At 45.3% G+C, this 576,716-nt stretch overlaps 4 protein-coding genes across 7 annotated transcripts; 3 read left to right on the top strand and 1 right to left on the bottom strand.

The window, feature by feature from the left end:
* The first annotated feature begins 102,719 nt into the window (after positions 1–102,719).
* On the top strand, positions 102,720–530,977 carry LOC141085602 (galactoside alpha-(1,2)-fucosyltransferase 2-like). 4 transcript variants are annotated; one of them, XM_073571119.1, is made up of 4 exons: positions 102,720–102,891; positions 110,549–110,623; positions 381,549–381,708; positions 527,269–530,977. In XM_073571119.1, the coding sequence occupies exon 4, from the start codon at positions 527,334–527,336 to the stop codon at positions 528,402–528,404; it is 1,071 nt and encodes a 356-aa protein (XP_073427220.1). In that variant the 5' UTR covers positions 102,720–102,891; positions 110,549–110,623; positions 381,549–381,708; positions 527,269–527,333; the 3' UTR covers positions 528,405–530,977. The 4 variants fall into 4 exon arrangements, with proteins under 4 accessions (XP_073427220.1, XP_073427223.1, XP_073427222.1 ...); XM_073571122.1 differs by lacking the exon at positions 381,549–381,708; XM_073571121.1 differs by lacking the exons at positions 102,720–102,891; positions 110,549–110,623 and adding an exon at positions 191,054–197,074.
* LOC141085020 (histone H3) lies at positions 264,114–264,524 on the top strand. The gene has a single exon (XM_073569944.1). The coding sequence runs from the start codon at positions 264,114–264,116 to the stop codon at positions 264,522–264,524; it is 411 nt and encodes a 136-aa protein (XP_073426045.1).
* On the bottom strand, positions 277,609–278,816 carry LOC141085019 (uncharacterized). Its single transcript, XM_073569943.1, has 2 exons — positions 278,565–278,816; positions 277,609–278,452 (listed from the first exon to the last, which is right to left on the bottom strand). The coding sequence occupies exons 1-2, from the start codon at positions 278,780–278,782 to the stop codon at positions 277,609–277,611; spliced, it is 1,062 nt and encodes a 353-aa protein (XP_073426044.1). The 5' UTR covers positions 278,783–278,816.
* LOC141085601 (uncharacterized) lies at positions 279,950–284,722 on the top strand. The gene is made up of 3 exons (XM_073571118.1): positions 279,950–282,499; positions 282,944–283,103; positions 283,214–284,722. The coding sequence occupies exons 1-3, from the start codon at positions 282,454–282,456 to the stop codon at positions 284,592–284,594; spliced, it is 1,587 nt and encodes a 528-aa protein (XP_073427219.1). The 5' UTR covers positions 279,950–282,453; the 3' UTR covers positions 284,595–284,722.
* Positions 530,978–576,716: the final 45,739 nt, after the last annotated feature.

Here is a 576,716-nt window from a genome sequence, read left to right as displayed (position 1 = left end):
AAGAGCAAGTATAAGCGCCAGATTTGGCACATCCTATGAATGCGCCATTTCTGGGAGTCGCTGAGGGCTGATGTTAGTAGCCTGGGAGGGGGCCAATAACACTGGCCCCTTCCCAGGCTAATAATATCAGCCCACAACTGTCTGTTTAGACTTTGCTGATTAGAACTTATAGGGAGACCCTACATCATATTTTTTCTGGGGTCCCACATAAACTAACCAGTAAAGGCTAAGAAAACAGCTGTAAGCTGTTATTAATATCCCGTGAACCTTTTGGGATATTGTCACCTTTCCCAGATTATTAACATCAACCCCCACCCTTGGGCTTTCCCTCTGCTGGTTATCAAAATGATACATGAGCCCACGCCAATGTTTTAATTCAATTTTTTATATCACACATTACTCAATACAACTTCCATCATGGTTGCCTGGACGGGCTGATCGCAGGGAGAACAGGAGACAATGATGAGAGTTGCCTTCACCACCTAGCGCCTGGGCAAAGCGAGAACTGTATGGTTTTTCTCAGTCTCCAGTATGTGTCAAGCTGATGACGTGTGCAGCACACATTTTGTCTGTGGTGCGTGTAAAAAATTTAAATGTCTGTGGGTTTTTTATATGGACACATAGTCCTTGTGGAAAACCTGACATGTGCGCATTGAATACAATGGGTATGCGTGTGTCTGTATTTGCGATTCTTAAAAAATTTACCGCAAACTGACACAAAAAATGGATGTGTGAAGGGGGCCTAAGGCTATAATTCAATGCCAATGACTAGTGTGTCAATGGACTGATGAGAAGTGCTCACCGGCCAAACAACTGAAATACATGTAATAAAATTTTGTGAAATATCATTACTAACCATACATTAATATATATATATATATATATATATATATATATTTGTGTTTAATGAATATATTGTGAACAATTATTAAGCCATGTTTATGGAAAGGGTTTATATTTATTACAAAATAATAATAATAATTCAATCTATATTTTATTAGAAAATAATTCCATTAAAATTAAATAAAATCAAAATTCTATTTATTCAAACATTTGATTTTATTTAATTTTAATGGAATTACTTTCTAATCAAATATAGTCTTGTCCTTGAATGTCTCCTCCTGTTACAAGTTGCTTTTAGATTTATATCTGTGGCCTGTAACATTACTTATAGAGCAGCTCCTTGTATTCCCTCCATGTGGTATTGCAAGCATTTTGTGGCGTCATGCTCCGCTGTATTCACCGCTATCTCATCGCTTTCTCTGTTGGTTTAGATGATTGTTACTGGATTTAGTAATGGATTATACTTTCATTCACTGTTTGAAAATGTGTTGTGCTGCAAATACAAACTTCATGTACCAGCCAGGGCAGATTCAAGCTTTTCTGCTGCCTTAAGGGAAAATCGAAATAACGCCCATCCATTGAAAAAAAACAAAACAAAACAAAAAGCAAACATCTGAAGCCGTCAGTTGAAGATTGCATCATTGATTGTTTTTCCGATGATGCGCTGTTCAAACCACCTGACCGCTGCATTCAATCACAGGCTGCAGTGGTCTTGTGGTTGGTAAAGAGTGATGGTATCGTATCTAGTGTTGGCTGAATCCAGGCTGTGACAGCAGGTTTGATTGTTATAGATGGCAAATCCAAACCCCCAGGCAATATTACATTTAGTCTGGTATCCCCCTTTATATTAGCCCATACAAAGATCAGAACAGAACGTGGCAGGAGAGGCTGATATAACATCTGTGCATGCAGGTAACATGTCATGGCTAATTTGACCTCTGTAGACCCACGTGATGTCTGAAGGCCGAGGCATCTACAAAAAATCATATCTTCTTCCCTGGTCTTCAGTGGTGAAAATAAGTATTTGATACACTGACGATTTTGCGAGTTTTCCCGTCTACAAAGAATGGAGATGTCTGTAATTTTTATCGTAGGTACATTTCATCTGTGAGAGACAGAATCTAAAGATAGAAAACAGAAAATCATATTGTATGCTTTTTACATAATTAAGTATTGCATGAAATAAGTATTTGATTCAATAGAAAAACAGAAGTTAATATTTGGTACAGAAACCTTTGTTTGCAATTACAGAGGTCAGACGTTTCCTGTCATTCTTGACCAAGTTAGCACACACTAGCAGGGATTTTGGTCCACTCCTCTGGATCATCCAGATGGTTATTGAAGCTAGCCAAACGGACCTGGTCATGTGCTGGCGCGAGTAGGTGTACCTTGCGGCGTGCTATGCAGGATTTTAATCCATGACGGCATAGTGTGTTATGTAATGTTTGAGACTGTGGTCCCAACTCTCTTCAGGTCATTGACCAGGTCCTCACGTGTAGGTCTGTGCTGATTTCTTACCTTTCTCAGAATCATCCTTTTTCCACAAGGTGAGATCTTGCAGGAGCCCCAGACCAAGGAAGTTGGACAGTCATGTTCTGTTTCTTCCATTTTTTAATAATTGCCTCAACAGTTTTTGCCTCCTCACAAAGCTGCTTGCCTATTGTTCTGAAGCCCATGCCAGCAATGTGCAGGTCTACAATTTTGCCACTGGTGTCCTTAGACAGCTCTTTGGTCTTGGCCATGGTGGAGAGGATGGAGTGCGATTGATTGTGTGGACAGGTGTCTTTTATACAGGTAACGAGTTCAAACAGGTGCAATTCATACAGGTAATGAATGCAGAGTAGGAGGGTTTTTTAACCCCTTTCCAATGTGGTCCGTAATAATACATCCCTGCGCCCTGGTACTTATGGACGAGGGATGGATTATTACATAATTTATTTTAATGCAACGCTGTGAGCGAAGTCACTGTGATCGCATTAAAGTTTCGACGCCATCTTACCTCAGGCTAGATGGCGTTGTCTGGGAGTTTTGCCACTCCCCCGCTACTATGATTGGCTGTTCAATTCTGGACAGCCAATTGCAGCATTTCTCAGTGTTTCAGGCAATCAGACTGCCTGAATCACTGATATCCCAGCCTATGATTGGTGCTCTCAAAGCACCAATCATAGGCTGGTGCCTGGCAGCACCAGGCATCGCCTGAACTCGCTTTGATTGGTTGCGATTGATGATTACATTGATCACACCAATCACAGGGCACAGACGCTGTGTGGCCATGCTGTGACCACCTTGTGACCTGCCTAGGATCAGAGTCACCTCAGCCAGCTCTGATTGGTGCGATGACGATGACATTGATCACACCAATCACAGCACACAGATGCAGTGTGATCGCTTTGTGACCCGTCTGTGACCACCCTGCACTTCCTCATAATAGCTGAGGATTTGTACAGGTCGGTCACGCTGTCCGGGCTTGCTGCTCCTGCTGCTAGAGAAGATAGAGGAAAGAAGAGAGAAGAAAGAAGACAGAAGGCATCTGTAAGAAGATCCCTGCCTGATCTCTCCTCATCCACCCCAATTCCTCTCCCCACTCTTTTTACCCCCCTCCTTAACCCTACTTTCTGCAATCAAGCTGTCCAATCTGGTCTGTGCTGGGCATTGTTGTGCCACAGAAGCCTGTGACACCACTATCACTGCTCCTGAACAACACAGAAGAAGGAAGAGAGATGAAAAAAGAGAGAATGAAAGAACAGAGAAGACAACCGTAAGTTTTTTGTTCCCTGCTCCCTGACTGATTTCTCCTCATGTACCCCAATGCCCCTCTCCCCCCTTACCCTCTCTGTCACCACTTTGCACTACCTCCATGCACACATCTAGCAATCGCCGAGCATTGATTAGTGTTAGGCGTCGGATTCCTGGCACTGCACAGCGGGAATCCAGAGCCAGACATCCTGCGGTCTCTTATTCTCCTCCAACCGCTCAGACTCCTGCTCAGCAATCACGGCGAGCCAGGCATTTCCCTCAGACTCGTTCTGTGAGCCTGGATGTTGCTGCCACCTCTGGTGCAGCAATGGTAGCGCAACCTGCTTTGCAGGGAACTGCTCCAGAGGCTAAGTCCTCGTGCCGTGCTACTGGGCATGCCCGCAACTTCTGCTCTCAGTGGAGAGCAGGGGTCACATGTGCAGGTCCTTTGTCGGATCTGATTGGTTCTTCCTAAAGTACTGGAAGGTCCCGGAAGCGCATGGCTATAAAAAGCCCGCATGGCGGCTCGGCCATGCGCTAGTGTAGCATATTATTCTGTGTGTGTATGGTGATGGATGTATGGACTGGTGTCTGACTCATTATGAAACCCCTACCCTCTGATATTACAAGTGGTGACCGAGTGTGAATAGTCAGCTCCAGGGTGGTGGCAAGCTACACGTCACTTGCTCCACACCTACACTAGCGTCCGTCGGTGCCCGGTCCTCGGCGCCGACGCTTGCGGCTTTTCTCTGCCGCTGCGCTGTAGCAACAGCAACTATTGGTGTTCGCGGCTGCGACGCCCCACGCAGGCCTCTGTGACGCTAACAGGGCCTGTGCCTTTGCCTTAGCGTTCGGGTGACGTTAACCCGAGCGCAGTCCTGCACCTATTAGGTGCATCTGCCATTGTTCAGCAGCGGTCTTGTCACCTACCGCACGGTGGACCCCGGGTGGCGAACGCACCTACTATTATTTATATTTGGTGCGTTCCGCCGACCTTAACAATTAGTGACACAGTTCACTGATCAGCATTCGTGATTAGTGTTTTACACTTTTTTTTCATTGACTTTTTTTTCTCCCCGGTTGCTGCTTTTTTTCTTTTATTTTTTTATTTAAAAAAAAAAAAAGTTTACATCAAGCATTCTTTCACACATATAACTGAATAAAGTACTGACACAAACACAACATACATAAAAAAAATGTTGTCCCGCTCGTCCCAAAAACGCTATTCAGTGGAGGAGGCATACACTTTACTTGCCTCCGACACTGACAGTGAGGGAGAGGATCCCACCTTTCTTTATTTTTCAGACTCCTCCTCCTCTTCATCCTTGTCATCCTCCACCTCTTCCTCCTCAAGTGCCGCTGAACCACCACAAAGACACCCCAAGACAGAAGGTAAACCAGCTCCCCCGTTACTGACCCAATATGGACCTCGCCCCCCGAAAATTATGAGCCACTGTTCCTAATTTTGTGGCGCAATTAGGAATCAAGTTTGAGACCTCGGCCTCAAAGAAATAGACTTTTTCAAAGTCTTTTTCACTGAGGATTTTGTTAACCTCTTGGTGGGTCAAACTAATTTGTATGCTCATCATTTTTTGGCACAAAACCCTGATTCATTATTTTTTAACTGGACTCATGTAGACGCAGTTGAAATTATGACGTTTTGGGGTCTGGTCCTTCACAAGGGGATCCTGAATAAGCCAGAACTTTGGCAATATTGGAGTGTTGATGTTTTATACAACACTCCAGTGTTCCAAATGGTCATGGCCCGAACACGTTGTGAGGACATCCACAAATTCCTGCATTATAATGATAATGCATGATGTCCTCCCTGAGATGACCCAACTTTAACCATCTGTTCAAAGTTTGGCTAGTCATCGCACTTCAACAAAAAGTTTGCTGAAGTGTACGTACCCTAAAGGGACATCTGCATGGCTAAGTCCCTAATCCATTTCAAAGCGAGGTTCAAATTCCAGCAGTTCCTGCCTAGAAAGAGCAGAGAGAGAGAAAGAAACAGAGAGAAAGAAAGATTCTATAAAGATACTATTATAATAAAACTGGGAAACAAAAGAGCGCAATAGGGTCTTATCTGGTGATAAATGAAATAGATGTGAATAACGTCTACTCACCCTTTCCAGGAGAGATATAAGCATATAAACTCGCCGTCAGCTTGCTGCACGCCCGAAGGTCCACTCCGTGACCTCCAATGCAAATCCTTAAGGATAAAGTTATTCTCGGGCTTTCTGTGCGCTGCTTGACCGGAATAAAATCACCACAATATGAACAATTTGTCCATTTATTTCCCAACGCGTTTCGAAATGTGTACCATTTCATCTTCAGGGGATGACATATATGATCAAACAGAACTGTCACTGATTATATAGAACAGAAATTCAAAAAACGGCGCCAAAGGGTCACATGTCATCTGGTGCAAATGTCAGAGTTCAAAGTGCCACAGATGAACTAATGTGTTAGTTAATCTAAATTCATTAAAAACATATTATTTTTATTATTATTTCATAGATGAAGAAGATGAGAAGAAGAGAAAGAAGATAAAAAGACGAAAAGATGGAATATGTATAAAAAGAAAAATATGTATGAGAGAGAGGGATATATATAAAAACGAACTCTGGACATCTAAGGGTAAAAATAGCACTATACTGAGGTCAGGTCATGCCTGACAAGAACAAAGAAAAAAATGATTTATATGACAATAAAGGAAACTTTCCCTTTTTATTGATTAAAAAATGTGTGTGAATCATCATTAGTTGGTAAAAACATGATTGTGGCTAGTTAAAAGATTTTTTATTTGAATTAAAAAATTGTGGTTGAAAAATTCAATCAGTAGAATTGGATTGGGTGTGAGTTCTTTATAATCAATTCTACTGATTGAATTTTTCAACCACAATTTTTTAATTCAAATAAAAAATCTTTTAATTAGCCACAATCATGTTTTTACCAACTAATGATGATTCACACACATTTTTTAATCAATAAAAAGGGAAAGTTTCCTTTATTGTCATATAAATCATTTTTAATTTTTTTAAAAAAGTCTTTTTCTTTGTTCTTGTCAGGCATGACCTGACCTCAGTATAGTGCTATTTTTACCCTTAGATGTCCAGAGTTCGTTTTTATATATATCCCTCTCTCTCATACATATTTTTCTTTTTATACATATTCCATCTTTTCGTCTTTTTATCTTCTTTCTCTTCTTCTCATCTTCTTCATCTATGAAATAATAATAAAAATAATATGTTTTTAATGAATTTAGATTAACTAACACATTAGTTCATCTGTGGCACTTTGAACTCTGACATTTGCACCAGATGACATGTGACCCTTTGGCGCCGTTTTTTGAATTTCTGTTCTATATAATCAGTGACAGTTCTGTTTGATCATATATGTCATCCCCTGAAGAAGAAATGGTACACATTTCGAAACGCGTTGGGAATTTAAATGGACAAATTGTTCATATTGTGGTGATTTTATTCCGGTCAAGCAGCGCACAGAAAGCCCGAGAATAACTTTATCCTTAAGGATTTATAAAGATACTATAGCAGCCCAGCTCCCATTGTAATGCCCACTTGAACCTCCTGATGCAGGACATATCATGATCTGCCCACATGGCCGGCATCCTCGATTCCAAGGCAATCCCACTGTCCACGCTGTCGGAGGAGGACATGGTGATGGATCTGAAGCATTCCCTGAAGTGCCTCCATGGTTCCGTCACAATCTCCTCCCAAAATTACCTAATTTCCGGTCAGCTTCCAGCATGTCACTTCAGATGGAACGTCACGTGCAAGTTTTAAAGTGCTCCTTGGGGCTCCGCCATGTACTACTGTGTCCGCGGGAAAAGTAAGCTCTGGGCCGGGGCAGTGGGGCAGACTCTCAAAATCGGGACTGTCCCGCTGGATCCGAGACAGTGGGGAGTTATGAATGCTCCCCACCATACACCTTGTACATGCACAGCTCCGCACACCTCATACACGGTTACACTTTGTATGCCTCGTACACACACGGCTCTGCTCCGTACACCTTGCACACAAACGGCTCTGCTCCGTACAACTTGTACACACATGGCTCCACTCGTAAACCTCGTACACACATGGCTCTGCTCTGCTCCGTACACACACGGCTCAGTTACGTACACTTCGTAAACACAGGGCTCCATTTCGTACACTCCATACACTCACATGGCTCCGTACACTTCGTACACATGTGACTCCACTCCGTACACCTCACACACACACACGGCTTTACTCAGTACATACATGGCTCCACTCGTAAACCTCGCGCACACATGGCTCTGCTCCACTCTGTACGCACACGGCTCAGTTCCGTACACTTCGTACACACAAGGCTCCGTTTTGTACACCCCATACACTCACACGGCTCTGTACACTTCCTACACACGCGGCTCTGCTCCGTACACCTCGTACACACGCAGCTCTGCCCCATACACCTCCTACACACATGGCTCCGCCCCGTACACCTCATACACACGCAGCTCCGCCCCGTACACCTCCTACACACGTGGCTCCGCTCCGTACATCTCGTACACACACGGCTCCGCTCCAAACACCTCATACACACACAGTTCTGCTACATCCACCCTGTAAACTCCTGACCCCACACATAAACTTCCCTTCATCCAGCATCATGACAACCAGCACAGCAGATTCCTGCATACACCGAGGCCCCTGATCATGTGCGCACAGAAGAGAACAGTCTAGCGACATCACTGCAGGCTATGAGGGGCTGCGGTGGGTCTCTGCGGGAGGGCAAGGATGGGGTGCATGGGGGTGCATGGGGGTGCATGGGGGGGCGTGTGGCTTTTCTTAGTGCAGTGCGGGAAAAATAGACTCCCAGGCGGGAAAGTGGGTGTGAAGGGTTAAAATCGGAACACACTATTGACATGCAGGGCAGGGACTAATGAAGGAATCAGGAGCTGGGGCTGCGAGAGGGGCCTACTGGAGGATGCTCCGGTATCCCGGTGCCTCAGTCTGAGGCTGGTGAAGCACCTGAAGGGTTAATAAGCTTCTTGAATGTGGTTTTGAGCACCTTTAGCAGTGCAGTTTTTAGAATGGTGTCACTTTGGGCTATTTCCTGTCAAATAGACCCCTCAAAGTCACTTCAAATGCGAGGTGGTTCCTGAAAAAAAATTTTTTTGTAAATTTTCCTGTAAAAATTAAAAATCGCTGGTCAACTTTTGACCCTTTTAACTTCCTAAGGCTGGTTTTACATTACCGTTTTTGTGCGCAGCGCATCGTGTGCTATCGGTCGCATGCGCCATGCACCCCTATGTTTAACATGGCGGGCGCATGGTCTAGCGCTTGTACGCGTTCATCAGCGTTTTTGTGCTCATGCGCTTTTTCCAGGTATGCGCCCAGATGCGCTAGACGCTACATGTTGCATTTTTTGTTCCGCCCAACCCCGTCAAAAAAACGCATGCGATCGTGTGCACATGGAATGCGCAAAAATAACACATTACAGTCTATGGGAGCGCAGGCGTGCGCTTGGTCATGCGCACGCCTGCGCTTTTGAGTGCATGCGATTTTTCAGTAACCAATGTCTAGACACTGGTTTAAACCACCTCCTACACAAAGCAACATTGTTTGGGGGGTTGTGTAGATAAAAGAAGGTGTTTGCACTGGCATAACAATACTCTACAGACAGCCTGCAAGAGACCAGAGCCCTTTCTGCATTTTGAGCAAAGCTGCAACTTCAAGAATGTGAGTATTCTAAAACCTAATGTCTGCCTGTCCTTTTAAATGTATTATGTACTAATGCCTTTTATTTTTTTTTAATTGCAGCATGTCTTCTGGGGATGAATATCGTCCGTCCCATGGTGAACTGGCCCAAGCAGAGTGTGATGAGAGTATCTTCCTGCCCTACAAGTATCTGCTTCAACATGTACACATGTTTAAAATTAATTTTTGTTCTTTTTCAGACTTCATCGGACACATTTTCAGAGTCCAAAGTGCAGGAGCAGCCAAGTCAAGTTCCGGCGGTGAGACAGGCTGTAAGTATAGACTATATATACAATATACCAATGGCGCTAGTGTGCAGGGTTGATTCAGCAGTGAGTAAGGAACCCCCACACCACCAGGGGTGAAAATAAACAATTTAAACAAAATGATACTCGCGCTATGAATCAATGGAGAATAAAAATATATATATATATATATATATAGTTACCTGTAGGATCAAGGCAATAAACTCATAAGCATTAGATGTTAGAGGGTACTGAGTATTGATGGATCAAACTGCAAAAAGACAAAACAAAGCATAAGTTTTAAATCTGAAAATGCAAAGTCATAAAAAAAAAAAAAAGTGAAGTGTCCGGGTTAGACTCTAGTGACTAAGAGCATGGTCGTTATTGCGTTCTAATAGTTAATTAAAAACACCTATCATATAACTGTACAGACATAAATAAAAACAGAAACAAACACACTGGGGGAACCATAAAGTGCTATATATGTACCTTGCACATACCCCCACTGTGACTATTACCTCTGAATAGGAGTGCAGTGGGAAACGCCCGGTGGTTCACTAATGTGAACAGACTTTTAAGCAGTAGATTCACCGCTGTGAGCGGACTTTTAAGCAATAGAAGCCAGTGGCATGTACTTGCTAATCATTTAGGAAGTCTCTCAATTAGTAGATAAAAACTAACTATGCAGACATAAATAAAAACAGAAACAAACACACTGGGGGAACCATAAAGTGCTATAAATGTACCTTGCACATACCCCCACTGTGACTATTACCTCTGAATAGGAGTGCAGTGGCATATACTTGGCTCAAGCAGCACTCTTGTTATCAGACATCACGTGATTGCGCGCCTCTCGTGATCTGGATTATCATCGCAGGTCCTGCCAGATTCACACCACGCTGACCGCGGGTGTCTATAATCTATAATGCAGCTGGTATGCTGACCGCCGTTGGACTGTGTCTACTTTGGTGAGCGATCATTTATGCTCTTTTTCCTGCTCTCACGCCATTCACGTGGGATCTATCACCATCGGAGAATTATCGGACGTTTGCCAGCACCTGGAGTCTGTTACCGGCCGGAAGAGCTCGGTGTTTTATTTATTTTATTTTTTTTTTCTACTGATTGAGAGACTTCCTAAACGATTAGCAAGTATATGCCGCTGGCTTCTACCGCTCAAAAGCAAAAGTCTGCTCACAGCGGTGAATCTGCTGTTTAAAAGTCTGTTCACATTAGTGAACCATCGGGCGTTTCCCACTGCACTCCTATTCAGAGGTAATAGTCACAGTGGGGGTATGTGCCACCACTGACTGCTGCCCATACTGACTCTGCTGCATAGCCTGCAAGAAAGCATTGTTGCAGGCCTGCATCACAGTCAGCTGGAGATCTAGACTAAGGTGTTCCGCCATGTCCCGTTCAATTTTGCTGAAAAAATGGTGCGCTGGTCTGTTGAGGTCGGCTTCCAGACGGTCAAGGCGCTGGCAGACAGAGTGGAAAGTAGTTTTGCCCTCATGGAACGCAATTTTAACCACATGGACCACCGCTTCCACTCTGTCAACAGTCGCCTTGACCATCTGGAAGCCGACCTCAACAGACCAGCGCACCATTTTTTCAGCAAAATTGAACGGGACATGGCAGAACACCTTAGTCTAGATCTCCAGCTGACTGTGATGCAGGCCTGCAACAATGCTTTCTTGCAGGCTATGCAGCAGAGTCAGTATGGGCAGCAGTCAGTGGTGGCATTTCCTCCTGTGTCACCACTGACTTGCTTCATGTCACTACCGACTTCTGCTGCATACCACTGCACGGCCACCTGCATTCCAAGCCAAGCCGGACACCACTACACCACCCCAAGTCCGAGTGCTGCTGGATACTCCACCGCCACCACCATGGCAAGCGCTGCTCCTGTCTGGACCACCACCGCCACCACCACGTCTGCTTGGAGAACTGCCACCGGCACCACTCCTCCAGCTTGGCACTCTGGCGCAGAAAACACTCCTCCTGTTTGGAGCACCTCCGCCAAAACAAATCCTCCTGCTTGGAGCACCGCCACCACTCCGCCTGTTAGGAGCACCGCCACCGCTCATCCTCCTAGGTTAACCACCACCGCTCCTCCTGATAGAACCGCCACCGCTCCTCCTGTTAGGTGCACCGCCACTGCTCCTCCTGATAGGAGCACCATCACCCCTCCTCCTGATTGGAGCACTGCCACCGCTCCTCATGATAGGAGATCTGCCACCGCTCATCCTCCTAGAAGAACCGCCACCATTCCTCCTGATAGGAGCACTGCCACCACTCCGCCTGCTATGAGCACCACCACCGCTCCCCCTGATAGGAGCACCGCCACCACTCCTCCTGCTATGAGCACCACCACTGCCACAGATACTCCTGCTTTGAGCACCACCACCACCGCTCCTCCTGCCTGGACCAGCACTGCCACTGTCACCACCAAGCATCAGCAGCAGAGGGGTGACCTGCATTCTCTATTTGCATAAACCAGGCCCAGGTCCACCAGCTCCAGGCGGTCACCCAGCACAATGAGGTCCACAAGTAGCAGGCGCTCCAGGCAGGACCCACAAGGCAACAGGAGACAAAAAAAGAGAAAGAATCTTACCCTCCCTCCCCCATCACCTCCCTGTGTGTCTCAACCTGCCTCCAGTTCCATCCCTGAGCTCCCTTCCCCCTCTACTTTTGTCGCCCCTTCCCCTAGAACCCCTTCACCCCCCTTTAAGCCATTCCTCATCTCTCTGGGTCGCCCTCCCAGGGATGTGGGATACTCGGTACCGGGCCGGTCTCTCAGAGGGAGGTGTCACAGCAGTGGTGACCCGGTCCGTGGCCCTGGGCGCCCATGTAAAAGGGGTTGAGTGATGGAATAAAGTTTATGAGTGATTCGTGATGCCACCTGTGGTGTTCAGCAAGGGAGGTGTTGAGCCGACGCTGCAGACAGATCTTCTGGGACAGATGGTGGGGTGCAGCAGTGATGTTGTAGCCCTCCACAGGTAGGGCTTTAGTCCCAGGGCAGAGTAGATGAAGAGGATAGGTGTTGAGGAAGAGGGTGTAGTGTCTGGCACAGAGATGTAGCAGTGCTGAAGAAGTTGCAGGAAGAAGGCAAGGACACAGCAGAGTGTAATTTCTTTACCTTTACTTTGTAAGTGCAGTCCAGGGTCCAGATTACAGATGGCACAGGAGCTGATTAGCCTGGAAGCAACTTAGGAATCTCTCTATCAGATGGGTTGTGTAGTCTCCTCTCTAGCGCTTATTTTAGGCACTTGCAGTACTGTGTTACACTGAAGTTCCACTTGATTGTTCTCTTTAGAACTCCCTCGTATGGCAGACAGCTGTAGCCTTCTATCTCCTCTGACTCACACGTTGCTGTTGTGCCTCCGAGTCTTATATGGGAACAGAGCATTTACAGCTTCCTATTCCTCCGGTTTCTGTTGCAGGATCCTTAGTGTCTGTACAGCCTTGGAGACCGGGCTCCAGATCATGCACTATAGCTGGGGATGAGCCTGAACTCTCTGCTCAATCTCCCAGCTCCTCTCCTCACTTCCACACACTTCGCCCTCCTCACACGAACTGACTAATTTCCCCTTCCTTGCCCCCAGAGAGCAGCTCTTCCCCTGGTTTTGGTTCAGAGCTCCCTCTGCTAGCCTGGAGTGTGTTGTATGTAGTGATTAACTGCTAGAGAGACCCTTCATTGCTTCCAAGCATGACATCACACTTCCTAGGTGGAAGGTAATGCCACTGTGGTGACCATAGTCCTGGGGGTGCCACATTTCCACACCCCAAAATTGCCTCCATCTTCCCCAAAAAGTCAGTCCAAATAAAATGTTTCTTTTTTTTTTAAATAAATGTGAATTTATGGTTTACCATAATAATGTTTGATTAATGTGTCTTTCGCCGGCTACACACACTGCGCCGTACACACACTGCGCCGTACAATATGTGTTTTTGCAACCACATAGCTCCATTACCTGACACATGTTTCTTGTGTCATTCATGGAGATATGTGTAGTCAAAAACACAAATATATGACTTTGCACTTTTCATTCAGGGTGTAGTTGGGCCCATTTGGTCTTTTAAACTGCGGTGTCTGTTCACATGGCATGCATTTTGATAGCGCTGGGCCAGCCCGCCTGAGCTAATAGAAAGGTGTCACTACTAGGCTGGCCTGGATGCTGTGCATGGCCATAGTGTGAACAGCGCTGCTTACAAGTGTTTTGTTGTGCATTAACATACCAGGCAACCGCCCCCTCCATATATTTGTAGGCCGCGAGCGGTTGTTTTATCGGTATTCTTGCACCTGTGTTGTCATCTTAATTATATGGGTCCACTGCATCCTGATAGTGCATTTGTCTGGAGGCCTGTACGGGTAAACCTTTTTGCTGTGTTATATTATTGGTGGACTTTCAAGTCCTCTTTCTGTGCTGTATCAGTCTTAGGATTTAGTGTTAGGTACCCGTAAACATGGAGATCTTTGACGCAGGTTACGGGCTCACGTATTTTGGCCAAAATATCAGCTAATACTCCACATTTTTTTAATGTGTTTTTTTGCACTTTTTATTCAGGGTGAAGTTGGGACCATTTGGTCTTGTAAACTGCGGTGTCTGTTCACATGGCATGCATTTTGATAGCGCTGGGCCAGCCCGCCTGAGCTAATAGAAAGGTGTCACTACTAGGCTGGCCTGGATGCTGTGCATGGCCATAGTGTGAACAGCGCCGCATACAAGTGTTTTGTTGTGCATTAACATACCAGGCAACCGCCCCCTCCATATATTGGTAGGCTGCGAGCGGTTGTTTTTATCGGTATTCTTGCACCTGTCTTGTCATCTTAATTATATGGGTCCACTGCATCCTGATAGTGCATTTGTCTGGAGGCCTGTACGGGTAAACCTTTTTGCTGTGTTATATTATTGGTGGACTTTTAAGTCCTCTTTCTGTGCTGTATGGAGCTTAGACTGCACAAGAGAGCGGGAGAATATTAGGAAAAGGGTCAGTCTGTGAGAGGAGATCCCCTGAGAGGGATGGAGTGAAGGAAGTGCTGCAGCAGACTCCTGTGACCTGGAGCTGCTGGCACAGGAAAGAGCCATAGAAAGCCTGATTCTTCAGAAGGAAGATAGTTTAGTACGGAACGTAAGGAGAAGAAGAGAACTAAGGACTAGGGTCAGAGCAGAGCCCTTCCTCAAGTTCGAAGCGCATGCCCGGGGTCCGGTCCCCGAGGCTGTATGGATACTGATGTTCCTGCAGCAGACACTGGAGGAATAGAAGTTGTCACCACTTTATTCTCACCTAAGACTTGGGGGCACAACAGCAATCTGGGTGAGACGGGACTTGATAGCAAGGAGTCCCCGAAGCAGGCTACAACTGTCTGCCGTACAAGTAGAGTTCTAAGTAACATCAAGAAGGAGAAACTTGAGTTTAATACGCAACTACAAGTACTTCAGATTAGGCGCTAGTGTGGAGACATTCAGAGAAGGCACATGTTGGAGGAGTGCTGGAAAGGTGTACTTTACCTTGCCTGGGAGTTGGCTGAGCCCCTGACCTGGAGGACACGGCACCAAAGTGGGCACCTGTATGCGCAACAGACTGTGAGTAAAGCCTTGGATCTACATGCCCTTGTGTCTTCCACTTATTCTTGCGCCTTACACCTGGCTCTGCTACATGTACTTCTTTACACCATCTTCCCAATTGCCAACCTCATCTACACTGCCCTGGGACTACAGCTCCACCTGTAGGGAGCTTCAACATCATTGCTGCATCACACCATCTGTCCCAGAGAAGCAACCCTGCAGCGCTGGTCAAACTGACCAGAAACCAAAGGTGGCGTCACAAACCATCTCAACAACTTTATCCCCATCACGCTACCCCTTTTACATTGACTGCCTGAGGCCACGGACCGGGTCACTGCCACTGTGACATCCCCCACTGAAGTCAATGGGCCCGACACCGAGTACCCCACTGCCTCTGGGGGTGAGTCAGTTACTTGTTCAAGTTAGGAGAAAATTCAATTTCTTGGTCCAGCAGAAAACAAGTGTCATTCACATTATCCTCTACAGAAGCAGAATATATGTCTGCTACTTATGCAAGTCAAGAAGTAATTTGGTTGAAACAACTTTTGGAAGATTTCGGCATGCCACTAGCTCCACCAACAGTTATCTATGAGGACAACCAAGGATGCTTTAAACTTGCAAGCAGTGTGAAGATTAGTGCAAGGACTAAGAACATTGTTGTAAAACATCACCACTTACGTGACTTAGTGGAACGTGATGTACTCGAGTTTGTTTATTGCGAGTCAAGATGATAGTCGATGGTATGACAAAGCCATTATCAAGAGCCAAGTTTGTGGACTTCAGAACCCCAATGGGACTAACTAGATAAGTAGTTGTTGAGTGGGGGTGTTGGAATATGTTTGTTGCAACAACTCCATTCCTGTCTATGAGTGTTTAGTTGCTAGATTTGTATGCTTCTCATAAAGTTAGTACAAAAAAACTCCCAGAGGCTCACACAGGGAGAGCATGTGACTTTATTTCCTGTTTTCCTTTGTGTAGGAGAGAAGCAGTCTGGTGTAGATTATCAGTGGAGTTTTAGTCTTCCAATTAGAAATCGTCCAGACATAAGATTTCCTTTATTTGATCATGCCGGCATGGAGAGAGAAGAATGACAGCCACTCTAGAAGTGGGCAGTCCTCTGTCTGACTACATACATATTCTTAGAGTTTAAATAGTAAAAGAGGAGGGCGTTGAAACAGACTTCGTTTGCAAAATAGTACATACAATATGCTTAGCTGTTAGTAATCCTTATCTATGTTACCAGAGAAGTAAAGGTATGACTTTTTATTTTTGTACGTTAGATAAGGATAGCAACCTAAGCATTACACCCATGTATTACATCAGCTGAAAAGACTTTCAGTCTAAGCATAATAATGGCATATATGCAATCATGTATATATACTCATACACGTATGTATGTATACATATACAGTTATGGCCAAAAGTATTGACACCCCTGCAATTCTGTCAGATAATACTCAGTTTCTTCCTGAAAATGATTGCAAACACAAATTCTTTGGTATTATTATCTTCATTTAATTTGTCTTAGATGAGAAGACACAAAAGAGAATGAAGCAAAAAGCAAAACATTGATCATTTCACACAAAACTCCAAAAATGGGCCAGACAAAAGTATTGGCACCCTCAGCCTAATACTTGGTTGCACAACCTTTAGCCAAAATAACTGCAACCAACCGCTTCCGGTAACCATCAATGAGTTTCTTACAATGCTCTGCTGGGATTTTAGACCATTCTTCTTTGGCAAACTGCTCCAGGTCCCTGATATTTGAAGGGTGCCTTCTCCAAACTGCCATTTTTAGATCTCTCCACAGGTGTTCTATGGGATTCAGGTCTGGACTCATTACTGGCCACCTTAGAAGTCTCCAGTGCTTTCTCTCAAACCATTTTCTAGTGCTTTTTGAAGTGTGTTTTGGGTTATTGTCCTGCTGGAAGACCCATGACCTCTGAGGGAGACCCAGCTTTCTCACACTGGGCCCTACATTATGCTGCAAAATTTGTTGGTAGTCTTCAGACTTCATAATGCCATGCACATGGCCAAGCAGTCCAGTGCCAGAGGCAGCAAAGCAACCCCAAAACATCAGGGAACCTCTGCCATGTTTGACTGTAGGGACCGTGTTCTTTTCTTTGAATGCCTCTTTTTTTCTCCTGTAAACTCTATGTTGATGCCTTTGCCCAAAAAGCTCTACTTTTGTCTCATCTGACAAGAGAACATTCTTCCAAAACGTTTTAGGCTTTTTCAGGTAAGTTTTGGCAAACTCCAGCCTGGCTTTTTTATGTCTCGGGGTAAGAAGTGGGGTCTTCCTGGGTCTCCTACCCTACAGACCCTTTTCATTCAGACACCGACGGATAATACGGGTTGACACTGTTGTACCCTCAGACTGCAGGGCAGCTTGAACTTGTTTGGATGTTAGTCGAGGTTCTTTATCCAACATCCGCACAATCTTGCGCTGAAATCTCTTGTCAATTTTTCTTTTCCGTCCACATCTAGGGAGGTTAGCCACAGTGCCATGGGCTTTAAACTTCTTGATGTCACTGCGCACGGTAGACACAGGAACATTCAGGTCTTTGGAGATGGACTTGTAGCCTTGAGATTGCTCATGCTTCCTCACAATTTGGTTTCTCAAGTCCTCAGACAGTTCTTTGGTCTTCTTTCTTTTCTCCATGCTCAATGTGGTACACACAAGGACACAGGACAGAGGTTGAGTTAACTTTAATCCATGTCAACTGGCTGCAAGTGTGATTTAGTTATTGCCAACACCTGTTAGGTGCCACAGGTAAGTTACAGGTGCTGTTAATTACACAAATTAGAGAAGCATCACATGATTTTTCGAGCAGTGCCAATACTTTTGTCCACCCTCTTTTTTTATGTTTGGTGTGGAATTATATCCAATTTGGCTTTAGGACAATTATTTTTGTGTTTTTTCATCTAAGACAAATTAAATGAAGATAATAATACCAAAGAATTTGTGTTTGCAATCATTTTCAGGAAGAAACTGAGTATTATCTGACAGAATTGCAGGGGTGTCAATACTTTTGGCCACAACTGTATACATATACACGCACATAAAAGAAAGGACTTTAGTACAATTATTATAACATTCCCTCATCTTGTAATAAAATCATTTATCTGTACACGTTGGAGACAGAATTATTTTTGTCAGATTTCACAGAAGATCTCCATATAATCTGAGGAAGAGTAATATGTTCAGTATATTTATCATTAAGTCCCAAAATGTTCATTCTTTCATTGGATTCCAAGGTCTCCATTCCTTGATACATAGTTGTTGTTATGGCAGAGTCAATCAGTCTTTGAACAAGTCCTCTAATGCATAGAATAGCACAGCATCCACAAACAATCAGCACTCCGGCCACGATGGTAAGAGATGTCAATGCAGAAATGAATAATCTAGACCATTTCCCAAACCATCCTTTAGTCCAGGAAGTAAATATGTCGTCATATCCAGAGTTCTCTGCTAATTCATTAGACAGGGCAGTCAGTCCATCAAGAGCTTTGGAGATACTTCCATCAGGATCTGTATTAGGGATAAAGGGATAAATCCTCCAAACATTTTATATACACCTCCCTTTTCTGCTAAGAACTTGTCTAATGCCATCCTATTCTACCAAGCCATGAGAGAAGTTGGTCCTAATTGCTCAGCTATCCATTTAACTGCATCTTGGGTATAATTAACAAATCTCTGCTGGTTATAGTATAAGTAGTTTATCCAATCCACATTCATTTTTATAGTCACCCACCAAATTATGGATTCCCACCCGGCTGCTACCTGGTTCCTAGCCTTGTACTCATTGGTCACTCCCCTGGGAACTCCAATGTCATCTCTGTAGATTCTAGAATGGAAGGATCCTCGCAGAGTTTCACGCTTATGTCTCTTCCCACTACGTACCTTTGGCCATATCTCTGTTGACAACAGGTGGAACAGCATGATTAGCTGGACCACCGCACAATCCCCTCGGGAACCATGTGGTAGTCTGGCTCTTATGCTTTTATCACCACATAACCACCATATATCCGCTCTCAGGGTAGTGTGGTTTGACCATATGGCTGAGTATTTGGCCCTGTGGGAGAGAATGATCCGTTCTCTACAAGTCACCTTGGAGCTCTCCGAAGTCGTGCCCATGCCCTGGAAGACTAAAACAAGTATAGTTACCAGGATTAGCAATCACCTTTGATGGGATATCCGCTTTCTCAAGAGTGGGATATAAAAATGAAAACATTTTACATTTTCCTTCCCTTTCTGAGCAGACATACATTTTACTATATAACTTAATTTTTTAAGCTTTTTACAATGTATTTAAGCCATTCTAACCATTCATTCTCCTCACAGACTCTCTCTAGAGCTAGTTTATCTTCATAAGTTAGGTTAGACAATCCAACTATGAGCCCTATGGACTCTGTTATGGTTCTCTCTAGCATACCTTCTTTGGGTCTATGTATGCTAATATTCTGAACTTCTATGTAGAAATGTCCTATTGTGGCTGTTCCTGACATCAGCTCCTATAACCTCTGATCCCTCATCTTAGGGTTTTTTTTAAAGTTCTCAGTAGCTGATTACAATTATTTTTATTTGTGTAAGGGGATCTCCTTTTTCCTAATGGAGAATCAGGCTTTAAAATCTATGTAGCCATAAGGCTTATACCTATAGTCTCAGGCTACAATTGCCCATGCTGCTTTACTCCAGTCACACACATTCGTCCCCTCTGTTATTAGAGCTAATAACACAAACATACTTATCAAACTCTGCTAGTTTCACAGCTTGTAACTCTGCTAGTTTCACAGCTTGTTCCCTGTCTCTGTATCAGACAGAAATCCACTAATATGGCAGCCTCCTGCCCGATTTCAAAAGTAGGATTTAAAGTCTTAAATCTAAAACCATTCTACCACCCTGGACTTTCCTCTCCTGCTGGGTCTATTACCCTCTAATCTCCCATCACCATGATCATGAAGAATATACATGTGACTAACCCTGATGTACACATCCTAGATCTGACCGTCTTGTCTGGGTAGGGGGATGAATGGGAGACTTCACCAGTTTGAGACAAGCTTTCCCTTATGGAAAACCTCCCTTTGTAGCTGGACTTTGACAAGCAAGTCAGATCCTACTCTGTCCCTACCTGTCTGACAAGTTTACAGTATGGACCCAAGAATCTTGACCGCAGTAGGAGAAGTCAACAGGACTTGGTAAGGACTTTCCCTCTTAGGATGGTGCTGGTGTCTCTTCTTTATGACCTTCACAAGGACCCAGTCTGCAGGTTTCACAATCTCAGGTTTTGTAAGTGGGTTTTCCTGGAACAAAACTACGAGTAGAAACTTCTTTGTGAGTTAATATCTTAGCCATATATTCTGCTAATGTACAATCAACTTCCTCATCTATCCTTCTAAAGGATTTTTGCTGAGGTAACAGAAAAGGTCTCCCATATATGATTTCAAAGTCTGTCAGCACTACCGATGTCCATGTGACATACATATTTAGTACAACCAATAGGAGACAGTCCAACCAATTTTTCCTGCATGGTCTTTGTCAACCTATTTTTCAAGATCCCACTGTGTCTCCCAACCAGTCCGGCTGACTGAAGATGATGGGCACAGTGGTTTCCCAACTCAATTGACAATGTTTTAGGTAATAATAACATTACTTAGTTTACTCTATATTTTCTGGAACCCCAAATCTGGGTATGATTTCCTTTAGAAGGGCCTTCGGTACCATTAATGCATCAGGGTGGACAGCTTCAATCCACCTGCTGAAAGCATCCATAATAACAAGGCCGTACTTTTTCCCTCACACTTGTTCAATAAAATCCATACAAATGTGTTGGAATAAGTATTCAGGGTGAGGACATAGTCCTCTCTCTAGTCTCAGATTCCTTTAGGAATTATTTATGCACAAGTAATGCAGATTTAACAAAAATTTTCAATAGTTAGTAAAGCCATACATCATAAATACGTAAGATATGATCTCTACCATCCCTCCTGTTGAGACATAGCGTATGCCATGGCTCAATACTGTGACATATCTTAGGAGGTTAATTGGTAGTTTATACTGTACATATATAGGTCATCTTTAAAGATAACCCCTTTTGTTACCATTTTTTTTTTTAAATGCCAATAGCATGTTATCCACATATAAGAGCATCTGGCTACCTTCTGGTGACTCAAATTGAGCTAGGTTAGCCGATTTTACCTGGAAACAATAGTAGGTGATTCACAGTACCCTTGTGGGATTCCGGTGAATGTATACCTGCTCCCCTTATATGTGAATACAAACCAAACCTGGCTATCTGGATGTACCAGGATGCTGAAGGAGACATTAATGATATCACTGTAAAGACCTTATTTTCCGGCCTCCAGTCATTCAGCAGAGTATGGGGGTCTGGCACTGTGGGGGCTCTTGGAATCACAGCATCGTTTACAGATGGGGGCGCCCTCCCTACTGGAAACAAGGATGTGTTACAAGGTGAGCTGGACAGGATATAATCACCTCTTTTATCAATCCCACATCTGCAGGTCATATGGACCACAAAGATTCTGGGTATGTGGTCAATTCTTCCTCTAATTCTATGAAAAGATCAGCATTTCTCACTCGTTCCCCTGCCTCGCTGCAGGTGGACACTGGGTTTAGATTTGGTGTTCCACTTTAGTACTTGTGAATATGCCTGCAGTCTGGCATTGCAAAATAAGCCATCACCCAAATCCTCCCATTGTTACATTCCTTACACTCTTCAACAAAATCACCAAGGAATTTCCATGATCTACCTTTACATCTGGAGAGGGAAACATGTGGCACAGTGCCTCTAAAAAGCAAAAAACAACAATTTAATTTGTTCTGACAGTTTACAACTGGCAACACAGTTCCCTTTATCATACCAGTATATGGTGTGCAAGAACAATCTAGAGCATGAAAATTCTCATATTTTACATCAGGACCCTTAAATACCTGTAGTACATGGTGCAGTGTAGTTCTTCAGGTGTGTGAATATCTACATTTGTATACCTTTATCTATTGCTTCCTTGATAAAGGACTCAGTAATAAAGGATGATCCTGAAGTTATTAGATCTAGACTGTAATAATATCTAGATTACCCATACCCCTTGAGCACCATTGTCTCAGCCATGGATTTTACCTATAGTCCTGCAGCAGTAGGAATTATTCCCAGGCTCAGGGCTTGCATCATATCCCTCCCACACAGTTGATAATATAATTTGTGTAATTGCACTTTTACTTGTGCTGAGGGCCTGGTGTCTCCACAGGCGTAGACAATGGTTCAGTGTGTCTTACCACTTGCTCCTTTCTGCCATTATGCAGGCAGCAGACAGTCCAATAGTAGGTATCTCTTCTGGATGTACTAAGGTTCTAGTGGCTCCTGAATCAACAAGAAAAGTGACCTCATGGCTTTCCATAAGGAGAGTTCCTTCTGGAAATACAGTGTTTTATAAATGTATTTCTACTTTAGCCAAATTAAATATTTCCTCTCATTACACATTTCTTGTGCAAATTTTTCACATTTTATGAAACTAAAGGCCCTTTTACATTTAGCGATGCACCAGCGATCCAACCAGCGATCCGACCCGGTCAGGATCGCTGGTGCATCGCTAAATGATCGCTAGTGAGCTTTCATACAGAAAGATCTCACAGCGATGCAGCAGCGACGCAGCGCACGATACTCACCTTTCACACACAGCGATCCTGCGTCCTCCCGCCCGCCTCCACGCGTCGCTGGACGTCACAGCAGGAAGTCTCAGCAGGAAGCGCCCGACGAGAAATGGAGCCGGACATTCTCGTGCGATCAGCGATGGACAGCGGGGGAGCCGGTCGCTGGTAAGTATCACACATAGCGATATCGCTAGCAATATCGCTATAACGTCACAAAACCAGTGACATTTTAGCGATATTGCTAGCGATATTGCTTAGTGTAAAACCCCCTTAAGTTTATCATCAAATGCAACCCATCTGTCAAGGGACAGACTCAGCTCCTTTAGTGGCCCCTTCTTATCTCAAAACCACAAACACATTCCACAACAATCCTCATGTTAACAGCTTATCTCCCCACCTCAGGACTGTTTGCTCTTGGTGGTGCCTACTCCTAGTTTTTCAAGATTAAAAAGACATTGTCAGGGATCTACAATTTTTACTTTCTATTTGTTATAATATATATGAGTTAGGCCTATAAGTTACCAATAAGGACACATTGCACATTTGATCTGAAGACTGTTTTCTCTGGGTACCCGATGAAAAAGGACCATATCCAGTTTCATTCCAGGGATACCTTCTTGGTACAATCTTAATAACTTTCCAGCCTTCAGATGAAATGGTCATTAACAATACTGCCTTACAATGAGGACAAGATCTTAAAATATATCTGTGGGCCTACGTCCTGTAAGGATGTTACGTAAAATTCTTATACACAAGAAAAAGACAAAAAACAAAATAAGGACTATACACAATATAAACCCTGGAGCACAATGGATTTCTACCCACTTATATGAAGTTTGACAAATATCAGTGAAATTCATAAGTCAACAAGAAGATAAAAAAAAAACCAATAGCAACAATTCAATTACCGTTACTAATATCCAGGATCGAAATAATCCTCACTGATTACACTATGCCCTAGGTATTTACCAGCTTGTATCTCTATAATCTGCCACCTCCATCCAATTAAGGCCTGTAAGGGGCAAATGTGACACAGTGTAGCAATCATGAAAGGTCCCCAAGGAATGGGGTCATGAAGATAAATGTGGTCACTGATGTGAACGAGATAAATATGCTCACATGGACTTCTAACTAACGTCACAGTGCAAACACACAAGGTACAACAACTTCCACAGTTAGGGACTGGACATACACACGTACACAGACACATAAGACAAGAGATTATTAAAGTTCCCTCGTACTCCTAGACCTGAAGTGCTGAGATAAAGTCCAATGACACCGCCTCTTTATATACAGAGACGGTCCCGTTCTTAATCTCAGGTATTCAGAGCACCACAGGTGCAGACTCTCCTCAGTGAAACGAGGAGGGTTCAGTCACTCTGTGCCACTAAAAGAAAAACATATAACATAACAACATAGAATATTCTCTATGGGGATCAGGTGACGTGTACCTAGGTGATTTATACCACTATAATAACCTATGATTTGTCTCCAGCCTATATATGACTGTCAACCACGCCTACTGGACTCCCTTATTTACATTCAGGATTTTATATTTAAATCCTCATACATTCACGCAAGATAACATTCAAGGAGTCTCATGTGTAACATAAAACATATATTTATGGCATTTTAGTTCTATATAATTTTAAAAGACAGACAAAAACAGCACACTTAACAGAAAACAACATTCAACAAAGTACAGAAGACAACAGAATACCGGCAAAAATTCATCTCATACTGGATTCTATTTTAGGTTAATCCAGCGGATTCCTTAATCCGATGAAAATCTCCCTCGATTCTCCCATCTAGATCAATTTAACGTGCACACGGAGTTTTTTATTCCACAGTAGCCTTCTCACACTGGCTTTGTACCCATTCTACAGAATATCTTACAAGAACTAACAAACCCCATTCCTATGGAGCTTAGCAACTTACAGGAGTTTTATAACCTCAATTGCATGTAAACTTCCAACTTACAGGAGCCTCTCACAAACCCCAATTGGAAAAGTCCACAATCACAGTTCCCATTCAATTCCTAAAATAACATTCATACTGGATTAACAAGGTTACCGAATATAATAAAAAATTATTAAATGTTCTTACCTGTATTCAGATACAGACGATTCCCAGAGATCCTTAGACTATACGAAATCCGTCACTTTCCCTCAGTCCGGGATTACTGATAATGCCCCTGTTGACGCCTGATGTCAAGGCGGAGGACTTACTTAAGGAGTTCTAGACTCCCCCGTGCACGGTTTACAGTACTCACCGGTGAGGGAAAGGTGTTGGATTTCCTGACCAATGCACCAAATGTCAGTGGAGTTTTAGTCTTCCAATTAGAAATCTGATAACACATAATAACCGTAGAAAAATGCTTTATTGGAAAACACAACACACGTTTTAAAAACAATTAAAAAGGACAAAGGAAGTCCATGTAACACCCCTGCATTTAATAATCACATACAGCCATAATAGGTATAGAGCCCTTTTTGTATCATTAAGAGTACAGACAATGAAAAGCCATCACAATACACCATGTGTGCAGAGTTTTTTCTGAGACATATGTAGTTTCCAAATTGATTCCTATATACCAGCCCAATGTACAAACTTTCCAGGACCACAATTCAGGAGCCTGCAAACAAATAAGGCTGTTAAAATGTAAGAGAAGTTGTAGCTACATACTCACTGAACCACCTAATGAGCAAAAACCCTGAAAGCCAGCTCAATATTGCCAGATGATGTGCTGGTGGATGGCCAGGCACCCATGAAGTCTGTGGATAGCCAAGGGAATAATGCCCATAGGCATCCAAAATAAAGCTAACACAGGGCTGAAGACATGGAGCAGGGGTGTGAGGAGCAAGCCCACGCGTATCGCTTGCTTAAAGCAGCTTCATCAGGGGTGTGTGCTTGCTGGCCCAAACTCAGTATTTAAATGGCATGTAGATAATACCTTAAACATCATCTGGTGTGTGAAAACTCCCCAGCGGTCATGGCCCTGCAGATGTCCCGTGCAGCCCGGTGTTCACACCAAAATCTCGCGAGAGGACCGCTGGATTGTCCCATCTCGCCGAAATGTCGCGGGAAGACCGCGAGATCATTCCATATACCGCTGTATTGGTTTGTTTGCGCCTGCACAGTGTATTCAATTTATTCAGACCGGTCTGATACAGCAACTAGTGTTGCTGTGTATAAAGGGATGCAAACCAGAGGCTGCAAAGCCTTCAGCACAAATAAAAAGTATCCTTTGCCTTCGTATAATCACTAACCTGGCACTGTCTATGCATCACATGGTAGGAAAAAATGTATATAATCCATCAAAATCATGCAAAAACACAGTACCTCCCACATCTAAAGAGAAAAAAAAAAAATAGAGCAAATCAGCCAAAATGTATTTTTATGCGCTCCAACCAATAAGTGCGCAAAAAAGGTAATCACTATGCACACATGAAGTGTGTATATACACATACACCGAAAATAACATACATATATATATATATACACAAAACGGTTATTTTGGACACTTCCTTCTGATGGTTTTTCTTCACATTGGAAATCAATTTGCTCCTATTTGGATACATTACACCACCAGCCTCATTATCAGGACTTGTCGTTTGTCTGCATTGGAAATGAATCATCCCCTATTTGGATACATCACTCTATGTGCTCTATGATCAGGACCTGTCGTTTGGTTTTTATAAGATTAATATTTTGTACTGTTTCATAACTGTTCCCTTTGATACTATATAGTTAAAAATGATTTGTTATCTCTTTACCTAATACTTGTATATTCCTTCACAGGATTTTCTTTGTCAATTGCCTCATTTTTTCATATTTGTATATGGTGGACACTGTCTATTTATACATTATACTCTCCTAACCTTCCCATTTTTAATGAGGGCGCTTTTTACACATACATGACCATTTGGATATAATGTTCAATTCCCAGATGTACAAATATGTGACCTTGGCCGTTTTGAGTACGGTCAAGGTTTTTTGCTATTTTATAATATCAAAGCCATGGAGGTCTATATATATTGTTAACTATCTATTGTACATTCATTATTGTGCATACATATGTATACATGTGTGTGTATATATATGTATTTTATTTTCGATGTATGTGTATATACACACTTCATGTGTGCATAGTGATTACCTTTTTTGCGCACTTATTGGTTGGAGCGCATAAAAATACATTTTGGCTGATTTGCTCTATTTTTTTTTTTTTCTCTTTAGATGTGGGAGGTACTGTGTTTTTGCATGATTTTGATGGATTATATACATTTTTTCCTACCATGTGATGCATAGACAGTGCCAGGTTAGTGATTATACGAAGGCAAAGGATACTTTTTATTTGTGCTGAAGGCTTTGCAGCCTCTGGTTTGCATCCCTTTATACACAGCAACACTAGTTGCTGTATCAGACCGGTCTGAATAAACTGAATACACTGCGCAGGCGCAAACAAACCAATACAGCGGTATATGGAATGATCTCGCTGTCTTCCCGCGAGATTTCGGCGAGATGGGACAATCCAGCGGTCCTCTCGTGAGATTTTGGTGTGAACACCGGGCTGCACGAGACATCTGCAGGGCAATGACCGCTGGGGAGTTTTCACACACCAGATGACGTTTAAGGTATTATCTACATGCTATTTAAATGCTGAGTTTGGGCCAGCAAGCACACTTCCCCAGGTGGTTCAGTGAGTATGTAGCTACAACTTCTCTTACATTTTAACAGCCTTATTTGTTTGCAGGCTCCTGAATTGTGGTCCTGGAAAGTTTGTACATTGGGCTGGTATATAGGAATCAATTTGGAAACTACATATGTCTCAGAAAAAACTCTGCACACATGGTGTATTGTGATAGCTTTTCATTGTCTGTGCTCTTAATGATACAAAAGGGGCTCTATACCTATTATGGCTGTATGTGATTATTAAATGCAGGGGTGTTACATGGACTTCCTTTGTCCTTTTTAATTGTTTTTAACCCGTGTGTTGTGTTTTCCAATAAAGCATTTTTCTACAGTTATTAAGTGTTATCAGATTTAATTGGTGTGCAGGCCATTCTTTGCTTGGTCTTTTTTCTCTTACATTTCATGGTTCTCTCCATGCAAGGCTTTTGCACCCTCATATATAGAACCCATTGATTGTTTGGTGCACCCCACACCTTTTTATTCCAATTAGAAATCGTCCAGACCCGAATAAGTAAGATTTCCTTTATTTGATCATGCCGGCATGGAGAGCGAGAATGACAGCCACTCTAGAAGTGGGCAGTCCTCTGTCTGACTACATACATATTCTTAGAGTTTAAATAGTAAAAGAGGAGGGCGTTGAAACAGACTTCGTTTGCAAAATAGTACATACAATATGCTTAGCTGTTAGCAATCCTTATCTACGTTACCAGAGAAGTAAAGGTATGACTTTTTATTTTTGTACGTTAGATAAGGATAGCAACCTAAGCATTACACCCATGTATTACATCAGCTGAAAAGAGTTTTAGTCTAAGCATAATAATGGCATATATGCAATCATGTATGTATATATATATATATATATATATATATATATACTCACACACATACACGTATGTATATATATATACACGCACATAAAAGAAAGGACTTTATTACAATTATTATAACATAGATGCTGCACAGATAGAGACACACAAATGATTTATTCCTGAACTATTAAACATATTGTTCCTGAATAAAGAAGCTCTGTTGTCACACGCTTGGAGAGCATCCTGAATAATTCACTGCCAACACTTTCAGAACAAGTCAATGACAAATCTAAGTGTATCACATTGGCAGCATAAGCTCAGCAGAAGAATAGTAACCAAACCTGTCACTCAAGGGGTTATGCCTGCCCCACAGCAACAATAAAGTGAAGAAACTGGAGAGCTGCTGAAGTCACATGTTGGAAATATCCTTTTAACTTTAGGCTTATCCTAGCACTTCTCAATATGCTCACTAGCTATTACAAATGTTGATAATTTTTTAATATCTACCAACCTTTGTATATTTTATATTTTTTAACCCCTTAAGCCCCAAGGGTGGTTTGCACGTTAATGACCAGGCCAATTTTTACAATTCTGACCACTGTCCCTTATTGAGGTAATAACTCTGAAACGCTTCCATGAATCCCGGTGATTCTGACATTGTTTTCTCGTGACATATTGTACTTCATGTTAGTGGTAAAATTTCATTCAAATAACTTGCGGTTATTTGTGAAAAAATGGAAATTTGGCGAAAATTTTGAAAATTTTGCAATTTTCCAACTTTGAATTTTTATGCCCTTAAATCACAGAGATACGGCACACAAAAAACTTGATAAGTAACATTTCCCACATGTTTACTTTACATCAGCACAATTTTGGAACCAAAATTGTTTTTCTGTTAGGAAGTTATAAGGGTTAAAAATTGACCAGCGATTTCTCATTTTTGCAACACCATTTTATTTTTACGGACCACATCACATTTGAAGCCACCTTGAGGGGTCTATATGATAGAAAATACCCAAAAGTGACACCATTCTAAAAACTGCACCCCTTAAGGTGCTCAATACCACATTCAAGAAGTTTATTAACCCTTTAGGTGCGTCATAGGAATTTTTTGAATATTTAAAAAAAAAAAAAATGAACATTTAACTTTTTTTCGCTAAAAAAATAATTCAGGTTCAATTTTTTTATTTTACCAAGGGTAACAGGAGAAATTGGACTACAAAAGTTATTGTGCAATTTGTCCTGAGTACGCTGATACCTGATATTTGGGGGGGAACCACTGTTTCGGCGCATGGCAGACCTCAGCAGGGAAGGAGCGCCGTTTGGCTTTTTCAATGCAAAATTGTCTGGAATTCAGATCGGACGCCATGTCGCGTTTGGAGAGCCCCTGATGTACCTAAACAGTGGAAACCCCCCAAGTGACCCCATTTTGGAAACTAGACCCCCCTAGGAACTTATCTAGATATGTGGTGAGAACTTTGAACCCACAAGGGCTTCACAGAAGTTTATAACATACAGCCGTACAATTAAAAAATCATATTTTTTCCACAAAAAATGATCTTTTCACCCTTAATTCTTATTTTTCCAAGGGTAACAGGACCCTAAAAGATATTGTGCAATTTGTCCTGAGTGCGCTGATACCCCACATGTGGGGGTAAACCACTATTTGGGTGCATGGCAGAGCTCGGAAGGGAAGCAGCGCCATTTGACGTTTTTGGCTGGAATTGAGATCGGACACCATGTCGCGTTTGGAAAGCCTCTGATGTACCAAAACAGTAGAAACCCCCACAAATGACACCATTTTGGAAACTAGACCCCCTAAGGAACTTATCTAGAAGTGTGGTGAGCTCTTTGAACCCCCCAGTGCTTCACAGAAGTTTATAACGCCCGGGCGTGAAAATAAAAAAATCGTATTTTTTCCACAAACATGATCTTTTAATCACCAATTTTTTCACTTTTCCAAAGGGAAAAAGGAGAAATTGGACCCCAAAAGTTGTTGTCCAATTTGTCCTGAGTACGCTGATACCTCATATGTGGGAGAAAACTACTGTATGGGCACACGTCAGGGCTCGGAAGGGAAGTAGATACGTTTCGGAATGCAGACTTTGATGGAATGGTCTGTGGGTGTCATGTTGCTTTTGGAGAGCCCCTAATGTACCTAAACAGTGGAAACCCCCAACAAATGACCCCAATTTGGAAACTAAACCCCCTAAGGAACTTATCTAGATGTGTGGTGAGCACTTTGAACCCCCAAGGGCTTAACAGAAGTTTATAATGCCCAGGCATGAAAATAAAAAAATCGTATTTTTTCCACAAACATGATCAATTAGTCTCCAATTTTTTTATTTTCCCAAGGGTAACAGAAGAAATTGGACCCCAAAAGTTGTTGTCCAATTTGTCCTGAGTACGCTGATGCCTCATATGTGGGAGAAAACTACTGTATGGGCACACGTCGGGGCTCGGAAGGGAAGTATTGACGTTTTGGAATGCAGACTTTGATGGATTGGTCTGCGGGTGTCATGTGCGTTTGGAGAGCCCCCTAAACTATTGAAACTCTCCACAAGTGACCCCATTTTGGAAAATAGACCCCCCACGGAACTTATCTAGATGTGTGGTGAGCACTTTGAACCCCCAAGTGCTTCACAGAAGTTTATAACGCCTGGGTGTGAAAATAAAAAAATCATTTTTTTCCACAAAAATGATATTTTTGCCCCCAATTTTTTATTTTCCTAAGGGTAACAGGAGAAATTGGACCCCAAAAGTTGTTTTGCAATTTGTCCTGAGTATGCTGATACCCTATATGTGGGGGTAAAACACTGTTTGTGCGCATGGCAGAGCTTTTAAGGGAAGGAGCACCATTTGACTTCTTCAACGCAGAATTGGCTGGAATTGAGATCAGACGCCAGGTTGCATTTGGAGAGCCCCTGATGTGCCCAAACAGTGGAAACCCCCCAATTATAACTCTAACCCTAACCCCAACACACCCCTAGCCCTAACCCTAGCCCTAACCCTAATGGGAAAATGGAAATAAATACATTTTCTTTTAGTTTTAATATTTTCCCTAACTAAGGGGGTGATAACGGGGGGTTTGATTTACTATTTATGGCAGTTTTTATGTTTGGCGGCTGTCGCACGCTAAAAGACGCTTTGTATTGTAAAAATAGTTTTTGCATCACCAAATATTGAGAGCTATAATTTTTCCGTATTTTGACCCACCGAGTCATGTGAGGTCTTATTCTTTGCGGGACGAGTTGACGTTTTTATTGATACCATTTTCGGGCACGTGACATTTTTTGATCGCTTTTTATTCCGATTTTTTTTTTTTTGGACGCAGAATGAACAAAAACCAGTGTTTCATGAATTTCTTTTGGGGAGGTGCGTTTACACCGTTCCGCGTACAGTAAAATTGATAAAGCAGTTTTATTCTTCGGGTCGGTACGGTTACAGCGATACCTCATTTAGGTCTTTTTTTTATGTTTTGTCGGTTTTTTGCAATGAAAACAATTTTATATAAAAAATAATTAATTTTGCATCGCTTTATTCTGCGAGCTATAACTTTTTTACTTTTTTGCAGATGATGCTGTATTGTGGCTCATTTTTTGCGGGACAAGATGACATTTTCAGCGGTACCATGGATATTGATATGCGTCTTTTTGATCGCGCGTTATTGCACTCTTTGTTCGGTGGTATGATAATAAATCATTATTTTTTGCTTCGTTTTTTATTTTTATTTTTTAAGGGGTTCGCTAAAGGGGTTAACTAATGGGACAGTTTTATAGGGCGGGTCGCTACGGACGCGGCAATACCAAATATGTGTACTTTTATTGTTTTTTTATTTTCAAAAAATGAATTTATTGGGGAATTTTTTTTTTTTACTAATTTAGCGATTGTTTTAAAATTATTTTTACACTTTTTTTTTTTTTTTTTTTTTTTACTTTATTACATAGTCCCAGGTGGGACATCACTGTCCTGTGACAGATCGCTGATCTGTCACATCACAGATCACTGTGACAGATCAGCAATCTGTCACAGGCAGTTCTGCAGACTTCCTCATGCCTGCGCTTTGCAGGCAGTGAGGAAGTCAGCTCCCTACAGGCCCCCGAAGGCCCCCGTCGCTATCTTGGATCCGGGGGCCTGTAGGGAAGGAGTCCCCCGCAGCAGCGCTGCACATTGCGCTGCCGTGGGGGGCTCAGGGAAGCACGGAGGGAGCCCCCTCCCTGCCGATGCTTCCCTTTAACCCCCGGTACACTGTGATCGTGTTTGATCGTGGTGTACAAGGGGTTAATGTGTCGGGGGCGGTCCGTGACCGCCCCTGACACATTGTGCCGGGTGTCAGCTGTGATAATCAGCTGACACCCGGCCGCGATCAGCGGCGCTCACCACGTGGGCGCCGCTGATCGCATTAGACGTACTATCCCGTCCCTGGGAATTAAGTCCCAGGGCACATGGACGGGATAGTACGTCTAATGGCAGAAAGGGGTTAAATGTTCAATAATGTATTGATAGTTCTAAAAGATAACAAATAGAAATTATGCATCCAGGAAAAGTACACATGACAGAGCAGAAAAAGAGAAAACGATCATCTAGTCCAAAAAGTATTAAAAATATAAAGATGGCGCATGCGTGGAGTTTGATGAGGACAGACGCGTGACTCTGAGCTGCGGGCTATTTTTAGGACGTGACGGGCGAGAGGTCAGCACAGCAGGCACATACCAGAGATCACCGGAGCGTGATGCCAAAGAAGGGCAGCCCTGCACAAGAGGTGAATAGATCAATCACTGACCTCTTTGCTGGAAACAATGTTCCAAAGATGGCCGCCACTACTGCTGTGGCGTCTCCTGCCCTGTCTGCCCCCCCCATGTCAGCAAACAATACAGATGGCCCAGACGGTCTCTCCCCTCAGGGGGACACCACGATCCACACAGCAGAGCTGATAAAAGCTCTGCAAGACACTTTTAAGGCTGAGCTCGCCTCAGTTATGCAGAAGGTCTCTGCACAATTACAGGACATTGCACAAAGAACATCAGCACTAGAAGAAAAAATGGATGCTGTGGCTGATTCATTAGAAGAGGACCAGGGAGAGCTTAGGCAGCATATGGACCATATAACTGACCTTGAATTAAAGTGTGAGGACATGGAAAACAGATCCTGTAGAATTTATGTGTCAGGGGACTACCTGAGGAGATTTCAGCACTCAAAGACACGGCAGCTACACTTTTTGCTGCATTACTCCCACAAACAGACCCTGCTCTGCTTCATATTACCAGAATACACAGAGCCCTGGGAAAGCCCCGCTTGGATAAGAACCCTAGAGATGTTATTCTTAAACTAGTACATGAGGAGACCTGATACTCTCGGCGATGAGAGGACCGTCTACGCTGCCTGGCCTCCCGGATACAGTACATATTTTTGCAGATATAGCCTCACACGAAGGAGAAACTTGAGACCGGTGACTGCTGCACTACAAGCCGCACAAATCAAATATAGATGGGGTTTCCCTTTTGCTCTACTTTTTTCAACAAACATCAAATCCTATATGTGCAAAACTTTAGAAGAAGGCCAGTTAGCCTTTAACCAAGCTGGCATACCAGAGCTAGAAATCCCTCAGCCATTACCACCTCGAAAATCAAGACTCACGAGAGAATGGACAGAAGTCGGAAGATCGAGCCGACAACAACCAAAAGTTACCTGAATTGTGACATTTGATATTGGCTTTACATTGAAGTGTAATTTTTGATTTTGCCTCCTCCCTTGTGTGCCTGAGAGTCCCTTATAGGAACCTGCTCGGGTTACAGCAAATGTGGAGGTCTGGGGTGAACTTTTAATTAGAGTTTGTACCCGGTTGATCTTTTTCATCCGTTAGCTTTTGCTGTTCCGTTTTGTAGACAGCTTTACCTTCCAGGCTGTCTAGGAGTTTGCTAAGCCTGTTTGGGTTAGATTAAATCGACATGGAAATTTAATATAAGCAGGAGCGTTGCCTCCAGGAATGATTCATGTTGCCTATCTTTAGTGATTGTTGGTTTGCTCCAACTATTGAGGAGCTCCAGATCACTATGCAAACTGAACTGATAGTCCATCTAAGGTTAATTGATTATTATTTGTTATGTGTCCTTGTCTACCCTCCCTCTTGTTTTTTTCCATTTGTCCCCCCCACAGGAGTAGCTATACTTTTCATCTTGATTGCTGTAAAGGCCTTCTACACACACTGATTTCGGTCTGCAACTCCACCCTTGTGGTGGGAAGGTTTGGGGAGAGTTATTATTTAGCATTAAAAAGTTAATTTACTATGTGTAAGATTTTGTTGCATAATGTAAGGGGTTTTAACTCCCCATTAAAGCAAAAAAAGGCCTTTCAAGACTACCGGAAAATTAGCCCTGACATTATTTGTCTCCAGGAGACCCATTTTTCTAATTCCTCTCACACAAGGTATTTTGACTCTGCTTATTCCTGCTTTTTCCTGTCCACCTGGGAGCATAAGACGATGGGTGTGGCCATTTTTGTTAAGAATAGTTTCCCATTGCAACCGGTCCAATCATATGCAGATAATGAGGGTAGATTCCTTATCTTACAAGGAACACTACAAGGACAAAATATTTGTATTGTAAACAGTTACCTCCTTGCCTCAGCTGAATTCTCATGCTTTAAGTTGATTCTGTCAAGGCTTGCTGCGCTCTCATACCATCACCTGATTTGGTGTGGAGATTTCAATTTTACTATCAACCCTTCTTTGGATAGCAGTGCGGCGAGGCGATCTGATGTCTCTAAGGTGGAGAGGAAAAGAATTCTTAGTCTTATGAAAGAGTATCATTTAGCAGATCTCTGGAGGAAGCTGCATGGGTTGTCGAAAGGTTTTACCTATTTTTCTCCAGCACACAAAACGTACTCTAGGATTGATATGCATCTGATAACAGCAACCACTCTTCCTTCAGTTCTATGATGCGGTCCTTTCTGTTTTCAAATTTAACATCACCACGTCCAGGTTATATAGATGGCGATTGAACAAATCTCTTTTGGTAGACCCCGTTAACGTTACATTAATTAAGGAGGATCTAGCAAAACTGGAGATCCCTCCCCTGGAATATTATGGCTAGCACATAGTAACATAGTAACATAGTTTTGAAGGCTGAAGGAAGACCTTATGTCCATCTAGTTCAGCCTATTTTTTGGTGCAGCTGTTCTGCATTGTTGATCCTGGGGAAGGCAAAAAACCCACAGAGTAGAAGCCAATTTTCTCCATAGGGAAAAAAATTCCTTCCCCTAAGCTGGGTCAACTATCTACCTATAATATTCTGTTATTCGTAACCTTCTACACTGTTACTCACAAGAAAAGCATCCATTCCTTTCTTAAATTCATTCAGTGAGTTGGCCATCACCACTTCCTCAGGAAGAGAATTCCAGAGCCTCACTGCTCTTACCGTGAAGAACCCTCTTTTATGCTGGTGCAGAAATTGTCTTTCCTCCAAACGAAGAGAATGCCCCCTTGTTCTTGTCACAGTCCTTGGTACAAACAGTTCATTGGAGAGATCTCTGTATTGCCCTATGATATACTTGTATATTAAGTCTCCCCTAAGTCTTCTCTTTTCTAGAGTAAATAGACCTAATTTTGATAACCTTTCTGGGTATTGTAGTGAACCAACTCCATTTATCATTTTAGTAGCCCGCCTTTGAACCCTTTCAAGTTCTGTAATGTCTTTCTTGAGCACCGGCATCCAAAATTGCATAAAAAATACATAAAAAATATATCACTGGCTCCTTAATTAAAATTGCAACTACTAAAGAAAAGGAAAGGTCGGAACTCCAGACTAGTTTAGAAAATAAGTTGTTTAAATTAGAATTGGCTAACCAGCTTTCTCCATCTATATATTTAACTAAACAAATTTATGATGCTAAATTACAGCTAGATGCTATCCTCACCACTAAAACGGAGAGGGCCCTGACCTGGACTAAGGCTACATTTTACAGATATGCTAACAAACCTAATAGAATGTTAGAACGGAAGCTTAGGGCACTCAATATCATCTCGGCTATAAAAAAAAAAACCTAATGGACAAATTTCGGCCCACCCTGATTCAATTTATGATACCTTTCATGCCTATTACCAAAGCCTGTATTCTGCCCCACAGCCTCCCCCTCCGTTGCTACTAGAGTCCTTCCTCAATAACCTCAACCTCCCTAAAATCACTGACTCTACAGCTCAACATCTTCATTGTGATATCTCAGAGGAAGAAATTGCCGCAGTAATTAAAAAACTAAAGAACGGTAAAGCACCCGGACCGGATGGCCTTATGGCAATTTATTATAAAAAATTTAGTGAGAAACTTACACCTTTTATAAAAAGTTTCTGTAATTCACTTTTACATGGTGTACAAATGCCCCCAGAGGTTTATACAGCACACGTAACTGTAATCCCGAAACCCAAAAGAGATCACCTTCTAACTAAAAACTATACACCCATATCACTTTTAACCCCTTTACCCCCAGGGTGGTTTGCACGTTCATGACCGGGCCAATTTTTACAATTTTGACCAATGTCCCTTTATGAGGTAATAACTCTGAAACGCTTCCATGGATCCCAGTGATTCTGACATTGTTTTCTCGTGACATATTGTACTTCATGTTAGTTGTAAAATTTCATTGATATAACTTGCGTTTATTTGTGAAAAAAATGGAAAATTGGCGAAAATTTCGTAATTTTCCAACTTTGAATTTGTATTCCCTTAAATCACAGAGATATGGCACACAAAAAGCTTAATAAATAACATTTCCCATATGTTTACTTTACATGAGCACAATTTTTGATACAAAATTTTTTTTGTTTGGAAGTTATAAGGGTTAAAAGTTGACCAGCTATTTCTCATTTTTGCAACACCATTTTATTTTTACGGACCACCTCACATTTGAAGTCACTATGAGGGGTCTATATGATAGAAAATACCCAAAAGTGATACCATTCTAAAAACTGCACCCCCCCAAGGTGCTCAAAACCACATTCAAGAAGTTTATTAACCCTTCAGGTGCGTCACAGGAATTTTTTGAATGTTTCACCTCGCCAAACAGACCTACTTCACCACCCTGATCTCCTCACTAGCCAACAACCCCAAGAAACTTTTTGACACTTTTCACTCCCTCCTCAGGCCAAAAGCACAAGCCCCTATCACAGACATTTGTGCTGATGACCTGGCCTCCCACTTTACAGAAAAAACAGATAATATCCATCAGGAAATCTGCTCCCAACACCCAAGTGCTGTGACTCCCATCCCTTCCTGCATTTTCCCTGGCTCACTTTCCACATTTGATCCCATCACAGAAGAAGTAGTCTCCAGACTCCTCTCTTCCTCTCATCCGACCACATACACTACCGACCCCATTCCCTCACATCTCCTCCAGTCTCTCCAGTCATCACAGCTCACCTAACTACAATCTTTAATCTCTCCCTCTCCTCAGGCATTTTCCCATCCTCCTTCAAACACGCCATCGTTACTCCATTACTAAAGAAACCCACTCTTGACCCATCCTGCACAAACAACTACAGACCAGTCTCCAACCTCCCCTTCATCTCTAAACTTTTGGAGCACCTAGTTTACTCCCGCCTTACCCGTTACCTCTCCACTCACTCCCTCCTAGACCCTTCACAGTCCGGCTTCCGCCCTCTACATTCGACTGAAACTGCCCTCATCAAAGTGACCAATGACCTTCTGACAGCAAAACGTAACGGTGACCACTCTCTGCTCATTCTTCTTGACCTATCTGCAGCTTTCGACACTGTTGACCACCATTTCCTACTCTCTAGGCTCCAGTCACTAGGCATTAAGGACACTGCTCTCCTGGTTCTCTTCCTATTTTTCTGACCGCTCCTTCAGTGTTTTGTTCTCTGGCTCCACGTCATCTCCTCTTCCTCTCGCTGTCGGAGTACCTCAGGGCTCAGTCCTTGGCCCCCTTCTCTTCTCTCTCTACACGACCCCAGTTGGACAGACTAACAGCAGATTTATCTTTCAGTACCATCTTTATGCTGATGACACACAACTATATATGTAATTCGCCAACTTTACCCCCGCTGTACTACAGAACGCCAGTGACTGTCTGTCCGCAGTCTCCAACATCATGTCCGCTCTCCATCTGAAACTCAACCTCTCCAAAACTGAACTTCTTCTGCTCCCGCCGTCTACTAACCTCCCTAAATCTGACATTTCCCTCTCCGTGGGTGGCACCACAATAACACCCCGGCAGCAGGCGCGCTGTCTGGGTGTTATGTTTGACACCAATCTCTCCTTCACATCCCATATACAATCTCTTGCCCGCTCTTGCCGCTTACACCTAAAGAACATCTCTAGAATCCGCCCTTTTCCCACCATGGAAACAGAAAACCCCCCTCACTGTAGCACTGATCCACTCCCACCTGGATTACTGCAACGCTCTATTAATTGGCCTCCCCATTACTCGACTATTCCCTCTCCAGTCCATACTTAATGCAGCAGCCAGGGTCATCTATCTGGCTAATCGGTACTCAGACGCGTCTGTTCTTCGCCAGTCCTTACATTGGCTGCCCAATCACTATAGGATCCAATTCAAAGTACTTGTTCTCACCCACAAAGCTCTCCACAGTGCAGCACCCCCCTACATCTCCTCCCTCATTTCTGTCTATCGACCTAACCGTCCGCTGCGCTCTGCAAACGACTTTCAACTAACCTCTGCACTAATCCGTACCTCCCACTCCCGACTCCAAGACTTCTCCCGCGCTGCGCCAATCCTCTGGAATGCTCTACCCCAAGAAATTAGGACTATCCACAATTTGCATAGTTTTAGGCGCTCCCTCAAAACACATTTGTTCAGAGCGGCCTATCACGTTCACTAATCAAAATCATTCTATGTGTAAGTGTGCATGAGTAGCCCATTCACTATCTCCATCCATCCCTCACTCCCTCAAGACGGCTGGACCATCACTGTAAATACATCACTGTAAATACACACCTGCACTTTGTATCTCGCCCACCTCATTGTAGATTGTAAGCTCTCACGAGCAGGGTCGTCTTATTTTGCTTTAATTATTGTATTGTTAACGTTGTTACTTTTGACTTGTGTTTTGAAACTGTAAAGCGCTGCGGAATATGTAGGCGCTATATAAAGATTATTATTATTAATGTTTTTTAAAAAAACATTTAACTTTTTTTCACAAAAAAATTACTTCAGGTCCAATTTTTTTATTTTACCAAAAGTAACAGGAGAAATTGGATGCAAAAGTTATTGTGCAATTTGTCCTGAGTACGCTGATACCTGATATGTGGGGGGAAACCACTGTTTTGGCGCATGGCAGAGCTCAGAAGGGAAGGAGCGCCGTTTGACTTTTTCAATGCAAAATTGGCTGGAATTCAGATCGTTTGGAGAGCCCCTGATGTGCCTAAACAGTGGAAACCCCCCACAAATGACCCCATTATGGAAACTAGACCCCCGAAGGAACTTATCTAGATATGTGGTGAGAGCAATCATATTTTTTTCCACAAAAATGATCTTATCACCCCCAATTTTTATTTTCCCAAGGGTAACAGGACCCCAAAAGTTATTGAGCAATTTGTCCTGAGGACGCTAATACCCCATATGTGGGGGTAAACTACTATTTGGGTGCATGACAGAGCTCAGAAGGGAAGCAGCGCCATTTGACTTTTTTGGCTGGAATTGAGATCGGACACCATGTCGCGTTTGGAAATCCCCTGATGTACCAAAACAGTGGAAACCCCCCACAAATGACACCATTTTGGAAACTAGACCCCCCAAGGAACTTATCTAGATGTGTGGAGAGCACTTTGAACCCCCAAGGACTTCACAGAAGTTTATATCGCCCGGGTGTGAAAATAAAAAAATCATATTTTTTCCACAAACATGATCTTTTAGTCTCCAATTTTTTATTTTGCCAAGGGTAAAAGGAGAACTGGACCCCACAAGTTGTTGTCCAATTTGTTCTGAGTACGCTGATGCCCCATATTTGGGAGAAAACTACTGTATGGGCACACGTCGGGGATGGAAGGGATGTAGTGACGTTTTGGAATGCAGACTTTGATGGAATGGTCTGCAGGTGTCATGTCGCGTTTGGAGACCCTATGATGTGCCTAAACTGTTGAAACTCCCCACAAGTGACCCCATTATGGAAACTAGACCCCCCAAGGAACTTATCTAGATGTGTGGAGAGCACTTTGAACCCCCAAATGCTTCACAGAAGTTTATAACGCCTGAGCGTGAAAAGAACAAAATCATATTTTTTCCACAAACATGATATTTTTGCCCCCAATTTTTTATTTTCCAAAGGGTAACAGGAGAAATTGGACCCAAAAAGTTGTTTTGCAATTTGTCCTGAGTAGGCTGAATTTTTGGATGCAGAATGATCAAAAACCAGCATTTCATGAATTTCTTTTGGGGTGTGTGTTTACACCGTTCCGCGTGTGATAAAATTGATAAAGATGTTTTATTTTTTGGGTCAATATGATTACAGGGATACCTCATCTATGTCGGTTTTTATGTTTTGGCGGTTTTATGCAATGAAAACAATTTTATATAAAAAATCATCATTTTTGCATCGCTTTATTCTGCGAGCTATAACTTTTTAATTTTTTTTCACTGATGCGCTGTATCATGGCTCGTTATTTGCGGAACAAGATGACGTTTTCAGTGGTACCATGTTTATTTATATCTGTCTTTTTGATCGTGCGTTATTGCACTTTTTGTTCGGCGGCATGATAATAAAGCATAGTTTTTTGATTTGTTTTTTATTTTTATTTTTTAAGGGGTTCGCTAAAGTGGTTCACTAATGGGACAGTTTTATAGGGCGGGTCGTTATGGACGCGGCGATACTAAATATGTGTACTTTTATTGTTTTTGTTTCTTTTATTTACAAAAAATGAATTTATTAGGGAATATTTTTTTTTTAATTTATTTAGCGATTTTTATAAATTATTTTTACACTTTTTTTTTTACTTTATTACATTGTCCCAGGGGGGAAATCACTGTCATGTGTCAGATCGCTGATCTGACACATCACACAGTGCTGTGACAGATCAGCGATCTGACAGGCGCTGCACAAGGCTTCCTCATACCATATTGGATCCGGGGACCTGCAGGGAAGGAGGCCCCCAGAGCAGAGCAGCACATCGCGCTGTGCTGGGGGTCTCAGAGAAGCACGGAGGGAGCCCCCTCCCTGCTGATGCTTCCCTAATCCCCCGGTACACTGCGATCATGTTTGATCGCAGTGTGCCAGGGGTTAACATGCCGGTGGCAGTCCGTGACCACCTCTGACACATAGTGCCAGGTGTCAGATGTGATAATCAGCTGACACCCGGCCGCGAACAGCGGCTCTCCCCCATGAGCGCCGCTGATCGCTATGATGTACTATCCCATCCATGGGCATAGAGGCCCCTGTCCCGTGGACGGGATAGTACTTCAGATGTCAGGAAGGCGTTAAATATAGATTTAAAAATTTTCACATCTATTGTAACGGAAAGGATTAATAGCATTCTTCCACATCTCATTCATCGAGACCAGGTAGGTTTTATACCTATGAGACATGCACTGGATAACATAAGGAGGGCGCTAAATATCATACACACAACAAATATCCACCGAAAACAACTTCTACTGCTTGCCCTCGATATCAAAAAAGCTTTTGACAGTCTCGTGGACATACCTTTTAGGTATTATCTAAATTTGGGTTTTCCTCTAAATTAATTGGGTGCCTCAAGTTATTATATGATAAACCTATAGCCTATATAAAGCTTCCTGCGATGCATTTTTCCCCAATAAGCATTCAAAGAGGCACCAGGCAAGGCTGCCCATTGTCTCCTGCCCTCTTTGCCCTCGCAATGGAAACTATAGCAGAGGCTATAAGGAAAAACCAAAACTTACTGGGCCCTGAGGATTTGGGAGAGCAATATAAAGTCAGTCTATATGCAGACGACCTTCTTCTAAGATTAAATAGCCCTCATACCTCGCTCCTCCATCTATTTCCACTTCTGCATGAATTTGAAAACATTTCTGGACTCAAAATAAATGTAGATAAGTCCGAAGCGTTATTTGTCAACTTCCGAAAAGTGGAGCAAAATAATATAACATCTTGATTTGGATTTATATGTAATGAACATTTCCTATCTTACCTGGATATTAAATCTAACGGCCTAATAGGACAAGACTATTTAAATGGAATTATGCCCCAATAATCCAGAGTTTCCAAGCAGACTTAAATAGATGGTCTTCGGCGAATTTGTGTTGGCTGGGTAGGATACACACAATTAAGATGGTCTCCCTTCCCCGTTTCTTATATCTTTTCAGATCCCTCCCGATATTGGTACCAACCAGAACGTTCACCCATTTACATTCTATGATATCTAAATTTCTTTGGTTGGGGAAAAGGCCTAGAATTGCGCAGAAGACCACGTTCCTCCATAGGAAATTGGGAGGATTGTCCTTACCTAATTTCACACGTTACTATAGATCAAACAAGATTGCCCAATTAGTCAACACCTGTCCACACGGGAATATACCTAGATGGGTTCTCCTGGAATCCTTTCTATCCAGACTGTACTCATTTTCAGGCTTAATGTGGTCCACAGAGCGTTTGCCACAGAATCTAATAAATATGGCCCCTTACATGCTCCATTCACTAATGCTCTGGAGGAAAGTTAGGTTTAAATATGAGATGCAATCCAACCCTTCACCACTGATCAATAATTTTCATAACCCTATGTTCCGACCAGAGTTGGAACCACAACTTTTTTCGTGGTGGTTGACTAAGGGGATCTACAAACTCAAGGACCTCTGCTCTCCATTTAATGTATTGTGGGACAGACAAGAATTTATTCAAAAATTCACACTTCCTGCAAGGGAAATAATGTGTATAAACCAGGTATTTCATTTTGCTAAGCAAATTCTCCCAGGAAAAACTCCTCTCCGGATAACGGGTTTTGAGAACAAATGCTTGCAAGATCTATTGGGGAAAGGAATGATTTCTTTGATTTACTCTACTATTAGTCCACCTTGTGATGAAAGAAAATTAGATTATATGTTACAATGGGAGGAAGATTTAGGATTCGTCATGTCGATTGATGACTGGTACCGTAGTAGTGAGACATTATCTAAAGGTAGTTATCAAACTTCATTGGTAGAGACTTCTTTGAAGGTTCTACATAGATCCTACTATGTACCAGAGAGAATTCATAATATGTTCCCTAGTCTCTCGGGTGATTGTTTCAGGGGATGTGGGGTTTCAGGGGACATGAAACACATCTGGCGGTCTTGTACAGTGGTCCCGGAGCTCTGGAAGAAAGTGAAATGTCTGGTAGAACAAATGATCTGGGAACAAATCGATTTAGCGCCCTCTGCCTTTTTATTGGGTACTAAGCCACCGAGGTTCTCTAAAAGTTTTCATAAATTGGTGAATTATTTGTGTATGGCAACAAAGATTCATATAGCTGCAAGATGGAAAACCCCTTCACTGTCAATATCTTTGGTAAAAGAAAGAATGAATACCATCATGTTATATCAGCAGATAGAATCTACTAGATCTGATACGTGGAACTTATTTCTCAAGGTCTGGAATCCTTGGATAGAATTACATCCAAATACACAACTAGACTTGGCTTTGCGGCTTTCCCCTTAACCGTTTATGACTTATAGAAAAGGCCTTACCAGAACTCATAACAAACATTGGGTGTTTACTTGAGACGGAGGTTTCAAATTGGTTCTTCATTTTAATATTAAGCATTGTATGGCTTAACTCCTGCTGTCTATCATTCCCCTACCCGTCTTGTCCTTTTTCTTGTATGTCTAATTTGTTATTATAAATATAATAATGTATGCTCCCTTGCATGGGAGATTGGTTATTGTTTTTGTGTTTTCATATGATGTTTCAAATAAAACTTATTGAAACTAAAAATATAAAGATACTTTATTAAATACAGATAAGGAAAAAGGTTTAAAAAGACAGGAAAAACCACAGTGCATATGTGCAGTTACAAACACGGGACGTAGGTGTGTTGGCGTAGCTGTTATAAGGCATCATATCAAATCATAATGGTAAAAAACCATATAAACTATACAACTGCTACAATATATTCTCCCCAGAGAAATCAATCATTAATAGTAAATAGATAAAGTAAAATATTAGTGGCGCATTAATACCCCCTAGAAGACGCAGCAAAAATTAGGGTCTGAACCAACAAGACCAGAAAACAGAATAATCAGATTAAATACGAATCTCTGCTCAAGTTTTTGGTAGAATAACCACAGAAAGTCATACTGTATGTTAAATAATTCAGCCAGATACACTGACTCTACTCAAGCAAAAAATGTAATTATAAAACCATTGGAAAATAGGCATAAATATAAATAATTATAATATATTGCGTTAAGGATTACCTTAAATAAATGATAACAGATGCCTTCATGTAAAGTGCTGTTGTGCTTAGGGGTTGGGATGATTATTTCCAGTTAGGGATACTTGTCAAAATTCCAGGACAGATAGGGAACGCTGGTGATTTATAGAGCATATAAATAATTACTTATATATGTGCAACATATTTGATAATTAGATTATTTTCTTCAGCATATAATTACTTGTGTGATTTAAATAAATAGTCGATAATATGGTTCCTACAAATTACCTAAAATCCTAAGTAGCTTGTGCTTATAATGGAAATCAGTGGTTCCTTTAAGGGAGATTTTATTAAAAAAAATGTCAAAAGCAGAGAGCCAATGGATCTTTGAATTGGATACACTAAAACCAAAAGGATTAAATAACGAAATTGAATTTTTTGCATTTGAATAAATTGTAGCACTATAAAAACGCAACTCCAGGAGATTGGGACCATCCCTGAGGAAGGAACACGACATTTTCCGAAACGCGTAGGAAATGATCCTAATTACCTATCGTTGAGAAGTGTACACCATCTGACTGCAAAAGAGTCACGTGACTGAAGACATCACGTAGGTCCTACAGGTCCTGAATCCGAATATACGCGCTACACGCGCAACGCGCGGTGTATTGCGGGACGCCGCCATTCAGCGTTGTCACCTGCCGGGACAACTCTGCAATTCATCGCCTAGTATTAGGCAATCTTCTATTCTGGACATACATCCACATTTGGACAGAATTATCTAAAGAAGTATGGCAACTCAGTATCCGCAGATCAATCCTCACGTTAAGGAATTAAGGTAACTGAGTAATTACTCTGCTGCCGTTTTAATATATACAGGAATGCTCGGCACAGGAGCAATGAAAAGTGTCCCATAAGGTCTTTTTACAATTAATTGCAATACGTTTTAATAGATAAATGGATTCCTCTCTCTCTGGCTATCTTGGATAAGCATCTTAAAGGAACCGCTGATTTCCATTATAAGCCCAAGCTACTTTATGTGGACATCTAATCCTTAGGATTTTAGGTAATTTATAGAAACCATGTTATCGACTATTTATTTAAATGACACAAGTACCGTAATTATACGCTGAAGAAAATAATCTAATTATCAAATATTTTGCACATATATAAGTAACTAGCTAAAGAGCCCGGCGTTGCCTGGGCATAGTAACCAACTGTGGTTAGTTATAACAAATTATAATTATTATATTGCACATAAAAACATTTCACATCATATATTCAACACTACAGGTTTGCAACACAAATTAACTAAACGATTACCCAAGTATCCTCTCCTGTGTGATACACGGCTGAGCAGTCAGTAACACACATGATAGGATTAGATACACTGCTCAGCAGTCAGTATCACACAGGATATTTTTAGATACACGGCTGAGCAGTCAGTAACACATGATAGGATTAGATACACAGCTCAGCAGAAAGTATCTAAACCTATCCTGTGTGATACTGACTGCTGAGCAGTGTATCTAATCCTATCCTGTGTGATACTGACTGCTGAACCGTGTATCTAATCCTCTCCTGTGTGATACTGACTGCTGATCCGTGTATCTAATCCTATCCTGTGTGATACTGACTGCTGAGCAGTGTATCTAATCCTATCATGTGTGTTACAGACTGCTCAGCCGTGTATCTAATCCTCTCCTGTGTGATACTGACTGCTGATCCGTGTATCTAATCCTATCCTGCGTGATACTGTCTGCTGAGCCGTGTATCTAATCCTATCCTGTGTGATACTGTCTGCTGAGCCGTGTATCTAATCCTATCCTGTGTGATACTGTCTGCTGAGCCGTGTATCTAATCCTATCCTGTGTGATACTGACTGCTGAGCCGTGTATCTAATCCTATTCTGTGTGATACTGTCTGCTGAGCCGTGTATCTAATAGACGATAACACCATAGAAATGATAAGAATAATAGGCCTCAGTTACCACAACTGTCTACAAAGAAAACTGTTGCTGATAGCAACCAATCACAGCTCATTTTTCATCTTTTAAACAGCTCTGGGACAGAGTGGCGAGTTTTGAGTGGCAACTTTTGTGTTTCGACTTTTAAGTGGTGAGGTTGGTTTATGTGTGGTGAAATGTGTGCTGAGGGTGGTATATGTGTTGAAGCACATGGTAGTGTGTGGCGCATTTTGTGTGTGTGTTCATATCCCCGTGTGTGGTGAGTATCCCATGTCAGGGCCCCACCTTAGCAACTGTACGGTATATACTCTTTGGCGCCATCGCTCTCATTCTTTCAGTCCCCCTTGTTCACATCTGGCAGCTGTCAATTTGCCTCCAACACTTTTCCATTCACTTTTTCCCCATTATGTAGATGGGGGCAAAATTGTTTGACGAATTGGAACGTGCGGGGTTAAAATTTCGCCTCACAACATAGCCTATGACGCTCTCGGGGTCCAGACGTGTGACTGTGCTAAATTTTGTGGCTGTAGCTACGACGGTGCAGATGCCAATACACACATACACTTTTTCCCCATTATGTAGATAGGGGTAAAATGTTTGGTGAATTGGAACGCGCGGGGTTAAAATGTCGCCTCACAACATAGCCTATGACGCTCTCGGGGTCCAGACGTGTGACTGTGCTAAATTTTGTAGCTGTAGCTGCGACGGTGCGGATGCCAATCTCGGACATACACACACACATACATATTGAGCTTTATATATTAGCTTATTTATATGCTCTATAAATCACCAGCGTTCCCTATCTGTCCTGGAATTTTGACAAGTATCCTTAACTGGAAATAATCATCCCAACCCCTAAGCACAACATCACTTTACATGAAAGCATCTGTTATCATTTTTTTAAGGTAATCCTTAACGCAATATATTATAATTATTTATATTAATGCCTATTTTCCAATGGTTTTATAATTACAATTTTTGCTTGAGTAGAGTCAGTGTATCTGGCTGAATTATTTAACATATGACTTTCTGCGGTTATTCTACCAGAAACTTGCGCAAAGATTCATATTTAATCTGAATAATCATTAATAGTATATTAAAGTAGTATACATAGATCGCTATAGAACATTCCCCAAGCAATATATCATAATAGGTATAGATGGACAAAGCAATCACATAGTAATTATACATATGCAAATTAAGGTACTGATGAACATACCAATGAATATCCTGCAGACCACCAGGGAGGTAAAGGGGGGAGATGAAAACGTCAGCTCACCCTCGTCACCCTGACGCGCGTTTCTATTATTCACTAATGATGATAACTTTATATTTGTTGAGCTATTTTCTCATCCAGTAAAAGTAATACATCTTTCAGATTAATCAAAGAGGTTGGCTAAATTAAAAAAAAGAATATTATGTTCCCAATATAAAAAAAATATAATTTACTAATGAATTTGAAGCGAGAGATGAAGTTATCAGGATCAAATAAGACACTGATGTGTCAAACAAGTATATCAATAAGTTCTTTATAATGGTTTTGATAAGAACACAGTTTTTATCTTGACAGCCCCTTTAATCTCTGTTTTTACTGAATATGTATAGTGTACAAAGGACATTCACTTGAAGTTTATTTTCTCAGAGATAGAGCTGATGATAACTAAAAAATATTTTGCACATTAGCAGCAATAAAATATGAATGAGGTTTTTTTCATTTTACAGCTGATCTCTGCTCAATAAGCATCTGAGCTATGCTGCAACATATATTCCCATTGCTGTTGGCTGCACCACCCCGGAAAGCAGCTACTGCAAGAAATACGTATGAGCTCCGTTCTACACTACCGGTACTGTAGTTTGTACAATGGGTCCTGGTTGTAGGCTCAGGATTGATTCAGTGATGCTTTAAGCCCATATCACATGTTACATGGACTAAAAGAAGGTAGGAAAATAAAATGAATTTGCATTCCGCTACAAAATTTACATCCTAATCTAAAATTGTGGGTTGATTGCATTCAACTGGATTGGGAGAATTTCATAGGATACAGGGGATCTGTCACAAAGAGATTTCACAATACAAAGTTTACATTTTACATTATTAAATAGTTCTTAGACCTAATGAATAAGGTGCATTTGCTTTGAAATCCATGTCAGAATAGATGTATAATCAGGAAGTTAAATTGAGAATTTTATGACTTCTGGTTAAAAGTTGGAGAACTCATGAGTCCAAGTGTATTCAGTCTCTACCTACCTGTACTGAATGACAGCTGCAGCTTGTACTGAGCAGTGTGAGATTTCATCGACAGGAAGGAGGGATATGATTTACATCATATGTTATGTCCCTGACTCTGATGCAGGCTCAAGTACTGAGCCCTCATCTTTCTCCACACATGACAGCTGATTTATTCAGCTGTCAGTTGCCTTTACCAGCTGCAATTGGATCAGCGCTCCACCCACGATCTGAACCAGTTAAATTCCGCTGTCAATCTCTGACAGCATGATGCAAGCAGAGCCAGACTGAAATGTGTCGTTACGGCCACCCATCGGTGCCCCTGTCATGTGATTGTAAGGGGTGTACAAGGGCTAGTTGGTGTCCATTTCCCTGCCTGTGTTTAAGCTGGTGTGTTTAATCTCTAATACTCTGAAATATAGATGAAGCTGCTATAGTACGTATGTTAGATTTATCTTATGTGTATTATAATAATATTACTATGCTGTGTAACACAATGTAAATATGTTATGTGTAGGAAAAGTGTAGTAATTAGATTAACCCACTAGAAGGGGGCACAATAGTATAAAATAGCAATAAGATAGGAACTAGTTAATTAGGAGGGGCCAACTGCTGTAAGTTATAGAGAGTTTCCTACATTGGATCAGTAGGGCCTGGGAGCACGTTCAGGGCAGCTGTGCCACACAACGTTTAAGTAAAGGAGCCCAGCTCATCCAGGGCCTAGGAGCAATGCTCACTTGGGAGGAGAAGGAATACAGGGCATCTTCAACATGGTTGCCGTAAACTATGTTGGAAGAAACCTAAATGTCTAGGGCAAACAGACAGGGAACTTCTGAAGGTAGTTAGGCTGGCCAGACAGAATGCTGCAGTACCGGAGATGACGGTAAGACCCTGCGATATTATGGGAGGAGTAAAGAGACAGCACAGGGAAAGGAAAGGCTATGATGTATGAAGGATCCTGTGTTGTACCTTTGACTAATCTGGACAAACTGAGACAAGAACTGAGTAAAGTTGTTTATTTAAAACTGGATCTGGACTCTGCCTGTCTTTGCATGGTATTTAGGAAAGGAAACCCTCAGCAGACTGGAAAGGACTCTGATGTGCAAGTAAGTGAACCAACAAATGCACAACCAAAGGGAAGATGTATTTATCTGACGGAGGGCCAAGGTGTGCCAATATTGCCACCCTCTGCCACGACTATCCCCCTGGTCTCCGTTACATGATCATGGATAGGTTGTCATGACAGTAAGAGGTCTGCAGAAGACCCCCATGTCATTATCATAATTCTGTGAATGTTGGCTCATGGCCGCAATTCATAGGAGATTGTTATTTTAGCTACATGCTGAAACACTAATATGTATAGCAGGACTATCACAGCTTCAAATCTTCTAAGGAGGGTAGTAAATAAAGTAAAAGAGAAAAAAAAAGTTTTTAAAAATATTAAAAAAAACACAAACGTTCAAATCACCCCCCATTTTCCCATTGAAAAGAAAACAAGTAGAAAAAACCCAAGACACATATTTGGCATTGCAGCATTCATGCATTCATAAATGTCCGATGCATCAAAATATATAGTCAATTAATCAGATTGGTAAACTGCGTAATTAGAAAATAAATCAGTGCCTCAGAAGGCTGATTATTTAAATCCTAGACCACACCCTGGGGTGGAGATATGATGAACAACCTTCTACCCGCTCTATGGTTGTTCACATAAACACAGCCCTTTAAAATGACTGCTTAACCCCTCTCAACACATAGTGTGCTGCAGCAAAACATCTGGGTTTCAAATCACTGAAGCTAATAGCCTCAGTAAAATATATCTCCCCTCCAGTACTTTGCAGGGGACTTTGTCACAACAGTCAAATCCTTCAACACATTTCGAAGACTTGTTCAATGCCTTTTCTCAGCTCTCAGCTCCAACATCCACAAGACACTGCCAACTGGATTCAAATGAACATCATCACACCTCAAATGTTCCCACAAAAGCATCTCTAAATGTCTGTGCCAAATCATATTCACCCCATTCCTGGCCACAAAACTAGCCCCTTCCACGTTCACTTTAATGCTCTCCTTACTCAGCCTTCCACTGACATCACTTGCCGCCAAGTTTGCTAGCTTCAATGTCTGACCACATCCTCATTAAAGAAAACTTAATATATTGCCTATTAACTCCCTAGAAGATGTTACACCAATATGATTACCCCAACACATGTAATACTAATACATCAAGTGATTTATTGACACTGCGATAATAGGAAAACTCAGGCAACACTCTGCTCATATCACTGCTGAAGAAAAAAATCAGCTAACTCAGCAAAACCTGAACTGTCATCAATTGCACCTTCATAGCACATTTAAAAGTAGCCATGCCTGCCTTTAAACCAGGCAGCTTCTCCTGAGGCAGCCTACATACCATCACAATGGAATCAATCTCTATACCCTTTAAACACATTACCATAGCTGGTCCTTCTTTCTTATTCGGAGCTAATGGAATTCCAAATGCATATGTGGCACCCCTGAGGCTTCAGTCGCCACAGAAGTACTGCACCTTCTCCTAAGGTGTAGTGTCCCACCATCCAGGTAGGCTGGGAACTCCTTTCCGCATTCCAACACCTGCACCCCACACACAGGATAGTTCAGCAGGGACCCATCCATGCTTTATGCTGGAAAGGTCATAGGGTGCCTTTTGTGGTCCCTGGCTTCGTAACACAAGAGGTGCTGGGGAGGCGGGTGGAGTTAGATATAAAAGAGAGGGAAGAGTGAAAGTTATTGGTTAGTTGGTTAGAGGAGAGAGAAGATGGGTGTCTGAGGGACGTGCTGCAGCAGGTCTCAGTGATCTGGGCTGCTGGCACGAGAAAGACCAGAGAAAGAGACTGATAAGATTGATAACCTAACCTTCCATAAGAGAGAGAACAGATCGGAACGAAGGAGAAGAGAAGGATGGTGGGAAGCAGGTTGAGAAAGAGAGAGAACCCTTCCAGTCCAGAGAGCGCAAAGGTCGGGGCCCGGTCCCCGAGGTTGATTGGAACTTTATGTCCGGCAACAGACACCGGAGGAGTAGTGAGCCGCTAACGCCTTGCTCCCATCATAGACTTGGGACACAACAGCAACTGAATAGAGAGCCAGGACGTATTGAGGAGTCCCCGAGCAGGCTACAGCTGTCTGTCATACAAGTAAAGACTAGGAACACCTAGAGAGAGGCATTCCAGGGTAACTAAGTACTGGAGTGCTTCGCCCCTAAAGGTGCATTGGAGGAGTCGTTCAGTAAAGTACGTGTTGGCGGAGTGTGGAAGGGAGAATCCTATCGTGCCTGGAGGTTGGCTGGAGCCCTGACCTGGAGAACACAGTACGAAGGCAGGCAGTTGTGTGAACTGCAAACAGTGAGTAAAGCTTTGGAACCGCATACTCTGGTGTCCTCCAGTTATTGCCGCACCACTACACCTGGGTACCAGCCTCCATACCATTCTACGCCTCTCCTCATCCATTGCACCTACACTGCCCTGGGACTACAGCTCCACCTGTGGGGAGCTATACCATCTCTGCTGCACCACACCATCAGTCCCAGCGGATCTGCACGCAGCGTTGGCTAACACTTCACGTGCCAAATACCACGGGTGGCGTCACAAACTATTCATATAAACTTTAACACCATTAACATGACCGCCATTGATATTGGGCGCCCAGGGCCACGGACCGGGTCACCGCTGCTGTGACACATCATTCCCACCTTGACCCCGGCCCGGTACCGAGTACCCCGCTGCCCTGGGTGAAGCGAGTGAGACCCACATACGCCACCCTCTTCACTGTATACAACAGAAAACATACAGTAGATTTAGGAGGACCCACACAAAAAAGTAATTCACATAATAAATTACAGAAGTTATACCCAAATCTCTCGCACCACCCACTCGACAAAGGAGCTAAAGGTTTCAAAATATAAGCAAGGAATAGAGCACCCAATGGCAAACAATCTGAATCCGACCATCTGGTGTATCCCACGCTGAAATCTGTGTGACAGTTTGAGAAACACCGTCTCTTATTGGCAGTAACCTTTCAAGTTACCGCCGGTCAGAGCGCTGCAGTTCCCACGCTGTCATTCTGAAGACATTGTGTGAGCCAGTAGCTGTGACCGGCGGTAAAGAGGTTACCGCCGGTCACAGGCGTCTGCTGATGAGAGAATTTACCAGTCAGCGCTTGTGCAATAAATACATAAATTGAAAAAAAAATGGAGTGGTTCCCCTTTAATTTTGAAAACCAGCACAGGCAAAACCAACAGCTGCAGGCTGCAGCCCTGAGTTGTCAGCGTTATCTTGTCTGGTTATCAAAAATGCTCTTGTATCACCATTCAGCTCTTTGCATCCTTATCCTCTCCGGAGAGAAATGCTCCATCAGCTATGACTGCCAAGCTTCTTGGGTTGTGTGGTGGAAGCTACCAATGCATCCAGAGGATAGGAGTACACCAAGCGCAGCTGCTCCTGTGCCCTGTGAATCACCAAGGTCAAATGAACCTGCTCCAAAAGGGATGCAAAACCTGCCATAATTGATGTTTGGTGTTCCCATGTGGATGCTGCCATCCTAAAAGTCAAAAGAAAAGGACCGTTTAAATCCCCTCACTATCATTCCCACTTCATCCCAATCTCTTAAACATCAAAGGTCCTTCATGTACACCACTCTCCCACACCTCATTTTAGGCTAACCCTTTCAGCTCCCTACCCCTTCCTTTGTCATGTTGCCCGTATGCCCATTTCAAGCTTCCCAACTCTTCTTTGCAAGTACAGTGATTGTAGTTAAAAGAAACTAAAAATAAAATCCCATATATTCCCATATAGAGAATTTAATATTGATGATTATATAACTTTACCATACATGAATATTATCATTGTAAATCAGATATGAAAATGTGTAACATAAGCTTTAATCCGTGAAAGATTAGTCCAGAAAGTATGCGGTATTACGTGGCACCCATACCATTGAATCGGCTATCTCCTAGCATGTGGTCATGCTGAGTTCTTCAGAACAGTAGCAACTCTTTGCAGTGACTTTTTACTTTGGCTGAGAGGGGGAAAGTAAAGAGGGAACACCCCATCTCATCTATATCACCTTATATGCATTTATGACAGAGGTTGTCATAATTTTGAGAACCCCTTTTGAATACATGTAGAGGTATTAAACAGGGCCCATATGCTTGAGGGGGCTCAAAGTCCCCCCTGCCATTTAAGAAGACACCCGTATTATAAAAGGCAAATTGTAGTCGTAGAGCGCAGGAACTACCAAGTTGCACCTCTACATTATAATTTAGGTAATACAGCAAAAATGTAGCAAAAATATATTTACTCTAAACTTAATTCTCTTAAAAAGTCTTTCAAATAATGGTGACAGGTACATCATATTTTCCAGGCTATTTTTGGACTTAGTGGAACACTGTCTAAACGTAGGTTTCTATTTCTGAATATTCTTCTTGCCAATTCTAACCCATGATCCAGTGATAATATCTCGTGTAGGTGGTGGTATGTGAAATTATGTCTTATCCTCCATGTCGGTCTGAATATATCATCCAAAAATATTATAGCTATATCTATCACGTGTTGACTATGTGTAAAAACGCTGTTCATAACAAAACGCACTTTTCTTTATTCACATATCCTTGACTGACTAGGGTAGAGAATGGATTTATTGCTAGAATAATATGGCTTTCTGGAGTTGAAAAGGGTTTAATAGCAGCAGCAGCAGCAGCAGCAGTTATGAGGATGTAATGGCAGCATTGCTGGTCAGCAAAGGGGTTATTAAAAATCCAAATAACTAGGCATTCAGATTTGAGATAGGAAATTTATTTGCAATCCAACACTCACTTGGATTTCAAATAAATTTCCTATCACGTGTCTGAGTGCCTAATTCTTTGGATTTACAGTATACAAAGGCTGAGACCCTACTGGCGCATAATACTGTCTGCAGTGCCATGGGTTAAACCAAAGTAGGAGAAGGGTTTATTTCAGGCTCTTCGGTGGTTTACCTAAGTCAGGGGTGGGGAACCTTTTTTCTGCCGAGGGCCATTTGGAATTTTATAATAGCGTTCGGGGGCTGTATAAAATTATTAATAATGATGAGCGAATATACTCGTTGCTCGGGTTTTCCTGAGCATGCTCGGGTGTCCTCCGAGTATTTTGGCGTGCTCGGAGATTTAGTTTATGTCGATGCATTTGCATGATTTATGGCTGATAGACAGCCGGAATACATGTGTGGATTCCTTAACAAACAGCCATTGTCATGTCCCATGATTTTGAATCATCAGACAGTACTGCATTTTACCATATTGTTGTTTTCATTGGTTTTCTCCTCCCCCCTTGCATGTGACTCTCATTTCTGTAACCCCTCCCTTCTTGTCCATTTTTGAGTCTTCTCCATCTTGGAGACACACGTTTATACAGCTCTGTACAAGGAAAATCTTTTTACCTACTGTAACGTGCATTATGCAAGGATTCAGCTGGGAATAAACCTTCTACTGGACTCTTCAACCGTGCTCTTTTCAGTCGAGTTTAAACTATCTGCGGACATCACTAAACGTGAGTAACGGTCAACAGACTCCATGGGTTGGCAGTCTGAGCGCCCACACACTTACAGTTTGGCCATGAGGCAGAATAGTAAAAAGAGACTCCTGCAGTTACATCTGTAAAATCGTCTCCAGCTTCTACAAGTCAGAGCAGACATTAGAAGATCTGCTTACATCATATAGATCCCATCAGCCTGTGTGCAGCACAGCCCCTCCCCAGCCTTCACCCTGCAGAGACTGTAGCAGATCATATTACACAGATCTCATCTGCCTGTGAGTTACAATGGCTGAAGGAAAGTCTGCAAAATCTGAATATGAGGACTCGGCCACTAGCAGACCCAGGCGCTCTGCTAAGCCGTCACTGAAAGCTATAGAGAACCTTGAAGTCATTAACCCCTTCACCCCCAAGGGTGGTTTGCACGTTCATGACCGGGCCAATTTTTACAATTCTGACCACTGTACCTTTATGAGGTCATAACTCTCGAACGCTTCCATGGATCCCGGTGATTCTGACATTGTTTTCTCGTGACATATTGTACTTCATGTTAGTGGTAAAATTTCATTCAAATAACTTGCGTTTATTTGTGAGAAAAACGGAAATTTGGCGAAAATTTTGAAAATTTCGCAATTTTCCAACTTTGAATTTTTATGCCCTTAAATCACAGAGATAAGGCACACAAAAAACTTGATAACTAACATTTCCCACATGTTTACTTTACATCAGCACAATTTTGGAACCAAAATTTTTTTTTGTTAGGAAGTTATAAGGGTTAAAAGTTGACCAGCGATTTCTCATTTTTACAACACCATTTTATTTTTAGGACCGCATCACATTTGAAGCCACTTTGAGGGGTCTATATGATAGAAAATACACAAAAGTGACACCATTCTAAAAACTGCACCCCTTAAGGTGCTCAAAACCACATTCAAGAAGTTTATTAACCCTTTAGGTGCGTCACAGGAATTTTTTTGAATATTTAAAAAAAAATGAACATCTAACTTTTTTTCATAAAAAAAATACTTCAGGTTCAATTTTTTTTATTTTACCAAGGGTAACAGGAGAAATTGAACTGCAAAAGTTATTGTGCAATTTGTCCTGAGTACGCAGATACCTGATATGTGGGGGGGAACGACTGTTTCGGCGCATGGCAGAGCTCAGAATGGAAGGAGCGCCGTTTGACTTTTTCAATGCAAAATTGGCTGGAATTCAGATTGGACGCCATGTCACGTTTGGAGAGTCCCTGATGTACCTAAACAGTGGAAACCCCCTACAAGTGACCCCATTTTGGAAACTAGACCCCCCAAGGAACTTATCTAGATATGTGGTGAGAACTTTGAACCCACAAGGGCTTTACAGAAGTTTATAACGTACAGCGGTACAATTAAAAAATCATATTTTTTCCACAAAAATGATCTTTTCACCCCAATTTTTATTTTCCCAAGGGTAACAGGACCCTAAAAGTTATTGTGCAATTTGTCCTGAGTACGCTGATACCCCACATGTGGGGGTAAACCACTATTTGGGCGCATGGCAGAGCTCGGAAGGGAAGCAGCGCCATTTGACGTTTTTGGCTGGAATTGAGATCGGACACCATGTCGCGTTTGGAAAACCCCTGATGTACCAAAACAGTGGAAACCCCCCACAAATGACACCATTTTGGAAACTAGACCCCCTAAGGAACTTATCTAGATGTGTGGTGAGAACTTTGAACCCCCATGGGCTTCACAGAAGTTTATAACATAAAGCCATACAATTAAAAAATCATATTTTTTAAACAAAAATGATCTTTTCACCCTCAATTCTTATTTTTCCAAGGGTAACAGGACCCTAAAAGTTATTGTGCAATTTGTCCTGAGTACGCTGATACCCCACATGTGGGGGTAAACCACTATTTGGGCGCATGGCAGAGCTCGGAAGGGAAGCAGCGCCATTTGACGTTTTTGGCTGGAATTGAGATCGGACACCATGTCGCGTTTGGAAAACTCCTGATGTACCAAAACAGTGGAAACCCCCCACAAATGACACCATTTTGGAAACTAGACACCCTAAGGAACTTATCTAGATGTGTGGTGAGAACTTTGAACCCCCATGGGCTTCACAGAAGTTTATAACATAAAGCCATACAATTAAAAAATCATATTTTTTCCACAAAAATGATCTTTTCACCCTCAATTCTTATTTTTCCAAGGGTAACAGGACCCTAAAAGTTATTGTGCAATTTGTCCTGAGTACGCTGATACCCCACATGTGGGGGTAAACCACTATTTGGGGGCATGGCAGAGCTCGGAAGGGAAGCAGCGCCATTTGACGTTTTTGGCTGGAATTGAGATCGGACACCATGTCGCGTTTGGAAAACTCCTGATGTACCAAAACAGTGGAACCCCCCACAAATGACACCATTTTGGAAACTAGACCCCCTAAGGAACTTATCTAGATGTGTGGTGAGCACTTTGACCCCCCCAGTGCTTCACAGAAGTTTACAACGCCCGGGCGTGAAAATAAAAAATTCGTATTTTTTCCACAAACATGATCTTTTAGTCACCATTTTTTTATTTTCCCAAGGGTACCAGGAGAAATTGGACCCCAAAAGTTGTTGTCCAATTTGTCCTGAGTATGCTGATACCCCATATGTGGGAGAAAACTACTGTATGGGCACACGTCGGGGCTCGGAAGGGAAGTAGTGACGTTTTGGAATGCAGACTTTGATGGAATGGTCTGCGGGTGTGATATTGCCTTTGGAGAGCCCCTAATGTACCTAAACAGTGGAAACCCCCCACAAATGACACCATTTTGTAAACTAGACCCCCCAAGGAACTTATCTAGATGTGTGGTGAGCACTTTGACCCCCCCAGTGCTTCACAGAAGTTTACAACGCCCGGGCGTGAAAATAAAAAATTCGTATTTTTTCCACAAACATGATCTTTTAGTCACCATTTTTTTATTTTCCCAAGGGTACCAGGAGAAATTGGACCCCAAAAGTTGTTTTCCAATTTGTCCTGAGTACGCTGCTACCCCATATGTGGGAGAAAACTACTGTATGGGCACACGTCAGGGCTCGGAAGGGAAGTAGTGACGTTTTGGAATGCAGACTTTGATGGAATGGTCTGCGGGTGTCATGTTGCCTTTGGAGAGCCCCTAATGTACCTAAACAGTGGAAACCCCCCACAAATGACACCATTTTGTAAACTAGACCCCCCAAGGAACTTATCTAGATGTGTGGTGAGCACTTTGACCCCCCCAGTGCTTCACAGAAGTTTACAACGCCCGGGCGTGAAAATAAAAAATTCGTATTTTTTCCACAAACATGATCTTTTAGTCACCATTTTTTTTATTTTCCCAAGGGTACCAGGAGAAATTGGACCCCAAAAGTTGTTTTCCAATTTGTCCTGAGTACGCTGCTACCCCATATGTGGGAGAAAACTACTGTATGGGCACACGTCAGGGCTCGGAAGGGAAGTAGTGACGTTTTGGAATGCAGACTTTGATGGAATGGTCTGCGGGTGTCATGTTGCCTTTGGAGAGCCCCTAATGTACCTAAACAGTGGAAACCCCCCACAAATGACACCATTTTGTAAACTAGACCCCCCAAGGAACTTATCTAGATGTGTGGTGAGCACTTTGACCCCCCCAGTGCTTCACAGAAGTTTACAACGCCCGGGCGTGAAAATAAAAAATTCGTATTTTTTCCACAAACATGATCTTTTAGTCACCATTTTTTTATTTTCCCAAGGGTACCAGGAGAAATTGGACCCCAAAAGTTGTTGTCCAATTTGTCCTGAGTACGCTGACACCCCATATGTGGGAGAAAACTACTGTATGGACACACGTCGGGGCTCGGAAGGGAAGCAGTGACGTTTTGGAACGCAGACTTTGATGGAATGGTCTGCGGTTGTCATGTGCGTTTGGAGAGCCCCTGATGTACCTAAACTATTGAAACTCCCCACAAGTGACCCCATTTTGGACACTAGACCCCCCACGGAACTTATCTAGATGTGTGGTGAGCACTTTGAACCCCCAAGTGCTTCACAGAAGTTTATAACACTCGGACGTGAAAATAAAAAAATCATTTTTTTTCCACAAAAATGATATTTTTGCCCCCAATTTTTTATTTTCCTAAGGGTAACAGGAGAAATTGGACCCCAAAAATTGTTTTGCAATTTGTCCTGAGTAGGCTGATACCCTACATGAGGGGGTAAAACACTGTTTGGGCGCATAGCAGAGCTTGGAAGGGAAGGAGCACCATTTGACTTTTTCAACTCAGAATTGGCTGGAATTGAGATCAGACGCCATGTTGCATTTGGAGAGCCCCTGATGTGCCCAAACAGTGGAAACCCCCAATTCTAACTCCAACCCGAACCCCAACACGCCCCTAACCCTAGCCCTAACCCTAGCCCTAACCCTAGCCCTAGCCCTAACCCTAACCCTAGCCCTAACCCTAACCCTAACCTAACCCCACCCCAACACACCCCTAGCCCTAACCCTAGCCCTAACCCTAATGGAAAAATGGAAATAAATACATTTTTTTTATTTTATTATTTTTCCCTAACTAAAGGGGTGATAACGGGGGGTTTGATTTACTATTTATGGCGGTTTTTATTTTTGGCGGCTGTCGCACGCTAAAAGACGCTTTTTATTGTAAAAATAGTTTTTGCATCACCACATATTGAGAGCTATAATTTTTCCGTATTTTGACCCACCGAGTCATGTGAGGTCTTATTTTTTGCGGGACGAGTTGACGTTTTTATTGGTACCATTTTCGGGCACGTGAAATTTTTTGATCGCTTTTTATTCTGATTTTTGGGACGCAGAATGAACAAAAACCAGCGTTTCATGAATTTCTTTTGGGGGGGGTGCGTTTACACCGTTCCGCGTACGGTAAAATTGATAAAGCGCTTTTATTCTTCGGGTCAGTACGGTTACAGCGATACCTCATTTAGGTCTTTTTTTATGTTTTTGTCGGTTTTATGCAATGAAAACTATTTTATATAAAAAATAATTATTTTTGCATCGCTTTATTCTGCGAGTTATAACTTTTTTATTTTTTTGCTGATGATGCTGTGTGCGGCTTGTTTTTTGCGGGACAAGATGACGTTTTCAGCGGTACCATGGATATTTATATGCGTCTTTTTGATCTCGCGTTATTGCACTTTTTGTTTGGCGGTATGATAATAAATCATTATTTTTTGCTTCGTTTTTTATTTTTATTTTTTAAGGGGTTCGCTAAAGGGGTTAACTAATGGGACAGTTTTATAGGGCAGGTCGTTACGGACGCGGCGATACCTAATATGTGTACATTTATTGTTTTTTTTTTTTATTATTTTAAAAAAATGAATTTATTGGGGAATATTTTTTTTTTTTTTTACTAATTTATTTGGCGATTTTTTTAAATTTATTTTTACACTTTTTTTTTAATTTTTTTTTACTTTATTACATAGTCCCAGGTGGGACATCACTGTCCTGTGACAGATCGCTGATCTGTCACATCACAGATCACTGTGACAGATCAGCAATCTGTCACAGGCAGTGCACAAGGCTTCCTCATGCCTGCGCTTTGCAGGCACTGAGGAAGCCAGCTTCCCCAGGCCCCCGAAGGCCCCCGTCGCCATCTTGGATTCGGGGGCCTGGAGGATAGGAGTCCCCCGCAGCAGCGCTGCACATTGCGCTGCCGTGGGGGGCTCAGGGAAGCACGGAGGGAGCCCCCTCCCTCCCGATGCTTCCCTTTAACTCCCGGTACACCGCGATCGCGTTTGATCGCGGTGTGCAAGGGGTTAATGTGTCGGGGGCGGTCCGTGACCGCCCCTGACACATTGTGCCGGGTGTCAGCTGTGATAATCAGCTGACACCCGGCCGCGATCAGCGGCGCTCACCACGTGGGCGCCGCTGATCGCGGTAGACGTACTATCCCGTCCCCGGTCATACGGGCCCGGGTACCGTGGACGGGATAGTACGTCTCATGTCAGGAAGGGGTTAAACATGAACTTTCTTGTAATATATCCGTCTTATGGCAAAGACTGCAGAGTCACATTAACAGCATCTCCCAGTATGCCTCTCATGAGTTACCAGCAGATGGAGCCCTTGAACAATTGTACTCTGCATACCAGGCTTACAAAGACACTTGCAGAAAATACATCTCAACGCTATGGAAATTAAATACGCCAGAATCACTAAAAGAAAGCGAGGTCTTCCAACAGCTCAATGCCGAACGAGATAGCACCGTGCGCGACATTGTGAACAAAACAGAAGCAAAAATCCCACAAATGTCAGAAGTGACATCGCACAGATCCAGGTCTGCTAGGAGCTCAAAGCACTTAATCAAGTCAAGCTCATCAAGGTACTCAACCCTCAGTGAGCAGCTCATAAAAGCGCGTGCCGAAGCAGAATCTTTGAAAGTGCAAGCCATTTTCCCCCAAAAGAAAGCAGAGATGGAAGCTGAATCCGCACGCAAGAAAGCAGAGATGGAAGCTGAATCCGCACGCAAGAAAGCAGAGATGGAAGCTGAATCCGCACGCAAGAAAGCAGAGATGGAAGCTGAATCCGCATGCAAGAAAGCAGAGATGGAAGCCGAATATGCACGCGAGAAGGCGGAAAAAGAAGTCCTGCAGAAGGAATACGAACATGCAGCAGCCGTGGCAAAGCTAAAGGTCTTCGAGCAGGCTCTAGGTGGGAGCCAAGGAGGCAGCATCAATTCGTACGAACTCGACATGGAAGACCCACTTAAGCGCACAAGAAATTACATGCTGATCCAAACCAACGAACCCCTGACCACCACCAACATTCCCGTCAGCACCCATCTCTCTCTAGAGCATCAGGACGTCGATCCGCCTGCAGATTCTAGCTTTCACGGTCAGTCAAATGAGCCACAAACATTCAAACCCGAACCTTCTTTATGTGTCAGTACACAGCCTGACCCTACACCTCAGCCAGTGCCATACGCCAATGTCTACATGCAACCTAACATGCCGACAAGGCACTGCGCTCCTGATAACTGTGTGGTTCCAGTCCCGCATACTACAGAGATCATATGCCACAAACCAGTTGCTGGTCTAAACGCCTACGCCACTCCGTATCTTCCCATGTTCTTGAACCAAGAAGCTAAGACCCACGCTAACAGCATCACTCAGCCGGCAAATGTTACTCCAAAGTCAGAAAGAACAGGCATGGCCTATTTTACGAGGCTAATGATACGCCGAGAACTCACCCACACCGGTCTCACAAGGATCGACGACCAGCCTGAGAATTACAGAGGTTGGAAACATACCTTTAAAGCCGCAATTAGTGACCTTGGCATCACTGCTGCTGAAGAGCTGGATCTGCTAATCAGGTGGCTCGGACCTCAATCCACGGAGCGGGTTAAGAGGCTCAGATCCGTCCACATCAGTAATTCAGCAGCTGGTCTCATGGCTGCATGGGAAAGACTAGAACGTAGCTTTGGCAGTCCTGAAGCCATAGAAAATGCACTGTTTAAGCATCTACAGGATTTCCCCAAAATATCTGGCAAGGACAGTTCAAAATTCCTAGAGCTCAGTGACCTACTCCTAGAGCTCCAGTTAGCCAAGGCAGACATGCACCTACCTGGTCTTAGCTACCTGGATACCGCTCGGGGCGTTAACTCAATAGTTTCAAAGCTGCCATACAATATACAAGAGAAGTGGGCCGCTATTTGATCAAAGTACAAAAAAGCCCATCAAGTCTCCTTTCCTCCATTTTCCTACTTCTGTGAATTTATTAAGGATATCGCAGAGCGTAAGACCGACCCGAGTTTTTCCTATGTAGAACCCAGCGGACCCGGTCCAACTCCTCCTAATTATGAGGGTCAACGTACTAACCTGAAAAGCCAAGGAGGCCCAGTGTCAGCGAAAAAGACCGACATCCTTCCCACCCCTACATCAGCTCCAAACCAGAGCAACACAGGGGACAAGGTTGAAGATCCTAATCGTATGTGTCCCATTCATAAGAAGCCACATCCCTTAAAGAAGTGCAATGGCTTCAGAAAGAAGCCGCTCCACGAGCGCAAGGAACTTCTAAAGACGTTTGGTGTATGTTACAGATGTTGTGCTTCTACTGAACACTTTGCTAATGACTGTAAAATTCCTATTAAGTGTTTGGAGTGTGACATTGAGGACCACGTGCAAGCACTCCATACATCCCAGCCTACCTCTGCTCAGCTCACACCTTCCATTCCCACCACAAGCTATGGCGGGGAGGAAACAGAGCAAGCAAGTACTACCAAGGTATCATCTTCATGCACAGAAGTTTATGGAGAAGACCTCTGGGACAAGTCATGTGCAAAGATATGCCTGGTGAACATATATCCTAAGGGTTAGCCCGAAAAGAGCACAAGGGTGTACGCCATCCTGGACGATCAAAGCAACCGATCACTTGCAAGGTCAGAGCTCTTTGATTTGATTGGGTACTTGCAGTGGTGTCACAGAGGTCTCTGGGAGAAGAGCCAATGGACTTATAGTATCTTCACTTGAGAACAACGTAGAGATACCTCTGCCTACACTCGTCGAGTGCAACCAGATACCATCCAATAGAGAGGAGATTCCAACGCCAGAGGTTGCTCTTCATCACCCTCATCTAATGACGATAGCCAACAAGATACCAGCTCTTGACAACAGTGCAGATATCCTGATCCTGCTCGGTAGAGACATTCTCCAACTGCATAAGGTACGTCAGCAGATCAATGGACCACATGATGCTCCATTTGCTCAACGCTTTGATCTAGGCTGGGTTCTCATAGGCAACATCTGTATAGACAAGATGAAGAGGCCTACAAAGATTTACTCATGCAAGACTCATGTCTTGCCAAATGGTTGCAGTACATACTGTCAACCATGCCCACATCACTACTGGGTGAAAGAAACACTGAGTGACTGTAAGCGGCAGCTAGAAACCTATGACAACATGAATATATTCTGGTCCTGTGACGAAAACCTCAGGTCAATGGTGTTTGATTCTACAAATGAAAATAACAAGTTGGCACCAGCAAGAGTGAACAAAGAATTCATTAAGGTCATGAACAAGAAATTCACCCAGGATGACTCCAACAACTGGACAGCACCCTTACCCTTTCGTTCTCCAAGGACAAGTTTGCCAAACAATCTGCAGCAAGCAACTGCAAGACTTGCATCTTTAAAACGAACTTTAAAAAAGAAACCAGAGATGGAAAAACATTTCCTCGACTTCATGCAGAATATCTTTGATAGAGATCATGCAGAGCCTGCTCCACAACTAAAGGAAGGAGAAGAATGCTGGTACCTTCCATTCTTTGGTGTCTACCATCCTAGCAAACCCAATCAAATCAGAGTTGTGTTTGACTCCAGTGCCCAGTATGAAGGTATTTCTCTCAATAACCTGCTCCTCACCGGACTTAACCTGAACAATAGTCTCATAGGAGCCTGCAAAGAACTTCAGCTTGATCATTTCTTAACCGACAATGGGTGCGCTTGGGTGTTCAACCCTCCACATTCATCGCATATGGGAGGATCCTGGGAGCGCATGATTGGAATTGCATGAAGAATTCTTGATTCAATGCTGCTGGACCACAAGCTGCCATTCACCCATGAAGTCTTGGTCACCTTCCTCGCGGAAGTGTCTGCAATAATAAATGCCAGACCGCTGGTGCCGGTATCATCGGACCCTGATGCCCCAATGATCCTTACACCAGCAACTCTTCTTACACAGAAAATTGGAACCGCCACAATTCCTCCTGGAAGTTTCAACCACAAAGACATGTACAGACGTCAGTGGAAGCAGGTACAACACCTGTCTAATGTCTTTTGGCACCGTTGGAAGACGGAATACCTGCATCTGCTCCAGAGCCGTCACAAATGGCAGACAGCAAAACCTAACCTCCAAGAAGGAGACCTCATCCTCTTAAAAGACAAGCTCATCGCAACGACTGGCCAATGGGTCTTATCAACAAGGCTATGCCCAATGAGGATGGAAAGACCCGAAACGTGGAAGTCAAGGTAACAAAAGGTGGTTCATCACGACTTCTCCTTCGCCCAGTCACCGAACTTGTACTGCTTCTACCAAAGAAGGACATCACATAAAAGATGTTTCTACTGGACATAGCTCACAATGGAGCATACTGACATACACCCTTAACTGTCAAGAACTTGAACTTCATCTTTGGATTGTTTGGGTTGGTGGAAGTGTTGGCACGTTGCGGCTTCCCCAGTCTGAAGATAGGTTCTCCTATGGACTTGGACTATCCATCCGTTGAGGACTTCACGTCATCAACCAAGAATTGGACTTACAACTGTTATAGTTTATTTGCATGTTGTGTTTCTTCTTTTTTTGTCTTCCAGGCTTCTAGGACACCATTGATCATCATCGTAACACGTCATGTCAAGTTGAATCATCATGAAATCTAAAGATTTCAGATGGGGAGTGTCATGTCCCATGATTTTGAATCATCAGACAGTACTGCATTTTACCATATTGTTGTTTCCATTGCTGTATATAGATCTGTTCCTTTTAGAGGTTTTCTCCTCCCCCCTTGCATGTGACTCTCATTTCTGTAACCCCTCCCTTCTTGTCCATTTTTGAGTCTTCTCCATCTTGGAGACATACGTTTATACAGCTCTATACATGGAAAATCTCTTTTTACCTACTGTAACGTGCATTATGCAAGGATTCAGCTGGGAATAAACCTTCTACTGGACTCTTCAAACGTGCTCTTTTCAGTCGAGTTTAAACTATCTGCGGCCATCACTAAACATGAGTAACGGTCAACAGACTCCATGGGTGGGCAGTCTGAGCGCCCACACACTTAAGGCCCTTTTACATTTAGCGATGCACCAGCGATCCAACCAGCGATCCGACCCGGTCAGGATCGCTGGTGCATCGCTAAATGATCGCTAGTGAGCTTTCATACAGAAAGATCTCACAGCGATGCAGCAGCGACGCAGTGCACGATACTTACCATTCACACACAGCGATCCTGCGTCCTCCCGCCCGCGTCCAGCGTCGCTCGTCGTCACAGCAGGAAGCCCAGCAGGAAGCAGACGACGAGAAATGGAGCCGGACATTCTCGCGCGATCAGCGATGGACAGCGGGGGAGCCGGTCGCTGGTAAGTATCACACATAGCGATATCGCTAGCAATATCGCTATAACGTCACAAAACCGGTGACGTTTTAGCGATATTGCTAGCGATATCGCTTAGTGTAAAACCCCCTTTACAGTTTGGCCATGAGGCAGAATAGGCATTCCTCACATGTATTCAGGCTGTCCAGCAGCCATAAATCATGCAGCTGAGGCGACGAAAACTAAATCTTCGAGCACGCCAAAATACTTGGAGGACACCTGAGCATGCTCAGGAAAGCCTGAGCAACGAGTATACTCGCTCATCACTAATTAATAATTTAAACAATAGCCAACTATATTTATTCAAACATTTAAATAACTCCTACCTAATGTGATGGCTGGAATGACTTCTCTTTGGTGAGGCGTTTGATATTGGGAGGTATTGATGATGTTGCGATTCCAAACTCCATCGAAGAGCATTGATTTTTATCCAGGCGCAGTTGGCCTTTCAATTCATTGAGCTTTGCATGTTTTGTGCTGTAATGATGCTCCAGATTGGCTTTTTTCATTACTGCTAATGCATCAGCACAAATCAGGCACACTGGTTTGCCTTTGACTTCAACAAAAAAATAATCATTTGTCCATTTATCTTGAAAACCTCGAAACTGCATCAACTTTTCTTTTCTTTACACTGGCCATTTTGTCTTGGTGACCGGACTGCAGGATCCCCTGACCATCAAGCTTTGCGGGAGCGAGTACGGGTGAACCCACATTTGACCTGCTCTGAGAGAGGGAGTGAGCACTGAAGCCTTCGTGAGCACTATTAGTGAACCTCAGTGGGTGGAGGAAATGCGCCAAGAGTTGGGGAGCATCAGAGGCGAATTGGCTGAGGTGAAGAAAAAGGCCGAAGCTGCGAGTAGATGGCCAAGGCCCTGTGCGGCCACCTGGAACCCTCATAACCCCCGGGGCGGCCGGCCTCCGAGATCTCTCGCTTGCTTTGATTCTGGCGAATTGGGCCACTTCACTCAAGAGTGCTCTCGGCGTGGGAACTAGAGGGCTCTGAGCTGGGGGGATGCCGCTCAGAGCCAGAACCCACAACACGGGGTAGTGGAAGTCCTGAAGATCTAGTTGCGAAGTGTCCACTAATTTGGGCAGAGTTCGAAGGCCGCGCGGTACGTTGCTTGGTGGATACGTGGTCGCAAGTTACCACCATGCCAGAAACCTACTACCGGCAGCACTTCCCCGAAGCCACAAGGCTCCAGTGGGGGTCTGCGATAAAGCTGGTGGCTGCCAACCACCTGCCGATTCCCGTCGTCGGAGTAGCCTGTATGCAGATCTCACTGGGAGGCAAGCAATTAGACCGACGAGGGGTGGTCCTGATGTAGGATCGTGTGCAGACTGGGGGGTGGTCCCTTTCGGCTGCGAGACGGAGTGATGACAGATGCAGAAACTCGTTTAACCAGGTCCAACTTTATTGGGTGTCCTCTTGACATCCACAGCAAACACGACAGCTTCTTCCCCTAAGCCCGGGTACCTGTCACCTCCTCCTACTCCTGTTTGGCGAAGACCCCTGGGTTCTTCCACCATGGCTGCAGTTAGGCCCACGGCCACAGCATATCCCCCCGACTGAGTCTGCCTGCTGCGACACTTACTGCTCCTTCAGTGCCCAGCCGTCCAGTGCCCCAGGCGTCCTTTGTCCTGTATCCTTCGTTCTGCAGCTGTCCTGTCAGGGCCACCCCCTGACTATCTGTCTCTCTCCTCTGTCTCTTCCTGGGCTCTGCTTTCTTTTATCTTCTTCTGAGCTCTTCTCTGTCACCTCCTGAGAGAGATCTATCTCACCCTGGGACTCTCTTTCCTTTTATCTCCTTATTCTGGAAATCCCCTTCCCAGTCCTATAACTACGCCCACCATGACTCTGAGTTTCCCTAGCCTAAAGCTGCTGTTAAGCCCTTTTCTCACTACCCTATGTCTCCATCTAGTGGCCAAAACCCAGTACTACACATCTTTTCCCAATTCTAGCTGTTGTCCCACACGTACAGTTGTGGCCAAAAGTATTGACACCCCTGCAATTCTGTCAGATAATACTCAGTTTCTTCCTGAAAATGATTGCAAACACAAATTTTTTGGTATTATTATCGTCATTTAATATGTCTTAAATGAAAAAACACAAAAGGGAATGAAGCACAAAGCAAAACATTGATCATTTCACACAAAACTCCAAAAATGGGCCAGGCAAAAGTATTGGCACCCTCAGCCTAATACTTGGTTGCACAACCTTTAGCCAAAATAACTGCGACCAACTGCTTCCGGTAACCATCAATGAGTTTCTTACAATGCTCTGCTGGAATTTTAGACCACTCTTCTTTGGAAAACTGCTCCAGGTCCCTGATATTTGAAGGGTGCCTTCTCCAAACTGCCATTTTTAGATCTCTCCACAGGTGTTCTATGGGATTCAGGTCTGGACTCATTGCTGGCCACCTTAGAAGTCTCCAGTGCTTTCTCTCAAACCATTTTCTAGTGCTTTTTGAAGTGTGCTTTGGGTCATTGTCCTGCTGGAAGACCCATGACCTCTGAGGGAGACCCAGCTTTCTCACACTGGGCCCTACATTATGCTGCAAAATTTGTTGGTAGTCTTCAGACTTCAATATGCCATGCACACGGTCAAGCAGTCCAATGCCAGAGGCAGCAAATCAACCCCAAAACATCAGGGAACCTCTGCCATGTTTGACTGTAGGGACCATGTTCTTTTCTTTGAATGCCTCTTTTTTTCTCCTGTAAACTCTATGTTGATGCCTTTGCCCAAAAAGCTCTACTTTTGTCTCATCTGACAAGAGAACATTCTTCCAAAACGTTTTAGGCTTTTTCAGGTAAGTTTTGGCAAACTCCAGCCTGGCTTTTTTATGTCTCAGGGTAAGAAGTGGGGTCTTCCTGGGTCTCCTACCATACAGTCCCTTTTCATTCAGACGCCGGCGGATAGTATGGGTTGACACTGTTGTACCCTCGGACTGCAGGGCAGCTTGAACTTGTTTGGATGTTAGTCGAGGTTCTTTATCCAACATCCGCACAATCTTGCGTTGAAATTTCTTGTAAATTTTTCTTTTCCGTCCACATCTAGGGAGGTTAGCCACAGTGCCATGGGCTTTAAACTTCTTGATGACACGGCACACGGTAGACACAGGAACATTCAGGTCTTTGGAGATGGAATTGTAGCCTTGAGATTGCTCATGCTTCCTCACAATTTGGTTTCTCAAGTCCTCAGACAGTTCTTTGGTCTTCTTTCTTTTCTCCATGCTCAATATGGTACACACAAGGACACAGGACAGAGGTTGAGTCAACTTTAATCCATATCAACTGGCTGCAAGTGTGATTTAGTTATTGCCAACACCTGTTAGGTGCCACAGGTAAGTTACAGGTGCTGTTAATTACACAAATTAGAGAAGCATCACATGATTTTTCGAACAGTGCCAATACTTTTGTCCACCCTCTTTTTTATGTTTGGTGTGGAATTATATCCAATTTGGCTTTAGGACAATTCTTTTTGTGTTTTTTCATTTAAGACAAATTAAATGAAGATAATAATACCAAAGAATTTGTGTTTGCAATCATTTTCAGGAAGAAACTGAGTATTATCTGACAGAAATGCAGGGGTGTCAATACTTTTGGCCGCAACTGTATACATTCAAATCAGAATAAAGCATTGTACACATCACCTTTTACATTTTCCTTCTTCATCAGACAGGTCCATAGGTCAGTCCACCCTCCTACATTGACTCAGGGAGATGCAGGTGAGAAACGCGCTGTCACCCTGGGCATGAATATACTAAAGGAGTTCGGCAGCCTTCTCCTCAATGAGTCTGCCCAAGAGACGTTGAAACAGTGGAGCCCCCGCAAATGTCAGGGGCAAATCTTTCAGCAGCTGGTGTGGGAGGCACGAGTCCAAGAGGCCTGCCATGAAGGGGAGGTGCTGGGAAGAATGGTTGCGCCTGCGGCTCCCCAGCTCATGCTACCACCAGGACAGACAGTTATTGCTCTGCCAGTCCGGGCCCATGTACCACTGGAAGGAGTAGAGGTGCAGGTGGAGCCTCCCGGGCTCCTGGTGTCTTGCGCCCTGGCCACCGTGCGGAAGGGGATGGCCCTCGTATGCTGTGTCAACCTGGAGGATCAAGACATCGTTCTAAAACCCCGCAATGAACTGGTGAAACCACTGGAAGAGGTGCTCCCGACCTCGGCGTTGCAGCTGGGAGTGAGAGTGAGAGACCCCTGGGCCGTAACCGAATATTTTATACAGACCACAGGGTCCTCGCCTGAGCGGGAAGGGCGTGCAATCTTGGAGAAAATGCGAGCGGAATTCTCTGGACTAGGGCCGGCCCAAATACTGTACACCAGGTAGAAGCCCTCCTGGGCCATTACCAAGAGGTATTCGCTAGTCATGAAGATGACTTCGGGTGCAGCACAGCTATCACGCATGGCATCCCCACCGAAGGAACAGCCCCCATCAAGGAACGATACTGGCAGATCTCTCCGCAGCTACACCAAGAAGTGAAGACACTGCTGAGCCAGATGCTGCGAAAGGGGGTTATCCAGGAAAGCCAAAGTCCCTGGGCAACCCCCATCGTGCTGGTACGGAAAAAAGATGGTACGCTGCGATTCTGCGTGGACTACCAGAAACTGAACGCCTGCACCATCAAAGACTCGTATCCACTTCCTTGTATAGAGGAGTCCCTGTCGGCCCTGGGAAAGGCAAAATATTTCTGTACCTTGGACTTGGCCAGCGGATACTGGCAGGTACCAATGTCAGAGGAAGACCGTGCAAAAACCGCCTTCATCTTGCCCATGGGACTGTTGGAATTCAATCGTATGCCGTTCAGACTGGACAACGCCCCCGGAACCTTCCAGCGACTGATGGAGCGGTGTCTGGGTGACCTTAACTTTGAGGCCACTCTAATATACTTGGACGACATCATCATCCACGTTTGAGGATCACTTGCAACGTCTGGGCCAGGTGCTCGGCCGGCTACGGTGAAGCCCCAAAAATGCCATCTGTTCCACAAACAAATCGAGTATTTGGGGCACGTCGCCTCAGCCGAGGGCATGAGAAGTGGCCTACCCCTGAGATGGTAAACGATGTGCGGGCCTTTTTGGGGCTGGCTGGATATTACCATCACATCGTGAAACACTTCGCCTGCCGAGCCCGAGCCCTGCAAGACCTATTGAGAGAAATCCCGGCCAGCACCAACAGCTGGAAGATCCAGTGGCGTGAACCACAAGAGGAAGTCTTCCGAGACCTCAAGACAGCACTCTCGGAAGCCCCAGTGTTGGCCTACGCGGATTTCTTGCAACCATTCATTCTGCACACCGACGGGAGCTTGCACGGGCTGGGGCCTGTGTTGTCGCAGATGCAGGATGGGCGGTTTGAAGGTGACCGCGGCTAAGGCCTATACATCCAGGCCCGCGGCTGCCACTTCTGGGGCCTGTTGTGCCCCTTCTACACCTAGGCGTCGGAATGCCAGATGCCGCTTGGGCCCAGTGGCTGAGACGCCGAACGGACACCTCCCGGACAACAACTCTGCAGGACATCAGAGAAGGATAAATGATACTCCGTTGATAGTTAATAATAATTCCAGGACTCGTAGTTGGCCTTATCGTGGTCATATAGTTGCCGGCTCCGACCGGGTAGTTGATATCGGGTTGTTTATGTGTATTATTGTCTAACTCCCTGCGAGGAAAACTATTGTCAGCTTGCCAGTTATTCCTATAACTCATATATTAAGGTTGAATTTAAGCTTGCTCCGCCTCCGTCTCGTCACTGCATCCTGCGTACCTGCGAGTACCACATTTGCATGGTACTAATCATCCAGTTATTATGAATTACTATCTGCAATCTGCCTTAGACATTGATTAGCTGTTTTCCAGACAATAACATTATGTACATTTTTGCTCAAAAGTTTACATACCCTGGCAGAATTTTTGCCTTCTTGGCCTTTTTTCCAGAGAATATGAATGATAACACAAAACTTTTTCTCCACTCATGGTTAATGGTTGGGCGAAGCCATTTATTGTCAAACTACATTACAGTGTTTTCTCTTTTTAAATCATAATGACAACCCAAAACATCCAAATGACCCTGATCAAAAGTTCACATAACCCATTTCTTAATACTGTGTATTATGTAAAATATTCCCAATAAAAGCTGCAAATCAATCCACAAAAAAAAGCAAGTCCACACTCAGGTCTGTCATCCGATGACTGAAATATTGGGACTTCCACGTTTGTCATCTGTTAACGAAAATATAAGGGGCTTCTAAGTTACTGGTATACAATGGCTCTGGAAAAGCAAAATAGCTTCTCACCCCTCAAAAGAATTTCAACAAATTTTGCGCTCCCAAATCCAAATGCTTCTGAGGCCCACAGTGTACCTAAACCACATATAGCGTCCACATGTTTGGGATTTCTGAAGTGATGAGAGCCCGCCTAACTTACGTGTGCATGTATCCAGAAGAATGAGCTGAGCATAATGTACTGGTCACCACAATGTACTTTACAACGGCAGTTTATTTTCACTCTGCAACATTCGTTGCTGCTTGTTTCTGGAAAACATCCATGGAGTAAAAATTATCTCTAATTTTGACTCAATGGATTCCGCTCCTCTAGGAATTAGGGGTTCTGTATATGGAGTCCGCAAACTATTCTAGGGAAATCTGCGCTCCAGGAGGCAAAACGTGACATGGCGTCCACTAATGATTCCAGGAAATTTTACATTCAAAAAGTCATATGACGCTCCTTCCCTTCCGAGCCCTGCCAAGCGCCCAAACAATAGTTTTTTCCTTCATATGGGATATCGGTGTACTCAGGAGAAATTGCGCAACCAATTTTATGGTGCAATTTCTCCTGTTAACCTTATGAAAATGCAAAATTTGGGGTTAAAAATATATTTGTGGGGAAAATGTGATTTTTTTTATTTTCATGGCTCAACCTTATAAACTTCTGTGAAGCACCTGAGGGTTCAATGTGCTCACCAAACATCTAGATCACTTCCCCGAGGGGTACAGTTTCCAAAATAGTGTTACTTTTGGGAGATTTTCACTGTTTAGGCACATCAGTAGCTCGCCAAACGCGACATGGCATCTGCTAATTGTTTCAGCAAATTTTGCATTTAAAAAGTCAAATGGCGCTCCTTCCCTTAAGAACTTGGCCGTGTGCCCAAACAGTGGTTTTCTCCCACACTTGGAGTATCTGCATGCTCAGGAGAAATTGCACAACAAATTTTGGAGATCCATTTTTCCTGTTATCCTTGCGAAAATAAAAAATTGGGGTCTAAAGTAAATTTTGTGTGAAAAAAAGTTAAATGTTAATTTTTTTTCCACATTCTAAAAATTCTTGTGAAGCACCTGAAGGGTTAATAAACTTCTTGACTGTGGCTTTCAGTACCTTGAGGGGTGCAGTTTTTAGAATGGTGTCACTTTTTGGTATTTTCTATCATATAGACCCCTTAAAGTCACTTCAAATGTGAGGTGGTCTCTAAAAAAAAATGGTTTTGTAAATTTTGTTGGAAAAAGGAGAAATCGCTGCTCAACTTTTAACCCTTTTAACTTCCTAACAAAAAAATTTGTTTCAAAAATTGTGCTGTTGTAAAGTAGACATGTGGGAAATGTTTTTAAATATTTTGTATGACACATCTCTCTGACTTAAGAGCATAAGAATTCAAAATTTGAAAATTGCTAAATTTGCTGCAAAACTCTGGAAGCAGGAAGTTGAAAGTCAGAGATTTTTCCCGGGGAGATAGAGAGCAGGAGCCCTGTCAGAGAGACTCAGAAGAATCCAGAACCTGAAGTGATCCGAATTGAAAAAGAGTGATCCAGAGGAAGTGGCTCCTGTGAGTAAACTGAGTAGTGTGACCAGTCACCAACTATTTAGTTAGTTAGGGAGAGTTAGATAGGAAACAGCATTTTCAAGAACACTCCTGTTACTAAGATTGCATATGGACTGATAGAGACTGTGTGAATTCCTGTATATCAAGATTCTGGCCGTGGAATATTGAAATATTACTGGGACTGATTGGAACTTCATCTGTATTGGTATCAGATGACTTGGTGACCTAGAAAGCTGATTGAATTCGGCGGCTGGACGTCAGGATAACAAGTTCAGTTGTTTACTGATAAGTATATTCTGTCAGAGCATCCTCTCTGAGCACTCACAAATAAGACAGTGCACTGTGCACATGTTGTGCTGGTCTAATTGTTTTCTCAGGTAAAAATATATATATTTTAAGGGAAAACTGGGTACCCGTAATCTATTGTGATTAAGGCGGGAGGCGGATGTAAGATTATATACCTGAGAGGACCACATGTCACAGTCGCGGTAGAACCCCGTATAGGCCCAGTACCGGGTAAGGGAGGGAGTGGCATAATCTTGGGCTAGTCTTTCTCCTGTCTGTGAAGCTGTCACTTGGGATCTCTCAGCTTGCATAATTTGTATTGTGTGGTTTGTGGCTGTTGTGGCCCATATTTTGTTGAGAATCCTGTTATCCTTTGCACAAGTTATAAAGAAAAGTTGGTTTAATATCATATTGTGCTCTGAGTAATTCATAGCAGTGCCACATTCCGTTCTCGAGCAGCGACCGGCATACCGGTCGTTACAAAGTACAATATGTCCAAAAAAACAGTCTCAGAATCAATGTGATCCGTTGAAGCGTTCCAGAGCTATTACCTCATAAAGTGACACTGGTCAGAATTGTGAAAACTGGCCTGGTCATTAACGTGCAAACCATCTTGGGGGCATGTAAAGGGGGTAATTGAACTACATTGGACATGATAGTCATAAAAGAGAAACAACAACATGACTGAATATAAATGATGTGAATAAATCAGATATGTAGTTGTGACAGGCCTTCTAATACATAAAAACTGGAGTATGAGATGACATAGATCACCGAAAAGGTAAGTGAAAAACAGGCAAAAAAACACCTACAGTATTTAGAATAACAGACACAGGTTTGTGACACATTAGTATATGGGAGGGGCAAAACTTTTCAAGATGGGTGGTGACTCTGGCGGCCATTTTGAAGTCGGCCATTTTTTATTCCAACTTTATAAATGGCCCCCCCCGGGTGTTTCCATATAAATTTCCTGTACACATGTTTAATTTTCTCTGGACCAGTTCTGGGGTTTAGTGTGAAATTATTTCCAATTTTTCTTTTTTTCTCTGTTTTTTTTTTTTTTTTTTTGCTCCAATACACACAAAGGAAATAAACGTCTATAACAAAACATGTGTAATTGCAATGAATAGAATTATATGAGTGCAGCCCACAAGGACAGATGCCCCACTTCACCCAACAAACAAAAAGGGACTGGCTGTATCCTGAAAAAAATGGTAAGCTGGACACTGTTCATCACACGTACCCATGGGACTGGCGTTCTATCCATTGCAATTACACATTGTTAGGGTATGTTCCTGTAAGGAGGTGGCAGGTCCCCTCAGTTGTGCTTTCTTCTCCTTCCGTGTGACCACCCATGCACTTTATATAAATATGTTATGTGTTCATTATTATAATATATGCGGTACCTGGATGGAGTACCTATGGGTTAATACCTTAATGTAAAATATCCATGTGTTCTTAGTGGGCTATGTTTACAATGTGTGATGACACCAATGGCATCACTGGCGCAGCCTAGTGGGCGCTATCAGGGGGTACGTGAACAAGTGCAGGGAGTGAAGGAGCCAGACACGCCACGCAATGTGCAAGGACCTGAGCCTAAGCAGTGAGCACAGGAGCTGGAACTAGACATTCACATGACCAGGGGGCAGAGTCATCGTGCGTGAGGACAGGGAAGGCAACTGAGCGCGTAGAGTACAGGGCACAGAAAGTAAACGTAGTCAAAGGAGAGCCGAGGGTCAAAAGCCAGACGAGAGCGTGGTACCTAGAAATTAGACAGAGAGTGGACGGGGAGAAAAGAAACGAGGTCAGATAACCAGGAGGGACAGGGCAGTACAAAGCAGGATACAGAGGCAAAAAGTCAAGGGACAAACCGGGTCATACACAGCAAGACACACAAGCACAGAGGCACAACGATTACAGACGAGAAACCTGGGTGAGCAACCACAAACCGAGTATATGGAAGTATCACCGACACCAAATCCAGGAACTGCCAACATTAAGTAGCTGCCCCAGAACCAAAGAGAGGCGAAATAAAGTGAACCCTGATCTGACCAGGATGGAGGCGGAACCAGCTTGTCCAGAGTCATGACAGAATGTTTGTATGTGTATTAATGTGTAATGTATGTGATGTACTCTGTGTTATGTCTTATTATTCCTGTAATGTGGGAAGTCCTTTATCTACTGTTGGTAATATGTACATGCTAAATGTATATGCTTATGTGTTAGAGTTAGAGAAAGAGCTAGTTAATTTGGTGGGCTGGGCCAGCAGCAGAGAGTGTACAGGAAGCTGCTTCTCCTAGTCAGGAGCTCGGTACACTAGCCCAGAGCAGACATACTGAATAGATGGGGCACTGCCAGACTCCCGGAGGGGAGAGATCTGTTGCCCCTGATTGAGGATTAAAAAGGGCCCCAGGGACTAAAAAGGCTCTAATGACTAAAGGAAGATTAAGGACTGCAACACGGGCCCAAGGACTCTGGAAGGGCCCCCACTGAAGGGCTCTCAGGCACCTAGATTCCAGCATGTGGACTACTGTAGATCTTTGGCTGCTGCAGCTGCTATTGGTGCGGTTGTAGAGAGTGCAGGGAGAGATCAGGAAATCCAGTGTTGTATTCTTTTCATTCTGTTCCATCCCTGTTCATTAAAGGTTATTCCCTGTTGGACAGCAGATGCCTTAGTGGACTCTATTTCATTTGGACTACCATGGCCAGAGAGACAACAAGGTAAACTGTAGGAAAAGTTGTGTCGGTCTCATCTATTTATGTACATGGGACTGGGTGTGCTTGTTGACTGTTTGCTTAGTGGACTCTGTCTGTGAACAGGCCTTTAAGCCCTTTCTGACATCTGACGTACTATCCCATCCATGGGACCCGGGCTCCTATGCCAATGGACGGGATAGTACGTCATAGCGATCAGAGGCGCCCCCCCGTGGGGAGCGCCACTGATCGCGGCCGGGTGTCATCTGATTATCACAGCTGACACCTGGCACTATGTGTCAGGGGCGGTCACGGACCACCCCCGACACATTAACCCCTGGCACACTGCGATCAAACACGATCGCAGTGTACCGGGGCTTAGGGAAGCATCAGCAGGGAGGGGGCTCCCTCCGTGCTTCCCTGAGACCCCCGCAGCAGCGCAATGTGCAGCGCTGCTGGGGGGACCTCCTTCCCTGCAGGTCCCCGGATCCAAAATGGGGGCGGGGACCTTCGGGGACCTGCAGGGAGGCGGCTTCCTCATGCCTGCAAAGTGCCGATGTCATGATCCAGTTTGGATATGACAGGTTTTTGAATAAGTAACCTTTTTTTTCCTTTGAGCTGGTTGCTTAGAGTTGGTTTTGCCCCCGGTGGCCATTAGGGTTATTGCACAGTGGTGTCTTTTGTTCTAGTTTGCCCCCGTTGGTGGTGAGTGTTATTGCACATGATAATGAAGCAGGTGTGATTCCTTGGGTCCTGCCTATAAAGGTGTAGCAGGTGGTTTCACTCACTGTTGGTGTTATTGGTCTTTCCCAACCATCCTTGGTGAAGGAAGGAACTTGAGAAGAGTCCCAGGCAGCTATGGTGTCAGTGAGGAGTTCTTGCAAAGCTTGGTGGAGTGGCAGCTAAGGTGTCAGTGAGGAGTTCTTGCAAAGCTTGGTGGAGTGGCAGCTATGGTGAAAGCTGCACTCAGATGCTGGACTCTGTTGCTGGAAGAGAGCTGCACTCAGATGCTGGACTCTGTTGCTGGAAAGCTGCACTCCGATGCTCGACTCTGTTGCTGGAAAGCTGCACTCAGATGCGAGACTCTGTTGCTGGGAAGCTGCACTCAGGTGTTGGATTCAGTTGGAGGAAAAGATGCAATCAGGTGTCGGACTCTGTTGCTGGGAGCATTAGCAACAGAGCAAAGCTAAGTGGTGTTTCCCTGTTTGTCACTTTTCCTTGTGTGTGTTTAAGTGCAGTGGTGGGATTAGTTTCTGCACCGTCCACTTCACTAGAAAGGGCTAGGTGCAGGGCGAGCTAGGGATATTAGGTATCCTGCTCGCCGCCCGGTGTGGAACCGGCCTAGGGATCGTTAGGAGTGTAGAGACACTGACTCAGGGGAGTACAGGAGGTCTCCACGTCCCCGTTCCCTATCGCAGGGCCACCATTGTATTTGCTTCCCTGGTTTTCCCCTTTATTCTGCAATTCGCCCTCCTGGAGGCGGTGTATCCAGACATACGTGTACTACCGAAATTCGCCTGCTGGAGGCGGTGTATCCAGCTGCATGTTCTATTATTTAAATTCGCCCTGCTGGAGGCGGTGTATCCAGGATCACGCGTGTCATATAAGCTCGGCCTGCTGGAGGCGGTGTGTCCAGTCACACGTGACCATGACATTATCACCAACCCTACATTTTTTTTTTCTGGTAGGCCTTTGGCCAAGTTCAGGCCCGTGAGTAATTGCTGCTGGGCCTCACTGAGGTGAGTGAGGAGCTGCATGGTGTGTTGAAGCAGTTCCAGCAGCAGTTATCAGGGTCTGGGGCCTTCCCTCTGGGTCAACCAGAAAATCAAATTGCGGCTCTGGCAAAGAAGCCCCCAGAGTTCCTGCTGGTGAGCGGGACTTGCTCATGCATGTGGACGCACCCAGGCAGGTGGGAGGAGTGGGTGTCCCCATGGTGCTGCATGGTATTCCCCAAGGTGAAGGGGTACGTCCCTGTGGTGGGCGGATTTGTGTTATAGTCCACGGGGCTCACGACAAACCTTCCATACCACCGAAGAAGCCGCCCCCTCCTGGTCGTGTGGAGGAAGGCAACCAGGGAGTGTATATTTCCTCCATATCCCCGTCCCCTTCTCCTCCAATTGTGGCTGCAGGGGTGCTGCCAGGGAGTAGGGGCAAGTCGCAACCCTCACCATTAGCCAACCCAGAGAGGCGCAGGCCTCGTAGTAGGAGGGGTTGGAGGGTGGTGTTTCCCTTGGTGAATAGCGGGGGTGTGAGTGTGGTGACACAGGGGGACGCCTCTGTCAGTTCCAGTAAAAGTTCACAGTATTTGACAAAGTAATGAGTGGCAATAAACATTCTGGTCCGGACCAGTGTGTGAACGAGCGTGTATGGGTGCCCACGAAATAACCTCCAGTGGAAGTGCGTGCGGAGTCTTGTCTGCTTATTTTACCACCAAACATGCTCATACACAACTCGCTCCCCAGGACGGTGCTCTGGGGATGTGCATCGCCACCAGAACATACATTGCCAATACCAGCGGTGCCCATTTGTCATTAACCTGAGGTACAGGTAGTTGCAGAGGTGAACTCTGGATCTGGGTGTCCCCTCTGTAGGTGGTTCCCTGATGAGGAGCGGTCTTGAGGGTCCAGAGGCCCCTCATTGAGGGAGAGTACTGTCAAGATCCAGGTTGGATATGACAGGTTTTTGAATAAGTAACCTTTTTTTTTCCTTTGAGCTGGTTGCTTAGAGTTGGTTTTGCCCCCCGGTGGCCATTAGGGTTATTGCACAGTGGTGTCTTTTGTTCTAGTTTGCCCCCGTTGGTGGTGAGTGTTATTGCACATGATAATGAAACAGGTGTGATTCCTTGGGTCCTGCCTATAAAGATGTAGCAGGTATTTTCACTCACTGCTGGTGTTATTGGTCTTTTCCAACCATCCTTGGTGAAGGAAGGAACTTGAGAAGAATCCCGGGCAGCTATGGTGTCAGCGAGGAGTTCTTGCAAAGCTTGGAGGAGTGGCAGCTATGGTGTCAGTGTGGAGTTCTTGCAAAGCTTGGTGGAGTGTCATCTTTGGTGTCAGCGAGGAGTTCTTGCAAAGCTTGGTGGAGTGGCAGCTCTGGTGAAAGTTGCACTCAGATGCTGGACTCTGTTGCTGGAAGAGAGCTGCACTCAGATGCTGGACTCCGTTGCTGGAAGAGAGCTGGACTCTGTTGCTGGAAAGCTGCACTCAGATGCTGGACTCTGTTGCTGGAAAGCTGCACTCAGATGCGGGACTCTGTTGCTGGAAAGCTGCACTCAGGTTTTGGATTCGGTTGGAGGAAAAGATGCACTCAGGTGTCGGACTCTGTTCCTGGGAGCATTAGCAACAGAGCAAAGCTAAGTGGTGTTTCCCTGTTTGTCACTTTCCTCAATGTGTGTTATAGTGCAGTGGTGGGATTAGTCTCTGCACTGTCCACTTCACTAGTAAGGGATTGGTTCAGGGCGAGCTAGGGATTTCAGGTATCCTGATCGGCACCCAGTGCGGAACCGGCCTAGGGATCATTAGGAGTGTAGAGACACTGACTCAGGGGAGTGCAGGAGGTCTCCACGTCCCCGTTCCCTATCGCAGGGCCACCATTGTAATTGTTTTCCTGGTTTTCCCTTTATTCTGAAATTCGCCTTCCTGAAGGCGGTGTATCCAGAGATACGTGTACTAGTGAAATTCGCCTGCTGGAGGCGGTGCATCTGGCTGCACGTTCTATTATTTAAATTCGCCCTGCTGGAGGCAGTGTATTCAGGGTCACGAGTGTCATATAAATTCGGCCTGCTGGAGGCGGTGTGTCCAGTCACACGTGACCATGACAGCCGGCATGAGGAAGCCTGCAGCACTGCCTGTGACAGATCGCGTTGAAAAAGTCAAATAGTGCTCCTTCCCTTCCAAGCTCTGCCATGTGCCCAAACAGTGTTTTACCCCCACATATAGGGTATCAGCGTACTCAGGACAAATTGCAAAACAACTTTTGGGGTCCAATTTCTCCTGTTACCCTTAGGAAAATAAAAAATTGGGGGCAAAAATATCATTTTTGTGGAAAATAATGTTTTTTTTATTTTCACGCCCGGGCAGCTGCCAAACATAAAAACCCGCTAAAAATAGTAAATCATACCCCCCTTTATCACGCCCTTAGTTAGGGAAAATAAAAATTAAAAAAATGTATTTATTTCCATTTTCCCATTAGGGTTAGGGCTAGGGCTAGGGTTAGGGCTAGGGTTAGGGTTAGGGTTAGGGCTGAGATTAGGGTTAGGGGTGTGTTGGGGTTAGGGTTTGAGTTAGAATTGGGGGGTTTCCACTGTTTGCGCACAGGTTCTCTCCAAACGCAACATGCGTCTGATCTCAATTTAAGCCAAGTATGCGTTGAAAAGTCAAACGGTGCTCCTTCCCTTCCAAGCTCTGCTATGCGCCCAAACAGTGTTTTACCCCCACATATGGGGTATCAGCCTACTCAGGACAAATTGCAAAACAACTTTTGGGGTCTAATTTCTCCTGTTACCCTTAGGATAATAAAAAATTGGGGGCAAAAACATCATTTTTGTGGGAAAAAATATGATTTTTTTATTTTCACGCCCGGGCGTTATTAACTTCTATGAAGCACTTGGGGGTTCAAAGTGTTCACCACACATCTAGATAAGCTCTGTGGGGGGTCTAGATTCCAAAATGGGGTCACTTGTGGGGAGTTTCAACAGTATAGGCACATCAGAGGCTCTCCAAACGCGACATGACACCCGCAGACCATTCCCTCAAAGTCTGCATTCCAAAACGTCACTACTTCCCTTCTGAAACCCGACGTGTGCCCATACGGTAGTTTTCTCCCACATATGGGGTATCAGCGTACTCAGGACAAATTGATCAACAACTTTTGGGGTCCAATTTCTCCTGTTACCCTTGGGAAAATAAAAAAATTGGGGACTAAAAGATCATGTTTGTGGAAAAAATATGATTTTTTTATTTTCACGCCCGGGCGTTATAAACTTCTGTGAAGCCCTTGGGGGTTCAAAGTGCTCAGCACACATCTAGATAAGTTCCTTGGGGGGTCATGGAACATGGTGTCCGATCTCAATTCCAGCCAAAAAAGGCAAATAGCACTGCTTCCCTTCCGAGCTCTGCCATGCGCCCAAATAGTCGTTTACACCCACATAATGGGGTATCAGCGTACTCAGGACAAATTGCACAATAACTTTTAGGGTCCTGTTACCCTTGGGAAAATAAAAATTGGTGGTGAAAAGATCATTTTTGTGGAAAAAATATGATTTTTTAATTGTACAGCTGTACGTTATAAACATCTGTGAAGACCTTGTGGATTCAAAGTTCTCACCACATATCTAGATAAGTTCCTTGGGGGGTCTAGTTTCCAAAATGGGGTCACTGTTTATGCACATCAGGGGCTCTCCAAACGTGACATGGCCTCCAATCTGAATTCCAGCCAATTTAGCATTGAAAAAGTCAAACGGCGCTCCTTCCTTTCTGAGGTCTGCCATGCGCCGAAACAGTGGTTCCCCTCCACATTTCAGGTATTATTGCACAATAATTTTTGCAGTCCAATTTTTCCTGTTACCCTTGGTAAAATAAAATAAATTGGACCTGAAGTAATTTTTTTGTGAAAAAAAGTTAAATGTTAATTTTTTTTTAAACATTCACAAAATTCCTGTGAAGCACCTTAAGGGTTAATAAACTTCTTGAATGTGGTTTTGAGCACCTTGAGGGGTGCAGTTTTTAGAATGGTGTCACTTTTGGGTATTTTCTATCATATAGACCCCTCAAAGTGACTTCAAATGTGATGTGGTTCGTAAAAATAAAATGGTGTTGTAAAAATGAGAAATCACTGGTCAACTTTTAACTCTTATAACTTCCCAACAAAAAAAAATTTTGGTTCCAAAATTGTGCTAATGTAAAGTAAACATATGTGAAATGTTACTTATTACATTTTTTGTGTGCCATATCTCTGTGAATTAAGGGCATAAGAATTCAAATTTGGAAAATTGCGAAATTTTCAAAATTGTTGCCAAATTTCCATTTTTTTTTCACAAATAAACGCAAGTTATTTGAATGAAATCGTACCACTAACATGAAGTACAATATGTCATGAGAAAACAGTGTCAGAATCATCAGGATCCATGGAAGTGTTTCAGAGTTATTACCTCATAAAGGGACAGTTATCAGAATTGTAAAAATTGGCCCGGTCATGAACGTGCAAACCACCCTTGGGGGTTAAGGGGTTAAATAACTCGGCCACAACTACCCCCCCGGTCGCCCTTGTTACATTCCCACAGTCAGTAAACACTGGGGGTTGGACGCTGCGTAAATTCACAGCATCCAACCCGCAGCGGCCAAATGTTACAGCATAGTGGATGGGATTTCAAGAAATCCCATCTCCACTATGCAAGCATCGGCACCCACGGCTTGCCTGCTGTTATGAATGGGTCACCGAGGAGGAACAACAAAAAGCTAAGTCCCAGAAAACCAGAGAGGTTGGTAACTATGCAGATTCCTGATCTTAACCACACAACTAACAGTAGCAGTGGAGCGTTCCTACGTTGTTCCTAGACGCCTCGTCACCGCCGGGGGACTACATAAACCTAAAGCAAGAAAAGGGAAAACTAACTGCCCCAGAGCAGACCCCAAAGGAAAAGACAGCCCCTACACATGTATTGACGGTGAAGCAAGATGAAAACACAAACACAGGCAGGAAAATAGGCTGAGCAAATGATGGGGCCCTACTAACTAGAAAAGACAGGAAAGGAAAGCCACTATCTGCAATCTGCCAAAAAACCCTACCAAAATAATGTCCAACATGTCTGATAGCAAAATTAACCCTGAAGTCAAAAGACTTCTCCCACTATATCAGCACTCTGAAATATTCTGAAACAGAGCAAAAAGAGGCCAATCTAATAAGGGACAAAAAGGCAAATTGGCAAATACAGATAAATAGGAGTGGAAGTTTAGCATAGCCCCAGCAGGGGCAAGCTGACCACACAAGAAACTGAATTGACCAACAAGCGCAAGTGTGAACATTAGGAAAAAACAAACCTTAAGAAGACTGGAAGAGAGCTGAAGTCCAAGACCTGAGAAGCAGACTGAATCACCAGCAACAGGATAGGGCGTCGGCTGTCTTATATCCAGTCTGATACTCCAGAGATCCAATCGTTATCTTCCTCATCAGGTGGCAGATCACTACCACTTAAACCAACCTCACTACCTCCTGTCACCACCAGAGGGAGAATGGAAGGAGAACTCTCAACGTGGAGCAGAAAATGAGCTCATAACAGGATGGGACTTGTAGTCCCATCGGACGATGCTTGTATACACACACACAGCCCCGCAGACCCCCGCACAGCCCCGGCAGACCCCTGCATAGCCCCGGCACAGCCCTGGCAGACCCACAGACTCCGCACAGCCTGCAGACCCCCACACATCCCCGGCAGACCCCCCCACACAGCCCCAGCAGACCCGCAGACCCCGGCACAGCCCGCACCCCCCCCGCACAGCCCGCAGACCCCCCGCACAGTCCCGCAGACCCCCCGCACAGCCCCGGCAGATCCCCACACAGCCCCGGCAGACCCGCAGACCCCAAACAGCCCTGGCAGACATCCGCACAGCCCCGTAGACCCCCACACAGCCCACAGACCCCTGCACACACACTATACCCCCGCACTGCCGCATATGCACACACATATAGCCCGCAGACACCATACACGCACACAGTCACCGCCCACACACTATACACGCACACAGTCACCGCCCACGCTCCGCTCACACACTTCCCTCCTCCCGATTTGCAGCATTTCATCTGCAGCAAAACCACAGATCTTTTTTAGACCTGCGGTTTTTATGCGGAAGTGCCCGACTCAAGTGCAAGTCAATGGGTGCGGAAACGCTGCAGATCCGCACAAAGAATTGACATGCTGCGGAAAATAAAACGCTGCGAATCCGCGTGTTTTTTCCGCAGCGTGTGCACAGCATTTTTGGATTTTCCATTGATTTACATTGTGCGCACTCTGCACTGCGGATCTGATGAAGTTCTGCGCATCCAAAAACACTGCGGAAACGTATAAAAAACCGCAACGTGTTCACATACCCTTACTCTGAACTCCATCTGGCCTCTGTTTAGCGATGTCCTTCTTTTCAGACTGCCCTGTATCTCAGCCGTGCCTGCCTGCCAGTGTCTGAGCCGTGCCTGCCTGCCAGTGTCTCAGCCGTGCCTGCCTGCCCTGTGTCTCAGCTATGCCCGCCTGCCAGTGTCTCAGCCATGCCTGCCTGCCAGTGTCTCAGCTGTGTCCATCTGCTACTCGTGCCTGTCGCCCGTACCGTCTCCCCAAGTGGGATAATAATAATAATCTTTATTTTTATATAGCGATAGCATATTCCGCAGCGCTTTACAGTTTGCACACATTATCATCACTGTCCCTGATGGGGCTCACAATCTAAATTCCCTATCAGTATGCCTTTGGAATGAGGAGGAAACCCACGCAAACACGGGGAGAACATACAAACTCCTTGCAGATGTTGTCCTTGGTGGGATTTGAAGCCAGTGCTGCAAAGCATCAGTGCTATCCACTGAGCCACCGTGCTGCCCACTGTTTAGGCACATCAGGGACTTTCCAAACACAACATAGTGTTCACTAATTATTCTAGCAAATTTTGAATTCAAAAAGCCAAATGGCACTCCTTTCCTTCCGAACTCTGCCATGCACCCAAACAGTGGTTTTACCCCCCGCATATGAAGTATCTTTGTATTCAAGAGAAACTGCACGACAAATTTTGGGATCAATTTTTCTTGTTACCCTTGCGAAAATAAAGTATTTGAGTCTGAAGTAAAATGTTTGTGAAAAAAGTTAACTGTTCATTTTTTGGAGTATTTTGAATGGTCTCTCTTCTGGATATTTTCTGTCATATAGAACCCTCAAAGTCACTAGAATTTGCTGGTCAACTTTTAACCCTTATAACTTCCTAACAAAAAAGTTATGTTTCAAACATTGTGCTGGTGTAAAGTAGACATGTAAATGTTATTTATTAACTATTTTGTGTGACAAATCTCTCTGATATAAGAGCATAAGAATTTCTGCTTTTTTTTTTTTTTTTTTACAAATAAACACAAGTCTTACGGAATAAATGTTACCACTGTCATGAAGTACAATATGTTATGAAAAAATAATCTCAATCACTGGGATCTATGGAAGCGTTCCAGAGTTATTACCTCATAAAGTGACAGTGGTCAGAATTGTAAAAGATTGGCCTGGTCATTAACATGCAAACCACCTTGGTGGTTAAAGGGGGGTTAATGTTTTAATTTTTTTTATTTTATAAATATTATCATTTGTTTTTAATGAAGTAAATAATTTTAAAAGTTTAGGTATTTCCTCTTTTAAGCAGAAGGGGGAGCAGCTGCTGAAAGTTGCCATGAAAACAAAGCATACAACTAGCTCATATTACTACTGCAGTAAATGTGGGCTCACACGTATGTGACATCACTCCTCTCCTCCCGTTCTGGATGTTTGTAAAAATATAAGAAAGGATGAAGCTGAGGATCACAGTGAGGAGCCATTCTGTTGGTGACTGAAAGTGATACTGACAAGCACAATGTCAAGGAAGATGGCAGGCAACACTGATTCTGTTTAGTTAGTACTGCTCGCTGTATCATAAGCTGGTGTTAGATACGTGGCGTGTATCACATGCGCTATTAGATTCACTTAGAGAAACTCATGCTGAGATTATATACAGGGCTAGGTGCTTTATACTCTAGAGAGGCCTAAAGGTAGTGCATTATAATATATGGATGCCTGTAGGGAGTGCATTATACGGTATAGAGGCCTATGGGGATGCATTATACCATATGGAGGCCTATGGGGATCAGCAGTCACAGCCAGACACCACCCTGGAGCGGCACCTGGCAGCTGCCTGCCGCACAAAAACCTGACCTCACCATCAGAGGCTCCAGTGAAAACCAAGGCAGCTGTCTTAGTCATGCCCCTTCCAGGGTAGTCTGGTTTGTGGCACAGTGGGGCCACAACCCCCTGGCTCACGCCCACCAGTCAGGGCGTAAGCGTGACACAAAAGCACTGACTAATGATGATCAAACCCAGGACCATAAAGCATAAAATAGCACTTAAAATATTCACAGTACACACTGATTAATAATATTCAGGTCACAGAAAAATAACAAATATACTACTGGCATATAGAAGTAAACCCATAAAGAAAGGATAACACAGAATAGCAAATGTTGTCCTAAACAAATAGCTGCTGCAGGAGCATAAATTCCAAAAAAGGAGTGGTATGTAAACAACAATAAGTGCAGCTCATACACAAAACCTAAATCATGCAAGAGATAAATATAATCATTTTACCACGCAAGCATCATTAGTTACCCATGAATCATGGCCAGTAAATGTGAGCCTGAGGGTATGTGCACACGGTGCGGATTCTGCTGCGGATCTGTAGTGTTTCTGCAGCTGCGGGTCTGCAGCAGATTTAGGTGCGTTGTACAGTACCATTGTTTTCAATGGTAAACTAGAAAATGTAGTGCACATGCTGTTTTGCTGCAGTTTACAATCCGCAGCATGTCAATTCTTTTGTGCAGAAACGCTGCAGTTTCACGCCTCATCCATTATGAGGTGTAAAACCGCAGGGCAAAACCGCAGATTTATCTGCGGTTTTTACTACAAAATCCGCATAGCCAAAAAACTCCGTGTGCACATAGCCTCAGATGTCCAAGTGGTCAAAAGGGCATAAGAGTAGAAAAAAGTGCTAAATGCGGTCCATGGGGAGGTCGGCCTGACCTCCCCATGGACTGCACTTAGCATTTTTTTCTACTCTTATGTCCTTTTGACCACTTGGACATCTCAGAAATAAAAAGAGGAACCAGGCGCACCAACATGTGTAATCAATTAGCAAAAATAGGGAGGTGCAGCAACAGTAGTCAAGTATACATGAACAAAGGAAAGGAAAAAGCACTACTGCAAAATGTACACACTAGACCCAAAATGCTTTGATAAATATAAATAGATTTTATTAGCACACATAAGATCAATACATTTAAAACATAAGTAAAAAGACATGGCTGAAACCACCCATAATCATCTGCATAATGACATGATACAAAAACATAATAGTTGTAATTAGTGTTGAGCGATACCTTCCAATATCGTGAAATATCAGATCGGATTGGATCGGACCGATACCCAAAAAGTATCGGATGTCGCCGATTCCGATACAGGAAACCAATGCAAGTCAATGGGACAGAAATATCGGAATTAAAATAAACCCTTTTTTTCCTTGTTGGTTAATTCTACATGAAGAAAAACAACTAATAATAATGTAGAAAGTATTGGGGGAGGTGGAGGAGACATTAAAGGCATAGAGGTTTAGCCCAATCAAATGGAATAGCAGGAATTATTTTTTTTTCAAGACGTTCGGAGTTACAAAGATATTGACTATGTTAACCTTTGTTATATTTTGTCAGATATGTATGTTTCCCTACTTCCATGCTCTTCACCTTCTTTTTTACTTCTCCCACACTTTCTCCTTCATGATCCTCAGCAGCAGCAGAAGCATCTTTTTCATCAACTTCTTCTTCACCTTCTTCCTATTATTCTTTTTTTTTACATTCTTCATATTCTTCTTATTCAGCTGTTATTTTTCTTCATATTCTACTTCTTCATCTTCTTCATATTCTTCTTCTTCATCATATTCTTATTTGTGACAGGCTTTCCTGTAATTGTTATCTATAAAAGTGTGAAGATTACACCTTCCGTTCTGCCTGTCACAAAAGATTTACAACAGGATTTGTCCGCATTCAGTTTGGCCTGCAGCAGCAGGCCTTTTCCAGGGGCACCACGAGGAGGAGCGGACTCACCCCCATACACTGCTTTGTCTTCTTCTGCTTATAATTTAGATAATATCTTTTGCTCTGATTTTTAGTCTTATGCTTAATGTTCTTCTGCTTTTTGTTCTTCTGTTTCTTGGTCTTCTGTCTCTTGTTGTTCTGTATCTTGGTGGTTGTCTTCATGTTCTTTGTCCGCTTGGTCATCTTCTTCAGGGTCATCTTTTTGGTCTTCCTTGGGGTGGTCTTCAGGGTTGTCGTCAGGGAGATCCAGAGTGATTATAAAAAACCATTTCAAAAAGTGTGAACTTGGAAATGTAGCAGAAGGTACAAGAAGGCTGAGGAACTGCCGAGAACCAGCTAACAGTACTGGAACCCGGATGGGTAGCAGAAGGAACAAGAGCCAATGGCACTACCGAGGACCAGCTGACGGTACTGGAACTCAGTTACTAAGCAGGAGGTACCTGTGCTAGAAAGCACTACCATGGACCAGCAGACGTTGCTGAAACTCGGATACCGAGAAGGAGGCACCTAAGCCAAAGGCACTGCCGAGAACAAGCTGACGGTGCTGGAACCCAGATGGGCAGCAGAAGGTACCCATGAAAAACAAAGTTGCAAGGCCGCGAGCCGGCCGCAGTTACCGAAACCCACAGTCCTACAGGGGGTGCTTGTACTATTGGCACTACGGAACCAGCCTTTATTGCCAGAACCCGCAGCCCACATAGGAAGCACCTAAACTGCAGGCACCATAGAGTCGGCTAACCCGACCGCAACACAACAGGACAATGTATTGGTGACAAAGTGACGATGACACTTCCCGGAAACAGCTGGCGCGCTGGACCCAGGCTGGGCAGGAGGGAATACCTGTGCCAAAGACACTTCTGAGCAACAACTGGCATTGTTGGAGCCCAGGGATTACAGTACAAACAGAGTGGAGGCAGAGTCCTAATTGGAGCAAGTTCAAAATCTGTAGTAGTGTGAATGTGGACAGAGCAGGCGAAATTGCCGGACACACATCAGGGGATCAGCTGACGTTACTGAACCCCACTAACACAGGAGCTAGTGTTTTTCTCTGTGCAGACGGCACTTCTGAGCAACAACTGGCGGTTTTGGAGCCCAGGGTCAATCATGGAGAAGGCAGAGGACTAATTGTAGAAAGTTTAATATCTGATGTTGGGATGAATGTGGAGGCAGCAGGAGATATTGCCGGACACACAGCAGGGGAGCAGCTGGTGTTACTGAACCCCACTAACACAGGAGCTAGTGTTTTTCTCTGTGCAGACGGCACTTCTGAGCAACAACTTGCGGTTTTGGAGCCCAGGGTCAATCTTGGAGAAGGCAGAGGACTAATTGTAGAAAGTTTAATATCTGATGTTGGGATGAATGTGGAGGCAGCAGGAGATATTGCCGGACACACAGCAGGGGAGCAGCTGGCGTTACTGAACCCCACTAACACAGGAGGTAGTGTTTTTCTCTGTGCAGATGGCACTTCTGAACAGCAACTGGCGGTGTTGAAGCCCAGGGTCAATCGTGGAGTAGGCTGAGGCGGAGTCAATGGAGGAGGAAGACATATCTCCTGAAGAGAGAGGTACACATTGCTCTAGTAGTCAGTATGTAGAGCGAGGGTGGGGTGATGCAGAGCAGGCAGAGATGACACCTCAAGCAGGGGACAGCATTTCTTGGCCAGTTGGGAGTCTGCAGCATATGGTTGATTTCATGCTGCAGTGCCTGAGAAACGACCGCCGCATCGCCCACATTCTCAACACAGCTGATTATTGGGTGTACACCCTCCTAGATCCTCGCTACCGGAACAACTTACAAAGCCTCATAACACCGTTGAACCGGGAGCGTAAAATGCGGGAGTACCAAGACACACTGGTGCATTCCATCATGTTCTCCATTCCACCCGAGAGCAGTGCTGCTAGTGCTTTACAAAGCAGCTCTGTGCGTCGAGGCAGTGGAGGAAGCTCTGCACAAAGAGGGAGCAGAGGCAGCGCCTCAGCACATGGCAAGACCAGTATGGCCCAAATGTGGCAAAGTTTTGTGTGCCCGCCACAAATGTCTACACCATCACAGACGGCTCCAGTCAACAGGAGGCAACGTTTTCGTCAAATGGTGACAGACTACATGTCTTGCCCTCTCAGTGTACTCCCAGACAGCTCTTCCCCCTCCAAGTTTTGGGTATCTAAGCTGGATACATGGCCAGAGCTTAGCCAGTATGCATTGGAGGTGCTGGCTTGCCCTGCTGCAAGTGTATTATCAGAACGCGTCTATAGTGCCGCAGGTGGTGTACTAACAGACCGTCGCATGCGACTATCGTCCGATAACGTTGACCGGCTTACTTTTCTGAAAATGAACAAGGCCTGGATCTCGCCGGAATTTGCCAGTCCTCTTCCAGATTAAATAATTGGTTGGCAACAGTATCCAGGTCTCCTGTTGTGTTCATGTTTCTACCACCTGAACTGTAATCCCTGGGCTCCAACACTGCCAGTTGCTGCTCAGAAGTGCCGTCTGCACAGTCAACACTTGCTCCTGTGTTATTGGGGTTCAGTAACGTCAGCTGATCCCCTGCTGTGTGTCCGGCAATGTCTCATTCATGTCTTTGTGAATGCTAAAGCACCCTATAACAAATAGGCTCATGAGGACATGATCAATGTACATGGAACTATCATGAGGCACAGTAGCGTAGCTACCGGGGGGGAAGAGAGGGCAGTGGCCCCAGGCCCCATGCTCTGAGGGGACCTTCCCGGAGCTACGCTACTGTAACTGTATTGGTATGCACAGCGCCCCGATACAGTTACATTCTGCGGCAGAGCAGGGAGAATCAATCTCCCTGCTCTGCCGCCTGGCCACTACGGGGCCCCTGAGCAGGCGGGGGGGGCCCGGTGCCAGCAGTGGGCCCCCCGCCCGTCATCACAGGGTCAGCTGTATCGGCATCTAGCCGATACAGCTGACCGCAGTGATTAGACAAGGAGCGAGCTCTCCTTCTCCCATCATCCCCCTCTCAGCATCTGACAGCGGGCGTGCTGACGTCACTGCCCGGCGCTTGCAGTCAGGGTATGAGCAGGAGCAGTGAGCAGCGCATGTGAGGTGAGTATTTTTTGTGGGGGTGTATTATTTTACAGTCTGCCTTTGGGGGGTTGCTGCCTTACCTATCAGTCTGCCTATGGGGGGTGCTGCCTTACTTATCAGTCTGCCTATGGTGGGGTGTTGCCTTACCTAACACTAACAAGAAAGTCCAAAGCGACAGGCGGATGGGAGACATCCTGGACACCTCCGGACATGCAGCAGAGGTCCTAGAAGACAACTCCAGAGTAGCTAGCAAGTTTGAAAACCATGGAAGCCACATGCAGTGGGGAAACATGTATGAGAATCAACCAGTTAGCAGTGGCACTGAAATTTTCAGACATGTAACTCAGGGACTAAAAACCACAAGCGTCTTGGAGACTCTGGTTGATAATTGTGCACAGACAAACAGGCCTAGGAATTATACACATGGGGGCGCGCCAGCCTACTCTCAAAGCCCATTGTGGTGCACAAGAGAGTGAGGGAATCAAAGCATGGATCCAAGACAGACGTGTAACAGTGCTCTCAATTAATATCCCTATACAGTACAAGCATAAAATGGTGTTCCTTGGCTGCCCCATATTTTATACTGCCAGTAAAAGTCCCCTTGATTGACTGTGCGACACAATGTGATCAGATTGTGGCAGGACATTTTGAGGAAGCTCATGTTGCAGTATGCATCATTTGTGATATGGTGGCGGGTATTTTCCGATCCTTGTGGATCGAATTGCCTGGAACCTCGCCGTTGGGGAGATTTGATTTGAATTCAATGCTCCGCAGATTGATCCTCTCATCTCTAGCGTCAGTAATACAACTCTCCATTGCGTTATAGTATCTGATTCTAGTCTCCACTTTCCTCAGCTTTTTCTCTACACTTGCAGTCTCTTGATCCTCCTTCTCTTTTATTTTTTGTTCTCTATATTAAACTACTCTGTTTTCTCCAGTTCATTCTCCTTCTGGCTGTTCCCAATCGCTGCTCACTTTGAGACGATAGCATCAGAACATAGTGTGTGGTATTGTGCCCAACTTCCTGGTGTCGGTTGAACTGATGAGTTAGTGCGTCAGCAGCTGGAAGATAAGGGCATGTACCGTGAGTTTGGTTTGTGGTCTGTAGCACTCATACCTATGTTATTCTATACACGAGAAGAAAAAAAGAATAGCAGCATGCACAATTTTCCTCCAAGAATGAGATGGCACTCACCCAATCATGTATATAGGTCTGTAAAATAAAATAAAATGATGCAAAAATAATTATTTTTTATATAAAATCATTTTTATTGTGTAAAAGCAACAAAACATAAAATAAATTTATGAATGGGGTATCGCTGTATTCATACTGACCCGAAGAATAAAGCTACATTATCAATTTTTTTCACACTCAGAACAGCATTAAAAGACCCAAAAAACAATTACTGAATTGCTGTTTTTTGTTCATTCTGCCTCCCAAAAATAGAAAGCGATCAAAAAAGTCATATGCTGGAAAATGGTATTAATAAAAACATCAACTCGTCCCATATAAAAGAAGCTGTCACATGACTCTGTTGGCAGAAATATGGAAAAATTATAGCTGTCTAAATATGGGTATACGCAATAAAAAGCGTCTTTTAGTGTGTGACAGCAGCCAAACATAAAAACACAATGTAAATCCGGTATAGCTGTAATCGCACCGACCCAAAGAATAAAGTCGCTGAATCACCAATTCTTCACTTTTCTTTCACTGTTGATTTGTTCATTCTGCCTCCAAAAGATCGCAGTAAGGCTCTGCTCACATTTATCCTGTGCTCTGCACTGAAAACTTGTAAACTAAAAAGAGAAAAATGATATACACAATTTTTTGGGTTCAACCTGAGCAAATATTTATTTCAAAAATACAATATTAATTCACACACAGGCATAGAAAAAACTAATATAAAAACAGTTAAAAAGCCACATAAACAAAGAGATAAACTGTAACAACCCTGCTGGCATTACTGCATGGCCTCCCATCCCCCGCACACCAACATAATCACTGCTCCAGGTCATGCTGTGATTTCTGTCTGCTGCCAGCCCCATGCTCTGTGTCTCTTGCTTCCTGTCTGCTCTCTGCATGCAACTTTGGGGGTTTTATTTCTCCTGTTACCCTTGCAAAAAATAAAAATTTGGGGCGAAAATATCATTTTTGTGGAAAAAAATGATTTTTTTATTTTCACGGCTCTACGTTATAAACTTCTGTGAAGCACTTGGAGGTTCAAAGTGCTCACCACACATCTAGATAAGTTCCTTAAGGGGTCTAGTTTCCAAAATGGGGTCCCTTGTTGGGGGTTTCCACTGTTTAGGCACATCAGGGGCTTTCCAAATGCAACATGGCATCCGATCTCAATTCCAGCCAATTCTGCATTGAAAAAGTCAAACAGCGCTCCTTCCATTCCAAGCCCTGCCGTGCATTCAAACAGTGGTTTACCCCCACATATGGGGTATTGGCGTATTCAGGAGAAAATGCACGACAAATTTTGTGGTTCATTGTCTCTTTTTACACTTGTGAATATAAAAAATTGGTTCTGAAGTAAAATGTTTGTAAATAAAGTTAAATGTTGATTTTTTCCTTACATATTTTTTCAGTTCCTGTGAAGCACATAAAGGGTTAATAAACTTCTTGAATTTGGTTTTGAGCACCTTGAGGGGTGCAGTTTTTAGAAAGGTGTCACTTTTGGGTATTTCCTGTCATATTGACCTCTCAAAGTGACTTCAAATGTCATGTGGTCCCTAAAAAAAATGGTTTTGTAAATTTTGCTGTAAAAATGAGAAATCGCTGGTCAACTTTTAACCCTAATAACTTCCTAACGAAAAAAAATTTTGGTTCCAAAATTGTGCTGATGTAAAGCAGAAATGTGGGAAATGTTGTTTATTAAGTATTTTTTGTGACATATCTCTGTGATTTAAGGGCATAAAAATTAAAAGTTTGAAAATTGCAAAATTTTAAATATTTTCGCCATATTTCCATTTTTTTTCATAAATAAACGCAAGTCATATCGAAGAAATTTTACCACTAACATGAAGTAAAATATGTAATGAAAAAACATTCTCAGAATCAGCAGGATCTGTTAAAGCGTTCCAGAGTTATAACCTCATAAAGTGACAGTGGTCAGAATTGTAAAAATTCGCCTGGTCATTAAGCTGCAAATTGGCTCCGTCACTAAGGGGTTAAGGGGTCTAGTTTAAGAAATGGGGTAACTTATGGGGGTTCTTTACTGTTTAGGCACATTAGGGGCTCTACAAAGCATGACATGGCATCCTCTAATTATTCCAGCAAATTTTGCATTCGAAAGGTCATATGGAGCTCCTACCTTTCCCAGCCCTGCCATGCGCCCAACAGTAGTTTTCCTTCTCAGGAGAAATTGTACAACAAAATGTATGGTGCAATGTCTCTTTTTAACCTCATAAAATTGTGAAATATGGGGCTAAAAACATTTTTGTGGGGCAATTGTGATTTTTTTTATTTCCACGGCTCAACGTTATAAACTTCTGTGAAGCACCTAGGGGTTCAAGGTGCTCACCCCACATCTAGATAAATTCCCTAAGGGGTCTAGTTTCCAAAATGGTGGAACTTGTGGATGGTTTTCACTGTTTAGGCACATCAGGCGCTCTTCAAACACAACATGGCGTCCGCTAATTATGCCAGCAAGTTTTGCATTCCAAAAGTCAAATGGTGCTCTTTCCCTTCCAAGCCCTGCCATGCACACAAACAGTAGTTATCCTTCACATACTGAGTGTCAGCATACTCACAAGAAATTGCGCAACAAATTGTATGGTGCTATTTTTTTCCTGTTATCCTTGTGAAAATGCAGTATTTATGGCCCAAAAAATTTTTGTGGGAAAAATTGGATTTTTTTAATTTTTGCAGCTCAACGTTCTAAACTTCTGTGAAGCACCTGGGAGTTCAAGTTGCTCAATACACATCTAGATAAGTTCCCTGAGGGGTCTAGTTTCCAAAATGGTGTCAGTTGTGGGGGGTTTCCACTGTTTAGGTACATCAGGCACTCTTCAAATACAACATGGTGTCTGCTAATTATGCCTGAAAATTTTACATTCAAAAAGTCAAATGGCGCTTCTTTCCTTCTGAGCCCTACATGCACCAAACAGTATTTTTCCTTCACTTATGGGGTATCGTTGTGCTAAAGAAAAATTGCACAACAAATTATATGGTCCATTTTCTCCTGTTACCCTTGTGAAAATAAAAAAAATTGGGTTTAAAGGAAAGTTTTTGTGAAAAAAAAGTTAATCTTATTTTTCCTTCCACATTCCATTAATTCCTGTGAAGCACCTGAAAAATGGTTTTGTAAATTTTGTTGTAAAAATAAGAAATCGTCGGTCAACTTTTAACCCTTCTAACCCCCTATCAAAAACAAATATGATTCAAAAATTGTACTGATGTAAAGAAGACATGTGGGAAATGTTATTTATTAACTTTTTGTGAGATGTCTTATTTAAGGGCATAAAAATTAAAAGTTTAACATTTTCAAAATTTTCCCCAAATTTCTAGATTTTTTTTTTACAAATAAACATAAGTCATAGCAAAGAAATTTTACCACTATCATGAAGTACCATATGTCAAGAAAAAAATTCTCAGAATCAGTGGGATCCGTTGAAGCGTTCCAGAGTTATTACTACATTAAGTGACAGTGGTCAGAACTGAAAAAATTGTCTTCGGGGTGAAGGTGTTGATATTACTGGAATGGGAATAAAATGAATTATTTTAACCCATTTGGAGATCTTACAAAAAAATCTCTGGCTGTATACCATTTTTAAAGTGTTCTCCTACTATGTCACAGCATATCACTAGGGAAGCCGACTGATTGGAAACCCACAGATTTCTAGAATTAGAGCTGCGGTTGCTCTCAGTGCTATTTTAGAGCATAGGCTAAAAAACAATCCTAAGGCTGGAGTCACAGTAGAGAGGAATACGGATGAGTGCTATGCGATAAAAAATCGCATAGCACTCGGACCAATGTTAATCTATGGGGCAGCTCACATCATGCGTTTTTTTTTCCGCTTGTATTATACACATGCAGGTGAAATCGCAGCATGCTGCGATTTGCACCGTATTACGCCCAAGACTCGCCAATGCAAGTCTATGGGTGCGTGAAAGAAACGGATTACACAGGGACCATGCGTGTGACTTGCGAGAAATATGCAAGAGTTCTTCAGGTGGCAGGAAATTGAAGCAGCCATTATCAGGAAGCTAGGGCATGCTAGTTAGCTTGGCAAGTACTACAAAAAACCAGGAACGCCTCCACGGAGTCCACCATCTTGTCCACATACATAAACGTGGAGATGCTCATAGTTCTGGTCCAAGAGAGGCCAGAACTATGGGATCAGAGGGACACGCATTATGCTGACCGGACAAGAAAGGAGGCAGCATGGAGGAGGATATGTGTATATAATTATAAACTTAATAATTATCATGCCACATTATAGTGTAAAGTACTTTTTAGATCTCCAAAGCAGATTTTAAATATTAAATATTTTTGTGTATGTTTGTTTGCAGTGAATGATGTCTTGAGACGCTGGCGCAGCGTGAGGGACCAATACCGACGTGAACGACAGCAGCGTGCCAGGAGTGGGGATGCAGCACAGACAAAAAGAAAGTATATATATGGAGTGCCCAGGCGCGTGAGAGCGCGGCGCTGGGCCGTGGGATACTCGGTACCGGGCCCGTCGACTTCAACGGGGGATGTTGTCACGGCGGCGGTGACCCGGTCCGTGGCCCTGGGGCGTCCATTAAATAATAAATTAGGGGAGAAAAAGGGGAAAAGTTGTTGGTGATGTGGTAAAAATGAAGATAAAGTTTATAGATAATTAAATACGTGACGCCACCTGTGGTATTCTGGTCAGAGGTGACCAGCGCTGCGGTGTTGTTCCCCTGAGACTGTTGATGTGGCGCAGCTGAGGTGAAAATAGCTTTCCACAGGTAGAGCAATAGTCCCAGAGCAAAGATGTTAGATTAATAATAAAAATGGTTGTGAACGTTGTGGAGAGAAATGAGAGGAGGACACAGAGAGGTGCAGTTTCTTTACCTTTTACTGGTAATTGGTTGCAATCCGGAGTACCACATACAGGTGATGGAATGAGTCCGGCTCGCCTGGAGGCATTCAGGGGATCCACCTTGCGAGGTGGGGATTTTGGACCTTTCCTTCTGCGCTTTGTGTGTGGGTCTCCACTGTTTATAACTAAGCTGTGACCCTCAATTGCGTGCTTATTTCACTATCCTGTACGGCTGTCAGCATGAGCCTATTCCACGTGTACCATCCTTTTCACTGTCAGCCCCGGACTCCTTATCTGCTGCCGTGCCCTCAGGTGTGCAATGTCGCACAGGAATTTACAATCCCCTGTACTTTCAGATTTGGCTATCAGGACATACAGCTCCTGTCAGCCTAGGACTCTGGTGTCCTCATTCTCTCTATTAGCGCTTTGCTCTGGGGTCTGCTATATGCAGTTGTTTAGCTTCCCCAGAGCCTCTCCGTCTCCCCCATCGTCCTTCCCCTCCTGTCAGATCAGCTCTCCCTCCTGAACTGACAGGATCTTCCAGAAAGATCTTTTTACCTCACATTTTAACTGACTTGTCATTTTCCTCACAGCTTACAGTTGCTCTCGTTTCCATGACAACTCCCTCTGCTCATTTCTAGCTGACTCACCAACCCCCTCTGCTGGCCAGAATTTATAAGGCAGCTCCCTTTTCTGACCTGCAGCCGGAATTGTGATTTAATCTATGTTACCTGGCATTGGGGTCCCTTTCTGCCTCCAAGCATGACTTCACCTCTTAGAGGGAGGCAATGTCACTGTGACAACCGGTCTCTGAGGTGTCACATATACTTTGACAGGCTTTCTTTTCTGGCTCCCGTTCTGGATCTGAGACCGTAAGTGCATGCATCACACCACATTTTAAACATGCTGATTTTAGATTCACATGTAATATATTTTTCCAATCCCATTAAAACAGTACTCAGTCCAACCTAACTGAGAGGGGGACAGCCTCTGACTCAGAGGCTCCTATAGATCCAGTGGGGGAAGGTGAAGAGGTGGCTGGCCCATCATCTGCAGCTTCCAGCTGCATCCTCACATAGCCACCATCACCACCACCAGCACTGGCATCAGAGGAACAGGAGGAACATCCAGAGGTGGACAAGGGAAACAGAAGCAGCCCTACCATGCCTCTGGAGACCTCTCCCCAGGCTGCTGTCATCCCACGCCGTGGCCGACGCAGGAGAGACATTACAGTCTCTAGCACCAGGAGGTAGGTGGATACTGGTGTATTAAATTATTTGGCCAGGGCAGCACACGATGATGGTGAGGAAGCATATGCCCGTTACCTCCGTCCAATACCCCAGGAGGTCAGACTGCGTGCCCGTGAAGCAATTCAAATACTAATTGATGCCTGCACACCCCCCAATTATTCCAACCCGGTTTTTGAATATTTGGAACATTGGCAACTCTCAACCAGAAATCAGCTTCAAATGCCAGGAATTTCCTAAGTTCATGCTCAATCAGTATCTGAGTCACATCCTCCCCGTGTGCCAACACCACAGCCACATCACCCCCAAACACTACATTGGCCTACACACGGCTAAATGTCAGGCTATAATGCACCTGCCCAATATGGCCACTTGATCAGACCCTCTGATGGAGGCTGGTCCCAACATGCGTATGGTTGACATGGCCATATTGGGGGGTATGAACCACGTGGATACTCCAATCCCCAGGAGTATCCTCTCTAGTATCCAACCTCACATTTATTGAAGCCACCACAGGATCCTGCCCAGATCCACCATCCGGGGACATCATATGTTAATAGGGGTATCACTAGGGGGAGTGAGGTTCAAGTTTCACCTCCAACGCAGCAAACAGGGCAAGCTGCCCTTCCGCCATCACCACCCCCAACGTAGCATAATTTATCATTTATGTTTATTATATTGTTTTTTCTTTTAAACTCAACTTTCTTGTTTTTATTCTGCTAAGTTTTTTTGTTGTTAGTCATCCCATTTGTATTGGGAAAAGAAACAATATGCTGCTAATATCGTTTTGTCTTATGACTAACGCTAGTTTTTGAGTAAAAACAGTTTGGACAAACTGACTAATGTGTAATGTTCTGGCTAAATGGTTAATCTTTGCATTTAAACATTTGCAACATTATAAGGGAAATACTACACACACTTGAAACCAAAAAATTAGTTTACTTAAACTACATAATTCAAAGTTACAACACTGAAATAGCATTGTGTTGCCGTGGAGTAGCTCCCTCTAGTGTAACAAAATAGTTAGTAAAAACATCCCACACTTTTAATCCAGAGGGCTGATGACTGAGAGGTATCCCATGTGTAATAGGCCTCACAACATTTGACAACACAACTTCATCACCTTTAGATGAGGAGCAGTCATGTATTCCTGTAAAGTTATGAAGGATCACACACGCTTTAATCACCTCATTTACATTAGATTCACCAAGCTGAATGGCTGACTGCAGGACAAGCCATTTGGCACAAAGAATGCCAAAGGCACACTCAACCAGTCGTCTTGTGCGGGATAGGCGTAAGTTAAAAATTCTGCGCAGGTAGTCCCGGCCTCTGCGGGGATAGGGTCTCATGATGTGACATGTTAATTGAAAGGCCTCATCAGAAACCAAAACATATGGCACAGCATCCATAGTGGACCCTGGTAGGTGACATGGGGGTGGTAGGTCCAACTCATTATTGTGCAGTTGCCGACCCATAATGGAAGAATTGAAGACTCTGGAGTCTCCAATTCTTTCATAGGACCCAATATCTACAGTTATAAACCTGTAGCGACTGTCGACCAGGGCCAACAAGACTACAGAAAAATATTGTTTATAATTATAATATTGTGACCCTGAGTTTGGCGGCTTACGCACACGGATGTGCTTCCCATCCAGTGCGTCAATACAGTTTGGAACCTGGCAGGTCTCCTCAAAATCACGGGCTATCCGCAACCAGTCTTCCATTTTTGGCTTAGGCATGACCACTTGATGAAGTCGAGACCATATTTCCGAACACGTAGACCAGACTATGCCTGAGATTGTTGATTTTCCTATTAAAAATTCATGATGCAGTGCCACATAGGAAAGGCCAGTTGTAAGGAAGCTAAAAGTAAATGGGGAAAAAAAAATAGATAACATTCACCATAACAAACCATTTTCACATTCAGCAAAGTTATAGTCTGTACATAACAAGCCAAACCATAACATTAAAAACAATGGCTTTTGGGTTGCAAAAATATTCAAATATTATGATTAATCACATGTTGTATTTTGACAATAAAAAACAAACTGAACAAAAAGTAAGGTGTAAGGGAAGAAAAAAAAACAAGGCTGATTGAAACATCATCAACACAGAGGAGGAATACATGCAGTAACGTAAGGATAAGGCGATCCTCAGCAGAAATACACTTGCGCATCCTGGTGTCCTTAAAGGTGATCCCTGGGTGCACTATCTCCAACAAAATATCAAAGGTGTCATGGCTCATCCAACAATATTGGAAGAACTTGTCAGGATGGGTCCGCAGAGATGCATAGAGACAGTGGAAATGGCCTTTAGTGAGGCGTTGCCTCAGAAGCGGATGGACCCACATTCGTCTCCGCCTCCTCGGATCCACAATCACTGGGTATGGCTGCCCAAAGTGGCGTGACAAAGCCCAGTTGTAAAGCACCCGCTCAGTTGGGGTGAAAGTAAGCCTGTCTGACATGTTTGACACAAAGCAGAAATACCCCAACACAAGCATGGCGTGAAAATGCAAAGACTGGAGTGTGCCACCTGTTGTTGAGGCAATAAATAGGGTTGTTGATTAGGATTTAAATTATTTTCAGGCCGAAAAACCATTAAGGCCGGAGTCACACTGGCGATTTAAACGGCCGAGTTTCGCATGGTAATACACGGCGCTGCCGCCGGGACTCAGGAGCGGGGCGTGCGGCCGCATAGCAATACATGGAGCTGCACTCCCCGCTCCTGAGTCCCGGCGGCAGCGCCGTGTATTACCATGCGAAACTCGGCCGTTTAAATCGCCAGTGTGATCCCGGCCTAAATGTCCATTTTGCAAAGCTGCGAGAAAAAGTCCTTATACAGATGTCATACGGATGCTTAAATGCGAGAAAATCACATCCTCGCATTGCACACAGATGACATGCGGATAATTGTTCAAGGAACATTTCTGCGATCCTTGTCCGCGTAAAACGGACTGTATTTTTACAGGATAAGTGTGACTCCAGCCTAAATGTCAAGAATGGAGATATGCAGAGAATCACGAGCCTAAAATTTCATGGTAATTTCACTTTTTATACTACCCACATACAAGACAAACTCATGTCTGCCACTACTTTGCTGTCAATGCGTATCGTATTCTGAAATCTGCATAGCATGTGGGGTGAGAGCCCCGGTCTATCTGACAGAGGGAGCTGTTTACACACGTTATGCCAAAATTAAACTCGCAGCATAGACCAAAACATAACTGTCCTCTGAAACAGTTTCACAGCTCTGGGTGTGGATTCTCAGTGGGGAGGAACAAGAGGTTTGCTTCTAGAAAAGGCATTTAATGCATGAACAGGCAAAACATCTAGAAGGTCATCATCACCATGTGCCACGAATGGACCTGCTGCCTTCTGCTGGACTATTTCTTCTGAAAAAAAAAAACATGTCTTTACCCCAAGTCCATGAGAAACATTTCTGTAAGTATCTTTCTAAATGAGTAGCGAGCAGGGTGAGGTCTCCTGAGGCCACAAATAATGGGCGTTCATGGGGAACTAATGTTGCACATCATCATTATACATGTTGATTCTAGTAATACAATTGTACTCACATATTTTTCGGACAGATGACAACATGCTCCTTTCATAGATATCTAAAATGTGTCTCATTGTGATCATCAGATTATTTGACCAGGCACTAAAACTTTACAGACAATAGCTTGGATAAAATGTGCAGAAAAAAAATCAGCATGGGAAACCGTACAGATTGCTGTATCCTGTAACATGCACTCTTTATATCCTGCTACTTGTCTCATCGGATATTTTAATTTGTTTCTTTTATTGTATGTATTGAATGTGATCACGTTTACTTTATGTCGGTGCCAATCAAAATATGGGCAAATAAAGTTTAGACGTGAAATCCACAGCAAAAACGCCAAGCTTCAATGCTGATTGCAAACGTATAATGGTCTCACTGCCGATTAACAGAATAACCTACCGTACGTAAAAGATACAGTGTGAAATGGATCATCTGCGGAATTTTGCTTTTGGCAAATTTATCAAAATGTTCTTGAGATTGCCACATTTGTGACATCAATAAAATGTTGAGAGATGTTTTCACAAATGTTATGCCACCCACCTACTGATGTGAGACTGCACAAAAATTTTGTGATTTTTTTTTTTTTTTCAAATTGCACCCATGAGTTTAAATCCCGGCCGAGCGCTTTTTACTTGATTTGGTTAATACAGGTGGGGCAGAATAAATTAGATATTGGTGCTAATTTACTAAAGCTATCTAGCTTTTAGACAGTGCAGATTTAGAGCAGGTTTTGTTTGAGGGCGATCTGACAAAACATCGGGTCACACTCAGATGTTACAATACTGGCCCATGCACATGTCCGATATTTTTCATCGAACTGAGACGAAAAAAAGTAGCAACCCAAATTTGATCTGACGTTTGGCTCAAAGAGTCTGTGGAATCATCGGACTGCACTCGGAACACATCTGAGTGCAGTCCGACTAACACAATGGAGAAGATGGAGAAATTTTACTTTCCATTGCCTCCTCATCTGAGAATCGGATCATACAGTGCTCACACTTTAATCATACGCTGAACAAGAGTTTCATGTACATAATTGATCAGATTCTTTCAGATGGAATCTATGGTCATCTGGACCAGCCCTTAAGAGGGAATTTATCATCCCTTTGAAGCCAAGAAACAGGAGTCAAAAAGTTTCAAAACTTTCAAAAATTGGAGATGCCATGTCCCCTTCTGCTAAACCCTATCTCTGCACAAGAAAGATGTATATCTTTGTACCGTGTTAGCCAGTGGATAGAAAAATATTCAGGATTGAGAGTCCTCAGTAGTTGATACCTTTTAATGGCTAACTGAAAAGATGGTAATACATTGCAAGCTTTCGAGACTACTCAGGTCTCTTCATCAGGCATAGACTAATACAAAATCTGAAGTCACATATTTATGCACAATACAGCCTAGAAAAAATGCAATAGATAAGACAAGTGACGTGAAGCAGAACTATCAGTATGGGAGAGGGAGAAACATAAATATAAACATTGGACCAGTTCATAGATAAGGAGTCTGGATGTTTTATGGTCCTCTGATTGGGGTCTAGTTCTGTGTTGCCCCGCAAGGTTTTAAAAGGAAATTCCTTAATTGATGTAAAAAGACATAAATCCATGCGACACATTCATTCCAGCACTGAGAGTGTCAAAGGTCGTCATAAATTTGTACTCCCAAACTCGTCTCTCTCTGAGAATTGAAGTTACCTTTCAATACCAGTAATTTCATATCCACGCTGCTGTGATCAGGGATACAGAAATGTTTTGCCACAGGTAGATCCATTCTTTTTTCTCTTATTGTGTGACGATGAGCATTCATCCTTGTTCTAAGCTTTTGCCCTGTCTCCCCCACATACAGACCCCCAGTTGGACATTTAGTACAAATAATTAAGTACACCACATTAGATGTAATGCAGGTGAAAGTACCTGGGATCTTGTACCTTTCCTTGCAACCAGAAAAAATGTAAAACCTGTCCATTTATAATGACCACGGACAAGATAAAGATTCCCAACTCACATCAGGACTACTTGCATTTTTTCTAGGCTGTATTGTGCATAAATATGTGACTTCAGATTTTGTATTAGTCTAGCCTGATGAAGAGACCTGAGTAGTCTTGAAAGCTTGCAATGTGTTACCATCTTTTCAGTTAGCCATTAAAAGGTATCAACTACTGAGGACTCTCAATCCTGAATATTTTTCTATCTCTGCACAACAAATGTACTACATTGTAGTTGAACTCTACTCCAGTCTTGATAATTTAGTTTGTTGGAGTTAAGTCTGCCAAATTTATTAAGAGGCATACTACCTGTTACTATCTTTGGTGCATGTTTAGCCTAATAATGTGCCAGAAAATATGATCTTAGGGTCCAATCAGCCCATTTTCATCTTTTCATTTCTGTTTTTCCTCCCCTTCTTCCCACAGCCATAACTCTTATTTTTATGTCCACATACACGAGTTGCACTTTTGAAAGACACCATTCATTTTACCCACATAGTGTACCCAAAAACAGGGAAAAAATTCCAAGTGCTGTGAAGTTGTGAAAAAGTTGTGAAAAAAAACACAATTTGTTTTTCGGGAATAATTTTCACGATGTACATTTTGTAGAAAAAGTTACCTTGCAGTAAGATTCTCCACATCAATACGATCATCGATTACGGTGACACCAAACATGTCAAGTTTTTACATTATTTTATTGGTGAAAAAAAATCTGAAATTTGCATAAAAAATGTTGGGAGTTGTGCCGGCATTTTCCGAGACTCATAACATTTTTATTTTTTGTCTGATGGAGCTGTATGATAGCTTATTTTTTTGTTAAACGAGACAGTGTTTTTAATACTATCATTTTGGGATAGATGCGACTTTCATCGCTTGTTACAGCATTTTTTGTGAAATTGTGGAGATAAAAAAAAACTTAATTTTGGCATTCTTGAATTTTTTACATTTACAATGTTTATCGATCAGGTTAATTGTTTTTATATTTTTATAGATCGGACTTTTCTGAACACGACAATACCACATGTGTATTTTTTAAATGTTTTTAATATCTTTATTTTCACTGGGGGACATTTGAATTTCATTTATTTTCCTATTTTTTTTTTATTTTTACTTTCTACTGATTTTGTTATCCCCCTTAGGGGGCTTGAAGATGAGATCATCCGATCGCTTGTGCTATATGCAGCGATGCTTCAGCAGAAATCACAGTCTCCCTTGAAGCCTCGCCACAGGCAGGGTTTCAAAGGAGCTGCGTAATGACAGTCAGAGGTGTCATCAGCTGACCCCCGGCTGTCACGGCAACCCAATGGCGACCCGCAATCACTTCACAGGCACGCCGATGGGCGGAAGTAGAGACGCGACTGCTTGTCATCACAAGTTAGATTGTCAATGATATTTAACAAGTTAACAATCATGGGTGGAGCACTGCTCCACCCTTGATTGCTAGCAGCAGGTCCTGGCTGTAATACTCAGCCATCGCCTGCCAGGTATGGGGCAGGCTCATTGCGTGAGACGGCTATATACACCTGCTCCCGACTTGCACCATATACATACGGCGCATGTCATGAACAGGCTAATCAAGACTGGCATTTTGTATGTCCGTGTTTGCAGTACGTGTGGCATCCTGTTTTTTCATGGATACCACATATGCCCATTGTATCCTATGGTGATCTTCACATGTCCATATTTTCACACAAACTGAGTCCATGTGAATCACACAGAGACATGGGCCCATACAAGTATGCTGTATTAGAAGCTTTGTAATTTCATCCTTTCTTTATCCATATTCCAAAAACACAAATGGCCCACTGATCCAAAACACTGATAACACCGGTACTGTTTTTACTGGTACCAGTTGTATATGGACTTGTGTTGGAGGACTTAATGAAGGGTTTCATGGAGCAAGATGTGTCAAATTCAATAAAAGGAGTCTGCCATTTAACGAAAATGGTTCATCTTTCAGCTGCTGTGCACAAATATAAGAAACGTTCTTCGGTCAGTACATTTGCTTTGTAATTTAGTTTTGCATCACTTTTGTACAATAAATTACAATGAATCTGTCAGTGGGAATTTACCTTGATGGGATTATTTTGTGGAGCAAATTTACTTTTTTCATGAGATCTTTTTAAAATGTTGCAAATGCAAAATCGAATAAAACCAGTCCAATAAAATCACACCCCTTCAATAAGGCATAAGACATGAATTCAAACTGACAAAACCGATCATGAAAACTAATTGAAAAAAAAGCTCATGCAATGAAAAAAATAAAATAAAATAAAGAACATCCCAAAAGTCACTAAACACTCAAAAACAGCAGCAAACAATTACAGCTTGACCATCAAATTTATACCAGTTGTTAGTTGGCTTAATTTTGTCCGCAGAGTTATAGCAATTGTGTTTTCAAATAATTTTATTGTTTTTTTAGAAATAAACAGGGTAGGGAAAGGAAGGTAGGAAGGGAGGGAAGGGAGGGAGTGGGGAATAAACAACCTTGTACAGGTACAGAAAAAAAATTTAAAAACTAGAGAATCCACAAATAGGCATAGAATAACATATATCGAATAACAACATAAAAGAAAAAAAAAATCGACAATCCTTATTATGGGGTAACATTCTTGGAAGGAGATGCAGCATCCCAGTACTAAAGTGCCCAGGTTTAAACTTCAAAATATAGTGCCTCTTGTTAAGTCTATTTGATATGAAATTTGTTGTTCCAGATCTTCCATTTTTTTGAGTATTTGTGAATGTGATTGTTGTTAATCGCAAATCTGCGTTCTAAATCGCTGTGTTGGCCTATCTTCTCAAGTATGTCTGAAAACTTGGGAACCTCTGCTTTCTTCCACCATTGTGCTAACATGGTCTTGGTCACTAAGAGGATGTGTATGATAATGTGTCTTACCGAATCATCAAATTGTTCCATGTCTAATGAAAGAAGTGCTCTTTCGGGTGTAATTGTGAAGTCCTTAGCAATGAGGTTAATGTGCTGGGTGACTTGAAGCCAGAGGTTTTTGATTTTTGAACAACCCCAGAAAATATGGTAGAGGTTCCCTTGGTGTCCACAATCTCTCCAGCACAAGGAAGATAGCTCTGTGTTAAAATGCGATAACCTCGTCGGGGTATAGTACCACCTATTTAACAATTTGAAATAACTCTCATGAAGACCCATTGATATGTTGGAATTGTAAGTGTTTTTGATGGCATCGTTCCAGTTCTCGAGACGGATATCAGCACCAAAATCGGACTCCCATCTCTTCATGTATATGTTTTTGTGGCTCGTTAGGTCTTTGACGACAGATCTATACAAACTACGCAGACTCCAGAGGTTTTTATTTTTAAGGTTGCACAACAGTGAAGTTAGCATTTCATAATTCAAAGTCTTCCCTTTATGAATTTCCAAATTCTATGATTCAACATGGTGTAAAAGACTAGCTCAGATGACGGTAAATTATATTTAACCCTGATCTCACCGAATTTCAGGAACTCCACTCCACTAAAAACATCCCCCACCCTTTTAATTCCAGATTTCCCCCAAACCTCCGGTATCGGGAGATCATCCATCAGTGCCAATGAAGAAAGAGGCAACTTTAAGATTTGCTCTGCTTTTTTGATATTTTTAGTCGGCTTAATGAGATCCCTCCAGGCTGAGATTATCGGCCAGAATATAGGATGAGATGAGTTCGCACTGGGCTTTTGCAGAAGGAAGTTAAAGAAAAGCTTTTGCAATGAACCTCTATCACTAGCATCTCTTTCCAAGCCATACCAAGCTGGATGCGTCATGTTTTCAGTAAACCAGTGCCAGCTCTGTTTAAAGGCCTGATAATAAGCGTATATGTTGGGCTGTCCTGCGCCCCCATGTTTTTTATTTTTGTACATCAAGTCTGCAGATATTCTTGCTTTTTTACCTTTCCAAATAGTCGGATGAGCTCTTGAGCTTTATCAATGGTTTGGCGCAGAAAGCTAACTGTTAAAGTCCTAAATATGTATAAAATTTTGGGAAGGATAAAAGTTTTGACTGCCAGAATCTTCCCAAAGATGGAATGGAAGTCTCTAGCTGAGCCAAAAAGGATAGATCGCCTGTAATAGTCTTTATAATGCTGTCTAAATTGGCCCTAACTGTGGCTTGGATTGATCCAGCTATTCTAATCCCTAGATAGACAATCTCTTTCTCCTCCCAAATGAACTGGGTTTGGGCCTTTATTTTGTTAATTTCAGATTGTTTCATGTTTAGAGTTATAAATTTTGATTTGTTTGGGTTTATCTTAAAATAAGATGCTCTAGAGAATTTTTCTAGTTCAACTGAAAGGGCTCTAATGGAGTTTGCAGGATCCAGTAGCATGAGGAATAGATCATCTGCGAATAATCCAATTTTAAAATTTCGTGATGGCAGTTCAAAGCCTTTAATATCAATGTTTATTCTTATTTTTTCGGCTAGGGGCTCTATGGCAAGCACAAATAGAAGGGGGGACAGGGGGCACCCCTGTCTCGTGCCATTGGTAATGTCGAATGGGTCGGAGAGGAAATTGTTTGCATAAATCCTGGCACTAGGACCCGAGTACAAGGCGAAGACTGTTGATAGAAACTTCTCGTCAAAGCCAAATCTAGCGAGAGTTGCTTTTAAGTAAAGCCAGTTTAGCCTATCAAATGCCTTCTCGGCGTCCAGTGCCAGAAAAGCAGTTTGGGTTCTCAGGTTGTTCGCTAAATTTATCAGATTCAACACCCTTCTAGTTCCGTCTGAGGACTGGCGGCCCTCTGTAAAGCCTATTTGATCATCTGCCAACAGACGTGGAAGGATGTTTTTTAATCGGTTTGCAATGATCTTTGAGTAGATTTTAATATCGCTATTTATGAGCGATATTGGCCTATAGCTCTGTATCCTCTCGGGGTCCCCCCCTCCTTTGGAATCATGATAATTGTTGCCTCTAACATCTCCTTTGGGAAGGAACCCCGAGAGGACGCCAGATCAAAGACGGAAGCCAGCTGTGGAGCCAGAACTTTTGAAAAAGATTTATAGTAGTCTCCAGAGAAGCCATCCTGCCCTGGTGATTTTTGGGACTGCAGTTTCTTGATAACGTCAACAATTTCTCTCTCTGTAAAGGGGATATTGACATAATTCAAGTCCAGCTCATCGACTCTTGGTAAATCGATACTCTGTAGAAAAGAATCCACAAAATTCGAGTTAACCACCAGTGTTTGGGGGTCATCTTTCAGGTTATAGAGATTTTTAAAGAATTCTGCAAACGAGTTGACAATGTCCCTAGGGTGAGTTTTGGGGTCACCCGAGGGAGATACTATCTTATTTATTCTCCTTTTAATTCTTTCTCTTTTTAATTTCCTCATCATAAACCTGGTAGGCTTGTTAAGAGACGCATACGATTTGTACCTAGATGCTTTGATGACTGCATCATATTCCTGGTAGATTTCAGTTCTCAAACTCTGTCTAAGTCTCAAAATCTCAGCCTGGACGGTCTGGGAAGGAACTTTTAAGTTTGTTTGTTTTTTCTCTAGATCATTAATTTGGGCCTGTAGGTTTGTAATATTTTCCCTATCTCTCTTCTTATGTTTAGAAAGAATTTGCATAAGACACCCCCTCAGGACCGCTTTATGGGCGTTCCAGACCGTGAACTGATCTACTTCACCAGGTACGTTTTCCTTGAAGTAGTTTAAGAGAGCGTTTTCTATCTCTTGTTTGTACTCTGGTATATATAGCAAAGCTGAGTTAAGCTTCCAGCGGAATGGTTTGTCAGGGGGAGGACCCACAAGGAAGTCAATGAGAACCGGGGTATGATCCGAGATGGACTTCTGCATGAAGAGAATGTCCTTAATTTTGGACAGAGTGAATATGTTAGTAAGTAGAAGATCTATCCTGGAAGCTGTCTTATGTACATCTGAAAAGTGGGAATACTCACGAGACGATGTATTCAAGCAGCGGAAAGCATCATAAAGCTCATTTTGAATTAACCAGTTTTTTAAAGCTGGGACCTTGTGGCGAACTAAAGAGGATGAATCAATGCTGCTATCTGGGACAATATTAGATGAGTTCACCTGTTTTAACTTTGTCGATTTTTTTGATAAGCTTGTTCAAGAAACGAATGTGTCCCTTGTTGGGTGCGTATACATTCACTATTGTGCATGGCCTTTCATGGAGTAAGCATATGAGTATATGAAACCTGCCCAAGGAGTCTGGTATTTCTTTGATGAGCTGAAAAGGAACGGTGCCACCTACCAATGTGATGACCCCAGCCTTTTTCTTTGTGGAGAGTGACTTGTACATGTGTGGGAAGTTCTTGTGCTGGAAGACCGAGTGTCAATCGGAAGCCAGTTTAACCTCCTGAATGCATACCAATTCGGCCCGGGTTGGTTGATCTCCTTCCATACCGCATACCTCTTATTCGGACTGTTGAGCCCCCTAACATTGTACGATAACATTTTCATCATTAGAATGCAATATCAAAACAAGAAAGGGAAACAAATAGAACAATGAAATACAGAAAAAAAAAATTAAGAACTTGAGAGTTCTCCTGGAGGACTCCAAACTGGTTGGTGTCTCACCTTAGATCGGGGGAAAAACGAGAAAAAAATTAAGTGGCAAGTTCCCACAGTGACAACGATAAACTGTAATTACGGGTAATAATATTCATGTTCAGGAAAAGGAAATAATAGTGACCCCCCAAATAAATTCAAACATATGACAAAGATCAATCCTAATCCCTATCTCTAAAGGATGGCTCATCCATCAGGAATTTAAGAAACCTCTGACCCTCGTGTGGAGTATAGATGGGGTAGTGTTTATCTTTATACCAGACTAAAAGCTTGGTAGGGAAACCCCATCTATATGACACTCTAAGTTCTCTAAGTTTAGAGGTCAGATCTCTGAAGGAGCTTCTTGCGTCCATAGTCTCTTTGGAAAAGTCTTGGAAAATCTTAAGATCCTTATAAGGCTCAGGGGGTGAACCTCTCTCTCGCAAAGATTTTAAAACCTTCTCCTTGGTTTCAAAGAAATGGACCCTGAGGATAGTGTCCCTGGGATTTTCCTGTGGGACCCCTTTGGGACGTGGGAGGCGGTGTATACGATCAATATTGACTTCTAATTCTGTCAATTTTGGCGATAATTTTTTAAACAAATTTTTGGTGTAATTAGAGAGATCTGCCTGGGAGACCGACTCAGGGATACCTCGTATCTTTAAGTTATTTCTCCTGCTTCAGTCTTCCAGATCCGTCAATTTGTTTTTAAGGGAAATAACCTCCTTTTTGAGGAGTGAATTCTCCTTTGAGAGGTAAACTATATCCCTCTCTGCCTGTACCATCTTTACCTCATATTTCTCAACCTTTTGGCTAAGATTTCTGCAAGTTTCCTGTAGGGCCTTGGCCTGAGTCTCAAACCCTATTTTTAGGGCATCACTGAAGGACTGGAAGAGATCCGCCATGAATCCTTCAGTGGCTTGTTTGTTGGACCCCTTGTATTACCCCAGGTTAATAGATGGAGGAGGAACCTCAAACGAAGGGAATGGACCTCCATTATCCCTCCTAGGCTTCTGCCTTTCAGGGCTTGGGTTTGGAGTATAGTCAGCTGAGACACTGTCGGAGTCCTCAGATGAGAGACTCCCAGTCTTTCCCTGATCGCCTGGTCCCTTCCTTTTGTTTGATTTGGAAGTGTCCATTTCCTCCGTAAGAGTCTCAATTGGAGGGGGGGTTTATTGTTGCCCCCTAAATTTTTATTTTTTTGAGGTGTTTCAGGTTGTGTTTTAGATAGGGTTTTGGTCAATGAGCTATTAGTACCTGATCCCCCTTTTGCAACTTTGACAGATGCAGGGTTCTGAGATTTTTCTAGATAAGGCATTTTTGGCTCGTCTCCTTTCAGGGGTGACCTAGATTTTATTGGGCTTAACAAATTAGAGATATCGTTGTATGATTTAGAGTGTGCCCCAAAATTGTGCCTCGTGACCCTGTGTGGGCTATTGGAAGCTCTGACCCTACCTGACTGCATCTTGGTTTGCCACAAACCCTTCCCAGACATCAGATCTATGACCCCTTTATATTATTCAAACAAGTTAAGAAAAATGGTCAAAAAGCAAGTTTCCCAAAGGAGTTAACTGAGAGACCCTTAGTGAGAGCGAGTAAAGTCACACAATTCTGCAGTATCAATATCAGCAGCCCACTGTATCTCTGATCCTCAGTTGAAATAAAGGTAATCTTCTGTTATAATTCACTGGTCAGATGGATAGCAGGCACCGGGACCACCAGCCATGAACTGCAGACTCTGTTATATTGTATGCCTGTGCTGCTGATATGCTGAAAGCAGCCAGTGAACAATCCCTTGGGACGCTATATGGGGATAAAGAGTGCCTCCCAGATGCCTGTGTCCTTTCCCCAGTACCCCTGTGGTTAAGTCTCTGCTGTGTTGTACAGTTCGTGGGAGTATCTGTGCCTGTCACAGGGGAGACCGCTGACTGAACGCTGCAGGGCCTGTGACATCAGGTCTGCTCAGTGCTGACAGGCTGGAAGCTGGGAGCGGTCGGATCTACTTTGAAGTCTATTGTGGCTGTGAGCACTAATCAGCAGCCGGATCTAGTGGCCCAAACTCGGATGTGCCTCACCTCTGCTGTCTTCAGAGGCTCCCCCTGTGCTTGTTGCCCCCTGTCCGGTCCTCAATGTGGCTGTGGAACGCTGTTCTTAGCCGTTCTGATGTCTGTTCAATGGGTCCAGTGGTATCCCTCCGCCTCTCTGCTCTGTGACAAGAAAGTAGTCCCTGCCGATGTCCTCTGCTTATATCCTTGGTGTGTCAGTCCAGAAAGGGTCCAGATCAGCTTCTCTGCCCCCGCTCTCCTCACCCTGGCCGTGAAACTTCCTGATTTCGGCGGCACTCAGTCAGAAATCCAGAGGGGAGATTGTACATAGTTCCGTATCCCTCCGCCGCAGCAGTGCCATTATCCTCTACACCCCGCAGGCAGAAAACATTGCAGTCAGTTAGAATCAAGTTGTGCCTTATCGGGAGGATTCCAAATAAAGTCCTTATTGTCCTTATTACTGGCGATGAGCCTCCAGATCAGTCCTGGCTTATAAACAGCCCACAGTAGCACTCCAGTCACTTCCAGGAAGGCAAATGGTGGGAGGGTGATGTCCCTCTGTTTCTCCTACACCACCACTGTCCCAAACTTTTAAAAGTTCATATCTTTGGTCTCCTTTGGACCAGAGTCCTAGTTTTAGGCTCAGAATGTGCTCCTGAGTTTCAGGAATAGAATAGGGTCCAGTATGGGTTTTTTTGTTAACCCTTTGCACGCTTTTTTGTTGCTTTAGTGTGTGACTGTGGGAGCTTACAGCTCTTGCCTCCTACATGCTTAAAGCCCAGGCCACACCCCAAGTTATAGCAATTGTGGAGCAATGGATTGCAATTTAGGAAATAGACTTTATTATTCTGCCTTCTTATAGGTCCCACCTACTCATATGTCAAAAATGCCTCTAGAATGTGTCTACGGTAGGATTCACACATCCGTGATGGCAGTTCAATCATGAACCAGGAAAAATTGCAACACTTTTGTATTTCATTTTACAAGCTTTGCTAGAAAAATGAAAAAAAAGAAAACAGCAGAGAGAAAAATCTTGCAGTTTTCACTCTGACCACTGAGGGCGCAATTTAGACTCAGGAAGGGTTTTCAGTGGTTTCCTTACCATCAGAGACTGTATTGCAATGACAGATAATACATCTAGAAACAGCTGATAAGATAGGATATAATCACAATAGGTCGACGTCACAGCTGACTCCACTCCCCCTCGCTTCAAAATGACCTTTGCTTAAATAAAAAAGATAGACAATTGTGGCTATGTACATGTGTTGTTTCCTGAAACAGGAAATTAAGAGTCTAAAAAATTCACCAATGACCAGTACGAAATTTGTAAGATTTATATTTTTCTATGTAAAACATTGCTAAAATGTTTTATGAGATACATATCACAAATATAATAATTAAATCAATAGGTCATTTTCTGATGATAGCTTGACATTAAGTCAGATTTTTTTTCACATTTAGCTAAATATATTAGACCCATTACTTTCATGTAGAATGCACTAAAGAAAAAGCAAATACATTGATTAATGTGGACCATATTAGCTAAACCATTATGTACTTAATTAGTTCCTAATGGGAGAATATAAAATAACCCAGTATTGAAGTAGTTAAAGTCATTTCTTACCAAAGGAATGGATTTATATGTGCAATAAGTGGATATGGTATGATATATATATTATTCTTAATTTTTACTCTAATGAATAAAGAATAATGCTTTTGTGTGAGGAATACACTATCACCCTGTAATGCTGATAACCAGGCTGTGACATCCCCGAGCCGTGACAGTCATTTACAATGAAACAGTGTTTCACACTAGCAAAAACAGTATAGCTGTTGCGTGAGAAAGCTCAATCTCTAATATGAAGGCTAAATCCCCATCACGTTGAGGCTTACATTGTGCAACTTTTCACAAAATAATATCCTTTTTAGCTAATTTATGTTAATGAACCTTATTTTCAACGATGTTCAAGTATGTATTTTTGCACTATAAAAGTTAATGTCAAATATGTGTAATCGTGTTTAGCAGCACTGTCCAAGGGTTTATGCCAAGAACAGAGCCCAAATTAGGTGTGAATTTGGCTGAATCTGTGACTCACCAGAAAGTCCCATCATGTTATGAAATTCTGTATGGATAACCCCTTCCTGTCCTGTGATATACTAATATGCCATGGTGGGCAGTTAATTAACATAAATTATCATACAATTGTAAGGGACCCGCGATAATCTGTAGACAACCTGTTGCAAATATTGGCATGTTTTATATTGCGTAGGTTACTTCAGGATGTGTCTACTAATAATATAGTGCATTCTCACCAGTCTTTAGGAGCCTATCTCCAACTATCCAGGATCTAGAGGGACATTCCTAAATTTGGTGAGCTGTCCTGCTGTTCCAACAGGTTGGTGTCATGTCCCGGCCTAAACTGTACGTGTGACTTAAAGATGCAGACACAGTTACAGGGGTTGTCCACTATTTATATAGTGATGTCCTTTCTTTTGGATAGGTCATCAATATAAATTGATGGGGGGTGCGACACCCGGCACCACCATCAATCATCTGTTCCTGGTGATGACGGGATGCGATCAGTTAAGGAGCTTCACAGCTCCAGCAACTGTAAAATGGCTGATGAAAAACAGGAGAAAAATGGAGTCCAGAACTATTTAGATGAAAATAAACGTTAATTAGTGCAAAAAAGGACACACATGAGAAACAGGACAAGTGTAATGTATCAATAGATGAGACACTCTATAGGTAAGTAGCCCAGAACAATGTCCTTTTTTTCACTAATTAAAGTTTATTTTCATCCAAATAGTTCTGGACTCTGTTTTCTCCTGTTTGTCATTACTCTCTTGGGAGTCGTCTCTATTGATTAATTTTTGAGGCATAATTTATGTATTTATGTATTATGGATTGAAAATGTCTTTTTGGAGTATATTCTTCATAACTGTAAAATGGCTGTAGCAGTGAACTGCAGATCCTCTCCCATTCACCTGGATAGGGGCAGATGTGCAGCATTTATTCTAAGGATAGCTGTAACGCACAGTGAAGGGAGACTAAGTGCAACACGAAGGGATAAGGGAAAGGGAACCAAACACTAGGGAAGGGGGAAGTGGTGACCCCTAGACAAATCTAATGTCACCCTGTCTGCCCTATCATCCCTATATAGGTCCCGCACCTATTGCTGAGCAGGATATCTAATCCCTGCCTGACCCTGACAATAAGCCCTGCACTGGGAAGGACAGGATGACGCTAGTCAATCCCCAAACAATAAAATAATGATCTTCGCACTCAAAAAAATTCAGATTCTTTTTATTGCGTGCATCCAGCCACAAACGAAATTAAACATTTTCGGTCCAGCATAGGACCTTCATCAGAATTTCTTGATGCTAAAGTACATATACAAAACAGAAAGTGGAAAACAACGAGTTAAATGCTGTCTGCATTATCACAAGAATTTATACAATTTATACAATCCCCACTACCACTAAAGACAGATGGGATACACAAACAAGGGGGAACACTTAGACTCAGAAAGAAATACAGACGTATTTCAGCAACACCAAGGAGGAAGATTGACGACTGCAATAGCTCCAAACTGCAACAGGGAACTGGAAATAGAAATATCAACTGCAACTCCTAGCATAATTTGAAAAATAAATCTTGCCAAATCAGACAAGCTGATTTTCTGGATTTGTTTTCTCATTTTGACTCTCATAGTTGTGGTCTACCTATGATGTCAATTACAGACCTCTCTCATCTTTTTGAGTGGGAGAATTTGCACAATTGGTGGCTGACTAAATACTTTTTTTCCCTCACTGTATACTCACCCTTCTGTGTCTTCACCATTTTGTGGCGCTGCTCTGGTGCTGCCATGCCATCTTGTGAGCGCAACATCTGGCTGGCCGAAGTCAGAAGCTACGTTACAATCTCTCAAAGCAAGTCTATGAGCGCCAGAATGAGGCCATAATGAGGATCTCATAGAGATGTAATGAAAAGTGACCACCATGAAACACTGGAGCTGCCGACTGGTCACTTTTAGCCAGAGATTGACTGGAGCACCACTGGAAAATGATGTATGCGGCAGCAGGGGAGAGTGAGACAGGTGCAGGAGAATTACATTTAAAACACAACTCCAGCGATGCAATAAAAATAACCCGTTGGAGTGGTGTTTTAAGGTTGAAGGTAGACATAAGTCTATCGAGTAGAGTTGAGCGAAACGGGTCGGTCATATTCAAAAGTCGCCGACTTTCGCTGAAGTCGGGTTTCATGAAACGAAACCCGACCATAGCGTGAGGTCGGCCACGAGGTCGGCGACCAGAGCGCCAAAGTCGCGTTTCAAAAGATGCTTCCAGCCCCCTTTTTCAGGCAATGATGGAGGACGCACACTGTGGGCAACGCGATGACATAGGCATCGGTCACCACCATCTTTGAGAAGGGCATGCAAGTGATTGGCTGGCTTTGTGTGGCGTCACAGGGGCTATAAAAGGGTGTGAATGCCGACTGCCATCTTACTTATGGCGATCTTAGCATAGGGAGAGCTGCTGCTGCTGCTGATTCTGTAGGGAGAGCGTTAGGCAGGGAAGAAGAACCAAAAAACTGCTTCTGCTGTTAGCGATTTCCACTTACAACACAACACTTTGTGTGCAGTGACAGGGGAGGCTCTATTTTTTTGCATCAGTTCTGTTGGTTATTAGGCTGCCTTATAAGGCTCCCTGATAGCTGCATTGCTGTTTTCACACTGCTGTGCAAACTGCTTTATTAAAAGCAAAAATACTTTTCTTCCTCTTTTCTGCACAGTTACCAAGGGTTCATTTTTCCACCCTTTTGTGTGTGCACTGTGCAGAAGTCCTGCTTATTGGGCTGCCTGCGTTCATACTTGGACTGAGAGCATCATTGACAGTGTCCTCAAATCTCTAGTGAGATCCAAAATCTCACCAATCCTATAGACACCCTCCACCTTGTCATACATCATCCAATTTCAGCCTGTTACATTGAGGTGTAATCTCTACTGGGCCAGAGACAATATTTCTTTATCCTCAAATCTATAGTGAGATTCAAAATCTCACCAATCCTATAGACACCTTCCACCTTGTCATACACCATGCAATTTCATCCTCTTACTTTGAGGTGTAATCTCTACTGGGCCAGAGACAATAGTTCTGCGTCCCCAAATCTATAGTGAGATTCAAAATCTCACCAATCCTATAGACTTCCTCCACCTTGTCATTCACCATCCAATTTCAGCCTGTTACATTGAGGTGTAATCTCTAGTGGGCCAGAGACAATAGTTCTGCGTCCTCAAATCTATAGTGAGATTCAAAATCTCACGAATCCTATAGACACCCTTCACCTTGTCATACATCATCCAATTTCAGCCTGTTACATTGAGGTGTAATCTCTACTGGGCCAGAGACAATATTTCTTTATCCTCAAATCTATAGTGAGATTCAAAATCTCACCAATCCTATAGACACCCTCCACCTTGTCATACACCATGCAATTTCATCCTCTTACTTTGAGGTGTAATCTCTACTGTGCCAGAGACAATAGTTCAGCGTCCTAAAATCTATAGTGAGATTCAAATTCTCACCAATCCTATAGACACCCTCCACCTTGTCATTCACCATCCAATTTCAGCCTGTTACATTGAGGTGTAGTCTCTACTGGGCCAGAGACAATAGTTCTGTGTTCTCAAATCTATAGTGAGATTCAAATTCTCACCAATAGTAGATACACCTTCTACCTTGTTTTACAGTACCATATAGCTGGTGTTATTTTGGGTACATTTTCACAAAAATGAGCAAGTATGGTGGAAGACGACATAGAAGTGGGCGGGGGTGGCCAACTGGTCCCGATGGTGGTGGTGGTGTTGCATCTGTTGGTAGTGGCAAAAGCACAATAGCACCTAAGGCAGGAGGAGTTGAGCCTGCGTCATCGTCTCTTTTCTGGGAGTAGGGAAACCACTTTTAAAGCGGGAGCTTCAGGAACAAGTTTTGGCTTACATTGCTGACACAGCCTCCAGCTCTCTCACCTCCTCTTCTGAAGTTTCAAAAAATAAAAGCACTGAGTCGTCATTGGAGGCTCCTGGTCAGGAACAACACCTTTCCTTGTGTCCTTCACCCCTACCAAAAATGAAGGATGTGGCAGGCCTCACTACCGATTACTGCATGGATCTCTTTTCACATACCATGACTGGGTTAGCAAGTCAAATCGTGAATTCCCCAGTCCAAGAAGAATCTGACATGGAGTGCACTGATGCACAGCCACTGCTAGACTTTTCTGCTGGTACATTCACTCAGATCACTACATTGTCCTCGCAGTGTACTGAGCCAGAATCTGACCCTGATGAAACACAGGTGCCCCTTCCCGCATACTATACCACCTTCCACAGTGACACAGAGGAAGGTGCACATGAATTTGAAGAGGAGGTGATGGATGACCCAGTTGTTGACCCAGATTGGCATCCATTGGGGGAAGAGGGTGCCGCTGCCAATAGCTCAGAAAAGGAGGAGGAGGATCCGCAGCAGGCAACAACATCGCAATAGCTGTTATCTGGCATGACCGTAGCAGTCCAAAAACATGTTACAAAAACAAAAAGAGTTGCAGGACAGCTTGGCCAGACGGTCAAATTAGCACAGCGTGCAAGGTCTCAAAATGTCTTCCATAGTAGGAAGAGTGCAGTGTGGCACTTTTTTTTAACAAAATCTTAATGATCAGGCAAAAGTTATCGGTAAGAAGTGCGCAAAGACCTTTAGCCGAGGGAAAAATCTGAGAAATTTGAATGCCAGTTGCATGCTTAGACATTTAACCACCATGCACTTGCAAGCGTGGACGGACTACCGAACCTCACGTACCACATGTGCACCTGCTCCGAATGAAGGTAGTCAGCAACGCTACATCGCTTCCCCCATTGTAAGCCCACCGGTTAGCACACCACCAGCAGCAAATGTCGAGGTGTCGTCGCAAGGGCAAAGCAGTCATGGAATCACAATGTTATTGCTACGAAAGACTGAATCTAGGCCATCAGCAACACCACCAACACCATCACCATCACCAACCCTCTCTCAGTCCGCCATGTCCACCACTAGTTCCACCATATGCAGCTCTCTCTCGTTAGAGATGATGCCCTACTGGTTGGTTGAAAGCAAAGCTTTCCACGAGCTCGTGGCCTACGCAGTACCACACTATGACCTACCCAGTCGGCACTTCTTTTCATGAAAAGCCATCCCAGCCCTCCACGTGCATGTGAAAGACCACATTGTCCATGCACTCAAGCATTCAGTGAGTGGAAAGGTGCACCTCATAACAGATGCATGGTCCAGTAGGCATGGCCAGGGCCGTTACGTGTCCATCACTGCGCACTGGGTTAATGTGGTGGATGCAGGGTCCACAGGGGACAGCGGCGGTGGGACAGTGCTGCCTAGCCCACGGTATAGGAAACAGTTGGCTGTAGGCGTTCGACCCTCCTCCTCTAGAAGCGAAAGCTCGTCCACAGAGCGCAGTCGCACGAGCACTCCATCCGCAGCTGCCAGTGTTGCACACGAGGTGTCCCACTATCGAACAGCTAGTGGTAACTGTCAGCAGGCTGTGTTGAAGATGATGTGTTTGGGCGACAACAGACACACCGTGGAGGTACTGGCCGACTACTTGTAGCGACAAACTGAGTCATGGCTGGGCAGTCTACATCTTGAGGCAGGCAAGGTAGTTAGTGATAACGGCCAGAATTTTGTGGCAGCCATAGCCCATTCAAAACTCAGACACATACCTTGCCTGGCTCACACCTTGAACCTGGTGGTGCAGTGCTTCCTCAATAATTATCCGGAGTTAACACCCCTGCTCCATAAGGTGCAAAGACTGTGCTCGCACATCCGCCGGTCGCCCGTACACTCCAGTCGTATGCAGAAGCTGCAGCGATTGCTCCACCTTCCCAAGCACTGCATAACTATCGACGTTGCAACAAGGTGGAACTCCACCCTGCACATGGTTCAGAGGCTGTGCGAACAGAGGCAGGCTGTAATTCATTTGTGGGAGGATACACGGGCAGGCAGTTTGCAGGCAGATATGGAGTTGTCTGATGTGCAGTGGTCGAAGCTGAAAGACCTCTGTAAAGTCCTTCAGTGTTTTGAGGAATGCACACGGCTGGTAAGCGCAGACGACGCCATCATAAGCATGAGCATCACACTTATGCGTCTGCTCATGCAAACTTTGACACACATTAAGGAGCAGGCGTCTGCAGCCGAGGAGGAAGAGGAGGAGGGAAGCCTTGATGATAGTCAGCCATTTTCTGGTCAGGGAAGTCTCGTGGACGAGGTGGAGGAAGAAGAGGAAGAGGAGGAGGATGATGGGGATGATTATTTTGGGGAGGAGGATGCTTCTCAGGGGGCAAGAAAAAATGTTGGCGTGGCAAGGTCAGGTACAGGGTTTGTGCGTGACTGGAGGGATGTGGATTTGCCAGAAAGTGCTCCTCCACCCAGCACTCGCAGTGCATCATTGACACCTGGAACATTGGCCCACATGTCTGATTATGCCTTGCAGATCCTAAAAAGGGACCCCCACATTGCCAAAATGATGAACGATAACGACTACTGGTTGGCCAGCATCCTGGATCCACGCTATAAAGGCAAATTCCAAAACATCATGCCACAGGAGAACCTAGAGCTAATATTGGCTAACAAACAAGCAACCCTGGTAAACCGTTTGAAGCATTCCCAGCACACAGCGGCGGCGATGTTTTTCCAACAAGCCGTAGGTGGCAACATGAAAGAGGTGTTCGTGGTGCACACAGCCGAAGTGGCGTTGGACACAGGGGTTTCATGACAATGTTGTGGAATGATTTTTCAAGTACCGCTCACACGACTGGTAATACTACATCGATCGAAAGTGACAGGAGACAGCAGTTGTCAACTATGGTAACAAACTACTTCTCCCATATCGATGTTCTCCCTCACCGGTCATTCCTCTTTGACTATTGGGCCAGTAAACTTGACACCTGGCCTGAATTGGCACAATATGCCTTACAGGAGCTCGCTTGCCCTGCTGCTAGTGTGTTATCTGAATGAGTCTTCAGTGCTGCTGTTTCAATCCTGACAGTAAAAAGGACCCGTCTGTCGACCCAAAATGTTGATGATCTAGCCTTCAATAAAATGAACCATGCATGGGTTTCAAAGGATTTTGTCCCACCCTCCCCTGCTGACACGTAGGTTGCCAGAAAAATGGCTTGCTTTTGTCCTCCTCTTCCGCAGACTTCTCCAATTACTCCATTTGCAGCTGCTGAATGTCCAACATCAACATATGCCATTTTTCCACCTCCCTAACTGGGCTGCCTCCCCCCACAGGGCCGGGGTCACCACCTGGCGCACGCACCCGTGCGAGTGCCGTTGCCCTGGACAGGTGGGTGGGCACACTGTTTGGCAACGGCACTGGCACAAGGTCCCTCATAGTAGAATCAAGTATCTCTGACGGTGGGGGTGCACACCTGCCGTCAGACACACCGGCGTACTATGAGGGGCCCTGTGCCAGTGCCGTTGCCAACGAGTGGGCCCCCTGCTTGCTCAGGATCACAGCACTTGCAAAGTTGAAATACTTACCTCTCCCTGCTCCACCGCCATGACGTCTTCCACGTTTCCTGACAGTGACATTCTGGTCAGAGAGCGCGATGACATCACGCCTGTACGCCCTTCTGCCTAAACAGTCCAAGTGCAGTGAGATGGAAGATGGGGATGACGAGGAGTCCAGACTAGTACAGGGATTCCCTAGCGAGGAGACTTATTTAATTGTTTTCAATGTTGGGACAGCTATTTTTGGGGAGCACTATACTCTGGAGAATGATATATGAGGCCCACCATACACTGGAGCATTCCAAAGGTGGACATCAGACACTGGAGCAGCATTTACAGGACCCATTATGCACTGAAGCATTTGAAATGGGGCTCATTATATATGAAGCATTATTTGGGCCCATAACACAGTGGAGCTTCATCCATGGGGACCAACATATACTGTAGCATTATGTGGAGCTCATAATATACTGTTTCAAACATTATATGGGACCAGTGATTCTGTATGGGCCTCATTACTCTGTATAGCGCACTATGCGGTGGCCGTAATACTGTATGGAGTAATATACTGTCCGTTTTTGGAGCTATTGGAGAATTTAAAATGGATATCAGTCATGAGATGTAAGAAGTGAAGTATTTTTCATTGTACTAAACCGGTATTTCTCTGCCGTATCAGAGGATCATGAATTGTGGCATGTGTTAAAGGAGCCCATTGACACTCTTTGGCCCTGGGCCCAGGAAAATCTGGAGCCAGTCCTACCCCCCCACAACTTTAGCCAAATAACCCCCAGTTGCCTAACTATTATTATAAAGTAAATTAAGGTTGACAAGCTTAAGTAATAAGAATTGATGTTTTTGGCATTAAAATGGGCACTGTAGGTGTGTTTCCTGTCCTCCAATCACTGCCGACTTTTCTTCCCCATTGACTTGCATTGGGTTTCGTGTTTCAGTCGGCCTTCGACTTTTCACGATAATCGGCCGATTTCGTTCGACCCGACTTTTGAGAAAGTCGGGTTTCATGAAACCCGACTCGACCCGAAAAAAGGCAAAGTCGCTCATCTCTACTATCGAGTTCAACTTTTACCCTATCATGCTAGTTTTTTTAGGGGAACAAACAGATAAATCTAGGAAAAGCTGATATAGAAAACTCCTCTAATGTTAGACAAGTTAATCTATACAGTTTGTCTATAGACCACTTAAATAAATATCTGCAATAAAGGCATACCCTAAAGCTTCTGGGCCACAGTTCAGTTTAAGGATTTATAGGTTTTTGCATTGGTGAACAGGGGTCTGTAAGTGCACACTGGCTCAAAGCTCCAGATGCAAGGCTAGCATCATCACCTAGACAGAGCGGCTCCCTTAGGCCTGTTTCACACATCAGTTTATTAGCGTCAGTCAAAATCTGCCAATTTCTGAAAAAAACGGATCCGCCAAAAATGGGGCGGATCCGTTTTTTTCCCCCATAGGCTTACATTAGTGGCGGATCTTGACTGACGGTCGTCCGTGACACCCGTTTTTTGACGGATCCGCCAATATTTTAGCGTCTCCCGGGCGGATGAGACGGACTCTGCAACGTTTTTTTTGTTGACGGTCCGCTATTTTCAACTGCGCAGGCCCGGCAGCTTTTCTCCGGGAACATTTTTAACCCTAAATGCTGTTCCAGGATCGTGAAAAATTCTCTCTCTCTCGTCAAAACAACGGTCCGGAGGCACACGTTGATGTGAGAACGGAGACGGATCCGTTTTCCGCCATTTTCGCGGATTGCAACTGACATCAAAAACGTATGTGTGAAACAGGCCTTAAGTCCTGCGTAGTTTACATAGGAAAGGAAAAGAATCGACCATGTTTTATATCCTCTTTAAATGCAAATTGCAGCCCTTTTCTTTCATCAAGTCTCTGTGAGGGTGTCAAAATGTAGTAAGGCCACAGTTTAACCTATATCTCAAACTAAGGCCATGCAATAGAGGTAGAAATACTGACAGTGAGTCACAGGCTGCACTGCTGTCTATGGAGGGAGTTGGTTTGTTTTTTTCTTTGCAATTAATCCACAATAAAATTTAATATAAATGTAGAACTGCTATATATATTATGTGATGGCTTGAGTCACTTGGCTGCTTGCAAAGGTAGACTCTGGAACGTCTCTTGAGGTAAATCACCCGCTAGTTTATTAAAACACAGCATAAACCTTAGCGGGGTTGAATAAAATCAACATGGCCTTTCTAGCCTAATGGAAAAAAAAACAAAGATAAAATGCAAAAGAGTCCTTTCCCTGCAGGATTAACCCACAGATACCACACAATGTCCTCAGCTCCTCCTGGAACCACGTTGGCGTGCCTCCTCCTAACTCTCTAGACAAGCTATTTAAGCCAGACCATGTGATGATCACCTGACCGTGACATCATCCCAGATCCAGTCAGTATACACATGCCAATGTCGGCTCTGCAGGTGGAGATATGTTGAGCACCCTCCCATCCACTCTATGGGTGCCCACATAAAACCAGCCCATGTATGCAACTTTAACCCCTTTTCTACATTGGACGTACTATTCCGTCCGTGTGACCTGGGACCTAAGTCCCAAGGATGGAATAGTACGTCCAACACGATCAGCGGCACTCACGGGGGGAGCGCCGCTGATCGCGGCCGGGTGTCAGCTGATTATCACAGCAGACACCCGGCACTATGTGTCAGGGACATTCACGGACTGCCCCCGGCACATTAACCCCTGGCACACTGCGATCAAACATGATCGCAGTGTACCGGGGACACAGGGAAAAATCGCGCAGGGAGGGGGCTCCCTGCGTGCTTCCCTGAGACTCCGAAGCGACGCGATGTGCTGCGTCGCTCCGAGGGTCCTCCTCCCTGCAGGCCCCCAGATCCACTACGAGGAAGCCTGCAGCAGCATCTGTCAGATCGCTGATCTGACAGAGTGCTGTCCAAACTGTCAGATCAATGATCTGACACAAGACAGTGATGTCCCCACCTGGGACAATATAATAAAGTTAAAAAAAAAAAAAAACACTTGTAAAAATAATTTTAAAAAAATTCCTAAATAAATTAAAAAAAAATATTCCCTAATAAATTCTTTTTTTCTAAATAAAAAAACAAAAAACTATTAAAGCACACATATTTAGTATCGCCACGTCTGTAACGACCCACCCTATAAAACTGTCCCACTAGTTAACCCCTTTCATAAACCACTTAAATAAAAGCAAAAAAGCAAAGCAAAAAACAATGGTTTATCATCATACCACCGAACAAAAAGTGCAATAACGCGCGATCAAAAAGACGGATATAAATAACAATGGTACCGCTGAAAATGTCATCTTGTCCCACAAAAAACGAGCCACCACACAGCATCATCAGCGAAAAAATAAAAAAGTTAAAGCTCGCAGAATAAAGTGATGCAAAAATAATTCTTTTTTTATATAAAATTGGTTTCATTGTATAAAAGCGCCAAAACTTAAAGAAAGACATAAATGAGGTATCTCTGTAATCGTACTGACCCAAAGAATTATACCACTTTATCAATTTTACCACACGCAGAACGGTTTAAACGCACCCCCCAAAAGAAATTCATGAAATGCTGGTTTTTGTTCATTCTGCATCCCAGAAATTGGAATAAAAAGCGATCAAAAAAGTCACGTGCCTGAAAATGGTACCAATAAAAACGTCAACTCATCCCGCAAAAAATAAGACCTCACATGACTCGGTGGGTCAAAATATGGAAAAATTATAGCTCTTAAAATGTGGTGACGCAAAAACTATTTTTACAATAAAAAGCGTCTTTTAGCGTATGACAGCTGCCAAACATAAAAACCCGCTATAAATAGTAAATCAAACCCCCCTCTATCACCCCCTTAGTTAGGGAAAAATGATACAATTTAAAAAAATGTATTTATTTCCATTTTCCCATTAGGGTTAGGGATAGGGTTAGGGCTAGAACTGAGATTAGCGTTAGGAGCATGTTGGGGTTAGGGTTGGAGTTTGAATTGGGGGGGTTTCCACTGTTTGGGCACATCAGGGGCTCTCCAAATGTGACATGGCGTCCGATCTCAATTCCAGCCAATTCTGCGCTGAAAAAGTCAAACAGTGCTTCTTCCCTTCCAAGCTCTGGCATGCGCCCAAACAGTGGTTTACCCCTACATATGGGGTACCAGCATACTCAGGACAAATTGGACAACAACTTTTGGGGTCCAATTTCTCCTGTTACCCTTGGGAAAATAAAAAAATTGGGGACTAAAAGGTCATGTTTGTGGAAAAATGATTTTTTTTATTTTCACGCCTGGACGTTATAAACTTCTGTGAAGCTCTTGGGGGTTCAAAGTGCTCACCACACATCTAGATAAGTTGCTTGGGGGGTCTAGTTTACAAAATGCGGTCACTTGTGGGGGGTTTCCACAGTTTAGGCACATCAGGGACTCTCCAAATGCGACATGACACACGCAGACCATTCCATCAAAGTCTGCATTCCAAAACGTCACTACTTCCCTTCCGAGCACCGAGGTGTGCCCATACAGTAGTTTTCTCCAACATATGGGGTATCAGCGTACTCAGGACAAATTGGACAACACACTTTTGGAGTCTAATTTATCCTGTTACCATTGGGAAAATAAAAAAATTGGGGACTAAAAGGTCATGTTTGTGGAAAAAATATGATTTCTTTATTTTCACACCCGGGCGTTATAAACTTCTGTGAAGCACTTGGGGGGTTCAAAGTGCTCACTACACATCTAGATAAGTTACTTGGGGGTTCTAGTTTCCAAAATGGTGTCATTTGCAGGGGGGTTTCCACTGTTTAGGCACATAAGAGGCTGTCCAAATGCAACATGGCGTCCGATCTCAATTCCAGCCAAAAAAGTCAAATGGCGCTGCTTCGCTTCCGAGCTCTGCCATGCACCCAAGTAGTGGTTTACCCCACATATGGGGCATCACCGTACTCAGGGCAAATTGCACAATAACTTTTGGGATCCTGTTTCCCCTAGGAAAATAAAAATTGTGGGTGAAAAGATCATTTTTGTGGAAATAATATGATTTTTTAATTGTAAGGCTGTACATTATAAACTTTTGTGAAGCCCTTGGGGGTTCAAAGTTCTCACCACATATCTAGATAAGTTTCTTGGGGGGGTCTAGTTTCATAAAATGGGGTCACTTGTGGGGAGTTTCCACTGTTTAGGCACACCAGGGGCTCTCCAAACGTGACATGGCGCCCGATCTCAATTCCAGCCAATTTTGCATTGAAAAAGTCAAATGGCCCTCCTTCCCTTCCGAGCTCTGCCATGCGCCGAAACAGTGGTTCCCCCCACATATTAGGTATCAGCGTACTCAGGACAAATTGCACAATAACTTTTGCAGTCCAATTTCTCCTGTTACCCTTGGTAAAATAAAAAAAATTGGACCTGAAGTAATTTTTTTTGTGAAAAAAAGTTAAATGTTCATTTTTTTTAAAAACATTCAAAAAATTCCTGTGAAGCATCTGAAGGGTTAATAAACTTCTTGAATGTGGTTTTGAGCACCTTGAGGGGTGTAGTTTTTAGAATGGTATCACTTTTGGGTATTTTCTATCATATAGACCCTCAAAGTGACTTCAAATGTGAGGTGGTCCCTAAAAATAAAATGGTGTTGTAAAAATGAGAAATCACTGGTCAACTTTTAACCCTTATAACTTCCTAACAAAATTGTCCTGATGTAATGTAAACATGTGGGAAATGTTACTTATTAAGTTTGTGTGCCATATCTCTGTGATTTAAGGGCATAAAAATTCAAAGTTGGAAAATTGCGAAATTTTAAAAATTTTTGCCAAATTTCCATTTTTTTCACAAACGCAAATTATATGAATGAAATTTTACCACTAACATGAAGTACAATATGTCACGAGAAAACAATGTCAGAATCACCCGGATCCATGGAAGCGTTCCAGAGTTATTACTTCATAAAGGAACAGTGGTCAGAATTGGCCCGGGCATTAACATGCAAACCACCCTTGGGAGTAAAGGGGTTAATTCAAGTCTCTCAACCCTTAGTGTGCTGGAGGAAAAATATCCTGGTTTCGCATCACTGACGCCAATATGCGTAGTGACACACATCTCCTCTCATACACTGTGCCAGTGACCCTGTCACTATAAATATATGTATATATATATACATATATAAATAAATAATCTTTTATTTTTTAATCTTTTATTTTTATTTTAGCGCTAACATACTTCGCAGCGCTTTACAGACATTATATATATATATATATATATATATACATATACACAGTGCCTTGCAAAAGTATTTGGCCCCCTGGAACTTTTCAACCTTTTCCCACATATCATGCTTCAAACATAAAGATACCAAATGTAAATTTTTGGTGAAGAATCAACAACCAGTGGGACACAATTGTGAAGCTGAACGAAATTTATTGGTAATTTTAAATTTTTGTGGAAATTCAAAAACTGAAAAGTGGGGCGTGCAATATTATTCGGCCCCTTTAACTTAATACTTTGTTGCGCCACCTTTTGCTGCGATTACAGCTGCAAGTCGCTTGCGGTATGTCTCTATCAGTTTTGTACATCGAGAGACTGAAATTCTTGCCCATTCTTCCTTATTAAACAGCTCGAGCTCAGTGAGGTTTGATGGAGATCGCTTGTGAAAAGCAATTTTCAGCTCTTTCCACAGATTCTCGACAGCATAGGATCATTCAGAGATCCACAATGAACTTCTGGAGTGAGTTTGCTGCACTGAAAGCAAAGGGGCCAAATAATATTGCACGCCCCACTTTTCAGTTTTTGACTTTCCACAAAAATTTAAAATAACCAATAAATTTCGTTCAATTTCACAATTGTGTCCCACTTGTGTTGATTCTTCACCAAAAATTTACATTTGGTATCTTTGTGTTTGAAACCTGATATGTGGGAAAAGGTTGAAAAGTTCCAGAGGGGGCGAATACTTTCGCAAGGCACTGTAATTTATAGCAAAATGACACCTAAAAAATATGACTCAATATCCAAAAATCCAGGACCTCATTACTTGATGTTGATTTTTTTGGATGAACTTATCGCTGCTGCTATTTCTGTGGAAAGATAAGAACCAAAAAATTAAATTGCAACAAGTTCACTACCACATTTTTTACAGTAAAAGAGCCTGTAAAAGTCAAATGGTGTACAAATTTTAATGAAACACATTTGAAGAAATGATTTTTGGCTTGAAATACATATATTTAGGGAAAGAAAATGTTTCAAAAGTGGACAATTTCTCAAGATATAGCAGCAATAAATACTGTACAATAGAGAATTAATCTTTCCATGCTCTTCAGTAATACAGTGCTCCACTGACTGTCATTATTTTCCACCAAAGTAATGCGCAGAATGCATTTACCAATTAATTACCCCTGCTATCTGTTTTGGTTTACAATATTTTTTTCTGTTATCTGATGATTCATTGTTAAATTCAAAGTTATTTGAAGAATTAGAACTTTGCTCTATCTGCCAACCCAATTCCGCAGCATATCTTGACACAGTAGCCAGTAACTGGCCTTAGGGTCTGTTCACAGGAACCATCTAGCGGCACAATACTGCCGATCGGTAAATCTCTACTGATGGTCAGCTGTTTATTGGACTGCAGTACACTGTGAGAAGTGTGTGATCGATGATAGATCGCTCATTTTCACGTAGGCTGCCAAAGTTCTCAGCAGTGGGAGTCGAGGTTACACAGGACGATGCTCCACCAAGAATGATGATTTTTTTTTGTGCTGTGCAAAAGATCATTTGAACTGATGAACGAGTGTTTTGCTCGATCTTTCGGTGGACAGCCATGTAAAGTGTATGGTCGGCCTTACAAAAATCCTGTCATGCTGCCTGAAAGACTTAAATGCTGTCCTTGTATCAGCGCACATTACCTAGCATATTATTTACTCTGATGAAACAATGGATTGAAATGTTTCCTACAGGGGATTTTCTCATTTATTTTCCAACCTCCTAGGTGTCTGCTAATTACTAGCTGGCATTGGTTCCTTATGATACTACTTGAGGCTGTTGAAAGTGTGATGACTCAGCCAATCATAAAGTCATAAGATGATAATATGACTCCTCTAATATCTATTGCTTCCTTGTTTTCTAAGATACAAGTTTGAGCCAAGGTTAAAGTAAAATTATCTATATGTTTCATGGTTCAGGAATTTGTTATTAGAGTTAGTGATGAGCGAGTATACTCATTGCTCGGGTTTTCGTATTTTGGCGTGCTAGGAGATTTAGTTTTTGCCAACGCAACTGCATGATTTACAGTTGCTGGACAGCCTGAATACATTTGGAGAGTCCCTAACAAACAGGCATTCCTCACATGTATTCAGGTTATCTAGCAGTCGCAAATCATGCAGCTGCGTCGACAAAAATCGAATCTCCAAGCACGCCAAAATATTCGGAGGACACCTGAGCATGCTCGGGAAAACCCAAGCAACGTGTATACTCGCTTATCACTAGAGTATGTTCACATAACAAGGACTTGTGCATGGACCCTACACAAGGTGCTGAATGCTTCTATATAATAGAAAATATCTACAAAACACAACAGGCAGTAGAGCGTGCCACCTTTTGTTTTGTTTTGCTCATGAACTCATTAATGTATAAAAAACTAATTTTTCTGTATTAAATATAAAATAGGAGCCATGTAGAAGTATAGTATTTGCTAAAAAATTGTTTATGGGGACAGTATGAGTAGTGGTGGATCTGCAGCACTTTTTCAGGTGGAATCCCCCTGAAAAGACATTGTGTGCACATATCCATAGATGGCAATAAATTGGGTTTTAGATATTGCAGGGACTTTGTGTGCCTTCATGCAGCCTTATTGTACATGACTGATTTTCCATCATGTAGCACTTTTTTTTAACGTGACTTTTCATTACCACTTCATTTTTTTTTGAGGTTAGTAGAAACAAATGTGGTGAAGTTTTAGCTTAGTTAGAGGGGAAGTAAAACACTGCTCTGAACCTTTGCCTTAGGTACTGAGCTTTTGATAATGTCTTGCTTTCCAAAGATCTATTTGAAGATAATGGAAACCATTCATATGACCAGAGCAGTGAGTGAAGGGTGGGTGCTCATTGCTAATTTCACTAGCTATGTTGCCCCCTTCTCCGATGCACAAACAGCCTTCCTGGGTCCTGCCAAACATGAGCCCACGCTGCATGCAATACCTTCTTTGGGCAGTGACAGTCTATTCGCCTTTCCTGAGTTTCTCGATGAGCCAAACAATGATAAATCTTACAGCACTCGGCCCCACAATAGCTGCTACAATGTGGCATACCAGAAGAGGGAAGAATGGTGTCAATGCAAAACTGACCTCACACTTGAAACTGAAGTTCAGAGACCTAGACAAGCCCACCAGTGATCGAGCAGACAAGAAGGTACAAGCCATTGACGTTGACCCTGCATAAATCAGAGATCCGGCAAAATCTATGGAAAACATAATTGAAAGAGTGATCGGTACGAGGTGTGCCCCCTTCTTTCCAAGAGACATATTCCCTCTGGCGTTTTCCTGCACACTCAGATGGACTAACTCTCACAAGGATGTTTGTAAACCAGGAGTCAGTCTCTGATTCATGCTGCCTGTTGTTCTGGCAAGCAGAAATCAGCTGCCAGGTTCCTTATTGCAAAGTGGTAATGTTTCTCCTTGTGAGCGGTAACATTCCATGCCTGGCATACCAATTTGAGATTTTTCATCCTTGAAATGCTTCTTTTGGAAATTAAATATGCAAATTGCCTCTTCAGAGAGGAAGAGGACTAGAACTCTACTGTCAAATATTGGAAGTAGTAATCACCCAGCCAAACCAGATCTTAGGCTACTTTCACACATCAGGTTTTCGGCGTCAGGCGCGATCCGGCGTCGTGCCGGAACGCCGGATCCGGCAAATGTTTAGTAAAACCGGATGTGACGGATCCGGTTTTCTGCCGGATCCGTCTTTTTCTTGACAGACAAAACTGGATCCGTCTCATCCGGTTCATCCGTTTTTCTATCCGTTTTTCGACGGATTACGCCGGATCCGGTTTTTAAAATTGACCCTTGTGGCCTTCCGAACGGGATTGGCTACTGGAAAACTATATATAGCATGTTCCTACAGCCCTTCTTTGACAGGTTGTAGAGGAGAAAGTGCAGGTTGGAGAGAAGAGCAAGTTACTGGCGAAGATGGATGTTGTCATTGGAAATATTTTGAAGAATTTGGCGGATTTTATAGCGGAGGCGAATCGTTGAGGGTGATTGTTCTGGAGAAGGAGAGAGCGAGACAGCAGCGCATCAGGCATCGTAGACGACGTTTGTGGATCCACCCCATCACAGCCAAGAGAATGACGCGTGGGGTCTATTCTACACTCTGCATGGACCTTCGATGAAACCCGGATACATTTTTTGGATATGTTAGGATGAAAATGGAGAATTTTGATTACTTGGTGGAGCGCATTGCACACCTCATAAGAAAAGCGGACACCTATTGCCGCTTCTCTGTTTCACCCGCAGAGCGTCTGATGGTGACTTTAAGGTAAGCCACATTTATTGGATGTGATCGCATCAGAGCACACTTTCACTGCAATCTTGTTGGTGGTAGTTTGTATCTCCAAGTGTTATAGCTCAGTTTTGGTATGTAATGCTGTGATTTAAAACTAATTTATTGTTTTTTAATTCCCCACAGATTTCTTGCAACTGGAGAATCCCTTTCGTCACTGCATTTCCAGTACAGACTCGGGATTTCCACCATATCTGGAATTGTGAAGTACACATGCCGTGCACTGTGGGACTCCTTAGCTGAAGAGTTTTTACCAGAGCCCACAACAGAGAGGTGGATTGAAATTGCTGACAAGTTTCAACAGATATGTCAGTTTCCCAACTGCTTGGGCGCTGTGGACGGGAAACATATCCGCATTGTAAAGCCAGCTGGATCGGGATCGGAATATTTCAATTACAAGAAATATTTTTCAATTGTCCTCATGGCCATCGCTGACGCGGAATACAAATTTATTGCGGTTGATATTGGGGCCTATGGCCGCTCCAATGACTCTCAAGTTTTCAAACTGTCTGCCATGGGGCGTAAACTGTATGGAAACACCTTCCAGTTCCCACCACCTAGACCGCTGCCGCAAACATCTGGTCCACCTATGCCATTTGTCTGTGTATGGGATGAAGCCTTCCAGCTGTCAGAACACCTTTTGAAACCGTACTCTAGCAGAGGATTGACAAGACCAAAACGCATTTTTAATTACCGCCTCACAAGAGCAAGAAGAATGGTTGAATGTACCTTTGGTATTCTGACAGCCAAATGGCGGGTCCTATTGACTGCGATCAACCTCAAGACAGAAACTGTGGACGAGGTGATCAAAGCATGCGTGGTACTCCACAATTTTGTTATCTGCAAGGAACCCATTTCCATTGAGGACACCTCTGAAGAAACCACCTTGCAAGATTACCATGACATTACCACTAGAAGTTCTGTGACGGTTTCAGTAATGAGGGACAATTTTGCACTATACTTTATGTCACCTCAAGGCAGAGTACACTGGCAGGATGACAGAGTGTGAAAGATTTGTGCCCTAACCAAACTTGTGTACCTTCTGTACCAACAGTATATACCTTTGCCAACCAAAGTTGGCTATCTTGTCATGGTCTCTATTTTTAGCTTTAGGCCACAGGTGTGTACCTGGTTGTGTTTTATGCAAAGTATTTCACCTTTTAACAAAAGTTGTGTACATTGTTAGGAAATCACCAACAATAAACACAACTTTTTAGGTGAAATACTTTGCTTCAAACACAACCAGGAACACAACTGTGGCAAAAAGCTAAAATTTACCCACAGTTATATACCTAGTTTTGAATACCATTTCACCTTTTAAATACCCTGTATTTAACCTTTTTCGCCGCAGAAAGAAATGACAGACAACCAGTGTAAAATAATTTAACTTTTATTGAAAAATGTTTTTTTTAGTAAACTTTTTTAAAATTTTAATAAACTTGTTTAATAAAGCTTTGAAACCATAAAACTGGTCATTTTTATTTAAATACACACATTATAAATCTGTGTAGTGTGTGGTGGAAATACTGCTGGAAGGGCTGCGGGACACTTCGACACTGGGAGTGTGGAGAGAGGACTGGGATCGTGGTGGGGAAGGAACAGTTAGAGGTGAAGGTGTGGAAAAAACTACAGAATGGGTGGACATGTGGGAAGCAGAAGAGGTGGTGGATGGTGGAGTGGAGGGTTGGGCAGGGACTGTAGGAGCAGATGATGTTGATGGCAAGTTGTATGGGGAAGGAGTTTGGTACGGGGCAGGTTGCTGGAAGTGGGGAGATGTCTGGTACAGGGCAGGTTGCTGGAAGTGGGGAGATGTCTGGTACGGGGCAGGTTGCTGGAAGTGGGGAGATGTCTGGTACGGGGCAGGTTGCTGGAAGTGGGGAGATGTCTGGTACAGGGCAGGTTGCTGGAAGTGGGGAGATGTCTGGTACTGGGGAGGTTGCTGGTACTGGGGAGTTTGCAGGTACTGGGGAGGTTGCTGGTACTGGGGAGGTTGCTGGTACTGGGGAGGTTGCTGGTACTGGGGAGGTTGCTGGTGCTGGGGAGGTTGCTGGTGCTGGGGAGGTTGCTGGTGCTGGGGAGGTTGCTGGTGCTGGGGAGGTGGATGGTATGTAATAGGAGGGGGAGGATGGAAAGTGGCTGGAGGGGGTGTAGATGTAATAGGAGGGGGAGGATGGAAAGTGGCTGGAGGGGGTGTAGATGTAATAGGAGGGGGAGGATGGAAAGTGGCTGGAGGGGGTGCAGGTGGAGGAACTACTGTGGTGGGAGGAGGAGGTTGGGAGGTAACTTGCTGGAGAGCAGCGTGGCATGAATGCATTACATGCATCTGCTGGGCAGGAGAGAGCGTTTCCATGCGCTCCACAACAGACCTGAAAAAGGTGTGGTTTGGCGAAGATCTTGCTTCTGAATGCATGGTTTGCAGAAGTGTCTTCACCTCCAGAATGCTGGAGTTGATCTGCTGATAGCCTGCGGAGATTTGCTCTGACAAGACTTTTAGACAGTTCTGGAAAGATGCATTCAGATGCAAGAACTCTGGCGCATAAGTCTTTTCCTGACCCCTCTGCCGCTGCCGCCCAGTACCCGCAGGTGTACTAGAGGTGGCAGGGGCAGAAGGGTGGGGTAAAGGGAAAGCGATCTCCTCACCAGCAGCTTCATGTAATGTAGGCGGCCACGATGCTCCTGTGCTGGTGGATGGGACAGATGGGTCGAATGTGTGGGAAGGCTGGGAAGGTGCAGATGTACCGGGGCGGTCGAAGTGTCCCTCGGTGCCGGTCTCCTCAGGGATCGCCTCAGAAGGGTCCAATCGTGCAGGCTCCCGAGTGCTGCTCACCGTGCTGTGGAATAAAGAGAAAAAAAAACAATTAAAATAGTGACATGGTATGGCCCTGGCTGAAAAAAAAAAGTTACATCTAAACATTTTTTTGTCACATGTGGTGTGTAATATTTACCTTCTGGTGAGCATTGTCTCCCGGAGGAACGACAGGGCTCGTGCGTACTTGTACTTGCTCCTGCGTCCTCCAGATCCACTCGGGGCCCGCATCTCTTTATTGAACTCCTTCTTGAAACGATCCCTCACAGACCACCACCGCTTCACAATTCTCTCCCCTGAAACGAGAAAGGACAAAGTGGTTAGTATACAACATCAGTGTTTCCCAAACTCCAGTCCTCATGGTCCCCAGGGGTCATGTTTTCAGGATTTCCAAAGTAAATAGAAATCCTGAACACATGATCCGTGGGGACCACGAGGACTGGAGTTCGGGAAACACTGGTTTAAATCAAGCAACCGGTACTGTATATACTTACGCTCTTTAATCTGGGCCCGAGCTTCGAGGTCCTCCCAGCGGTCCACAAGGAGCGAACAGATTTCCTCCCAGAGTCGTCGGGTAACGATTAGGTCAGCGTGGCGGCGGTCAGCCATATTCCAGAGCGGCTCCCTTTCTCTGACGAGATCGATGAGGCGGTCCACATCAATCCCTCCATCCTCACCGTCAGAGTCGGGAGCACGCTGTGAAGGCTGTTAAAGAAAAAGACAAAAATAACATAATTAGCCTCCACAAAAGAAATGAAATAAAAAGTGCAAAAAAAACAAAGCAAAAATATTTATACTTACACGCTGGTGACCGCCGCGTTGCTGTCGCCGACGACCCTGGGAGGCACTGCGAGGACCTCTTGGCTGAGCACCAGATTGGGAAGACTAGAGAAGAAAACAAAAAATCTTATGTCTTCGGATGTAGGCCTTTGTTTGCTGTGTGTGGTCTGCAGAACATTGTTTTCTATGTGTTGTGTGTAGTGTGATGTTGTGTTTCTGCGTTTGATGCAAAAAACATACCAATTCTGAGCCCACTCCAAGTGTCTGTCCACCCCTTCCTTCTTCTTCTGAGAGCTCCTCTTCATCTTGTGATTCCTGTTTTGAAATAAAAGGCAATGAATACACATATATTACAGAGATGATGGATTTTGGAAATAAAAACTTACCGTCAAACGCTGACGATGCGAGGGAGGGCTCCCAGAAGATGTGCTGTCTTCCTCATGGCCAGACTCCATGGCTGTGGGTGGTGTTTCTGCTGCTGCCATTGCTGCTGCTGCATCTATTGGGCGGCTGTTGAATAAAGAGAAACAAAGGGCCAATGAATATCTTGATATTCCATAGCCCTAGTTTGGAGGAATGGGGGATTTGATAATTACCGTCTCTCATCTGCTGCTGGACTCCCCTCCCGTTGTTCAGCATGCTGCTCCATTTGGGGTGGTGCTGATGGTGCTGCTGCTGCAGATGTCTGCTGCCTTCTCCTGCTCCTGGTTCTTGGCTTGGGTGGCATGTTGGGTGTGGCTGAGGGTCCCATTGTCTTGCTTTTATATATGTCCTGTGGGCAGAGCTACTGAGCATGCTCAGACCAAAGAAACCGGATCCGGCCGCCGGATCCGGCTGTCGCCGGATCAGGCACATTGCGGCGCTCATAGGCTTTCATTGTATGAAAAAGCCAGACACGCCGGATCCGGCGTGTCCGGCTTTTTCGCCGGAGACAAAGAACGTTACAGTAGCCGTTTTTTCCAGACGCCGGATCGCGTCACATTGCCGGATCCGGCGAAAATCGGATGAAACGCATGGCCATCCGGCTTGATCCGGCTCTAATGCAAGTCAATGGGGGGGAAACCGGATCCGGCATTGCATTTCGCCGGATCCGGTTTTAGTCAAAAGCGCCGGATCGCGCCTGACGCCGAAAACCTGATGTGTGAAAGAGGCCTTACACTTTGCACTCATAGTAACATAGTAACATAGTAACATAGTAATTAAGGTTGAATGGAGACTTTAAGTCCATCTAGTTCAACCCATATCCTATCCTAACTTGCCCTAACATGTTGATCCAGAGGAAGGCAAAAAAACCCCATGTGGCAACAGTAAGCTTCACATTGGGGAAAAAAATTCCTTCCCGACTCCACATACGGCAATCAGACTAGCTCCCTGGATCAACGCAATATTAAGGAGACTAGTGTATATACCCTGTAATATTATACTTTTCAAGAAAGGCATCCAGTCCCTTCTTAAATTTTAGTAGTGAATCACTCATTACAACATCATATGGCAGAGAGTTCCATAGTCTCACTGCTCTTACAGTAAAGAATCCGCGTCTGTGAGTATGCTTAAACCTTCTTTCCTCCAGACGTAGAGGATGCCCCCTTGTCCCCGTTACAGGTCTAAGAGTAAAAAGATCATTAGAAAGATCTTTGTATTGTCCCCACATATATTTATACATTGTAATAAGATCACCCCTAAGCCTTCGATTCTCCAAACTAAATAACCCCAAGTGTAATAACCTGTCTTGGTATTGCAGACCCCCTAGTTCCCTAATAACCTTGGTCGCTCTTCTCTGCACCCGCTCCAGTTCAGCTATGTCTTTCTTATACACCGGAGACCAGAACTGTACACAGTATTCTAAGTGTGGTCGCACTAGTGACTTATATAGAGGTAAAATTATGTTCTCCTCATGAGCATCTATGCCTCTTTTAATGCATCCCATTATTTTATTTGCCTTTGCAGCAGCTGCTTGACTCTGGCCACTAAATGTGAGTTTGTCGTCCACCCATACACCCAGGTCTTTTTCAGTGACTGTTTTGCCCAGTGTTTTACAATTAAGCACATAATTATACAACTTGTTCGTTCTACCCAAGTGCATGACCTTACATTTATCCCCATTAAAGCTCATTTGCCATTTATCAGCCCAAGCTTCTAGTTTACATAAATCCTCCTGTAATATAAAATTGTCCTCCTCTGTAATAATTACCCTGCAGAGTTTAGTGTCATCTGCAAATATTGAAATTCTACTCTCTATGCCCCCTACAAGGTCATTAATAAATATGTTAAAAAGAAGCGGGCCCAAAACTGACCCCTGTGGTACCCCACTGCTAACCGTGACCCAGTCCGAGTGTGCTCCATTAATAACCACCCTTTGTTTCCTATCCCTGAGCCAGCTCTTAACCCACCTACACATATTTTCCCCTATCCCCATTGTTCTCATTTTATGTATCAACCTTTTGTGTGGCACCGTATCAAAAGCTTTTGAAAAGTCCATGTACACCACGTCCATTGCATTCCCTTGGTCCAGTCCGGAACTTACCTCTTCATAAAAGCTTATCAGATTAGTCTGACAGGAACGGTCTCTTGTAAACCCATGTTGATATTGGGTCATAAGGTTATTCTTCTCCAGATACTCCAGTATAGTATCTCTTAGAAAACCCTCCAGGATTTTACCCACAGTTGAGGTTAAACTTACAGGCCTATAATTTCCAAGTTCAGTTTTTGTCCCCTTTTTGAATATTGGCACCACATTTGCTATACGCCAGTCCTGTGGCACAGACCCTGTTATTATGGAATCTTTAAAGATTAAAAATAGTGGTCTATCAATGACTGTGCTGAATTCCTGCAGTACTCGGGGGTGTATCCCATCCGGGCCCGGGGATTTGTCAATTTTAGTGATTTGTAGACGCCGCCGTACTTCCTGCTGGGTTAAGCAGGTGACATTTAATGGAGAATTTTTATCCCTGATCATGTTATCCATCATGGGATTTTCTTGTGTAAATACTGTTGAAAAAAAGTCATTTAGCATATTGGCTTTTTCCTCATCCTCATCCACCATTTCACCCAGACTATTTTTAAGGGGACCAACACTATCATTTTTTAGCTTCTTACTATTTATGTAGTTAAAGAATATTTTGGGATTATTTTTACTTTCTCTGGCAATGAGTCTCTCTGTCTCAATCTTTGCTGTCTTGATTTGCTTTTTACAGAATTTATTTAATCTTCTGTATTTATTTAATGCCTCATCACTACCTACTTGCTTTAATTCTCTAAATGCTTTATTTTTATCTCTTATTGCGCCCCTTACAGCTCTATTTAGCCATAGTGGTTTCCTCCTATTTCTCGCATGTTTATTCCCATACGGTATATATTGTGCACAGATCCTATTCAGGATGCTAATAAACGTCTCCCATTTTCTTTGTGTATTTTTATGTCTCAGGATATCGTCCCAGTTAATTGCACCAAGATCATCTCTCATCCGTTGGAAATTTGCCTTCCTGAAGTTTAGTGTCCTTGTAACCCCTCTACTACACATCTTATTAAAGGATACATGAAAACTTATTAATTTGTGATCACTATTACCCAAGTGACCCCCAACCCTTACATTTGATATGCGGTCTGGCCTGTTGGATAATATTAGGTCTAGCAGTGCCCCCCCTCTTGTTGGGTCCTGAACCAGTTGTGAAAGGTAATGGTCTCTCATAGTAGTCAAAAACCTATTACCTTTGCTGGAACTGCAGGTTTCGGTTCCCCAATGTATTTCAGGGTAGTTGAAGTCCCCCATAATAATGACTTCTCCTTGAGTCGCTGCTTCATCTATTTGCTTTATGAGGATATTCTCTGTAGCTTCCATTATTTTTGGAGATTTATAACAAACCCCTATCAGTAATTTATTATTTTTCCCCCCTCCCCTTATCTCTACCCACAGGGACTCTACATTTTCATTAGATTCATATATATTATCACGAAGGATGGGTTTTAAGGATGATTTTACATATAAACATACGCCTCCCCCTCGCTTATTTGTACGGTCATTTCTGAACAGACTATAGCCCTGTAAATTAACTGCCCAGTCATGGCTCTCATCCAGCCATGTCTCAGATATCCCCACCATGTCATAATTATGTTCCAACAACATTAACTCCAATTCCTCCATTTTGTTGGCGAGACTTCTGGCATTAGTATACATGCACTTTATGTATCTCTCTGTACCTCTATTCTTTCTTAAAATATTAACTGTTCTAACCCCACCCCCCATGCCACCCCCACCCCTAATGTCATTATTTGTGCCCAGGTCTCTATCTGCACTGTCTTCCCCTCCTATAAAAGGAATACCCTCCCCCCCCGTCCCTAGTTTAAACACTCCTCCAACCTTCTAGCCATTTTCTCCCCCAGCACAGCTGCACCCTCCCCATTGAGGTGCAGCCCGTCCCTAGCGTAGAACCTGTAGCCAACTGAGAAGTCGGCCCAGTTCTGCAGGAACCCAAACCCCTCCTTCCTACACCAATTCCTGAGCCACTTATTAACCTCCCTAATCTCCCGTTGCCTCTCTGGCGTGGCACGTGGTACAGGAAGTATTTCCGAAAATACCACCTTGGAGGTCCTTGCTTTAAGCTTACAGCCTAATTCCCTGAAATCATCTTTAAGGACCTTCCACCTACCTCTAACTTTGTCATTTGTGCCAATGTGCACCATGACCGCTGGATCCTCACCAGCCCCTCCCAGTAATCTGTCAACCCGATCAGCGATGTGTCGGACTCGAGCGCCAGGTAGGCAGCACACCGTTCGACGATCCCTGTCTTTGTGACAGATTGCCCTATCTGTTCCCCTAATAATTGAGTCTCCCACTACCAGAACCTGTCTGGCCTGCCCTGCTCTCCTATTTCCCCCCTTACTGGAGAAGACACTCCTCCAGCTTTCAGAGGACATGCCTTGCTGCAGCAGTGCTACTCCTGCACTAACACTCCCCTCATCTGCCAACTTTGCAAACTTATTGGGGTGTGCCAGATCAGGACTAGCCTCCCTGGTGCTCTTCCCTCTACCCCGCCTTCTAACTGTCACCCAGCTAGCTGCTTCATTGTCCTGCAACTCCAACCTAGCATCCCCCCCCTCATCTATCCCATTGAGCGTCTGCTCAGTGAGCAGAAGACTCCTTTCCATATTGTCTATGGATCTCAGTGTTGCCAGCTGCACATTTAGATCCAGTATCTGGGCTTCATGATGGGCAGAACACAGTGTCTGCAAACTGAGACTCTGATTTCGCCTTTATCCTAAGTCAAGTGGCAAGGCTCTTTAAAGGGTCAATATTGACTTTTAGCATCTCTACTTTCAATAGGTGGCGCTAGAGTTCTAGTCCTCTTCCTCTCTGAAGAAGCAATTTGCATACTTATTGCAAAGTAAATGCCATATTTTCTCTAAAATCATGTTAGTTTATGTGGTATTTTATGTTGAGCATCCCTGCTGCGTACCTCTAATCATGTACTATTTCTAGATAGTTTCTTATGCATGCTCTTGTTCACACATTGCTTTTTTGATGCGTCTTTTTTCCATGCAGTGTTGTACAGTAATAGCAAAATTATTTCTAAAACCTCATTCACACGGTGCATTTTTTTCCTTGCCTTTTTCAAAATTACATTTCAATTCTTTCACCATTTTTTCCCTATTGAGACCAAAATGGGTTAACAACAAAACAAAGTAAAATGAGTCAAAAATGTTATTTTGCTGTGGTTTTGTGGACGGTTTTATGTGTTTTATTAATGAAGAAGAAAAAGCACATAAAAAAATGCTACGTGACACATACACTAGGTATTGCTGTCATGGAAAGTGTGGTGCTACAAATTAAGTAGGACAGATGTGTGAAATCTAGGCTGGGGCTAGACGGCTACGCTGCAGCATAATGCACGAGAATAGGGTTTCTTAGCAACTCCCTAGGGTATTGCAACAAACAATTTGCAAAAAAAACAACTGTATCCAACTTACTTGTTATAATTGCCATACTCTATGGGTCACACAAATTAACCCCATTCACCTGCATTATGATTTAGTAGCAGAACAGAGTGATTGATGGCAGCGTAACCTACACTCCCTGACAGAAGTTATGCCGCTTATCCATGTTATGTAAATAAAAGCTTATAACCTGATGTTAAATTCATCCATTGGTTGTATAAATTATTCTTTTGAAAGCTGAAACCCTCCGAAATGTGGTTTAGGCTAAGAAAATAAGTTGGCATCAATGCAGAAATATTGATCATTTAATGGACACAGAATGGTCAGATTTTGGCAAGACAGAAGTTTTGTCGCCTGGTCATATAATGCACCCAATCCTAGTTTACATCCTCACCTGTGCTCAGTAAATGATCGGTTAATTAGCGGGAGTGTATAAAAAGAAACCCAGTACCCCAGACCTTCACTTGAGCTGCAACTTGAGCTCTGACAACATGCCAAAAATCCACCCTGCGACCAAAGCCTGGATTATCAAGAGGCTGAAGTCCAGATCCACTGCAGAGGTGTCTGGCACCTTTAATGTGTCCCAGCGTCAAGTACAAAGAATTAAAAAAAGATTCAAAGAGACTGGAGATGTGTTTGACAAGCCCAGGTCCGGCAGACCCCGCAAGACAACTGCTCAGGAGGAACGATTGTTGGTTAGAAAATCCAAAGCAAGCCATCTTCCACTGCAGCAGAGCTCCAAAAGGCCTGGTCACCTCAAGTCCCTGTGTCAACTAGAAGCCAGCACTAAACAAAAGGCAAATAAAAAAACTGTGTGGCATTTGCAAAGTCCCACAGCCTGCTAAACAGATGGACGCTGGAAAAATGGCAGAAGGTGAATTTCTCTGATGAATCTTGAGGTAGAATTACACCACAGCCGCCGCAAATACTGCAGGAGACCTACTGGAGCCCGTATGGATCCAAAATACACCCAGAAAACAGTTACATTTGGGGGAAAGATCATGGTCTGGGGTTACATTCAGTATGGGGGTGTGCAAAACATTTGCAAGGTGGAAGGCAATATCAATAGCCTACAATATCAAGAAGTATTAGCTACCTCTTATATTCCAAATCATAAAATGGGTCAAATTCTGCAGCAGGATGGTGCTCCATCTCATACATCCATCTCTACAACAAAGTTCCTCCAGGCAAAAAAGATCAAGGTGCTCAAGGACTGGCCAGCCCAGTCACCAGACATGAACATCATTGAGCATGTTTGGGGTAGGATGAAAGAGGAAGCTTGGAAGACAAAACCAAAGAATCTAGATGATCTCTGGGAGGCATGTAAGACTGCATTCTTTGCTATTCCTGATGACTTCATTAATAAATTGTATGAATCATTGTTGACCCGCATGGATGCAGCCCTTCAAGCTCATGGAAGTCACACAAAATATGACTCTAATAGCACTACAACTTCATTCACCAATGTTATGCAACATATATTTGTATTTTAAGTTAATTATTTGTTTGAATATCACATTACTTTCTGTGGGTGATAAAACTTTTGTCTTGCCAAAATCTGACCATTCTGTGCCCATTAAATGATCAATATTTCTGCATTGATGCCAATTTATTTTCTTAACCTAAACCACGTCAGGTTATAAGCTTTTATTTAAATAACATGGATAAGCAACATAACTTCTGTCAGGGAGTGTATATTGTAGCCAAAGTTGCCATCAAATCCCAGTGAAGTGATGCCAGTGAATGACTGAAGGTAATCTGTCACCAAGGTCCTGCTACCCCATCTCAGAGCAGCATCACATAGGGGCAAATACCCTGATTCAAGCGATGTGTAAATTACTGAGATGCGTGCTGTCATTTTGATAAAAATCCTGCTTCATCTTATGCTCATGTAGCCAGGGCCGGCCCGAGAGATTACGGCGCCCTAGGCGAAACTATTTTGTTGCGCCCCTACTATTCTTGGCAGTAGATGAAAACTTGGGATATAAATTTAGGAGCAAAACAAACCACAACAACAATGATTAATTAACTCTCTCCTAACTCTTTAATCTTCTAAGAAGTTGTATAGGACAAATATATACAAAGTAATCAATAACACAAAACAAAAACGACCATAGGTAATTAAAATTTTTGTTTCCTTGCCTTTTTTTTGAAAAGGATGACACTAAGTCACCGAGATTAATTTGTTTAGCAACTTCAGATTCTATCGAAATTGTTGCCAACCCAACCAACCTCTCTTGTGTCATATTTGCCCTTAAATATGTACACTTTTCTTTCCATCCCTAAAACTTTTTGCCTTTTGAAAAGATTTTTTATAATTTTTTCTATTTTTTCTCTGGCGCCCACTTTGGGTCGGAGCCCTAGGTGGCCGCCTAGTTCGCCTATACGTTCGGGCCGGCCCTGCATGTAGCAGTTCTCTGAATGCTGAGCTCTGTACAGTTGTGGGGAAAAGTATTTACCCCCTTCCTAATTTTTCTATTCTTTTGCATGTTTGTCACACTTAAATGTTTCAAGATCTGCAAACAAATGTAAATATTAGACAAAGATCACACAAGCCAACATAAAATGCAGTTTTTAAATGAAGATCTTTATTATTAAGGGAAAAAGAAATCCATATCTACAGGGCACTGTGTGAAAAACTGATTGACCCCTAAACCTAATGACTAGTTGAGCCACCCTTAGCAGCAACAACTGCAATCAAATATTTGGATAACTGGCAATGAGTCTTTTAAAACAGTGGAGGAATTTTGAGCCACTCATCTTTGCAGAATTGTTGTAATTCAGCCACATTGGAAGGTTTCCAAGCATGAACCGCCTTTTTAAGGTCATGCCACAGCATCTCAATCAGATTAAGGTCAGGACTTTGAATAGGCCACTCCAAAGTCATACGTTTGTTTTTCTTAAGCTATTCAGAGGAGGACTTGCTGGTGTGTTTTGGATCGTTGTCATCTCCATAACTCAAGTGCTCAAGTGGGCTTTAGCTTGAGGTCACTTCAGATGGCCGGACAGTCTTCTTTAGGATTTTTGGGAGACAGAAGAATTCATGGTTTCACTTACCACAGTAATTCTTCCAAGTGTAAGGATCGGCCAGGGCTATAGTCGTGGTCAGAGACACTAAAGCATCAGTGTCCCGGCCTTCCCTCACAGAAAATTGCAATCCATTGTTCAGCATCTCGAGGCTCGGGTTCCCCTGGGAACTTCCCAAGCGGCAATGGCCCCTCTCTGAGGCGACTCCCAGTAACTGAGACAGAGTCCATGGTAACTTGAATGGTTTCTTTACTGATAACTTCACACAATATATCCACAGTTGGCACAGCATAGATTACACATTTGTCTTTACTTGCTTCCTCAGCTTTCCCTGCTTTGCTGACGCTTCTATACGGCACATGCCCGGACCGTCTTAGACTGCTTCCCAGTTTCTTCCTTGCCTAACCTCGCCATGATCACAATACCTTCTGCCTCTTTCCCCCCAGACTTGAAATCATCTGCCACTTGGTTTAGTTGCCTATGGAAAAGCATCTGACCCGTCTGTGCTGCTCCAGCATCTTCCTGTTCCTCACTCCGTCCAACTCCCGCCCTAAAAGCGTCCACCCAGGCTATGAGTCGCCACATCTTCTCTGCTGCTTTTTGTCCACTAAACTGATGCCCAATAACCGTGTATAAATTTGGGCTGTTGCTTATTAACGTTGCGTGGCTGCCAATCTGTCTTGGGCCTATAGCCCATGTGGACACTTCGGGTACCCTGGCCCCATCTGAACTCACTTCCTTCTCATCTTACCTTAACTCCCAGAAGCCCCTCCCACACTTAACCCTATCCTACTAAGAGCTCTATATACTAGAGTGCCCCTCTCTAGTGTCCAAAGGGAGCACTACGCTTTCCCTATTCTGTAAATCGCAAACCTTGAAATGCAATAAACAATAGCACAACTATGTGCAAATAAAAGCAACAATAGCAATCTAATATAACAAGCTCAATGTGTGTGTGTATGTTTGTATGTATGTGTGTATGTCCGGGATTGGCATCTGCACCGCCGCAGCTAGAGCCACAAAATTTTGCACAGTCACACATCTGGACCCCGAGAGCATCATAGGCTATGTTGTGAGGCGAAATTTTAACCCCGCGCATTCCAATTCACCAAACAATTTTGCCCCTATGTACATAATGGGGAAAAATTTTATGTATGTATGTATGTGTGGATGTCCGGGATTGGCATGTGCACGGTCGCAGCTACAGCCACAAAATTTTGCACAGTCACACGTCTGGACCCCGAGAGCGTCATAGGCTACGTTGTGAGGTGAAATTTAAACCCGCGTGTTCCAATTCACCAAACAATTTTACCTATTATTCTTATCATTTCTATGGTGTTATCGTCCTTGTGTAAAGCTGAAAATAACACAATTTATTACCGTGCCAACACAGACCACCCTCTGACACAGACTGCAGGGGGAGCCCAGTATCACACAGGATAGGATTAGATACATGGCTCAGCAGTCAGTATCACACAGGATAGGATTAGATACACAGCTCAGCAGTCAGTATCACACAGGAGAGGATTAGACACATGGCTCAGCAGTCAGTATCACACAGGATAGGATTAGATACACAGCTCTGCAGTCAGTATCACACAGGAGAGGATTAGACACATGGCTCAGCAGTCAGTATCACACAGGATAGGATTAGATACACAGCTCTGCAGTCAGTATCACACAGGATAGGATTAGATACACAGTTCAGCAGTCAGTATCACACAGGATAGGATAGATACATGGCTCAGCAGACAGTATCATACAGGATAGGATTAGATACACAGCTCAGCACATAGTATCACACAGAAAAGTATTAGATAAGTGGCTCAGCAGACAGTATCACACAGAATAGGATTAGATACACGGCTCAGCAGTCAGTAACACACAGGATAGGATTAGATACACAGTTCAGCAGTCAGTATCACACAGGATAGGATTAGATACAAGGCTCAGCAGACAGTATCACACAGAATAGGATTAGATACACGGCTCAGCAGTCAGTATCACACAGGATAGGGTTAGATACACAGTTCAGCAGTCAGTATCACACAGGATAGGAATAGATACACGGCTCAACAGACAGTATCACACAGGATAGGATTAGATACAGAGCTAAGCACATAGTATCACACAGAAAAGTATTAGATAAGCGGCTCAGCAGTCAGTATCACACAGAAAAGTATTAGATAAGCGGCTCAGCAGTCAGTATCACACAGAAAAGTATTAGATAAGCGTCTCAGCAGACAGTATCACACAGAATAGGATTAGATACACGACTGAGCAGTCAGTAACACATGATAGGATTAGATACACAGCTCAGCAGAAAGTATCACACAGGAGAGGATTAGGTACACAGCTCAGAATAGGATTAGATGCACTGCTCAGCAGTCAGTATCACACAGGTTAGGATTAGATACACGACTGAGCAGTCAGGAACACATGATAGGATTAGATACACAGCTCAACAGAAAGTATCACACAGGAGAGGATTAGGTACACAGCTCAAAAACAGGATGTGCCAAAGGAGAGGACATTTTCATTCCAAGAATTCCACTCATTCCATCTGATATGTTTTCTTATTTTAAACACCTCCAGTTTCCAGTTCAAACAGAATAGGATTAGATACACAGCTCAGCAGTCAATATCACACAGGATAGGATTAGATACACGGCTCAACAGTCAGTATCACACAGGATAGGATTAGATACACGGCTGAGCAGTCAGTAACACACAGGATAGGGTTAGATACATGGCTCAGCAGACGGTATCACACAGGATAGGATTAGATACACTGCTCAGCAGTCAGTATCACACAGAATAGGATTAGATACACGGCTGAGCAGTAAGTAACACACGATAGGATTAGATACACAGCTCAGCAGAAAGTATCACACAGGAGAGGATTAGGTACACAGCTCAGCAGACATTATCACACAGGATATGGTTAGATACACAGCTCAGAAACAGGATGTGCCAAAGGAGAGGACATTTTCATTCCAAGAATTCCACTCATTCCATCTGATTAGTTTGTTGATTTTAACCACCTCCAGTTTCCAGTTCAACTGCTATTTGCAATGTCCATTAACAATGCACAGGGACAGTCCTTGAAAGTAGTAGGGATCGATTTGCAATCTCCATGCTTTTCTCATGGTCAACTTTACGTGGTCTGTTCAAGAGTTGTAACTGCCAAAAATCTGTTCATCTTTGCACCAAAAGGAAAAACCAAAAGTGTTGTTTATCAAAAGGCTCTTGAATGAGTTGAAAATAAAATACTCTTAATACTTGGGTAATCGTTTAGTTAATTTGTGATGCAAATCTGTAGTGTTGAATATATGATGTAAAATATTTTTATGTGCAATATAATCATTATAATTTGTTATAACTAACCACAGTTGGTTACTATGCCCAGGCATCGCCGGGCTCTTCAGCTAGTTAAACATAAAGACAAACAATGGTAATACCCAGAAAGGAGTAGCAGTACCATTCCATATGTGTGGTAATACATGTGAACATGTAGCAGTACCATTTAGCAATGAGTAATAAATACAATGTTGAACATCTTACTTAACCCCTTTACACAGGTCCTGAAGCAGCAAAGCAGCCCGTGGCCATCACACTACCACCACCATATTTTACAAGTTGGTTTGATGGTCATTTTCTGAAATGCTGTGTTACTTCTACAGCAGATGTAATGGGACATACACCTTCCAAGAAGTTCAACTTTGGTCTCTTCTGTCAACAGAGTATTTTCCCAAAAGTCTTGGGGATCATCAAGATGTTTTCTGGTAAAACTGAGACAAGCCTTTATGTTCTTATTGTTCAGCAGTGGTTTTCGTCTTGGAACTCTGCCATGTAGGCCACTATTTCCTAGTTTCTTTCTTATGGTGGAGTCATGAATAGAGATGAGTGAACCTTTCAAGGTTTGGTTCGGAATAGGTGAATGGACCGATGTTCGCTGAACCTCATTAAATTGAATGGTAGGCAAAACCAAACACATAGACAACACCTTCGGAGGGGAGGGGGGGCAAAAAGCTGCCCAACAAACTCAAATTAAGGGCAGACACCATGAAAAGCGGCATCAATTGACACACAGTAGAAATGTTATAATGGCACAGAAGTCAGGCATTGGCCATGCATGAGACAGGGTCAAGTCCAGCATTTACAGCTTGGAATTGAAGTTTCAATAAGGACCTGGTGGTTAAGGGAGCAGTGTAAGCCTTCTTAGCTGGGAGACCTGATACCTCATGCAACACCTCCAATTTTTTCATTTTTTTATTCCAGCCACACTCAGATGGCACAAACATCAGTTTCATACAGTAATTGTCAAATTGGTACTATAGGTTCTATGGAACTCGGTAGCATGGGTCAGAGAAGACAGACACAGTATATGTTCAAAGGTTCAGTATTATATTGTAGCAACAGGTCACAGTACTATGCAAAGATAGTTCAGGGGTATTGCAGGAAGCAGGCTTCAGTATTACACGGTAAGCAGATATAAGATCTGGCAACAGGTAGAGTCTGTACGAACCAACTGGCGAGAGTCTGAGGTCCGGGAGCACACAGTCCTAAAGTCCTGAGCCTGGACCGGGCTTCAAGCGGAGAGCAGGCCGCAGAGATGAATGAAGCAGAGCAGATCCGTACAGGAGAGGTGGTCAGGCAGGACGGTAGGTAAGTAACAAACGGGGAATCCCGAGGTATAGAAGAAGCAGGCACAATGCGAGTTCTCCAAGCTTGGCAGCAGGTGAAGATCCAGATACACAAGCACAGGTATAATGTGCTGAGTCCCTTTAGTACACAGCAGGCAGGAAACAGGAAAAGTCAAACAGGAACAAGATGGCCCCTTGTGAAGCTACTTACTCCATCTTTGATAAGGGCAAAAGTAAGGGCAAAGTCAAACAGAACAGGAACATGGCTCAGAGCCTCACACTATTCCCTCCTTCAAGGATGTCCTCCGGACGACCTTAGATCAGGTTTATTGGGGTATCAGCTGTGGAACCGTTGGATCAGACGGGGAGCTTGAATGTTCTCCTGAGGTTCCCAGGAATTCTCCTTCGATGGGTAACCCTGCCATTTCACCAAGTACTGAAGTTTCCCCCTATGGATCCGAGAGTCGATGATCCCTTCCACGATAAATTCTTCTTTCCCGTCAATGAGAACCGGACCAGGTGGAACAGGTGTACGTCCAGGAAAAGGATTCGGTACTACCGGTTTAAGCAAGGAGACATGAAAAACAGGGTGTATTTTCAAAGATGTAGGCAACTTAAGACGGCAGGCTACAGGACTCACTATGTTGTCAATTTTGTATGGGCCAACATATTTCTGTCCCAACTTAGATGTCAGAATCCTTAATTTCAAATTTCTTGTCGAAAGCCAGACCATGTCTCCTACCTTGTATGTTGGTGCTGGTTTACGGAACCTGTCTGCAGCTCTCTTGTATCTCTCTTGAGCTGTAGCCAGCGTTTGTTTCAAAGACTCTAAATTCTGTTGTAAACACGTAATTCGGTCAGCTGCTGCGGGTACAGACGTGTCTATCGGGAGTCGAGGGAGGATGCTGGGATGATACCCCTTATTGTCGAAGAAAGGAGACTGCTTGGTGGAGGCACTCTGCGAGTTGTTATATGTAAATTCGGCCATCGGGAGTAAGTTTACCCAATCATCTTGCAAGTGGCATACGTAGCAACGTAAATACTGTTCCAAGGTTTGATTAGTCCGTTCCGTTTGTCCGTTAGACTGCGGATGAAAAGCAGATGATAGATTTACCTTGATGTCCAGGGCGGCACAGAAGCTTCGCCAAAATTTTGAGGTAAATTGGACCCCTCGATCTGATATCAACTCCATGTAGCCGAAAAACATTTTGTACGATGAGGTCCGCTGTCTGTTAGGCTGTCGAAAGACCGATACAGGGAATGAAGTGGGCAGCCTTGGTCAAACGGTCGATCACTACTAGGATAGTGTTTTTCCCCTTAGAAGTAGGCAATTCTACAATGAAATCCATTGAAACAGACCCCCAAGGGCGAGATGGAATAGGGAGGGGTTGTAACAGTCCCGTAGGTGAGGAGCGGGGAACCTTTGATCTTGCACATACCTCACATGACGAGACGTAATGCTGAACGTCTCTCTGGTAGGTCGGCCACCAAAAGAAGCGAGACAAGAATTCCTGAGTCTTCTGGACTCCTCTATGACCGGCGATCTTTGAGTCATGCATTAATTTTAGTACACTTAGTCTGACCGTTTCCGGAATATACAGGCATTGCCCCTGAAACCAAAGTCTGTTTTTCAAGGTTAGGTTTACCTGATTGGGGGGTCGGATCAGTAGTGGGTCTCCAGCGTAGGCTTCCTTAATACCTGTTAATAGATCTTGATTGTGTAACACTCCTATGAAGTTTCTTCCTGAGAGTATAGTCCTCGGAGTTAATGCTGGAGTTACGTTTCCTGAGTGAATCCTAGATAGTGCATCGGCCTTCCCATTACGAGAGCCTGGCCTGTAGGAAACAATGAAGTCAAACTGATTAAGAAATAAAGTCCATCGGGCCTGTCTAGGTTTTAGACACCTTGCCGATCTCATGAATTCGAGGTTCCGATGATCCGTAAATACAACAATCTGATGAGATGCTCCCTGTAGTAGATGCCTCCATTCCTTGAATGCAGTTATAATGGCCAATAGCTCTTTATTCCCGACATCGTAATTTCTCTCTGCGGGCGACAATTTCTGCGAAAGAAAGGCACAAGGGTGTAAAAGATCTTTCTCACCTGTTCTTTGCGAGAGTATGGCCCCTATCGCACAGTCGGAAGCGTCTACTTCCATTATGAAAGCTCGATCCGGATCCGGGTGTACGAGGATCGGTGCTGATGTGAATTTAGCTTTTAACTTGGAAAATGCTGTCTGCGCTTGCGGTGACCAGACAAATGGTATCTTCTTCCGGGTCAATTGGGTGATGGGTATGACGATCTCCAAAAAATTTTTAATGAATCGTCTGTAAAAATTGGCGAATCCAATAAATCGTTGTACTTCTTTCACAGACTTTGGAATTGGCCACTCCTGAATGGCTTGAGTTTTACTGGCATCCATGCTGAGACCCTGAGGAGAGATAACATACCCCAAGAATTGGATTTCCGTCTTGTGAAATTCGCATTTCTCCAACTTGATATACAAGTGATTCTGCCGTAGACGATCCAGACTACTCTCACGTGCTGCTGATGCTCCTCGATGTTGCTGGAAAAGATCAAAATGTCATCCAAATAAACAACAACAAAAATATCGAGTATGTCTCTGAAAATGTCATTCACCAAGTGTTGAAATGTAGCCGGCGCATTACGGAGACCAAAAGACATGACGAGGTACTCAAAATGCCCATAGCGTGACCGGAAGGCTGTTTTCCACTCGTCACCGGGGCGGATCCGTACTAGATTGTATGCTCCACGGAGATCTAATTTCGTGAAGATTTTAGAGTGTCGCACCCTTTCAAGTAGTTCGGGAATTAATGGAAGTGGATAGGAGTTCCTGATCGTAATTTTGTTGAGTTCTCGGTAATCAATACATGGGCGGAGTGAACCATCCTTTTTTTTTACGAAGAAGATTGGGGCACCCGCTGGGGAGGAAGATGGTCGTATAAATCCCTTGGCTAGGTTCTCATCGATATACTCCTTGAGGGCTTTTAGTTCTGGCCCAGCCAAAGGATAAATGTTACCGAATGGAATCGCGGCACCAGGTAGCAGTTCCACGGGGCAATCGTACGGCCGATGTGGAGGTAATTTGTCTGCATTTTTTTTGTCACATACATCAATGAAATCCTGATACTCTATTGGTAGATTTAGGTCAACTGAGCATGCTGACCCAACTAAAACTGGTTCTTTAGATGATATCTGTCTTCTTGGAAACTGTATTTCTTTTGTCTCCCAATTGATAGTAGGGTTTTGCAGTCGTAGCCATGGTAATCCTAGGATTATGGGAAAATGAGGGGAAGAAATTAACAAGAAGGACAGTCTTTCTGAGTGATCCGCCCCCATACGGACTTTCAGTGACGTTGGTCTACGGGCCCGGATACCAGTGGGGAACCATCCACAGTTTCCATCAATACCGGAGAAATCCTCCTTTGTGAACATATACTGTGTTCTTTAGCGAATGTAATGTCCATAAAATTGCCGCTGGCCCCTGTGTCAACCATAGCGAAACTAGTAATCCACTGGGACTGGGTCCATATCTTGATGGGGATATAACAGTGCAAGTCCTTCCTTGAGCCGTCCAAGGTCGAAGTAGTGGAACTTACTGATGAGATGGCTGCATTCACCGGTGAGAATATTTCTGAAGTACAGTCGGAGAAGTCGTGATTCCAGTCGACTATTTCCTTCCTAGGAGGGTTTGAGTGGGAAACTACTGAAGATACATCCGAAAAGTCACATTCGATTACCGCAGCCGTGGTCTTGCGATTCTTACCGGGACAATTTGAAATATAGTGACCTGATTTTCCACAATAGAAGCATAAATTTTCTCTAAAACGGTGCTCCTTCCGTGGATCAGGAGGACTTCTCCGGACTGCATCGACCTGCATAGGTTCTGACTCAACCGGGAGGAAAGACTTGTTCTGAGCTTCCCTGGAGGGAGACGGCAAGGTTAAAAAATTACTGCGGTTAGCATCTGCCAATCTCTCTTGCCGGCGTTCTGCAAGACGAATATCAATACGAATGCAATGGTTTATGAAGTCTCCCAGGGCAGTGGGTGACTCGCCTCTAGCCAATTTGCCTTTAATTGCGGCAGATAACCCCCTCCTAAACACTGCGTATTTTGCTGAGTCGCACCATGTGGTATCCAACACCCACCTCCGAAATTCCATCGCGTATTCTACGACAGGACGCTTTCCCTGATGGAGGGCCAGCAATGCGGTTTCTGCTGTGGCACTTCGGTTGGGGTCATCAAACATCTGACACATTGCGGAAATAAAGTCATTTAAAGAATTCAAACAGACATCATTAGTTTCAATCAGGGGATTTGCCCAAGCAAGAGCCTTGTTGGTTAACAGCATTATCATAGCTAACACCTTGTCTCGTCCTGTTGGAAACTGAGCCGCATGCGCAGCAAAATACAGCTGACACTGATTTAGGAACCCTCGGAACTTTTCTCTTTCACCACCGAACCTGAATGGCGGGAGTTTAGGGAAAGCTGGAATCGAAGGTGGGGTTGCGGCTGGGGCTGAAACTGTAGTCTCTAGTTTTGAGAGACGAGTAGCTAACGCCTGAATGGACGTATCGGCTATGGTAGCATTATGGTTAGCTTGAGTCTCTAGTGCCGACAATTTTGTTTTGGTAGCCTGAAGCTCCCCTTGAAGTCCTGAGATAAATGTGCATATCTTTTTAAGGCGTACTTCCACAGAATCTGACCCAGCGAGCTCCATATTATTGGCTTGTGTATCCTGTCAAATTGGTACTATAGGTTCTATGGAACTCGGTAGCATGGGTCAGAGAAGACAGACACAGTATATGTTCAAAGGTTCAGTATTATATTGTAGCAACAGGTCACAGTACTATGCAAAGATAGTTCAGGGGTATTGCAGGAAGCAGGCTTCAGTATTACACGGTAAGCAGATATAAGTTCTGGCAACAGGTAGAGTCTGTACGAACCAACTGGCGAGAGTCTGAGGTCCAGGAGCACACAGTCCTAAAGTCCTGAGCCTGGACCGGGCTTCAAGCGGAGAGCAGGCCGCAGAGATGAATGAAGCAGAGCAGATCCGGACAGGAGAGGCGGTCAGGCAGGACGGCAGGTAAGTAACAAACGGGGAATCCCGAGGTATAGAAGAAGCAGGCACAATGCGAGTTCTCCAAGCTTGGCAGCAGGTGAAGATCCAGATATACAAGCACATGTATAATGTGCCGAGTCCCTTTAGTACACAGCAGGCAGGAAACAGGAAAAGTCAAACAGGAACAAGATGGCCCCTTGTGAAGCTACTTACTCCATCTTTGATAAGGGCAAAAGTAAGGGCAAAGTCAAACAGAACAGGAACATGGCTCAGAGCCTCACAGTAATATTGGTAGAAAAATGTAACAAAAGTAAGTGCACGCCTGCCTGTCTGGGAGCCCTACTTACACAGGCAACCCATGCACCATATGGAGAACCAACTTGGAGTCTCCACATTTCAAAAAATAATTGTCACACACCACTAAAGTGGCATCAATATCCACAAAGTAGAGATATTATAATAGGTCTCTGACACACCTTCCACCACAGGATATCCACCATATGGAGACCCAACTTGGAGTCTCCACATTTAAAAAAAATTGTTTGCAACATCAGCAGCAGTAGCAACACAAGGCACAGAAGACATCACAAAGATGGCACAGATTGCAATAACCCGAGATCAGTGCATGACACTAAAAATGGCACCGTCTCCTTCTTTGCCTAGTCTGCGATTGGGGTGCAATTGGGGTGCAAAAGTCATTGGAGATCCATTACTTGTTCATTTTGATGAAAGTTAGACGGTCTACACTTTCTGAGGACAGCCAGATGCACTTATCCATCAGGACGACACCAGCAGTGCTGAAGACACGTTTCGAGAGAACGCTGGCTGCCAGGCACGACAAAACCTCCATGGCGTGACAGCCAAGCTCAGGTAACTCTTCAATTTTTGAAGACCAAAATGCAAAAGGGTCCAATGCCCTGATGGCATTGATGTTGAGCTCGAGATACTCCTGCACCATCCTCTCCAGTCGTTCACAACATGACAGACTTGTACTCTGTTCTGCTAGTGCAAGGGCTGGTCTAAAATATGTTTGAAACGACTCACAGAAATTGCTTATGCTACTTACACTGCTGCTGCTGCTGCTAATGTTTTTGCAATGACACCTTGATGTTCCCGGGGTTGGACGTCTAAAACTGGGATGCACACTGTGTACCTCACTGCTGTTTTGGGGAAACCACTGTTAAGATTGTCTGCAAGCGTTTTTCGATACTCCAGCATGCGCGCATCCCTTTCCAGGGGGGAAGCATCTGGCTAAATGTACTCTTGTGCCATGGATCTAACAGAGTGGTATCTCAGTAGTCAGCACTATTTCTAACACTAGGAATACGGGCATCATGTTGAAGATAGTGCAGCAAGAAGGAGCTCATGTGTCGGGCACTTCCATGAGGTCCAAGTCCATGGTGTGTTGTGTGCCAGGTAGCACTCAAGGTTGCTTCCTTCGTCCCCTCCCATCAACCACAGCGGAGAGTGGATCATTATCCTCTTCATCTCCTGACTGTTGCGCATCCATCAGCTCATTCTTCTCCATTTGTGCCTCTGCTCTTACACTTTCACTATTTATTTTCTTAGATAGTGTGCCTGAACAACACTATTATACCTAACAAATTTTATTTTATTTTTAACTGTTGATATATTGGCAGCACTATTTATATATTGGATAGCACTATGTATGCATTAGATAGTACTATTTATATAATGGATGGCACTAATGGATATCACGTTTAATTATATATTGGAAATCACTATTTATACATTGGATAGCATTGCACTATTAGTTATACATTGGATAGCACTATTAATATATTGGATATCACTATTATTTATATATTGTATAGCACTATTTATATATTGGACAGCACTATTATTTATACATTGGATAGCACTATTTATACATATTGGATAGCAATATTATTAATACATTGGACAGCACTATTATTTATATATTGAGTATCACTATTATTTATATATTGGATAGCACTCTTATTTACACATTGGATAGCATTATTATTTATACCTTGGATATCACTATTGATTATATATTGGATAGCACTATTATTTATATATTGGATAACACTATTATTATTTTGGACAGCACTATTATTTATATATTGGATAGCAATCTTATTTATACATTGGATAACACTATTTATATACTGTGTATATATATATATATATATATATACTGTGTATATATATATATATATATGATAGCATTATTATTTATACATTGGATATCACTTTTAATTATATATTGGACACCACTATTATTTATACATTGGATATCACTATTAATTACCGTATATTAGATAGCACTATTATTTATACATTGGATAGCACTATTATATATATATATATATATATATATATATATATATATATATATATATATATATATTGGATAGCACCATCTACATATTTATTGGATAGCACTATTATTATATTGGATAGCACTCAAATTTATGTATTGGATAGCACTATTATTTACACATTGGATAGCAGTATTATTATATTGGATAGCCTTATTAGTTATATATTGAATAGCACTATCAGTTACTATATATTGGATAGCACTATTAGTTATACATTGGATAGCACTATTAGTTATACATTGGATAGCACTATTAGTTAAACATTGGATAGCATTATTATTATATTGGATAGCACTATTAGTTATACATTGGATAGCACTATTAGTTATACATTGAATATCACTATTAGTTATACATTGGATAGCATTATTATTATATTGGATAGCACTATTATATATTGGAGAACACTACTATTTATATATTGGATAGCAAAGTAATTATACTTTGGGCAGCAAAAGCAATGAACTGGGATGTAAACTGGTGTGTATGCAGCATTGCAGCATGTAAGTACATGCTCACATTGGCTACTAAACAGACAGAACCCAAGAGAAAAACAAAATGAGCACCCTATAGTAAATGAATAACATTTGTGTGAATAAGGGCTGAGAAGGACTGAGTCACCTACTAATGGACACCCAGCAGACCGCAACTAGTGGACATTAAGCAGACCCCGACTAATGGACACCCAGCACACCCCGGCTAATGGACCAACTTTTGGTTATCCTGCCCGTGCACTCATTGGTGGCCCACTTGACTACTTCATCAGCACCCAGACTTTGGCTGATGCTTCAACAGTGACTCATCCACTGGCTTCTTCACTGCTGCAGATACCATATACTTCACTTCTTCTCTGCTCTGCACAATTCTCTCACATCTACTACAGATGTCTAGGGATTCACCTCACACTTTGTGTGGCAGCTACACAACTCAGGAACAGAGATGTTCGAGCAGCACATGGGGTCCACCCCCCACTGACTCAAATCAGGAAATGTCCCTCACTAGTTTCCCGGCTACCACTCCTACAATTAACCCTGAAGTGAACTACAACTGTGCCCTTTTCTTAGGTGTGCTCAGTGCCCCCATCTAGTGTCCTTTCCACAAACTGCACTATCCCTTAACTTGTACAATATGGTAATAAACACGTATATTCAACTTACACAAAATGCACAGATACGTAAATATGGAACATTCAAATGTGGCAATCATGTACAAACAAACAGTAGTATCAAAATTTACAGGGCTAGGCCCTGACCCTATTACATAACCCCCTTCCTAAAACCATTGCCGTCCCCGGCAATGAAAAAGCAATAATATACTTTTTACTATCAAAGATAAATATACTGTACATACACATTGTTTTTTAACGTACATTATCAAACTCTCTTTACTCTACAAAGATATTTCACACAAGGGAAACAGTAAAGTGTAAAACTTATTCTTTTGTTTTAATAAGAGGTAGAAAACTTGTAAAAAAAACCAATGTCCACATATGCCAAAAATTTTCTTTTTCCAGAAAGAAAACAAAAAGTACCCTCCCCCTTCCTCTGAGGGAAGCACCGCGTATGTCCACGCTTCATGACGAAAACACGGAAAAGTCCACCTTGCCAGGTATAGTTCCACTATCCTCTTACAACCCAGATAAGGGAGGCTGTGCCCCTATCTGCACAGGGTGCAGAGACAGACAGAAAACTAAAGCAATGTATTGGGATCTAAATTGATGTGCATGCAAAATGTAAGTGCATGGTCACACTGGCTGCTAAACACTAAACAGACAAAACCCAATATGTGGTAAAGTTCTTGTGCATTTTCGATGCGACTATTTTATGAGCACTGGTTAAAATGAATCTATTATACCCCCTGGATTATAATCTATTTCTGATAGTCAAACATTCCATATTGAAGGAAGAATCATCACAGCATGCACGGCGAGCCCTAATAAACTCACTGAGTCACTATCCGTGGGTAGAGTTGAGCGAAACGGGTCGAAAAATTTCAAAAGTCGCCGACTTTTGGCAAAGTCAGGTTTCATGAAACGAAACCCGACCCTAGGATGAGGTCGGCCACGAGGTCGGCGACTTACGCGCCAAAGTCGCGTTTCAAAAGTTTGTTTTGCGCTCTTTTTCAGCCAATCAGGATCCACGGACACTGTGGGCAACGTGATGACATAGGCACGGGTCACCACCATCTTTCAGAAGGACATGCAAGTGATTGGCTTGCTTTGGTGGGCGTCACAGGGGGTATAAAAGGGCGTGCACGCCGACCGCCATGTTACTCATGCTGATCTCAGAATAGAGAGAGCTGCTGCTGCTGCTGATTTTGTAGGGAGAGCGTTAGGCAGGGAAGAAGACACCAAAAACTGCTTCTGCTGCTAGCGATTTTGCCTGTACAACACACCAGTCACTGTGCAGTGCAAGGGGAGGCTATATAGTGGTGTATCAGTGGTGTTGGTTGTTGGGCTGCCTTCTAAGGCTTCCTGACATTCCTCCATTGCTGTTTACCCACTGCTCCGCAAACTGCTTTTTTAAAAGCAATCCCAATTTTTTTTTTTTGTCCTGCTGAGAAGAAGAAAAAAAAACTGCTTCTGCTGCTAGCGATTTTGCCTGTACAACACACCAGTCACTGTGCAGTGCAAGGGGAGGCTATATAGTGGTGTATCAGTGGTGTTGGTTGTTGGGCTGCCTTCTAAGGCTTCCTGACATTCCTGCATTGCTGTTTACCCACTGCTCCGCAAACTGCTTTTTTAAAAGCAATCCCAATTTTTTTTTTTTGTCCTGCTGAGAAGAAGAAAAAAAAACTGCTTCTGCTGCTAGCGATTTTGCCTGTACAACACACCAGTCACTGTGCAGTGCAAGGGGAGGCTATATAGTGGTGTATCAGTGGTGTTGGTTGTTGGGCTGCCTTCTAAGGCTTCCTGACATTCCTGCATTGCTGTTTACCCACTGCTCCGCAAACTGCTTTTTTAAAAGCAATCCCAATTTTTTTTTTTTGTCCTGCTGAGAAGAAGAAAAAAAAACTGCTTCTGCTGCTAGCGATTTTGCCTGTACAACACACCAGTCACTGTGCAGTGCAAGGGGAGGCTATATAGTGGTGTATCAGTGGTGTTGGTTGTTGGGCTGCCTTCTAAGGCTTCCTGACATTCCTGCATTGCTGTTTACCCACTGCTCCGCAAACTGCTTTTTTAAAAGCAATCCCAATTTTTTTTTTTTGTCCTGCTGAGGTACTGAGCGTGCATTTTTTCACACCATACAGCGGTGTACGCTCCTCACACAGTACCGTGTAACGGCTGTTATCACAGCCACAGTGAAGCTATCAGTGTGTCACTCTGTGAGAATAAGTCGAGGACATGTTCCGTTCTTACAGACCTGCACTCTAGGGAGATTCCTATTCTGCCCAATTCTAGATACACCTTGTAGTTTGTGATACACTAGCCAATTTCTGCCTGTGACATAGCGCTCAGATATTCAGTGGGCCTCACACAATCCATAAGTGTCCAGTGTCCACAAGTGTGTGCAGAAATTCAAAATCTCCCTTATCCTCTAGTGACTTTGGTCACAGCTCTGCCATCGAGCCTGTGACAGAGCGCTCAGATATTCAGTGGGCCTCACACAATCCATAAGTGTCCAGTGTCCACAAGTGTGTGCAGAAATTCAAAATCTCCCTTATCCTCTAGTGACTTTGGTCACAGCTCTGCCATCGAGCCTGTGACAGAGCGCTCAGATATTCAGTGGGCCTCACACAATCCATAAGTGTCCAGTGTCCACAAGTGTGTGCAGAAATTCAAAATCTCCCTTATCCTCTAGTGACTTTGGTCACAGCTCTGCCATCGAGCCTGTGACAGAGCGCTCAGATATTCAGTGGGCCTCACACAATCCAAAAGTGTCCAGTGTCCACAAGTGTCTGCAGAAATTCAAAATCTCCCCTGTCCTATAGACACCTTGTACCTTGTTTTACATTACTATATAGTTTGTTGTATTTTGTCTACATTTCTACCAAAAATGAGGAAGTCTGGTGGAAGAGGCCATGGAATTGGGCGTGGGTTGGCAGCTGGTAATGATGGTGTTGGTGGTGGATCTGATGGTAGTGGCAAGAGCAAAATAGGACCGAATGCAGGAGGTGTTGAGCCTGCGTCATCGTCTGGCTACATAAGGCCTCGAATGCTTAGTTTTCTAGGAGTTGGCAAACCGCTTTTAAAGCCAGAGCATCAGGAAAAAGTTTTGTCTTACATTGCTGACTCAGCCTCCAGCTCTATCGCCTCCTCTTCTTCAGTTGTAAAAAGTAAAAGCACTGAGTCGTCATTGGAGGCTCATGTTCATGAACCACACCTTTCCTTGTGTCCTTCACCCCAACCAAGATTGAAGGATGACGCAGGCCATAGTACTGATTACTCCATGGAGCTGTTTTCACATACCATGCCTGGATTATCAAGTGAAATGGTGAATTACCCAGGCCAAGATGAATCTGACATGGAGTGCACTGATGCACAGCCGCTGATGGATGATTCTGCTGGTACATTCACTCAGAGCACTACATTGTCCTCGCAGTGTACAGAGCCAGATTCTGACCCTGATGAGACTCAGGTGCCCCTTCCCGCACACTATACCACCATACACAGTGACACAGAGGAAGGTGCACATTACATAGAAGAGGAGGTGATGGATGACCCAGTTGTTGACCCAGATTGGCATCCATTGGGGGAAGAGGGTGCTGCTTCCAATAGCTCAGATGAGGAGCATCCACAGCAGACATCGACATCGCAACAGCTGTTATCTGGCAGGCCCGGAGCACTCCAAAGACAGGTTCCAAACATCAAAATAGTTGCTGGACAGCTTGTCCAGAGGGTCAAAACATCACAGCGTGCTAGGCCGCAAAATGTCTGCCAAAGTAGGAAGAGTGCAGTGTGGCACTTTTTTGAACAAAATCCTCATGATCAGGCCAAGGTTATCTGTAAGAAGTGCGCAAAGACCTTTAGCCGAGGGAAAAATCTGAAAAATTTGAATACCAGTTGCATGCTTAGACATTTAACCAGCATGCACTTGCAAGCGTGGACACAACACCAAACCTCAAGTGCCACATGTGCAACTGATCACAACGAAAGTAGTCAGCAACGCTACATTGTTTCCCCCACTGTAAGCCCACCGGTTAGCACAGCAGCAAATGTTGAGGTGTCGTTGCAAGGCCACAGCAGTCAGGGAATCCCACTGTTATATCAACGAAAGACTGATTCTAGGCCATCAGAAAGAACAACAACTCCATCACCATCATCAACCCTCTCTCAGTCCGCCCTGTCCACCGCTACTTCCACCATATGCAGCTCTCAAGTCCAGCTCACCCTCCCAGACACTATGAGTAGGTCAAGAAAGTACTCAGTCTCTCATCCGCGTACGCTAGGTTTGAACGCCCACATTGCCAAACTAAACTCGTTTGAGATGATGCCCTTTCGGTTGGTGGAAAGCACAGCTTTCCGCGAACTCATGGCCTATGCAGTACCACGCTATAACTTACCCTGTCGCCACTTCTTCTCTCGCAAAGCCATCCCAGCCCTCCACCATCATGTGAAAGACCGCATTGTCCATGCACTCAAGCAGTCAGTGAGCGGAAAGGTGCACCTCACAACTGATGCATGGTCCAATCGGCATGGCCAGGGCCGTTACGTGTCCATCACTGCGCACTGGGTTAATGTGGTGGATGCAGGGTCCACAGGGGACAGCGGTGGTGGGACAGTGCTGCCTAGCCCACGGTATAGGAAACAGTTGGCTGTAGGCGTTCGACCCTCCTCCTCCTCCTCCTCCAGAAGCGAAAGCTCGTCCACAGAGCGCAGTCGTACGAGCACTCCATCTGCAGCTGCCACTGTTGCACACGATGTGTCCCCCTATCGAGCAGCTAGTGGAAAGCGTCAGCAGGCTGTGTTGCAGATGGTGTGTTTGGGCAACAGACACACCGCCGAGGTGCTGGCCGAGTACTTGAAGCGACAAACTGAGTCATGGCTGGGCAGTGTACATCTTGAGGCAGGCAAGGTAGTTAGTGATAACGGCCGTAATTTTGTGGCAGCCATAGCCCTTTCAAAACTCAGCCACATACCTTGCTTGGCTCACACCTTGAACCTGGTGGTGCAGTGCTTCCTCAAAAATTATCCGGAGTTAACAGCCCTGCTCCAGAAGGTGCGAAGACTGTGCGCGCACATCCGCCGGTCGCCTGTACACTCCGTTCGTATGCAGAAGCTGCAGCGATTGCTCCACCTTCCCAACCACCGCCTCATTATCGACATTGCAACAAGGTGGAACTCCACCCTGCACATGGTGGAGCGGCTGTGCGAGCAGAGGCAGGCCATAATGCATTTGTGGGAGGATACACGGCCAGGCACTTTGAGAGCAGACATGGAGTTGACAGGTGTGCAGTGGTCGAAGCTGAAAGACCTCTGTAAAGTCCTTCAGTGTTTTGAGGAATGCACACGGCTGGTAAGCGCAGACGACGCCATCCTAAGCATGAGCATCCCACTTATGCGTCTGCTCATGCAAACTTTGACGCACCTTAAGGAGCAGGCGTCTGCAGCCAATGTTGATGAGGAGGAAGAGGAGTAGGGAATCCTTGATGACATTCAGCCATTGTCTGCTCAGGGACCTCTCCTGGACGAGGTGGAGGAAGAAGAGGAGGAGGAGGATGATGAGGGGGATGATTACTTAGGGGAGGAGGATGCATCTCGTGGGGCAAGTGAAAATGTTGGCGTGGCAAGGTCTGGTACAGGGTTTGTGCGTGACTGGAGGGATGTGGATTTGCCAGAAAGTGCTCCTCCAACCAGCACTCGCAGTGCATCATTGACACCGGGAACATTGGCCCACATGTCAGATTATGCCTTGCAGATCCTAAAAAGGGACCCCCGCATTGCCAAAATGATGAACGATGACGACTACTGGTTGGCCAGCATCCTGGATCCACGCTATAAAGGCAAATTACAAAACATCATGCCACAGGAGAACCTTGACCTAATATTGGCTAATAAACAAGCAACTCTGGTAAATCGGTTGCTTGAGGCATTCCCAGCACACAGAGCGGTGATGGTTCTCACACGAGCCGTACGGGCCGGGGGCAGCTTGGCAGAGGTGTTCGTGGTGCACACAGCAGATGTGGCGTTGGAGACAGGGGTTTCATGACAATGTTGTGGACTGATTTTTCAAATACCGCTCACACAACTGGTAATACAGCATCGATGGAAAGTGACAGGAGACAGCAGTTGTCAACTATGGTTACAAACTACTTTTCCTCCCATATCGATGTTCTCCCACACAGGTCATTCCCCTTTGACTATTGGGCCGCTAAACTGGACACCTGGCCTGAATTGGCCCAATATGCCTTACAGGAGCTCGCTTGCCCAGCTGCAAGTGTGCTATCGGAAAGAGTCTTCAGTGCAGCTGGATCAATCCTGACAGAAAAAAGGACCCGTCTGTCAACCCAAAATGTGGATGATCTAACCTTCATTAAAATGAACCCTGCATGGGTTTCCAAGGATTTTGTCCCACCTTCCCCTGATGACACATAGGGTGACAGAAAAATGGCTTGCTTTGGTCCACCTCTTCCTGGGACTTCACCTATTTCGCCTTTTGCATCAGCTGAATGTTCAACATCAACATATGCCACTTTCTAAAACTCCCTAACTGTGCTGCCTCCCCCGCCATGGCGGGGGTCAGCACCTAGCGCACGACACCGTGCGAGTGCCGTTGCCCTGGACAGGTGGGTAGGCCGACTCTTGGGCGCGGGCACTGGCACAGGGTCCCTCATAGTGCAATCAAGTGTCTCTGACGGTGGTGGTGCACACCCGCCGTCAGACACACCGCTGTACTGTGAGGGGCCCAGTGCCAGTACCGACGCCCACGAGTGGGCCCCCCTTGCTTGGGCAGGGCCCCAGCATTTGCAATCTTTACCTCTCCCTGCTCCTCCGCTGTGTAATCTGGGCCGTCAAATCCATACTGTGCCTGACACCGTCTGAGCCTGCCTCCTGATGTATAGACATATATTTTGAATGTGTACGCTATCCATACATGTTATCTGGGGATACGGTACCCTTTCTAACCTTTGTGCAATCACGTGCAATCCATACTGGGCCTAACACCGTCTGAGCCTGCCTCCTGATGTATAGACATATATTTTGAATGTGTACGCTATCCATACATGTTATCTGGGGATACGGTACCCTTTCTAACCTTTGTGCAATCACGTGCAATCCATACTGGGCCTAACACCGTCTGAGCCTGCCTCCTGATGTATAGACATATATTTTGAATGTGTACGCTATCCATACATGTTATCTGGGGATACGGTACCCTTTCTAACCTTTGTGCAATCACGTGCAATCCATACTGGGCCTAACACCGTCTGAGCCTGCCTCCTGATGTATAGACATATATTTTGAATGTGTACGCTATCCATACATGTTATCTGGGGATACGGTACCCTTTCTAACCTTTGTGCAATCACGTGCAATCCATACTGGGCCTAACACCGTCTGAGCCTGCATCCTGATGTATAGACATATATTTTGAATGTGTACACTATGCTATCCATACATGTTATCCGGGGATATGGTACCCTTTCTAACCTTTGTGCAATCACGTGCAATCCATACTGGGCCTAACACCGTCTGAGCCTGCCTCCTGATGTATAGACATATATTTTGAATGTGTACACTATGCTATCCATACATGTTATCCGGGGATACGGTACCCTTTCTAACCTTTGTGCAATCACGTGCAATCCATACTGGGCCTAACACCGTCTGAGCCTGCCTCCTGATGTATAGACATATATTTTGAATGTGTATGCTATCCATACATGTTATCTGGGGATACGGTACCCTTTCTAACCTTTGTGCAATCACGTGCAATCCATACTGGGCCTAACACCGTCTGAGCCTGCCTCCTGATGTATAGACATATATTTTGAATGTGTACGCTATCCATACATGTTATCTGGGGATACGGTACCCTTTCTAACCTTTGTGCAATCACGTGCAATCCATACTGGGCCTAACACCGTCTGAGCCTGCCTCCTGATGTATAGACATATATTTTGAATGTGTACACTATGCTATCCATACATGTTATCCGGGGATACGGTACCCTTTCTAACCTTTGTGCAATCACGTGCAATCCATACTGGGCCTAACACCGTCTGAGCCTGCCTCCAGATGTATAGACATATATTTTGAATGTGTACACTATGCTATCCATACATGTTATCCGGGGATACGGTACCCTTTCTAACCTTTGTGCAATCACGTGCAATCCATACTGGGCCTAACACCGTCTGAGCCTGCCTCCTGATGTATAGACATATATTTTGAATGTGTATGCTATCCATACATGTTATCTGGGGATACGGTACCCTTTCTCACCTTTGTGCAATCACGTGTAATCCATACTGGGCGTGAGAACGGCTGGCGAGCTGTTAAGCAAGCTACAGCACCTGTGGTTTGCACACGTAAGTTTTTAATTTTTTCAGGAATGACGGTTAGGCCTAATTCCGGAACTGCGGTTGACCTGCACTTACTGGGAAATCATCGTTCGCGGGTAATAATTGTAATCACAGATCCCCATCACTAACGTTGTTCAGCGGGTTATCTGCACCTGTAAGCGACAAACGCTGGCCTTTTCAGTGTAGCGCACATGCAGCCACGGACATGTAAGGGCATGACACACCAGTTATTGGCCAATCTCATGTGCCAGAGCCTCACGTGTCCCTCTAGTAAGCCGGACTCGGACCGCGGGGCATGACGGAGTCTCGTTCGTTAACGGAATTAAGCTTGCAATGTGTGCATCTTTTCTGTAGCTGGCATGGTTGAGGTTTCCCAAGTGGAGTCGAATTAAACCGTAGGCTCCACTCCTGGTGGTGCCCTTCTGGACATTCCTTTAAGGTTCAGCTTTGCAACCGTACTGCCCACGTAAAACAAACACTTTGCCTTCATGAACGCTGTTTGGAGGGTCATGACTCGTGGGAATAACGCCGCCCAATCAGTTAACCTGCTAGAGAGATCCTTCGTTGCTCCCAAGCATGACATCACACTCCCTAGGAGGAAGGTAATGCCACTGTGGCGACCGTACTCCTGGGGGCGACACAAGTGCACTGATGCCCAGTCACTGCTCGATGAATCTGCTGGTACATTGACCCAGACCACTACATTCCCCTCGCACGCTACACGGCCTGAATCTGACCCTGATGAAACTCAGGTTACCCTTCCCATATACAGTTCCATCTTACACGGTAACAAAGAGGAAGCTGCAGATGAAAGTGCAGGTTCGGCCCACCCGCCATCAGGCACACCACCGTACTATCAGGGACCCTGTGCCAGTGCCGTCGCCAACGAGTGGGCCCCCCCTGCTTGCTCAGGATCACAGCACTTGCAAGGTTGAAATACTGTGCAGTGAGATGGAAGATGGGGACGACGAGGAGTCCAGACTAGTACAGGGATTCCCTAGCGAGGAGACTTATTTGATTGTTTTCAATGTTGGGACAGCAATTTTTGGGGAGCACTATACTCTGGAGAATGATAGATGGGGCCCACCATACACTGGAACATTCCAAAGGTGGACATCAGACACTGGAGCAGCATTTACAGGGCCCATTATACACTAGAGCATTAGAAATGGGGCCCATTATGTTTGGAGCATTATTTGGGCCCATAAGACAGTGGAGCTTCATCCATGGGGACCAACATATACTGTAGCATTATGTGGAGCTCATCATATACTGTTTTAAACATTATATGGGACCAATGATTCTGTATGGAGAAATAGATGGGCCTCGTCATGAGATGTAAAAAGTGAGGTATTTTTCATTGTACTATACCGCTATTTCTCTGCCGTATCGGAGCATGATGAGTTGTGGTATGTGTTAAAGGGGCGCTCTTTCGCCCAGGGCACATGAAAACCTGCAGCCAGCCCTCCCCCCCACAACTTTAGCCAAATAACCCCCATTTTTCAGTGCGTAACTTGTATTATGAAGTTAATTAAGGTTGACAAGCTTAAGTAAGAAGAATTGATGCTTTTGGCATTCAAATGGGCACTGTAGGTGTGTTTCCTGTCCTCCTCTCACTGCCGACTTTTATTCCCCATTGACTTACATTGGGTTTCGTGTTTCGGGACGACCCCGACTTTTCCCTATAATCGGACGATCTTGCTCGACCCGACTTTTGGAAAAGTCGGGTTTCACGAAACGAAACTCGACCCTAAAAAAACAAAAGTCGCTCAACTCTACCCGTGGGTTTTCCATAAAATGTTGCATCAAAGAAACATCCAAAAATGATGTATAAGACCCATGAATATCCACTGTAAACCAATCACAAGTTGAAGATGTTGGTGTTAAGAAATGTAAAAAAGTCTGCGGATTCAGCGGGTTTTTATGGCTGTGCCAAACGAAGAACAAATCGTTGTATACAATATGTTTACAAAAGGGATTATTATATGACTAAAGCACAGTTTTCTCTCACCATGCCCTGTAAAGGTTAACTAGAGAGGGTGAGAACTTGGCCACCATCGGACAGCCTAGAATTTGAAAGTAAATTTGAAAGTACTTTGCGGGCCTCCACCATTTTCATTTTCAGAGTGCTAGGCAGCGGCTTAGAAGAACCCACGGCTGTTGTTTTTTGGCACAAGGTTAGAGGGTATTTTAAAGCTCGGAAATTTGCATCACCTGGCCTTTCCTAAGGATGATAGTGAAGAAGCCATAACCCTAACAGGCCAATTAAGATCTGAATTCTTGGTCAAAGTTATCTGAGCACAAAAATCTCCAAGGGTGCACAAACTTTTGCATCGGCCCATTTTCCTTTTAGTAATTTTTAAAATGTAAAAAGTACAATATGTATATATTTTTTAAACTAAAATAGAAAGGAAATGTGTCATTTTTAACTTTAGGCCTTTTGGAGATCATTTCATCTTCAAGTGGATTAACTGTTCACAATAACAGTAATTTTGACCAGAGGTGCTCGAACTTTTACATACCACTGTAGCTCCCAACCGTCCCAGCTTAAGCTGAACTGTTCCAAATTGAGCGCTGAGTCCTGTCATCTCGACACTTCAGGGCTTTGGTCTCGGCTTCTAATACTCACCTGACGTCTTCATCGCTGCTCCTCCTCGGAGGCAGGCTGCTTATCTCTGTTCACAGTGCATACAGGGTAGCCATTAGGGCATTACTGCCCTTACTGCTGTATGAGGCCCAGTGACCAGGTGTGTTTCTACTCACCGAGCCCCAGGATGTAATAAAGAGCTGTGCGCCACGGTGCGCACCTCGGCGCGCACCTCGGCGCTGGGAGCTTTTCCAGAGCTCCACAGCTGTCTAACCTGAACAGCTGCGCAGCCCAAGCCCCCTTTGCCTTTTCTGGACATCTGGTCAGGTGACGGCAGAAGCAGAGGTGCGCTGGCAGGGGATTGTCAGTGAGGTAAGCACGAAAAACATTTTTTTTCTTTATAAAATAAATTAAATGAGGGGGACTGTAAATGATGAAGTAAGGATGGGGAGTGCAAATGAAGTGAAGGGGAGGGGACTGCAAATGAAGTGAAGGGGAGGGGACTGCAAATGAAGTGAAGGGGAGGGGACTGCAAATGATGATTATGAGGCGGCGGGGGACTGCAAATGAAGAAGTGAGGGGGAGGGGGCGGCAAATGATGTAGTGAGGGGGAGGGAACGGCAAATGATGAAGTAAGGAGGGGGAGTGCAAATGATGAAGTGGGGGAGGGGGACTACAAATGATGACTGGGGGAGGGGGACTGCAAATGATGAAGTGAGGGGGACTGCAAATGAAGTGAAGGGGAGGGGACTTCAAATGATGAAATGAGGGGGCGGGGGACTGCAAATGAAGAAGTGAGGGGGAGGGGCGGCAAATGATGAAGTGAAGGCGACTGCAAATGATGTAGTGAGGGGGAGGGGGACTGCAAATGATGAAGTGAGGGGGAGGGGCGGCAAATGATGAAGTGAAGGCGACTGCAAATGATGAAATGAGGGGGCGGGGGACTGCAAATGAAGAAGTGAGGGGGAGGGGCGGCAAATGATGAAGTGAAGGCGACTGCAAATGATGAAATGAGGGGGCGGGGGACTGCAAATGAAGAAGTGAGGGGGAGGGGCGGCAAATGATGAAGTGAAGGCGACTGCAAATGATGTAGTGAGGGGGAGGGGGACTGCAAATGATGAAGTGAGCGGGAGGGGGACTGCAGATGATGAAATAAGGAGGTGGGGGTATGCAAGTGATGAAGTGAGGGGGAGGAGACTGCAAATGATGAATGAGGGGCGGGGGACTGCAAATGATGAAATGAGGGGTGGGGGACTGCAAATGATGAAATGAGGGGGCAGGGACCGGGAAATGATGAAGTTCTCATTTTGCCACGGCGCTCATGATCTGTTCCAATTTCTGCTCTTCAAAAGTTGTGAGATATGGCTAACAGCAGTACTGAATACAATAAATGGAACCTTGATAAGGAGTTTTTCCCTTAGCAACACCTATAATGCACTATCCCTTCTCCGCCACCTGCCCCTACACTAAATAGTACAGCTAGCAGCAGTATTGAATACAATAAATGTAGTCCTGATAAGGGCTGTTGATTTTAAGTTGATTCGGCAAGGCCTGTAATGCACTATAAACCTTGACTAGGCCTGTAACGCTCTGCTTCTACAGTGACTCTCCTGACTCGGTTTCCGGGGTACAGTATTGTGAGCATCACGTCACTCTGTCTTATATAGACCCAATGACATGATGAGATTGGCAGGCAATCCCCGCATGTTTAGTGGCTGGAAAACGTGGGGGGCTGGGACACGAGCATGTGCACGAACACCAGGGTAATCCATCAAGTACAGAGCCGTGCCGAGCATGCTTATCACTAATTATGTCGCTATGACTACATTTTTATCTTCCAGGAGTAGCTTTTAAGCCTTCTCGTGCACTCGTATATGTGTGTACAGCCTTTTATCTGCCACACAATTTAATAATAATAATAATAATAATAATGATAATCATTTTAATCTTAATAAACATTCAGTGTTTCTGTTGTTCTTCTGCAGCCCACTACCTTTATACCTCTTTTTTATTATTATTAGTCATACGTTTTAGGCATAATGTGTTAGATTGCTTCAAACGTTCTCCAGGGTGGTCTAACACAGCTTAAGCTCCAATAGCTCCTTAATTTGACAGTAAAATTGTGAAATAACTGGTTAGATACAGACAATAAAAAACTCCCAACTATAAAAGGAAACATCGATATACAAATTATATATGTAATACCAGAATATTCCCTTAGGTGGCAGCAAATCACCACAATTCTTCCTTATTGGCTCTGCACTTCCTGCTAGTACTGACCAAATTTACGGTAAGTTGCTTATGATAAACGACGAATTTGATGTATCCTTCAACTTTTTTGTTTGGTACTTAATTGCATGCATTTGGGGTTAAAATCATTTTTGCAATTGCACCATTTTACTTTTACAGGCTCTTCATTTCCGGCACATTCAACTTTGAAGGGATTTTTGGTCCTGACTCGTAAACCATTTGAGAAGGGCTCAGACAGAGACAAACAAAAGAGTTATAAATTCAGCATTCAGTCTGTTAGAGCTCGCTGATGGATTCTCAGATAACATATTTCTAGAGCCAACAATAGACTGTAACACAAAGGTTAGGCTGGTTTCACATTTGCGTTTTTTTTCGCGGTAATTTAGCGCTAAATAGCGCATGCGTTTTTTTTCCCTATACTTTGCATGGGATGCGCTTATGTGCGCATACACATGCGTTTGTACGCGTTTTACCGCGCATGCGTTTTTTTGCGGTATGCGCTCGGGCGCACAAAATGCAACCTGTTGCATTTTTTGTGCGTCCGACTTGCCTCAAAAAAACGCATGCGCGTGCAATGCGTTTTTTTACAGCAAGACACCCAATATAAGTCTATGGGTGCGCATATGTGCGCATTGGCATGCTTATGTATGCGTTTTTTTGCACATGCGTTTTTTTTTGTTAACCATGGAATTTAGGGGTTTGGGTTAGAGTTAGGGTTAGTTAAGGGGGTTTAGGGTTAGGGTTAGGGTCAGGGTCAGGGTTAGGGTTGGGGTTAGGGTCAGGGTCAGGGTTAGTTAGGGTTTAGGGTTTGGGTTAGGGTTAAGTATGGTTTGGTTAAGGGTTAGGGTCAGGGTTAGGGTTAGGGTCAGGGTTAGGGTTAGGGTTGGGGTTAGGGTCAGGGTCAGGGTTAGTTAGGGTTTAGGGTTTGGGATAGGGTTAAGTATGGTTTGGTGAAGGGTTAGGGTCAGGGTTAGGGTTAGGGTTAGGGTTAGTTAGGGTTTAGGGTTTGGGTTAGGGTTAAGTATGGTTTGGTTAAGGGTTAGGGTCAGGGTTAGGGTTAGGGTTAGGGTCAGGGATAGGGTTAGGGTTAGGGTCAGGGTTAGGGTTAGGGTTAGTTAGGGTTTGGGTTAGGGTTAAGTATGGTTTGGTTAAGGGTTAGGGTCAGGGTTAGGGTTAGGGTTAGTTAGGGTTTAGGGTTTGGGTTAGGGTTAAGTATGGTTTAGTTAAGGGTTAGGGTCAGGGTTAGGGTTAGGGTCAGGGTTAGGGTTAGGGTTAGGGTCAGGGTTAGGGTTAGGGTTAGGGTCAGGGTTAGGGTTAGGGTTAGTTAGGGTTTAGGGTTTGGGTTAGGGTTAAGTATGGTTTGGTTAAGGGTTAGGGTCAGGGTTAGGGTTAGGGTTAGGGTCAGGGTTAGGGTTAGGCTTAGGGTTAGGGTCAGGGTTAGGGTTAGTAAAGTCATGGTCAGGGTTAGGGTTAGGGTTAGGGTTAGGGTCAGGGTTAGGGTTAGGGTTAGGGTCAGGGTTAGGGTTAGGGTTAGGGTTAGTTAGGGTTTAGGGTTTGGGTTAGGGTTAAGTATGGTTTGGTTAAGGGTTAGGGTCAGGGTTAGGGTTAGGGTTAGGGTCAGGGTTAGGGTTAGTAAAGTCATGGTTTGGGTTAGTGTGAGGGGCCACCTAATGTTGGAAAAAACCGCAAACGCGGTAAAAACGCACTAAAAACGCATACAAACGCATAAAAACGCTGCGTTTTTTTCATGCATGCTCATAAAAATGCTTGAAAAAAACGCAGCAGTTGTATGTTTTTGTATGCGTTTTTTCAATGCGTTTTTTTGCGGGAAAAACGCGCTGCAAAAAAAAGCAAGTGTGAAACTAGCCTTATATATTGCAAACGGTGCAAAATGTTTAATGGAACCCAATTATAAAAATGATTTTTAGCTCCAAATACATGCAAGTAAAAAAAAAGTTTCTAAAAGTTAAAACCCCTAAGGAACACCATTGTTAGATGAGGTAGGATGGAGCTTCTAAAATACATAGAACTTTTAGCTCAATTTGAGCCATATTCTTGCCACATTTTCAATAGTCAGAGTTTGCGCAGACGACCATAGTTTTGGTCCGATTGGGATCCTAGAAAACACCGGATTGCTCTTGGATCGATGTTATTCTGTGGGGCCGTACATATGATACGCTACTCCATCTGTCTCCACTACTCTATCTGATGTACGCCATACAGAACGGACAACAGCAGGAATACCATCTAACCGATACGAACAAGACCAATTTATTTGGCATCGGATCATCCAAGAGATGGACGAATGTGAAACGTTTACTTCACGAACTCTTGTCCGTGGAATGGCGAGCTAAAGGAGAGGGGAACTGTAAGAAGAAGGACCGTGCCGCGGGTACCTGTTCTGTGCCGGTTCCGGAACTGTCGGGGCTGTCTCCTCTGCTGTCCGGGGAAAGCTTAAGGGACCGGACCAATCCTTGCATGCGGAAGCAGGGGGTGTGGTTAAGGGATTACAGCCTCAGAGCGCACGGAAACAGGCAGACTTGGCAGGAACAGACAGCACGCAGCATGGACCAGTGAGTGCTCCGGCCCTCGAGCATCCGTAAGCACAGGCCCGCGCCCGAGCATCGCCTCTGGCAGAGACTGTGAGGAGAGACGTGCAGTGTGCACATTGGTCCCATGAAGCGAGGTGCAAATGCTCCGGGGCCGTGTGTACCGTGCGTGTGCCGCCTAAGAAAAAACGGGTGTAGGACCGCGATCTGCCCTCCGATTCCCCAGTGTATATCCGCCGGACCACGTTGGGCTCAGACCACATTAATATATGGACTAGGGGCTCAGCAGACAGTATCAGAGACCGACCACTAACACCAGAAGACGGATCCTCGTTATCTCCAGGACCCCATCGGACAAGTGCCACGCCAACCGCTGTTGGCATCATCACCTGCTCTGTGATTCATCCTGTCCTGAGAAACGTCTGACAGGATAAGTTGACCCAACAATAACTGTTAATAACCTTTCTACTGTTCTTTAACTCTGCATACTATTTACACTTTGAACTGTTTACCTCCCTTGTTAACCATTAAAGGGGATCTGTCACCCCAGCTGCGGCCATCGACATCAGGGGCTTATCTACAGCATTCTGTAATGCTGTAGATAAGCCCCTGACGTAACCTGAAAGATAGGAAAAAAGAGTTAGATTATACTCACCCTGGCGTTTGATCCGGTCCGATGGGTGTCGTCGTCCGGTCCGGCGCCTCCCATCTTCATACGATGATGTCCTCCTCCTTGCTTCTCCCTCGGCTTCTGCGCACGTGTACTTTATCTGCCCTGTTGAGGGCAGAGCAGAGTACTGCAATGAGCAGGCGCTGGACCTCTCTGACCTTTGTTAAATCGCATTGCATGCGGATGTTATACGGATACTAGATGCGAGGAAATTGCAGCATCACATTGCAAACAGGTTACATATGGATCACTATACGGAGAACACTCCTGCGATTCTCGGCAGAGAAAATCGTACAGATTTTTCATATGGCAAGTGTGACACCGGCCTAAAAATCAACTGCTTAGCTACCTACCTAAAATTTAGCCGCTAACACTGCCAGCATCAGGATCAGCCTCTCTGCACTGTTGCAGTGTCAAAATGGCGCTAAAACAAGATGTCCGCTATTTGAATGGAGAGGGACATGTGATTTTCAGTCAATGGCACAAGCCGCTGTAGGACATTGTGGGAGTTTCCTGCACCCTGATTGGCTAGCCGCAATGTGCACACATAAAGTTAGGGGAAAAAACTTACTGTTTACAAGAACGCCGTGCCTCTGAGCCCTGCAAAGCCCCTCCCCTCATCAAATGCGTGCCAAATGCTCATGATACACCACCATTATCATTGCAAAAGAACTGAAAATACTTTTGTGCCAACGCAAATATTTTCCCACACTTTTTTACCGAATGTTTCAGATTTTTCCCAATTTTATAAAATTTTGCTTGTGTTTCCGATCACAAATCCGAATGTGCCATATTCGTGCCGAATTTACGTTTGGTGATTGTTTTCCCCACAAATTTGCTCATCACTAGAAGTATGTTCATAGTATATGAATCCAACTAAAGAACTGTATTTAAATAATTTAAATAAAAAAACATTATATTAGACAATTCATAAATTGCAGCAGGACATTTGTAGTAAATTGCATCCATTGTTTGGAAAGATGGGGGCTGGGGTAGGGAACAGACTGAGGGGAAGCCCCCCCATGACTGCAATGGGCGGGAAGGTTTTTTCAAATATGTTATGGTCTACTCTTGGTGACCTGAATGGTTGAGATGGGGTATGGGAGGAGTTTTAGGTGGGGGCTGCTCGGGGTAGTTGGGAAAAAGTGCGGGAAAACCACCTTCTACCCCTGGGAGCAGGAACTGGAAGAACCCACCTCAGCACCGCAGATACCATGGAGACCATGGATGCGCTCATGCCAAGGCTCCAGGACGTTGCTCGGTCCAGGAGGGGAGGATAGCTCGAATCACAGCTGTCCTCTCTCCTCAGGGCGGCTGACGGACTTGAAACAAGCCAGCGGGGCAGGAGGACCAGGCCCCCGGAGAGATTGTCACCAGAAGAGGCGGCGAGCAGTAGGCGCAGGCTGCGGAGCCCCTCCAGGGATCCTGCAAATGGCGTGTGAGGTGGTGGAACTTTCTCCTGCAGCGCCTGTCCCAGCAGGAACCCGCTCAGCCGGCCTGCGGGAGCTGGAAGCCAAGGAGTGGGAGCCGCGCCGAAACTGCAGGCCAAGTGGGAAGGGAGGCAGTCTCGGGCTGCACTGGATGTATCGCGGGACTTGGCGGCGCCCGGCCGGCCCTCAGGCTCAGGAGCAGGTTGCGGTAGGCCTGCAGCACAGCAGCGGGGAAAGAAACAGAAGGAGGCAGCGGCGGTGCAGAACTCGGCGGCAGCGGGCACGACAGCGGCCTACACGGCAGGTGCTCCCGGTGAGGTTCGCGCCGGGGGGTCTGCCAGACGGGGCGCCAGACAGCGCACTACAGCGGGCAGGAGTGGGCAGTACGAGGACGTTCTGCCTGTCCCCAGCAATTCTCACACTGCAGGGAGAGTGGCGGGCAGCAGCGCGCGGCTGTCTCGCAGTCGGTTGGATGACGTCGCGGACCGGACAGGCCGGTCTGGGTCTGGGGATCGACACAGGTCCCGCTCAGGTTGGAGGTCTATGGAGCGCCAAGGGTCACGTGCTCAGGTCCCCCCTGGTGACGAGGAGGCCAGGGGCGTGGGCCGGGAGCAGCAGAGAGTGTCGGACGAAACTGACTGGCAGTGAACATCAGGATATTGGAGGACGTCAGGACTCCGGACATACAGCTGACGGGGACACCCGCGCAGCTATGTGAGTATGATTCCATGTCGTGTTTGTCGCCCGCAGAGGCTGTATTACAGGAGAGTGGGGGTAGTTAAGGGGATGTTATGGAAAGAAGGGGGTGCAGTGGGCCTAGTGGGGTGGAGGTGCCCGGGCTGCGGGATATTTTGAATAATATGTCACAAATTTTGAGGAGACTTGAGGGGGGAGTAGTGCGGGAGGCAGCCCCATCTCTGGTGGGGGCATGGTTAGTGGGACAGGGGTCCGGCACCCAGACAGAGGGGGATGTGTTGCGGCCCATCGAGTGTGATGGAAGGGCATCTTCGGGGGTATCGGTTTCGGTTCAGACGGAGACGGAAAAAGGTGACAAGATAAAGCTGGACGACAGGGCTAAGGGAGAGGTTTATGTGTGCTTCGAGGGGCCTTTGGGTGCCCATTTAAAAAAAGAGGTAAAGGAAAAGGTTTGGCGGGACGAGTACATCAAGATATTCTCCCTCCTTCCTTTGGAGAAATTTAACTTGGATAAGGGAAAAAAGGAAGATAGTAAGAAAGAGGAGGAAGAGAAAAAGAGGTGGCGGCTGATTCCACAGACATTTGTAAACTGGATGCAAGCAATCGCTATTTTGGCGAGTGTCATAGGTGAAAAGTTTCCTGATAATTGTTCTGGTCCATTTTTCTATCTGGACGCTATTGGGGAGGCACATCGTATATATATGGGGGTCAAGCGTGGCTACGGTACGATGAGCAGTTTAGGCAGAGGAAGGCTGTGCAGCCCGAGATAAAATGGGATCAGAAGGACATTGGGCTGTGGCTGAAGGTAATGGCTCCAGTTAGGTATGGGCATTCCTTTCACGGGAGCAGGGGTAATGGCAATCAGCAGGCAGGACACGGAAGCAGTAGTCAGGCAATGCAGGGAGGAAAATAAAAATCTGGAACGTGCTGGCAGTTTAATGACGGCCAGTGTAAATACGGGAACAGCTGTAAGTTCAAGCATGAGTGCTCCCACTGCAGAGGGAGCTCCCACGGGGCTTCAAAATGTTTCAAAAAGGGGAAAGGTAAGCCATACGTGGGTACCGGTCAAGGGGGAGAGCCCAGTGAGAATTCAAGAGATGGCCCCCTTTCTCAATAGGTACCCGGCTCGGGCGGAGGCTACTGTTATTTGGAATGGTTTTGTTGAGGGCTTCAGGATCCCCCCCCCCCAGGCATGCGGTTCCTTTTTTGGTTAAAAATTTGAGGTCTACGATGATGCATTAGGAGGTAGTGGATGCTAAGTTGAAAAAGGAAGAGGAATTGGGTAGGATGGCTGGTCCGTTCCTGAGTGCACCAGTAGTAGGTTTGATTGTTTCCCCTTTGGGGGTAGTGCCGAAAAAGGAGCCGAACAAGTTTCGTTTGATTCAGCATTTATCGTACCCAAAAGGGCTGTCAGTTAATGATGGTATTGCCCAGGAGTTGTGTTCGGTGCACAACTGTGGGTGCATAGTTATGGTTCAGGGGCTCTGTTAGCAAAAACCGACATTGAATCGGCTTTTCGTTTATTACCGGTCCATTCAGAAAGTAACGCCCTAGACCACCCTGTGTATACAATAATGGGGACACAAAAAATAAAAACACACATACACCACAATACCGAAAAAAACTAATATAAAGTGCTGAAGTGCTGTAAACTTATCTCGTAGTAAACACGCTCTCCGAAAAATGTCATCTTATCTCGGAGTAATACCAGAAAAATGAGAGCTAAGGCAGCTTGTGGTTCAAAATGCCTCAAATAAAGTCTACAGCAAAAAATATGGCAATAAAGCACTCAATGAAACCTCAGGACAAGCCTGTATAATCAAGCACACTGTGAGAGACAGAAATATACAAAGTATGTAAATAACCCACATAAAAAATCAGGGTATGTCCCAGTCATAAATTTAGGGACAGGGGTACCAATGACCCTACGTAGCAAGAGGTTACGTCCACATCAGCATATAATCTTTCCCAGTGGACTATATATGCACGGTCTCCACATAAACATAGCAAATGCTTGAAAAGACAGTCTCATACGGTAACTCCATTAACCTCCATAGTGCTACAAGATATAATATCACAGTCTGCCACATACAGTGTGCAAAAAGTAAATATACTTATCAGCCATTGATGATAGCGCAACCCAACGCGTTTCCCCCTCTGGATAGCTGAGGGTTCATCAGAGGTCAGAACAAAGGGGTCTCATTACCCCTGGCCGAGAGAAAAATGCAGTGTGCGGCTAACTACAGGTGTGTCCGGCGCCATTATTTAAAGATTCAGCGCCGATATGACACGCCCACTTCCGGTCTCATTGTCTCAAAAGATGGATACCAAATGGAATGCAATCTGCGCTCGAGAGAGCGGAGGTGTGTCATCAAGAGGAGGGGCATATCGCACTGGGCGACGTCAGTCAAAAGAGAGATACCAGCGGGATCACCAAAAAAGCGCCAATCAACTATGGCGCATATAGATGATACGTGCCCTAGTGGTAAACCCTTAGCAACCAAAGTCTCTAGGTGGCTAAAAAGGGCTATAAAAACCATTCAATATGGCGCTAAATAGATCCATACTGGATCCTATATACAGCACATACATATAAACCGCTTATACAAAAATAATAATGTAAATAATGTTTAAAACTCAATCCTTCAATAGGGCGCTACATTAACCCATGCTATGTCCCAAATATTATATAGGCATAAAAAGCGCTGCAAATGTGGCGCCCCTGAGGCTCAGTCGCCACAGAGGTACTGCACCTTCTCCTAAGGTGTAGTGCCCCACCATCCAGGTAAGGTGGGAACTCCTTTCCACGCTCCAACACTCACACCCCACACAACAGGGTAGTTCTGCACAACCACATTGCGGCTCAGTGCTTAGAGAGTAGCAGAGCACCTCTGGTGGTTCCCTGCATGGAACACTGGATGTGCAGGGAGGTGGGTGGAGTTGAGATATATAAAAGAGTGGGAAAGTGTAGGATTACAGGTCTGTCTGTAGGACAGTCAGTCAGGCGAGTCTGAGGACGGGTCTGAGAAGAAGGAGTGCTGCAGCTGCCTCAGTGATCTGAGCCAGCTGGCACGTGAAAGGAACAGAAGGAGAAAGACGTAGAACTGCAACCTAAGCTTCCATAAGAGAGAGAAGGATCAGTGCGGAACGAAGGAGTAGGAGAACAGAGAGGAGACGTGTGTTATGAACTCATTTTCTGCTTCACCAGTTGAGAGTTCCCCTTCCGTTCTCCCTCTGGTGGTGACAGGAGGTAGTGAGGTTGGTTTAAGTGGTAGTGATCTGCCACCTGATGAGGAAGATAACAATTGGATCTCTGGAGTATCAGACTGGATATAAGACAACCGACGCCCTATCCTAGTGCTGGTGATTCAGTCTGCTTCTCAGGTCCTGGACTTCAGCTCTCTTCCAGTCTTCTCAAGTTAAGTTTGTTTTTTGCTTATGTTCACACTTGCGCTTGTTGGTCAATTCAGTTTCTTGTGTAATCAGCCTGCCCCTGCTGGGGCTATGCTGAATTTCCACTCCTATTTATCAGTATTTGCCAATCTGCTTTTTGTCCCTTATTAGATTGGCCTCTTTTTGCTCTGTCTCAGAATATTTCAGAGTGCTGATATAGGTTTTGAAGTCTAGTGACTTCAGGGTTAATTTTGCTATCAGAAGTGTTGGACAATATTTTTGTAGGTTTTTTTTGGCAGATTGCAGACAGTGTCTTTCCTTTCCTGTCCTTTTTAGTTAGCCGGGCCCCATCGTTTGCTCAGCCTATTTTCCTGCCTTTGTTTGTATTTTCATCTTGCTTCACCATCAATACATGTGGGGGGCTGTCTTTCCTTTGGGGTCTGCTCTGGGGCAGTTAGTTTTCCTCTTTTTCTGCTTTAGGCTTATGTAGCTCTCCGGTTGTGACGAGGCGTCTAGGACCATCGTCGGAACGCTCCACGACTGCTGCTAGTTGTGCGGTTAAGATCAGGGATCTGCAATCTGCATAGTTACCAACTTCTCTGGTTTTCTGAGACTTAGCTTGTTGTCTTTTTTTTCCCCTCCTCGGTGACCCATTCATAACAGACATGGGTTGGAAGAGGAACCCTGCCTATAGGTTCTCAGCGCAAGGCCGGGGCTCGGTCCCCGAGGTTGTATGGACACTTATGGTTCTGCAGCAGACACCGGTGGAGTAGTTGGCTGTAAATGCACTACTCCCAACTAAGACTAGGGGCACAACAGCAACTGATTAGAGAGCCAGGACTCCAGAGAAGGGAGTCCCCGAGAAAGGTTACAGCTGTCTGCCATACGAGTAGAATTCTTAGGAACATCTGACAGGAGGAACTCCAGAGTACCACGGTACTGGAGATCTTCACACCTTAAGGCACAATAGAGGAGTCGTTCAGGAAAGGTACATGTTGGCAGAGTGTTGGAGAGGAGCTTTCTATCTAGCCTGGAGGTTGGCTGAGTCTCTGACCCGGAGGACGCGGCCCGGAGGCAGGCACCCTTGTGTACCGCAGACTGTGAGTAAAGCTTTGGAACTGCAAGCTCCGGTGTCCTCCATTCATTCTTGCGCCAACCCACTCAGCACCGATACATCAGGGTACCATTCTTTACACTGCCTGGGCCTTTTCACAACCCGTAACAACTACACTGCCCTGGGACATCAGCCCTGCCTGTGGAGGGCTATACCATCACTGCTGCACCACACCATCTGTCCCAGAGGATCTGTCTGCAGCGTCGGCTTAATACCTCCCTTGCCGAGCACCATAGGTGGCGTCACGAACTATTAACTACACATACATTCCGCCATTGACTTGGGCGCTGTGACACATTCCCCTGACACCGGCCCGGTACCGGGTACCCCGCAGCCCTGGGGGGGCGACCCACAAACCTACTTAATATCTAAACTCAAAGGTACTCTATATATAATAGCCCCAGAAATTTAAATGAACATGGAGCGAGTAATTGTGTCCAAAAGATACACAAAAATCATAAATAATCCAAATTCCACAATCGGAGAAAAGCTCAAAAAGAGCTAAAGAGATAAGTTGGGACTGTACGGGACCACACTGATTATAGATAGCTATTAAAGTTCAATTGTTCATTCAAACCTTTAGGGCTCTGTGATTCAAGCCAGAAGATCCCGCGTGTTTCTCGCTGTAGGATCCTTCTATCCCGATCTCCCTGTCTTACTGTGGGCAGAACTCTCTCAATAACACAAAATGAGATTTGTTTGACATCTCCCCCATGCACCAAGTTGACATGCTGTGAAAGAGGAGTGTCCCTACAGTGTCTGATGTCTCCCAAATGTTCACCTATACGGACTCTCAACTCACATTTCGTTTTACCTACATAGTCAAGGGGGCAAGAGCAGGTACATAGATATACAACTCCTGTCATTTTACAATTAGTAAATGTTTTCATATTGTACGACCTTTTAGTATTTGCACTACAAAATGTTTGTGAAGGACGAACATATTTACGAAAGCTGCAATGTCCACATCTAAATGTGCCTACAGTTCTATTTTGCAGCCATGTACCCTCTTTTTTACATGGTTCTAAGTGGCTCTTCACCACCTGATCTTTAATTGACCTCCCTTTCCTATATGTGATTGAAGGTTTATGGGTAATAAAACCACATATGTCTTGGTCCGTCCTCAAGATCCCCCAATGCCGTGTAAGTATATCACAAAGTTTTTTTAGACTGTCATCAAAGGTACCTATCAGTCTGGTATAATTATTAGGGTCCTCCTTTTCTCTGGGGACTAGAAGTGATGTTCTGTGGACCTTTCTAGCATGTCTATACGTGGATTCAATAGCTCTAGTGGAATAACCTCTTCCTGAATCTACCCCACAGATCTTTAGATTGTTTTTCAAACAGTTCCTGCGGATCCTTAGAAACTGCCCCCTAGGAATCCCGCATTTCATAGGAGGAGGGTGGTGACTCTCCCATCTCAATAGACTATTGGTTGAGGTCGGTTTCCGATAGAGACATGTTTTCAACAGGCCATCACCTGAGACGGAGATAGTCAAATCCAAGAAATTGATCCGGTCCCCTCCCACCTCATAGGTGAAGAAGAGACCCAAATCATTCTTATTTAGGATGTTAGCAAATTCCCCAAAGGATTCCCCACTCCCTGCCCAAAGGACGAGGATGTCATCGATATAACGTCCCCAGAATAATATTCATGGTGACCAGATGACATCCTCGTCCCTGAACACAACAGTTTCTTCCCACCAGCCCAGGAGCAAATTAGCATAAGTGGGGGCACAGGGGCTCCCCAATGCTGTGCCCCTGAGCTGGTGGTAATATTTGCCATTAAAAAGGAAGTAGTTATGGCATAATACAAATTTGAGGAGATAATAATAATAATAAATTTTATTTCTATAGCGCCGACATATTCCGCAGCACTTTACATTTCAGAGGGGATTTGTACAGACAATAGACATTACAGCATAACAATAATCACATAGATTATAACAAATACCAAGAGGAATGAGGGCCCTGCTCGCAAGCTTACAGCCTATGAGGAAAGAGGTAGACACGAAAGGTGGGTGGTAACAGTTGCCCTGATTGTATGGACCAGCCATAATGTTAAGTGTGTAACAGTACAGACACAGAGGGCTAATGGATGCATAAAGTATGTGGGAACATGATGCGGGGAACCTGGTTATGGTAAAACTTTTGGCTGTGCCACACAGGGATAGATTAGGTTAATGTGTTGAGGCGATAGGCCAGTCTGAATAAATGCGTTTTCAGGGCACACTTAAAATTTTGGGGATTGGGGACTAATTATATTGACCTGGGAAGTGCATTCCAAAGAATTGGCACAGCACGTGCAAAGTCTTGGAGACGGGAGTGGGAGGTTCTGATTATTGAGGATGCTAACCTCAGGTCATCAGTAGAGTGGAGGGCGCGGGTAGGGTGGTATACTGAAACAAGGGAGGAGATGTAGGGTGGTGCTGAGCCATGAAGGGCTTTGTGGGTGAGGGTAATAAGTTTATACTGAATTCTGGAGTGGATGGGTAGCCAGTGTAATGACAGGCACAAGGTAGAGGCATCGGTGTAACGATTGGTGAGGAATATGATCCTGGCTGCAGCATTCAAGACAGATTGGAGAGGGAAGAGTTTGGTAAGAGGGAAACCGATTAGAAGAGAGTTACAATAGTCGAGACGAGAATGAATAAGAGAAACAGTAAGAGTTTTTGCAGACTCAAAAGTAAGAAAAGGTCGAATTCTAGAGATGTTTTTGTGGTGCAGATGACAAGAGCGAGCCAGTGATCGAATGTGGGGGGCGAAGGAAAGCTCGGAGTCAAGTATGACCCCAAGACAGCGGGCATGTTGCTGGGGAGTAATAGTGGAACCACACACAGAAATGGCAAGGTCGGGTATAGGTACATTAGTAAAGGGAGGAAATACAAGGAGTTCAGTCTTTGACAGGTTCAGTTTCAGATATAGTGAGGACATGATGTTAGACATAGCGTTTAGATAATCGCCAGTGTTTTCTAGAAAGGCTGGCATGATGACAGGAGAAGAAGCGTATAATTGGGTGTCATCAGCATAGAGATGGTACTGGAGACCAAATCTACTGATTGTTTGACCAATAGGGGCAGTGTACAAGGAGAAGAGGAGGGAGCCTAGAACCGATCCTTGAGGAACCCCAACAGTAAGGGGAAGGTGAGAGGAGGAGGAGCCAGCAAAAGATACATAAAGGAGCGGTCAGAGAGATAGGAGGAGAACCAGGAGAGAACAGTGTCCTTAAGGCCAATGGAACGGAGCATAGTGAGGAGGAGCTGATGATCCACAGTGTTGAATGCTGCAGAGAGATCCAAGAGAGGATGGAGAAATGACCATTTGATTTAGCTGTTAGTAGATCATTAGAGACTTTAGTGAGGGCAGTTTCAGTAGAGTGTAGAGAGCGGAAACCAGATTGGAGCAGGTCGAGAAGAGAGTTATCAGAGAGATAGCGGATCAGACGGGAGTGGACCAGGCGTTCCAGGAGTTTAGAGATGAAGGGAAGATTAGAAACAGGTCTATAGTTAGCGGCACAGTTTTGGTCGAGGGATGGTTTTTTTAAGTAGTGGATGTATGATGGCATGCTTAAATGAGGAGGGAAAAATACCAGAATAGAGAGAGAGGTTAAATATTTTAGTTAGGTGAGGGGTGACAGCAGGGGAAAGGGACTGGAGGAGATGTGACGGAAATGGGTCACTGGTGCAAGTGGTTGGGCGAGAAGATGCAAGGAGCCTGCTTACTTCTTCTTCTGTGACTGGTTCAAAATCAGAGAGTGAGCTAGATGCAGTGGGGGAGGGAGGACAGTGCATGGTATGAGGTGATTGGGAGATAATTTCCTGTCGAATCTGGTCAATTTTTTCTTTGAAGTAATTGGCCAGATCGTCAGCTCGGAGCTCCGTGGTTGGGGCCTGTACTCTTGGGTTGAGCAGAGAATGAAAAGTGTCAAAGAGACGTCTCGGGTTATTGGACAGTGAGGTGATGAGGGTGTTGAAATAGGTTTGTTTGGAGAGGTGAAGGGCAGTGTTGTATGTTCGAAGCATAAACTTATAATGGATGAAATCTTCGTGTAGATTGGATTTTCTCCACAGACGTTCGGCGCACCTGGAGCACTGCTGCAGGAAACGTGTTTGCAGGGTGTGCCAGGGTTGTCGCCATCTGTGTTATGGTGTTCTATTTATAGGGGGTGCAAATTCATCCAGGGCACTTTGAAGTGTTTCATTGTAATGCTTTAATGCAGAATCAGGACATGAGAGGGAGGAGATAGGGGCCAATGAAGACTGCAAGTTCTTCATAAGTTTCTAGGTGTTAATGGCCTGTATGTTTCTATAAATATGGACAGTGGGGGTGACCTGAGCAGCCTGGCAGTTCTTGATAGAGAATGAAAGAAGATTGTGGTCAGAGAGCGGGAGAGGGGAGTTTGCAAAATCATCCACTGTACAAAGCCGAGAGAAGACCAAGTCGAGGGATTTCCGTCTTCATGCGTTGGAGAATTAGTAAGCTGAGAAAGGCCAAACGAGGAGGTTAGAGATAAAAGGTGAGTAGCAGATGGGGAGAGTGGAAGAGCAATGGGGATGTTGAAATCTCCCATGATGAGGGTAGGGATGTCACAGGAGAGAAAATGTGGAAGCCAAGTGGCAAAATGATCCAGGAACTGATGGGAGGGGCCGGGAGGACGATATACCACCACCACTCGCATGGAGAAGGGGGTGTATAGTCTGACGGCATGGACCTCAAAAGAAGGGAAGACTAGTGAGGGTAGTTGAGGGATAACCTGAAAGGTGGTGATAGAAGCAGACCAACACCTCCACCTGCTCTATTGTCTGATCTTGGGGTATGAGAGAAATGTAGTCCCCCATATGAAAGAGCAGCAGCAGCGGTATTGTCTGACTGCTGGATCCAGGTTTCAGTAAGAGCCAGGAGGTTAAGAGAATTAGAAAGGAAAAAGTCATGAGTGAAAGAGAGTTTGTTACACACTGAGCGAGAATTCCAAAGTGCACAATTAAGAGAGACAGATGGCATGCAGGGAATATTAATAAGATTAGAGGGGTTTCTGAGTGTAGCAGTTGGGGGGTTTGACTTTCTATAACATGGGGGACCAGGGTTGGGAGCAATGTCTCCTGCGACTAGGAGAAGGAGGAATAGAAAGAGTGAGCAGATGGTTAAGTGATTTGTGAGAGCGTCTCTTATGTTGAATGGTGGGACTGACTGGTTCTGTGCAATTTAACAATGTGAAAAGAGCATGAGTGCTATACATAGGAGAGGAAAGGAGCGAGGGGCCGATATGGATGGAGTGTATAGAGTTAATGCCAGGGCGGTGGATGTGTGTGAATGCAGCTGCCAGGATATAAAATGACACAAATGCATATGGTATATATTTGTTGTATTCCAAATGTACAGGGAGTAGATGTACAGTATATAAATGAGATCCACCAGAAAATCATTATGTGCACCAAAATGTACTCCCCTCACCCTGAGGTAGTGTTTGGTCGCTTTCAGGCCCTCAGTGTGTCTAATGCTACTATATAAAGCCTCTACATCAATAGAGGCCAATATAGTCCCTGAGTCCACTGTTATTCCTTCAAGTTTATTAAGAAGGTCCATAGTATCCCTCAAGTAGGAGGGGAGAGACAGCACAAAAGGTCTCAACAGTTTGTCCAAATAAACACTCGAATTTTGACAAAGGGCATCGATCCCTGACACAATTGGACTGCCTTTTAAAGGCTCTAGGCCCTTGTGTATCTTTGGCAGTGAGTAGAATGTGGCCACCACCGGCTTTTTGGGTAATAAAAAAGTCATATTCATTTTTAGAAATCAATTTAGATTCCAAAGCATCCTTTAATAGTCTAGACAATTTAAGGCCAAAATCTCTTGAGGGGTCCCCCTTAAGTACCTCATAGGTCGATCTGTCAGATAATAAAGTCAAGCACATCTGTATGTATTTGTCACTGTTCATAATGACTGTATTACCCCCTTTATCCGAGGGTTTTATTATGATTTGGTCATTATTCCTTAATCCCTCTAATGCTTTTCTCTCACGAAAGGGAAGATTAGGTATGACCCCTTCTACTTTCGGATTGATCTTACAGATCTCTTCAGATACCAACTGTAAAAAAAATATCAGTACTACTTACTTCCCCTATTGGTGGCATTTTTTTGCTTTTAGGTTTCAAATCAGAAAAGGGTCCTTCCCCTATAATTCTCTGTCCCTCTTTGGCCATATCAGCCAAAAGCATGACATCAGGCAATTCATTTTCAGAGATTCCAAGTGCTTGACACTTATTTTTATCATTTAACGCAAAAAAAATTTTCCACTTAAGTTTGCATGTGAATAGGTTGATATCTTTAATCCACTCAAAAGAATCAAAACTAGTGGTAGGGACAAAAGAGAGACCCCTCTTGAGGACCCTTATTTCCACATCAGACAGAGTGTAAGAGGATAAATTAATGATCAGATTGTCTTCTCTCTCTTGAAAAGAAGAATGATCTATTTTGAATGTGTTTGGTGAGTACGCTCCCGTAGCTTGTACGGTACTAGGCCCCTTGTTTCTAAAAAAAGATGCAGAGGAGCAAGCAGAGGAAGAGGGCATGTTTGTATCCGTGGGGAATTTGGATCTTGTTTTTCGGAGTTCCTCGTATAAAAGCGATCTGTCTCCTGCCATCTTCTAAAACCACCCCTCTTACCACGTCCCCTACTTTTATAGTAGGGTCTATAGGTGTTAAATTTAGAACCACCTTCTGCGTCTGAGGATTCAATGTCTGAGGATGAAATATCCGTTGGAATACCCCTATTAGTTAAGCCCGGGTATGCTCTTTTTTCCTTAAATTCTGCCGTATCTCTTACAAATTGTTTATGTTTCCTATCCTTAATATATACAGTAGCTGATACTTCTCAACCAAATTTTTTAAGTTTTCTTCCTTACCAGACAATTAGGCAGCTGTCTTAAATTTAAGGATATTTTCAGTGAGTTCTTTTACTCTTATAGACGTTTTTTCCAAGGTTTTTTTCTCCTCTAATAATATTTGCATCAGACGCAGTGATAATGCAGTCACCTCGTCCTCCCACCTACCAAGTAAAGATGGATTTCTGCATCTAGGGGCTGGCGTCAAATTTATCCTCAAGTAGTGTGGGACAATTTTTTGCTTTATGTAATTTTCTAGTGATTGCACCTCCCACCGTGACTTAATATTCTCCTTGAAAGCCTCAAGGAGTTCAGCAAATAATGCCTTGAGAGAGGAACCCGCAGTAGACAAAGAATTAGAATCTACTTCAGAAAAGACCTCTTTTGCATCATCAAGCCATTTTTTAGTATCAATGGGTCCCAACAAGAAACCAGCCATACTCATCAAAGTAGAAAACCTCAAAAAAAACTACTAAGGGGTTCCAAAATCAAATATTAAACCAGCGAGCACAGCAAGGAAAAACCCCTACAATATAACTTTTAATTCAATATTTAAAAGAAACACACACATGTAGAATCACACACAATACCAGGGGGTCCAAAAGAAAAATCAATATGTATTTCAAATATGGCTGAATATAAATCGCAGAAGGAGCAAAAAAACTATAGTGCCCTAGACAGCCCTAATGAGGCCCTTCCTGACCGCAGAGGTTGGCACCCTAGTTGTTGACGACATGGCACCCCCGCTCAACGTCGGCGTCCCTAGTAACGCCCTAGACCACCCTGCGTATACAAAAAGGGGGACACAAAAAACAAAAACACACACATACACCACAATACCGAAAAAAACTAATATAAAGTGCTGTAAACTTATCTCGTAGTAAACACGCTCGCAGAAAAATATCATCTTATCTCGGAGTAATACCAGAAAAATGAGAGCTAAGGCAGCTTATTGACACTTATCTCGTAGTCAAAACAATATTTAATGCTGTTAACGGGCAGACATGTGATTCAATATGCCTCAAAAAAACGTCTACAGCAAAAAATGTGGCAATAAAGCACTCAATGAAACCTCAGGACAAGCCTGTATAGTATAAACAAGCACACTGTGAGAAACAGAAATATACAAAGTATGTAAATAACCCACATAAAATATCAGGGTATGTCTGTCAGGAACACCGCACTGCACTTGCTCACTGAGCCAGTGCACATGTCCTAAGTTCAAAAACAGTGCTCAAAGATACCTATGGAGCAGGCAGCAGCGGTGACGATGCATGCTCCAGGACCTGAAGCACGTGACATGTGTGTGTTTCTTTTAAATATTGAATTAAAAGTTATATTTTAGGGGTCTTTCCTTGCTGTGCTCTCTGGTTTAATATTTGATTTTGGAACCCCTTAGTTATTTTTTTTGAGGTTTTCTACTCTGAAGTGGAGTGTTGGGCAGTGGCCGGAAGGATGGAAGTTGTTGGGCTGTACGAAAAATTTGGCATTGTTGGAATTGTTTCCTATCGTGGTAGCTGTTTCAGTTTCGTGTGCAATGTTTGCAACCGGAGGGCGAGATTTCATTGTGACAATGCAAGTGTAGTCTCGGTAATTAACAGTTTGTCAGCTTCATCTCCTCCAGTAATCAGATTGGTTAGAGTTTTGGTTCTTTGGTGTCTGGAGTTGAATGCTTGGATTTCTGCAGTGCATGTTCCGGGTGTTACAAACTCAATAACAGATTCTTTGTCTCGTTTTCAGTGGGGGTGTTTTCGAGAGTTGGCGCCAGGAGCGGATGCCTCGGGCGTGGAATGCCCTTCTTATCTGTGGCAAGTGATTTCGGAAGAGCAGGAAGATTCATTCAGGAATCGGTATCGAACCAGACCTGGTCATCATATGAATCCTCGTGGCGAGTATGGCAGAGTTGGGTGTCAGAATGGGGTGGGGTGGAAACCGAGGATGATAAGATGTTGGATGTGTTGTTTTTAATTGGAAAGGCGGCTGACATGGGTTGGTCGATTTCTAAGGTGAATAAATTTATAGCGGGTTTGGCATTCAGTTTCAAATTGCAAGGATCGACAGACGTTACGAAACAATTTTTGGTTAGACAGGCGTTGCGAGGTTTTCGTAGGGGTAATAAAATTTTTGATAAGCGTAGGCCTATTTCGTTCAGTATGTTGGAAGGGTTGGGTAGAGTCTTGGAGGGTATTTGTAGTTCTGGGTTTGAGTTGGCGTTATTTAGGCTAGCTTTTTCTTTGGCTTTTTTTGGAGCAATGCGAATCAGAGATGTAGTGTCCCGTAGCAGGGACAAGGCCAGAGGTGTGTTGGCAGATGATGTGGAGCTTTGGGCGGGGGGCATTGCTTTTTGGATTCGATGTTGAAAAACCGATCAATTGGGGAGAGGTAGGCGGGTAGTGTTGGGGCAAGTTGAGGGTTCGCTAATGTGCCCACGGAGGTGTTTGGAGTTGTATTGGGTTGAGTGGTCAGGTAGAGTGGGCCCTTTGTTGTGTCATGCGGACGGTACATATTTGTCTCGTTTTCAGTTCATCGCGGTCTTGAAGAAGGGACTGTTGGAGCTTGGTCTCCCCCCGGGTATGTATGGGTCCCATTCTTTTAGGATCGGGGCTGCTTCTGAGTCTTGGTTTGGGTGCCGAGGTGATCAGGAGAATTGGCAGGTGGAGGTCTGATCATTATTTATTGTATGTTCGGCATTAATTATGGTGGTTGAATGTTAAGACATTTGTTTGCAAATTCTGTTATATTTTTTCAGTTGGTGACCCCTTTCTGGCCTGGATATTTGGACACTCATATGTGTATTGGGGGGCGCTACGAGCTGACGCAAGGCCAGATGGTAGGCAATTGGGTTTTGGAAGGGAGCAGGTGGTGATTCGCTGGTTGGGTTTTTGAGGTATGGTGTGGAGTAGGGTACTCTCAGAATTTTCTAAGGACACTCGTCTTGATAGACCTCCTGACATTCTTGTTATACATGCGGGTGGTAATGATTTAGGGGTTAGGCCTGTGAGGGAATTAATCAGGGACATACGTTTCGACTTTCTGAGGATGTGGACGTCTTTCCCGAATGTGGGGACTGTGTGGTCAGATATTGTACCCAGAAAAAAGTGAAGGCAGGCAAGGTCTTTCAAAGGGATTAATAGGGCTAGGATGAAAATAAATCGAGCAGTATCCGGTTTTGTATCTAGGAATGGGGGTTTTAGTGTTAGGCATTTTGAATTGGAATCGGGTGTCGGTAATTTTTGGTTGGATGACGGGGTTCATTTAAATCCAATTGGAATTGATTTGTGGGCATTGGCGCTGCAAGAAGGGATAGAGAGGGCGTTGGTGGCTTTGGGGCACTCACGAGCCTGAAGTGGTCAGGGCTGTTCGTGGTTGGCGGGGGGGTGGGGTTCTTGGAGTTGACGAGGATTGGTCAGGGAAGGAATTGGAAGTAAAATTCTCGGCAGTTTTAAAATGGTATGGAGTGGATCTGGCTTTTGGTTATGGGCTCTGGACGGGGTTTTACCTCGGGAACTCTGGTGGTTAGTCTCCCGGAATGGAATGTACGGTGCCCTCGAGCTGGGGATGGACGGCTGAGGGTAATATGGTGGTCGAGTTTTCCCATTGGTTTTGGCCAAAATGTTTTAGCCAGATCTTTTAGCTCCAAGAACCCTCCCCTTATATTTTTTACATTCTGATTATATATTATTGCTTATTGATACATGTTATTGTTCGTTAATAAAATAGGCCGCTGTGGCCAAAAATTATCCAAAGAATTCAAGTTGTAGCGTGTTTTATTTTAGTAGCGGGAATATTGGTGGGAGTGGGGTTCGGATTGGAAATGGAAAAAGCTGTACTCGCCATATGCGGTCATACAATGTCAGATACCTTGACAGCACTCCCTGTAAATTAAGGCAGAGGATTAATGAGCATACTCCAGACTACACGAACCCTAAAGCTATTAACCATTCCAAAGTATTTCAGCATTTTCTAAAAGAATGTAATGGTGATTTAAAGAACTTCCAGTTCTATGGTATAGAAAGGGTGAATTGTTCTGCTGGAGGTGGGGATCGTAAAGAGCTTTGCTGAACTGCAAAGTGTATTAGATACTCATGCTAAATACTTCTTACCCTGAAGGTCTAAATAGATGAACAGATTAAAGTCTACATTATTAATCTATGTAAACTTAATAAATTATATATACGATGCTCCTTGTTTTTAATTTCTCTTTTTTTATAACAGTTTCTCTTGTCGTAACACATCTGCTAATTAGATTATTCATTGTGTATGTGTAGGTGGGGTTCTTTGGGAGGGTTCTATATTCTACTAGAGCTTCATTCCAACAACAGGTCATAACAAAGAAGTTTGACTTCAAAACATGTCGACCAGGACTCTAATCTCATATCTCTTTTTGGGACCTTTTCCTTGGATGTTATTGCCGATTATTGGATGATGTAGATTCTTTTTGTGCAAAACCTTTTATCTATAGAATGAAACTATGCATTTTAATTGAAATGCTGGCTCAAGCTCTTTTTTTGTGGACTGCCATCCCTTGGATTTAGGATCCTGTGCACTCATGGATAGGTGAGCTGATCATATTCTTTATATGTCTGTTTTTTCATACTTTTGCAAATCAATGTATCGCATCAGCCATGTCATTTCCATTTCTAGGCCCTAAAAGTACTTTTTCAGGGCTAGTGTGTGGTTTTTATGAGTCTGGGAAACAAATAATTAGCATCAGCCATTTTCTTCCCATTTTTAGGCCAAAGACATAAGTTTTCAGGACCGCTGTGTTTTTTTTTTAGTACTGCTGCAAATAAATTAATCTACTCTTGTGCATCTCTTTGCGGGTAGTGTTTTCAAAATCAACTTCCAAAAATGAGGAGAGCATCAAATAAGGGATGTGACCGTGGTTCTGCAGGTGCAGCTACTGATGTTGGGGGTGGTGTAACTGATGTACGGAGAAGACATGCTTGTTCTGTACCTGTTACATGCACAATTCCAACACCTTCCTCTGGTGCACAACGTTATGTGTCCTTTCATAGGCCCGAATACTGCTGCACCAATGGTGGGGCCACAAGATGTTGAAAAGGTGTTAGATTGGATAGCTGAAAGTGGCTCTTTTGTATTATCTTTCACTCCCGTGCAGAAAGTGCACAGTTGGATCCTGAGGACTATAGTAACATAGTTAGCAAGGCTAAAAAAAGACATTTGTCCATCCAGTTCAGCCTATGTTCTGTCAGAATAAATCCCCAGATCTACGTCCTTCTAAAGAACCTAATAATTGTAAGATACAATATTGTTACGCTCCAGGAAGACATCCAGGCCTCTCTTGAACCCCTTGACTGAGTTCTCCATCACCACCTCCTCAGGCAAGGAATTCCAGATTCTCACTGCCCTAACAGTAAAGAATCCTCTTCTCTGTTGGTGGAAAAACATTCTCTCCTCCAGAGACTGCCCCCCTTGTGATCGTCACATTCCTTGCTATAAACAGATCCTCGGAGAGATATTTGCATTGTCCCCTTATATACTTATACATGGCTAGATCGCCCCTCAGTTGTCTTTTTTCTAGACTAAATAATCCTAATTTTGCTAATCTCTCTGGGTATTGTAGTTCCCCATCCCTTTATTAATTTGCTGCCCTCCTTTGTACTCCCCCTAGCTCCATTTTATCCTTCCTGAGCATTGGTGCCCAAAACTGTACACAGTACTCCATGTGCAGTCTAACCAGAGATTTGTACAGATTTGTTCAGTTCATCGCGGTCTTGAAGAAGGGACTGTTGGAGCTTGGTCTCCCCCCGGGTATGTATGGGTCCCATTCTTTTAGGATCGGGGCTGCTTCTGAGTCTTGGTTTGGGTGCCGAGGCGATCAGGAGAATTGGCAGGTGGAGGTCTGATCATTATTTATTGTATGTTCGGCATTAATTATGGTGGTTGAATGTTAAGACATTTGTTTGCAAATTCTGTTATATTTTTTCAGTTGGTGACCCCTTTCTGGCCTGGATATTTGGACACTCATATGTGTATTGGGGGGCGCTACGAGCTGACGCAAGGCCAGATGGTAGGCAATTGGGTTTTGGAAGGGAGCAGGTGGTGATTCGCTGGTTGGGTTTTTGAGGTATGGTGTGGAGTAGGGTACTCTCAGAATTTTCTAAGGACACTCGTCTTGATAGACCTCCTGACATTCTTGTTATACATGCGGGTGGTAATGATTTAGGGGTTAGGCCTGTGAGGGAATTAATCAGGGACATACGTTTCGACTTTCTGAGGATGTGGACGTCTTTCCCGAATGTGGGGACTGTGTGGTCAGATATTGTACCCAGAAAAAAGTGAAGGCAGGCAAGGTCTTTCAAAGGGATTAATAGGGCTAGGATGAAAATAAATCGAGCAGTATCCGGTTTTGTATCTAGGAATGGGGGTTTTAGTGTTAGGCATTTTGAATTGGAATCGGGTGTCGGTAATTTTTGGTTGGATGACGGGGTTCATTTAAATCCAATTGGAATTGATTTGTGGGCATTGGCGCTGCAAGAAGGGATAGAGAGGGTGTTGGTGGCTTTGGGGCACTCACGAGCCTGAAGTGGTCAGGGCTGTTCGTGGTTGGCGGGGGGGTGGGGTTCTTGGAGTTGACGAGGATTGGTCAGGGAAGGAATTGGAAGTAAAATTCTCGGCAGTTTTAAAATGGTATGGAGTGGATCTGGCTTTTGGTTATGGGCTCTGGACGGGGTTTTACCTCGGGAACTCTGGTGGTTAGTCTCCCGGAATGGAATGTACGGTGCCCTCGAGCTGGGGATGGACGGCTGAGGGTAATATGGTGGTCGAGTTTTCCCATTGGTTTTGGCCAAAATGTTTTAGCCAGATCTTTTAGCTCCAAGAACCCTCCCCTTATATTTTTTACATTCTGATTATATATTATTGCTTATTGATACATGTTATTGTTCGTTAATAAAATAGGCCGCTGTGGCCAAAAATTATCCAAAGAATTCAAGTTGTAGCGTGTTTTATTTTAGTAGCGGGAATATTGGTGGGAGTGGGGTTCGGATTGGAAATGGAAAAAGCTGTACTCGCCATATGCGGTCATACAATGTCAGATACCTTGACAGCACTCCCTGTAAATTAAGGCAGAGGATTAATGAGCATACTCCAGACTACACGAACCCTAAAGCTATTAACCATTCCAAAGTATTTCAGCATTTTCTAAAAGAATGTAATGGTGATTTAAAGAACTTCCAGTTCTATGGTATAGAAAGGGTGAATTGTTCTGCTGGAGGTGGGGATCGTAAAGAGCTTTGCTGAACTGCAAAGTGTATTAGATACTCATGCTAAATACTTCTTACCCTGAAGGTCTAAATAGATGAACAGATTAAAGTCTACATTATTAATCTATGTAAACTTAATAAATTATATATACGATGCTCCTTGTTTTTAATTTCTCTTTTTTTATAACAGTTTCTCTTGTCGTAACACATCTGCTAATTAGATTATTCATTGTGTATGTGTAGGTGGGGTTCTTTGGGAGGGTTCTATATTCTACTAGAGCTTCATTCCAACAACAGGTCATAACAAAGAAGTTTGACTTCAAAACATGTCGACCAGGACTCTAATCTCATATCTCTTTTTGGGACCTTTTCCTTGGATGTTATTGCCGATTATTGGATGATGTAGATTCTTTTTGTGCAAAACCTTTTATCTATAGAATGAAACTATGCATTTTAATTGAAATGCTGGCTCAAGCTCTTTTTTTGTGGACTGCCATCCCTTGGATTTAGGATCCTGTGCACTCATGGATAGGTGAGCTGATCATATTCTTTATATGTCTGTTTTTTCATACTTTTGCAAATCAATGTATCGCATCAGCCATGTCATTTCCATTTCTAGGCCCTAAAAGTACTTTTTCAGGGCTAGTGTGTGGTTTTTATGAGTCTGGGAAACAAATAATTAGCATCAGCCATTTTCTTCCCATTTTTAGGCCAAAGACATAAGTTTTCAGGACCGCTGTGTTTTTTTTTTAGTACTGCTGCAAATAAATTAATCTACTCTTGTGCATCTCTTTGCGGGTAGTGTTTTCAAAATCAACTTCCAAAAATGAGGAGAGCATCAAATAAGGGATGTGACCGTGGTTCTGCAGGTGCAGCTACTGATGTTGGGGGTGGTGTAACTGATGTACGGAGAAGACATGCTTGTTCTGTACCTGTTACATGCACAATTCCAACACCTTCCTCTGGTGCACAACGTTATGTGTCCTTTCATAGGCCCGAATACTGCTGCACCAATGGTGGGGCCACAAGATGTTGAAAAGGTGTTAGATTGGATAGCTGAAAGTGGCTCTTTTGTATTATCTTTCACTCCCGTGCAGAAAGTGCACAGTTGGATCCTGAGGACTATAGTAACATAGTTAGCAAGGCTAAAAAAAGACATTTGTCCATCCAGTTCAGCCTATGTTCTGTCAGAATAAATCCCCAGATCTACGTCCTTCTAAAGAACCTAATAATTGTAAGATACAATATTGTTACGCTCCAGGAAGACATCCAGGCCTCTCTTGAACCCCTTGACTGAGTTCTCCATCACCACCTCCTCAGGCAAGGAATTCCAGATTCTCACTGCCCTAACAGTAAAGAATCCTCTTCTCTGTTGGTGGAAAAACATTCTCTCCTCCAGAGACTGCCCCCCTTGTGATCGTCACATTCCTTGCTATAAACAGATCCTCGGAGAGATATTTGCATTGTCCCCTTATATACTTATACATGGCTAGATCGCCCCTCAGTTGTCTTTTTTCTAGACTAAATAATCCTAATTTTGCTAATCTCTCTGGGTATTGTAGTTCCCCATCCCTTTATTAATTTGCTGCCCTCCTTTGTACTCCCCCTAGCTCCATTTTATCCTTCCTGAGCATTGGTGCCCAAAACTGTACACAGTACTCCATGTGCAGTCTAACCAGAGATTTGTACAGAGGCAGTATAATGCTCTCATCATGTGTATCCAGACCTTTTTTTTAATGCACCCTATGATCCTGTTTGCCTTGGCAGTCGCTGCCTGGTACTGGCTGCACCAGGTAAGTTTATCATTAACTAGGATCCCCAAGTCCTTCTCCATGTCAGATTTATCCAGGGGTTCCCGTTCAGTGTATAATGGTGATATTGATTCCTTCTTCCCATGTGTATAACCTTACATTTATCATTGTTAAACCGCATCTGCCACCTTTCAGCCCAAGTTTACAACTTATCCAGATCCTTCTGTAGCAGAATACTATCTTCTCTTGTATTGACTACATAGCTTTGTATCATCTGCAAATATCGATATTTAACCTTCTCCCAGATTGTTAATAAATATGTTGAAGAGAATAGGTCCCAACACCGACCCTGTGGTACCCCACTGGTCACAGCGACCCAGTTAGAGAAAATACCATTTATAACCACCCTCTGCTTTCTATCACTAAGCCAGTTACTTACCCATTTACACACATATTCCCCAGACCCAGCATTCTCATTTTGTGCACCTACCAACCTCTTGTGTGTTACGATATCAAAGGCTTTGGAAAAATCAAGATATACCACGTCCAGTGACTCACTTTGGTCCAGTCTATAGCTTACCTCTTCATATCAGCATGGGTTTATGAGGAATCACTCCTATCAAACCAATCTAATCAGTTTTTATGGAGGTAAACAGTTATTCTCATTGAGATAATCCAGAATAACATCCCTCAGAAACCCTTCAAATATTTTACCAACAATAGAGGCTAGACTTACTGGCCTTTAATTTCCAGCTTGACTTGTAGAGCTCTTTTTGAATATTGGTATCACATTTGCTATGCGCCAGTCCTGTGGAACAGACCCCCTGCACTCCGCAACGTCATCAGCGGCAAAGTCCACTGAGCCACCCATACGAGGATGCGTAAGCATGGCCAGGGTCTTTACATCTCCCTAATTGCCTAGTGGGTAAATGTAGTGGAGGCTGGGGCAGAGGCGGAAGATGATCTACCTCATGTCCTACCACGACCTAGTATTGTTGGATGTTTATCTGTCCAGGTTGCCTCCCCCTCCTACTCTTCTTCCTCCATCGCTTCCTCATTCTGTCATAGGAAGATCTGCACACCAACTTGAGCACAGTCAGGGGAAAACAAAAGCAGGCTGTTAAACTCCGCTGTTTGGGGAATAAATCCCACAATGCACAGGAGTTATGGACTGGGATTTAACAGCAGACAGATGAGTGGTTGCTGCCGGTGAAGCACTTGCCCGTCCTGGTGGTGTGCGATAACAGGTGAAATCTCGTAGCAGCTCCAGACTTGGCCTGTTTGATGTACATCCCTGACGCATGTGCTAAACTTGGTGGTGCAGAGCTCCCTAAACTACCCACACATGTTGGAGCTGCTGCTGAAAGTGCGGGCAGTGTGAGCACTGTCTGTGCTTCAGGCATCACTTCTGCCTTCCCAGTTACTGGCTGATATGCAAAGTACCAACAAAGTGGAACTCCACCTTGCATATACTAGAGAGACTGTGCCAGCAGCAGCAGGCAATAGTGGAATATCAGTCGCAGTATGCACTGATGAGCCACACTGCAGAACAACACCACTTCACCACCAATGAGTTGGCCTCCATGTGGGACGTGTATGCCGTGCTGCGCTGCTTTGAGAATTCCACCAATATAGCCAGAGTTGCGTTATTAGGCTATGTGCCCACGTATGCACAAAATTTCTGCTTCAAAACCGGACACCTTCCCAGAAAATGTGCGTTTTATTTCCGCACGTTTTTTGTGCGTTTTTGATGCATTTTTTTTGTGTGTTTTCTGACTCATAGAAAATAGCAAAAATGTGGACATTTCTGCAAAATTAATGAGCATGCTGCATTTTTGACTGCTAAGCGTTTTTGAAGCGGAAAACGCATCAATGTGCACAAAAAGTGCGGAATTCATTTAAAATGAATGGAATGCTTCTTTTATGCATTTTTGAAGCGTTTTGACTTGGACAAACACATCAAAAACCCTTAAAAAAAAGCGTACGTGGGCACACAGCCTCATACCACTTATATGCCTGCTGGAAAAAACAATACAGGCCATGATGTATGAGGTGGTGGAACAGGAGGAAGAGGAGCAGGAGCAGAGCCAATTCACACCATTATTAAGCCTGTTGTCCAAACATGGATTGGAGGGTGGGTTACTGCCCCAACATTGGCCAGGTACCAAACTGTACTACCAGGGCACAGTTTGGGAGGATAATGAGGAGGAGGCGGCTAAGGAAAAGGAACTGGATGACACTCAGATCAGCACACGGGCATCACTGGAGCTTGGCTGGGGAATACAGAGGGCCCAAATTATACACTTTCCTCCGAGGACAGCTTGTCATTGTCTGTTGGCAGCCTGGCATCCATGAGCCAATATATGCTTCGGTGTCTACGGAATGACCACTGAGTTACCCGTATTGTTACCAGTGCAGAATACTGGGCGGCCACCCTGAAGGATCTCCACTACAAAGAAAATGTACCATCACTGGAGAAGCATCACAAAATGCATGAATAAAAGCACACACTGGTAGAAAAATTACTAATGGCTTTCTCACCTGACAGCGGTGGCTCAGTGGAACAACAGAGCAGAGGAGGAAGTTGCCAGCACAGCTGGGACACTGCCAGCACCTCAGAAGGCAGGATTAGCATGGTCGAAATATGGAAAAACTTTATGAGCACACCACAACTTCTGGCACCAGCATATGATATGGTCTGTATGAGCAGGAGGCAACATTATAACAGCATGGTTGAATACTACCTGTTGACACATATCCACGTACTAACAGATGGGTCTGCCCCATTTAGCTTCTGGTTCTCCAAATTGGACACCTGACTTGAGCTTGCCCTTTATGCTTTGGAAGTGCTATTGTACTGTCAGAACGTGTATTTAGCACGGCAGGTGGAGTCATCACAGATACACACATTCACCTGTCCACATCCAATGTGTGGAACCTAATATTCCTTAAAATGAACCAGGCACAGATCCCACACAACTTGTCCATACCTTTGGATGATTAGACAATTATTACAGAAGCACCCAGCCATTCTTCAACTCTATTTGTCATTCATTTTATTTGGGGGCCTCCTCCACAAATATAAAACACCAAAAAACTGTGTTGGCTACCTCCTCCTCCTCTTCCATCTATACCTCAAGTCCACCTCCTCCTCCACTTGGACCTGTTCCTCCTGGTTCAAGATTTTTATTTTGTATTTCTACAATGGCTTAGGATAGGTAGGGACAGGGCGCAGCTTTAGTGAGGACCAGTATTAGGTTTTGCGTGTGTAAGTGTGTGTACACTCTCTATGTGTACACTGCACCCATCTCTGTGATAGTACCGTGCGTACCTAAAACATTTTAGAATCTTCAACTGATTGGTGGGAGTGATGTGAGTGTCAAAACTTTTTCTACTCTAAAGCCCCCATTACACACTGTGATATCGCTAGCAATATCGCTGTAAAGTCACCGATTTTGTGACGTTGCAGCGATATTACTAGCGATATCGCTGCATGTGATACTTACCTCCGACCGGCTCCCCCGCTAGTTATCGCTGGTCGCGCGAGAAGCTCCTGGATCATTCCTCGTCGGTTACTTCCTGCGGCGCTTCCTGCTGTGATGACGAGCGACGCGTGGAGCCGGGCGAAAGGACGCAGGATCGCCGCGTCTGACAGGTAAGTAGCGATCCCCGTCCCCAGCGATGTCGCTGGTGAGATCTGCCTGTGTGGCAGCTCACTAGCGACCACCTAGCGATGCACCAGCGATCCCGACCAGCGATATGACGCGGTCAGGTGGCAGATGCGGTTTAACAATGATAAATGTAAGGTTATACACATGGGAAGAAGGAATCAATATCACCATTATACACTGAACGGGAACCCCTGGATAAATCTGACATGGAGAAGGACTTGGGGATCCTAGTTAATGATAAACTTACCTGGTGCAGCCAGTACCAGGCAGCGACTGCCAAGGCAAACAGGATCATAGGGTGCATTAAAAAAAAGGTCTGGATACACATGATGAGAGCATTATACTGCCTCTGTACAAATCTCTGGTTAGACTGCACATGGAGTACTGTGTACAGTTTTGGGCACCAATGCTCAGGAAGGATAAAATGGAGCTAGGGGGAGTACAAAGGAGGGCAGCAAATTAATAAAGAGAAGAGGATTCTTTACTGTTAGGGCAGTGAGAATCTGGAATTCCTTGCCTGAGGAGGTGGTGATGGAGAACTCAGTCAAGGGGTTCAAGAGAGGCCTGGATGTCTTCCTGGAGCGTAACAATATTGTATCTTACACCATTACATTCTTTTAGAAAATGCTGAAATACTTTGGAATGGTTAATAGCTTTAGGGTTCGTGTAGTCTGGAGTATGCTCATTAATCCTCTGCCTTAATTTACAGGGAGTGCTGTCAAGGTATCTGACATTGTATGACCGCATATGGCGAGTACAGCTTTTTCCATTTCCAATCCGAACCCCACTCCCACCAATATTCCCGCTACTAAAATAAAACACGCTACAACTTGAATTCTTTGGATAATTTTTGGCCACAGCGGCCTATTTTATTAACGAACAATAACATGTATAAATAAGCAATAATATATAATCAGAATGTAAAAAATATAAGGGGAGGGTTCTTGGAGCTAAAAGATCTGGCTAAAACATTTTGGCCAAAACCAATGGGAAAACTCGACCACCATATTACCCTCAGCCGTCCATCCCCAGCTCGAGGGCACCGTACATTCCATTCCGGGAGACTAACCACCAGAGTTCCCGAGGTAAAACCCCGTCCAGAGCCCATAACCAAAAGCCAGATCCACCCCATACCATTTTAAAACTGCTGAGAATTTTACTTCCAATTCCTTCCCCGACCAATCCTCGTCAACTCCAAGAACCCCACCCCCCCGCCAACCACGAACAGCCCTGACCACTTCAGGCTCGTGAGTGCCCCAAAGCCACCAACGCCCTCTCTATCCCTTCTTGCAGCGCCAATGCCCACAAATCAATTCCAATTGGATTTAAATGAACCCCGTCATCCAACCAAAAATTACCGACACCCGATTCCAATTCAAAATGCCTAACACTAAAACCCCCATTCCTAGATACAAAACCGGATACTGCTCGATTTATTTTCATCCTAGCCCTATTAATCCCTTTGAAAGACCTTGCCTGCCTTCACTTTTTTCTGGGTACAATATCTGACCACACAGTCCCCACATTCGGGAAAGACGTCCACATCCTCAGAAAGTCGAAACGTATGTCCCTGATTAATTCCCTCACAGGCCTAACCCCTAAATCATTACCACCCGCATGTATAACAAGAATGTCAGGAGGTCTATCAAGACGAGTGTCCTTAGAAAATTCTGAGAGTACCCTACTCCACACCATACCTCAAAAACCCAACCAGCGAATCACCACCTGCTCCCTCCCAAAACCCAATTGCCTACCATCTGGCCTTGCGTCAGCTCATAGCGCCCCCCAATACACATATGTGTGTCCAAATATCCAGGCCAGAAAGGGGTCACCAACTGAAAAAATATAACAGAATTTGCAAACAAATGTCTTAACATTCAACCACCATAATTAATGCCGAACATACAATAAATAATGATCAGACCTCCACCTGCCAATTCTCCTGATCGCCTCGGCACCCAAACCAAGACTCAGAAGCAGCCCCGATCCTAAAAGAATGGGACCCATACATACCCGGGGGGAGACCAAGCTCCAACAGTCCCTTCTTCAAGACCGCGATGAACTGAAAACGAGACAAATATGTACCGTCCGCATGACACAACAAAGGGCCCACTCTACCTGACCACTCAACCCAATACAACTCCAAACACCTCCGTGGGCACATTAGCGAACCCTCAACTTGCCCCAACACTACCCGCCTACCTCTCCCCAATTGATCGGTTTTTCAACGTCGAATCCAAAAAGCAATGCCCCCCGCCCAAAGCTCCACATCATCTGCCAACACACCTCCGGCCTTGTCCCTGCTACGGGACACTACATCTCTGATTCGCATTGCTCCAAAAAAAGCCAAAGAAAAAGCTAGCCTAAATAACGCCAACTCAAACCCAGAACTACAAATACCCTCCAAGACTCTACCCAACCCTTCCAACATACTGAACGAAATAGGCCTACACTTATCAAAAATTTTATTACCCCTACGAAAACCTCACAACGCCTGTCTAACCAAAAATTGTTTCGTAACGTCTGTCGATCCTTGCAATTTGAAACTGAATGCCAAACCCGCTATAAATTTATTCACCTTAGAAATCGACCAACCCATGTCAACCGCCTTTCCAATTAAAAACAACACATCCAACATCTTATCATCCTCGGTTTCCACCCCACCCCATTCTGACACCCAACTCTGCCATACTCGCCACGAGGATTCATATGATGACCAGGTCTGGTTCGATACCGATTCCTGAATGAATCTTCCTGCTCTTCCGAAATCACTTGCCACAGATAAGAAGGGCATTCCACGCCCGAGGCATCCGCTCCTGGCGCCAACTCTCGAAAACACCCCCACTGAAAACGAGACAAAGAATCTGTTATTGAGTTTGTAACACCCGGAACATGCACTGCAGAAATCCAAGCATTCAACTCCAGACACCAAAGAACCAAAACTCTAACCAATCTGATTACTGGAGGAGATGAAGCTGACAAACTGTTAATTACCGAGACTACACTTGCATTGTCACAATGAAATCTCGCCCTCCGGTTGCAAACATTGCACACGAAACTGAAACAGCTACCACGATAGGAAACAATTCCAACAATGCCAAATTTTTCGTACAGCCCAACAACTTCCATGCTTCCGGCCACTGCCCAACACTCCACTTCAGAGTAGAAAACCTCAAAAAAAATAACTAAGGGGTTCCAAAATCAAATATTAAACCAGAGAGCACAGCAAGTAAAAACCCCTAAAATATAACTTTTAATTCAATATTTAAAAGAAACACACACATGTCACGTGCTTCAGGTCCTGGAGCATGCATCGTCACCGCTGCTGCCTGCTCCATAGGTATCTTTGAGCACTGTTTTTGAACTTAGGACACGTGCACTGGCTCAGTGAGCAAGTGCAGTGCGGTGTTCCTGACAGACATACCCTGATATTTTATGTGGGTTATTTACATACTTTGTATATTTCTGTTTCTCACAGTGTGCTTGTTTATACTATACAGGCTTGTCCTGAGGTTTCATTGAGTGCTTTATTGCCACATTTTTTGCTGTAGACGTTTTTTTGAGGCATATTGAATCACATGTCTGCCCGTTAACAGCATTAAATATTGTTTTGACTACGAGATAAGTGTCAATAAGCTGCCTTAGCTCTCATTTTTCTGGTATTACTCCGAGATAAGATGATATTTTTCTGCGAGCGTGTTTACTACGAGATAAGTTTACAGCACTTTATATTAGTTTTTTTCGGTATTGTGGTGTATGTGTGTGTTTTTGTTTTTTGTGTCCCCCTTTTTGTATACGCAGGGTGGTCTAGGGCGTTACTAGGGACGCCGACGTTGAGCGGGGGTGCCATGTCGTCAACAACTAGGGTGCCAACCTCTGCGGTCAGGAAGGGCCTCATTAGGGCTGTCTAGGGCACTATAGTCTTTTTGCTCCTTCTGAGATTTATATTCAACCATATTTGAAATACATATTGATTTTTCTTTTGGACCCCCTGGTATTGTGTGTGATTCTACATGTGTGTGTTTCTTTTAAATATTGAATTAAAAGTTATATTGTAGGGGTTTTTCCTTGCTGTGCTCGCTGGTTTAATATTTGATTTTGGAACCCCTTAGTAATTTTTTTTGAGGTTTTCTACTTTGATGAGTATGGCTGGTTTCTTGTCGGGACCCATTGATACTAAAAAATGGCTTGATGATGCAAAAGAGGTCTTTTCTGAAGTAGATTCTAATTCTTTGTCTACTGCGGGTTCCTCTCTCAAGGCATTATTTGCTGAACTCCTTGAGGCTTTCAAGGAGAATATTAAGTCGCGGTGGGAGGTGCAATCACTAGAAAATTACATAAAGCAAAAAATTGTCCCACGCTACTTGAGGATAAATTTGACGCCAGCCCCTAGATGCAGAAATCCATCTTTACTTGGTAGGTGGGAGGACGAGGTGACTGCATTATCACTGCGTCTGATGCAAATATTATTAGAGGAGAAAAAAACCTTGGAAAAAACGTCTATAAGAGTAAAAGAATTCACTGAAAATATCCTTAAATTTAAGACAGCTGCCTAATTGTCTGGTAAGGAAGAAAACTTAAAAAATTCGGTTGAGAAGTATCAACTATATATTAAGGATAGGAAACATAAACAATTTGTAAGAGATACGGCAGAATTTAAGGAAAAAAGAGCATACCCGGGCTTAACTAATAGGGGTATTCCAACGGATATTTCATCCTCAGACATTGAATCCTCAGACGCAGAAGGTGGTTCTAAATTTAACACCTATAGACCCTACTATAAAAGTAGGGGACGTGGTAAGAGGGGTGGTTTTAGAAGATGGCAGGAGACAGATCGCTTTTATACGAGGAACTCCGAAAAACAAGATCCAAATTCCCCACGGATACAAACATGCCCTCTTCCTCTGCTTGCTCCTCTGCATCTTTTTTTAGAAACAAGGGGCCTAGTACCGTACAAGCTACGGGAGCGTACTCACCAAACACATTCAAAATAGATCATTCTTCTTTTCAAGAGAGAGAAGACAATCTGATCATTAATTTATCCTCTTACACTCTGTCTGATGTGGAAATAAGGGTCCTCAAGAGGGGTCTCTCTTTTGTCCCTACCACTAGTTTTGATTCTTTTGAGTGGATTAAAGATATCAACCTATTCACATGCAAACTTAAGTGGAAAATTTTTTTTGCGTTAAATGATAAAAATAAGTGTCAAGCACTTGGAATCTCTGAAAATGAATTGCCTGATGTCATGCTTTTGGCTGATATGGCCAAAGAGGGACAGAGAATTATAGGGGAAGGACCCTTTTCTGATTTGAAACCTAAAAGCAAAAAAATGCCACCAATAGGGGAAGTAAGTAGTACTGATATTTTTTTTACAGTTGGTATCTGAAGAGATCTGTAAGATCAATCCGAAAGTAGAAGGGGTCATACCTAATCTTCCCTTTCGTGAGAGAAAAGCATTAGAGGGATTAAGGAATAATGACCAAATCATAATAAAACCCTCGGATAAAGGGGGTAATACAGTCATTATGAACAGGGACAAATACATACAGATGTGCTTGACTTTATTATCTGACAGATCGACCTATGAGGTACTTAAGGGGGACCCCTCAAGAGATTTTGGCCTTAAATTGTCTAGACTATTAAAGGATGCTTTGGAATCTAAATTGATTTCTAAAAATGAATATGACTTTTTTGTTACCCAAAAAGCCGGTGGTGGCCACATTCTACTCACTGCCAAAGATACACAAGGGCCTAGAGCCTTTAAAAGGCAGACCAATTGTGTCAGGGATCGATGCCCTTTGTCAAAATTCGAGTGTTTATTTGGACAAACTGTTGAGACCTTTTGTGCTGTCTCTCCCCTCCTACTTGAGGGATACTATGGACCTTCTTAATAAACTTGAAGGAATAACAGTGGACTCAGGGACTATATTGGCCTCTATTGATGTAGAGGCTTTATATAGTAGCATTAGACACACTGAGGGCCTGAAAGCGACCAAACACTACCTCAGGGTGAGGGGAGTACATTTTGGTGCACATAATGATTTTCTGGTGGATCTCATTTATATACTGTACATCTACTCCCTGTACATTTGGAATACAACAAATATATACCATATGCATTTGTGTCATTTTATATCCTGGCAGCTGCATTCACACACATCCACCGCCCTGGCATTAACTCTATACACTCCATCCATATCGGCCCCTCGCTCCTTTCCTCTCCTATGTATAGCACTCATGCTCTTTTCACATTGTTAAATTGCACAGATCCAGTCAGTCCCACCATTCAACATAAGAGACGCTCTCACAAATCACTTAACCATCTGCTCACTCTTTCTATTCCTCCTTCTCCTAGTCGCAGGAGACATTGCTCCCAACCCTGGTCCCCCATGTTATAGAAAGTCAAACCCCCCAACTGCTACACTCAGAAACCCCTCTAATCTTATTAATATTCCCTGCATGCCATCTGTCTCTCTTAATTGTGCACTTTGGAATTCTCGCTCAGTGTGTAACAAACTCTCCTTCACTCATGACTTTTTCCTTTCTAATTCTCTTAACCTCCTGGCTCTTACTGAAACCTGGATCCAGCAGTCAGACACTACCGCTGCTGCTGCTCTTTCATATGGGGGACAACATTTCTCTCATACCCCAAGATCAGACAATAGAGCAGGTGGAGGTGTTGGTCTGCTTCTATCACCACCTTTCAGGTTATCCCTCAACTACCCTCACTAGTCTTCCCTTCTTTTGAGGTCCATGCCGTCAGACTATACACCCCCTTCTCCATGCGAGTGGTGGTGGTATATCGTCCTCCCGGCCCCTCCCATCAGTTCCTGGATCATTTTGCCACTTGGCTTCCACATTTTCTCTCCTGTGACATCCCTACCCTCATCATGGGAGATTTCAACATCCCCATTGCTCTTCCACTCTCCCCATCTGCTACTCACCTTTTATCTCTAACCTCCTCGTTTGGCCTTTCTCAGCTTACTAATTCTCCAACGCATGAAGACGGAAATCCCTCGACTTGGTCTTCTCTCGGCTTTGTACAGTGGATGATTTTGCAAACTCCCCTCTCCCGCTCTCTGACCACAATCTTCTTTCATTCTCTATCAAGAACTGCCAGGCTGCTCAGGTCACCCCCACTGTCCATATTTATAGAAACATACAGGCCATTAACACCTAGAAACTTATGAAGAACTTGCAGTCTTCATTGGCCCCTATCTCCTCCCTCTCATGTCCTGATTCTGCATTAAAGCATTACAATGAAACACTTCAAAGTGCCCTGGATGAATTTGCACCCCCTATAAATAGAACACCACAACACAGATGGCGACAACCCTGGCACACCCTGCAAACACGTTTCCTGCAGCAGTGCTCCAGGTGCGCCGAACGTCTGTGGAGAAAATCCAATCTACACAAAGATTTCATCCATTATAAGTTTATGCTTCGAACATACAACACTGCCCTTCACCTCTCCAAACAAACCTGTTTCAACACCCTCATCACCTCACTGTCCAATAACCCGAGACGTCTCTTTGACACTTTTCATTCTCTGCTCAACCCAAGAGTACAGGCCCCAACCACGGAGCTCCGAGCTGACGATCTGGCCAATTACTTCAAAGAAAAAATTGACCAGATTCGACAGGAAATTATCTCCCAATCACCTCATACCATGCACTGTCCTCCCTCCCCCACTGCATCTAGCTCACTCTCTGATTTTGAACCAGTCACAGAAGAAGAAGTAAGCAGGCTCCTTGCATCTTCTCGCCCAACCACTTGCACCAGTGACCCATTTCCGTCACATCTCCTCCAGTCCCTTTCCCCTGCTGTCACCCCTCACCTAACTAAAATATTTAACCTCTCTCTCTATTCTGGTATTTTTCCCTCCTCATTTAAGCATGCCATCATACATCCACTACTTAAAAAAACCATCCCTCGACCAAAACTGTGCCGCTAACTATAGACCTGTCTCTAATCTTCCCTTCATCTCTAAACTCCTGGAACGCCTGGTCCACTCCCGTCTGATCCGCTATCTCTCTGATAACTCTCTTCTCGACCTGCTCCAATCTGGTTTCCGCTCTCTACACTCTACTGAAACTGCCCTCACTAAAGTCTCTAATGATCTACTAACAGCTAAATCAAATGGTCATTTCTCCATGCTAACTCTCTTGGATCTCTCTGCAGCATTCAACACTGTGGATCATCAGCTCCTCCTCACTATGCTCCGTTCCATTGGCCTTAAGGACACCGTTCTCTCCTGGTTCTCCTCCTATCTCTCTGACCGCTCCTTTATGTATCTTTTGCTGGCTCCTCCTCCTCTCACCTTCCCCTTACTGTTGGGGTTCCTCAAGGATCGGTTCTAGGCTCCCTCCTCTTCTCCTTGTACACTGCCCCTATTGGTCAAACAATCAGTAGATTTGGTCTCCAGTACCATCTCTATGCTGATGACACCCAATTATACGCTTCTTCTCCTGTCATCATGCCAGCCTTTCTAGAAAACACTGGCGATTATCTAAACGCTGTGTCTAACATCATGTCCTCACTATATCTGAAACTGAACCTGTCAAAGACTGAACTCCTTGTATTTCCTCCCTTTACTAATGTACCTATACCCGACCTTGCCATTTCTGTGTGTGGTTCCACTATTACTCCCCAGCAACATGCCCGCTGTCTTGGGGTCATACTTGACTTCGAGCTTTCCTTCGCCCCCCACATTCGATCACTGGCTCGCTCTTGTCATCTGCACCACAAAAACATCTCTAGAATTCGACCTTTTCTTACTTTTGAGTCTGCAAAAACTCTTACTGTTTCTCTTATTCATTCTCGTCTCGACTATAGTAACTCTCTTCTAATCGGTTTCCCTCTTACCAAACTCTTCCCTCTCCAATCTGTCTTGAATGCTGCAGCCAGGATCATATTCCTCACCAATCGTTACACCGATGCCTCTACCTTGTGCCTGTCATTATACTGGCTACCCATCCACTCCAGAATTCAGTATAAACTTATTACCCTCACCCACAAAGCCCTTCATGGCTCAGCACCACCCTACATCTCCTCCCTTGTTTCAGTATACCACCCTACCCGCGCCCTCCGCTCTACTGATGACCTGAGGTTAGCATCCTCAATAATCAGAACCTCCCACTCCCGTCTCCAAGACTTTGCACATGCTGTGCCAATTCTTTGGAATGCGCTTCCCAGGTCAATATAATTAGTCCCCAATCCCCAAAATTTTAAGTGTGCCCTGAAAACGCATTTATTCAGACTGGCCTATCGCCTCAACACATTAACCTAATCTATCCCTGTGTGGCACAGCCAAAAGTTTTACCATAACCAGGTTCCCCGCATCATGTTCCCACATACTTTATGCATCCATTAGCCCTCTGTGTCTGTACTGTTACACACTTAACATTATGGCTGGTCCATACAATCAGGGCAACTGTTACCACCCACCTTTCGTGTCTACCTCTTTCCTCATAGACTGTAAGCTTGCGAGCAGGGCCCTCATTCCTCTTGGTATTTGTTATAATCTATGTGATTATTGTTATGCTGTAATGTCTATTGTCTGTACAAATCCCCTCTGAAATGTAAAGTGCTGCGGAATATGTCGGCGCTATAGAAATAAAATTTATTATTATTATTATCTCCTCGAATTTGTATTATGCCATAACTACTTCCTTTTTAATGGCAAATATTACCACCAGCTCAGGGGCACAGCATTGGGGAGCCCCTGTGCCCCCACTTATGCTAATTTGCTCCTGGGCTGGTGGGAAGAAACTGTTGTGTTCAGGGACGAGGATGTCATCTGGTCACCATGAATATTATTCTGGGGACGTTATATCGATGACATCCTCGTCCTTTGGGCAGGGAGTGGGGAATCCTTTGGGGAATTTGCTAACATCCTAAATAAGAATGATTTGGGTCTCTTCTTCACCTATGAGGTGGGAGGGGACCGGATCAATTTCTTGGATTTGACTATCTCCGTCTCAGGTGATGGCCTGTTGAAAACATGTCTCTATCGGAAACCGACCTCAACCAATAGTCTATTGAGATGGGAGAGTCACCACTCTCCTCCTATGAAATGCGGGATTCCTAGGGGGCAGTTTCTAAGGATCCGCAGGAACTGTTTGAAAAACAATCTAAAGATCTGTGGGGTAGATTCAGGAAGAGGTTATTCCACTAGAGCTATTGAATCCACGTATAGACATGCTAGAAAGGTCCACAGAACATCACTTCTAGTCCCCAGAGAAAAGGAGGACCCTAATAATTATACCAGACTGATAGGTACCTTTGATGACAGTCTAAAAAACTTTGTGATATACTTACACGGCATTGGGGGATCTTGAGGACGGACCAAGACATATGTGGTTTTATTACCCATAAACCTTCAATCACATATAGGAAAGGGAGGTCAATTAAAGATCAGGTGGTGAAGAGCCACTTAGAACCATGTAAAAAAGAGGGTACATGGCTGCAAAATAGAACTGTAGGCACATTTAGATGTGGACATTGCAGCTTTCGTAAATATGTTCGTCCTTCACAAACATTTTGTAGTGCAAATACTAAAAGGTCGTACAATATGAAAACATTTACTAATTGTAAAATGACAGGAGTTGTATATCTATGTACCTGCTCTTGCCCCCTTGACTATGTAGGTAAAACGAAACGTGAGTTGAGAGTCCGTATAGGTGAACATTTGGGAGACATCAGACACTGTAGGGACACTCCTCTTTCACAGCATGTCAACTTGGTGCATGGGGGAGATGTCAAACAAATCTCATTTTGTGTTATTGAGAGAGTTCTGCCCACAGTAAGACAGGGAGATCGAGATAGAAGGATCCTACAGCGAGAAACACGCGGGATCTTCTGGCTTGAATCACAGAGCCCTAAAGGTTTGAATGAACAATTGAACTTTAATAGCTATCTATAATCAGTGTGGTCCCGTACAGTCCCAACTTATCTCTTTAGCTCTTTTTGAGCTTTTCTCCGATTGTGGAATTTGGATTATTTATGATTTTGTGTATCTTTTGGACACAATTACTCGCTCCATGTTCATTTAAATTTCTGGGGCTATTATATATAGAGTACCTTTGAGTATAGATATTAAGTAGGTTTGTGGGTCGCCCCCCCAGGGCTGCGGGGTACCCGGTACCGGGCCGGTGTCAGGGGAATGTGTCACAGCGCCCAAGTCAATGGCGGAATGTATGTGTAGTTAATAGTTCGTGACGCCACCTATGGTGCTCGGCAAGGGAGGTATTAAGCCGACGCTGCAGACAGATCCTCTGGGACAGATGGTGTGGTGCAGCAGTGATGGTATAGCCCTCCACAGGCAGGGCTGATGTCCCAGGGCAGTGTAGTTGTTACGGGTTGTGGAAAGGCCCAGGCAGTGTAAAGAATGGTACCCTGATGTATCGGTGCTGAGTGGGTTGGCGCAAGAATGAATGGAGGACACCGGAGCTTGCAGTTCCAAAGCTTTACTCACAGTCTGCGGTACACAAGGGTGCCTGCCTCCGGGCCGCGTCCTCCGGGTCAGAGACTCAGCCAACCTCCAGGCTAGATAGAAAGCTCCTCTCCAACACTCTGCCAACATGTACCTTTCCTGAACGACTCCTCTATTGCGCCTTAAGGTGTGAAGATCTCCAGTACCGTGGTACTCTGGAGTTCCTCCTGTCAGATGTTCCTAAGAATTCTACTCGTATGGCAGACAGCTGTAACCTTTCTCGGGGACTCCCTTCTCTGGAGTCCTGGCTCTCTAATCAGTTGCTGTTGTGCCCCTAGTCTTAGTTGGGAGTAGTGCATTTACAGCCAACTACTCCACCGGTGTCTGCTGCAGAACCATAAGTGTCCATACAACCTCGGGGACCGGGCCCCGGCCTTGCGCTGAGAACCTATAGGCAGGGTTCCTCTTCCAACCCATGTCTGTTATGAATGGGTCACCGAGGAGGGGAAAAAAAAGACAACAAGCTAAGTCTCAGAAAACCAGAGAAGTTGGTAACTATGCAGATTGCAGATCCCTGATCTTAACCGCACAACTAGCAGCAGTCGTGGAACGTTCCTACGATGGTCCTAGATGCCTCGTCACGGCCGGAGAGCTACATAAACCTAAAGCAGGAAAAGAGGAAAACTAACTGCCCCAGAGCAGACCCCAAAGGAAAGACAGCCCCCCACATGTATTGACGGTGAAACAAGATGAAAATACAAACAAAGGCAGGAAAATAGGCTGAGCAAACGATGGGGCCCGGCTAACTAAAAAGGACAGGAAAGGAAAGACACTGTCTGCAATCTGCCAAAAAAAACCTACAAAAATATTGTCCAACACTTCTGATAGCAAAATTAACCCTGAAGTCACTAGACTTCAAAACCTATATCAGCACTCTGAAATATTCTGAGACAGAGCAAAAAGAGGTCAGTCTAATAAGGGACAAAAAGCAGATTGGCAAATACTGATAAATAGGAGTGGAAATTCAGCATAGCCCCAGCAGGGGCAGGCTGATTACACAAGAAACTGAATTGACCAACAAGCGCAAGTGTGAACATAAGCAAAAAACAAACTTAACTTGAGAAGACTGGAAGAGAGCTGAAGTCCAGGACCTGAGAAGCAGACTGAATCACCAGCACTAGGATAGGGCGTCGGTTGTCTTATATCCAGTCTGATACTCCAGAGATCCAATTGTTATCTTCCTCATCAGGTGGCAGATCACTACCACTTAAACCAACCTCACTACCTCCTGTCACCACCAGAGGGAGAACGGAAGGGGAACTCTCAACTGGTGAAGCAGAAAATGAGTTCATAACACACGTCTCCTCTCTGTTCTCCTACTCCTTCGTTCCGCACTGATCCTTCTCTCTCTTATGGAAGCTTAGGTTGCAGTTCTACATCTTTCTCCTTCTGTTCCTTTCCCGTGCCAGCTGGCTCAGATCACTGAGGCAGCTGCAGCACTCCTTCTTCTCAGACCCGTCCTCAGACTCGCCTGACTGACTGTCCTACAGACAGACCTGTAATCCTACACTTTCCCACTCTTTTATATATCTCAACTCCACCCACCTCCCTGCACATCCAGTGTTCCATGCAGGGAACCACCAGAGGTGCTCTGCTACTCTCTAAGCACTGAGCCGCAATGTGGTTGTGCAGAACTACCCTGTTGTGTGGGGTGTGAGTGTTGGAGCATGGAAAGGAGTTCCCACCTTACCTGGATGGTGGGGCACTACACCTTAGGAGAAGGTGCAGTACCTCTGTGGCGACTGAGCCTCAGGGGCGCCACATTTGCAGCGCTTTTTATGCCTATATCATATTTGGGACATAGCATGGGTTAATGTAGCGCCCTATTGAAGGATTGAGTTTTAAACATTATTTACATTATTATTTTTGTATAAGCGGTTTATATGTATGTGCTGTATATAGGATCCAGTATGGATCTATTTAGCGCCATATTGAATGGTTTTTATAGCCCCTTTTTAGCCACCTAGAGACTTTGGTTGCTAAGGGTTTACCACTAGGGCACGTATCATCTATATGCGCCATAGTTGATTGGCGCTTTTTTGGTGATCCCGCTGGTATCTCTCTTTTGACTGACGTCGCCCAGTGCGATATGCCCCTCCTCTTGATGACACACCTCCGCTCTCTCGAGCGCAGATTGCATTCCATTTGGTATCCATCTTTTGAGACAATGAGACCGGAAGTGGGCGTGTCATATCGGCGCTGAATCTTTAAATAATGGCGCCGGACACACCTGTAGTTAGCCGCACACTGCATTTTTCTCTCGGCCAGGGGTAATGAGACCCCTTTGTTCTGACCTCTGATGAACCCTCAGCTATCCAGAGGGGGAAACGCGTTGGGTTGCGCTATCATCAATGGCTGATAAGTATATTTACTTTTTGCACACTGTATGTGGCAGACTGTGATATTATATCTTGTAGCACTATGGAGGTTAATGGAGTTACCGTATGAGACTGTCTTTTCAAGCATTTGCTATGTTTATGTGGAGACCGTGCATATATAGTCCACTGGGAAAGATTATATGCTGATGTGGACGTAACCTCTTGCTACGTAGGGTCATTGGTACCCCTGTCCCTAAATTTATGACTGTGACATACCCTGATTTTTTATGTGGGTTATTTACATACTTTGTATATTTCTGTCTCTCACAGTGTGCTTGATTATACAGGCTTGTCCTGAGGTTTCATTGAGTGCTTTATTGCCATATTTTTTGCTGTAGACTTTATTTGAGGCATTTTGAACCACAAGCTGCCTTAGCTCTCATTTTTCTGGTATTACTCCGAGATAAGATTACATTTTTCGGAGAGCGTGTTTACTACGAGATAAGTTTACAGCACTTTAGCACTTTATATTAGTTTTTTTCGGTATTGTGGTGTATGTGTGTTTTTATTTTTTGTGTCCCCATTATTGTATACGCAGGGTGGTCTAGGGCGTTACTTTCTGAATGGACCGGTAATAAACGAAAAGCCGATTCAATGTCGGTTTTTGCTAACAGAGCCCCTGAACCATAACTATGCACCCACTGCACTGCTGTATCAAATGAGGTATACTCCACCGAACACAACTCCTGGGCAATACCATCATTAACTGACAGCCCTTTTGGGTACGATAAATGCTGAATAAAACGAAACTTGTTCGGCTCCTTTTTCGGCACTACCCCCAAAGGGGAAACAATCAAACCTACTACTGGTGCACTCGGGAACGGACCAGCCATCCTACCCAATTCCTCTTCCTTTTTCAACTTAGCATCCACTACCTCCTAATGCATCATCGTAGACCTCAAATTTTTAACCAAAAAAGGAACCGCATGCCTGGGGGGGGATCCTGAAGCCCTCAACAAAACCATTCCAAATAACAGTAGCCTCCGCCCGAGCCGAGTACCTATTGAGAAAGGGGGCCATCTCTTGAATTCTCACTGGGCTCTCCCCCTTGACCGGTACCCACGTATGGCTTACCTTTCCCCTTTTTGAAACATTTTGAAGCCCCGTGGGAGCTCCCGCTGCAGTGGGAGCACACATGCTTGAACTTACAGCTGTTCCCGTATTTACACTGGCCGTCATTAACCTGCCAGCACGTTCCAGATTTTTATTTTCCTCCCTGCATTGCCTGACTACCGCTTCCGTGTCCTGCCTGCTGATTGCCATTACCCCTGCTCCCGTGAAAGGAATGCCCATACCTAACTGGAGCCATTACCTTCAGCCACAGCCCAATGTCCTTCTGATCCCATTTTATCTCGGGCTGCACAGCCTTCCTCTGCCTAAACTGCTCATCGTACCGTAGCCACCCTTGACCCCCATATATACGATGTGCCTCCCCAATAGCGTCCAGATAGAAAAATGGACCAGAACAATTATCAGGAAACTTTTCACCTATGACACTCGCCAAAATAGCGATTGCTTGCATCCAGTTTACAAATGTCTGTGGAATCAGCCGCCACCTCTTTTTCTCTTCCTCCTCTTTCTTACTATCTTCCTTTTTTCCCTTATCCAAGTTAAATTTCTCCAAAGGAAGGAGGGAGAATATCTTGATGTACTCGTCCCGCCAAACCTTTTCCTTTACCTCTTTTTTTAAATGGGCACCCAAAGGCCCCTCGAAGCACACATAAACCTGTCCCTTAGCCCTGTCGTCCAGCTTTATCTTGTCACCTTTTTCCGTCTCCGTCTGAACCGAAACCGATACCCCCGAAGATGCCCTTCCATCACACTCGATGGGCCACAACACATCCCCCTCTGTCTGGGTGCCGGACCCCTGTCCCACTAACCATGCCCCCACCAGAGATGGGGCTACCTCCCGCACTACTCCCCCCTCAAGTCTCCTCAAAATTTGTGACATATTATTCAAAATATCCCGCAGCCCGGGCACCTCCACCCCACTAGGCCCACTGCACCCCCTTCTTTCCATAACATCCCCTTAACTACCCCCACTCTCCTGTAATACAGCCTCTGCGGGCGACAAACACGACATGGAATCATACTCACATAGCTGCGCGGGTGTCCCCGTCAGCTGTATGTCCGGAGTCCTGACGTCCTCCAATATCCTGATGTTCACTGCCAGTCAGTTTCGTCCGACACTCTCTGCTGCTCCCGGCCCACGCCCCTGGCCTCCTCGTCACCAGGGGGGACCTGAGCACGTGACCCTTGGCGCTCCATAGACCTCCAACCTGAGCGGGACCTGTGTCGATCCCCAGACCCAGACCGGCCTGTCCGGTCCGCGACGTCATCCAACCGACTGCGAGACAGCCGCGCGCTGCTGCCCGCCACTCTCCCTGCAGTGTGAGAATTGCTGGGGACAGGCAGAACGTCCTCGTACTGCCCACTCCTGCCCGCTGTAGTGCGCTGTCTGGCGCCCCGTCTGGCAGACCCCCCGGCGCGAACCTCACCGGGAGCACCTGCCGTGTAGGCCGCTGTCGTGCCCGCTGCCGCCGAGTTCTGCACCGCCGCTGCCTCCGTCTGTTTCTTTCCCCGCTGCTGTGCTGCAGGCCTACCGCAACCTGCTCCTGAGCCTGAGGGCCGGCCGGGCGCCGCCAAGTCCCGCGATACATCCAGTGCAGCCCGAGACTGCCTCCCTTCCCACTTGGCCTGCAGTTTTGGCGCGGCTCCCACTCCTTGGCTTCCAGCTCCCGCAGGCCGGCTGAGCGGGTTCCTGCTGGGACAGGCGCTGCAGGAGAAAGTTCCACCACCTCGCACGCCATTTGCAGGATCCCTGGAGGGGCTCCGCAGCCTGCGCCTACTGCTCGCCGCCTCTTCTGGTGACAATCTCTCCGGGGGCCTGGTCCTCCTGCCCCGCTGGCTTGTTCCAAGTCCGTCAGCCACCCTGAGGAGAGAGGACAGCTGTGATTCGAGCTATCCTCCCCTCCTGGACCGAGCAACGTCCTGGAGCCTGGGCATGAGCGCATCCATGGTCTCCATGGTATCTGCGGTGCTGAGGTGGGTTCTTCCAGTTCCTGCTCCCAGGGGTAGAAGGTGGTTTTCCCGCACTTTTTCCCAACTACCCCGAGCAGCCCCCACCTAAAACTCCTCCCATACCCCATCTCAACCATTCAGGTCACCAAGAGTAGACCATAACATATTTGAAAAAACCTTCCCGCCCATTGCAGTCATGGGGGGGCTTCCCCTCAGTCTGTTCCCTACCCCAGCCCCCATCTTTCCAAACAATGGATGCAATTTACTACAAATGTCCTGCTGCAATTTATGAATTGTCTAATATAATGTTTTTTTATTTAAATTATTTAAATACAGTTCTTTAGTTGGATTCATATACTATGAACATACTTCTAGTGATGAGCAAATTTGTGGGGAAAACAATCACCAAACGTAAATTCGGCACGAATATGGCACATTCGGATTTGTGATCGGAAACACAAGCAAAATTTTATAAAATTGGGAAAAATCTGAAACATTCGGTAAAAAAGTGTGGGAAAATATTTGCGTTGGCACAAAAGTATTTTCAGTTCTTTTGCAATGATAATGGTGGTGTATCATGAGCATTTGGCACGCATTTGATGAGGGGAGGGGCTTTGCAGGGCTCAGAGGCACGGCGTTCTTGTAAACAGTAAGTTTTTTCCCCTAACTTTATGTGTGCACATTGCGGCTAGCCAATCAGGGTGCAGGAAACTCCCACAATGTCCTACAGCGGCTTGTGCCATTGACTGAAAATCACATGTCCCTCTCCATTCAAATAGCGGACATCTTGTTTTAGCGCCATTTTGACACTGCAACAGTGCAGAGAGGCTGATCCTGATGCTGGCAGTGTTAGCGGCTAAATTTTAGGTAGGTAGCTAAGCAGTTGATTTTTAGGCCGGTGTCACACTTGCCATATGAAAAATCTGTACGATTTTCTCTGCCGAGAATCGCAGGAGTGTTCTCCGTATAGTGATCCATATGTAACCTGTTTGCAATGTGATGCTGCAATTTCCTCGCATCTAGTATCCGTATAACATCCGCATGCAATGCGATTTAACAAAGGTCAGAGAGGTCCAGCGCCTGCTCATTGCAGTACTCTGCTCTGCCCTCAACAGGGCAGATAAAGTACACGTGCGCAGAAGCCGAGGGAGAAGCAAGGAGGAGGACATCATCGTATGAAGATGGGAGGCGCCGGACCGGACGACGACACCCATCGGACCGGATCAAACGCCAGGGTGAGTATAATCTAACTCTTTTTTCCTATCTTTCAGGTTACGTCAGGGGCTTATCTACAGCATTACAGAATGCTGTAGATAAGCCCCTGATGTCGATGGCCGCAGCTGGGGTGACAGATCCCCTTTAATGGTTAACAAGGGAGGTAAACAGTTCAAAGTGTAAATAGTATGCAGAGTTAAAGAACAGTAGAAAGGTTATTAACAGTTATTGTTGGGTCAACTTATCCTGTCAGACGTTTCTCAGGACAGGATGAATCACAGAGCAGGTGATGATGCCAACAGCGGTTGGCGTGGCACTTGTCCGATGGGGTCCTGGAGATAACGAGGATCCGTCTTCTGGTGTTAGTGGTCGGTCTCTGATACTGTCTGCTGAGCCCCTAGTCCATATATTAATGTGGTCTGAGCCCAACGTGGTCCGGCGGATATACACTGGGGAATCGGAGGGCAGATCGCGGTCCTACACCCGTTTTTTCTTAGGCGGCACACGCACGGTACACACGGGCCCGGAGCGTTTGCACCTCGCTTCATGGGACCAATGTGCACACTGCACGTCTCTCCTCACAGTCTCTGCCAGAGGCGATGCTCGGGCGCGGGCCTGTGCTTACGGATGCTCGAGGGCCGGAGCACTCACTGGTCCATGCTGCGTGCTGTCTGTTCCTGCCAAGTCTGCCTGTTTCCGTGCGCTCTGAGGCTGTAAACCCTTAACCACACCCCCTGCTTCCGCATGCAAGGATTGGTCCGGTCCCTTAAGCTTTCCCCCGGACAGCAGAGGAGACAGCCCCGACAGTTCCGGAACCGGCACAGAACAGGTACCCGCGGCACGGTCCTTCTTCTTACAGTTCCCCTCTCCTTTAGCTCGCCATTCCACGGACAAGAGTTCGTGAAGTAAACGTTTCACATTCGTCCATCTCTTGGATGATCCGATGCCAAATAAATTGGTCTTGTTCGTATCGGTTAGATGGTATTCCTGCTGTTGTCCGTTCTGTATGGCGTACATCAGATAGAGTAGTGGAGACAGATGGAGTAGCGTATCATATGTACGGCCCCACAGAATAACATCGATCCAAGAGCAATCCGGTGTTTTCTAGGATCCCAATCGGACCAAAACTATGGTCGTCTGCGCAAACTCTGACTATTGAAAATGTGGCAAGAATATGGCTCAAATTGAGCTAAAAGTTCTATGTATTTTAGAAGCTCCTGCCTACCTCATCTAACAATGGTGTTCCTTAGGGGTTTTAACTTTTAGAAACTTTTTTTTTACTTGCATGTATTTGGAGCTAAAAATCATTTTTATAATTGGGTTCCATTAAACATTTTGCACCGTTTGCAATATATAAGGCTAGTTTCACACTTGCTTTTTTTGGCAGCGCGTTTTTCCCGCAAAAAAACGCATTGAAAAAACGCATACAAAAGCATACAACTGCTGCGTTTTTTTCAAGCATTTTTATGAGCATGCATGAAAAAAACGCAGCGTTTTTATGCGTTTGTATGCGTTTTTAGTGCGTTTTTACCGCGTTTGCGGTTTTTTCCAACATTAGGTGGCCCCTCACACTAACCCAAACCATGACTTTACTAACCCTAACCCTGACCCTAACCCTAACCCTAACCCTAACCCTGACCCTAACCCTAACCCTGACCCTAACCCTTAACCAAACCATACTTAACCCTAACCCAAACCCTAATCCCTAACTAACCCTAACCCTAACCCTGACCCTAACCCTAACCCTAACCCTGACCCTAACCCTAACCCTGACCCTAACCCTAACCCTGACCCTAACCCTTAACCAAACCATACTTAACCCTAACCCAAACCCTAAACCCTAACTATCCCTAACCCTAACCCTAACCCTGACCCTAACCCTTAACCAAACCATACTTAACCCTAACCCAAACCCTAAACCCTAACTAACCCTAACCCTGACCCTAACCCTAACCCTAACCCTAACCCTGACCCTAACCCTTAACCAAACCATACTTAACCCTAACCCAAACCCTAAACCCTAACTAACCCTAACCCTAACCCTAACCCTGACCCTAACCCTTAACCAAACCATACTTAACCCTAACCCAAACCCTAAACCCTAACTAACCCTAACCCTAACCCTGACCCTAACCCTAACCCTAACCCTAACCCTGACCCTAACCCTAACCCTAACCCTGACCCTAACCCTTAACCAAACCATACTTAACCCTAACCCAAACCCTAAACCCTAACTAACCCTAACCCTAACCCTAACCCTAACCCTGACCCTAACCCTTAACCAAACCATACTTAACCCTATCCCAAACCCTAAACCCTAACTAACCCTGACCCTGACCCTAACCCCAACCCTAACCCTAACCCTGACCCTAACCCTAACCCTAACCCTGACCCTAACCCTTAACCAAACCATACTTAACCCTAACCCAAACCCTAAACCCTAACTAACCCTGACCCTGACCCTAACCCCAACCTTAACCCTGACCCTGACCCTAACCCTAACCCTAAACCCCCTTAACTAACTCTAACTCTAACCCAAACCCCTAAATTCCATGGTTAACAAAAAAAAACGCATGTGCAAAAAAACGCATACATAAGCATGCCAATGCGCACATATGCGCACCCATAGACTTATATTGGGTGTCTTGCTGTAAAAAAACGCATTGCGCGCGCATGCGTTTTTTTGAGGCAAGTCGGACGCACAAAAAATGCAACAGGTTGCATTTTGTGCGCCCGAGCGCATACCGCAAAAAAACGCATGCGCGGTAAAACGCGTACAAACGCATGTGTATGCGCACATAAGCGCATCCCATGCAAAGTATAGGGAAAAAAAACGCATGCGCTATTTAGCGCTAAATTACCGCGAAAAAAAACGCAAATGTGAAACCAGCCTAACCTTTGTGTTACAGTCTATTGTTGGCTCTAGAAATATGTTATCTGAGAATCCATCAGCGAGCTCTAACAGACTGAATGCTGAATTTATAACTCTTTTGTTTGTCTCTGTCTGAGCCCTTCTCAAATGGTTTACGAGTCAGGACCAAAAATCCCTTCAAAGTTGAATGTGCCGGAAATGAAGAGCCTGTAAAAGTAAAATGGTGCAATTGCAAAAATGATTTTAACCCAAAATGCATGCAATTAAGTACCAAACAAAAAAGTTGAAGGATACATCAAATTCGTCGTTTATCATAAGCAACTTACCGTAAATTTGGTCAGTACTAGCAGGAAGTGCAGAGCCAATAAGGAAGAATTGTGGTGATTTGCTGCCACCTAAGGGAATATTCTGGTATTACATATATAATTTGTATATCGATGTTTCCTTTTATAGTTGGGAGTTTTTTATTGTCTGTATCTAACCAGTTATTTCACAATTTTACTGTCAAATTAAGGAGCTATTGGAGCTTAAGCTGTGTTAGACCACCCTGGAGAACGTTTGAAGCAATCTAACACATTATGCCTAAAACGTATGACTAATAATAATAAAAAAGAGGTATAAAGGTAGTGGGCTGCAGAAGAACAACAGAAACACTGAATGTTTATTAAGATTAAAATGATTATCATTATTATTATTATTATTATTATTATTATTATTAAATTGTGTGGCAGATAAAAGGCTGTACACACATATACGAGTGCACGAGAAGGCTTAAAAGCTACTCCTGGGAGATAAAAATGTAGTCATAGCGACATAATTAGTGATAAGCATGCTCGGCACGGCTCTGTACTTGATGGATTACCCTGGTGTTCGTGCACATGCTCGTGTCCCAGCCCCCCACGTTTTCCAGCCACTAAACATGCGGGGATTGCCTGCCAATCTCATCATGTCATTGGGTCTATATAAGACAGAGTGACGTGACGCTCACAATACTGTACCCCGGAAACCGAGTCAGGAGAGTCACTGTAGAAGCAGAGCGTTACAGGCCTAGTCAAGGTTTATAGTGCATTACAGGCCTTGCCGAATCAACTTAAAATCAACAGCCCTTATCAGGACTACATTTATTGTATTCAATACTGCTGCTAGCTGTACTATTTAGTGTAGGGGCAGGTGGCGGAGAAGGGATAGTGCATTATAGGTGTTGCTAAGGGAAAAACTCCTTATCAAGGTTCCATTTATTGTATTCAGTACTGCTGTTAGCCATATCTCACAACTTTTGAAGAGCAGAAATTGGAACAGATCATGAGCGCCGTGGCAAAATGAGAACTTCATCATTTCCCGGTCCCTGCCCCCTCATTTCATCATTTGCAGTCCCCCACCCCTCATTTCATCATTTGCAGTCCCCCGCCCCTCATTCATCATTTGCAGTCTCCTCCCCCTCACTTCATCACTTGCATACCCCCACCTCCTTATTTCATCATCTGCAGTCCCCCTCCCGCTCACTTCATCATTTGCAGTCCCCCTCCCCCTCACTACATCATTTGCAGTCGCCTTCACTTCATCATTTGCCGCCCCTCCCCCTCACTTCTTCATTTGCAGTCCCCCGCCCCCTCATTTCATCATTTGCAGTCGCCTTCACTTCATCATTTGCCGCCCCTCCCCCTCACTTCTTCATTTGCAGTCCCCCGCCCCCTCATTTCATCATTTGCAGTCGCCTTCACTTCATCATTTGCCGCCCCTCCCCCTCACTTCATCATTTGCAGTCCCCCTCCCCCTCACTACATCATTTGCAGTCGCCTTCACTTCATCATTTGCCGCCCCTCCCCCTCACTTCTTCATTTGCAGTCCCCCGCCCCCTCATTTCATCATTTGAAGTCCCCTCCCCTTCACTTCATTTGCAGTCCCCCTCACTTCATCATTTGCAGTCCCCCTCCCCCAGTCATCATTTGTAGTCCCCCTTCCCCACTTCATCATTTGCACTCCCCCTCCTTACTTCATCATTTGCCGTTCCCTCCCCCTCACTACATCATTTGCCGCCCCCTCCCCCTCACTTCTTCATTTGCAGTCCCCCGCCGCCTCATAATCATCATTTGCAGTCCCCTCCCCTTCACTTCATTTGCAGTCCCCTCCCCTTCACTTCATTTGCAGTCCCCTCCCCTTCACTTCATTTGCACTCCCCATCCTTACTTCATCATTTACAGTCCCCCTCATTTAATTTATTTTATAAAGAAAAAAAATGTTTTTCGTGCTTACCTCACTGACAATCCCCTGCCAGCGCACCTCTGCTTCTGCCGTCACCTGACCAGATGTCCAGAAAAGGCAAAGGGGGCTTGGGCTGCGCAGCTGTTCAGGTTAGACAGCTGTGGAGCTCTGGAAAAGCTCCCAGCGCCGAGGTGCGCGCCGAGGTGCGCACCGTGGCGCACAGCTCTTTATTACATCCTGGGGCTCGGTGAGTAGAAACACACCTGGTCACTGGGCCTCATACAGCAGTAAGGGCAGTAATGCCCTAATGGCTACCCTGTATGCACTGTGAACAGAGATAAGCAGCCTGCCTCCGAGGAGGAGCAGCGATGAAGACGTCAGGTGAGTATTAGAAGCCGAGACCAAAGCCCTGAAGTGTCGAGATGACAGGACTCAGCGCTCAATTTGGAACAGTTCAGCTTAAGCTGGGACGGTTGGGAGCTACAGTGGTATGTAAAAGTTCGAGCACCTCTGGTCAAAATTACTGTTATTGTGAACAGTTAATCCACTTGAAGATGAAATGATCTCCAAAAGGCCTAAAGTTAAAAATGACACATTTCCTTTCTATTTTAGTTTAAAAAATATATACATATTGTACTTTTTACATTTTAAAAATTACTAAAAGGAAAATGGGCCGATGCAAAAGTTTGTGCACCCTTGGAGATTTTTGTGCTCAGATAACTTTGACCAAGAATTCAGATCTTAATTGGCCTGTTAGGGTTATGGCTTGTTCACTATCATCCTTAGGAAAGGCCAGGTGATGCAAATTTCCGAGCTTTAAAATACCCAGCCTCCTCTAACCTTGTGCCAAAAAACAACAGCCGTGGGTTCTTCTAAGCCGCTGCCTAGCACTCTGAAAATGAAAATGGTGGAGGCCCGCAAAGTACTTTCAAATTTACTTTCAAATTCTAGGCTGTCCGATGGTGGCCAAGTTCTCACCCTCTCTAGTTAACCTTTACAGGGCATGGTGAGAGAAAACTGTGCTTTAGTCATATAATAATCCCTTTTGTAAACATATTGTATACAACGATTTGTTCTTCGTTTGGCACAGCCATAAAAACCCGCTGAATCCGCAGACTTTTTTACATTTCTTAACACCAACATCTTCAACTTGTGATTGGTTTACAGTGGATATTCATGGGTCTTATACATCATTTTTGGATGTTTCTTTGATGCAACATTTTATGGAAAACCCACGGGTAGAGTTGAGCGACTTTTGTTTTTTTAGGGTCGAGTTTCGTTTCGTGAAACCCGACTTTTCCAAAAGTCGGGTCGAGCAAGATCGTCCGATTATAGGGAAAAGTCGGGGTCGTCCCGAAACACGAAACCCAATGTAAGTCAATGGGGAATAAAAGTCGGCAGTGAGAGGAGGACAGGAAACACACCTACAGTGCCCATTTGAATGCCAAAAGCATCAATTCTTCTTACTTAAGCTTGTCAACCTTAATTAACTTCATAATACAAGTTACGCACTGAAAAATGGGGGTTATTTGGCTAAAGTTGTGGGGGGGAGGGCTGGCTGCAGGTTTTCATGTGCCCTGGGCGAAAGAGCGCCCCTTTAACACATACCACAACTCATCATGCTCCGATACGGCAGAGAAATAGCGGTATAGTACAATGAAAAATACCTCACTTTTTACATCTCATGACGAGGCCCATCTATTTCTCCATACAGAATCATTGGTCCCATATAATGTTTGAAACAGTATATGATGAGCTCCACATAATGCTACAGTATATGTTGGTCCCCATGGATGAAGCTCCACTGTCTTATGGGCCCAAATAATGCTCCAAACATAATGGGCCCCATTTCTAATGCTCTAGTGTATAATGGGCCCTGTAAATGCTGCTCCAGTGTCTGATGTCCACCTTTGGAATGTTCCAGTGTATGGTGGGCCCCATCTATCATTCTCCAGAGTATAGTGCTCCCCAAAAATTGCTGTCGCAACATTGAAAACAATCAAATAAGTCTCCTCGCTAGGGAATCCCTGTACTAGTCTGGACTCCTCGTCGTCCCCATCTTCCATCTCACTGCACAGTATTTCAACCTTGCAAGTGCTGTGTTCCTGAGCAAGCAGGGGGGGCCCACTCGTTGGCGACGGCACTGGCACAGGGTCCCTGATAGTACGGTGGTGTGCCTGATGGCGGGTGGGCCGAACCTGCACTTTCATCTGCAGCTTCCTCTTTGTCACCGTGTAAGATGGAACTGTATATGGGAAGGGTAACCTGAGTTTCATCAGGGTCAGATTCAGGCCGTGTAGCGTGCGAGGGGAATGTAGTGGTCTGGGTCAATGTACCAGCAGATTCATCGAGCAGTGGCTGGGCATCAGTGCACTTGTGTCGCCCCCAGGAGTACGGTCGCCACAGTGGCATTACCTTCCTCCTAGGGAGTGTGATGTCATGCTTGGGAGCAACGAAGGATCTCTCAGCAGGTTAACTGATTGGGCGGCGTTATTCCCACGAGTCATGACCCTCCAAACAGCGTTCATGAAGGCAAAGTGTTTGTTTTACGTGGGCAGTACGGTTGCAAAGCTGAACCTTAAAGGAATGTCCAGAAGGGCACCACCAGGAGTGGAGCCTACGGTTTAATTCGACTCCACTTGGGAAACCTCATCCATGCCAGCTACAGAAAAGATGCACACATTGCAAGCTTAATTCCGTTAACGAACGAGACTCCGTCATGCCCCGCGGTCCGAGTCCGGCTTACTAGAGGGACACGTGAGGCTCTGGCACATGAGATTGGCCAATAACTGGTGTGTCATGCCCTTACATGTCCGTGGCTGCATGTGCGCTACACTGAAAAGGCCAGCGTTTGTCGCTTACAGGTGCAGATAACCCGCTGAACAACGTTAGTGATGGGGATCTGTGATTACAATTATTACCCGCGAACGATGATTTCCCAGTAAGTGCAGGTCAACCGCAGTTCCCGAATTAGGCCTAACCGTCATTCCTGAAAAAATTAAAAACTTACGTGTGCAAACCACAGGTGCTGTAGCTTGCTTAACAGCTCGCCAGCCGTTCTCACGCCCAGTATGGATTACACGTGATTGCACAAAGGTGAGAAAGGGTACCGTATCCCCAGATAACATGTATGGATAGCGTGCACATTCAAAATATATGTCTATACATCAGGAGGCAGGCTCAGACGGTGTTAGGCCCAGTATGGATTGCACGTGATTGCACAAAGGTTAGAAAGGGTACCGTATCACCGGATAACATGTATGGATAGCATAGTGTACACATTCAAAATATATGTCTATACATCAGGAGGCAGGCTCAGACGGTGTTAGGCCCAGTATGGATTGCACGTGATTGCACAAAGGTTAGAAAGGGTACCGTATCCCCAGATAACATGTATGGATAGCGTACACATTCAAAATATATGTCTATACATCAGGAGGCAGGCTCAGACGGTGTTAGGCCCAGTATGGATTGCACGTGATTGCACAAAGGTTAGAAAGGGTACCGTATCCCCAGATAACATGTATGGATAGCGTACACATTCAAAATATATGTCTATACATCAGGAGGCAGGCTCAGACGGTGTTAGGCCCAGTATGGATTGCACGTGATTGCACAAAGGTTAGAAAGGGTACCGTATCCCCAGATAACATGTATGGATAGCGTACACATTCAAAATATATGTCTATACATCAGGAGGCAGGCTCAGACGGTGTCAGGCACAGTATGGATTTGACGGCCCAGATTACACAGCGGAGGAGCAGGGAGAGGTAAAGATTGCAAATGCTGGGGCCCTGCCCAAGCAAGGGGGCCCACTCGTGGGCGTCGGTACTGGCACTGGGCCCCTCATAGTACAGCGGTGTGTCTGACGGCGGGTGTGCACCACCACCGTCAGAGACACTTGATTGCACTATGAGGGACCCTGTGCCAGTGCCCGCGCCCAAGAGTCGGCCTACCCACCTGTCCAGGGCAACGGCACTCGCACGGTGTCGTGCGCTAGGTGGTGACCCCGGCAATGGGGGGGGAGGCAGCACAGTTAGGGAGTTTTAGAAAGTGGCATATGTTGATGTTGAACATTCAGCTGATGCAAAAGGCGAAATAGGTGAAGTCCCAGGAAGAGGTGGACCAAAGCAAGCCATTTTTCTGTCACCCTATGTGTCATCAGGGGAAGGTGGGACAAAATCCTTGGAAACCCATGCATGGTTCATTTTAATGAAGGTTAGATCATCCACATTTTGGGTTGACAGACGGGTCCTTTTTTCTGTCAGGATTGATCCAGCTGCACTGAAGACTCTTTCCGATAGCACACTTGCAGCTGGGCAAGTGAGCTCCTGTAAGGCATATTGGGCCAATTCAGGCCAGGTGTCCAGTTTAGCGGCCCAATAGTCAAAGGGGAATGACCTGTGTGGGAGAACATTGATATGGGAGGAAAAGTAGTTTGTAACCATAGTTGACAACTGCTGTCTCCTGTCACTTTCCATCGATGCTGTATTACCAGTTGTGTGAGCGGTATTTGAAAAATCAGTCCACAACATTGTCATGAAACCCCTGTCTCCAACGCCACATCTGCTGTGTGCACCACGAACACCTCTGCCAAGCTGCCCCCGGCCCGTACGGCTCGTGTGAGAACCATCACCGCTCTGTGTGCTGGGAATGCCTCAAGCAACCGATTTACCAGAGTTGCTTGTTTATTAGCCAATATTAGGTCAAGGTTCTCCTGTGGCATGATGTTTTGTAATTTGCCTTTATAGCGTGGATCCAGGATGCTGGCCAACCAGTAGTCGTCATCGTTCATCATTTTGGCAATGCGGGGGTCCCTTTTTAGGATCTGCAAGGCATAATCTGACATGTGGGCCAATGTTCCCGGTGTCAATGATGCACTGCGAGTGCTGGTTGGAGGAGCACTTTCTGGCAAATCCACATCCCTCCAGTCACGCACAAACCCTGTACCAGACCTTGCCACGCCAACATTTTCACTTGCCCCACAAGATGCATCCTCCTCCCCTAAGTAATCATCCCCATCATCATCCTCCTCCTCCTCTTCTTCCTCCACCTCGTCCAGGAGAGGTCCCTGAGCAGACAATGGCTGTATGTCATCAAGGATTCCCTACTCCTCTTCCTCCTCATCAACATTGGCTGCAGACGCCTGCTCCTTAAGGTGCGTCAAAGTTTGCATGAGCAGACGCATAAGTGGGATGCTCATGCTTAGGATGGCGTCGTCTGCGCTTACCAGCCGTGTGCATTCCTCAAAACACTGAAGGACTTTACAGAGGTCTTTCAGCTTCGACCACTGCACACCTGTCAACTCCATGTCTGCTCTCAAAGTGCCTGGCCGTGTATCCTCCCACAAATGCATTATGGCCTGCCTCTGCTCGCACAGCCGCTCCACCATGTGCAGGGTGGAGTTCCACCTTGTTGCAATGTCGATAATGAGGCGGTGGTTGGGAAGGTGGAGCAATCGCTGCAGCTTCTGCATACGAACAGAGTGTACAGGCGACCGGCGGATGTGCGCGCACAGTCTTCGCACCTTCTGGAGCAGGGCTGTTAACTCCGGATAATTTTTGAGGAAGCACTGCACCACCAGGTTCAAGGTGTGAGCCAAGCAAGGTATGTGGCTGAGTTTTGAAAGGGCTATGGCTGCCACAAAATTACGGCCGTTATCACTAACTACCTTGCCTGCCTCAAGATGTACACTGCCCAGCCATGACTCAGTTTGTCGCTTCAAGTACTCGGCCAGCACCTCGGCGGTGTGTCTGTTGCCCAAACACACCATCTGCAACACAGCCTGCTGACGCTTTCCACTAGCTGCTCGATAGGGGGACACATTGTGTGCAACAGTGGCAGCTGCAGATGGAGTGCTCGTACGACTGCGCTCTGTGGACGAGCTTTCGCTTCTGGAGGAGGAGGAGGAGGAGGGTCGAACGCCTACAGCCAACTGTTTCCTATACCGTGGGCTAGGCAGCACTGTCCCACCACCGCTGTCCCCTGTGGACCCTGCATCCACCACATTAACCCAGTGCGCAGTGATGGACACGTAACGGCCCTGGCCATGCCGACTGGACCATGCATCAGTTGTGAGGTGCACCTTTCCGCTCACTGACTGCTTGAGTGCATGGACAATGCGGTCTTTCACATGATGGTGGAGGGCTGGGATGGCTTTGCGAGAGAAGAAGTGGCGACAGGGTAAGTCATAGCGTGGTACTGCATAGGCCATGAGTTCGCGGAAAGCTGTGCTTTCCACCAACCGAAAGGGCATCATCTCAAACGAGATTAGTTTGGCAATGTGGGCGTTCAAACCCAGCGTACGCGGATGAGAGACTGAGTACTTTCTTGACCTACTCATAGTGTCTGGGAGGGTGAGCTGGACTTGAGAGCTGCATATGGTGGAAGTAGCGGTGGACAGGGCGGACTGAGAGAGGGTTGATGATGGTGATGGAGTTGTTGTTCTTTCTGATGGCCTAGAATCAGTCTTTCGTTGATATAACAGTGGGATTCCCTGACTGCTGTGGCCTTGCAACGACACCTCAACATTTGCTGCTGTGCTAACCGGTGGGCTTACAGTGGGGGAAACAATGTAGCGTTGCTGACTACTTTCGTTGTGATCAGTTGCACATGTGGCACTTGAGGTTTGGTGTTGTGTCCACGCTTGCAAGTGCATGCTGGTTAAATGTCTAAGCATGCAACTGGTATTCAAATTTTTCAGATTTTTCCCTCGGCTAAAGGTCTTTGCGCACTTCTTACAGATAACCTTGGCCTGATCATGAGGATTTTGTTCAAAAAAGTGCCACACTGCACTCTTCCTACTTTGGCAGACATTTTGCGGCCTAGCACGCTGTGATGTTTTGACCCTCTGGACAAGCTGTCCAGCAACTATTTTGATGTTTGGAACCTGTCTTTGGAGTGCTCCGGGCCTGCCAGATAACAGCTGTTGCGATGTCGATGTCTGCTGTGGATGCTCCTCATCTGAGCTATTGGAAGCAGCACCCTCTTCCCCCAATGGATGCCAATCTGGGTCAACAACTGGGTCATCCATCACCTCCTCTTCTATGTCATGTGCACCTTCCTCTGTGTCACTGTGTATGGTGGTATAGTGTGCGGGAAGGGGCACCTGAGTCTCATCAGGGTCAGAATCTGGCTCTGTACACTGAGAGGACAATGTAGTGCTCTGAGTGAATGTACCAGCAGAATCATCCATCAGCGGCTGTGCATCAGTGCACTCCATGTCAGATTCATCTTGGCCTGGGTAATTCACCATTTCACTTGATAATCCAGGCATGGTATGTGAAAACAGCTCCATGGAGTAATCAGTACTATGGCCTGCGTCATCCTTCAATCTTGGTTGGGGTGAAGGACACAAGGAAAGGTGTGGTTCATGAAAATGAGCCTCCAATGACGACTCAGTGCTTTTACTTTTTACAACTGAAGAAGAGGAGGCGATAGAGCTGGAGGCTGAGTCAGCAATGTAAGACAAAACTTTTTCCTGATGCTCTGGCTTTAAAAGCGGTTTGCCAACTCCTAGAAAACTAAGCGTTCGAGGCCTTATGTAGCCAGACGATGACGCAGGCTCAACACCTCCTGCATTCGGTCCTATTTTGCTCTTGCCACTACCATCAGATCCACCACCAACACCATCATTACCAGCTGCCAACCCACGCCCAATTCCACGGCCTCTTCCACCAGACTTCCTCATTTTTGGTAGAAATGTAGACAAAATACAACAAACTATATAGTAATGTAAAACAAGGTACAAGGTGTCTATAGGACAGGGGAGATTTTGAATTTCTGCAGACACTTGTGGACACTGGACACTTTTGGATTGTGTGAGGCCCACTGAATATCTGAGCGCTCTGTCACAGGCTCGATGGCAGAGCTGTGACCAAAGTCACTAGAGGATAAGGGAGATTTTGAATTTCTGCACACACTTGTGGACACTGGACACTTATGGATTGTGTGAGGCCCACTGAATATCTGAGCGCTCTGTCACAGGCTCGATGGCAGAGCTGTGACCAAAGTCACTAGAGGATAAGGGAGATTTTGAATTTCTGCACACACTTGTGGACACTGGACACTTATGGATTGTGTGAGGCCCACTGAATATCTGAGCGCTCTGTCACAGGCTCGATGGCAGAGCTGTGACCAAAGTCACTAGAGGATAAGGGAGATTTTGAATTTCTGCACACACTTGTGGACACTGGACACTTATGGATTGTGTGAGGCCCACTGAATATCTGAGCGCTATGTCACAGGCAGAAATTGGCTAGTGTATCACAATCTACAAGGTGTATGTAGAATTGGGCAGAATAGGAATCTCCCTAGAGTGCAGGTCTGTAAGAACGGAACATGTCCTCGACTTATTCTCACAGAGTGACACACTGATAGCTTCACTGTGGCTGTGATAACAGCCGTTACACGGTACTGTGTGAGGAGCGTACACCGCTGTATGGTGTGAAAAAATGCACGCTCAGTACCTCAGCAGGACAAAAAAAAAAATTGGGATTGCTTTTAAAAAAGCAGTTTGCGGAGCAGTGGGTAAACAGCAATGCAGGAATGTCAGGAAGCCTTAGAAGGCAGCCCAACAACCAACACCACTGATACACGACTATATAGCCTCCCCTTGCACTGCACAGTGACTGGTGTGTTGTACAGGCAAAATCGCTAGCAGCAGAAGCAGTTTTTTTTTCTTCTTCTCAGCAGGACAAAAAAAAAAAAATTGGGATTGCTTTTAAAAAAGCAGTTTGCGGAGCAGTGGGTAAACAGCAATGCAGGAATGTCAGGAAGCCTTAGAAGGCAGCCCAACAACCAACACCACTGATACACGACTATATAGCCTCCCCTTGCACTGCACAGTGACTGGTGTGTTGTACAGGCAAAATCGCTAGCAGCAGAAGCAGTTTTTTTTTCTTCTCAGCAGGACAAAAAAAAAAAAATTGGGATTGCTTTTAAAAAAGCAGTTTGCGGAGCAGTGGGTAAACAGCAATGCAGGAATGTCAGGAAGCCTTAGAAGGCAGCCCAACAACCAACACCACTGATACACCACTATATAGCCTCCCCTTGCACTGCACAGTGACTGGTATGTTGTACAGGCAAAATCGCTAGCAGCAGAAGCAGTTTTTGGTGTCTTCTTCCCTGCCTAACGCTCTCCCTACAAAATCAGCAGCAGCAGCAGCTCTCTCTATTCTGAGATCAGCATGAGTAACATGGCGGTCGGCGTGCACGCCCTTTTATACCCCCTGTGACGCCCACCAAAGCAAGCCAATCACTTGCATGCCCTTCTGAAAGATGGTGGTGACCCGTGCCTATGTCATCACGTTGCCCACAGTGTCCGTGGATCCTGATTGGCTGAAAAAGAGCGCAAAACAAACTTTTGAAACGCGACTTTGGCGCGTAAGTCGCCGACCTCGTGGCCGACCTCATCCTAGGGTCGGGTTTCGTTTCATGAAACCTGACTTTGCCAAAAGTCGGCGACTTTTGAAATTTTTCGACCCGTTTCGCTCAACTCTACCCACGGGTAGTGACTCAGTGAGTTTATTAGGGCTCGCCGTGCATGCTGTGATGATTCTTCCTTCAATATGGAATGTTTGACTATCAGAAATAGATTATAATCCAGGGGGTATAATAGATTCATTTTAACCAGTGCTCATAAAATAGTCGCATCGAAAATGCACAAGAACTTTACCACATATTGGGTTTTGTCTGTTTAGTGTTTAGCAGCCAGTGTGACCATGCACTTACATTTTGCATGCACATCAATTTAGATCCCAATACATTGCTTTTGTTTTCTGTCTGTCTCTGCACCCTGTGCAGATAGGGGCACAGCCTCCCTTATCTGGGTTGTAAGAGGATAGTGGAACTATACCTGGCAAGGTGGACTTTTCCGTGTTTTCGTCATGAAGCGTGGACATACGCGGTGCTTCCCTCAGAGGAAGGGGGAGGGCACTTTTTGTTTTCTTTCTGGAAAAAGAAAATTTTTGGCATATGTGGACATTGGTTTTTTTTACAAGTTTTCTACCTCTTATTAAAACAAAAGAATAAGTTTTACACTTTACTGTTTCCCTTGTGTGAAATATCTTTGTAGAGTAAAGAGAGTTTGATAATGTACGTTAAAAAACAATGTGTATGTACAGTATATTTATCTTTGATAGTAAAAAGTATATTATTGCTTTTACATTGCCGGGGACGGCAATGGTTTTAGGAAGGGGGTTATGTAATAGGGTCAGGGCCTAGCCCTGTAAATTTTGATACTACTGTTTGTTTGTACATGATTGCCACATTTGAATGTTCCATATTTACGTATCTGTGCATTTTGTGTAAGTTGAATATACGTGTTTATTACCATATTGTACAAGTAAGGGATAGTGCAGTTTGTGGAAAGGACACTAGATGGGGGCACTGAGCACACCTAAGAATAGGGCACAGTTGTAGTTCACTTCAGGGTTAATTGTAGGAGTGGTAGCCGGGAAAATAGTGAGGGACATTTCCTGATTTGAGTCAGTGGGGGGTGGACCCCATGTGCTGCTCGGACGTCTCTGTTCCTGAGTTGTGTAGCTGCCACACAAAGTGTGAGGTGAATCCCTAGACATCTGTAGTAGATGTGGGAGAATTGTGCAGAGCAGAGAAGAAGTGAAGTATATGGTATCTGCAGCAGTGAAGAAGCCAGTGGATGAGTCACTGTTGAAGCATCAGCCAAAGTCTGGGTGCTGATGAAGTAGTCGAGTGGGCCACCAATGAGTGCACGGGCAGGATAACCAAAAGTTGGTCCATTAGCCGGGGTGTGCTGGGTGTCCATTAGTCGGGGTCTGCTTAATGTCCTCTAGTTGCGGTCTGCTGGGTGTCCATTAGTAGGTGACTCAGTCCTTCTCAGCCCTTATTCACACAAATGTTATTCATTTACTATAGGGTGCTCATTTTGTTTTTCTCTTGGGTTCTGTCTGTTTAGTAGCCAATGTGAGCATGTACTTACATGCTGCAATGCTGCATGCACACCAGTTTACATCCCAGTTCATTGCTTTTGCTGCCCAAAGTATAATTACTTTGCTATCCAATATATAAATAGTAGTGTTCTCCAATATACAATAGTGCTATCCAATATAATAATAATGCTATCCAATGTATAACTAATAGTGCTATTCAATGTATAACTAATAGTGCTATCCAATGTATAACTAATAGTGCTATCCAATATAATAATAATGCTATCCAATGTTTAACTAATAGTGCTATCCAATGTATAACTAATAGTGCTATCCAATGTATAACTAATAGTGCTATCCAATATATAGTAACTGATAGTGCTATTCAATATATAACTAATAAGGCTATCCAATATAATAATACTGCTATCCAATGTTTAAATAATAGTGCTATCCCATACATAAATTTGAGTGCTATCCAATATAATAATAGTGCTATCCAATAAATATGTAGATGGTGCTATCCAATATATATATATATATATATATATATAATAGTGCTATCCAATGTATAAATAATAGTGCTATCTAATATATGGTAATTAATAGTGATATCCAATGTATAAATAATAGTGGTGTCCAATATATAATTAAAAGTGATATCCAATGTATAAATAATAATGCTATCATATATATATATATATATATATATACACAGTATATATATATATATATATATATATATATATACACAGTATATAAATAGTGTTATCCAATGTATAAATAAGATTGCTATCCAATATATAAATAATAGTGCTGTCCAAAATAATAATAGTGTTATCCAATATATAAATAATAGTGCTATCCAATATATAATCAATAGTGATATCCAAGGTATAAATAATAGTGATATCCAATGTGTAAATAAGAGTGCTATCCAATATATAAATAATAGTGATACTCAATATATAAATAATAGTGCTGTCCAATGTATTAATAATATTGCTATCCAATATGTATAAATAGTGCTATCCAATGTATAAATAATAGTGCTGTCCAATATATAAATAGTGCTATACAATATATAAATAATAGTGATATCCAATATATTAATAGTGCTATCCAATGTATAACTAATAGTGCAATGCTATCCAATGTATAAATAGTGATTTCCAATATATAATTAAACATGATATCCATTAGTGCCATCCATTATATAAATAGTACTATCTAATGCATACATAGTGCTATCCAATATATAAATAGTGCTGCCAATATATCAACTGTTAAAAATAAAATAAAATTTGTTAGGTATAATAGTGTTGTTCAGGCACACTATCTAAGAAAATAAATAGTGAAAGTGTAAGAGCAGAGGCACAAATGGAGAAGAATGAGCTGATGGATGCGCAACAGTCAGGAGATGAAGAGGATAATGATCCACTCTCCGCTGTGGTTGATGGGAGGGGACGAAGGAAGCAACCTTGAGTGCTACCTGGCACACAACACACCATGGACTTGGACCTCATGGAAGTGCCCGACACATGAGCTCCTTCTTGCTGCACTATCTTCAACATGATGCCCGTATTCCTAGTGTTAGAAATAGTGCTGACTACTGAGATACCACTCTGTTAGATCCATGGCACAAGAGTACATTTAGCCAGATGCTTCCCCCCTGGAAAGGGATGCGCGCATGCTGGAGTATCGAAAAACGCTTGTAGACAATCTTAAGAGTGGTTTCCCCAAAACAGCAGTGAGGTACACAGTGTGCATCCCAGTTTTAGACGTCCAACCCCGGGAACATCAAGGTGTCATTGCAAAAACATTAGCAGCAGCAGCAGCAGTGTAAGTAGCATAAGCAATTTCTGTGAGTCGTTTCAAACATATTTTAGACCAGCCCTTGCACTAGCAGAACAGAGTACAAGTCTGTCATGTTGTGAACGACTGGAGAGGATGGTGCAGGAGTATCTCGAGCTCAACATCAATGCCATCAGGGCATTGGACCCTTTTGCATTTTGGTCTTCAAAAATTGAAGAGTTACCTGAGCTTGGCTGTCACGCCATGGAGGTTTTGTCATGCCTGGCAGCCAGCGTTCTCTCGAAACGTGTCTTCAGCACTGCTGGTGTCGTCCTGATGGATAAGTGCATCTGGCTGTCCTCAGAAAGTGTAGACCGTCTAACTTTCATCAAAATTAACAAGTAATGGATCTCCAATGACTTTTGCACCCCAATTGCACCCCAATCGCAGACTAGGCAAAGAAGGAGACGGTGCCATTTTTAGTGTCATGCACTGATCTCGGGTTATTGCAATCTGTGCCATCTTTGTGGTGTCTTCTGTGCCTTGTGTTGCTACTGCTGCTGATGTTGCAAACAATTTTTTTTAAATGTGGAGACTCCAAGTTGGGTCTCCATATGGTGGATATCCTGTGGTGGAAGGTGTGTCAGAGACCTATTATAATATCTCTACTTTGTGGCTATTGATGCCACTTTAGTGGTGTGTGACAATTATTTTTTGAAATGTGGAGACTCCAAGTTGGTTCTCCATATGGTGCATGGGTTGCCTGTGTAAGTAGGGCTCCCAGACAGGCAGGCGTGCACTTACTTTTGTTACATTTTTCTACCAATATTACTGTGAGGCTCTGAGCCATGTTCCTGTTCTGTTTGACTTTGCCCTTACTTTTGCCCTTATCAAAGATGGAGTAAGTAGCTTCACAAGGGGCCATCTTGTTCCTGTTTGACTTTTCCTGTTTCCTGCCTGCTGTGTACTAAAGGGACTCAGCACATTATACCTGTGCTTGTATATCTGGATCTTCACCTGCTGCCAAGCTTGGAGAACTCGCATTGTGCCTGCTTCTTCTATACCTCGGGATTCCCCGTTTGTTACTTACCTGCCGTCCTGCCTGACCGCCTCTCCTGTCCGGATCTGCTCTGCTTCATTCATCTCTGCGGCCTGCTCTCTGCTTGAAGCCCGGTCCAGGCTCAGGACTTTAGGACTGTGTGCTCCTGGACCTCAGACTCTCGCCAGTTGGTTCGTACAGACTCTACCTGTTGCCAGAACTTATATCTGCTTACCGTGTAATACTGAAGCCTGCTTCCTGCAATACCCCTGAACTATCTTTGCATAGTACTGTGACCTGTTGCTACAATATAATACTGAACCTTTGAACATATACTGTGTCTGTCTTCTCTGACCCATGCTACCGAGTTCCATAGAACCTATAGTACCAATTTGACAGGATACACAAGCCAATAATATGGAGCTCGCTGGGTCAGATTCTGTGGAAGTACGCCTTAAAAAGATATGCACATTTATCTCAGGACTTCAAGGGGAGCTTCAGACTACCAAAACAAAATTGTCGGCACTAGAGACTCAAGCTAACCATAATGCTACCATAGCCGATACGTCCATTCAGGCGTTAGCTACTCGTCTCTCAAAACTAGAGACTACAGTTTCAGCCCCAGCCGCAACCCCACCTTCGATTCCAGCTTTCCCTAAACTCCCGCCATTCAGGTTCGGTGGCGAAAGAGAAAAGTTCCGAGGGTTCCTAAATCAGTGTCAGCTGTATTTTGCTGCGCATGCGGCTCAGTTTCCAACAGGACGAGACAAGGTGTTAGCTATGATAATGCTGTTAACCAACAAGGCTCTTGCTTGGGCAAATCCCCTGATTGAAACTAATGATGTCTGTTTGAATTCTTTAAATGACTTTATTTCCGCAATGTGTCAGATGTTTGATGACCCCAACCGTAGTGCCACAGCAGAAACCGCATTGCTGGCCCTCCATCAGGGAAAGCGTCCTGTCGTAGAATACGCGATGGAATTTCGGAGGTGGGTGTTGGATACCACATGGTGCGACTCAGCAAAATACGCAGTGTTTAGGAGGGGGTTATCTGCCGCAATTAAAGACAAATTGGCTAGAGGCGAGTCACCCACTGCCCTGGGAGACTTCATAAACCATTGCATACGTATTGATATTCGTCTTGCAGAACGCCGGCAAGAGAGATGGGCAGATGCTAACCGCAGTAATTTTTTAACCTTGCCGTCTCCCTCCAGGGAAGCTCAGAACAAGTCTTTCCTCCCGGTTGAGTCAGAACCTATGCAGGTCGATGCAGTCCGGAGAAGTCCTCCTGATCCACGGAAGGAGCACCGTTTTAGAGAAAATTTATGCTTCTATTGTGGAAAATCAGGTCACTATATTTCAAATTGTCCCGGTAAGAATCGCAAGACCACGGCTGCAGTAATCGAATGTGACTTTTCGGATGTATCTTCAGTAGTTTCCCACTCAAACCCTCCTAGGAAGGAAATAGTCGACTGGAATCACGACTTCTCCGACTGTACTTCAGAAATATTCTCACCGGTGAATGCAGCCATCTCATCAGTAAGTTCCACTACTTCGACCTTGGACGGCTCAAGGAAGGACTTGCACTGTTATATCCCCATCAAGATATGGACCCAGTCCCAGTGGATTACTAGTTTCGCTATGGTTGACTCAGGGGCCAGCGGCAATTTTATGGACATTACATTCGCTAAAGAACACAGTATATGTTCACAAAGGAGGATTTCTCCGGTATTGATGGAAACTGTGGATGGTTCCCCACTGGTATCCGGGCCCGTAGACCTTGAAACAACGTCACTGAAAGTCCGTATGGGGGCGGATCACTCAGAAAGACTGTCCTTCTTGTTAATTTCTTCCCCTCATTTTCCCATAATCCTAGGATTACCATGGCTACGACTGCAAAACCCTGCTATCAATTGGGAGATGAAAGAAATACAGTTTCCAAGAAGACAGATATCATCTAAAGAACCAGCTTTAGTTGGGTCAGCATGCTCAGTTGACCTAAATCTACCAATAGAGTATCAGGATTTCATTGATGTATGTGACAAAAAAAATGCAGACAAATTACCTCCACATCGGCCGTACGATTGCCCCGTGGAACTGCTACCTGGTGCCGTGATTCCATTCGGTAACATTTACCCTTTGGCTGGGCCAGAACTAAAAGCCCTCAAGGAGTATATCGATGAGAACCTAGCCAAGGGATTTATACGACCATCTTCCTCCCCAGCGGGTGCACCAATCTTCTTCGTAAAAAAAAAGGATGGTTCACTCCGCCCATGTATTGATTACCGAGAACTCAACAAAATTACGATCAGGAACTCCTATCCACTTCCATTAATTCCCGAACTACTTGAAAGGGTGCGACACTCTAAAATCTTCACGAAATTAGATCTCCGTGGAGCATACAATCTAGTACGGATCCGCCCCGGTGACGAGTGGAAAACAGCCTTCCGGTCACGCTATGGGCATTTTGAGTACCTCGTCATGTCTTTTGGTCTCCGTAATGCGCCGGCTACATTTCAACACTTGGTGAATGACATTTTCAGAGACATACTCGATATTTTTGTTGTTTATTTGGATGACATTTTGATCTTTTCCAGCAACATCGAGGAGCATCAGCAGCACGTGAGAGTAGTCTGGATCGTCTATGGCAGAATCACTTGTATATCAAGTTGGAGAAATGCGAATTTCACAAGACGGAAATCCAATTCTTGGGGTATGTTATCTCTCCTCAGGGTCTCAGCATGGATGCCAGTAAAACTCAAGCCATTCAGGAGTGGCCAATTCCCAAGTCTGTGAAAGAAGTACAACGATTTATTGGATTCGCCAATTTTTACAGACGATTCATTAAAAATTTTTTGGAGATCGTCATACCCATCACCCAATTGACCCGGAAGAAGATACCATTTGTCTGGTCACCGCAAGCGCAGACAGCATTTTCCAAGTTAAAAGCTAAATTCACATCAGCACCGATCCTCGTACACCCGGATCCGGATCGAGCTTTCATAATGGAAGTAGACGCTTCCGACTGTGCGATAGGGGCCATACTCTCGCAAAGAACAGGTGAGAAAGATCTTTTACACCCTTGTGCCTTTCTTTCGCAGAAATTGTCGCCCGCAGAGAGAAATTACGATGTCGGGAATAAAGAGCTATTGGCCATTATAACTGCATTCAAGGAATGGAGGCATCTACTACAGGGAGCATCTCATCAGATTGTTGTATTTACGGATCATCGGAACCTCGAATTCATGAGATCGGCACGGTGTCTAAAACCTAGACAGGCCCGATGGACTTTATTTCTTAATCAGTTTGACTTCATTGTTTCCTACAGGCCAGGCTCTCGTAATGGGAAGGCCGATGCACTATCTAGGATTCACTCAGGAAACGTAACTCCAGCATTACCTCCGAGGACTATACTCTCAGAAAGAAACTTCATAGGAGTGTTACACAATCAAGGTCTATTAACAGGTATTAAGGAAGCCTACGCTGGAGACCCACTACTGATCCGACCCCCCAATCAGGTAAACCTAACCTTGAAAAACAGACTTTGGTTTCAGGGGCAATGCCTGTATATTCCGGAAACGGTCAGACTAAGTGTACTAAAATTAATGCATGACTCAAAGATCGCCGGTCATAGAGGAGTCCAGAAGACTCAGGAATTCTTGTCTCGCTTCTTTTGGTGGCCGACCTACCGGAGAGACGTTCAGCATTACGTCTCGTCATGTGAGGTATGTGCAAGATCAAAGGTTCCCCGCTCCTCACCTACAGGACTGTTACAACCCCTCCCTATTCCATCTCGCCCTTGGGGGTCTGTTTCAATGGATTTCATTGTAGAATTGCCTACTTCTAAGGGGAAAAACACTATCCTAGTAGTGATCGACCGTTTGACCAAGGCTGCCCACTTCATTCCCTGTATCGGTCTTCCGACAGCCTAACAGACAGCGGACCTCATCGTACAAAATGTTTTTCAGCTACATGGAGTTGATATCAGATCGAGGGGTCCAATTTACCTCAAAATTTTGGCGAAGCTTCTGTGCCGCCCTGGACATCAAGGTAAATCTATCATCTGCTTTTCATCCGCAGTCTAACGGACAAACGGAACGGACTAATCAAACCTTGGAGCAGTATTTACGTTGCTACGTATGCCACTTGCAAGATGATTGGGTAAACTTACTCCCGATGGCCGAATTTACATATAACAACTCGCAGAGTGCCTCCACCAAGCAGTCTCCTTTCTTTGCTAATAAGGGGTATCATCCCAGCATCCTCCCTCGACTCCCGATAGACACGTCTGTACCCGCAGCAGCTGACCGAATTACGTGTTTACAACAGAATTTAGAGTCTTTGAAACAAACGCTGGCTACAGCTCAAGAGAGATACAAGAGAGCTGCAGACAGGTTCCGTAAACCAGCACCAACATACAAGGTAGGAGACATGGTCTGGCTTTCGACAAGAAATTTGAAATTAAGGATTCTGACATCTAAGTTGGGACAGAAATATGTTGGCCCATACAAAATCGACAACATAGTGAGTCCTGTAGCCTGCCGTCTTAAGTTGCCTACATCTTTGAAAATACACCCTGTTTTTCATGTCTCCTTGCTTAAACCGGTAGTACCGAATCCTTTTCCTGGACGTACACCTGTTCCACCTGGTTCGGTTCTCATTGACGGGAAAGAAGAATTTATCGTGGAAGGGATCATCGACTCTCAGATCCATAGGGGGAAACTTCAGTACTTGGTGAAATGGCAGGGTTACCCATCGAAGGAGAATTCCTGGGAACCTCAGGAGAACATTCGAGCTCCCCGTCTGATCCAACGGTTCCACAGCCGATACCCCAATAAACCTGATCTAAGGTCGTCCGGAGGACATCCTTGAAGGAGGGAATAGTGTGAGGCTCTGAGCCATGTTCCTGTTCTGTTTGACTTTGCCCTTACTTTTGCCCTTATCAAAGATGGAGTAAGTAGCTTCACAAGGGGCCATCTTGTTCCTGTTTGACGTTTCCTGCCTGCTGTGTACTAAAGGGACTCAGCACATTATACCTGTGCTTGTGTATCTGGATCTTCACCTGCTGCCAAGCTTGGAGAACTCGCATTGTGCCTGCTTCTTCTATACCTCGGGATTCCCCGTTTGTTACTTACCTGCCGTCCTGCCTGACCACCTCTCCTGTACGGATCTGCTCTGCTTCATTCATCTCTGCGGCCTGCTCTCCGCTTGAAGCCCAGTCCAGGCTCTGGACTTTAGGACTGTGTGCTCCCGGACCTCAGACTCTCGCCAGTTGGTTCGTACAGACTCTACCTGTTGCCAGAACTTATATCTGCTTACCGTGTAATACTGAAGCCTGCTTCCTGCAATACCCCTGAACTATCTTTGTATAGTACTGTGACCTGTTGCTACAATATAATACTGAACCTTTGAACATATACTGTGTCTGTCTTCTCTGACCCATGCTACCGAGTTCCATAGAACCTATAGTACCAATTTGACAATTACTGTATGAAACTGATGTTTGTGCCATCTGAGTGTGGCTGGAATAAAAAAATGAAAAAATTGGAGGTGTTGCATGAGGTATCAGGTCTCCCAGCTAAGAAGGCTTACACTGCTTACACCAGGTCCTTATTGAAACTTCAATTCCAAGCTGTAAATGCTGGACTAGACCCTGTCTCATGCATGGCCAATGCCTGACTTCTGTGCCATTATAACATTTCTACTGTGTGTCAATTGATGCCGCTTTTCATGGTGTCTGCCCTTAATTTGAGTTTGTTGGGCAGCTTTTTGCCCCCCCTCCCCTCCGAAGGTGTTGTCTATGTGTTTGGTTTTGCCTACCATTCAATTTAATGAGGTTCAGCGAACATCGGTCCATTCACCTATTCCGAACCAAACCTTGAAAGGTTCACTCATCTCTATTCATGACTCCACCATAAGAAAGAAACTAGGAAATAGTGGCCTACATGGCAGAGTTCCAAGACGAAAACCACTGCTGAACAATAAGAACATAAAGGCTTGTCTCAGTTTTACCAGAAAACATCTTGATGATCCCCAAGACTTTTGGGAAAATACTCTGTTGACAGAAGAGACCAAAGTTGAACTTCTTGGAAGGTGTATGTCCCATTACATCTGCTGTAGAAGTAACACAGCATTTCAGAAAATGACCATCAAACCAACTTGTAAAATATGGTGGTGGTAGTGTGATGGCCACGGGCTGCTTTGCTGCTTCAGGACCTGTGTAAAGGGGTTAAGTAAGATGTTCAACATTGTATTTATTACTCATTGCTAAATGGTACTGCTACATGTTCACATGTATTACCACACATATGGAATGGTACTGCTACTCCTTTCTGGGTATTACCATTGTTTGTCTTTATGTTTAACTAGCTGAAGAGCCCGGCGATGCCTGGGCATAGTAACCAACTGTGGTTAGTTATAACAAATTATAATGATTATATTGCACATAAAAATATTTCACATCATATATTCAACACTACAGATTTGCAACACAAATTAACTAAACGATTACCCAAGTATTAAGAATATTTTATTTTCAACTCATTCAAGAGCCTTTTGATAAACAACACTTTTGGTTTTTCCTTTTGGTGCAAAGATGAACAGATTTTTGGCAGTTACAACTCTTGAACAGACCACGTAAAGTTGACCATGAGAAAAGCATGGAGATTGCAAATCGATCCCTACTACTTTCAAGGACTGTCCCTGTGCATTGTTAATGGACATTGCAAATAGCAGTTGAACTGGAAACTGGAGGTGGTTAAAATCAACAAACTAATCAGATGGAATGAGTGGAATTCTTGGAATGAAAATGTCCTCTCCTTTGGCACATCCTGTTTCTGAGCTGTGTATCTAACCATATCCTGTGTGATAATGTCTGCTGAGCTGTGTACCTAATCCTCTCCTGTGTGATACTTTCTGCTGAGCTGTGTATCTAATCCTATCGTGTGTTACTTACTGCTCAGCCGTGTATCTAATCCTATTCTGTGTGATACTGACTGCTGAGCAGTGTATCTAATCCTATCCTGTGTGATACCGTCTGCTGAGCCATGTATCTAACCCTATCCTGTGTGTTACTGACTGCTCAGCCGTGTATCTAATCCTATCCTGTGTGATACTGACTGTTGAGCCGTGTATCTAATCCTATCCTGTGTGATATTGACTGCTGAGCTGTGTATCTAATCCTATTCTGTTTGAACTGGAAACTGGAGGTGTTTAAAATAAGAAAACAAATCAGATGGAATGAGTGGAATTCTTGGAATGAAAATGTCCTCTCCTTTGGCACATCCTGTTTTTGAGCTGTGTACCTAATCCTCTCCTGTGTGATACTTTCTGTTGAGCTGTGTATCTAATCCTATCATGTGTTCCTGACTGCTCAGTCGTGTATCTAATCCTAACCTGTGTGATACTGACTGCTGAGCAGTGCATCTAATCCTATTCTGAGCTGTGTACCTAATCCTCTCCTGTGTGATACTTTCTGCTGAGCTGTGTATCTAATCCTATCATGTGTTACTGACTGCTCAGTCGTGTATCTAATCCTATTCTGTGTGATACTGTCTGCTGAGACGCTTATCTAATACTTTTCTGTGTGATACTGACTGCTGAGCCGCTTATCTAATACTTTTCTGTGTGATACTGACTGCTGAGCCGCTTATCTAATACTTTTCTGTGTGATACTATGTGCTTAGCTCTGTATCTAATCCTATCCTGTGTGATACTGTCTGTTGAGCCGTGTATCTATTCCTATCCTGTGTGATACTGACTGCTGAACTGTGTATCTAACCCTATCCTGTGTGATACTGACTGCTGAGCCGTGTATCTAATCCTATTCTGTGTGATACTGTCTGCTGAGCCTTGTATCTAATCCTATCCTGTGTGATACTGACTGCTGAACTGTGTATCTAATCCTATCCTGTGTGTTACTGACTGCTGAGCCGTGTATCTAATCCTATTCTGTGTGATACTGTCTGCTGAGCCACTTATCTAATACTTTTCTGTGTGATACTATGTGCTGAGCTGTGTATCTAATCCTATCCTGTGTGATACTGTCTGCTGAGCCATGTATCTATCCTATCCTGTGTGATACTGACTGCTGAACTGTGTATCTAATCCTATCCTGTGTGATACTGACTGCAGAGCTGTGTATCTAATCCTATCCTGTGTGATACTGACTGCTGAGCCATGTGTCTAATCCTCTCCTGTGTGATACTGACTGCAGAGCTGTGTATCTAATCCTATCCTGTGTGATACTGACTGCTGAGCCATGTGTCTAATCCTCTCCTGTGTGATACTGACTGCTAAGCTGTGTATCTAATCCTATCCTGTGTGATACTGACTGCTGAGCCATGTATCTAATCCTATCCTGTGTGATACTGGGCTCCCCCTGCAGTCTGTGTCAGAGGGTGGTCTGTGTTGGCACGGTAATAAATTGTGTTATTTTCAGCTTTACACAAGGATGATAACACCATAGAAATGATAAGAATAATAGGTAAAATTGTTTGGTGAATTGGAACACGCGGGTTTAAATTTCACCTCACAACGTAGCCTATGACGCTCTCGGGGTCCAGACGTGTGACTGTGCAAAATTTTGTGGCTGTAGCTGCGACCGTGCACATGCCAATCCCGGACATCCACACATACATACATACATAAAATTTTTCCCCATTATGTACATAGGGGCAAAATTGTTTGGTGAATTGGAATGCGCGGGGTTAAAATTTCGCCTCACAACATAGCCTATGATGCTCTCGGGGTCCAGATGTGTGACTGTGCAAAATTTTGTGGCTCTAGCTGCGACGGTGCAGATGCCAATCCCGGACATACACACATACATACAAACATACACACACACATTGAGCTTGTTATATTAGATTGCTATTGTTGCTTTTATTTGCACATATTTGTGCTATTGTTTATTGCATTTCAAGGTTTGCGATTTACAGAATAGGGAAAGCGTAGTGCTCCCTTTGGACACTAGAGAGGGGCACTCTAGTATATAGAGCTCTTAGTAGGATAGGGTTAAGTGTGGGAGGGGCTTCTGGGAGTTAAGGTAAGATGAGAAGGAAGTGAGTTCAGATGGGGCCAGGGTACCCGAAGTGTCCACATGGGCTATAGGCCCAAGACAGATTGGCAGCCACGCAACGTTAATAAGCAACAGCCCAAATTTATACACGGTTATTGGGCATCAGTTTAGTGGACAAAAAGCAGCAGAGAAGATGTGGCGACTCATAGCCTGGGTGGACGCTTTTAGGGCGGGAGTTGGACGGAGTGAGGAACAGGAAGATGCTGGAGCAGCACAGACGGGTCAGATGCTTTTCCATAGGCAACTAAACCAAGTGGCAGATGATTTCAAGTCTGGGGGGAAAGAGGCAGAAGGTATTGTGATCATGGCGAGGTTAGGCAAGGAAGAAACTGGTAAGCAGTCTAAGATGGTCCGGGCATGTGCCGTATAGAAGCGTCAGCAAAGCAGGGAAAGCTGAGGGAGCAAGTAAAGACAAATGTGTAATCTATGCTGTGCCAACTGTGGATATATTGTGTGAAGTTATCAGTAAAGAAACCATTCAAGTTACCATGGACTCTGTCTCAGTTACTGGGAGTCGCCTCAGAGAGGGGCCATTGCCGCTTGGGAAGTTCCCAGGGGAACCCGAGCCTCGAGATGCTGAACAATGGATTGCAATTTTCTGTGAGGGAAGGCCGGGACACTGATGCTTTAGTGTCTCTGGCCACGACTATAGCCCTGGCCGATCCTTACACTTGGAAGAATTACTGTGGTAAGTGAAACCATGAATTCTTCTGTCTCCCAAAAATCCTAAAGAAGACTGTCCGGCCATCTGAAGTGACCTCAAGCTAAAGCTCACTTGAGCACTTGAGTTATGGAGATGACAACGATCCAAAACACACCAGCAAGTCCTCCTCTGAATAGCTTAAGAAAAACAAACGTATGACTTTGGAGTGGCCTTTTCAAAGTCCTGACCTTAATCTGATTGAGATGCTGTGGCATGACCTTAAAAAGGCGGTTCATGCTTGGAAACCTTCCAATGTGGCTGAATTACAACAATTCTGCAAAGATGAGTGGCTCAAAATTCCTCCACTGTTTTAAAAGACTCATTGCCAGTTATCCAAATATTTGATTGCAGTTGTTGCTGCTAAGGGTGGCTCAACTAGTCTTTAGGTTTAGGGGTCAATCAGTTTTTCACACAGTGCCCTGTAGATATGGATTTCTTTTTCCCTTAATAATAAAGATCTTCATTTAAAAACTGCATTTTATGTTGGCTTGTGTGATCTTTGTCTAATATTTACATTTGTTTGCTGATCTTGAAACATTTAAGTGTGACAAACATGCAAAAGAATAGAAAAATTAGGAAGGGGGTAAACACTTTTCCCCACAACTGTACAGAGCTCAGCATTCAGAGAACTGCTACATGCAGGGCCGGCCCGAACGTATAGGCGAACTAGGCGGCCACCTAGGGCGCCGACCCAAAGTGGGCGCCAGAGAAAAAATAGAAAAAATTATAAAAAATCTTTTCAAAAGGCAAAAAGTTTTAGGGATGGAAAGAAAAGTGTACATATTTAAGGGCAAATATGACACAAGAGAGGTTGGTTGGGTTGGCAACAATTTCGATAGAATCTGAAGTTGCTAAACAAATTAATCTCGGTGACTTAGTGTCATCCTTTTCAAAAAAAAGGCAAGGAAACAAAAATTTTAATTACCTATGGTCGTTTTTGTTTTGTGTTATTGATTACTTTGTATATATTTGTCCTATACAACTTCTTAGAAGATTAAAGAGTTAGGAGAGAGTTAATTAATCATTGTTGTTGTGGTTTGTTTTGCTCCTAAATTTATATCCCAAGTTTTCATCTACTGCCAAGAATAGTAGGGGCGCAACAAAATAGTTTCGCCTAGGGCGCCGTAATCTCTCGGGCCGGCCCTGGCTACATGAGCATAAGATGAAGCAGGATTTTTATCAAAATGACAGCACGCATCTCAGTAAATTACACATCGCTTGAATCAGGGTATTTGCCCCTATGTGATGCTGCTCTGAGATGGGGTAGCAGGACCTTGGTGACAGATTACCTTCAGTCATTCACTGGCATCACTTCACTGGGATTTGATGGCAACTTTGGCTACAATATACACTCCCTGACAGAAGTTATGTTGCTTATCCATGTTATTTAAATAAAAGCTTATAACCTGACGTGGTTTAGGTTAAGAAAATAAATTGGCATCAATGCAGAAATATTGATCATTTAATGGGCACAGAATGGTCAGATTTTGGCAAGACAAAAGTTTTATCACCCACAGAAAGTAATGTGATATTCAAACAAATAATTAACTTAAAATACAAATATATGTTGCATAACATTGGTGAATGAAGTTGTAGTGCTATTAGAGTCATATTTTGTGTGACTTCCATGAGCTTGAAGGGCTGCATCCATGCGGGTCAACAATGATTCATACAATTTATTAATGAAGTCATCAGGAATAGCAAAGAATGCAGTCTTACATGCCTCCCAGAGATCATCTAGATTCTTTGGTTTTGTCTTGATCTTTTTTGCCTGGAGGAACTTTGTTGTAGAGATGGATGTATGAGATGGAGCACCATCCTGCTGCAGAATTTGACCCATTTTATGATTTGGAATATAAGAGGTAGCTAATACTTCTTGATATTGTAGGCTATTGATATTGCCTTCCACCTTGCAAATGTTTTGCACACCCCCATACTGAATGTAACCCCAGACCATGATCTTTCCCCCAAATGTAACTGTTTTCTGGGTGTATTTTGGATCCATACGGGCTCCAGTAGGTCTCCTGCAGTATTTGCGGCGGCTGTGGTGTAATTCTACCTCAAGATTCATCAGAGAAATTCACCTTCTGCCATTTTTCCAGCGTCCATCTGTTTAGCAGGCTGTGGGACTTTGCAAATGCCACACAGTTTTTTTATTTGCCTTTTGTTTAGTGCTGGCTTCTAGTTGACACAGGGACTTGAGGTGACCAGGCCTTTTGGAGCTCTGCTGCAGTGGAAGATGGCTTGCTTTGGATTTTCTAACCAACAATCGTTCCTCCTGAGCAGTTGTCTTGCGGGGTCTGCCAGACCTGGGCTTGTCAAACACATCTCCAGTCTCTTTGAATCTTTTTTTAATTCTTTGTACTTGACGCTGGGACACATTAAAGGTGCCAGACACCTCTGCAGTGGATCTGGACTTCAGCCTCTTGATAATCCAGGCTTTGGTCGCAGGGTGGATTTTTGGCATGTTGTCAGAGCTCAAGTTGCAGCTCAAGTGAAGGTCTGGGGTGCTGGGTTTCTTTTTATACACTCCCGCTAATTAACCGATCATTTACTGATCACAGGTGAGGATGTAAACTAGGATTGGGTGCATTATATGACCAGGCGACAAAACTTCTGTCTTGCCAAAATCTGACCTTTCTGTGTCCATTAAATGATCAATATTTCTGCATTGATGCCAACTTATTTTCTTAGCCTAAACCACATTTCGGAGGGTTTCAGCTTTCAAAAGAATAATTTATACAACCAATGGATGAATTTAACGTCAGGTTATAAGCTTTTATTTACATAACATGGATAAGCGGCATAACTTCTGTCAGGGAGTGTAGGTTACGCTGCCATCAATCACTCTGTTCTGCTACTAAATCATAATGCAGGTGAATAGGGTTAATTTGTGTGACCCATAGAGTATGGCAATTATAACAAGTAAGTTGGATACAGTTGTTTTTTTTGCAAATTGTTTGTTGCAATACCCTAGGGAGTTGCTAAGAAACCCTATTCTCGTGCATTATGCTGCAGCGTAGCCGTCTAGCCCCAGCCTAGATTTCACACATCTGTCCTACTTAATTTGTAGCACCACACTTTCCATGACAGCAATACCTAGTGTATGTGTCACGTAGCATTTTTTTATGTGCTTTTTCTTCTTCATTAATAAAACACATAAAACCGTCCACAAAACCACAGCAAAATAACATTTTTGACTCATTTTACTTTGTTTTGTTGTTAACCCATTTTGGTCTCAATAGGGAAAAAATGGTGAAAGAACTGAAATGTAATTTTGAAAAAGGCAAGGAAAAAAATGCACCGTGTGAATGAGGTTTTAGAAATAATTTTGCTATTACTGTACAACACTGCATGGAAAAAAGACGCATCAAAAAAGCAATGTGTGAACAAGAGCATGCATTATTCAGATAAGAAACTATCTAGAAATAGTACATGATTAGAGGTACGCAGCAGGGATGCTCAACATAAAATACCACATAAACTAACATGATTTTAGAGAAAATATGGCATTTACTTTGCAATAAGTATGCAAATTGCTTCTTCAGAGAGGAAGAGGACTAGAACTCTAGCGCCACCTATTGAAAGGAGAGATGCTAAAAGTCAATATTGACCCTTTAAAGAGCCTTGCCACATGACTTAGGATAAAGGCGAAATCAGAGTCTCAGTTTGCAGACACTGTGTTCTGCCCATCATGAGTGCAAAGTGTAAGGCCTCTTTCACACATCAGGTTTTCGGCGTCAGGCGCGATCCGGCGCTTTTGACTAAAACCGGATCCGGCGAAATGCAATGCCGGATCCGGTTTCCCCCCCATTGACTTGCATTAGAGCCGGATCGAGCCGGATGGCCATGCGTTTCATCCGATTTTCGCCGGATCCGGCAATGTGACGCGATCCGGCGTCTGGAAAAAACGGCTACTGTAACGTTTTTTGTCTCCGGCGAAAAAGCCGGACACGCCGGATCCGGCGTGTCCGGCTTTTTCATACAATGAAAGCCTATGAGCGCCGCAATGCGCCTGATCCGGCGACAGCCGGATCCGGCGGCCGGATCCGGTTTCTTTGGTCTGAGCATGCTCAGTAGCTCTGCCCACAGGACATATATAAAAGCAAGACAATGGGACCCTCAGCCACACCCAACATGCCACCCAAGCCAAGAACCAGGAGCAGGAGAAGGCAGCAGACATCTGCAGCAGCAGCACCATCAGCACCACCCCAAATGGAGCAGCATGCTGAACAACGGGAGGGGAGTCCAGCAGCAGATGAGAGACGGTAATTATCAAATCCCCCATTCCTCCAAACTAGGGCTATGGAATATCAAGATATTCATTGGCCCTTTGTTTCTCTTTATTCAACAGCCGCCCAATAGATGCAGCAGCAGCAGCAATGGCAGCAGCAGAAACACCACCCACAGCCATGGAGTCTGGCCATGAGGAAGACAGCACATCTTCTGGGAGCCCTCCCTCGCATCGTCAGCGTTTGACGGTAAGTTTTTATTTCCAAAATCCATCATCTCTGTAATATATGTGTATTCATTGCCTTTTATTTCAAAACAGGAATCACAAGATGAAGAGGAGCTCCCAGAAGAAGAAGGAAGGGGTGGACAGACACTTGGACTGGGCTCACAATTGGTAAGTTTTTTGCATCAAACGCAGAAACACAACATCACACTACACACAACACATAGAAAACAATGTTCTGCAGACCACACACAGCAAACAAATGCCTACATCCAAAGACATAACATTTTTTGTTTTCTTCTCTAGTCTTCCCAATCTGGTGCTCGGCCAAGAGGTCCCCGCAGTGCCTCCCAGGGTCGTCGGCGACAGCAACGCGGCGGTCACCAGCGTGTAAGTATAAATATTTTTGCTTTGTTTTTTTTGCACTTTTTATTTCATTTCTTTTGTGGAGGCTAATTATGTTATTTTTGTCTTTTTCTTTAACAGCCTTCACAGCGTGCTCCCGACTCTGACGGTGAGGATGGAGGGATTGATGTGGACCGCCTCATCGATCTCGTCAGAGAAAGGGAGCCGCTCTGGAATATGGCTGACCGCCGCCACGCTGACCTGATCGTTACCCGACGACTCTGGGAGGAAATCTGTTCGCTCCTTGTGGACCGCTGGGAGGACCTCGAAGCTCGGGCCCAGATTAAAGAGCGTAAGTATATACAGTACCGGTTGCTTGATTTAAACCAGTGTTTCCCGAACTCCAGTCCTCGTGGTCCCCACGGATCATGTGTTCAGGATTTCTATTTACTTTGGAAATCCTGAAAACATGACCCCTGGGGACCATGAGGACTGGAGTTTGGGAAACACTGATGTTGTATACTAACCACTTTGTCCTTTCTCGTTTCAGGGGAGAGAATTGTGAAGCGGTGGCGGTCTGTGAGGGATCGTTTCAAGAAGGAGTTCAATAAAGAGATGCGGGCCCCGAGTGGATCTGGAGGACGCAGGAGCAAGTACAAGTACGCACGAGCCCTGTCGTTCCTCCGGGAGAAAATGCTCACCAGAAGGTAAATATTACACACCACATGTGACAAAAAAATGTTTAGATGTAACTTTTTTTTTTCAGCCAGGGCCATACCATGTCACTATTTTAATTGTTTTTTTTTCTCTTTATTCCACAGCACGGTGAGCAGCACTCGGGAGCCTGCACGATTGGACCCTTCTGAGGCGATCCCTGAGGAGACCGGCACCGAGGGACACTTCGACCACCCCGGTACATCTGCACCTTCCCAGCCTTCCCACACATTCGACCCATCTGTCCCATCCACCAGCACAGGAGCATCGTGGCCGCCTACATTACATGAAGCTGCTGGTGAGGAGATCGCTTTCCCTTTACCCCACCCTTCTGCCCCTGCCACCTCTAGTACACCTGCGGGTACTGGGCGGCAGCGGCAGAGGGGTCAGGAAAAGACTTATGCGCCAGAGTTCTTGCATCTGAATGCATCTTTCCAGAACTGTCTAAAAGTCTTGTCAGAGCAAATCTCCGCAGGCTATCAGCAGATCAACTCCAGCATTCTGGAGGTGAAGACACTTCTGCAAACCATGCATTCAGAAGCAAGATCTTCGCCAAACCACACCTTTTTCAGGTCTGTTGTGGAGCGCATGGAAACGCTCTCTCCTGCCCAGCAGATGCATGTAATGCATTCATGCCACGCTGCTCTCCAGCAAGTTACCTCCCAACCTCCTCCTCCCACCACAGTAGTTCCTCCACCTGCACCCCCTCCAGCCACTTTCCATCCTCCCCCTCCTATTACATCTACACCCCCTCCAGCCACTTTCCATCCTCCCCCTCCTATTACATCTACACCCCCTCCAGCCACTTTCCATCCTCCCCCTCCTATTACATACCATCCACCTCCCCAGCACCAGCAACCTCCCCAGCACCAGCAACCTCCCCAGCACCAGCAACCTCCCCAGTACCAGCAACCTCCCCAGTACCTGCAAACTCCCCAGTACCAGCAACCCAGTACCAGACATCTCCCCACTTCCAGCAACCTGCCCCGTACCAGACATCTCCCCACTTCCAGCAACCTGCCCCGTACCAGACATCTCCCCACTTCCAGCAACCTGCCCCGTACCAGACATCTCCCCACTTCCAGCAACCTGCCCCGTACCAAACTCCTTCCCCATACAACTTGCCATCAACATCATCTGCTCCTACAGTCCCTGCCCAACCCTCCACTCCACCACCCACCACCTCTTCTGCTTCCCACATGTCCACCCATTCTGTAGTTTTTTGCACACCTTCACCTCTAACTGTTCCTTCCCCACCACGATCCCAGTCCTCTCTCCACACTCCCAGTGTCGAAGTGTCCCGCAGCCCCTCCAGCAGTATTTCCACCACACACTACACAGATTTATAATGTGTGTATTTAAATAAAAATGACCAGTTTTATGGTTTCAAAGCTTTATTAAACAAGTTTATTAAAATTTTAAAAAAGTTTACTAAAAAAAACATTTTTCAATAAAAGTTAAATTATTTTACACTGGTTGTCTGTCATTTCTTTCTGCGGCGAAAAAGGTTAAATACAGGGTATTTAAAAGGTGAAATGGTATTCAAAACTAGGTATATAACTGTGGGTAAATTTTAGCTTTTTGCCACAGTTGTGTTCCTGGTTGTGTTTGAAGCAAAGTATTTCACCTAAAAAGTTGTGTTTATTGTTGGTGATTTCCTAACAATGTACACAACTTTTGTTAAAAGGTGAAATACTTTGCATAAAACACAACCAGGTACACACCTGTGGCCTAAAGCTAAAAATAGAGACCATGACAAGATAGCCAACTTTGGTTGGCAAAGGTATATACTTTTGGTACAGAAGGTACACAAGTTTGGTTAGGGCACAAATCTTTCACACTCTGTCATCCTGCCAGTGTACTCTGCCTTGAGGTGACATAAAGTATAGTGCAAAATTGTCCCTCATTACTGAAACCGTCACAGAACTTCTAGTGGTAATGTCATGGTAATCTTGCAAGGTGGTTTCTTCAGAGGTGTCCTCAATGGAAATGGGTTCCTTGCAGATAACAAAATTGTGGAGTACCACGCACGCTTTGATCACCTCGTCCACAGTTTCTGTCTTGAGGTTGATCGCAGTCAATAGGACCCGCCATTTGGCTGTCAGAATACCAAAGGTACATTCAACCATTCTTCTTGCTCTTGTGAGGCGGTAATTAAAAATGCGTTTTGGTCTTGTCAATCCTCTGCTAGAGTACGGTTTCAAAAGGTGTTCTGACAGCTGGAAGGCTTCATCCCCTACACAGACAAATGGCATAGGTGGACCAGATGTTTGCGGCAGCGGTCTAGGTGGTGGGAACTGGAAGGTGTTTCCATACAGTTTACGCCCCATGGCAGACAGTTTGAAAACTTGAGAGTCATTGGAGCGGCCATAGGCCCCAATATCAACCGCAATAAATTTGTATTCCGCGTCAGCGATGGCCATGAGGACAATTGAAAAATATTTCTTGTAATTGAAATATTCCGATCCCGATCCAGCTGGCTTTACAATGCGGATATGTTTCCCGTCCACAGCGCCCAAGCAGTTGGGAAACTGACATATCTGTTGAAACTTGTCAGCAATTTCAATCCACCTCTCTGTTGTGGGCTCTGGTAAAAACTCTTCAGCTAAGGAGTCCCACAGTGCACGGCATGTGTACTTCGCAATTCCAGATATGGTGGAAATCCCGAGTCTGTACTGGAAATGCAGTGACGAAAGGGATTCTCCAGTTGCAAGAAATCTGTGGGGAATTAAAAAACAATAAATTAGTTTTAAATCACAGCATTACATACCAAAACTGAGCTATAACACTTGGAGATACAAACTACCACCAACAAGATTGCAGTGAAAGTGTGCTCTGATGCAATCACATCCAATAAATGTGGCTTACCTTAAAGTCACCATCAGACGCTCTGCGGGTGAAACAGAGAAGCGGCAATAGGTGTCCGCTTTTCTTATGAGGTGTGCAATGCGCTCCACCAAGTAATCAAAATTCTCCATTTTCATCCTAACATATCCAAAAAATTTATCCGGGTTTCGTCGAAGGTCCATGCAGAGTGTAGAATAGACCCCACGCGTCATTCTCTTGGCTGTGATGGGGTGGATCCACAAACGTCGTCTACGATGCCTGATGCGCTGCTGTCTCGCTCTCTCCTTCTCCAGAACAATCACCCTCAAACGATTCGCCTCCGCTATAAAATCCGCCAAATTCTTCAAAATATTTCCAATGACAACATCCATCTTCGCCAGTAACTTGCTCTTCTCTCCAACCTGCACTTTCTCCTCTACAACCTGTCAAAGAAGGGCTGTAGGAACATGCTATATATAGTTTTCCAGTAGCCAATCCCATTCGGAAGGCCACAAGGGTCAATTTTAAAAACCGGATCCGGCGTAATCCGTCGAAAAACGGATAGAAAAACGGATGAACCGGATGAGACGGATCCGGTTTTGTCTGTCAAGAAAAAGACGGATCCGGCAGAAAACCGGATCCGTCACATCCGGTTTTACTAAACATTTGCCGGATCCGGCGTTCCGGCACGACGCCGGATTGCGCCTGACGCCGAAAACCTGATGTGTGAAAGTAGCCTAAGATCTGGTTTGGCTGGGTGATTACTACTTCCAATATTTGACAGTAGAGTTCTAGTCCTCTTCCTCTCTGAAGAGGCAATTTGCATATTTAATTTCCAAAAGAAGCATTTCAAGGATGAAAAATCTCAAATTGGTATGCCAGGCATGGAATGTTACCGCTCACAAGGAGAAACATTACCACTTTGCAATAAGGAACCTGGCAGCTGATTTCTGCTTGCCAGAACAACAGGCAGCATGAATCAGAGACTGACTCCTGGTTTACAAACATCCTTGTGAGAGTTAGTCAATCTGAGTGTGCAGGAAAACGCCAGAGGGAATATGTCTCTTGGAAAGAAGGGGGCACACCTCGTACCGATCACTCTTTCAATTATGTTTTCCATAGATTTTGCCGGATCTCTGATTTATGCAGGGTCAACGTCAATGGCTTGTACCTTCTTGTCTGCTCGATCACTGGTGGGCTTGTCTAGGTCTCTGAACGTCAGTTTCAAGTGTGAGGTCAGTTTTGCATTGACACCATTCTTCCCTCTTCTGGTATGCCACATTGTAGCAGCTATTGTGTGGCCGAGTGCTGTAAGATTTATCATTGTTTGGCTCATCGAGAAACTCAGGAAAGGCGAATAGACTGTCACTGCCCAAAGAAGGTATTGCATGCAGCGTGGGCTCATGTTTGGCAGGACCCAGGAAGGCTGTTTGTGCATCGGAGAAGGGGGCAACATAGCTAGTGAAATTAGCAATGAGCGCCCACCCTTCACTCACTGCTCTGGTCATATGAATGGTTTCCATTATCTTCAAATAGATCTTTGGAAAGCAAGACATTATCAAAAGCTCAGTACCTAAGGCAAAGGTTCAGAGCAGTGTTTTACTTCCCCTCTAACTAAGCTAAAACTTCACCACATTTGTTTCTACTAACCTCAAAAAAAAATGAAGTGGTAATGAAAAGTCACGTTAAAAAAAAGTGCTACATGATGGAAAATCAGTCATGTACAATAAGGCTGCATGAAGGCACACAAAGTCCCTGCAATATCTAAAACCCAATTTATTGCCATCTATGGATATGTGCACACAATGTCTTTTCAGGGGGCTTCCACCTGAAAAAGTGCTGCAGATCCACCACTACTCATACTGTCCCCATAAACAATTTTTTAGCAAATACTATACTTCTACATGGCTCCTATTTTATATTTAATACATAAAAATTAGTTTTTTATACATTAATGAGTTCATGGGCAAAACAAAACAAAAGGTGGCACGCTCTACTGCCTGTTGTGTTTTGTAGATATTTTCTATTATATAGAAGCATTCAGCACCTTGTGTAGGGTCCATGCACAAGTCCTTGTTATGTGAACATACTCTAGTGATAAGCGAGTATACACGTTGCTTGGGTTTTCCCGAGCATGCTCAGGTGTCCTCCGAATATTTTGGCGTGCTCGGAGATTCGATTTTTGTCGACGCAGCTGCATGATTTGCGACTGCTAGATAACCTGAATACATGTGAGGAATGCCTGTTTGTTAGGGACTCTCCACATGTATTCAGGCTGTCCAGCAACTGTAAATCATGCAGTTGCGTTGGCAAAAACTAAATCTCCTAGCACGCCAAAATACGAAAACCCGAGCAATGAGTATACTCGCTCATCACTAACTCTAATAACAAATTCCTGAACCATGAAACATATAGATAATTTTACTTTAACCTTGGCTCAAACTTGTATCTTAGAAAACAAGGAAGCAATAGATATTAGAGGAGTCATATTATCATCTTATGACTTTATGATTGGCTGAGTCATCACACTTTCAACAGCCTCAAGTAGTATCATAAGGAACCAATGCCAGCTAGTAATTAGCAGACACCTAGGAGGTTGGAAAAAAAATGAGAAAATCCCCTGTAGGAAACATTTCAATCCATTGTTTCATCAGAGTAAATAATATGCTAGGTAATGTGCGCTGATACAAGGACAGCATTTAAGTCTTTCAGGCAGCATGACAGGATTTTTGTAAGGCCGACCATACACTTTACATGGCTGTCCACCGAAAGATCGAGCAAAACACTCGTTCATCAGTTCAAATGATCTTTTGCACAGCACAAAAAAAAAATCATCATTCTTGGTGGAGCATCGTCCTGTGTAACCTCGACTCCCACTGCTGAGAACTTTGGCAGCCTACGTGAAAATGAGCGATCTATCATCGATCACACACTTCTCACAGTGTACTGCAGTCCAATAAACAGCTGACCATCAGTAGAGATTTACCGATCGGCAGTGGTATTGTGCCGCTAGATGGTTCCTGTGAACAGACCCTAAGGCCAGTTACTGGCTACTGTGTCAAGATATGCTGCGGAATTGGGTTGGCAGATAGAGCAAAGTTCTAATTCTTCAAATAACTTTGAATTTAACAATGAATCATCAGATAACAGAAAAAAATATTGTAAACCAAAACAGATAGCAGGGGTAATTAATTGGTAAATGCATTCTGCGCATTACTTTGGTGGAAAATAATGACAGTCAGTGGAGCACTGTATTACTGAAGAGCATGGAAAGATTAATTCTCTATTGTACAGTATTTATTGCTGCTATATCTTGAGAAATTGTCCACTTTTGAAACATTTTCTTTCCCTAAATATATGTATTTCAAGCCAAAAATCATTTCTTCAAATGTGTTTCATTAAAATTTGTACACCATTTGACTTTTACAGGCTCTTTTACTGTAAAAAATGTGGTAGTGAACTTGTTGCAATTTAATTTTTTGGTTCTTATCTTTCCACAGAAATAGCAGCAGCGATAAGTTCATCCAAAAAAATCAACATCAAGTAATGAGGTCCTGGATTTTTGGATATTGAGTCATATTTTTTAGGTGTCATTTTGCTATAAATTACAGTGCCTTGCGAAAGTATTCGCCCCCTCTGGAACTTTTCAACCTTTTCCCACATATCAGGTTTCAAACACAAAGATACCAAATGTAAATTTTTGGTGAAGAATCAACACAAGTGGGACACAATTGTGAAATTGAACGAAATTTATTGGTTATTTTAAATTTTTGTGGAAAGTCAAAAACTGAAAAGTGGGGCGTGCAATATTATTTGGCCCCTTTGCTTTCAGTGCAGCAAACTCACTCCAGAAGTTCATTGTGGATCTCTGAATGATCCTATGCTGTCGAGAATCTGTGGAAAGAGCTGAAAATTGCTTTTCACAAGCGATCTCCATCAAACCTCACTGAGCTCGAGCTGTTTAATAAGGAAGAATGGGCAAGAATTTCAGTCTCTCGATGTACAAAACTGATAGAGACATACCGCAAGCGACTTGCAGCTGTAATCGCAGCAAAAGGTGGCGCAACAAAGTATTAAGTTAAAGGGGCCGAATAATATTGCACGCCCCACTTTTCAGTTTTTGAATTTCCACAAAAATTTAAAATTACCAATAAATTTCGTTCAGCTTCACAATTGTGTCCCACTAGTTGTTGATTCTTCACCAAAAATTTACATTTGGTATCTTTATGTTTGAAGCATGATATGTGGGAAAAGGTTGAAAAGTTCCAGGGGGCCAAATACTTTTGCAAGGCACTGTATATATATATATATATATATATAATGTCTGTAAAGCGCTGCGAAGTATGTTAGCGCAAAAAAATAAAAATAAAAGATTAAAAAATAAAAGATTATTTATTTATATATGTATATATCAATCAATCAATCAATCAATCAAATTTATTATCGCCAAGTACATATTACATATATACAAGGAATTCTTTGTGGCAAAGAGGCAACATAATATATAACAACAGATACAACAAGTAACATCTAACAAGACAGATACAGTATATAGTCTACACATGACGATTTAATTGTTGAACAGAGAGTGGATAGAAGCTGTTCATATGGCGGTTGGTGCTGCATTTGGGGACTCTGAAGCGACATCCTGAAGGGAGTAGTTGGAATGAGGAGTGTCCCGGGTGAGAGGGATCGGATGAAATTTTCAATGCGTGGGATCGAATACTCTTATCATAAAGATCCTGGATTTTAGACAGGGGGGAGCCTATAATTCTCTCTGCTGTTCTGAAAGTCCTTTGTAAGCGGAGTTTGTCATGCGCAGTGGCTCCCCCATACCAGACTATCAGAGAGGAACAAATCACAGATCTGATGACAGCATTAAAGAATAAGATCAGCAGATTCTTAGACAAACCATATCTTTTCAGCTGACGCAGGAAGAACATCCTCTGTTGTGCTTTTCTTATAACAGCATCCACGTTTTTCCCCCATTTAAGATCATGAGAGATGATAACACCAAGGAATTTGGTCTCTGTGACCCTAAGAACCACTTCGTCATGGATGTAGATTGGAAGTATCTCATGTTGATCTTTCCTAAAATCCACAACCATCTCAGCAGTTTTTTTAGTGTTGAGTACAAGATTATTGGCTTTACACCAGTCACATATTCTTTCCACCTCACTCCGATACAAGTCTTCAGCATTTCCCCTGATGAGACCAATCAGTGTCATATCATCGGCAAATTTCAAGATTTTTACTGAGTCTGCTGAAGAGATGCAATCATTCGTATAGAGAGAAAACAGTAACGGGGACAAAACACACCCCTGAGGTGCCCCGATGTTTGTGACCAAGGTGTCCGAAGTGAATGGTCCAACTTTTACACTCTGTATCCTGGCTGTCAGGAAGTTATAAATCCACAAGCATAAGTTGAGAGGGACTCCAAGAGCTACCATTTTCTTATGAAGTAAATTCGGATCAATGGTATTGAACGCTGAGCTAAAGTCCATGAAAAGAATCCGGACATATGAGTGCCGTTCATCTGTATGATCCAAAATGTACTTCAGTGCCAGATTGACAGTGTCGTTTGCCCAACGATTCTCCTTATAGGCAAACTGAAGTGGGTCCCATAGCTTCTGCGTGAATTTTATCAGGTGGAACATCATAATTCTTTTGAAGACTTTCATAGCTACAGATGTGAGTGCTACTGGTCTATAGTCGTTCAACTCAGAGGATCCCACTTTCTTGGGGACAGGGATAATTGTGGAATTTTTCCAACACTGAGGTACAACGCACTCTTTCAGTGACACATTGTATATATTTGTCAGTATAGGGGCAAGCTGGGTAGCACATACTTTCAGACACATTGGAGATACACCATCAGGGCCAGGTGCCTTTTTGACCTTAAGTCCCTTCAGGATGCGTATCACCTCTGCCTCGGAGATCACTACTTGGGTGTTGCACAATGAATGATCTTTATATGAACAGACTGAGGAGCTTAGAGATGAATAGCCACTGTGTGTAGAGCTTGCCTCAAATCTGCAGTAGAATTCATTTAACTCTGCTGCCAGACTTCTGCTGGGGTTCACTATAGTGGGGTGGCTTTTATAATTGGTGACCTCTCTTAATCCTCTCCATGCAGATCTAGTATCTTTTGATGAGAACCTTTCCTCCAGAATCTTTGCATACTCGTGTTTGGCTAACTTGATCTCTTTAGATAGCGAGTTCCTAAGTTTCTTGAATTCAGTAATATCGCCTGCTTTATAAGCCTCCTCTTTTCTCTTACGGATCAACCTGACTTTATTTGTAAACCACAGCTTGTTGTTTCCCCGAAAGTGGACAGATTTGGATGGAATAAACGTGTCTTCACAAAAACGGATATATGAGGACACTGCATCAACCCATTCATCCAGACCCGAGCATGTTTCCTGGAATACCTCCCAGTCCGTGCATTCAAAGCATGCTTGCAGTTGCAATTTTGTCTCCTCAGACCATGTCTTCTTTGTATAAACTGTAGGTTTCGATGTTTTCAACCTTTGCCTGTAGGCTGGAATTAAATGAATTAGACAATGATCTGAAAAGCCCACTGCTGCTCTCCTCACTGCCCTGTAGGCCCCCTTTAAGACAGTATAGCAGTGATCAAGCGTATTGTTCTCTCTCGTGAAGCAGTTTATATGTTGAGTAAATTTGGGGAGATCCAGGTTGAGTTTTCCTTTGTTAAAGTCCCCCATTACGATCACAAATGCTTCAGGAGATCCTTTCTCCCATTCTGATATTTTGCAAGCTAATTCACCAATAGCAGCTTTAACAGATGCTTGAGGGGGAATATATACTGCAACCAGAACCATAGATGAAAACTCTCTTGGAGCGTAAAATGGTCTACAATTGAGTGCAAGGTACTCTAGATCTGGAGAGCAACCTTTTCCCAGTATGTTAACATCACAGCACCAGCTAGTGTTGATGTAGAGACATACCCCACCCCCCCTTTGTTTACCTGAAGCTACACAATCACGGTCAGCTCTGTAGATAACAAAACCAGGTAGATCCAGACTACACATCACAGATCACATCTGTTCAGATCACATCTGTTCACCTCTAAATTGAGCTATGGCCAGGACCAAGCAGACCGCCCGCAAATCCACCGGAGGGAAGGCTCCTCGCAAGCAGCTGGCCACGAAGGCTGCCAGGAAGAGTGCGCCTGCCACTGGCGGAGTGAAGAAGCCGCATCGTTATCGCCCAGGAACCGTTGCTCTCCGTGAGATCCGCCGCTACCAGAAATCCACGGAGCTGCTGATCCGTAAGCTTCCCTTCCAGCGCTTGGTGAGGGAGATAGCCCAGGACTTCAAGACCGATCTGCGCTTCCAGAGCTCAGCGGTGATGGCCCTGCAGGAGGCCAGCGAGGCTTATCTGGTGGGACTGTTCGAGGACACCAACCTGTGCGCCATCCACGCCAAGAGGGTAACAATCATGCCCAAAGACATCCAGTTGGCCCGCAGGATCCGTGGGGAGAGAGCTTAGATCTTCCCGGGCTCCAACCACAACACAATATATATACATATATTTATATTTATAGTGACAGGGTCACTGGCACAGTGTATGAGAGGAGATGTGTGTCACTACGCATATTGGCGTCAGTGATGTGAAACCAGGATATTTTTCCTCCAGCACACTAAGGGTTGAGAGGCTTGAATTAACCCCTTTACTCCCAAGGGTGGTTTGCATGTTAATGCCCGGGCCAATTCTGACCACTGTTCCTTTATGAAGTAATAACTCTGGAACGCTTCCATGGATCCCGGTGATTCTGACATTGTTTTCTCGTGACATATTGTACTTCATGTTAGTGGTAAAATTTCATTCATATAATTTGCTTTTGTGAAAAAAATGGAAATTTGGCAAAAATTTTGAAAATTTCGCAATTTTCCAACTTTGAATTTTTATGCCCTTAAATCACAGAGATATGGCACACAAACTTAATAAGTAACATTTCCCACATGTTTACATTACATCAGGACAATTTTGTTAGGAAGTTATAAGGGTTAAAAGTTGACCAGTGATTTCTCATTTTTACAACACCATTTTATTTTTAGGGACCACCTCACATTTGAAGGCACTTTGAGGGTCTATATGATAGAAAATACCCAAAAGTGATACCATTCTAAAAACTACACCCCTCAAGGTGCTCAAAACCACATTCAAGAAGTTTATTAACCCTTCAGATGCTTCACAGGAATTTTTTGAATGTTTTTAAAAAAAATGAACATTTAACTTTTTTTCACAAAAAAAATTACTTCAGGTCCAATTTTTTTTATTTTACCAAGGGTAACAGGAGAAATTGGACTGCAAAAGTTATTGTGCAATTTGTCCTGAGTACGCTGATACCTGATATGTGGGGGGAACCACTGTTTCGGCGCATGGCAGAGCTCGGAAGGGAAGGAGGGCCATTTGACTTTTTCAATGCAAAATTGGCTGGAATTGAGATCGGGCGCCATGTCACGTTTGGAGAGCCCCTGGTGTGCCTACACAGTGGAAACTCCCCACAAGTGACCCCATTTTATGAAACTAGACCCCCCCAAGAAACTTATCTAGATATGTGGTGAGAACTTTGAACCCCCAAGGGCTTCACAAAAGTTTATAATGTACAGCCTTACAATTAAAAAATCATATTATTTCCACAAAAATGATCTTTTCACCCACAATTTTTATTTTCCTAGGGGAAACAGGATCCCAAAAGTTATTGTGCAATTTGCCCTGAGTATGGTGATGCCCCATATGTGGGGTAAACCACTACTTGGGTGCATGGCAGAGCTCGGAAGCGAAGCAGCGCCATTTGACTTTTTTGGCTGGAATTGAGATCGGACACCATGTTGCATTTGGACAGCCTCTTATGTGCCTAAACAGTGGAAACCCCCCTGCAAATGACACCATTTTGGAAACTAGAACCCCCAAGTAACTTATCTAGATGTGTAGTGAGCACTTTGAACCCCCCAAGTGCTTCACAGAAGTTTATAACGCCCGGGTGTGAAAATAAAGAAATCATATTTTTTCCACAAACATGACCTTTTAGTCCCCAATTTTTTTATTTTCCCAATGGTAACAGGATAAATTAGACTCCAAAAGTGTGATGTCCAATTTGTCCTGAGTACGCTGATACCCCATATGTTGGAGAAAACTACTGTATGGGCACACCTCGGTGCTCAGAAGGGAAGTAGTGACGTTTTGGAATGCAGACTTTGATGGAATGGTCTGCGTGTGTCATGTCGCATTTGGAGAGTCCCTGATGTGCCTAAACTGTGGAAACCCCCCACAAGTGACCGCATTTTGGAAACTAGACCCCCCAAGGAACTTATCTAGATGTGTGGTGAGCACTTTGAACCCCCAAGAGCTTCACAGAAGTTTATAACGCCCAGGCGTGAAAATAAAAAAAATCATTTTTCCACAAACATGACCTTTTAGTCCCCAATTTTTTTATTTTCCCAAGGGTAACAGGAGAAATTGGACCCCAAAAGTTGTTGTCCAATTTGTCCTGAGTATGCTGGTACCCCATATGTAGGGGTAAACCACTGTTTGGGCGCATGCCAGAGCTTGGAAGGGAAGAAGCACTGTTTGACTTTTTCAGCGCAGAATTGGCTGGAATTGAGATCGGACGCCATGTCACATTTGGAGAGCCCCTGATGTGCCCAAACAGTGGAAACCCCCCCAATTCAAACTCCAACCCTAACCCCAACATGCTCCTAACGCTAATCTCAGTTCTAGCCCTAACCCTATCCCTAACCCTAATGGGAAAATGGAAATAAATACATTTTTTTAAATTGTATCATTTTTCCCTAACTAAGGGGGTGATAGAGGGGGGTTTGATTTACTATTTATAGCGGGTTTTTATGTTTGGCAGCTGTCATACGCTAAAAGACGCTTTTTATTGTAAAAATAGTTTTTGCGTCACCACATTTTAAGAGCTATAATTTTTCCATATTTTGACCCACCGAGTCATGTGAGGTCTTATTTTTTGCGGGATGAGTTGACGTTTTTATTGGTACCATTTTCAGGCACGTGACTTTTTTGATCGCTTTTTATTCCGATTTCTGGGATGCAGAATGAAAAAAAACCAGCATTTCATGAATTTCTTTTGGGGGGTGCGTTTAAACCGTTCTGCGTGTGGTAAAATTGATAAAGTGGTATAATTCTTTGGGTCAGTACGATTACAGCGATACCTCATTTATGTCTTTCTTTAAGTTTTGGCGCTTTTATACAATGAAACCAATTTCATATAAAAAAATAATTATTTTTGCATCACTTTATTCTGCGAGCTTTAACTTTTTTATTTTTTCGCTGATGATGCTGTGTGGTGGCTCGTTTTTTGTGGGACAAGATGACATTTTCAGCGGTACCATTGTTATTTATATCCGTCTTTTTGATCGCGCGTTATTGCACTTTTTGTTCGGTGGTATGATGATAAACCATTGTTTTTTGCTTTGCTTTTTTGCTTTTATTTAAGTGGTTTATGAAAGGGGTTAACTAGTGGGACAGTTTTATAGGGTGGGTCGTTACAGACGTGGCGATACTAAATATGTGTACTTTAATAGTTTTTTGTTTTTTTATTTAGAAAAAAAGAATTTATTAGGGAATATTTTTTTTTAATTTATTTAGGAATTTTTTTAAAATTATTTTTACAAGTGTTTTTTTTTTTTTTACTTTATTATATTGTCCCAGGTGGGGACATCACTGTCTTGTGTCAGATCATTGATCTGACAGTTTGGACAGCACTCTGTCAGATCAGCGATCTGACAGATGCTGCTGCAGGCTTCCTCGTGCCTGCTCTCAGCAGGCACTGTCGAAGCCGCTTCCCTGCAGGATCCCAAAAGCCCCCGCGGCCATAGTGGATCTGGGGCCTGCAGGGAGGAGGACCCTCGGAGCGACGCAGCACATCGCGTCGCTTCGGAGTCTCAGGGAAGCACGCAGGGAGCCCCCTCCCTGCGCAATTTTTCCCTGTGTCCCCGGTACACTGCGATCATGTTTGATCGCAGTGTGCCAGGGGTTAATGTGCCGGGGGCAGTCCGTGAATGTCCCTGACACATAGTGCCGGGTGTCAGCTGTGATAATCAGCTGACACCCGGCCGCGATCAGCGATCCCCCCGTGAGTGCCGCTGATCGTGTTGGACGTACTATTCCATCCTTGGGACTTAGGTCCCAGGTCACATGGACGGAATAGTACGTCCAATGTAGAAAAGGGGTTAAAGTTGCATACATGGGCTGGTTTTATGTGGGCACCCATAGAGTGGATGGGAGGGTGCTCAACATATCTCCACCTGCAGAGCCGACATTGGCATGTGTATACTGACTGGATCTGGGATGATGTCACGGTCAGGTGATCATCACATGGTCTGGCTTAAATAGCTTGTCTAGAGAGTTAGGAAGAGGCACGCCAACGTGGTTCCAGGAGGAGCTGAGGACATTGTGTGGTATCTGTGGGTTAATCCTGCAGGGAAAGGACTCTTTTGCATTTTATCTTTGTTTTTTTTTCCATTAGGCTAGAAAGGCCATGTTGATTTTATTCAACCCCGCTAAGGTTTATGCTGTGTTTTAATAAACTAGCGGGTGATTTACCTCAAGAAACGTTCCAGAGTCTACCTTTGCAAGCAGCCAAGTGACTCAAGCCATCACATAATATATATAGCAGTTCTACATTTATATTAAATTTTATTGTGGATTAATTGCAAAGAAAAAAACAAACCAACTCCCTCCATAGACAGCAGTGCAGCCTGTGACTCACTGTCAGTATTTCTACCTCTATTGCATGGCCTTAGTTTGAGATATAGGTTAAACTGTGGCCTTACTACATTTTGACACCCTCACAGAGACTTGATGAAAGAAAAGGGCTGCAATTTGCATTTAAAGAGGATATAAAACATGGTCGATTCTTTTCCTTTCCTATGTAAACTACGCAGGACTTAAGGCCTGTTTCACACATACGTTTTTGATGTCAGTTGCAATCCGCAAAAATGGCGGAAAACGGATCCGTCTCCATTCTCACATCAACGTGTGCCTCCGGACCGTTGTTTTGACGAGAGAGAGAGAATTTTTCACGATCCTGGAACAGCATTCAGGGTTAAAAATGTTCCCGGAGAAAAGCTGCCGGGCCTGCGCAGTTGAAAATAGCGGACCGTCAACAAAAAAAACGTTGCAGAGTCCGTCTCATCCGCCCGGGAGACGCTAAAATATTGGCGGATCCGTCAAAAAACGGGTGTCACGGACGACCGTCAGTCAAGATCCGCCACTAATGTAAGTCTATGGGGGAAAAAACCGGATCCGCCCCATTTTTGGCGGATCCGTTTTTTTCAGAAATTGGCAGATTTTGACTGACGCTAAAAAACTGATGTGTGAAACAGGCCTAAGGGAGCCGCTCTATCTAGGTGATGATGCTAGCCTTGCATCTGGAGCTTTGAGCCAGTGTGCACTTACAGACCCCTGTTCACCAATGCAAAAACCTATAAATCCTTAAACTGAACTGTGGCCCAGAAGCTTTAGGGTATGCCTTTATGGCAGATATTTATTTAAGTGGTCTATAGACAAACTGTATAGATTAACTTGTCTAACATTAGAGGAGTTTTCTATATCAGCTTTTCCTAGATTTATCTGTTTGTTCCCCTAAAAAAACTAGCATGATAGGGTAAAAGTTGAACTCGATAGTAGAGATGAGCGACTTTGCCTTTTTTCGGGTCGAGTCGGGTTTCATGAAACCCGACTTTCTCAAAAGTCGGGTCGAACGAAATCGGCCGATTATCGTGAAAAGTCGAAGGCCGACTGAAACACGAAACCCAATGCAAGTCAAAGGGGAAGAAAAGTCGGCAGTGATTGGAGGACAGGAAACACACCTACAGTGCCCATTTTAATGCCAAAAACATCAATTCTTATTACTTAAGCTTGTCAACCTTAATTTACTTTATAATAATAGTTAGGCAACTGGGGGTTATTTGGCTAAAGTTGTGGGGGGGTAGGACTGGCTCCAGATTTTCCTGGGCCCAGGGCCAAAGAGTGTCAATGGGCTCCTTTAACACATGCCACAATTCATGATCCTCTGATACGGCAGAGAAATACCGGTATAGTACAATGAAAAATACTTCACTTCTTACATCTCATGACTGATATCCATTTTAAATTCTCCAATAGCTCCAAAACGGACAGTATATTACTCCATACAGTATTATGGCCACTGCATAGTGCACTATACAGAGTAATGAGGCCCATACAGAATCACTGGTCCCATATAATGTTTGAAACAGTATATTATGAGCTCCACATAATGCTACAGTATATGTTGGCCCCCATGGATGAAGCTCCACTGTGTTATGGGCCCAAATAATGCTCCATATATAATGAGCCCCATTTCAAATGCTTCAGTGCATAATGGGTCCTGTAAATGCTGCTCCAGTGTCTGATGTCCACCTTTGGAATGCTCCAGTGTATGGTGGGCCTCATATATCATTCTCCAGAGTATAGTGCTCCCCAAAAATAGCTGTCCCAACATTGAAAACAATTAAATAAGTCTCCTCGCTAGGGAATCCCTGTACTAGTCTGGACTCCTCGTCGTCCCCATCTTCCATCTCACTGCACTTGGACTGTTTAGGCAGAGGGCGTACAGGCGTGATGTCATCGCGCTCTCTGACCAGAATGTCACTGTCAGGAAACGTGGAAGACGTCATGGCGGTGGAGCAGGGAGAGGTAAGTATTTCAACTTTGCAAGTGCTGTGATCCTGAGCAAGCAGGGGGGCCCACTCGTTGGCAACGGCACTGGCACAGGGCCCCTCATAGTACGCCGGTGTGTCTGACGGCGGGTGTGCACCCCCACCGTCAGAGATACTTGATTCTACTATGAGGGACCTTGTGCCAGTGCCGTTGCCAAACAGTGTGCCCACCCACCTGTCCAGGGCAACGGCACTCGCACGGGTGCGTGTGCCAGGTGGTGACCCCGGCCCTGTGGGGGGAGGCAGCCCAGTTAGGGAGGTGGAAAAATGGCATATGTTGATGTTGGACATTCAGCAGCTGCAAATGGAGTAATTGGAGAAGTCCGCGGAAGAGGAGGACAAAAGCAAGCCATTTTTCTGGCAACCTACGTGTCAGCAGGGGAGGGTGGGACAAAATCCTTTGAAACCCATGCATGGTTCATTTTAATGAAGGCTAGATCATCAACATTTTGGGTCGACAGACGGGTCCTTTTTTCTGTCAGGATTGAAACAGCAGCACTGAAGACTCATTCAGATAACACACTAGCAGCAGGGCAAGCGAGCTCCTGTAAGGCATATTGTGCCAATTCAGGCCAGGTGTCAAGTTTACTGGCCCAATAGTCAAAGAGGAATGACCAGTGAGGGAGAACATCGATATGGGAGAAGAAGTTTGTTACCATAGTTGACAACTGCTGTCTCCTGTCACTTTCGATCGATGTAGTATTACCAGTCGTGTGAGCGGTACTTGAAAAATCATTCCACAACATTGTCATGAAACCCCTGTGTCCAACGCCACTTCGGCTGTGTGCACCACGAACACCTCTTTCATGTTGCCACCTACGGCTTGTTGGAAAAACATCGCCGCCGCTGTGTGCTGGGAATGCTTCAAACGGTTTACCAGGGTTGCTTGTTTGTTAGCCAATATTAGCTCTAGGTTCTCCTGTGGCATGATGTTTTGGAATTTGCCTTTATAGCGTGGATCCAGGATGCTGGCCAACCAGTAGTCGTAATCGTTCATCATTTTGGCAATGTGGGGGTCCCTTTTTAGGATCTGCAAGGCATAATCAGACATGTGGGCCAATGTTCCAGGTGTCAATGATGCACTGTGAGTGCTGGGTGGAGGAGCACTTTCTGGCAAATCCACATCCCTCCAGTCACGCACAAACCTTGTACCTGACCTTGCCACGCCAACATTTTTTCTTGCCCCCTGAGAAGCATCCTCCTCCCCAAAATAATCATCCCCATCATCCTCCTCCTCTTCCTCTTCTTCCTCCACCTCGTCCACGAGACTTCCCTGACCAGAAAATGGCTGACTATCATCAAGGCTTCCCTCCTCCTCTTCCTCCTCGGCTGCAGACGCCTGCTCCTTAATGTGTGTCAAAGTTTGCATGAGCAGACGCATAAGTGTGATGCTCATGTTTATGATGGCGTCGTCTGTGCTTACCAGCCGTGTGCATTCCTCAAAACACTGAAGGACTTTACAGAGGTCTTTCAGCTTCGACCACTGCACATCAGACAACTCCATATCTGCCTGCAAACTGCCTGCCCATGTATCCTCCCACAAATGAATTACAGCCTGCCTCTGTTCGCACAGCCTCTGAACCATGTGCAGGGTGGAGTTCCACCTTGTTGCAACGTCGATAGTTATGCGGTGCTTGGGAAGGTGGAGCAATCGCTGCAGCTTCTGCATACGACTGGAGTGTACGGGCGACCGGCGGATGTGCGAGCACAGTCTTTGCACCTTATGGAGCAGGGGTGTTAACTCCGGATAATTATTGAGGAAGCACTGCACCACCAGGTTCAAGGTGTGAGCCAGGCAAGGTATGTGTCTGAGTTTTGAATGGGCTATGGCTGCCACAAAATTCTGGCCGTTATCACTAACTACCTTGCCTGCCTCAAGATGTAGACTGCCCAGCCATGACTCAGTTTGTCGCTACAAGTAGTCGGCCAGTACCTCCACGGTGTGTCTGTTGTCGCCCAAACACATCATCTTCAACACAGCCTGCTGACGGTTACCACTAGCTGTTCGATAGTGGGACACCTCGTGTGCAACACTGGCAGCTGCGGATGGAGTGCTCGTGCGACTGCGCTCTGTGGACGAGCTTTCGCTTCTAGAGGAGGAGGGTCGAACGCCTACAGCCAACTGTTTCCTATACCGTGGGCTAGGCAGCACTGTCCCACCACTGCTGTCCCCTGTGGACCCTGCATCCACCACATTAACCCAGTGCGCAGTGATGGACACGTAACGGCCCTGGCCATGCCTACTGGACCATGCATCTGTTATGAGGTGCTCCTTTCCACTCACTGAATGCTTGAGTGCATGGACAATGTGGTCTTTCACATGCACGTGGAGGGCTGGGATGGCTTTTCATGAAAAGAAGTGCCGACTGGGTAGGTCATAGTGTGGTACTGCGTAGGCCACGAGCTCGTGGAAAGCTTTGCTTTCAACCAACCAGTAGGGCATCATCTCTAACGAGAGAGAGCTGCATATGGTGGAACTAGTGGTGGACATGGCGGACTGAGAGAGGGTTGGTGATGGTGATGGTGTTGGTGGTGTTGCTGATGGCCTAGATTCAGTCTTTCGTAGCAATAACATTGTGATTCCATGACTGCTTTGCCCTTGCGACAACACCTCGACATTTGCTGCTGGTGGTGTGCTAACCGGTGGGCTTACAATGGGGGAAGCGATGTACCGTTGCTGACTACCTTCATTCGGAGCAGGTGCACATGTGGTACGTGAGGTTTGGTAGTCCGTCCACGCTTGCAAGTGCATGGTGGTTAAATGTCTAAGCATGCAACTGGCATTCAAATTTCTCAGATTTTTCCCTCGGCTAAAGGTCTTTGCGCACTTCTTACCGATAACTTTTGCCTGATCATTAAGATTTTGTTAAAAAAAAGTGCCACACTGCACTCTTCCTACTATGGAAGACATTTTGAGACCTTGCACGCTGTGCTAATTTGACCGTCTGGCCAAGCTGTCCTGCAACTCTTTTTGTTTTTGTAACATGTTTTTGGACTGCTACGGTCATGCCAGATAACAGCTATTGCGATGTCGTTGCCTGCTGCGGATCCTCCTCCTCCTTTTCTGAGCTATTGGCAGCGGCACCCTCTTCCCCCAATGGATGCCAATCTGGGTCAACAACTGGGTCATCCATCACCTCCTCTTCAAACTCATGTGCACCTTCCTCTGTGTCACTGTGGAAGGTGGTATAGTATGCGGGAAGGGGCACCTGTGTTTCATCAGGGTCAGATTCTGGCTCAGTACACTGCGAGGACAATGTAGTGATCTGAGTGAATGTACCAGCAGAAAAGTCTAGCAGTGGCTGTGCATCAGTGCACTCCATGTCAGATTCTTCTTGGACTGGGGAATTCACAATTTGACTTGCTAACCCAGTCATGGTATGTGAAAAGAGATCCATGGAGTAATCGGTAGTGAGGCCTGCCACATCCTTCATTTTTGGTAGGGGTGAAGGACACAAGGAAAGGTGTTGTTCCTGACCAGGAGCCTCCAATGACGACTCAGTGCTTTTATTTTTTGAAACTTCAGAAGAGGAGGTGAGAGAGCTGGAGGCTGTGTCAGCAATGTAAGCCAAAACTTGTTCCTGAAGCTCCCGCTTTAAAAGTGGTTTCCCTACTCCCAGAAAAGAGACGATGACGCAGGCTCAACTCCTCCTGCCTTAGGTGCTATTGTGCTTTTGCCACTACCAACAGATGCAACACCACCACCACCATCGGGACCAGTTGGCCACCCCCGCCCACTTCTATGTCGTCTTCCACCATACTTGCTCATTTTTGTGAAAATGTACCCAAAATAACACCAGCTATATGGTACTGTAAAACAAGGTAGAAGGTGTATCTACTATTGGTGAGAATTTGAATCTCACTATAGATTTGAGAACACAGAACTATTGTCTCTGGCCCAGTAGAGACTGTACCTCAATGTAACAGGCTGAAATTGGATGGTGAATGACAAGGTGGAGGGTGTCTATAGGATTGGTGAGAATTTGAATCTCACTATAGATTTTAGGACGCTGAACAATTGTCTCTGGCCCAGTAGAGATTACACCTCAAAGTAAGAGGATGAAATTGCATGGTGTATGACAAGGTGGAAGGTGTCTATAGGATTGGTGAGATTTTGAATCTCACTATAGATTTGAGGATAAAGAAATATTGTCTCTGGCCCAGTAGAGATTACACCTCAATGTAACAGGCTGAAATTGGATGATGTATGACAAGGTGGAGGGTGTCTATAGGATTGGTGAGATTTTGGATCTCACTAGAGATTTGAGGACACTGTCAATGATGCTCTCAGTCCAAGTATGAACGCAGGCAGCCCAATAAGCAGGACTTCTGCACAGTGCACACACAAAAGGGTGGAAAAATGAACCCTTGGTGCAGAAAAGAGGAAGAAAAGTATTTTTGCTTTTAATAAAGCAGTTTGCACAGCAGTGTGAAAACAGCAATGCAGCTATCAGGGAGCCTTATAAGGCTACTTTCACACATCAGGTTTTCGGCGTCAGGCGCGATCCGGCGTCGTGCCGGAATGCCGGATCCGGCAAATGTTTTGTAAAACCTGATGTGCCGGATCCGGTTTTCTGCCGGATCCGTCTTGTTCTTGACAGACAAAACCGGATCCGTCTCATCCGGTTCATCTGTTTTTCTATCCGTTTTTCGACGGATTACGCCGGATCTGGTTTTTAAAATTGACCCTTGTGGCCTTCCGAACGGGATTGGCTACTGGAAAACTATATATAGCATGTTCCTACAGCCCTTCTTTGACAGGTTGTAGAGGAGAAAGTGCAGGTTGGAGAGAAGAGCAAGTTACTGGCGAAGATGGATGTTGTCATTGGAAATATTACCACTAGAAGTTCTGTGACGGTTTCAGTATGAGGGACAATTTTGCACTATACTTTATGTCACCTCAAGGCAGAGTACACTGGCAGGATGACAGAGTGTGAAAGATTTGTGCCCTAACCAAACTTGTGTACCTTCTGGACCAACAGTATATACCTTTGCCAACCAAAGTTGGCTATCTTGTCATGGTCTTACTATTTTTAGCTTTAGGCCACAGGTGTGTACCTGGTTGTGTTTTATGCAAAGTATTTCACCTTTTAACAAAAGTTGTGTACATTGTTAGGAAATCACCAACAATAAACACAACTTTTCAGGTGAAATACTTTGCTTCAAACACAACCAGGAACACAACTGTGGCAAAAAGCTAAAATTTACCCACAGTTATATACCTGGTTTTGAATACCTTTTTACCTTTTAAATACCCTGTATTTAACCTTTTTTTTAAACATATTTCGCCGCAGAAAGAAATGACAGACAACCAGTGTAAACAATAATTTAACTTTTATTTAAAATATTTTTTTTTGTGTAAACTGTTTTTAAAGTTAAAAAAACTTTTTTAATAAAGGTTTGAAACCAACCAAATGGGCATTTTTATTACAAAAAAAACATTATAACTCGGTGTAGTGTGGGGTGGAAATACTGCTGGAGGGGCTGCGGGACACTTCGACAATGGGAGTGTGGAGAGAGGACTGGGATCGTGGTGGGGAAGGAACAGTTAGAGGTGATGGTGTGGAAAAAGCTACAGAATGGGTGGACATGTGGGAGGCAGAAGAGGTGGTGGGCGGTGGAGTGGAGGTTTGGGCAGGGACTGTAGGAGCAGATGATGTTCCTTCTATGACGGTATCACTGATTGGGTGGATCAAGGAAATGCTGTAGATATAGTATATCTTGACTTCAGCAAAGCTTTTGACAAAGTCTCTCATACAATCCTTATTGAAAAAATGATTAAGTATGGAATGGACAAGGCAACTGTTAGGTGGATTCATAACTGGCTTAGTGATCGGACCCAAAGAGTGGTCGTAAATGGCTGCACATCCAGTTGGAAGAATGTCTCAAGTGGGGTACCACAGGGCTCTGTCCTGGGCCCTGTATTGTTCAACATCTTTATCAACGATTTAGATGAAGGAATTGAGGGTAAACTGATTAAATTTGCTGATGACACAAAGCTAGGAGGGATAGCTAATACTAGAAAAGAGAGAGAGAGGATTCAAAAAGATTTAAATAAACTGGAGAAGTGGGCAGCAACTAACAGAATGGTTTTTAACAGGGAGAAATGCAAAGTACTACATCTGGGCAATAAAAATGGAAAAAGCATATATAGAATGGGAGGAATAGGGCTAAGTGACAGCACATGTGAAAAAGACTTGGGTATACTAATAGATCACAGACTGAATATGAGTCAACAGTGTGATGCAGCAGCAAAAAAGGCAAATGCAATTCTAGGATGTATTAACAGAAGCATACAGTCTAGATCACGTGAAGTCATTATTTCCCTCTACTCCTCTTTGGTCAGACCTCATCTGGAATATTGTGTCCAGTTTTGGGCACCACATTTTAAAAAAGACATCAACAAACTGGAGCAAGTTCAGAAAAGAGCGACCAGAATGGTGACCAGTCTGCAAACCCTGTCTTATGAGGAAAGGTTGCAGGATTTGGGAATGTTTAGTTTGCAAAAGAGAAGACTGAGAGGAGACTTAATAGCTGTCTACAAATATCTAAAGGGCTGTCACATTGTAGAAGGATCAACTTTATTCTCATTTGCACAAGGAAAGACTAGAAGCAATGGGATGAAACTGAATGGGAGGAGACACAGATTAGATATTAGAAAAAACTTTTTGACAGTTAGAGTGATCAATGAGTGGAACAGGCTGCCACGAGAAGTGGTGAGTTCTCCTTCAATGGAAGTCTTCAAACAGAGGCTGGACAGACATCTGACTGGGATGATTTAGCGAATCCTGCTTTGAGCAGGGGGTTGGACCAGATGGCCCAGGAGGTCCCTTCCAACTCTACGATTCTATGATTCTATGATTCTATGTTGATGGAAAGTTGTATGGGGAAGGAGTTTGGTACGGGGAAGGAGTTTGGTACGGGGAAGGAGTTTGGTACGGGGCAGGTTGCTGGAAGTGGGGAGATGTCTGGTACTGGGGAGGTTGCTGGTACTGGGAAGGTTGCTGGTACTGGTGAGGTTGCTGGTATGTAATAGGAGGGGGAGGATGGAAAGTGGCTGGAGGGGGTGCAGATGTAATAGGAGGGGGAGGATGGAAAGTGGCTGGAGGGGGTGCAGGTGGAGGAACTACAGTGGTGGGAGGTGGAGGTTGGGAGGTAACCTGCTGTAGAGCACCGTGGCACGAATGCATTACATGCATCTGCTGGGTAGGAGATAGTGTTGCCATGCGCTCCACAACAGACCTGAAAAAGGTGTGGTTTGGCGAAGATCTTGCTTCTGAATGCATGGTTTGCAGAAGTGTCTTCACCTCCAGAATGCTGGAGTTGATCTGCTGAAAGTCTGCGGAGATTTGCTCTGACAAGACTTTTAGACAGTTCTGGAAAGATGCATTCAGATGCAAGAACTCTGGCGCATAACTCTTTTCCTGACCCCTCTGCCGCTGCCGCCCAGTACCCGCAGGTGTACTAGAGGTGGCAGGGGCAGAAGGGTGGGGTAAAGGGAAAGCGAACTCCTCACCAGCAGCTTCATGTAATGTAGGCGGCCACGATGCTCCTGTGCTGGTGGATGGAACAGATGGGTCGAATGTGTGGGAAGGCTGGGAAGGTGCAGATGTACCGGGGCGGTCGAAGTGTCCCTCGGTGCCGGTCTCCTCAGGGATCGCCTCAGAAGGGTCCAATCGTGCAGGCTCCCGAGTGCTGCTCACCGTGCTGTGGAATAAAGAGAAAAAAAAACAATTAAAATACTGACATGGTATGGCCCTGGCTGAAAAAAAAAAGTTACATCTAACATTTTTTTTCACATGTGGTGTGTAATATTTACCTTCTAGTGACCATTGTTTCCCGGAGGAACGACAGGGCTTGTGTGTACTTGTACTTGCTCCTGCGTCCTCCAGATCCACTCGGGGCCCGCATCTCTTTATTGAACTCCTTCTTGAAACGATCCCTCACAGACCGCCACCGATTCACAATTCTGTTCCCTGAAACGAGAAAGGAGTGGTTAGTATACAACATCAGTGTTTCACAAACTCCAGTCCTCATGGTCCCCAGGGGTCATGTTTTCAGGATTTCCATAGTAAATAGAAATCCTGAACACATGATCCGTGGGGACCACGAGGACTGGAGTTCGGGAAACACTGGTTTACATCAAGCAACCGGTACTGTATATACTTACGCTCTTTAATCTGGGCCCGAACATCGAGGTCCTCCCAGCAGCCCACAAGGAGCGAACAGATTTCCTCCCAGAGTCGTCGGGTAACGATAAGGTCAGCGTGGCGGCGGTCAGCCATATTCCAGAGCGGCTCCCTTTCTCTGACGAGATCGATGAGGTGGTCCACATCGAGTCCTCCATCCTCACCGTCAGAGTCGGGAGCACGCTGTGAAGGCTGTTAAAGAAAAAGACAAAAATAACATAATTAGCCTCCACAAAAGAAATGAAATAAAAAGTGCAAAAAAACAAAGCAAAAATATTTATACTTACACGCTGGTGACCGCCACGTTGCTGTCGCCGACGACCCTGGGAGGCACTGCGAGGACCTCTTGGCCGAGCACCAGATTGGGAAGACTAGAGAAGAAAACAAAAAGTGTTATGTCTTTGGATGTAGGCATTTGTTTGCTGTGTGTGGTCTGCAGAACATTGTTTTCTATGTGTTGTGTGTAGTGTGATGTTGTGTTTCTGCGTTTGATGCAAAAAACTTACCAATTGTGAGCCCACTCCAAGTGTCTGTCCACCCCTTCCTTCTTCTTCTGAGAGCTCCTCTTCATCTTGTGATTCCTGTTTTGAAATAAAAGGCAATGAATACACATATATTACAGAGATGATGGATTTTGGAAATAAAAACTTACCGTCAAACGCTGACGATGCGAGGGAGGGCTCCCAGAAGATGATGTGCTGTCTTCCTGGTGGCCACACTCCATGCCTGTGGGTGGTGTTCCAGCTGCTGCCATTGCTGCTGCTGCTGCTGCTGCATCTATTGGGCGGCTGTTGAATAAAGAGAAACAAAGGGCCAATGAATATCTTGATATTCAATAGCCCTAGTTTGGAGGAATGGGGGATTTGATAATTACCGTCTCTCATCTGCTGCTGGCCTCCCCTCCTCAGCATGTTCCATTTGCTGCTCCATTTGGGGTGGTGGTGGTGCTGATGGTGCTGCAGTGGTCTCCTGCCTTCTCCTGCTGCGCTTGGTTGCTTTCTTGGGTGGCATGTTGGGTGTGGCTGTGGGTCCCACTGTCTTGCTTTTATATATGTCTTGTGGGCAGAGCTACTGAGCATGCTCAGACCAAAAAAACCGGATCCGGCCACCGGATCCGGCTTTCGCCGGATCAGGCGCATTGCGGCGCTCATAGGCTTTCATTGTGTGAAAAAGCCGGACGTGCCGGATCCGGCGTGTCCGGCTTTTTCGCCGGAGACAAAAAACGTTACAGTAGCCGTTTTTTTCCAGACGCCGGATCGCGAAACATTGCCGGATCCGGCGAAAACCGGATGAAACGCATGGCCATCCGGCGCGATCCGGCGCAAATGCAAGTCAATGGGGGGGAAACCGGATCCGGCATTGCATTTCGCCGGATCCGGTTTCTGTCAAAAGCGCCGGATCGCGCCTGACGGCGAAAACCTGATGTGTGAAAGAGGCCTTAAGAAACCATGTCTGTTATAGTACTGTGCCAAAAGGAGCTGCATGTTTTCTTGAACCCATATCTGTGGGAGTAGTTTGCCAAAAGTCGCTGTGTATACTCTAGAACCCTGCCTGTAGGGGTACTGTGTCATTGTCTAGGTGTGAAATTTGTTATCAGCTTCTGTGGGGGCTCTGTGGGTGCAATTTTTAACTGGTCTGCCGGTGGCAAGCCTCGCTGCAGACAGCCTGCTCAATTCAAGATCATACTATAAGCTCTTCATCGGCGGCATTTGGAACATATGCTACTCGAGCAGACATTTTGGAGCTGGGGGGGTTCTCTGGATCATGTTCTTTGGGTTAAATTAGTAAGCTGCTTCTGAGGGGGCACTCTGCTCCATGGTCTGTGAGTGAAATTTGTAATCTGCTAATGTACGGTTACTCTGCCCCATGGTCTGTGATGAAATTGGTAAGATGATTCTTAGGGGGTACTCTGCCCCATGGTCTGTGTGCGATATGGTGTCCGCCAGAGTTGTTCCAGCAAATGTTTGCATTCAAAAAGTCAAATGGCACTCCTTCCCTTCCGAGCTCTGCCGTGTGCTCAAACAGTATTTTTCTCCCTCATATGGGGTATCTGCATGCTCAGGAGAAATTACAAAACAAATATTGGGGTCTATTTTTTCCTGTTACCCTTTTAAAAAAAAATTGGATCTGAAGTAATTTTGTTTTGTGAAAAGTTAAATATTCATTTTTTTATTTTTTTCCCACATTTCAATAAATCCTGTGAAGCACCTGAAGGGTTAATAATGTGGTTTTGAGCACCTTGAGGGGTGCAGTTTTTAGAATGCTGCCACTTTTTGTATTTTCTATCATATTGACCCCTCAAAGGGACTTCAAATGTGATGTGGTCCCTAAAAAATGGTTTTGTAAATTTTGTTGTAAAAATGAGAAATCGCTGGTCAACTTTTATTCCTTATAACTTCCTAACAAAAAAAAGTTGGTTCCAAAATTGTGCTGATGTAAAGTAGACATGTGGGAAGTGTTAGGCTGGTTTCACATTTGCGTTTTTTTGCGCTTGAAAAAAACGCATACGTGCGCATGCGTTTTTTCCCCTATATTTAACATGGGTGCGCATACGTGCGCGCTGGCATGCGCACGTATGCGTTTTTCATGCGCTGCGTTTTTTTGGGGTGTGCGTTTGTATTTTACAGACGCTACATGTTGCATTTTTTGGTCTGCCCAAGCTCTGCAAAAAAGCGCATGCGCACGTATGCGCACGTTTTGCGCTAAAAATGGCCATTATGGCCTATGGATGCGCATACGTGCGCACTGGCATGCACATGTATGCTTTTTTTAGCGCTGCGTTTTTTTGGTGGTGTCCACTAGTTGTACTAGTTAGAAAATTCTAAAGTAAAAAAAAAAAAAGTCTATATAAAGGAGGTGCCTGCCAAAACTCTGCCACTACTACACTGACAGATTGGAGAGAGACAGTCACCAAGGAACCCATCTTCTATCAGCGTCAAGAATGTGAGTATTATTACATCATATGCCTGTCCTTTTAAATTATGTATGTACTAATGATTTTTATTATTTTTACATGCAGTATGTCTTCAGAATCAGAATATTCCCCATCGCGGCAGGAATTGGCGCAAGCAGACCGTGAGGTGATTATTTTCGTGCATCTGGTAAGTATATCTGCTGCTACTCCAAATCTCTTACGTTTTTTTCAACTTTTTTAAGACATCATCATCATCTTCTGCGAATGGGACTAGTGAGGGCGAAGAGCAGGAGCAGCGAAGCCAAGTCCCGGTGGTGATACGGAATGTATGTATCAAATGATTTGTAATGTTCTTTATTTTTTATCTTCTATTTTTACTCTTTTTTATGTTTCTTTTTTTTGTAACTTTTTATTCAATTTAAATTTGATTATTCTAATGAATGTGTTTTGTCTAGGTTCCACAACGGGATGAAGACGTCTACCTGGATAATGAGCAGCTCATCAGCCTGGTCCAGGAGCGTGCGCCGTTGTGGGACAGCCGTGACCGGCTGTACAAGGACAATGTGGTGACCCGGCGGCTATGGAATGAGGTGGCCGCAGCGTTGATGGATGGCTGGGACAGCGCCACAGCATCCTCCAAAAAGGCGTTTAGTGAGTATTTCCCTGCTCTGTATTGTGCCGCAGTGACTGTTGTCCTTGACGGCACTGTTGGGTTTCGTGCTAGGTATATTCTAGCAGGAAACCCAACAGTGTCATCGGGCTCTACAGTGACTGCTTTGAGTATTGTATTGCTGTATTGTGCCGCAGTGACTGTTGTCCTTGATGGCACTGTTGGGTTTCGTGCTAGGTATATTCTAGCAGGAAACCCAACAGTGTCATCGGGCTCTACAGTGACTGCTTTGAGTATTGTATTGCTGTATTGTGCCGCAGTGACTGTTGTCCTTGATGGCACTGTTGGGTTTCGTGCTAGGTATATTCTAGCAGGAAACCCAACAGTGTCATCGGGCTCTACAGTGACTGCTTTGAGTATTGTATTGCTGTATTGTGCCGCAGTGACTGTTGTCCTTGATGGCACTGTTTTTTTTTTCCCAACAGTGGACAAAGTCCGAACACGTTGGCGTTCGATCAAGGACCGCTTCAACAGTGATGTTCATGCTGAGGGCCAGGTTCGCAGTGGATCTGCGTCAAGGACCAGAACTAGATACCGTCACTATCACGCGTTGCAGTTCCTAAGACCGGTCCCTGCCACGAGATCGTAAGTATTATAAATTTTGGGTTTTTAGTTTTATTAATCTGTGTTTTTCTAATCCACAGCTGATGCTTCTTGTAAAGGCATGGTAGTAATGATTTTCCTTTCTTCCACAGCACCTGTAGCAGCACCCTGCAACCTGACCCTAGAGCGGTCCTTCCTCGTACGTCCTCTGACCCGTCCCAGCCATCCGACAGCCATGAAGCACCTTGCAGGTCAGCCACACACACAGCTGGTGACCAGGAAGCTGGGCCATCAGGTGTTCCCCTGTCCCAGGTCTCTGCCACTGGTTATGCGGGCACTACCCGCCAGCGGCAGAGGGCCTTGGACAGGAATGTCTTGCCCGAGTTTATGCATTTGAGCGAGGCCTTTAATTCCAGCCTGAAGTCGCTGTCTGACAGAGTTGAAAGCGGCTTTGCACTCATGGAACGTGGTTTTAACCACTTTGAACACCGCTTCAATTTTGTAGAACAGCGCCTTGACCGTCTGGAGGCCGACCTCAACAGACCAGCACACCATTTTTTTAGTAAGATTGAAAAGGGCATGGCGGAACACCTTAGTCCTGAGCAACAGCTGAATGTGCTGCAGGCCTGCAACAATGCTTTCTTGCAGGCTATGCAGCATAATCGGTACGGTCAGCAGTCAGTGGTGTCATTTCCACCTGTTCCACCATTGACTCGCTTCACCTCACTACCGACTTGTGCTGCATACCACTGCACGGACACCTCTATTCAAAGCCAGGACACCCACCGTTACACCACCACAAGTCTGAGTGCAGCTGGTCACTTCACCGACACCACCATGGCAAGCGCTGCTCCTGTCTGGAGCACCACCGCCACTCCCATGCATGCGTGGAGCTCAGCCACCACTAGGCAAACATGGAACAGCCCTGCCGCTACAACAACATGTAGTAGCCCTGCCACCACCACTCCGCAAACCTGGACCATCACTGCCGCCACCAGTCCTCCTGCAAGGACGAGCACTGCCAACCAAGAGCAGCAGCAGCAGCCACCTCAGCAGCAGCAGCCACCTCAGCAGCAGCAGCAGCCACCTCAGCAGCAGCCACCTCAGCAGCAGCAGCAGCCACCTCAGCAGCAGCAGCAGCCACCTCAGCAGCAGCAGCCACCTCAGCAGCAGCAGCAGCCACCTCAGCAGCAGCAGCAGCCGCCACCTCAGCAGCAGCAGCAGCCACCCCAGCAGACGGGGGACCTACACTCAATATTTGCCACAAGTTCAAGGCGAAATCACTCAAGGCGGGCATTGGGCCAAAGTCGGTCCAGGCACACAAGCCTACGGCGACATGCCATTACAACAAACGTACCTGAACAGATTTCCTCTCCTCCAAGTGTTCCTAGTTTAATTCCCTTAACTGGACTACCTTCCCCCACAAGTTTTGTTGCCCCTTCCCCTCAAACACCGTCTTCAACTGCAAGTGTTGCATATTCCCTGCACACCCCCAAATTGAAACCATCTGCCCCCAAACGCCGAAAAAAATAATTTTTTTGTTTATTTTTGTGGTTAAAAATAAATTTACATTTGTGGTTCACCATTACAAAGTTTGATTAATGTTGTTTGCGCCGCTCACACACACTGATGGGTAAATACATGTTAAAAACCAACCCAAGGCCTAGTATAGTCATATGTGAAATACCACGGCCTAGTATAGTCATACCAAGGCCTAGTGTAATAACTCGAGTTTTACCAACTAGGATCTGGTTTCATGAAAAACAAACTGTTGAAACTTGTTTAAAAAAATAAGTTTCTTTCTTAAAAAATGTTTCAATTTTTATAGTTTCAATTTTTTCAGTCAAGTTTCACCAGTTTGTTTTTCGTGAAACAAGATCCTAGTTTGTAAACATCGAGTTATTACAGCAGGCCTTGGTATGACTATACTAGGCCGTGGTATTTCACATATGACTATACTAGTAGGCCCAAGGCCTAGTATACTCATATGTGAAATACCACGGCCTAGTATAGTCATACCAAGGCCTAGTGTAATAACTCTAGTTTTACCAACTAGGATCTGGTTTCATGAAAAACAAACTGTTGAAACTTGTTTAAAAAAATAAGTTTCTTTCTTAAAAAATGTTTCAATTTTTATAGTTTCAATTTTTTTAGTTTCACCAGTTTGTTTTTCGTGAAACAAGATCCTAGTTTGTAAAAATCGAGTTATTACAGCAGGCCTTGGTATGACTATACTAGGCCGTGGTATTTCACATATGACTATACTAGTAGGCCCAAGGCCTAGTATACTCATATGTGAAATACCACGGCCTAGTATAGTCATACCAAGGCCTAGTGTAATAACTCGAGTTTTACCAAAATAAAAGTTGGAATTGAGCTGATTACATTCATCCACTCAATGCTGACTTGTATTCCCCATTGACTTTCATTGGGGTTGGGTTTTGAAAAAATCACACACTTTTTAACTAGTTGGACAATTTTCTCTTGAAAAAAATTGGTTTCCTGATTCATGGACTGGTTAATACGCATCAGATTTAACATGCAGCTTTGCTTACGTTCCAATATATTTCACGCAGACTAGCAATGCTGCATTTTAACTCATATGTGTATTTACCTGCCCAGGTGTGTGAACATCAAAAACTTCACAGTTTATACATGGGAAGTTTTTTATTTAATTGGAGTTTAAAAAATATAGTGCACTCAGTAATGGTATCAAATAAGTTTTTTTATTAACATAAACAAACAAAAACATTACACCATTTCATCTTGCCAGTGCACCCGTCCTACATCAGAAATAAAGTAGGCCGCAAATTGGTCCCTCATTTGGCCAACTTCAACGGATGACCTGAGAGTGTGCTGAGTGAATTCAGGCAATGGGTTAGGAGCATCATCGTCCAGTTCAAAGGTCGGGTGCTCTTTAGCCATCACAAAGTTATGTAGAACCACACAGGCCTTCACCACCTCATCGACTGTTTCAAGTTTAAGATTAATGGCCGTGCCGAGAATTCGCCATCTGGAGACAAGAATCCCAAAAGCACACTCGACAGTTCTTCTGGCCCTGGTCAGCCTGTAATTAAATATTTTTTTGGTGTGGTCCAAGTCCCGGCTGGAGTAGGGTTTCAGTAAGTTTCCGCACATTTGAAAAGCCTCATCGCCAACCATTACAAAGGGCAGTGGCGGAGCTTCGGTGTGAGAAAGAGGCCATGGCATAGGGAAATTAAATTGGTTGCCATACAACCTCCGGCCCATGTCTGAGTTTTTAAAAGCCTGTGAGTCATTACCACGGCCAAATGCTCCAATGTCCACTGCTACAAACATACATCCGGCATCCGCAATGGCCATGAGTACTATTGAAAAGTACTTTTTGTAATTATAGTACTCAGATCCCGTTCTTTTGGGTTTGATGATCCGCATGTGTTTACCATCAATAGCTCCCAAACAGTTGGGGAAATTGCATACTGTCCAGAATTTGTCAGCAATTTCCATCCACTTTTCAGCGGTGGGCAGGGGCATAAATTCTGGACAAAGAACATTCCAGAGAGCCCGGCAGGTGTCCGCAACAATTCCAGACAAGGTAGAGATTCCAATACGGTACTGGAAGTGTAGTGAAGATAGGGTTTCTCCAGTTGCCAGGAATCTGTGAACAGAGAAAGAAGTTAAATTAATATTTATGTATATTATTTTAAAAAACTATAAAATAAAATATTAGTACATTCACGAAAACTAATTACCCAAGGTTTTGAATATGAAATTTAAAAAAAAAAGCAATCAGACCGCACCCCTTGGTTTTTAAATATTACGTACCGTAATGTCACCAGTAGCCGTTCCTCAGGAGGAATCGCACGACGGAGCTGTGTGTCCTGTCTCCGGATGGATTGTTGGACACGAGCAAGCAAATCCCTGAAACTTTCTTGGGACATCCGGATATAATCTGTAAATTTCTCCGGGTTTGCCTGGAGCTCGCTGTAGAGGGTGTGGTATGCCCCACGGCTCTCCCGGAGTTCAACAATCGGATGTATCCACATACGCCGCCGCTGCCGTCTTCGCTGCCTCTCTCTCTTCCTTTGTTCATGGCAAGCAACTGCATACGCCTGAGCCATCGCGATGTCCAAATCCAAGTTGAAGTGAAAACTCTTCCAGCGCAGATCCATGGTCACGAGAAGAATCAAGCAAATGTGAAGAATACTGTAGACAGGGTTTATATATTAACATACCACACCCACAATGAAGTCCCATTGGTCTTGTGTGTTGTTGAATGTTTTTTTTTTCTTTTTTGGGGGGTTGTCCAAAAATCTGTAAAAAAACGCAAACGCACAAAAAACGCATACAAACGCACAAAAACGCTGCGTTTTTTTCCTGCATGCGCATAAAAATGCTTAAAAAAAACGCAGCGTTTGTATGCATTTGTATGCGTTTTTTCTATGCTTTTTTTGAGCTAAAAACGCGCTGGAAAAAAAACAAGTGTGAAATTAGCCTCATTTATTAAGTATTTTGTCTGACAGATTTCTGCTATTTAAGGGCATGAAACTTCAAAATTAGAAAATTGCAAAATTTTCAACATTTTTGCCAAATTTCCATTTTTTTACAAATAAACGCAAATCAAATCAAATAAGTTTTACCACTAACATGAAGTACAATATGTACTGAGAAAACATTCTCAGAATCACCAGGATCCGTTGAAGCGTTTTAGAGTTATTACCTCATAAAGTGACACTGGTCAGAATTGTGAAAATTGGCCCAATCATTAACATGCAAACCACCTTCGGGTTAAAGGTTTGAATAACCTCATTGATGGCAGCTGAGGCTATAATTGCACGGATTTCTCCATGTGGCGCTCATATTCGATACTGAATAAATCGAGATATTTTGAAAACGCTTCCATTTTTTCATTATGTGCATATTAATAACATATCAATTGTTGCAATGCTTTGAAGCCTTGAGTGCATGACTTTACCTTCTTTCAATGTTGAGGAGTGCAGAATTATTTTTATACTGAGGCATACATGCATTTTTTTTATAAATCTAAACAGAAAAATAATCATGCCATGCGCCATCTGATGCTCTATGTGCCACCAGTTTTGTCAGGCAGGCTTGGAGGCTCTATGGCTTTGTCCTAAACAATTCGTACATAATCCTTACACTGGGCTCTTGAGCAGGGCCGGTTTTAGACAAAGTTGGGCCCTAGGTAAAAGTTTAAAGTGGGGCCCCAAATGCTAACATTGTAAAATCATACATTTAGGTTATATTACATGAACAGTTGGCAGAGGGTCCTGGAGCCAGTGCTGACACTGTGGCCCCCATATTCAGGGGCCTTATATCGGCCAACGGCTCTGCCACTATTAGCATAACACAGGAGCGTTGCTAGGCTCAGAAGAGATTGGGGGGCCCAAGCCCCAAAGACAAAGAATTGTCCCCCAACCCCCTCTTAATTTATTTTAACACTGCAGACAACACAGCAGGGCTCCCAACCATACTGGATCCAGTGGGACAGTCCCAATTTTGACACTTCCACCTGCGGGATTGTAGTTTTCCCGCACTGCAAATCAGCCGCCACGCCCACCTGTCATTTCAGAAGGGACTGTGTACCGATCGCCATACAATTCTCTCTATGCACAGCACATTCCAGAACAGAAGCCCTACGGTCTCACGTGACCAGTCACATGACTGTGACCTCATCCTATGTAACACCAGAGATAGCAGTGATAACTCTCTGAGAACAGATAATATAGTAGATGTCACCTGCAGTCCTATGTAACACCACAGTCTTACTCTGAAACGCTATAGCTAAGTTCACATGCATTTTTTTCAGTAGCCAAAACCTGTTCTATTGGCAGTAAAAATGTTGCATTCAAAACACCTGTTTTTCAGTTTGTTTTCTGGTGTTCTTTACACTTTTTTCACCTTTTTTTAAAGTGAGGATGTTTGCTTTGTCTACAGTATGTTTAAGGCCACGTTCACATGTTGAGTATTCGGTCAGTATTTCACATCAGTATGTGCAAGTCAAAACCAGGAGTGGGTGATAGATCCAGAAGTGGTGCCGTGTTTCTACTATACTTTTCCTCTGATTGCTCCACTGCTGTTTCTGCCCCTGGGCAGAGGGGACACGATATTCTCCTTTTGTCTGCCCTCCCCCCACCTTTGTAATTCCCACAGTAAACATCGGCAGGCTCCGGCCACCTGCGGCTTTTGTAATGCATGTCTGGCCTGCGCTTTTCTATTGGCCTGCCCTCTGTATCTGTGTGATATATTCTGTGTCCTGTGAGTAAAGTGTTGTCAGACTGGAAATACGTGGAGAAGCAGAGATCTTTTATATGCGCCCATGTCACCAAGGAATTCCAGCCAGTGTCATTCATTCAGACTCCAGCCAACGCAGAGCGGACCTCCGAAAGAGGTACCCCAGCTTGGTAGACCCCGTTACACTGGTGGCAGCAGCGGAATATGATACCCCTTCTACAGGAGGAAAAGAATGAATGGAAAATAACTACCAGAAGTTAAAGAGGACTACATTAAAAGATCTGGTGGAAACCCGAGGGTTGATCGCCAGCAACAAAACAAAAGCGGATTTGATAGCAGCCATCATGGAACACGAGAGGGCAGCGCCCCCCTATGTGAATGTGGAGGAGAACGAATTCCAGAGGGAGGTAAAGAACAGACTGGCGTTCTATGGCCCAAACCCTGCAGTAGAGATCATACGAGAGGTGATGGCTGATGTGCGTACTGATCTGAAGGAAAAGATGGCCGAGCGGACCAGGATAGAGCTAGCCAAGGTGGAGATGGCAGAGTGGACCAAAGTGGAGCTGGCCAAGATGGAGATGGCAGAGCGGAGAGAGGAGAGTCAGCGAGCAGGGGGAGCTCTGGCCTTCGACCAGGTACCTTCAACAGTAAGCCACAAAAAGATCCAGTATAATGCCTTCCGACAGTTGGGGGAGGCAGAGGAAGACATTGATGGCTTTCTGCAGGACTTTGAGCGGCAGTGTGCCCTTCATCAAGTGAAGCCGGAGGAACGGGTTCAGATTCTGGCCAGCAAGCTGACAGGCCGGGCAGCGGACGCCTATCGCACGGTACCTGATGAGGACTGTAGGGACTATGAGTGGATCAAAGAAGTGATCTTGGCCCGGTATGCGCTGACACGAGGCATACCGCCAAAAGTTCCACGGACATATAAAACGCGTAACCGATACCCACGCTGAATGGGCCTGTAAATTACGGCGGTCACTGCTACAGTGGGTACAAGGGAGCCAAGCAACCACTAAGGAGGACGTCCTCCAGCTCTTCCTGTTAGAACGATTCTTTAATGGACTAAACCCCGAGACACAGGAATGGCTTCGGGACAGGCGGCCAACGACTCTTGAGGAAGCCGCTCGTCTGGCCGATGAACATCATGATGCCAGGAGGCCGCAGTTGTCCGGATCAAAGGTGGTCACTAGGGGCCCGCCCATGGACCTGGAGGGCCCCAAACCACCGAAGATTGTAGGGGGACCAGCTAGAAACCCGGCCTACCACAGTCCCCCTGGGGCGCGATGCCACACCTGTTGTCAGCTGGGCCACCTGCAAAGACAATGTCCCAACCGGACTCAGCATACCCAGTGGCCAAAGGCGGGAACAGCTACCTTCAGCCGGGCTGCTGTACACTGCTACCAAGGCGAAGCTGACCCGGCATTGGGGGCTACGACTATCCAAGGGGTGGAAGAGATGGAGAAAGAGCTGCATGAAGTAGACCCCGTGCAGGCAGCCCGGGCAGATAATCGACAACAGCATTGACAGGTCATGTGGGTTAATGGGAAACGTATGCAGGGACTAAGAGATTCTGGGGCAACTTTGAGCCTTGTGAAGCCTCATCTCATCCGGGACCAAGAGAAGACGGACCAGACAATGGCAGTCCGTGTAGCAGGGGGAGCTATACATCGACTGCCCACTGCCAGGATTCACCTGAACTGGGGAGTCGGGGATGGCCTTGTGGAGGTCGGCTTGATGGAGGATTTGCCTGCAGACGTCTTGCTGGGAAATGACTTGGGACCCATGTTGTCTGCATTCTCGGTGGCCCCTCTGGCTGAGACCTATCCTGTGACCACCCTGAGACAAGCTCGAGCTGCAGAGGCGGAATCACACTCAGAGGAGGCTCAGGTAAGACATCCCAGCCCTACACGTATTCCCATAGCCAGACACATTTCTTGGGCCACCCCAGATGAATTTAAGAGGGATTTACTTGAGGATCCTTCATAAGAGGGATATCGTGGGAAGGCACAGGAGGGGAGAGGAGTACTGGAAGGGGAACAGTTTGTATGGAAGCAGGGACTCCTCTATCGGATCACAGAGCAGCACCACACAGGGACGAGCCCCACTATAAAACAACAGCTGGCAGTTCCCAAGAAGTATAGGCAGGAGTTACTGCGAATCTCTCATGATATACCCTTGGCCGGGCACTTCGGCATCAGTCGCACCAGGCATCGTCTGACACAAAACTTCTTTTGGCCGGGGGTAACCTATGATGTTCGTCAGTACTGCCAGACCTGTGACAGTTGTCAGCGCATTGGCAAGAAGGGGGATCAATGCAAGGCCAAATTACGCCCCCTCCCCATTGTGGAGGAACCATTTAGCCGAGTAGCGGTCGATCTGATAGGGCCGTTAGCCAAACCCAGCCCGTCCGGGAAAAGGTATATATTGACAGTGGTAGATTGTAAAATCATACATTTAGGTTATATTACATGAACAGTTGGCAGAGGGTCCTGGAGCCAGTGCTGACACTGTGGCCCCCATATTCAGGGGCCTTATATCGGCCAACGGCTCTGCCACTATTAGCATAACACAGGAGCGTTGCTAGGCTCAGAAGAGATTGGGGGGCCCAAGCCCCAAAGACAAAGAATTGTCCCCCAACCCCCTCTTAATTTTTTTTAACACTGCAGACAACACAGCAGGGCTCCCAACCATACTGGATCCAGTGGGACAGTCCCAGTTTTGACACTTCCACCTGCGGGATTGTAGTTTTCCCGCACTGCAAATCAGCCGCCACGCCCACCTGTCATTTCAGAAGGGACTGTGTACCGATCGCCATACAATTCTCTCTATGCACAGCACATTCCAGAACAGAAGCCCTCCGGTCTCACGTGACCAGTCACATGACTGTGACCTCATCCTATGTAACACCAGAGATAGCAGTGATAACTCTCTGAGAACAGATAATATAGTAGATGTCACCTGCAGTCCTATGTAACACCACAGTCTTACTCTGAAACGCTATAGCTAAGTTCACATGCATTTTTTTCAGTAGCCAAAACCTGTTCTATTGGCAGTAAAAATGTTGCATTCAAAACACCTGTTTTTCAGTTTGTTTTCTGGTGTTCTTTACACTTTTTTCACCTTTTTTTAAAGTGAGGATGTTTGCTTTGTCTACAGTATGTTTAAGGCCACGTTCACATGTTGAGTATTCGGTCAGTATTTCACATCAGTATGTGCAAGTCAAAACCAGGAGTGGGTGATAGATCCAGAAGTGGTGCCGTGTTTCTACTATACTTTTCCTCTGATTGCTCCACTGCTGTTTCTGCCCCTGGGCAGAGGGGACACGATATTCTCCTTTTGTCTGCCCTCCCCCCACCTTTGTAATTCCCACAGTAAACATCGGCAGGCTCCGGCCACCTGCGGCTTTTGTAATGCATGTCTGGCCTGCGCTTTTCTATTGGCCTGCCCTCTGTATCTGTGTGATATATTCTGTGTCCTGTGAGTAAAGTGTTGTCAGACTGGAAATACGTGGAGAAGCAGAGATCTTTTATATGCGCCCATGTCACCAAGGAATTCCAGCCAGTGTCATTCATTCAGACTCCAGCCAACGCAGAGCGGACCTCCGAAAACATGGGGTGGTACTGAAAGAGGTACCCCAGCTTGGTAGACCCCGTTACACTGGTGGCAGCAGCGGAATATGATACCCCTTCTACAGGAGGAAAAGAATGAATGGAAAATAACTACCAGAAGTTAAAGAGGACTACATTAAAAGATCTGGTGGAAACCCGAGGGTTGATCGCCAGCAACAAAACAAAAGCGGATTTGATAGCAGCCATCATGGAACACGAGAGGGCAGCGCCCCCCTATGTGAATGTGGAGGAGAACGAATTCCAGAGGGAGGTAAAGAACAGACTGGCGTTCTATGGCCCAAACCCTGCAGTAGAGATCATACGAGAGGTGATGGCTGATGTGCGTACTGATCTGAAGGAAAAGATGGCCGAGCGGACCAGGATAGAGCTAGCCAAGGTGGAGATGGCAGAGTGGACCAAAGTGGAGCTGGCCAAGATGGAGATGGCAGAGCGGAGAGAGGAGAGTCAGCGAGCAGGGGGAGCTCTGGCCTTCGACCAGGTACCTTCAACAGTAAGCCACAAAAAGATCCAGTATAATGCCTTCCGACAGTTGGGGGAGGCAGAGGAAGACATTGATGGCTTTCTGCAGGACTTTGAGCGGCAGTGTGCCCTTCATCAAGTGAAGCCGGAGGAACGGGTTCAGATTCTGGCCAGCAAGCTGACAGGCCGGGCAGCGGACGCCTATCGCACGGTACCTGATGAGGACTGTATGGACTATGAGTGGATCAAAGAAGTGATCTTGGCCCGGTATGCGCTGACACGAGGCATACCGCCAAAAGTTCCACGGACATATAAAACGCGTAACCGATACCCACGCTGAATGGGCCTGTAAATTACGACGGTCACTGCTACAGTGGGTACAAGGGAGCCAAGCAACCACTAAGGAGGACGTCCTCCAGCTCTTCCTGTTAGAACGATTCTTTAATGGACTAAACCCCGAGACACAGGAATGGCTTCGGGACAGGCGGCCAACGACTCTTAAGGAAGCCGCTCGTCTGGCCGATGAACATCATGATGCCAGGAGGCCGCAGTTGTCCGGATCAAAGGTGGTCACTAGGGGCCCGCCCATGGACCTGGAGGGCCCCAAACCACCGAAGATTGTAGGGGGACCAGCTAGAAACCTGGCCTACCACAGTCCCCCTGGGGCGCGATGCCACACCTGTTGTCAGCTGGGCCACCTGCAAAGACAATGTCCCAACCGGACTCAGCATACCCAGTGGCCAAAGGCGGGAACAGCTACCTTCAGCCGGGCTGCTGTACACTGCTACCAAGGCGAAGCTGACCCGGCATTGGGGGCGACGACTATCCAAGGGGTGGAAGAGATGGAGAAAGAGCTGCATGAAGTAGACCCCGTGCAGGCAGCCCGGGCAGATAATCGACAACAGCATTGACAGGTCATGTGGGTTAATGGGAAACGTATGCAGGGACTAAGAGATTCTGGGGCAACTTTGAGCCTTGTGAAGCCTCATCTCATCCGGGACCAAGAGAAGACGGACCAGACAATGGCAGTCCGTGTAGCAGGGGGAGCTATACATCGACTGCCCACTGCCAGGATTCACCTGAACTGGGGAGTCGGGGATGGCCTTGTGGAGGTCGGCTTGATGGAGGATTTGCCTGCAGACGTCTTGCTGGGAAATGACTTGGGACCCATGTTGTCTGCATTCTCGGTGGCCCCTCTGGCTGAGACCTATCCTGTGACCACCCTGAGACAAGCTCGAGCTGCAGAGGCGGAATCACACTCAGAGGAGGCTCAGGTAAGACATCCCAGCCCTACACGTATTCCCATAGCCAGACACATTTCTTGGGCCACCCCAGATGAATTTAAGAGGGATTTACTTGAGGATCCTTCATAAGAGGGATATCGTGGGAAGGCACAGGAGGGGAGAGGAGTACTGGAAGGGGAACAGTTTGTATGGAAGCAGGGACTCCTCTATCGGATCACAGAGCAGCACCACACAGGGACGAGCCCCACTATAAAACAACAGCTGGCAGTTCCCAAGAAGTATAGGCAGGAGTTACTGCGAATCTCTCATGATATACCCTTGGCCGGGCACTTCGGCGTCAGTCGCACCAGGCATCGTCTGACACAAAACTTCTTTTGGCCGGGGGTAACCTATGATGTTCGTCAGTACTGCCAGACCTGTGACAGTTGTCAGCGCATTGGCAAGAAGGGGGATCAATGCAAGGCCAAATTACGCCCCCTCCCCATTGTGGAGGAACCATTTAGCCGAGTAGCGGTCGATCTGATAGGGCCGTTAGCCAAACCCAGCCCGTCCGGGAAAAGGTATATATTGACAGTGGTAGATTATGCCACACGGTATCCAGAGGCGGTTGCATTACCTAACATACTGGCAGAGACGGTGGCGGCCGCCCTGCTCCAGGTTTTCTCACGGGTTGGATTTCCTCGGGAGATTATCTCGGACTAGGGTACCCAGTTTACAGCAGAGGTGACCAGCCAACTGTGGAAGCTGTGCGGCGTAAAGTCCATTAGAAGCGCCCCGTACCACCTGCAAACCAATGGGTTGTGTGAACGCTTTAACGGGACATTAAAACAGCTCATTGGGACTTTTACCAGGACCTACAGGGACTGGGAGAAAATCTTGCCACACCTCCTGTTTGCCTATCGGGAGGTGCCCCAAGAATCCATGGGGTTCTCCCCGTTCGAGCTGGTATACGGGAGACGAGTAAGGGGACCCCTAGACTTAGTGCTGGAACATTGGGAGGGGGAGGGCCTCATTGAAGGGGTATTTATTGTACCCTATGTGCTGGAATTCCGGGACCGCCTACAGGAGTTGACCCAGGTTGTACGTGAGAACCTGCAGGCGACCCAGCGGCGCCAGCGCGTATGGTACGATCGGAGGGCCAGAGAGCGCACTTTGGAAATAGGACAGAAGGTCCTGGTGTTAGAGCCCACTAAGCAGAATAAGTTTCAAGCTGCATGGCAGGGGCCCTACCAGGTAGTGGGGAAAATAGCCGACACAACCTATAATGTCGCCAATTGTGATGACCCCAGGGTTATCCGCATGTTCCACGTGAATATGCTGAAGCCCTACCGGGAGCGCCCTGAAGAGGTAGTGGCCATCTGTGCACCTGAAGCAGAGGATTAAGCCAGACTTCCCTTGCCGGATGTCTTAGGGGAAAGGACTCAGTTTAAAACATGGGACCAGGTACACTTGGGTGAAGACCTAGGCCCCCGGGAGAGACAGCAGGCGGAGGCGTTGTTGAGGCTGTGACAGAGGATGTTTTCAGAGAGACCGGGGTACATTCGCCTGGCACAACACAAGGTTGAGACCCAGGATCAGACCCCCCTACGACAAAACCCCTTCCGCGTCCCTGAGTCTGTACGAGAGGGGATGCGACAAGAGATACAAGAGATGCTGCGTTTAGGGGTCATTGAAGAATCAGTCCCTGAGCATCCCCCACAGTGTTAGTGCCCAAGAAGGATGGGACTACACGGTTTTGTGTAGACTAACGTAAGCTCAATGAGAAAACAGTGACGGATGCATACCCCATGCCGCGTGTGGATGAGTTGTTAGACCGGCTGGCGGGGGCAAAGTATTTGACCACCATCGATCTATGCAAAGGCTACTGGCAGATTCCCCTTAGTCCTGACACTATTCCCAAGTCGGCATTTGTCACCCCGTTCGGCTTATTCCAGTTTTGAGTTATGCCATTCGGGATGAAGAATGCCCCGGCGACCTTCCAAAGGCTGGCTGACCGGCTTCTGGATGGTCTCCAGGACTATGCTTGTGCCTTCCTGGACGACATCGCCATCTACAGTGCGACATGGGAAGAGCATCTAAATCACCTAGAGACAGTATTGGACAGGATCCACCAGGCCGGAATCACCCTGAACCCAAACAAGTGTCACGTGGGCAAAGCAGAGGTTCAGTATTTAGGGCATTGGGTGGGAAGTGGGAAACAGCAACCAGAACCAGCCAAGATTGAGGCCATAGCCAAATGGCCCATCCCACGCACTAAAACCCAGGTCATGGCGTTTCTAGGGACAGCGGGGCATTACAGGAAATTCGTTCCCAATTACAGCAGCGTAGCCAAGCCCCTCACTGATCTGACCCATAAGAACCAACCCCGCCAGGTAACCTGGACCTCAGAGTGTGAGGAAGCCTTCCGCCAACTAAAGGACACCCTCACCAATACCCCTGTATTGGCCGCACCCGATCCAACTAAACGTTTCCTGGTTCACACAGACGCTTCTATGTTTGGATTGGGGGCAGTACTGAGCCAAGTCGGGCTGGACGGCCAAGAACACCCGGTAGCTTACCTGAGTCGGAAACTACTGCTCTGTGAAGTAAGCTATGCGGCCATCGAGAAGGAGTGCCTGGCGGTAGTATGGGCACTCAAGAAGTTGCAACGATATTTGTATGGACGACAGTTTTCCCTCCTAATGGACCATAATCCCCTAGTCTGGCTTAATCGGGTCTCCGGAGACAACGCCAGATTGCTGCGGTGGAGTTTAGCCCTACAACCTCTGGACTTCACCATCCACCACAGACCCGGCAAACAAAATGGTAACGCCGATGGACTAAGTCGACAAACGGAACTTGTACCAACCCCATAAACTTCGGCCATCCCCAAACCGATCCGTTGAGGATCAGACTGTGTATGCCGATCGCGTCGCTGAAAAGGGGGAGCCGTGTTACGTGCTACAGAACCACTCAGCACCCAGAATATGTTGTGCAGTTATATGTATGTATAATAGGTTCTATGTGAGATGCATGTCCCTAATGCATCAGCCCACAAGCTGCGCCCCTGGGCAGAGGGGACACAATATTCTCCTTTTGTCTGCCCTCCCCCCACCTTTATAATTCCCACAGTAAACATCGGCAGGGTCCGGCCACCTGCGGCTTTCGTAATGCATGTCTGGCCTGCCGCTTTTCTATTGGCCTGCCCTCTGTATCTGTGTGATATATTCTGTGTCCTGTGAGTAAAGTGTTGTCAGACTGGAAATACATGGAGAAGCAGTGATCTTTTATATACGCCCACGTCACCAAGGAATTCCAGCCAGCGTCATTCATTCAGACTCCAGCCAATGCAGAGCGGACCTCCGAAAACACGGGGTGGTACTGAAAGAGGTACCCCAGCTTGGTAGACCCCGTTACACTGACCAAATACTAAACATGTAAACGACACTTAATAGTTTAATTCACCAAAACCACTTAAAAAATTGCAGCGAAAAATGCTATTGCAATATCTACAGCTTTCTTTTTTATATTCTTTCATTGCTTTCTACGGGTGAAAACACACTGAAAGAAGTGACACGCTGCAGATGTAAAAAGTGCTACAGTTCTGAAATTCAGTCAGAAAAAAAACAAGCGCATGCAGGAGATTTCGGAAATCTCATATGTTTTGCTGGTGCTTTAAAAAGCAGCTAGTGGCCACGTTCATATGAAGAATTTTTGCAGCTTTTTCTTCTGCAAATAAGTTTACAGCATTTTACAGCACAAGCAAAGACTGAGATTTTCAGAGATCTCCTGCACACTGTCATGATCCATGCTGGATCAGGACTGATAGAAAGCACAGGTAACCTTTTTTTTCCCTAAGCTGTGCTTAAATGGTTTTTGCCCCCGGTGGCCATTAGGAGTATTGCACTGTGGTGTCATTTGTTCTAAGTTTGCCCCTGGTGGTGGTGAGCATCATTGCACTCTTGTTTCTTTAGTTAAGTGCACATGATTATGATACAGGTGTGATTGCTGGCTCTGCTATAAAAGAGTCACAGGTGTTGCAATCAGTGTTGGTGATAGTGTTCATTTCAACCATCCTTGGTGGAGGAAGGAGCTGGAGAGCGTTCCTTGCAGCTCTGTCTTAGCCCTGGTGTGGAAGGAATCATAGGGGATTTCCTTGTAGCTCTGATAGAGCTTGGTGGCAGCGATTCAGGAGGAGAACTGCATGCTGGTGGTGGACTCTGTTGCCAGGAGCAAGTGTAACAGAGTAAAGCTAAATAGTGTTTCCCTGTTTGTGTTTTTACTTAGTGTGTATTAGTACAGCGGTGGGGCCAGTGCCTGCACCACCCAGCTCCCTAGCAAGGGATAGGTGTAGGGTGTGCTAGGGCGACAGGTTCCTGATCGGCACCCAGTGCGGAACTGGCATAGGGAACGTTAGGAGCGTTAGGGACACTGACTCAGGGGAGTGCAGGAGGTCTCCACGTCCCCTTTCCCTATCGAAGGGCCCACCGTTGTAACTGTTTCCCTACCCCTTGTCTTGTAGTTTTAGTTACCGGCCTGCGAGCCGTGTCACACAGGACAGTATCACGTGCCGCGTTTTGTTGTTCTAGTTACCGGCCTGCTGGTCGCGTCACACAGGACGGGTCCACGTGACACACACCCTTTTATTTTCTCCTGACTGAATTTCACAACTGCAGTGTTTTTGAAATCTGCAGCGTGTCACTTCTTTCAGCAATTTTTTTCACCCATAGAAAGCAATGAAGAAGTTTTAGAAAAGCTGCAAATGTCTCAACGTTGTTTTTCGCTGCGTTTTTGGTGAATAAAACTAACTTTATTAAACATGTACTGTAGACAAAATGAATACTATACAAAAAAACAGCAAAAGCTCTAAGGGTATGTGTCCACAATCAGTAAACTCTGGATGCTGCGTACATCTGCAGCATCCAGCCCGCAGCGTCCAGATGTTGCTGCATAGTAGAGGGGATTTCTAGAAATTCCATGTCCACTATGCGTTCACATACCCCCGCACCTGACCCGCAGAGACGGACATGCAGCACGACTCAACAGACACCAGCATGTCAATTTATCTTGCATAGATGCGAGTCTCCGCAAGAGAAATCTCACCCGTACAATGTATAGGATGCCGTGATTCCGCACGGTTCAGTGACCACACGCGGAATCACCTGCGTTGAAAGGATGGCAGCACTGTAGACGGAGCACATGTCCGCTGCGTCCAAAGTGCTGCCATTTCCGGATCGTCTGCACATACCCTAAAAAATGGGTATTTTGAAAGCAGTGTTTTTACTGCCAAGAGAGCAGGTTTTGGCAGCAAAAAAAATAAATGCACCAAAAACGCTGATTCCTATGCACATCTGTACTGTATACTTTATGTGTATGGTTTACCCTTATTATTTCACATGGGAATTCATTTATTTCTATATCATAAATCCCCTGATTCAGCAGACAATATCCCTGTCTTGTGTCATCCAGACAGTAGTGACAGGAGGTCGCCCCGTCACATTACAAGCAGGGATTAGTGACTGTGGTCAGAGCTGATGCTGATCGCTGCTGTATGTGGCTGTGAATCCTAATCCTGCAGCGAACAGCACAGAGCTCCGGACCACAGTCAGTAAATCACTGCACTCTGACCTGCTATTGCTGCTTGTCACGATCCTGGTTGGATCTGACAGATTAAATGCACAAAGTAACCTTTTTTTTTTCTTCCTTTGGCTATGTGCCAAAGGTGGTTTTGCCCCCGGTGGCCATTAGGGTCATTGCACTGTGGTGATTTCAGTTGTAGTTTTCCCCTCGGTGGCCATTAGGGTCATTGCACTCTGGTTACCTTAGTTTGTGCACGTAATTATGTAATAGGTGTGATAGCTCTATAAGAGCGTATCAGGTGTGTTAATCACTGTTGGTGAAAGTTTCTCATTTGCATGCAAGCCTGGGTAAAGAATGGAGCTGAAGGAGAGTCACTGGCAGCCCAGTCAGAGTGCTGGAGTAGCAGCTATAGTGTCTGCAAGGAGGGCTGGCATTGCTTGGTGGAGTGGCAGCTATGTTGTAGAGCTGCACTCAGAATGCTGGACTCGGTTACGGAAAGCTGGACTCAAAATGTTGGACTCTTTGGCAGAAAAGCTGGACTCACTTGCTGGACTCTGTTTCGGGACAGCTGCAAGCAAGTGTGGACTCTGTATGCTCCAAGGCTGCACTATGGTGCTGAGAAGATCCGTTTCTGGACAGTGCACCCAGATGTTGGACTTGGTGGAGGAAAAGATGCACGCAGGTGGTGGGCTCTGTTGCTGGGAGCGTAAGCAACAGAACAAAGCTAAGTGGTGTTCCCCTGTTATGTCACTTTTCCTTGTGTGTGTTTATTTAATGCAGTGGTGGGATTAATTTCTGCACCAACCAATTCCCTAGCGAGGGTTTAGGTGCAGGGTGAGTCAGGGTTTTTAGGTTCCTGATCAGCGCCCAGTGCGGAACCAGCCTAGGGAACATTAGGAGTGTAGAGACACTGACTCAGGGGAGTGCAGGAGGTCTCCACTTCCCCGTTCCCTATCGCAGGGTCACCATTGTTATTGTTACCCAGGTTTTCCCTATTCCCCTTGTCTTATTGTATTAGTTACCGGCCTGCGTGCCACACCACATAGGACAATTACACGTGCCGCGTCCTGTTGTATCAGTTACCGGCCTGCTGGCCTTGTCACTCAGGATTGGGCACGTGACACTGCTCTTACCAGGTTCTGTGGCTTCACTTAGGTATATCCATTCTCAGGACAGTGCTAGGAGCAGCCATGATCAGGACTCAGGAGGAGACACACAGAGCTTCAGGCATCTTCCTGGCTGTCACTGTGCTGTAATCAGCCCCTCCCCCTCATTTTCAACTGTTAACCTAACTGCAGGGAGAAAGAGACAGGGGCGCTCAAGGGGCTTTGCGAGAGACACTACAAGACTTCAGTGCAATGCACAGCATTATTCACTGATGTACACCCTCTGGACACTTGATAAATCGGCTGCAGATGCAGGGGGCCCCCTTTGTAGGTGGGGGCCCCAGGCATCTGCCTGGTCTGCCTGTCCCAAACGCCGGCCCTGCTCTTGAGATAAAGCAGCAGATTTACAGATATGAGACACAAAGATCATCATCTATCATGCCATGAAACATGAATAAATCTGACCATTGTGGAACTAATCCATCCCAGTCCAAGGCTCAGTTGTTTTGCACACCTGTCATATTATAACCTGTGATTACACATCTATTAAATCCACCTTTGTCAATTACCTACAAAATAATGTTGTTGTTATAAACTCCATGGAGCAAAAAAAGCTCCAGCCTGATAATTCTTTCTAGTGATTGCAGGTATACAGAATTACTTACATATAATTATACTAATTACAGTCACACCTGACACCTTCCCATAGGCATTGCCAGAGCTGACACCTTTCATGAGCAGCATGAAATGTGACAATACAGTTCATAAATTGAAAGGAGAAAGGTCTTTTTTTTTTTTTACATATTTTTAGTACATTTAATTTGCAGACCGGCGTTCCAATGAATTGATAAACTGGTGCCATCCTCATTAAGACGAGTTATGTGTATAACAGATGCAGAGACATAATGGGCACATCTGCATGGGGTCTTTTTTAAGCTCCACACTGTGTACATCTGCCCCCTGCAATCACATTGCTGTGGTAGCAATAGAGTAAGGGATGCCTTTTCCTCTAAAGGGTTAATGGCTAGGTTGAATGTTAACAATCAGAAAAGATGCTAGACCCTCCCCCCCAAAATAGCTTTAATTAATATATTATTAAAAAGTATAGGACTCATAAGTATCAAACATATACACAACAGAAACTCCCAGGGTTTTTTAGGATCCAAGTCACCAAAAGAGAAGCGTTACACAGGGGCCAAGGTTAAAAAAAATCCAAAGTTTTATTGTCACAAAAACAGATCTAAGTGAGACAAACCACTGGTAAGGCACTAGGGGGGTACACCCGGAATGAGTAAATGGGTATGTGCTTAGTAACAAAACTTTGCTGCAAAATTATTTGCTACTAGTTATTGCAAGATGCATTATAAGTTTTTAACAGAGCAAGTCCATGTGTGAATTAATATAGACAGAATATTCAAAAATTCAATATACGCTGTGAGGTAGCGCTGTCATTCAAGGTTGGGGGACACTCGCTTGGCAGCCACACAATCAGATCCAGCACGGGTTTTCATAAGCCATAACATAGTCCATGAGGTTTATTCGTCATCATAAACCACCGAAGCAACATAAACAGCATTACAGCATAGCGTCCATTATAGATTCACTCTGGTTAAGCCTGTGGTCACACACAGGTTACTCAATGTCCATACTCAGGCTCTTCAGCCTCATCATTATCTCACCCACATCAGGGTTCTCTCATGGTTGTTGCGCCACGCTGCAGACATCCACTCTCTCCTCTGGGACTCTCAGACACTGGCAGCCATTACACCCAGCCACACACAGGCTGTTAGTGAGGAGATCCTTCTCCTCACGGGACCTTCCAAACTGGACCAATCAGGTCCCAGCATTCAACTCCATGTGACCTACCCTAGCCACATTATATGGTCTATAGCCATGTCCACCGTGTCACGTGACTATGACCTCATCACAGGTCCTTCACACACTCATAGTCTTTTAATACAGGCGTTATCAGACACACCCCTGGGTGGATTTGTAGGCAGCTAGAACCCGCCCATCTCTCCAGCTGCCTGAAGGTTTCTCCCTAACACATAGGCACGAAAGATCAGCTCTGCTGATCAACACATAACCAAGCCTTCATCTCAAAGCCACCCACTTTGAGATACACAACGGCCACACATCCTCTCTCTTGGGACATCCACACAGTGCCCCCTAGCGGATGCAGTAGTAATTACACCACAACGCTTATAAGTACAAACTAGAGTATATTGCACAGGAGACCACAATGCATAGATCAAGAAAAAATTATTAAGCCATACCCCATCAAAAAATGCTGATGTCCAAATGAAAACAATCATCAGCTCAATAGTAGTACATTACAAAGTTGTTAATAATAATAATAGGTTGGGTGCTGAATGAAGGCATAATGGACATTAAGTATAGTAGGCATGATGGCGTGCAGTGCAAATGGATACCAGTACAAGAGAAAGCAACAGCAAAAAACTGCTTACCTACAGTAAGCGTAAAGTGATAGTGCAAAGCAGCATACAATGATTGCATAAGATGAAATTAACAAGCACATAAAGATACCTTAACATGAGCTCTGGGGACCCACGACACCCGACGCGCGTTTCTCACTGAAATGCTTCATCCGAGACTGGTTAGGTGCTGGCCAGGTAAGTATTTAAGATGTCGACATCCAATAAGAACAAACATTTTATATCTCGCATATTCGGTGATTACCGACTGTAATCCCCGCCCTCATATCGGAGATGTTTGTACTGTTGTCATGATTGTCAGTCATGTGATTGGGTCAGGAGGAATCGGTATTGCGTCACTTCCTGATTACGTATTGAGTGTCTAAATGAAGCCACCGTGATCCTCGGTTACCATGATCAGCTGTCCTGTAACCCGGCAGGAGAGATACAACACTGCATCCCATCCTAGTTACGGAACCACAACCCATAACTCATGTACTGAGCGGTCATAGCTATTTGTCATGTGATCAAATGAGAATAAAATATATAGACTTGCTTGGGACAAGGGTGAAAATGAAATGTATTCATTTGTTAAGACATGGATGGAAGACAGTTGTAGCATGTGATTGCGCAACAAAACGAAAAATTCAAAATTTGAAAAGCTGGATCCCTGCACATGAGAAAACGGGGGCAGAAAAGGGAAAAGACAAGGCATATAAGGACAAAAACCTGAAATGGTTAAAAACTGCAAGTGAAGATAATATGTAATAAAATTACATAATGTAAGGACATGATTCTGTGTGCTAACAATAAAATGCACAAGTGCCAGTGCTAATGTCTACTGTTCATATTGATGGGAAATTATAAAAAAAATATAAAAAACTGAAATATGAATGGTGGAACACATCTCTATATAAAAATACTATGAATGAGTGATGCAGTATAAGATAAAGTGCACAAGTGCCAGTGCGCCAGTTCTTATTATTATTCATAATATTATTCATAGTGCAAAAGTACAGAAAAAAACATAAAAATGGGATGTGAATAATATTACATATCTCTATATAAACAAATACTATAGATAAGTGAAAAACATGTCTAAGGCTATGTGCACACGCTGCGGTTTTTGCTGCGGTTCCGCTGCAGTTTTGGCCGCAGCAGAAATGCAGCAGTTCTGCAGACAGTGTACAGTACAATGTAAGTCTATGTGACTTACAATCTGCTGTGCACAGGCTGCTGATTTTTAACTGCGGAAAAGCTGCGTTTTTGAATCCGCAGAAAGAAATGACATGTCAATAGTTTCTGCGGATTCTGCTGCGGTTTGCCACCTATTCCATTGTCCAGGTGGCAAACCGCAGGGCAAAACCGCAGGCCAATCCGCAGGTCATTTTACCTGCGGTTCCGCAGATAAGAATCCCAGACCAATCTGCAGTGTGTGCACATAGCCTAATGAATAAAGTGCAAAGAAAAACAGGACACAATGCCTGTTGGTTCGAACAATATGGAACACAATCTGTATAAAGAAAGATTAAAAAAAGTAAGAAGAGAAGCAATAATTTAAAACAGATTAAAACCAGAGCATAATACCAGTCAGTCCAGAAAACAGCAAGTAAACGCTGTGTAACAAATATTGTACACAGGATCACAGTAGATTAAAAATCTACTAACACAGTCAAAATTTCCCGCAACATGTATGTGGATATAGAGCCCCCTAGCATCATTATTATGTGGACAAGAAAGGCACATAGCTGTTATGATCATTAAGCCCAAAAGGTGTAATGGTATTCAATTTATATATCCATCTTGCCTCTTTTTGTGCCAATAAGTATTTCCAATTGTCACCTCGGGGGTTGATGAATATTCGGTCCAGTAGGAATGTTTTTAATGAGATTTATAGGATGTTGAGAGGTAATGTGTAAGAGAGTGTTGGCTAAGGTGCTCTTATGGAATAAATCTGTTTGTATATATCCCAATTGGTCAACCTGGATGGAAATGTCTAGAAACTCAATAATATGCTTGCTACTTTGGTATGTTAGTTTAAAATTACGGTTATTGAAATTCAACTCCGTCACAAAGGATTGTAGTTCTTCTTTTGTACCCTGCCATATCCTGAAGTATTTTTCGGATTATAAGACGTTCCCCAAATTTTGAGAAGAAAAATAGGAAAAAACGTTTTTTTTTAATAAAATAGTGGTGCTTCTTATAATCCATGCGTCTTATTGCTTACCGGGGGTGGTGGCTGCAGTGAAGCAGGGTACCAGGGTCGTTGCTGCATGCCACAGTCTGGGATGAGGGGGTATTACGATGTGTAGTGTGCTGCTGTTGTGCTGTGTCCCGGTGGCGGTGCTGCGCTGTTTTCCCATTGGTGGTGCGGTGCTGTGTCCCCAGTGGTGGTGTGGTGCTGTGCTGTGTCCCCGGTTGTCGTGCGGTGCTGCTCTGTGTCCCAGTGGTGGTGAAGTGCTGCGCTGTGTCCCCGGTGGTGGTGCTGTGCTGTGTCCCCGATGGTGGTGTTGATTGGGGCTCTGCCGACATTTTGTGAAAGGCCTGAGCCCCTGGCAGTTCTTCCATGGTTTCCTGTGTGGCGGACTCCGGGAAAATGGCCTCCGGGAAGCGGCGCATGCGCAGATGGAAATCTTGGCACCGAGATCTCTGGAGATGAGATAATGCATTTGGTACACTGCTCCTCTTTAATGTTTTTGCAATCTCTGATACTCTGCCCACAATTTTCTCCCGCATTTTACTCCTGTCAATCTAGGATCTGTTCTGCTGGAAGCAGTACTGCTTATGTTACCAAATCTGAGAGCTCCATGAAAATGGAAGCAGAACACTCTCACTAACTGTGAATTGTGCAGCCCACAGAGGCGTGCCCAGGTCACAGCAGTGACATCTCCATTATAATAGATAGGGTCTGCGTCCATCTGTTATCTCCTATGACCATGGGTGCCGTATTATGACACTGAAAGTGTCGTGCTGCTGCTGGAAAGCAAAATATGTTTCAAATGCAATCAAAACTTGGTTATAACAGCAAGTTAAGCTACATTACATTGATTTATTAATGATCTACAAACGCGGTACCTTCCCTTTTAATGTAATTTTTGATTAAGCTAGACAAAGGATCAAATAGGTTATCGATACCACAATGGGCCTCCCTGGAAAGAGATTCTGAATTTTTATGTATTTGAGGCAGGCGATAAATACTTGCCACTGTCGGTTCCTCGATCCATAAACCTTCCATCTGTTTTGTTGTTAATACACCTTGTGAAACTGCATCAAGTAACAGTTCTTGCAATTCGTTCCTAAATTTGGATAGCATTCAGAATTTCTCAGTTGTCTCATAATCTCTTTTTCATAAGCCTGAATGGGCCAGACCACAATGTTGCCGCTCTTTTCTGATGGCTTGATGATCACTACTTTTAGGCATTGAAGATCCTTTAAGGCCCCGTCACACACAGCAAGATCACCAGCGAGAGCGCTGATTTTGTGACGCCACAGCGATCTCGCCAGCGACATCGCTGTCTGTGACATGTATCAGCGACCGCCCCCCCCGCCGGGTATCGCTGATCGCGGTCGAACATCCTGGGCCATTTTTTAATTGTTGGTCTCCCGCTGGCCAGCGCAGATCACTTTTTACCATTGAGGCTGCCTATGCAGCATCAGTAGTACTGTACAAGATAGGATGTAAAAAATAATTTAAAAAATATTGTTCTCACCTTCCGGCGTCCCGCGCAGCCTTCCCGCCTCTTTCCATGCTCACGGCATCTTCCGGTCCCAGTAATCCTTTGCGCGAATGACCGCGAGACCGCGACATCATCGCGGTCATTCTCGTAAAGGATTACTGGGACTGGAAGATGCCGGGAGCGTGGAGAGAGGCGGGAAGGCTGTGCGGGACGCCGGAAGGTGAGAATAACAATATTTTTTATTTTAATTCTATTTTTTACAGGGATATGGTACCCACAGCCCGGAGGACAGTCTCCTCTCCTCCGGACCGTGTGTACTCTCCGCAAATGTTCTGCTTACTTTTCGCATGGTAGGCACAGCCACATGCGGAAAGTAAGCAGAACAATGCATTCCTATGTGGGCGGAATCGCCGCGATTCCGCAAAATTAATGAGCATACTGCGTATTTTACCGCGATGCAAATCCGCCACGGGAAAATCCGCAGCATTAGCACAGCATTGCGGAATCCCATAGGATTGCTTGGGATGCTGTTTTTTTGCATTTTCGCGGCAAAATCGCGCGTTTAAAATCGCCACAAAAATGCAAAAAAAAAGCTACGTGTGAACCCAGCCTTATTTTCATGTTCTTCCGCCAATTCCTCTAATATCTGGAGTGATTCTCTTGTTTGCTATTGTGGGAAAGACTCAATCTATTGATTAATGATAATTTAGTTTTTTGTAGATGAGTTTCCGGTCGAACAAGTGTAGTCAAAACTAGATGATGGGGAAAAGGAAAGGCCCTGCCCCTTACTTAAAACTGACATCTGAGCAGAGGACAATGATATAATAGATAAGTTAAATACCTTCATTGATTTGTTGGATACTCTCTGGAGTTTGGTTAGTGTCCATATGTCTTCTTCCATTGCACCACTGATGATGGTCAGCTCGTCTTTGATTCAGTCTCAGGTAATATCTGTCATTGCTTGTTGATGATGCTGTTGATGTCCCTGAAATTGAAGTATCAGCCAATTTTGATGTGGAGGATTCAGGTTTTGAAAAGTTTCTATGTCTCCATCTAAACAATTTATTTAGTTTTTTGTGTTGTAAGTCCAGTTGAAATTTTTTATTTTTATTTGCGGAGATCTAATTTTCCCATTTTTCGCAATTCTTGTCAATTTCTTTTTTAAAAAATTTCGAGTTCTTCCGAGGAACGTTCTGTTTGTAATTTTTTGTGTATTTCATCCATCTCCAAGCCCAGTTCTAGTAAGGTTTTTCCATGAATGTCATAGAGCATGTATTACATGCTGTTTCCAATCGAACGCGTAAAGCATTATCCTCGACGGAAAGACCTATAATGTCAGGCCTCTCTTGGTAAGGTTTTGGGAGAGGTAGTTTTCTAAAGAGACTAATCCACCAGACGTGTGTGTGGCGATTAAGTAAAAAATTTTAAGTGCTGCTTTCTGTACTGAGTCCTGTACCTGTGGTGTCTCACTTGCATAAACATTTTGCACACGTATAAGCCAGGACGCATCTCTGCTCCTGTAATCCATAATGTGTATGGGTGGTCTCTTACCTTTCACCAAACAGAATTTGTCAAGGAAAGATGAATTGGACATGTTGAATTTCAGAGAGCGCTTTTTGAAAAATTCAAGTAGAATTCAGTTGGAATCAAATTTATCCTCTCATCTTTAGTGAATGTTGCTTCTACCAAAAAGTGACAATTAATCAGTGAAAGCCACAGCAGGGAAAGACTGAACACTAAAGCTTGACTGTAAAGAAGTGTGTTCTAGGGCTAGGTTCATATTTGCGTATGGAGGATCTGTGGCCGTCTGTGGACTTCCTCCGTGAAGCTCCGCCCATGGCCGCACCTCCTCCGATCAGCTCTGCCTACGTCTGCATACTTCTGCATGCGGCCTGTGTAACCTATCTTTAACATTGGGTACGCAGGTTGTGCGGATGTATGCGGTTGCCGCCGCTTGCGTCGTTTAAAATTCCAACACGACGCGTTTGACGTGGGTCGCCGCATCGTCAAAATGATGCATGCGGAGGTATCCGCATACATCAGAACGCCCTGCGTACCCAATGTTAAAGATAGGGTACGAAGGCCGCATGCAGAAGTATGCGGACGTAGGCGGAGCTGATCGGAGGAGGTGCGGCCGTGGGCGGAGCTTCACAGAGGAAGTCTGCAGACAGCCGCAGATCCTCCATAGACAAATGTGAAGCCAGCCTTAGACATGGTAAAGAGATTGGTGTAGGTCAGGAACTAACAAATTGCAAGTGTTTGAGTAGACCACGGGAAGATTTCATGACTCGCCATAGCAGAGCATTGATGTCAAGAGTGGTGACCAAGAAGACACTGAGTCAAACAATGAGAGAGAGCGCTGTGACATGTTGAGAGTTTTGCAGAGAATATGAACCTATGTTTCGAACGACAAACTCCTCTGTGATTGTAACCACCAAGTTTGCTGCTTCTTGAGAGACCCTGTAACAATCAAGCTTATTACCTCATTGTGAGTAATGTTTTGTATATCTGTCTCTTGTGTACATCATTGCCATTCCCTGAGTCATCACTAAGAAGGGAAACCATTTATTACCAACCGTCACTACATCATATGGCCCCAATTAATTAAGATTTCCAATCTTCTTGACAGTCTTAACGAGGGGACATGGTAGATTCATAATCTCCTGATTCATGAAGAGGTGCACAGCTCTTCATGAATCTGGAGCATATGACAAGTGGCATGTGCCTCCGCGTGTTACACCAAAAAGCTTACTCTGAGTTTCACTGAAAGTTTATGACTTTTCAAAGCTTTTACGCGAGAATTCTGATATGAAAGCTTTGTTGAATTGGAATCTTTATAATTAAAGGGGGCGCACTTCAAGGACCTTGGCCACAACCACCCTTTATATGCACATTCATTTATTGCTATAGGAACTGCTGACCAGCTTAAGAGTTTCTGAATTGTGCATATGGTGGTGTGGCCGCTTCCATCTCGGTCTTGGTCTTTGAACACTATTACTCAATACCAATTTTCCAAGGTCATAATGGCATACTATATTTCCGGGATATAGACAATTCTTTGTGAACCATCGGTACACAGATAAGCATGCCTGTATCCAGATGGTCTGGAGCAACATAAAATAGCATTGCAGGTTACATGAGGAGCTCAAGTAGCAAACTGTGCCCCCCTACTCTATGGGATGTCTTGTCTATGATATACAGAGGAAACACAGGTAGATAAACAATATTTCAATATGTACTTCAGTGTCCCAAACATGCAAATGAATATATGGTCTAGAAATAACAAATACATTTCCTTTTTGTCAATTATGCATGCAAATTTTTCAGGTGCCAAACAAACCCTGACAATCCTTTATATATGTACAAGGCTGTAATACTAAAGTTCACTCAACCTATTGACATGACAATAACCCCTGGACTTTACTGATTTGTTAAATAAAAAAACACAATGTACTCTGGACAAAGTTTTTGTTAAACAATTATTGTTAGAGCAAATTCCTTTGACTAAATATAATTCCAATTTTCTATTTTCATGCAATTTTGCTTCACATCTAATTTTTCACGGCCATCATTGTTAACCAGTGTTTTTACAAAGGCTTTCACGCTTAACACATAAAGCTAGGCTTACTGAACTTTTTATTAGAGTTGAGCAAAATTTGAGTGGAAGTGAATTCTACTTGAATTTTAAAAACTTTCGTATTATTCAAAATGCAGATTTTTTTAAGTTCCTCAAAATGGCTGCTGACACAAGGCTGGCAAACACTTAAAAAGGTTTTTTAAAAAAAAAAATCTAATACACATCTCACTGCTCACCTCAGCTGCACACTTTCCCCTGTATGGTACTTGATTCCTCTTCTTAATGCCGCCTAGGACCTTTTCACTCAAGGTCGGGACTTCCGGGCCTGGGACATCTCTGTTCACGTTCTAAGGTCTCAGTGACGTGTGCCGTAACCTTATGTCGGTCACTTTAGATTAGGACTTCCACAACAACTAGTCCTGGGATGTCCCTACACATGCACAGAGACATCCCGGGCCTAATTGTGACCTAGAATGAAGATGCTCGGTGTTTCAGCACACAACATTGGTAAGAAGGTCCTTATGGGGGCAGTTAATGGTGAAGTGAGTATGGGTTACTTTTTTTCACATCTTATGTTTATTAAGCATTGGGATGAATTATATTGCTACATGCCTGACCACACTGGGGTTCATGCACAAGATGGAAGCCACTTTTATGATGTAAATAAAGAAAGCCTCATTCTGATGCTCCTTAGGATTAAGTTGTAAAAGTGACTTCAAACTTATACATAAACGACAGTGTTTTTTTTGGCAAGTCAGAATAGAAATCTCATGAGTGAGAAGAGGAGCGGAGTGTTGCTGGAAACTGGGTAAGACAGGTGTCACTGGGTTACCGCAGTGTCTGATTGCGCCTACTCCTACTCTGAGAAGAAGCGCTCCTCCTTCGTTTTAATGGTGTATATTTATTTTGGCAGAACAGCGGTTAATCGGCCATGTTGGAAACTCTGAGATCTCAACTGAGCTCAGTTAGCCACTCCCATCCCCTTTATAGTCTGGGTCCTGATTCAAACCCATGTCAGAGCTAGTTTTTGCTGCATGGCTTGGAGAAGAGGTGTTTATATGAGGAGTTCTGGAGGAGGTATCTGTGACTGTTGTGTGGTTTGTAAGTGTGGTAAGTCCCTTCCCTCATCTTACTGTGACGGACTCAGCTCCTGCTGAGCCCATTTTTTGAGTGGACCCTCTGGGTCGTGGCACCCACCCACCGAGGGCGAGCTGACCTTGTGAGAATCCACCCCCTATACAGGGAGTGTCAGGGGCAAGACCAAGGGGGTGAGCCACCACGACTGCTGGGACCAGACGGCCGGCTCAGGGGACACTAGACGAGTGTCTGATGACAAGGACAAGCAGGAAGCAAGACGAGACTAGACGTAGGTGCAAGGTATCTTCATTAGAATAACACAAGATCACATACAGAGAAAACAAGCAAAACGTGCAAGGTGCACGCGTGGGCACGCCAAGGTCCATAACATGGTACGTGCCAGATGGCACGCCTAGGCACAGGTAATGGCAAGATGGCATCGGACTCCGGACTGCTGGCAAACCGACAGGGTCCAGGGATCAGGCTGCGGACGTCAGCTCCAGACATCAGGCCGTAGTCATCTGGTTCCGGACCTCTGGCAACGGTCGGCAGGTTCCGGGCATCCGGCAGGCAAACCAGGGTTCAGGCAAGGAGGCACGACAGATATCCAAGCAGGGTGCGTGTTTAGGGAACACGCCAAGGTCCAAGGCTAGGTGCGTGTGTAGGGGACACGCCAGGGTCCAAGGCTAGGTGCGTGTGTAGGGGACACAGCAGGGTTCAAGACTAGGTGCAAGGCAAGGTGCGTGTGTAGGGGACACGCCAGGGTTCAAAGCGAGGTGCGTGTGTAGGGGACACGGCAAGGTTCGCAAACGAGACAGGGTGCGTGTGTAGCCACGCCAAAGCATAGAATAAGAGACACGCCAAGGTACAAGGTATAAGACAGAGTGCGTGTAGAGACACGCCAAGGTTCAAGGTACAAGACAGAGTGCGTGTTGAGACACGCAAAGGCACAAGACAGGGTGCGTGTAGAGACACGCCAAGGTTCAAGGCAGGGTGCGTGCTAGAAGCGACGCCAGGGTTCAAGGCAGGGTGCGTGCTAGGAGCCACGCAGGGGGCACGCCACACTGGCCAGTGCACACGGCTGTACACAAACACGTGGCACTTACCACGACACAGGAGACGGCCAAGGGGAACCCACGCCGGGGTTCAATGCAAGTACAAGGCAGGGAACAAGGCAAGGAACACAAGCAGAAACAGAGCCAGGTCAGAGCGAGGACAGAGTCTAGCAGCGGAGCGTAGGCAGAAGCCCAGAGCCGGGCCAAGGGAAGATCTTGGGACTAGACAAAGAAACGAGCACTAAGGAGAGGAGAAATGGTGCGTGTGCCAGGGAGCACTACAGAGCACCATAGGAGAGAGCGAGGCAGAGCAAGCAAAGACTGAGACCATAGGGAGGAACACAAAGCAAGGAATAGCAAGGCAGAGAACACAGGGAGGACTACAAGTCAAAGCATAGCAAAAGCAAGACATGGCAAAACAGGCGAGGCAGAGAACACAGGAAGGACTACAAGTCAAAGCAAAGCTAAGGCGAGACATAGCAAAACAGACTAAGACAAAGAACAGCAGAAGGACTACAAGGCAAAGCAAGGCAAAGACAAACATGGCACGAGAGACAACACAAGACATGGCACAAGACAAGAGGCGGAATACGAGCACGGAGCGTGTGCAGAGACGCACTACAGAGCAAAGTGCAAGGGCACAGAATAGAGGGAGCAACCCCACAGACCCAGAGCCTTGCAGGGAAGCAACACAATAATCAGGCCCTGAGCATAGGAAGAGGCGGCCTGATATAGGGCATAGCACCTCCTCCTCCAGGTCAGGACCAGGGGAGAACTTCCGGGATTCTAGACATGACGAGATGATAGCAGAACCAGACAGTGCAGGATCTTAGGAAACGTCACATGATCAGGGTTTCAGACATGACGAGATGATCACTGAACCAACCAGTGCAGGATCCTAGGAAGAACACATGATCCGGGATTCTAGACATGACGAGATGATTGCAGAACCAGACAGTGCAGGATCTTAAGAAACATCACATGATCAAGGACTCCAGACATGACGAGAAGATCACAGAAGGCAGAGCAGAAACGCAGGGATCCTGCAGCTCAGACATGAGGTGAGTCTGCACACAGCTCTAGCGAACATGCAGGACAGCAGACAAAACATGCGCATGCACATCGCTCCAGGAGTTCTTGAGACAAACAGACATGGCAGACATGGCGGACGTGACACTTTGTTTTTTCCCCATCTTCCACTCCCCGGTGTATTCCTCTGTTATATGTGAGTGAGTATTTGTATGGCTGGTATATTCAGTTTTCCCTTGTTTGTGTAGCCTTGTTTGTCAGGTTGGTGTACTGCGGTGGACAGTAGCGCCCCTCTTACCTGGGTGGGGGAAGAAAACAGATGGAGGGCTAACTCAAGAAAAAACATCTTTACCTTCTGAAGTATCCCGTGGAGTAGGGCAAACTAGGGCTCCCCCTAGTGTTAGGGACAGGGAAGGAGCCCCTGCTCCCGAGTCACCTGTTCCCTGAGTCGTGATATCAGATATCAGTAAGCATATTAACACACTTACACTATACTTCACCCACATTTGCACAAGTTTAGCTAATAAAAAATGAATGTGCACGTCTTTTCAAATTACAGTTGCCTCCTTTTTAGGATATGTTTACACATGATGTTTTTTTTTGGCATTTTTTGGTATTACAGAAAAATGTCATGTGTACATACATGCATACCTAACATTTGTATATGTACATATCTTGTATAGTCTTGTGTACATGTATGTACTTTGTATATGCATGAGTCATGTGTTAATGTGTGTAAAATGTGTTAAAAACACCTTTCACTCGAATTTTTTTATTTGAACCAAGTACCTCCTATGATTGGTGCTGCTCCACTAATTCTGGAACAGTCTTCATTTGCTTCTGTGCCCCTCTATTACAAAGATAAATAGTTGATATTCACTTTTAGGATGTTTCTTCCAGTAAGTGGCACTATAGTTCAAGTCCTCTTCCTCTCTGAAAAGGCAATTTGCATATTTAATTCCCCAGAGGAGCATACAAGGCCTATAAATCTCCTTACATTGACATGTCAGGAATGTCACTCTTCACAAGGATAGATAATACCCTGTAGACCCCTGGGAAAATAATGGAAAGTAAATTTTTCATTATGCCAACTGGCCATGTACCACAGAACTTCTGTGTAAAAACCCAGCATGTTGTTTTGACTTGTCTTTCGTGAATACATGCTAGTTGTCAGTTCTCTGCTATAAATTTTTGCAGATCATCACTTTTAATTTCTTAAAAAAAGTTCACCCTATTGTTAAACTTATTGTACGGTCACCTTCCAACACTCTTTAAATATCAGTATCACATCAACCATCCTTCAATATTGGGGCACTGACCCTGTTACAAGAGAGTCAAGTTAGAAGAGATACAGAGGTCTGGCAATTACTGAGCTCAACTCCCTCAATACCTGTGGATGAATGTCATCCCGAGTCGACCTGGGCCTTTCAATATTTGAATTGTTCAGATGCAGCCGCATTTCTTCTGGTATTAGGAATATTCAGTGATGAACTTTCATTGTTGCCTTGTTGAATGTCTGACACAACCAGCTCATTGGTGAACAGAGGTAAAAAGTAAATTCTTAGTATCTCAGCTTTTTTTCTCCTATGTAGTTATATTCCTATGATCATCTGGTAAAGATACAATATTTTTCTTTTCTTCATTTCTCATCTAGTTGTGTTTGCCACTCTTAGCAATTTTTATAGATTTTTAAATGTCCATTCTACATTAGATCCTAACCTTGAAGCATTATAGATGATCAGAAACACTCCTCTAATATCGTTTACACTTGGTCTCTCTCTGAGATTTCATTTTTTTACATGATTAACCCAGTGGCACCATTCCAGTAACTTGTAATAGGCTCTCTATGCTTTGTACTTATTCTCGGACGATACTCTGTGGGAACCATATTGTAGCCTTAATCGGAAAGAACTGTAATTTATTAAAATGAAAATAAAATAATTAAATGGTTGTCTCAGTGTTCATGTTCTCTCCACACGCTCAACAATTCTGAAGCTATAGAAGTTATTGCCAATAGCTAGAATATTTAAGAGGAGGGTGGAGGCTTTCTACCGGTTTTACAGGTTTTATGGGCAGCTCAGACATTAATGTTTTCTGGTGCTTTGATATTACAGTTTATTTTTTGAATACACCTTTTGTATTACATCGGTGGACGTTTACAGCTTCTCCAGCCTACTGAAATCACCATGTGCTTATTAATCCCTTTATATATTTTTTAACAAATCCCTTTTTATAGCTTATTGATTTTTGAATAGGCCCAAAATCAATTTTATAACTGTGTTGGCGATTAGTGGGTGACTAGTCATTAGAGGACTTGTTTTCCCCAAACCAGTCGTCCCATTAATCATATGCACCAGTTGTCATATGTGACATGATTTGCAAGAGTGGTGTCACTGCCTGCTCTTTGCCTTCCTGGCAGTGGGCAATTAAGCTAGTTGTACGTTCCCCATCTTCAGTTGCGCACTGCGTATGCCCCGGGAGGCAGAAATAATGCAGAATTCAACCAGCCACCTTTGCAAATCTCGCGACTGGCTATGTCACCACTGCCAATCAGGCAATTGCGATTTGGGGAGGGGTGGGCTGGGGAAGGTGACAGGTAATCTTTAAAAGGAACCTATCACATGAAAAAACACTATTAACCTGCAGATATGGTTTTGAGGTTAATCTGCAGGTTAATGGCTTTCAGGACCTGGCCAACTTAGAGCGCTGAAGCCCCCGGCACTGATTGACAGCTGGCTCTCACTTGGCATATTATCCTGAATCATAAGCATCTGCACGAGCCTTGGTGTGTCATATTTGTTGAAGTGGATGGTCAATTTATGACTTAACATATAATGTGTATGATATAGTTTGCTCGTTGTAAGTATTTCATCTCTATAACAAATATTTTAGGTTTCAGTAAAGTACTCCTGAAAGTTTAAAGCATTTTTCAAGATCCATGCTTTACTCTTACATCTGGTATTGTGAACAAAAAAAGCACAATCATGAACAAACCTAATTTTTAAGCCTTTTGTTTCTTCAAGACAATTGGTAAATGGGTGTATTGTATGCATCATATTTAATATTTGCACAACACATAAAGGTAGGTTTCCTATTACGGTACTTTCATTAAAGCAGTGAGTGTTCATGAAATTTCCATACCTGCAGCAAAATTCTAAAAATCTATTCATTTGATGGTAAATAGAGAGAATATAAAGAACTCTATAGAACTGTGAGCATCCAGCCTTCATTCATTAGGCGGCAGAAACCTAAACAACGGCTGGATGACCTCATGGGAAAGATTTTTCTTTTACAGTTAAAATTTAAACACAGTGGAGCAGATGCTTCATACACTAGAAAAAAAAAAAGAGTAAACTGCATCAAACTCCATTAATACTGCATGGGGAATATATTGAAATGTCCTAGTCATGCGAGAAATCTATGCTCGGCATGATGAAATGGAGTAGTCAATATTTGCACTATTTTCCAAAATTGTTAGTTACACCCCACTTTACAAACTTTACGATGGCATAAAAAGTAATGTTGCAAAATTTGCAATTTTATGGAGCTACTTTCTTTTCCTCTTTCTTTTTTTTTGGCAATTTTGGGGATTCGATTTACTCAAAAAAACTTGTGAAATGATAAAAGTCAGACAATTTTCTATACTTATCTGAGTTACATGTTGGTTACTTTTCTGTCATATCTCTGAACATTTGGTTATTGTCAATAATGTCAATAGTATTGGTACTAATTTGTCTCCCATTTTCTAAACTCTCCCCTCTCCATTCCATCCAGAATGCAGTACCCATGATCACATTTCTGTCCAACACCTACGCCGATGCCTCTAATATGCCAGCCATTGCACTAGTTGCCCATCTGTTACAAAATACAATACAAACTTATCACTCTCAGCCATAAAACTCTCCATAGTTCTGTAGCAGCCTACATCTACTCCCTAATCTCTATCTATCAGCATACCCATGCCCTCTATTCCACTAATGACTTACAACTAACATTCTTAAAGGGGTTATCCATTACTAAGACAAACCCTATTTGATCTATATTTTTGGCACCCATAAAATAAAAAGCTTATACTCCCGCCCTGTGCTTGCGCTATTCCAGTTGCAGCAGCACTTATGTTCCCAGGGCTCTCATGTGGTTGTTATGACACGTGAGCCTGGTGCCCCATCAGCACTGGCATCACTGTCCCCACCTTGAACATCAAGAGGAAATCAGGGCTGCGGTTGCTCTCTCGTTTCCCATTGAAGTTCAATACGTGGGGACAGTGACACCAGCGCTGATTGGGCACCAGGCTCACGTGTTATAACAACCGCACAGAGGCCCCAGGAACGTGAGTGCCAACACTACTAAATCTGCTGGAACAGCGCCAGCATGGGAGGTGAGTATAAGCGTTTTATTTTATCAGGGCCAAACATATAGATCAAAGAGGGGTTGTCCTAGTAGTGGACAACCCCTTTAGTAATCTGAACCTACCACTCCCGTCTACTAAACTTCTCATGTGCTGTACCACTTCTCTTAAATGCACTACCCAGGACAATTCAATCAATTTCCAATACCCACAGTTTTAAGCTTGCATTAAAAATGCAGTGCTGTGAGATAACTTGGTGCTATAGAAATATAATTATTGTTAATATTTCCCATCAGTGTTTTATCAGTCATTTTCTCAGATTCTATCGGGTTGTCAAGTTTTTCCTTTTATGCAAACATGAAAATAAGAAAGCACTAACATGAAATTTGGATGGCATCAGAGTGCTGTCTATTTTTTTTCTTGTTCCCCTAGATCTACATCGGTCTGTTTGTTCCATGATCTGATCAAAATCGAACTTCTTCATTATTTTAGTTAGGACCGCTTGGTCTGGAAAAATACATAGATATGTGAACACCTCTATAGACTATAATAGGTACAAGTTCTATCTGTGAAAATTCTGGATAGAACTTGTGAGAACCTGATGTCTGAAAGAGGCCCGAAGGCTAACGTGTTACAACATAGCAAGGAAGTCATTATGGTACCGGAAGACAGAAACAAATGTGCACTTCAGGATATTTGCTTATATTTTAAGGAGACATGCTTGTGCAAATTTCATATTTGTTGTAGACATTTCTACCACTGAATGGTGTTTTGGAATCACATGCTTATATTCTGCAAATTCTATCTGGATGAATGGGACTAGAGATGAGCGACCTTGCCTTTTTTCGGGTCGAGTCGGGTTTCATGAAACCCGACTTTCTCAAAAGTCGGGTCGAACGAAATCGGACGATTATCGTGAAAAGTCGAAGGCTGACTGAAACACGAAACCCAATACAGGTCAATGGGGAAGAAAAGTCAGCAGTGAGTGGAGGACAGGAAACACACCTACAGTGCCCATTTTAATGCCAAAAACATCAATTCTTATTACTTAAGCTTGTCAACCTTAATTTACTTTATAAATAATAGTTAGGCATTGAAACTGGGGGTTATTTGGCTAAAGTTGTGGGGGGGTAGGGCTGGCTCCAGATTTTCGTGGGCCCTGGGCCAAAGAGTGTCACTGGGCTCTTTTAACACATGCCACAATTCATGATCCTCTGATACGGCAGAGAAATAGTGGTATAGTACAATGAAAAATACTTCACTTCTTACATCTCATGACTGATATCCATTTTAAATTCTCCAATAGCTCCAAAAACGGACAGTATATTACTCCATACAGTATTACGGCCACCGCATAGTGCGCTATACAGAGTAATGAGGCCCATATATTTCTCCATACAGAATCATTGGTCCCATATAATGTTTGAAACAGTATATGATGAGCTCCACATAATGCTCCAGTATATGATGGGCCCCATGGATGAAGCTCCAGTGTCTTATGGGCCAAAATAATGCTCCATATATAATGGGCCCCATTTCTAATGCTCTAGTGCATAATGGGCCCTGTATATGCTGCTCCAGTGTCTGATGTCCACCTTTGGAATGTTCCAGTGTATGGTGGGCCTCATATATCATTCTCCAGAGTATAGTGCTCCCCAAAAATAGCTGTCCCAGCATTGAAAACAATTAAATTAGTCTCCTCGCTAGGGAATCCCTGTACTAGTCTGGACTCCTCGTCATCCCCATCTTCCATCTCACTGCACTTGGACTGTTTAGGTAGAGGGCGTACAGACGTGATGTCATCGCGCTCTCTGACCAGAATGTCACTGTCAGGAAACGCGGAAGATGACACGGCAGTGGAGCAGGGAGAGGTAAGTATTTCAACATTACAAGTGCTGTGATCCTGAGCAAGCAGGGGGGGCCCACTCGTTGGAGACGGCACTGGCACAGGGCCCCTCATAGTATGGCAGTGTGCCTAACCACGGGTGGCTCCTCCCACTGGCAGAGACACTTTTGCATACTATGGGGGGCCCAGTGCCAGTGCCATCTCCCATGAGTATGCCCCCCTACATGCTCAAGGAACCTGCACTTTCATCTGCACCTTCCTCTTTGTCACTGTGTAAGGTGGTATAGTATGCGGGAAGGGGAACCTGAGTTTCATCAGGGTCAGATTCTGGCTGTGTAGAGTGCGAGGGGAATGTAGTGGTCTGGGTCAATGTACCAGCAGAATCATCTAGCAGTGGCTGGGCATCAGTGCACTTGTGGCACCCCCAGGAGTACAGTCGCCACAGTGGCATTACCTTCCTTCTAGGGAGTGTGATGTCATGCTTGGGAGCAGCGAAGGATCTCTCTAGCAGTTAAACCAACACACATCACAGTTCCCACTCCAGGCCAGCAGGGAGACCTCTGAACCTGACTGCTGAGGAGCTGCTCTCTGTGGTTGGGAGGAGGTAAGTTAGGGCAGTCTGTGAAGGGAAGGAGAAGTGTGTGGACGTGAGAAGGGGAGCTGGAGGATGAGCAGAGTTAAGGCTCACTCCTTGCTGGAGCGCATGGTCAGGATTCCGGTCTCCGAGTTTGTAGGGACACTGATGGTCCTGCAGCAGAAACCAGAGGAAGTAGCAGCTGTAAATGCTCTGTTCCCAACTAGGGCTCGGAGGCCCCAGCAGCGATGTGTGTGAGCCATAAGGAAAAGGCTATGGCTGCCTGCCATACGAGAAAGTTCCAAAAGAGAGTCAACAGGGGGAACTTCAGTGAACTCAGTACTGCGAGTACCTCTGATAAGCGCTAGAACGGAGGCCACACTACCTATCTGCAGAGAGAGAGAATTCCTAATTTTCTTCCAGGCTAACAAACTCCTCCATCTGTACTCTGGGTCCTGGATGGCACTTACCAAGTACAGGTAAAGGAACTGCACAACTGTCTGTCATCTTTCTCCTGCGCCTGGCGCACTTTTACATCTAAGCTGCACCACAACATCTGTCCCAGAGAAGCGACACTGCAGCGCGGGTCAATCTGATCAGAAACCACAGGTGGCATCATGTATCATTCACCTATAAATGTTATTCACCCCTTTGCATGGACGCCCAGGGCCACGGAACAGGTCATCACCACCAATGTGACACATCCCTCTGAGACACCAGCCCGGTACCGATTAACCCCACTGCCCTGGCTGGCCATCCACACTCCATGTCAGATTCATCTTGGACTGGGGAATTCACGATTTGACTTGATAACCCAGGCATGGTATGATAGAAAGAGCTACATGGACTAATGTGAAGTGTGGCCTGCTACATCATTCACTTTTGGTGGGGGTGAAGGACACAAGGAAAGGGGTTCTTCCTGACCAGGAGCCAGCACTTGACGACTCAGTGCATACATTTTTTTGAAACTTCAGAAGAGGAGGGCATATTTGCTAGAGTCTGTTTCGGCAATGTAAGCCAAAACCAGTTCCTGATGCTCCGGCTTTAAAAGCGGTTAACCTACTCCCAGAAAAGGTAGCCTTCCAGGCATTCCGGAGCCAGACCATGACGCAGGCTCAACACCTCCTGCCTTAGCTGCTATTGTGCTTTTGCCACTACCAGCAGATGCAACACCACCATCAGCACCAGCTGACCCCCCCCCACGCCCACGTCCGCGGCCTCTTCCACCAAACTTCAAAATGTTGCAGAAAATGAACCCAAAATAACATCAGATATATGGTACTGTATCAGAAGCGTACAGCTCTATACAGTCAAAGGATGATTGTCAATCTCCCTATATATACCATCAGTCTCACAGAGATGCTCACAGGCTCAGTATGGATTAGACAAGAATATAAAAAGTAGAAAAAGTGTACAGTATCATCAATAATAATAATAATAATACATTTTATTTTTATAGCGCCGACATATTCCGCAGCACTTTACATTTCAGAGGGGATTTGTACAGACAATAGACATTACAGCATAACAATAATCACATACAGTAGATTATAACGAATACCAAGAGGAATGAGGGCCCTGCTCGCAAGCTTACAGTCTATGAGGAAAGAGGTAGACATGAAAGGTGGGAATCAGATAGCAGGTATATATAGTATAGTTTAAACATTCTAAATCTCTGTAGATATTTCAGGAGGCAGACACAGACGATCTTAGGCTCGGTATGGATTACAACATAATATAAAAAGCCATAAAACCGTAATGGATCTGAAGAGCACAGCTGTACACAGTGTAGGTGTCATTGTTGTCAATCTCAGTATTTATTTCCATAGTCAGAAAATAACTCTCACTTGGTCAGTTGGATTAGACCAGAATATAAAAAGCAGTAAATGGGTAATGTATCACAAGCGTAGAGCTGTATACACTAGTGTTGGGGTAATTTTTAAATGTACATCTAAATTGCAGGAGTAACCCACAGACTGTCACACGCTCAGGATGGATCACACCACAATATAACAAGAAGATCCGCAAGAAATAATCACACATGTGGGACAATGTTCCAGGTGTCAATGATACACTTAGAGTGGTGGGTGGAGGAGGACTTCCTGGCAGAAAGGGTACAGTATCACCAGATACCAGGTATATATAGCATAGTTTAAACATTAAAAATGTATGTCTATATATTCAGGAGTAGTGTTGAGCCACCCCGCTAGTGTTCCAGTTCATTTTGGTTCGTCGAACACGAGTCAAGTTCGTCGAATGTTTGTCGAATGTTCGACAAACAACGTCGAACACCATTGAAAACAATGGCAGACAAACACATAGAAAACAATTACAAAACACCTTAAAACGTGTCCCAAAGCAGACAAAATGCTCAGAATACAAAAATAACATATAGAAAATGGCAACTACATATAGAAAAGAGGTGGAGGAGTAAAAGGAGGAGGAGGAGACACAGAAATAGGCATGTCATGCCCTTATGAAGTCAAGAAAGGCTGGAATAAAAATGTAAAATACCAAAAAACAGTAAAAATCTGAAATCGAAGACGATCATATACCGTTGGACTTCCCACCATGAATTAGGCCAACTGCTGATCGGGCGGCGTTATTCCCACGAACCTCCGAACAGCGTCCATGAAGGCAAAGTGTTTGGTTTCCGGGGGCAGTATGGTTGCAAAGCTGAACCTTAAAGGAATGTCCAGAAGGGCACCACCAGGAGTGGAGCCTGCGGCTTAATTCGACTCCACCCGGGAAACCTCAACCATGCCAGCTACAGATTGCAAGCTTTGCTGATTCTGTGGGTGGTGGTGGATGTATGTTTTTAGTTGTGCTAGCGATTTGTCAGCTTAATTCCATTAACGAACGAGACTCCGGCATGCCCCCGCGGTACGCGTCAAGCTTACTAGAGGGACACGCGAGGCTCTGGCACGCGAGATCGATCAATAACAGGTCTGTCATACCCTTACATGTCCGGGGCTGCATGCGCACTACACTGAAAGGTCCAGCGTGTGTCGCTTACAGGTGCAGATTACCCGCTGAACCCCGTTAGTGGTGGGGATCTGAGATAACAATTCTTCCCCGCGAACGAGGATTTCACAGGAAGAGCAGGTCAACCGGAATTCCGGAATTAGGCCTAACCGGCATTCCAGAAAAAATGAAAAAATTAAGTGTCCAAACCACAGGTGCTGTAGCTTGCTTAACAGCTGGGCTCCTATGCTGAGTAGCATGCAGTTCTTACATAAACAGGCAGCATAGCTTGGTTCACTGGTGGGCTCCTCTGCTGAGTACCAGACAGTGCTACAAGGCCCAAAAGGATTTTCTGGACAAGATGCGGTAAAAAATAATTAGAAACACACACGGTGTAGCTCCTTGACAGGTGTACTACACCGCTTGCTACCACACACCGCTACTATGCCATGATACAGTCTATTAACATTGAAAACCATTATTAATGTGAAAATGAAGTTACGTTTTTGGTGAACGAACCGTTCTCAAACAGAAACTCAAACAGCCGAATTTTAAGCAAAGTGTTCGAGTTCGACGAACGGCTCCAACACCGCCCAAAACAGCTGGAATTTTAACTTGGCGAACAGGTCTACTCGAACACCGCTCATCTCTAATCAGGAGGCAGACTCAGATGTTCTCAGGCCCAGTATGGATTCGACAAGATTGTAAAAAGTTGAGAAAGGGTACAGTATCACCGGATAACAGGTACATATGTAGCATAGTGTACACCTGAAAAACCTGTGTCTATATATCAGGAGGCAGACTCAGAGGGTCTCAGGCCCAGTATGGATTTGACGTGATTGTACAAAGTTGAGAAAGGGTACAGTATCACCGGATAACAGGTATATATAGCATAGTTTAAACATTAAAAACCGATGTCTATATATCAGGAGGCAGACTCAGATGGTCTCAGGTCCAGTATGGATTCGACGTGATTGTAGAAAGTTGAGAAAGGGTACAGTATCACTGGATAGCAGGTATATATAGCATAGTTTAAAAATTAAAAATCTGCGTGTATATTTCCGGAGTCCGACAAAGACACTCACAGCCTCAGTATGGATTGGACAAGAATCTAAAAAGTAGAAAAAGGGTTATGTATTCGAAGCGTACACCAGTATACACTGTTGGGGTATTTTTCAATCTTCATATATATTTCAGTCTCAGTAAGACAGTCCAGACTCTCCGCTAGAGGAAACGAGATGAATACAAGTACAGACGGAAAGTCGACTGATTGCAGAAATTTTGGAATTACTAATCACGGTAAAAACTCCTGGGAGAATTCTCAGAGGCAATGCTGACCCTCAATTACTTTGTCTGTGGAGACAGCGAAAACAGTTCTTGTGAAGAAAGGTTTGCTGTATCGCAGTACCGTGGAACCCATCACCGTTACTCATCTCCATCAAATTGTGATCACAAGGACAGATGTAGATATTGTCCGCACTGCCTATCATGATCTGTCAGGTAACTTTGGAGTGCAAAAGACACAAGCCACAGGCCGTAGGCGATTATATTGGATTGGCCTGAGAGGACACATTTAAAAATGTGGGCAGGAATGTCACACGTCTGAGTCGGAAAACCATGAAAGCTGATGATAAACCACCACTGCATCTCATTGTGAAGTGAAGTATTTAACAGGCCAGACTACATAGTGGTGGAGCAGGGAGAGGTAAGTATTGCAAGTGCTGGTGCCCAGAGCAAGCAGGGGCGGCCCACTCGTGGGCGGCAGGACTGGCACAGGGCCCCTCATAGTACGCCGGTGTGTCTGACGGCGGGTGTGCACCCCCACCATTATAGACACTTGATTCTACTATAAGGGACATTGTGCCAGTGCCGCTGCCAAAGAGTGTGCCCACCCACCTGTCCAGGGTGCGTGCGTCAGGTGGTGACCCGGCCCTGTGGGGGGAGGAAGCCCAGTTAGGGAGGTGGAAAAAATGGCATATGTTGATGTTGGACATTCAGCAGCTGCAAATGGAGTAATTGGAGAAGTCCGCGGAAGAGGAGGACAGAAGCAAGCCATTTTTCTGGCAACCTACGTGTCAGCAGGGGAGGGTGGGACAAAATCCTTTGAAACCCATGCATGGTTCATTTTAATGAAGGTTAGATCATCAACATTTTGGGTCGACAGACAGGTCCTTTTTTCTGTCAGGATTGATCCAGCAGCACTGAAGACTCGTTCAGATAACACACTAGCAGCAGGGCAAGCGAGCTCCTGTAAGGCATATTGTGCCAATTCAGGCCGTGTGTCAAGTTTACTGGCCCAACAGTCAAAGGGGAATGACCGGTGAGAGAGAACATCGATATGGGAGGAGTAGTTTGTTACCATAGTTGACAACTGCTGTGTTCTGTCACTTTCGATCGATGCAGTATTACCAGTCGTGTGAGCGGTACTTGAAAAATCAGTCCACAACATGGTCATGAAACCCCTGTGTCCAACGCCACTTCGGCTGTGTGCACCACGAACACCTCTTCTATGTTGCCCCCTACGGCTCATTGGAAAAACATCACTGCCGCTGTGTGCTGGGAATGCCAAGACTAGAAGGATACAACTTATTTGCAAGAAACAGACTTGATAAACGAGGAGGAGGTGTCGCATTGTATGTTAGAAACGCGTATATCTGCACAGAGATTGAAGCTTCAGAGACTGGGAGTTCTGTGGAAACTGTTTGGGTAAGAATACAAGGACAGAACAATGGAAAGGACACCATTGTAGGCATTTACTACAGGCCGCCTGTGCAAGCTGAAGATATGGATGAACTCTTTATGCATCAAATGGCCAAGTTCTCCAAAAAATATGACATAGTTGTCATGGGAGATTTCAACTATCCAGACATTTGTTGGGAATCGCTCTCAGGCAAAACTAACAGGTCAAGGAAATTCTTATCCTCTCTTGCTGACAACTTTATCTTTCAAAAGGTAGGGGAGAAAACAAGGGGAACTGCTTCCTTGGATCTAATCCTTATAAACAGGGAGGAAATTGTTGAGGAGGTAAAAGTGGCTGGGACCCTAGGAGGTAGCGACCATGCTATTTTAGAATTTTGGATAACTAGAAGAGGAAGACCTGTGAAGACTCAGACGTCAAGGTTAGGTTTCAGAAAGGCAGATTTTAAGGGATTCAGAAAGAGAATTGGAGGGATCCAATGGCTGGATATCCTTAAAGACAAAAATGTCCAGGAAGGATGGGAAATCTTGAAAAATGAAATTCTCAAAGCACAATTGTTAACAATTCCGAAAAGAGGGAAGAATAGGAAGCATTTAAGGAAACCAGGATGGATGAACACAGAACTTTAGCACATGCTAAAAAGTAAGAAAAAAATGTTTTTAAAATGGAAAGAGGGAGGCATATCTAAAGAAGAATATAATGCTGTCTGCAGAACCTGCAGGACACAAATCAGATTACTAAAGCTGACAATGAATTGAGGCTTGCAAGAGATGTCAAAAGCAATAATAAAGGATTTTGGGGATATGTCAAAAGTAAAAGAAAAGTCAAAGATGCTATAGGACTTTTACAGGATGAAAATGATGAAATGGTAAGACAGGATGTTGAGAAGGCCGAACTTTTAAATTCCTATTTTGCATCTGTTTTCTCTCAGAAAGGAAATGTAACATCAACTGTTCTTCACTGTCCTATTAAGGGAATAGAAGAATCCAGGATATCTATAAACAGAAAGATAGTGAGGAAACACTTAGCTAAACCTAAATGAATTCAAGTCTCCAGGTCCAGATGAATTACACCTCAGAGTACTGAAGGAGATAGCAGAAGAAATTTTTGAACCCCTCTCCATAATCTTTGAAAATTCTTGGAGAACAGGAGAAGTCCCAGAAGACTGGAGAAGAGCAAATGTTATTCCTATCTTCAAAAAGGGGAAGAAGGTGGACCCAGGCAACTATAGGCCGGTGAGTCTGACTTCTATACCAGGAAAGATCTTTGAACAAATTATTAAACAACATGTATGTCAGTACCTGGATAAGAATGAAGTGATTAAACAGAGTCAGCATGGGTTTGTAACTAACAAGTCATGTCAGACTAACTTAATTTCCTTCTATGATGGAATCACTGATTGGGTGGATCAAGGAAATGCTGTAGATATAATATATCTTGACTTCAGCAAAGCATTTGACAAAGTATCTCATACAATCCTTATTGAAAAAATGGCTAAGTATGGAATGGACAAGGCAACTGTTAAGTGGATTCATAACTGGCTTAGTGATCGGACCCAAAGAGTGGTCGTAAATGGCTGCACATCCAGTTGGAAGAATGTCTCAAGTGGGGTACCACAGGGCTCTGTCCTGGGCCCTGTATTGTTCAACATCTTTATCAACGATTTAGATGAAGGAATTGAGGGTAAACTGATTAAATTTGCTGATGACACAATGCTAGGAGGGATAGCTAATACTAGAGAAGAGAGAGGATTCAAAAAGATATAAATAAACTGGAGAAGTGGGCAGCAACTAACAGAATGGTTTTTAACAGGGAAAAATGCAAAGTACTACATCTGGGCAATAAAAATGAAAAAAGCATATACAGAATGGGAGGAATAGGGCTAAGCAACAGCACATGTGAAAAAGACTTGGGTATACTAATAGATCACAGACTGAATATGAGTCAACAGTGTGATGCAGCAGCAAAAAAGGCAAATGCAATTCTAGGATGTATTAACAGAAGCATATAGTCTAGATCTCGTGAAGTCATTATTTCCCTCTACTCCTCTTTGGTCAGACTTCACCTGGAATTTTGTGTCCAGTTTTGGGCACCACATTTTAAAAAATACATCAACAAACTGGAGCAAGTTCAGAAAAGAGCGACCAGAATGGTGACCTGTCTGCAAACCCTGTCTTATGAGGAAAGGTTGCAGGATTTGGGAATGTTTAGTTTGCAAAAGAGAAGACTGAGAGGAGACTTAATAGCTGTCTACAAATATCTAAAGGGCTGTCACACTGTAGAAGGATCAACTTTATTCTCATATGCACAAGGAAAGACTAGAAGCAATGGGATAAAACTGAATGGGAGGAGACACAGATTAGATATTAGAAAAAACTTTTTGACAGTTAGAGTGATCAATGAGTGGAACAAGCTGCCACGAGAAGTGGTGAGTTCTCCTTCAATGGAAGTCTTCAAACAGAGGCTGGACAGACATCTGACTGGGATGATTTAGCGAATCCTGCTTTGAGCAGGGGGTTGGACCAGATGGCCCAGGAGGTCCCTTCCAACTCTACGATTCTATGATTCTATGAAACGGTTTACCAGAGTTGCTTGTTTGTTAGCCAATATTAGCTCTAGGTTCTCCTGTGGCATGATGTTTTGGAATTTGCCTTTATAGTGTGGATCCAGGATGCTAGCCAACCAGTAGTTGTCATTGTTCATCATTTTGGCAATGCGGGGGTCCCTTTTTAGGATCTGCAAGGCATAATCAGACATGTGGGCCAATGTTCCAGATGTCAATGATGCACTGCGAGTGCTGGGTGGAGGAGCACTTTCTGGCAAATCCACATCCCTCCAGTCACGCACAAACCCTGTACCTGACCTTGCCACGCCAACATTTTTTCTTGCCCCATAAAGAAGCATCCTCCTCCCCAAAATAATCATCCCCATCATCCTCCTCCTCCTCTTCCTCTTCTTCCTCCACCTCGTCCACGAGACCTCCCTGAGCAGACAATGGCTGACTGTCATCAAGGCTTCCCTCCTCCTCTTCCTCCTTGGCTGCAGACGCCTGCTCCTGAATGTGTGTCAAAGTTTGCATGAGCAGACGCATAAGTGGGATGCTCATGCTTATGATGGCGTCGTCTGTGCTTACCAGCCATGTGCATTCCTCAAAACACTGAAGAACTTTACAGAAGTCTTTCAGCTTCGACCACTGCACACCAGACAACTCCATATCTGCCTGCAAACTGCCTGCCCGTGTATCCTCCCACAAATGAATTACAGCCTGCCTCTGTTCGCACAGCCTTTGGACCATGTGCAGGGTGGAGTTCCACCTTGTTGCAACTTCGATAATTAGTCGGTGCTTGGGAAGGTGGAGCAATCGCTGCAGCTTCTGCTTATGACTGGCGTGTACGGGCGACCGGCGGATGTGCGAGCACAGTCTTCGCACCTTATGGAGCAGGGCTGTTAACTCCGGATAATTATTGCGGAAGCACTGCACCACCAGGTTCAAGGTGTGAGCCAGGCAAGGTATGTGTCTGAGTTTTGAAAGGGCTATGGCTGCCACAAAATTCCGGCCGTTATCACTAACTACCTTGCCTGCCTCAAGATGTAGACTGCCCAGCCATGACTCAGTTTGCCGCTGCAAGTAGTCAGCCAGTACCTCCGCGGTGTGTCTGTTGTCGCCCAAATACATCATCTTTAAAGCAGCCTGCTGACGCTTACCACTAGCTGTTCGATAGTGGGACACCTCGGGGGCAACACTGGCAGCTGCAGATGGAGTGGTCGTGCGACTGCGCTCTGTCAACGAGCTTTTGCTTCTGGAGGAGGAGGAGGGTCGAACGCCTACAGCCAACTGTTTCCTATACCGTGGGCTAGGCAGCACTGTCCCACCGGCGCTGTCCCCTGTGGACCCTGCATCCACCACATTAACCCAATGCGCAGTGATGGAAATGTAACTGCCCTGGCCATGCCTACTGGCCCATGCATCTGTTGTGAGGTGCACCTTTCCACTCACTGATTGTTTGAGTGCATGGACAATGCGGTCTTTCACATGCAGATGGAGGGCAGGGATGGCTTTTCTAGAAAAGAAGTGCCGACTAGGTAGGTCATAGCATGGGACAGCGTAGGCCATGAGCTCTCGAAACGCTTCGCTTTCAACCAAATGGAAGGGCATCATCTCTAGTGAGATCAGTTTGGCAATGTAGGCATTCAAAGCCAGTGTACGCGGATGAGAGGATGAGTTTATTCTTGTCCTACTCAGAGTGTCTGGTAGGGTTAGCTGGAATTGAGAGCTGCATATGGGGGAACTAGCGGTAGACCTGACGGACTGACAGGGGGTTGGTGATGGTGATGGTGGTGGTGGTGATGGTCTAGATTGTCTTTCGTTGCAAAAACATTGTGCTTCCCTGACTGCTTGGGCCTTGCGACGACACCTCAACATTTCTTGCTGCTGTTGTGCTTACCGGTGGGCTTACATTGGTGGAAGCAATGGAGCGTTGCTGACTACCTTCAGTCGGAGCAGGTGAACATGTGCTACCTGAGGCTTTGTAGTCCATCCACGCTTGCAAGTGCATGGTGGTTAAATGTCTAAGCATGCAACTGGTATTCAAATTTCTGAGATTTTTCCCTCGGCTAAAGGTCCTTCCGCACTTCTTACAGATAACCTTTGCCTCATCAATAGGATTTTGGTCAAAAAAGTGCCACACTGCACTCTTCCTACTATGGTATAAATTTTCAGGGCTTGCACGCTGTGCTAATTTGACCATCTGGCCAAGCTGTCCTGCAACTCTTTTCGTTTTTTTAACACATCTTCGGACAGCTACGGGCCTGCCGGATAACCACTGCTGCGATGACGATGCCTGCTGCGGATCCTTCTCCTTTTCTGACCTATTGCCAGCGGCACCCTCTTCCCCCAATGGATGCCAATCTGAGTCAACAACTGGGTCATCCATCACCTCCTCTTCAATTTCATCTGCACCTTCCTCTGTGCCACCGTGTAAGGTGGTATAGTATGCAGGAAGGGGCACCTGAGTTTCATCAGGGTCAGATTCTGGCTCAGTAGACTGCGAGGGCAATGTAGTGCTCTGGGTCAATGTACCAGCAGAATCATCTAGCAGTGGCTGTGCATCAGTGCACTCCATGTCAGATTCATCTTGGACTGGGGAATTCAGGATTTGACTTGATAACCCAGGCATGGTATGTGAAAAGAGCTCCATGGAGTAATCTGAAGTGTGGTCTGCCGCATCTTTCACTTTTGGTGGGGGTGAAGGACACAAGGAAAGGTGTTGTTCATGACCAGAAGCATGCACTGACGACTCAGTGCTTGCAGTTTTTGAAACTTCAGAAGAGGAGGCGATAGAGATGGAGGCTGTTTTGGCAATGCAAGCCAAAACCTGTTCCTGATGCTCCAGCTTTAAAAACAGTTTACCTACTCCCAGAAAAGGGAACCTTACAGGCCTTCTTGTGCCAGCCGATGATGCTGGGTCAACATCTCCTTCCTTAGCTGCTATTGTGCTTTTGGCATAACCAGCAGATGCACCACCACCACCATCAGTACCAGGTGCCCCCCCGCCCACGCCCGCGACCTCTTCCACCACACTTCATGTTTGGGAAAATGTACCAAAAATACCAGCAGATATATGGTATTATATGAGGAGCGTACAGCTGTATAAGGTGTAGTGAAAATGTTAAATCTCCGTATATATTTCCTTATTCACAGACGCTCTCCCAATATGTATTTGACCGTAATCCAACCTGCAGATATACGGTACAGTATCAGAAGTGGACAGCTGTATAAAGTGTAGGGGAAATTTTAAATCTCCTTTTATATAAACCCTTACTCACACTCAGACACTCTCCCAGTATGTATTTGACCGTAATCCAACCATCAGATACACGGTACAGTATCAGAAGCGGACAGCTGTATAAAGTGTAGGGGAAATTTTAAATCTTCTTTTATATATTCCCTTACTCACACCCAGACGCTCTCCCAGTATGTATTTGACTGTAATCCAATCAGCAGATATATGGTACTGCATCAGAAACGTACAGCTGTATAAAGTGTAGGGGAAAATTTAAATCTCAATATTTATTTCTGTCGTCACACACAGACGCTCTCCCAGTATGTATCTGACCGTAATCCAAACAGCAGATATACGGTACTGTATCAGAAGCGGACAGCTCTATATGGTGTACAGTATGTATGGAAAAATGTAACTCTCCATCTTTTTTTTTATGGAGTCACACACAGACGCTGTCTCAGTATGGATTTGACCGTCATCCAAACAGCAGATATACGATACTGTATCAGAAGTGGACAGCTCTATATGGTGTATGTATGGAAAAATGTAACTCTCCATCTTTTTTTTTTACGGAGTCAAACACAGACGCTGTCTCACTATGGATTTGACCGTCATCCAAACAGCAGATATACGGTACTGTATCAGAAGCGGACAGCTCTATATGGTGTATGTATGGAAAAATGTAAATCTCCGTCTATTTTTTTCCGGAGTCAAACACAGACGCTGTCTCAGTACGGATTTGACCGTAATCTAAATAGCAGATATACGATACTGTATCAGAAGCGGACAGCTCTATACGGTGTATGTATGGAAAAATGTAAAGCTCCGTCTATTTTTTTCAGGAGTCACACACAGATAGCATGTATTTGTCTGTGATACCAGCCGGTACACGGTAGTGTGTGAGGAGCGTACAACCCCAATACGATGTGGGAAAAAATGAACGCTCGGTAACTGTTCAGAAAAAAAGAATAAAAGTAGGAGTGCTGTGTAAAAAGCAGTCTGCACAGCAGTGTGCACACATCAATACAGCTATCAGGTAGCCTAATAACCAGCAATGCTGCACACACAAAAATCCTCCCGTCACTGCACACTAACTGTACAGCACAATTGCTATCAGCAGAAGTACAGATTCTTTTTTCTTCTCTCCCTATTGAGAAGCAGCGGCAGCCAGCAGCCTCTCGCTATGCTAACATCGGTAGAAGTAAGATGGCGGTCAGGGATTTTATAGTCACTGTGACGCCACACAAAGCAAGCCAACTACTGAAATGCCGTTCTCTAAGATGGTGGTGGCCGCTGCACATGTTATCGTATTGCCCACAGTGTGGGTCCTTGCTCATTAGCTGAGCAAAGGCGCCTGTACGCATTATGGGAAACGTGACTTTGGCGCTCGGGTCAGCGACCGCATGTCCGACCTCACTCTATGGTCGGGTTTCGCTCGGCGAAACCCGACTTTAGCGAAAGTCGGCGACTTTTGAATTTGACCGACCTGTTTTGCTCAACTCTACCTGTCACCATATTTAAAAAAATATGTACCTCCCAGGGAGAAATATTTGTCAGCCCAAACACTTAGTGTATGGGCATTACAAGTCTAGGAGACCTGCTCCTTTAAATTGGACATATTTTTTAATGCGGCCTTCCTCCACGTCTCATCATCCACCGCCACTAGATCACCAGGGTTAATGTGTTCCGTGCTGCTACAGCCAGTGTCGAATTGTTAGCAAGGGTGGGTGGTTATGCTGGCCGTAAAATAATTGTTATGAAAAAGGTTGAGGTGTACCCCACAGGGGAAAATGTTTGCCAGGCTAAGTTTATGGGCATTACAACTCTAGGAGACCTGCTTCTTTGTAATGTGACTTTTTTTTATGAGGCCCTCCGTGTTTCTTCCAAGGGGGGATTGGGGTGGGTGCAAATTTGGGTCAAGACGGCCCTTGCATTCAATGCATAAGGAAACAGTATGGCAGGACCAACTGAAGAATGTGAAGTGGGTTTTCCTGTGCCCATCCAGTACCTGTGTTCAAAGTCTTATTGGGGTGCATATGACTTGATAATGTAGTATTCGCAGGTATGGGGGACGCAGTGGCGAGGCGCGAGACGGTTTGAGCTTTAAGGTGTAACTTTTATATCTATAGATGCCTTTGGGGCTGTCTTGAGCAACCGAACAAGCTAACAATAACTGCCCACGCAGAGGATCAATACAAGAAACACACGGTAATGCGAACACGACTAACCCGGCAAAGGCCGGTCACTATAGGGCCGCGGTGTGGCCAACTACGGGTCCTTAGTTATGAAAGTGTCACTTATCCTCTCTGACGTCTGGCAGGGTCCTGAACGATGATGCTTCGGCGTTGCAGCCGCTGGGCCCAGCCGATGAGGATCCGACAAAGACTTCGGGCGTTCCTGTGCCCAGGCGAGGTGGGGGCACAACAGGCCCCGGATGAGTTTTGCAAGGCGGCGCCCCCCGGCGGAGGCGGTGCAGTGGAGCTTGGGGGCTGGAGAATGGAGGCCGCAACCCCGAATGGTGCTGCAGGGACCGCGGCTGGCAGCAGACAGTCCGCAGCCGCAAACTGGAGTGAGGCGGTGTCAGCCACAGGTGGCAGCAGGTAGGCCGCAGCCGCGAACTGGGGCGGGGAGTTTTCTGCTGTGGGCGAGAGCTCATAGGCCGCACCCGCGGGGCGGAGTCGGACGGCGGCTGCCGCGGTAGCGGACGGGCCACATCCGCGGGGTGGAGTCGGGCAGCGGCTGCTGCCAGCGAGAGTGGACGGGCCGCACCCACGGGGTGGAGTCGGGCAGTGGCGGCCACTAGGAGCGCGGCTGAATGGTCAGCATCTCCCTCCTGGACGGCTAGGTGCCATCTCCCTTCTGCCTGTGGTGAGTCTCCCTGCGGTCTCTCTGGTTGCTGCTCTCCCCGCTCTGCTCTGGCTCTGGCTTTTGCTCTGGCTCTCTGGCGCTTCCTGGCTTCCTTCCTCCACCTCTCCTGTTCTGCTGACTCCCTGTGACTAGCGTTCTCCTCCCCTCTTATATTGGCTCCTCCCTCAGCCCACCTGTCAGTCTCCACGGTCCGTCCCTGAACTCTGTCCCCCGGAAACAGTTTCCCCGGAACCCAGGTGACGGTCCCCTCTCTCCCACACTCCCCCACCCTGTATGCTCACCTGTCCTTGTGCGAGGGCTTTAGTAGACTCGAGTTAGTCTTTGGAGAGGACAGTTCTTGTCGCCATACAAACTGGTCCTGTTCGTTCAGGGGGTTTGCCAGCTGTTGACCGTTCGGAGTGTCTAAGTTCGACTGTGGTGGAGCTTTCTAGGGTGGTGGATGGTGGTAGGTTGGTCGATTCTGTCGGGCTATCTGGGTCTGCTGCAATGTCACTACTTGGAGGGCCCACAGATGTGGCTGGGAAGTCCTCTTCATCATCCAGGTCCCAGACCGTCATCAGTAGTACTGTACAAGATAGGATGTAAAAAATAATTTAAAAAATATTGTTCTCACCTTCCGGCGTCCCGCGCAGCCTTCCCGCCTCTTTCCACGCTCACGGCATCTTCCGGTCCCAGTAATCCTTTGCGCGAATGACCGCGAGACCGCGACATCATCGCGGTCATTCTCGTAAAGGATTACTGGGACTGGAAGATGCCGGGAGCGTGGAGAGAGGCGGGAAGGCTGTGCGGGACGCCGGAAGGTGAGAATAACAATATTTTTTATTTTAATTCTATTTTTTACAGGGATATGGTACCCACAGCCCGGAGGACAGTCTCCTCTCCTCCGGACTGTGGGTACTCTCCGCAAATGTTCTGCTTACTTTTCGCATGGTAGGCACAGCCACATGCGGAAAGTAAGCAGAACAATGCATTCCTATGTGGGCGGAATCGCCGCGATTCCGCAAAATTAATGAGCATACTGCGTATTTTACCGCGATGCAAATCCGCCACGGGAAAATCCGCAGCATTAGCACAGCATTGCGGAATCCCATAGGATTGCTTGGGATGCTGTTTTTTTGCATTTTCGCGGCAAAATCGCGCGTTTAAAATCGCCACAAAAATGCAAAAAAAAAGCTACGTGTGAACCCAGCCTTATTTTCATGTTCTTCCGCCAATTCCTCTAATATCTGGAGTGATTCTCTTGTTTGCTATTGTGGGAAAGACTCAATCTATTGATTAATGATAATTTAGTTTTTTGTAGATGAGTTTCCGGTCGAACAAGTGTAGTCAAAACTAGATGATGGGGAAAAGGAAAGGCCCTGCCCCTTACTTAAAACTGACATCTGAGCAGAGGACAATGATATAATAGATAAGTTAAATACCTTCATTGATTTGTTGGATAGTGTCCATATGTCTTCTTCCATTGCACCACTGATGATGGTCAGCTCGTCTTTGATTCAGTCTCAGGTAATATCTGTCATTGCTTGTTGATGATGCTGTTGATGTCCCTGAAATTGAAGTATCAGCCAATTTTGATGTGGAGGATTCAGGTTTTGAAAAGTTTCTATGTCTCCATCTAAACAATTTATTTAGTTTTTTGTGTTGTAAGTCCAGTTGAAATTTTTTATTTTTATTTGCGGAGATCTAATTTTCCCATTTTTCGCAATTCTTGTCAATTTCTTTTTTAAAAAATTTCGAGTTCTTCCGAGGAACGTTCTGTTTGTAATTTTTTGTGTATTTCATCCATCTCCAAGCCCAGTTCTAGTAAGGTTTTTCCATGAATGTCATAGAGCATGTATTACATGCTGTTTCCAATCGAACGCGTAAAGCATTATCCTCGACGGAAAGACCTATAATGTCAGGCCTCTCTTGGTAAGGTTTTGGGAGAGGTAGTTTTCTAAAGAGACTAATCCACCAGACGTGTGTGTGGCGATTAAGTAAAAAATTTTAAGTGCTGCTTTCTGTACTGAGTCCTGTACCTGTGGTGTCTCACTTGCATAAACATTTTGCACACGTATAAGCCAGGACGCATCTCTGCTCCTGTAATCCATAATGTGTATGGGTGGTCTCTTACCTTTCACCAAACAGAATTTGTCAAGGAAAGATGAATTGGACATGTTGAATTTCAGAGAGCGCTTTTTGAAAAATTCAAGTAGAATTCAGTTGGAATCAAATTTATCCTCTCATCTTTAGTGAATGTTGCTTCTACCAAAAAGTGACAATTAATCAGTGAAAGCCACAGCAGGGAAAGACTGAACACTAAAGCTTGACTGTAAAGAAGTGTGTTCTAGGGCTAGGTTCATATTTGCGTATGGAGGATCTGTGGCCGTCTGTGGACTTCCTCCGTGAAGCTCCGCCCATGGCCGCACCTCCTCCGATCAGCTCTGCCTACGTCTGCATACTTCTGCATGCGGCCTGTGTAACCTATCTTTAACATTGGGTACGCAGGTTGTGCGGATGTATGCGGTTGCCGCCGCTTGCGTCGTTTAAAATTCCAACACGACGCGTTTGACGTGGGTCGCCGCATCGTCAAAATGATGCATGCGGAGGTATCCGCATACATCAGAACGCCCTGCGTACCCAATGTTAAAGATAGGGTACGAAGGCCGCATGCAGAAGTATGCGGACGTAGGCGGAGCTGATCGGAGGAGGTGCGGCCGTGGGCGGAGCTTCACAGAGGAAGTCTGCAGACAGCCGCAGATCCTCCATAGACAAATGTGAAGCCAGCCTTAGACATGGTAAAGAGATTGGTGTAGGTCAGGAACTAACAAATTGCAAGTGTTTGAGTAGACCACGGGAAGATTTCATGACTCGCCATAGCAGAGCATTGATGTCAAGAGTGGTGACCAAGAAGACACTGAGTCAAACAATGAGAGAGAGCGCTGTGACATGTTGAGAGTTTTGCAGAGAATATGAACCTATGTTTCGAACGACAAACTCCTCTGTGATTGTAACCACCAAGTTTGCTGCTTCTTGAGAGACCCTGTAACAATCAAGCTTATTACCTCATTGTGAGTAATGTTTTGTATATCTGTCTCTTGTGTACATCATTGCCATTCCCTGAGTCATCACTAAGAAGGGAAACCATTTATTACCAACCGTCACTACATCATATGGCCCCAATTAATTAAGATTTCCAATCTTCTTGACAGTCTTAACGAGGGGACATGGTAGATTCATAATCTCCTGATTCATGAAGAGGTGCACAGCTCTTCATGAATCTGGAGCATATGACAAGTGGCATGTGCCTCCGCGTGTTACACCAAAAAGCTTACTCTGAGTTTCACTGAAAGTTTATGACTTTTCAAAGCTTTTACGCGAGAATTCTGATATGAAAGCTTTGTTGAATTGGAATCTTTATAATTAAAGGGGGCGCACTTCAAGGACCTTGGCCACAACCACCCTTTATATGCACATTCATTTATTGCTATAGGAACTGCTGACCAGCTTAAGAGTTTCTGAATTGTGCATATGGTGGTGTGGCCGCTTCCATCTCGGTCTTGGTCTTTGAACACTATTACTCAATACCAATTTTCCAAGGTCATAATGGCATACTATATTTCCGGGATATAGACAATTCTTTGTGAACCATCGGTACACAGATAAGCATGCCTGTATCCAGATGGTCTGGAGCAACATAAAATAGCATTGCAGGTTACATGAGGAGCTCAAGTAGCAAACTGTGCCCCCCTACTCTATGGGATGTCTTGTCTATGATATACAGAGGAAACACAGGTAGATAAACAATATTTCAATATGTACTTCAGTGTCCCAAACATGCAAATGAATATATGGTCTAGAAATAACAAATACATTTCCTTTTTGTCAATTATGCATGCAAATTTTTCAGGTGCCAAACAAACCCTGACAATCCTTTATATATGTACAAGGCTGTAATACTAAAGTTCACTCAACCTATTGACATGACAATAACCCCTGGACTTTACTGATTTGTTAAATAAAAAAACACAATGTACTCTGGACAAAGTTTTTGTTAAACAATTATTGTTAGAGCAAATTCCTTTGACTAAATATAATTCCAATTTTCTATTTTCATGCAATTTTGCTTCACATCTAATTTTTCACAGCCATCATTGTTAACCAATGTTTTTACAAAGGCTTTCACGCTTAACACATAAAGCTAGGCTTACTGAACTTTTTATTAGAGTTGAGCAAAATTTGAGTGGAAGTGAATTCTACTTGAATTTTAAAAACTTTCGTATTATTCAAAATGCAGATTTTTTTAAGTTCCTCAAAATGGCTGCTGACACAAGGCTGGCAAACACTTAAAAAGGTTTTTTAAAAAAAAAAATCTAATACACATCTCACTGCTCACCTCAGCTGCACACTTTCCCCTGTATGGTACTTGATTCCTCTTCTTAATGCCGCCTAGGACCTTTTCACTCAAGGTCGGGACTTCCGGGCCTGGGACATCTCTGTTCACGTTCTAAGGTCTCAGTGACGTGTGCCGTAACCTTATGTCGGTCACTTTAGATTAGGACTTCCACAACAACTAGTTCTGGGATGTCCCTACACATGCACAGAGACATCCCGGGCCTAATTGTGACCTAGAATGAAGATGCTCGGTGTTTCAGCACACAACATTGGTAAGAAGGTCCTTATGGGGGCAGTTAATGGTGAAGTGAGTATGGGTTACTTTTTTTCACATCTTATGTTTATTAAGCATTGGGATGAATTATATTGCTACATGCCTGACCACACTGGGGTTCATGCACAAGATGGAAGCCACTTTTATGATGTAAATAAAGAAAGCCTCATTCTGATGCTCCTTAGGATTAAGTTGTAAAAGTGACTTCAAACTTATACATAAACGACAGTGTTTTTTTTGGCAAGTCAGAATAGAAATCTCATGAGTGAGAAGAGGAGCGGAGTGTTGCTGGAAACTGGGTAAGACAGGTGTCACTGGGTTACCGCAGTGTCTGATTGCGCCTACTCCTACTCTGAGAAGAAGCGCTCCTCCTTCGTTTTAATGGTGTATATTTATTTTGGCAGAACAGCGGTTAATCGGCCATGTTGGAAACTCTGAGATCTCAACTGAGCTCAGTTAGCCACTCCCATCCCCTTTATAGTCTGGGTCCTGATTCAAACCCATGTCAGAGCTAGTTTTTGCTGCATGGCTTGGAGAAGAGGTGTTTATATGAGGAGTTCTGGAGGAGGTATCTGTGACTGTTGTGTGGTTTGTAAGTGTGGTAAGTCCCTTCCCTCATCTTACTGTGACGGACTCAGCTCCTGCTGAGCCCATTTTTTGAGTGGACCCTCTGGGTCGTGGCACCCACCCACCGAGGGCGAGCTGACCTTGTGAGAATCCACCCCCTATACAGGGAGTGTCAGGGGCAAGACCAAGGGGGTGAGCCACCACGACTGCTGGGACCAGACGGCCGGCTCAGGGGACACTAGACGAGTGTCTGATGACAAGGACAAGAAGGAAGCAAGACGAGACTAGACGTAGGTGCAAGGTATCTTCATTAGAATAACACAAGATCACATACAGAGAAAACAAGCAAAACGTGCAAGGTGCGCGCGTGGGCACGCCAAGGTCCATAACATGGTACGTGCCAGATGGCACGCCTAGGCACAGGTAATGGCAAGATGGCATCGGACTCCGGACTGCTGGCAAACCGACAGGGTCCAGGGATCAGGCTGCGGACGTCAGCTCCAGACATCAGGCCGTAGTCATCTGGTTCCGGACCTCTGGCAACGGTCGGCAGGTTCCGGGCATCCGGCAGGCAAACCAGGGTTCAGGCAAGGAGGCACGACAGATATCCAAGCAGGGTGCGTGTTTAGGGAACACGCCAAGGTCCAAGGCTAGGTGCGTGTGTAGGGGACACGCCAGGGTCCAAGGCTAGGTGCGTGTGTAGGGGACACACCAGGGTTCAAGACTAGGTGCAAGGCAAGGTGCGTGTGTAGGGGACACGCCAGGGTTCAAAGCGAGGTGCGTGTGTAGGGGACACGCCAAGGTTCGCAAACGAGACAGGGTGCGTGTGTAGCCACGCCAAAGCATAGAATAAGACAGTGCGTGTAGAGACACGCCAAGGTACAAGGTATAAGACAGAGTGCGTGTAGAGACACGCCAAGGTTCAAGGTACAAGACAGAGTGCGTGTTGAGACACGCAAAGGCACAAGACAGGGTGCGTGTAGAGACACGCCAAGGTTCAAGGCAGGGTGCGTGCTAGAAGCGACGCCAGGGTTCAAGGCAGGGTGCGTGCTAGGAGCCACGCAGGGGGCACGCCACACTGGCCAGTGCACACGGCTGTACACAAACACGTGGCACTTACCACGACACAGGAGACGGCCAAGGGGAACCCACGCCGGGGTTCAATGCAAGTACAAGGCAGGGAACAAGGCAAGGAACACAAGCAGAAACAGAGCCAGGTCAGAGCGAGGACAGAGTCTAGCAGCGGAGCGTAGGCAGAAGCCCAGAGCCGGGCCAAGGGAAGACCTTGGGACTAGACAAAGAAACGAGCACTAAGGAGAGGAGAAATGGTGCGTGTGCCAGGGAGCACTACAGAGCACCATAGGAGAGAGCGAGGCAGAGCAAGCAAAGACTGAGACCATAGGGAGGAACACAAAGCAAGGAATAGCAAGGCAGAGAACACAGGGAGGACTACAAGTCAAAGCATAGCAAAAGCAAGACATGGCAAAACAGGCGAGGCAGAGAACACAGGAAGGACTACAAGTCAAAGCAAAGCTAAGGCGAGACATAGCAAAACAGACTAAGACAAAGAACAGCAGAAGGACTACAAGGCAAAGCAAGGCAAAGACAAACATGGCACGAGAGACAACACAAGACATGGCACAAGACAAGAGGCGGAATACGAGCACGGAGCGTGTGCAGAGACGCACTACAGAGCAAAGTGCAAGGGCACAGAATAGAGGGAGCAACCCCACAGACCCAGAGCCTTGCAGGGAAGCAACACAATAATCAGGCCCTGAGCATAGGAAGAGGCGGCCTGATATAGGGCATAGCACCTCCTCCTCCAGGTCAGGACCAGGGGAGAACTTCCGGGATTCTAGACATGACGAGATGATAGCAGAACCAGACAGTGCAGGATCTTAGGAAACGTCACATGATCAGGGTTTCAGACATGACGAGATGATCACCGAACCAACCAGTGCAGGATCCTAGGAAGAACACATGATCCGGGATTCTAGACATGACGAGATGATTGCAGAACCAGACAGTGCAGGATCTTAAGAAACATCACATGATCAAGGACTCCAGACATGACGAGAAGATCACAGAAGGCAGAGCAGAAACGCAGGGATCCTGCAGCTCAGACATGAGGTGAGTCTGCACACAGCTCTAGCGAACATGCAGGACAGCAGACAAAACATGCGCATGCACATCGCTCCAGGAGTTCTTGAGACAAACAGACATGGCAGACATGGCGGACGTGACACTTACTTTGGTTTTTCCCCATCTTCCACTCCCCGGTGTATTCCTCTGTTATATGTGAGTGAGTATTTGTATGGCTGGTATATTCAGTTTTCCCTTGTTTGTGTAGCCTTGTTTGTCAGGTTGGTGTACTGCGGTGGACAGTAGCGCCCCTCTTACCTGGGTGGGGGAAGAAAACAGATGGAGGGCTAACTCAAGAAAAAACATCTTTACCTTCTGAAGTATCCCGTGGAGTAGGGCAAACTAGGGCTCCCCCTAGTGTTAGGGACAGGGAAGGAGCCCCTGCTCCCGAGTCACCTGTTCCCTGAGTCGTGATATCAGATATCAGTAAGCATATTAACACACTTACACTATACTTCACCCACATTTGCACAAGTTTAGCTAATAAAAAATGAATGTGCACGTCTTTTCAAATTACAGTTGCCTCCTTTTTAGGATATGTTTACACATGATGTTTTTTTTTGGCATTTTTTGGTATTACAGAAAAATGTCATGTGTACATACATGCATACCTAACATTTGTATATGTACATATCTTGTATAGTCTTGTGTACATGTATGTACTTTGTATATGCATGAGTCATGTGTTAATGTGTGTAAAATGTGTTAAAAACACCTTTCACTCGAATTTTTTTATTTGAACCAAGTACCTCCTATGATTGGTGCTGCTCCACTAATTCTGGAACAGTCTTCATTTGCTTCTGTGCCCCTCTATTACAAAGATAAATAGTTGATATTCACTTTTAGGATGTTTCTTCCAGTAAGTGGCACTATAGTTCAAGTCCTCTTCCTCTCTGAAAAGGCAATTTGCATATTTAATTCCCCAGAGGAGCATACAAGGCCTATAAATCTCCTTACATTGACATGTCAGGAATGTCACTCTTCACAAGGATAGATAATACCCTGTAGACCCCTGGGAAAATAATGGAAAGTAAATTTTTCATTATGCCAACTGGCCATGTACCACAGAACTTCTGTGTAAAAACCCAGCATGTTGTTTTGACTTGTCTTTCGTGAATACATGCTAGTTGTCAGTTCTCTGCTATAAATTTTTGCAGATCATCACTTTTAATTTCTTAAAAAAAGTTCACCCTATTGTTAAACTTATTGTACGGTCACCTTCCAACACTCTTTAAATATCAGTATCACATCAACCATCCTTCAATATTGGGGCACTGACCCTGTTACAAGAGAGTCAAGTTAGAAGAGATACAGAGGTCTGGCAATTACTGAGCTCAACTCCCTCAATACCTGTGGATGAATGTCATCCCGAGTCGACCTGGGCCTTTCAATATTTGAATTGTTCAGATGCAGCCGCATTTCTTCTGGTATTAGGAATATTCAGTGATGAACTTTCATTGTTGCCTTGTTGAATGTCTGACACAACCAGCTCATTGGTGAACAGAGGTAAAAAGTAAATTCTTAGTATCTCAGCTTTTTTTCTCCTATGTAGTTATATTCCTATGATCATCTGGTAAAGATACAATATTTTTCTTTTCTTCATTTCTCATCTAGTTGTGTTTGCCACTCTTAGCAATTTTTATAGATTTTTAAATGTCCATTCTACATTAGATCCTAACCTTGAAGCATTATAGATGATCAGAAACACTCCTCTAATATCGTTTACACTTGGTCTCTCTCTGAGATTTCATTTTTTTACATGATTAACCCAGTGGCACCATTCCAGTAACTTGTAATAGGCTCTCTATGCTTTGTACTTATTCTCGGACGATACTCTGTGGGAACCATATTGTAGCCTTAATCGGAAAGAACTGTAATTTATTAAAATGAAAATAAAATAATTAAATGGTTGTCTCAGTGTTCATGTTCTCTCCACACGCTCAACAATTCTGAAGCTATAGAAGTTATTGCCAATAGCTAGAATATTTAAGAGGAGGGTGGAGGCTTTCTACCGGTTTTACAGGTTTTATGGGCAGCTCAGACATTAATGTTTTCTGGTGCTTTGATATTACAGTTTATTTTTTGAATACACCTTTTGTATTACATCGGTGGACGTTTACAGCTTCTCCAGCCTACTGAAATCACCATGTGCTTATTAATCCCTTTATATATTTTTTAACAAATCCCTTTTTATAGCTTATTGATTTTTGAATAGGCCCAAAATCAATTTTATAACTGTGTTGGCGATTAGTGGGTGACTAGTCATTAGAGGACTTGTTTTCCCCAAACCAGTCGTCCCATTAATCATATGCACCAGTTGTCATATGTGACATGATTTGCAAGAGTGGTGTCACTGCCTGCTCTTTGCCTTCCTGGCAGTGGGCAATTAAGCTAGTTGTACGTTCCCCATCTTCAGTTGCGCACTGCGTATGCCCCGGGAGGCAGAAATAATGCAGAATTCAACCAGCCACCTTTGCAAATCTCGCGACTGGCTATGTCACCACTGCCAATCAGGCAATTGCGATTTGGGGAGGGGTGGGCTGGGGAAGGTGACAGGTAATCTTTAAAAGGAACCTATCACATGAAAAAACACTATTAACCTGCAGATATGGTTTTGAGGTTAATCTGCAGGTTAATGGCTTTCAGGACCTGGCCAACTTAGAGCGCTGAAGCCCCCGGCACTGATTGACAGCTGGCTCTCACTTGGCATATTATCCTGAATCATAAGCATCTGCACGAGCCTTGGTGTGTCATATTTGTTGAAGTGGATGGTCAATTTATGACTTAACATATAATGTGTATGATATAGTTTGCTCGTTGTAAGTATTTCATCTCTATAACAAATATTTTAGGTTTCAGTAAAGTACTCCTGAAAGTTTAAAGCATTTTTCAAGATCCATGCTTTACTCTTACATCTGGTATTGTGAACAAAAAAAGCACAATCATGAACAAACCTAATTTTTAAGCCTTTTGTTTCTTCAAGACAATTGGTAAATGGGTGTATTGTATGCATCATATTTAATATTTGCACAACACATAAAGGTAGATTTCCTATTACGGTACTTTCATTAAAGCAGTGAGTGTTCATGAAATTTCCATACCTGCAGCAAAATTCTAAAAATCTATTCATTTGATGGTAAATAGAGAGAATATAAAGAACTCTATAGAACTGTGAGCATCCAGCCTTCATTCATTAGGCGGCAGAAACCTAAACAACGGCTGGATGACCTCATGGGAAAGATTTTTCTTTTACAGTTAAAATTTAAACACAGTGGAGCAGATGCTTCATACACTAGAAAAAAAAAAAGAGTAAACTGCATCAAACTCCATTAATACTGCATGGGGAATATATTGAAATGTCCTAGTCATGCGAGAAATCTATGCTCGGCATGATGAAATGGAGTAGTCAATATTTGCACTATTTTCCAAAATTGTTAGTTACACCCCACTTTACAAACTTTACGATGGCATAAAAAGTAATGTTGCAAAATTTGCAATTTTATGGAGCTACTTTCTTTTCCTCTTTCTTTTTTTTTGGCAATTTTGGGGATTCGATTTACTCAAAAAAACTTGTGAAATGATAAAAGTCAGACAATTTTCTGTACTTATCTGAGTTACATGTTGGTTACTTTTCTGTCATATCTCTGAACATTTGGTTATTGTCAATAATGTCAATAGTATTGGTACTAATTTGTCTCCCATTTTCTAAACTCTCCCCTCTCCATTCCATCCAGAATGCAGTACCCATGATCACATTTCTGTCCAACACCTACACCGATGCCTCTAATATGCCAGCCATTGCACTAGTTGCCCATCTGTTACAAAATACAATACAAACTTATCACTCTCAGCCATAAAACTCTCCATAGTTCTGTAGCAGCCTACATCTACTCCCTAATCTCTATCTATCAGCATACCCATGCCCTCTATTCCACTAATGACTTACAACTAACATTCTTAAAGGGGTTATCCATTACTAAGACAAACCCTATTTGATCTATATTTTTGGCACCCATAAAATAAAAAGCTTATACTCCCGCCCTGTGCTTGCGCTATTCCAGTTGCAGCAGCACTTATGTTCCCAGGGCTCTCATGTGGTTGTTATGACACGTGAGCCTGGTGCCCCATCAGCACTGGCATCACTGTCCCCACCTTGAACATCAAGAGGAAATCAGGGCTGCGGTTGCTCTCTCGTTTCCCATTGAAGTTCAATACGTGGGGACAGTGACACCAGCGCTGATTGGGCACCAGGCTCACGTGTTATAACAACCGCACAGAGGCCCCAGGAACGTGAGTGCCAACACTACTAAATCTGCTGGAACAGCGCCAGCATGGGAGGTGAGTATAAGCGTTTTATTTTATCAGGGCCAAACATATAGATCAAAGAGGGGTTGTCCTAGTAGTGGACAACCCCTTTAGTAATCTGAACCTACCACTCCCGTCTACTAAACTTCTCATGTGCTGTACCACTTCTCTTAAATGCACTACCCAGGACAATTCAATCAATTTCCAATACCCACAGTTTTAAGCTTGCATTAAAAATGCAGTGCTGTGAGATAACTTGGTGCTATAGAAATATAATTATTGTTAATATTTCCCATCAGTGTTTTATCAGTCATTTTCTCAGATTCTATCGGGTTGTCAAGTTTTTCCTTTTATGCAAACATGAAAATAAGAAAGCACTAACATGAAATTTGGATGGCATCAGAGTGCTGTCTATTTTTTTTCTTGTTCCCCTAGATCTACATCGGTCTGTTTGTTCCATGATCTGATCAAAATCGAACTTCTTCATTATTTTAGTTAGGACCGCTTGGTCTGGAAAAATACATAGATATGTGAACACCTCTATAGACTATAATAGGTACAAGTTCTATCTGTGAAAATTCTGGATAGAACTTGTGAGAACCTGATGTCTGAAAGAGGCCCGAAGGCTAACGTGTTACAACATAGCAAGGAAGTCATTATGGTACCGGAAGACAGAAACAAATGTGCACTTCAGGATATTTGCTTATATTTTAAGGAGACATGCTTGTGCAAATTTCATATTTGTTGTAGACATTTCTACCACTGAATGGTGTTTTGGAATCACATGCTTATATTCTGCAAATTCTATCTGGATGAATGGGACTAGAGATGAGCGACCTTGCCTTTTTTCGGGTCGAGTCGGGTTTCATGAAACCCGACTTTCTCAAAAGTCGGGTCGAACGAAATCAGACGATTATCGTGAAAAGTCGAAGGCTGACTGAAACACGAAACCCAATACAGGTCAATGGGGAAGAAAAGTCAGCAGTGAGTGGAGGACAGGAAACACATCTACAGTGCCCATTTTAATGCCAAAAACATCAATTCTTATTACTTAAGCTTGTCAACCTTAATTTACTTTATAAATAATAGTTAGGCATTGAAACTGGGGGTTATTTGGCTAAAGTTGTGGGGGGGTAGGGCTGGCTCCAGATTTTCGTGGGCCCTGGGCCAAAGAGTGTCACTGGGCTCTTTTAACACATGCCACAATTCATGATCCTCTGATACGGCAGAGAAATAGTGGTATAGTACAATGAAAAATACTTCACTTCTTACATCTCATGACTGATATCCATTTTAAATTCTCCAATAGCTCCAAAAACGGACAGTATATTACTCCATACAGTATTACGGCCACCGCATAGTGCGCTATACAGAGTAATGAGGCCCATATATTTCTCCATACAGAATCATTGGTCCCATATAATGTTTGAAACAGTATATGATGAGCTCCACATAATGCTCCAGTATATGATGGGCCCCATGGATGAAGCTCCAGTGTCTTATGGGCCAAAATAATGCTCCATATATAATGGGCCCCATTTCTAATGCTCTAGTGCATAATGGGCCCTGTATATGCTGCTCCAGTGTCTGATGTCCACCTTTGGAATGTTCCAGTGTATGGTGGGCCTCATATATCATTCTCCAGAGTATAGTGCTCCCCAAAAATAGCTGTCCCAGCATTGAAAACAATTAAATTAGTCTCCTCGCTAGGGAATCCCTGTACTAGTCTGGACTCCTCGTCATCCCCATCTTCCATCTCACTGCACTTGGACTGTTTAGGTAGAGGGCGTACAGACGTGATGTCATCGCGCTCTCTGACCAGAATGTCACTGTCAGGAAACGCGGAAGACGACACGGCAGTGGAGCAGGGAGAGGTAAGTATTTCAACATTACAAGTGCTGTGATCCTGAGCAAGCAGGGGGGGCCCACTCGTTGGAGACGGCACTGGCACAGGGCCCCTCATAGTATGGCAGTGTGCCTAACCACGGGTGGCTCCTCCCACTGGCAGAGACACTTTTGCATACTATGGGGGGCCCAGTGCCAGTGCCATCTCCCATGAGTATGCCCCCCTACCTGCTCAAGGAACCTGCACTTTCATCTGCACCTTCCTCTTTGTCACTGTGTAAGGTGGTATAGTATGCGGGAAGGGGAACCTGAGTTTCATCAGGGTCAGATTCTGGCTGTGTAGAGTGCGAGGGGAATGTAGTGGTCTGGGTCAATGTACCAGCAGAATCATCTAGCAGTGGCTGGGCATCAGTGCACTTGTGGCACCCCCAGGAGTACAGTCGCCACAGTGGCATTACCTTCCTTCTAGGGAGTGTGATGTCATGCTTGGGAGCAGCGAAGGATCTCTCTAGCAGTTAAACCAACACACAACACAGTTCCCACTCCAGGCCAGCAGGGAGACCTCTGAACCTGACTGCTGAGGAGCTGCTCTCTGTGGTCGGGAGGAGGTAAGTTAGGGCAGTCTGTGAAGGGAAGGAGAAGTGTGTGGACGTGAGAAGGGGAGCTGGAGGATGAGCAGAGTTAAGGCTCACTCCTTGCTGGAGCGCATGGTCAGGATTCCGGTCTCCGAGTTTGTAGGGACACTGATGGTCCTGCAGCAGAAACCAGAGGAAGTAGCAGCTGTAAATGCTCTGTTCCCAACTAGGGCTCGGAGGCCCCAGCAGCGATGTGTGTGAGCCATAAGGAAAAGGCTATGGCTGCCTGCCATACGAGAAAGTTCCAAAAGAGAGTCAACAGGGGGAACTTCAGTGAACTCAGTACTGCGAGTACCTCTGATAAGCGCTAGAACGGAGGCCACACTACCTATCTGCAGAGAGAGAGAATTCCTAATTTTCTTCCAGGCTAACAAACTCCTCCATCTGTACTCTGGGTCCTGGATGGCACTTACCAAGTACAGGTAAAGGAACTGCACAACTGTCTGTCATCTTTCTCCTGCGCCTGGCGCACTTTTACATCTAAGCTGCACCACAACATCTGTCCCAGAGAAGCGACACTGCAGCGCGGGTCAATCTGATCAGAAACCACAGGTGGCGTCATGTATCATTCACCTATAAATGTTATTCACCCCTTTGCATGGACGCCCAGGGCCACGGAACAGGTCATCACCACCAATGTGACACATCCCTCTGAGACACCAGCCCGGTACCGATTAACCCCACTGCCCTGGCTGGCCATCCACACTCCATGTCAGATTCATCTTGGACTGGGGAATTCACGATTTGACTTGATAACCCAGGCATGGTATGATAGAAAGAGCTACATGGACTAATGTGAAGTGTGGCCTGCTACATCATTCACTTTTGGTGGGGGTGAAGGACACAAGGAAAGGGGTTCTTCCTGACCAGGAGCCAGCACTTGACGACTCAGTGCATACATTTTTTTGAAACTTCAGAAGAGGAGGGCATATTTGCTAGAGTCTGTTTTGGCAATGTAAGCCAAAACCAGTTCCTGATGCTCCGGCTTTAAAAGCGGTTAACCTACTCCCAGAAAAGGTAGCCTTCCAGGCATTCCGGAGCCAGACCATGACGCAGGCTCAACACCTCCTGCCTTAGCTGCTATTGTGCTTTTGCCACTACCAGCAGATGCACCACCACCATCAGCACCAGCTGACCCCCCGCCACGCCCACGTCCGCGGCCTCTTCCACCAAACTTCAAAATGTTGCAGAAAATGAACCCAAAATAACATCAGATATATGGTACTGTATCAGAAGCGTACAGCTCTATACAGTCAAAGGATGATTGTCAATCTCCCTATATATACCATCAGTCTCACAGAGATGCTCACAGGCTCAGTATGGATTAGACAAGAATATAAAAAGTAGAAAAAGTGTACAGTATCATCAATAATAATAATAATAATACATTTTATTTTTATAGCGCCGACATATTCCGCAGCACTTTACATTTCAGAGGGGATTTGTACAGACAATAGACATTACAGCATAACAATAATCACATACAGTAGATTATAACGAATACCAAGAGGAATGAGGGCCCTGCTCGCAAGCTTACAGTCTATGAGGAAAGAGGTAGACATGAAAGGTGGGAATCAGATAGCAGGTATATATAGTATAGTTTAAACATTCTAAATCTCCGTAGATATTTCAGGAGGCAGACACAGACGATCTTAGGCTCGGTATGGATTACAACATAATATAAAAAGCCGTAAAACCGTAATGGATCTGAAGAGCACAGCTGTACACAGTGTAGGTGTCATTGTTGTCAATCTCAGTATTTATTTCCATAGTCAGAAAATAACTCTCACTTGGTCAGTTGGATTAGACCAGAATATAAAAAGCAGTAAATGGGTAATGTATCACAAGCGTAGAGCTGTATACACTAGTGTTGGGGTAATTTTTAAATGTACATCTAAATTGCAGGAGTAACCCACAGACTGTCACACGCTCAGGATGGATCACACCACAATATAACAAGAAGATCCGCAAGAAATAATCACACATGTGGGACAATGTTCCAGGTGTCAATGATACACTTAGAGTGGTGGGTGGAGGAGGACTTCCTGGCAGAAAGGGTACAGTATCACCAGATACCAGGTATATATAGCATAGTTTAAACATTAAAAATGTATGTCTATATATTCAGGAGTAGTGTTGAGCCACCCCGCTAGTGTTCCAGTTCATTTTGGTTCGTCGAACACGAGTCAAGTTCGTCGAATGTTTGTCGAATGTTCGACAAACAACGTCGAACACCATTGAAAACAATGGCAGACAAACACATAGAAAACAATTACAAAACACCTTAAAACGTGTCCCAAAGCAGACAAAATGCTCAGAATACAAAAATAACATATAGAAAATGGCAACTACATATAGAAAAGAGGTGGAGGAGTAAAAGGAGGAGGAGGAGACACAGAAATAGGCATGTCATGCCCTTATGAAGTCAAGAAAGGCTGGAATAAAAATGTAAAATACCAAAAAACAGTAAAAATCTGAAATCGAAGACGATCATATACCGTTGGACTTCCCACCATGAATTAGGCCAACTGCTGATCGGGCGGCGTTATTCCCACGAACCTCCGAACAGCGTCCATGAAGGCAAAGTGTTTGGTTTCCGGGGGCAGTATGGTTGCAAAGCTGAACCTTAAAGGAATGTCCAGAAGGGCACCACCAGGAGTGGAGCCTGCGGCTTAATTCGACTCCACCCGGGAAACCTCAACCATGCCAGCTACAGATTGCAAGCTTTGCTGATTCTGTGGGTGGTGGTGGATGTATGTTTTTAGTTGTGCTAGCGATTTGTCAGCTTAATTCCATTAACGAACGAGACTCCGGCATGCCCCCGCGGTACGCGTCAAGCTTACTAGAGGGACACGCGAGGCTCTGGCACGCGAGATCGATCAATAACAGGTCTGTCATGCCCTTACATGTCCGGGGCTGCATGCGCACTACACTGAAAGGTCCAGCGTGTGTCGCTTACAGGTGCAGATTACCCGCTGAACCCCGTTAGTGGTGGGGATCTGAGATAACAATTCTTCCCCGCGAACGAGGATTTCACAGGAAGAGCAGGTCAACCGGAATTCCGGAATTAGGCCTAACCGGCATTCCAGAAAAAATGAAAAAATTAAGTGTCCAAACCACAGGTGCTGTAGCTTGCTTAACAGCTGGGCTCCTATGCTGAGTAGCATGCAGTTCTTACATAAACAGGCAGCATAGCTTGGTTCACTGGTGGGCTCCTCTGCTGAGTACCAGACAGTGCTACAAGGCCCAAAAGGATTTTCTGGACAAGATGCGGTAAAAAATAATTAGAAACACACACGGTGTAGCTCCTTGACAGGTGTACTACACCGCTTGCTACCACACACCGCTACTATGCCATGATACAGTCTATTAACATTGAAAACCATTATTAATGTGAAAATGAAGTTACGTTTTTGGTGAACGAACCGTTCTCAAACAGAAACTCAAACAGCCGAATTTTAAGCAAAGTGTTCGAGTTCGACGAACGGCTCCAACACCGCCCAAAACAGCTGGAATTTTAACTTGGCGAACAGGTCTACTCGAACACCGCTCATCTCTAATCAGGAGGCAGACTCAGATGTTCTCAGGCCCAGTATGGATTCGACAAGATAGTAAAAAGTTGAGAAAGGGTACAGTATCACCGGATAACAGGTACATATGTAGCATAGTGTACACCTGAAAAACCTGTGTCTATATATCAGGAGGCAGACTCAGAGGGTCTCAGGCCCAGTATGGATTTGACGTGATTGTACAAAGTTGAGAAAGGGTACAGTGTCACCGGATAACAGGTATATATAGCATAGTTTAAACATTAAAAACCGATGTCTATATATCAGGAGGCAGACTCAGATGGTCTCAGGTCCAGTATGGATTCGACGTGATTGTAGAAAGTTGACAAAGGGTACAGTATCACTGGATAGCAGGTATATATAGCATAGTTTAAAAATTAAAAATCTGCGTGTATATTTCCGGAGTCCGACAAAGACACTCACAGCCTCAGTATGGATTGGACAAGAATCTAAAAAGTGGAAAAAGTGTTATGTATTCGAAGCGTACACCAGTATACACTGTTGGGGTATTTTTCAATCTTCATATATATTTCAGTCTCAGTAAGACAGTCCAGACTCTCCGCTAGAGGAAACGAGATGAATACAAGTACAGACGGAAAGTCGACTGATTGCAGAAATTTTGGAATTACTAATCACGGTAAAAACTCCTGGGAGAATTCTCAGAGGCAATGCTGACCCTCAATTACTTTGTCTGTGGAGACAGCGAAAACAGTTCTTGTGAAGAAAGGTTTGCTGTATCGCAGTACCGTGGAACCCATCACCGTTACTCATCTCCATCAAATTGTGATCACAAGGACAGATGTAGATATTGTCCGCACTGCCTATCATGATCTGTCAGGTAACTTTGGAGTGCAAAAGACACAAGCCACAGGCCGTAGGCGATTCTATTGGATTGGCCTGAGAGGACACATTTAAAAATGTGGGCAGGAATGTCACACGTCTGAGTCGGAAAACCATGAAAGCTGATGATAAACCACCACTGCATCTCATTGTGAAGTGAAGTATTTAACAGGCCAGACTACATAGTGGTGGAGCAGGGAGAGGTAAGTATTGCAAGTGCTGGTGCCCAGAGCAAGCAGGGGCGGCCCACTCGTGGGCGGCAGGACTGGCACAGGGCCCCTCATAGTACGCCGGTGTGTCTGACGGCGGGTGTGCACCCCCACCATTATAGACACTTGATTCTACTATAAGGGACATTGTGCCAGTGCCGCTGCCAAAGAGTGTGCCCACCCACCTGTCCAGGGTGCGTGCGTCAGGTGGTGACCCGGCCCTGTGGGGGGAGGAAGCCCAGTTAGGGAGGTGGAAAAAATGGCATATGTTGATGTTGGACATTCAGCAGCTGCAAATGGAGTAATTGGAGAAGTCCGCGGAAGAGGAGGACAGAAGCAAGCCATTTTTCTGGCAACCTACGTGTCAGCAGGGGAGGGTGGGACAAAATCCTTTGAAACCCATGCATGGTTCATTTTAATGAAGGTTAGATCATCAACATTTTGGGTCGACAGACAGGTCCTTTTTTCTGTCAGGATTGATCCAGCAGCACTGAAGACTCGTTCAGATAACACACTAGCAGCAGGGCAAGCGAGCTCCTGTAAGGCATATTGTGCCAATTCAGGCCGTGTGTCAAGTTTACTGGCCCAACAGTCAAAGGGGAATGACCGGTGAGAGAGAACATCGATATGGGAGGAGTAGTTTGTTACCATAGTTGACAACTGCTGTGTTCTGTCACTTTCGATCGATGCAGTATTACCAGTCGTGTGAGCGGTACTTGAAAAATCAGTCCACAACATGGTCATGAAACCCCTGTGTCCAACGCCACTTCGGCTGTGTGCACCACGAACACCTCTTCCATGTTGCCCCCTACGGCTCATTGGAAAAACATCACTGCCGCTGTGTGCTGGGAATGCCAAGACTAGAAGGATACAACTTATTTGCAAGAAACAGACTTGATAAACGAGGAGGAGGTGTCGCATTGTATGTTAGAAACGCGTATATCTGCACAGAGATTGAAGCTTCAGAGACTGGGAGTTCTGTGGAAACTGTTTGGGTAAGAATACAAGGACAGAACAATGGAAAGGACACCATTGTAGGCATTTACTACAGGCCGCCTGTGCAAGCTGAAGATATGGATGAACTCTTTATGCATCAAATGGCCAAGTTCTCCAAAAAATATGACATAGTTGTCATGGGAGATTTCAACTATCCAGACATTTGTTGGGAATCGCTCTCAGGCAAAACTAACAGGTCAAGGAAATTCTTATCCTCTCTTGCTGACAACTTTATCTTTCAAAAGGTAGGGGAGAAAACAAGGGGAACTGCTTCCTTGGATCTAATCCTTATAAACAGGGAGGAAATTGTTGAGGAGGTAAAAGTGGCTGGGACCCTAGGAGGTAGCGACCATGCTATTTTAGAATTTTGGATAACTAGAAGAGGAAGACCTGTGAAGACTCAGACGTCAAGGTTAGGTTTCAGAAAGGCAGATTTTAAGGGATTCAGAAAGAGAATTGGAGGGATCCAATGGCTGGATATCCTTAAAGACAAAAATGTCCAGGAAGGATGGGAAATCTTGAAAAATGAAATTCTCAAAGCACAATTGTTAACAATTCCGAAAAGAGGGAAGAATAGGAAGCATTTAAGGAAACCAGGATGGATGAACACAGAACTTTAGCACATGCTAAAAAGTAAGAAAAAAATGTTTTTAAAATGGAAAGAGGGAGGCATATCTAAAGAAGAATATAATGCTGTCTGCAGAACCTGCAGGACACAAATCAGATTACTAAAGCTGACAATGAATTGAGGCTTGCAAGAGATGTCAAAAGCAATAATAAAGGATTTTGGGGATATGTCAAAAGTAAAAGAAAAGTCAAAGATGCTATAGGACTTTTACAGGATGAAAATGATGAAATGGTAAGACAGGATGTTGAGAAGGCCGAACTTTTAAATTCCTATTTTGCATCTGTTTTCTCTCAGAAAGGAAATGTAACATCAACTGTTCTTCACTGTCCTATTAAGGGAATAGAAGAATCCAGGATATCTATAAACAGAAAGATAGTGAGGAAACACTTAGCTAAACCTAAATGAATTCAAGTCTCCAGGTCCAGATGAATTACACCTCAGAGTACTGAAGGAGATAGCAGAAGAAATTTTTGAACCCCTCTCCATAATCTTTGAAAATTCTTGGAGAACAGGAGAAGTCCCAGAAGACTGGAGAAGAGCAAATGTTATTCCTATCTTCAAAAAGGGGAAGAAGGTGGACCCAGGCAACTATAGGCCGGTGAGTCTGACTTCTATACCAGGAAAGATCTTTGAACAAATTATTAAACAACATGTATGTCAGTACCTGGATAAGAATGAAGTGATTAAACAGAGTCAGCATGGGTTTGTAACTAACAAGTCATGTCAGACTAACTTAATTTCCTTCTATGATGGAATCACTGATTGGGTGGATCAAGGAAATGCTGTAGATATAATATATCTTGACTTCAGCAAAGCATTTGACAAAGTATCTCATACAATCCTTATTGAAAAAATGGCTAAGTATGGAATGGACAAGGCAACTGTTAAGTGGATTCATAACTGGCTTAGTGATCGGACCCAAAGAGTGGTCGTAAATGGCTGCACATCCAGTTGGAAGAATGTCTCAAGTGGGGTACCACAGGGCTCTGTCCTGGGCCCTGTATTGTTCAACATCTTTATCAACGATTTAGATGAAGGAATTGAGGGTAAACTGATTAAATTTGCTGATGACACAATGCTAGGAGGGATAGCTAATACTAGAGAAGAGAGAGGATTCAAAAAGATATAAATAAACTGGAGAAGTGGGCAGCAACTAACAGAATGGTTTTTAACAGGGAAAAATGCAAAGTACTACATCTGGGCAATAAAAATGAAAAAAGCATATACAGAATGGGAGGAATAGGGCTAAGCAACAGCACATGTGAAAAAGACTTGGGTATACTAATAGATCACAGACTGAATATGAGTCAACAGTGTGATGCAGCAGCAAAAAAGGCAAATGCAATTCTAGGATGTATTAACAGAAGCATACAGTCTAGATCTCGTGAAGTCATTATTTCCCTCTACTCCTCTTTGGTCAGACTTCACCTGGAATTTTGTGTCCAGTTTTGGGCACCACATTTTAAAAAATACATCAACAAACTGGAGCAAGTTCAGAAAAGAGCGACCAGAATGGTGACCTGTCTGCAAACCCTGTCTTATGAGGAAAGGTTGCAGGATTTGGGAATGTTTAGTTTGCAAAAGAGAAGACTGAGAGGAGACTTAATAGCTGTCTACAAATATCTAAAGGGCTGTCACACTGTAGAAGGATCAACTTTATTCTCATATGCACAAGGAAAGACTAGAAGCAATGGGATAAAACTGAATGGGAGGAGACACAGATTAGATATTAGAAAAAACTTTTTGACAGTTAGAGTGATCAATGAGTGGAACAAGCTGCCACGAGAAGTGGTGAGTTCTCCTTCAATGGAAGTCTTCAAACAGAGGCTGGACAGACATCTGACTGGGATGATTTAGCGAATCCTGCTTTGAGCAGGGGGTTGGACCAGATGGCCCAGGAGGTCCCTTCCAACTCTACGATTCTATGATTCTATGAAACGGTTTACCAGAGTTGCTTGTTTGTTAGCCAATATTAGCTCTAGGTTCTCCTGTGGCATGATGTTTTGGAATTTGCCTTTATAGTGTGGATCCAGGATGCTAGCCAACCAGTAGTTGTCATTGTTCATCATTTTGGCAATGCGGGGGTCCCTTTTTAGGATCTGCAAGGCATAATCAGACATGTGGGCCAATGTTCCAGATGTCAATGATGCACTGCGAGTGCTGGGTGGAGGAGCACTTTCTGGCAAATCCACATCCCTCCAGTCACGCACAAACCCTGTACCTGACCTTGCCACGCCAACATTTTTTCTTGCCCCATAAAGAAGCATCCTCCTCCCCAAAATAATCATCCCCATCATCCTCCTCCTCCTCTTCCTCTTCTTCCTCCACCTCGTCCACGAGACCTCCCTGAGCAGACAATGGCTGACTGTCATCAAGGCTTCCCTCCTCCTCTTCCTCCTTGGCTGCAGACGCCTGCTCCTGAATGTGTGTCAAAGTTTGCATGAGCAGACGCATAAGTGGGATGCTCATGCTTATGATGGCGTCGTCTGTGCTTACCAGCCATGTGCATTCCTCAAAACACTGAAGAACTTTACAGAGGTCTTTCAGCTTCGACCACTGCACACCAGACAACTCCATATCTGCCTGCAAACTGCCTGCCCGTGTATCCTCCCACAAATGAATTACAGCCTGCCTCTGTTCGCACAGCCTTTGGACCATGTGCAGGGTGGAGTTCCACCTTGTTGCAACTTCGATAATTAGTCGGTGCTTGGGAAGGTGGAGCAATCGCTGCAGCTTCTGCTTATGACTGGCGTGTACGGGCGACCGGCGGATGTGCGAGCACAGTCTTCGCACCTTATGGAGCAGGGCTGTTAACTCCGGATAATTATTGAGGAAGCACTGCACCACCAGGTTCAAGGTGTGAGCCAGGCAAGGTATGTGTCTGAGTTTTGAAAGGGCTATGGCTGCCACAAAATTCCGGCCGTTATCACTAACTACCTTGCCTGCCTCAAGATGTAGACTGCCCAGCCATGACTCAGTTTGCCGCTGCAAGTAGTCAGCCAGTACCTCCGCGGTGTGTCTGTTGTCGCCCAAATACATCATCTTTAAAGCAGCCTGCTGACGCTTACCACTAGCTGTTCGATAGTGGGACACCTCGGGGGCAACACTGGCAGCTGCAGATGGAGTGGTCGTGCGACTGCGCTCTGTCAACGAGCTTTTGCTTCTGGAGGAGGAGGAGGGTCGAACGCCTACAGCCAACTGTTTCCTATACCGTGGGCTAGGCAGCACTGTCCCACCGGCGCTGTCCCCTGTGGACCCTGCATCCACCACATTAACCCAATGCGCAGTGATGGAAATGTAACTGCCCTGGCCATGCCTACTGGCCCATGCATCTGTTGTGAGGTGCACCTTTCCACTCACTGATTGTTTGAGTGCATGGACAATGCGGTCTTTCACATGCAGATGGAGGGCAGGGATGGCTTTTCTAGAAAAGAAGTGCCGACTAGGTAGGTCATAGCATGGGACAGCGTAGGCCATGAGCTCTCGAAACGCTTCGCTTTCAACCAAATGGAAGGGCATCATCTCTAGTGAGATCAGTTTGGCAATGTAGGCATTCAAAGCCAGTGTACGCGGATGAGAGGATGAGTTTATTCTTGTCCTACTCAGAGTGTCTGGTAGGGTTAGCTGGAATTGAGAGCTGCATATGGGGGAACTAGCGGTAGACCTGACGGACTGACAGGGGGTTGGTGATGGTGATGGTGGTGATGGTCTAGATTGTCTTTCGTTGCAAAAACATTGTGCTTCCCTGACTGCTTGGGCCTTGCGACGACACCTCAACATTTCTTGCTGCTGTTGTGCTTACCGGTGGGCTTACATTGGTGGAAGCAATGGAGCGTTGCTGACTACCTTCAGTCGGAGCAGGTGAACATGTGCTACCTGAGGCTTTGTAGTCCATCCACGCTTGCAAGTGCATGGTGGTTAAATGTCTAAGCATGCAACTGGTATTCAAATTTCTGAGATTTTTCCCTCGGCTAAAGGTCCTTCCGCACTTCTTACAGATAACCTTTGCCTCATCAATAGGATTTTGGTCAAAAAAGTGCCACACTGCACTCTTCCTACTATGGTATAAATTTTCAGGGCTTGCACGCTGTGCTAATTTGACCATCTGGCCAAGCTGTCCTGCAACTCTTTTCGTTTTTTTAACACATCTTCGGACAGCTACGGGCCTGCCGGATAACCACTGCTGCGATGACGATGCCTGCTGCGGATCCTTCTCCTTTTCTGACCTATTGCCAGCGGCACCCTCTTCCCCCAATGGATGCCAATCCGAGTCAACAACTGGGTCATCCATCACCTCCTCTTCAATTTCATCTGCACCTTCCTCTGTGCCACCGTGTAAGGTGGTATAGTATGCAGGAAGGGGCACCTGAGTTTCATCAGGGTCAGATTCTGGCTCAGTAGACTGCGAGGGCAATGTAGTGCTCTGGGTCAATGTACCAGCAGAATCATCTAGCAGTGGCTGTGCATCAGTGCACTCCATGTCAGATTCATCTTGGACTGGGGAATTCAGGATTTGACTTGATAACCCAGGCATGGTATGTGAAAAGAGCTCCATGGAGTAATCTGAAGTGTGGCCTGCCGCATCTTTCACTTTTGGTGGGGGTGAAGGACACAAGGAAAGGTGTTGTTCATGACCAGAAGCATGCACTGACGACTCAGTGCTTGCAGTTTTTGAAACTTCAGAAGAGGAGGCGATAGAGATGGAGGCTGTTTTGGCAATGCAAGCCAAAACCTGTTCCTGATGCTCCAGCTTTAAAAACAGTTTACCTACTCCCAGAAAAGGGAACCTTACAGGCCTTCTTGTGCCAGCTGATGATGCTGGGTCAACATCTCCTTCCTTAGCTGCTATTGTGCTTTTGGCATAACCAGCAGATGCACCACCACCACCATCAGTACCAGGTGCCCCCCCGCCCACGCCCGCGACCTCTTCCACCACACTTCATGTTTGGGAAAATGTACCAAAAATACCAGCAGATATATGGTATTATATGAGGAGCGTACAGCTGTATAAGGTGTAGTGAAAATGTTAAATCTCCGTATATATTTCCTTATTCACAGACGCTCTCCCAATATGTATTTGACCGTAATCCAACCTGCAGATATACGGTACAGTATCAGAAGTGGACAGCTGTATAAAGTGTAGGGGAAATTTTAAATCTCCTTTTATATATACCCTTACTCACACCCAGACACTCTCCCAGTATGTATTTGACCGTAATCCAACCATCAGATACACGGTACAGTATCAGAAGCGGACAGCTGTATAAAGTGTAGGGGAAATTTTAAATCTTCTTTTATATATTCCCTTACTCACACCCAGACGCTCTCCCAGTATGTATTTGACTGTAATCCAATCAGCAGATATATGGTACTGCATCAGAAACGTACAGCTGTATAAAGTGTAGGGGAAAATTTAAATCTCAATATTTATTTCTGTCGTCACACACAGACGCTCTCCCAGTATGTATCTGACCGTAATCCAAACAGCAGATATACGGTACTGTATCAGAAGCGGACAGCTCTATATGGTGTACAGTATGTATGGAAAAATGTAACTCTCCATCTTTTTTTTTTACGGAGTCACACACAGACGCTGTCTCAGTATGGATTTGACCGTCATCCAAACAGCAGATATACGATACTGTATCAGAAGTGGACAGCTCTATATGGTGTATGTATGGAAAAATGTAACTCTCCATCTTTTTTTTTTACGGAGTCAAACACAGACGCTGTCTCACTATGGATTTGACCGTCATCCAAACAGCAGATATACGGTACTGTATCAGAAGCGGACAGCTCTATATGGTGTATGTATGGAAAAATGTAAATCTCCGTCTATTTTTTTCCGGAGTCAAACACAGACGCTGTCTCAGTACGGATTTGACCGTAATCTAAATAGCAGATATACGATACTGTATCAGAAGCGGACAGCTCTATACGGTGTATGTATGGAAAAATGTAAAGCTCCGTCTATTTTTTTCAGGAGTCACACACAGATAGCATGTATTTGTCTGTGATACCAGCCGGTACACGGTAGTGTGTGAGGAGCGTACAACCCCAATACGATGTGGGAAAAAATGAACGCTCGGTAACTGTTCAGAAAAAAAGAATAAAAGTAGGAGTGCTGTGTAAAAAAGCAGTCTGCACAGCAGTGTGCACACATCAATACAGCTATCAGGTAGCCTAATAACCAGCAATGCTGCACACACAAAAATCCTCCCGTCACTGCACACTAACTGTACAGCACAATTGCTATCAGCAGAAGTACAGATTCTTTTTTCTTCTCTCCCTATTGAGAAGCAGCGGCAGCCAGCAGCCTCTCGCTATGCTAACATCGGTAGAAGTAAGATGGCGGTCAGGGATTTTATAGTCACTGTGACGCCACACAAAGCAAGCCAACTACTGAAATGCCCTTCTCTAAGATGGTGGTGGCCGCTGCACATGTTATCGTATTGCCCACAGTGTGGGTCCTTGCTCATTAGCTGAGCAAAGGCGCCTGTACGCATTATGGGAAACGTGACTTTGGCGCTCGGGTCAGCGACCGCATGGCCGACCTCACTCTATGGTCGGGTTTCGCTCGGCGAAACCCGACTTTAGCGAAAGTCGGCGACTTTTGAATTTGACCGACCTGTTTTGCTCAACTCTACCTGTCACCATATTTAAAAAAATATGTACCTCCCAGGGAGAAATATTTGTCAGCCCAAACACTTAGTGTATGGGCATTACAAGTCTAGGAGACCTGCTCCTTTAAATTGGACATATTTTTTAATGAGGCCTTCCTCCACGTCTCATCATCCACCGCCACTAGATCACCAGGGTTAATGTGTTCCGTGCTGCTACAGCCAGTGTCGAATTGTTAGCAAGGGTGGGTGGTTATGCTGGCCGTAAAATAATTGTTATGAAAAAGGTTGAGGTGTACCCCACAGGGGAAAATGTTTGCCAGGCTAAGTTTATGGGCATTACAACTCTAGGAGACCTGCTTCTTTGTAATGTGACTTTTTTTTATGAGGCCCTCCGTGTTTCTTCCAAGGGGGGATTGGGGTGGGTGCAAATTTGGGTCAAGACGGCCCTTGCATTCAATGCATAAGGAAACAGTATGGCAGGACCAACTGAAGAATGTGAAGTGGGTTTTCCTGTGCCCATCCAGTACCTGTGTTCAAAGTCTTATTGGGGTGCATATGACTTGATAATGTAGTATTCGCAGGTATGGGGGACGCAGTGGCGAGGCGCGAGACGGTTTGAGCTTTAAGGTGTAACTTTTATATCTATAGATGCCTTTGGGGCTGTCTTGAGCAACCGAACAAGCTAACAATAACTGCCCACGCAGAGGATCAATACAAGAAACACACGGTAATGCGAACACGACTAACCCGGCAAAGGCCGGTCACTATAGGGCCGCGGTGTGGCCAACTACGGGTCCTTAGTTATGAAAGTGTCACTTATCCTCTCTGACGTCTGGCAGGGTCCTGAACGATGATGCTTCGGCGTTGCAGCCGCTGGGCCCAGCCGATGAGGATCCGACAAAGACTTCGGGCGTTCCTGTGCCCAGGCGAGGTGGGGGCACAACAGGCCCCGGATGAGTTTTGCAAGGCGGCACCCCCCGGCGGAGGCGGTGCAGTGGAGCTTGGGGGCTGGAGAATGGAGGCCGCAACCCCGAATGGTGCTGCAGGGACCGCGGCTGGCAGCAGACAGTCCGCAGCCGCAAACTGGAGTGAGGCGGTGTCAGCCACAGGTGGCAGCAGGTAGGCCGCAGCCGCGAACTGGGGCGGGGAGTTTTCTGCTGTGGGCGAGAGCTCATAGGCCGCACCCGCGGGGCGGAGTCGGACGGCGGCTGCCGCGGGAGCGGACGGGCCACATCCGCGGGGTGGAGTCGGGCAGCGGCTGCTGCCAGCGGGAGTGGACGGGCCGCACCCACGGGGTGGAGTCGGGCAGTGGCGGCCACTAGGAGCGCGGCTGAATGGTCAGCATCTCCCTCCTGGACGGCTAGGTGCCATCTCTCTTCTGCCTGTGGTGAGTCTCCCTGCGGTCTCTCTGGTTGCTGCTCTCCCCGCTCTGCTCTGGCTCTGGCTTTTGCTCTGGCTCTCTGGCGCTTCCTGGCTTCCTTCCTCCACCTCTCCTGTTCTGCTGACTCCCTGTGACTAGCGTTCTCCTCCCCTCTTATATTGGCTCCTCCCTCAGCCCACCTGTCAGTCTCCACGGTCCGTCCCTGAACTCTGTCCCCCGGAAACAGTTTCCCCGGAACCCAGGTGACGGTCCCCTCTCTCCCACACTCCCCCACCCTGTATGCTCACCTGTCCTTGTGCGAGGGCTTTAGTAGACTCGAGTTAGTCTTTGGAGAGGACAGTTCTTGTCGCCATACAAACTGGTCCTGTTCGTTCAGGGGGTTTGCCAGCTGTTGACCGTTCGGAGTGTCTAAGTTCGACTGTGGTGGAGCTTTCTAGGGTGGTGGATGGTGGTAGGTTGGTCGATTCTGGCGGGCTATCTGGGTCTGCTGCAATGTCACTACTTGGAGGGCCCACAGATGTGGCTGGGAAGTCCTCTTCATCATCCAGGTCCCAGACCGTTGACAGGGGGGTCGGGGACCTGAGGGATCGGGTCAGGGACCTGAGGGATCGGCTCTGGCCACATGGGATCAGTGAATGCACAGTGGCACAACATATTTCGGTGCACAGTTCGAGTGAGAGGTGCGTCATTTCCTTCGGATTGTATTTCATAGACAGGCCCGTCAGGGCTTATCCAGCGCAACACTCGGTACGGGTTCTCCTCCCACCGTGGTTCTAACTTGTTTTGGGGGCGTTGATCTAGTACGAGTACCCGATCCCCAGTCTGGAAGTCAATTGGTGGGGGCAGCGCTCCCCCCGGGTGTTCTAGATCCTGGAGCTTTGTATGGACTATTCAGTGGAGGGTCTGCAGCAGGTGTTGGTGTTTTCGGACCCACGAGGATACTCTGGTCCAGGGTTGGGGTTCCTCCGAGTTTAACTCCACTTCCATGATTCCTTTGCCTTCCCGTCCAAACAGCATTGAGTAGGGGGTGTAACCAGTCACCCAGTGCACCAAGATATTATATACCCACACCAGCTCAGGGACGTATTCAGGCCAGCGGGCCTTTCGGTCACTCTACAGGATACGCAGCATTTGGATTAGTGTCCAATTGAATTGTTTGCAGGCTCCGTTTCCCTGCGGGTGGTATGGTGTAGTCCGAGACTTATCGATACCGTAGAGATTATGTAGTTCTTCCATGACTCTTCCTAGGAAGCATGCTCCTTGGTCCGAATGTATTCGTTGCGGGCAGCCGTACACTTGGATAAAGTTTTTACAAATCGCATAGGCGGCCAACTCCGCTTTCTGGTCTCGGGTGGGGGTGACAACGGCGAACTTGGTGAAATGATCCACCATAACGAGACAATGTTCATACCCCTGGTAGGCAGGAACTATGGTCAGATAGTCCACCGTGAGAAGCTCGAGGGGAGCTGATGTTACAATTGTCTGCACCGGGGCTCGCTGCGCGGGAGGTTTAGCGAGCTCGAATGGGCGACAGGCGACAAACTTCTTCCACAGCAGCGTGCAAGCGTGGATGGTACACTATCTGCTGCAACCATTGCAAAGTCTTTAGAGCACCAAAGTGAGCCCCCTTTTCGTGGGCTTCCCGAGCCAGTTGGCTGAGATGGGTTCCGGGCACGATCACCTGCCATATTGTAGCAGACGTTGTTCTTGACACGGCTCTCCGATATAAAACTCACCTTTTTGATGACTAGTTTCTCCCACTGGCGCAACATCAGCAACATATCATGGGTCAAAGTCTGTCTCTGTGAGCCAGTGGGCAATTTGCTGGTGGCCACCCATCGGCGCAGGAGTCCAATTTCTCCATCTTCCTGCTGCTGGATCCACTTGTCGCGTGGCTGTTCCAGCATTCCTCCTAAGGGTCCCGGATGAGGCGCTTCTTGCACGGTGGCTGTAAGCGCGGCCATGGTGAGAGCAAACGGCGTCTCTTCTCCTTCTAATTCATCGTCTCGATTCCTCCCTGGGGTGGTGTGTCGGATTCTGGAGAGTGCGTCAGCGTGCACGTTTTCAGCCCCTCTTTTGTAGATGATCTTGTAGTTGAACTTGGCCATCCGAGCCACCCACCGTTGCTCCAGGGCCCCCAGTTTGGCATTCTCCAAATGGGCTAGTGGGTTGTTGTCAGTCCGCACCACCACCTCGGAGCCCGCCAGGTACTCGGTGAACCGCTCCGTCATTGCCCACACTACCGCGAGGAGCTCGAGCTTAAAGGAGCTGTAATTGTCCGGGTTGCGTTCGGAGTCATGCAGCGAGCGGCTACCATAGGCGACCACTTTCTCTCGGCCGTCCTGCACCTGTGACAACACAGCTCCTAGTCCCTCGAGGCTCCCGTCGGTATGCAGGATGAAAGGTTGTGAGAAATCCGCATACGCCAATACCAGGGCTTCCGAGAGTGCAGCTTTGAGATCTTGAAACGCATCCTCTTGCGGTTGCTGCCACTGGACCTTCCGTCCATTCGCCCTGGCTGGAGTCCCCTTCAGCAGGTCCTGCAGAGCTCGGGCTCGGCATGCAAAATTCTTCACGAACCGACGGTAGTAGCCAGCCAACCCCAGGAAGGCCCGCACGTCTTTCACCGTCTCGGGCGTAGGCCACCCCTGGATGGCAGCAACCTTTTCCAGGGATGGTCTGACACCCTCCGCCGAGACGGTATGCCCCAGATATTCAATCTGGGTGCGGAACAGTGGGCATTTCTGGGGCTTTACCTTCAACCCATACTTCTGTAGCCGGCCGAGCACCTGGCCCAACCGCCACAGGTGGTCCTCGAACGTGGCGGAATAGATGATGATATCGTCCAGGTATATCAACGTGGCTTCAAAGTTGAGGTCTCCAAGACACTCCTCCATCAACCGCTGGAAGGTTCCTGGGGCGTTGGCCAGCCCAAACTGCATCCGATTAAACTCAAACAGTCCCATGGGAAGGATAAATGCCGTCTTGGCTCTGTCTTCCTCCGACATCGGCACCTGCCAGTACCCACTGGCCAGGTCTAGAGTCGAGAAGTACGTTGCGTTCCCCAAGGTGAACAGAGACTCTTCTATGCGGGGCAGCGGATACGAGTCCTTGATGGTGCAGGTGTTCAACTTTCGGTAATCCACACAAAAACGCAGAGTGCCATCTTTTTTGTGAACCAGTACAATGGGGGCCACCCAGGGGCTCTGGCTTTCTCGCATGACCCCCTTCCGAAGCATTTGAGCTAATAGGGTTTTCACTCCCTGGTATAGCTGCGGTGGAATTTGCCGATATCGCTCCCGGTTGGGGGCCGCTCCTGCTGTGGGGATCCCATGCGTGATGGCCATGGTACATCCAAAGTCATCCTCATGACTGGCGAAGACACTGTAATATTGTCCGAAAAGTGTCTCTACTTGGAGAAGTTGGGCTGGCGCTAGGCCGGAAACTTCGGCCCGCATTCTCTCCAGGATGGCTCGACCTTTCTCCTGGGTCGAGGATACGGCAGTCTGTAGGGTCCTTATCGTTAATGCCCAAGGATCTTCGGGCTGCACCATCAACTGGACCACGGGGTCCGGCTGCATCTCCTCCAAAGGCCTTACTAGTTTGGCTATTTTGGCAAGGGGCTTTAAGGCGATATCTTGGTCTTCCAGGTTGACACAATGCACCAGGACGGTCCCTTCCCACACCGTGGCCAGGGAGCGGGCTACCAGTATGCCACGGTGCAGGCGCTCCGAGTAGCATGGTTCCACCTGCACCTCCACGCCCTCCAGTGGCATCGGGGCGCGGATCGGCAGGGCCATCACCGTCTGCCCTGGAGGAAGCATGAGCGGGGGAGCCGCCGGCGCGATGACATTGCCCAGCGCCTCACCCTCCTGGCACTCCTGGAGCACTCGCGCCTCCCGCACCAACCGCTGGAAGACCTGCCCTTGGACCGTGCGAGAACCACTCCCCGGCAGGCGATGGATTTACCACACAGCATCATTTGTAGCCATACCACTCCGGCGACAGGTACTGGAAGTTGGTTAGCGGCTACCAGTCTTATCATGGATCCCCACTGGGGCCTTGCTGCTTCAGGGAAATGCTGTCGAAAATAAGTTGCCGGCATGGTCGTCACTTGCGACCCTGTGTCCTCTAGGCACCGTACGGCACGGCCCTCGACCTCTGCCCATACCACTGGACATTTTGCGACCAGATTTTCGGGACTTCCACCACCCCTCGTCGTGGCTTCTGGCTCCGAGCGGCGTCCCCCCTGCCCGAATCCCTCTAGTTTAATGGCCGTCGGGGTGGGCATCTTCCCACGCCGGACACTCGTGCGAAGTGGCCCGGCTCCCTGCACTCATAACACAGGGATTGCGAGGTACGGACACTCCGAGCATTGAAACCAGGCCGCCCAGTTGTGGACTCGGTTCTCCTTTTCACTTCGGCCAACTCGCCTCTGATGTTCTTCAGCTCTTGTCTCATCTCTTCAATCCACTGGGGTTCTTCAACAGTGCTTACGGAAGCCTCCATGCCCCGGACCTTTCCCACGGGGACCATCATTCCCTGCTCCTGCTCTCGTACTCGTGCCTGACTCCCCACCCCAGAAAAGGCCATACGTGGGTTCACCCGGACCTGCTCCCGCAATGCCTGCTTAATTAACAGGTCTCGGAGTCCAATCACTAACAGGTCACGTAAGGTAATGTCGATGGGTCCTACCCCTACACCGTCCTTCCGTTCGATGGCCGTGTATAGCTCTTGGAGGACATTCATATACTGGGTGATGGTCTCCCACTCTCCCTGCATTCGACTGAACAACTGGGTCCTCAACTCTCCCACATTGGTTGGATCCCCATGAGTCTCTTCCAGAATCCGCAAGACCCTAGCAAAGGTGTTACGGTGTCCTGGGGGCCTCAACATTACTGAATTCCGGGCCTCTCCATCTAAGGCCATGAGAGCTACCTCGGCTTCTAAGTCAGGAGTCATCGGATGCATGCAGAAGAGCCCTCGCATGCGCTCGATCCAGCTCCACAGTATGGTATCAGAGCCCGAAAACCGTGGCAGGTTGCTTAGCATAGCCCCTAAAGAAATGCTGGACAGGGGGCCTCCGTTACCTGTGCCACCTACGGCCCCACCGTGGTCGGGTGCGCCGATGTCTGCGCTCGTAGACTGTATCCTGCCGACTATGCCAAATGTAGTATTCGCAGGTACGGGGGATGCAGTGACGAGGCACGAGACGGTTTGAGCTTTAAGGTGTAACTTTTATATCTATAGATGCCTTTGGGGCTGTCTTGAGCAACCGAACAAGCTAACAATAACTTCCCACGCAGGGGATCAATACAATAAACACACGGTAATGTGAACACGACTAACCCGGCAAAGGCCGGTCACTATAGGGCCGTGGTGTGGCCGACTACGGGTCCTTATTTATAAAAGTGTCACTTATCCTCTCTGACGTCCGGCAGGGTCCTGAGCGATGATGCTTCGGCGTTGCAGCCGCTGGGCCCAGCCGACGAGGATCTGACGAAGACTTCGGGCGTTCCTGTGCCCAGGCGAGGTGGGGGGAGCTGACAGGCTGCACCCATGGGGCGGAGTCGGGCGGCTGCCGCCGCGGGCGGGAGCAGGAGCAGACGGACCACACCCACGGGGCGGAGTTGGGTGGCGGCTGCCGCGGGAGAAGCGGACGGACCGCACCTGCAGGGTGGAGTCGGGCGGCGGCTCAGACGGGCCACACCCGCGGAGTGGAGTCGGGCGGCGGCTGCCGCGGGCGGGAGCGGACGGGCCGCACCCACGGGGTGGAGTCGGGCAGCGGCGGCCACTAGGAGCGCGGATGAACGGTCGGCGTCTCCCTCCTGGATGGCTAGGTGCCATCTCCCTTCTGCCTGTGGTGAGTCTCCCTGCAGTCTCTCTGGTCGCTGCTCTCCCCGCTCTGCTCTGGCTCTTGCTTTGGCTCTCTGGCGCTTCCTGGCTTCCTTCCTCCACCTCTCCTGTTCTGCTGACTCCCTGTGACTAGCGTTCTCCTCACCTCTTATATTGGCTCCTCCCCCAGCCCACCTGTCAGTCTCCACGGTCCGTCCCTGAATTCTGTCCCCGGAAACAGTTTCCCCCGGAACCCAGGTGACGGTCCCCTCGGTTCTGACCCGGACACTCGGAGGGGACCCTCTCTCCCACAATAGCAGGGCAGGCCTTGCAGTCAATGCATAAGAAAAGAGTATGGGAGTACAAAATTAACAATGTGAAGCGGGTTTTCCTGTGCCCATCCAGTATGTGAGTTTAAAGGCTTATTGGGGTGCATATGACTTGGTAGCAAGGCAGGCCTTGCATTCATTGCATAAGAAAACAGAATGGGAGTGCAAAATGGATAATGTGAAGTGGATTTTCCTGTGCCCATCCAGTACGTGGGTTCAAAAGTTTATTGGGGTGCATGTAACTTTGGGGTAGGCCAGGCCTTGCAATCAGTGCAACATGTTTTCAGGAAGCCCTCCTGTACCTCTCGTGAAAGGGGTATTGGGGTGCTTCATAATTCTTGGCAGCCCATCCACTCACTACATAGGCAATAACAGTATAGGAGACCCACTGTTTAATAATGGCCCTTTAAGAATATTAATGCTGCCTGATGGCCCTCTAAAAATAGGCACTGTGACTTTAAGAGTCCCTCCTTCATAAATGAAACAAGATGCGTCTGCTTATGTGTCAAAACCACATGGCCAGCTAGGGTTGTTAAATATTACAAAGACATTTCCCAGTGAATGCATTTGTATTGGTTGAAAGCAATGCTAAAGTTGAAAAACGCATCAAAATCGCTGCGTGTGAACATAGCCCAAGTGGTGGAGGAACATTTTTGTTTTGGGTTAATTATTTTGCCTTATATACAAGTCATTAACCTGGAAAAGATGTTCCTTAACATATTTCCCAGCAAAATCCATTTTGCTTTCGTTTTTGTATGCTTCCAGGGGCAGTTGCCATGATGTTTCTATGTCATTTGAGCAGTGTTTCCATCATTTTCAGACATTTTAAGACCTTAAAAGGACAGGGAGGATCGTGGTAAAAATGCTTGGGTCTCCCATAGACTTACATTGGTCTCGCTGTTCTGTACGGGTACCCGAGTATTCCAAATTGCTCAACCCGAACAACGAGCATTCGAGCATTTTAGTGCTTTAGTGCTTGCTCATCACTACTGCACACCTCAAGGTGCTCAAAGCCATATTCAAGAAGTTGATTAACCCTTCAGGTGCTTCATAGGAATTTGTGAAATGTGAAAGGAAAAAATTAACATTTCAGTTTTTTTCACAAAAATTTACATTTAGACCTACATTTTTTTATTTTCACAAGGGTAACTGGAAAAAATGGACCCCAAAATTTGTTGTGCAATTTCTCCTGAGCATACTAATACCCCATATGTCGGGGAAAAATAGTGTTTGGACACATGGTTGGGCTCGGAAGGGAACAAGCTCCACCTGACTTTTTGAATGCAAAATTTGCTGGAATAATTAGCGAATGCCATGTCGCATTTGGAAAGCCCCTGATGTGCCTAAACAGTGGAATCCACCACAAGTGACCTCATTTTGGAAATGAAACCTCTCAAAGAACTTATCTAGATGTGTGGTGAGCACTTTTAACCCCCAGGTGCTTCACAGAAGTTTATAACATTGAGCCGTGAAAATAAAATAAAAATCACATTTTTCCCACAATCACATTAACCTTTGCATTTTGCATTTTCAGAAAGGTAACAGGAGAAATTGCACCATATAATTTCTTGTGCAATTTCTCCTGACTACACTGATACCCAAAATGTGAAGGGAAACTATTGTTTGGGTGCACAGCAGCACTTAGAAGGAAAGGAGCGCTATTTGCCTTTTTGAAATCGCAAAAAATAGAGAGAGGGGGAGCGCACTAAGGCGGTAAATGAGGGACACCAGCATGCTTAACAAAGGTAATCCACTCACCTGGTGTGGTTGTGAAGGGTCACAACCACCTGGAGAAGTTTTGGCCACTGCAGATCCCGGAATGCAGATACATACAGTAGATGAAGAGAAAAGCCGGGGTATATCCGCGCTAGACCACAAGGAACCAACCGAAGATGCAAGCAAACCTTTATTCACACTCAAGCCAACGCGTTTCATGGCCACTTCATCAGGGCAACAATGTTACAGTCAGTTCACAAGAAACCATTATATACATTACACAGATGACATCAGAATGATGTCAGTTGCTGTGGGAACACCCACATTAAACTAAAAACCCTAAAAATTATCATCCTGATGAAAAAATTATTATAAAACTATGACTAAAGACATTTATATAATATGAAATGCTAAAGCCAATATTTACCATATATAAAAAATAAATTGTGTAAATCGATGTGCAATTCAACAAAAATGATAGCAGCATAGAACCCATGCTTCAGTGGCTAAACGATAGGATTAGGAACATAATTTCCAATTCTAGCTGCTTTCAGCTTCTGCAGTCATCATCTAAGGTTACTTTAAAGCTTCAGCACCATGGTTAAATCATCTAGATAAAAGAAAATTGGGGGGGTTTGAACTCATGTTAGAGAGCCCACGCTCCAATATACACTGATGACACCACTAACCCGCGGCTCCACCAGAACTTAATCTGATTTGACACCACCAAAAAATGATATCTGATAGAAAAAACTTTCATTATCAGTTGATCCGGCACAAGGAATAAGGGACCAGCGGTGAAGAAAGAGGGGGGAAAAAAAGGGGAGAAGAAAGAAGAAAGAAGAGAAAGGAAAGAAGAAAGGTAAAGAAACCACGGCAGGGATCAGTTCGAAGAGAGGACACCCACCTAGATATAAAGGGAGAACCAAAAGGAACGGGACTAAGCCAAGCAGGGGACCCTGAAACAGACACCAAGGTTCATAGGCCAAAGGTCACACTAGGACCTATTATCCAGGGTGACCCACCCAGGGGGAACCAAAGAGGTAAAGGAAATAAATTGGGAAAAACCAAAAATTAAAACAAATCAGAAAACTCATTTAGTCCTCCAGGATATATCGTGCCTAATTTATAGATCCAAAAAATTTCACATTTACTCAAGGCTTGAACCCTGTTGAGAGTATCAATGGGAATATGATCTATTTTTATTATTTTCACTATGTCACTTATTTTGGTTTATTTGTTTAAAAGATGTCATACCACAATTAATCGCACATTTATTATGCTTCACGCATTAGATGTTGTTAATTTTGTTCACATATTGATAAGTAATTAATTAAACAACATTTCACTACACTTTATCCTGACCAGGATGTGCGCATGCGCCCCCGTTGTCTCTCCTAATGTCCTGCTTCTGGCGCCGGATGTGAGCGCTTGACTTCCACCCGGCTATGGCCAGGTGAAATGCAATGCGTTCCATCACAGCCGGAGGTGGGAGGTCCTTATTTGGAGGTGACGTCCATGCTGGATGCGCCGTCATTTCCCAGTAAATACACCCTATTGACATATCATATCGAGCAACACCACATGATGATTTGATAGGATCCCATTGGATACTAGGCATTTAAAAGGAGTACTATCCCCCAAATATGACATGCCCCCGGAAGAAGGAATGGCGAAACGCGCTTCGGGGGTGAGACGTGGTGGTGCTGACACATCAATCAGGTATTAAAATATTTCATACACTTTATATGTGGTTAACTATGATTTGTTACAATTAAGGTTAAACCCAGGGCAGAATAACCTTGCTTGGAGGCACTGTTGACACTTAATTAAGCTTGAAAATAGCTTTAACTGTGACTTGGTTGCTTTTACTTTATCAGTGTGTCAATTTACTGCTCGTCTTCTGGTTTGACCAGTAGCATCCATTATTTATTTTGACAGGTATTTTATGCTTATGTGTAAATCAATAAAATCATTTTGATATATTCTTTATACATTCCCTGTATCCTTGTATTTTTATGAAGTTATGATTGTTTTTGATGGAATTGTGTGCGGGTGTCATTTCACGTTTGGAGAGCCCCTGGTGTGCCTAACCAGTGGAAGACCCCACAAGTGACCCCATTGTGGAAACTAGACCCCTCAAGAAATTTGTATATATGTGTGGTGAGCGAACCCCCACGTGCTTCACAGAATTTTTAAAAGTTGATCTGTGAAAGTGACAAAAAAATTTCCACAAAACTATTGTTTTAGTCCTAATTCTTTTTCATTTTCCCAAGGAAAGCATGAGAAAATGGACTCCAAAATTCATTGAGCAATTTCTCCTGGGTACAATGATACCCCATATGTGGTGGAAAACTACTTTTGGGGCACAGTGTAAAGCTTTGAAGGGAAGAAGTGCCATATTGGAGATCAGATTTTGCTGAAATGGTTTGAGGGTGCCATGTCACATTGGCAGAGCCCATGAGGTGCCAGAATAGTTGTAAACCCCCCCCATATATGACTTCATTTTAGAAACTACACTCCCCATTGAATTCATCTAGTGGTGCAATGATTATATTGAAACCACATGTGCCTCACAGATTTTTATACTATTTGGCGGTGAAGAAAGAATAATTAAATTTTTACCACAAAAATGTTGTTTTAGCCCCAACTTTTTAATTTTTCTAAGGGCTAAAAGGAAAAAAATGGACCTTATTTTGTTGTAAAAATCTCTCCTGAATACCCTACATGTAAACAGAAAATACTTTTCAGGCACAATGCAAAGATCAGAAGGGATGGAGCGCCATATTATAGTACAGATTTTGCTGTTATGATTTGCGGGTGCAATGACCCACTGGGAGAGCCCCTGAGGTGCCAGAACAGCAGAACTCCTCATACGTGATCTCAATTAACAAAATGTACCTCTTGATGAATTAATCTGGTGTTGCAGTGATCATATTGACACCACAGGTGTCAGAATATTATACAATTGGGCGGTAAAAAAAAATAATTGCATTTTTGCCACAAAAAATTGTTTTAGCCCCATATTTTACATTTTTACAAGGATAAATGGGTAAAAATGGCACCTAAATTTATTCCACAATTTTTGCTGAATGTAAAAAAATACCCAATATGTGGCTGTACAGTACTGTTTAGCCATACAGAGAGACTCCTGAGGCACTGCTTTTTGCCTCCTGGAGCGCAGATAGTTTTTGAACTCCATATACAATCCCCCTAAGCACTAGAAGAGCAGAATTCCCTTTCAAGTGACCCCATTTTGGAAACTAAACCCTTTTGGGAATTTATCTACAGTAGTAGTGATAATTTTGACTCCACTAGTGTTTTCCAGAAACAAGCAAAGGTGGATGTTACTGAGTAAATCGCAAACTGCCATTGTTGTAACCAGCCCGTTGTAGTGTCCAGCTCATTCTTCTGGAGACATGCACCCATAAATTAGGCAGGCTATCATCGGTACAGAAATTCCAAACTTATGGACTCTAAATGTGGTTTAGGCACACTGCTGCTCAGAAGGGAGAGGGGCCTTTGGATTTGGGAGTGCAGAATTAGCTGGATTTATTTTGGGAGATGAGGAGACATAGTGCTTCTCCAGAGTCTTTGTACTAACAGTAATATCAAAGCCCCCTATATTTCTATTAACAGATAAAGAACTCCGGCACTCAAAATGTATTTTTAAAGTTTATTTTCCTTTTGGCAAAATGAATTAAAAAAGTGCAGACACAAATTCTCAACGTTTCGGCTAGCAAGCCTTTTGCAAGAGATGTCTGTCTCTGTAAAGTATAACAGAACTGGTTTCAGAACAAATAAATATAAATGTAACTCAAATTGTCTTCATACTGCACTTAATAAATCATATATTGCAAACATCAGACCAATGAAGGTGTCACAATCCATGTTTGGATCTGTGGCAGATCTGGGCTCACATATAACCTTTTTTTTCCTTCAAGCCTCTGGCTTAATGTTAGTTTTTGCCCCCGGTTGGCCGCCAGTATTATTACAACCTTAGTTGCTGCTAATGGGTTTTGCCTCCGGTGGCCACTGGGGTTACTACACGTTAAATTAGCCAGCAGGTGTTAAGCCTCCCCTCCTTCCTATAAAAGGGTGTCAGGTGCTCTGGATCACTGTTGGTGATACAGGTCATTTCCTAACCAACCTTGGAGGAGAGAGGAGCTATTGGGAGCAGTGCTTTGTAGCTCATCCAGAGCTTTGGTGTTTCAGCTGTTCAGTTGGAAGCTGTATCCGGGTGCCGTATTCTGTTACCTCAGGAGCATTGGCAACTGAGAAAGCTAAGTTGTTTGTTTTCCCTGTTCGTTATTTTCCCTAATATTATATTAGTAGAGCTGTGGGACCAGTGTCCGCACCAGCCAGTTCCCTAGTAATTGATAGGTGCAGGGCTAGTGAGGGATTCAGGTATCCTGGTCGGAGACAGGTGAAGAGCCTGTATAGGGAACGTGAGGGGTGTTCAGGGGCACAGCCTCAGGAGAGTGCAAGAGGTGTCCACGTCCCCATTCCCTATTGTAGGGCCCACTGTTGTAGCTGTGTCCTCGGTGTTTCCTTGTTTGTCTTGTCATTCTAGTTACCAACCTGCTGGTCGCGTCACACAGGACAAGTCACTACGTGACAAAAGGATTATTATTGTTACAAGAGCATACACCAAATAATGGATACTACAAAGATCGCCCTTTAAGTTGAACAGACTAAGATACAGCATTACTATATAGTGTAAATGCCACTTAAGAAAATACCATATGTAAGCCATAAGTACATGGACAAAAGGGGAAAAAAATGTTTTTATATTTTATATACTTTACTAATGTGAAGAGTCCTCTTAGGGATTAGTGGTAAGAGTCACACTGAAATTAAACAGAAAAAGAAAATGTAATATATCATGCGCTAGGAACAAGAAAAGCAGGTTATGTAACAGCGCCTGAAAATAATATAGCAAGAATGAAGATAAGTACCTGTATGAAGAAATCCAGGTACATGACGCCAGGCATGTGTCCCCCGGGTGAGGTGATGCAAGTGAAGCCGTCAGATTACAAGACAGGAATGTCCAAGTGCCATGAATCAAATACACGGGCTTTTTATGTGCCCCGTGTGTCACGTCTAAAGAGAACTTCCGGGTTGCCCCTTACCGAGGTGAGACCGTGGTGCGCATGCGCGGGCCGAGAAGGAGCGGAAAAAGCCGAGTGGAACCGAAAATAATATACTGAAAGCGCGCACATGTCCTGGGCAGTGAAGGAAGGTTACATGCTACTTCAGGTCCACACCTGCATACTAATAGAAAGAGAAAAAATCTTAATTAGGCATGATTTGTATAATTGTGAGACACCACTTAGAAATCTTGAGTAATGTGAAAAATACCAGCGTTATGTAAACAATAAAAAGGAGGGAATGGCGCAGAAATACAGATACAACAATGCTTAATATATTATATGCACATAGATGGAAAATAGAAATATATAAAATTTATAATAAAGAACCAGCATTTACAGCTTATGAATTTCTTAAACAAATAAATTTTGTTCTGCAACATATAAACCTATATCAAAATAGGAAAAATAAAACCTAGTAAATATGCAAATTACCTCTTAAAGCATACATAATGGTAGTTCCATAATAGAGCATGATGGTAAATATTAATGGTATTAATATAGTACCCAATATCAGGATAAAATATATAGAGAGTGTCCTATAGACACTCTAATAAGAAAGTTGATATCTTCTATTGAGACTTAACAGGGTAAGGGTTTGAAGTGTATGAATCCAGAATGCCTCACGTTCTTTCAATTTTTAGGTTCTGTCACCCCCTCTTCTTGATACCGGAACATGATCAATAATTTGATATTTAAGTTGAGCAATATCATGACTGCTCTGTTGAAAATGTGCCGGAATGGGAAGAATTGTACGTCCACATCTGATAGTGGACTTATGTTGGGAGATGCGGTCCAAGATATGTTGAGTAGTCTCACCAACATAGCCGAGACCGCAAGGACACTTGATTAAATATACAACATAAGTGGAATCGCACTTAAAATGTCCCTCAATGGGGAACCTACGTCCTGAATGTGGCTGGGTAAAAGAATCCCCCTTACTAACGTTAGAACACTGTAGACATCCTAGACAAGGAAAAGTCCCATTGCAGGGAGTAGCATGAAATCTTTGTCTAAAACCTTCATTGGATGGGCCTACATCGGCTCTAACCAGATAATTCTTGACATTGGGACATCTCTTGTTGCAAATCATGGGTCTCAAGCTAAATTCTGGAACATGAGGATAAAGCACTCTGGAGGATGCCCCAATGTCTCAATATACACTGGTTAATGCAATAATAAAAGGGATGAAAGGTTCTGACGAAAGGTAACTGAGATGTATTGGGATGTTTCTCAGATGCTCTTTGTTCCTGAATCTTATTGTCCAGTATACAAGTAGGGTACCCCCTATTGCAGAACATAATGTCCATCGCTTGATGGATATGATATGACAAATGTTGGGGTTAGAAACTATTCTATCAATTCTGTGATGTTGGGACTTAGGCAGTGCCTTTTTAATGTGTAGCGGGTGACAACTTGAATATGTTAGTAGACTATTTTTGACCATGGACTTGACATATAAGTCTGTCTCAATGTTGCCATCCTCTTGGACTATAACCTTAGTGTCCAGAAAACTGATCGAATGATAATCATGATGAATAGAAAATGTATGTCCAGAGACATAAGAATTCAAATCATTATAGAAAAGAAGTAAGATTTCTTCATCCCCTGTCCAAGTGAAAAAAATATAGTCTATAAAACGTTTCCAATAGATGATATGTGAACTAAAACTAGGATGGGAATAGACGTACGTAGTTTCAAATGCCCCCATGAATATGTTGGCCTAGGGGGGTGCCACATTAGATCCTATGGCGGTGCCTCTTTTTTGCAAGAAAAACTGATTCTCAAAAAGGAAAAAAATTTTCGTGAGAATCAAAGTAAGAAGATCTTTACAAAAATTTATTTGGTCAACAGAAAAATTGGTATGGTTTGAAAGGAACGTGATAACCGATTCTAAGTCCTCTTGGTGTCCTATGCTGGTATAAAGACTATTCACGCCCATCGTGAAGCTAAGGGGGACAAAATAGAGTTGGTTGAGGCGACAATCGGTCTCCCTTGAGGTTTTGATAAATCTTTATGTATTTTTGGAATGATATAAAATACCGGAATTACAGGATGTAAATTGATCAAAAAATCCCACAGTGTTACAGTTTCTATTGTTCCCAACTGACTGTAATGAGTTAGGAGATTTTTGATCTGTCTTGCTATTTCAAACATAGGGCTATGAGCTATAGGCAAATATGTATAGAGTCACCTTGTTGTGATCTTATTTCCACCATTTAATAAGCTCGTTCTAATACTATAATCGAACCTCCTTTATCTGCAGGTTGTATTATGAGTTCTTTTTTAGCCTTCAGTGACAGTAAAGATCTATGCTGATCTACAGTGAGATTATGTATAATTTGCAATTGACCCCTCTCTATAGTCTCTAAGGTAGCTTTGACATCTCTCTGAACTAAGTCAATATATGTCTCTACAGGGTGATACATCCGTGGTGGTGGAAGAGGGCTCGAACCTGCAGATTCAGAGCACTTGAGGAAAAACAATTCAATGGAGGTTCCTTTATGATACCATTACCTGATGGTTGGTTAGAGAAATTGGCTTTCAATCTTAAAGTTCTAAAGAATTGATTTAACTCCTGATCGAGGAGAAAAGTGTTGAAACTGCTTACAGGGCAAAAAGTTAATCCATTTTGCATTTCGGATGGAGAAAGGCACCATGACAAGATGTTATAGACAATGTTGGAAGTTTCCATACCTGTGATCGAGTTGTCATCTTGTGTTGATCCGCAACGGTTCCGCCCCCCATCCTCCATGTCTTCCTCGACAGCTTCACTTGCATTACCCCACCTGGGGGACCCATACCCAGCGTCACATACCTGGATTTCTTCATATAGGTACTTATCTTCCTTCTTGCTATATTATTTTCAGGCGCTGTTATGTGGGAGGAACGGGCCCCTCCGAGTGTCCGGGCCGGAACCAAAGGAGCCGTCATCCGGGTTCCAGGGGAAACTGTTCCCGGGGAACAGAATTCAGGGATGGACCGTCCTGACAGACAGATGGGCTGGGGGAGGGGCCAGTATAAAGGGGGTGGGGAATTCCCCAGACGATGAGTCAGCAGACCGGGACAGAGACTGCCGGAGAGCGTGGGAGCGACGGGAAGCTAGAGCGACTTACCAGTGTGAGATAGGATGCTCACTGAGGACTCCAGAGGGACGGTGTCAGGGCGATCGTCCAATACTTGCTGCCCTGCTCCAGCCCACAGCCTCTGCCGTCTCCTCTCAGCCTGCGGCTGTAGGCTACCCGCGGTCACCCGCGGCCACTGCCGCCTCTCCTCAGCCTGTTCCCCGCATCCCGCAGCCGCCCCGTTCTCGCCTGTGGCAAGTACCATGCCGTCGGCGGCCACCACCGTCCCGCTCCGACCCGCAGCAGGGGCCGGGCCTCTGCTGACCGTAGACTCCCCGTCGCTGCCGTTAGCTGCGCAGGTGGCCCGTCATCCGCCACCGCACATCGCTGCTGCGGGCCCCAGTCCGGGGCTTGTGGCCCACCTGTCCAAGGACTTTGCCGGGCCCTGTGGGGCTCCAGTGTCGCCAGCTCGCCGGAGGGCGCGAAGACTCCATCAACGCCTCAGCAACTGGGCCCAGAAACTACTACGCCGAAAGACCACCAACCCGAACGGTGAGGGACGTCTGGACAGCAGCTAAGTTGACTTTTCCATTAAGGACCCATAGTCGGCCAAACCGCGGCCCTATAGTGACCGGCTATTGCAGGAAGTAGTCGTGTTCTACTGATCGGTGTTTGCTTGTCTAGAGCCCCTGCGAGGGCAACACGTGTAACCCGCTTTTTGTGTTCAAGCCAAGACTGAGGAAAGCTCTCCCAGTCTTATAGAAGATATTTTAGAAAGCACCAGGTTGTCTTGCAACTCATCACTGCATCCTGCGTACCTGCTAGCACCACAGTTACATAGCCGGCTTTTCTTGTTCCTAGCACATGATATATTACATTTTCTTTTTCTGTTTAATTTCAGTGTGACTCTTACCACTAATTCCTAAGAGGACTCTTCACATTAATAAAGTATATAAAATATAAAAACATTTTTTTTCCTCTTTTGCCCTTGTAATTATGGTTTAGTTATGGTATTTTAAGTGGCATTAACACTATATAGTAATGCTGTTTCTTAGCCTGTTCAACTTCTTTGTAATATCCATTATTTGGTGTATGCTCTTGTAACAATAATAATCCTTCATCGGTCTGACGTTTGCTATATATGAATTATTAAGTGCAGTCTGAAGATGATTTGAGTTACATTTTTATTTATTTGTTCTGAAACCAGTTCTGTTATACTTTACAGAGACAGACATCTCTTGAAAAAGGTTAGCTAGACGAAACATTGAGAATTTGTGTCCGCATTTTGAGAATTTGTGTCTGCATTTTTTTAATCCATTTTGCCAAAAGGAAAATAAACTTTAAAAATATATTTTGAGTGCAGGAGTTCTTTATCTTATTGTTATATATTTTTTTTTCTCCTGAGCACCGACTTAGTTACAGTGAGCACCACTTACTGTATTTGTAAGTGTTGATTTTCTATTAACAGATGACAGACCTGAGCAAGGAGTTTCTATTTTTGTGGATTGTGTTGAAGCTTTTATTGGGCACATTTTACATAACATTTTCGATCCTATTTATCCGACATTCTAGGCTGAGCACTTACATCGGGGTTTCCTTCTAAATCTCCGAGTGATGTGGCTCAAATGAAACGCCCAAAGGATCCACTTACTATAATGAGGCAGCAGAGTTACTCTGGACTCTATCTGACCTCTGTTCAGCAGTTTCCTACTTTTCACAGGTGCCCAAAACTGTGGCCAACCACGTTTTTATGCACTCCTATAAAGATGGACATTTTCAGCAGTACCATGTTTATATCCGTATTTTTGATCGCGTTTTATTCCACTTTTTCGTTCACAGGCCAGACAGTGTCCACAGTGCCTCCTGCCTAATTCTAGCAAATCTTCCACCCGGGGTTCAGTCTGAATCAAATATTTCAGAGATTTACCTGGAAACATCGTTGTAAGTGCTCAGCGTAGAGCACAGGGTAAATGTGACCCGAGACTTACTGCAATCTTAGGTAAGCAGAATGAACAAATCAACAGCAGGTAAAGAATTGGCTTTATTTATTTTTATGCCATTCACTGTGCAGTATAAGTAATTAGACTACTTTATTCTTCAGGTCGGTGCAATTACAGTGATACCAGATTTATATTGTGTTTTTATGTTTGGCTGCTGGCACACACTAAAAGATTTGTTTTATTCCAAAAAATAATTTTTGCATCGCCATATTTTGAAAGCTATAATTTTTCCATATTTTGTCTGACAGTCATGTGAGGGCTTGTTTTCTGCAGGACAAGTTGTCATTTTTATCGGTACCATTTTCAGTTACATAACATCTTTTGATAGCTTTCTATTTTTCAGGAATTGTTTTTTAGGGAATTTTTTATGCCGATCCACGTGTGTTAAAAATGATAAGGTGGATTTATTCTTCGGGTCAGTATGATTACTGTAAAACCACATTTATATTTATTTTTCATGTTTTGGCGCTCTTACACAGTAAAAACTTTTTTTATAGAAAAAATATATTTTTGCATCACTTTATTCTCAGAGCTATAGCTTTTTTATTTTTCCACTTATGGAGCTGTTTTGCAGCTTGATTTTTGCAGGACAAGATTACGTTTTCACAGATACCATTTTTATTTATATTCGTCTTTTCAATCGCGTTTTATTCCACTTTTTTTCTTCGGCAATATGATGAAAAAGCATATTTTCTTCCCCGTTTTTTATTTATTTTTTATGATATTGACTGAAGGGTTTAACTAGTTGGACAGTTTTATTGGGCGAGTCGTCAGAGCCGTGGTGATATCAAACGTGTACTTTTTTGCTTTCCTTGGATATTCCTTGGATATCTTTTTGCATTTCTTTCCTGTTTTATACAGTTCAACTACCTTTTCCCGTAGCTCTGTTGATAGTTCTTTTGCTTTCCCCATGACTCACAATCCAGAAACATCAGTGGCTGGATGAAAGATGCAAGTGTCTGACTGGATCCCAGAAACTCACACAGCTTTTATGCATACACACTGATTACAAGCAAACAGGAGGATGTTACCTTTAGTAGCCATTCAAACCCATTTGTGTCAACTTCGGTGCATGTTATCAGGCCAAAATCACCAGGGTATGTGAACTTTTCATCATGGTCATTTGGATGTTTTGGGTTGTCATTATGATTTAAAAAGAGAAAACACAGTAGTTTGACAATAAATTGCTTCACCCAACCACTAACCATGAGTGGAGAAAAAGTTTTGGTGTTATCATTCATATTCTCTGTAAAAAGTCCAAGAAAGCATAAATTCTGCTGGGAAATGAGCACAACTGTATATATATTTTATTATTTTCTGATTATTTTTTTTTAAAAATTTACATTTTTTTACTTTTCTTTTAACTTGTTTACTTTGTTCCACTATGGAACTTTCACTTTCCGCAGCCTGATCACAATTATAGTCCATTGCAATGCACGAGCATTAAAATTAATTATAACTGTCAGTGATGCACTGACACAAGCCCCTGAGTATGTGAGCTGCGCAAGGACTGTGGGGCTTGCCATAGCCTGTTGACCCGGATGTCATCATAACATCATCGGGTCACCAGGCAACAATCGGGCCCCCGTTATGACTTTGCAGGATCTCCGATCGAAGGTTAGAGGGAGCTCCCTCCCTCTGCCTGCCTTCCAAATGCTGCGCTCTTTAGCTATCACAGTATTTAGGAGGTTAAAATGCCAGGAGCAGTGCAGGCACCATTCCAGCACTGAATGCCCTGTGTCAGCTGTCAGAATCAGTTGTCAACCAGCGGAGATCGTGTGCACACAGCTTCTGAGCACACAAAATCACCTGGATGTGCTCAGTACATCTAAGGTCAGTAGCAGAGATCAGAATACAACTAAGAGTACAGAGCAAATACACAACACTTGAGCAAAGCTACAATTGGCAATGATCTGACCATTGTCAGAGTGCTAAATAGCCCTGTAATCATCCAGAATGGATGACACCTGCTGGAGATCCCACAGACTCAGCCATATAGGATGGCTGATCTCTCAGAATACTCACAACTCCGCCTCAGATTGGGCAGTTGAGCATTCACTCACAATTGTGACAGAGCAACAAGGCCTTTCCCCATAGGGCGACAGAGCTGACATTCAAAGGGTCCATAGGACACCGTGAGCGGTGGAATTGTGAGAGTGGAAAGTCAGCTGTCAATCAGCATGACTAATAGTAGAGATGAACAGCAGATTAACCCCTTTGTGACCTGCGCCATACTAGTACAGCACAGGTCACTTCTCGCCCTTTGATATGGGCTCCGGCAGTGAGCCCGCAGCTTTTCCGGCACATGTCAGCTGTTTTGAACAGCTAACATTTGCCTGAAAAAGCCGCGGGTGGAATTGTGATCTACCCATGGCTATTAACCTGTTAAATGATGCTGTCAAACTCTGACAGTGGCATTTAACATGTGCTTCCAGCCATCAGGCAGGAAATCCACCCATTGGTGACCCCCATCACATGATCGCGGGTCACCAATGGGTTGGCATCACAACCAGAGATCTCCTGGAGAACTCTATGGTTGTCACTGCTGGCTTGCTGTGAGCGCTGCCCAGTGGTTAATAATAATTTTTTATATAAAATTGATTTCATTGCATAAAAGCGCCAAAACATAAAAAAGACAAATGAGGTATCACTGTAATCGTACTGACCAGAAGAAGAAAATCGCTTTATCAATTTTATCACACGCGGAATGGTGTAAACGCACCCCCCAAAAGAAATTAATGAAATGCTAGTTTTTGTTCCTTCTGCGTCCCAAAAATCGGAATAAAAAGTGATCAAAAAATGTCACGTGCCCGAAAATGGTAGCAATAAGAACGTCAACTCGTCCCACAAAAAATATGACCTCACATGACTCGGTGGGTCAAAATATTGAAAAATTATAGCTCTCAAAATGTGGCGATGCAAAAACTATTTTTACAATAAAAAGCGTCTTTTAGCGTATGACAGCTGCCAAACATAAAAACCCGCCATAAATAGTAAATCAAACCCCCCTTTATCTCACCCCCTAAGTTAGGGAAAAATAATAAAATTTAAAAAAATGTATTTATTTCCATTTTCAAATTAGAGATAGAGTTAGGGTTAGGGCTAGGGATAGGGCTAGGGTTAGGGCTAGTGTTGGAGTTAGAATAGGGGGGGTTTCCACTGTTTAGGCACATAAGGTGCTCTCCAAATGCAACATGGTGTCTGATCTCAATTCCAGCCAATTCTGTGTTGGAAAAGTCAAACGGTGCTCCTTCCCTTCCAAGCTCTGCCATGCGCCCAAACAGTGTTTTACCCCCATATATGGGGTATCAGCCTACTCAGGACAAATTGCAAAACAACTTTTGGGGTCCAATTTCTCCTGGTACCCTTAGGAAAATAAAAATTGGGGGCAAAAATATCATTTTTGTGGAAAAAAAATATGATTTTTTTATTTTCATGCCCGGGCATTATAAACTTCTGTGAAACACTGGGGGGGGGTTCAAAGTGCTCACCACACATCTAGATAAGTTCCTTGGGGGGTCTAGTTTCCAAAATGGGGTCACTTGTGGGGGGTTTCCACAGTTTAGGTACATCAGGGGCTCTCCAAAGGCAACATGACACCCGCAGACGATTCCATCAAAGTCTGCATTCCAAAACGTCACTACTTCCCTTCCGAACCCCGACGTGTGCCCGTACAGTAGTTTTCTCCCATACATGGGATATCAGCGTACTCAGAACAAATTGGACAACAAGTTTTGTGGTTCAATTTCTCCTGTTACCCTAGGCAAAATAAAAAAATTGGGGACTAAAAAATCATGTTTGTGGAAAAAATATGATTTTTTTTATTTTCACGCCCGGGCGTTATAAACTTCTGTGAAGTCCTTGGGGGTTCAAAATTCTCACCACATATCTAGATAAGTTCCTTGTGGGGTCTAGTTTCCAAAATGGGGTCATTTGTGGGGGGTTTCCACTGTTTAGGCACATCAGGGGCTCTCCAAACGTGACATGGCGTCCGATCTGAATTCCAGCCAATTTTGCATTGAAAAAGTCAAACGGCGCTCCTTCCCTTCTGAGCTCTGCCATGCGCCGATACAGTGGTTTCCCCCCACATATCAGGTATCAGCGTACTCAGGACAAATTTCACAATAATGTTTGCAGTCCAATTTGTCCTGTTACCCTTGGTAAAATAAAAAAATTGGACCTGGAGTAATTTTTTTTGTGAAAAAAAGTTAAATGTTCATTTTTTTTAAACATTCAAAACATTCCTGTGAAGCACCTGAAGGGTTAATAAACTTCTTGAATGTGGTTTTGAGCACCTTGAGGGTTGCAGTTTTTAGAATGGTGTCACTTTTGGGTATTTTCTATCAAATAGACCCCTCAAAGTGACTTCAAATGTGATGTTGTCCGTAAAAATAAAATGGTGTTGCAAAAATAAAAAATCACTGGTCAACTTGTAACCCTTAATTTCCTAACAAAAAAAAATTTGGTTCCAAAATTGTGCTGTTGTAAAGTAAACATGTGGGAAATGCTATTTATTTATTTTTTTTTTTGTGCCGTATCTCTCACCGGGATCCATGGAAGCGTTCCAGAGTTATTACCTCATAAATCGACAGTGGTCAGAATTGTATAAATTGGCCCGGTCAAGAACGTGCAAACCACCCTTGGGGGTAAAGGGGTTAAATCACCCCCCTTTTGCCCCTTTCAATATAAAAAAATCAAACATACACATATTTGGTATCGCCACGTTCAGAATCGCCTGATCTATCAATAAAAAAGATTAACCTGATCGCTAAATGGCGTAGCGAGAAAAAAGTCAAAATGCCAGAATAATTTTTTTTGGTCGCCGTGACATTACATTAAAATGCAATAAAGGGCGATCAAAAGATTGTATCTGCACCAAAATGGTATCAATAAAAACATCAGCTTGGCACGCAAAAAATAAACCCTCACCCAACCCAAGATAACTAAAAATGGAGACGCTACGGGTCTCGGAAAATGGCACAATTTTTTTTTTTAACAGACTTTGGAATTTTTTTCACCACTTAAATAAAAAATAATCTAGACAAGTTTGGTGTCCATGAACTCATAGAAAAATATTCATGATTGAGAGTCCTCAGTAGTTGATACCTTTTAATGGCTAACTGAAAAGATGGTAACACATTGCAAGCTTTCGAGACTACTCAGGTCTCTTCATCAGGCTAGAGTAGTCTCGAAAGCTTGCAATGTGTTACCATCTTTTCAGTTAGCCTTTAAAAGGTATCAACTACTGAGGACTCTCAATCCTGAATATTTTTCTATCCACTGGCTAACACGGTACAAAGATATACATCTTTCCAGCATGAACTCATAATAATCTAGAGAATCATAATGGCAGGTCAGTTTTAGCATTTGGTGAACATGGTAAAAAGAAATTGAAAAACACGTGGAATTAGACTTTTTTTGCAATTTCACCGCACTTGATTGTCAAAGGTATTTACCACATTAACAATCTCTGACAGCAGCATTTAACTTGTGATGACGAGCAGTCCTGCCTATACTACCGCCCGTCGGCGGCTTTCCTGTGAAGTGATTGCGGGTCGTCTCGTTGGGTTGCCATGACAGCCGGGGGTCAGCTGATGACCCCTCTGACTGTCATTACAGAGCTCCTTTGAAACCCTGCCTGTGGCCAGGCTTCAAAGGAGACTGTGATTTCAGATGAAGCATTGCTGCACAAGCAATCGGATGATCTCATCTTCAAGCCCCCTAAGGGGGATAACAAAATCAGTGGAAAGTAAAAATAATAAAAAAAATTAGGAACAAAATAAAATAAAAGTTCAAATCACCCCCAATGAAAATAAAGATATTAAAAACATTAAAAAAATACACATGTGGTATCGTCGTGTTCAGAAAAGTCCGATCTATCAAAATCTAAAAACAATTAACCTGATCGATAAACATTGTAAACGTAAAAAATTCAAGAATGCCAAAATTATGTTTTTTTATCTCCACAATTTCACAAATAATGCTGTAACAAGCGATGAAAAAGTCACATCTATCTCAAAATGATAGTATTAAAAACACTGTCTCATTTAACAAAAAAATAAGCTATCATACAGCTCCATCGGACAAAAAAATAAAAATGTTACGGGTCTCGGAAAATGGCGACACAACTCCAAACATTTTTTTTGCAAATTTCAGATTTTTTTTTTCACCAGTAAAATAATTAAAAAACTTGACATGTTTGGTGTCACCGTAATCGATGTATTGATTTGGAGAATCTTACTGCAAGGTAATTTTATCTACAAAATGTACATCGTAAAAACTATTCCCAAAAAACAAATTGTGTTTTTTTCACAACTTTTTCACAACTTCACAGCACTTGGAATTTTTTCCCCGTTTTTGGGTACACTATGTGGGTAAAACAATGGTGTCTTTCAAAAGTGCAACTTGTCCCGAAAAAACAAGCACTAAAATGGCCATATTGATGGAAAAATACAAACGTTATGGCTCTGGGAAGAAGGGGAGTGAAAGACAAACGCTAAAATGAAAAAAGGCAAGGTCTCAAAGGGGTTAATATTAGTTTGTTGCAATGTGAATCGTATTGTATTTTTCCATTAAATGCACTTAATCCAAAAGGATCTTAATGAAACTTGTTCATTTTTGTAATTGAGCCCTTCTATGTAGATTTAATGATGGTGTATAATTAAATAGGTATTTTTGCATAGAATTTATGGAGGTGATTTCAATACGTATTATGTACATGATTTTTATTATAGTTATATCGTATTTTATAATACTAGCATTGAATTAGCTTTTCCATCTTAGGCTGGTTTCACATTAGCGTTTTTTTGCGCAGCGCATCGTGCATATCCATGCGCCGTGCGCACCTATGTTTAACATGGCGTGCGCGTGGTCTAGTGTTTGCACGCATTCGTATGCATTTTCGTGCGCATGCGTTTTTTTAAGGTGTGCGCCTAGGCGCGCCAGACGCAACCTGTTGCCTTTTTTTGGTCTGTCCAACAGCGTAAAAAAACCGCATGCGCATTCTTGAGCACGGAATGCAACAAAATAACGCATTACAGTCTATGGGAATGCAGGCGTGTGCATGGACATGCGCACGCCTGTGTTAAAACCGCATGCATTTTAAGAGTTAACATGGCTTGAAACTGGTTAAAACGCTTGCGCCTAAAAAACGCAAACGCATGCATAATGCATGATACGGTTTTTTGCATGCGTTTCTATTGCGCACGAAGCACTGTGCTAAAAAACTCTAATGTTAAAGTAGCCTTAGACTAACATTTATGCATTGTACAGCTTGAATTTACTGTAGCTTATCCATGTGTATGTCCTACAGTGACTGGTATTTTTCTATACTGTATGCATTAGATTTAGGTCTCTCGTGACAAATGCTATCTCATTTGTGATTTAGGACAACCAATGCATACATTGGGCTAATTTCACACTAGCGTTCGGCAGAGCTGCGAAGGGCTGCATAGTTCCTTCGTGAAGCTCCGCCCACTGCTGCACCTCCTCTGTTCAGCTTCATCTGCGTCTGCATGTGGCCTGCGTACCTATCTTTAACATTGGGTACGCAGGCCTTTCGGATGTATGCGGATGCGTCCGCATGAGTAGTTTTGATGCTGCTGCGACCTGCGCCGAATGCAACATGTTGCGTACATCTGCATGGCCTGCAATGTTAAAGATAGGTACCCAGGCCGCATGCAGATGTAGGCAGAGCTGAACGGAGGAGGTGCAGCAGTGGGTGGAGCTTCACAGAGGAATTACGCAGCCCTCCGCAGCTCTTCTGAACGCTAGTGTGAAACTAACCTTAGACAGATGGAACAACCCAGGCCCAGGGACTGACACTGACAGCTTGGGGCCCCTGTACAAGAAATGCATCTTGGCCCCCTTCCTCTTATGGCTTTTATGGCGACAAAGCTACATTACATATTATTATATATATATATATATATATATATAGCCACACAAGCGTTATACACTCACTGGCCACTTTATTAGGTACACCTGTCCAACTGTGTGTCAAGACTTAATTTCTAATCAGCCAATCACATGGCGGCAACTCAGTGCATTTAGGCATGTAGACATGGTCAAGACAATCTCCTGCAATTCAAACCGAGCATCAGTATGGGGAAGAAAGGTGATTTGAGTGCCTTTGAACGTGGCATGATTGTTGGTGCCAGAAGGGCTGGTCTGAGTATTTCAGAAACTGCTGATCTACTGGGATTTTCACGCACAACCATCTCTAGGGTTTACAGAGAATGGTCCGAAAAAGAAAAAAAATCCAGTGAGCGGCAGTTCTGTGGCCGGAAATGCCTTGTTGATGCCAGAGGTCAGAGGAGAATGGGCATACTGGTTCGAGCTGATAGAAAGGCAACAGTGACTCAAATTGCCACCCGTTACAACCAAGGTAGGCAGAAGAGCATCTCTGAACGCACAGTGCGTCGAACTTTGAGGCAGATGGGCTACAGCAGCAGAAGACCACACTGGGTACCACTCCTCTCAGCTAAGAACAGGCATCTGATGGCTACTTTCAGCAGGATAATGCGCCATGTCATAAAGCTCGAATCATCTCAGATTGGTTTCTTGAACATGACAATGAGTTCACTGTACTCAAATGGCCTCCTCAGTCACCAGATCTCAATCCAATAGAGCATCTTTGGGATGTGGTGGAACGGGAGATTCGCATCAGGGATGTGCAGCCGACAAATCTGCGCCAACTGTGTGATGCCATCATGTCAATATGGTCCAAAATCTCTGAGGAATGCTTCCAGCACCTTGTTGAATCTCTGCCACGAAGAATTGAGGCAGTTCTGAAGGCAAAAGGGGGTCCAACCCGTTACTAGCATGGTGTACCTAATAAAGTGGCCAGTGAGTGTATATATTACATAGTTTCCTTTATTATGTATATTGCCGTCCCTTATTAAACAGTGCCCTTTCGTTATGTACAGCACCGTCTCTTGCATATTGGACTATATAGAGCCCTGTTTTTTATTACATACCATCCTGTCTTGTTAGCTGTATAATGCAATGATGGCTGATAAAGCATGGGAAAGCTTTTCTAATGGAGTAGCTGATGATAGACTGGTCGCCTGGTCACCGACTCCTCCATCAGCTGTCATTTTATATCTAAAAAGAGAGGGGACTATGTAATGAAAGGGGGCGCTGTAAATAACAAAATTAACATTAACTAAAATACACTATGTAAGAGAGAGCACTGTACATAACAGCAGAGGAAGCTATATAATAATGGACGGCACCATATATAACTAGAGAGGATGGTATGTAATAAGGTACGGTGTTATACATAATAAAAGAGGAAACTATGTAACTAAGGATGGTGTTATACAGAATTATTGCGTACAATATATACTATCGGACTGTGTTATACATAATAAGTAAGCACACTAAATACTAAGGGATTGTCATAGACATAAGTGAGTACACTATATACTAAGGAACTGTGATATACATAATAAGTGAGTACACTATATACTAAGGGACTGTGTTATATATAAAAAGTGACTACACTATATACTGAAGGATGGGGCTATACATAATAAGCAAGTACACTATATACTAAGGGATTGTGCTATACATAAGTGAGTATACTATATAATAAGGGACTGTGCTATGTATAATAACTGAGTACACTATATACTAAGGGACTGTGTTAGACATAATAAGCGATAATAAAGTCTTCCTCTACCTCCCCCTGTTCCTAAGTCCATTATAAGTCCCCCTTACTCCCATCCCAATTCCCCACACCCTTCATTGTCCTCCTCCCCCCCACATCCCATTATTGTCCTCTCCCCCACCCCATCATTGCCCACTTCACCACCTCTATCATTTCCTTCTCCCCCACCACCCCATTATTGCCCATTCACCACCTCCAACATTGCCTTCTCCCCCACCACCCCATCATTGCCTATTCCACCACCTCCATCATTTCCTCCTCCCCACCACCACATCTTTGTCCTTTCTACTACCACCATCATTGCCCATTTCACCACCTCTATCATTTTCTCCTCCCCCACCACACCCACTATTGCCCTTTCCACCACCACCATCATTTCCTTCTTCCCCACCACCCCCATCATTGCACTTTCCACCACCTCCATCATTGCCTCCTTTCCCACCACTCCCATCATTGTACTTTCCACTACCACCATTATTGCCTTCTCCTCCACCACCCCATCACTGTCCTTTCCACCAACTCCATCATTGCCTTTTCCTCCACCCCATCATTTCCTCCTCCCCCACCATCCCTATTATTGTCCTTTCCACCACTACCATCCTTGCCCATTCCACCACCTACATCATTTCCTCCTCCCCCACCACTTCCATTATTGCCCTTTCCACCACCATCATTGCATTATCCCCATCACTCCATCATTGTTCTTTCCACCACCTCCATCATTGACTTCTCCCCCACCACCCCATCATTGTCCTTTCCACCACCTCCATCATTTCCTCCTCCCCCACCATCCCCATCATTGCCCTGTCCACCACCACCATCATCCTTGCCTATTCCAGCAACTCCATCATTTTCTCCCCCTCCACCACATTACTGCCCTTTCCATCACATCTATCATTGCTTTCTCCCCCACCACCCCATCAATGCCTTCTCCCCATCACCCCAATCACTGCCCTCTCCTCCACCTACACACATACAGACACACACCGCACCATTCACCTCTCTGAACATTTCCCTGCAGTGATATGCACGTACACACCACCACTCATATCTACACACACAACACACAAAAAACACTCACAGCACCTCTCCGCACACTCTCCCGCAGCAACACCATCACCTTCCTCTCTCTGGCTCAGCCAGCTGCTGAATGATGATGTCATCCAGCCATGATGCTGTCTGTGTGAGACAGGAAGTGCAGGCAGAAAGCAGGACAGATCGCTCCAGCTCCGCTGCAATTTTCTCTTGTAGGCAGCAGAGCTGCAGGGATTACTCCCTGAGGGCAATGTGGCCAGGGCCTCCCCGAGAGCCTCAGGGCCAGATAAATAGGCCAGATTGCCCTCATTATTAGCCGCACATGTAGTATGTCTGCCCCTGGAACAACCCCCAAAATGTTGAATCGGTGTGCAAGATGCTCACTGCACCTCAAAGTGAAAAATCTGATGATAGCCACATTGAAAACTGAATCCCCACCAAAATGGTGAATATGGTGGATGTCCATCTAGTTATCTGTTGTACATGCATTTTTACAGTGGGAGTAGAAGTGTTGAGAATGTACTGAAGAAAATATTGAGTGCTCTTTTCTTGAAAAGGGCAAATTGACTTGTTATACCGGTTATTACAGGAGTTTTTTACCCCCTGGCCATTTTATCACATGGTAAAGGCATGGCGGATACTATACACTGGAGTAAAGGAACAGATGTTATACACTCAGGGGCGTTGGGGCTGATGTAAAAACCTGTATGATCCTGATACTATGATGAGCCTTATTTTAGCTCAGTTCACACCCATTCTCTGGTAACCCACCTGACAGCTGCAACCTGTACAGACTAGTGTGAAATTTCAATAGCAGCAAAAGGGAAAATAAAAAGCTGTCAGTCACTCTAGGGGAGAGGAGATTGAGTTTCGAGGAGTTGTCCACTACAGTACAACCCCTTTATACAGCTAAACTGTCCATCCTAAAACATAAATTCATATACTCACTTCCCAGACCAGTGCCGTTCCTCTATCGTCAGCGTTGTTTCTCCTGTTGGTCACTTGAGAAAGTTACATCACATGACTGCTGCAGCCAATGGGAAGTCTGCACTGACAGGATAATAAAGGCAGAAGCTAATCAGATTGGCTGCAGCGGTCTTGCTACAAAATATTATTTGACCGCTGGAAGACATAGCTCCAACATTGGAGGAATGGCACTAGTTTGGATGTTAAGAAGAGGTTGTCCGCTACTGGAAATTTGAACGTTATCAATAAAAGATTGTATAGTCAATATGACATGGATTTTCACTATAAGTACACCTGCCTCTTTAGGTCTAGGGTCTATTTAGTAATGTATGCTGTTTGTCTTGTGAAATATTGTGAGATCTGCTTCAAATATAGGTGAATATGTCACCTAATTTATCCTACTGTATCTACAGTATATCTTTAATATGTTCATATAGGTTATTGATGGATGAAAAAAGTGATGCCTGTATGTTGCACATCTGATGCTTTGCTGTTGACAAATCATCTTTTATTAGTTTGTGCTAATTGCCTATTCCAGGCTATGGGCAGGATATTGTCTGAAAGAATGTGTGGCCTTTGCACTTTAATAGCATATTCTCATCTCTCATCTCCCGTCCGTCTTACTCAGTCCTTGTGATGTCCGGCGCTTGAGAAAAAAGCTCTCGTTTGTGCCTAAGGCTGTGTGCAGACGCTGCAGAATCCACTGCGGATTAATCCGCACGGATTTTGCAAAAACCGCAGATAAACCGGAGGTCAAAAGACCTGCGGATTATCTGCGGTTTTGCCTGCGGTTTGGTCCTGCGGATTCACCATCTCCACAATGGTGGAGATAGGAACCCGTTGCGGATTCCGCAGAAAGAATTGACATGTCAATTCTTTCTGCGGCTTCAAAACCGCAGCAAATCCGCGCGGATTTTTCCGCAACGTATACACAGTGGGTTTTTTTTACCATTCATTTGAATGGTACTGTACACCACAGCTAAAACTGCTGCGGGTCCGCAGTGGCCAAAACCGCTGCGGAATCGCAGCGGAATCCGCAGCGTGTGCACATACCCTAAGGCCGGAGTCACACTGGCGAGGAATACGGGCGAGTGAGAGGCGCTAAAGCACGCATTAGACACGGACCAATGATTCTCTATGGGGTCCCTCACACCAGCCGTATATTTCTCATCCGTATTCTAGGCTCCGTGCCAATCGCAGCATGCTGTAGTACGCCAATGCAAGTCTATGGGTGTGCATAAAATACGGATTATACACAGACCACACATGTGACTTGCGAGAAATACGCACCAGGTGTCTTTTAGCAAAGCCGGCAATTCAGTGCGCTATACAGTAAACTCACACTGACAGGTTTAATAAAGAAACAAAAGAATAAATATATACACATAGAATACATATATATATATATATATATGCATTCTATGAGTCTAAATCTATTCTTTGGTTTCTGTTATAAAACCTGTCATAGGGCTCCATTATATGTCCATTTTGCAAGGTGACGAGAAAATCTCGCCATACGGATGCCATGCGGATTACATACGGCCGCTCACATGCGCAAAATACGCGACCACACCTTGCTTACGGATGACATATGGAGCACTGTTTAGGGGCCATTCATCCGTATTACGCCTGTAAAATACTGACCGTATTTTGCGTCGGTTAGTGTGACCCCGGCCTAACAGTTCTCTTCTTTCTTTCGCAGAGTTCTGCACATTCTATGGTCATACACTTCTAGAGCCTCCTGCGGAACACTGCAGAGGAAACGTTTTGCAGCTCTATGATTGTGGTCTACACCATTGTAGTGGTGGAGAACATTTTTCCTGACCAGGGCCATTTAGATATTTATACCATCATTTGGAGGCCGTAGAAAATTATCAGATTGAAAATTAGCCTTCTATATATGGTCAAACTATTAACTCACCACTAATGTGATGGCTGGAAACATTTCTCTTTTGTGAGTCATGTGATGATAGGTGGTAGTGATGATGTTGCTACTCACAACTGCTTTTCCAGGTTTGCGTCGATCTGGAGGGCAGTTGCCTCATTGTAATAGGTTTGTCTCTGCAGTAGGTTGTTCCGAACACAAATGTATGTTTCACTGCATATCTCCTCAAAGTGGAAAATTCATCACTGCTCACATTACATTTACAGAGCTCAAATAATGGTAGGAATGCAGTATACATCACATAGGAGACACCAAGACTGCTGTATAAACATCACATAGGATACCCTGAGACTGCTGAAAATATATCACATAAGAGGCATGGATTGCTGTAAATACATCATAATGTAACACCAGGATTGATTAACTTACATTACATAGAAGACACTGGGACTGGTGCATATATATATATATCAGACACTGGCACTGGCGCATATGCAGTATATAGAAATCGCTGGGGCTGACTCCCATACAACACATGAGACATTGGGACTGCTGTACATGCACTACATAGGAGACGCTGGGATTACTGTATATACATCATATAGGAGACACTGGGTCTTGTATATATGCATGACATAGGATACACTGAGGCTGGTACATATACATCACATAGTAGGCACTGCAACTGCTGATGTCAGAGGGTATAAGGAGGTATTAAAGGGATCAGTAATATGGGGCAACATGTCGGAGCATTGGGGTCCCCGGAAATCTGTCCATTGGCTAAAGGATAGGGCATTGAGGACCATAGCTGGCGTAAGGGTCAGAGGTTGACCACCCCTTTATCTACAGGGTTCAGTGTATGCATATGTAATGTTTTTCTTTAGTAGATGCTCATGGCTTTTGTGCCTGTATAACCTGGAATGAGGCAAATACATTAACATGACTGTGTCACACGATTCATGCCCTCTCAGGTATTCCAGCTACCAGAATAAAAATAGTATTTTACTCTTCGCCACGACAGCACCCACTTGGAGAGAGGGATCCGCCCATAGGAACAGGAAAAGAGGGCGGTCCACCTCTCCTCCTCAGTTGTTTTCCTGTTCCTATGGAAAACTGCAGGATACTTCTAGGGACATACCTGGGCCAAGGAACTGCCTGTGTAGTCTCTGTGGGAACGGCAGGGGTTCCGCTCCAGAAGCAGTGACGGGGGGAGTGCTGTTATCCGGCTCCCTCCTCAACTGAAAAGCTGCAGCAGAGCGAGCAGAAACACCGGGTCCGGGTGAGGTCGGCCCGGGGTTCCCCTGCATATTTGCACGACACCGGGATCTGAGAAAGGACCATCCCGGTCCGTGTGGGAGCGTGGAACCGGAGAGAACTGATACAGCCTCCGGTGTTCCTAAGGCTTCAGCGTCCAGATGGAGGACGCACAGGCAGCGCCGGTACCGGAAATGGTAAGGGGGAACTTCCTGGTCTCTGGAGGTTCCCCAGCGGCAGTGCGCGCGCGCGGGTCCTGGGAAGCATCGCAAGACCACACACAAGCAGGCGAAGCACTCCCTGCCCCCTTCCTGGCAGAAACTGCAAGAAAAAAAAAAAAAAAGGAAAAGAGCGATGTTCTGCAGCGCGGCCTGGCGGCTGTATACCAGGCCGGGAGCGTGCAAATTAGCCGCGCCTATGGAGGGGGAGGTACCGTTAAAATGGTGGGGCTTATAAAAGACCCTGCTGAAGTGAGGGTGGCGTGCAATATGTCTTCCCCAGGACAGAGCACGCATCCCCCGGCAGGTAATACGGCGACATCCAAGGACCACTCGGGCAGAGGTTCCTCAAACAGAAGCCACGCCAATAAGTCTCCATCTCAGCCTCCTGATCCAGTACCTACAGCTTATCTGGGTGAGTGGACGACTCTCTGCCTATCAAGCTGATAAATACCTCTCTCTTTCTTCATCTCTCCCTTTTCTCCTGTTCGCTACTTCACCTCCCTCAGGCTAAGAAAAAAGAAAAATCAAAAAATAAAGAATGTGCCATTTGCACACACCCCCTACTGGACTCTTATGACAAAAGGCTATGTAAAAAATGCATTAATGAAACTGCAAAACAGGCGTCAACATCAGCTACAGACATAAGGGCCATAATAAGGGAAAAGTTATTGTCCCTAAACCAGTCTAGTAGTAAACCCATAAATACTAAGACTAAGAAACCGACAGCGGTCAGCTTAGACTCTGACGAGGACGAAGCGGTGATCTCTGATAGCTCCAACGCATCTACATCATCATCCTCCTCAGATATGGAGGGACGTTCGTGTTTTCCCTTGGAGAACATGGACAGCTTAGTTAAGTCTGTTAGAAATACCATGGGGTGCACAGAGACAATGAAGCCGCAAACAACACAAGAAATTATGTTTGCAGGACTAACGGATAGAAAGAGGAGAGCCTTTCCTGTTATACCAGCCATAAAAGCCCTGGTTAAGAAAGAATGGGAGAAGCAGGACCAGAGAGGTTATCTCCCCTCGGCCTCAAAAAGAAGGTACCCCTTCAGTGACGAGGAGTTGTTAACATGGTCTAAGGTCCCGAAAGTGGACGCTGCGGTCGACTCTACCTCAAAACAATCAGCCCTACCGGTAGAAGACGCAGGCGTACTAAAAGATCCACTTGACCGTAAAGCCGATGCCTCACTGAAAAGGGCATGGGAGGCAGCTACGGGCACATTTAAGCCAGCAATAGCAAGTACTTGCACGGCTCATTCTATGTTGGTCTGGATTGATCAACTAGACCAGCAAATAGACCAAAAGACCTCCAGAGATAAATTGTGAGCCGCTATTCCCTTGATTCATGGCGCGGCTGCATTTGTAGCAGATGCTTCTGCTGACTCATTACGCTTGGCAGCCAGGACAGCAGGCTTACTTAATAATGCCAGGCGTAGTCTGTGGCTTAAAAACTGGAGAGGCAATACCCAATCCAAGGCAAAGCTCTGTGCTAGAGGTGAGCAAAACAGGTCGGTCAGATTCAAAAGTCGCCGACTTTCGCCAAAGTCGGGTTTCATGAAACGAAACCAGACCACAGTGTGAAGTCGGCCATGCGGTCGGCAACCCAAGCGCCAAAGTCGGGTTTCGCCAAATGCTTGCATGTGACTTTTTTCAGCCAATGAGAGAAGCGGAGGGTAGCGTAGCGGGAGTGTAGCTGGAGAGAGAGAGAGAGAGAGGGGGAGAGGGAGAGGGAGGAGAGAGAGAAGAGAGAGAGATTTCGCCGCCTCTAGGGTTAAAATTCATGCCAGGTGTGTTTACAGTCCTCCACTCACTGCCGACTTTTCTCCCCATTGACTTGCATTGGGTTTCATGTTTCACGACTTTTCCCGACTTTTCCCTATAGTCGGCCGATTTCGTTCGACTCGACTTTTGAGAAAGTCGAGAAACCCGACTCGACCCTAAAAAAGGCAAAGTTGCTCATCTCTACACATCTCTACTCTGTGCCATTCCTTGTGAGGGTGAGTTTTTGTTCGGGAAAACCTTAGATGACATCCTCACCAAGGCAAAAGAAAGAAAAAAGTGCTTCCCTAACCCCTCTCTCCCATTTTATAGGAGGACGTTTAGGAGACGACCATTTGGCAGAGGAAGGCCAGCGGAAAATCAAAATCGTTGGGCCACAAAGGAAGACAAGAACAAAGGTGTCATATTTAAGGGATCCTCCTTCCGCAGAGACAGGAACTAAACAACCAGTCCTTCCAGTAGGAGGAAGACTAAAATTTTTCCTCCGAGAATGGGAAAAAATCACAGCCAACTCTTGGGTCCTGGACATTGTTAGAAATGGACTAAAGATAGAGTTCCATCACGTCCCCCATAACTCGGTTATCATAACAGCCCTCAATCCAACAGCAGGCCCTGGAAGTTGAGATTCTGAGTTTATTAGACAAAGAAGTACTGGTCCATGTGCCCAAAGGACAGGAAGGGAGAGGATTTTACTCCCCTCTTTTTCAGATACCTAAGCCAGATGGCTCTTTCAGGACAATCATCAACCTGAAAAAGCTAAATACGTTTGTCAAAAACCATCGGTTTAAGATGGAGTCTATTAGATCTACAATTAAACTCCTCTTCCCCAATTGTATAATGGCAGGCTTAGATCTAAAGGATGCTTATTATCATCTTCCCATCCATTACAGGTATCAGAAATACCTCAGAGTGGCGGTCTCCCTCGCTGGCACCATACATCATCTCCAGTTCACAGCCATGCCATTCGGCCTTTCCATCACACCACGAGTCTTTTCAAAGGTGATGCTGGAAGTAATGGCCTTCTTACACCAAAAAGACACCTTGATAATTCCCTATCTGGACGACTTTTTAATAATTGGGAACTCTACTCGACAATGTAATAGACGAGTTTATGATGCAATCTTATCCCTACAGGCTCTAGGATGGATAATAAACTTCAAGAAGTCCAGAGTCGAGCCACAATCAGTCCAGTGCTTCCTAGGTCTCCAATTAGACGCCATAAACCAAAAATGTCTGCTACCACAGGTAAAGATTGCAATGATCAAAACAAAGATCACATTAGCAATGGACAGACCATGTATGTCCTTGAGGAAAGCAATGTCCCTCCTAGGGTCCCTTACTTCCTGCATTCCAGCGGTTCAGTGGGCCCAGTTCCACAGCAGGGAACTGCAACATCAAATTCCCTTAGAGGAAACTCATGTCCGAGGGAATTTGGCAAAGCATATCACTTTATCCCAGACGGTCCTAACTTCCCTAGCGTGGTGGTTAGATGACGATAATCTTTCGGGAGGAGTACCATGGGTGATAATACCTTCCCGTTTAGTTACTACTGACGCCAGCCCTACAAGATGGGGGGCTCATATCGGAGGGACCTTCTCCCAAGGCCTGTGGGATATAAGCGAGAGACAGGATTCCCCAAACCTAAAAGAAGTGAATGCGGTTAGTCATGCGTTATATCACTTTCTTCCACAGTTACAAGGGGAACACGTGAGAATCCTTTCAGACAACACTACAGTGGTCGCATATCTGAACAGGCAAGGCGGAACTTGATCGGACAACTTAATGTCTTCCGCAAGAAAGATCTTATCCTTAACCGAAAAGCAATTTTTGTCTCTCTCGGCTCTCCACATGTTAAGGCAAGGAGAATGGTGCCTGAGCCGGCAAATATTCAAACACATCGTGTCGCTGTGGGGTCTTCAACAGATAGATCTCTTCGCCACCAGACAAAACAGACAGGTGCGAAGGTTTGCCTCCCTGAACGTCACAGACTGTACAGAAATTCTAGATGCCCTCAAGCCCCGTTGCAGTTCAGGCTGGCATATGTATTTCCCCCAATCATACTACTGCTGCAGGTCATCAGGAAGATCAGGGCAGAAAGGGCGCGGATAATCTTAATAGCGCCGTTTTGGCCCAGGAGGCCATGGTTTTCATGCCTGCAAACAATGTCAGTGACAGATCCTTGGGTGCTCCCCTCAACCCCCCAAGCTTCTCTCTCAGGGGCCATTCTTCCACCATCAAGTGGACAATTTCCACTTGACGCCTTGGAACTTGAAAGGAAAATGTTGAGATCAAGAGGGTTCACGGAGGGGTTAGTCAATACCCTCCTACAGAGTCCAAAATTGGCCACTACAAAGATTTACACCAGGGTATGGAGAAAGATCCTAGAGTTCCACACAGCTCCCGACTCTAGAGAAATCCTGATAACACCAATTCTAGAATTTCTTCAAAAAGGGAAAGATCTAGGGCTATCCATCAACACACTAAAAGTTCAAGTGTCTGCTCTAGGGGCCCTCTATAGTTATAACGTGGCAGGCAATAGATGGATTCATCTCTGCCTGTGAGAGGAGCGAACCGGTACACATACCCAGAGTACCCCCCGGGACTTCAATCTGGTACTAGATGCCCTAACATGCTCCCCGTTTGAACCGTTAGACTCAATATCCCTTAAGCACCTATCTCTTAAGACGGTACTGCTAGTGGCACTAACTTCAGCCAGAAGGGTCAGTGACATACAGGCACTTTCAATAGAACCTCCATTCCTATTGACATTCCAAGGTCAGCTGATATTAAAACCAGACCCCTCATACCTGCCAAAAGTAGCGGGGAAATTTCATAGGTCGCAAGAGATCCACCTCCCGTCATTTTTCAGTAACCCTTCTATTCCAGAGGAAGAAAAATTCGATACACTAGACATTAGGAGAGCAGTTTTACAATACATCGAGAGGTCTAGCAGCTGGAGGAAGAGTAGGGCTCTGTTTATTTCCTTCCAGGGACAAATGAAGGGATATGAGGTCACAAGGGGTACCCTATCTCGGTGGATCAGAGACGCGATCTGTCTGGCATACTCCGTGAGAAATAAAGATCCTCTAGAGGGGATCAGGGCACATTCCGCCAGAGCTATGGCATCCTTATGGGCAGAGAGGGGAGACGTCGCAATCGAGTCTATATGAGAAACTGGGTCTGAGCAGAAAAAGTAAATTAATGTGCATGCAAAATGTAATTGCATATGAACACATGACCTTTACACAGAGAAAACCAAAAACAAAACACAAAACAAATATCCTGGAATAAAAAAGTAAAAAAATATATTGCAAAAATTGCATGAAGGTAGTAATAATAGTAATAATAAGGGTATTTAGTTAACATAATTTTGATCAAAATAATGTAGAAGCCATCCCGCCACGTCACGGCAACCCTTGTGGGACAGTCCTAACTCTTGTATTTAAAACCTTTCCACTTGTCAAGTGACGTAAATGTGAACAAGGACAGAGGGACTGAACCACCAGTAATAGTGTAGGCCAGACAGGATGGATTTTCCAACTCAGAAGCAGGGCGGCCACACCCTTATATGCACAGAATGCACAATGAAACAAATGGCCAGTCTGGCCTACACTATTACTGGTGGTTCAGTCCCTCTGTCCTTGTTCACATTTACGTCACTTGACAAGTGGAAAGGTTTTAAATACAAGAGTTAGGACTGTCCCACAAGGGTTGCCGTGACGTGGCGGGATGGCTTCTACATTATTTTGATCAAAATTATGTTAACTAAATACCCTTATTATTACTATTATTACTACCTTCATGCAATTTTTGCAATATATTTTTTTACTTTTTTATTCCAGGATATTTGTTTTGTGTTTTGTTTTTGGTTTTTTCTGTGTAAAGGTCATGTGTTCATATGCAATTACATTTTGCATGCACATTAATTTACTTTTTCTGCTCAGACCCAGTTTCTCATTTGTTTCATTGTGCATTCTGTGCATATAAGGGTGTGACCGCCCTGCTTCTGAGTTGGAAAATCCATCCTGTCTGGCCTACACTATTACTGGTGGTTCAGTCCCTCTGTCCTTGTTCACATTTACGTCACTTGACAAGTGGAAAGGTTTTAAATACAAGAGTTAGGACTGTCCCACAAGGGTTGCCGTGACGTGGCGGGATGGCTTCTACATTATTTTGATCAAAAGTATGTTAACTAAATACCCTTATTATTACTATTATTACTACCTTCATGCAATTTTTGCAATATATTTTTTTACTTTTTTATTCCAGGATATTTGTTTTGTGTTTTGTTTTTGGTTTTCTCTGTGTAAAGGTCATGTGTTCATATGCAATTACATTTTGCATGCACATTAATTTACTTTTTCTGCTCAGACCCAGTTTCTCATTTGTTTCATTGTGCATTCTGTGCATATAAGGGTGTGACCGCCCTGCTTCTGAGTTGGAAAATCCATCCTGTCTGGCCTACACTATTACTGGTGGTTCAGTCCCTCTGTCCTTGTTCACATTTACGTCACTTGACAAGTGGAAAGGTTTTAAATACAAGAGTTAGGACTGTCCCACAAGGGTTGCCGTGACGTGGCAGTATGGCTTCTACATTATTTTGATCAAAATTATGTTAACTAAATACCCTTATTATTACTATTATTACTACCTTCATGCAATTTTTGCAATATATTTTTTTACTTTTTTATTCCAGGATATTTGTTTTGTGTTTTGTTTTTGGTTTAATCGAGTCTATATGTAAGGCGGCAAGTTGGTCAACGCCCTCTACCTTTTATAACCAGTATAGGCTTGATTTATCATGCTCGTCTGACCTAGCCTTCGGTAGAGCGGTCCTCAGCACGGTGGTCCCTCCCAGGTGAAGGTCTCTGAAAGTCTCTCCAAGTGGGTGCTGTTGTGGCGAAGGGTAAAAAGCCGGATTACTTACCGGTAATGCTCTTTTAATGAGTCCACGACAGCACCCGCTCACTACCCTCCCTGAAAGTTAACATAATGTATATACACCTTCTTAGATCTAGAACTGATAAACTAAAATATTGAATAATACAATGGCCTTATAATTGGCGGTCATCCGAGTACTCTGAAATCCAACTGAGGAGAGGTGGACCGCCCTCTTTTATCTCTGTAGGTTTCCTGTTCCTATGGGCAGATCCCTCTCTCCAAGTGGGTGCTGTCATGGACTCATTAAAAGAGCATTACCGGTAAGTAATCCGGCTTTTTGCAATCACATTGACATTACATAGAAGCCTATGGACCCATACCCTGGGCTTGATTGAAGCCAATGAATAAGTGTCAGTAACTGTGGTCCAAATGCTTTTCAAACTTCTGACCCAAGGGGTTTCTGATAGTTAAACTCCCTGATCAAATACTGATTATAGTAGTCAAACCTTCACTGATGTAATATTTATCTGATAGATCTGTCTGCTATAAGTCAGTCAGGTACTCCTTAGGAAAACAGACAGAACCCACAGCAAGCTGTACCTTTGAGACTGACAAAATACAAAAACCCAAATTCTGCTTTTTATTAGATCAAGATTACATCTACATAATTCCATTTGTTGAGCTCATATGGGGGCTGATTGTAGGATGTGCTGGGTCCTTTAAAAGTTTATCAGATCCCCAACTTTGCCCCTAGGGGCCTCAAGCAGTAGATATTGTCTTTATGTTTCGCATTGTGATTTTACCTTACTATAGAAATGAAACATGGCATGTATAGCATTATACAGCTGACCGATATTAAGTTGGAGGGGTTAAAATGACCTTACAGTGATGTGAGGGAGTGCATTACCTTTGTCACTTCGCGCCGCCGCCGAAAATGTATCTCCCGTAAATATCGGAGTGATGCAAGCCTCTATATTCATCACTGACTACTGGCTCCAAAAAGTGAGGGGGACCAGTGCTTTGAACAAAGAAAGCTATTGCCTTGGAAATACACTTCTCTGTCTCTGAGTAAACAAATCAAGGTCTTTATGGCTTTTTCTCAGATATCTACTGTAATTACCTTTTCAGGGCAGGAGGTCTCTACTTTAATGGTGGTTGAGGTGTACACTCTCTCTCACTTCCACAGTTGTAATTAATCACATATGTTCAATGTGAGGTCCTTCTTCAATGGATGCTGAAGTGTCAGCTCTTTCTCCCTTCCCTTTTATAATTAATCCCATATGTTCAACGTGAGGGTGATATGTCCCCTCTCCAGCGATGTATATTAATACACCCACGCACATAAGCCCCATCAAGCAAATAACCACATAAAACTAAGACCTCTGAAATAAAACTACAAAAATTTTATGATGTTTCTCTTTGTAAATTCTAAGTGTATTGATGACATAAATTGATAGGTGCAAAGTGGTATTAGTGCATGGGTGGAGTGAAAAAAAAAATTTCAATTTTCTCTTTCCTGATGTACGTCTATTTGTGCTTTTACTCTTTATTTGCTAAATGTATTTTATATTCATGTAAAATAACTAAACAATAAAATCTCAAAATAAGGAACTGCACATACAAAGGATTTGTTGCTCTTCCTACATTTTAACAATTTTAATCTTTATTACTGTATATAGCAAACACAAAAGCCTATACAAAACATTTAAAGGGAACCTGTGAGCTTTGACATGCTGTAAAAACCATGGGAAGCATGAAACAGAGCTTAGTTCCTCGAATCCAGCTTGGTATGTTTTTATCTTGAAGTACCGGCCGACCATAATCGGAGATGAGACTAGTCTGTCACTGCCTATGTACAGATCTTTCCTCATGTGTACATAGGTCTCTCCCTATCAGTTATCTATAGCAATGCTGGGAAGAGACATAGCCGATCCAATCTGCTCTACGGCTGTGGTCTCCAGCTGTATTTTTAAAGAATATACCTGGTTACAAATGTGCCTGCTCTTTGGTCACCATGAATCAGATGATAATTTCCTTTTAAGATAGCACCCAGTAAGTCCACTTTTATCAGTTCTGTTTTGGATATGCTTTTTGTGTTTGCTTTATAATAAAGTTTCCTATTGTTAAAATTTCGGAAAAGCAAAAAATCCTTTGTACTGTACATGTATTTTCTTTTTACATCAAATTTGATATGTGTTTTGTTATATTTTGGTCAGCACTCCATCAGTATATATAGCAGGTGCCAGCTCCATTGGGATTTTTTGAACAGTAAATAAACAACATTTTTAAAACAGAATTACGGTATCTACAAAAGTTCTGCATGTTGTAACTTAAATGGGAGCTTCTATGTGGCCAATCTGTCAAGAGGATTATCCCTCCTATATACAGTCATATGTAAAAGTTTGGGCACCCCTATTAATGTTAACCTTTTTTCTTTATAACAATTTTGGTTTTTGCAACAGCTATTTCAGTTTCATATATCTAATAACTGATGGACTCAGTTATATTTCTGGATTCAAATGAGGTTTATTGTACTAACAGAAAATGTGCAATCTACATTTTAACAAAATTTGACCGGTGCAAAAGTATGGGCACCTCAACATAAAAGTGACATTAATATTTCGTAGATCCTCCTTTTGCAAAAATAACAGCCTCTAGTCATTTCCTGTAGCTATTAATGAGTTCCTGGATCCTGGATGAAGGTATTTGTGACCATTCCTGTTTACAATACAATTCCAGTTCAGTTAAGTTTGATGGTCGCCGAGCATGGACAGCCCGCTTCAAATCATGCCACAGATGTTCAATGATATTCAGGTCTGGAGACTGGGATGGCCATTCCAGAACATTGTAATTGTTCCTCTGCATGAATGCCTGAGTAGATTTGGAGCGGTGTTTTGGATCATTGTCTTGCTGAAAAATCCATCCCCTGCGTAACTTCAACTTCGTCACTGATTCTTGCACATTGTTGTCAAGAATCTGCTGATACTGAGTTGAATCCATGTGACCCTCAACTTTAACAAGATTCCCGGTGCCGGCATTGGCCACACAGCCCCAAAGCATGATGGAACCTCCACCAAATTTTACTGTGGGTAGCAAGTGTTTTTCTTGGAAAGCTGTGCTTTTTAGCCTCCATGCATAACGCCTTTTTGTATGACCAAACAACTCAATCTTTGTTTCATCAGTCCACAGGACCTTCTTCCAAAATGTAACTGGCTTGTCCAAATGTGCTTTTGCATACCTCAGGCGACTCTGTTTGTGGCGTGCTTGCAGAAACGGCTTCTTTCGCATCACTCTCCCATACAGCTTCTCCTTGTGCAAAGTGCGCTGTATTGTTGACCGATGCACAGTGACACCATCTGCAGCAAGATGATGCTGCAGGTCTTTGGAGGTGGTCTGTGGATTGTCCTTGACTGTTCTCACCATTCTTCTTCTCTGCCTTTCTGATATTTTTCTTGGCCTGCCACTTCTGGGCTTAACAAGAACTGTACCTGTGTTCTTCCATTTCCTTTCTATGTTCCTCACAGTGGAAACTGACAGGTTAAATCTGTGAGACAACTTTTTGTATCCTTCACCTGAAAAGCTATGTTAAATAATCTTTGTTTTCAGATCATTTGAGAGTTGGTTTGAGGAGCCCATGATGCCACTCTTCATAGGAGAATCAAATAGGAGAACTACTTGCAAGTGGCCACCTTAAATACCTTTTCTCATGATTTGATACACCTGGCTATGAAGTTCAAAGCTCAATGAGGTTACAAAACCAATTTAGTGCTTCAGGAAGTCAGTAAAAAGTAGTTAGGAGTGTTTAAATCATGAAAATGATAAGGGTGCCCATACTTTTGCACCGGTCAAATTTTGTTAAAATGCAGATTGCACATTTTCTGTTAGTACAATAAACCTCATTTGAATCCAGAAATATAACTGAGTCCATCAGTTATTAGATATATGAAACTGAAATACCTGTTGCAAAAACCAAAATTGTTATAAAGAAAAAAGGTTAACATTAATAGGGGTGCCCAAACTTTAACATAAGACTGTAGGTATGTAGGTCATAGGGAATTGAAAGAAATGATCCCTTGATATCTGCGATCCAATGTCTTATTCCAGAGAAATCTACATTTTTCTTAATATATAAATGAGCTGTTCAGAACTTTGGGATGAACACAGATCTCCCTGAGAATCTGCCTCCAGTGATTATTGTAAATGAAAGGAGCCATTACCAGTGTGAGACATGTAAAGCAGACTGTCAGTCATTACATGCCTCATACTGGTATCACTCTTTTTCATTAAAAAAATCTTTGGAAGTAGATTCTCAGGGAGGAATAAGCAGTGGGTATATCCTCCAAATAGAATTCACAGTATTAAGCAAATTGGAGATATAATATAACTGTTAGGCTATGTACCCACGTTGCAGAAATGCTGCGGAAATTTCCGCAACAATTCCGTACTCTCGCCGCGGGTAAAACGCATGCAAATTCGCATGCGTTTTTCCCACGTAAAACAAGCGTCTTGCAAGCGTTTTTTCGCTTGCTGAATGCTTGTGCATTCCAAGCGATTAGCATCGCTTGGAAATGTGATAGCTAGGATGTTAAAATAATAAAAAAAAATATATTGTTATTCTCACCTTCCGACAGCCCCCAATCTGCTCTGCGGCGCTCCCGGCATCTTCCGGTCGTAGTAATGCTTTGCGCGAATGACCTGAGATGACATCAAGCTCGCGAGAGCGCGACGTCATCGCGATCATTCGCGCAAAGCATTACTGGGACCGGAAGATGCCGGGAGTTTGGGGGACAGGCGGGAAGGCTCCGGCGGCCGTCGGAAGGTGAGAATATCACTATTTTTTATTTTTATTCTATTTTTTACAGGATTATGGTACCCAGCAGAAAAACGCCGCAAAAACGCAAAAAAGCATCGTGTGCACACAGCCTTAATCAATAAATTTTCGTAAAACATTTTTTCTATAAAAATTACTCATGAGTATGTCACCAATCAAATCACAGAAAATTAGTGCAATCCCAAGAAAAAGGTAAAGTGCAAACAGTGCTACTCATACAATTGCACCAAGCAATTTTTTGCCGGAAATATTTCATATAAATGGTTTTCAAAGACCTAATTAGCATATGGAGCCAAAATCAACTGATTTTAACCAGTATTAGGTCAAATATCACATTAGGGCATTTGATTAACATAACATGCCAAATTATATTTTATCTCCAATTTGCTTAATACTGTAGATTCTCAGGGAAATCTATCAACTCATTTACATATTAAGAAAAATTAGATCATAGCTACCAAGCTATGATTTTATTCAACTTTCTATGCGCTGCATGCCCATGTAGAAGACTTAGAAGCAAGAGGTACATAGAAATCATGGAGCCACATAGCAGAAGTCCTAATTGGGCAACCACACAAAAAAAGAACTATTTGGGAGGGTCACAGGAAAGCATACAGTATATCTCACAACAGCATGATGGCACACCACCCAGCCCTCTATAGTGTATGATGGCCCTCCATACAGTATATTGTCCCCCACACAACCCTCAACACTGTATAAAGCCCCCACACTGTACAGTGGCTGACGAACAGTATAAGGGTATGTGCACACGTTAAGGATTTGGCTGCAGATTTTTCCGCACGGATTTGGCTGAATCCGCAGGTAAAATGACCTGCATTTTACCTGCGGATTTACTGAGGATTTTCTGCAGATTTTGTGCGGATTTCACCTGCGTTTTTACACCTGCGGATTCCTATAATGGAAGAGGTGTAAAAATGCTGCGGATTCCGCACAAAGAATTGGCATGCTGCAGAAAATAAGCCGCAGCAAATCTGAATGTGCAGAGCGGATTTGGTTTTCCATAGGTTTACATGGTACTGTGCACCGCATGGAAAACTGCTGCGGATCCGCAGGGCCAAATCCGCTGTGGATCCACAGCCAAATCCGCAACGTGTGCACATACCCTATTGGCCCCTACAATGTCCTGATTGATTTAAAAAAACGCACCTCTCCCTTTTCCCCCCACTGCTCAGGTCTCTGCAGTGTATGGTTTGAAGCTCCCTTCATGCGCAGGGAGAATGGTTGAGGAAGGAGCTGTCACATCATTGCTTTCACCTGTATCTGCAGCCAGGATGGAGATAGAATTGAAAGTGTGATGCTGAGTGGAGGAGAGACGGTGCTGACATCAGGCTTCACTTGACTCATGGGCCTCATAGCGGCCACTTGGTCCCACCACTATTAGCAGTGCGCCAGTGCCTAGAAGAGTTGATCCTACTGACAGATTCCCTTTAACATTAATAATTAAAATTTGCCTCTGTGGGGATCAGAGCAATGGTAAATGCAGATTACTAAGCCCAGGATACTGAGAACGTGCAAAAATTCCCTATGCTCCAGAGGAAACAAATGCTACAAATGAAGTTTTATAATTGGTGGAAACTTTCACCAATTTTACATTGAAGCTCAATCAGCACTCGCATAAGAGTGAATGTAGTGAGCATGATCGACCTCCACTCCATTCATACGGGGCTCTTCAGTGCCTCGGTTCTCAGGATCAGTGGGGGTCTCAGTGGTCGGAACCTGAGCGATTGAGAATACCCCATTAAAGTCGCACCTGTATTAACAATGTAGTGAGCATGATCGACCACCAATCCACTCATACGGGGCTTTTCGGTTATTAGGATCAGTGGGAGTCTCAGCGGTCGGATCCCGAGCGATTGAGGATTCCCCATTAAAGTCACACCTGTATTAGCAATGTCATTTGTATATTGTATCATTTTCATTTGTGAGGTTACAGAAAGTGGCAATGGGTGGTGTTAGTGGTCACCATTGTAAATTTGTAGCATAGGGAAAACTTGTGTAGCCAAATGTAGCAAAATTGAAAGTTTAGAGACGTGTGACTGAGTCTGTTCTTTACTCGGCCCGTGAGTTGTGGGGAAAAGTAAAAATAATATACTGGTGAACACATTCTTGAAAATCTAGAAATACTCTGGAAGATGAGAAATGCTGAAATCTGACACTGGTTCAAGGTATTGACAGAAAATAATATATTCTAATTATACGACTCCTAGTGCCAGTAGGGAGCTGCACAGTCACTCGCCTTGTATGACATAATCGTCTTACACCTGTCACACTGCAACGCTTCCACCTGCCATTTCCCACAGGTACGTAGATGGTTTAGGAACGAGGCAGCCACAGCACGATGCTCCTATCCAGATCCTGAAAGGTGAGGCATCTCTCTCCACTGTATCTTACTAATGTTCATTCATTGTTTGTTGCCTTAACTCTCGTGCAAAAGTCGAAACAGAAGACTACACTGTATTACCGGTATTTATTCTGGGTTAGGATTTATTTCCTCTTTTCGGTGGCGTATCAAGGCAGCGTCGCTTTACCACGTCAGATACTGCCCCTTCTCCAGGGCTTTAATTAAGGATCACATAACATTCCTTGGATACTTATCCCAGGGGAATTTAAAGATTCTGTGTCTCCATGGGAAAAAAAAATCTTTCTAACACAAAACATGGAGTCATCAGCTCGTGATGTTTGTAAGAAGGTGATGAATGATTTGGTGATGTGATGTGCTGCCTCAACTATGGGGAACATCATGGAAGTTGAAGGGGGCAGAATTTGACATACTGTAAAAGAAAGCTAGAAAATAATGGATATAGTATACAGATACAACAAAGGTGATATTTACTCCTTTATTATTTTTGCTTTTAACTCACCATATCTTTTTTATTAATCAGCAATTTATAAGACCACTTACATTGCAATTCTGTAACAATGGAAACTGTATCTGTAAAAAAATGGAAGCAATACTGTAGCTTCGTATGGCATCTTTTTTTTTTTTGCGCACCCATAGATTTCAGTGGGAAAGTCTGGTACAACACATGGAAGAAACTTGTGTATGCTGTGATCTTTTTCATTTGAGAGGTGAAAAAAACCGTCCACACATCTCTACCACCCCATTACATATCATTGATCGCATGTTGTGCATGTGTGGACTGTTTTTTTTTATGGACAGCACGCAAATAAAATTATGCTTGTGTGAACAGAGCCTAGAAATAATAATAGTAATAACAACATAATGCTATTATTGGGTCTTTAGTAGAGATAAGTAGATCAATCCACAGCGGATCAAACTTTGTGATTCAATTCACGAGGATTGCAAAAATCGAAAATTGCCTGGTGTCATTTCATTCATGACTGAAGTATCAGAGAGTGGGGTAATGATGACTCTTTGCAGTGCTGCGTCGGCTTCGCTATAATGAACTGTGACATATTTCAATCTAGATTAACCAGTCAGGGGGATTATCAGATTTATAAAACACAAGGATGATTTTAGACTAGTGTGAGGACTAGAGTTGAGCGAAACGGGTCGAAAAATTTCAAAAGTCGGCCACGAGGTCGGCGACTTACGCGCCAAAGTCGCGTTTCAAAAGTTTGTTTTGCGCTCTTTTTCAGCCAATCAGGATCCATGGACACTGTGGGCAACGTGATGACATAGACAGGGGTCACCACCATCTTTCAGAAGGGCATGCAAGTGATTGGCTTGCTTTGGTGGGCATCACAGGGGTTATAAAAGGGCGTGCACGCCGACCGCCATCTTACTTCTGCCGATCTTAGCATAGGGAGAGGTTGCTGATTCTGTAGGGAGAGCGTTAGGCAGGGAAGAAGAAAAAAAAACTGCTTCTGCTGCTAGCGATTTTGCCTGTACAACACACCAGTCACTGTGTGTGCAGTGCAAGGGGAGGCTATATTGTGGTGGATCAGCGGTGTTGGTTGTTAGGCTGCCTTCTAAGGCTTCCTGACAGCTGCATTGCTGTTTACCCACTGCTCTGCAAACTGCTTTTTTAAAAGCAATCCCAATTTTTTTTTTTGTCCTGCTGAGGTACTGAGCGTGCATTTTTTCACATCATACAGCGTCAGTGGGCCTCACACAATCCAAAAGTGTCCAGTGTCCACTAGTGTCTGCAGAAATTCAAAATCTCCCTTATCCTGTAGTCACTTTTTTCACACCTGTGCCATCGAGCCTGTGACATAGCGCTCTGATATTCAGTGGGCCTCACACAATCCAAAAGTGTCCAGTGTCCACTAGTGTCTGCAGAAATTCAAAATCTCCCTTATCCTGTAGTCACTTTTTTCACACCTGTGCCATCGAGCCTGTGACATAGCGCTCTGATATTCAGTGGGCCTCACACAATCCAAAAGTGTCCAGTGTCCACTAGTGTCTGCAGAAATTCAAAATCTCCCCTGTCCTATAGACACCTTGTACCTTGTTTTACATTACTATATAGTTTGTTGGATTTTGTCTACATTTCTACCAAAAATGAGGAAGGCTGGTGGAAGAGGCCATGGAATTGGGCGGGGGCTGGCAGCTGGTAATGATGGTGTTGGTGGTGGATCTGATGGTAGTGGCAAAAGCAAAATAGGACTGAATGCAGGAGGTGTTGAGCCTGCGTCATCATCTGGCTCCACAAGGCCTCGAAGGCTTAGTTTTCTAGGAGTTGGCAAACCGCTTTTAAAGCCAGAGCTTCAGGAAAAAGTTTTGTCTTACATTGCTGACTCAGCCTCCAGCTCTATCGCCTCCTCTTCTGAAGTTGTAAAAAATAAAAGCACTGAGTCGTCATTGGAGGCTCATGTTCATGAACCACACCTTTCCTTGTGTCCTTCACCCCAACCAAGATTGAAGGATGACGCAGGCCATACTACTGATTACTCCATGGAGCTGTTTTCACATACCATGCCTGGATTATCAAGTGAAATGGTGAATTACCCAGGCCAAGATGAATCTGATATGGAGTGCACTGATGCACAGCCGCTGATAGATGATTCTGCTGGTACATTCACTCAGAGCACTACATTGTCCTCGCAGTGTACAGAGCCAGATTCTGACCCTGATGAGACTCAGGTGCCCCTTCCCGCACACTATACCACCATACACGGTGACACAGAGGAAGGTGCACATGACATTGAAGAGGAGGTGATGGATGACCCAGTTGTTGACCCAGATTGGCATCCATTGGGGGAAGAGGGTGCTGCTTCCAATAGCTCAGATGAGGAGGAGCATCCACAGCAGACATCGACATCGCAACAGCTGTTATCTGGCAGGCCCGGAGCACTCCAAAGACAGGTTCCAAAAATCAAAAGAGTTGCTGGACAGCTTGTCCAGACGTTAAAAAGATCACAGCGTGCTAGGCCGCAAAATGTCTGCCAAAGTAGGAAGAGTGCAGTGTGGCACTTTTTGAACAAAATCCTCATGATCAGGCCAAGGTTATCTGTAAGAAGTGCGCAAAGACCTTTAGCCGAGGGAAAAATCTGAAAAATTTGAATACCAGTTGCATGCTTAGACATTTAACCAGCATGCACTTGCAAGCGTGGACACAACACCAAACCTCAAGTGCCACATGTGCAACTGATCACAAAGAAGGTAGTCAACAACGCTACATTGTTTCCCCCACAGTAAGCCCACCGGTTAGCACAGCAGCAAATGTTGAGGTGTCGTTGCAAGGCCACAGCAGTCAGGGAATCCCACTGTTATATCAACGAAATACTGAATCTAGGCCATCGAAAGAACACCAACTCCATCACCATCATCAACCCTCTCTCAGTCCGCCCTGTCCACCGCTACTTCCACCATATGCAGCTCTCAAGTCCAGCTCACCCTCCCAGACACTATGAGTAGGTCAAGAAAGTACTCAGTCTCTCATCCGCGTACACTGGGTTTGAACGCCCACATTGCCAAACTAATCTCGTTTGAGATGATGCCCTATCGGTTGGTGGAAAGCGCAGCTTTCCGCGAACTCATGGCCTATGCAGTACCACGCTATGACCTACCCAGTCGCCACTTCTTCTCTCGCAAAGCCATCCCAGCCCTCCACCATCATGTAAAAGACCGCATTGTCCATGCACTCAAGCAGTCAGTGAGTGGAAAGGTGCACCTCACAACTGATGCATGGTCCAGTCGGCATGGCCAGGGCCGTTACGTGTCCATCACGGCGCACTGGGCTAATGTGGTGGATGCAGGGTCCACAGGGGACAGCGGTGGTGGGACAGTGCTGCCTAGCCCACGGTATAGGAAACAGTTGGCTGTAGGCGTTCGACCCTCCTCCTCCTCCTCCAGAAGCGAAAGCTCGTCCACAGGGCGCAGTCGTACGAGCACTCCATCTGCAGCTGCCACTGTTGCACACGAGGTGTCCCCCTATCGAGTAGCTAGTGGAAAGCGTCAGCAGGCTGTGTTGCAGATGATGTGTTTGGGCGACAGACACACCGCCGAGGTGCTGGCCGAGTACTTGAAGCGACAAACTGAGTCATGGCTGGGCAGTGTACATCTTGAGGCAGGCAAGGTAGTTAGTGATAACGGCCATAATTTTGTGGCAGCCATAGCCCTTTCAAAACTCAGCCACATACCTTGCTTGGCTCACACCTTGAACTTGGTGGTGCAGTGCTTCCTCAAAAATTATCCGGAGTTAACAGCCCTGCTCCAGAAGGTGCGAAGACTGTGCGCGCACATCCGCCGGTCGCCTGTACACTCCGTTCGTATGCAGAAACTGCAGCGATTGCTCCACCTTCCCAACCACCGCCTCATTATCGACATTGCAACAAGGTGGAACTCCACCCTGCACATGGTGGAGCGGCTGTGCGAGCAGAGGCAGGCCATAATGCATTTGTGGGAGGATGCACGGCCAGGCACTTTGAGAGCAGACATGGAGTTGACAGGTGTGCAGTGGTCGAAGCTGAAAGACCTCTGTAAAGTCCTTCAGTGTTCTGAGGAATGCACACGGCTGGTAAGCGCAGACGACGCCATCCTAAGCATGAGCATCCCACTTATGCGTCTGCTCATGCAAACTTTGACGCACCTTAAGGAGCAGGCGTCTGCAGCCAATGTTGATGAGGAGGAAGAGGAGGAGGGAATCCTTGATGACATTCAGCCATTGTCTGCTCAGGGACCTCTCCTGGATGAGGTGGAGGAAGAAGAGGAGGAGGAGGATGATGATGGGGATGATTACTTAGGGGAGGAGGATGCATCTCGTGGGGCAAGTGAAAATGTTGGCGTGGCAAGGTCTGGTACAGGGTTTGTGCGTGACTGGAGGGATGTGGATTTGCCAGAAAGTGCTCCTCCACCCAGCACTCGCAGTGCATCATTGACACCGGGAACATTGGCCCACATGTCAGATTATGCCTTGCAGATCCTAAAAAGGGACCCCCGCATTGCCAAAATGATGAACGATGATGACTACTGGTTGGCCAGCATCCTGGATCCACGCTATAAAGGCAAATTACAAAACATCATGCCACAGGAGAACCTTGACCTAATATTGGCTAATAAACAAGCAACTCTGGTAAATCGGTTGCTTGAGGCATTCCCAGCACACAGCAGCGGTGATGGTTCTCACACGAGCCGTACGGGCCGGGGGCAGCTTGGCAGAGGTGTTCATGGTGCACACAGCAGAAGTGGCGTTGGAGACAGGGGTTTCATGACAATGTTGTGGACTGATTTTTCACGGACCGCTCACACAACTGGTAATACTGCATCGATGGAAAGTGACAGGAGACAGCAGTTGTCAACTATGGTTACAAACTACTTTTCCTCCCATATCGATGTTCTCCCACACAGGTCATTCCCCTTTGACTATTGGGCTGCTAAACTGGACACCTGGCCTGAATTGGCACAATATGCCTTACAGGAGCTCGCTTGCCCAGCTGCAAGTGTGCTATTGGAAAGAGTCTTCAGTGCAGCTGGATCAATCCTGACAGAAAAAAGGACCCGTCTGTCAACCCAAAATGTGGATGATCTAACCTTCATTAAAATGAACCATGCATGGGTTTCCAAGGATTTTGTCCCACCTTCCCCTGATGACACATAGGGTGACAGAAAAATGGCTTGCTTTGGTCCACCTCTTCCTTGGACTTGACCTATTTCGCCTTTTGCATCAGCTGAATATCCAACATCAACATATGCCACTTTCTAAAACTCCCTAACTGTGCTGCCTCCCCCCCCCCATGGCCGGGGTCACCACCTAGCGCACGACACCGTGCGAGTGCCGTTGCCCTGGACAGGTGGGTAGGCCGATTCTTGTGCGCGGGCACTGGCACAGGGTCCCTCATAGTGCAATCAAGTGTCTCTGACGGTGGTGCACACCCGCCGTCAGACACACTGCCGTACTATGAGGGGCCCAGTGCCAGTACCGACGCCCATGAGTGGGCCCCCCTTGCTTGGGCAGGGCCCCAGCATTTGCAATCTTTACCTCTCCCTGCTCCTCCGCTGTGTAGTCTGGGACGTCAAATCCATACTGTGCCTGACACCGTCTGAGCCTGCCTCCTGATGTATAGACATATATTTTGAATGGGTACGCTATCCATACATGTTATCCGGGGATACGGTACCCTTTCTCACCTTTGTGCAATCACGTGCAAACCATACTGGGCCTAACACCATCTGAGCCTGCCTCCTGATGTATAGACATATATTTTGAATGTGTACGCTATCCATACATGTTATCCGGGGATACGGTACCCTTTCTCACCTTTGTGCAAGCCATACTGGGCCTAACACCGTCTGAGCCTGCCTCCTGATGTATAGACATATATTTTGAATGTGTACGCTATCCATACATGTTATCCGGGGATACGGTACCCTTTCTCACCTTTGTGCAATCACGTGCAAGCCATACTGTGCCTAACACCGTCTGAGCCTGCCTCCTGATGTATAGACATATATTTTGAATGTGTACGCTATCCATACATGTTATCCTGGGATACGGTACCCTTTCTCACCTTTGTGCAATCACGTGCAAGCCATACTGGGCCTAACACCGTCTGAGCCTGCCTCCTGATGTATAGACATATATTTTGAATGTGTACGCTATCCATACATGTTATCCGGGGATACGGTACCCTTTCTCACCTTTGTGCAATTACGTGCAAGCCATACTGGGCCTAACACCATCTGAGCCTGCCTCCTGATGTATAGACATATATTTTGAATGTGTACGCTATCCATACATGTTATCCTGAGATACGGTACCCTTTCTCACCTTTGTGCAATCACGTGCAAGCCATACTGGGCCTAACACCGTCTGAGCCTGCCTCCTGATGTATAGACATTTATTTTGAATGTGTACGCTATCCATACATGTTATCCTGGGATACGGTACCCTTTCTCACCTTTGTGCAATCACGTGCAAGTCATACTGGGCCTAACACCGTCTGAGCCTGCCTCCTGATATAGACATATATTTTGCATGTGTACGCTATCCATACATGTTATCCTGGGATACGGTACCCTTTCTCACCTTTGTGCAATCACGTGCAAGCCATACTGGGCCTAACACCGTCAGAGCCTGCCTCCTGATGTATAGACATATATTTTGAATGTGTACTCTATCCATACATGTTATCCTGGGATACGGTACCCTTTCTCACCTTTGTGCAATCACGTGTAATCCATACTGGGCGTGAGAACGGCTGGCAAGCTGTTAAGCAAGCTACAGCACCTGTGGTTTGCACACGTAAGTTTTTCATTTTTTCAGGAATGACGGTTAGGCCTAATTCCGGAACTGCGGTTGACCTGCACTTACTGGGAAATCATCGTTCGCGGGTAATAATTGTAATCAGTGATCCCCATCACTAACGTTGTTCAGCGGGTTATCTGCACCTGTAAGCGACAAACGCTGGCCTTTTCAGTGTAGCGCACATGCAGCCACGGACATGTAAGGGCATGACACACCAGTTATTGGCCAATCTCATGTGCCAGAGCCTCACGTGTCCCTCTAGTAAGCCGGACTCGGACCGCGGGGCATGACGGAGTCTCGTTCGTTAACGGAATTAAGCTTGCAATGTGTGCATCTGTTCTGTAGCTGGCATGGTTGAGGTTTCCCAGGTGGAGTCGAATTTAACCGTAGGCTCCACTCCTGGTGGTGCCCTTCTGGACATTCCTTTAAGGTTCAGCTTTGCAACCATACTGCCCACGTAAAACAAACACTTTGCCTTCATGAACGCTGTTTGGAGGGTCATGACTCGTGGGAATAATGCCGCCCAATCAGTTAACCTGCTAGAGAGATCCTTCATTGCTCCCAAGCATGACATCACACTCCCTAGGAGGAAGGTAATGCCACTGTGGCGACCGTACTCCTGGGGGTGACACAAATGCACTGATGCCCAGCCACTGCTCAATGAATCTGCTGGTACGTTGACCCAGACCACTACATTCCCCTCGCACGCTACACGGCCTGAATCTGACCCTGATGAATCTCAGGTTCCCCTTCCCATATACAGTTCCATCTTACACGGTGACAAAGAGGAAGCTGCAGATGAAAGTGCAGGTTCGGCCCACCCGCCATCAGACACACCACCGTACTATCAGGGGCCCTGTGCCAGTGCCGTCGCCAACGAGTGGGCCCCCCCTGCTTGCTCAGGATCACAGCACTTGCAAGGTTGAAATACTGTGCAGTGAGATGGAAGATGGGGACGAGGAGGAGTCCAGACTAGTACAGGGATTCCCTAGCGAGGAGACTTATTTGATTGCTTTCAATGTTGGGACAGCAATTTTTGGGGAGCACTATACTCTGGAGAATGATAGATGGGGCCCACCATACACTGGAACATTCCAAAGGTGGACATCAGACACTGGAGCAGCATTTACAGGGCCCATTATACACTAGAGCATTAGAAATGGGGCCCATTATGTTTGGAGCATTATTTGGGCCCATAAGACAGTGGAGCTTCATCCATGGGGACCAACATATACTGTAGCATTATGTGGAGCTCATCATATACTGTTTCAAACATTATATGGGACCAATGATTCTGTATGGAGAAATAGATGGGCCTCGTCATGAGATGTAAAAAGTGAAGTATTTTTCATTGTACTATACCGCTATTTCTCTGCCGTATCGGAGCATGATGAGTATGAGTATGAGTTGTGGTATGTGTTAAAGGGGCGCTCTTTCGACCAGGGCACATGAAAACCTGGAGCCAGCCCTACCCCCCCACAACTTTAGCCAAATAACCCCCATTTTTCAGTGCGTAATTTGTATTATGAAGTTAATTAAGGTTGACAAGCTTAAGTAAGAAGAATTGATGCTTTTGGCATTCAAATGAGCACTGTAGGTGTGTTTCCTGTCCTCCTCTCACTGCCGACTTTTATTCCCCATTGACTTACATTGGGTTTCGTGTTTCGGGACGACCCCGACTTTTCCCTATAATCGGCCGATCTTGCTAGACCCGACTTTTGGAAAAGTCTGGTTTCACGAAACGAAACTCGACCCTAAAAAAACAAAAGTCGCTCAACTCTAGTGAGGACATTAAGGACATTAGACCTCAGCAATCAGGACAAGGAAAGAGTCACTAAAATATCTGCCAAATACTTCTAACAGGAGTGAGGCTCAGAAGAAATGAAACACAAAATCTCACTCCTCCGCCCGCTCTTTCTTTCCCTCTCCCTTTCATTTGAAGACCCAACTTTCTGCATTTTGCCACATACAAGATCGATGCAAAGCAAATTTTTGGGACAAATTCTCGAGACCTCATGAATTCCAATGTCAAATCAACAGTTCATCTCTAGTCTGTAGCCTACAGTTATATTCCCCTTAAACTGACACCACATATAGTAGCTACTTACATTTGTGTCTATCAAAAACAGTTTTGGGGAATTTTTTTTGCCAATAGCACAACCATGGGGAATTTGAAGGGTAAGTTTCATTAGGTTGGAGCACCATTAACCATGACCATATTAGTTTTCAAGAATGTAATATTTTTAAGATGTCTATGTCTATCTTGAGAGCCCATAACTTAGAAAAATAGCTTCGTAAGTGTTGAGCACTGTATGCAAACTACCTGAAAACGAGTCATCTAGACTAGCCGAAATGCAAAAGATTCAGACAGATTCATTCACTGGCTAGATATGTAATAGACGGCATCTGTCAGAGCCCCAGACCAACAGAAGTGAGGAATTTCCAAGCACCAGTCACCTGAGAGCTGAAGCTTCAAACTGGGCTTTAGGGTCATGTGACTCATGGCCTGGATGTCATAATTTCCTGTCCTAGAGGAGAGAGTCAGAGTGATGGTGCTCCAGCAGGGGATTCCAGTGGCAACCTTCCTTCTCTCTCGCGCTGTTCTTTCTTTCTCTCACTATTTATACCTTCTCCCCTTCCTGCGTTAGAACATGTACCAGTATCCTGTGAAGAAGTCTGCATGTGTGGATGGGGTTCAGGAGCTGCAGTAACTGTTGCCTATATTATATTGCCAGCATCTGTCTGAAACTTCTGTGCAGGAGCTGAACTCAGATTTCTGCTGTTAACCATTTAATGTCCCTTTCAATCTCTGACAAAGGCACTTTAATGACACACATAGAGGTGTATCTAGGTTTTCCAGCACCTGGGGAAAGAATTCAGTTTGGCGCTCCCCAGGCACATATGCAATTTGCACACTTAGTCATGTGCCGACAAGCTGCTCTTCCTAATGCTCTCAATATGCAATGAAAAACTGAGAGAGACAGGAAGAAAGGTCTTTGTCACATGACAGTGAGAATGAAAATTGCATGTGAGTAAAGTGGCTATGTGATGTCTGATGGAACCTGAAAGCAGCGCTGAATCCTGACAGTGAGCATATTACACTCTGTTAGGGTTGGCTGCAGGGTTTCATTTTATAATTAAAACATGCAAAACAGAAGCCGCGGAGACACCATCACATGTTTCTCAACGCAAGCAATGACCAGCCAGGTCTTTCCCCGGGAATGAACAACCACGGGAAGGGCAGTCTCCAATGAAGGAAACCACCTATGCCAAAACATGGTATCCATCCACAGACAGCTTTTATAATTAAAGGGCTTGTCCAGGTTTGAGATAAAAGTCTGAATTTACTCTAGGTGATTGCAGGCTTCTGAATTCTCATAACGCATGCACTGTACACTTTTAGGATTCTCCCTTGCCGGTGTCAAGAGTGGACGGTCATGTCAGCACAAGTATGTGATTTGTATACTTGTGGCCACATTCCGACTAGATATGTCCAGCATCGCTCAATTAATTTTCATTGAGTGAAACCACTCGTGTCTATTCAGCATGCGACCACATGTATGCAAATTACCAGCAGGAAAGAAACCTGACAATGTGCAGTGCACACTGTGAGAATTCAGAATTCTGCAGTCACATAGAATGACTGCACATTCATCACAAACTTGGACAATTTTAATGCTCCTAACATAAATAAAAGTATGAGAATTAGTCAGTATCATAAATAAATTTACATCCAGGTATTGGATAGATGAAGTTGTCTCTGATTAAAGATGTTCTCTTTCTTTTCTTCATCTTGCCCAGAACCCATGATGGCTTTTCTCATCCACAGCCATCTCTGCAGACTTCCATCATATTCAGTCTTCTGGATGAAAAAATATCTGCCCTACGCTGAGCCGCTGAATAAATAATTGCCCCGTACTATATTCCCTGCCCAAAATATGACCCCTACATTGACCCTCTTATGGTACGTTCTCTCCACACTGCCCTCTCCTTTTCATACTAGGCCCCCATGTAACAATGTCCTCTCACTCTGGGTCCCCCTATAGGGCTCAATCTCTATGCTTTGCTCCCTCATTACACTCCCCCTCCTTGCCTTGCTGTCGCCTCCTCGCTGTGACATTACACTGTCACCCCATGCTACTCCCCACACTATTCAATCTCTATTATGTGCCTACTCACACCTTTCTCCTCCATACTGTCTCCTCCTCACACTATTCCCCTCAAGTCTCCTCATGCATTTCCTGTTCACTCCTCATACCATTTCCTCATTCCCAGCTAACCATAGTGTCTCCTCATATATTTACTGCTTCACTCTTCATACTGCCTCCTCAAGTATTTCCTCTAATTCCCCATACTGTGTCCATGTGGGAGGAATGGCCCCTGTCGAGTGTCCAGGGCCGGAACCTAGGGAGCCGTCATCTGGGTTCCGGGGGAAACTGTCCCCGGGGGACAGAATTCGGGGACGACCGTTGTGACAGACAGATGGGCCGGGGGAGGGACTAATATAAAGGAGGAGGGGAATTCCCGGGACGATGAGTCAGCAGACCGACACAGAGACAGCAGGAGACCGTGGGAGTGGCTGAAAGGGAGAGCGACTCACCAGTGCCAGGTAGGACGCTCACCGAGGACTCCAGAGGGACGGTACCGAGGCGAATATGCGGGACTTGCTGCCACGCTCCAGCCCGCGGCCACTGCGGCCCCAGTTCAACCCGCGGCCGCTGCCGCCTCCCCTCAGCCTGCGGCTGCGGCCTACCCGCGGTCACCCGCGGCCGCTGCCGTCTCACTCCAGCTCATGGCTGTGGCCTGTTGCCCGCCACCTGCAGCCGCCCTGTTCTCACCAGTGGCCGTGGCAAGTACAGTACCGCCGGTGGCCACCACTGTCCCGCCCCGGTCCGGGCCTCTGCTAACCGCGGACTCCCCGTCGCAGCCGTTAGCTGCGCAGGTGGCCTGTCATTCGCCACCACACATCGCTGCCGCTTGCCCCAGGCCAGGGGCTGCGGCCCAACCCTCCAAGGACTACGCCGGAGCCTGTGGGGCTCCAGTGTCTTCAGCGCGCCGGAGTGCGCGAAGTCTTCATCATCACCTCAGCAACTGGGCCCAGCAACTACTACGCCGAAAGACCACCAACCCGAACGGCGAAGGATGTCTGGATGGCTAAGTTGACTTTATATTAAGGACCCGTAGTCAGCCATACCGTGGTCCTATAGTGACCGGCTGTTGCCGGAAGTAGTCGTGTTCTACCCGTTTGTGTGTGCTTGTATAGAACCCCCTGCGAGGGCAACCCGTGTTACCCCTTTTTGTGATCCGGCCGGGACTGAGGAAAGTACATATAGAAAGCACCTAACTGTCTTGTGACTCGTCCCTGCATCCTGCATACCTGCAAGCAACACATTTTGGCGTAGTTGGTAGGATGCAGTCTCAGAGCGAAGACGGCTGTGCGCCTGATCAGAGTGGGGCTGCGGGCGCTGATGATGATGGGGGTCCCCGCTCCAGCATCTCCTTGGGGGCTATGCTAAGTAACTTGCCCTGGTTTTATGGTTTCGATACCCTGTTGTGGAGCTGGACCGAACGTATGCGGGGCCTCTTCCGTATGCATGACCCCCGATTTAGAGGCGGAGGTGGCCTTTATGGTGCTAGATGGGGAAGCCTGGAAGTCGGTTATGTTGAGACACCCTGGGCGTCGCAACACCTTCGCCAGGGTCTTACAGATCCTGGAAGAGACCCACGGGGATCCGACAGACGTGGGGGAGTTGAGAACCCGGTTGTTCAGTCGGATGCAGGGGGAGGGGGAGACCATCACCCAGAATATGAACGCCCTCCAGGAGCTGCACACCGCCATAGAAAAGAAGGTTGGAATACGGGTAGGGCCCATCAACATTACCCTGCGTGACCTGTTAGTGACTGGACTCCGGGACCCGCTAATCAAGCAGGCATTGCGGGAACAGGTCTGAGTGAACCCACGTTTAGCCTTCTCTGAAGTGGGGAGTCAGGCCCAGGTGCGAGGGCAAGAGCAGGGGATGATGGCTCCTATGGGGAAGGCCTGGAGCCTGGAGTCTTCCGTGAGCGTTGTCGAAGAACCTCGATGGATCGAGGAAATGAGACAAGAACTGAAGAGTATCTGGGGCGAGCTGGCTGAAGTGAAGAAAAGAACGGAGCCCAAGCCCGGCCAACCTGGCTACAATTCCGGGCCCTGAGGGCCTCGCAATACCTGGGGTGCCCGAGCCTCACCGCCCCGGTGTTATGAGTGTGGAGAACTGGGCCACTTCGCACGGGAGTGTCCGCGGCGTTGGAAATACCCACCCCAGCGGACATTAAACTAGAGGGCTCCGGGCATGGGGGACGCCGCTCGGAGCCGGAAGCCACAATGAGGAGTGGTGGAAGTCCCGAAGAACTGGTCGCTAAGTGCCCAATAGTATGGGCCGAAGTCGAGGGTCATGCTGTACGGTGCCTAGTGGATGCAGGGTCACAGGTAACGACCATGCCGGCAACGTACTTCCAGCAGCATTTTCCGGAAGCAGCAAGGCCCCAATGGGGGCCCATGATACGACTAGTGGCCGCAAACCAACTGCCGGTACCTGTCGCCGGAGTGGTGTGGCTCCAAATGACATTATGTGGTAAATCCCTCAGCCGCCGGGGAGTGGTCCTAACTAGTGTTGAGCATTCCGATACCGCAAGTATCGGGTATCGGCCGATACTTGCTGTATCGGAATTCCGATACCGACTTCCGATATTTTTTCAATATCGGAATTCGGCATCGGAATCGGAAGTTCAAAGTTGATTGACAGACTGACGTCATCATGATGCGCGGTGTGTGCGCATCATGATGCGCCGTCATTTCGGGCCTTCCGGGGGTCTCTGCCGGCCTGCCGGGGGGCTGTGCCGGCCTGCCGGGGGGCTGTGTGGACTGCCCGGGGTCTGTACCGGCCTGCCGGGGGGCTGTGCCGGCCTGCCGGTGGTCTGTGCACCCTGTGGGGGTCTGTACCGGCCTGCCGGGGGGCTGTGCCGGCCTGCCGGGGGGCTGTGCACCCTGTGAGGGTCTGTACCGGCCTGCCGGGGGGCTGTGCCGGCCTGCCGGGGGGCTGTGCTGATGTCCGGGGGTCTGTGCAAGCATCGTCCGATGGGACTACAAGTCCCATCGGGCGATGCCTGCTACCATGACAGTGATTGACACATTAGCCAATGATGGGACAGTAGTAGTCCCATCATCCGGCTAATGTGTTAAATGTTAAAAAAAAAAAAAAAAAAATACTACATACATACTACATGCATGCTACATACATACTACATGCTACATACATACTACATATATACTACATACATACTACATACATGCTACATACATACTACATACATACTACATGCTACATACATACCACATACATACTACATATATACTACATGCATGCTACATACATACTACATGCTACATACATACTACATATATACTACATACATACTACATACTACATACATACTACATACATACTACATGCATGCCACATACATACCACATACATACTACATACATACTACATGCTACATACATACTACATATATACTACATGCATGCTACATACATACTACATGCTACATACATACCACATACATACTACATACATGCTACATACATACTACATACATACTACATATATATACTACATGCATGCTACATACATACTGCATGCTACATGCATGCTACATACATACTACATACATACTACATGCTACATACATACCACATATATACTACATACATACAATACATTTATACAATACATACATAGACATACAGTACATATAACATAGAGTAACATACTTACCAATACTTGTCACATTGTTCCCCGAAGCCATTGTCTTTTCCGGAATAAATATTAACATAACAAACCACAAAAATACTCACCCACGATCCGAAGCAGTCCACGAGTGTGTCCCACGACGATCTTGGGTAGAGAACTGCAGCATCAGATGATGCTGCCGTTCTCTACGGGCTGCAGGAATCCAATGACGGAAGGTAGGTATCCTTCCGCACTGTATTCCTCCGCCACTTAAAAAAAAAAAAGTCCCTAGTCTCACTTTATGCCATTGCTGCGTGGGAAATTCCCACACAGCAATGGCATAAAGTGAGACTAGGGACTTTTTTTTTTTTAAGTGGCGGAGGAATACAGTGCGGAAGGATACCTACCTTCCGTCATTGGATTCCTGCAGCCCGTAGAGAACGGCAGCATCATCTGATGCTGCAGTTCTCTACCCAAGATCGTCGTGGGACACACTCGTGGACTGCTTCGGATCGTGGGTGAGTATTTTTGTGGTTTGTTATGTTAATATTTATTCCGGAAAAGACAATGGCTTCGGGGAACAATGTGACAAGTATTGGTAAGTATGTTACTCTATGTTATATGTACTGTATGTCTATGTATGTATTGTATGAATGTATTGTATGTATGTAGTATATATGTGGTATGTATGTAGCATGTAGTATGTATGTAGTATGTATGTAGCATGCATGTAGTATGTATGTAGTATGTATGTAGTATGTAGCATGTATGTAGTATGTATGTGGTATGTATGTAGCATGCATGTAGCATGTATGTAGCATGCATGTAGCATGCATGTAGTATGTATGTAGCATGTATGTAGTATGTATGTAGCATGTAGTATGTATGTAGCATGCATGTAGTATGTATGTAGTATTTTTTTTTTTTTTTTTAACATTTAACACATTAGCCGGATGATGGGACTACTACTGTCCCATCATTGGCTAATGTGTCAATCACTGTCATGGTAGCAGGCATCGCCCGATGGGACTTGTAGTCCCATCGGACGATGCCTGCACAGACCCCCGAAGCCTGCACAGCCCCCCGGCAGGCCGGCACAGCCCCCCGGAGCCTGCACAGCCCCCCGGCAGGCCGGCACAGCCCCCCGGAGCCTGCACAGCCCCCCGGCAGGCCGGCACAGCCCCCCGGCAGGCCGGCACAGCCCCCCGGAGCCTGCACAGCCCCCCGGCAGGCCAGCACAGCCCCCCGGCAGGCCGGCACAGCCCACCGGAGCCTGCACAGACCCCCTGGCAGGCCGGCACAGCCCCCCGAAAGGCCCGTACAGACCCCAGAGAGGCTGTACAAGGGCAGGAAAGGGTTTTTCTTATTCCGATACCGGAAGTCCCATAGACTTGAATGGGACTTCCGGTATCGGAATCGGCGATACCGATACTTTTTTTAAAGATTATTATTATTATTATTATTATTTATTGTTATAGCGCCATTTATTCCATGGCGCTTTACATGTGAGGGGGGTATACATAAAAACAAGTACAATAATCTTAAACAATACAAGTCATAACTGGTACAGGAGGAGAGAGGACCCTGCCCGCGAGGGCTCACAATCTTCAAGGGATGGGTGATAATACAGTAGGCGAGGGTAGAGCTGGTCGTGCAGCGGTTTGGTCGATCGGTGGTTACTGCAGGTTATAGGCTTGTCGGAAGAGGTGGGTCTTCAGGCTCTTTTTGAAGGTTTCGATGGTAGGTGAGAGTCTGATATGTTGTGGTAGAGAGTTCCAGAGTAGGGGTGATGCGCGAGAGAAATCTTGTATGCGATTGTGGGAAGAGGAGATAAGAGGGGAGTAGAGAAGGAGATCTTGTGAGGATCGGAGGTTGCGTGCAGGAAAGTACCGGGAGACGAGGTCACAGATGTATGGAGGAGACAAGTTGTGGATGGCTTTGTATGTCATGGTTAGGGTTTTGTAATGGAGTCTCTGGGCAATTGGGAGCCAGTGAAGGGATTGACAGAGGGGAGAAGCTGGGGAATAGCGGGGGGACAGGTGGATTAGCCGGGCAGCAGAGTTTAGAATAGATAGGAGGCGTGCGAGAGTGTTTGAGGGGAGGCCGCAGAGCATGAGGTTGCAGTAGTCAAGGCGAGAGATGATGAGGGCATGGACTAGGGTTTTTGCAGATTCTTGGGTGAGGAATGAACGGATGCGTGAAATATTTTTGAGTTGAAGTCGGCAGGAAGTGGAAAGGGTTTGGATATGTGGTTTGAAGGAGAGATCAGCATCAAGGATTACTCCGAGGCAGCGAGCTTGTGGGACTGGGGAGAGTGGGCAGTCATTTACTGTAATTGATAGGTTCGTAGGGGGGGTCACGTGAGATGGGGGAAAGATGATGAATTCTGTTTTGTCCATGTTGAGTTTCAGATATCTAGTGGAGAAGAAGGATGAAATAGTGGACAGACATTGAGGGATTCTGGTTAGTAGGGAGGTGATATCTGGTCCAGAGATGTAGATCTGTGTGTCATCAGCATAAAGATGATACTGAAAGCCATGAGATTCTATGAGCTGTCCCAGGCCAAAGGTGTAAATAGAGAACAGCAGGGGCCCTAGGACTGAACCTTGTGGGACTCTGACAGATAGGGGGCGAGGTGAGGAGGTGGTGTGTGAGTGGGAGACGCTGAATGTCCGGTCTGTTAGGTATGATGAGATCCAGGAGAGGGCCAAGTCTGTGATGCCGAGGGATGAGAGGGTCTGTAATAATAGGGAATGGTCCACTGTGTCAAAGGCAGCCGACAGGTCCAGGAGGAGGAGGACAGAGTAGTGTCGCTTGCTCTTGGCAGTTAAGAGGTCATTGGTGACCTTAGTAAGGGCAGTTTCAGTGGAGTGGTGTGACCGGAAGCCAGATTGTAAGCGGTCGAAGAGGGAGCAAGAAGAGAGATGGGAGGACAGTTCAAGGTAGACGTGTTGTTCCAGTAGCTTGGAGGCGTATGGGAGAAGTGATATAGGGCGATAGCTAGATGCAGAGGATGGGTCAAGAGAGGGCTTTTTGAGGATAGGTGTGATGGAGGCATGTTTAAAGCTTGAGGGGAAAACACCAGTTGATAGTGATAGGTTGAAGAGATGGGTTAGGGTTGGGATGAAGACTGTGGTGAGGTTTGGGATGAAGTGGGATGGGATCGGGTCGAGTGCACAGGTGGTGAGATGTGATCTTGAGAGTAGAGTGGAGAGTCGATCTTCTGTAATGGTGGAGAAGTTGGTTTTGAAGGTGGAGGGCTGGGAAGTCGGGAGGAAGGGCTCTGGGGGTTGTTGACCAAAACTGTCCCTGATGTTATCAATTTTCTGCTTGAAAAATGAGGCAAAGTCTTCAGCTGAGATGAGTGGGGAGGGAGGAGGTGCTGGGGGGCGGAGGAGAGAATTGAAGGTGTTGAATAACTGTTTAGGGTTGTGAGACAGGGAGGATATGAGAGATGAGAAGTAGGTTTGTTTAGCTGTGGCGAGTGTGGTCTTGAAAGTAGTGAGGGACTGTTTGAATGCGATGAAATGCTCGTTGGAGTGGGATCTTTTCCATCTGCGCTCAGCAGCCCTGGAAGCTCGCCTCAGCTCTTTGGTCAGGCTGGTGTGCCAGGGCTGTCTGTTGATTTTGCGAGTTTTGGTATGTGTAAGTGGGGCAGCGGATTCCAAAGCTACAGCTATTGTGGTGTTATATAGAGCGGCAGCGTCATCCGCATTGTGTAAGGAACTTATATCTGTAAGAGGGAGGAGGGATTCGGAGAATGAGTGTAGGTCAAGGTGTTTAAGATTCCTGCGAGGGTGTGAAAGTTTGTGGGGTGGGGATTGTAGACATGGAGTGAAGAGGGAAGAGAATGTGAGCAGGTTGTGGTCAGAGAGAGGAAGAGGTGAGTTAGAGAGGTTAGATAGGGAGCAGAGGCGGGTGAAGATGAGGTCCAGTGTGTGGCCATCTTTGTGGGTGGCTGTAGAAGACCATTGAGTGAGGCCGAAGGAGGAAGTGAGAGATAGAAGTTTAGTGGCAGCTGAGAGGGAAGTGTCAATGGGGATGTTGAAGTCGCCCATGATGATAGTAGGGATGTCCGCGGAAAGGAAATGAAGTAACCAGGTGGTGAAGTGGTCAAAGAAGGTGGTGGCTGGCCCTGGGGGGCGGTAGATGACAGCCAGTTGGAGGTTGGAGGGGGAGTAGATGCGCACAGAGTGCACCTCAAAGGAAGGGAGGGTAACAGAGGGTGGCAGTGGGATTGGGGTGAAGGAGCAGGTATCTGACAGGAGAAAACCAACTCCTCCACCATGTTTGCTGCTGGGGCGGGGGGTGTGAGAAAGGTGGAAGCCGCCATATGAAAGTGCAGCAGGAGAGGCTGTGTCAGAAGGGGTGAGCCAGGTTTCGGTGATGGCGAGGAAGGAGAGTTTGGTAGTAACAAAAAGATCATGGATGTAGGAAAGCTTGTTGCAGACAGAGCGAGCGTTCCACAGAGCTCCTGTTAGTGGGACTGGGGAAGCGGGGGCTGGGTGAATGGGTATAAGGTTGGAGAGGTTACGGAAGGTTGTGATAGAGCGTGGATGGGAGGTAGAAATGACTGTGGGAATGTGGTGAGGAGGACCAGGATTTGGAGAGATATCACCAGCAGTGAGAAGGAGCAGAGAAAGTGTTACCAGGTGGGAGCAGGAGAGGGCATGAGGGGGCTGTCTGTGTTTGGAGACAGAGGATTGTATGTTAAGGAACAAGATCGGCCGATACCATCCGATACGATACTTTGAAGTATCGGACGGTATCGCTCAACTCTAGTCCTAACCCAAAGAGAGACTAACGACCATCATCCGATCATCTTGGGCATGAACATACTGCGGGAGTTCGGCAATCTACTCCTCAACGATACCACACAGGAGACCCTAAGTCAGTGGGGTTCTTGCACGGCCCAGGGGCAGGTCTTCCAGCGGTTGGTGCGGGAGGTGCGGGTGCTCCAGGAATGCCAGGAGGGTGAGGCGCTGGGCAAGGTCATCGCACAGGCGGCCCCTCCGCTCATGCTTCCTCCGGGGCAGACGGTGGTGGCTCTGCCGATCTGCGCCCCGTTACCCCTGGAGGGCGTGGAGGTGCAGGTGGAACCATGTTACTCGGAGCGCCTGCACCCTGGCATCCTGGTGGCCCGCTCCCTGGCCACAGTGCAGGAAGGGACCGTCTCGGTACGTTGTGTCAACCTGGAAGATCAGGATATCGCCCTGAAGCCCCAAGCCGAAATGGCCAAACTAGTAAGGCCATTGGAGAAGATGCTGCCGGACCCCACGGTCCAGTTGAGGGTGCAACCTGAAGATCCCTGGGCAGTGACGGTACAAACCCAACAGGCTGCTGCATCCTCGGCCCAAGAAAAAGGTCGAGTCATCCTGGAGAGAATGCGGGCCGAACTTTCCGGCCTAATGCCAGCCCAGCTTCTCCAAGTAGAGACACTTTTTGGACAATTTTACAGTGTCTTCGCCAGCCACGAGGACGACTTCAGATGTACCACGGCCATCACGCATGGGATCCCCACGGCAGGAGCGGCCCCCATCCGGGAGCGATATCGGCAAATACCACCGCAGCTAAACCAGTAAGTGAAAACTCTGTTAGCCCAAATGCTCCGGAAGGGGGTCATACGAGAAAGCCAAAGCCCTTGGGCGGCCCCTATTGTCCTGGTTCGGAAAAAAGATGGCACTTTGCGTTTTTGCATGGATTATCGGAAGTTGAACACCTGTACCATCAAGGATTCGTATCCACTGCCCCACATAGAAGAGTCTCTGTCCGCCCTGGGGAACGTGACGTACTTTTCAACCATTAACCTGGCCAGTGGGTACTGGCAAGTGCCGATGTCAGAGGAAGACTGGGCCAAGGCGACATTCATCCTTCCCATGGGACTGTTCGAGTTCAATCGGATGCCGTTTGGGCTGGCCAACGCCCCAGGAACATTCCAGCGGTTGATGGAGCGGTGTCTAGGAGACCTCAACTTTGAAGCCACGTTGATATACCTGGACGATATTATCATCTACTCCGCCACATTCGAGGACCACCTGAAGCGGTTGGGGCAGGTGCTCGGCCGGCTGCAGAAGTACGAGTTAAAGTTAAAGCCCCAGAAATGTCACCTGTTCCGCACCCAAATCGAGTACCTGGGGCATACCGTCTCGGCAGAGGGCGTCCGACCATCCCTGGAAAAGGTCGCTGCCATCCAGGGGTGGCCTACCCCTGAGATGGTGAAGGACGTGTGGGCCTTCTTGGGGCTGGCCGGCTATTACCGTTGGTTCGTGAAGAATTTTGCACGTCGAGCTCGAGCCCTGCAAGACCTGCTGAAGGGGGCTCCCGCCGGGGCGAATGGGAAGAAGATCCAGTGGCAGCAACCACAAGAGGATGCGTTTCAAGATCTCAAGGCTGCTCTTTCGGACGCCCCGGTTTTGGCATATACGGATTTCTAGCAACCGTTCATCCTGCATACTGACGGGAGCCTCCAGGGACTAGGAGCTGTGTTGTCACAGGTGCAGGACGGCTGGGAGAAAGTGATCGCCTATGGTAGCCGATCGCTGCACGACTCAGAACGCCACCCGGACAATTACAGCTCCTTTAAGCTCAAGTTCCTCGCGGTAGTGTGGGCAATGACGGAGCGGTTCGCAGAGTACCTGACGGGCTCCGAGGTAATAGTGCGGACCGATAACAACCCGTTAGCCCATTTGGAGAATGCCAAACTGGGGGCCCTCGAGCAGCGGTGGGTGGATCGGATGGCCAAATTCAATTATAAGAGCATCTACAAACGGGGAGCTGAAAATGTGCATGCCGCTGCGCTCTCCAGAATCCGACACACCACCCCAGGGAGAAGTCGAGACGACGAATTAGAGGCAGACGAGACGCCGTTCACCCTCACCACCGCCGCGCCTACAGTCCATACGCAAGAAGCGCCTCATCCGGGACTCCTAGGAGGGATGCTAGAACAGCCCCGCGACAGCTGGATCCAGCAGCAACAGGAAGACACAGAAATTGGACTCCTGCGCCGATGGGTGGCCACCGGTAAATTGTCCACGGGCTCACAAAGACAGACTTTGACCCAAGATATGTTGCTGATGTTGCGTCAGTGGGAAAAACTAGCCATCAAAAAGGGACTTTTATATCGAAAAGCAATGTCACGAACCAGGTCAGCTACGATATGGCAGGTGGTCGTGCCCGGAGCCCATCTCAACCAACTGGCCTGGGAAGCCCATGAAAAGGGGGCTCATTTTGGTGCTCAAAAGACTTTACAATGGCTGCAGCAGATAGTGTACCACCCACAGGGAAACGGAGCCTGCGAATGATTCAATCGTACGCTATTCCAAATGCTGCGCACCCTGGAGAGCGACCGCAAGGCCCGCTGGCCTGAATATATCCCCGAGCTGGTGTGGGTATATAACAATCTGGTGCATCGAGTGACTGGTTACACCCCCTACTCATTGCTGTTCGGACGGGAAAGCAAAGGAATTATGGAGGTGGAATTGAACCCGGAAGAACCCCAACCCTGGACCGGGGTATCCTCGTGGGTCCGGAACCACCGGCACCGGCTGCAGACCCTCCACCATATCGTCCATACAAAGCTCCAGGATCTAGAACATCAGGGGGAGCACTGCCCCCACCCATTGACTTTCAGACTGGGGATCGGGTACTCGTACTTGATCAACGCCCCCAAAACAAGTTAGAACTAGAGTTGAGCGAAACGGGTCGAAAAATGTCAAAAGTTGCCGACTTTTGGCAAAGTTGGGTTTCATGAAACGAAACCCGACCCTAGGATGAGGTCGGCCACGAGTTTGGCGACTTACGTGCCAAAGTCGCGTTTCAAAAGTTTGTTTTGCGCTCTTTTTCAGCCAATCAGGATCCACGGACACTGTGGGCAACGTGATGACATAGGCAGGGGTCACCACCATCTTTCAGAAGGGCATGCAAGTGATTGGCTTGCTTTGGTGGGCGTCACAGGGGGTATAAAAGGGCGTGCACGCCGACCGCCATGTTACTCATGCTGATCTCAGAATAGGGAGAGCGTTAGGCAGGTAAGAAGACACCAAAAACTGCTTCTGCTGCTAGCGATTTTGCCTGTACAACACACCAGTCACTGTGTGTGCAGTGCAAGGGGAGGCTATATTTTGCTGGATCAGCGGTGTTGGTTGTTAGGCTGCCTTCTAAGGCTTCCTGACGGCTGCATTGCTGTTTACCCACTGCTCTGCAAACTGCTTTTTTAAAAGCATTCCCAATTTTTTTTTTGTCCTGCTGAGGTACTGAGCGTGCGTTTTTCAGTGCGTAACTAGTATTATGAAGTTAATTAAGGTTGACAAGCTTAAGTAAGAAGAATTGATGCTTTTGGCATTCAAATGGGCACTGTTGGTGTGTTTCCTGTCCTCTCACTGCCGACTTTTATTCCCCATTGACTTACATTGGGTTTCGTGTTTCGGGACGACCCCGACTTTTCCCTATAGTCGGCCGATCTTGCTCGACCCAACTTTTGGAAAAGTCGGGTTTCACGAAACGAAACTCAACCCTAAAAAAACAAAAGTCGCTCAACTCTAGTTAGAACCACGGTGGGATGTGAACCCGTACTGAGTGTTGCGCCGAATAAGCCCTGACGGCCCTGTGTACGAAATACAATCCGAAGGAAACAACGCACCTCTCACTCGGGTTGTGCACCGTAACATGTTACAACTTTGTACATCTACCGATCCCCCCGCAGCTCGAACCGACCCTCCAGGTCCCCGACCCCCTGCCCCCGGTCTCTAATCGGACTAATCTAGAAAATCCTTTTTCTAGATAATTTTTACTGCACAATGAATAATGTAAAAACAAAACCCGAAATATTATTACGGAATCGCATTTTTCTCACCACTTGGAATTTTTTCCCTATTTTTCTGTACATTGTATAGCAAATTGAATGGTGTAATTAAAAAATAATGCTTGTCCTGCAATAAAAGAGGTTTTATGTCACAGCCGCCGCTAATACTCACCTGCGTGATTCCGTGCGCACCTCCCGGCGCGCACCCGCTCCACGGCGCGTCCCCGCTCCTGACATCCGGCCTCTGCGACGTCGGTCCTACACTCCTACGGCCGGCGCTCTGACTGCATCAGGTGACGCGGTGGCCCCGCCCCCAACATGGCGGCGCCCACCGCCTATTTCTTCCCGGCGTCTTCCCAGGTAAGACGCCTGTGTATCGTTCTCGTGTCGCTGTCCGTTTGGCCAGCGCTCATTACGCTCCCAGGCCCTGTATCTTCTCCGTTGCCCTGCTTGTGCCTTTGCTGATTGCTTCCTCGCTCGCTACCTCTGCGCCTCTGTCTCTCCTCTGGCGCCTTCCCTAGCCATTGTCTCTGCTATCCTGACCGTGTGCCTGCTGTCCTTGGCCTCCTTGCCGTTTTGGTTCTTACCTCTCCCTCTCTCTTGCAGCCTCCTGCTTCCGCCAGTCCTGAACCCTCCACGTCTGTGGCTTCCTCTGGCCCAGTGTTCGCTGTTATTCCGTGCCGCTGCTCCGCTGACTCTCCATCCTAGTCTCCCTGGTGCTCACCCAGTCGCCCCTTTGGCTCCGGCTGTCACGATTCCATCCCTTGTGGGCCTGCCCCTAACACTCCCTGTATAGGGGGTGGCTCCACCTGGCCAGCTCGCCTGCAGGGGCTCTGGAGCCGTGACCCAGAGGGTCCACTCCGGGTTATTATCACATTATCCATCATCTTAGCTCAATCCGTAACATTTTATATGGCTATGTTGGGAAAAAAATGTTTTATCTAAGGGAAAAAGGTGAGGATTAAATTAAAGTGTCAAAAATGAAAAATTCTGTTTTTTAAAGGGTCAAATTTAACAGAAAGCTCATTCTTAAGGGGTTACTAAACTTACCTACAAGGTTCTCATCTATACGTAAAGCTAAAACTAAAGGAGGACTGTACATTTGTGTAGTCTATTGTCTCAGTGATCAGCCATTCCAGGCTGGAGAAAGACTATACAGTAACGAGAAACCAGAAAGTGGTCTACGATTTTCTGTCATTACACTGGTTTATATATCTCCAGTTCTGAAAATGTCTCTACGTATCTGCAGATTTTTACATTATAAATTCCTTCATATTTATGTGGCAGGGGCCGGGATTGGGGGGTGGTCCACTGCTTATCACGACCGGACGATGCAAAGACGAGACTGAGGCAGAATTCAGTTGTAACAGATCCAGGTTTATTGGCCGTCCTCCCGACGACCTTAGCCATGCACCGCAGTTCCTCTACAGTTCTCCGTTTCCAGGCCCGGGTACCTTTCACCTTTCCTTTAGTCATGATGACGTTCCTCACAGATCTTTCGTTGGGGCTGTCCTAGACCAATCTACTGCCAGCGCTTCACCCGAGGTCGTCGTCCAATCGGTACTCCAGGGGCCTCGTCTGTCCCGCGGTACGTCATGTCAGGGCCAACCCCCTGACTGTCTTCTCCTGTCAGTCCCCTGGTGGAGCTCTTCACCGTTCTCCATTTTCTGTTCTGAGTCTTCCTCTGCTGAGCTCCTCCGGGGACTAGCCTCTCTGGAAACCCCAACCAGTCCTATTTATCCCCTCTCTCACTGGGAATTTCCCTCCTGGGTTCCTATCTCCCCGCCCCCCATGACTAAGCAGTTTCTATAGCCGTAAGCTGATGTTAAGTCCTGAACTACACTCCCCCTGCCATCTTGTGGTCAAATTTTGGTACTGCACTCCCTTTTCTGTCTTTACCTGCTGTTACCTTTCTGTCATTGCCAGTCTGTAGTGCACAAATCGTCCCCTCCTACATCCAGTCAAGTCTGTCCGTCAAGTCACCTTCCCCACACTCCCACTTCCTTTGTCCATTGTCGTCCCGACAATCGTACTCCCTACCTACGTCGTCCTAAAGCTTTCCACAGTCTGTTGTCGGACCGGTCATTGGGCCAAACCTGACACCCATGGAGGCCAAACCAATCCGGGAGCACCATGCTCCGAACAGCCTACTGCTACCCGCCGGCGCACACACCACGTGACAACTTCTTTCAGGTTGGCGAGGTCCACCCGGACTACTCTATGGCGTGTACCTCCCACTACACTCCCCTTCGACTACCTTCAGCTATCCAGAGCGCCATGACCGAGGCCTTTTGCCTACCAGGTCATCATTGGCGCCTGCCCGTCCTTTTGGGGTGTCCGTGGTGTCGGGGACCTGGCTGACAGACCACTGTCTGGTTCGATATCTCTCGTCTCTTTGTCCTTCACTTAAAAGAGTCATGGTCGGCGTCTTCGTCACATCTACCTCGTACCCGGGACCTGTTACACACATTTTCTTTTTGTTACACACACATTTTTTCTATACATACTACACATTAGTTCAATTTTTAGTCTACCATTACCTCTACTTTAATAACAATAGGAGTTACTCGACCGGAGTAACCCCCCCTTTTTTTTTTGTTTGTTTTTTTTTCAACATAACATTTTCTCACAGCATCTTTAAAACAGAATATAACTATTCTCCCTTCCTTTAGCATTAGTACCTCCTCCCCCACATCTCCGCTATGTCAGGAGAAAAGGTCAAACAATAAAAAAAACATTCTTCTTAACCTGGATGAAAAACTGTCCTCATGGCCTGCACAGCGGTGCAGCGGAATCCCGACCGTCCGGGCCATCTCCTGACAGCCGGTAGCAAGGGCCCCCATAGCCGTGGAGCTCCCGGGATGCAAGGAGTGTCTCTAGAGGTCCTTTTTACGGGGGTTCGTGGCCTTCGGGTTCGGCGATTATGGCTACCGCTTAGTAGCCGCGGGGACAGTACTCCTTGTAGTACGACACCAAGTCCCCCTCCCGCAAAGCCTGGCCGTAACGGATGGAAGTCACGTTGATATATACCTTCTGGCAGGTTGCGAGGTCCCAAATGAACCCATATCCCTTCTTCAGGTTGGTGTACACAAGCCACCCCGTAGATCGTGAAGCCGCCATGCCAGCCTCCCCTCTCTCATGGAGCAGGTTCCAGACCTCCCGCTCCCTGGCCTTCTTCTTCTGTATGACCTCCGCAACCCAGATGGACGGTCCGGTGTAGGCCTCGGAGTCCGGTGGGCGGGACACGGCCGGGGTTGAGAGGGGGGCAGAGGCGGCCGCAGATTCCGGCAGCCCAGCAGCCGCTGGGGCCAGGCGGCGGGCAGGGGCAGCCGCGGGTCCTGACGGGTAGGCCGCAGGGCCCGACAAGCAGGCCACAGCCGACTCCGGGGGGTGACGTAGATGCGGCCGCGGAGCAGGCTGCAACCAGAGTCGCAGATGGGACCGGAGAGGTGGCAGGCTGCGGTGGATAGGCTGCCGCCACAAGATGGAACGTAGCAGGGATGGCCACCGGGCAGGGTGGCTCGGGGACGTGAACACAGGCGCTGCTCAGCCCAGCAGAGGCCGCAGAGCCCTCCGCAGCCGGGCCCATAGGAATGCAGGAGGCCACGCAGGGAGGCCGGGTGGAGGGGGCCGGTCGCAGAGCCACCGGCTCAGCCGGGGGACCTCTCACCTTCCCCGGCGCTGCGGCCTCCGACAGGCCACCCCACGGCTCCTCCCGCAACCTCCGATCTTCACCCCGCCGTCCGGCAGGGCTAGCCTCCAGGCTCGTGGATCCCACGGAGAGGCTCCCAGACAATGTTTTCGGTGGCTGCTCTTACAGGGCCCGCCGTCGCTCCTCCTCTCTGCTCGATGTCCGGGGGGCTGTCAATGGCTCCAGAAAGCAGGTCTCCCAGCGAGACTCGACCTCTTGACGCCACCGCCATTCCAGGCGTCCGAGGCCACGGCAGCTGCAGCGTCGCATCCCGTCTGGTGTACAGCAGTCGAATGGTTCCAAACAGCCGCAGCCGGCCTTCCCACCTGGGCCACTCCCGCTCCTGGGTGGGGCGATGGTCGGCTTTTCCACCCATCTTCCCGGGTCCAGTATGAGGGGGCGGCGGTCTCCAGATATACACCGCTTCCCCCAGGGGTGAATTTGAAATGGCCCCAGTCCGTCCAAAGCAGCTACAAATGCCAGGGCCTCTTCCTGGCATTGGAGTACCACAGCCATGTTGTCCGGTTACTGGTACCGCCCCGGATCCTCTGATGACAGCCCAGGATCCAGAACCGAGTCTCAAATTTGTAATCCACAGACGGGTAAATTTGTAATCCACAGGTGAGCAAATTTGTAATCCACAGGTGGGCAGCCCAAGTCCTTTTGAGTTCTCCTGGTGCAGGCCTGCCGCAGAAGCTGTAACATTGGCGGCGGCGATCCTGCCGACTACGCCAAATGTGGTAGGGGCCGGGATTGGGGCTGGTCCACTGCTTACCACGACCGGACGATGCAAAGACGAGACGGAGGCAGAATTCAGTTGTAACAGATCCAGGTTTATTGGAAGTCCTCCCGACGACCTTAGCCATGCACCGCAGTTCCTATACAGTTCTCCGTTTCCAGGCCCGGGTACCTTTCACCTTTCCTTTAGTCGTGATGACGTTCCTCGCGGATCTTTCGCTGGGGCTGTCCTAGACCAATCTACAGCCAACACTTCACCTGCCCGAGGTCGTCGTCCAATCTGTACTCCCGGGGACTCGTCTGTCCCGCAGTACGTCGTGTAAGGGCCACCCCCCTGACTGTCTTCTCCTGTCAGTCCCCTGGTCGAGCTCTTCACCGTTCTCCATCTTCTGTCCTGAGTCTTCCTCTGCTGAGTTCCTCCCGGGACTAGCCTCTCTGGAACCCCAACCAGTCCTATTTATCCCCTCTCTCACTGGGAATTTCCCTCCTGGGTTCCTATCTCCCCGCCCCCCATGACTAAGCAGTTTCTATAGCCGTAAGCTGATGTTAAGTCCTGAACTACACTCCCCCTGCCATCTTGTGGTCAAATTTCGGTACTGCACTCCCTTTTCTGTCTTTCCCTGCTGTTACCTTTCTGTCATTGCCAATCTCCGTCTGTAGTGCACAAATCGTCCCCTCCTACATCCAGTCAAGTCTGTCCGTCAAGTCACCTTCCCAACACTTACATGTACACACACGTTCCAGGTTCATACTTTACTCTCCCCACTAAAGCAGCGGTGTAACATGAATGCAAAATACAGAAGCCAGAAGGAGAACTGACGCCAGATTAACCATTTATATGTATGTGAGAATGCCTAACCTAATCAATCTGTGCATGGTCAGATTGGGGTGCCAAGGGCCCACCAGTAGCGTTGACTCTAGGGGTCCGCTCTACAGCTACTTGCAAACATGACATTAACGTAATTTACAAATGTACCTATGCTTCTACATAGCAATAATCTGAGTAGATCGTTACACAGAGCCAGTTACCAGATCATAAGTGAGCAGTTATCGCTCTTATTTAATTTCTTCTGCTCCCTTGAGTATTCTGGGTTTTTTTTTTTTAATCCATCATACAGAGATATAGGTAAGGTATTTATATTTATTTTTAATTGTGATGCTCTTTACAAATCAAGAGTTGCTCACTTGGTAATAATGATGAGCATTCTAAGACACGGCCCAGAAGAACCTGTGAGTACCACCCCTTTGCTAAAGATCATAAAAATTAGGACTAAACAAAAAAGTTCATATCTCACTGAAATCATATTGTGGATTTTAAAAAAAAATTGAACACTCAGGGAGTAGCAGAAATGAGCAAAAATGTCCCACTTTTGATTGGGTAAAAGGACATCTTTAAATGAATGATCAGATGCTGCCTCTGTCTGTATATAGCAAAATAAAGTGAATTAGCCAACTACTTTTCATATAGTGAGGTGGGGTGGCCAGTCCTGCAAAGGGGCCTACCGGGGAATCCATCTGTTCTCCTGTGGGCCAGTCCAAGCCTGGTCTTGGGCTAGGTGTTGAACCATGCATTATGTTCTTCGAGACCTTTTGAAATCAGGACTCTGCCACTCTCCCTCCTCTCCCTTTACTTACATCTTCTACTGCAATAAGGACATGACTTCACTTGGGCAAACAAAATTTGTTCTGGAATTCATGGAATCTCTACCCATGGTCTGACTTATTCCAGGTGTCATGTATGTTATGCTTTGGTGCTTTCCCTCATGTGATACAGTATGGGCCCAAATAACACCATACGTTGGCCAATACTCTATTTGTAAAGCTTCCCCATCACTTTGCTAATTATTTTTAGTTTATTCTCAAACTAATGTCATGAGGATTATTATATGCAAAGAACAGTTGTAGAACTGTATTAAAACACATGCAAAATGGATCGGTAGGCAATAGTAAGAAGCTTATCCAGATGCAGTTTAAATGGATGAAAAATCACATTAATAATAAATGCCAGTGATTATCTTAGAGACTGATTATTTATGGATAGTCGTTTCATCAGGAGTCAAAAATAAAACGTTTGTTGGCCGCACTGTATTTTCAGCTCTTTCCCTGTGAGGCTATTGTCACTCTGGAGCAGGTCTGAGTGTGCTATGTCACTTTATTTGTGACTGAGGTGTGAGAAACAATGGCTGCCCCACTAGTGATTAGCAAAAAAGAAGAGCAGCGTGCAGCGATTTTTTTACAAGGATGTGTCTGGTGCTGATATTTATCGAACACTTTGTGCGCAGTATGAAGAAAGTGTTTTTGTCCTGAAGAAGGGTGTGTGAATGGATGGAGAAGGTCAAGGAAGAGAGCCATGAATAAGGATCTGGATGTTTTGACGGTTTTAGCTTCCTCCTTATAGTGCCGATCTTCCCCCTTCAGTATATTACTAGAGTTGAGCGAATATGTTCGGAATCGGTTGCCGAATCTGAATTTGACATATTTGTGCCATATCGGTATCCTATTCATGCCGAATTTATATTTGAAGATCGATTCCGAACATATTTGGTCATTTCTACTCCCCTTGACTCCAATGACGTTCGGCTGTGTTCAACTAATATTGCAAAAACAATATTCGCCGCCGATCGTAATCGGAACAGAATTTTTAAAAATTTGCTCAACTCTAGATATTACTTGTTAGGTCACCTGAAAGAAGGCATACAATAATGAGAATATTTATGTCTAAATGCATATATGGCTCACAGCTAAGCCTAAAATATTTTTTTATTAGGGGAATACAGAACTTGTTGACAGATGGGCAAAGCGTATTGAAAAGCAAGGAGATTGTGTTGAAAATGATTTGTCTTTTCCGAAAGTTGATTAGAACATACTGTAAAGCCGGAGTGCAAATATTTCTTGATTCACCTTTGTACTTAGTTTTGTACATATACAACAATCTGAAGTGTAAAGCAAAGCATAGACTTAGCATGTTGACTGTAAATACAATATTAGGACTAAAGAGGTAGAAATAAGCAGACGATTCTGCATTGTTCTTAGGACACTGGCATGTGAGGACATTAACACCTCTAAACTATAAATGTTGAGGCGGTCCACATTCTATCTACTATGAGGTGACATTCTAACATGGCACTGCCTAGTAGAGCAGCTACATGAGATTGTGCTGCTGCGGGAGCTGGCTGTTAGACACGCAACCTTCCCATAAAGAAGGCATAGATGATTTATTACTAGACATGACCAAACGTGTTCGGAAAATAATCGCCAATCTCAAATTCGGCATGAACGTAGCGCATTCGGATTCATGTTCGCATTCACGAACATTTTTACTCAAATTCAGCAAAAATCAATCACAGTTCTGTAAATCATCGAGTTTCCACTAATGCTTTTATTATTACTTTGGCTAAGATTGTGTACTGTATGATGAGTGGGGGAGACGGGAGGACGTGTTTGATGAGGGAAGAGGTTGTGGAGAGAATAAAGGAGCATCTGAAGAAATTACAGGAGCAGTACTTGTTGTCTTCTGTGATTGACTGCCGAAGTCATATGTCCCATTTGCTCAGTGTTACAGTGCAGAGAGGTCGCTCCTCCGCTAGTACTAGTGCTGCTGAAAGTGAACCTGTTCTGTGTGAAATTAATCTTCCAGCATTGAGGTAGATTGAGCAAAAAATGTATGGCAATCTCCGGAGGCCCCATTATCTACTCCAAATCATTTGTGCTAAAACTGTGTTTCAGTGGCAAATCAGAAGGCCAGATTTCCATGTAAAAATCGTTAGGCCTAAAATTTGGGTGCAGCCAAGAGGCACAATTAGCTAATCTAAACCGTTTGTGCTAATACTGTGTTTCAGTGGCAAATCAGAAGCCAGATTTTAAAATATTAATTGTTTGTACTAATACCGTTGTCCTGAAACAATGCCACATTTTGGCAGAATAATACAGCTCTGGCAAAATTTAAGAGACCACCACATCAAAACCCTGTCATGGCCAGCCCATTCTCCAGACCTGAGCCCCATTGAAAACCTGTGGAGTGTAATCAAGAGTAAGAGGATGATGGATAGTCACAAGCCATCAAACAAAGAACTGCTTTAATTTTTGTGCCAGGAGCAGTGTGAAAGACTGGTGGCAAGCATGCCAAGACGCATGAAAGCTGTGATTAAAAATCATGGTTATTCACAAAATATTGATTGCTCAACTCTTCCAGAGTTAAAACATTAGTATTGCCGTTTCTAAATACTTGTTTTCTTTGCATTATTTGAGGTATGAAAGCACTGGTTCTTTTATTTAATTATGACCATTTCTCATTTTTAGAAAAAAAAATAGAAAACTTATTGCTTGGAAATTCGGAGACATGTCAGTAGTTTATAGAATAAAAGAACAATTTACATTTTCCTCAAAAATATACCTATAAAGAGAAAAATCAGACAAACTGAACATTTTGCAGTGGTCTCTTAATTTTTTCCAGAGCTGTAGGTTGTGTGGGTAAAGTTTTGGCCTATGCAGGAGTCCACAATTCAAAATATTAATTCTTTGTGGTAATACTGTGGTCCAGAAATAAGGCCGCATTTCTCTAGAAAAATATTTTGTGCTGGTAATATTTTTTGCCATGCATGAGTCGACATTTGAAAATAAAAATTGTTAGTGCTAATAGCATGTTCCTGAAACAAGACCACATTTAACTATATAAATATTTAGTGCTGCTAGTTTTTCTCCAGCCAGAAGTCCACATTTTTAATCTAAATTGTTTAGACTAAAAGCGTGCTACAGAAAACAGGCTAGATTTCAGTATATAAATCTTTTGTGCTAATTGTGTGGTCCAGCCAGCAGGCCGCATTTCATATTTCTGCATGGGACAGGGTCTGGAACAGAGATTGAAACAGCATTTCTAGCTTAAACATTGATCAGTAACCAGTGGACGAGTGACAGGTGTAGATCTGTTGATCTGAGAACCCTGCCAAATTCAGGCAAGACACATGAAGGAGACCCAACTTAGAGTCCAAACATTTTAAAAAATTAGGGGCAGACACCACTAAAGTGGCATCAATTATTTTATTTATGTATTTTACTCACTTATATAGCTTCATTAATTCCGCAGCACTTCACAGACATCATCAATTTCCTCAGAGTTGAAATAGTATAATGGGGCTCTGACACCCCTTCTACTACAGGCTGCCCACCAAATTGAGACGCAACTTGCAGTCTCCACATTTCATAAAATTGTGAGTAACATCAGCAGCAGTAGCAACAGCAGGCACAGAAGCCACCACAAAGGTGTCACAGACAGCAATAACGTGAGATCAATGCAGCACACTAAAACAACACCATCGCCTAGTCTGCTCAGTCTGCGACTGGGGTGCAAAAATCATTGGAGGTCCATGACTCATTTATCTTGATGAAAATTAGATGGTCTACACTTTCAGGTGACTGTTCGGCGAACGGTAGTCCGGCAAATCCGAACCAAACCTTGAAAGCTTGACTCATCTCTATTTATTACCATTTATACCTTCTCAATCTCTGTAAACATATATAAACAATTACTGTGAATACAGCAATAGGAGATGATAATGACACTTACTCATGAACGATCAGTCATGTGATCGCTGGGTATAGGGCGAGTACAGGAGCTGCTTTGTCCTAACAGACCCATTGAGCTATGCTAGGCAGCCAGGGGGTGGTATTTCCACTGCAACTGGATCTAAGGGTACCGTTACACGTAGCGATGCACCAACGATTCCGACAATGATACGATCTGGCTATGATCGTTTGTGCATCGCTAGTAAGCAGTCATACAGGCCGATCTTCATAATGACGCATCAGCGATCATCGATGTCACTAACGACCACGGCGATCGTTGGTACCGTGTCACACACTGTCTATAATAGTGATTCAGACTTTGAATAGGCGTCCTTCAGCGATATCTATATGAGTTTGGAGTCGCCAACGAGGTCGCTCATCGTTGATAAGGGGCGTCAAACACAGCGATGCATGCTGGTCAGCGTGACGCCAGCGATCAAAAAATGATCCTGAATGCTCGTGCACGATCTGCGACATCGCAGCAGGGAGCTGGTCGTTTTCGCGTGTCACACTTAGCCAGATCGCTAGCAATGTCGCTGTTGTGTAACAAAATCGTTGTTGCTTCAGCGATATCGCTAGCGATCTCGCCGTGTGTAACGGGGGCTTAATAGTCTAATATACCAGTCCAAGTTACAGGGGAAATCAGGTAAAAAAAAAAAAAAAAAAAAGGTATTTACATGTTGAAGTGCCACCCCAAAGTCTTTTATTACCTTAAAGAAGGGAGAACAAATTTTAAAATGGATTTCATTGGTCCTTTGTGGTCATCATTTATTTAATTTTTAAAAAAAGGTGGTCAAAATACAAACAAAGGTAAGGCTCTGACACTTTGCACATCCGTGCTATTTTGTAGAGACCAGGGCTGGATCAAGTAAATAACAGGCAGCTAGAGACTGTCTGCTAGGGTTTATAGAAAAGGATGCCCCGTCCCAACAGGCAGCTAATTACTTATCAGCTCACTGCAGCAAAACGCTGCTAGTAAAGAAACAGGCAACTAGTTCTCAGCAATCTACAATAAAAATCACCATATTCTGCCATCATCCAGCAGTAGTTGCGCAACTAGTACTACCCAATGAAAAGAAAGAAACATTCACTGGGATCCATGGAAAATTATGTACGAATGTTGTTCCAAAGATATTGGGCTAGAATCCATGTGAAATGTGTCCATATCTTGGGTAGAGTGTGTGGTCATCGCACTACCAGGGCGCGCCAAACAATTCCTAGAGTTTTAGAATTACAAATGCAGCAGCAAGCTGAACATGGCAAGCGTGTATTTGTGTTAAGCAAACCCAGTGTCCATTTGTTACCAGACAATATTTGTATAAGAGCGTCTGCTGTACATTACCAGCTATAGGTAACTTTGCTATCCTATCTGTTCACAAAGAGCTGTATTCACAGCTTTGCCCTTTCAATATTGACCTGTTCCATAAGAAAACCTTGCATTTCATCCATCCCTGGAGTTTACTAATGAAAAAGGTGTGTGATGTGTGCACAACAGCTACTTAGGTTATTCCCTGTTTTTTAATCAGTTATGGTTTAACTGGGGGTTTATCGATAGGTAGATTTTACCGAGGTCAAAAAGAATTTGCAAAAATTTACAGTAAACCGTTATTTTAAAAAAAGCAAAAGGTTGAAAGCAATTATCAATTTGGTGGAGTTTGGGCACAATTTTTCAGTAACTAAGGACATCATGTTGTCGGTGAGCCGTTCATTATTAGTGTGCAAAGCTGAACATTCTAGCAGCACAGCAAAGCTCTGAATCCACTGTGTCCTCACTGCCAAGTCCAACAGTTTTTTGTAAAATGTGAAGCGAAACGGATTTGCTTCAAGTCAATTATCTTATGTTTTTGTCAGGCACCGTTTACAATATTGGTGTATGTGTGTGGCTTTTGGATCACCCTATGTATCAGAGACCAGATGTAACTGCTACCTTTTCACCCACACAAGTCTATGCTAATTCTTGTTTGGCCAATTAGTCCTATCTGCTACATGGAAACCCTATAGTACATTGGAAAAAAAAAACAAGTAGGAGCAAATCTGCTCTACTAATGTGTTTATATGTCCATAAGCATGCACCACGGCAAACCTCCCCTCCAAATTATTTTTTGGCTATTCACTAGTATCAATAGGCTTAACCCCTTAACGACCAGAGATATTTTGGGTTTTGCATTTTCATTTTTTGCTCCCCTTCTTCCCAGATCCATAACTTGTTCATTTTTTTGGTCAAAATAGCCATGTAAGGGCTTGTTTTTGTGGGACAAGTTGTACTTTTGAATGACGCCATTGGTTTTACAATGTCATGTACGGTGAAATTGCAAAAATAATGCAATCCCACAGTTGTTTTGGTGGGGGTTTTTTCACCATGTTCACTAAATGCTAAAACTGACCTGTCATTATGATTCTCCAGGTTATTACGAGTTCATAGACACCAAACACGTCTAGGTTTATTTTTTATTTAAGTGGTGAAAAAAAAATTCCAAAATTTATTTTAAAAAAAAAATTGCGCCATTTTCCGATACCCGTATTCAGGGCTGCCACTAGGAATTTCGGGGCCCCATACTTGCAAAATTTTCAGGGCCCCCTTGAGACTCCGCCCAGGCTCCACCCCTCAAACTGTCCAAAGTCCCACCGCTCTTTCTTGGAAAAACTCCACTTCTCACCTTTCACACATTAACAGGTCCCATCACCAGATCACTCATATAGCCGGCAGCTTTTGTTTTGGCCAAAAGATTTTTTAAGCCGCCACCATAACAAGGTAGACACTTTTGGCCGAGCTCTACTCTACTGTAACCTATTAAATATTTGTTAAAATATGCAATACACTTTAGGCATATTTTTATTTATTTTTCAATATTTAAAATGACCAATAATATCACACACAAGGAGCAAATACCACCGCACCATGACCAGATCATATATTACCACCACAGTGACTGAATAATATCACATACAAGGAGCAAATACCACCGCATCATGACCAGACCACATGTTACCACCACAGTGACCAAATAATATCACATACAAGGGACAAATACAACCGTACCATGACCAGACCACATATTACCACCACAATGACCGAATAATATCGCATACAAGGAACAAATACCACCGCACCATGACCAGACCACATAATACCATCACATAGTGAATGAATACTACAATACTGATCAGTAATAGAAAAAACACAATACTATCACCATAAGTGCCATTATACACAGGAGATCTGTACTTAGTATGCAGTGTCTGTGTACAGGTAATACAGTGATCAATGACATTATACACAGGAGCTCTGTATATAATGTATAAGTAATACAGTGATCACTGGTGACATTATACACAGGACCGCTGTATATAGTAGTAACACACTGACTCACCAGTGACCTCTCTAGGTGAAGTCCTTCATCTTTGCTTTTCATCTTTTATCCAGCACAGATCGCCATCACATCTTCTAGCCAGGGCTCGTCTCTGCCGGAAATAACACAGTTATCTAGAGCTCCACTTGCAGAACACATTACTTATTTTTTTCCCAACTTCTACATTACATTACATGAAGAAAAAATGGCGACATAGTATCACTCTACACAGTAACAGGACCCCACCCCCCATTTAAAAGAGTATACTCAAAAAATAAAATAAATACATCACTGCAGTAATAATATCCCTTAATTAGCCCCTATGGTAATAATATCCCCCATCCTGGCCCCTGTGAGTCTCATTCCTGGCTTCAGCCATATGTTCTCTCATCCTGCCCTCATGAGTATCCATTATGCCCCACCTGTCTCCATCGTATCCATCCTGCCCCATGATCCTGCACGATCTGTCTCCAACCCTGCCCCATCTGTCTCCAATCCTGCCCCCAGTGTATTCAATCCTGCCCCCCAGTGTCTCCAATCATGCCCCCAGTGTGTCCAATCATGCCCCCATGTCTTTCATCCTGCCCCCGGTGTCTCCAATCATGCCCCGTATCACCATTCTGCCCCGTGTCTCCAATCATGCCCCGTATCGCCATTCTGCCCCGTGTCTCCAATCATGCCCCGTATCTCCATTCTGCCCCGTGTCTCCATCCTGCCCCGTGTCTCCATTCTGACCCCTGAGTCTCCTATCATGCCCCGTGTCTCCAATCATGCTCCGTATTTCCATTCTGCCCCGTGTCTCCATCCTGCCCCCAGTATCTCCAATACTGCCCCGTGTCTCCAATCATGCCCCGTATCGCCATTCTGCCCCCTGAGTCGCCAGTTATGCTCCATATCTCCATTCTGCCCCATGTCTCCATCCTGCCCCCAGTATCTCCATTCTGCCCCGTGTCTCCATCCTGCCCCTAATATCTCCAATACTGCCCCTGTGTCTCCAATCATGCCCCGTATCTCCAATCATGCCCCATATGTATCTCCATTCTGCCTCATGTCTCCAATCATTCCCTGTATGTTCATTCTGCCCCCTGTATCTCCAATCCTGCCCCCGTGCCTCCAATCATGCCCCCATGTCTTTCATCCTGCCCCGTGTCTCTAATCATGTCCCGCATCTCCATTCTGCCTTGTGTCTCTAATCATGCCCCGCATCTCCATTCTGCCCCATGACTCTAATCATGCCCGCATCTCCATTCTGCCCCGTGTCTCCATTCTGCCCAGTGTCTCTAATCATGCCCCGCATCTCCATTCTGCCCCGTGTCTCTAATCATGCCCCGCATCTCCATTCTGCCCCGTGTCTCTGATCATACCCTGCATCTCCATTCTGCCCCGTGTCCCTAATCATGCCCCGTGTCTCCATTCTGCCCCATGTCTCCATTCTGCCCCGTGTCTCTAATCATGCCCCGCATCTCCATTTTGCCCCGTGTCTCTAATCATGCCCCGCATCTCCATTCTGCCCCGTGTCTCCATTCTGCCCCGTGTCTCCATTCTGCCCCATGTCTCTAATCATGCCCTGCATCTCCATTCTGCCCAGTGTCTCTAATCATGCCCTGCATCTCCATTCTGCCCAGTGTCTCTAATCATGCCCCGCATCTCCATTCTGCCCCGTGTCTCTAATCATGCCCCGCATCTCCATTCTGCCCCGTGTCTCCATTCTGCCCCATGTCTCTAATCATGCCCCGCATCTCCATTCTGCCCCGTGTCTCCATTCTGCCCCGCATCTCCATTCTGCCCCGTGTCTCTAATCATGCCCTGCATCTCCATTCTGCCCAGTGTCTCTAATCATGCCCTGCATCTCCATTCTGCCCAGTGTCTCTAATCATGCCCCGCATCTCCATTCTGCCCCGTGTCTCTAATTATGCCCCGCATCTCCATTCTGCCCCGTGTCTCCATTCTGCCCCGTGTCTCCATTCTGCCCCGTGTCTCTAATCATGCCCTGCATCTCCATTCTGCCCAGTGTCTCCATTCTGCCTCCTGTATCTCCAATCCTGCCCCATCTCCATCCTGCCCCCAGTGTCCCACTCCAATCTGCCCATGTGCCTTCAATCTGCCCTGGCAGGATGGAGACACATGCTCCATGTGTCTCCATCCTGCCGGGGAAACATATTGGACGCTTTCAATAATTAAATAAATTTAAAAAAAAAACATTCTTCTTACCTGACCGCCTCTTGCAGTGAAGATGCAGCTGCTGCTGTAAGCTGAAGGACCTGTGGTGATGTCATCGTCATGTGATCAGGGGGCGGGGCTGATGACGTCACCACAGGTCCTTCACCTCTTCTACTATCCACTTCTGCGCAGCTCTCTTCTCATGTCAGCCGCTATTGTGGCTCTTCTGATGTGTGCGTGGCAAGCCGCAGCACACAGCGCTTAGGGGCCAGCCGCAGCGCACAGCACTTGGGGCCCGATGACTAGAAGCACAGGAGCGGGGCCCCTGACATGCGGGCCACCCTTCTGTACTGCTGTTCACCGGGCCCCATACAGCAGTAAGGGCTGTCATGTCCTGATGGCGGCCCTGCCCGTATTGCCTCCATTTTTCGTGATCCCAGGTTGCGTGAGGGCTTATATTTTGCATGCTGAGCTGACATTTTTAATTATACCATTTTGGTGCAGATGTGATCTTTTGTTCGCCCATTACTGCATTTTAATGCAATGCTGCGGCGACCAAAAAAACATGTAATTTTGTCATTTTTAATTTTTTTCTTGTTACGCCGCTTAGCTATAAGGTTTTTTATATTGATCGGACGATTCTGAACGTGGTGAGGATCCTTGATGCAGATTGCAAGCTTGTGTATTTTGGCCAAAATATCAACCAATACCTCACTATTTTCGTGTATTTGTGCACTGTATTTTTCGGGGTGTAGCCAAGCCCAAACACGTCTGGTCTCGTATGAAGGATGTTCACATAGGGATGCATTAACTGTGTGCTGGCCAGCCCGCCTAATCGAATAGCAGGGGTGTGACTAATAGGCTGTGAACCAGGCACTGTGCAATATCCTTATGTGAACAGCGCCCTATGCAGGCCTTCATTGTGCAAATGTATACTAAGCAGTCACCCCCTCCAGTAATGGGTAGGTGGAGAGTGACTGTTAATTTAGTATTTTGCACCTGTGTTGCTAACATCTTGCTATATGGGCTGGTTTCACCCTGTAGTGCATTTGTTCTAAGATCTGGGCAGGTAAGCAGTGCTGCCTTTTTTTTCTGTTGTGTAATTTGAACGTGGTGAAACCAAATATGTGTACAGTATGTTTGATTTTTTTTTTATTGTTTTATTTTGAATGGGATGAAAGGGGTGTGATTTGAACTTTTATATTTTTTTATTTTAATATTTTTAAACATTTTTTTTAACCCGATCGGCTTTGCTACATACAAGCGATGATCAGATCACTTGTATGTAGCAGAATTGCTGACTTGCTAGCTATGAGCGCCAACCACTAGGATGCGCTCATAGCAATCCAGCATTGACAGCCATAGAGGTCTGCAGAAGACCTCTGGTTGTCATGCCGACCCATTGGTGACCCATGATCACGTGATGGGGGTCACCAATGGGCGGATTTCTGGCGCAATTGTTGGAATCACATGTTAAATGCCGCTGTCAGAGTTTGACAGCGGCATTTAATGGGTTAATAGCCCCGAAGGGTGGATCGTGATTTTACCCGCGGCTGTTCTGGGCACATGTCAGCTGTTCAAAACAACGCCATAAATTTACTCTCGATGTTGGAAAGGGGTTAAAAATGTCGACTTGTGCACATTCTTGTTCCGATTTAATGATGATTGTGGCAATACTGGCAATAAGGGCTCACGTTCACAGTTACTTAATGTTTAAAGGGAACCTGTCACCTGTTTTGGCTGCTATAAGATGCAGCCACTGCCTTTCATGGCTTGTAGGTAAGCCCCCGATCCGACCTGCAAGTGAAGAAAAATAAGTTTTACCGTTTTATTATACTCACTGGGGGAGACGGTCCGGTCCGATGGGTGTCGCATGTTCGGGTCCAGCTCCTCCCATCTTCTTGCGATGCCGTCCTCCTGCTTCTTATTCACTCCCCAGCATCGCGCTCCTGCACAGGCGTACTTATCTGCCCTATTGAGGTTAGCGCAAAGGACTGCAGTGCGCAGGCGCTGGGCCTCTCTGACCTTTTCGAGCATCTGCGCACTGCAGTACTTTGCTCTGCCCTCAACAGGGCAGATAAGTACGCCTGTGCAGGAGCGCGATGCCGGAAAGCAATGAAGCAAGCAGGAGGGCGGCTTCGCAAGAACATGGGAGGATCCGGACCTGCGACACCCATCGGACCCCCCCTCCGAGTATAATAAAACTTATTTTTCTTATCTTTCATTATAGAATGCTGTAGATAAGCCCTGAAAGGCAGTGGCCGCATCTTATAGCAGCCAAAACAGGCGACAGGTTTGCTTTAATGTGTAAATTAAGTTTTTATTGAGGTACATGTGTACTTGACTACACGTCAAAATCTGCAATACCAAACTAGCACTGCCTTCTTTATAGAAAACTTGTCACCATGTCACATGTCACCATGTTAATTTTTGCACTTTTTTATTCCCGCTGCTCTCCTGAACTTTCCAATTTTTCTTTTAAATCTGACATATGGCTCCAGAGATATAGGCCTCTTAATTTAGTGCTAATTTTTATAGTCATTACTAAAGAAGCGTAGCTCACAACATGATTCAGAGTACCTTAAAAATTCTCCCCTGAGAATCCTGTGAGCCACGCCCCTGAGAGTCCTGTGAGTCGCCCCACTGAGTGTCCTGTGAGTCGCCCCCCCTGAGAGTCCTGTGAGTCGCCCCCCTGAGAGTCCTGTGAGTCGCCCCCCTGAGAGTCCTGTGAGTCACCCCCCTGAGAGTCCTGTGAGTCAACCCCCTGAGAGTCCTGTGAGTCGCCCCCCTGAGAGTCCTGTGAGTCACCCCCCTGAGAGTCCTGTGAGTCGCCCCCCTGAGAGTCCTGTGAGTCGCCCCCCTGAGAGTCCTGTGAGTCGCCCCCCTGAGAGTCCTGTGAGTCGCCCCCCTGAGAGTCCTGTGAGTCGCCCCCCTGAGAGTCCTGTGAGTCACCCCCCTGAGAGTTCTGTGAGTTGCGCCCCTGAGAATCCTGTGAGTCATGCCCCTCTGGGTAAAAGCCATAAAGATTACCAGCAAAAAAAGGAAGGCCCATATCTATGGAACGTACAGCTGGTTTGTTTTTTAAAAAAGATAAAACTAAATACTCATGGAAGCAGCTGGAATTAAATGAAAGCAAAAACTGTCTCTCGCTAACAAACTCATATCACCTACTTAGGAGTGTGTAGGAAATTATGGCTTAGAGCTATTAATATTGAGATATGGTAATGAACTGAGATTAGTGTCACTGTCTGGAGGACAGAAGCTTTTGACTGTAATTAAACTAAGAGTAAAACATATCCACCCACTAAAGTTTACAGTAATAGACGTCTGACATCCTGCATAATACATACACCAGAAGTGAGCAGGTAGTTTAGTGTATTCATCACCTAACCTCATGTAAGACGACTATGGCCTCAGTGCCAATAAATAAATCAGATCCATTCTCATCTGACACATTTTCCTTTTAATTTGGGTAAAAAACAACGTCAGTGCTCTAAACTTAAAGGGATTCTCAATCACTGTTTTTCCCCCAGTAACACAATAATACCTATACTCACCTCCTGTGTTGGCACTGGCTCTCCCAAGGCTCACATGACACTGTTATGTCTGACGATCACTGTGGCCAATCATCAAGCCAATGCCTAGACTGCTGGAAATGGTGAGTATAGGTATTATTTTACTGGGGGGAAACAAAGATTCAGAAGGGGTTGCCAAAGTAGTGGACAACCTCTTTAAGCGCAGCATAAGGAGGCATGGCACATCATACTGTGATATAAACACTCATGACACCAAGACCTATTGCATGGTTTATAGTCATTGCCGCAGATTAATAGGTTCTACAAGGTGGTGTGATTGGTGCACACTATCTTGTAAAAAGAGATCAACTTTTTTCCTAGTTTTAAGTTAAGCTGTAAAAACTAAATCATAATGAAAGTTAGTGTCAATTAGCCTGTTCTTTTAAACCTAATTCTCTTCTTCATCCCTGGCTTGAGAGCCATAACTTTTTATTTTTCCACTGACAAGGCTGTAGAAGTTTATCACCTTTTATTGGCACCAAATATTGTAACATCATGTATTTAAAAAGCTGGAAAACAATTTTTATGGTGTAGAATATAAAAAACAGCAGTTCTGCATTTTTCTGCCTTTTTCCCCCACTTTTTTTATGTTATACTATTTTAAGACACAGGTCCGATAGAGTGAGGGGGGGGAAGCATTCTAGTCGCTTAGATTCTACAGTCACTATTAACGGTGATATCTAAGGGGTTAAAATGCTGCGATCTGAGCTCTCCAATAACAGTTATAGTTTGGCGTTAGCTGTACAAAACAGCAGGCATTCGCTGTTTAAGGAGCATGGTTTAAAGGGGTTGTTTTATTTAAAGGGCTTTCCAGAATAAATATGTATACAATGGGGATAATAAGTATTTGATACACTGTCGATTTTGCAAGATTTCCCATCTACAAAGAATGTAAAGGTCTATAATTTGTATCGTAGGTACACTTCAAACTGTGAGAGGCAGAATCTTTAAAAAAATCCAGAAAATCACATTGTATAATTTATGCAAAATTAATTTGCATTTTATTGCATGAAATACAAGTGCTTCTCACTAAATTAGAATACCATCAACAAGTTAATTTATTTCAGTTCTTCAATACAGAAAGTGAAACTCATTATATAGACAAATGAATGGATTATCAGCGGCGCTAGTATAAATGGGCTGCCTCTGCTGCAATACTGCAAAAACCCCTACCACAACAGAGTAACAGTGAAGAATAAATCAAACAAACAACCACGTACTCACGCTAAAGGATCAGACACCATAAAACATTACTGATTAATTAAGCACATGATGAGTACCTGTAATATTTGGTGAAATCATAAGAGTCTGGGTGGGATGGGATGATTGTCATTATATAGAGTCATTACAGAGTGATCTATTTCATGTGTTTATTTCTGTTAATGTTGATAATTATGGCTTACACCCAATGAAAACCCAAAATTTATCTCAGTAAATTAGAACACTTTATAACACCAGCTTGAAAAAAGATTTTACAATCCGAAATGTATGTTCAGTAAATGCACTCAATACTTGGCCGGGGCTCCTTTGCATCAATTACTGCTTCAATTGAAGCAGTACACAACCGCTCACAATCTAGTCTTCATTGTGAATTAATATACCAAGCAACTGCCCCCTCCATGGATTGGTAGGTTGTGAGTGGTTGTCTCATCGGTATTCTTGCACCTGTGTTGCCACCATCTTAACTATATGGGTCCAATGCATCCTGATAGTGTATTTGTTTGGAGGCCTGGGCAGGTAAGCATCTCTTCCTCTTTTGCTGTGTTTTTGAATTTTTGGAGGATTTTTACATCCTCTTTTTGTGCTATTGCTGTAAGCCATAATCATCAACATTAACAAAAATAAGCACTTGAAATAGATCACTCTGTAATGACTATATTCCATATATACTCATGTATAAGAAATGAATATTCACTGCACTGGCAATTTCTCTTCATGTCTCTTATAGCATGCACAGTTACTGCCACAGCAGCCGGCTCCTGCAGATTCCAGGCTATCATGGGTGCACTCTACATAAGAGTTATGAATATTCACCTCTCTCCACTCCCATAAGCATGGAGAGAAGTGAATATTCATTACTTTAATGAGTGGGGACACGTGATCATTTGCCCAGAAGATCTGCTATCACTGGAACGAGATGCAGCGAGGGCATGCAGGGAAGGTAAGTAGGATGTTTTTTTTTCATATAGGGATGAGGAGCCATGCATACAAGGACAGTGATGGGGAGTCAAGCATACAAGGACAGGGAGATATGCATACAAGGACAGGGATGGTGAGCCATGCATGCAAGGATGGGAATAAGGAGCCATGCATATAAGGATGGGGATGAGGAGCCATGCATACTAGGATGGGGATGAGGAGCCATGCATACTAGGATGGGGATGAGGAACCAGGTATACTAGGATAGGGATGAGGGGACAATGCATACCCGGCTTATACTCGAGTCAATAAGTTTTCCCAGTTTTTTCATGGCAAAATTAGGTGCCTCGGCTTAGACACGAGTATATGAATTTCACTTTTTGTATTGAAGATCTGAAATAAAATAACTTTTTGATATTCTAATTTAGAGAGAAGCACTTGTAAGTATTTTATTCGATAGAAAAATTAATATTTGGTATAGAAATTTTTTATCGCAATTACAGAGGTCAGACGTTTGCACACACTGCAGCAGGATTTTGGCCCACTTCTCCATATAGATCTTCTCCAGATATTTCAGGTTTTGGGGCTGTCACTGGGCAACATTGAGTTTTAGTTCCCTCCAAAGATTTTATATTGGGTTTAGGTCTGGAGACTGGCTAGGCCACTCCAGGATCTTGAAATGTTTCTTATGGAGACACTCCTTAGTTGCACTGACTGTGTGTTTCTGGTCATTGTCATGCTGGAATACCCAGCCATGACCCCTCTTCAATGCTCTTACTGAGGGAAGGAGGTTGTTGGCCAAAATCTCGTGATGCATGATCCCATCCATCCTCCCTTCAATACGGTGCAGTCATCCTGTCCCCTTTGCAGAAAAGCACCCTGTATGAGGTTTCCCCCACCATGCTTCACGGTTGGGACGGTGTTCTTGGGGTTGTACTCATCCTTCTTCTTCTTCCAAACATGGCAAGTGGAGTTGATATCAAAAAGTTCTATTTTTTTTTCCATCTGACCACATGACCTTCTCCTATGCCTCCACTGGATCATCCAGATGGTCATTGGCGAACTTCAAATGGGCCTTGACATGTGCTGGTGTGAGCAGGGGGACCTTGCGTGCCCTGCAGGATTTTTATCCTTAACGGTGAAGTGTGTTACTAATGGTAATGTTTCAGGTTATTGACCAAGTCCTCCTCTTTAGTTCTGGGCTGATTCCTGACCTCTCAGAATCATCTTACCATGCAAGACAAGCATAGAGCCCCAGACCGAGGAAGATTCACAGTCATTTTGTCTTTCTTTCATTTTCTAATAATTGTGCAAACAGTTGTTGCCTTCTCACCAAGCTGCTTGCTTATTGTCCTGTAACCCATCCCAGCTTTGCGCAGGTCTACAATTTTGTCCCTGGTGTCCTTTTACAGCTATTTGGTCTTGGCCATGGTGGAGAGTTTGGAGCTTGATTGATTCAGTGTGTGGACACATGCCTTTTATACAGGTATTGAGTTCAAATAGGTGCAATTAATACAGGTAATGAGTACAGAGTAGGAGTGCTTCTTAAAGAAACACTAAAAGGTCTGTGAGAGCCAGAATTCTTATTGGTTGGTAGGTGATCAAATGTTTATTTCATGCAATAAAATGCAAGTTTGTTAAAAAAAAACCCATACAATTGGCATTGGCATTGGGACAGGGACACGTGGATGTTGGCCGTAGTTTAGGAGAAAGGGCGTCTGACCAGTGGAATCAGCCACTGCATTGTTTAGGGCAAATTCAGCCCATGGTAGCAAGGATGCCCAGTCATCCTGCCTGGCAGAGACAAAATGCCGTAGGTACGTGACCAAGGTTTGATTGGCTCTCTCGACCAAGCCATTCGTCTCGGGATGATAAGCGGCGGACAAATTTAGCTCGATGCTGAGTAAACTGCAGAGCTCCCTCCAAAACCGAGACGCAAACTGGGGCCCTCGGTCACTCATGATTTTGTCCGGCATGCCATGCAAACGGAATACGTGCTTAATGAACAAAGTGGCAAGACCACGAGCGGAAGGCAAGCGTGCGAGTGGCACCAGATGCACCATGGCCGGTGACCACCCAGATGACCGTACTGCCACCAGACTTGGGCAGACCAACTATGAAATCCATGCCAACCATCTCCCATGGTCTATCCGCCACTATCAAGGGATATAACAGCCCCGCCAGCCTCTGTCTAGAGGGTCTGTTCCGAGCACACGAGCACACGAGACGCATGCTTGCACATATTCCCTGACATCTCGAGCCATATGCGGCCACCAATATGACCTTGCCAGGAGTTCGGTGGTCCGTTTATTACTAAAATGACCACCCACCCTGGAGGCGTGTGCCCAGGCGAGAACCTCCGGCCGTAGTTGAGGAGGCACCAAGGTCTTGCCCGGTGGCACTGACTCGAGTGAAAATGGAGCCACGGTTGTAAAACTCTCCGGCGGGAGAATAAGCCGAGGCTCAGCCTCTCCCTCCTCCACCGAAACCACCGAGCATGAAAGAGCATCCGCACGGACGTTCTTCTCTCCGGAGAGATAATGCAGGGTGAAGCGGAAGCGGGAAAAGAAGAGCGACCACCTAGCCTGACGGGAGTTCACTGGGCCGTTTGCAAATAGACCAGATTCTTATGGTCCGTGTGTACCTGGAAGGGAAACCGAGCCCCCTCCAGGAGATGTCTCCATTCAGAAAAGGCCAACTTCATGGCCAGCTGCTCCCTGTCACCGATGGAGTAATTCTTCTCCGCCGGTGAGAAGGTCTTTGAGAAGAAGAAACACGGGTGCTTCCGACCTTGAGCGTCCTTCTGAAAGAGGAGTGCTCCTGCACCGACAGAAGAGGCATCTACCTCCAGAATAAATGGCTTGTTCAGATTGGGACGATGTAAGATGGGAGCGCCAGCAAAATGGGATTTGATAGACAAGAAGGCCCTGGAGACCTGTTCTGACCAAGCATTAGGATTAGCTCCTTTCTTGGTGAGAGCAACCAAAGGAGCTACCAATGTGGAGAAGTGCGGTATGAACTGGTGGTAATAATTTATGAACCCTAAAAAGCGCTGCACCGCTTTGAGTGAATGGGGTTCCAGCCAGTCCATCACCGCTTGTAGTTTGGCCGGATCCATAGCCAATCCCTGGGCCGAGATGATGTAGCCCAGGAACGGCAAGGACTCCTGCTCAAACTGGCACTTCTCCAGCTTGGCGTATAGAGAATTCACCCGTAGACGGTCGAAGACCCTGCATACGTCTCTCCGATGAGTGGCCAAATCTGGCGAGAAGATGAGTTTGTCATCCAGATAGACCACCACCGAAGTAGACAGCATGTCGCGGAAGATGTCGTTGACGAAGTCTTGGAAGACAGCTGGCGCATTACACAGGCCGAAGGGCATGATCAGATATTCATAGTGGCCATCCCTGGTATTAAAGGCTGTCTTCAACTCGTCTCCCTCGCGAATGAGCATCAGGTTGTATGCCCCCCATAGATCTAGTTTTGAAAAGATCCGGGCCCCTCGCAACCTGTCAAACAGTTCAGAGATCAGCGGAAAAGGGTACTTGTTCTTTACTGTTATGGCATTGAGACCTCTGTAGTCGATGCAGGGACGTAACTCGCCGCTCTTCTTCTGAACGAAAAAGAACCCTGCACCAGCCGGCGACACCGACTTCCTGATAAAACCTCTAGCCAGGTTCTCCCGAATATATTGTGACATAGCTTCAGTTTCGGGGAGTGATAGTGGATACACACAACCCCTAGGAGGTTCTGTGCCTGGCATAAGGTCTATCAGACAATCATATGGGCGGTGTGGCGGGAGCATCTCCGCAGATTTTTTGGAGAGGACGTCCGCGTACTGATGGTAAGGTTCGGGAAGCGCGGAGAGATCCGCAGACACTTCAGTGGAAGCCACCTGAAGATTGCCCTTCAGACACTTTCATTCACAATCCTTGCTCCAGGCCAGTATTTTCCCTGATGCCCACTCGATATGAGGAGAGTGGCAACAGAGCCAGGGAAGGCCAAGTAGCACCTGGTCAATACCATCAGGCAAAATGAGCAGGGACAAGATCTCTCGATGGAATGGAGAGATAGAAAGCCCGAGCGGGACTGTCTGATGGGTTACCTGAGTGGGCAAATGCGCCCCATTAACCACCATGATGATCAGTGGTTGAGGCAGCAACACCTGAGGGATAGCGTGTTTCTGGGCGAAGGTTGAGGACATAAAATTCCCTTCGGCCCCGGAATCCACGATAATCTCTGCCTCCCAGGTGAGGGGACCACCGTCTAAAGTACCCCGGAATACCGGTTTGGGTGAGAAGGGTTTCATGTTGGACTGACCACCTCCTATGACCATAGGACGTAGGCGTTTTTTCGCCCGCCAAGGACACGTGCTAGCGGAGTGCCCAACTTGTCGACACTGGTAGCAACGTACATAGCTTCGCACCGGTGGTGGCTTGGAGTCGGTGCGGGACACCTCCATAGGTTCGGAGGGTACGTGCTCCTGTGCGGGGTTTCTCAGCGGCTCGGTGGAGGTGGGAGCCAAATTAACCCTTCGTCTGGATTGTGCACGTTCCAGCCCGCGCTCCGTAAACCGGAGGTCAATGCGGGTGGAGACTGCAATCAATTCTTCCAGACTTGTGGGAACCTCTCTAGTAGCTAGAGCATCCTTTACATGCCCTGCCAACCCTCTCCAAAACACTGGGACCAATGCCTTGTCCGGCTCTCTAATTCAGAAGCCTTAGTCCGGAACCGGACGGCGTAATGGCTGACCGAGAGTAACCCCTGTGTTAAGGACAGAAGTTGGAGAGAGGTGTCGTGTGTGATCCGTGGTCCCAAAAAGACCTGCTTCAGGGCCGCAAGGAACTGAGCAGCACCCTGAACCACAGGATCATCACGTTCCCACAACGGTGTAGCCCACTGTAATGCTCTGCCAGACAATAAAGAGATGATAAATCCCACCTTAGCCCGCTCTGTAGGGAAACGTGCGGCCAGTAACTCGAGCTGAATTGAGCACTGGCTGATAAATCCCCTACAGGTGGCGCTATCACCCGAGAACTTGTCGGGGAGCGGGAAGCGAGAGATTGTCGGCATGGGCAATAGTGTGGGCACACGTGAGACCGCCTCAGCAACTGTCTGAGCGGCAGCTAGCACGGTATTCGCAGCTGAGTTGGCGCTCTTGATAGCCGCCAACCTGCTCTCCAGCTGCCGAATATAGCGCTGCAACTGCTGCACATCTGCCATTACCAGCCAGACCCTGGCGCTAGTGTAATGTTAGGGTCGGCGGAACGCACCAGATATAAATAATAGGAGGTGCGTTCGCCGCCCGGGGTCCACCGTGCGGTAGATGGTGCGACCGCTGCTGGACAATGGCAGATGTACCAAAAGGTAAAGTACTGCGCTCGGGTTAACGTCACCCGAACGCTAAGAGCGGCTCTGTTCAGAGTCGCTTGGCAGTAATAAACATAAGGACGCTGGCCCTGTTAACTTCACAGGAAGCCCAGGGGGTGGCGTTGCAGCCGCAACCGCCAATGGACGCTGCTACCGCAGCGCGGCAATAGCTAAAGCCGCTGGACGACGGCGCCGGGAGGCCGGACACCGTCAGACGCTAGTGTGCAGTGCAGGAGGCACAGTGGCATGTAGCTTGCCACAATCTGGAGCTGACTAACCAACACTCTGTCACCATTTGTATTATCAGAGGGAAGGCGTTTCTTAATAACTCAGTCACCAGTCCATGCATCCATCACCATACACACACAGCATAATATGCTACACTAGCGCATGGCCGAGCCGCCATGCGGGCATTTTATAGCCATGCACTTCCGGGACCTTCCAGGGACCAACACAGGACCTGAACATGTGACCCCTGCTCTCCACTGAGAGGTCACCTTGCGGGCATGCCCAGTAGCACGGCACGAGGACTTAGCCTCTGGAGCGGTTCCCTGCAGAGCAGGTTGCACTACCATTGCTGCACCAGAGGTGGCAGCAACAACCAGGCTGTCAGAGCAAGTCTGAGCAGCACGCCTGGCTCGCCGTGATTGCTGAGCAGCACCCGGAGCGGTCGGAGGAGAATAGGAGACCGCTGGATGTCTGGCTCTGGATTCCTGCTGTGCAGTGGCAGGAATCTGACGCCTAACATCAGCGTCCTCAAATCTCTAGTGAGATCCAAATTCTCACCAATCCTATAGACACCCTCCACCTTGTCATACACCATCCAATTTCAGCCTGTTACATTGAGGTGTAATCTCTCCAGGGCCTGAAACAATAGTTCAGCGTCCTCAAATCTCTAGTGAGATCCAAATTCTCACCAATCCTATAGACACCCTCCACCTTGTCATACACCATCCAATTTCAGCCTGTTACATTGAGGTGTAATCTCTACTGGGCATGAGACAATAGTTCAGCGTCCTCAAATCTATAGTGAGATTCAAATTCTCACCAATAGTAGATACACCTTCTAACCTTGTTTTACAGTACCATATAGCTGGTGGTATTTTGGGTACATTTTCACAAAAATGAGGAAGTATGGTGGAAGACGCCATTGAAGTGGGCAGGGGTTGCCAGCTGGTCCCGATGGTGGTGGTGGTGTTACATCTGTTGGTAGTGGCAAAAGCACAATAACACCTAAGGCAGAAGGTGTTGAGCCTGCATCATCGTCTGGCTCCACCAGGCCTCAAAGGCTCTCTTTTCTGGGAGTAGGTAAACCGCTTTTAAAGCCGGAGCTTCAGGAACAAGTTTTGGCTTCCATTGCTGACACAGCCTCCAGCTCTCTCGCCTCCTCTTCTGAAGTTTCAAAAAATAAAAGCACTGAGTTGTCAGTGGAGGCTCCTGGTCAGGAACAACACCTTTACTTGTGTCCTTCACCCCTACCAAAAGTGAAGGATGTGGCAGGCCACACAACCGATTACTCCATGGAGCTCTTTTCACATACCATGCCTGGGTTAGCAAGTCAAATCGTGAATTCCCTAGTCCAAGATGAATCTGACATGGAGTGCACTGATGCATAGTCACTGCTAGATTTTTCTGCTGGTACATTCACTCAGAGCACTACATTGTCTTTGCAGTGTTCTGAGGCAGAATTAGACCCTGATGAAACTCAGGTGCCCCTTCCCGCATACTATACCACCTTACACGGTGACACAGAGGAAGGTGCACATAAAATTGAAGAGGAGGTGAGGGATGACCCAGTTGTTGACCCAGATTGGCATCCATTGGGGGAAGAGGGTGCCACTGCCAATAGCTCAGATGAGGAGGAGGATGATCCGCAGCAGGCAACGACATCGCAACAGCTGTTATCTGGCAGGACCGTAGCAGTCCAAAAATGTGTTACAAAAACCAAAAGAGTTGCAGGACAGCTTGGCCAGATGGTCAAATTAGCACAGCGTGCAAGGTCTCAAAATGTCTTCCATAGTAGGAAGAGTGCAGTGTGGCACTTTTTTGAACAAAATCCTAATGATCAGGCAAAAGTTATCTGTAAGAAGTGTGCAAATACCTTTAGCCAAGGGAAAAATCTGAGAAATTTGAATACCAGTTGCATGCTTAGACATTTAACCACCATGCACTTGCAAGCGAGGACGGACTACCAAACCTCATGTACCACATGTGCACCTGCTCCAAATGAAGGTAGTCAGCAACGCTACATCGCTTCCCCCACTGTAAGCCCTCCGGTTAGCACACCACCAGCAGCAAATGTCGAGGTGTCGTCGCAAGGGCAAAGCAGTCATGGAATCACAAAGTTATTGCTACGAAAGACTGAATCTAGGCCATCAGCAACACCACCAACACCATCACCAACCCTCTCTCAGTCCACCATGTCCACCGCTAGTTCCACCATATGCAGCTCTCAAGTCCAGCTCACCCTACCAGAGACTCTGAGTAGGACAAGAAAGTACTCATCCGCATACACTGGCTTTGAACGCCCACATTGCCAAACTAATCTCGTTAGAGATGATGCCCTACCGGTTGGTTGAAAGCAAAGCTTTCCGCGAGCTCATGGCCTACGCAGTACCACGCCATGACCTACCCAGTCGGCACTTCTTTTCGCGAAAAGCCATCCCAGTCCTCCACGTGCATGTGAAAGACCGCATTGTCCATGCACTCAAGCAATCAGTGAGTGGAAAGGTGCACCTCACAACAGATGCATGGTCCAGTAGGCATGGCCAGGGCCGTTACGTGTCCATCACTGCGCACTGAGTTAATGTGGTGGATGCAGGGTCTACAGGGGACAGCGACGTTGGGACAGTGCTGCCTAGCCCATGGTATAGGAAACAGTTGGCTGTAGGCGTTCGACCCTCCTCCTCCTCCAGAAGCGAAAGCTCGTCCACAGAGCGCAGTCGTACGAGCACTCCATCCGCAGCTGCCAGTGTTGCACACGAGGTGTCCCACTATCGAACAGCTAGTGGTAAGCGTCAGCAGGCTATGTTGAAGATGATGTGTTTGGGCAACAACTGACACACCGCAGAGGTACTGGCCGACTACTTGCAGCGACAAACTGAGTCATGGCTGGGCAGTCTACATCTTGAGGCAGGCAAGATAGTTAGTGATAACGGCCGGAATTTTGTGGCAGCCATAGCCCTTTCAAAACTCAGACACATACCTTGCCCGGCTCACACCTTGAACCTGGCAGTGCAGTGCTTCCTCAATAATTATCCGGAGTTAACACCCCTGCTCCATAAGGTGCGAAGACTGTGCTCGCATATCCGCCGGTCGCCCGTACACTCCAGTCGTATGCAGAAGCTGCAGCGATTGCTCCACCTTCCCAAGCACCGCCTAATTATCGACGTTGCAACAAGGTGGAACTCCACTCTGCACGTGGTTCAGAGGCTGTAATTCATTTGTGGGAGGATACACGGGCAGGCAGTTTGCAGGCAGACATGGAGTTGCCTGGTGTGCAGTGGTCGAAGCTGAAAGACCTCTGTAAAGTCCTTCAGTGTTTTAAGGAATGCACACGGCTGGTAAGCACAGACGACACCATCATAAGCATGAGCATCCCACTTATGCGTCTGCTCATGCAAACTTTGACGCACATTAAGGAGCAGGCGTCTGCAGCCGAGGAGGAAGAGGAGGAGGGAAGCCTTGATGACAGTCAGCCATTGTCTGCTCAGGGAAGTCTCGTGGATGAGGTGGAGGAAGAAGAGGAAGAGGAGGAGGATGATGGGGATGATTATTTTGGGGAGGAGGATGCTTCTCAGGGGGCAAGAAAAAATGTTGGCATGGCAAGGTCAGGTACAGGGTTTGTGCGTGACTGGAGGGATGTTGATTTGCTAGAAAGTGCTCCTCCACCCAGCAATCGCAGTGCATCATTGACACCTGGAACATTGGCCCACATGTCTGATTAGGCCTTGCAGATCCTAAAAAAGGACCCCCGTATAGCCAAAATGATGAACGATGACGACTACTGGTTGGCCAGCATCCTGGATCCACACTATAAAGGCAAATTCCAAAACATCATGCCACAGCAGAACCTAGAGCTAATATTGGCTAACAAACAAGCAACTCTGGTAAACTGTTTGTTTGAGGCATTCCCAGCACACAGCGGCGGTGCTGTTTCTCCCAGAAGCCGTAGTGGGCACAATGGAAGAGGTGTTCGTGGTGCACACAGCCGAAGTGGCGTTGGACACAGGGGTTTCATGACCATGTTGTGGACTGATTTCTCAAGTACCACTCACACGACTGGTAATACTACATCGATCGAAAGTGACAGGAGACAGCAGTTGTCAACTATGGTAACAAACTACTTCTCCTCCCATATCGATGTTCTCCCTCACCGGTCATTCCCCTTTGACTATTGGGCCAGTAAACAAGACACATGGCCTGAATTGGCACAATATGCCTTACAGGAGCTCGCTTTCCCTGCTGCTAGTGTGTTATCTGAACGAGTCTTCAGTGCTGCTGGATCAATCCTGACAGAAAAAAGGACCTGTCTGTTGACCCAAAATGTTGATGATCTAACCTTCATTAAAATGAACCATGCATGGGTTTCAAAGGATTTTGTCCCACCCTCCCCTGCTGACACGTAGGTTGCCAGAAAAATGGCTTGCTTTTGTCCTCCTCTTCCGCGGACTTCTCCAATTACTCCATTTGCAGCTGCTGAATGTCCAACATCAACATATGGTATTTTTTCCACCTCCCTAACTGGGCTGCCTCCCCCCACAGGGCCGGGGTCACCACCTGGCGCACGCACCCGTGCGAGTGCCGTTGCCCTGGACAGGTGGGTGGGCACACTCTTTGGCAACGGCACTGGCACAAGGTCCCTCATAGTAGAATCAAGTGACATCCGCCTTCAAACACATTGGCGTGCTATGAGGGGCCCTGTGCCAGTACCGCCGCCCCCCCTACTTGCTCAGGGCACCAGCACTTGTAATACTTACCTCTCCCTGCTCCACCACTATGTAGTCTGGCCTGTTAAATACTTCACTGGGACTGCCAATACAAATTTGGTGAAATGATAGATGATGGTTAAGACGTAGCTATGCCCTGTCCTGCTGGGCTCTATCTTCAGATGATCAATGGCTTCCATTTGTTATGGACGTCGACTCACAATGAGATGCAGTGGTGGTTTATCATCAGCTTTCACGGTTTTCCTACTCACAGATGTGTGACATTCCTGCCTACATTTTTAAATGTTTCCTCTCATGCCAATCCAATATAATCGCCTACGGCCTGTGGCTTGTGTCTTTTGCACTCCAAAGTTACTTGACAGATCATGATAGGCAGTGAGAACAATGTCTACATCTGTCCCTGTGATCACAATTTGATGGAGATGAGTAACGATGTTGGGTTCCACGGTACTGCGATACAGCAAACCTTTCTTCACAAGAACGGTTTTCGCTGTCTCCACAGACAAAGTAATTGAGGGTCAGCATTGCCTCTGAGAATTCTCCCGGGAGATTTTACCGTGATTAGTAATTCCAAAATTTCTGCAATCACTCGACTTTCCGTCTGTACTTGTATCCATCTCGTTTCCTCTTGCGGAGAGTCTGGACTGTCTACTGAGACTGAAATATATATGAAGATTGAAAAATACCCCAAGAGTGTATACTGGTGTACGCTTCGAATACATAACCCTTTTTCTACTTTTTAGATTCTTGTCTAATCCATACTGAGGCTGTGAGTGTCTTTGTCGGACTCCGGAAATATACACGCAGATTTTTAATGTTTAAACTATGCTATATATACCTGCTATCCAGTGATACTGTACCCTTTCTCAACTTTATACAATCACGTCGAATCCATACTGGGCCTGAGACCCTCTGAGTCTGCCTCCTGATATATAGACATAGGTTTTTAATGTTTAAACTGTGCTACATATATACCTGTTATCCAGTGATACTGTACCCTTTCTCAACTTTATATAATCACGTCAAATCCATACTGGGCCTGAGACCCTCTGAGTCTGCCTCCTGATATATAGACATAGGTTTTTCATGTGTAAACTATGCTACATATATACCTGTTATCCGGTGATACTGTACCCTTTCTCAACTTTCTACAATCTTGTCGAATCCATACTGGGCCTGAGAACGTCTGAGTCTGCCTCCTGATTAGAGATGAGCGATGTTCGAGTCGACCTGTTCGCCAAGTTAAAATTCCAGCTGTTTTGGGCGATGTTCGAGCCGTTCATCGAACTCGAACACTTTGCTTAAAATTTGGCTGTTCGAGGTTCCGTTCGAGAATGGTTCGTTCACCAAAATCGTAACTTCATTTTCACATTAATAATGGCTTTCAATGTTAATACACTGTTTCATGGCATAGTAGCGGTGTGTGGTAGCAAGTGGTGTAGTACACCTGTCAAGGAGCTACACCTTGTGTGTTTCTAATTATTTTTTACCGCATCTTGTCCAGAAAATCCTTTTGGGCCTTGTAGCACTGTCTGCTACTCATCAGAGGAGCCCACCCGTGAACCAAGCTGTGCCGCCTGTTTATGTAAGAACCATTTTTTAACTCCATTTAGCCCAGTGAATACTTTGGGACTAGCACCTGTGAACCTAGCTATGCCGCCTGTTTAGGTAAGCTCTGTCTGCTACTCAGCAGAGTTGCCCACCCGTGAACCAAGCTATGCCGCCTGTTTATGTAAGAACTGCGTGCTACTCAGCGTAGGAGCCCAGCTGTTAAGCAAGCTACAGCACCTGTGGTTTGGACACTTAATTTTTTCATTTTTTTTGGAATGCCGGTTAGGCCTAATTCCGGAATTCCGGTTCACCTGCTCTTACTGGGAAATCCTCGTACGCGGGGAAGAATTGGAATCCCAGATCCCCATCGCTAACGGGGTTCAGCGGGTTATCAGCACCTGTAAGCGACACACGCTGGACCTTTCAGTGTAGCGCGCATGCAGCCCTGGACATGTAAGGGCATGACAGACCTGTTATTGATCAATCTCACTTGTCAGAGCCTCGCGTGTCCCTCTAGTAAGCTGGATGCGTACCGCGGGGGGGGCATGCCGGAGTCTCGTTCGTTAACGGAATTAAGCTGACAAATCGCTAACACAACTAAAAACAGACATCCACCACCACCCACAGAATCGACAAAGCTTGCAATCTGTCAATCTTTTCTGTAGCTGGCATGGTTGAGGTTTCCCGGGTGGAGTCGAATTAAGCCGCAGGCTCCACTCCTGGTGGTGCCCTTCTGGACATTCCTTTAAGGTTCAGCTTTGCAACCATACTGCCCCCGGAAACCAAACACTTTGCCTTCATGGACTCTGTTCGGAGGTTCGTGGGAATAACGCCGCCCGATCGGTAGTTGGCGTAATTTATGGTGGGAAGTCCGACGGTATATGATTGTCTTCGATTTCAGATTTTTACTGATTTTTGGTATTTTACATTTTTATTCCAGCCTTTCTTGACTTTCTTGACTTCATAAGGGCATGACATGCCTATATCTGTGTCTCCTCCTCCTCCTTTTACTCCTCCACCTCTTTTCTATATGTAGTTGTCATTTTCCATATGTTATTTTTGTATTCTGAGCATTTTGTCTGCTTTGGGACACCTTTTAAGGTGTTTTGTAATTGTTTTCTATATGTTTGTATGTGTTTGTGTTTGCCTGATATTTTGTTTTCAATGGTGTTCGACGTTGTTCGTTGATCGTTCGACAAACATTCGACGAACTTGCCACGTGTTCGACGAACCAAAATGAACTGGAACACTAGCAGGGTGGCTGAACACTACTCCTGAATATATAGACGTACATTTTTAATGTTTAAACTATGATATATGTACCTGGTATCTGGTGATACTGTACCCTTTCATTGACACCTGGAACATTGTCCCACATGTGTGATTATTTCTTGCGGATCTTCTTGTTATATTGTGGTGTGATCCATCCTGAGCGTGTGACAGTCTGTGGGTTACTCCTGCAATTTAGATGTACATTTAAAAATTACCCCAACACTAGTGTATACAGCTCTACGCTTGTGATACATTACCCATTTACTGCTTTTTATATTCTGGTCTAATCCAAACTGACCAAGTGAGAGTTATTTTCTGACTGTGGCAATAAATACTGAGATTGACAGCAATGACCCCTACACTGTGTACAGCTATACTCTTCAGATCCATTTCCATTTTACGGCTTTTTATATTGTGTTGTAATCCATACTGAGCCTGAGAGCATCTGTGTCTGCCTCCTGAAATATCTACGGAGATTTAGAATATTTAAACTATACTATATATACCTGCTATCTGATGATACTGTACACTTTTTCTACTTTTTATATTCTTGTCTAATCCATACTGAGCCTGTGAGTGTCTCTGTGTGACTGATGGTATATATAGGGAGATTGACAATCATCCTTTGACTGTATAGAGCTGTACGCTTCTGATACAGTACCATTTATCTGATGTTATTTTGGGTTCATTTTCTGCAACATTTTGAAGTTTGGTGGAAGAGGCTGCGGACGTGGGCGTGGGGGGGCCAGCTGGTGCTGATGGTGGTGGTGGTGCATCTGCTGGTAGTGGCAAAAGAACAATAGCAGCTAAGGCAGGAGGTATTGAGCCTGCGTCAAGGTCTGGCTCTGGAACGCCTGGAAGGCTACCTTTTCTGGGAGTAGGTTAACCGCTTTTAAAGCCGGAGCATCAGGAACTGGTTTTGGCTTACATTGCCGAAACAGACTCCAGCAAATATGCCCTCCTCTTCTGGAGTTTCAAAAAATGCAAGCACTGAGTCGTCAAGTGCTGGCTCCTGGTCAGGAAGAACCCCTTTTCTTGTGTCCTTCACCCCCACCAAAAGTGAATGATGCAGCAGGCCACACTTCACATTAGTCCATGTAGCTCTTTCTATCATACCATGTCTGGGTTATCAAGTCAAATCGTGAGTTCCCCAGTCCAAGTTGAATCTGACATGGAGTGTGGGTGGCCAGCCAGGGCAGTGGAGTTAATCGGTACCGGGCTGGTGTCTCAGAGGGATGTGTCACGTTGGTGGTGATGATAACCCGTTCCGTGGCCCTAGGCATCCATGCAAAGGGGTGAATAACGTTTATAGGTGAATGATACGTGATGCCACCTGTAGTTTCTGATCAAATTGACCCGCGCTGCAGTGTCGCTTCTCTGGGACAGATGTTGTGGTGCAGCTTAGATGTAGAAACCCTGCACAGGTAGGGCCGTAGTCACAGGGCAGATGAAAGAGTTGGTTGATGGTGTGCAGTGCAGGTTGTAGCAGAGCCGTGCGCCAGGCGCAGGAGAAAGATGACAAACACAGTCATGCAGTTCCTTTACTTGTACTTGGTAAGTGCCGTCCAGGACCCAGAGTACAGATGGAGAAGGAGTTGGTCAGCCTGAAAGCAAATTTGGAATTCTGTCTCTGCAGATAGGTAGTGTGGCCTCCGTTCTAGCGCTTATCTGAGGTACTCGCAGTACTGAGTTCACTGAAGTTCTCCCTGTTGACTCTCTTTTGGAACTTTCTCGTATGGCAGGCAGCCATAGCCTTTTCCTTCTGGCTCACACACGTCGCTGCTGGGGCCTCCGAGCCTTAGTTGGGAACAGAGCATTTACAGCTGCTACTTCCTCTGGTTTCTCCTGCAGGACCGTCAGTGTCCCTACAAACTCGGAGACCAGAATCCCGACCATGCGCTCCTGCTAGGAGTGAGCCTTAACTCTGCTCATCCTCCAGCTCCCCTTCTCACGTCCACACACTTCCCCTTCCCTTCACAGACTGCCCTAACTTACCTCCTGCCGACCAGAGAGAGCAGCTCCTCAGCACTCAGGTTCAGAGGTCTCCCTGCTGGCCTGGAGTGGGAACTGTGTCGTGTGTTGGTTTAACTGCTAGAGAGAACCTTTGTTGCTCCCAAGAATGACATCACACTCCCTAGGAGGAAGGTAATGCACACTGTGGCGACCATACTCCTGGGGGCGCCACAAGTGCACTGATGCCCAGCCACTGCTAGATGATTCTGCTGGTACATTGACCCAGACCACTACATTCCCCTCGCACTCTACACAGCCAGAATCTGACCCTGATGAAACTCAGGTTCCCCTTCCCGCATACTATACCACCTTACACGGTGACAAAGAGGAAGGTGCAGATGAAAGTGAAGGTTCCTTGAGCAGGTGGGGGGCGGGCATACTCATGGGTGACGGCACTGGCAAAGGGCCTCTTATAGTACGCAAAAGTGGGGGGAGGACCCACCTGCCGTCAGACACACCGCCGTACTATGAGGGGCCCTGTGCCAGTGCCGTCGCCAACGAGTGGGCCCCCCCTGCTTGCTCAGGATCACAGCACTTGCAAAGTTGAAATACTTACCTCTCCCTGCTCCACCGCCGTGACATCTTCCGCGTTTCCTGACAGTGACATTCTGGTCAGAGAGCGTGATGACATCACGTCTGTACACCCTCTGCTTAAACAGTCCAAGTGCAGTGAGATGGAAGATGGGGATGGCGAGGAGTCCAGACTAGTACAAGGATTACCTAGCGAGGAGACTTATCTAATTGTTTTCAATGTTGGGACAGCTATTTTTGGGGAGCACTATACTCTGGAAAATGATATATGAGGCCCACCACACACTGGAGCATTCCAAAGGTGGACATCAGACACTGGAGCAGCATTTACAGGGCCCATTGTGCACTGGAGCATTAGAAATGGGGCCCATTATATATGGAGCATTATTTGGGCCCATAACACAGTGGAGCTTCATCCATGGGGACCAACATATACTGTAGCATTATGTGGAGCTCATCATATACTGTTTCAAACATTATATTGTACCAATGATTCTGTATGGAGAAATATATGGGCCTCATTACTCTGTATAGCGCACTATGCGGTGGCCATAATACTGTATGGAGTAATATACTGTCCGTTTTTGGAGCTATTGGAGAATTTAAAATGGATATCAGTCATGAGATGTAAGAAGTGAAGTATTTTTCATTGTACTATACCGCTATTTCTCTGCCATATCAGAGGATCATGAATTGTGGCATGTGTTAAAAGAGCCCAGTGGCACTCTTTGGCCCAGGGCCCACAAACCTCTGAAGCCAGCCCTAGCCCCCCCACAGCTTTAGCCAAATAACCCCCAGGTTTCAATGCCTAACTATTATTATAAAGTAAATTAAGGTTGACAAGCTTAAAGGGGTTGTCTGGGCTTTTCACATAATCTCAGTGCATATCTGGGCTGCAGAATGCTGACAATAAGTAATTTACCTTCTGTCACCAGTTTGCAGGGTTTCCAAGATATCACTCTCTTGCTTCTGAAAAACGTCCAGGGGGGTGTGTTCTGGCATTGAAATGAGAACTGGTCGTTTCCTCCTACTCTACTAAAAACATGCCCTCTATAGCAACAACCCCACCCTCCATAGCAACAGGCCCTCCCCGACCACATGAACAAGCCTATCCCTCCTTACACAGTAACAAATTCTCCCCCTCTAGCAGGCTCAGTGCAGAGAGCAGGACCACCCAGCTGCTCCTACCCCAGACACACACTGAACAGTGATCTATGGAAAGTGAAACTAGTGAGGAGGAAATGACCAGTTCTCATTTCAATGCCAGAACACACCCCTCTGGACGTTTATCTTAGAAGCAAAGAGATGATATCTTGGAAACCGTGCAGACTGGCCACAGAAGGTAAATTACTTATTGTCAGCATTCTGCAGCCCAGATATGCACTGAGATTATGTGAAAAGCCCGAACAACCCCTTTAAGTAATAAGAATTGATGTTTTTGGCATTGAAATGGGCACTGTAGGTGTGTTTCCTGTCCTGCACTCCCTGCCGGCCTTGGTGCCCCATTGACTTGCATTGGGTTTCGTGTTTCAGTCGGCCTTTGACTTTTCACGATAATCGGCCGACTTTGTTCGACCCGACTTTTGAGAAAGTCGGGTTTCATGAAACCCGACAACCCGAAAAAATTCAAAGTCGCTCATCTCTAGTTGCCACATTCTCAGCCATACGACTAACTCCCGCCCCCCCCATCATTGGAGGATTGTGAACGCTTACTTTTCGAAGGGCAAATTGAAATTTTCATTGGCTCCATTTTAGTTTTTCATTACATTTTCCTTTGCTGAGCAGGACACATGCTTGTTTTTTCTGGATAAGCAGTTTTCACTGAATATAGTATTTTTTCCACACTTTTTGTTAAGTGGGATGAATAAAAAAAACAATTTTGTGGATTTTTTTTACAATGTTCACCCTACAGGATAACGAATATAGTTTTATAGTACAAGTCAATAAAATTATGATTCTCATTTTACAAACTTTTTTTTTGTTACTTTTGCAGAAGAAAAAAACATTAAAAAAAATAAAAATTTGTTGTTCGTCCTCAGCCATAACTTTTTCACTTTTCTGTGTGAGGTCTTATTTTTTTTGTGTAATATGCTGTCATCTTTACTGGTACTATTCATTTTAGGACACATTTTCAGTTACTTTTTGTTTCATTTTATGTGGACAAAAATGGCAATTCTGTCCTGTTTAGTTTTTTTTGTTTTCACACCATGTGGGATAAATAATGATAAAATTTTATAGTACAGGTCGTTATGGATGTGTTTATACTAAAAATATGACAGGGTTTCAAGCTATTTTTCTGCTGATTAATCTTTTTTTTTTTTTGCAAAATTAGCATTTTTTTGTACTGTTTTTACATTTAAAAACTTTTTTTTTTTACTTTAGTTGTACAATATTTATATTTACTTAATATAAAATTTATTTTTATCTTATTTACAGTAGTTAATTATCCAGCCTGTCATTGTTCTATTGGCGTGCTGCCTCCAGCATGATCTATTTGTCTATAATTTGTATCAGAGCTAGAAGACATTGTTAAGACTTTCTTTGCCATAGCAGATCAGCGACACCCTATGATTATGTTGCCTAGAATCAAAGAAGTGACAGAATTAGCCAGCAGGGACTGTGAGGGAGCTCCGGGAATGGAAGCCTAGAGTGAAGACAGTCACATTTATGAAAAGAGGGAAAAAAGCAGATCCATAATCAAATAGGGTAGGTGAAGATCTATTGAAAGGGAATTTAGCATACCTCCAAACTTTGAAAAATGAGAAAGATGGAAACATACTGTAGCACATGGCAAATTTTATTTTTTACTAAGCCAGTGCCTGTACCTTACCCAATACACATTCAAATATTGCTCCAATTGAAGCCCATTTTTGTGCCCACATATAATAGTATCCCTCTTATTGCCAAATCGTTATCACAGATGACATTTTCTACACATACATAACATTTTTTCAATTAAAGAGTAGCCATCAGCAATTTGGGGCTATCCACCCTTATTAAATTAAAAGGCAACCCCAGATTGGTGATCGGTACCACTGGTTGACTTTCTCTCATAGCAGTTATCCACGTCAAAGTATTTCTCTTTAATGATTCTTTATAACATTTAGAAAGAATCCCTAAATATACAGCATTCATTAATATATAACGTACAAAATTCTCACCATATTGGAATCAGTCCATTAGATGAGGTGTTCAGGGATCTATTCAAACCATGTCCAGTATCTATGCTGCATCAGAATGAGGCCCACACTTGTTGCTACATTACGCGGACCACCCCTTTTTCTGAAGCCAACAACTCATTTTCTCCTGTTTGTTTAAAAAATATAAATTTTAAAGATTTGAAATGAAAAAAAGCCTTTCTTCAGCACAAATGAATAACAAAGCAGTCCTTTCTCTGCATAATACAAAATAAATCAAACGGTCTCACAAGCATGGTATTACAGGCACTTCTCAGTTTGTAGCATAGACTGTCCACCATGAACAGTCTTTTTTCCAACTCTTAGCACAACACTCTGCTGAGTTAAGTCAGCTGCCTATTATTAGACCTGTAAGACCTGGACTGTAGTATGGGAGCTACCTTTCCCACCCAGGCTTTTTTGGTCATTTCTAAATCCTGGACCCAAAATCCAGTTAAAAATAAAACCATCTCAGTAAACTATAGATACTGGTACACTTTCTCCAGAGACTTACATCACTTTGGTGACACATGTTTGCCATCCAGGACCTTACCTCCTGCCATAAAATGACAATTTGTGCCGGCTACTTATTGTCTGAATTGGGTAGCAGCTAGGAGAAAAAGCCGGCCAGCAGTACTTAATTGCGAGGTTTTCTGCATGTGTTGAAAGGGTCAATTGTGATAATAAATTTAGTTTGTTTTCTCCTCTGAGACCCTGAGAAGCTATTTACTCATGGACATTGACTATGTTCTTTAATAGCATTTTGTCAATAACTGATAATGCAGAGACACTGACATTTACTGTAACAAAAGGAGCAGCTAATTTCTGTTGGTTAAATGTTGTAATAGAAGACCACATGGCTGATCTCCCTAGGAGATTAGAGCAGCTAAAAAAGAAGGAAGTCCATTTAGCCCTATATGATCCCACACTTAAGGAATGTAATACAGTACGGTATTTAGATTCCCTAGAGGTTTCCAAAGTCCAACTGCATCTATTCTATTAAAAGGCGATATTACATGTCAATAGTATTGATATCCATTATTCAATGGACAGGCGTTTGACTTAAACTGTAAAATACCTTCAGTTTTATTTTGCAAAACCACGGGAAGATATTGCAAAAAATGAATGAGAATTTAAGCAGAATGTGACAACAGAGAAGTGTGAACAACTCGGCTCAAGATCAGCTGATTTGCAGAGTAAACTAAAGAAATTTGAGCAGGACACAAAACATTATTTTTGCAATCATGTGTACTCTTAGGCAGGAACAAAAAAAAAACCATGGAGAACCTGTGGCTGGATAAAATTGATTCCAAGGTCAATCAGGTGAAAATTGATATTGAACAAGGTGGAACAAATAGGAGATGTATGTGGGTCGCCCCTCCCAGGGCTGTGGGGTACTCGGTACCGGGCCGTTGTCAGCGGGATGTGTCATAGCAGCGGCGACCCGGTCCGTGGCCCTGGGCACCCAATTAATGGGGGAAATTGAATGGTAGAATGTAGTGAATAGAATAGTTCGTGACGCCACCTGTGGTGTTCGACAAGTGAGACGTTATGCCGACGCTGCATGCAGATCCTCTGGGGCTGGTGGTGTGCTGCAGCCAAGATGGTGAAGCTCCCCACAGGTGGAGCTGTAGCCCCAGGGCAGTGTAGATGTAGGGGAAGAGGAGAGGCACAAGCGGTGTAGAAGCTGGTACCCAGATGTAGCGGTGCTGGGTGCGTTGGTGCAAGAATGAATGGAGGACGCCAGGGCTTGTAGTTCCAAAGCTTTACTCACAGTCTGTAGTACACACAGGTGCCTGCCTCCGTGCCGTGTCCTCCGGGTCAGGGACTCAGTCAACCTCCAGGCAAGTTGGAATGCTCCCTTCCAATACTCCGCCAACATGTGCCTTTCTGAACGTCTCCTCTATAGCGCCTTTAAGTGTGAAGTACTCCTAGTACTGAGTTACACTGGAGTGCCTTCTGACAGATGTTCTCAAGAACTCTACTTGTACGGCAGACAGCTGTAGCCTGCTTCGGGGACTCCTTACTCCTGAGTTCCAGCTCTCTATCCAAGTTGCTGTTGTGCCCCCAAGTCTTAGATGGGAGTAGTGCATTTACATCCCACTACTCCACCGGTGTCTGCTGCAGAACCATTAGTGTCCATACAACCTCGGGGACCGGGCCCCGGCCTTGTGCTTAGAACTTCTAGGCAGGGTTCTTCCTCTAACCCACGTCCTCTGTGTTCCCTTTTACTCCTACGTTCCGTACTTGTCTTTCTTTCTTATGGAAGATCAGGTTTCAGTTCAATGTCTTTCTCCTTCTTTCCTTTCCCGTGCCAGCGGACCCAGGTCACTGAGGTCTGCTGCAGCACCTCCTTCCTCCATCCCTCTCTCAGGGATCTTCTTTCCTCACTTCTCTCTGAGTGGCTTCCTCTCTCAGACTCACCTCCTGACTGACTGACCGAAATTCTAAACATTCCCGCTCTTTTATGCATCCTCAACTCCACCCGCCTCCCAGCACGTTTCGTGTTCCAAGCAGGGAGCCACCAAAGGTGCTCTGCTACACTCCAAGTAGGGAGCCGCAATGTGGCTTTGCTGAACTACTCTGTTGTGTGGGGTGCGAGTGTTGGAGCGTGGTCAGGAGCCTCCAACTTACCTGGATGGTGGGGCACCACACCTCAGGAGGAGGTGCAGTACCTCTGTGGCGACTGAGCCTCAGGGGCGCCACATATGCTGTTCTATTCTGCAACTAGAAAAGGAAAATTGCAGGATCTTCCTTTAGCTGCAGAAAAAAACTTCTTAAGAAGAAACCGATTCATCAGTTGGAGGTTTTCCACTAGAAGCCCAAGGAAGGATCAAAAGAGAAAGAAATGAGTAAGTTGGTGATTAATATTTCATATAACTTCAGCTCAAAGGTCCTTAATAAATAAAGGGATGGGGTTCGTACCAACACAATCTTTGGAATAGTTTGACTTTGTAACAGATTTCTGCAAGTTATGTATGAATTTATGTGTTAACTTTTTTTGATGATGAAAGCTAGATCACAACTAGTGATGAGCGAGTATACTCGGGTGTCCTCCGAGTATTTTGGCGTGCTCAGAGATTTAGTTTTCGTAGTCTCAGCTACATGATTTGCGACTGCTAGACAGCTTGAATACATGTGTGGAATGCCTGTTTGTTAGGAAATTCCCACATGTGTTCAGCCTGTCTACAAGTCGCAAATCATGCAGCTGAGACGACGAAAATGAAATCTCCGAGCACGCCAAAATACTCGGAGGACACCCGAGCAACGAGTATACTCGCTCATCACTAATCACATCCCTTTAAGTTCCAGCAAAAATGATCAGTTTGATCCTTTGGTTGATTGTAATTTGTTGCAACCACTTCAGGATAATGTGATGGGGAAGTTAGTAAAAAGTAGGAAAACTCTAACAAGAGTTGACAGCTTTTATGGAATAGAAAACGAGGAGCAATAAAAAAATCTGAAAGGATGATTCAATTGTAGTAAAAAAAAGAAAAGGGAGTTCCAACTGTTACACTGCTGAGATTTTTTCCTTACAGAGACAGCTAGACAATTGTCAGACACTGGCATATACAGGTTGACACCACTAAGTTTATTATTATTATTATTATTTATATAGCGCCATTAATTCCATGGTGCTGTACATGAGAAGGGGGGTTACATACAAAGTTATAGATATCGTTATCAGTAAACAAATTTCCACAACAAATTTACAATGACAGACTGGTACAGAGGGGAGAGGACCCTGTCCTTGTGGACTTACATTCTACGGGATAGCGGGGAAAAGACAGAAGGTCGGGGGTGCAGCAGCTCTGGTGGTGATGAGGCGGCAGCTCAGGCGGTGGTGAGGAGGAAGAATGGTTATTGCAGTCTGTAAGCTTTCCTGAAAAGATAGGTTTTCAGGTTCCGTTTGAAGGATCCGAGGGTGGTGGATAATCGGACGTGTTGAGGCATGGCATTCCAGAAGATAGGGGATATTCGGGAGAAATCTTGGAGGCGGTAGTGTGAGGAACGAATAAGTGTGGAGGAGAGTAGGAGGTTTTGGGAGGATCGAAGATTACGTGAGGGAAGATTTTGGGAGATTAGTTCAGAGATATAGGGAGGGGAAAGGTTGTGGATGGCTTTGTAGGTCAGTGTTAGTAGTTTGAACTGGATTCGTTGGGGAATTGGGAGCCAATGGAGGGATTTGCAGAGGGGAGAGGCAGGGGAGTAGCGAGGAGAGAGGTGGATTAGTCGGGCAGCAGAATTGAGGACAGACTGGAGTGGTGCAAGAGAGTTAGCAGGGAGGCCACAGAGGAGAGTGTTGCAGTAGTCAAGGCGGGAGATGATGAGGGCATGTACAAGAGTTTTAGTGGATTGAGAACTGAGGAAGGGACAGATTCTGGAAATATTTTTGAGTTGGAGGCGACAGGAGGTGGCAAGAGATTGGACATGCGGTTTGAAGGACAGGGCAGAGTCGAGAGTTACTCCAAGGCAGCGGATTTCAGGTGCGGGAGAGAGCATGATGCCATTTACCATAATAGATAGATCGGGTAGGGAAGATACGTGAGATGGAGGAAAGATAATGAGTTCAGTTTTATCTATGTTGAGTTTTAGGAAGCGAGAGGTGAAAAAGGAGGATATGGCTGATAGACACTCTGGGATTCTGGAGAGCAGAGAGGTGACATCTGGGCCAGAGAGGTAGATCTGAGTGTCATCGGCATACAGGTAGTACTGGAAGCCATGGGACTTTATGAGTTGTCCTAGGCCAAGAGTAAAGATGGAAAAAGTAGGGGCCCCAGGACAGAGCCTTGGGGGACTCCAACGGAGAGGGGGCGGAATGAGGAGGTAGTGTGGGAGTGGGAAACGCTGAATGTGCGGTCAGAAAGGTATGAGGAAATCCAGGACAGGGCGAGGTCTTTTATGCCAAGGGAAGAAAGAATCTGTAGCAGTAGGCAGTGGTCAACTGTGTCAAAGGCAGAGGACAGGTCAAGAAGGAGGAGAATGGAGAACTGTCTGTTAGCTTTGGCTGTGAGTAAGTCATTAGTAATTTTGGTCAGGGCTAGAGTTGAGCGAAACGGGTCGAAAAATTTCAAAAGTCGCCGACTTTTGGCAAAGTCGGGTTTCATGAAACGAAACCCGACCCTAGGATGAGGTCGGCCACGAGGTCGGCGATTTACGCGCCAAAGTCGCATTTCAAAAGTTTGTTTTGCGCTCTTTTTCAGCCAATCAGGATCCACGGACACTGTGGGCAACGTGATGACATAGACAGGGGTCACACCATACAGCGTCAGTGGGCTTCACACAATCCAAAAGTGTCCAGTGTCCACTAGTGTATGCAGAAATTCAAAATCTCCCTTATCCTGTAGTCACTTTTTTCACACCTGTGCCATCGAGCCTGTGACATAGCGCTCTGATATTCAGTGGGCCTCACACAATCCAAAAGTGTTGAGTGTCCACTAGTGTCTGCAGAAATTCAAAATCTCCCTTATCCTGTAGTCACTTTTTTCACACCTGTGCCATCGAGCCTGTGACATAGCGCTCTGATATTCAGTGGGCCTCACACAATCCAAAAGTGTCCAGTGTCCACTAGTGTGTGCAGAAATTCAAAATCTCCCTTATCCTGTAGTCACTTTTTTCACACCTGTGCCATCGAGCCTGTGACATAGCGCTCTGATATTCAGTGGGCCTCACACAATCCAAAAGTGTCCAGTGTCCACTAGTGTCTGCAGAAATTCAAAATCTCCCCTGTCCTATAGACACCTTGTACCTTGTTTTACATTACTATATAGTTTGTTGGATTTTGTCTACATTTCTACAAAAAATGAGGAAGGCTGGTGGAAGAGGCCGTGCAATTGGGCGGGGGTTGGCAGCTGGTAATGATGGTGTTGGTGGTGGATCTGATGGTAGTGGCAAACGCAAAATAGGACCGAATGCAGGAGGTGTTGAGCCTGCGTCATCGTCTGGCTCCACAAGGCCTCGAAGGCTTAGTTTTCTAGGAGTTGGCAAACCGCTTTTAAAGCCAGAGCTTCAGGAAAAAGTTTTGTCTTACATTGCTGACACAGCCTCCAGCTCTATCGCCTCCTCTTCTGAAGTTGTAAAAAATAAAAGCACTGAGTCGTCATTGGAGGCTCATGTTCATGAACCACACCTTTCCTTGTGTCCTTCACCCCAACCAAGATTGAAGGATGACGCAGGCCATACTACTGATTACTCCATGGAGCTGTTTTCACATACCATGCCTGGATTATCAAGTGAAATGGTGAATTACCCAGGCCAAGATGAATCTGACATGGAGTGCACTGATGCACAGCCGCTGATAGATGATTCTGCTGGTACATTCACTCAGAGCACTACATTGTCCTCGCAGTGTACAGAGCCAGATTCTGACCCTGATGAGACTCCGGTGCCCCTTCCCGCACACTATACCACCATACACGGTGACACAGAGGAAGGTGCACATGACATTGAAGAGGAGGTGATGGATGACCCAGTTGTTGACCCAGATTGGCATCCATTGGGGGAAGAGGGTGCTGCTTCCAATAGCTCAGATGAGGAGGAGCATCCACAGCAGACATCGACATCGCAACAGCTGTTATCTGGCAGGCCCGGAGCACTCCAAAGACAAGTTCCAAAAATCAAAAGAGTTGCTGGACAGCTTGTCCAGACGTTCAAAAGATCACAGCGTGCTAGGCCGCAAAATGTCTGCCAAAGTAGGAAGAGTGCAGTGTGGCACTTTTTTGATCAAAATCCTCATGATCAGGCCAAGGTTAGCTGTAAGAAGTGCGCAAAGGCCTTTAGCCGAGGGAAAAATCTGAAAAATTTGAATACCAGTTGCATGCTTAGACATTTAACCAGCATGCACTTGCAAGCGTGGACACAACACCAAACCTCAAGTACCACATGTGCAACTGATCATAAAGAAGGTAGTCAACAACGCTACATTGTTTCCCCCACTGTAAGCCCACCGGTTAGCACAGCAGCAAATGTTGAGGTGTCGTTGCAAGGCCACAGCAGTCAGGGAATCCCACTGTTACATCAACGAAATACTGAATCTAGGCCATCAGAAAGAACACCAACTCCATCACCATCATCAACCCTCTCTCAGTCCGCCCTGTCCACCGCTACTTCCACCATATGCAGCTCTCAAGTCCAGCTCACCCTCCCAGACACTATGAGTAGGTCAAGAAAGTACTCAGTCTCTCATCCGCGTACACTGGGTTTGAACGCCCACATTGCCAAACTAATCTCGTTTGAGATGATGCCCTATCGGTTGGTGGAAAGCGCAGCTTTCCGCGAACTCATGGCCTATGCAGTACCACGCTATGACCTACCCAGTCGCCACTTCTTCTCTCGCAAAGCCATCCCAGCCCTCCACCATCATGTAAAAGACCGCATTGTCCATGCACTCAAGCAGTCAGTGAGTGTAAAGGTGCACCTCACAACTGATGCATGGTCCAGTCGGCATGGCCAGGGCCATTACGTGACCATCACTGCGCACTGGGTTAATGTGGTGGATGCAGGGTCCACAGGGGACAGCGGTGGTGGGACAGTGCTGCCTAGCCCACGGTATAGGAAACAGTTGGCTGTAGGCGTTCGACCCTCCTCCTCCTCCTCCTCCTCCAGAAGCGAAAGCTCGTCCACAGAGCGCAGTCGTACGAGCACTCCATCTGCAGCTGCCACTGTTGCACACAAGGTGTCCCCCTATCGAGCAGCTAGTGGAAAGCGTCAGCAGGCTGTGTTGCAGATGATGTGTTTGGGCGACAGACACACCACTGAGGTGCTGGCCGAGTACTTAAAGCGACAAACTGAGTCATGGCTGGGCAGCGTACATCTTGAGGCAGGCAAGGTAGTTAGTGATAACGGCCGTAATTTTGTGGCAGCCATAGCCCTTTCAAAACTCAGCCACATACCTTGCTTGGCTCACACCTTGAACCTGGTGGTGCAGTGCTTCCTCAAAAATTATACGGAGTTAACAGCCCTGCTCCAGAAGGTGCGAAGACTGTGCGCGCACATCCGCCGGTCGCCTGTACACTCCGTTCGTATGCAGAAGCTGCAGCGATTGCTCCACCTTCCCAACCACCGCCTCATTATCGACATTGCAACAAGGTGGAACTCCACCCTGCACATGGTGGAGCGGCTGTGCGAGCAGAGGCAGGCCATAATGCATTTGTGGGAGGATACACGGCCAGGCACTTTGAGAGCAGACATGGAGTTGACAGGTTTGCAGTGGTCGAAGCTGAAAGACCTCTGTAAAGTCCTTCAGTGTTTTGAGGAATGCACACGGCTGGTAAGCGCAGACGACGCCATCCTAAGCATGAGCATCCCACTTATGCGTCTGCTCATGCAAACTTTGACGCACCTTAAGGAGCAGGCGTCTGCAGCCAATGTTGAAGAGGAGGAGGGAATCCTTGATGACATTCAGCCATTGTCTGCTCAGGGACCTCTCCTGGACAAGGTGGAGGAAGAAGAGGAGGAGGAGGATGATGATGGGACGATTACTTAGGGGAGGAGGATGCATCTCGTGGGGCAAGTGAAAATGTTGGCGTGGCAAGGTCTGGTACAGGGTTTGTGCGTGACTGGAGGGATGTGGATTTGCCAGAAAGTGCTCTTCCAACCAGTACTCGCAGTGCATCATTGACACCGGGAACATTGGCCCACATGTCAGATTATGCCTTGCAGATCCTAAAAAGGGAGCCCCGCATTGCCAAAATGATGAATGATGATGACTACTGGTTGGCCAGCATCCTGGATCCACGCTATAAAGGCAAATTACAAAATATCATGCCACAGGAGAACCTTGACCTAATATTGGCTAATAAACAAGCAACTCTGGTAAATCGGTTGCTTGAGGCATTCCCAGCACACAGCAGCGGTGATGGTTCTCACACGAGCCGTATGGGCCGGGGGCAGCTTGGCAGAGGTGTTCATGGTGCACACAGCAGAAGTGGCGTTGGAGACAGGGGTTTCATGACAATGTTGTGGACTGATTTTTCACGGACCGCTCACACAACTGGTAATACTGCATCGATCGAAAGTGACAGGAGACAGCAGTTGTCATCTATGGTTACAAACTACTTTTCCTCCCATATCGATGTTCTCCCACACAGGTCATTCCCCTTTGACTATTGGGCCGCTAAACTGGACACCTGGCCTGAATTGGCACAATATGCCTTACAGGAGCTCGCTTGCCCAGCTGCAAGTGTGCTATCGGAAAGAGTCTTCAGTGCGGCTGGATCAATCCTGACAGAAAAAAGGACCCGTCTGTCAACCCAAAATGTGGATGATCTAACCTTCATTAAAATGAACCATGCATGGGTTTCCAAGGATTTTGTCCCACCTTCCCCTGATGACACATAGGGTGACAGAAAAATGGCTTGCTTTGGTCCACCTCTTCCTGGGACTTGACCTATTTCGCCTTTTGCATTTTGCATCAGCTGAATGTCCAACATCAACATATGCCACTTTCTAAAACTCCCTAACTGTGCTGCCTCCCCCCCCCATGGCCGGGGTCACCACCTAGCGCACGACACCGTGCGAGTGCCGTTGCCCTGGACAGATGGGTAGGCCGACTCTTGGGCGTGGGCACTGGCACAGGTTCCCTCATAGTGCAATCAAGTGTCTCTGACGGTGGTGGTGCACACCCGCTGTCAGACACACCGCCGTACTATGAGGGGCCCAGTGCCAGTACCGACGCCCACGAGTGGGCCCCCCTTGCTTGGGCAGGGCCCCAGCATTTGCAATCTTTACCTCTCCCTGCTCCTCCGCTGTGTAGTCTGGGCCGTCAAATCCATACTGTGCCTGACACCGTCTGAGCCTGCCTCCTGATGTATAGACATATATTTTGAATGTGTACGCTATCCATACATGTTATCCGGGGATACAGTACCCTTTCTCACCTTTGTGCAATCACGTGCAAGCCATACTGGGCGTGAGAACGGCTGGCGAGCTGTTAAGCAAGCTACAGCACCTGTGGTTTGCACATGTAAGTTTTTCATTTTTTCAGGAATGACGGTTAGGCCTAATTCCGGAACTGCGGTTGACATGCACTTACTGGGAAATCATCGTTCGCGGGTAATAATTGTAATCAGTGATCCCCATCACTAACGTTGTTCAGCGGGTTATCTGCACCTGTAAGCGACAAACGCTGGCCTTTTCAGTGTAGCACACATGCAGCCACGGACATGTAAGGTCATGACACACCAGTTATTGTCCAATCTCATGTGCCAGAGCCTCACGTGTCCCTCTAGTAAGCCGGACTCGGACCGCGGGGCATGACGGAGTCTCGTTCGTTAACGGAATTAAGCTTGCAATGTGTGCATCTGTTCTGTAGCTGGCATGGTTGAGGTTTCCCAGGTGGAGTCGAATTTAACCGTAGGCTCCACTCCTGGTGGTGCCCTTCTGGACATTCCTTTAAGGTTCAGCTTTGCAACCATACTGCCCACGTAAAACAAACACTTTGCCTTCATGAACGCTGTTTGGAGGGTCATGACTCGTGGGAATAACGCCGCTCAATCAGTTAACCTGCTAGAGAGATCCTTCGTTGCTCCCAAGCATGACATCACACTCCCTAGGAGGAAGGTAATGCCACTGTGGCGACCGTACTCCTGGGGGCGACACAAGTGCACTGATGCCCAGCCACTGCTCGATGAATCTGCTGGTACATTGACCCAGACCACTACATTCCCCTCGCACGCTACACGGCCTGAATCTGACCCTGATGAAACTCAGGTTACCCTTCCCATATACAGTTCCATCTTACACGGTGACAAAGAGGAAGCTGCAGATGAAAGTGCAGGTTCGGCCCACCCGCCATCAGACACACCACCGTACTATCAGGGGCCCTGTGCCAGTGCCGTCGCCAACGAGTGGGCCCCCCCTGCTTGCTCAGGATCACAGCACTTGCAAGGTTGAAATACTGTGCAGTGAGATGGAAGATGGGGACGACGAGGAGTCCAGACTAGTACAGGGATTCCCTAGCGAGGAGACTTATTTGATTGTTTTCAATGTTGGGACAGCAATTTTTGGGGAGCACTATACTCTGGAGAATGATAGATGGGGCCCACCATACACTGGAACATTCCAAAGGTGGACATCAGACACTGGAGCAGCATTTACAGGGCCCATTATACACTAGAGCATTAGAAATGGGGCCCATTATGTTTGGAGCATTATTTGGGCCCATAAGACAGTGGAGCTTCATCCATGGGGACCAACATATACTGTAGCATTATGTGGAGCTCATCATATACTGTTTCAAACATTATATGGGACCAATGATTCTGTATGGAGAAATAGATGGGCCTCGTCATGAGATGTAAAAAGTGAAGTATTTTTCATTGTACTATACCGCTATTTCTCTGCCATATCGGAGCATGATGAGTTGTGGTATGTGTTAAAGGGGCGCTCTTTCGCCCAGGGCACATGAAAACCTGGAGCCAGCCCTACCCCCCCACAACTTTAGCCAAATAACCCCCATTTTTCAGTGCGTAACTTGTATTATGAAGTTAATTAAGGTTGACAAGCTTAAGTAAGAAGAATTGATGCTTTTGGCATTCAAATGGGCACTGTAGGTGTGTTTCCTGTCCTCCTCTCACTGCCGACTTTTATTCCCCATTGACTTACATTGGGTTTCGTGTTTCGGGACGACCCCGACTTTTCCCTATAATCGGCCGATCTTGCTCGACCCGACTTTTGGAAAAGTCGGGTTTCACGAAACGAAACTCGACCCTAAAAAACCAAAAGTCGCTCAACTCTAGTCACGGCAGTTTCAGTGGAGTGGTGGGGGCGGAAGCCAGATTGCAGGATGTCAAGGAGGGAGTTAGATGAGAGGAGGGAGGAAAGTTGAGCATGGACATGCTGTTCAAGGAGTTTGGAAGCAAACGGGAGCAGTGATATGGGGTGATAGCTGGGCAGAGCAGTTAGATCTAGGTTTGATTTTTTGAGGATGGGTGTTATGGTGGCATGTTTGAAGGCAGTTTATGCATTAGTATTATGAATTAGTATTTATGAATTAGTATTAATAAATGGTCAACCAAGGTTGCCATTGCTTTATTAATTTCCCAAAATTCATAAATCTTTACAGAAGGACGATCATTTATTCTATTAATTTTGCTCTACAGACAGTTACAGTTTATTGCTAGAGACTTGTAAAAAGTGTTATAAAATTTCCAAACTGTTTAACCCCTGGGCCATTTTCCATTTTTGCGTTTTCGCTTTTTGCTCCCCTTCTTCCCAGAGCCATAACTTTTTTATTTTTCTGTCAATATGGCCATGTGAGGGCTTGCTTCTTGTGGGACAAGTTGTACTTTTGAACAACATGATTGGTTTTAACATATCGTACACTGAAAAACGGGAAATAAAATTCCAAGTGCGGTAAAATTGCACAAAAAAAGTGCATTTCCGCACTTGTTTTTGTTTTTTTACCATGTTCACTAAATTCTAAAACTGACCTTCTGTTATGATTCTCCAGGTCATTACGAGTTCATAGACACCAAACATGTCTAGGTTTTTTTCTAAGTGGTGAAAAAAAATCCAAACTGGTTAAAAAAAATTCAAGTAGTAGAAACAACAAGGCACTCAAAAATGATAAGTCTCTGTTTGGTGCTCAAGTAGGGTATCCAGCCCTTATATAGCAAAGGTAATGAACTTGCCACTCAAATTATTATGAAAGAGAATCAATTTTATTGGCATCCCAAAAAATACTCTAAATGTTTTCGGTCTAATATAGGACCTTCATCAGAGAATTTTAGATTGCTGTTGAGACATATATGAAAAAAAGAAAATAAAGAAATACAATGAATATTACATGATGCACAAAACAGTGAATATTGAAAAAATAAAAAATGAGTCAGTCAATACGGCGCATCTTTGTAGATGGGACACAGGAGAGTGTTCCACAAAAACCACGTGATCCAAGATTTTTCTGAGTGATATGTATGTACAACTCGGTGTCAAGAAAAAATGCAACATTAAAATGACTTACCGTAATTCTTATGTTCATTCTCATAAGACCATTCTGGATAGTGAAAGGACATAGGTGCTCCAAGATAATAGGTGCGAATTGTGGCACATTCAGAGAGTCAAAGTGATATTTATTATATATGCAGACCGGGTATTTTTTGGACCTCCTGGGAGGAAAGAAAAGAAAAACATCAGGCTATATACCACATATTATATTGCACAGTGCAGTGAACATCCTACAGTGAAATGCCCCATGTTATATGACAGTCTTATCTCGATAGTCATGCTCATGAGGGGTTAAGAGAGGGGGGGACCATCTCTGTGTTTACCTGGATGCTTTACTTAGTATAGGTAAAAGCGCTCTTTGGTATGGCGACATCCGTCGCTGAGGAATAGAGCTGAAAAAAGGATAGCATACAGTGAGTGTAGAAGTTAGATTAAATAAAGCGCAGTGAAGATCAGTAGCCATATGGATTACCTGTGATGGTGGCCCCTTCTGGCGTGCGGTCTGTACCGCTGTATGTGGAGGACGCCATGTTCAATTATGTGCTTCCGGTTTTTAACCCGGCGGGGAGAAGCAATGTACCACGTCATCGCGGTCACGTGATGATGATAATGGTGCCTGCGCTGTTAGTAAAAGGCGTTTAGTCAGGCCGTGTTTATGTGGTCATGGTAACAGCGCCTGTGCTCTGAGTAAGGGATTGCTTTGTCAGGCCTCGTCATAGTGGTCATATGACCTGGATAAGCGCGCATGCGCTGTATGGGGAAAAAGAGTGAAAGGAGGCGCTGATCATTATATGTGTCAGTGCGCTGGTCCTGAGAGAGCGCCCAATAAAGTCAACTGTACTTTAATATAAGCTGCGCCTGTATTGTAATTAAAGGGCATTACTTGGAGGCAATAACTAATACGTAAATCTATGAATAACAAATTTTACATGGCTAAGATATCTGAAATGCGCTTAGGAGGGTAATACACACATATATATATATATACACACTTGTATATTTGTAGTAAGGGCCAGATTGGGGGGTGGTCCACTGCTTACCGCGCACAGACGACACAGAGACGAGACGGAGGCAGATTTTCGGGTACAACAGGTCCGAGTTTATTGGCTGTCCTCCTGACGACCATAGCAATACACCGCAGCACCTTTACAGCTCTCCGTATTCAGGCCCGGGTACCTGCACCTTCCTTCTGTCGTAGTGATGTTCCTCGTGGCTGTTTCACTGGGGCTGCCCTAGGCCTATCTACCGCCAGCGCTTCACCAGTCTGAGGTCATCATCAATTTGGTACCCCCGGGGCCTCGTCTGTTCTGCGGTTCTTCGTGTCGGGGCCACCCCCCTGACTTCTTTTTTCCTCAGCCCCCTGGTCGAGCTCTCCTCTACTGTTCATTCTCCTTCACTGTCTCTTCTCCTACTGAGCTCCTTCCAGGACTGGAACCCTCTCCTGTCCTATTTATCTCCCTCTTCGGGAATTTCCCTCCTGGGTTCCTGTCTCCCCGCCCCCCATGACTAAGCGTTTTCGTAGCCTTAAGCTGCTGTCAAGTCCTGTCAAGTCCTGTTCTCACTCTCCCTCCTGCCATCTTGTGGTCAAACTTAGGTACTGCACTTATTTTCCGTTTTCCACAGCTGTTTCCCTTTTGTCATTACAAACATCTGTCTACAGTGAACCAACCGTCCCTTCTCCCTACAGACAAGTCCATCCGTCAGGTCACCTTACCTACACTCTCTCTTCCTTTGTCTATTGTTGTCCTCGACAATCGTATTCCCTGCCTTCGTCATCCTGAAGCTTTTCCACTGTCAGTTGTTGGACCGGTTGTTGGGCCAAACCCGCCATACGCGGGGGGCCGAACCAATCCGGGAGCACCATGCTCCGAGCAGCCTACCGCTACGCGCCTCTTAGTATGATGGCCCCCACAGTCCACTTGCCTCTTAGTATGATGACCCCCACAGTCTACCGGCCTCTCAGTATTATGGGCCCCACAGTCCACTTGCCTCTCAGTATTATGGCCCCCACAGTCCACTCGCCTCTCAGTATGATGGTCCCCCCAGTCTACCCGCCTCTTAGTATGATGGCCCCCACAGTCTACCGGCCTCCTAGTATGATGGCCCCCGCAGTCCACCCGCCTCTCAGTACAATGGCCCCCGCAGTCCACCCGCCTCTCAGTATGATGGCCCCAACAGTCCACTCGCCTCTCAGTATGATGGTTCCCCCAATCCACTGGCCTCTCAATATGATGGCCCCCACAGTCCACCCACCTCTCAGTATGATGACTCCAACAGTCCACCTGCCTCTCAGTATGATGGCCCCCACAGACCACCCGCTTCTCAGTACGATGGTCCCCGCAGTCCACCCGCCTCTCAGTATGATGGTCCCCCCAGTCTACACGCCTCTTAGTATGATGGCACCCACAATCCACTTGCCTCTTAGTATGATGACCCCCACAGTCTACCGGCCTCTCAGTATTATGGGCCCCACAGTCCACTCGCCTCTCAGTATTATGGCCCCCACAGTCCACTCGCCTCTCAGTATGATGGTCCCCCCAGTCTACAGCCTCTTAGTATGATGGCCCCCTACAGTCTACCAGCCTCTTAGTATGATGGCCCCCGCAGTCCACCCGCCTCTCAGTACGATGGCCCCAACAATCCACTCGCCTCTCAGTATGATGGTTCCCCCAATCCACTGGCCTCTCAATATGATGGCCCCCACAGTCCACCCACCTCTCAGTATGATGACTCCAACAGTCCACCTGCCTCTCAGTATGATGGCCCCCACAGACCACCCGCTTCTCAGTACGATGGTCCCCGCAGTCCACCCGCCTCTCAGTATGATGGTCCCCCCAGTCTACACGCCTCTTAGTATGATGGCACCCACAATCCACTTGCCTCTTAGTATGATGACCCCCACAGTCTACCGGCCTCTCAGTATTATGGGCCCCACAGTCCACTTGCCTCTCAGTATTATGGCCCCCACAGTCCACTCGCCTCTCAGTATGATGGTCCCCCCAGTCTACCCGCCTCTTAGTATGATGGCCCCCACAGTCTACCGGCCTCCTAGTATGATGGCCCCCGCAGTCCACCCGCCTCTCAGTACAATGGCCCCCGCAGTCCACCCGCCTCTCAGTATGATGGCCCCAACAGTCCACTCGCCTCTCAGTATGATGGTTCCCCCAATCCACTGGCCTCTCAATATGATGGCCCCCACAGTCCACCCACCTCTCAGTATGATGACTCCAACAGTCCACCTGCCTCTCAGTATGATGGCCCCCACAGACCACCCGCTTCTCAGTACGATGGTCCCCGCAGTCCACCCGCCTCTCAGTATGATGGTCCCCCCAGTCTACACGCCTCTTAGTATGATGGCACCCACAATCCACTTGCCTCTTAGTATGATGACCCCCACAGTCTACCGGCCTCTCAGTATTATGGGCCCCACAGTCCACTCGCCTCTCAGTATTATGGCCCCCACAGTCCACTCGCCTCTCAGTATGATGGTCCCCCCAGTCTACAGCCTCTTAGTATGATGGCCCCCTACAGTCTACCAGCCTCTTAGTATGATGGCCCCCGCAGTCCACCCGCCTCTCAGTACGATGGCCCCAACAGTCCACTCGCCTCTCAGTATGATGGTCCCCCCAATCCACCGGCCTCTCAATATGATGGCCCCCACAGTCCACCCACTTCTCAGTATGATGACCCCAACAGTCCACCTGCCTCTCAGTATGATGGCCCCCACAGACCACCCGCCTCTCAGTACGATGGCCCCCACAGTCCACCCGCCTCTCAGTATGATGGTCCCCCTAATCCACCGGCCTCTCAATATGATGGCCCCCACAGTCCACCCACCTCTCAGTATGATGACCCCAACAGTCCACCTGCCTCTCAGTATGATGGCCCCCACAGACCACCTGCCTCTCAGTACGATGGTCCCCGCAGTCCACCCGCCTCTCAGTATGATGGCCCCACATGTGCTGACATTTAAAAAGAAAAAGCGGAAAATTACACTAAAAGGTAGAGTTGAGCGAAACGGGTCGAAAAATTTCAAAAGTCGCCGACTTTTGGCAAAGTCGGGTTTCATGAAACGAAACCCGACCCTAGGATGAGATCGGCCACAGTCATGTTTCAAAAGTTTGTTTTGCGCTCTTTTTCAGCCAATCAGGATCCACGGACACTGTGGGCAACGTGATGACATAGGCAGGGGTCACCACCATCTTTCAGAAGGGCATGCAAGTGTTTGGCTTGCTTTGGTGGGCGTCACAGGGGTTATAAAAGGGCGTGCACGCCGACCGCCATCTTACTTTTGCCGATCTTAGCATAGGGAGAGGTTGCTGCTGCTGATTCTTCAGGGAGAGCGTTAGGCAGGGAAGAAGAAAAAAAAACTGCTTCTGCTGCTAGCAATTTTGCCTGTACAACACACCAGTCACTGTGTGTGCAGTGCAAGGGACGGCTATATTGTGGTGGATCAGCGGTGTTGGTTGTTAGGCTGCCTTCTAAGGCTTCCTGCCAGCTGCATTGCTGTTTACCCACTGCTCTGCAAACTGCTTTTTTAAAAGCAATCCCAATTTTTTTTTTGTCCTGCTGAGGTACTGAGCGTGCATTTTTTCACACCATACAGCGGTGTACGCTCCTCACACAGTACCGTGTAACGGCTGTTATCACAGCCACAGTGAAGCTATCTATGTGTCACTGTGGAAGGATAAGTGGAGGACTTGTTCCGTTCTTACAGACCTACACTCTAGGGAGATTCCTATTCTGCCCAATTCTACATACACCTTGTAGTTTGTGATACACTAGCCAATTTCTGCCTGTGACATAGCGCTCTGATATTCAGTGGGTCTCACACAATCCAAAAGTGTCCAGTGTCCACTAGTGTGTGCAGAAATTCAAAATCTCCCTTATCCTGTAGTCACTTTTTTCACACCTGTGCCATCGAGCCTGTGACATAGCGCTCTGATATTCAGTGGGCCTCACACAATCCAAAAGTGTCCAGTGTCCACTAGTGTCTGCAGAAATTCAAAATCTCTCTTATCCGGTAGTCATTTTTTCACACCTGTGCCATCGAGCCTGTGACATAGCGCTCTGATATTCAGTGGGCCTCACACAATCCAAAAGTGTCCAGTGTCCACTAGTGTCTGCAGAAATTCAAAATCTCCCTTATCCTGTAGTCACTTTTTTCACACCTGTGCCATCGAGCCTGTGACATAGCGCTCTGATATTTAGTGGGCCTCACACAATCCAAAAGTGTCCAGTGTCCACAAGTGTGTGCAGAAATTCAAAATCTCCCCTGTTCTATAGACACCTTGTACCTTGTTTTACATTACTATATAGTTTGTTGGATTTTGTCTACATTTCTACAAAAAATGAGGAAGGCTGGTGGAAGAGGCCGTGGAATTGGGCGGGGGTTGGCAGCTGGTAATGATGGTGTTGGTGGTGGATCTGATGGTAGTGGCAAGAGCAAAATAGGACCGAATGCAGGAGGTGTTGAGCCTGCGTCATCATCTGGCTCCATAAGGCTTCGAAGGCTTAGTTTTCTAGGAGTTGGCAAACCGCTTTTAAAGCCAGAGCATCAGGAAAAAGTTTTGTCTTACATTGCTGACTCAGCCTCCAGCTCTATCGCCTCCTCTTCTGAAGTTGTAAAAAGTAAAAGCACTGAGTCGTCATTGGAGGCTCATGTTCATGAACCACACCTTTCCTTGTGTCCTTCACCCCAACCAAGATTGAAGGATGACGCAGGCCATACTACTGATTACTCCATGGAGCTGTTTTCACATACCATGCCTGGATTATCAAGTGAAATGGTGAATTACCCAGGCCAAGATGAATCTGACATGGAGTGCACTGATACACAGCCGCTGATAGATGATTCTGCTGGTACATTCACTCAGAGCACTACATTGTCCTCGCAGTGTACAGAGCCAGATTCTGACCCTGATGAGACTCAGGTGCCGCTTCCCGCACACTATGCCACCATACACGGTGACACAGAGGAAGGTGCACATGACATTGAAGAGGAGGTGATGGATGACCCAGTTGTTGACCCAGATTGGCATCCATTGGGGGAAGAGGGTGCTGCTTCCAATAGCTTAGATGAGGAGCATCCACAGCAGACATCGACATCGCAACAGCTGTTATCTGGCAGGCCCGGAGCACTCCAAAGACAGGTTCCAAAAATCAAAAGAGTTGCTGGACAGCTTGTCCAGAGGGTCAAAAGATCACAGCGTGCTAGGCCGCAAAATGTCTGCCAAAGTAGGAAGAGTGCAGTGTGGCACTTTTTTGAACAAAATCCTCATGATCAGGCCAAGGTTATCTGTAAGAAGTGCGCAAAGACCTTTAGCCGAGGGAAAAATCTGAAAAATTTGAATACCAGTTGCATGCTTAGACATTTAACCAGCATGCACTTGCAAGCGTGGACACAACACCAAACCTCAAGTGCCACATGTGCAACTGATCACAAAGAAGGTAGTCAGCAACGCTACATTGTTTCCCCCACTGTAAGCCCACCGGTTAGCACAGCAGCAAATGTTGAGGTGTCGTTGCAAGGCCACAGCAGTCAGGGAATCCCACTGTTATATCAACGAAATACTGAATCTAGGCCATCAGAAAGAACACCAACTCCATCACCATCCTCAACCCTCTCTCAGTCCGCCCTGTCCACCGCTACTTCCACCATATGCAGCTCTCAAGTGCAGCTCACCCTCCCAGACACTATGAGTAGGTCAAGAAAGTACTCCGTCTCTCATCCACGTACACTGGGTTTGAACGCCCACATTGCCAAACTAATCTCGTTTGAGATGATGCCCTATCGGTTGGTGGAAAGCGCAGCTTTCCGCGAACTCATGGCCTATGCAGTACCACGCTATGACCTACCCAGTCACCACTTCTTCTCTCGCAAAGCAATCCCAGCCCTCCACCATCATGTAAAAGACCGCATTGTCCATGCACTCAAGCAGTCAGTGAGTGTAAAGGTGCACCTCACAACTGATGCATGGTCCAGTCGGCATGGCCAGGGCCGTTACGTGTCCATCACTGCGCACTGGGTTAATGTGGTGGATGCAGGGTCCACAGGGGACAGCGGTGGTGGGACAGTGCTGCCTAGCCCACGGTATAGGAAACAGTTGGCTGTAGGCGTTCGACCCTCCTCCTCCTCCTCCTCCTCCAGAAGCGAAAGCTCGTCCACAGAGCGCAGTCGTACGAGGCGAGCACTCCATCTGCAGCTGCCACTGTTGCACACAAGGTGTCCCCCTATCAAGCAGCTAGTGGAAAGCGTCAGCAGGCTGTGTTGCAGATGATGTGTTTGGGCGACAGACACACCGACGAGGTGCTGGCCGAGTACTTGAAGCGACAAACTGAGTCATGGCTGGGCAGTGTACATCTTGAGGCAGGCAAGGTAGTTAGTGATAATGGCCGTAATTTTGTGGCAGCCATAGCCCTTTCAAAACTCAGCCACATACCTTGCTTGGCTCACACCTTGAACCTGGTGGTGCAGTGCTTTCTCAAAAATTATCCAGAGTTAACAGCCCTGCTTCAGAAGGTGCGAAGACTGTGCGCGCACATCCGCCGGTCGCCTGTACACTCCGTTCGTATGCAGAAGCTGCAGCGATTGCTCCACCTTCCCAACCACCGCCTCATTATCGACATTGCAACAAGGTGGAACTCCACCCTGCACATGGTGGAGCGGCTGTGCGAGCAGAGGCAGGCCATAATGCATTTGTGGGAGGATACACGGCCAGGCACTTTGAGAGCAGACATGGAGTTGACAGGTGTGCAGTGGTCGAAGCTGAAAGACCTCTGTAAAGTCCTTCAGTGTTTTGAGGAATGCACACGGCTGGTAAGCGCAGACGACGCCATCCTAAGCATGAGCATCCCACTTATGCGTCTGCTCATGCAAACTTTGACGCACCTTAAGGAGCAGGCGTCTGCAGCCAATGTTGATGAGGAGGAAGAGGAGGAGGGAATCCTTGATGACATTCAGCCATTGTCTGCTCAGGGACCTCTCCTGGACGAGGTGGAGGAAGAAGGGTTTGTGCGTGACTGGAGGGATGTGGATTTGCCAGAAAGTGCTCCTCCACCCAGCACTCGCAGTGCATCATTGACACCGGGAACATTGGCCCACATGTCAGATTATGCCTTGCAGATCCTAAAAAGGGACCCCCGCATTGCCAAAATGATGAACGATGACAACTACTGGTTGGCCAGCATCCTGGATCCACGCTATAAAGGCAAATTACAAAACATCATGCCACAGGAGAACCTTGACCTAATATTGGCTAATAAACAAGCAACTCTGGTAAATCGGTTGCTTGAGGCATTCCCAGCACACAGCAGCGGTGATGGTTCTCACACGAGCCGTACGGGCCGGGGGCAGCTTGGCAGTGGTGTTCATGGTGCACACAGCAGAAGTGGCGTTGGAGACAGGAGTTTCATGACAATGTTGTGGACTGATTTTTCAAGTACCGCTCACACAAATGGTAATACTGCATCGATGGAAAGTGACAGGAGACAGCAGTTGTCAACTATGGTTACAAACTACTTTTCCTCCCATATCGATGTTCTCCCACACAGGTCATTCCCCTTTGACTATTGGGCCGCTAAACTGGACACCTGGCCTGAATTGGCACAATATGCCTTTTGCATCAGCTGAATGTCCAACATCAACATATGCCACTTTCTAAAACTCCCTAACTGTGCTGCCTCCCCCCCCATGGCCGGGGTCACCACCTAGCGCACGACACCGTGCGAGTGCCGTTGCCCTGGACAGATGGGTAGGCCGACTCTTGGGCGCGGGCACTGGCACAGGGTCCCTCATAGTGCAATCAAGTGTCTCTGACGGTGGTGGTGCACACCCGCCATCAGACACACCGCCGTACTATGAGGGGCCCAGTGCCAGTACCGACGCCCACGAGTGGGCCCCCCTTGCTTGGCCCCAGAATTTGCAATCTTTACCTCTCCCTGCTCCTCCGCTGTGTAGTCTGGGCTGTCAAATCCATACTGTGCCTGACACCGTCTGAGCCTGCCTCCTGATGTATAGACATATATTTTGAATGTGTACGCTATCCATACATGTTATCCGGGGATACGGTACCCTTTCTCACCTTTGTGCAATCACGTGCAAGCCATACTGGGCCTAACACCGTCTGAGCCTGCCTCCTGATGTATAGACATACAGTATATTTTGAATATGTACGCTATCCATACATGTTATCCGGGGATACGGTACCTTTTCTCACCTTTGTGCAATCACGTGCAATCCATACTGGGCGTGAGAACGGCTGTCGAGCTGTTAAGCAAGCTACAGCACCTGTGGTTTGCACACGTAAGTTTTTCATTTTTTCAGGAATGACGGTTAGGCCTAATTCCGGAACTGCGGTTGACCTGCACTTACTGGGAAATCATCGTTCGTGGGTAATAATTGTAATCAGTGATCCCCATCACTAACGTTGTTCAGCGGGTTATCTGCACCTGTAAGCGACAAACGCTGGCCTTTTCAGTGTAGCACACATACAGCCATTGACATGTAAGGGCATGACACACCAGTTATTGGCCAATCTCATGTGCCAGAGCCTCACGTGTCCCTCTAGTAAGCCGGACTCGGACCGCGGGGCATGATGGAGTCTCGTTCGTTAACGGAATTAAGCTTGCAATGTGTGCATCTGTTCTGTAGCTGGCATGGTTGAGGTTTCCCAGGTGGAGTCGAATTTAACCGTAGGCTCCACTCCTGGTGGTGCCCTTCTGGACATTCCTTTAAAGTTCAGCTTTGCAACCATACTGCCCATGTAAAACAAACACTTTGCCTTCATGAACGCTGTTTGGAGGGTCATGACTCGTGGGAATAACGCCGCTCAATCAGTTAACCTGCTAGAGAGATCCTTCGTTGCTCCCAAGCATGACATCACACTCCCTAGGAGGAAGGTAATGCCACTGTGGCGACCGTACTCCTGGGGGCGACACAAGTGCACTGATGCCCAGCCACTGCTCGATGAATCTGCTGGTACATTGACCCAGACCACTACATTCCCCTCGCACGCTACACGGCCTGAATCTGACCCTGATGAAACTCAGGTTACCCTTCCCATATACAGTTCCATCTTACACGGTGACAAAGAGGAAGCTGCAGATGAAAGTGCAGGTTTGGCCCACCCGCCATAAGACACACCACCATACTATCAGGGGCCCTGTGCCAGTGCCGTCGCCAACGAGTGGGCCCCCCTGCTTGCTCAGGATCACAGCACTTGCAAGGTTGAAATACTGTGCAGTGAGATGGAAGATGGGGACGACGAGGAGTCCAGACTAGTACAGGGATTCCCTAGCGAGGAGACTTATTTGATTGTTTTCAATGTTGGGACAGCAATTTTTGGGGAGCACTATACTCTGGAGAATGATAGATGGGGCCCACCATACACTGGAACATTCCAAAGGTGGACATCAGACACTGGAGCAGCATTTACAGGGCCCATTATACACTAGAGCACTAGAAATGGGGCCCATTATGTTTGGAGCATTATTTGGGCCCATAAGACAGTGGAGCTTCATCCATGGGGACCAACATATACTGTAGCATTATGTGGAGCTCATCATATACTGTTTCAAACATTATATGGGACCAATGATTCTGTATGGAGAAATAGATGGGCCTCGTCATGAGATGTAAAAAGTGAAGTATTTTTCATTGTACTATACCGCTATTTCTCTGCCGTATCGGAGCATGATGAGTTGTGGTATGTGTTAAAGGGGCGCTCTTTCGCCCAGGGCACATGAAAACCTGGAGCCAGCCCTACCCCCCCACAACTTTAGCCAAATAACCCCCATTTTTCAGTGCGTAACTTGTATTATGAAGTTAATTAAGGTTGACAAGCTTAAGTAAGAAGAATTGATGCTTTTGGCATTCAAATGAGCACTGTAGGTGTGTTTCCTGTCGTCCTCTCACTGCCGACTTTTATTCCCCATTGACTTACATTGGGTTTCGTGTTTCGGGACGACCCCGACTTTTCCCTATAATCGGCCGATCTTGCTCGACCCGACTTTTGGAAAAGTCGGGTTTCACGAAACGAAACTCGACCCTAAAAAAACAAAAGTCGCTCAGCTCTACTAAAAGGATTTTTACAGGTCTAATTATGCATGAATATTTTTGTTCTGTTTTTTGGTAATGGCTTAACATTTATGTCTTATCTAAATTATTGTTTATCACTTAATCATTTTCACTTGAAGTGCTTATTTATCTATTTAAAAGAACACTAAAACAAGTGATCTTTTAGTACACCCACAAGCACATCATAAGGTCACACTGCCAGATTTAGTACCTTTATATGATTCAGATAAGATTCTGTATCATCATAGTGTCTGTATACTAATTTACCCCAACGAAGTGGTCAATGTGACCCTGAAACGCGTAGACATTTCAATAAAGCAGTTAACTTCATCAGAGCACTATTGATTGGAAACAGAACTGCTCACATTACCCCGATTTTTGGTTTCATTCGGACTAGGATTACCTCTAATGGACCAGTAACAGTTTCAATATTTTTAATATAGGGGCTTTCCTTAACACAACATATAAAGGTGAGAGACATCACACGGGGGGTTTGAGGGACATACTGACTTCTACCTCACTATACTTTAGCCATTTTTTATACAGCTCTGCATCCTAAAGGATACAGATGACTGGGATTGTGTCAACTGATGCTTCACAGGTGACCTTACTATGGTTTTTGAATGTACAAAGTTCAATGAAGGTTTATGTGTTGTGAGGAATAAGCTATGTAAACACCCTAATCAAAAAAAATTACATGCCTTTGTTACTATAAACTACTTTAGATTTGGTGGCGATTTATGATTTGCAGCTGCAGGAGATAATATTTTCATGTTGGATTTTGAGATCTGATCACTGCTGTTAACCATTTAGATGTTGCTGTCAATCTCTAACAATGCCATTTAAATGAGATCATTATTTACACTAGCCCCTCACAGCTTGATTTTGGGGCATCAATGGGTTACATTGGTAGCCAGGGGAATGCTGAAGACCCCTGTTGCTGCCATCTGGATAGTTCTGTGAAGCTCGGTCACTGGCCACTGTTATTGCAGTAAAGAGTATAATCAATGGTGTGATGGTGTGATTTGTTATGTGGATGTCATGTTTTGTATATTCCTATTTTTAACAATTCCAGTTATTTTCATAGTGTTTTTCTTATTACATTGTAAGTCTACAGCCTCACTGTATCTGTCTCTTGATGACCCCCTGTAGTGCATTAATCCCTAAGGCCTTTTGTTCTCCTCTGGGAGGCAACTTGTTGGACTACCCCTGGACAAGGAAGGGAGTGGGGGGAAGAACGGCAGCTGGACAAGTCAGTTCCGGTAGAGACAAGATGGTGAAAAGGCTGCATTTCAGAGAGAAGGACCCATTTTTATCCTCTGGTGCTAGAGTTTTGAAATCTCGTTTCCCTGGACATTTTATCCTGATACTGGACTGCATTCTTATTCTGGACTATCTTATCCTTTGTGTGGTGGACTGAATATGGACCTTTTCGTATTTTTGCCTGAATAAAGGTCTTGGAATTGTTCACTCTTCGCTTGCTCTGTTGATTATGTGATACCAGAGAAGGACCCCGTGACAACTGGTGGCAGCAGTGGGATCAACAGAGCGTCACCCAAAGGAGAACCACCCACAGAGTGAGTACAGAAATTGGACTGTATGCAGTTTACAGGAGAGAGCCAGAGACCTGGGCCTGAACTACCAGGGACTGACTAAAGAGGTCTTAATCGATCTACTGGTGGGCGCTAGCCCGGCCACCTCCTCCCAGATGTCTGAAGGACGAGCACTGGAGACAGGGATCCCCATCCAGAAAAGCCAGTGGTTGGTGTGGTATGAAGAAGAGATGGCGGATCTGGGCCCCGGCGTCTCTCAGGAGTACAAGGAGGAGGCTGCCCGCCAGGGACACAGCGGAGACAGGAAGCAATGGAGCTTGAAAAAGGGAGTAACGCAATGTGGAGTGTAACCCCAACAATCCGGGAGCCTGTACGGATCACCCGGACAGAGTTTAAGCCATTTGATGAGGCTTCTGGAGATGTGGAGGGGTTCTTCAAAGACTTTGAGCAGCAGTGTGCTGTGATGGAGGTGCCCCACTCTAGCTGGATGCGTTTGTAAGTGGGGCTCCTGAACGGAAGCTTGGCGGAGGCTTACCGAACCATTGATGCACTGCGGAATCGGGATTATAACATTGTAAAGCGGACTATCCTGGATTACCATGCTATCACCCCAGACTCATATAGGGCCAAGTTCCGAGACCTCCCATGCACCACGGGGGGATCGTTTAGGATGTATGCACATAAGATGTCCGAGGCAGGTCGGAGATGGCTGGAAGCAGAAAACGCCTTGACTGATGAAGATGTTATACAGGCGTTCCTTATAGAACAATTTCTTGCCAAGTGCCCTGCAGAGGTACGGGAATGGGTCCGGGAGCGCACGCCGTGTACCGTGGATAGAGCTGCAGCCCTGGCTGATGAAGCCATTACTATCCGGCCGCAATGGAGGAGGCTTCTGGACAAAGAACCACGGCCTGCTCTCGCGCCCCATCCCCCTCCAATTATATCTGCCCTTCCACCTAGTCGCAAGCCAATGACAATCACGCCTCACAATCCTAGGCCCCAACAGTTCCGACCATGACCTGGGGGTATCACAGAGAGGAGGTGTTATGGGTGTGGGCAACCTGGACATTTGCAGTCTGGCTGTCCCTCCAGGATTCGGAGGGAGCCCCACGCAGCCCCACCTCGTCCAGTGCATCTTGTACATTCCACCACACCTGAGGAAGAGCTACCACCACCCCCACCAGAGTGAACCACCGACCACAGCACCATAGATACCCCTCCTGGAGTGAACGGACTCCGGCCTCTGTCCTTTAGCTACTCAGAGCAACGGCAACGCCACCTGCAGGATGTCTTTATTGATGGATACAAAGTGTCAGGATTTAGAGACACGGGGGCATTCTTGACTATCGCTGACCCCCGTGTGGTTCGACCCGAGGCAATTTACCAGGGTCTGGGAATTCTCATTGTCCTGGCAGGCGGTGCCCGCAAATATATACAGCGAGCTTCTGTGCGTTTGGATTATGGTTGTGGAGAAAAACTGTGTTGGATTGGAGTTATGGGAGGACTTCCTGAAGATATCCTCCTTGGGAACGACATTGGGGAGTTACAGTGCCAATTTGTGGGAGCAGTCACCCGACTACAGGCCCTTCAAGCACTACGTCATCCGGACCCCACCGGGGAGCAACCACCACGAACCGCATCAGAGTCGGTAAGCAATACTTTCGCTGCTACTACATTGGGAGAGTCTTGGGACAGAGAGGAGTTTAGGAGAGAAATAGAGGGTGACACTACCTTAGCAGCCCTTAGGCGAAAGGCAGAAACTGGGCACATGGGAGATAATGGGGATGGCTTCACTCGAGAAAACGGACTGTATTATCGTGAAACAAAGGGCAGTGACCAGGGCAACTCTGACGCAACGACCAAGCAACTCATTGTCCCTCAGAAGTACAGGGCACAGCTACTTCAACTGGCCCATGACATCCCCTTGGCTGGGCATCAAGGGAGAAAAAGGACTGAAAAGAGACTCACCCAAAGTTTTTACTGGCCGGTAGTGTTGAGCATTCCGATACCGCAAGTATCGGGTATCGGCCGATACTTGCTGTATCGGAATTCCGATACCGACTTCCGATATTTTTTCAATATCGGAAGTCGGCATCTGAATCGGAAGTTCAAAGTTGATTGACAGCCTGACGTCATCATGATGCGCGGTGTGTGCGCATCATGATGCGCCGTCATTTCGGGCCTGCCGGGGGGCTGTGCCGGCCTGCCAGGGGGCTGTGTGGACTGCCCGGGGTCTGTACCGGCCTGCCGGGGGGCTGTGCCGGCCTGCCGGTGGTCTGTGCACCCTGTGGGGGTCTGTACCGGCCTGCCGGGGGGCTGTGCCGGCCTGCCGGTGGTCTGTGCACCCTGTGGGGGTCTGTACCGGCCTGTCGGGGGGCTGTGCCGGCCTGCCGGTGGTCTGTGCACCCTGTGGGGGTCTGTGCCGGCCTGCCGGGGGGCTGTGCCGGCCTGCCGGGGGGCTGTGCTGATGTCCGGGGGTCTGTGCAAGCATCGTCCGATGGGACTACAAGTCCCATCTGGCGATGCCTGCTACCATGACAGTGATTGACACATTAGCCAATGATGGGACAGTAGTAGTCCCATCATCCGGCTAATGTGTTAAATGTTAAAAAAAAAAAATACTACATACATACTACATGCTACATACATACTACATACATACTACATACATACCACATATATACTACATACATACTACATACATACTACATACATAACACATATATACTACATACATACTACATACATACTACATACATACTACATATATACTACATGCATGCTACATACATACTACATGCTACATACATACTACATATATACTACATACATACTACATACATACTACATGCATGCTACATACATACTACATGCTACATACATACTACATATATACTACATGCATGCTACATACATACTACATGCTACATACATACTACATATATACTACATACATACTACATACATACTACATATATGCTACATACATACTACATGCTACATACATACTACATATATACTACATGCATGCTACATACATACTACATGCTACATACATACTACATATATACTACATACATACTACATATATGCTACATACATACTACATATATACTACATGCATGCTACATACATACTGCATGCTACATACATACTACATGCTACATACATACTACATATATGCTACATACATACTACATATATACTACATGCATGCTACATACATACTACATGCTACATACATACCACATATATACTACATACATACTACATGCATGCTACATGCTACATACATACCACATACATACTACATACATACTACATACATACTACATGCTACATACATACTACATATATACTACATGCATGCTACATACATACTACATGCTACATACATACTACATATATACTACATGCATGCTACATACAAACTGCATGCTACATGCATGCTACATACATGCTACATACATACCACATATATACTACATACATACTACATACAATACATTCATACAATACATACATAGACATACAGTACATATAACATAGAGTAACATACTTACCAATACTTGTCACATTGTTCCCCGAAGCCATTGTCTTTTACGGAATAAATATTAACATAACAAACCACAAAAATACTCACCCACGATCCGAAGCAGTCCACGAGTGTGTCCCATGACGATCTTGGGTAGAGAACTGCAGCATCAGCTGTTGCTGCCGTTCTCTACGGGCTGCAGGAATCCAATGACGGAAGGTAGGTATCCTTCCGCACTGTATTCCTCCGCCACTTAAAAAAAAAAAGTCCCTAGTCTCACTTTATGCCATTGCTGCGTGGGAATTTCCCACACAGCAATGGCATAAAGTGAGATTAGTGACTTTTTTTTTTTTTAAGTGGCGGAGGAATACAGTGCGGAAGGATACCTACCTTCCGTCATTGGATTCCTGCAGCCCGTAGAGAACGGCAGCAACAGCTGATGCTGCAGTTCTCTACCCAAGATCGTCGTGGGACACACTCGTGGACTGCTTCGGATCGTGGGTGAGTATTTTTGTGGTTTGTTATGTTAATATTTATTCCGTAAAAGACAATGGCTTCGGGGAACAATGTGACAAGTATTGGTAAGTATGTTACTCTATGTTATATGTACTGTATGTCTATGTATGTATTGTATGAATGTATTGTATGTAGTATGTATGTAGTATATATGTGGTATGTATGTAGCATGTAGTATGTATGTAGTATGTATGTAGCATGCATGTAGCATGCAGTATGTATGTAGCATGCATGTAGTATATATGTAGTATGTATGTAGCATGTAGTATGTATGTAGCATGCATGTAGTATATATGTAGTATGTATGTAGTATATATGTGGTATGTATGTAGCATGTAGTATGTATGTAGCATGCAGTATGTATGTAGCATGCATGTAGTATATATGTAGTATGTATGTAGCATATATGTAGTATGTATGTAGCATGTAGTATGTATGTAGCATGCAGTATGTATGTAGCATGCATGTAGTATATATGTAGTATGTATGTAGCATATATGTAGTATGTATGTAGTATGTATGTAGCATGCATGTAGTATATATGTAGTATGTATGTAGCATATATGTAGTATGTATGTAGCATGTAGTATATATGTAGTATGCATGTTGCATGCATGTAGTATATATGTAGTATGCATGTTGCATGCATGTAGTATATATGTAGTATGTATGTTGCATGTAGTATATATGTAGTATGTATGTTGCATGTAGTATATATGTAGCATGCATGTTGCATGCATGTAGTATATATGTAGTATGTATGTTGCATGTAGTATATATGTAGTATGTATGTTGCATGTAGTATATATGTAGTATGTATGTTGCATGTAGTATATATGTAGTATGAATGTAGCATGTATGTAGTATGTAGTATGAATGTAGCATGTATGTAGTATGCATGTTGTATGTATGTAGCATGTAATTTTTTTTTTTTTTTTTTTTTACATTCAACACATTAGCCGGATGATGGGACTACTACTGTCCCATCATTGGCTAATGTGTCAATCACTGTCATGGTAGCAGGCATCGCCCGATGGGACTTGTAGTCCCATCGGACGATGCCTGCACAGACCCCCGAAGCCTGCACAGCCCCCCGGCAGGCCGGCACAGCCCCCCGGAGCCTGCACAGCCCCCGGCAGGCCGGCACAGCCCCCCGGCAGGCCGGCACAGCCCACCGGAGCCTGCACAGCCCCCCTGGCAGGCCGGCACAGCCCCCCGGCAGGCCGGCACAGACCACCGGAGCCTGCACAGACCCCCTGGCAGGTCGGCACAGCCCCCCGAAAGGCCCGTACAGACCCCAGAGAGGCTGTACAAGGGAAAAACAGGATTTTTCTTATTCCGATACCGGAAGTCCCATAGACTTGAATGGGACTTCCGGTATCGGAATCGGCGATACCGATACTTTTTTTTAAGATCGGCCGATCCATTCCGATCCGATACTTTGAAGTATCGGACGGTATCGCTCAACTCTACTGGCCGGGCGTCTCGCAGTCGGTAGCCCATTATTGCCGCACCTGTGATGTGTGCCAGCGAATGCGGCATGCAGGAGCTCGACATAAGGTACCCCTGCAATCCCTGCCCATAATTGAGGAACCATTTCAACGTGTAGCCGTTGACATCATAGGTCCTCTGGCCCACCCCAGCAGGTCAGGGAAAAACTATATTCTGACCGTGGTGGATTATGCCACTAGGTATCCTGAAGCTGTGGCCCTGTCCAGTATTACAGCAGTAAAGGTAGCCGAGGCCCTTGATACCATCTTTACCCGGGTAGGGTTTCCTAGTGAAATATTGTCGGATCAAGGCACTCCGTTCATGTCAGATCTGGTCCAGTCCTTATGGCATACCTGTGGTGTTCGAGCCATTCGCACCACCCCATACCACCCGCAGACCAACGGACTATGTGAACGCTTTAATGGAACCCTAAAAAAATATGCTGAGGGCTTTTGTTGACGTTGAAAAAGACTGGGAAAAGTACCTGCCACATCTCCTCTTCGCCTATCGGGAGGTTCCCCAAGAGTCCACAGGGTTCTCTCCCTTCGAACTACTGTTTAGCCGGAAGGTCCGTGGGCCTCTCACTCTTCTGAAAGAACATTTGGAGGGAGACATCTTAGATACCGGAATGCCCATCGTCCCCTATGTTCTAGAGCTCAGAGACCGTCTCGCCCAGCTAGCTACCTTCGCTAAAGAACATCAGCGAATGGCCCAGTCCAGACAAAAAACCTGGTATGACCGTAATGCCAGGAACCGGGAATTTATGGAAGGACAGCAAGTGCTCATGATTACTGCTTCCCCTGCCAACAAGCTTCAAGCAGTGTGGGAAGGCCCTTATCAGGTTGTTAAGAAAATTAATGACACTAACTATGTTATTGCCCTGGACTCTAGTGGTCAACGACAGAAAACCGTCCACATTAACATGCTGAAAGACTACCACGACCGATCTCTGCCTGTTCTAGCTGTCTGCCACCCCCCTAGTGATACCGCCGCCGACGAGTATCTCCCAGATCTCCTCCAGGTTGCCCAAGCGGGAGGATCACTGGAACAAGTGCCCCTGGGCTCCCATTTATTGGATATACAAAAGGACGATATTGTCGCCGTACTAAGGCCGAGGGCTGCTGCTTTCTCCTCAAAGCCGGGGAAGACTACCCTCACCAGTCACCATGTGGAAACCCCCAGACAACGCCCCATCCAGCAGGCTGCCTACCGGGTTCCAGAGGCTGTTCAAGGCATGATAAAGAACGAACTGGAGGAGATGAAACAACTGGGAGTTATTCAGCTATCTCACAGTTCTTGGGCCTCTCCTGTCATCCTGGTCCCCAAGAAGGATGGTACAACACGATTCTGTGTTGATTACAGACGACTAAATTATGCCATCAAGAGTGGTGCTTATTAGAGTTGAGCGAAACGGGTCAAAAAAATTCAAAAGTCGCCGACTTTTGGCAAAGTCGGGTTTCATGAAACGAAACCCGACCCTAGGATGAGGTCGGCCACGAGGTCGGCGATTTATGCGCCAAAGTCGCGTTTCAAAAGTTTGTTTTGCGCTCTTTTTCAGCCAATCAGGATCCACGGACACTGTGGGCAACGTGATGACATAGGCACGGGTCACCACCATCTTTCAGAAGGGCATGCAAGTGATTGGCTTGCTTTGGTGGGCGTCACAGGGGGTATAAAAGGGCGTGCACGCCGACCGCCATCTTACTTCTGCCGATCTTAGTATAGGGAGAGGTTGCTGCTGATTCTGTAGGGAGAGCGTTAGGCAGGGAAGAAGACAAAAAAACTGCTTCTGCTGCTAGCGATTTGGCCTGCACAACACACCAGTCACTGTGTGTACAGTGCAAGGGGAGGCTATATAGTGGTGTATCAGTGGTGTTGGTTGTTGGGCTGCCTTTTAAGGCTTCCTGACAGGCTGGCATTGCTGTTTACCCACTGCTCCGCAAACTGCTTTTTTAAAAGCAATCCCAATTTTTTTTTTTTTTGTCCTGCTGAGAAGAAAAAAAAACTGCTTCTGCTGCTAGCAATTTGGCCTGCACAACACACCAGTCACTGTGTGTGCAGTGCAAGGGGAGGCTATATAGTGGTGTATCAGTGGTGTTGGTTGCTGGGCTGCCTTTTAAGGCTTCCTGACAGGCTGACATTGCTGTTTACCCACTGCTCCGCAAACTGCTTTTTTAAAAGCAATCCAATCTCCCTTATCCTCTAGTCACTTTTGTCACAGCTGTGCCATCGAGCCTGTCACATAGCGCTCAGATATTCATTGGGCCTCACACAATCCAAAAGTGTCCAGTGTCCAAAAGTGTGTGCAGAGATTCAAAATCTCCCTTATCCTCTAGTCACTTTTGTCACAGCTGTGCCATCGAGCCTGTCACATAGCGCTCAGATATCAGTGGGCCTCACACAATCCAAAAGTGTCCACTGTCCACAAGTGTGTGCAGAAATTCAAAATCTCCCTAATCCTCTAGTCACTTTTGTCACAGCAGTGCCATCGAGCCTGTCACATAGCGCTCAGATATCAGTGGGCCTCACACAATCCAAAAGTGTCCAGTGTCCAAAAGTGTGTGCAGAAATTCAAAATCTCCCTTATCCTCTAGTCACTTTTGTCACAGCAGTGCCATCGAGCCTGTCACATAGCGCTCAGATATCAGTGGGCCTCACACAATCCAAAAGTGTCCAGTGTCCAAAAGTGTGTGCAGAGATTCAAAATCTCCCTTATCCTCTAGTCACTTTTGTCACAGCAGTGCCATCGAACCTGTCACATAGCGCTCAGATATCAGTGGGACTCACACAATCCAAAAGTGTCCACTGTCCACAAGTGTGTGCAGAAATTCAAAATCTCCCTTATCCTCTAGTCACTTTTGTCACAGCAGTGCCATCGAGCCTGTCACATAGCGCTCAGATATCAGTGGGCCTCACACAATCCAAAAGTGTCCAAAAGTGTGTGCAGAGATTCAAAATCTCCCTTATCCTCTAGTCACTTTTGTCACAGCAGTGCCATCGAGCCTGTCACATAGCGCTCAGATATCAGTGGGCCTCACACAATCCAAAAGTGTCCACTGTCCACAAGTGTGTGCAGAAATTCAAAATCTCCCTTATCCTCTAGTCACTTTTGTCACAGCAGTGCCATCGAGCCTGTCACATAGCGCTCAGATATCAGTGGGCCTCACACAATCCAAAAGTGTCCAGTGTCCAAAAGTGTGTGCAGAGATTCAAAATCTCCCTTATCCTCTAGTCACTTTTGTCACAGCAGTGCCATCGAGCCTGTCACATAGCGCTCAGATATCAGTGGGCCTCACACAATCCAAAAGTGTCCAGTGTCCACAAGTGTGTGCAGAGATTCAAAATCTCCCTTATCCTCTAGTCACTTTTGTCACAGCAGTGCCATCGAGCCTGTCACATAGCGCTCAGATATCAGTGGGCCTCACACAATCCAAAAGTGTCCACTGTCCACAAGTGTGTGCAGAAATTCAAAATCTCCCTTATCCTCTAGTCACTTTTGTCACAGCAGTGCCATCGAGCCTGTCACATAGCGCTCAGATATCAGTGGGCCTCACACAATCCAAAAGTGTCCAGTGTCCAAAAGTGTGTGCAGAGATTCAAAATCTCCCTTATCCTCTAGTCACTTTTGTCACAGCAGTGCCATCGAGCCTGTCACATAGCGCTCAGATATCAGTGGGCCTCACACAATCCAAAAGTGTCCAGTGTCCAAAAGTGTGTGCAGAGATTCAAAATCTCCCTTATCCTCTAGTCACTTTTGTCACAGCAGTGCCATCGAGCCTGTCACATAGCGCTCAGATATCAGTGGGCCTCACACAATCCAAAAGTGTCCAGTGTCCAAAAGTGTGTGCAGAGATTCAAAATCTCCCTTATCCTCTAGTCACTTTTGTCACAGCAGTGCCATCGAGCCTGTCACATAGCGCTCAGATATCAGTGGGCCTCACACAATCCAAAAGTGTCCACTGTCCACAAGTGTGTGCAGAAATTCAAAATCTCCCTTATCCTCTAGTCACTTTTGTCACAGCAGTGCCATCGAGCCTGTCACATAGCGCTCAGATGTCAGTGGGCCTCACACAATCCAAAAGTGTCCAGTGTCCAAAAGTGTGTGCAGAGATTCAAAATCTCCCTTATCCTCTAGTCACTTTTGTCACAGCAGTGCCATCGAGCCTGTCACATAGCGCTCAGATATCAGTGGGCCTCACACAATCCAAAAGTGTCCAGTGTCCAAAAGTGTGTGCAGAGATTCAAAATCTCCCTTATCCTCTAGTCACTTTTGTCACAGCAGTGCCATCGAGCCTGTCACATAGAGCTCAGATATCAGTGGGCCTCACACAATCCAAAAGTGTCCACTGTCCACAAGTGTGTGCAGAAATTCAAAATCTCCCTTATCCTCTAGTCACTTTTGTCACAGCAGTGCCATCGAGCCTGTCACATAGCGCTCAGATATCAGTGGGCCTCACACAATCCAAAAGTGTCCAAAAGTGTGTGCAGAGATTCAAAATCTCCCTTATCCTCTAGTCACTTTTGTCACAGCAGTGCCATCGAGCCTGTCACATAGCGCTCAGATATCAGTGGGCCTCACACAATCCAAAAGTGTCCAGTGTCCAAAAGTGTGTGCAGAGATTCAAAATCTCTCTTATCCTCTAGTCACTTTTGTCACAGCAGTGCCATCGAGCCTGTCACATAGCGCTCAGATATCAGTGGGTCTCACACAATCCAAAAGTGTCCAGTATCCAAAAGTGTGTGCAGAGATTCAAAATCTCCCTTATCCTCTAGTCACTTTTGTCACAGCAGTGCCATCGAGCCTGTCACATAGCGCTCAGATATCAGTGGGCCTCACACAATCCAAAAGTGTCCAAAAGTGTGTGCAGAGATTCAAAATCTCCCTTATCCTCTAGTCACTTTTGTCACAGCAGTGCCATCGAGCCTGTCACATAGCGCTCAGATATCAGTGGGCCTCACACAATCCAAAAGTGTCCAGTGTCCAAAAGTGTGTGCAGAGATTCAAAATCTCCCTTATCCTCTAGTCACTTTTGTCACAGCAGTGCCATCGAGCCTGTCACATAGCGCTCAGATATCAGTGGGCCTCACACAATCCAAAAGTGTCCAGTGTCCACAAGTGTGTGCAGAGATTCAAAATCTCCCTTATCCTCTAGTCACTTTTGTCACAGCAGTGCCATCGAGCCTGTCACATAGCGCTCAGATATCAGTGGGCCTCACACAATCCAAAAGTGTCCAGTGTCCAAAAGTGTGTGCAGAGATTCAAAATCTCCCTTATCCTCTAGTCACTTTTGTCACAGCAGTGCCATCGAGCCTGTCACATAGCGCTCAGATATCAGTGGGCCTCACACAATCCAAAAGTGTCCAGTGTCCAAAAGTGTGTGCAGAGATTCAAAATCTCCCTTATCCTCTAGTCACTTTTGTCACAGCAGTGCCATCGAGCCTGTCACATAGAGCTCAGATATCAGTGGGCCTCACACAATCCAAAAGTGTCCACTGTCCACAAGTGTGTGCAGAAATTCAAAATCCCCCTTATCCTCTAGTCACTTTTGTCACAGCAGTGCCATCGAGCCTGTCACATAGCGCTCAGATATCAGTGGGCCTCACACAATCCAAAAGTGTCCAAAAGTGTGTGCAGAGATTCAAAATCTCCCTTATCCTCTAGTCACTTTTGTCACAGCAGTGCCATCGAGCCTGTCACATAGCGCTCAGATATCAGTGGGCCTCACACAATCCAAAAGTGTCCAGTGTCCAAAAGTGTGTGCAGAGATTCAAAATCTCTCTTATCCTCTAGTCACTTTTGTCACAGCAGTGCCATCGAGCCTGTCACATAGCGCTCAGATATCAGTGGGCCTCACACAATCCAAAAGTGTCCAGTGTCCAAAAGTGTGTGCAGAGATTCAAAATCTCCCTTATCCTCTAATCACTTTTGTCACAGCAGTGCCATCGAGCCTGTCACATAGCGCTCAGATATCAGTGGGCCTCACACAATCCAAAAGTGTCCAAAAGTGTGTGCAGAGATTCAAAATCTCCCTTATCCTCTAGTCACTTTTGTCACAGCAGTGCCATCGAGCCTGTCACATAGCGCTCAGATATCAGTGGGCCTCACACAATCCAAAAGTGTCCAGTGTCCAAAAGTGTGTGCAGAAATTCAAAATCTCCCTTATCCTCTAGTCACTTTTGTCACAGCAGTGCCATCGAGCCTGTCACATAGCGCTCAGATATCAGTGGGCCTCACACAATCCAAAAGTGTCCAGTGTCCACAAGTGTGTGCAGAGATTCAAAATCTCCCTTATCCTCTAGTCACTTTTGTCACAGCAGTGCCATCGAGCCTGTCACATAGCGCTCAGATATCAGTGGGCCTCACACAATCCAAAAGTGTCCACTGTCCACAAGTGTGTGCAGAAATTCAAAATCTCCCTTATCCTCTAGTCACTTTTGTCACAGCAGTGCCATCGAGCCTGTCACATAGCGCTCAGATATCAGTGGGCCTCACACAATCCAAAAGTGTCCAGTGTCCAAAAGTGTGTGCAGAGATTCAAAATCTCCCTTATCCTCTAGTCACTTTTGTCACAGCAGTGCCATCGAGCCTGTCACATAGCGCTCAGATATCAGTGGGCCTCACACAATCCAAAAGTGTCCAGTGTCCAAAAGTGTGTGCAGAGATTCAAAATCTCCCTTATCCTCTAGTCACTTTTGTCACAGCAGTGCCATCGAGCCTGTCACATAGCGCTCAGATATCAGTGTGCCTCACACAATCCAAAAGTGTCCACTGTCCACAAGTGTGTGCAGAAATTCAAAATCTCCCTTATCCTCTAGTCACTTTTGTCACAGCAGTGCCATCAAGCCTGTCACATAGCGCTCAGATATCAGTGGGCCTCACACAATCCAAAAGTGTCCAGTGTCCAAAAGTGTGTGCAGAGATTCAAAATCTCCCTTATCCTCTAGTCACTTTTGTCACAGCAGTGCCATCGAGCCTGTCACATAGCGCTCAGATATCAGTGGGCCTCACACAATCCAAAAGTGTCCAGTGTCCAAAAGTGTGTGCAGAGATTCAAAATCTCCCTTATCCTCTAGTCACTTTTGTCACAGCAGTGCCATCGAGCCTGTCACATAGCGCTCAGATATCAGTGGGCCTCACACAATCCAAAAGTGTCCACTGTCCACAAGTGTGTGCAGAAATTCAAAATCTCCCTTATCCTCTAGTCACTTTTGTCACAGCAGTGCCATCGAGCCTGTCACATAGCGCTCAGATATCAGTGGGCCTCACACAATCCAAAAGTGTCCAGTGTCCAAAAGTGTGTGCAGAGATTCAAAATCTCCCTTATCCTCTAGTCACTTTTGTCACAGCAGTGCCATCGAGCCTGTCACATAGCGCTCAGATATCAGTGGGCCTCACACAATCCAAAAGTGTCCAGTGTCCAAAAGTGTGTGCAGAGATTCAAAATCTCCCTTATCCTCTAGTCACTTTTGTCACAGCAGTGCCATCGAGCCTGTCACATAGAGCTCAGATATCAGTGGGCCTCACACAATCCAAAAGTGTCCACTGTCCACAAGTGTGTGCAGAAATTCAAAATCTCCCTTATCCTCTAGTCACTTTTGTCACAGCAGTGCCATCGAGCCTGTCACATAGCGCTCAGATATCAGTGGGCCTCACACAATCCAAAAGTGTCCAAAAGTGTATGCAGAGATTCAAAATCTCCCTTATCCTCTAGTCACTTTTGTCACAGCAGTGCCATCGAGCCTGTCACATAGCGCTCAGATATCAGTGGGCCTCACACAATCCAAAAGTGTCCAGTGTCCAAAAGTGTGTGCAGAGATTCAAAATCTCTCTTATCCTCTAGTCACTTTTGTCACAGCAGTGCCATCGAGCCTGTCACATAGCGCTCAGATATCAGTGGGCCTCACACAATCCAAAAGTGTCCAGTGTCCAAAAGTGTGTGCAGAGATTCAAAATCTCCCTTATCCTCTAGTCACTTTTGTCACAGCAGTGCCATCGAGCCTGTCACATAGTGCTCAGATATCAGTGGGCCTCACACAATCCAAAAGTGTCCACTGTCCACAAGTGTGTGCAGAAATTCAAAATCTCCCTTATCCTCTAGTCACTTTTGTCACAGCAGTGCCATCGAGCCTGTCACATAGCGCTCAGATATCAGTGGGCCTCACACAATCCAAAAGTGTCCAGTGTCCAAAAGTGTGTGCAGAGATTCAAAATCTCCCTTATCCTCTAGTCACTTTTGTCACAGCAGTGCCATCGAGCCTGTCACATAGCGCTCAGATATCAGTGGGCCTCACACAATCCAAAAGTGTCCACTGTCCAAAAGTGTGTGCAGAAATTCAAAATCTCCCCAGTTCTATAGACACCTTGTACCTTGTTTTACATTACTATATAGTTTGTTGGATTTTGTCTACATTTCTACCAAAAATGAGGAAGGCTGGTGGAAGAGGCCGTGGAATTGGGCGGGGGTTGGCAGCTGGTAATGATGGTGTTGGTGGTGGATCTGATGGTAGTGGCAAGAGCAAAATAGGACCGAATGCAGGAGGTGCTGACCCTGCGTCATCGTCTGGCTACATAAGGCCTCGAACGCTTAGTTTTCTAGGAGTTGGCAAACCGCTTTTAAAGCCAGAGCATCAGGAAAAAGTTTTGTCTTACATTGCTGACTCAGCCTCCAGCTCTATCGCCACCTCTTCTTCAGTTGTAAAAAGTAAAAGCACTGAGTCGTCATTGGAGGCTCATGTTCATGAACCACACCTTTCCTTGTGTCCTTCACCCCAACCAAGATTGAAGGATGACGCAGGCCATACTACTGATTACTCCATGGAGCTGTTTTCTCATACCATGCCTAGATTATCAAGTGAAATGGTGAATTACCCAGGCCAAGATGAATCTGACATGGAGTGCACTGATGCACAGCCGCTGATGGATGATTCTGCTGGTACATTCACTCAGAGCACTACATTGTCCTCGCAGTGTACAGAGCCAGATTCTGACCCTGATGAGACTCAGGTGCCCCTTCCCGCACACTATACCACCATACACGGTGACACAGAGGAAGGTGCACATGACATAGAAGAGGAGGTGATGGATGACCCAGTTGTTGACCCAGATTGGCATCCATTGGGGGAAGAGGGTGCTGCTTCCAATAGCTCAGATGAGGAGCATCCACAGCAGACATCGACATCGCAACAGCTGTTATCTGGCAGGCCCGGAGCACTCCAAAGACAGGTTCCAAACATCAAAAGAGTTGCTGGACAGCTTGTCCAGAGGGTCAAAAGATCACAGCGTGCTAGGCCGCAAAATGTCTGCCAAAGTAGGAAGAGTGCAGTGTGGCACTTTTTTGAACAAAATCCTCATGATCAGGCCAAGGTTATCTGTAAGAAGTGCGCAAAGACCTTTAGCCGAGGGAAAAATCTGAAAAATTTGAATACCAGTTGCATGCTTAGACATTTAACCAGCATGCACTTGCAAGCGTGGACACAACACCAAACCTCAAGTGCCACATGTGCAACTGATCACAACGAAGGTAGTCAGCAATGCTACATTGTTTCCCCGACTGTAAGCCCACCGGTTAGCACAGCAGCAAATGTTGAGGTGTCGTTGCAAAACCACAGCAGTCAGGGAATCCCACTGTTATATCAACGAAAGACTGATTCTAGGCCATCAGAAAGAACACCAACTCCATCACCATCATCAACCCTCTCTCAGTCCGCCCTGTCCACCGCTACTTCCACCATATGCAGCTCTCAAGTCCAGCTCACCCTCCCAGACACTATGAGTAGGTCAAGAAAGTACTCAGTCTCTCATCCGCGTACACTGGGTTTGAACGCCCACATTGCCAAACTAATCTCGTTTGAGATGATGCCTTTTCGGTGGGTGGAAAGCACAGCTTTCCGCGAACTCATGGCCTATGCAGTACCACGCTACGACCTACCCAGTCGCCACTTCTTCTCTCGCAAAGCCATCCCAGCCCTCCACCATCATGTGAAAGACCGCATTGTCCATGCACTCAAGCAGTCAGTGAGCGGAAAGGTGCACCTCACAACTGATGCATGGTCCAGTCGCCATGGCCAGGGCCGTTACGTGTCCATCACTGCGCACTGGGTTAATGTGGTGGATGCAGGGTCCACAGGGGACAGCGGTGGTGGGACAGTGCTGCCTAGCCCACGGTATAGGAAACAGTTGGCTGTAGGCGTTCGACCCTCCTCCTCCTCCTCCTCCTCCTCCAGAAGCGAAAGCTCGTCCACAGAGCGCAGTCGTATGAGCACTCCATCTGCAGCTGCCACTGTTGCACACGATGTGTACCCCTATCGAGCAGCTAGTGGAAAGCATCAGCAGGCTGTGTTGCAGATGATGTGTTTGGGCGACAGACACACCGCCGAGGTGCTGGCCGAGTACTTGAAGCGACAAACTGAGTCATGGCTGGGCAGTGTACATCTTGAGGCAGGCAAGGTAGTTAGTGATAACGGCCGTAATTTTGTGGCAGCCATAGCCCTTTCAAAACTCAGCCACATACCTTGCTTGGCTCACACCTTGAACCTGGTGGTGCAGTGCTTCCTCAAAAATTATCCGGAGTTAACATCCCTGCTCCAGAAGGTGCGAAGACTGTGCGCGCACATCCGCCGGTCGCCTGTACACTCCGTTCGTATGCAGAAGCTGCAGCGATTGCTCCACCTTCCCAACCACCGCCTCATTATCGACATTGCAACAAGGTGGAACTCCACCCTACACATGGTGGAGCGGCTGTGCGAGCAGAGGCAGGCCATAATGCATTTGTGGGAGGATACACGGCCAGGCACTTTGAGAGCAGACATGGAGTTGATAGGTTTGCAGTGGTCGAAGCTGAAAGACCTTTGTAAAGTCCTTCAGTGTTTTGAGGAATGCACACGGCTGGTAAGCGCAGACGACGCCATCCTAAGCATGAGCATCCCACTTATGCGTCTGCTCATGCAAACTTTGACGCACCTTAAGGAGCAGGCGTCTGCAGCCAATGTTGATGAGGAGGAAGAGGAGGAGGGAATCCTTGATGACATTCAGCCATTGTCTGCTCAGGGACCTCTCCTGGACGAGGTGGAGGAAGAAGAGGAGGAGGAGGAGGATGATGGGGATGATTACTTAGGGGAGGAGGATGCATCTCGTGGGGCAAGTGAAAATGTTGGCGTGGCAAGGTCTGGTACAGGGTTTGTGCGTGACTGGAGGGATGTGGATTTGCCAGAAAGTGCTCCTCCACCCAGCACTCGCAGTGCATCATTGACACTGGGAACATTGGCCCACATGTCAGATTATGCCTTGCGGATCCTAAAAAGGGACCCCCGCATTGCCAAAATGATGAACGATGACGACTACTGGTTGGCCAGCATCCTGGATCCACGCTATAAAGGCAAATTACAAAACATCATGCCACAGGAGAACCTTGACCTAATATTGGCTAATAAACAAGCAACTCTGGTAAATCGGTTGCTTGAGGCATTCCCAGCACACAGCAGCGGTGATGGTTCTCACACGAGCCGTACGGGCCGGGGGCAGCTTGGCAGAGGTGTTCGTGGTGCACACAGCAGAAGTGGCGTTGGAGACAGAGGTTTCATGACAATGTTGTGGACTGATTTTTCAAATACCGCTCACACAACTGGTAATACTGCATTGATGGAAAGTGACAGGAGACAGCAGTTGTCAACTATGGTTACAAACTACTTTTCCTCCCATATCGATGTTCTCCCACACAGGTCATTCCCCTTTGACTATTGGGCCGCTAAACTGGACACCTGGCCTGAATTGGCCCAATATGCCTTACAGGAGCTCGCTTGCCCAAAGAGTCTTCAGTGCAGCTGGATCAATCCTGACAGAAAAAAGGACCCGTCGGTCAACCCAAAATGTGGATGATCTAACCTTCATTAAAATGAACCACGCATGGGTTTCCAAGGATTTTGTCCCACCTTCCCCTGATGACACATAGGGTGACAGAAAAATGGCTTGCTTTGGTCCACCTCTTCCTGGTACTTCACCTATTTCGACTTTTGCATCAGCTGAATGTCCAACATCAACATATGCCACTTTCTAAAACTCCCTAACTGTGCTGCCTCCCCCCCATGGCCGGGGTCACCACCTACCGCACGACACCGTGCGAGTGCCGTTGCCCTGGACAGGTGGGTAGGCCGACTCTTGGGCGCGGGCACTGGCACAGGGTCCCTCATAGTGCAATCAAGTGTCTCTGACGGTGGTGGTGCACACCCGCCGTCAAACACACCGCTGTACTATGAGGGGCCCAGTGCCAGTACCGACACCCACGAGTGGGCCCCCCTTGCTTGGGCAGGGCCCCAGCATTTGCAATCTTTACCTCTCCCTGCTCCTCCGCTGTGTAATCTGGGCCGTCAAATCCATACTGTGCCTGACACCGTCTGAGCCTGCCTCCTGAGACATATATTTTGAATGTGTACGCTATCCATACATGTTATCCAGGGATACGGTACCCTTTCTAACCTTTGTGCAATCACGTGCAATCCATACTGGGCTTAACACCGTCTGAGCCTGCCTCATGCTGTATAGACATATATTTTGAATGTGTACGCTATCCATACATGTTATCCGGGGATACGGTACCCTTTCTAACCTTTGTGCAATCACGTGCAATCCATACTGGGCCTAACACCGTCTGAGCCTGCCTCATGCTGTATAGACATATATTTTGAATGTGTACGCTATCCATACATGTTATCCGGGGATACGGTACCCTTTCTAACCTTTGAGCAATCACATGCAATCCAAACTGGGCCTAACACCGTCTGAGCCTGCCTCATGCTGTATAGACATATATGTTGAATGTGTACGCTATCCATACATGTTATCCAGGGATACGGTACCCTTTCTAACCTTTGTGCAATCACGTGCAATCCATACTGGGCCTAACACCGTCTGAGCCTGCCTCCTGAGACATATATTTTGAATGTGTACGCTATCCATACATGTTATCTGGGGATACGGTACCCTTTCTCACCTTTGTGCAATCACGTGTAATCCATACTGGGCGTGAGAACGGCTGGCGAGCTGTTAAGCAAGCTACAGCACCTGTCCAGACAAGTACAGGGATTCCTGTACTGTTGGGACAGCAATTTTTGGGGAGCACTATACTCTGGAGAATGATAGATGGGGCCCACCATACACTGGAACATTCCAAAGGTGGACATCAGACACTGGAGCAGCATTTACAGGGCCCATTATATACTAGAGCATTAGAAATGGGGCCCATTATGTTTGGAGCATTATTTGGGCCCATAAGACAGTGGAGCTTCATCCATGGGGACCAACATATACTGTAGCATTATGTGGAGCTCATCATATACTGTTTCAAACATTATATGGGACCAATGATTCTGTATGGAGAAATAGATGGGCCTCGTCATGAGATGTAAAAAGTGAGGTATTTTTCATTGTACTATACCGCTATTTCTCTGCCGTATCGGAGCATGATGAGTTGTGGTATGTGTTAAAGGGGCGCTCTTTCGCCCAGGGCACATGAAAACCTGCAGCCAGCCCTCCCCCCCACAACTTTAGCCAAATAACCCCCATTTTTCAGTGCGTAACTTGTATTATGAAGTTAATTAAGGTTGACAAGCTTAAGAAAGAAGAATTGATGCTTTTGGCATTCAAATGTGCACTGTAGGTGTGTTTCCTGTCCTCCTCTCACTGCCGACTTTTATTCCCCATTGACTTACATTGGGTTTCGTGTTTCGGGACGACCCCGACTTTTCCCTATAATCGGACGATCTTGCTCGACCCGACTTTTGGAAAAGTCGGGTTTCACGAAACGAAACGCGACCCTAAAAAAACAAAAGTCGCTCAACTCTAGTGCTTATTCCATGCCCAGGATTGATGATCTATTGGATCGTCTGGCCAGTGCCCAATTTGTGACCACGTTAGACTTGAGCAAGGGGTACTGGCAGATACCCCTAACGGAGGACGCTCGGGAGCGCTCAGCCTTCATTACTCCATTTGGGCTTTATGAGTTCCTGGGAATGCCCTTTGGGATGAAAACTGCCCCCGATACTTTCCAGAGACTGGTGGATCGACTGTTACAACAATGTCAGGACTTTGCCTGTGCCTACTTAGACGACATCGCCATTTTTAGCACAACCTGGGAGGAACATCTTAAACACTTGGGCATAGTGCTGGACTGTATCCTTACTGCAGGACTAACCATTCGCCCTGATAAGTGCCAAATAGGGATGGCTGAGGTGCAGTACCTCGGGCATAGAGTAGCGGGTGGGACACTAAGGCCTGAGCCTGCCAGGGTGGAAGCCATTAGCAACTGGTGTAGACCCCAGACTAAAAAGAAGGTACTTGCTGGTTACTATCGCAAATTTGTTTCTAACTTCAGCACCTTGGCCAAGCCCCTAACCAACCTGACCCGCAAGAACATGCCTAGGAATGTGACGTGGACGACGGCATGCGAGGATGCCTTTTCAGCGTTAAAGACTGCCCTCGTCACTGCTCCTGTCTTGGCTGCCCCGGATTATAAACGCAGGTTCCTCGTGCAGACAGATGCATCCACCTTTGGGATTGGGGCAGTACTTAGCCAAGTGAACGCTAACATCCTGTTGCTTTTGCCAGTCGGAAACTACTGAATCAGGAAGTTGCCTATGCCACTATTAAAAAGGAGTGCCTTGCCATCGTATGGGCGCTAAAAAAATTGCAGCCCTACTTGTATGGCAGAGACTTTATGATTGTTACAGACCACAACCCCCTCACATGGCTGAATTGCGTTTCAGGGGGCAATGGAAGATTGCTGCGGTGGAGCTTGTCCTTACAACCCTACAGCTTCTCCATCCAATACAAGCGAGGAAGCCAACACCAGAACGCCGATGGACTGTCTCGACAAGAAGAACCATAGGCTCCCCAGGCCGACCTACCCCTGCCACTGTACAAGGAATTATAAATAACTGAGCAATGTGGACTAAAGTGAGCAGGCCAGAGGTCTGTGTAGACCTCATGGCGTGCTCACTTATTATGGTGGGGGAGAGGTTGTGTTGGTGTGATATGTTATGTGGATGTCATATTTAGTATATTCCTATTTTTAACAATTCCAGTTATTTTCATAGTGTTTTTCTTATTTCATTGTAAGTCTACAGCCTCACTGTATCTGTCTCTTGATGACCCCCTGTAGTGCATTAATCCCTAAGGCCTTTTGTTCTCCTCTGGGAGGCAACTTGTTGGACTACCCCTGGACAAGGAAGGGGGTGGGGGGAAGAACGGCAGCTGGACAAGTCAGTTCCGGTAGAGACAAGATGGTGAAAAGGCTGCATTTCAGAGAGAAGGACCCATTTTTATCCTCTGGTGCTAGAGTTTTGAAATCTCGTTTCCCTGGACATTTTACCCTGATACTCGACTGCATTCTTATTCTGGACTATCTTATCCTTTGTGTGGTGGACTGAATATGGACCTTTTCGCATTTTTGCCTGAATAAAGGTCTTGGAATTGTTCACTCTTCGCTTGCTCTGTTGATTGTGTGATACCAGAGAAGGACCCCGTGACAACTGGTGGCAGCAGTGGGATCAACAGAGCGTCACCCAATGGAGAACTACCCACAGAGTGAGTACAGAAATTGGACTGTATGCAGTTTACAGGAGAGAGCCAGAGACCTGGGCCTGAACTACCAGGGACTGACTAAAGAGGTCTTAATCGATCTACTGGTGGGCGCTAGCCCGGCCACCTCCTCCCAGATGTCTGAAGGACGAGCACTGGAGACAGGGATCCCCATCCAGAAAACCCAGCGGTTGGTGTGGTATGAAGAAGAGATGGCGGTTCTGGGCCTCGGCGTCTCTCAGGAGTACAAGGAGGAGGCTGCCCGCCGGGCACAGCGGAGACAGGAAGCAATGGAGCTTGAAAAAGGGAGTAACGCAATGTGGAGTGTAACCCCAACAATCCGGGAGCCTGTACGGATCACCCGGACAGAGTTTAAGCCATTTGATGAGGCTTCTGGAGATGTAGAGGGGTTCTTCAAAGACTTTGAGCAGCAGTGTGCTGTGATGGAGGTGCCCCACTCTAGCTGGATGCGTTTGTTAGTGGGGCTCCTGAACGGAAGCTTGGCGGAGGCTTACCGAACCATTGATGCACTGCGGAATCGGGATTATAACATTGTAAAGCGGACTATCCTGGATTACCATGCTATCACCCCAGACTCATATAGGGCCAAGTTCCGAGACCTCCCATGCACCACGGGGGGATCGTTTAGGATGTATGCACATAAGATGTCCGAGGCAGGTCGGAGATGGCTGGAAGCAGAAAACGCCTTGACTGATGAAGATGTTATACAGGCGTTCCTTATAGAACAATTTCTTGCCAAGTGCCCTGCAGAGGTACGGGAATGGGTCCGGGAGCGCACGCCGTGTACCGTGGATAGAGCTGCAGCCCTGGCCGATGAAGCCATTACTATCCGGTCGCAATGGAGGAGGCTTCTGGACAATGAACCACGGCCTGCTTCCGCGCCCCGTCCCCCTCCAATTATATCTGCCCTTAGCTGCAGGAGATAATATTTTCATGTTGGATTTTGAGATCTGATCACTGCTGTTAACCATTTAGATGTTGCTGTCAATCTCTAACAATGCCATTTAAATGAGATCATTATTTACACTAGCCCCTCACAACTTGATTTTGGGGCATCAATGGGTTACATTGGTAGCCAGGGGAATGCTGAAGACCCCTGTTGCTGCCATCTGGATAGCTCTGTGAAGCTCGGCCACTGGCCACTGTTATTGCAGTAAAGAGTATAATCAATGGGATGATGAAAGGTTAAAGAAACACAAAAAATAAAGTTTGTAAAATATCTACTATATAATCATCTAATTCTGTCTGTCTGTAACGGAAATCCCGCGGTGCTGATTGGTTGCGCCCAGTCGGGAGATTTGCGGTGCAGAGAGAGAGATTCTAGAATACCTGATGCGTTAGAATCGGGCCACCATCTAGTATATATATATGTTTATATCGCAGGTCAGTAAAAAGACGTTTTGGTGGTCACTAAGGGGTTAAGTGAAAAAAAACCCTCAAAGTTCCAGAATTGCATTTTTTTCCGGTCTCTACACCTTCCTAAAAAATGCAATCAAAAGCGTTCAAAATGCCATGTCACATGTACCCCAAAATTGTTTCAATAAAAATGTCAGCTCTCCAAGCAAATAGAAAAAGCCTACAAGGTACGCCATTTCTGGAAAAAAAATGTTACGGATCTCGGAAAATGACAACACAAACAAAAATTTTAGTTTTTACATACGTCTGAATTTTAAATGAAAAAAATATACAAGTTTGCTGTTGCCATAATTGAACTGACCTGGAGAATCACGTGTCCAGGGCATTTTTACAACACATTGAATGCGTGAAAAAAAAAGCTCCACAAATAATGTGGATAATTAGGCCTCTTTCACACATCAGTGTCTCCAGTACATATGGTGACAGTTTTCACACGTACCAGAGACAGTGACACAGGTAGACCCATTCAAATTAATGTGTCTTTGCACATATCTGTGTCTTCTCACGGGCCGTGTGTCTGTGTGCTCCACACGTTGACAGGTCCGTTTTTGTTCATCTGCACGGTCACATGGACCCATACAAGTCAAAGGGTCCATGTAAGGCCGGTTTCACACGTCCTGATATTTCCGTACCGGAAAAAACGGTACCGGAGGTATCCGTGTCCGTGTGTCAATTTGTCACATTCGTGTGGCATCCGTGTACCATCCGTGTGTGATCCGTGTGCTGTCCATGTCCGTGTATTGAAACCATTTGTTTCAAAATTTTAAACGCACACAGATGGCACATAGATGGTACATGGATGCTATCCTATGCAGTACATGTTTACACGGACCCTTTGACTTGTATGGGTCCGTGTGATCCATGCTGTCGCTCAAAAACAGACTTGTCAGCGTGTTTAACACACGGTCCGTGAAAACACGCTGGCATGTACAAAGACCCATTCATTTGAATGAGTCTATGTGTGTCAGTGTCTCCGGTACGTGAGAAAACTGTCACCACACGTACCAGAAATACTGATGTGTGCCATCCATGTGCGTTTTTAAAGTCATAGGGTTAACATTGAAACAAATTGTTTCAATACTAGGCAGGTGTCTAGACCTTGGCAACAACTTTTTTAAAAAAAGACAGCCAGAATAAAGTCCTTTATTATAAATAAAACTAAACACAGTTTTCCATTTTTATTTAAACGGCTAATTCCAGCAAAGCCCTCATTCTCCTGTAATAAAAGTAATATAATAAACCAACAATATACAATAACTCTCCGTCATTCTGTCCCATGCTGTAATTCATGTCTGGGGAAGAAATACTTTTCAACCTGGACGGTGCCAAGATGCGGCTGTCCATGCTGAGATACACTGGGGAATGAACTGCTGCGAGCGCAGGCTAAGTGACTAGTGTTGATGTCTCTGAGGCTGCGTTCCCAGCCAGCCTGAACTGCGGTGACCTTGGTGAGATCCCCACTAGCACCGCAAGAAAGTCACATGGTGCAGAGGTGAGTTCAACCCAGTAAAATTTGCCCGGTGAACTAGCCTCTGCACCGTACGACTTTCTCGTGGTGCTAGTGGGGATCTCACTGAGGTCACTGAAGTTCAGGCCGGCTGGGAACGCAGCCTCAGTGATGTCATCGCCAGTCACTGAGCCTGCGCTTCTCAGCGTGGACAGCCACGTCTTGGCACCATCCAGGTTGAAAAGCATTTTTCCCCCAGACATTGATTACAGCGTGTGACAGTACGACAAACAGGTATGGTATATTGTTGGTTTATTATTTAACTTATATTACAGGAGGACTATGTTTAGTCTTATAAAGGACTATATTCTGGCTGTCTCTTTCTTTACCATATAACTATAGGATTAGTAATGGATTGGTGTCTTATTGATGTATCTTTATTACTAAGCCATGGTCTTGATGTCACTTGACAATACAAAGGTGATATCAACCCCACAAATATTACCCCACTTGCCACCACTACAGGGAAAGTGGGAAGAGCGAGGCTAAGTGCCAGAATCGTAGAGATGTGCCTTTTTTTGGGGCTGCTGACAGCTGATGTTTTTAGCCTGGGGGGTGGGACCAGTATCCATGGCCCATTCCAAGGCTATTAATATCAGCCCACAGCTGTCTGCATAGCCTTTGCTGGTTATTAATATAGGGGGACCCTACATCATTTTTGGGTGGTCCCCTAATTTAATAGCCAGTAAACTAACAGTTGTCGACTGATATTTATAGCCTGGGAAGCTCCATAGGTATTACCCCCTTCCCAGGCTATAACCATCTGCTCCCAGTCATCAGCTTTCCCTCTGCTGGTTATGAAAATTGCGTGGGATCCCATGCCATTTTTTTCCTAAAAAATATATTTTATTAATTAAATGTACAGTGTTCTTTTGCCCATATTAATCTTTTCATTAGCCAGTCTCAGATATGGCATTTTCTTTGCCACTCCGCCCTGAAGGCAGGCATCCCGGAGTCGCCTCTTCACTGTAGACATTGACACTGGTGTTTTGCATGTACTGTTTAATAAAGCTGCCAGTTGTGGACCTGTGAGGCATCGATTTCTCAAACTGCAGACTCTAATGTACTTGACTTGTTGCTCAGTTGTGCAGCAGGGCCTCCCACTTCTCTTTCTACACTGATTAGAGCCTGTTTGTGCTCTCCTCTGAAGGGAGTAGTACACAAAGTTGTCATACAGACCCCCACCCAGTACGAGTCCCCCAGTGTCCACAATAAAGTATGGTACCTCCAGAGTCTCCTCCACACAGTATCATTCACAACTGCCACACACAGTGTGATTCCCCCTACAGTACATTCCTCTACACACAGTCTGATGTCCCCACACTGTGTGATGCCCATGACTGTACATCTGCTACATCAACAAACACAGTTCTGTTATATCGATACCCAGATATAGTATGTGTAGCTTGGCCTGAAGGCGACAGCTGTTAGAGATTGAAATTTGTAGCCTTGTATTCTTTGACAAAGAATCTGTCAACCCTCCTAAGGATCAATCCTCCTAAGCCGTCTATACGGGCATGTAGGTCATAGAAACTTGAATAAAATGATTCCTTGATATCTGTGATCCAATGTCTTTTTACTCAGAAGTCCCTGTTTTTTTAATAAGAAAATAAGCTGTTAAGATCTATGGGAAAGACATAGATCTCCCAGAGAATCTGCCTCCAGGGCTTATTTTAAATGAGAGGGGGCTTTACCAGTGTGAGACATGTAGATCAGGAGAGCAGACTGTCAGTCATTTCATGTCTCGCACTGGTAACTCTCCTTTTCATTTACAATAAGCTCTGGAGGCAGATTCTCGGGGAGAGCTATGTCCGGCCCAGAAATCTTAACAGCTGATCTAGATAATAAAAAAATGTGAACTTCTCTGGAGTAAAAGATTGGATCACAGATATCAAGGTATCATTTTATTCTGCTTCCTATGACCTACATGGCCATACAGATGGCCTAGGAGGAATGTTCCTACTGAATCTCTTTTATTTAAATAAAGTTATGAATCTACTACATGCCTGTCATACTCGGCAGCACTATATATCTTTTTTCATTCTTTAATTGTTTGACACACGGGGTGAAAAGAGGATTTGATTCACATCCTAATGGAAAGTGGCATTTTCCATTAAAATTTGACAACAGTTCAGTGACAGGAAGCGGGTTAGTATATGTGGAAAGGAATCGCTCTTATGTCTACTTTTAATTATGTTGTCATGTTCATCTTGGAAAGACTGTCAGTCACTGATAAGACTACCCACTGGACTTCTAAACCAAGAATACATGTGGATTATAGTGAATATTTTCCCAACATCATTATATATCAACCTGCTCAGCTTTTCCTGCTCTAAAACATGATGCAAGAGTATTGGACAGTATTTTCACAGTGACCAGTTTCCTTTGGTTTTACTTCTCTCTTAAAGTGGACAACAAGTCACCCGCAGGCTATTTTTTTGATTAAGTACATGCATCTCTACTTCCTTAAAATGTCAAAATACACTTCAGGTATATACAGACATTATTATCAGTTCCTCCTTTAGCATAGCTCATTATCTAACGTCTCGGTTTCTCATACTCTCTGGGGATGCCTTTGTCTTTGGAGCGTGGGAGTAACCAACACAAACATGGAGAGAATATTCAAAGTCTTCGTAGATGTTATCCTTGTCAACGGAGGTAACCACAGAACCAGCTCTGATTAACCCATGTGTTTATTAAAGGTTTTTCCAAGCAAAACATCTAATAAATGTATTGTGTTTGTGAACTCCATCAATCACTGGAATGGTGGTCTCATTCACTGAGTGATGGTCACACATGCATACTAATAGGTCCATTCAATGTATGGGATCGATAATCATACCAAAATACAGCTTAAGTTATACATAGATATATTAAATAGAGTTGTAATTCTTCTATCTGACCACTTAATTCCAATTCCTTGGGAATTCGGTCAGGACCCCCATTCTAGTGATTGCCAGGAGTCCAGTGGAAAGATGAAAAATGTTTTGTGAAGGGTCACTTCAAGGAAGAACAAAGATGCTTATATTCTTCGATTCAGCAATCACAATTCTGTTTTTTCTTTTCAACAGGTATTATCTTCCTTATCGATGAATCAATCCTACCAACCAGAACTTAGGAGAGGCACCAGGAAAAGATGGAGTTACCCAACAGCAAAAAGAAACTTTTTTTATTGGGCTGTCTATTAATGTCAGTTTTTGTGTTCTTTCTATTATACCAATTACAGATCCATATCCAATTTTTGGCATTTTCTGCGAATCATCTGCCTATGTCGTTAATATGCCCAGATAAAGACAAACCTTCTAAAACAGAAGATGTCTCAGGGTCTAGCAGCAATGACCTAGTAGCTAAATGCAAAGATTTAGGAATTTGGACTGTAAAACCTGATGGCAGGTTGGGAAATCACATGGGTGAATATGCTGCTTTATACGCCTTGGCCAAAGCAAATGGGCGCCAGGCTTTTATACTTACAGAAATGCATAACTACTTAGCACCGATATTTAAAATCACGCTGCCAGTTTTACATGACAATGTGGCCAGGTATGTCCCATTTCAGGAATATTGGCTACACGACTGGATGTCAGAAGAATATAATCACCTTGAAGGGAGTTTTATCAAACTAACGGGCTTCCCCTGCTCATGGACATTTTTTCATCATCTTCGGGAGGACATCATTAGGGAATTTACAATTCATGACTATCTTAAGACTGAGGCCAACCAGGTTTTGGAGAACATCAAAGGTTCTCGAGAAAATGTCACCTACATTGGGGTCCATGTCCGAAGAGGTGATTATGTCAACGTCATGCCAGATGTGTGGAAGGGTGTAGTTGCAGATAGAGGTTACTTGGAGAAAGCCATGAATTATTTCCGAAATAAATACAAAGAACCCGTCTTTGTTGTGACTAGTAATGGAATGAAATGGTGTAAAGAGAACATTGACAATTCCAAGGGTGATGTCTACTTCTCAGGGGACGGATATGAGCCCACTCCCGGCAAGGATTTTGCACTTCTGGTTGGTTGCAACCACACAATCATGACTATTGGGACATTTGGATTCTGGGCAAGTTACTTGGTTGGAGGAGAAACCATTTACCTCACTAACTTTACACTTCCTGAATCGGAATTCTTGAAAATTTTTCATTATGATGCTGCCTTCTTACCAGAGTGGATAGGGATTCCAGCTGATCTATCTCCACTACAACACTGAAAATAATGGAAAAACCAACACTGCCTTTATTCTACATACACTGTTAAAGAGACTGGTTACCGAAATTTATTAAGCAGGAAAAATACTAAACTACAGAAACAAAAATGTAGATATAACAGTTAAAACAATTGATGCTGTTTTTAATGTGGATTTGAATTTGACTATTTATTTGCCTTCTAAATCCAGAAAATCTATGGTCAAAATGTAACCAATTTGTATTTTTGTATGACCTAACGCATGGAGTTGCACAAAGCCTATAGAAAGTGGTTCGTTGTCTTAGGTACATAGGCAAAAATCAGGTATAGACTCAATGAGTTTTGTTTAATTCTTTTTTTATTAACCCCTTCCTGACAGGCAATTTTTTTGTTTTTGCCCTTTGCTTTGTTTTCGTACCCTTCTTCCAAGACCCATATCATTTTTATAATTCCATCAACATAGCCACCTGAGATTTTGTTTTTTTTTGCATGGCCAACTACTCACACTGCTCATTGTACTGAAAAAAAAATTAGCTGACAACATAAATCTTCAGGTCAGTAGGATTATGGCCATACATATCTTGGTTTTTTTTATATTTTACTGGCTAAAAAACTCTGAGTTTTTCTGAGATCTGGAGCCTTTTCATTGATGGACCTGTTTGAGGGCTTGTTTTTTGCATGGCCAGCTCACAATTTTATTGAAATGGTAATGTGAAGCTTTTATCACTAGTTATTGCATTTTTGGGGGCAGGGGAGGTTGGGGGTTCCGGCAACAAAAAAAAAACTGCAATTCTGACATTTTTATTTTTTCTTCTCTTTATGATGTTTACTGTAGTTTTTTTTTTTTAACTGTGAAAGGGGGTGATTCAAAATTTTATGTATTTTTAGAAGATGTTTTAATTTCTACTTTGTTTCTTGGTTTCCTTAATGGACTTGAACATGCGATTGACCACTTGCTTTATTTATTGTAAGGGCAGAGACACACTGCAGTATTTCTCGTGCGAGAATCGCATCTAAAATTCGCACTGGCTGTCGGCTTTCCTGACCTGAGCTTGACAGCTGCATAGTAATCTATCACGCTGTCATGCTCAGGTCAGGAGAGGTGCCGGCCAGTCCGTGCAGTGCGATGCGATTATCGCACGAGAAATACGGTAGTGTAAATCCAGCCTAAGGCCACATGCACACATACAGTATTTGGTGAGTTTTTTACCCCAGTATTTGTAAGTCAAAACCAGAAGTGGTTGATAAATACAGAAGTGGTGCAAATGTTTCTATTATGCTATTCCTCTGACCGTTCCACTCCTGGTTTTGGCTTTCAAATACTGGGGTAAAAAACTCACCAAATACTCAATGTGTGCATGAGCCCTTATACTACATTACTTCAGTATATAGTGAACATCATGGTGTCCTGGGGTTTTGCTTTATTGGAGTACCTAGGTGGTGGAGAATGGGTCATGGCTGCTTATCAGCATCCTGCACCAGAAAGGTCACGTGAAGCCGTCTCTCTACTTAAAGGGACCTTTCACCAGATCAAAATAGGCAGTTTTTACTCTTGGATTAATCAGTGTTGCCATGCATATTACACTTTTTTCCTTATTAAATATGCCATATGACTCCAGAGATATGGGCCTTTTTATTTATAGATCATTTTTATGGACTCTACTAAGTGGGTGTGGTTACAGGATTCTCTGGGGTGTGTCTTTTAAGCTGTTCTACATTTTTTCTCTGTGGACAATGCCCCCTTGCTAAAGTCCATAAAAATTTGCATTACATGAAAAGGCCCATATCTCTCGAAATATATGGCAGTATAAAAACAAAGTAAAAATGGAATATTCAGGTGAGAAGTGGGAATAAAATCCTTTGTAACCCTGATATTCTTCACTCCCAGGACACTTTCTTTTGGGAAAAAGTTGGGATTCCCCTGTATACATGGTCTGCTGGTCCTACCAAAATTAATGGAGTTGGCCAACATTTTTCTAATGTGTACGGGATCCTTCCATGTACCCATCTGTCAACAAGTCCGGATGACACAATTGGGACAACCGGTTAATCAATAGCGTCACATTTTAATACATTGCTACAGGGTAAGATTTGCTTGCATTAATGTTTGTGCCAATAGAACTCCACCAAACTTAAACCAGGTTTGCATTTTATTACTGTACAATGCCTGAATTTTTTAAAATACGTGCAAGGGATCAAAAATCATTGAAGCAGAATAAGATTGTTGGATGAAGACAGGCAATAATAATGTCATTGTATTATTGCATAAAATGTAACATGAAATGAGTAAAGTTAAGTAAAATTTTTGTAATATGTCTCAATGTTTTATGCAATTTGCATCAATATATACACTGTAAAATTTGATTGAAAGGAAAGGCAACTTTATAGACTCTTACCCACTGTACCCAAGCTTGTCTGAAGAACCCTGGTGGTATAACATAACGTTATGTTTATAAAGATGTTTTTGACAAAATTCTTTGACTTAAAACCCTTTAATATTTACACAAAATAAATATCTACTTGAAGTAAACTGTTTAATATGGAAAGGCAGAGAACCTTCTGCTGATTTCATTAAGGGGAATAAAATTATTACCTTTTTCTCTTTGTGTCATGACTCCTGTCGAGTGTTCTGGGACCAGGGGCTCCTTCCCTGTCACTAATGGTAGGGGCGCTCAGACTCGTCCCGTTCCCCAGATTACATCTGATGGTGAAGATGCCAGGGCCACATACCTTGCCTTAGGTCCTGAATTTCTCCTGAATATGCCGATAACACATATGTGGAGGAAAACCACTGTTTGGGCACACGGTAGAGCTCAGAAGGGAAGGAGCGCCGTTTGACTTTTTCAATGCAGAATTGGCTGGAATTGACGCCATGTCACATTTGGAGAGCCCCTGATGTGCCTAAGCAGTAGAAACTCCCCACAAGTGACCCCATTTTGGAAACTAGACCCTCCAAGGAACTTATTTAGATGTGTGGTGAGAACTTTAAACCCCCAAGTGTATCACTAATGTTTATAACGCAGAGCCATGAAAATAAAGATAATTTCCACAAAAATGATTTTTGAACCCCCAATTTTTTATTTTCACAAGGGTAGCAGGAGAAATTATATCCCCATAGTTGTTGTAGAAAATATATCCTGAGTATGCTGGTACCCCATATGTGGGAGAGAACTACTGTTTGGGAATACGGCAGAGCTCGGAAGGGAAGGAGCACCATTTGACTATTCAACGCAGAATTGACTGGTTTGACATGCAGAAATAGTGCTAACTGCTGTTGCTTCAAAAGCATCCAGCAACTTGAGGGTTAACACAGTCACAGGAGACAGGGAGTGGTTAGCAGAGCCCGAGGGGGGTTGTGGGAAACTTGTTTACATTCTGGCAGCAGCCAAAAGGGATGAGTGGTGTATGATCTCTCAAATAAGTTCAGGCAAGTGAACCATAGGGACACAGGATTCCATTGCAGAGTGGAGCTGGGCTAATCTCTATACTGCTACTGGAGAAGGTCTATCAGGAGCTGGAAGATAAGTAGATAAGAAGTTGTGTTACAGGGACAATCTCCCTCAGCAAACCCTACCCCCCTCCTCCATCTCACTGTGCTAGCAGAAATGCTGTGCGATGGGCAGCCCTTGTGCGCCATCCTACGCAAATTTGCTCCTGGGCTGGTGGGAGGAAAATATCATTTTCATAGAATGCACAGATGTAGCGGACAACATCGTCCTTTGGCTCCACTACATCGATGATGTTTTTGTTATCTGGAGAGGCAATGAGGACAGCTTTTGTGAATTTGTTAAGGGTCTAAACAATAATGAAATTGGCCTCAGCTTCACTTTTGAGTCCAATTCACACAGATTAGCCCTTTTTGGATGTTCTGATTGAACGAGGGGAAAATGGCCGACTGGTGACCAGGACGTATAGAAAACCCACCTCCTCAAATTCTCTTTTGAGGTGGGAATCCAGTCACCCGACCTCTCTCAAAAAAGATATTCCCAAAGGGCAATACCTTCGGATTAGAAGAAACTGCTCTAATCAAAGCATCTTTAAAGAGCAGGCAGACGATTTGAGGACACGGGTTATAGAACGAGGATACCCGAACGGGATTCTCAAAGAGGCCTACAAGACATCTTTAGCCAGAGAGAGAAAAGATCTTTTAACCCCTGCCCATAGGGCTGCAGATAGCAATCCCATCAGATTCATAACTAAATATTCGAATGGGGCGAATGATCTGAGATCATCAAACGACACTGGCCGATACTCAGGATGGATATGGACCTAATGGAGGTCATTTCCCCGATATCACAAATAACTTTCAAAAAAGGTGGTTCAATTAATGATAGGGGTATAGTGGCTGCATACAAACCTAATACCTCCACAAATACCACATGGTTGGGAAACCAACCCAAAGGTTGCTATAAATGTGGTAACTGCAAATATTGTGCATCAATTTTGCAAGGGAAGGAGTTTGCGAGTAATGTCACAGGAAACACCTACAGTGGGGAAAAAAAGTATTTAGTCAGTCAGCAATAGTGCAAGTTCCACCACTTAAAAAGATGAGAGGCGTCTGTAATTTACATCATAGGTAGACCTCAACTATGGGAGACAAACTGAGAAAAAAAAATCCAGAAAATCACATTGTCTGTTTTTTTTTCATTTTATTTGCATATTATGGTGGAAAATAAGTATTTGGTCAGAAACAAGCAATCAAGATTTCTGGCTCTCACAGACCTGTAACTTCTTCTTTAAGAGTCTCCTCTTTCCTCCACTCATTATCTGTAGTAATGGCACCTGTTTAAACTTGTTATCAGTATAAAAAGACACCTGTGCACACCCTCAAACAGTCTGACTCCAAACTCCACTATGGTGAAGACCAAAGAGCTGTCAAAGGACACCAGAAACAAAATTGTAGCCCTGCACCAGGCTGGGAAGACTGAATCTGCAATAGCCAACCAGCTTGGAGTGAAGAAATCAACTGTGGGAGCAATAATTAGAAAATGGAAGACATACAAGACCACTGATAATCTCCCTCGATCTGGTGCTCCACGCAAAATCCCACCCCGTGGGGTCAGAATGATCACAAGAACGGTGAGCAAAAATCCAAGAACCACGCGGGGGGACCTAGTAAATGAACTGCAGAGAGCTGGGACCAATGTAACAAGGCCTACCATAAGTAACACACTACGCCACCATGGACTCAGATCCTGCAGTGCCAGACGTGTCCCACTGCTTAAGCCTGTACATGTCCGGGCCCGTCTGAAGTTTGCTAGAGAGCATTTGGATGATCCAGAGGAGTTTTGGGAGAATGTCCTATGGTCTGATGAAACCAAACTGGAACTGTTTGGTAGAAACACAACTTGTAGTGTTTGGAGGAAAAAGAATACTGAGTTGCATCCATCAAACACCATACCTACTGTAAAGCATGGTGGTGGAAACATCATGCTTTGGGGCTGTTTCTCTGCAAAGGGGCCAGGACGACTGATCCGGGTACATGAAAGAATGAATGGGGCCATGTATCGTGAGATTTTGAGTGCAAACCTCCTTCCATCAGCAAGGGCATTGAAGATGAAATGTGGCTGGGTCTTTCAACATGACAATGATCCAAAGCACACCGCCAGGGCAACGAAGGAGTGGCTTCGTAAGAAGCATTTCAAGGTCCTGGAGTGGCCTAGCCAGTCTCCAGATCTCAACCCTATAGAAAACCTTTGGAGGGAGTTGAAAGTCCGTGTTGCCAAGCGAAAAGCCAAAAACATCACTGCTCTAGAGGAGATCTGCATGGAGGAATGGGCCAACATACCAACAACAGTGTGTGGCAACCTTGTGAAGACTTACAGAAAACGTTTGACCTCTGTCATTGCCAACAAAGGATATATCACAAAGTATTGAGATGAAATTTTGTTTCTGACCAAATACTTATTTTCCACCATAATATGCAAATAAAATGAAAAAAAACAGACAATGTGATTTTCTGGATTTTTTTTTCTCAGTTTGTCTCCCATAGTTGAGGTCTACCTATGATGTAAATTACAGACGCCTCTCATCTTTTTAAGTGGTGGAACTTGCACTATTGCTGACTGATTAAATACTTTTTTTCCCCACTGTACCCCATCAAACAATTCATCATCTGTAGTTCAGTAGGAATAGTGTATAAGATGACTTGTAAATGTGGCCTAGAATACATAGGCAAGACTAGGAGGGAGCTCAGGAAAAGAGTAGGAGGACATCACAGAGACATCATTAATAAAAGAGATACTCCAGTGGCAAACCATGTTAACAATACCCATAATGGGAACACGAAGGCCATTAATTTCATGGGAATAGAAAAGATTTGCAAAAACCAAAGAGGCGGCAATTGAGATAAACATATCCTCCAAAGAGAAACCTTCAGGATTTTCTGCTTGTAAACAGTGAACCCTAAAGGTCTCAACGAACAGCTTACCTATTCTTCTTTCTTGTAGGGAGCTTGCATATAGGGATAATTAGACTAGGGTGAGCTGCCGTTGAGTGGGGGCGCCACTTGCGCAGGTTTTAGGGTGCCAACCTCTGCGTGAGGCAGGGAAAATCCAGCCAGGGAATAATAGGGAGAGATATAGAAGAGCACCCTTTCTATCTTTCCATACATAACAGGAAGATCAGTCGTGTCCGAATAACAGCATGCAGCATCTACCACTTTAAAATTTTTACAAAAATGCATCTTCTGAAAATACCTTTAATATGAGATATATCTATTGATTACCTCAGCTCCAGGATGATAGTGTATAAAGAATATTGGATTTTAGAGTCCCTGAAAATGTCTTCATAACGGACTACTTATAGCAGTATATGACTTGCATACTTGAAAAAATATGTTCCCCTAAAGGATATATGAGAACTAAATATACCTAACTAAGGGTAACAATATCTGTATGTCACTTTCTGATCAGACCACGGCGCTGCAGTAGATCTGCAGTTCACGTGGGATTTGTTTACAACATAAGGTTACCAAGGACACAGCCTGATCATGTGAGCGCTATGGGATGACGGTATCGCGCTATAAAAACCGTAAGTGATGTTGTCGGTTTCAGTGACAGACATAGGGAATTACACTTGCGATTCAAACATGAAACTATGCGCTCCACAAGCCGGAAGTGAAGGACCTGGTGTCCGGAAACAGACGCTATATTGCAGGGTCTTTTGAATGTATATAAGACAAGTCAAATAGGATACCTGTGCGCTATGTCTCATAACAGATGAGAAATGTCACATATCCCCTGATGATTCTAGAGATGAAACACGTTGGGAGATATTATTTGGGACAGAGTCCACCTAGCAAAGGCAGAGGCACCGTGATATGCTAAGGTTATGATGCCCACTGAAAAAGAGCACAGATACAGGCATCAGTGTATGAAAGCACGACACCTCAGATGAGTATAAATGGCACAATGATAACTCACTATGAGGGTTAATATATGACAGATCCTCTTTGTATATTGAATATTTGGATCCATATTACTCCATGGGTGGGGTGATTATTGTAAGTACTGATGAATTGAATATGAGACATATATGTTTCTAAACCACTTTATTTTAAAAGAAGGACATGTAACTGTGGCGCCCACAAGAGTATCGTCGCCACAGTGGCATTACCTTCCCCCTAGGGAGTGTGATGTCATGCTTGGAAGCAATGAAGGGTCTCTCTATCAGTTAAATACAACACACAGCACAGTTCCCACTCCAGGCCAACACCCTCTTCCTCAACACCTATTACCACTGACCTGGGACCACAGCTCCACCTGTGGGGAGCTATTACATCTTGTTGCCTTATACCATCTGTTCCAGAGGATCTGCCTGCAGCGTCGGCTTAACCCCTTCATTGCCGATTACCACAGGTGGCGTCACGTATCATCCACTTATAAACTTTAACCAGCCACTCTTAACCCCTTTTACATGGATGCCCAGGGCCATGGATCGGGTCACCGCTACTGTGACACTTCCCTCTCAGATACCGGCCCGGTACCGAGTACCCCACTGCCCTGGCAGGCGACCCATTTTGGCGCCACGAACAGGATTTACGGAGCCCGGTGTCCCCGGGCCCTGTGTGCCAGAGACTGTGTTGTGTGCCATAGACTATCTGCGCAATTGCCGCCGTTACCCCGCCGCTTAGCGCACGCGGGAAGCTAAAGGGGTGGGCTGTCGTGGACGGAGCCAGCCGAAAAGCTCGAAAAAGTGAAGTGCTGTGCGAGAAGAGGCCAGCGCGCGGGAAGTGAGTTGCAGAGGACTGCAGTCCCGGCGTCGCCCGATCATCCAGCCTGCAGAGCGGCAGCCGGTAAGCCAGCGCAACCCAGGGCCTGGCCAAACGTTAACTAGGGGGGAGGAGAATGTCTGAGGCAAGAGCAGAAGCAGCGGTCGACGCCAGCGCACCCCCCACAGCGCCGCAAGATGCAGGGGCCAGCTCCAATGGCACCGCAGAATCCAGCAGCCAGCGCTGCCTCCAGAGCACCGCAAGAATCAGCACCCACCGCAGCAGTCCTCATAATGCCGCTGTCCATGCCCTATATACCGGGAGCAGCCTGGCTACCACAGTACTCAGGGGAGTCAGATACCCTGAATGAATTTAAAGAGAGACTGTGCAGATTGTTTGAGGTGTATCCTCTGTCTGAAAACCAAAAAGTGAACATCCTTATTGGGCAGCTAACTGGTGCAGCGCAAAAGGAAGTAAAAGCCTGACAGGACACTGATAAAGAGACTGTTAAAAAGATCCTGGCTAAGCTAAGAAGCACCTTTGACAACCGCACTGCAGCTGAAATAAAAATGAGATTCTTTGGGTGTAAGCAGAGAGTGCAGGACAGTATACGGGACTATGCTCTTAACCTGCAGGAGGCACTGCGAGCCATAAAGCTGATTGACCCAGACAGTGTGAAAGATGGAGACAGACTGTTAAAGGAGCAGTTTATTGAGGGACTCCTATCCAGTGCCCACAGAGCACAGCTGCGCATCATAGCCCTACAAAACTCTGACCTAGACTTTGCAGACTTCAAAGACAGGGCTATCCGGGTGCTGCATAAACCAAATATCAGCCGCCCAGCGCCCCCTAGGCGCCCAGCGATCACATACCACCAAGAAGCAGCATCTTTCCCTCCCAGCCCTGTGGGGGGCTGATGCACAGACTCTGGATAGTGATCCATCTACAGAACTGCGCCTTCAGGTCGAAGAGCTGGCCAAAAGTATGGCTGCACTTGCTAAAACTGTGCAGTCCATGCAGGTGTCCTCAAAGGAGAAGATCCAGCTGGCCTCCAGTCCAGAGGATGTCCCGTGGCTACGGAAGAAGAGGATCACGCCACGCCGAGGGAGAGACAACGATCACTATGACCAGGACGGACGTCCCATGTGTCGTCACTGCCACAAGGCAGGCCACATCGCAAGATTCTGTTATTTAAACGAGCAACCCCTGGGGCAGAGGGCCAACTCCCAGGAGTAGGACCATAAGGCCCAAAGAACTGGTGAGCCAAGTATGTTGGAGGGCGACCGGTCCTCCCAGTGGTGATTGATGGCATCCCCATGAATGCTTTGCTGGACACTAGCTCTCAGGTGACAACTATGCCATATATCCTTTACAAGCGGTATTGGGCTGACTCTGAACTTACCCGTGGCCCAAGTGATAAATTGACAGTAGTTGCCAGCAATGGTCAGTCTTCGCAAGTAGGATGTAAAGAGATTACCATTAAAGTGGGGCGAGTAGAGAATATCTCAAGGTCTGATAGTTGTAGACATTGATCGACGAGAATGTAATCCAATGATGTCCTTAGGTACTAATGTGATTGAAAATTGTCTTGCCGAGGTTATTGTTTTGTTGCAACAGGTAGCCGAGACTGCTGGTTCCAATGAACGAGTCCTGCAGAAGGAGAGCAAGGCCCTGATGCAAAGACAGCTGGTAGAACTGTCTAGCGGAGAAATTGGCAGCGTCAGAGTGAGTGATCCTTTCCCCATTGCGATACCCCGCAGATGTGAAATGTTAATTTGGTGTCGGGCAGCCATAGGCTTCAGAGGAAAAGATTACCAAGCATTGGTAGGGCCAGTGAACTCTGATAGCAGGTCCACTGTCCTGACAGCCAGAGGGGTAGTTGATGTCCGCAAAGGGAGAGTACCTGTACGCCTCTTGAATTATGGGGAAGAGGAGGCCATAATACCTCGGTATGCCACAGTTGCTAAGCTGCTTACTGTCAGTAACAACGCAATATGGGCAGCAGAGCCCTTGGTCTCATCCGACCAGGCAGGGGACAATGGCTCTGTAAAGCAGCTGGAGGAGTGGTGTCAGCAGCTGCAGGTGGGAACTGACTCCACCCCTTCATACCAAAAGAGTGGGGTTTAACGAGTGACTCAGGAGTATGAGCGGGTATTCAGTAAACACCCCCTAGACTTTGGGAAGGCAAAAGGAGTTCAACACCATATCCCTACTGGAGATCATCCACCCATTAAAGAAAGGTACTGGCCTATACCCCCAACACAATATCAATGTGCCAAAAGTATGTTGCAGGAAATGAAGGAGGCTGGGGTGATCAGAGACAGTTGTAGCCCCTGGGCAGCTCCAATAGTCTTTGTGAAAAGGAAAGATGGTGCCATGAGAATGTGTGTTGATTACAGAAAAATTAACAGCATTACACATAAGGATTCCTACCCATTACCCAGAATTGAGGAGTCATTAGCCGCACTTAAAACTGCTAACTATTTTTCCACCTTACATCTCACTAGTGGGTATTGGCAGGTTCCCGTGCCAGAGGCAGACAAGGAGAAAACAGCGTATACTACCCCAATGGGTCTCTGCGAGTTCAACTACATGCCGTTCGGGCTCTGCACCGCCCCAGGGACATTTCAATGGCTAATGGAGTGCTGTTGTGGCGCCCCTGAGGCTCAGTCGCCACATAAGTACTGAACCTTCTCCTAAGGTGTAGTGCCCCACCAACTAGGTAGGTTGGGAACTCCTTTCCACACTCCAACACCTGCACCTCACACACAGGATAGTTCAGCAGGACCCCATTGCGGCTCCATGCTTAGTGGGTAGCAGAGCACCTTTCGTGGGTCCTTGCTTTATAACACGAGATGTGCTGGGAGGTGGGTGGAGTTGAGATATATAAAAGGTTGGGAAGGTTTAGAATTACAGGTCAGTGTGACGGGAGGTCAGGCGGGAGAAGGACAGTCAGTCAGGAGAGTCTGAGGATGGGTCTGAGAGGGAAGGAGATCCCTAGAAAAGGGGGAGAAGAAGGAGTGCTGCAGCTGCCTCTGTGATCTGAGCCAGCTGGCACGGGAAAGGATCAGAAGGAGAAAGACGTAGAACTGCAACCTAAGCTTCCATAAGAGAGAGAAGGAACAGTGCGGAACGATGGAGTAGGAGAACAGAGAGGAGTTGTGGGTTGGAAGAGGAACCCTGCCTATAGGTTCTCAGCGCAAGGCCGGGGCCCGGTCCCCGAGGTTGTATGGACACTTATGGTTCTGCAGCAGACACCGGTGGAGTAGTTGGCTGTAAATGCACTACTCCCATCTAAGACTTGGGGCACAACAGCAACTGAATAGAGAGCCAGGACTCCAGAGAAGGGAGACCCCGAGAGAGGCTACAGCTGTCTGCCATACGAGTAGAGTTGTTAGGAACATCTGACAGGAGGAACTTCAGAGTACCACGGTACTGGAGCTCTTCACACCTTAAGGCGCAATAGAGGAGTCATTCAGGAAAGGTACATGTTGGCGGAGTGTTGGAGAGGAGAATCCTGACTTGCTCGGGAGGTTGATTGAGTCTCTGCCCCAGAGGACACGGCACGGAGGCAGGCAACAGTGTGTACCACGGACTGTGAGTAAAGCTTTGGAACTACAAGCCCTGGAGTGCTCCATTCATTTGTGCGCTAACACTGTCAGCACCGCTACATCTGGGTACCAGCCTTCCTCACACCACCTGCGCCTATACACTGCCCTGGGGTTACAGCTTCACCTGTGGGGAGCTACACCATCTATGCTGCAACACACCATCAGTCCCAGAGGATCTGCACGCAGCGTTGGCTTAACATCTTGCTTGCCAAACACCACAGGTGGCGTCACGAACTATCACATAAACTATATCACAAACCACCATTGATTTGGGCACCCAGGGCCATGGACCGGGTCACCGCCTCTGTGACACCACATCCCCCTGACACCGGCCCGGTACCGAGTACCCCACGGCCCTGGGAGGGCGACCCAATTTTGGCATCACGAACAGGATGACGAGACCCGATACCATCGGGTTCTGTTGCGCCTGAAAGTTGTAAGACTTTGAACTTTTGAAAATGTGTAGAAGACCTGATTTAATAGACTGTAAAATGGACATTAGAAATGGCCACTGGCGCGGAGAAGAAGGGCGTAAAGAGATGGGAGGTCCTAGCAAAAGACCGTGAAGAGTATTGGGCCTTCCCTGCCTGAATTACAATGTGACAGTGACATGGCCCACCCCCCTGAGGGGTTCGTATACTGGCTTGGTATGGAGGCGCTGGAAGATGACGCCGCCCCCGTAAGGAGGGGCAGAAGAAGCCAGTGGCGGGAAAGGGGCCGAGGCAGGAAGAAGAACACCAGAACGTCATTTTGGAGAGTGAAGAAAGGAGGCCTGCAGAGCGCGGGGAAACGGATCTCCCTGGCGCCATGGCTGAAGGCTCCGACCCAATCTCAGGGATGAATCACCAACAGCTGGAGGACGAGATTATCCAGCTGACGCGCCGCCTGCGACTGAGGCGAGAAGCGCTATGGACATTGAACCTGCAGCGCGCCCAGGAGGGGCCTACACCTGCGGTACCCGCGACACCGGTACCTGCCGCTGCTACACCGGACCTTTCCCGGGCAGACCCTGTGGAGCTTGGAGCCGCTGTCATGCCACCAGCCGCGTACTCTGTCCCTTCTTTGCTGCTAATACCGGAAGAGTTGTACGCAGCCCAGGGAGCTGAAGCGGAGGAAGGGAAGCTCCTGCCCAGACCTGGCGCAGCTGCGCAGGTCCCGCCAGCGACCCCCGCGGAACTGGAGCTGCTATTGGCTCCACCGCCGTCCCCGGTGTCTCACCGGGCAGTGCCTATTGCCACCACGCCTGCACCGGAGCAGAGGCCGCACCGCCGGGAACTCCCAGGTATATACCCCGGCCTTCCTAATGGGTTGATGGGGAGGTAGAGGAGGTCCCTGCTGCTAGGGGTACGATTGGAGCCGGCACGCCCGATCCGATATCTTCAGGGAAGAGGGGGGTCTGGATCGTTTTTGGACGGTGATCTCGGGATCCCTTCACTGCCAAGTCCCCAGGTAGTTGCTTATCAGCGCCGACAAGCTGCAGAAGCCCTAGGATCTAGACCTCATACCAGGACAGCGGAACCACCTATCGTGGAGCAGTTGATGGGCATTGAGATACATCATGGGTTCCATTTGCCACAGTTTCAAGGCCCTTTAGCAGGGAACCAGAATCAGGATGAGGACAGTTCCAGTTCGGCTTCCAGAACCCCAGGAGGGGACCACAATTAGAAAATTTACAGTAAATCTCGTACCCAGGAGGGTTTGTTTGCACCAGTTGTGCCCTTTTGTTCATCATGTTTTTGTTTTTCTAGTAGCACTTTTGTTGCCTAGTTTTTGCAGTGGTAGCGTTCTTCAATTTTGAACTACAGTGATCATGAACTTGGAGTGTATCACAAACTCTCTTGTAAATAGTTTGCACCTCTTTAGGTGCTCTTTCTTGGTTTTACATATGCAGACACTTTGCGAAGATAACGTTTTGCATAAAGACACTTTGCGAAGATAATGTTTTGCATAAAGACACTTTGCGAAGATAATGTTTTGCATGGACACTTTTCGAAGATGATGTCTACCTCAAAGGACACTGCAAGAAATCCCGTCTGGGAGCGGTGTCCAGCATTTACAAGAATAATTGTTGAATGTTTTACTGTGAAGTATTTGATAATGTGTTTTATAAGAGTATTGGTAACTGAGAAATGGCTTTTATAGAAGAATTAGGAACGTCTGACATAGAGATGAGTGATATGGATAAAGAATTGAAAGTGACAGGTGACGGACCAGGTATTTGGGGTCAGCGTCTTGCGTCTAGGGAAGGAGAGAAAAATGAAAGAAAAATGTGTTACAGAGAATAGCACTTTGAATTGAGAATTGCACTTAGAATTAAAAATTTTAGATAGAATTGTTTGTAACGTTCAAGATGAGTACCTCCTATACTAGGAAGATTAGTATAAGAAAAGTTTGTTATGCATTACAAAATTTTTGTATGTTTCTTTGCTGTCTGCTTTGTTGTCTTGCAGCCCGCGGATGTGCTGTGTTTAACAGGGGGGTATGTGGCGCCCCTGAGGCTCATTCACCACAGAGGTACTGCACCTTCTCCTAAGGTGTAGTGCCCCACCAATTAGGTAGGTTGGGAACTCCTTTCCACACTCCAACACCTGCACCCCACACACAGGATAGTTCAGCAGGACCCCATTGCGGCTCCATGCTTAGTGGGTAGCAGAGCACCTTTCGTGGGTCCTTGCTTTATAACACGAGATGTGCTGGGAGGTGGGTGGAGTTGAGATATATAAAAGGTTGGGAAGGTTTAGAATTACAGGTCAGTGTGACGGGAGGTCAGGCGGGAGAAGGACAGTCAGTCAGGAGAGTCTGAGGATGGGTCTGAGAGGGAAGGAGATCCCTAGAAAAGGGGGAGAAGAAGGAGTGCTGCAGCTGCCTCTGTGATCTGAGCCAGCTGGCACGGGAAAGGATCAGAAGGAGAAAGACGTAGAACTGCAACCTAAGCTTCCATAAGAGAGAGAAGGAACAGTGCGGAACGATGGAGTAGGAGAACAGAGAGGAGTTGTGGGTTGGAAGAGGAACCCTGCCTATAGGTTCTCAGCGCAAGGCCGGGGCCCGGTCCCCGAGGTTGTATGGACACTTATGGTTCTGCAGCAGACACCGGTGGAGTAGTTGGCTGTAAATGCACTACTCCCATCTAAGACTTGGGGCACAACAGCAACTGAATAGAGAGCCAGGACTCCAGAGAAGGGAGACCCCGAGAGAGGCTACAGCTGTCTGCCATACGAGTAGAGTTGTTAGGAACATCTGACAGGAGGAACTTCAGAGTACCACGGTACTGGAGCTCTTCACACCTTAAGGCGCAATAGAGGAGTCATTCAGGAAAGGTACATGTTGGCGGAGTGTTGGAGAGGAGAATCCTGACTTGCTCGGGAGGTTGATTGAGTCTCTGCCCCAGAGGACACGGCACGGAGGCAGGCAACAGTGTGTACCACGGACTGTGAGTAAAGCTTTGGAACTACAAGCCCTGGAGTGCTCCATTCATTTGTGCGCTAACACTGTCAGCACCGCTACATCTGGGTACCAGCCTTCCTCACACCACCTGCGCCTATACACTGCCCTGGGGTTACAGCTTCACCTGTGGGGAGCTACACCATCTATGCTGCAACACACCATCAGTCCCAGAGGATCTGCACGCAGCGTTGGCTTAACATCTTGCTTGCCAAACACCACAGGTGGCGTCACGAACTATCACATAAACTATATCACAAACCACCATTGATTTGGGCACCCAGGGCCATGGACCGGGTCACCGCCTCTGTGACACCACATCCCCCTGACACCGGCCCGGTACCGAGTACCCCACGGCCCTGGGAGGGCGACCCAATTTTGGCATCACGAACAGGATGACGAGACCCGATACCATCGGGTTCTGTTGCGCCTGAAAGTTGTAAGACTTTGAACTTTTGAAAATGTGTAGAAGACCTGATTTAATAGACTGTAAAATGGACATTAGAAATGGCCACTGGCGCGGAGAAGAAGGGCGTAAAGAGATGGGAGGTCCTAGCAAAAGACCGTGAAGAGTATTGGGCCTTCCCTGCCTGAATTACAATGTGACAGTGACATGGCCCACCCCCCTGAGGGGTTCGTATACTGGCTTGGTATGGAGGCGCTGGAAGATGACGCCGCCCCCGTAAGGAGGGGCAGAAGAAGCCAGTGGCGGGAAAGGGGCCGAGGCAGGAAGAAGAACACCAGAACGTCATTTTGGAGAGTGAAGAAAGGAGGCCTGCAGAGCGCGGGGAAACGGATCTCCCTGGCGCCATGGCTGAAGGCTCCGACCCAATCTCAGGGATGAATCACCAACAGCTGGAGGACGAGATTATCCAGCTGACGCGCCGCCTGCGACTGAGGCGAGAAGCGCTATGGACATTGAACCTGCAGCGCGCCCAGGAGGGGCCTACACCTGCGGTACCCGCGACACCGGTACCTGCCGCTGCTACACCGGACCTTTCCCGGGCAGACCCTGTGGAGCTTGGAGCCGCTGTCATGCCACCAGCCGCGTACTCTGTCCCTTCTTTGCTGCTAATACCGGAAGAGTTGTACGCAGCCCAGGGAGCTGAAGCGGAGGAAGGGAAGCTCCTGCCCAGACCTGGCGCAGCTGCGCAGGTCCCGCCAGCGACCCCCGCGGAACTGGAGCTGCTATTGGCTCCACCGCCGTCCCCGGTGTCTCACCGGGCAGTGCCTATTGCCACCACGCCTGCACCGGAGCAGAGGCCGCACCGCCGGGAACTCCCAGGTATATACCCCGGCCTTCCTAATGGGTTGATGGGGAGGTAGAGGAGGTCCCTGCTGCTAGGGGTACGATTGGAGCCGGCACGCCCGATCCGATATCTTCAGGGAAGAGGGGGGTCTGGATCGTTTTTGGACGGTGATCTCGGGATCCCTTCACTGCCAAGTCCCCAGGTAGTTGCTTATCAGCGCCGACAAGCTGCAGAAGCCCTAGGATCTAGACCTCATACCAGGACAGCGGAACCACCTATCGTGGAGCAGTTGATGGGCATTGAGATACATCATGGGTTCCATTTGCCACAGTTTCAAGGCCCTTTAGCAGGGAACCAGAATCAGGATGAGGACAGTTCCAGTTCGGCTTCCAGAACCCCAGGAGGGGACCACAATTAGAAAATTTACAGTAAATCTCGTACCCAGGAGGGTTTGTTTGCACCAGTTGTGCCCTTTTGTTCATCATGTTTTTGTTTTTCTAGTAGCACTTTTGTTGCCTAGTTTTTGCAGTGGTAGCGTTCTTCAATTTTGAACTACAGTGATCATGAACTTGGAGTGTATCACAAACTCTCTTGTAAATAGTTTGCACCTCTTTAGGTGCTCTTTCTTGGTTTTACATATGCAGACACTTTGCGAAGATAACGTTTTGCATAAAGACACTTTGCGAAGATAATGTTTTGCATAAAGACACTTTGCGAAGATAATGTTTTGCATGGACACTTTTCGAAGATGATGTCTACCTCAAAGGACACTGCAAGAAATCCCGTCTGGGAGCGGTGTCCAGCATTTACAAGAATAATTGTTGAATGTTTTACTGTGAAGTATTTGATAATGTGTTTTATAAGAGTATTGGTAACTGAGAAATGGCTTTTATAGAAGAATTAGGAACGTCTGACATAGAGATGAGTGATATGGATAAAGAATTGAAAGTGACAGGTGACGGACCAGGTATTTGGGGTCAGCGTCTTGCGTCTAGGGAAGGAGAGAAAAATGAAAGAAAAATGTGTTACAGAGAATAGCACTTTGAATTGAGAATTGCACTTAGAATTAAAAATTTTAGATAGAATTGTTTGTAACGTTCAAGATGAGTACCTCCTATACTAGGAAGATTAGTATAAGAAAAGTTTGTTATGCATTACAAAATTTTTGTATGTTTCTTTGCTGTCTGCTTTGTTGTCTTGCAGCCCGCGGATGTGCTGTGTTTAACAGGGGGGTATGTGGCGCCCCTGAGGCTCATTCACCACAGAGGTACTGCACCTTCTCCTAAGGTGTAGTGCCCCACCAATTAGGTAGGTTGGGAACTCCTTTCCACACTCCAACACCTGCACCCCACACACAGGATAGTTCAGCAGGACCCCATTGCGGCTCCATGCTTAGTGGGTAGCAGAGCACCTTTCGTGGGTCCTTGCTTCATAACACGAGATGTGCTGGGAGGTGGGTGGAGTTGAGATATATAAAAGGTTGGGAAGGTTTAGATTTACAGGTCAGTGTGACGGGAGGTCAGGCGGGAGAAGGACAGTCAGTCAGGAGAGTCTGAGGACGGGTCCGAGAGGGAAGGAGATCTCTAGAAGAGGGGAAGAAGAAGAAGAAGGAGTGCTGCAGCTGCCTCTGTGATCTGAGCCAGCTGGCACGGGAAAGGAACAGAAGGAGAAAGACGTATAACTGCAATCTAAGCTTCCATAAGAGAGAGAAGGAACAGCGTGGAACGAAGGAGTAGGAGAACAGAGAGTTCTCTGGGTTGGAAGAGGAACCCTGCCTATAGGTTCTCAGCACAAGGCCGAGGCCCGGTCCCCGAGGTTGTATGGACACTTATGGTTCTGCAGCAGACACCGGTGGAGTAGTTGGCTGTAAATGCACTACTCCCATCTAAGACTTGGGGCACAACAGCAACTGAATAGAGAGCCAGGACTCCAGAGAAGGGAGTCCCCGAGAGAGGCTACAGCTGTCTGCCATATGAGTAGAGTTGTTAGGAACATCTGACAGGAGGAACTTCAGAGTACCACGGTACTGGAGCTCTTCACACCTTAAGGCGCAATAGAGGAGTCATTCAGGAAAGGTACATGTTGGCGGAGTGTTGGAGAGGAGAATCCTGACTTGCTCGGGAGGTTGATTGAGTCTCTGCCCCAGAGGACACGGCACAGAGGCAGGCAACAGTGTGTACCACGGACTGTGAGTAAAGCTTTGGAACTACAAGCCCTGGAGTGCTCCATTCATTTGTGCGCTAACACTGTCAGCACCGCTACATCTGGGTACCAGCCTTCCTCACACCACCTGCACCTATACACTGCCCTGGGGTTACAGCTTCACCTGTGGGGAGCTACACCATCTATGCTGCAACACACCATCAGTCCCAGAGGATCTGCATGCAGCGTTGGCTTAACATCTTGCTTGCCAAACACCACAGGTGGCGTCACGAACTATCACATAAACTATATCACAAACCACCATTGATTTGGGCACCCAGGGTCATGGACCGGGTCACCGCCGCTGTGACACCACTTCCCCCTGACACCGGCCCGGTACCGAGTACCCCACGGCCCTGGGAGGGCGACCCAATTTTGGCATCACGAACAGGATGACGAGACCCGATACCATCGGATTCTGTTGCGCCTGAAAGTTGTAAGACTTTGAACTTTTGAAAATGTGTAGAAGACCTGATTTAATAGACTGTAAAATGGACATTAGAAATGGCCACTGGCGCGGAGAAGAAGGGCGTAAAGAGATGGGAGGTCCTAGGAAAAGACCGTGAAGAGTATTGGGCCTTCCCTGCCTGAATTACAATGTGACAGTGACATGGCCCACCCCCCTGAGGGGTTCGTATACTGGCTTGGCATGGAGGCGCTGGAAGATGACGCCGTCCCCGTAAGGAGGGGCAGAAGAAGCCAGTGGCGGGAAAGGGGCCGAGGCAGGAAGAAGAACACCAGAACGTCATTTTGGAGAGTGAAGAAAGGAGGCCTGCAGAGCGCGGGGAAACGGATCTCCCTGGTGCCATGGCTGAAGGCTCCGACCCGATCTCAGGGATGAATCACCAACAGCTGGAGGATGAGATTATCCAGCTGACGCGCCGCCTGCGACTGAGGCGAGAAGCGCTATGGACATTGAACCTGCAGCGCGCCCAGGAGGGGCCTACACCTGCGGTACCCGCGACACCGGTACCCGCCGCTGCTGCACCGGACCTTTCCCGGGCAGACCCTGTGGAGCTTGGAGCCGCTGTCATGCCACCAGCCGCGTACTCTGTCCCTTCTTTGCTGCTAATACCGGAAGAGTTGTACACAGCCCAGGGAGCTGAAGTGGAGGAAGGGAAGCTCCTGCCCAGACCTGGCGCAGCTGCGCAGGTCCCGCCAGCGACCCCCGCGGAACTGGAGCTGCTATTGGCTCCACCGCCGTCCCCGGTGTCTCAACGGGCAGTGCCTATTGCCACCACGCCTGCACCGGAGCAGAGGCCGCACTGCCGGGAACTCCCAGGTATATACCCCGGCCTTCCTAATGGGTTGATGGGGAGGTAGAGGAGGTCCCTGCTGCTAGGGGTACGATTGGAGCCGGCACGCCCGATCCGATATCTTCAGGGAAGAGGGGGGTCTGGATCGTTTTTGGACGGTGATCTCGGGATCCCTTCACTGCCAAGTCCCCAGGTAGTTGCTTATCAGCGCCGACAAGCTGCAGAAGCCCTAGGATCTAGACCTCATACCAGGACAGCGGAACCACCTATCGTGGAGCAGTTGATGGGCATTGAGATACATCATGGGTTCCATTTGCCACAGTTTCAAGGCCCTTTAGCAGGGAACCAGAATCAGGACGAGGACAGCTCCAGTTCGGCTTCCAGAACCCCAGGAGGGGACCACAATTAGAAAATTTACAGTAAATCTCGTACCCAGGAGGGTTTGTTTGCACCAGTTGTGCCCTTTTGTTCATCATGTTTTAGTTTTTCTAGTAGCACTTTTGTTGCCTAGTTTTTGCAGTGGTAGCGTTCTTCGATTTTGAACTACAGTGATCATGAACTTGGAGTGTATCACAAACTCTCTTGTAAATAGTTTGCACCTCTTTAGGTGCTCTTTCTTGGTTTTACATATGCAGACACTTTGCGAAGATAATGTTTTGCATAAAGACACTTTGCGAAGATAATGTTTTGCATAAAGACACTTTGCGAAGATAATGTTTTGCATGGACACTTTTCGAAGATGATGTCTACCTCAAAAGACACTGCAAGAAATCCCATCTGGGAGCGGTGTCCAGCATTTACAAGAATAATTGTTGAATGTTTTACTGTGAAGTATTTGATAATGTGTTTTATAAGAGTATTGGTAACTGAGAAATGGCTTTTATAGAAGAATTAGGAACGTCTGACATAGAGATGAGTGATATGAATAAAGAATTGAAAGTGACAGGTGACGGACCAGGTATTTGGGGTCAGCGTCTTGCGTCTAGGGAAGGAGAGAAAAATGAAAGAAAAATGTGTTACAGAGAATAGCACTTTGAATTGAGAATTGCACTTAGAATTAAAAATTTTAGATAGAATTGTTTGTAACGTTCAAGATGAGTACCTCCTATACTAGGAAGATTAGTATAAGAAAAGTTTGTTATGCATTACAAAATTTTTGTATGTTTCTTTGCTGTCTGCTTTGTTGTCTTGCAGCCCGCGGATGTGCTGTGTTTAACAGGGGGGTATGTGGCGCCCCTGAGGCTCAGTCACCACAGAGGTACTGCACCTTCTCCTAAGGTGTAGTGCCCCACCAATTAGGTAGGTTGGGAACTCCTTTCCACACTCCAACACCTGCACCCCACACACAGGATAGTTCAGCAGGACCCCATTGCGGCTCCATGCTTAGTGGGTAGTAGAGCACCTTTCGTGGGTCCTTGCTTCATAACACGAGATGTGCTGGGAGGTGGGTGGAGTTGAGATATATAAAAGGTTGGGAGGTTTAGATTTACAGGTCAGTGTGACGGGAGGTCAGGCGGGAGAAGGACAGTCAGTCAGGAGAGTCTGAGGATGGGTCCGAGAGGGAAGGAGATCTCTAGAAGAGGGGAAGAAGAAGAAGGAGTGCTGCAGTTGCCTCTGTGATCTGAGCCAGCTGGCACGGGAAAGGAACAGAAGGAGAAAGACGTAGAACTGCAACCTAAGCTTCCATAAGAGAGAGAAGGAACAGCGCGGAACGAAGGAGTAGGAGAACAGAGAGGAGTTGTGGGTTGGAAGAGGAACCCTGCCTATAGGTTCTCAGTGCAAGGCCGGGGCCCGATCCTTGATGTTGTATGGACACTTTTGGTTCTGCAGCAGACACCGGTGGAGTAGTTGGCTGTAAATGCACTACTCCCATCTAAGACTTGGGGCACAACAGCAACTGAATAGAGAGCCAGGACTCCAGAGAAGGGAGTCCCCGAGAGAGGCTACAGCTGTCTGCCATACGAGTAGAGTTGTTAGGAACATCTGACAGGAGGAACTTCAGAGTACCACGGTACTGGAGCTCTTCACACCTTAAGGCGCAATAGAGGAGTCGTTCAGGAAAGATACATGTTGGCGGAGTGTTGGAGAGGAGAATCCTGACTTGCTCGGGAGGTTGATTGAGTCTCTGCCCCAGAGGAGACGGCACGGAGGCAGGCACCAGTGTGTACCACGAACTGTGAGTAAAGCTTTGGAACTACAAGCCCTGGTGTCCTCCATTCATTTGTGCGCTAACACCGTCAGCACCGCTACATTTAGGTACCAGCATTCCTCACACCACCTGCGCCTATACACTGCCCTGGGTGTTATAATAATTGTAATAAAGTTCTTTCTTTTATGTGCATGTGTATATGTATATACTGTATATGTATCTATATATCTATATACATATGTGTATGTGTGTGTATATACACAGTATATACCGTACATGATTCTGCAATTATTATCCCTAGTCACTCTTTTCAGCTGATGTAATACATGAGTGTAGTGCTTAGGTTGCAAAACTTATCTAACGTACAAAAAGTAACAGTCATACCTTTGCTTCTGTGGTAACAGAGATAAGGATAGCCCAATGCTAAGCAAATTGTATTTACTATTCTGCAAGCGCAATGTGTTACAACACCCTTTCGGCTTTGCTATTTAAACTCTTAAGAATATGTATTGAGTTAGACAGAGGACGGCCCGCACTTGGTGTGACTGTCATTCTCTCCCCATGCCGGCATGTCCAATAAAGAAGCATCTTACTTATTCAGGTCTGGACGATTTCTAATTGGAAGACTGAAACTCCCTTGACATTTTGGTGCGTTGGCCGGGAATCCAACACCTTTCCCTCACCGGTGAGTACTGTAAACCGTGCACGGGGTAGTCTGGAACTCCTTAAGTAAGTCCTCCGCCTTGACATTAGGCGTCACCAGGGGCATTAATCAGTTATCCCGGTCTGAGGGAAAGTGACGGATTTCGTATAGTCTAAGGATCTCTGGGAATCGTCTGTATCTGAATACAGGTAAGAACATTTAATAATTTTCATTATATTCGGTAACCTTGTTAATCCAGTATGAATGTTATTCTAGGAATTGTATGGGAACTGTGATTGTAGACTTTTCCAATTGGGGTTTGTGAGAGGCTCTTGTAAGTTGGAAGTTGTTTACATGCAATTGGGGTTATAATAACTCCTGTAAGTTGCTAAGCTCCATAGTGTATGGGGTTTGTTAGTTCTTGTAAGATATTCTGTAGAATGGGTACAAAGCCAGTGTGAGAAGGCTACTGTGGAATAAAAAACTCCGTGTGCACGTTAAATTGATCTAGATGGGAGAATCGAGGGAGATTCTCGTCGGATTAAGGAATCCGCTGGATTAACCTAAAATAGAACCCAGTATAAGATGAATTTTTGCCGGTTTTCTGTTTTGTCTTCTGTTCTGTACTTTGTTGAATGTTGTTTCCTGTTAAGTGTGCTGTTTTGTCTGTCTTTTAAAACTACATAGAACTAAAACGCCATAAATATATGTTTTATGTTACACATGAGACTCCTTGAATGTTATCTTGAGTGAATGTAAATGAGGGAGTCCAGTAGGCGTGGTCAACAGTCATCTGTGGACTGGAGACAGATCATAGGTTATTATAGTGGTATAAGTCACCTAGGTACATGTCACCTGATCCCCATAGAGAATATTCTATGTTGTTTTGTTATATGTTTTTCTTTTAATAACACAGAGTGACTGAACCCTCCTCGTTTCACTGAGGAGAGTCTGCGCCTGTGGTGCTCTGAATACCTGATATTAAGAACGGGAACGTCTCAGTATATAAAGAGGCGGTGTCATTGGACTTTATCTCAGCACTTCAGGAATAGGAGTACGAGGGAACTTTAATCTCTTATCTTATGTCTCTGTGTACGTGTGTCTGTCCAATCCCTAACTGTGAAGAGTGTTGTACGTTGTGTGTTTGTACTGTTACACTGGTCAGAAGTCCCTGTGAGCATATTTATCTCGTTCAGATCAGTGACCACATTTATCATCGTGACCCCATTCCTTGGGGACCGTTCACGTTTGTCACACTGTGTTGTCATACTAAGCCCTTACAGGCCTTCATTGGATGGAGATGGCAAGATATAGAGGTACAAGCTGGTAAATATCTAGGACATAGTGTAATCAGTGAGGATTATTTAGATCCTGCATATTAGTAGCAGTAATTGAATTGTTGCTATTGGTTTCTTATCTTCTTGTTGACATATGAATTTCACTGATATTTGTCAAACTTCTTAAAAGTGGGTAGAAATCCATTGTGCTCCAGGATTTATATTGTGTATAGTCCTCATCTTGTTTGTCTTTTTGTGTTTAAGAATTTTCTGTAACATCATTATGGGACTTTATCCCATAGATATATATTTTATGATCTTGTCCTCATTGTAAGGCAGAATTTTTATTGCCCATTACATCTGAAGGCTGGAAAGTTGTTAAGATTGTACAAAGGAGGTGTCTTTTGAATGAAACTGGATATAGTCCTTTTTCATCAGGTACCCAGAGAGAACAGTCTTCAGATTAAATGTGCAATGTGTTCTTTTTGCTTATAGATTGATAAGCCTAACTTTTGCACCATATAGAGTGTAAAATTGTGTGTCTTTGAAAATAGAACATTCAGATGTCCCTTTCATCTTGAATAACCAGTAGAAGGTACTATAAAATCTAAACTAACAGTTTTTGAGATTGTAAGATAAGCTGTGAACATGGGGAACTTAATGGATAGCGTAAGGACAAGGTACACAGGTACAGCAAATTGGACAGAAATTAATAGGACTATACAGCAGGATGATGAGGATGTCGATAGATATTATCACAGAATTAAAGAGGTATTTGACATCCATAGTGGCATAGTCCCACCTGCTAATATGATGAATGATATCCCCTATGAACAGCAATTAAAAAACGCCTTCTTAAAGGGTTGTCAGTCCCAAATAGGTGGGTATATTACCAAACACATGGTTACACACAGGACAGCCCGACTGACTGAAGTTTTAGATTACGCCAGGCATGCAGAACGGTACTTCAAAGACAAGAAAAAAAGCTAAAAAGGGTCAGGTATTTTTAGTTGATGATAGGTGTGAGATCTTCTTTGCCCAAAAAGATCCAAATAAAGGACAAGGACACAGGGGTAGAGGAAGGGGGAGAGGCAAGAGACAGACTATCTTGTTGGCATTGTGGGAAAACTGGAAACCTTATCCGACAATGCCCAGATAGACAATACGCCCCAGACATACAAAACCAATGACTAAATGCAACTGATAAAAACAACATCACATCACAAATATCAGATCCCTTTTTGCAAGAGGAAAAAAGTAAGATTCCTGAAGTAATATTTAACTTGGATGAAATAGAAATGTATATATAGAACACTGTATTTCCAGATGTAACCGTCCTTGTGGGAAGCCATGAGGTCACTTTTCTTGTTGATTCAGGAGCCACTAGAACCTTAGTCCATCCAGAAGAGATATCGACTATTGGACTGTCTGCTGCCTGCATAATGGTAAAAGGAGCAAGTGGTAAGACACACAGAACCATTGTCTACGCCTGTGGAGACACCGGGCCCTCGGCACAGGTAAAAGTACAATTACACAAATTATATTATCAGCTGTGTGGGAGGGATATGATGCAAGCCCTGAGCCTGGGAATAATTCCTACTGCTGCCGGACTATAGGTGAAATCCATGGCTGAGACAAAGGAGCTCCAGAGGTATGGAGAATCTAGATATTATTACAGTCTAGATCTAATAACTGCAGGACCATCCTTTATTACTGAGTCCTTCATCAAGGAAGCAATAGATAAAGGTATACAAATGTAGATATTCACACACCTGAAGAACTACACTGCACCATATACTACAGGTATTTTAGGGGTCCTGATGTAAAATATGAGAATTTTCATGCTCTAGATTGTTCTTTATAATTCCAGTATATGGTGTGCAAAGGGAACTGTGCCGTCAGGTGTAAACTGTCAGTACAAATTAAATTGTTGCTTTTGATTTTTAGAGGTACTGTGCCACATGTTTCCTTCTCCAGATGTAAAGGTAGAACATGGAAACTCCTTGGTGATTTTGTTGAAGAGTGTAAGGAAAGTAACAATGGGAGGATTTGGGTGATGGCTCATTTCACAATGCCAGACTGCAGGCATATTCACAAGTACTAAAGTGGAACACCATTTCTAAACCCAGTATCCACCTGCAGCGAGGCAGGGGAACGAGTGAGAAATGCTGATCCTTTCCTAGAATTAGAGGAAGAATTGACCTCATACCCAGAATCTTTGTGGTCCTCATGACCTGCAGATGTGGGATTGATAATAGGGGTGATTATACCCTGTCCAGCTCACCTTGTAACATGGCCTTGTTTCCAGTAGGGAGGGTGCCCCCATCTGTAAACGAGGCTGTTATTCCAAGAGCCCCCACAGTGCCAGACCCGCATACTCTGCTGAATGACTGGAGGCCGGAACATAAGGTCTTTACAGTGATGTCAGTAATGTCTTCTTCAGCATCCTGGTACATCCAGATAGCCAGATTTGGTTTGTATTCACATATAAGGGGAGCAGGTATACATTCACCAGAATCCCACAAGGGTACTGTGAATCACCTACTATTGTTTACCAGGTAAAATCGGCTAACCTAGCTCAATACGAGTCACCAGAAGGGAGCCAGATGCTCTTATATGTGGATGACATGCTATTAGCATTAAAAGAAAAGAAAAAAAAAAAGAAAAATTGGTAACAAAAGGGGTTATCTTTAAAGATGACCTATATGTATGAACTGCCCAGTGACCTCCTAAGATATGTCACAGTATTGAGCCATGGCATAAGCTATGTCTCAACAGGAGTGATGGTAGAGGTCATATCTTACGTATTTATGATGTATGGCTTTACTAACTATTAAAATTTTTTGTTTAATCTGCATTACTTGTGCAAAAATAATTCCTAAAGGAATCTGAGACCAGAGAGAGGACAATGTCCTCACCCTGAATACTTATTCCAACACATTTGTATGGATTTTATTGAACAAGTGTGAGGGAAAAAGTCCGGCCTTGTTATTATGGATGCTTTCAGCAGGTGGATTGAAGCTGTCCACCCTGGTGCATTAATGGTACCGAAGGCCATTCTAAAGGAAATCATACCCAGATTTGGGGTTCCAGAAAATATATAGTAAACTAAGTAATGTTATTATTACCTAAAAACATTGTCAATTGAGTTGGGAAACCGCTGTGCCTGTCATCCTCAGTCAGCCGGACTGGTTGGGAGACACAGTGGGAGCTTGAAAAATAGGTTGACAAAGACCATGCAGGAAACAGGAAAAATTGGTTGCACTGTCTCCTATTGGTTGTACTAAATATGTATGTCACACGGACATCTGTAGTGCTGACAGGCTTTGAAGTCATATACGGGAGATCTTTTCTGTTACCTCAGCTAAAGCTCTTTAAAAGGATAGATGAGGAAGTCGATTGCACTTAAGCAGAATATATGGCTAAGGCTGGTTTCACATTTGCGTTTTTTAGCGCTGGAAAAAAACGCATATGTGCGCATGCGTTTTTTCCCCTATATTTAACATGGGTGCGCATACCTGCGCGCTTGTAAGCGCATGTATGCGATTTTCATGCGCTGCGTTTTTTTGGGGTGTGCGTTTGTATTTTCCAGACGCAGCATGTTGCATTTTTTGGCCCTGCAAAAAAGCGCATGCGCACATATGCACACGTTTTGCGCTAAAAATGGCCATTATAGCCTATGGATGCGCATATGTGCGCACTGGCATGCTCATGTATGCGTTTTTTTGCATATGCGTTTTTTTTTTTAACCATGGAATTTAGGGGTTTGGGTTAGAGTTAGGGTTAGTTAAGGGGGTTTAGGGTTAGGGTTAGGCTCAGGGTCAGGGTTAGGGTTGGGGTTTGGGTCAGGGTTAGGGTTAAGTATGGTTTGGTTAAGGGTTAGGGTCAGGGTTAGGGTCAGGATTAGGGTTAAGTATGGTTTGGTTAAGGGTTAGGGTCAGGGTTAGGGTTAGGGTTAGGGTCAGGGTTAAGTATGGTTTTGTTAAGGGTTAGGGTCAGGGTTAGGGTCAGGATTAGGGTTAAGTATGGTTTGGTTAAGGGTTAGGGTCAGGGTTAGGGTTAGGGTTAGGGTCAGGGTCAGGGTCAGGGTTAGGGTTAGGGTTAGGGTCAAGTATGGTTTGGTTAAGGGTTAGGGTCAGGGTTAGGGTCAGGGTTAGGGTTAAGTATGGTTTGGTTAAGGGTTAGGGTCAGGGTCAGGGTTAGGGTTAGGGTTAAGTATGGTTTGGTTAAGGGTTAGGGTCAGGGTTAGGGTCAGGGTTAAGTATGGTTTGGTTAAGGGTTAGGGTCAGGGTTAGGGTTAGGGTTAGGGTTAAGTATGGTTTTGTTAAGGGTTAGGGTCAGGGTTAGGGTCAGGATTAGGGTTAAGTATGGTTTGGTTAAGGGTTAGGGTCAGGGTCAGGGTTAGGGTTAGGGTTAGTTAGGGTTTAGGGTTTGGGTTAGGGTTAAGTATGATTTGGTTAAGGGTTAGGGTCAGGGTTAGGGTTAGGGTCAGGGTTAGGGTTAGGGTTAGGGTCAGGGTTAGGGTTAGTAAAGTCATGGTTTGGGTTAGTGTGAGGGGCCACCTAATGTTGGAAAAAAACGCAAACGCGGTAAAAACGCACTAAAAACGCATACAAACGCATAAAAACGCTGCGTTTTTTTCATGCATGCTCATAAAAATGCTTGAAAAAAACGCAGCAGTTGTATGCTTTTGTATGCGTTTTTTCAATGCGTTTTTTTGCGGGAAAAACGCGCTGCAAAAAAAAGCAAGTGTGAAACTAGCCTAAGATATTAACTCATAAAGAAGTTTCTACTCCTAGTTTTGTTCCAGGAAACCAACTAACAAAACCTGAGATCGTGAAACCTGCAGACTGGGTCCTTGTGAAGGTGATAAAGAAGAAACACCAGCACCATCCTAAGTGGGAAGGTCCTTACCAAGTCCTGTGGACTTCTCCTACTGCGGTCAAGATTCTTGGGTCCATACTGTAAACTTGTCAGACAGGTAGGGACAGAGTAGGATCTGACTTGCTTGTCAAAGTCCAGCTACAAAGGGAGGTTTTCCACAAGGGAAAGCTTTTCTCAAACTGGTGAAGTCTCCCATTCATTCCCCTACCCGGACAAGACGGTCAGATCTAGGATGTGTACATCAGGGTTAGTCACAGGTATATTCTTCGTGACCATAGTGATGGGAGATTGGAGGGTAATAGACCCACCAGGAGAGGAAAGTCCAGGGTGGTAGAATGGTTTCAGATTTAGGACTTTAAATCCTACTTTTGAAATTGGGCAGGAGGCTACCATGTTAGTGGATTTCTGTCTGTTGTATAAATGATACAGAGATAGGGAACAAGCTGTGAAACTAGCAGAGTCTGATAAGTATGTTTGTGTTATGAGCTCTGATAGCAGAGGGGATGGATGTGTGTGACTGGAGTAAAGCAGCATCGATAATTGTAGCCCGAGACTATAGGTATAAGCCTTATGGCTACATAGATTTTAAAGCCTGATTCTCCATTAGGAAAAAGGAGATCCCCTTACACAAATAATTGTAATCAGCTACTGAGAACTTTAAAAAACCCTAAGATGAGGGATCAAAGTTTATAGGAGCTGATATGTCAGGATTAGAGCCAATATTATATTTCTACATAGAAGTTCAGAATAATAGCATACATAGACCCAAGGAAGGTATGTCAGAAAAAACCCTAATAGAGTCTATAGGGTTCATAGTTAGATTGTGTAACCTAACTTATGAAGATAAACTAGCTCTAGAGAGAGGCTGTGAGGAGAAGAATGAATGGTTAGAATGGCTTAAATACATTGCAAAAAGGTTTAAAAAATTAAGTTATATAGTAAAACTTATGTCTCCTCAGAAAAGGAAGGAAAATGTAAAACATTATCATTTTTATATCCTCCACTTGAGAAACCGGATATCCCACCACAGGTGATTGCTAATCCTGGTAACTATACTTGTTCTAGTCTTCCAGGGCTTGGGTACGACTTCGGAGAGCTCCAAGGCGATTCTTGTAGAGAATGGATCACGAGTACTCAGCCATATGGTCAGACCACACTACCCTGAGAGCGGATGTATGGTGGTTATGCGGTGATAAAAGCATAAGAGCAGACTACCACATGGTTCCCGAAGGGATTGTGCGGTGGTCCAGCCAATCATGCCGTTCCACCTGTTGTCAACAGGGATATGGCCAAAGGTACGTAGTGAAAGAGACAGAAGCGTGAAACTCCACAAGGATCCCTCCATTCTAGTATCTACAGAGATGACATTGGAGTTCCCAGGGGAGTGACCAACGAGTACAAGGCTAGGATCCAGGTAGCAGCCGGGTGGGAATCCATAATTTGGTGGGTGATTATAAAAATGAATGTAGATTGGATAAACTACTTATACTAGAACCAGCAGAGATTTGTTAATTATACCCGAGATGCAGTTAAAGGGATAGCTGAGCAATTAGGACCAACTCCTCTCATGGCTTGGTAGAATAGGATGGCATTAGACAAGTTAGTAGCAGAAAAGGGAGGTGTATATAAAATGTTTGGAGGATTTTTGTTGCACCCTTTATCCCTAATTCAGATCCTGATGGAAGTATCTCCAAACCTCTTGATGGACTGACTGCCCTGTCTAATGAATTAGCTGAGAACTCTGGATATGACGACATATTCCTGGATTGAAGGATGGTTTGGGAAATGGTCCGGAGTATTTACTTCTGCATTGACATCTCTTACCATCGTGGCCGGAGTGCTGATTGTTTGTGGATGCGGTGCTATTCTATGCATTAGAGCAGTGGTCCCCAACCTTTTTTGCACCAGGGACCGGCTTGAACCAAGACCATTCTTCCATGGCCCGGCAGGGCGGGGATGGAGGTGTGACAGGGGCGGGGCTTTGGTCATAAGGGGGCGGGGCTATGGACGCGGTTGTAGTTTAGCAGTGCATATTTATCATTTAATTATAACATTTTTAATGTGACTCAACTCACCATAGGTTTTGAATGAGTGGGAGCACCTGGCTTGTTTCTCTGTTTCAGTGGGAGCACTGGGCTACTTCTACTGATGACCGTCACTGCTAATGATGATTGGAACCTACAAGGAAATGGAGCATTGAGCACTTAAGAACAATTGTACTGGAGTACTGTACATGCTGATTATTTTCTAATCATCAGAAAATGTATGTGTGGTCCCCCCCATCCAGCTCTGTGTGGCTCCCCCTGTTGTATGCATGGCTCCCCTGTCCCATCCTGTATACATGGCTCCGTTCCCACTCTCCCTCCCCTGTATATATGGCTCCGCTCCCACTCTCCCTCCCCTGTATATATGGCTCCACTCCCATTCTCCCTCCCTTGTATATATGGCTCCGCTCCCAATCTCCCTCCCCTGTATATATGGCTCCGCTCCCATTCTCCCTCCCCTGTGTATATGGCTCCGCTCCCACTCTCCCTCCCCTGTATATATGGCTCCGCTCCCACTCTCCCTCCCCTGTATATATGGCTCCGCTCCCACTCTCCCTCCCCTGTATATATGGCTCCGCTCCCACTCTCCCTCCCCTGTATATATGGTTCCGCTCCCATTCTCCCTCCCTAGTATATATGGCTCCGCTCCCATTCTCCCTCCCTAGTATATATGGCTCCGCTCCCACTCTCCCTCCCCTGTATATATGGCTCCGCTCCCATTCTCCCTCCCCTGTGTATATGGCTCCGCTCCCATTCTCCCTCCCCTGTGTATATGGCTCCGCTCCCACTCTCCCTCCCCTGTATATATGGCTCCGCTCTCACTCTCCCTCCCTAGTATATATGGCTCCGCTCCCACTCTCCCTCCCTTGTATATATGGCTCCGCTCCCAATCTCCCTCCCCTGTATATATGGCTCCGCTCCCAATCTCCCTCCCCTGTATATATGGCTCCGCTCCCACTCTCCCTCCCCTGTATATATGGCTCCGCTCCCACTCTCCCTCCCCTGTATATATGGCTCCGCTCCCACTCTCCCTCCCCTGTATATATGGCTCCGCTCCCACTCTCCCTCCCCTGTATATATGGCTCCGCTCCCACTCTCCCTCCCCTGTATATATGGCTCCGCTCCCACTCTCCCTCCCCTGTATATATGGCTCCGCTCCCATTCTCCCTCCCCTGTATATATGGCTCCGCTCCCATTCTCCCTCCCCTGTATATATGGCTCCGCTCCCACTCTCCCTCCCCTGTATATATGGCTCCGCTCCCACTCTCCCTCCCCTGTATATATGGCTCCGCTCCCATTCTCCCTCCCTTGTATATATGGCTCCGTTCCCACTCTCCCTCCCTTGTATATATGGCTCCGCTCCCACTCTCCCTCCCCTGTATATATGGCTCCGCTCCCACTCTCCCTCCCCTGTGTATATGGCTCCGCTCCCACTCTCCCTCCCCTGTATATATGGCTCTGCTCCCACTCTCCCTCCCTTGTATATATGGCTCCGCTCCCACTCTCCCTCCCCTGTATATATGGCTCCACTCCCACTCTCCCTCCCTTGTATATATGGCTCCGCTCCCATTCTCCCTCCCTTGTATATATGGCTCCTCTCCCACTCTCCCTCCCCTGTATATATGGCTCCGCTCCCATTCTCCCTCCCCTGTGTATATGGCTCCGCTCCCATTCTCCCTCCCTTATGGCTCCGCTCGGCTCCCCCATCCTCCCCATCATACTTACCCTCACGTCGCTGAACTTCCTTCCCGTCGCTGCACGTCCCTGCATCTCGCGGCGCTTCAGCTTCTTCCTGTGCGGAGCGGTCACGTGATACCGCTCATTAAGGTCCATGAATATGGACGCCACGCCTATGGGAGATGAGTGGCGTCCATATTCATGACCTTAAATGAGCGGTAGCACGTGACTGCTCAGCGCTGGATGAAGCCGCCGCTGGATGAAGCCGCCGCGGGATGCAGGGTGAGTATCAGCTGCTGCACCGCCCCCCGGCTCCCCTTGTGTCCGCGGACCGGCAAGGGCACTGCAACGGCCCGGTGCTGGGCCGGACCGGCGGTTGGGGACCCCTGCATTAGAGGACTTGTTCAAAGACTGATTGACTAACAAAAATTATGCATCAAGGAATGGAGACCTTGGAATCCAACGAAAGAATGAAAATTTTTGGACTTAATGATAAATATACATATTACTCTCCCTCTATATTATATGAAGATCTTCTGTGAAATCTGACAAAAAGAAATCTGTCCCCAATGTGTACAGATAGATGATTTTATTACAAGATGAGGGAATGTTATAATAATTGTAATAAAGTTCTTTCTTTTATGTGCATGTGTGTATATCTATATACATATGTATGTGTATGTGTGTGTATATACACAGTATATACCGTACATGATTCTTCCATTATTATCCCTAGTCACTCTTTTCAGCTGATGTAATACATGGGTGTAGTGCTTAGGTTGCAAAACTTATCTAACGTACAAAAAGTAACAGTCATACCTTTGCTTCTGTGGTAACAGAGATAAGGATAGCCCAATGCTAAGCAAGTTGTATTTACTATTCTGCAAACGCAATGTGTTACAACACCCTTTCGGCTTTGCTATTTAAACTCTTAAGAATATGTATTGAGTTAGACAGAGGACGGCCCACACTTGGTGTGACTGTCATTCTCTCTCCATGCCGGCATGTCCAATAAAGAAGCATCTTACTTATTCAGGTCTGGACGATTTCTAATTGGAAGACTGAAACTCCCTTGACACTGGGGTTACAGCTTCACCTGTGGGGAGCTACACCATCTATGCTGCAACACACCATCAGCCCCAGAGGATCTGCACGCAGCGTTGGCTTAACATCTTGCTTGCCAAAAACCACAGGTGGCGTCACGAACTATCACATAAACTATATCACAAACCACCATTGATTTGGGCGCCCAGGGCCACGGACCGGGTCACCGCCGCTGTGACACCACATCCCCCTGACACTGGCCGGGTACCGAGTACCCCACGGCCCTGGGAGAGCAACCCACTGTCTTGGACACAAGAACTTCGAGACAGTTCTGTTATACCTTGATGATGTCATTGTTTTCTCCAAGACCTATGAAGACCATCTGAAGCACCTGGCTGAGGTGTTTGAAGCCTTGTCCAACTTTGGCCTGAAAGTGAAGCCATCCAAATGCCACCTCCTGAAGCCCAAGGTACAGTACCTCGGTCATGTAGTGAGTACAGAGGGTGTGGCACCGGATCCTCACAAAGTCACTGTCATCCAGGACTGGCAGAAGCCCAGCAACCTCCATGAGGTACATCAATTCCTCGGGTTGATAGGCTACTACCGAAGGTTCATCAAAGGCTTCAATGAGATAGCCACATCTACGCAAAATCTTCTGGTGGGCCAGCCCAAGAGAGCCAGAAAGAAGAGTCCTACATTTGAATGGAATGAGGAACTGTAGAGGTCCTTCACTCGACTGAAGATGACTCTCACAGGAGATGAAGTTCTGGCCTACCCAGATTATGACCAACCATTTGTTTTGTATACTGATGCCAGCAATGTGGGACTGGGAGCAGTACTGTCACAGGTACAGAATGGCAAAGAAAGAGTGATCTCCTATGCCAGCAGGAAGCTTCGTCCCACTGAAAGGAACTCTGACAACTACAGTTCCTTCAAACTGGAGTTGCTCGCCATAGTCTGGGCTGTGACTGAACGATTCAAGCATTGCCTAGCTTCAGCCAAGTTTACCATCTTCACGGACAACAACGCGTTGACTCACTTGGAAACTGCAAAACTAGGTGCACTGGAGTAGCGATGGATGGCCCGGCTGTCTAACTATGAATTTACCATCAAGTACCGAGCGGGGCACAAGAATGCCCATGCTGATGCACTGTCCAGAATGCCCAATCAGCCAGATGCAGGAGAAGACCCTGAGGCACTCAAAGAAATAGAGTTACCTGCCTTCCACCGGCCAATTGCGGCCCAACATGCCCAAGGAGTGAGAAACAGACGATCTATCATGAAAGAGGCCACCCTAAATCCATTGCCTCATCATGACTGGGCAGAAACACAGGATAGCGACCCCGCAGTCCGCCTGGTAAAGGAGCTACTGTCACAAGCTGACTCACGCCCAGATGTTGTGAGTTCATTTTCCCCTTCACCATTGAGGTCTGATGAACTCCCTCTTCTGGTGAAGGAAGGTAGTGAGGCTGATTACCAAGCACCTGGGTATGATGATGACTGGGTGACGGGAATTGCTGACTGGATATAAGGCAGCCGACGCCCTTCTGCCTTGCTGGTGATCTCTCTGAGGGATTCTAGGAGACCAGTCTGATTCCTGCTCCTCAAAAGCTAAGTTTTCTGCACTGCTTTTTGCATTTGTGTTTTGTTTTGTCTTGTTTTTCTGAATTTCTGCCATTCCCTGCTGGGGTGAGTTGAATTCCTTTTTGCTCTGTCTTCAGAAAATACCTTGAGTGCTGATATAGTCTTTTTGAAGCCTAGCGTCTTCAGGGCCTTTTTCCCTATCAGCCTGTTGGCCCTTGTTTTGATAGGGTTTTTGGCGGATTGCAGACAGCAGCTTTCCTATCCTGTCCTATTTAGTTAGCTTGGGCCCCATCATTTGCTCAGCCTATCTTTCTATCTGTGTGAGTGTTTTTTCATCTTGCTTCACCGTCATTATATGTTGGGGGCTGCCTATTGCTTTGGGGTCTGCTCTGGGGCAGTTTAGATTTCCCTTTCTGTCTTTAGGCTATGTAGTTCTCCGGCTGTGATCGAGGGGTCTAGGGCACCGTAGGAACCCCCCACGGCTACTGATAGTTGTTGTTGATAGGTTCAGGGGTCTGCAATCCGATAGCTGCCAACTTCTCTGGTTTTCTGGACTTAGCTAGTATTTCTGTTTTTGCCTCCTACGGTGACTCATTCATAACACCCAGGTCCAGATGCTCCTGAAGAAACCCAGCAGTTGTGGAAGGAAAGAGGCAGGCTGTTCCTCTATGAGGGAAAGCTGTGCCGGAGGAGTATCAATGCCGGCACTCATGAGTTGGTCTGGCAAGTGGTAGTCCCAAAGAGGGAAGCATCAATGGTCTTGGAAGCATACCACAATGGAGCTGGACACTTCAGATGGAAGAAGTTGGAGGCCTTGCTCTGGGAGAGATTCTACTGGGCTGGTATGAGGAAGGCCATTGAAAATTGGTGCCAGGAGTGTGGATAATGCAACCTGCGCAGGAAGGACCGTAACAGTCAGCGAGCTCCTTTGCAGCCAATGATAACCAAACAACCACTCGAGTTGGTCGCCCTGGACCATGTGAAGCTGGTCCCAAGCCGTTCCTACATTTACGCTCTTACCATCGTTGACCACTACTCGAGATTCCTGGTAGTCGTTCCTGTCAATGATCAAACAGCCAGGACAGCAGCCAGAGCATTCCAACAGCACTTTTGTCGACCACATGGATATCCCAAGCGAGTGCTTACAGATCAAGGACCAGCCTTTGAGGCGGAAGTGTTCCAGGAATTCTGTAACTTGTACGGTTGCAAGAAGATCTGGACAACACCGTACCATCCACAGACCAATGGCATGTGTGAAAAGATGAATCAGATGGTGATTGATCTACTGAAGACCTTGCCTTTGGAAGAGAGGAATCTGTGGCCAGAGAAGTTGCCAGATCTGATAGACCTCTACAATCACATTCCTGTGAATTCCACCAACTGCACTCCAGCCTACCTAATGAGAGCGAGGCCTGGCAATCTTAATTTGGATATGGGAGTCCTTACACCTGAGGTGACATCACCAGATGCTGATTGGGATACAGAGCGGCAGCAGCAGTACAGTAGAGTACAAGAGAGTGTAGAAAAGAGTCTAGCTCAGGCGAGTCAAAACAGGAGAAGAACTACAATCAACATGCACCTGCAGTCCCCTTGTCGCCAGGAGAACAAGTCTTAAAGAGGAAAAGGAGGATGCATAAATTGGATGACCAATGGGAAGCTGAACCCTACACTGTCTTACCATCAAACTTCGACAACGCCAAAGTGTGCCTTATCAGTAAGGATGGAGGAGAAACCTCATCAGCAGTATCGAGGGATCATCTGAAACTGTGCCCTGACCAGTTAAAGGAAAGGATGGAAGAACAAAACAACCTTCAACCCATAGAAGAAGAAGAAAAGGTCAACACTGTACTCGGAGAATTTCCTGCAACCTGGACAAGAGTGGATCAAGCCATCGTAGTTCCTGTCCTAATCTTTCCCCAGCCTACTGCAACTGAAGTAGCAGAGACTCAAGACAACCCTGAAAATCAGGAAGTTCAGGCAGCGGATGCCACACCAGCAGTGGAGCCAGAGAATCCTCGCCCTGCCAGTGGTGAATCTGTCATGCCCACAGTAAGTCTAAGAGTTCATAGACGGCTACTACCCAGTTTACCAACAGCAGTAATAAGCCCACTAAACCTAAATAGGCCTTTAGAAGTACCCATGCTACGCAGATCTACCCGTAGTACAAAAGGTGAGATCCCAGCTAGATATAGAGATTAAGTGCAAATAGAAAATGTAAACTGTACATGTAAATATGCAACTTTTTAAGTTTATGTGCCTACAGAGACTCTGTAAGAACTTTTGAACAATCTCAGTTTGTTTTGATGGACATTTGGACCAAAGGACTATGTGTGGTCAAAACTATCTTGTACATAGTTTACCAACTGCTCAGGAAATGGACCATGGACATTAACGCATGGACTAATCGTCATCAGGACTATTTTTGAGCTTTGGTTTTTGTAATTTTTCATTTTTTAAATCTTGTTCCAGTTACAATTGTTCATCTGTTTTATATGTTTTGCATGTTTTCTTCAGTCTGGGAGTACTGAGTTGCACTAGGGGGAATGTGGCGCCCCCAGGAGTATGGTCGCCACAGTGGCATTACCTTCCTCCTAGGGAGTGTGATGTCATGCTTTGAAGCAATGAAGGGTCTCTCTATCAGTTAAATACAACACACAGCACAGTTCCCACTCCAGGCCAGCAGAGGGAGCTCTGAACCAAAACTGGGGGAAGGGCTGCTCTCTGGGGGCCAGGAAATGGGAAATTAGTTAGTTCATGTGAGGAGGGAAATGTGTGTGGACGTGAGGAGAAGAGCTGGAAGATTTAGCAAAGTTCAGGCTCACTTCTAGCTGTAGCGCACGATCTGGAGTCTGGTCTCCAAGGTTGTATGGATACTGATGTTCCTGCAGCAGAAGCCAGAGGAATAGGAAGCTGTAAATGCTCTGTTCCCACATAAGACTCGGAGGCACAACAGCAACGTGTGAGCCAGAAGAAGAAGGCTACAGCTGTCTGCCATATGAGGGAGTTCTAAAAGAGAACAAGCAAGTGGAACTTCAGTGTAACACGGTACTGCAAGTGCCTCAGATAAGCGATAGAAAGGAGACTACACAACCCATATGCATAGAGAGATTCTTAAGTTGCTTCCAGGCTGCCAACTCCTGTTCCTTCTGTAATCTGGTCCCTGGACTGCACTTACAAAGCACAGCAAAGGTAACGGAGACTGCACCCTGCTGTGTCATTGCATTCTTCCTGCAAACCCTCCAGCACTGCTACATCTCTGTGCCAGACACTACACCCTCTTCAACACCTATTACCACTGACCTGGGACCACAGCTCCACCTGTGGGGAGCCATTACATCTTGCTGCCTTATACCATCTGTCCCAGAGGATCTGCCTGCAGCGTCGGCTTAACCCCTTCATTGCCGATTACCACAGGTGGCGTCACGTATCATCCACTTATAAACTTTAACCAGACACTCTTACATGGACGCCCAGGGCCACGGACCGGGTCACCGCTACTGTGACACTGGCGGGCGACCCACAACAGGATATGAGCCATGACTGGACGTATGTGGGGCTTGATTGCCAATAATAGAAACATAATCACACTACGGAGGATATATTTGTGTATGCAATTGTGGTAGCAGTCAGAAACCAAAAATACCTGGTCGATACCTGGATATTAATACCAAGGTATTATTTGTACTAAGACATTATAACTAACATACCAATCTTCAGAGATATTGATATTGATACCAAGGTGATATACACTAGGTTATCAATAAAATATTGGTCCTTCAGAAAAGTGAATTAACAAGGAAGCGGTATAGCACAGGTTGCTGTTTTATTTGCACTATAGCACGAGCACTTTTTAATGCACTTCTTGGCACTTTAGGTTTTTAATTGTTGTGAATTAAATGTTAAGTTTTAAAACTAATTTGCTCTAAACAAAATTGAATTTGTATTGGTATCTTGGCCCCTGCTTTACACAGAAATGCTGTGTACTGCTGTGCCTTTGTAGAGTCTTGATCTGTGCTGATCTGTGCTAACCAAAAGGAAGATAAGTAGATAAGAAGTTGTGTTACAGAGATAATCTCCCAAAGCAAACCCTCCCCTCTCCTCCATCTCACTGTGCTAGCAGAAATGCTGTGTACTGCTGTGCCTTTGTAGAGTCTGGATCTGTGCTGAACTGTGCTAACCAAAAAGACTTAGTCAATGTGCCTCTAAGAAGTAGCTGTACTGGTAATATGCCTGTGCTTAAGAGACTTGAATTGTACTGAATGTGCTGTGACATTAAACTACACTATTCATGTTCATGAGGACTCTATTAGTTGTATGTGTGTGAGCAAGTGGATCCATCCTGTGCCTGAGGAAGCTGCAGTACATGGTCACTCTGAGTAACGGTTCCCCCAGAGTGCCAAAGAATTCATGAGACCTGTTCCGCCCCTATCTGAACCTAGCCGGGTGCACGTAACACTGAAATTGAGATCGGACACCATGTCGCGTTTAGAGAGCCCCTGATTCTAACCCTAACCCCAACACACCCTAAACCTAATCCCAACCCTAACCATAACCCTAACCACAACCCTAACCCCAAAACACCCTAACCCTAATCCCAACCATAACCCTAATCCCAACTCTAGCCCTAACCCTAACTTTAGTCCCAACCCTAACGCTAATTTTAGCCTAAACCCTAACTTTAGCCCCAACCCTATCCTTAGCCCAACTCACTTTAGCCCAACTCTAACCCTAATTGGAAAATGGAAATAAAGGGGGGTTTGATTTACTATTTTTGATCACTGTGATAGCGTCTATCACAGTGACCAAAATAAACCAATAGGAAAAATCTCCTATTGTTGCCAGGTGCCAGCCAGCAGATCTCGACGGGTGCCCTGCGCATGTGCCCACCATTTTCTTCCCGGAAGAAGACGCCGGCGCCCATGGGGGAAGCAGGAGAGTCCAGGGACACCGGGAGGTACCGCGTGGGGCTCTGAGGATCCTATTTCTCTCTTCTCTGATGTGCGATCACATCAGAGGAGAGAGAAATTAAATGGAAAATCTGCCTTTTTTTTTTTGCGGTCGCCGTTATACGGTTAATAACGGTGATCACAACACTGGGGTCGGTAAAAACAGACCCAAATCATGTTTTCTGGGGTCTCAGCTACCCCCGGGAGCCGAGACCCCAGAGAAATTCTGACTTTGGGGGGCGCTATACACTTTTTTCTCAGCGCCGTAACGGCGCTGTGGTTTAAATACCCTTAACTGCCGCCGTCAAAAGGCGTAACAGCGGTCGTTAAGGGGTTAATGCAGGAAAGCTTCCAAGAGTTCTCAACTGAGCAAATTAACCGCTGCACTGCTAATAGAAACTTGCACCGTTTAATATGAAGGTGAAGGTAATATGAAGGTGAAGGTAAACAGTGCAATAGAAGGAGAAATCAGACACTGTGGTCTTCTGGCTCCTCTCTGTCGCTGTAAACCCATGACACTTTGGCTTTTATATTTCTACATTCCCTCTGCATCATATTGGAAAAAATGAGACCAAATGCTTCCTAGAGCATTATCTGGAGTCTTGCCAGGGATGGTTTTAGACAAAGTAGGGCCCTGGGCAAAAGATTAAAGTGGGGCCCCAAATTCTCACATAATAATAATAAATAATAATAATAATAATAATAATCTTTATTTTTATATAGCGCTAACATATTCCGCAGCGCTTTACAGTTTTGCACACATTATCATCACTGTCCCCGATGGGGCTCACAATCTAAATTCCCTATCAGTATGTCTTTTTAATGTGGAATTGTACCATCACACAGAAACATTTCTAGTGTATTTACAGGAGTTGAGTTCAGGCCGTTAAATGCACATGATCAACAATATTGAAGTCGTTTCACGCTTGTTTCCCAGCCTCCTTACTCCGGCTGAGGGAGAATGATGGGTACAGATAGACCTCAATACAGTATAATGCAGGTCCCATATAGTACATATAGTATAATGCATTGACCATGATCCTTGATAGTGTATACTGCAGCCTCCCTCAGAGTATACTGCAGCCCCCTTCATAGAATAAAGCAGCACCTTTCAGAGAATAATGAAGCCCCCTCTGTTATGAATGGGTCACCGAGAAGGAAAACAAGACCAAGCCAAGTCACAGAAAACCAGAGAGGTTGGTAACTACATGGATTGCAGACCCCTGATCCTAACCACACAACTAACAGCAGCCGTGGAGCATACCTACGATGATTCTAGATGCCTTGTCACAGCCGGAGGACTAAATAAACCTAAAGCAAGAAAAGGGAAAATCTAAAACTGCCCCAGAGCAGACCCCAAAGGAATAGACCGCCCCCACACATGTATTGACGGTGAGACAAGATGAAAACACGAACACAGGTAGGAAAACAGGCTGAGCAAACGATGGAGCCCACACTAGCTAGAAAGGACAGGAAAGATACTGTCTGCAATCACACCAAAAAACCCTGCAAAAATGTCCACCACTTCTAATAGCAAAAAATACCCTGAAGTCACTACCACTAGACTTCTCCCACTATATCAGCACTCTGGCATATTCTGAGAGCAGAGCAAAAAGAGGCCAATGTAAAAAGGGACAAAAAGCAAACTGGCACATACAGTGACATAACAGTGGAAATTCAGCACAGCCCCAGCCGGGGCTGGCTGACCACACGAAAACTGAATAGACCAAATCAAATCAAATGTGAACATTAGCAAAGACAACGTAGCTTGAGAAGGCAGGAACTGAGCTGGAAACTAAGACCTCAGGAGGCAGGAAAAAAATCACCAGGGAGTCGGCTGTCTTAAATCCAGTCTGAGACTCCAGATGTCCACTCCTCTTCCTCATTATCAGGTGGCAGGTCTCTGTTAATTAGATCAGCTTCACTACCTCCTGCCACCACCAGAGGGAGCCTGGAAAGAGAACTCACAACTCCTCTGTCAGCACAACCAGCTCCCTCACAAGAAACCAGAGGCAGACCAGAAAATGAGTTCACAACACCCCTCATAGTATAATGCAGCCCTAAACACTAACACATACACAGTATAGTGCAGCCCTCTACTCACACAGTGTAATGCAGCCCCAACACAGTATAATGCAGCCCCCACACACAGTATAATGCAGCCCCCATACACACAGTATAATGCAGCCTCCCATGCACACAGTATAATGCAGCCCCCACACACAGTATAATGCAGCCCACCCAAACACACAGTATAATGCAGCCCCCACACACAGTATAAAGCAGCCCACCACACATCCAGTATAGTGCAGCCCCCATACACACAGTATAATGCAACCCCCCACTCACAGTATAAAGCAGCTCTCACAAACACAGTATAATACAGCCCCACACACAGTATAGTGCAGCCCCCTCACACAGAATAATGCAGCCCCCACGTACAGTATAATGCAGCCCCCCCCACCAGAGGCATAGGGTTTTGTTTAGGGGGCGTGCAAAAATTCTCAGTGGGCCCCTAACCAAGTAATTACTGATTACAACTCAGTGACACACCCTAATAGTTGAGGAGAACCTCAGCAGATGACCTCGCTGTTGCTGAAAATAATCTCTACATAAAGACCAATATTGATATTACCACCATGTGGTCAGTGGTAGTTCTCAGTCCTACAGAACATAGAAGAGATCACAGTACAGTTACAGATAATGACTTACAGCTGACGTTCTTTCTGTTGGAATAGTTCACTTTTCACGTTTTGTCCATCTGGCCCAAACTGACATGACGACGTCTCCAGCCAGGACTCGACTGCAGAGATTACAACAAATACACATTTCACCTCTCACATTTCCTGCAACATCCCCAATGGGATATTCCCAACCTGCAGAAACTCCTCATCCTGCTAATACCCCAATGGTGTGTGGTTTTCTGTGCCCTCTAAATTCTAAAGTAGCCTTCTAGAATATAGCAATGTGCAAGTGCCCTGGAAAACAGTGCCCACATTTTGTCCCCTAGAAAGTAATAATGCCCTGTGCTCCTTTGACAGTCCCAGTAACCTGAGTTCCCCTATAACACTAAGTGCCCACTTTACATTTAATAATGTCCTGAGTCTCCCCCCTTTAAAGCTCCCATCTACACAATATGATGCTCTCTTTTACAGTCTAATGCCCGCACACTGTATATATACTGACAGCACAAATACAAAGAGAGGGCTAAAAAAAGCCCTAGCCAGCTCACCAACCACAGTCGGAGTATGGAACCTCGTCTGGACCCAACGAATGTTGATGGCAGACAAAAAAAAAGCAGGAGCGTTCCAGCTACTAAAAAATGCTTACTTTTTTCCAAATTATTTTAAAATTGAGTGCATCAAATTTCTCCTCACAAGCATATGGATGTGCTGTCGGGCACTAAACCATCAGCTACGCGTTTCGAACCCGAACGGATCTTTTTCACAGCTGAAAATTAATTACATGATGCAAACCTTATACTCATCAAGGACCAATAGAAATGATAGCTTTTATCACATGATTTAACAAAAGGTCCTATGCGCATTTATATACATAATGCAGGTTTACGTTATGCTAGACAGATTAAAATAAATCAACAATTAACTATAATACAAACATAATAAAAACATAGAAATAACCATTAGTAGTGATAAATAATTTTGTTTCTTTTGTTTTTGCCACTAGGATATCTGGACCCCAGGTAAAAGATCCAGAACGCTTCCCTATTGAGAAGGCGTCTTTTTCTATCCCCCTCCACGTTTAGAGTTTCAGACGCATTCAATTCCTACGACTGACATAGCTTCTAAATTGCCATTGTGGTGCGTCAAAAAATGTTTGGAAGCCATGGATACATTGCGTACATCTGTACTATTGTTTTCTACATCTCTGATGTGTTCTAAAATGCGAGTGTTTAGTTTCCTAGTTGTACATAAATTGCATATTTCGCAATGTATTTTACACACTACGTTTTCTGTGTTGCAATTAATGAATTGCTTCATATAGAATATCTGAGTATTATCCAAATTGAAGGCTGTACTCCAAACTAACAAAAGTTTTTTTATTTATATCTTTTTTATTCTTGTCATCATTTTTTGGCTCTAAGGCTATGTGCCCACGTTGCGTTTAAATCCGGACACTGAAAACCGGACTCCTTCCCAGAAATTGCGCGGTTTTACCGCAATTATGTTCGCGATTTTGCCGCGATTTTCTCGTGCGATATTCAAGCACTTTCCAAGCGATTTGAAGCATCGCTTGGACTGTGATTGACAGGTTGGTCACACTCGTCAAACATAGTGTTTGACAAGTGTGACCAGGTTTTTACTATTGAGGCTGCCTATGCGGCCTCAATAGTAAAAGAAAGAATGTAAAAAATAATTAAAAAATAAAAAAATCGGGGTATATTTACCTTCCGACATCCCGCGCAGTCTCAGCGACGCTCCCGTTCCCAGCGATGCCTTGCGAGACCTGTGATGACGTTGGTCTCGCGTTGCTAAAGCGATCTCACGAGACCGCTAGAGTCACGCGAGACTACGTCATCACAGGACCTTGCCGCAAGGCATTACTGGGAACGCTGAGGCCCAGGAAGGCAGCGCGGGACGTCGGAAGGTAAATATACCCTGATTTTTTATTCTTCTTTTTACAGGGGTATGGTACACAGGGCCTGGAGGACAGTCTCCTCTCCTCCACACCGTGGGTACCAACCGCACATGAGACGCTTAACTTCGCACATGGTGGGCATAGCCACATGCGGGAAGTAAGCGATTCTCATGCATTCCTATGGGCGCGGAATCGCGGCAATTGTTTGCGATTCCGCAGAAAAGAATGAGCATGCTACGATTTTTTCTGCGATGCGATTTCGCCACGGAAAGAAGCGCGGCATTAGCACAGCATGTGCGGAATGCCATAGGAATGCATGGGGGCGTTCTGTACAAGATTTTTAAATGTTTTCGCAGCGTTTTCGCACCGAAAATCACGGCAAAAACGCTTACAAATCGCATCATGGGCACACAGCCTAATAGATTTTCTCTATCCCTTTTTTCTCTGCCATAATTTTGGCTCTTTTTAATGTCCAGTTTGATTAGCCCCATTTTTTGAATTTTTTATGCAGTGCGTCAAATTCCCTATTTTTATCCTGTTCATTTGTGCAGTTTCTTTTCAATCTTATATGTTCACCCACGGGGACAGACCTAATCACATGCTTAGGATGTCCACTGTGAGCATGCAGTATTGTATTCCCTGAAACAGGTTTACAAAAAGTGTTAGACATAATATATTGTCCTCCATTCCCCCGCAATTCCAAATCTGAAAAGGATATGTGACTTTGATCAAATTTATATAGGTAAATTTAATGTTAAAGACGTTAGAATTAATATATTCCACAAAAACTGGTATGGTAGATACATCACCCTCCCAAATGATCAGGGTACCGTTGATGTATCTATCATACCAGTTAATGTTTTGCACAAAAGGATTATCTACTGAATATATGAATTGGTTTTCCCAGTATGCCATGGTTAACTTCGCAAGGGATGGGGAGTATTTCGCTCCCATAGGGACTACAGATTTTTGCAGGTAAATCATACCGTCGAGTGCAAAAAAAACTGTGTTTTAACCCCTTCCTGACATCTGACGTACTATCCCGTCCACGGGACCTGGGCCCCTATGACTGGGGATGGGACAGTACGTCATCACGATCAGCGGCGCTCCCGGGGGGGGGCGCCGCTGATCGTGGCCGGGTGTCAGCTGTGATAATCGACTGTGACTGCCCCCGGCACATTAACCCCGGGCACACTGCGATCAAACATGATCATAGTGTACCGGGGGTTTAGAAAAGCATCGGCAGGGAGGGAGCTCCCTCCGTGCTTCCCTGAGACCCTCGCAGCAGCGCAATGTGCAGTGCTGCTGTGGGGGCCTCCTTCCCTGCAGGTCCCCAGATCCAATATGGCTGCGGGGGCCTTTGGGGGCCTGCAAGGAGGTGGCTTCAACAGTGCCTGCAGAGCGCAGGGCTGAGAAAAGCCTTTGCAGCACCTGTCCGATCGCTGATCTGTCACAGCGCTGTGTGACGTGTCAGTTCAGCGATCAGACACATGACAGTGATGTCCCCCCGGGATAATGTAATAAAGTAAAAAAAAAAGTAAAAATAATTTATAAAAAAAAATCGCTAAATAAATTAAAAAAAAAATATTCCGTAATAAATTCATTTTTTGGAAATAGAAAAAAAAAAGGTACACATTTAGTATCGCCGCGTCCGCAACGATCCGCCCTATAAAACTGTCCCATTAGTTAACCCCTTTAGCGAACCCCTTAAAAAATAAAAATAACAAAGCAAAAAACAATGCTTTATTATCATACTGCCGAACAAAAAGTGCAATAACGCGCGATCAAAAAGACAGATATAAATAACTATGGTACCGCTGAAAATGTCATCTTGTCCCGCAAAAAATGAGCCACCATACAGCATCATCAGTGAAAAAATAAAAAAGTTATAGCTCGCAGAATAAAGCGATGCAAAAATAATTATTTTTTTATATAAAATAGTTTTCATTGCATAAAAGCGCCAAAACATAAAAAATACATAAATGTGTTATCGCAGTAATCGTACTGACCCGAAGAATAAATGTGCTTTATTAATTTTACCACAGTTGGAGTGGTGTAAACGCACCCCCAAAAAGAAATTCATGAATCGCTGTTTTTTGTTAATTCTGCGTCCCAAAAATCGGAATAAAAAGCGATAAAAAAAGTCACATGCCCAAAAATGGTACCAATAAAAACGTCAACTCGTCCCACAAAAAATAAGGCCTCACATGACTCGGTGGGTCAAAATATGGAAAAATTATAGCTCTCAAAATGTGGTGATGCAAAAAACATTTTTACAATAAAAAGCGTCTTTTAGCATATGACAGCTGCCAAACATAAAAACTCGTCATAAATAGTAAATCAACCCCCCCTTTATCATTCCCCTTAGTTAGGGAAAAATAATAAAATAAAAAAAAATGTATTTATTTCCATTTTCCCATTAGGTCTAGGGTTAGGGCTAGGGTTAGGGCTAGGGTTGAGATTAGGGTTAGGGATGTGTTGGGGTTAGGGTTGGAGTTATAATTGGGGGGTTTCCACTGTTTGGGCTCATCAAGTGCTCTCCAAACACAACGTGGTGTCTGATCTCAATTCCAGCCAATTCTGCGTTGAAAAAGTCAAATGGTGCTCCTTCCCTTCCAAGCTCTGCCATGCGCACAAACAGTGTTTTACCCCCACATATGGGGTATTAGCCTATTCAGCACAAATTGCAAAACAACTTTTGGGGTCCAATTTCTCCTGTTACCCTTAGAAAAATAAAAAATTGGGGGCAAAAATATCATTTTTGTGAAAAAAAATATGATTTTTTTATTTACACGCCAGGGCGTTATAAACTTCTGTGGAGCACTTGGGGTTCAAAGTGCTCACCACATATCTAGATAAGTTCCTTGGGGGGTCTAGATTCGAAAATGTGGTCACTTGTGGGGAGGTTCAACAGTTTAGGCACATCAGAGACTCTCCAAACACGACATGACACCCGCAGACCATTCCATCAAAATCTGCATTCCAAAACATCACTACCTCCCTTCCAAGCCCTGACGTGTGCCCATACAGTAGTTTTCTCCCACATATGGGGTATCAGTGTACTCAGGACAAATTGGACAACAACTTTTGGGGTCTAATTTCTCCTGTCACCCTTGGGAAAATAAAAAAATTGGGGACTAAAAGATCATGTTTGTGGAAACAATGATTTTTTTATTTTCACGCCCGGGCGTTATAAACTTTTGTGAAGCACTGGAGGGTCCAAAGTGCTCACCACACATCTAGATAAGTTCTTTGGGGGTGGTCTAGCTTCCAACATGGTGTCATTTGTGGGGGTTCCACTGTTTAGGCACATCAGGGGCTTTCCAAACGCGGCATGGCATCCGATCCCAATTCCAGCCGGAAAAGTCAAATGGCGCTGCTTCCCTTCCGAGCTCTGCCATGCGCCCAAATAGTCGTTTACCTCCACATATGGGGTATCAGCATACTCAGGACAAATTGCACAATAACTTTATGGGTCCTGTTACCCTTGGGAAAATAAAAATTGGGGGTGAAAAGA

This window comes from Dendrobates tinctorius, unplaced genomic scaffold (genome assembly GCF_039654945.1).
Source record: "Dendrobates tinctorius isolate UK_male_01 unplaced genomic scaffold, ASM3965494v1 ptg000028l, whole genome shotgun sequence".
Taxonomy (NCBI): Eukaryota; Metazoa; Chordata; class Amphibia; order Anura; family Dendrobatidae; genus Dendrobates; species Dendrobates tinctorius.
This window is presented reverse-complemented; position numbering and strand designations above follow the sequence as displayed.

Excerpts from the sequence above, each read along its gene's own strand:
- LOC141085019 (XM_073569943.1), bottom strand. The coding sequence starts at position 278,782 with ATGAGGACTGGAGTTTGTGAAACACTGATGTTGTATACTAACCACTCC. Across the intron at positions 278,453-278,564 it reads GAAACAATGGTCACTAGAAG|CACGGTGAGCAGCACTCGGG; the intron begins GTAAATATTACA and ends TTTATTCCACAG.
- LOC141085601 (XM_073571118.1), top strand. The coding sequence starts at position 282,454 with ATGGATGGCTGGGACAGCGCCACAGCATCCTCCAAAAAGGCGTTTA. Across the intron at positions 282,500-282,943 it reads ATCCTCCAAAAAGGCGTTTA|TGGACAAAGTCCGAACACGT; the intron begins GTGAGTATTTCC and ends TTTTCCCAACAG. Across the intron at positions 283,104-283,213 it reads CCGGTCCCTGCCACGAGATC|CACCTGTAGCAGCACCCTGC; the intron begins GTAAGTATTATA and ends TTTCTTCCACAG.
- LOC141085020 (XM_073569944.1), top strand. The coding sequence starts at position 264,114 with ATGGCCAGGACCAAGCAGACCGCCCGCAAATCCACCGGAGGGAAGGCT.
- LOC141085602 (XM_073571122.1), top strand. The coding sequence starts at position 527,334 with ATGGAGTTACCCAACAGCAAAAAGAAACTTTTTTTATTGGGCTGTCTA.